This window comes from Tursiops truncatus, chromosome 7 (assembly GCF_011762595.2).
Source record: "Tursiops truncatus isolate mTurTru1 chromosome 7, mTurTru1.mat.Y, whole genome shotgun sequence".
Taxonomy (NCBI): Eukaryota; Metazoa; Chordata; class Mammalia; order Artiodactyla; family Delphinidae; genus Tursiops; species Tursiops truncatus.
In genome coordinates, this window is record NC_047040.1 from 13,251,896 (window position 1) to 13,828,611 (window position 576,716).

The 576,716-nt window shown below is 39.2% G+C and overlaps 3 protein-coding genes across 9 annotated transcripts; all 3 read left to right on the top strand.

Moving 5' to 3' along the window:
- The first annotated feature begins 9,463 nt into the window (after positions 1-9,463).
- DOCK10 (dedicator of cytokinesis 10) lies at positions 9,464-290,252 on the top strand. 5 transcript variants are annotated; one of them, XM_033859650.2, is made up of 56 exons: positions 9,464-9,626; positions 135,397-135,516; positions 150,246-150,335; positions 168,059-168,141; positions 178,945-179,017; positions 179,292-179,414; positions 179,660-179,794; positions 188,704-188,887; positions 190,140-190,225; positions 190,500-190,583; positions 190,703-190,858; positions 198,480-198,701; positions 199,113-199,235; positions 200,482-200,564; positions 205,669-205,791; positions 208,417-208,496; positions 210,300-210,487; positions 210,990-211,055; positions 212,785-212,877; positions 216,785-216,908; positions 217,105-217,226; positions 217,599-217,685; positions 220,345-220,437; positions 220,881-220,999; positions 225,418-225,487; positions 228,813-228,926; positions 233,035-233,106; positions 238,181-238,327; positions 243,107-243,190; positions 245,391-245,487; positions 247,706-247,750; positions 249,535-249,710; positions 249,837-249,953; positions 251,405-251,516; positions 252,232-252,353; positions 252,442-252,556; positions 252,647-252,713; positions 252,935-252,982; positions 253,539-253,652; positions 255,750-255,874; positions 257,149-257,261; positions 258,875-259,012; positions 259,697-259,879; positions 260,297-260,407; positions 261,792-262,007; positions 265,899-265,956; positions 266,264-266,362; positions 269,374-269,480; positions 271,237-271,359; positions 271,496-271,609; positions 278,902-279,048; positions 280,900-281,110; positions 282,339-282,529; positions 284,842-284,942; positions 285,119-285,257; positions 289,520-290,252. In XM_033859650.2, exons 1-56 carry the CDS (start codon positions 9,504-9,506, stop codon positions 289,664-289,666), a joined length of 6,603 nt encoding a protein of 2,200 aa, XP_033715541.1. In that variant the 5' UTR covers positions 9,464-9,503; the 3' UTR covers positions 289,667-290,252. The 5 variants fall into 5 exon arrangements, with proteins under 5 accessions (XP_033715541.1, XP_019779191.1, XP_019779190.1 ...); XM_019923632.3 differs by having other exon boundaries at positions 253,551-253,652; XM_019923631.3 differs by lacking the exon at positions 9,464-9,626 and adding an exon at positions 80,015-80,191 and having other exon boundaries at positions 253,551-253,652.
- Positions 290,253-328,521: 38,269 nt separating this feature from the next.
- On the top strand, positions 328,522-342,696 carry CCDC195 (coiled-coil domain containing 195). The gene is made up of 3 exons (XM_073806973.1): positions 328,522-328,783; positions 333,589-333,835; positions 342,573-342,696. The coding sequence occupies exons 1-3, from the start codon at positions 328,522-328,524 to the stop codon at positions 342,694-342,696; spliced, it is 633 nt and encodes a 210-aa protein (XP_073663074.1).
- Positions 342,697-441,277: 98,581 nt separating this feature from the next.
- On the top strand, positions 441,278-538,499 carry CUL3 (cullin 3). Of its 3 annotated transcripts, XM_019923535.3 has the most exons (16): positions 441,278-441,778; positions 461,602-461,799; positions 483,949-484,062; positions 499,585-499,745; positions 500,751-500,865; positions 502,979-503,207; positions 507,458-507,603; positions 508,344-508,520; positions 509,724-509,894; positions 510,514-510,621; positions 514,963-515,087; positions 515,682-515,778; positions 517,480-517,614; positions 525,201-525,387; positions 535,119-535,264; positions 538,027-538,499. In XM_019923535.3, the coding sequence occupies exons 1-16, from the start codon at positions 441,713-441,715 to the stop codon at positions 538,156-538,158; spliced, it is 2,307 nt and encodes a 768-aa protein (XP_019779094.1). In that variant the 5' UTR covers positions 441,278-441,712; the 3' UTR covers positions 538,159-538,499. The 3 variants fall into 3 exon arrangements, with proteins under 3 accessions (XP_019779094.1, XP_019779095.1, XP_019779096.1); XM_019923536.3 differs by lacking the exon at positions 461,602-461,799 and having other exon boundaries at positions 441,279-441,778; XM_019923537.3 differs by lacking the exons at positions 441,278-441,778; positions 461,602-461,799 and adding an exon at positions 462,951-463,046.
- The last annotated feature ends 38,217 nt before the right edge of the window (positions 538,500-576,716 follow it).

The window sequence follows — 576,716 nt, forward strand, 5'->3', positions numbered from 1 at the left end:
TTTGGAGGGTTTTTCAAGAACTCAACACGGCTTTCGTAAAGTTCCTGGCAAAGTGCCTGGCACATAGTAGGTACTCAGTGATTGATAATGGTTATTATTAATGGAGGAGAGGACAAGTGAACAAAAAACTACAATATACAGAAAGTATTATTTGACCATGTAGGAATGACATCTAACAGATTGGGAGAGAGAAAAGACATCTTAAAGAAGGTGATTTTGAAATTTGAGATGGGCCAGGAAAAAAAATGGCACAAAAGGGAATTCAATATATTGAGGTCTCTCTCTGGCCCCTTCCATAATTCTCTAGGTAGGACCATGACTCTGGCAGCTCTGTGCTTATTTCCAGAACACTTCATAAGAATGGTATTTAGTTTAATGTCATTAGCCTCTGATTTTCTCCCTTTCATGTTTCCAGCTTCATGGTATAGTATTGGAACAAACATTGGACTAGAAATATATCTGGGTAGCAATCCTACCTTTGCCACCAGGTAGTTTTATCAGCAGCTGATCTGAGATACAGCACTTAGCTTCTGAGTTTTCACCTCCCCTTCTGTAAACAAAACCTACAACTAAGAAAGCAAAAGCAAACAAACATGACTTAGATAATTTCTGTGACCACTTCCAACTTTGACAATCTCAGAAATACCTTGATCCACTTAACCCCAAGCATAGCCCAGTGGTTTTTAACAGTTGACTCACCATCCATATATCAGGCACTCTACCCCTATCCAAAATAGGAATCCAACAAGAGAATACGTATCCAGCGACGAGATGAAAGCTTACTTAGTAGATTTACATATTAACCACTAGGTTTGGCCTTCATAGATATACTTCATCACACTGATCAACATTGGTTGGATAAATGTTGGCGCCAATGGGAAAAAAAAAAGGGTAGTAAAAACCTGGCATCTTTATGAAATACGTTATTGATCTCCAAGAGTCATATTCAGACGCTTTCAAGTAGCTCCCACCCAAGCATCTCTTTAACAGAAGGTAGGGTACTTGGCAGGTGTTAGGGAACAAGCTCTCCAAGAGTCATATTCAGACGCTTTCAAGTAGCTCCCACCCAAGCATCTCTTTAACAGAAGGTAGGGTACTTGGCAGGTGTTAGGGAACAAGCTCTTGTTAATGTGAGCTTGGAGCTTTACGCACATGATGCTAATAGTACCCTTTTAAAATATACAAAAAGTACTTTGACTTCATTAGGATTTTTTTAGACTAGTTGCATAATAATTCTCCTATTGCTTTAAAAACTTTATAAAAATAACTATTTTCTTCTTTTTGTCCCTCTAGCAAATAAACAAGCAAGGAGAAAGGGGAGAAGATTCACGATTAGCTCAGAACAGAAATACATTTTCAAGTCTATACATGAGAAAATGCTAGAAGATAAAGCTATGAAAAATCCTAATGTAGTCATATTAATAAATTCTAATGATCACATGGGGAAGAACAAAAGCCCACTGACTTTCGTTTGAATAGGCATCTTCAGTACTCGTCAAACTGCCAATTTTGTTTCAGGCTTTGGAAACGCGTGCACAGTTTGCATTGTTTTTCTCCCTCTGCCTTCTCCTTTTTCAAAAACTGAGCTCTGGGCAATGGTGTTATATTTCTATTTCACTTCTTTTTAACACATCAAGGGCAAGGGTAAAGCCGAGCATACGCACAGGAAATGGGTTAGTGCAAATGCAACTACACACCAAAACCACATGCCTGGGAAAAGACAGTGACAATGTTGCATAGACTTTTTTAAAAGAAAAATTTCCTGGAAATAAAAGAGTTTCTTTACATCAATTATATGCACCAAAAGCATATTTCCTCCAACTGTCTTCAACCCACCTAATCAGGGTATAGAATTAATGCTTTGAAAAACTTTATAAGCATAGATTAAATATTAGTATGTTTCTTTCTGAGGCTGCCTATTAGGAAATAAAACACATCCTTTATCTCTTTTAAATAATCACTTGGTATTTGTTAGGTGTATATTTGGTGTAACACTCTCTTTACTAGATGAAGAAAATGGTAAATGATGCCATGACTTCTGATTACTGTTAGCAACATCCAGTAGTGAAAACAACAAACTATATATATATACATAAATATTTGACTTATATCCAGAATATATAAATTAGACTTTAAAATGAATGAGATAGGCTGACAACCTAATTTAAAATGGCAAAAAATTCGAATAGATTTTCTTTCCTTTTCTAATTCAGAGTTTCTCTCTTAAGAATTTGCCTATTTCAGGTATTTATCTTGTCAGTTGAGATCTTTGTATATTAGAAATATTTGCCTTTCTTGTTTATTTTTATTATAAACATTAACCCAATTATGTTTGCCTATGGCTTTTTTATTTTTTCTTTTGCCATAATGAAAATTTAAGATTTTATGTATTTAAATATTACTATGTTGTCCTCCTATAATATCTGGGGTTCCTGTCTTGATTAAGAGAGTTTCACCCTATTAATGAAAAAACAAACAATAAAACATAGTCAAATTAATAAAACTCAAGACCAGTTCCTTGAAGAGACTAATATAATAGCTAATTCCCCTCGAGAACATAATTAAGGAAAAAAAGAAGAAAGTAAGAAATTCAAGATTAAGAATGAGAAAAAACTGGATAAAGAAGAACAAATTAAACGTCAGTAAATAGAAGTGACACAACTGAGTTCGTCTCTTCAACAAGTCAATGTTATTATCAAAAAGGAGGAGGAGAATGGTTTTAAATTAAAGACTTAAGAGACAAGACAACCAAATATCTTCTATGATTAAATTCGGGATTCGGCAAATCAGCTATAAAGTGTTTGGGGAACAACTGGAGAAATTTGAATATGAACTGGATGATAAAAGTTATTGAGAGATTGATATTGCAGTTATGCGGGAGAATGTTTTTACTCTTCGGAGAGAAATGCTGAATTGCTTAAAGACGTAGGGTTATGACTTCTCTAATTTAAAATGGTTAACGATAGCTGGGGGTTAGTTGGGTGCTCACTGTATTCTTTTGAAACTCTTTAGACGTGTTTAAAATCTTTATAATAAAATTAAAAAGAATACAGGATGGGGGAATATATATAAGTTAACGCTACGTGCAATTCTAAAGCAAAATGTTTTTGAAACCTGGAAAAATGGGTGCTATTCATTGTAAAACATAAATTATTAAGAATTAAAAGAAGATGTGTAAATCTTGCCTAGACCAATTACTATAGAAAAGATTTGAAAGTGATTATAGATCGTCCCTTAAAAAAAAATGCACCAGGACCAGATGGCTCCACAGCTGGATTCTATTCAATCTTTGGAGACCAAATGATCCCAATGTTTTAAAAATGATTGTAGGCCATGGAAGGGGACAGCAATTGCTCCAATCCACTTCAGGAAGCTAAAGAAATCTTCCTGGCAAAATGAAATAAAGTCACTTCCACAAAAGAAAAGATGACCAATCTCACTCATGTATAGAGCTGCAAAATTCTCAAAGAAATAATAGAAGACAGATTCAATTTTATGTTGCTCTCTTTAAAAAGTAAAAGAAATAATTATGTTATAATTTGTTATATAAGGTGTATTTCTGTGAGAATTGTGAATGCCTGGAGTAATCAACATATTGAAGAATAAGAGAAGGGCATTGAAATGCCTAGAAGAATAAAATAAATACAGGGTTTAACTATGCATGTAAGAAATTGAAAAGTTCCCATTCTATGTTTACTAATCATTTCCTTCTTCCTCATATCAAGCCAAAATCTGCCTCTCAGTAATTTTTACAGATGGAGAAATAAAGGTCCTGGGACATTAATTCCCTAAGGCCAGACTACAAATTAAATCCAAAGCAGGATAGAAAACCCAGAGACTGGTTTCCCGTCCAAACTGTTCTTTCCTTTCAAGTATGTGCCTCTCTTTGAGATATGCCCCAAGGATTCTGGTGGACTTATTGTGCTCTGCATGTGGCGTGTGGGCAAAATATACAGCCCAGCAGAGAGTTTCACATTCAAATCACATTATGTTAAGTGAAATTTTCTTCCAAAGAGTGATCTGTCTTCTAAACACGGTAACAAATCCATATCAAATTTAATTCCTTTGCCCATAAGCAACATGGAGGCACTCAGCTTTGTCAAATGGCTCTGGCTCTGGCAAAGACTAATGCATGCCCATAAATATCACACCTCTCAAATCATATTTTCCTTGCTGCTTTTTAATATTCCCTGGGCAAGGTGAAGAAAAATGGACCTTATGAAATAGGATTCGGCCAAAAAGCCACTGGAAATAAATTCAATTGTTTAATTTTTATCTTAATATTAGAGAACAAAGAAATGTTTATGGCAAATATTTTTCTTATATTTTGGTTTGAGATTCTGATACTTTATTTACTTATTGCTGAATAGGACAAATTTTATACTTTCAATAGCCAAATACAATTATTTTAATTTACCCACCCCAATCACAGTCACTACAGTGCCATGGCAAGTCACCTACTTCTGTGGACCTCTTTTCCTATTATAAAAAGAGGATAAATGTACTTTTCCCTAGATAGGGAACTAGGAAGGAAGTCTTGATAATATCACAGAATAATTTTAGCTTAGACATTTGTACCCTAAGCCTTTTTTTATTAATTAGCAAAATGCTCCTCCTTCTAATTTCAATGTTATTAAATTATCTCTCAGTTTTGTCTTATGGACAGTGGGGGCAATATTTCATGCTTCATCTGCCTTTTAGGATGAATTATTTTAGAATCAAATGACATAGTGACTATATTTTGTAGACTGTGTAACATTAGGCAAACTTTAAATGGTTTGAGACCTTGAAACCTTGAGACAGGCTGATGGCCAGGCTGACACCTAGGGTGCAGTAGACTTGGTATCACTTAGGAAAGGTGGCTTAATGCCATGGAATTAGTACAAGGGGTATTGTCCTAGTTTCTACAATCTCTGAGTACCAAAACCTGGACTCACAGCCAGGTCTTCAGACTCCTGGACTAACAACTAATGGAATTTTCACACTATTGTATCTGTTGTATCTCTAGATACAGTAAAGATAGTACAGTTTTCACTTTTATACTTATTACTGCTAAAGTTCCTGAGAGCTTTCCTTACTCATAAGACTAGTGTTATCAGCCCTGGGCAAAGTCACGGAGAAGGATGATAGGAGAGGACTATTGACAATTTTATTTTTCTAGTTGTACAGAGTTTCAAACTGTACCAGGGCAGGTAATCAGTGCTTACTGCATCTTAAGAAAGCCATTGATGCTTCTGAATAAGGAGGGAGAGTGCCTGAGCTTTAAAGAAGGAAAGGAAGGCAGGCAGGAAGGAAAGAAGGAAGGAAGGAAGGAAGGAAGGAAGAGGGAAGGAGAGAGGGAGAGGGGGAGGGAGGGAGGAAGCACCAGAAAATCCCATATTATTGAGACGAATGTTTTCAATCTTAGAGCTCTAAGAATATAAAATATAAAACGTTAATATGGGTCCTATCTGAGAGACTCCATTTCCAGAATATTACCCTCCACCCCTCACTAGTGTTTTACATCAGTTTCTCTATTTGAAATTAAGTTATCTGAAGGCAGAGACCATTTGCTTTGCTCCCTGCCCCCATGGCTTACGTTGAGATCCTGTCCAGAGTTGAGAGTCCATAAATGTCTACTATTGAAAGTGGGGTCATTTCTTTCCTATTAAATGGCTTGGTCCATGCCACCTCAAATAAAGAGGAGAATTAGAACTTGATAAAACTTGATTGCAGGCTATGTGTTCTAAATATTAGGAAATATGGAACAGTAAAAGATTGAATTTAAGGTCATTGAACAAAATTTGTCACTTCATAACTTTTTTTAACTTTAAAAATTTTTATGGAATCTGTAGTTAATACCTTTTGTCATTTCATTGTAATTTCTTTTGTGAAATATTATTTTACTTATTAGTTTGTGAATAGGTTATTACACATGTGATACAAAATCCAATAAGCACACAGGGTGTATATATTAACATGTATATTAATATATATCGACACTCCTGTCCGCCAGCTGTCAAGTTCCCCTTCCCAAAAGCAATAACTGAAATCTGTTTCTTGTGCAACCTCCCACACGATTAATTTTAGAACATTTTCACCATACCCCAAAGAGACTGTGTACCCATTAGCTGTCACTCCCCACCTTCCCCCAACCGCCTCCAGCCCTAGTCAACCACTAATCTATTTTCTGTTTCTAGATTTGCCAATCCTGGGCATTTCGTTACAAAGGGTATCATAAGTGTGTGATCTTTTGTGGCTACCTTCTTTCACTTCGCATAATGTTTTCATGGTTCATCCACATTGTAGCACATACCAACACTTCATTTCTTTATTGCCAAGAAATACTCCATTGTGTGGATATACCGCATTTTGTTTATCCATTCAATTGGTGGATATCTAAGTTTTTTCCACTTCTTAGCTATTATGAATAAGGCTGCTGTGAACATTCTTGTATAATACAACTTTTTATGTGAATATATGTCCTCATTTCTCTAGGAGTGGAATGGCTGGGTCACACGGTAACTCCATGTTTACCATTTTATCGAACAGCCAAATGGCTTCCAAAGCCGCTTGCCATTTTATATCCCTGCTACCAAAGCACAAGGGTTCCAATTTCTCCACATCTCCCACATCTCCCCAACACTTGCTATTTTCCATATTTGCATTATGACCCTCCTCGTGGGGTGGTATCTCATTATGGTATCTCACTGTGGCTTTGATTTGCATTTCTCTGATGACTAATGATATTGAGCATTGTCTATTTACATATCTTCTTCGGAGAAATGTATGATCAAATCCTTTGCCCATTCTTCCATTGGGCTATTTGTCTTTTCATTGTTGTGTTACATTGCTTTCTTTGTTTTTGTTTTTTTTAACTTTTGTTTTTAGAGCAGTGTTAAATTCACAGCAAAATAAAGAAAAAAATACAGAGATCTCCCCCTACCTCCCCACCTGTAAAACCTCTGCCGTTATCAACATCCCCCCACCAGTGGTACATTTGTTACAACTAATGAACCTACACCGACACAGCATAATCACCCAAGTGCCTAGTTTACATTAATTAGGATCTCCACGGCACTTTCATAGGTTTGCCTTTACAAAGCATCTTAGCCATGTCTCTCTAGGGAACTGAGAGATGGGTGACCAGCAAAGAGTCAGAGAATCCCAAATTAGCAGACCTGAAGTTGTGCCTCTGCAGCAAAGAATGTGTGTGTCTATGCAGACACTCAGTACTCGATCCTTGAAATCCAGAAGGCAGTTTAACTAAAAGCTACATGACTGTCAAGGGCCGTTATTGAAATGTCCTGAGTGTAAAGGTCACTTACATTTACCCTCCTTCTCAGCGTGAGCCATGGAGTGAACATCATACAGGGTAAGGGTAGGACAAATAGGCATCTGTTCATCAAATCCTCTCACACTAGTGCTCTGGGTAACCCCCTGAAGCTGGAGAAAGCGAAGTTTGCGGTAATAAAAGATGGGCGAGTGATTTTCTGTTACTTGATACTCTTAAAGAATGGGTTGCGTGGGATCTCGGTGTTTTGAAGCAGCTCAGTGCCTTGCTTGCCATACCAAGGACACATTCTGAGGAATTTTCAGGTACGCCAGCCTTCCCTTCCAGCACACCTTTCTGTCTGTCTCTACCTCAGGCACTCAGCTCTCAGACTGCACCAGCCCATCGAACCCTTGGGAAAGTCATCCGCAAATCAATATCAGCGAGCAACTCCTGGGTTCTGAAACCATGGAGAAAGACTAGATACCTCTTCTTGGGAAGCTCAAGTTCTTTCAAAAGTGCTTAATGAACTATCTCTCTCAAGAAAGTATGCATTTGAAAGCATCACCACAAGGCACACCTGTTAGAGGAGGGTGTGGCTGGAGGGAGATACTCCCATAGAGATCTTGTGTGTCACCACAAGGCAACCACCTACTTTGCTTACCCTTAAAGGTGACCTTGGTCACATATTGGGTACCAGTGTGAAAGCATATGACGCAAGACACAGTAGTTTGCTCTGAAGGGTATAGTAGAGCCGACCAGTGTTTCATATGGCACGTCCCAAACCTTCCAGAGCCTCTGTCCGTCACGATTTCTAAATAGAATGCGCTGAAATGATGCCACACCAGTACCTCTGGCTAACTGAATCCCAGACATCAGAGAGCTGCCTCAAGTGCATCTATCAGCCACTTAAGAGTTCTTTATACCCAAATGCAACCTTGTGTTAAAACTATATATTGGCTTGGGAAAAACGTCAGGGTCACAGATTTATAAAAAGCTGTTAAGAAAAACCTAGACTACTTGGAGTGGCTGCCCTGAATCTCTTCAGACTGGTATCCTAGGGGCGGGGGCTGCTCTTCCCGACTCCCAGCCCCACATGGAGTTGGAGAACCACCCTGGGGTGTGACTCAGGATGAGAATTCTCAGAAGACTTTAATCAGAGAGCTAGGGACAATGTGCAGGCCAGATGCATGTGTGGCAAGAGTGGGAGAAGAAAAACAACACAAATATAAGTCCACCCGCATACCTGACCCACACCACCTGGCAAGGCCACCGTCAGTTCTAGCCAGTTCACCCTATGTGCTACTCCCCAGCTTCTTACCTCACATTAATTACCCTGATTTATTGGTTTCTAGCTTGTATTATCTGAAACTCCCTTGTTCACATACTTGTATTCTTTCATTAACTTGGTTATCTGCTGCCTCCTACCCCAAGCTCAAAAACCTCGTCAGCCCCTCACAGCCTTAAGGTGGGGCTGGTAGGTTCCCCCTCTTAGCCCAGTTTCCAGAACAACGTGCACTGGCACATAGTAGGCGTTTCATGAATACTGGTTGAGGCATCTATGAACTTGCACGCTTATTCCAAGGCCCTGAGTGAGGACTTCGGGCAAAGGAGACTTTGAAAGCCTGGCTCGGGAGATGCTGCGGAGATCCCAGCCACCAGACCGTTTATAAGCCTCTGACCTGATTCCAAGGCTGGAAGGGCGAACTGAGCTCTGCCCGCGCCCTCTCGCCAACCCCGGAAAGTCGGGGCGAAACCAGCGAACGCGGCCAGAGCTCCAGCGCCGCAAGGAGCCTCCAAATGGGCACGAGGGCGGTGGGCAGGCCCCGCCCGGAGCCCCGCGGCCGCCGCCGCCCCGCGCCCCTCCCCCGCCACACGCCGGTCCTGGGGGCTGCGGGCACAGTCGCGGGTGGCCGGCTGAGGCCGGGGGTTGGCACGGGCAGGAGCCGCCCCACGCGCGTCCCGCGCTCCCCACTCCAGAGGCGCAACAGCCGGGTCGGGGCCGCCTGCCGAGTTGGCCGCGCGCGCCCGCAGGAGCGCAGAGTTTGGAAAGTCGTCGCGAAGCTTCGGCGGAGCGCAGGGGGTGGGGGGTGTCAGAGAGAAAAACCCGCCTCTTGCGAGTAGAGCGAGGAAGGCGGGGGGGGGGGGGGGCGGGGGGAGGCTCCGAGTTCCGCTTCCTGAACGGCGGTGGGTAGAGGAGGTCGGCGCCGGCGAGGGCAGCGGGACGCGCGCTCCGGGCCCGCGACGGGCGATGGCCAGCGAGCGGACCCGCAGGTTCACCCGGAGCCTGCTGCGACCCGGGCAGGCGGCCGAACTCCGGCACAGCGCCGCGTCCGCCGCCGCGGTGGCTGTCAGCAGCCGGCAGCAGCAGCGGGTGAGTGCAGCGCGTCCTCCGCGCCTCCCCGTGCGCCCCGGGCTGCTGGGGGCCCGAGCCCGGCCTCCCGGAGCCCTCGGCGCCCGGTTCCCTGCCGCCCCCCGGCTCCCCCGCCCCCGCACGGCCTCCCCCGCCGCCTCGCCCGGGGCCGCCAGCGCCACCTCTGCGAGGCAGCGGCACCGACGCGTGAGGACCGGGGGCACGTTTGGGGACCGGGGACGCTCAGAGGATCAGCCGCGCGGGCAGCAGAAGCGCAGCGTGGGAGAGGATATGCCTGGGTTTGGGGGTGTGAGGAGGTGACGGGAACGCATCGCGAGCCCCGTGGGCGTTAGGTTGTGGGGTGCCAGAGACCCGAGGGGTGGATAGTCTACGGAGCGGAACCCCTCGGTCCTCGGGTCTCCGCGCCCCCTTCACCCCTGGCGACTAGGGCGCAGGAGGAGAGGGTGTGATCCGAGGTCCTCGCCCGGGCTAAAGCTGGGAACCTCATCTGAACGCTCTCGCGGAAATAAATGCCCTTCTCACCCCCCTCCCTCCATGGGGTAAAAACCCACAAACCGCTTTATAGGAGTCCAGAAAGGGCTGAGGGAACTAGACTGGAGGAGACGTGGGTCGTTAAGTATCCAGTGGTTCCTGGTATTTTTCTAAGATGTTCGCAGGGTTCTCCCGCCAACTTTACTGGTTACTTCCTTATTGAAACGCCTTCTAAGAGAGCCGGGTGATTTCCGCGGGAAATCCCTGGGGCAGCAGCCAGGCGTTCTCATCTGATGCCCAAATCATATCCATACCTCCCCAGATGTTCGTAAGTTCCAGTAGGTGTCACACTCCGGGTTGGAAGTGTCAGGAGGAAGAAAAATGAACTCTTGTGGGAAAGGGAAGCGAGTGGGAACAGACTTAAAGCAAGACTTGGGTTCAGCAGCGACACTCTTGGCCTGCCTTTGCTGGACCGGAATCCCACGTTGTGGGTTTCATTTTACTTTTTGCCAGGAAACATCATTAGGAATTAAACGGCTTCTTTTAAGAGTGTCAAAGAAAGTGTTACTCTTGCAAGTCACCCATCAGGAGGGAGCCAAGAGCTGCCCAGAGCCAGTTCCCACAGCCAGGACTTTTCTCTAAAGCCAGAGGTTGGAAAGTTGAACAGAACGGAAGCTAATTGCCTGGCAGAGGAAAGAGGCATCAGATGCCCAAGAGGGTGAGGGTGATTGGAGTGTGAAATGAGTCAGGAGTCAGTGGCCAGGGTGCCTTCTCTTTCACTTACCACTGGCTGCAGTCTGCAGGCACCCAGAGGGGATTTAACTGTTAGCAGACCCTGTGCCAGGGGCTGCCCTGGTCCTGATATCAGCATGCACATTTTCAAGGCAGGAAGGATAATCGGTCAAAAAGAACATTTGAAAGAAAGGTTCAGCTAGAGTAAAAATAGAGATAGTAAAATCCTCAGGCATGCATAGAACGTAATTTTCACTTTGGAATGATTATTCAGGATGGTGGCTTTGTCATTGTCTGCCATTTGCTTTAAGAGAACTTTATTTTGCAGTTGATTCATTTTACCAAATCTCAGTAATGATCTGGTAGACAAGTGCACAGAAATAAGTAGCATTCAATTGGAATAAACAGCCCTAAATGTTGTTTTTGATTTTTGTTTTATTTTTAACGGGGTTCTCCTAGAGTTTTTGGAGCACTCGACTTTTCTCTAAAGAATATGTATCCTGGATACCTTTGTACGCGGACATACACATTACTTTCTCCAAATTGATGTCAGATTTGAAATCCTAGGGTATCTTGTCAAAATGAATAAGCCCAGTGTCTTAAAAAGAGTTGGGGGAAGGAATGATTCGCTGGGAAAGGTGTCCCTGCCCCCCTCCCCTCACTTCAGCACCGTGGCCAACACCCTGGAGCCAGCTCTTGCCAAGACATATCAAAGGATCTTACCCATCTAGTCAGGCAGCTTGGGCAGCGATTCTGGCAGCACGGACTTATGTGCCTGGCATCCATCCCATCAGTTAACTCTTAAAGGGAAGCTGGAAAGTGAGGCATTCTCTGAGTTGGCACCCAAACGCAGTGGGATTCTGTGGGGCAGAGCATCCCTTTTGAACCTAAAACCTTGTAATGGGACTGTGCAGTGAAGATGAAGCTTAGCTTACATTGATCCACTGCCTTAAGACTCTTTGTGTTTGTTGCTTCAAGTCCTCAAATCCTGGTTGTCAAGGGAGAAAATGAATAGTCTGGGGGAAGAAGATAATGGGTAGCCCACTTCAATACAGCAAGTGGAATAGTGTGTATTGGAGCAAGCTGTCATCTACTGAAAAAATATTTGAGACACACTAGAAAGTCTTGCTGAGAAAACCTGTCTCACTGCTGGATTCATACAGTACCCTTTCTGAAATCTCTCTTTTGGGGACCGAAAATATAAATACAAAAAATATATAAATATATATACATACATATATATCATACAAACATACACATAATAGGACAGGAAATCTTCAAAATGTGTTTGGATTATGGAGATCAGAGAACGAAGGGATGCTGAGTGAGGGCATTTACCGGGGGGCCTACTTCCAGGGCAGTTGCTGAGGAAAGTAGAGGTGGATTCCACAGCAATCTTGATTTTAGTTTTAACCCAAGGCACTGTAGTAGCTCATATGCAGGCAGACTCCTAGTGAGGACCCGCCTTAGTCTACATTCCTCTTAAGAATAATAATGAAAAATTATCTGCACTCCCAACTTCATTGGAGCATTCTACACAATAGCCAAGATATCCCATTACAATGGATATATAATATTCCATTGGGGGTGTGTGTGTGTGTATACACACACACATATCATTTAACCTTAAAAAAGAGGGAAATAGAAGGAAATCCTGCCATTTGTGTACATTATATTAAGTGAAATAAGTCAGACACAGAAAGACGAATACTACATGAACTCACGTATGTGTAGAATCTAAAACGGTAAAACTCACAGATGCAGAGAGTAGAACAGTGGTTGCTGGAGTGGGGAGGGGAGCAGAAGGGGAAATGAGGAGATGGTCATCAAAGGGTACAGATTGGTCACCTCTGCACGATGAATGAGTCCTGGAGCTCCAATGTACAACGTGGTGACAATAGTTGAAAATACTGTATTGTACACTTGAAATTTGCTAAGACGATAGATCTTTAAATCTTCCCAACACACACACACACACACACACACACACACACACACACACACACACACACAATGGTAACTAGGTAGAAGTGATGGATAAGTCATTTAACTTGATCATGGTGATCTTCCCACGATACATCAAAACATCAAAGTGTACTCCTTAAGTATATACAGTTTTTATATGTCAAAGGTCTCTCAATGAAGTTGTTGGAAAAAAAAAAAGAAAAAAAGAGTGAGAACAATAAAGAAAAATTATGAGCAAAAGCCATAGATTTTGAAAACAGAAATATATCCTCCTTAGTTATCCTAAAACTTTTTCATCGAAAACAAATGAATCACAACTCATGCCAAAGCCAATCTCAGGATCAAGCACAGCTTAAGTATTTCCTGACCGCCCCCCTTTCATAGTAGTCCCACAAAGCAAACTTGTGTATCGCAGAATCGCAGTTCAAAAATGATTAGGAACATTTCTCTCATGTCAGGGCTTGAGTGTTTTATTTTTTTTTGGTTGAATATACTACTGTATTGGCCACAAAGTTGTAATGCCACTAATTAGAGATTCTTTTTTGCTAAGAAGCTCTTCTTTTAAAAATGTGTGAAGTGCATTTGTACTTTCACATGAATTAGTTCATCTAAATAGCTTTCTACAGTTGATTAAGCTATAAACATAGGATTGGTGCTTTTTTCCGCATATATATTATATTTGTTTGAGAGATACGGACTTTTATTTCTGGAACATGATTGGGTGGGTCACAGGAATGGAAGACTGAGTAACAGAGAGGCTAAGAACTAACTAGGATCAGATGATGGGAAGGAAACACAGAGGCAGGTGGAGGTTTGCCAAACACCAACTAATCATTTGGTCAATTTTTGCCTAATGCCTTTTATGTGTTTCCTAGATGAGAACATACCACTTTATTTACATGTATTCTTTAGGACATTTACTCTGCTGTTACACAAAAATAGCTCTGCAACTTGTGTTTGGATTGTATCCAAATTTATTAATTTCTTTTAAAAAGGAAACATCCTGCTAAAAGCAACTGTACTTAATCAGTGTGTTTTCTCCCTCCCCACCCAGAAAGGCTAAGAGAGGAGAGTATTGATTCAGTATTCCCCCAAATTCCATATCTTTGCTTTGATTTGGTGTTTCCTAACTACCTCTGCTCCCCAGTGGTACTCCTATTAATATTTTAGGCAGCTTTGAATAAGCAGAACCTTTGACCGACTGAAGATTTCTGGTTGAGAAGCTATGAATATGGAAACATGTTTACAGGGGCAGGAGGAATTCTTGGAAGGAAGACTTTCCTTCCCTCTGAACTTTGTGATATTTAATGGTTGAGAGTAAGAGGGTTTTAAGAAATTGAGTGGGAGATACTAGAATTTCCACAAACTCCTATGCCTGGAGTAGGAGTCAGTGAAATGATGTGGGAAGTGATATTGAAGAAAAATGAAACACTTGTTTTGCTGTCAGTGTCTAGAATGAAAGCAGTAGGCAAAGCAGAGGCCTGTTAGTTTGGCATTCCCAGCACCGTCTTGTTCTGTTCCAGTTTTTTTTGACAGGGTTCTTCATAACAAGGGTGTTTACATTTTAGCAGAAGTCACAGGCTTTAGCATAAATCCCAATCCCACGTTTATGTTTTCAAATGAGGAAAGTCCCTAGCCCGGTGAAGAACTTAGTTTACAAGTTCTAAGATCACAAACTTAGTTTACAAGATCAAGGTTGAATGTTGTTATTGACTGTATCAACTCATGTTTTTGACTTCTCAAGGGCATTGCAGAGGTCACTTTAAAAATATATGGTAACAACGGTGGGCTCTAGAGAACTTTTACGTGGGTCAAAAAGTGAAAGAATGAATAAACATTTTCGTCTGTCTCTTTCTTTACAACCTTTTTCTCTAAGGCCTAGCATAAAGAAAGAGAGCAGTAATAGTTGTTATATAATAAACCATTTGCTGAGAACCTACAAAGTGCCTGACACAGCATTGTTTTATTTAATTCTCAGAGCAATCCTATGAGGAAGTCATTATAGTTACAGATTACAGAGGAGGCCACTGAGACTCATAGGGTTAATACCTTGCTCTGAGTTAAGTAACTGACAGGGGACCTCTTTGCATCCTGAATAGCAACCAGTTTTGTAGCTGCTTCCAATGGCATCTCTAAGTGGGAAGACACAAGGATTTTACTTTGGTTAATGTTGCCTTTTGATGGGTAGCTCTACCTAAGGAAGAACTCTGTCCTTCCTACTGGCATTTCAGAGTACCCGTGAGGGGTCGCTTCAGTTTTCCTCTGAGGTTAGAAGCCACAGGAGAGGCTGTTCCAGTTACCCATGTTAATAATAGATCTTCCCAAGGCAACCGGAGCTCAGTGGTTAAGTCCTTAAAACATGAACTTACTTAGCTAACCCCATGCCATCTATCTGGCAAAGCCATAAGTGAATTGTGAAAGAGGGCGGAGTTCATTCTTCTCAAGTCCACTTCTCTCCCAGGACTGGCTGCTTCTCCATTCTCAATCACTTCACCCACTCCAAGCAAGGGCCTGAAATTTTCCAATGCGTCATGTGTCCTTGACGATGCACACTTCCATGTGACTGGGTTGTGTTGAGATTCTTTTCTCACACACTATCTTATTCAAAGGAGTGATTCCAAGTGTCTTACAAAGATGCAAGTAACATAGCAGCAACGAAAAATATAGTGAGGAGGTAAAAAGCAATATTAGCAACAACAAAAAGCAGTGTTAGGAAAGGTAGATGTAGTCAGGAGTAGGTCAGTGGAGTACGATCGTATACAAAACGCCTAACCATTAAGTCCTGTAGTCTGGCTAAGGGTGCATCCTAGAGAACCAAGTCAAAGAGGAAAACATGATCAGCCGTGAGGTTAAGAGAGCCATAAGATAAAAGAAGATCATTTGCTCTAGACTTGGTCAGCTTTAAACTTGTACTGAGACTCCAAAGACAAGATAGTCTTTCTTCTGTAATTTTTCGCAAAGGGCAGCATGATGCAGTGATAGACCCTTATTCCTTAGAATGTGGTCCATGGGCCAGCATTGGCATCACCTGGTCACTAGAAATGCAGAATCCCTGGCTCTATACCTGACCTCCTGGATCAGAATGTGAATATTAATAAGATCCTCTGATGATTTGTAAGCACGTTGAAACGTGAGAAACACATACACACTGACACACAAAGCTACAATTTTAGCCGTAGTTTTGCACTGTATTGTCAGGTAAAGGCAATTGTGTGAGGGTCTAGTACACCATGGTTTATTCTGCAACTCTTTGAAAGAGTCTCTTGAGACAAAGATAAAGTTTAGACCGCCTAAGGATAAAAATGAGATTTGTTCATTGCTAAGTGACTTTAGGGAAGTCCGTTGCTTATTTGCTTTGTGTTTTCTCCTCCATCTAGCACCTTAATTGTAGAGTGAACTTAAGTTAAGCTTCTAGGTTAAGGAAAAAATTCTGTAACGTACATGACATAGTTGCAATGTGAATCTGCAGAAGTTCTCACCCTGGTTATAACCCTAAAGATGGGTTCCAGGATGAGGCCAGTGTCACCCCACTTCCCAGAGAATTTGAAAGCAGAATCACTCCAACTCAGGTAGGACATGCAATGATGATTACTTATTGCTTTAGAAGATTTATGTTCCCATCATATTGAAACCCTTAGTTATTTGAAAATAATTGGTTATATCAGAATATCTGATTGCTAGAATCAGAAAATGATGAACCTTTTTTCTTTCAGTCATTGACTCTCAGAAAAAAATGGTTTTTCTTGTTCTCATTTGAATGTCCTAAGGATGGGATTCCATGGAGTTAAAGACCTTGGTTTTTCCACATGTTGTAATTAATGTGGTCCAGGACCCCTTTGATTGGCTGTCCTTTACCACCATCTGGGGACACTCTTTCCTCTCGACGGCTGTCCAAGTTGAAGTTCCCTCATGCAGTTTGAACCATTTGGCCAGTTTGGGAGTTGGTGTAGTAAATATCAGATCCCGTGAGACTGGAGACCAGAATTCCAGCCCTGGCTCTGTGACTCTTTGCTGAGTCACTTCCCTTTCTGGAGTCTCAGTTTCTTGATCTGTGAAATTAGGACATTAGATGATTGGATCCTTACATTTGCCCTCTCTCTGCCTTGGAGTCCTCACGGCTTCTCCTCCTTGCCCCTCAGGTTCTCAGATGTCATCTGCTGAGGAAGGTCATCTTGGATTCCCAACTGCAAGCGGTTTGCCCAGCCTCCCTCTGCTACAGACATCTCTGACCCATTACTGTTCTTCACTTTCCTCATAGCTCTTACCACTATCTAAAGAGATCTTTCTACTTATTTAATTTCTTATTTCTCTTTTCCAGGCTTTCTGCCTTCAAATATAAATGCCATTGAGAGAAGGGAACTTGTCAGTTTCACTACTTTTATGCTGTATTGACTATATGAAAATAAGGGGCGGGGGTCTCCCTTCCCACTGCAAATGAGTGCTTAAGGAACGTCGGGAGAGTGGGCTGGGTGTATATCAGTGAGAGACTGTAGTGGAGTTATGACTTCAAAATGTCAGGGTTGTCAGTATCTGCTTATGCTGTTCCTTGAGCCATCTTCTTCACGGTCTAGTTGGTAAGTGGCAGAAATGCAATTAAATAGAAAGATATTGAGCACATCCTGTGTGCCCGGTACTTGACTCGTACAGTCTCTTTTAATCCTCATGACAACCGTATGGGGAAGGATTTCTATTCCTATTTTATAGACGAGGAAGGAGATGCTTGGAGATCAGGAACTTGCCCCAGATGAAATGGCTGGTAATTGTTGCATCCAGGAGTCACATGCAGGCAGTCTGACTCTGGAGTCTGTGTTGCCCACGATTAGTCTGTTCTGAAGACAGGTCCACCAGGCAGACAGGCAGATCTCATTAAACATGCAGTTAGCATCCGTGTGAGAGAGCAAAGAGAGAAAAGGAAATCTCAGAGTACCAGCCGTAGGAAGAGGTTTTTAAAAAGAGTTTCTCAACAAGAGAAGAGCTGCGGTTACTTTTGCTCTGCTGAACAATTTTTCATTTATGACATCTCAGCAGAGTGGGATACTGGGAGTGACACCAACTTTGGACACTCTGTCAGTGTGATTCTTTCCCAAGGACAGGACTGGCATGGAGTGTGTTAAACTGTGCAAACAATGGCTCCTTCATCTCTTGAAAGGGGCATCATTTGGTTCTTCTCCTTCTGTAGGAATACATTTCTGGCACGATATGCATGGCGTAGTTGCAGTTGCAGCATTGCATCTGTTACATTGTCTTTTGTAGTCTTGATTTGAATGTTCGTGTTTACAAAGGAGAGGGTTTTTTTCCCACTGAAGTGAGGTTTGTTTGCCTCTTATCATTCACAGCAGTGTCAGTGGGCTGGAAAGAAATGCTTGTGTTCGCTGGACTTGACATGTTGACGTACATTAAATGATGTAGAAATAATAAAATTTAATGAATGTGACCGAGTTACTGGCTATAGAGCAAAACACTTGCCTTTGAAAACGTTAATATTTGTAACTGGATTGCAGTGGAAGTGTCTGCCTCTGAGAATAGCAGAGTTAATGGACCCGAATCATCAAAAGTTCCTTTAATTGTGCTGCTAAATGTGAAAGTAGTCAGTTTTCCTAATTCAGTTTCAGCACAACCCCCTCCCCTGACACGTAGAACTGGGGAAGCGAGGCAGCTCTCTACGTTAAACACCAAAATGGCAGAGTTTAACGATAGGGTGTGGAGGAGGGTCTATTGAAAAGGACGGCACCATTTATGATGACCACAGTGAGCTTTTCTTTATACAATTATTTTGGTAATTACCAATCTAAATGACTAATTAAGGCTGTCAAAATGACCAGTGACTTTGGGGCTTTCAAAACACACATTCTATAAACAGAACACAGGCCTGAGCATCTGACTTGGCAAACAAGCGAACAAAAAAACTTAACAAAATTCACTATTCAATTAAATATGATAATTAAGTTATTTTCAAACACGGATTGTTTATTTGATTAGCTCTTAAAAGTCCCTTTGTCACGCTCTTCAGAAGGAGAGAATGGGAATTAACTACAGCTGAGTAACCTTCACAAAAATGAAAGTGACGTCAGAGCTCAGTAACTTCTGTTTTTTGTTTGTTTGTTTGTTTGTTTTTTGCGGTATGCGGGCCTCTCCCGTTGTGGAGCACAGGCTCCGGACGCGCAGGCTCAGCAGCTATGGCTCACGCACGGGCCCAGCCGCGGGGCATGTGGGATCTTCCCGGACCGGGGCACGAACCCATGTCCCCTGCATCGGCAGGCGGACTGTCAACCACTGCGCCACCAGGGAAGCCCTCAGTAACTTTTTTGGAGAAGAAAATTCAAATCTGGAGAACTCATATTGAAAGTCATTTACTTTCATGTTTTTTACATTATTTATTTTAAAATCAGACATTTATTCAAAAGAGGATTTTATTTTCCAACGAAAAGTGTTCCAGTTTACTTTAAAGCCTGTATATCTACAATAGCTATAAAAGTTCCCTGTGTAACTGCCAGTAATAAAATTTATTGGCATACCAATATGCACATATAAGATTCTTTCAGGACCTTTCTGAGTGCTAACAGGGAAGGTTCATTTATTAACTTCCATTTTTCAAAGTCAAAAGCCATTATGTGGTTGCTACTCAATCAATTTGAAAAATGTATCTTTTTATCATTAGGAAGCAATGGTTTCCAGGCTCTGTAACCTTGGCTATGTCTTTAAGCTTCTTCGGGTTTTAGTTTCCTTGTCTTTAAAACAATAAGGTTGGACAGTAAAACCTTTAAATGTGCCTTAGTTCTAAAAATCTAGGGAGTTATTATTCTTAAGAGGTTTTCATAGATGGTTCAATTTTTTTCATTTTAATAACACCATTATTGATTAAATAGCTGGTTTTAGCAATAGGTAGAATGGTTCCAAATGATCTACAACCAAATTTGTATTTCAGAGATGAAAATGGTAGCACAAAGTGGTTATTTGAGGATGTAATGAAGGGAATAGCATTTATACACCCAAAGAACAGGGCTAGAGGCATCAGAATTGGCAGAAGGACAGCCAGCAGTGACTGCTGGTGGGCAAGACAGGTCCCTCCGACGTGGTGGAGGCTCAGAGGCAAGCTTGTAACCTCATTTCCCACTTTCTATTCCTGCAGAGAACTGTAGGCTCCATCTGCTTTTAAGACCACGAGCTCTCCGGTTCCCATGCCCAGTCTTTGTAATTGCAGCTCTCTGGCTTAATGTCTGTGCCAGGCTCCTCTTAGCGCCCACATGACTAGGGTATAGACCAGGGTGGGGGGAGTTTGAACCATCCTCCACGCTCCACACCTCTTCCCTGCCATCGAAAAGCAGTAAGAAACTCTTTCTTTTTCAAGTTCTGTCTCTGTCACCTCCTTCTCACACCTGAGAAAGGTAGTATGATCTTTCCTTGTGATCTGTCTGGTGTGATTTCCGAGCTGTTGAAAAGACAGCAAAATCTTCCTTCCCAGATCATTCTCCTAGCAGCCTGTTCCCTAACAAGGTCCAGCATATTTCATTCAGCAGTTAGAAGTCAACCTTAAAGATACAAGATGAACATTGACTTGAATTCACACCAAAGTATAAATCCATTCCCCAGCAGGTGTACCTTGGAAATCGCCTTTATAATAAATGGGCGTAAGAATGGGAGGCTTGTACCAGAAATAACGTTTCATCTTTTACTGGTAACTAGTCCGATCTCTGGCATGTAAATGCGTGACACGTGTCCCTGTTGTCTCCCCTGGAAATGTAGAATGAAGTGTGGTTTTGCCCTCACATTTCCAAAACCCTGAGAAACCTTCTGGATAAGCACTGTGGTTATTGTTTCCATATTTCCAGGACAGCAAGGTGGCATACAGCAGTATTTACTAAATGCTTGTTAAATGTAAGAAAGAAGGTCACCCTTGGAGACGACAGAAGTACATGTTAGGCGTGTGAAAGGGAATCTAAGTGCCTGGTTTGCAGTAAAGAAATTCTCAGGTATGTTTCAGAAGAAATACTTTGGTGAACATCTGACTTGGCAAACAAGCGAACAAAAAAACTTCACAAAATTTACTATTCAATGAAATATGATAATTAAGTACAAGCATGTGGAATGTGCTCAGTTGTCACAAACTGAAGTATCCTGAATGGAATTGAATTCAAGATTCCCAACAAAAGCTATTTAAAGATAAAAAAAAAATTAAAATGTTAATCGGCATGAACGGATGCTCTTGGATAAATAAGACTCAGCCCAGCAGGTGTTAGTGTTGTTCTAACACCAGCTCCTCCCCTTGTGGGCGCCTCAGTGGCACACACAGGCTTCACTGTTCGGCCAGGGGTGTCATTGTCATTCCCTCAGACGCTGTTAGCAGTCACAAGGCTGGGACAGAATAAAACTCTGGGCGGGCTGCAGAAAATGATGGATTCAAATGCAGGAAGTGTGGGCGACAGAGTTTGGACAGCAGTCGGTCCCCAGTCCCATGATGGAGAGAGGTTTATGTTTTCAAGAAAACACTTCATAAATCACCAGAGCTGTATGAGGTTATCAGTGAATGTGAGAGTGCTATTTGAGTTCTTAAAAACTCTGCTGCTTTTCTTTAGGTCAAGGAGCTTTCCTGACACTGTTTCAGAGGGTTGTAATAACTGTGCTCTATGTTCTCTTTTTACTTCCAATTTTCATCTAATAGTCTCTTTTTACAGCTGTACTTTGAACACCTTTATTAAATTGATAACTCAACATATAGGTAATAATGGAAAAATAAAAGCAGTGATCACCCATAATCTTACCACCCACTGGTAACAGCTTTTGGTGTGCTTATTTTAAACATTTGTCTGTTCACAAAAATATCCTTTGACACACGTTTAAGCTAATAGTGAATATTTAAATTTTTCATGTGTGTTCAGTGATTCAAGCTCAATTTTGTCCTGAGAATTCTTTCTTCTGGTGCTTACGGATACCAACTCCGCGTGAAATGTATGTTGGGAATGAGAAAAGAGAAATTGTGCTGCATTTCTTGGTGTCCTACCATCATAAACATTTAGACCTAGAGGAAAAAGTCTAAAATAGATCAGGAAGTTGAGTCACAGGGAGGTTGAAGTGGATATGGTCAGGGTGACAGAGCAAGGTTGATGAGCTCAGACCCAGTGCCTTTTCTCCCTCAGCCCAGGGCACCGTGAGCAGCCCGAAGTATAATTTAATGTCATAAAAGGAAAGTCTAGAATTTTACTCAGATTTCTATGGGGCTTTCCAGTAAGAGTGAATAAGCCTTAAAGCCAATAGAACACCGCTTTCAAAGGAGTTTAAACAGTAAACACACACTTAACCCGTGCGTGCACACGTGGCTTACTTCCTGAACACGTGAGGGGGGTGTTACCTGTTGCTGCTGAGACTCTGTGACCTGTGTTTAGCAGCAGGTTGAAGTTGTGGGTCTCTGATTTGTGAGCGCACGGAAGGGTGCGGTTGTGCCCTTGGGCTTCCTGTAAGCTGACACTGATGCCTTTTGCTGCCACCTTGAGTGATCTGAATGGTGACACGTGATCTCTCAGGGCCCAAAGAAATGATCAGAACTTGACCGAGTCTGGGCTTCTGTGACTTTGTGGAGACACCAGCCCTGTCACTAGATTTCTATTGCTGCCATAACAAAATTACTACAAATGTGTGGCTTAAATAACACAGATATATTATCTTCCCATAAGGTAGGTAGGAAGTCCACAGCAGTCTCCCCAGGCTAAAATCAAGGTGTCAAGAGGGCTGAGTACTTTTCCGCAGGCTGGAGGGGAAAATGTGTTTCCTGCTCATGCGGGTTCTTGGCAGAACTTCTTGTGACGGTAGGGTCAAGGTACCTGTTTTCTTGCTGGATGAAAACTGAAGGCCATTTCCAACTTCTAGACACCAACAGCTTCCTTGGCCATGGCCCCTTCTTCCATCTTCAAAGCCAGCAATGGTGGATCGAGTCCCGGATGTATCACATCTCTCTGACTCATTCTTCTGTTTTCCTCTTTTGCTGTTAAGGACTCATGTGATTATGTTGAGCCCTCTGGGTAATGCAGGATACTCTCCCCATTTCAGTATCCTTAACCTTAATCACATTTGCAAAGTCCCCCTTTCCAGGAAAGTTAGCATACTCCCAGGTTCTGGGGATCAGAGGGTGGACATCTTTGGGGATCTTATCACACATGCATTTAGAAGGATTATTAAAAGGACAAATTCTTCCCCAAGTACCCCTGAATTCCCTCTGTTGGAGGTCGGGTTAGGGCCTAGTCTCTGACCAGGCCTCATTATTTTATGTGAGAGTAACTCTGATCCATGGTAGATCTCAACCCTACCAGACCCTGAACTTCCTTCTCCATGTTGTCTTTAGTTTCATGTACTGAGGACCCTGGTGGGCAGGACCAAATATTCTGTGCAGACAAGCTGTCTACAACTTTGTATACATGGACTCAGTAACCATTACTCAGAAACAGAGGCTGAAACTACCTTTTATCATTTTACCTAATGGCTAAAAGAACCCTTTAACACAAGCAGTCTTATTCGAAATGGCATCTTTGATTCATTAATAAACAGAGACTCGGTACATTTTGGGGCACAGAAGACTGGATCAAGAATTACTCAATATATTTTCAGATCATGGAATACCTCTAGGGGAAGTGGACCACTTCATGTTGGAATTCACCAGGGATCTAGCCTTAGATCTTCTTTTCTCTGTCTCTCCCCAAAAAACCTCCCTCCTTGGTTCATCCTCCCACAGATTCAGCAACGCACTTATGCACTGATGTTTCCAACTCTGTCTCTACTTCGTGCTCTGTATCTGAGCCCTGCCTATTGATGCCTGTAGTTTGGAGTCCCCTAGTGACTTCAAACTCAACAGAATCCATATCTAATACAATTTTTCTTGCATCATAAATCTGTTATTCTTGTTACCTGAGTTTTACATCTCAGTTGATCCTTTAATCTCAAACTGAAACCATGCTGAATTCTTTCCATTCCCTGCCGCCCTGCAGGGGATCACGCTCCGAGCGTTGACAGCTCTACATCCTAAGTATTTCAAGCATCGCCCTGACCACAGTGATCTAGGTAAATCGCTCGCGATTTCTTCCCCAATGCAATTGCCTTTTGCAATGTCCTTGAGGTTTTTCTCCAGAACTACTTCCTGTCTCTGTTCTCCCCACCCAGTCATCCACCTTCCACACTTCATCTGCCTTATCTTGTGAGCACAGACTTCTGATCATGATATGTTTCTTCCCGAGTGCCGTTCATGCGCTTGATGACTGCCCCGGTGGATTGAATCTCACCTGGTTCCAAACTTGCCTTTCCAGCCTCACTTTCCATTAGGTTCTTTCCTCACTGTGCACTATAGCCACTTAAGGTGCTGGGCGTTTCCTACGGATGCTGTGCGCTTTTATGCCACCGGCTGCTCTTTTTTCTCTTCTTGTTCAGCTCCTACTTGCCTTTCAAGACCCAGCCCTTCACCTGTTACCCTCCCTAAATCTATAGGCAAACAATCTCTTCCTCTCCTGAGTTTCCATAGCACTTCTTGATATGTGATTTACTTTTCATTGTAATCGTTTACTTATTGTCTCACCTCATCAGACAGTTAGTTTTATCATAATGTAATAAATGACTGGAGAGATGTCTGTGCATATTTACAGTTCTTTTAAATGTTCTAACCACTCCATGTTCTTTTGAAAGGGAAATGTACTGCAAATATTGTCGTACAGGAGAAGCAGTAAGGCATTATCTTTCTCCTCCTTACTTAGATGCTTAAATATTACCTAGCTTTGCAAATAATAGCCCAGCATTCAGTCCAATGCTTCTGACAAAAAAATGAAACCGGTTCAGAGATTTTTTAAAAGGACCCATTTTAATTATTGCCTTTCAAGAATGGATGTGGCTGTGAGGAAAAATTGCATTTTAGGTCTGCGATTTCTTTATTTTTCAAAGCGCACCCCCTGTCATTTCTCATTGAACATTTCTAACATTTCTAAATATTTTTTTCTAGTTGCAGTTAGTTACAATAAATTGGACATTAAATGTTTATGAATTATCCAGTTTGCTGGGGGAAATACAGACACATTTAATTGCCCCAGTGCTAACACTGAAAATCTTTGATGTGGTAGTTCCAGACCCCAGCCTCCCTTTGCTCCCTTGTCAAAGGCCCAGGGGCCACCTCTGAGCACCTGGTGTGCAACATGCACCTGTGAGGCACGGCCCTGACTGGGTGTTTCCCAGCCCAGAAGGCTCTTTTCTCCCTCACCTGCCTTCTCACATACCAGTTCCTCCAGGGACCCTTCCCTCATCTCCAGCCAAACCCTGGAAGCTTGAGTTGCACTGGGTACTGCCTTCTGTGGCAAATATGGGTTTCCTGGTTATAAACTATGAATGCTTCATATATAAAAAGAATATCTAGAGCCTATGTTTATTCCTGAAAGACTAGAGATGAAAGTGCTGTTTATGAAACGCTATGAGCAGCACCTTCACAGGCCTCTGTCCGCCTCTCTGCATCCCAAGCTCCTCCTTCCTGCGAAGTAGCCACTAAACAAAATGTCCTCAGTATTCATTCCCCTGCTTCGTTTTTTCCTTTTCCTTTTTTATTTTGAGGAGCATTCAGATTTATTTTTTTAACATCTTTATTGGAGCATAATTGCTTTACAGTGGTGTGTTAGTTGCTGCTGTATAACAAAGTGAATCAGCTATACCTACACATATATCCCCATATCCCCTCCCTCTTGCGTCTCCCTCCCACCCTCCCTATCTCACCCCTCTAGTTGGTCACAAAGCACTGAGCTGATCTCCCTGTGCTATGCAGCTGCTTCCCACGAGCTATCTGTTTTACATTTGGTAGTATATATATGTCCATGCCTCTCTCTCACTTTGTCACAGCTTACCCTTCCCCCTCCCCATGTCCTCAAGTCCATTCTCTACGTCTGTGTCTTTATTCCTGTCCTGCTCCTAGGTTCATGAGAACCATTTTTTTTTTTTTAGATTCCATATATATGTGTTAGCATACGGTATTTGTTTTTCTCTTTCTGACTTACTTCACTCTGTATGACAGACTCTAGGTCCATCCACCTCACTACAAATAACTCAATTCTGTTTCTTTTTATGGCTGAGTAATATTCCATTATATATATGTGCCACATCTTCCTTATCCATTCATCTGTAGATGGACACTCAGGTTGCTTCTATGTCTTGTCTATTGTAAATAGAGTTGCAGTGAACATTGAGGTACATGAGTCTTTTTGAATTATGGTTTTCTCAGGGTATATGCCCAGTAGTGGGACTGCTGGGTCATATGGTAGTTCTATTTTTAGTTTTTTAAGGAACCTCCATACTGTTCTCCACAGTGGCTGTATCAATTTACATTCCCACAGCAGTGCAAGAGGGTTCCCTTTTCTCCACACCCTCTCCAGCATTTATTGTTTGTAGAGTTTTTGGTGATGGCCATTCTGACTGGTGTGAAGTGATACCTCATTGTAGTTTTGATTTGCATTTCTCTAATGATTAGTGATGTTGAGCATTCTTTCATGTGTTTGTTGGCAGTCTGTGTATCTTCTTTGGAGAAATGTCTATTTATGTCTTATGCACATTTTTGGATTGGGTTGTTTTTTTGATATTGAGCTGCATGAGCTGCCTGTATATTTTGGAGATTAATCCTTTGTCAGTTGCTTCATTTGCAAATATTTTCTCCCATTCTGAGGGTTGTCTTTTTGTCCTGTTTATGGTTTCCTTTGCTGTGCAAAAGCTTTTAAGTTTCATTAGGTCCCATTTGTTTATTTTTGGTTTTATTTTCAGTTCTCTAGGAGGTGGGTCAAAAAGTGTCTTGCTGTGATTTATGTCATAAAGTGTTCTGCCTATGTTTTCCTCTAAGAGTTTTATAGTGTCTGGCCTTACATTTAGGCCTTTAATCCGTTTTGAGTTTATCTTTGTGTATGGTGTTAGGGAGTGTTCTAATTTCATTCTTTTACATGTAGCTGTCCAGTGTTCCCAGCATCACTTATTGAAGAGGCTGTCTTTTCTCCATTGTATATTGTTGCCTCCTTTATCAAAAATAAGGTGACCATATGTGCGTGCTTTTATCTCTGGGCTTTCTATCCTGTTCCATTGATCTAATTTGTTTCTGGTTTTATGTTTATCTTAGTTTAGTATTTAGAGTTTATCATCATTGGTAGATTTGTTTATTGATTTGGTTGCTCTCTTCCGTTTTATATGTATAGATATATATATTTTTTTCCTTTTTCTCTTTTTGTGAGCGTGTATGCTTCTTTGTGCGATTTTGTATGTATAGCTTTGCTTTTACCATTTGTCCTAGGGTTCTGTCTGTCCGTTTTTTTTGTTTTTTAGTATAGTTTTTAGCACTTGTTATCATTGACAGATTTATTAAGAAGTAAAAACTAGTGGAAAAATCTCATGTACCCTTCTCACTGAGATTCCCCAAATCTTAACATTTTACCACACTTAATATTAATCATTCTCTCTCTCTCTCTCTCTTTCTCCCTCCAGGCTCTTTTTGCCTCTCTGTTTCTCTCTGTGTCTCTTTAACACACACACACATACACACACACGCACACACACACACAATATTGTTTTCCTGAAATGTTTGAGAATAAATGGCATACATGATACCCTTTTACCTCAAAATACTGCTTCAGGAATATTTCTTAAAGCAGTTCTCTTACATACCTATACTAGAATGATCAAAACCAAGAAATTAACATTGATACAATAATAGTATCTAGCCCATACATCTTCTTAAGATTTTGCCAATTGACCCACTGTTTTTTTTTTCTGGTCCCAGATCCAAGGGTGACATTGCATTTAGCTGTCACATCTGTTTAGTTTTCTTTCATTGGAACAGTTTCTCAGTCTTTCTATGTCTTTCTTGACCTTGACACTTTGAACAACACAGGTCCATTGCTTCGTAGAATGGCCGTCAGTCTGGTTTTATACAGATGCATTCTCACGATTAGATTCAAGCCAAACTGTTTGGGGCAGGTATGTAGCAGAAGCCATGGGGTATCCCCAGTGCAGCCTGTGGGGCGGGGGTGGGGGTACATGATGTCAATTTGTCCCATTGCTGGTCACTTAGTTGCAATGGTGTCTGCCATGTTTATCCTTTAAAGCTACTAGGTTCCTGCCTTAGTCAACTTGAGCAGCTATAACAAAACACCATGGACCAGGGGGTTTAAACAACAAACATTTATTTCTCACAGTTCTGGAGGCTGGGAAGTCCAAGATTAAGACACAGGCAGATCTAGGGTCTGCTGAGGGTTCTCCTCCTCATGTGCAGAACGCCATTGTCTCAGTGCATCCTCACGTGGTGGAGAGCTGAGACGGAAGCAAGCTCTCTGGTGTCTCTTAAAATGACATTAATCCCATCACTAGGACTTCACCTCCATGACCTAATTACCTCCCAAAGGCCCCGTCCCCAAATATCATCACGTTGGGAGACTAGGGTTTCAACAAAAAATTTGGGCCGGTGGGTGGGGGAACACAAGCATTCAGCCCGTAGCAGTTCCATCTGTAATAAACCAGTAACTTGTAGGGAGACCTCTGAGACCCTCCTCTGTTTCTCCTTATACTTTAGCCACTGTTTTAACATCTGGAGATGATACTTTCCTAAAGTAGTTATTGCTATGAATGGACATTTAGGTTACCTCCATTTTTTGTTTTGTTGTTTGCTATTTTAAATCTCCTGGTGCACAAATGCAGGGACTTCTCCAGGGCACACCTTCTTTAACTTTAGCAACGCTGCCAGATCGTCTCCAAAAAGACCATATTGCTTTCTATTCTCACACACACTTCTTAAACTTACTATCAAGGCTTTTTGATTTTTGTTGGTTTACTGGGTAAGATGGCATCCTATTGCTGATTTTATTTGCACTTCCCTGTTCACAAAGTAGAGCATCTTTTTATATGTTTACTCACTATTCTTGTTTCTTTTTCAAGCTGACAATTTAGCATATATTTGGAAGATTTGAGTTTATATCAATAAGTATTCCAGAGATTAAAGGTAGGATGATTATTAGAAGTCTTTTTGTAGAGGAAATTTTTTGAATTTAAGTTGCATTTTGAAGTTTTGTTAGCATTTTTTTTTTTTCCCTCAAAACTCTGTTGGTAATTAGGATCAGTCCTCTTCCACCATCAAGTTCATGGACTTCATTATTCACTACATTAGTGTCCTGTATAAAATTCTCATAATGAAATTCACAACAATAAATGCAAGCAGGTGTTTCCATTTAAGAAAATTCCATTTATTTGAACTTTTGCTCAAATCTAGGGACAGAAGGACTATTTGGCCCACAGACTTTCCTGGCCCCAAGCATCTCTTTTGCAAATGTTTTGTTTAAATCAGACTGAACTGAACAATATAAAAATGTTTGAGTTTGAAGTTGTAGTAAATGCCCAGCCTGAAGTCTCAATTTTTTTCTGGCACAGCTTCTGGTAGGAGTATATAGTTTTATATTAGAAGATTCTGTTAGACCTTCAGTTTAGGTTAACAGTTAGATTCTACACTTGTATGAAAATGTGCGGTTTTGCAAGTGAGTTTGATATAAAAGAATGGCTCGTTTTTACTGTCCCAGGGCTGCTGCTGATCAGGCTTGTGACGTGGAGCTGGGTGTGGGGACCCTATGGTACGGGTTCTGGCAAAATGAAGTCTTCAAGGAATAAGCGAAAGGGCACCTGCAGAAATGGAGCTGGCAGCTCAGTCTGACCCAACCAGAGTCATGGACTGAGTGGTTAAGTAACTTACTCAAGATTAAACAATTTTAAGTGGTAGAGAGAGCGCTCAAGCTCCAGAACTCACAATCTTAGCTACGCTCTTGTAAAATACTGTGTGTGTGTGTGTGTGTGTGTGTGTGTGTGTGTGTGTGTGTATGGACATTACAACATTATGCATTTTGGAGCATAATGTCAAAAATGCATAATTAGGAAAATGCCATTTTTAACGTTATTGAGTGTAGAATCCAACCTGATTTGTGTCTTTTTGTTACTTAATAATTGGAAAAGCAGTTTCTACAAAAGTTCATTAAAAATAACTTATTGAAATGAAAATATTTACAACTTTGTAGACCGTCGTAAATTATTTAATGTCTGGGTCCCATCTTCGTGTTCTGTGGTGAACTTCCAACTGATCGAGTTCCCAAAGTTAGCTCATGATTTCTCTGCTGCTTTGCCAATGTGCTCACCATCTTTTATCTTGGTCTTTGCTGTGACTCATCTGTTCTGCTCTATAGACTATATTGACCACAGATGAATATAAAACCATAACAGTTTTGTTATGCTGACATGTCGATTTATCTCTAGGAGTGGCCTTGAGATTCCTGAAGAGCACAGGCACTCAAATTTGTATGGCTTGGAGAAGAGCTGGGAGAGAAATAAAACAAACAAACAAAACAACAACAAACCTTTATGACTCTTCTACCCTCTATCCCAACTGAATTAGGAAATCAAATTGCAGATTCAAAACAGCTAAAGTCTACCAATATATATGATCATATACAGGAAGTAGCAATCTGTTGCAAGTATTTGATGTGCGAACCTCAGCACAGAATAGAATGGAGCTCCACCCCAGAGGGTGCAAGGTCTTCAGGGATAAATCCTCGCCAGAGCTTCTCTTTTTCCCACATTTCTCTCGCCTTCTTAACAACATGTTTTAAACAAATAACATTCATTCAAATAAACAGTAAGGGCAGTTTTGAATGGGGAAGTAGTCGTAAATGGGCATCCTGGGGTGGGTAGGTAGGGCCGTAGATTGGGATGAGGAGGCATTAGTATTTGCATAGCTTAAGTGGAAATGAAAGATTGATGAACTGATGATTTACTCACTGTTTAACCAACTGCCTAGTACTCTTGTCAAGTTCTCTGATGGACACAGGATGTACTGCTGAACACAATGTTTAGGATCTCTGCCATTTATTGGTCCCTGCCACATTAGTTGTTCAGCACAAGACACAGCTCTCCAACTCCCCTCACATTCAGCAGACTCCCTTGACTTTTGCTCAACTCTCCCCCAAAGTGAGTTCCTGAAACAAATTGCTGCTTGTTTTATCTTCACAGACGTGTTTAAAGCCAGTGAATATAAACAGTACATTTCTGTGTCACATATGCATTCCATCACATTTATGGAGTTGTCTTCATACAAGTGCAAGAGGGGTGTGTATGTGTCTGAAACACAAGATTCTTGGGAATCTAAACCAATTTTATTTTCTTGAATAGGAGGAAATGCTCTAGTGTATCTTAGAAATTAGACTGCTGAGGATGGAGATTGTCCTAAGTGATAGCAAATGTTGTTTCATTCATCTCATGTTGAGATGCTCGCAACACATTTTTAGAAAATGACATCATTTTATGATTGCCATCAAGTTGACAAATTGTCCCTTAGAATCTTAAAATAGCTACCTCTACTCAGAGGAGAGAAACCCTGCAAAATCCTTCATAGCCATCAGTGTCACTTTTGTTCATCCACATAATGTAATAAAGTATGATTTTTGGAGAACAATCATCATAAAGTATAGGGGAAGTTGCTTCTGAAATATTATATGTTGCTGTGTTAAATTGTTCGGCAGAAAAAAAATCCTTTGTTTCGTGATTAGCTCATGATTTCTCTGCTGCTTTGCCAATGTGTTCACCATCTTTTATCTTGGTCTTTGCTGTGACTCATCTGTTCTGCTCTATAGCATATATTGACCACAGATGAATATAAATGTATGTCTTATTCTCAACAAAATGCCGAGGACATATAGTTCAAAGTGTTACTCCTCCTTTTTAAAAAATATGACATACTTTAATAGCGATTTCAAGACCGTTCACTTACGAATCATTACAAACGTGAGGGTTATAAAATAGGAGAGCAAAATAACATTAGATTGTTGGCAGTTTCAAATTCTGAAAAGACATAGAGGTAAGTGCTCTGTCTGTGTAGACAAATAGCTACATATACGTTGAGTCTGTATCTCTGACTGAGCTAGATTCACAAGGAATGAGGCACGAGAACTACATGTGGGTGGCAGATATGCCTGTAATTGACACCCGTGTCTTCAGGCTTCAGCTTGTTGGTTTAGCCTTGTCGGTTGGTCACATCGCTTGACTGAAAGCATGGGAACTTACCTAAATTATACTGATTATGACTGCTGATTCTCCTCTTAATGGTTGTGAAATCAGTAGACCATCTTTGCAGAATGAGAACCCAACATTAAATACTTTCAATCTTTTTATTCACCCTCACATTCCAGCCTGATACCCAAGCCAGAGCTCAGGGCTGTGTTTGCTAAGGCGCTGCCAGCGATGAGAGGATAAACCATCCACTTCAGGATGGAAGACCTGGAGGCAGAGAAATGTGGAGCAGGCCACTGTGTTTGACAGCAAATAGTAGGCATTGAACAGCTGGAGACAAATGGAAGCCAGGAGGGAGTAGATGCCAGGAGTAGCAAAAATGGGTTTAAAGAAGAAAACCAGGCAGGAGCATGGGACACTGAAATGGGGTTGGCTTGGAGATTTGTATCTCAGCCAGGAAAACAAAATTAAACCATGCTCTCTTGAGCTTTGAAGTTGCCAGCCACCAAATTCACAGTTGTCTTCTTTTTTGTTAACCATGAGACTCTGCTTCAGATCTTGGAAACCTAGAGCCTGTATTAGTTGGGAAATGTGGTATTTCTCCATATCCATTCAGGAAACTACCACATCATGTGGTCAGGGTGACAGCCTTTACTCATTCAAAATCCCACACATCATAGCAGGGGTCCTGAGCATATGGAGGGCTGCACGGGCAGAGAACCTGATGAACAAACTGTAAGATGATTGGTCTCCACTGTGGCCTAACCCATAGGGCTGTTTTCTCTCTTACATAATTACCAAGTGTTCTTAACAATTCAAAAGGAAAGGTTTAGGGCTTCCCTGGTGGCACGGTGGTTGAGAATCTGCCTACCGATACAGGAGACGCAGGTTCGTGCCCTGGTCCGGGAGGATCCCACATGCCGCGGAGCGGCTGGGTCCGTGAGCCATGGCCGCTGAGCCTGCACGTCTGGAGCCTGTGCTCCGCAACGGGAGAGGCCACAACAGTGAGAGGCCCACGTACTGCAAAAAAAAAACAAAACAAACAAAAAAAAAAAAAAAAGGAAAGGTTTAGAAAATGGACAGGCACTCAAAAATAGATTGTTGCTAATTGGTAACAGAGCTTTTTTTTTTTAACGTCTTTATTGGAGTATAATTGCTTTACGATGGTATGTTAGTTTCTGCTGATAACAAAGTGAATCAGCTATATGTAAACGTATATCCCCATATCCCCTCCCTCTTGCATCTCCCTCCCACCCTCCCTATCCCACCCCTCTAGGTGGTCACAAAGCACTGAGCTGATCTCCCTGTGCTATGCGGCTACTTCCCACTAGCTATCTATTTTACATTTGGTAGTGTATATATGTCCATGCCACTCTCTCACTTTGTCCCAGCTTACCCTTCCCCCTCCCTGTGTCCTCTAGTCTATTCTCAAGTCTACGTCTTTATTCCTATCCTGCCCCTAGGTTCTTCAGAACCATTTTTTTTTTTTTTTAGATTCCATATATATGTGTTAGCATACGGTATTGGTTTTTCTCTTTCTGACTTACTTCACTCTGTATGACAGACTGGGCATATACCCTGAGAAAATCATAATTCAAAAAGAGTCATGTATCACAATGTTCATTGCAGCTCTATTTACAATAGCCAGGACATGGAAGCAACCTTAGTGTCCATTTACAGGTGAATGGATAAAGAAGATGTGGCACATATATACAATGGAATATTACTCAGCCATAAAAAGAAACAAAATTGTGTTATTTGTAGTGAGGTGGATGGACCTAGAGTCTGTCATGCAGGGTAACAGAGCTTTACATACATTTACCTGATAACTTGGAAAGGCCTAGAATTCCCCCCTCCAATTTTGGCTGCAATTTGGTGCCCTTCCATGAAACTAACTGAATGCTCTGTCCTAAGGAGAGAATGATGGTTAAGATGGGATGCATACTGCTCATTTCACAGCCCCCTGATTCAGTCCTGCAAGGAATGGCAACTCACCATCCCTTCCACTCCAATCCCTGGGTCAGCACTTCTCCCTTTCAGCTGTTCAGAAACAGAGATGAACCATTTAGTCCCCATGATTGCGATGATACGCAGAAGAGAATAGAGGAGACTAAATATTTTGTTTAAAATATTGGTTATAAAAAAGGCTTCCTCATGCACTGTATTTTTCTTTGAAAATGTATGAATTCAGCACTTGGCAAGCAAGTTGTCACCTCAGTAAAGTATTCCTTAAAGCTTTCTTTCTGTAGAAAATCCAGTCAAACTTGAGATGTGGCACAGCTCTAACCTAGGGGCCACCTCACTATGACCGTGAATGCATGTTATTCCAGCAGAGTAGCTGACATGGAAAGGCAGGCAATGGGGGCTGGCAACCAGACAGTGACCTCTGTTCTCTGTTGGCAGGGATAAGGAAGAAGAGATGCAATTATAAATAGAATTAGAGACCAAACCAGGATTCCTTGGATAACTCAGTCAACACAAGGTTTTGTTTGATTCAATTTTCTAGATGATTTCATCAATGATTAACCTAACTTTGTTAGTAGAGATCTAAAAAGAGAGCCAGCTTAAACATATTCAGCCCAGCCAGCATTTCCTTTTTGCTTTTTTTGAGTGGTAGGCATATCTCCAAATATTGGCTTCTTTGGCTAGACAGTGCTGTTCACGTTTTTTTTTTTTTTTTGACAAAGCAGAAAAAAAGTCACTAAGAGATTCTGTTTAGAAATCTAAAAGAAAATGGACAAGCTGGAGAACTATTCATGCTGAATAATTACCTTAGAAGTTTTACCGAAATGGCATACCAGGCCGGACTGCCGAATCAATCAATCAGTCTTTGACTGTCCCTCTCTCTGTTGCCCTGTTTCTCTCACTACAATGTCATTTTATTTCTGTTTCTTTCTGTATAACTTGTGACTCTTTTGCATGAACAGTGAGATTTGTTTCTTTGGCTAAGCTGTCTTCAAAAATAAAAGTTGGATGGTTAATTCCATCCCAAATGGTCATTTTGACGGACTCATAATGTACAGCCTTTGCAAATGCATATCAAAGGCCCAAAGCTGGACTGAATGATCCAACCACTCTTGCCATTTCCTAAAAGTGAAATTATTGGATACCAGATTTAGTTAAGAAATCCTTTCAAAAGTTTTTCTGGGTTTAATTTTAGTCTTCTTTGGGCTTTAGCTTGGGAAGTTAAAAATATAAGTAAGAGGATTTGCTATTCAGGAAAGAATGTACATTTAAATAATATCACCACCTAGATTTTTAATAACATATTTGCCTTCTTGCTCATATCAATCAACATGAAACTTTCTCTTTTTTAGTCAAAAGCTTCTATACAGATACAAATTATGACATATTATTAAAAGTGACCCATGTTTTGAGTATTAAATCTAAGAAGTTGTCTACATATTGTAAGTCCAAATAAAAACACAGAGTCTTGACATGTAGACCAACTATTCTGTTTTTCATTTTTACTTGCATATTTTATATAATAAAGGCCATAGTAAGACATTTAGAAAGCAACTTATATGCTAGTGACAAACCTGTTAACAAGACCCATTAACGCTATCTGACTCTAATGAAGCATCCACGATAGACTTGAGTACAAACACAAATAGTACATAATGTTTTATGGCTTTACAGTTTGCAAATAATTTTAAGATGGGATTATCTTAAAATAATCCCATCTCATTTAAGTCTCAGCAAAAACTCTAGGATGGGGAAACTGAAGCTTAAAGAGTCTGAGCGAAATTTCTGGCCCAAATGTTCTTATTCTGGTTGATTCGTTTTCTTTTTAGTTAGTGATATTTTATTTAGTTGACATTTCAAGGCCCCTACTCCACCTTTCCTATCCCTATCAGGTGTAAAGATTTTTAAAAGTCTTTCAAATAAAAATAGAAATGAAACAGAAACACAAAGCAGTAAGGGGAGACTGGAAACAAGAAACAGGTGGCAGAACTGGAAATAGAACAGGGGTATTGGCTCTGAGAAATGGGTGCTCATTCAAGGTAGGCATCTGAAATCAGACTCAAAACTGGAAACCAGGAATTGGAATGGAGCTTCAGTGTCCTTGAATAAGCATGGAAAAAGACATGCTTATGGGACCATCCCTGTCCCATTCCTAAGAGCCATATTCCTTAAATACAACTTCTCAGCCTTGGCCAGTCTACCAGCTGGCCTGGATCTTGGGTCTCTCCAGTCACCATGTGATGGAGTTACCAGGCCTGGGTGGAAAGACACCCCCTACAGAGTAGGAGATGACTCCCTACTCTGTCTCGAGTCTGCATGCTAAAATGCCAGAACATGTGAGGAAAATGAATGCTAACCAAAGTGTCCCCTTAAATCAACAATCAAAAGATGAATTTAGTCCTGATTACAAGGAAATAATAGTGTAATCTGGAAAATACTTCTTTAAAACTATAGTAAAACCCTGCCATCATCGAAAAGTGGTGATCTAATAAAAGTTCCATCACACAAAGTGCACAAGTTGCATTACTGTAAAAATAATGAAATATACTTTGGCTGTCTTCCAGCTTCTGTGGGAAAAAATAAAAGGAAAACGTTTTTATTTATATATTTTTACTTATTGAATATATTAGTAAGTTTAAAAAAAAACAGTTCACTATTACAAATTTTGTATCACACACTAAGTTGAGAAAATCCCAAATGATCATAAAGTGGTCACTTCCAAACTATGCCCTCCCCCACTGACCCAGACTCTCTGTTTCCAAGAGTCAGTAAGACTTTTATTCAACCTTCAGATGAGAACAGGCAGGTGATAAGAGATCAGTCACCAATTACATTATAACCACACAAAAGTATTTTGTGTCCCCTTACAATGGAGTTTACTTTAGAATATCCAAGAGGTAAAGACGAATAAGTGGCTGTAAAAAGAATAACAAAACAAGAACATATAGATTTTTAAAATCATGGAAATGAAAATGATAGCCCCTGAAATTAAGGAATAAACTTCAGACTAGACCCAGTTCAAGAGACAACTAATGTATTAAAAGATAGTACTGAATTCACACAAAATAAAATTCAGAGAAATTAGATCAAAGATATGAAAGAGAAAAATAATAAATTCAGTTACATTAAAATTCAGAGGAGAAATAAAATGTCGAGCTCCTAAACCAGCAGAGGAGAAAAAGAATTTAAAGCATATCTTTCCAACCTAACACATAATAAGAAAAAAGACACAAACAAAAGGCATGATTAGTAGACATCTCAAAATAAACTTTTAGACATTAACTACATCAATAACTAATCACAATAAATGTAAGCTGAGTAATCTCATCAATTACAAAGCAGAGTATACTTCGTATTTATACCAATACTTTGGTATACTATAATATTCTATAATAATAGCATAGCAACTTTTATTTTTAAAAATCTTTTCTATTTTTTATAAGGAAATTTCCCTACACTTAATTGCAATTTTTCAATAACTGAGCTTTTTCTCAACACAGAAACACCCAAAGTATCATTTCAAAAATATTCACTGTCTCCAAAAGATCTGTGAGAAAATAGGCTACCATGATATCTAGTTACCCTAGGAAGTAGGTAATATCATTTGAAAATTCCCAGAGGCAAAATGTGGGCTTAAAATCCACATTTTGATTTGAGAATTTTTATTCCAAATGCTATAAGTGTTTGTTTCCAATGAGTTTTTAAGTTGTATTTCTTTTTTAAAAATAACCTTCATATTCTGACTGCCAGAAATTTTTTAATGATATTGGCTACTTCTTACAGTTATAAAATGTCATAGTAGCCAAAAACGCTTTTCTCATATATTTTTTGGAGACATTGAGAAATTTCTGAAATGACATTTTGGATGTTCTTGTGTTGAGATCAGCTTAGTGGCTAAAACATTCTAATTGAGTGAAAGAAAATTTTGGATTTTATCTAAAAATGCTATAATATATTAAGATAAGGAGATGATGCTCTAACACAGTTTAATTCTACAGTTTAATACAATATAAATTATATTCAAGGAGAACATAATGCTAAGTACTATATATATCTAAAATTCTGAAATTCTTTGTGGCAGATATCTTCAAAATCCCACCATTATTACAACCAAACATCCTCACTAAAAGAAAAACTTTTTATGTTGGGAACCGTGAGGTCCTAGAAGAAAAAGGGGACATTCATTTCCATGGAGAACTCAAGCTGTTGTTTAATTTCTGTGCACTTTGATGAAACTCTTGTCAGGGAGCCCTGTCATGCCTAGTGGTCCCCTACTCTGGCCGAGCTCAGCCAAACTCCCCTGAAGGGGTCGATATGGTTCTCTTACTGGGCATCCGTCTATCCCTGGTCTTGGAGACCATGTCTTATCTTGGGCTTGCACAATCAGCAGATGAGTTTGGGAAGCTTCAACCAGCAGGGATGAGTCTGATTGTTTTTTTATTTAAATTCACAATGTCCTCATAAGAAGAACTAGACAAGTATGTTTCCTAAAGATTTTTAAATTATGACTGTTGCCTAAGGGGAAGTTTGCTAAAATACACAGAAAAAGGAAGGAAGAAAAATATGTAAGTTTCTTAAATGCTTGGAAAGCTCAATATTTCTTGAGCTACTTAACTACTTTTCCTCACCTGTTATTACCACCTCCTTTCTCTCCCTCCCTCTCCCTGCCCTGTCCCGCGCGCAACGAAGAGTAGCCCCCCGCACACACACACACCTACAGCCTGTGCTGACTTTTCTGTCTTAATTTTATGATGTCAGTGTTTCTAGGGAGTCAGTGTTTGAACAGAAGAGAACCAAAGGAAATTGTAAATTCCTCTTTCGAAAACAGGCATTGAACACATGTAGGATGCTATCCCTGATGGCTGTTATAAAGTAAGGTCAGTGGCAGAGAGATTAGGTTGCTCCAAACCAAGCAGAGTGAAGTGTTGAAGTGCTTATTATCTAGATGATTTGAGAATCTAGCTTGATTGACACACACGTCCTAACTCTCCACTTCACTTTGGCCACAGCAATCTGACCTACATAATTTCCTTCATGTCAGAATCATGAACTTTCTTTTCATGATTTTACCGGTTTACAGAAACACAGATTAGTGAATGGGGTTTAATTATATTTCTCCTAGAACCATTTCTGAGACATAATACTTCAGAATAAGCCTCACCATACCTTTCACAGCAGCACGTTTAAATCTTTGAGCACCATTAAATGTACTTTTGAGTGATCAGGGACCTTTATATTCAGGGTTTGTTCGTTTTTTTAACTAATTGTATTTATTTATTTATTTTGGCTGCGTTGGGTCTTCGTTGCTCTGCACACACTTTCTCTCATTGTGGCGAGCGGGGGCTACTCTTCGTTGCCGTGAGTGGGTTTCTCATTGCAGTGGCTTCTCTTGTTGCAGAGCACTGGCTCTAGGGGCGTGGGCTTCAGTAGTTACGGCTCGCGGGCTCTAGAGCACAGGCTCAGTAGTTGTGGCTCACGGGCTTTGTTGCTCTGAGGCATGTGGGATCTTCCCAGACGGGGGATGGAACCCGTGTCCCCTGCATTGACAGGTGGATTCTTAACCACTGAGCCACCAGGGAAGTCCATTCAGGGGGTTTTGATGATGCTTGTTATCCAATATGTAAATGATTATTTTCTTGTTTTCCTCTAGAGTACAAGAAACTCGATGTATTTGCACTGAAAGAGAATGTGGTTTGATTTTAACAAAGAAATTATGTACTTTCCTCGATGTTAATTAACTCGAGTATTAATCGAGACTGAATTATTATTTAACTGTGCTGTAGCTAGCCAGGAAAATAAATTTCTAAATGTTTTGATATGCAACAAAGGCTTATGAATATTAGAGCCTGTGTGACTTGGGACAACTAACAGAATCTTTCTGGGGTTCAGTTTTCTTTTCTGTAAAAATAGGGACAATAATCACACCTGCCTTACAGAGTTTTTGTGAAGATTGAATTTTTTAAAAAGCAAATAATTAAAAATTTTTTTCTAATATTTAACATTGAAATATAGTTGATTAACAACATCATGTTAGTTTCAGGTGTACAACAGAGCGACTTAACATTTTTATAGATTATACTCCATTCAAAATCACCTCAAAATAATGGCTATATTTCCCTGTGCTGTACAATACACTCCTGCAGCCTATCCACTTCATACATAGTAGTTTGTACCCTTCAATACCATTCCCTGTCCTGCTTCCTCCCCATCCCCACTGGTAACCACTAGTCTGTTCTTTTTTTTTTTTTAATCATTTTAAAATGTATGTTCTATTTTATTTTTTATTAGTTACCTGTTTTATACACATCAGTGTATACATGTCAATCCCAATCTCCCAATTCATTCCACCCCCACCACCCCCAGCCTTCTCCCCTTGGTGTCCGTACGTTTGTTCTCTACATCTGTATCTCTATTTCTGCCTTACAAACCAGTTCATTAGTACCATTTTTCTAGGCTCCACATATATGTGTTAATATACGATATTTGTTTTTCTCTTTCTGACTTACTTTGTTTGACAGTCTCTAGGTCCATCTATGTCTCTACAAATGACCTGATTTCGTTCCTTTTTATGGCTGAGTAATAGTCCATTGTATATATGTACCACATCTTCTTTATCCAGTCATCTGTCGATGGGCATTTAGGTTGCTTCCATGACTTGGTTATTGTAAATAGTGCTTCAGTGAACATTGGGGTACATGTGTCTTTTTGAATTATGGTTTTCTCAGGGTATTATGCCCAGTAGTGGGATTGCTGGGTCATATGGTAATTCTATTTTTCATTTTTTAAGGAACCTCCATACTGTTCTCCAGAGTGGCTGTATCAATTTCCATTCCCAGCAACAGTGCAAGAGGGTTCCCTTTTCTCCACACCCTCTCCAGCATTTGTTGTTTGTAGATTTTCTGATGATGCGCATTCTAACCAGTGTGAGGTGATACCTCATTGTAGTTTTGATTTGCATTTCTCTAATAATTAGTGATGTTGAGCACTTTTCATGTGCCTCTTGACCATCTGTATGTCTTCTTTGGAGAAATGTCTATTTAGGTCTTCTGCCCATTTTTTGATTAGGTTGTTTGTTTTTTTAATATTGACCTGCATGAGCTGTTTATATATTTTGGAGATTAATCCTTTGTCCATTGATTCATTTGCAAATATTTTCTCCCATTCTGAAGGTTGTCTTTTCATCATGTTTATAGTTTCCTTTGCTGTGCAAAAGCTTTTAAGTTTCATCAGGTCCCATTTGTTTATTTTTGTTTTTATTTCCATTACTCTAGGAGGTGGGTCATAAAAGATCTTGCTGTGATTTATGTCAAAGAGTGTTCTTCCCATGTTTTCCTCTAAGAGTTTTATAGTGTCTGGCCTTACATTTAGGTCTTTAATCCATTTGGGGTTTATTTTTGTGCATGATGTTAGGGAGTGCTCTAATTTCATTCTTTTACACGTAGCTGTCCAGTATTCCCAGCACCACTTATTGAAGAGACTGTGTTTTTTCCACTGTATATCCTTACCTCCTTTGTCATAGATTAGTTGACCATAGGTATATGGGTTTATCTCTAGGCTTTCTATCCTATTCCCTTGATCTATATTTCGGTTTTTGTGCCATTACCGTACTGTCTTGATTACTGTAGCTTTATAGTATAGTCTGAAGTCAGGGAGTCTGGTTCCACCAGCTCCTTTTTTTCCCCTAAAGATTGCTTTGGCTTTTCGGAGTCTTTTGTGTCTCCATACAAATTTTAAGATATTTTGTTCTAGTTCTGTAAAAAATGCCATTGGTAATTTGATAAAGATTGCATTGAATCTGTAGATTGCTTTGGGTAGTATAGTCATTTTCGCAATATTGATTCTTCCAATGCAAGAACATGGTATAACTCTTCATCTGTTTGTGTGACCTTTGATTTCTTTCATCAGTGTCTTTTAGTTTTCTGAGTACAGGTCTTTTACCTCCTTAGGTAGGTTTATTCCTGGATATTTTATTATTTCTGTTGCAATGGTGAATGGGAATGTTTCCTTAATTTCTCTTTCTGATCTTTTGTTGTTAGTGTATAGGAATGCAAGAGATATCTGTGCATTAATTTTATATCCTGCCACTTTACCAAATTCATTGATTAGCCCTGGTAGTTTTCTGGTGGCATCTTTAGGATTATCTACATATAGTATCATGTCATCTGCAAACAGTGACAGTTTTACTCTTTCTTTTCCAATTTGTATTCCTTTTATTTCTTTGTATTCTCTGATTGCCATGGCTAGAACTTCCAAAACTATGTTGAATAATAGTGGCAAGAGTGAACATCCTTGTCTTGTTTCTGATCTTAGGGGAAATGCTTTCAGTTTTTCACCATTGAGAATGATCTTTGCTGTGGGTTTGTCTTATATGGCCCTTATTATGTCAAGGTAGGTTCCCTCTATGCCCAGTTTCTGGAGAATTTTTATCATAAATGGGTATTGAGTTTGTCAGAAGCTTTTTCTCCATCTATTGAGATGATCATATGGATTTTATTCTTCAATTTGTTAATATGGTGTAACACATTGATTGATTTGCATATATTGAAGAATTCTTGCATCCTTTGGTTAAATCCCACTTGATCATGGTGTATGATCTTTTAATGTGTTGTTGGATTCTGTTTGCTAGTATTTTGTTGAGGACTTTTGCATCTATATTCATCAGTGATATTGGTCTGTAATTTTCTTTTTTTGTGATATCTTTTTCTGGTTTTGATATCAGGGTGATGGTGGCTTCGTAGAATAAATTTGGGAGTGTTCCTTCCTCTGCAATTTTTTGGAAGAGTTTGATAAGGTTGGGTGTTTGCTATTCTCTAAATGTTTGATAGAATTCACCTGTGAAGCCATCCAGTCCTGGACGTTTGTTTGTTGGAAGATTTTAATCACAGTTTCAATTCCATTACTTGTGATTGGTCTGTTCATATTTTCTATTTCTTCCTGGTGCAGTCTTGGAAGGTTATACCTTTCCAAGAATTTGTTCATTTCTCCCAGGTTGCCCATTTTATTGGCAGAGTTGCTTGTAGTATTTTCTTATGATGCTTTGTATTTCTGCAGTGTCCATTGTAACTTCTCCTTTTTCATTTCTAATTTTATTGATTTGAGTCCTCTCCCTCTTTTTCTTGATGAGTCTGACTAAAGGTTTATCAACTTTATCTTCTCAAAGAACCAGCTTTTAGGTTTTGGTTTGTTTGTTTGGCGGTACACAGGCCTCTCACTGTTGTGGCCTCTCCCGTTGTGGAGCACAGGCTCCAGATGCACAGGTTCAGTGGCCATGGTTCACAGGCCTAGCCGTGCCGTGGCATGTGGGATCTTCCCGGACCAGGGCACAAACCCGTGTCCCCTGCATTGGCAGGCGGACTCTCAACCACTGCGCCACCAGGGAAGCCCCCAGCTTTTAGTTTCATTGATCTTTGCTATTGTTTTCTTTGTTTCTATTTCATTTATTTCTGCTCTGATCTGCATGATTTCTTTCTTTCTACTAACTTTGGGTTTTGTTTGTTCTTCTTTCTCTAGTTCCTTTAGGTGTAAGGTTAGATTGTTTATTTGAGATTTTTCTTGTTTCTTGAGGTAGGATTGTATTGCTATAAATTTCCCTCTTAGAACTGCTTTTGCTGTATCCCATAGGTTTTGGATCATCGTGTTTTCATTGTCATTTGTCTCTAGGTATTTTTGATTCCCTCTTTGATTTATGCAGTGATCTCTTGGTTATTTAGTAACGTATTGTTTAGCCTCTATGTATTTGTGTTTTTTATATTTTTCCCCCTGTAATTTATTTCTAATCTCGTAACATTGTGGTCGGAAAAGATGCTTGATATGATTTCAATTTTCTTAAAATTACTGAGGCTTGACTTGTGACCCAGGTTTACTGAGGCTTGATTTGTGACTCCAGGAGGTGATCTATCCTGGAGAATATTCTGTGTGCACTTGAGAAGAAAATGTAATCTGCTGTTTTCAGATGGAATGTCCTGTAAATATCAATTAAATCTATCTGATATATTGTGTCATTTAAAGCTTGTGTTTCCTTATTAATTTTCTGTCTGGATGATCTCTCCATTGGTGTAAATGAGGTGTTAAATTCCCAAGATATTATTGTGTTACTGTCGATTTCCTCTTTTATAGCTGTTAGCATCTGCCTTATGTATTGAGGTGCTCCTATGTTGGGTGCATATATATTTATAATTGTTATATATTCTTCTTGGATTGATCCCTTGATCATTATGTAGTGTTCTTTCTTGTCTCTTGCAACATTCTTTATTTTAAAGTCTATTTTAACTGGTATGAGTATTGCTACTCCATCTTTCTTTTGATTTCCATTTTCATGGAATATCTTTTTTCATCTCTTCATTTTCAGTCTGTATGTGTCCCTAGGTCTGAAGTGGGTGTCTTGTAGACAGCATATATATGGTTCTTGTTTTTGTATCCATTCAGAATGCCTGTGTCTTTTGGTTAGAGCATTTAATCCATTCACGTTTAAGGTAATTATCAATATGTGTGTTCCTATTATCATTTTCTTAATTGTTTTGGGTTTGTTTTTGTCGGTCCTTTTCTTGTCTTGTGTTTCCCACTTAGAGAAGTTCCTTTAGCATTTGTTGTAGAGCTGGTTTGGTGGTGCTGAATTCTCTTAGCTTTTGCCTGTCTGTAAAGCTTTTGATTTCTCCGTCAAATCTGAATGAGATCATCCTTGCTGGCTAGAGTAATCTTGGTTATAGCTTCTTCCCTTTCATCACTTTGAATGTATCATGCCACTCCTTTCTGGCTTGTAGAGTTTCTGCTGAGCAATCAGCTTTTAACCTTATGGGAGTTCCCTTGTATGTTATTTGCCGTTTTTCCTTTGTTGCTTTTAATAATTTTTCTTTGTCTTTAATTCTTGTAAATTTGATTACTATGTGTCTCGGCATGTTTCTCCTTGGGTTTATCCTGCCTGGGGCTCTCTGCTCTTCCTGGACTTGCGTGGTTATTTCCTTTCCCATGTTAGGGAATTTTTCACCTATAATCTCTTCAAATATTTTCTCGGGTCCTTTCTCTCTGTCTTCTCCTTCTGGGACCCCTATAATGTGAATGTTGGTGCATTTAATGTTGTCCCAGAGGTCTCTTAGGCTGTCTTCATTTCTTTTCATTCATTTTTCTTTATTCTGTTCCGCAACAGTGATTTCCACCATTCTGTCTTCCAGGTCACTTATCTGTTCTTCTGCCTCAGTTATTCTGCCATTGATTCCTTCTAGTGTATTTTTCATTTCAGTTATTCTATTGTGCATCTCTGTTTATTTGTTCTTTAATTCTTCTAGGTCTTTGTTAAACATTTCTTGCATCTTCTCGATCTTTGACTCCATTCTTTTCCCAAGGTCCTGGATCATCTTCACTATCATTATTCAGAATTCTTTTTCTGAAAGGTTGCCTGTCTCCACTTCATTTAGTTGTTTTTCTTGGGTTTTATCTTATTCCTTCATCTAGTACATAGTCGTCTCCCTTTTCATTTTGTCTGTCTTTCTGTGAATGTGGTTATCATTCCACAGGCTGCAGGATTGTAGTTTTTTTTGCTTCTGCTGTCTGCCCTCTGGTGGATGAGGCTATCTAAGAGGCTTGTGCAGGCTTCCTGATAGGAGGGACTCTAATCTGTTCTTTTTATTTGTAATTCTCTTTCTGTTTTGCTATTTTCACTCATTTGTTTTATTTTTTAGATTCTACATATAAGTGATAACATGCAGTATTTGTCTTTCACTAAGCATAATACCCTCTAGGTCCATCCATGTTGTTTCAGATGGCAGAATTACATTCTTCTTATGGCTGAGTAATATTCCATTGTGATATCTATACCACATCTTCTTAGTCCAGTCTTCTGTTGATGGGCACTTGTGTTGCTTCCATGTCTTGGCTATCATAAATAGTGCTACTATGAACATTGGAGTGCACATATCTTTTCCAATTGGTGTTTTTGGTTTTTGTCACAAATATATACCCAGGTGTGGAATTGCTGGGTCATATGGTAGTTCTATTTTTAGTTTTTTGAGAACCCTCCATGTTCTTTTCCACAGTGGCTGGCTGCACCAATGTGCATTCCCACCAACAGTGTACTAGGGTTCCCTTATCTCCACATCCTTGCCAACATTTATTATTTGTTGTTTTTTGATGGTAGCCATTCTGACAGGTGTGAAGTGATAACTCATTGTGGTTTTGATTTGCATTTCTCTGATGTTTAATGATGTTGAACATCTTTTAATGTGCCTGTTAGCCACCTGTGTGTCTTTTTCGGAAAAATGTCTATTCAGGTCTTCTGCCCATTTTTAAATAGGGTTATTTGGGTTTTCTTTTTTTTTTTATATTGAGTTGTATGAACTGTTTATATATTTTAATTATTAACCCCTTATCAGCAATATCCTTTGCAAATATTTTTTCCCATTAAGTAGTTTTTTTTCATTTTGTTGATGGTTTCCTTTGCTGTGCAAAAGTTTTAAATTTTAATTAGGCCCCATTTGTTTATTTTTAATTTTGTTTCTTTTGCATTAGGAGACAGATTCAAAAAATATTGCTATGATTTATGTCAAAGAGTGTTATAACAGTGTTTCCTTCTAGGAATTTTATGGCTTCTGGTCTTACATTTAGGTCTTTAATCCATTTTGAGTTTATGTCTGTATATGGTATGAGAAAATGTTCTAATTTCATTCTTTTACATGGCTGTCCAGTTTTCTTAGCACCCCTTATTGTTTTTTCTCCATTGTTTATTCTTGCCTTTGTCATAGGTTAATTGCTTATAAGTGCATGGGTTTATTTCTGGGCTCTGTATTCTGTTCCATTGATCTATGTGTCTGGTTTTGTATCAGGACCATGTTGTTTTGATTACAAAGCAGTATTATACTGCTTTGTAGCAAGTCTGCAATCAGAAGCACGATACTTTCAGCTTTGTTCTTTTTTCTCAAGATTGCTTTGACTATTCAGGGTATTTTGTGGTTCCATATAAATTCTAGGATTATTTGTTCTAGTTCTGTGAAAAAATGTCATGGGTATTTTGATAGGGATTTCATTAACTGTGTAGATTGCTTTGGGTAGTATGGACATTTTAACAATATTAATTCTTCCAATCCATGAACATGGGATATCTTTCCATTTATTTGTATCTTCAATTTCCTTCTTCATTGTCTTAAAATTTTCAGAGTGTAGGTCTTTCACCTCCTTTGTTAAATTTTTTCCTAAGTATTTTATTCTTTTTATGCAATTATAAATTATAAATGGACAGTTTTCTTTAATTCTCCTTCTGATAGTTCATTATTAGTGTATAGCCAAACAACAGATTTCTGTATATCAGTCTTGTATCCTGCAAATTTACTGAATTCATTTATTAGTTCTGATAGCTTTTTGGTGGAGACTTTAGGGTTTTCTGTGTGTAGTATAATTTCATCTGCAAATAGTAACAGTTTTACATTTTCCCTCCCAATTTGGATGCCTTTTATTTCTTGTTCTTGTCTGATTGCTATGGTAGGACTTCCAATACTATATTAAATGGAAGTGGCAAGAGTGGGCACTTTTGTCTTGTTCCTGATTTTAGAGGAAAAGAAAAAGCAAGTTATTTTTAACATATTTTTTATACAGTCAGTGTTCATAATTATTAACCATTATTACTATTATTATTGTTATTATTTATGACATCAAATGAGATATGTGGTTTGTAAGCTGTAAGTGCCTTGTCAACTCTAACAAGGTGTATATACTAGTTTTATTTTTAATATCTCTTTTTGATTATATGATGGAAAAGCTAAGTTATATGGGCACTGTAATTTTTTGAAAGCTGAGTATAAAACTTAGAAAACAGATGTTGCTACACAAGTAGATTAAAGGATTTGGGAATTATCTTCCTTTTTTTTACTTTGAAAATAAAGTGAAAGCAGATGGAATTGAGTATGAAATTATTAATGAAATAAAATGAACTTAGGAAGTATATCTTGGATGATTTATATAGTCTCCCTAATTGTCATGCATGCCTCCAAATACTTTCCAGAGCTCCTTATTTAACACAGAGATGATTCAGGATACTTCCAGCCTTTGCTTTGTGTGAAAGGATCCTATGTCATTACTGTCCGTTATGGTCTGGTCCAGAGTAGAGTCTAACCCAGGTGGAGAGCCTTCAGCCTTTAGTATAACCTGTGACCAGTTAAGTCAGTGTCTGGGTCTCAAGTTTCCCTTTGTGCAATGGAGGGGAACTTTTTCCCCTGCCTGCTGTGGATTTCAAATTTTGAATGAGTGGGGCCTCATTCTGAGATATCTGGAGACATGGCATATATAATATTGAATTGTTACTGATAGTAATAATACCATGTAAAGCCATTTTCAAGTTCTCTCTCCTTAATGAATTCGGGTGGCACTTTGTTTTTCTTCTCCCAGGGAGTACACATGAGCTAGTTTCCATTCAGATCATACCTGCATCGAGCGTGCTCCTCCACCGGGCTGTTCTCAGTGGGGCTCATCTCAAAGAGCAGCTCAGGCCCCGTTGACTCTAGATACTTCCACTCACGCTGTAGCTGAGAGCAGCTAGACCTTTCTTTCAGAGCCTAACATTTTGGGTGCCTGTTTATAATGCCAGTGGCAATTTGCATATTGATGTGGCCTCTGTGCCAGTAGCCAGATGTTCCTCCAAGCCCCAGAGTCTTCCTTTTACTCATCTCCACCCAGCTCTGGACTTGGCTGAATTTCTTTCCTAAAACACAGAGACTCTTCTGTTTTGTTTACTCTTTAAGGATCAGGATTGAATAAATGCATTTCATTTTAAAAACGAAATCATAAAAATTTTATTATATTAGGAAAGTCATACCTATACTGAAGTCATAACTAAAGACCTCTGTTTGCCTTCTTGTTGGTTGGTGACACTGATCACAGTATTTCTAATAAGAGCTAAGTTAGTTTGTTTTTCACTTGTTTTTTAAGCTAACTTGATTATCCAACCTCTTTCCTCTAATGAAAGTGAATCCCTTTAAGAATCTAGAACTTCTAGTGTGAATTCCTCCAGCAGGTTTGTTTGTATGGCCGATATGATGCTTTTATTTAATTTTCTTCCCAGAAGCAAAGAAAGAAAATGTCTCCTGTGACTTCTCCACTTTCCATATAAAGCCCTAAGTCCTTTCTGGCAACTACTGTGACATCGTCTTTTTTGGGTTTTGTAGTAATCTTCATTGGCGTGAAATCGTCTTTGAACCTGATCATTTGGCAAGACTTGCTTGCTGTGAAAAGAACTTGGACTCTCCACGTATGCTATTATAGATATCATAGCAATATTTTCCATCACTATTTAACGTTATCAGAAAAGACATGTCCTGCTGTCAGGCAGAGTGAGTCACAGTCAGGCTCACTTCTGAGACTTAAAATATTTCCCTGTGTTTTCCTTCAAAATATTTGACGTGTCAGCTGAGAGGATATCAGACCTTTATTCACCATTGGTTTGATTGAGACCAGTGCAATGATGGGTCCATATGTGCTTGCTGTGCTGTATCCCTTATTAGCTGGTCTGCTTCATACAGGCTAAATACTTCTTTGGAAGAAAAGTTTTTTTGGATTTAGTTCTGTTTCTAATCCTGGATCAGTTGATGTCTCTCCTACAGAAAAACATCTGTTTTCTGTATTCTTTTTTCAAGGTTGAATCAATATTTCTCACTGACACCCTTTCATCCTTAAACAGTGTTGACCCTCCCAGATTGTATGAACTATCCGGCTTGAACCAAAGGGTGAAGTGCCCGAACTGATCTTGGAACCAATAAGAACCTGAAGCTCTTTCCTGGCCCCACCTGGGCTTTCTATAGTGGTAGTTCTCAGTGTGTGCCCTTCATCCCTCTTCTCTCAGTAACATCAGCATCACTTGGGAACTTGTTAGAAATGCAAGTTAGCAGGCCCAACCCATACCTCCTACTTCAGAAAGTCTGGGGCCAGGCCCAACAATGTGTGTGTCAGCAAGCCCTCCGGGCAGTCTTGATGAGCAGTACAGTTGAAAGCAGTAAAGTTGATTATCCCCTTTCTTCTTTCTCTGACTCTTTCTTTTGCTTTCTTGATCCTCCTTCCCTTTCTCAAATTCCACTCTTCAAGAGAAACAGCTGTCAGTTGTGTGTACCAGTGATTGAGACCTTTGTCTGTTTGTTTTGTGTGCCTTCCTTCTTGTTGGACCCTAGAAGACTCTGTCCCCTATCCTGGGAGATGGATTGAATTAACCTCCCCTGTTCTTCACACTTCCCTCTATCTAGGTGCTTTGGGGGTGCCTTCCCACATTGCCTCTGGGCTTAGTGTCATGATTCGCTTTGGCCAATGAGACAGTAATGAACAACACACATACAGAAGCTTAACAAGCTTTCGAGTGCCTCTGCTTCCTCTTTTATTCCTCTGCCTTCACGATGAGAAAATGCCTGGGTTAGCTGCTGGAGGATGATACCTAGTAGAGAACAGGGGAGTCTGCCAAGACCCCAGAGATTCTCAGAGCTGCCTGGCTGACCTGTGGCTGACAGCAGACCCATGGGTGCATTCCCAGCCAATACCAAAAGAACTGCCCAGTCAACCGATAGGCGCCTTAGCAATAAAAAATGGTTGCTTTTTTTTTCCTAAGCCACTGAGTTTTGGGGTAGTTTGTTACTCAGCAACAGCTAACTAATACACTGTTAGAGGAATGTAATGCTTCAGCCAAGGGGAGAGGGCAACACAAAGACCCTTCTCAGTCTATCAGAAATCGTGTCCATAGCAGCTTGCAGGAATTGACCGCATCATCAAGTATGGGCAAAACCCTAGCAAACTCTTGAGTCAAAATGAAAATTCGTAGCAGGCCTTTTTAAGTGGCTAGTTTGAACTCATTACTGTTACAGAGTTTTCCTTTTTAGGCAAATTCTGAACAGAGTTTTTCAGCCTTTTTTTAATCCCTAGGGCCTGCCTTTGTCCTTTTTCCCTTCACACCCTTCCATCTATATTTCTTCTCTGCAAACATGCTGCTAACTTCACCAGAGGCCACCCAGTGAAATGAGATTTGCAGGGATACACTGGAGCAGAGTAAATCATCTTTCACAAGAAGGATGATTGCAAAAGTCATCTCCCATTTGGGTGAAGCAAATACGTGTATTTTGTGGCTGTTTTACACTCTTGTTTTTGAAATCTCAAAGAGGGAAATTCCCCAAGTATTTTTATTAACTTAGAAATCCAGCTGAGAGTATTTTATTGTTCCGACAGCCTCCCTGCCTGGGGTTCACTCCTAGAGAACTTAATATCATCTGTTTTCAATATTTTGAGTCAATGATTGGTGTTTTATTTTGGTGGATAGAGTATTACATCTTAGCTAAAAATCGAATACTTATTTTAGTTGAAAAATTCTTATGGGGACATGAAATTTTAACTAGACTCTTTAAACTCAGTCATCCGTGACCCCTTACTTAGGAGCCAACCTGGTTTTTCAAGTAGTTCTCCCTAGAGGGCGCCATATGCTCACTTCACAACTTGGTCTGGAAAGGTTGGCTGCCGGCCTGTAATATCATATGTGAAGTTGAAGTCGTTTAGGTTAAAACATTGGAATCTTTTAGTAAATCTACCAGCAGTGGAGACTTCATTTTAACATGATAAATGCATAATTTACTGATGCATTTTGTTTAGGCATCATGGCAAATGAGACACAGTCTATGGAAGGAGGCGATAGTGTTTATTTGGCGTGTTTGTGGTTGTCAGTGAATTCTAGTCCACCTCTGTGGAATATTATGGACAGCTGGTGGAGCACTGGATAGAATACTGAGGATGGACTGAGGGGACCTGCGCTCTCATAATCTCTATGTCGCTTACAGAAGGTACTTACCCCATTTGTACTTCAGATTCCTCATTTGTAAGATTAGAGAGCTGGTCTTGTTTTTCTTCACAATCCCACTAGCTTTGTGATATGAACTTTGGTACATAACAATAGTTCTGTCCAGTTTGGTAGAGGAAGTGATACGATAACTGCTAATTCTAAGGAAATTTAGGTAGTTACCCGGTGAAATTTTGGTCAGCCTACAGAAAATATCTAAAATTTTGAGAAAAAATTATAGCTTGATTATTGAAAACCATAAATGCTCATAAATATGTTTTTATGTCTCTTCTTAAAGCATGAATATTTTCATAAAGTCAGCATAAGGTATTGGTTTAATAACTGGCTTGGAAGAACAAGTGTCAGCTAGCCAAGATCTATCACCATGTGTAACAAAGGGTCCTCACTCAAGAAATAGTTGTTGAATAAATGGCAAGATGGCTAATTTCATTTCTGGTACAGCTTTTATTTCTAGAATATTCTTTATTATATTGAGTCAGAATTGATCTCTATAAACTTCCAGCAGTGGCTTTAAATCTACTCCTTTGGGTTGTATTGACCGTACTGCATTTGCTATACATGGAGAGTTACTTTTATTTTTTTCCCACCCCACTACTAAAATAGTTGGGTGGTAATAGAGTTTCTGAAAGCATGGGATGCATACCACTGGCCATACCCATAAATTAGGCATAATTCTTTTTATACGGCCATTTTTAAGTTTTAGGTAATAATTCTCTTACCTGGTATAGTTACATCTTTTCAAAGCTAAACATCATCTTCAGAACTTCCTTATACATGTTTTTTTCAATGTCTTCATCACTCTCTTCTAATGAGTCCCGATTTGTTTGTATCCTTCCTACATGTCACCAAGAACTGAGCAGTTTTCAATGTTTCATCAATGCTAAGAAAACCAGGATTACCTTCACCTTGATTCTAAATGCTGTTTTTCTGCTGATACAACTTAACGTTACATTCTTCACCACATGTTGGTTCATACTAATACCCAAGTCTTTTTCATGATTGTGTTGTTAAATCACATCTCTATATCATTGTGATTTTTTAAAGATTTAAGTGAAGATCTTTTACTCTTCTTTGAAGTACATCTTCTTTTTTTTTTTTTTTTTTTTTTGCGGTACGCGGGCCTCTCACTGTTGTGGCCTCTCCCGTTGCAGAGCACAGGCTCCGGACGCGCAGGCTCAGCAGCCATGGCTCACGGGCCCAGCCGCTCCGCGGCATGTGGGACCTTCCCAGACCGGGTCACGAACCCGTGTCCCCTGCATCGGCAGGCGGACTCTCAACCACTGCGCCACCAGGGAAGCCCAAAGTACATCTTCTTAGACTTAGCCTGCATGTGGGAACATTTTGGATTCTGGGTATGTCCATCTACTAATTACTTCTGCTTCTACTTCATGTCATCTACAACAATACTGGCCCCATGACCTAGTCACATGTTTCATTTGTGCATGTGTGTAATGTAACAGAGCTAAGAGAGCAGTGATGCTCACTGCTAGAAACCACGCTCCAGGATATCAACAAAAACATCTTTGAGGTCTTGTCAGATGCCTTTATAAGATTCTTTCCATCATTCTATCTCAGGCCCAAGTAAAAAGAAACAAAATTATTGTGACCTGATTTGATGTAAGTGATCTATCTATATTGACTCTTCATGATCACCTTTTCCCTTCCCAAGAGTCAACAAACCATCCTGTTAATATCCACTTTAGAAATTTGCTGGAAATAAACATAAAACAAGATGTTGGACAGCAGAATGCACCTCACGTTCCTTTTATGAATTTTGTGATGCATTTGTGCATCTCAAGTCTTCTGGCCTCTCCATACATCCACAGAGCCCCTGATGGACGTTGAGTGAGTTCTTTCAATACACCACAAAGTAATTTCATGGGCTTAAAGTTTGAGTCTTCAGAGCTATTGTTGAGGGCTTCATTTTCTCCTTATCAAGGTTCATTTGCCATTTTTAAGCACGGATCACTGATGTTGAGAAGATAGAGGCAATATGAAAGATGAACTTTGATATCCATCAGTATTTTTCTTCAGCTCTAAGCAGCAGGTCTATCCCTTCCTTGTTGCTTCTCTTTCCAAATGTAAATTAAAACTATCAATAGTTGGGAAATATCTTCAAATAACTCATTTTGGAAGGTGTGTGATGAGCATAACAGGAGGAATAGAAAGGCATGCAGAAGAGGGAAATAACTTTGGTCACAGGGCCTCAGGAAATCTACTTTTTTGAGCTGGTCATGGAAAAAATAAGTGGGATTTTGACTGAAAGGATTCAGAGGGAGTCTAAGTGGGAAAAATGATAGGAGCAAAACCATAAATGGGACAGTGCTTAAATATTTAAGAAGTAGCTAAGAAACTGTTAATTTACCTAGTAGATAAGAGCTAGATTAACAAGGGCCTTGTGGATTGCAACTCAGTTGAATCATCTAATGGAGTTAAGGAAGATTTTAAAGGTTTCAACTAAAGCAGTGATATGAGTGAATTAGTAAACTTAACCTGAAAGACTGAAAAATTGCAGTTAGAAAAACTACTAGGGAATTTTATAGGAACCCGTGCCACTCCAACTAAGATTGCAGTAAATGGAAAGGATAGAAACAGCCCATAAAGCAGAGACAGGGAGAAAAATGAAGATGGATTTCATATTAATCAAATATTTAAAGTATACATATATTGTACTTGTTCTGTTTTGAAAAATTACTTTACTTGTCCCCCCTACCCCGAAATGTTAGTGCTCTATGCCAACGTGTGAAATGCATACCCATGATCATTCTCAAGATTATTTTAGGTGCTTTCCCACACAGCTTTAAATAACTTTGAATCATACTGTGAAAAAGGTATTTTCTCTTTCTTTTTTGACATCTTTATTGAAGTTGCTTTACAATGAAGTGTTAGTTTCTGCTGTATAACAAAGTGAATCAGCTATACACAAACATATATTCCCATATCTCCTGCCTCTTGCGTCTCAGTCCCGCACTCCCTATCCCACCCCTCTAGGTGGTCACAAAGCACCAAGCTGATCTCCCTGTGCTGTGTGGCTGCTTCCTACTAGCTATTTAACATTTGGTAGTGTGTATGTGTCCATGCCACTCTCTCACTTCGTCCCAGCTTCCCCTTCCCCTTCCCAGTGTCCTCAACTCCATTCTCTATGTCTGTGTCTTTATTCCTCTCCTGCCCCTAGGTTCTTTAGAACCTTTTTTTTTATTATCATTCCATATATTTATGTGTTAGCATACGGTATTTGTTTTTCTCGTTCTGACTTACTTCACTCTGTATGACAGAACCTAGGTCCATCCACCTCACTACAAATAACTCAATTTCATTTCTTTTATGGCTGAGTAATATTCCACTGTATATATGTGCCGCATCTTCTTTATCCATTCATCTGTAGGTGGACACTTAGGTTGCTTCCATGTCCTGGTTATTGTAAATAGAGCTGCAATGAACATTGTGGCACATGACACTTTTTGCATTAGTTTTCTCAGGGTATATGCCCAGTAGTGGGATTGCTGGGTCATGTGATAGTTCTATTTTTAGTTTTTTAAGGAACCTCCGTACTGTTCTCCATAGTGGCTGTATCAATTTATATTCCCACCAACTGCGCAAGAGGGTTCCCATTTCTCCACACCCTCTCCAGCATTTATTGTTTGTAGATTTTTTGATGGTGGCCATTCTGACAGGTGTGAGGTGATACCTCATTGTAGTTTGATTTGCATTTCTCTAATGATAAGTGATGTTGAGCATCCTTTCATGTGTTTGTTGGCAATCTGTATATCTTCTTTTGGAAAAATGTCTATTTAGGTTTTCTGCCCATTTTTGGATTGGGTTGTTTGTTTTCTTGATATTGAGCTGCATGAGCTGCTTGTAAATTTTGGAGATTAATCATTTGTCAGTTGCTTCATTTGCAAATATTTTCTCCCATTCTGAGCGTTTTCTTTTTGTCTTGTTTATGTTTTCCTTTGCTGTGCAAAAACTTTCAAGTTTCATTAGGTCCCATTTGGTTTTTTTTTTTGTTTTTATTTCCATTTCTCTAGGAGATGGTTCAAAAAGGATCTTTCTGTGATGCATGCCATAGAGTGTTCTGCCTATGTTTTCCTCGAAGAGTTTGATAGTTTCTGGCCTTACATTTAGGTCTTTAATCCATTTTGAGTTTATTTTTGTGTATGGTGTTAGGGAGTGTTCTAATTTCATTCTTTTACATGTAGCTGTCTAGTGTTCCCAGCACCACTTATTGAAGAGGTTGTCTTTTCTCCATTGTATATTGTTGCCTCCTTTATCAAAAATAAGGTGACCATATGTGCATGGGTTTGTCTCTGGGCTTTCTAGCCTGTTCCCTTGATCTATATTTCTCTTTTTGTGCCAGTACCATACTGTCTTGATTACTGTGGCTTTGTAGTATAGTCTGAAGTCAGGGAGCCTGATTCCTCCAGCTCCATTTTTCTTTCTTAAGATTGCTTTGGCTCTTCGGAGTCTTTTGTGTGTCCATACAAATTGTGAAGTTTTTGTCCTAGTTCTGTGAAAAATGCCATTGGTAGTTTGATAGGGATTGCATTGAATCTGTAGATTGCTTTGGGTAGTATAGTCATTTTCACAATGTTGAGTCTTCCGATCCAAGAACATGGTATATCTCTCCATCTGTTTGTACCATCTTTAATTTCTTTCATCAGTGTCTTATAGTTTTCTGCATACAGGTCTTTTGTCTCCTTAGATAGGTTTATTCCTAAGTATTTTATTCTTTTTGTTGCAGTGGTAAATAGGAGTGTTTCCTTAATTTCTCTTTCAGATTTTGCATCATTAGTGTATAGGAATGTAAGAGATTTCTGTGCATTAATTTTATATCCTGCTATTTTGCCAAATTCGTTGATTAGCTCTAGTAGTTTTCTGGTAGCATCTTTGGGATTGTCTATGTATAGTATCATGTCATCTGAAAACAGTGACAGTTTTACTTCTTTTCTGATTTGGATTCTGTTTATTTCTTTTTCTTCTCTGATTGCTGTGGCTAAAACTTCCAAAACTATGTTGAATAATGGTAGTGAGAGTGGGCAACCTTGTCTTGCTCCTGATCTTAGTGGAAATGGCTTCAGTTTTTCACCATTGAGGAGGATGTTGGCTGTGGGTTTGTCATATATGGCCTTTATTCTGTTGAGGTAAGTTCCCTCTATGCCTACTTTCTGAAGAGTTTTTATCATAAATGGGTATTGAATTTTGTCGAAAGTTTTTTCTGCATCCATTGACATGATCATATGGTTTTTCTCCTTCGATTTGTTAATATGGTGTATCACATTGATTGTTTTGCGTATATTGAAGAATCTTTGCATTCCTGGGATAAACCCCACTTGATCATGGTTCAAGTTACTTTTCATGTGCTGTTGGTTTCTGTTTGCTAGTATTTTGTTGAGGATTTTTGCATCTATGTTCATCAGTGATATTGATCTGTAGTTTTATTGTGACATCCTTGTCTGATTTTGGAATCAGTGTGATGGTGGTCACGTAGAATGAGTTTAGGGTTGTTCCTTCCTCTGCTATATTTTGGAAGAGTTTGAGAAGGATAGGTGTTAGCTCTTCTCTAAATGTTTGATAGAATTCGCCTGTGAAGCCATCTGGTCCTGGGCTTTTGTTTGTTCGACGATTTTTAATCACAGTCTCAATTTCAGTGCTTGTGATTGGTCTGTTTATATTATGTATTTCTTCCTCCTTCAGTCTCAGGAGGTGCTGCATTTCTAAGAATTTGTCTATTTCTTCCAGGTTGTCCATTTTATTGGCATATAGTTGCTTGCAGTAATCTCTCATGATTCTTTATTTTTCTGCAGTTGTTACTTCTCTTTTTTCATTTCTAATTCTATTGATTTCAGTCTCCTCCTTTCTTTTCTTGATGAGTCTGGTTAGTGGTTTATCAATTTTGTTTATCCCCTCAAAGCACCAGCCTTTAATTTTATTGATCTTAGCTATTGTTTCCTTCATTTCTTTTCATTTATTTCTGATCTGATCTTTATGATTTCTTTCCTTCTGCTAACTTTGGGGTTGTTTTGTTCTTCTTTCTCTAATTGTTTCAGGTGTAAGGTTAGATTGTTTATTTGAGATGTTTCTTGTTTCTTGAGGTAGGATTGTATTGTTATAAACTTCCCTCTTAGAACTGCTTTTACTGCATCCCATAGATTTTGGGTCATCATGTTTTTATTGTCATTTGTTTCAAGCATTTTTTTATTTCCTCTTTGATTTCTTCAGTGCTCTCTTGGCTATTTAGTAGTGTATTGTTTAGCTTCCATGTATTTGTATTTTTCACAGATTTTTTCCTGTAATTGATATCTAGTCTCATAGCATTGTGGTCAGAAATGATACTTAATACTATTTCAATTTTCTTAAGTTTACCAAGCCTTGATTTGTGACTCAGGATATGATCTATCCTGAAGAATGTTCCATGAGCGCTTGAGAAGAAAGTGTATTCTGTTGTTTTTGGATGGAATGTCCTATAAATATCAATTAATCCCATCTTGTTTAATGTATCATTTAAAGCTTTTGTTTACTTATTTATTTTCATTTTGGATGATCTGTCCATTGGTGAAAGTGAGGTGTTAAAGTCCCCTACTATGATTGTGTTACTGTCGATTTCCCCTTTTATGGCTGTTAGCATTTGCCTTATGTATTGAGGTGCTTCTATATTGGGTGCATAAATATTTACAATTGTTATGTCTTCTTCTTGGATTGATCCCTTGATCATTGTGTAGTGTCCTTCTTTGTGTTTTATAATAGTCTTTATTTTAAAGTCTATTTTGTCTGATATGAGAATTGCTACTCCAGCTTTCTTTTGATTTCCATTTGCATGGAATATCTTTTTCCATCCCCTCACTTTCAGTCTGTATGTGTCCCTTGGTCTGAAGTGGGTCTCTTGTAGACAGCATATATGCGGGTCTTGTTTTTGTATCCATTCACCCAGTCTGTGTCTTTTGGTTGGAGCATTTAATTCATTTACATTTAAGGTAGCTATTGATATGTGTGTTCTTATTACCATTTTCTTAATTGTTTGGGGTTTGTTATTGCTGGTGTTTTCCTTCTCTTGTGTTTCCTGCCCAGAGAAGTTCCTTTAGCATTTGTTGTAAAGCTGGTTTGGTGGTACTTAATTCTCTTAGCTTTTGCTTGTCTGTTAAACTTTTAATTTCTCCGTTGAATCTGAATGAGATCCTTGCTGGGTAGAATAATCTTGGTTGTAGGTTCTACTCTTTCATCACTTTAAATATGTCCTGCCAGTCCCTTCTGGCTTGCAGAGTTTCTGCTGAAAGATCAGCTGTTAACCTCATGGGAATTCTCTTGTATGTTATTTGTTCCTTTTCCCTTACTGCTTTCAATATTTTTTCTTTGTATGTAATTTTTGATAGTTTGATTAATATGTTTCTTGGCATGTTTCTCCTTGGATTTATCCAAGGAGTATGGCACTCTCTGTGCTTTCTGGACTTGATTAACTATTTCCTTTCCCACATTAGGGAATTTTTCAACTATAATCTCTTCAAATATTTTCTTAGTCCCTGTTTTTTTCTCTTCTTCTTCTCGGACCCCTATAATTCAAATGTTGGTGCCTTTAATGTTGTCCCAGAGGTCTCTGAGACTGTCCTCAATTCTTCTCATTCTTTTTTCTTTATTCTGCTCTTCCGTAGTTATTTCCACTATTTTATCTTCCAGGTCACTTATCCCTTCTTCTGCCTCAGTTATTCTGCTACTGATTCCTTCTAGAGAATTTTAAATTTCACTTACTGTGTTGTTCATCATTGTTTGTATGCTCTTTCGTTTTTTTAGTTCCTTGTTAAATGTGTCTTGTATTTTCTCCATTCTATTTCCAATATTTTGGGTCATCTTTACTATCATTACTCTGAATTCTTCTTCAGGTAGACTGCCTATTTCCTCTTCATTTGTTTGGTCTGGTGGGCTTTTACCTTGATCCTTCATCTGCTGTGTACTTTTCCGTCTTCTCATTTTGCTTAACTTACTGTGTTGGGGTCTCCTTTTCACAGGCTGTAGGTTTGTAGTTCCCGTTGTTTTTGGTGTCTGCCCCCAGTGGCTAAAGTTGCTTCAGTGGGTTGTGTAGGCTTCCTGGTCTGGGGGACTGGTACCTGTGTTCTGGTGGATGAGGCTGGATCTTGTCTTTCTGGTGGGCAGGACTGCATACGGTGGTGTGTTTCGGGGTGTCTGTGAACTTATGAATTTAGGCGTCCTCTCTACTAATGGGCAGGGTTGTGTTCCTGTCTTGCTAGTTGTTTGGCATAGGGTGTCCAGCACTGTAACTTGCTGGTCGTTGAGTGGAGCTGGGTCTTTGCATTGTGATGGAGATCTCTGAGAAAGCTGTTGCCATTTGATATTACATGGAGCTGGGAGGTCTCTTGTGGACCAATGTCCTGAACTCTGCTCTCCCACCTCAGAGGCCCAGGCACTGAGGCCCAGCACTGAGACCCTGTCAGCCACATGGCTCAGAAGAAAAGGGAGAGAAAAAAAGAAAGATAGAAAAATAAAATAAAGTTATTAAAATAAAAAGTGAAAAATATATTATTAAAAAAATAAAAAAGTAAAAAAAAAGAAAGAAAGAAGAGAGCCACCAAACCAAAATACAAATCCACCAATGAAAACAAGCACTAAAAATTATACTAAAAAAAATAAACAAAAAAAAATGGACAGACAGAACCCTAGGACAAATGGTAAAAGCAAAGCTATACAAAGCAAAGCTATACAAAGCTATACAAAGAAGCATACACATACACACTCACAAAAGGAGAAAAAGGAAAAAAATATGTATATTAAAAAAAAAAGGAAGAGAACAACCAAAGCTCTCTAGTTTTTTTGTGGTGCTGTCCTCCTCTGGTGTAAGGTCATAATTCTATCTCTTGAAAAAAGTTTTTTCTAAAGCGAACATGAGATCCCGTTTCTCAATTCACTTCTGAATTGATTCTAATACATCTAATGACCTCTTTTCTAAAATTAGTTTCATGAAGGGCCTGATTGATTTCAGGCTCTTTATGGATTGAATTTAATGTTCATCCTCCATTGTATTACTGCCCAGCATGCTTAAAGGTGATTATATATATGATGAGAGAAATAAAGCAAGGCCAGGATTGCTACTTTGGGGGCCAAGTGTAGAGCGGCTTTATCCCTGAATCGGGAAGCAGGGCCACACGTGGACTGAATTGCTGATGAACAGACCCTAATGGCTCTTTTAATGCAAGCAATTGATTCTGAAGGCGGGAAGCTGCTGGAAAGGCTGCCCTGAAACTCTGCATCAGCACTCTCGTCATTCTTGGTTTCTTCTTAGGAAAACAAATGCTCCCTAGACTGTTAAACCAGGCCTGTGGCTTTATGCTTAAAGCCCAGATTTTTGAGTCGGAAAGATAAGTTCAAACATGGCTCTACCATATATTAATGCTAGCCATGTGGCCCTGGGAAGTTATTTGACCTCTCTGAGCTTCGGGTTTCTCAACTTTAAAATAGGGATGCATTAGTGTCCCAGGGCTACCATAACCAATTACCACAAATGGGCAGCGTACAACACCAGAAATTTCTCACAGGTCAGAAGTAGTCAGCAAATCTAGTAGTCAGCAGGTCTGTCCTCCCTCTGAATGTTCTCAGGGCAGATCTTTCCTTGCTTCTTTCTTTTTTTTTTTTCCTGCGGTACGCGGGCCTCTCACTGGTGTGGCCTCTCCCGTTGCGGAGCACAGGCTCCAGACGCGCAGGCTCAGCGGCCATGGCTCACGGGCCCAGCCGCTCCACGGCATGTAGGATCTTCCCGGACCGGGGCACGAACCGCGGCAGGCGGACTCTCAACCACTGCGCCACCAGGGAAGCCCGAGGACGTATCTTTTTGAACGCCACATTAAACCCACTACAAGAGCTAATCATATGCTTACATCACAGATTAAATAAGAAAATGCTAAGTGAATAAGACATGTTCAAGAAATGTTAGTCATCATCAGTTTTAGGATTATCAAATAGCTTCTTGGTTTTGTCATTCTAATATTTACTTTCCATAGACTTACCAAACTTAACAGTGGGCTCTGTTATGATTAGGTCTGAGGAGCAGATATAAGTCTCTAGTTGCCTTTGAGCATTTCACAGGAAAAAACGTGGCTTTTCTCCCCAAAGTGGCTTGGAAGTCATTGACCTTATATTATCAGGATAAATGCATCTCATAGAACTTTCAAGACAATATTTCTTGTAGTTTTAGCAGAGAAGGAAAGTCATTAGGGATCAAGGATGCTAATGAAATACCATTGACTCCACTCCATAAAATTTGGAACAGGACTGCTTTTAGATAAAACCTTTTATTTGAAACTAAAATCAACGGAGAGTGTGTCTGTGCTTTGGATATGTGTTTTTTGAACAAAAGGTTCATTTGATTAAACGTGAAGTCAACGCAATCAGTAAAACATGACTTCAGGATTGGGTGTCTCCACTCTGACCCTAACTGAGAGCATTGCACTGCCAGAGATAGTTCTGCGGCTAAGATCCATCTTCTGGTGGAATATGGTGGAACAAAGGCCCACCTCCCACCCTCAGAAAGCTCAAACTGTCCTTGAGGATATTTACTCCAAATTCCAACTCCAAACTGTAACTGTAACCTCCTGAAATTCCTTTCCATTCTTAATTAGAGATGGCATTTGACACCTTCTAAAACGTTCCCTGCTCATTCGTCGGTCCTCACCTGTCCACCCCAGGGCAGTCTGCACTGACATTGTTCTTACCGACTCTTCAGTGGGTTCTGAGCACCTAACAACACTCAAAGCCCTTCCTGGGAGCTGTGGGTAATGAGAGGCTATCTACTGATTCCTTTCCTGCTGCATATGTGGATGCATCTTTCTGTCTGCCTGAGCCGATGACCAACTCCTTGAGGCGTGGCCCAGCTGTTGTCACACTGTGATAAGCAGTCTCTGAAACACTTTCTGTATCTCAGTCTACTCGCCAGTTAAAGAGAGCTGAACGGTTGACCAGATCTCAGCCACTAAGGCCGAAGAAATAAATGGAAGTAATTCTCTTCACGTCGGTCAATAAAGGGCCCTAAGAAGAAGCAGATTTATTTCTGCGTAAACTCATTGAGAAAGCTTTGCGTGTGGTTGTTATCGTTATTATCACAATTCCTGGTCAGAGCTCACCTTTATTCATTGTACGACTTAGGGATGAAACTTGAAGAAATGATGCTGAGGATGACACTTTTGTCATTCCTATAGAGCAATATGGCAAAGAGGATGAACGTTTGCACTTGAGGCCTCTTCTCACAGTGGACACCAGGGGGCAGTGCTTATAGTGAGAGATTTCAGCCTCAGGCAGAGAAGTGCATCCGTCTGCATAAGTGGGATGCCTTCAAGAGGGGCACAGCAGTTCACGACTGAAACCCTTTTCCGCACTTCACTTCCCAAATGTTTTTTAACCATTCTTTATAATGCCGCTCAAATCTTTTAGCCTCTAAACAAACCATATCTAACTGTCCTGGCCGAATTAACTGCCCCTCTCTGACCTTTCATAGTATTGGGTTGGCCAAAAAGTTCATTCGGGGTTTTCATCGGTTACAGGAAACCCCGAATGAACTTTTTGGCCAACCCAGTACTTTGAATAAAACTCGATTTTAGGCAATTTGTTGTATACCGTTGCACACCTCTGGTAAGCCCTGCCCATGGCTTAGCAACATCCCCAGCACCTGCTCTTGCCTTCTCTATATCTATTGCTAAATACATATACTCTGAAAGATTGCCGAAACTACTACTATTATTACTTCTACTATTATTAGCTAACCAGTAACTTTAAAGTTAATCATTTAAAAATGCTGTTAAGACTCACAGACTTAGAGAACGAACTTATGGTTACCAGACGGGAAGGGTGGGTGGAAGGGATAGTTAGGGAGTGGATTGACATGTACACACTGCCGTATTTAAAATGGATGGCAACCAGGGTCCTGTTGTGTAGCACAGGGGACTCTGCTCAATATTATGTAACAACCTAAATGGGAAAAGAATTTGAAAAAGAATAGATACATGTATATGTATAATTGAACCACTTTGCCTTACACGTGAAACTAACACATTGTTAATCAATTATACTCCAATATAAAATAAAAAGTTAAAAAAAATTTTTTAAATAAAAATGCTGATAAGATGCCACTTCTCATAATAATCTTTGCCTCCCCACTGTTGGCAGGAAACGGCACTAAACCAGTTCAGTAGGTTAACTCCTTCAATGCCAAATTAACACATCACTTTCTAGTAATTGCTTTTCTTTCTAGGAACAGCTAGAGCACTGTTCCGAAGCCCCTTTCTCTAAAGGAAATGCAGAGAGGCCATGGCTGGCACATGGACTCACATTCCAGTCCCTTGATCCTGCCCTACTTTTGGCAAAGACACCCTCCAGATGTTGTGACTGTGTTGAAATTCTGTTGGCCTCCTAGCAGAATTGGCGGTATTACTTTCCATGAGCTGTGGACAGGAAGTGCTCAAAACAAAACAGTTTAAAAGTGGGCTTGCTCACTCTACATCTATTTATTTTTTAAAGTGGGGAGGGGGAAAGAGGGGTTGCTAATCAATGGGTATGAAGTTCAGTTCTGTAAGATGAGTAGGTTCTCAAGATTTGCTGTACTACGTTGTGCCCATAGGTAACAATACTGTACTGTACACTTAAACATTAATTAGAAGGGTAGATCTCATGTTGAGCGTTCTTACCAAAATAAAGAAAAAAGAAGAGAGAGGAGGAATAAAAGGAGGAATAAAGTGGGTTGTTTCTTGCCCTGTTAAAGCATTTACCTTTTGGTCTTCCATACATGGAAAGCACAATTCCATTAATGACTGTAATAAACAGAATATATATTTCCCAACACTAAGAGTTCCTCAGAAGTCATGATTCTTTCCTCGTGTTTTTAGAAACCAGACCCACGAACCATTGGAAACTGCAGGAATGAGACTGAAGCATGACCTGTGAAGCTAGTAATTGTGTGTGTGTGTATGTGTGTGTGTAGCTTGAGTGACCCCAGGACTTTTTTATAAATAATAGGACATAATTTGTGTAGCTTCAGAAGACTCACCATGCATCAGCTCCTTGGGGCCAGCAGTATTTTTGCATATAAATTGTATGATATGAAAAGCCACATTTTCTTACCCTTTGATAGACCGTAGTTTTCTAATTTAAGGTCACTTGCCAATTTAACAGTGACTGCATCAGCACCTTGTGACGCCAAGCAGGGTGCGTTCTGAAGAGCCGTCAGAGGGAACTTGTTACATCGCACATAATAAAGCTTTCAATCCATCACTGAGTTTTTCCAAGTACTTGGCATGCAATAAAATAAATTCTAATATTTACTCTGTGTATTGTCAGATAGTAACTATCAGGTTGGAGACCTGGGAAAAGTTGCTTCTTTGGGCTTAATTTTTCTCCTCTGAAATTACGGACATTACACCAGGCAGTGCTCATTTTAGGCTAGAGAATCCTAAACACCATCATGGTATTTACGGGTAAGCTTTTCCTAAGAGGAAATCATATTTTATTTGAGACTGACATCAGAATGTGAGCCCCGAGGGGCAAGAGCTCTCATGTCCGTGTTCACTGCTCTATCGCCTGAGCCTGGGACAGTGCCTGGCACAGACTCACCTTTAGTAAATATTCATTAAATGGAGAAAACGTCTTCCTTTCCTTTCTTCCCTCCCTCCCTCCCTTCCTTTCTTCTTTCCATGCTTATTAGGAAGGAAAGGAGGGAGGGAGGAAGGAACGTTGACATATTAACACCTCATTAAGCTGAACCTGCTCCCTGGGATAGCCACGTGGAAGCAACCTTGAAGGTTTGCATGTGAAATTTCATGCTGTGAGTGATATTTCAAGAACAGTTTTGTAAGAGAAAAAGTACATTGAAGGATGTCAGCAATCTTTTTTCCATCTAGAAATCACATGGCTGGGCTGACTGGTGACCCTTTGGTGAAGAGAGTTCGATGAAGTGGGTGCCGGGGGGGTTAAGAAAGAATGGGAAAAGAGGAAGGAAAGAAATAGGGTCTTTAGATGATGCTTTCCAGTCGTTTGCCTGTGAGGGAAGGCGAGAGAGTGCGGTAGCCATAGAATTTTCAGGGTTGAGAGAGGTTTTTTTTAGTTTGTTTATATAATCTGTGGGAGAAGCATTTAGGCTGCCGAGGGGAAGGAGCCAGTAGAGGGGGAGGGGAATGATGGACGGAGCAAGATGCTGGAGAGTGCGCAGAGATAGGCCTTGCTTCTGACGCTAGGGAGAATGTAGGCAGGATGTGAGTAAACATTTTAAAAGAACAACAATAATACAAATAACACCACGGTGCTGAGCCAAGTAAAACCAGATGCTTCCGAATGATTTTAGTAACTCCGTTTGCCACTTGTTCATTCATTTTCATTCATCTGCTCGTGCTGACTCACAGACAAGCAGTAAGAGAAGCAAAATATTAAGAAAATACATAGAAAACTTATAACTCATGTAACATGTAACTCTAATTGGAAATTGGAAATAGATTGCCATTTATTTTTAGATTGCCATTTTTTTTTTTTTTTTTGCGGTACGCGGGCTTCTCACTGTTATGGCCTTTGCCGTTGCGGAGCACAGGCTCCGGACACACAGGCTCAGCGGCCATGGCTCACGGGCCCAGCCGCTCCATGGCATGTGGGATCTTCCCGGACCGGGGCACGAACCCGTGTCCCCTGCATCGGCAGGCGGTGTCCCAACCACTGCGCCACCAGGGAAGCCCTAGATTGCCATTTTTAAATCATCAATGTCTGGCTCTTGGAATACCATGAGATTGCAAGTAATAAGAACTAGAGCTGGCGTTGGGTGGCGCTAGGAATTGAGACGTGCAGCTGTGTTCACAAGTCCCTGGGAGATCTGAGGGTACAGACCTTCACAGATTTTGGAACCTATACTGGGGGAAACACAGACAAGAGATAGCTGGAGAGACGCATGTTTGTTCCACAGAATGTTGTCCATATCCCCAAGCCTACACACCCACATCCCTCTCTTCTGGAGCCCCCTTGGGCTCACCACTCTCTTTTGGACCCCGATCTTGCCTCTGGGAATCTGTCTCCAGATCTAAAATCCTCTCATGGCTTTGGATCACATGGCATGTCTGGTAGTGACTCTCTTTCTGGATTCTGCTCTGGTCCTCCTTGGCTTGCTGGGAGTTCTGGACTTCAATTCTCGGGCTCACTGTTCTTGAGATGAGCCACCTGCGTCATCAGGCCTGGGTTTCGCATGTATTCCCAGCACAGGCTGCTGTCTGATTACTGTCCTCCTGGCCTCTGTCAGCAGCGCCTGTGAGCTGGACTTGTTGCCCGTTGCATGTGGATGACTGTGAAGAAGGAGGTAGCAAAGGTTACCCCAAAGTCTGAGGAACAATGACGCAGCCATTAAAACCAAGAGGACCACTACTACATATAAAATAAATAATCAACTAGGGCCTACTGTATAGTGTGGGGAACTTTACCCAACATTCTATAATAACCTATATGGAAAAACAATCTGAAATAGAATAGGTATATGTATATGTATAACTGATTCGCTTTGCTGTACACCTGAAACCAACACACTATGAATCAACTATACTCCAATACAAAGTAAAAAATAAAATTTTAAAAAAAAAAAAACAGGACAGTTGCAAGGCAGAGGTGACTCAGAAACAAAGCCCAGAGGCAATGTTGAACTTGGCAAGGCACGGAATATCTAGATGGAAATGTGGAAATAGGCCTTTGGGGGGTTAGAGTAGATTTTGAAGGTAGAAGTGAGGATTTAGGGATCCCAGGTATAGAGGAAATCTGGTTCCTGGGAGGCCACATGAACGCTAAGTTGGAACTCTTTTCTTTCCTTCTCCTGCCCCTAAGCTCAGTCAGCATGACTAATGAAGCCTCAGACCTTGTTCCTACCCCTCCTCCAGCCTCATGTCTGGAGCCCACATCCCCTGCCAGCCTGAAATGTGCTCTCCTTGCAAGCCAACCACCTCCATGAAGAACCAACATCGAAAGCTGCTCAGCACTTATTGTCATGTTGTTCAAACTGGACCCCTCGACCCTTAAGTCCTGCTCATGTTACTAACATTTATTGACACTGTTATACCAAACACTCGCCTAAATGATTTCACATGGATTACCTTATCTGATTTTTTTTTACCTTATTTGATTTTCATAGCAATCATCCATGTTAGAAATTATCACCAAGGTGACCGTGCATCCAAGTTTGTCTGTGCATAGCCCCTATTTATGCCCAATGTCTTGGCATCATTATTAATAGCACCCTCTAAAAGGGTCCTGGTTTGGACGGTCAATTATATGGCCACTGTAACTGTTACCACACTTACTTTCCTCAGTTTACAGATGAGACACCGAGACGTGAAGTCCCTTATCCATCGTCACATTGATGATCCGTGGCTGAGCCAGGACTCGGACTCTGGCGTCAGACCCCTCATGCCAGCCTGTAAACCGCTGTGTTCTGATTCGTGTTTACCGGTCCCCTTAAGTTTTGAGGGATGCCTCGTCTTTAGGATTTATTTGCTGCTGATTTAGTTCTGATATTCTGTGTTGCACGGGGCAGCTTATCCCCTTTCGCCCCCATCCCCACCCCTGGTGAGCACCAGGTCCCACTGCATCTGACCCCCAGCTATAGCGTGAGCTTTTATCATGTGGGGCTGGAAAGGAGAGGAGAGAGATGGGGTGCTTGCTGGAGTGGGTAGAAGACTTAAGAGAAATTTAGTTTAAGGGCTGGAAGATGTGAGCCGTTTGGTACAAAAGACTTGAGCAAGAATTTTATTGAAGGAGAAATGGTTGAGCCAAGTAATGGCCCAGCCTTTTATTTTGGACAACTTACCCATTGACTCAAATTATCCCACAATCAATTCCAGTGAAACAAATAGTATCAATGACAAAACTGGCTAAAAGGCCTAAGAGCAACTACGCCACGTACAAGTGCACCTCATCTAAACAGACTTGGTTTTTGTCAAAATTGAATTTTGAAAATCAGTAGTGTCCTTTTCACGCTAAAGCGAGTTGATGGCCACAGGTGTGAGCAATGCATACTTAAAAACCTGCCCTCATATACAATACCTTTTCCTGAAAAAAAAAAAAAACACAAAAAAAGTTTAAAATGCAGCCATGGTCACTTTCCACATCCTGAAAATGATGAATTTACTAAGATTCACACAGTTAGCCATGTTTTCATCACCAGTGTACCAACGTCCACTTCCTGTCATAACTAAAAGTAGTATTCCAAGGGCCCTCCTGATCACACACCGTCTCATCCAGAGTTTGTCACAGGTGGGTAGGTCCGCCTTTGCACGGAAATAGGTAGAAATCTGAAACCACGGCTGTACATCAATACCAGGTGATGGGACCTTGCAGCACCGTTCCAAAACAGCCGTTACCATATCACGTATGTACTTTTACATGCATTATCTCTGTTAATTCTCACAGCAGTCCTCTGAGGTGGGTCTGAAAGTGAAGAAGAGTCACGTGAGTTGCTGAAGATTTTCAAGCGAGGAAGACACAGACCTGACTTTCAAAACCAGGCTGGAGTTCTGCGGAGTCCTCCATGCCCAGCACATATACTAGACAGTACTGCCTCTGATGACAAGGTTAAACTTGCTTCTTTTTTTTTTTTCTGTGGTATGCGGGCCTCTCGCTGTTGTGGCCTCTCCCATTGCGGAGCACAGGCTCCGGACGCGCAGGCTCAGCGGCCATGGCTCACGGGCCCAGCTGCTCCGCGGCACGTGGAATCTTCCCGGACCGGGTCACGAACCCGTGTCCCCTGCATCGGCAGGCGGACTCTCAACCACTGCGCCACCAGGGAAGCCCTAAACTTGCTTCTTAAGCTTATAGCCCCATTACCTCCTACAAAGGTGGTCATAATATAAATTGTTAGGCTATTCCTTTCCAAATAAATTTGATATATTAAATGAATTACAAAGTGATCTGAAACGCTACGTCCTTATTCATAGATGTGTAGTGATAGACTGCTTTAAAAGCCAAAATACGTTCATCGGAAATTCCTTCTCTTCATCCCTTGGTTGGGTGCACATTAAATCTTTATTAAGATTTGCACTGAGATATCTGGCATTGCCTTTGAGGAATGTAATAGAATCCTATCCTGATCACACATATACTTCTAAAGACCTAAGGGCACAGGCAGTTGACTTTGGGAAATCCTTGTATGGCCAGGTTTCAGGGTTTTTCAGAGTAGAAGCATGGCAGCGTGGAGGCTGGGATCTCAGCCTCACGGAATCCAGCAGCCCTGAGGAAAATGGCCATTGGCACTGCGGCTTTGTTCGCTGGCAGCTCGGCCACCTGCCGGGCTGCTTCCGGCTCCAGTAAGGACTGTGTAGTCCAGGCTGATGTTAAGCTGGCCACAGGCTGGGCAGGGCTTTTGTAGCCCCCTCCTCAGTGCAGGGCAGGGCTCCCGTGTCCTCCTTGGGTAGGGGTCATAGTGGGCGAAGGGGAGGGAGGGAGAGTCTTTCCCGTAGTCAGAATTCAGTTCCCTGAAATGTGTCTTCCTCCTGTTCCTTTCTGCTCCTGAATAGAAAACAGGATGACAATACTTTGCCTAAAGGGTAAACATTAACATCCTGTATTCTGTCTCACATTCTTCTCTTCTAAAATGCTGGGAGCCTAGAGATTTCTCCTACTAGGGGAGGTTTTCTGTTTCTCCATGACTCCTAATGTCGCCCAGCAGTGAGAGGCACACTGCCTCACTGGGTGTGTAGCTGGCAACTCGGAAAGTCCCCGAGTTGAGTTCATAAATAGCAAAGGCTCTCTATTTATTGGGTCCTTACTCCGTCCCGGGCACGGTGTTGAGCGTGTTAAGTACTTCGTTTGGATTATCTCAGTTACTCCTTCTCATCGTATAAGGTAGGGGTACACTGTCATCACCCCCATTTCACTGCAGTGGAAACGAAGATCAAAAGGTTGTTTGCTCAGGGCTTCCCTGGTGGCGCGGTGGTTGAGAGTCCGCCTGCCGATGCAGGGGACGCGGGTTCGTGCCCCGGTCCGGGAAGATCCCACATGCCGCGGAGCGGCTGGGCCCGTGAGCCATGGCCGCTGAGCCTGCGCGTCCGGAGCCTGTGCTCCGCAACGGGAAAGGCCACGACAGTGAGAGGTCTGCGTACCGCAAAAAAAAAAAAAAGTTGTTTGCTCAGGGTCACAAATACAGGTAGTGACAAGCTCAGATCTGTGGGACACCAAAAGGATCAACCTCTGGAGAAAAGCCAACCGAGTCTTAACCGTTCATTACCCAACCATCATCCTGCTTCCACTCCGTAGGGCGTTGCCGTGTACCTGTTAGAGCTCATTGTGGTGAAGTTTCTGGCTATTGGGCTGGATCAGGGAAGGGAGCAGGTAGGATAAAGTCCTTTTGGCTTCTCACTTGGCCAACGACTTGATCACCAAAAAAAGGAAATGGGTTTCGTTGGACACCCCCATCCACTACATCAGTTCCAATGTTTTCCTCCTCCCCCTCACTCTTTAGAGTGCTTTTACCTCTTTTTCAACATTGTTTGTGATTCACTGTAGCCTTTAAAAAAAATATTGGCAGGGGGAATGTGAGAGATACCAGCAACAACTCTTTCTATCTCCCCCTCTTTTGTTTGTATGTTTATATGTGACTGACCCCAAAGCCCAGACATGTGTTATTGGTCTTTGTGAATCTGCAGTTGGAGAAAGCTTTTAGACCCTAGACCTAGAAGGAACCTGAGCTTATCTATTCTAACTCTCTAACTTTATGGACAAGCAAACTTAGATCCAGAGAGAGAGAAGTAACAAGGACTGTCTGAAGTCTTAATTAGTGTCGGAGCCCAAACCCCATCCACTGCTGTGGCCATCACATCCCACTGGAATGCAGGGTACCCAAGTCACCCTGCAGAACTGCAGTAGCTTCATTTGTCAGTAGCAGCAACCGGAGATAATAGGAACGCAAACTTGAAGAATCCACATCCTGTAGTTTAGGGTTTAAAGAGAAGCTGAACATTATCTTATCAAGTTAATCTTTTGAATATAGCTCCGCCCCTCCTTCTCCTGCTGGGTTTAAACCTTGCTTTGTCCTCATTTCCTTTCAACAGCCTGAGCTGGGTGCTTTGCACCAATTCTAAAATTATATGTTGGGCTGCTCCCCTGAGTCCTGGCAAAGAATGCAGAGTTGAGATTTGCTCAGGTTGACATGATCCTTTTCAGCTCTTGAATCGGTTTGGAAAGCACATTTGTAAATGACTTAAAAGACTGCCATTTTCATGTTTGGAAAGCAATTCGTGATTTATTGTAAATGAGGTTTAACTTGGAATGTTTAGGACGTGGGTGGCTAATTCCGGCCACAATTCAAAGGGGTAAGAAATGAACACAGAAAATAAAATAGAGCAAGTACTGAAAGTACAGTTAATAGTTCATTGATCCAGCCTCAGCTGAGAACATTTTTTACATAGCTAACTTGGGAAGATCACAAAATTGACCCCATTTAATCATAAACTTTTAAAAACTAAAAGCAGTCTCTGGCAGAAGTTTATCTCGAATGTTTCACAGGTTTCTCTTCCTTCTGAAGCTGTCGCCCCTGGACATAATTTGACTTTTCCTGATGCACCAGTGTCATTATCGTGAGCTCTCATTATTGCCCTGGACTAGAACACTGTACAATTTACGACCTTTATGATGTTTATGGTCCCAGATGCTAGGGATACTGATTTCCTTTACTTTTGTCAGTCTGTTTTGTCAGCCCTTCCTTTTGTGGGTGCTTGTACCTTTAAGTTAGTTGGACTCAGGCAACTAGGTGGTGTAAAGGAGCCAAGAACGCTTCCTGCCTCACCTCACTCTTGACCTTGCCAGTTCATTCTAGTGCCAAGGCTCTCTCTTTTGTTTGTGTGTTTACATGTGACCGTATTAGCGTTGAACCTTGACTTACAGGACTGTTACTTACCCTCTTTGGCACTTTCTTGGAATAATAATGATAATAAACATAATAGTTTTATTAATAATGCAGGTAAAAGAGTGATAAAATCTACCATCTATGCCAGTGTTTCCTACATAGCATGTCTTTTGTTATAATAACTCTGCAAAAGAGGTCATCTTAGTTCTGTTGTAAAATTGAGGAAAATAAGGTTCAGAGGATTCAAACTTCGAATCACTTCCCAGGTACCAAGCTAGAACCATGAACCCTCATCTCTGCTCCAGATACACAGTCCGCAACCCCATCTAGTGGCATGGGTCTCGGTAGCCCGCTGGCTTAATTGCTGGGACCACCGCAACCCTCTGAAGAAGCTAGAGGCTGTCAGCACTCCATCCCTCAGCAGGGACATCCTTCCAGTTCTAAGTGGCTCGGCCCTGTTCCCACTGGACCAAGGCAAGTCAGAATTATAGTGCTTCTGGTCAAAGGCTGTTGCAAGCTTCGTTCAGCAGCCTCTTTGGAATCCTGTCTAAGGTGGCTGTAAATGGGTAAATGTACAAAGACCCCTCCTCTAAACCACTCCTGTAACCTTCCCAGATTAATGAATCGGGTGCTGTCTCTTTCTGGCCCTGCAGAGGTTGTTTCTCTTGCTTCCCGGGGCTTGGCTGTGATCAGAATAGTTGAGGTTGCAAAATGAGTGCCCTCTGGGTAAGTGAGGTATTATTATATTATTTCAAATGTGTTTATTCATGGAAAAGCACTGGGAAGGGGTTATGGAACTTGTCTCATGTTACCATGGGAGCTAACTTCAAAGCACGGAGGAGGCATGCCCAATACCCTCGTTCCTCCATCACACAGGGAACATCGTGTGTTACTCAACAAGGAAGAGTCCAGAGATTTTTTAAAAACACCACTTGTGAAAGGGACAGGGAAAAAGCAAGCAATGTTTGAAATCCTTAGATCTTCTCTCTTCTAGTAATAACTAACTCGCATGTATTGAATACTTACTTACCATGAGTCTGGCACTGTGCCAGGCACTGACATGGCGATTAGATCCTCCTGAGTACTCATTCATTTAACAGATGAGGAAACTGAGGTTTAAAATGTTTGCTTTAAGTCCCAAAGGTAGCAAGTGTCTCAACAGGGATTTAAATTTGGCAGTCTGCTTCCTGAGCCTTTGTCTTACTGCAACACTATACCATCTTCTACTAAGAATAAGAAAGATTTATTCTGACCTGACAAGCATTCAGTCAAACGTAGAAGCCTGAGAAATGTAAGGTATGATATTAATGGAACATTGACGTTATCCACACATTCTGCAGGAAGCTGCTGATGAGGAAGCCACCCAGAGAGGGATGCAGGATAATTTTCTGATGCATCTAAATGTACCAACCGAAGAGTACTCTCCTTTTAAGCCGGGCTGGTGCCAGAAGGAGGGAAATGAAGACAAAGAAGAGCTTGGCAGCAGCACCTGGATTTCTTAAATGAACGAACAGTGTGCCTGTTTCCAAAGTGATTAATTAATTGTACAACTCAATAAATGTCAGCGCGTGCGAAAGATGCCTGTAAAGAGGAGGCCACTATAATTAAGTGAAAATGAAGAGAGAGAAGCTGAAAGAAGAGAACTTTACAAATCACAGATGGGGAAAAAGAGGTCATGGTTACTATCAAAATAGACAAGTCCCAAGCTCTTGAGTAGAAGTAGCACCAGGAGAGGCAAAGATGCAAGTTGGTAAAGAGCCACTGGGCCTCAGGGAGCATCATTTCGCTGGGTTGTATTTTCCACTTTCTAGCTAAGAAAGCACTGATCGACTCCCTCCTATCCATTTAATTGAGTTTATATACCTGAGGGGACTTACCCATCTGGAAACAGACAAGTTAAAAGATTCATTCTAATCCCTGCCCTGGGAAAGTGGTCAGCTCCGTGACCTGGTTTTACTCAGCTTGGGGTTAAAGCCCCAGTTGCTTTTTTTTTTTTTTTTTTTTTTTGCGGTATGTGGGCCTTTCACTGTTGTGGCCTCTCCCGTCGTGGAGCACAGGCTCCGGACGCGCAGACTCAGTGGCCATGGCTCACGGGCCCAGCCGCTCCGCGGCATGTGGGATCTTCCCGGACCAGGGCACGAACTCGTGTCCCCCGCATCGGCAGGCGGACTCTCAACCACTGTGCCACCAGGGAAGCCCGCCCAAGTTGCTTTTAATCTATGAGGCTTCTCCTCCTTTGGGGTCACTTTCACTTGGGAACAATTGCTGAGCCTCTGGAAAACTTACAAAGCAGCCCAGCAGGATTCAGACTTTGAGGGTGATAATGATGAGGAAGAAGAGGGGGAGTTTGTTTTCGTTACATATTGATTGATTCACTCCACGAAGCACTGAGTTCCCATGGAAAGGCTGTGCTCCAACTTAAAGAAGTGGATGGAAGTTTCTACCTTGATCTCCAGTTTCTTTCCATCACACAACTCTGTATAGAATAGTGCTGGTGGTGAAGGAGGGGGCAACAAAGACTGGGGGCAGTTCCACTCCACCAATTTCCTAGTCCCCACCAAATTCTCATGCTGGCCCAGAAAAGCAGGTGGCTGCTTCCCTGTGAACAGCAAGGTGTTCAGGCTGTCAGCTTCCAATGGATTCCAGGGGGAGTGGCAGTAGACTTCTTCCTGGAGCTATGTCCAGGCTCAAAGGGTGTCCTAGGGTGATGGCTTCATTCTTGTTGGACCCAGAGTAGCCTCTTGGGGCATTTTGGTGTTAACCAGCATCTTTGTATGTAAGGACAGATGTCGCATCAGGGAGTTACAAAGCAAGCCAATCACAATTCCGTATTCGAACTGTGTGCTTTCAGAGCCAGTTTCGACAGGTGAGTCATTTCTGCCAATGAATGCTTCACACATAAACAGAGCACGCCTTTTTAAAAATTATCTTATCAAATTCATTACATTTTCAAATGTTTTAAAATGCAATTTAAATGATCACCCCAAACAGCTTGCTGACACTACTAGCTGCCTTCTGAAACTGTAATCCAAGGAAACATCACAAATTTTCCTCTGAAGGACAAACCAGCTCTCACGGGGGATGTTCCGGGGTTGCGTCCCTACACTTTGCCATGTGCCAAATGTTTCTCTGGTATAAATCCACCTTTGGAAGATACAAGGTTTACTTGGCATATATTTGGCTTTCAGAATTGGTTTTCAAAGGCTCAGACTCAGTTCAGATTCTGGCTCTGCCACTTAAATAGCTGTGAGTCTAGGAGCAAGTCACTTAATTTCTCTGTGCCTCAGTTTCCTCACCTGTAAAATGGGGGTGGTCAGAGCACGACCTCATAATGGAGATGTAAATGAATCAGTATGTGTAAATATTAAGTAGAACTGTGCCTGGTGCATAAGAAGTGCTGTGGAAGGGCTTGCTTTATTATAAGTTTCATTATTATTATTGTTATTATTCACTGAGCATCTACTGCGTGGTTACACAGGGCCTATAGTGAACGAAGCACAATCCCAGCTCTTACAGAGAGGGGACGACAGCTCTTAAAAATGAAATCCATCGGAATGTAATTTCAGCTTATGTGTTAGGAAAGAAGCCCACAGGGTGCAGTGATGGGACTGCGCTTCCTGATTACCTCGGGCTGTGAGACGAGGTCTGTCAGGGGAGGCTTCTCGGCGGCAGTGTCATGTTTAAGCCGAACCTGGAGGCTTTGGGGAGGAGACCGAGCTTTCACCCTCCCCATCAGCACAGGTAGTCTCACACTTGCTCAGTGAATGATGATTACGGGCCAGGCTCTCTATTGGTCTTTTTATTTATTTATTTGGTTGCACCGGGTCTTAATTGCAGCGGGCAGGCTCCTTAGTTGCAGCTCGCCGGCTCCTTAGTTGCGGCATAGCGAACTCTTAGTTGCAGCATGCATGTGGGATCTAGTTCCCTGAGCAGGGATCGAACCCAGGCCCCCTGCATTGGGAGCGTGGAGTCTTAACCACCGTGCCATGGGGAAGTCCCTCTGTACCAGTCTTTTCAGGTACTCTCCTCCCGCCGACATCCTGACAGGTGTAAAGGATTATCTCCATGTTACAGCGGATACTCTCAAGGCTCAGAGAGGTTAAACGACTTGCTCGAGAGTACACAGCTTATGGGTGGCAGAGCCTTGACTGAGCAGGAGTGTGTCTGACTCTGCAGCTCACTGGGAGCCTTTCTACTGCCTTCTGCTGCCGCCTCTTCCTCCAGGCTGCCACCGGGATCAGTTAGACTTGGACCTTGTGGCTCAGTACATACACTGTCAGTTCCTCTATGAATAAATCCAAATATAAGGAGGGTTCTACTTAGTTTGGGTAGCCTGAGTGCTCTGCCCTCCAGCTCTGGGAACAGGGAGAAAAGCCCTAGAGGCCCCCTTCTTCACTAGGTTCAGACTGATACCTGACTCTCAGCTCTCAAGCTGACAGGTGTGCCCATTGCCATCTTTTCTTCAGAGTGTGTGTGAGCCAGGCGGGCAGGCTGTAGACATGCCCACTTCCACCGGCCAAGGGGACCTGACACCTGGGCTACTTATTCTGGAATCTTTTGCCCTTCTGCAGAGAGCTACTGTGCTCTAAAGTTCTGTCTGCTGGGGTGAGGGGTAGGGTCCACTAGCTACTCTCTCACACCCAGTGCCTACTTTCCTCGAGCTTGGAGGGCCCCCTCCAGGGCTCTGTTGAAAACTGTGGCTCCTCTTTGCACGGCCTTCTCCTGCCCTGGAAGCTGTTATTCATCCTTCATTTTTGGTTATTGATCCATGTGACCATGTTCACTTTTCATCTTTCAGAGAAACTCTGAAAACTCTCATCTGCTCGAAGATCCATCCCGCCCCCAACTTTCTCACTGTCATTAATATGTTCCCTTTTATGCCGCTCTGTTGTCACTTCACTTGGACTTTGGGAAGAAGGGAAGGAAACATACATACTTCATTTCTCAATTACAGTATTTGCATCTGAGGGCATGTTTGTTTTCTAAGATAACGTCCTGCTGTCAGCAATAGTGTTCGGTGCACATTTAATGCTTGAAGGCCAAGTTAATGATTCATTTGGTTAATACTTCAAAGAAAATGGCAGACACCTGTGGGGAGTTGATTCTTCCTTTTTTACTATTTCCTGTGTGTCAACATCTATGCCAAATGTGAGGGAAAAAAGGTCCCTTATGTCTGTGGGTTGATTTCTATCTCTTCCCCCACCCTACCGCACCTCCAGCTTAATTTACTATTTCAAACTTAGAGCTCAGAATCTGATCCCTTTCTTGCAATTTTGCTGCACGTTTGAAAATTTTCATAAAACGCTGGACTGTATGTCCAGCTATTATTCTCTGATTTTCATCCTTCTGGTCTCTTGTCCATTGGGTAACTGTAGTGTGTAATGAATTCACAAGAAACTAATTCTTGGAGGTTCCCTTTCCTTGATGCTGGAAGTTGAGAGAGAGAGAGAGAGAGAGAGAGAGAGAATTCTGAGACTCTGTCCATAATAGCAGTGCATCAATAACGGATGAATTCCTCAGAGGCAAAACAGGGATCGATGAATAGAGCAGGACTCTAATAGCTAGAAAGCACATCGCTTTTTCCCCCCAAGACTTTGTCATCTGCCAAAACATCTGACTCCAAAAGCCACCCTAGAGGTTAGCCAGACTTAGCGAGAGGTGGCTAGAAAGGAATTTGGTATCAAACTGCCTCTTCCCTGCCAAGCCCATGGTGTGCAACTGAGGGATCCACCTTCCCTTTCCTGTTCCCCACAGGAGTTGCTGGAGTGTTTAAGCACCTCCAGTCCGTGTCTTGCTGCATTCGAGCTGTTCGGTCATGAGCAGATGACCAGAACCCGAGAGAATGGTTGGAGAGTGATAGGTCATGGGGTATGGGAGTGGGTGGACAGGGTGAGCACCGACATCCAGGGAGCCCCGAGGAGCAATCCTATTTGAAAAGACACATTCATAATCATGGAAACCCACTCGATGCTTTGTCTCTGGTGGACACCATTTATATAGATATTCAATACACAAGCCAGACAGGCTAAATTGTGACCTCTCTTCTGTAAATGCCCTAGTTGTTTGGAGTAAAAAAAATGGTTTAGATTAGCACCCGGGCACTCTGACAAAGGTCCGGAGGGAGTTCAGGGACTTGCCAGCATCATTAGCATTTTTTTCTTCTTTTTCCAGCCGCACTAAAATATGTTTGCTGAAAACATAGGGAGATGAAAAACTACTGGTAGCCAGTACCTCTTAAAAGAAAAAAAAATGTTTTACTTCTCTGGCAAACATACCAATTAAAACGAGGCTGTGTTGTGACAGATTACGGAGCAATTAATGCCTAATTGAGCCTTCTGCTAGATGCCTCTGCGAAAGCCACTTCACTGGGGTCACACCTTAGAGCAAAACAAACCTCCAAACTTCCTGCAACACCCTCTGCTCTGCGGAGCCCAGAAACCAAAGAAAACATTTTTGAATCTCCAAGAGTTACACCAAAAGGATTAGCTAAACGGAAAGATCTCGACATTGAAAAATCCTACCGGGGATTTCATAGTTTCTTCATTTGTAAGCAAAATCTATTTTCCACGAGATATTTTTGGTGCAAGCATCCCTTGCTGTCCTATTCTCTTAGAGTATACCATTAGATCTTGAGGCCATTCCAGGCAGGTCACGTGACTTCTAAGCATCTCTCCGGTTCCCTCCTAAGTCACTAGTCTCACAGGAGTCAGGGAGTCCTAGACTCTTAACTACCAAAGACCTCAAAGTCCTTCCTGAAGCCTTGAATTCTTACTGATAGGATGTGAAAATGCTGTACAGCTGCTTTTCCGAAGAGGTCAGCTTGGTGGAGCTCCCTGCCTGACCTCAGTAATAGAGATATTTTCAGCCCTGCGAGCCGCCTGTGTAAATATAAAAATGTATTAGGCTGCAGAACTGCATGTGTGGGAACAGAACAAGCATGCTATTGAGAGGAAATCACAGGGGGAACACTGGTGTCACTCACATGGGTTTGGTTAATGCGTGCATACTTTTGATAAATCATTTTGATTCAGCGGACTGCATGTTTCAGATGAGCCCATTTCATTTCTGGAACTTCTGAGCTCTGATAAGTAAAACCCCAGTCACTTAGTAAGGTGTCTAATAAAGTTTACTTCTGGAAGTTTTCACATTTGAAAACAATCATGTCACTCTTTGTATGACACTCATTTACCTTAAAAAAAAATGTTAGTGTGAAGTCAATTTTTCAGTTGTTTAATGTGAAAAAGAGTGATTTGTTTAAGTGTCTGAGAGGGAAAGATATATTTATTCAGACCTCTGAAACCAGAATCGAAGAGAATCGCTGTAATGAACAGGAAACATGCTCTTGAAATGAACTGAGCAATGCTGTCTGAGCGAAATGCTCTAATATCCCTGAGTGTGTTCAGTTTCGGTGGATCAAATCTTTCCCATCTCTGCATCCAAGCTATTTGGCAGTGATCAGATGATCAGAGCTCAAGGAAGTGATTGGAGAGTGAGCTCGCTGCAGCTGCAATGTAGGCTGTTTTCAGGGACAAGGAGCCACTGTTTTCAAACATAGCATCAACATAGAAGTTATTTTGTGGGCTCCAGGATGCAGCGATGGGCTGCGCTGCCAGCATTGTTCTGCTTCAGGCTTTTCGTTCTGTGGTCCAGAGGAGCTGTCCACACATTTGTAGACGACGCCAGGAGGAACCATCCCATGAAATTTTGCCTCTGGAAAGTGACGATGAAATGAGTAGACCCAGAACCCTCATCATAATGGTATGGTATCTGTGGCAGAGCAGCCTCCGTTGATGAAACGGTTATTATAGAAATGAGGTTGCCATTCGAGGTTTGGGTTTTCAGATAAAGAAATGTGTGACCTAGAGTTTACTACTGTGCTTTCCTGTTCGGGGAAAATCTTTCAAAATTGTTTCCTGTATTATTCAGAGAACTGGTTTTCTTTCTCTTAGATCTGTCATGAAAGTGTGCAGTTTATTGGTCTCTGAGAAACTGTCTTCTGCCTAACATTTTGTATGCTGTTATTAACTTTTGTGCAGAAACAGAAAATTTTGAAGTCTTGTTTAATTAAGCGGATTTTATTTTATAACTCAAATTTGAAAGTAGAGCCCCAGATAGATATTTTTATATCACATGTAACCCATCGAGTTGTGTAAATGTTGGTACTTAGATCTCTAACTTCAAAGTATTTGAGGCCTTTATTTCCAATGCTGCTGTGGAAATGCCTTTCCAAAACGCTTAACTTACACATAAAATCAGAATGAAGTTTTTGAGAATTTTGTGGAATGCATGGTGTTTTAATTAGAAAGCTGTTTCTTGCCACTTGTCAAATTACATTTTTGTCTGTGCTTTAATTATAATAGTGTTACTCCTTCTTTGTGTGTCTGTTTGATCAGCAAGAATAAAGTACAGGTTAGTCTCTCCTTACTTTAGGTTCAGGGAGAGATTTGCCTAGTCACTGAAATTCAACGTTGGGATGGAAGTAGTGTGCTAAAGTTTCCAAAACTGGGGAGGCGTTGAAGTCTGCGTGGTTTCAGCACAATCGACTTTTTTCTCTTAGATTTCAATGTTCAGATATCAAGGATGCAGTAAATAATGAATGATAAATACCTGTTACACTAAAAGTTTTTAAATGAAAGTCATTTAGCCTGCCTTTGACGGACAGAATACTAAGCTATAACATTCTATGCCAATTTCTCCAACAAATCAATACCTGGTTTTCAAAAGGGCAAGACTGTTCTTCAACTGTTGGGCTATGATGATCTCTAAGAGGAAACACTTAGTGGGAATATTTTCATACTCATTTTCCCATAAGTTTTCACAAATTAAATTTAAAAGGATTTGACACATTTGTGCTCCAAGTTTAACTCTTAATAGCAGTAACACATTCTATAGCTATGTGTATTACTCATGCCAGCTCAGTCATTAAAGCAGTCAGTTTTCCTAATTTTACTAATTAGACTATAAAATTTTGCAGCTAGAAATTTGCCCCTAAAACTGTTTTTCAAAGTAATTGAGAAATAAAAAATAATACATTCACTTAATAACAATGCCCTGTTTTTTTCAAAGATCCTTTTAATTCATAGGATACCTTTACTGACATTAAATGAGGTGATGATGGATTTATTGATGAGGAAAACAGGTTCAGAAAGATCGAATACCTTGTTTATATCACACAGCTGCCCAACGCCAGAGCCTCAGGTCACACTTAGATCAATTATTACAAAAGCCAATATACTTTTTCACTCTGTTCATGTCTCTAAGGAAATAATGATAAAACTGAGAAGCGTGAATTTTTATGAGAAGTCTGATGGAAATGTTGGACCACTCAGAGTAAAATACGCTCATAGAAAGTTATTGTGCAACTTGAACGTTTCCTCTGTGCCGCTTGAAACTTCACACACTCCACAACTATTTGTTGCCGATGCACTATTGGCCAACCACTGTTCTAGGTACTTGGAATCCACCAATGAACAAACCCATCCGAGATCCCCGTCCTAAGTGGCAAAATTTTACTGTGCTTGTATATTTTGAAGATCTCATTATGGAATTACTATATTAGGGTTGTGACGCTTAGTGTCCTAGTTTAAGTCAATGAAACGATTTCCTATTTTCCAAGATGGTGGTTTGAAACCTTGAATGTGTTTCAAAATCACCTAGGAGTTCTTTATGTTTTTAAATTTTTATTGGAGTATAGTTGATTTACAATGTTGTATTAGTTTCAGGTGTACAGCAAAGTGAATCTGTTATACATATACCTATTTGCACTCTTTTTAAGATTATTTTCCCATATAGGACATTACAGAGTATTGAGTAGAGTTCCCTGTGCTCTACAGTAGGTCCTTATTAGTTATCTATTTTATATATAGTAGTGTCAGTCCCAATCTTCCAGTTTATCCCTCCCCCCCCTTACCCACTGGTAACCATAAGTTTGTTTTCTACAGATTCTCTAACTCTATTTCTGTTTTGTAGAGAAGTTCATTTGTACCCTTTTTTTCGATTCCACATATAAGCAATATCACATGACATTTGTCTTTGTCTGACTTACTTCGCTCCGTATGACAATCTCTAGGTCCATCCAGGAGTTCTTATTTATACTAATCCTTGGGCTCCTGGCCCCAATGACTCTACATGAGAATGTCTGGAGTGGAGCTGAGGAATCTGCACTGTTAGCAAACACCCCCTGAGTGTTTCTGAGAATCTCAGATTCTGAGATTCCGATGGAGAGCGTGGTGGATGACGCTCTGAGAAACGGCGCTCTGGAAACTGATCATCTAAACCCCCTACCTTGCATCCTCCTTTAACCTGATATGCTAATCGCCTTCTCACTCTGGCTACAAGCTTCTGAGCAAACTGATTTTCTATTCTCTTACTTTCCCATCAACCACTAGTCACCAAATTTTGTATATTGATCGTGTGTGGGTGTGTGTGTAAGAACACAGGCTCTAGAGCCAGAGACTCTAGGTTGCAATCCTGAATTCATCCCTTATCGGCCGTGTGACCTTCTGCATACTTTTTAACTACTCTGTGCTCTTTTCCTCTGTAAGGTGGAGATAATAGTTCCCTCAACCCAGAGCTGTTGTGAGGGTTTAATGAGGTAAGAATGTTCAGTGCTTGGAATCATGTCTAGATATGTTATTAAGATTATCAATAAGAAGGATCGAGGTCATCCTAACTGAAAAAGTGACATTTGAGGGAAAGACCTGACGGAGGTGAAGAGTGAGTCGGAAATGGCTCAGGCAGAAGGACCAGCCAGGGTGAAAGTCCCTGATACGGGAAGAAGCTTGGGGTGTTTGAGGACCAGTGAGGAGGCCAATGTGGCTGAGTGAGCCAAGGAGAAGGCAGTAGAAGGACGTCGTGGAGGGAACAGGGGACAGGTCATGTGAGGCTTGGCGGGCCATCATGAAGACGTGGGCTTTTTCTGAGAGTGAGAAGGGACGCCGTTGGAGGGAGCAGGCACAGAAGTTAGGAGCGTGGGCTGTGGAGCCAGAATGTCAAGGTTTGAGTCCTGTGTCTGCCCTTCACTAGCTGTGTGGTCTTGACTTGTCCTAAGTGCGCCTGCATTTCTTCACTGATGAAACGCAGAGAGTCACAGGACCTACCGTGTAGGGCTATTGTGAGAATTCAGTTACTACTTGTAAAGAGCTTTGAACAGTGCCTAGTGGGTAGTAAGTGCCGTGTTAACTATAGGTTTGTTAATTTGGATGGCCTTGAGCAGGGCAGTAACAGGATCTATGGCTGCCAGGGGTCCAGGGTGGAAACAGGGAGACCATTAGTCAGGAAGCTATTGCAATGATACCAGCTAAAGACGTGGATGGTAGTTGCTGAGGTTGTAAGAAGTGGGTCGATTCGGATACATTTTAAAAGTAGGACCAGTAGAGGTTGCTTACAAATTGAACACAAAGAGTGAGAGAAAGGGAGGAATGAGGGATGAATGTATGGTATTTTGGTTTGGTTTTGTTTGTTTGTTTGTTTTTTGGCCTGCACAACCAGAGGACTGAGTTGCCATTCAGAAGGGGAAGGCTGCAGGGGAAGATTTGGCAAGCTAATCTAAGTTCACTGTAAGACATGTTAAGTTTGAAATGCCTGTGAGGTCTATACATGGAGGTTGCAAATAGGAAATTGGATATATAGCTCAGAGTCCCAAAGAAGAGTCTACAGAGAAGATATAATGCTTGGCACTGTATAAATACCAATTAATGATTGATGAATGAATACATGATCTCTCCTCTAATTTCCTGTAATACTTATAGTGTGTCAATCCATTTGTAGTTAATCATATCTTTAGCTATTTCATTGAACTTGTTTATTTACCTTATTATTCATATTTTTTTTTATCCCACTGGTAGGTGGAAAACCCCATGTAGGCAGGAACTAAGTTGGCTTTATACCCCAGTGGTGCCCAGCACCATTGCTTTTATAGACTAGAAGTTCAGTATCATCAATGATTTGAAATCTTTAAGCAACTGACACCAACTTGAAAAGTTCAACTGTTAAAGCTGCCTTCCTAACTCTTCATTGAAATGTCCAGGAATAAGTTAAGAATGAAGACAGCTACTACAATAAATACAAGGGTTTGAATGTTCTGCAAAAGGCTTTTGTACTCAAGTCATCATTATATCAAAGAATCTCATTGCTGAGTCCAGGTCCTGAGTCTTCATGTAGAGATCAGCTTTGGGCTGGCACTGATTATAGTTTAGCTGCATAGTCCAAAGTGGAGACACTTGGTACACATCAAAATAAATCATTGTAGGCCCTTTGCCTTTGCAAGGGACACATGAAATCCCACCATCTGAGACTATTTCAATGTCTATTAAAATGCAGCCAAATTTAACTGGGAGAAAATGAGGAAATTCCTTCAAAGCTCTAGTTTGTCTCTTCAAAAATTTTTGCTCTGATGGGAGAATTAACAGAAACCTTTTCATGAATTAGTTTTTCTTACATCCTTTATAGCATATTTTGTTGAAGGCCTCAGACACTAATTTAATTTATGGAGATCTGCTGTTTTCTGAGGAATGTGTATAATTTCTGATGTAATTTACTAATCACCAACCCTGGAAGTTGGCTTCTATTTTAAGGCCTATTTCCTCTTCCCCTCCCTGCCCCCCCACCCCAAGAGCATTTATCCATTTATATGATGCAGGGTAGAGATAAAATAGAAGGAGGACAAGAAGCAAGTGCTAGGCAGGCTGCTGGTCTCTCTCACTATATGCCCAACTCCCAAGCACAATTTTAGGATCTTAAAAGTGAAATGTTTTTAAAATCCATGAGCATTTGGGGGTGTCTCTGAAACAGTAGAAACCGTGATATTTACGTTTGTGAATGCCAGGGGTCTAGTGCAGATAGCATGCGAAACGTGGCTTTGTCTTTTAATTTTGGTTGAAGACAGAGGAAAATAAAAATAGCCTAACTTGCGGTGAGTCGGGGAGGTGAACTCTCTTCTGTGAGTCAAGGATGTGCACTTATAGGATAAACATTTCAAAGCCAGGGAACTTCAGGTACGCCTGAAGATCTGCATTACAAGTCATCCTTTGGTGGTTGCCAGGTGCAGGGCTCTGATGAACTATGGTATGTGGGTCCAGTTCCGCCCACAGTCTGTTTTTGTATGCCCTGTGAACTCAGAATGGTTTCCACAACTTTTAAGTTTTGTAAAACAAAACAAAAAAGGAAGAAGAAGACCACTATGCAACAGAGACCATATATGGCCCCAAAACCTAAAATATTTACCATCTGGCCTTTTACAGGAAAAGTTTGCCAACCCCACTCTGGTGAATGATGTGGGCTCAACCAAAATGGAAACTTCTCTTTTTTTTTTTTTAACTTATTTGATTTCTGCAGTGTACTTGGTCTCTGCCTAACTAGGTGTAAAGGAACTTGGGTTTTTCCTGGGCACCTTTTGTTCACCTGAGGGTCTGAGAATGGTTGTGATTCAATGATGAATCTTAGATTTGGAGTCAGAAGGCCCAGTGTCTGAGTCTCAAGCCATCACTTAAACGCCCATATCACCCAGACATGCTAATTCATTTGTCTGGGTTTGTGAAATGGGGACTACTCTCTATTCTGTCTGTTAGAAGCATCAGAATGTTTATTTTTATGGAATCACTTTGTAAATTAGTGAGCATTATACAAGGACAAAATCTTGCAGGTAGGGAGCTAACTTTACAGTACCAGAGATGCACTGTAGGTCACTGTCCCAGTGAGAGTTCATTATCCATTGGGTGACTCATCAGTGATGTGGGGAGGTAGTTTCCACTAGAGTTTTACTGTATTTGCTCCATGTCTACCCCAAAAGGGTGGTATAGTGAGTGTGGCCAGAAGAGAGGGCCCATGAGTGAACTGTCAAGCTTCTACTTGATTAGCTTTTTTTTTTTTTTTGGTACGTGGGCATCTCATTGTTGTGGCCTCTCCCATTGCGGAGCACAGGCTCCGGATGCGCAGGCTCAGTGGCCATGGCTCACAGGCCTAGCGCTCCGCGGCATGTGGGATCTTCCCGGACCGGGGCACGTACCCATGTCCCCTGCATCGGCAGGCGGACTCTCAACCACTGCGCCACCAGGGAAGCACTTGATTAGCTTTTTGATCTTCAGTAAATCTCCACATCTGTGTCCCCTCATGTAGAATAGGCATAATAGTCCTTCCTTCCTGGTCAAGTTCTTTGAGAACCTAAGATAAGGAAGGAAGCTAAATGAAGGACATCAATTATTTATGAAACTAATGGTGCCATCTCTTTGGAACACACATTTGTTTACTTATGTCCTATGAATAAAATCAGGACCAGAGAGAAATATACTATGGGAGCTACTTCAAAGGAAATAAAATAATCTCTCTTCTTACTCTACAATAAATATTCCAATTTAATAAAACTTTATCATCACCAAAGGGATTTTAACATGCTTTGCCCAGTTTCTGCTTTATGCATGTGGAGGAAACAACTTCCAAACATTCTCAATCCTGAGTAAATGTTCTTATTTCATTTTAGTGAGTTTGAATTTTGGATATACTAATGTAAGATTCCCCAGAGAAAGGAAGCTTGTGAAATGGAGACTGATTTGAAATGGTTTGCCGTAGATAGATGGGTGTAACGTGGAACTTAAAAGCACAGGGAGTGTTTGGCAGTTATTTTTCCTTGGGCACTGAATTTGCACTGAATCTCAAAGCCACAGAAAATGGATAAATGAATTGAACGGCTTCTCCATGGGTATAAGAATTAATTGAATGTGACTGAGGCTTCGTAGTTAGCAACACAAATCTTTGAGGCAAAGCCATACTAGATTCAAATTACATCTGGTATCATCTTGTCCAAATAATCTGGCAACTTTCTAGTTCTCCAAATAACACATATTTAGAAATGATAAGGAACAAAGACAAAATATTCAAAATCTAAAATGTTTAAAATATAAAACCACCACAGTGATAAAGAAAAGCAGAAAATCAGGTATATGGGAGTAGAAACTTATACCAAAAACAATTAGCAAATTCAACTATAGATAGATATAAATAGATATTTATATTATTGGTAAAAATATATATTATAAGAACATGTAGAAGATTATGCTTTTAGTAGGTATAACTGTTTGAGGGGAGACCATAAGGTGAAGATTAAGAAACAGTTTATTACAAGTAGAAACACACAGTTATATGGCTAGAAAAAGTCAAGACTCAACAAATAAGTGGTAACAAAAAGTCCCTTAACTTTTTTAAATAATCAAATATAGAAAAACCCTGGTTATGCTTGTTTTGTTTTTGTTTGTGTCTTTGCCTTCTAGAAGAGTAGATTTAAAACTTATCCTCAAGTTCCAGGTTTCAATACAGTGAAATCTTGTGCAAACTGAGTAATACAGTTGAGGATAAAAAGGCATCTTTTGGCAAACCAAATACAAATAGAGTATTTTTGTCATGCTTCAACAAATTTCTTCTGGATAGTTCTTTTGTTCTCTCATATTTTCTTCTCATGGAGCTGATTTACTCAGGAGCTAAAGTCTAGGAGTTTTGAAATTCATTTCCCATAATCTGCTTTGTTCTGCTGGAACACATTTTATTCTCTAAGACCATGTCCAACAAATTGAACATGTGTCAAACGAATTTGGATTGTTAATTAGCTAAACATCAGAAATTCAGTAGACAACAGAGGGACAACTACCCCTTACCTTTGACAGGCACAGATGGCAAAGGCCAGCCACTGACCTGCTTTCATGGAGCTTACAGTTTGATGGCAGAGACAGAAAGGACTCAAACAAATGTAAAATTGTAACCGTGATAAGTGTTTCAAATGAGAGTTACATTCTACCTTAAGACTATACCCTTTGAGCATCCAACCTCATACACACAAGCAAGGAAGGCTCCCTCTAAGGAAGTGACAAGGGAGCTGAAACCTGGAGAGTGAGTAGAGGGAGGAGTGCCATGTGCCAGTCCGAAGTTTTATTTTGTTGCCATGGGTTAAGAACCCTTGGTTCATGGACCTATTCCATCTTCAAAGTCAGCAGTATAGTGTTGTCAAACATCTCTCTGACTCTGACCCCTGACCCTCCTACCTCCCTGTTTCACTTACAGGGGACCCTTGTGGATGACACTGGTCCCACGTGGAAAATCCAGGATACTCTCCCCTTTTCTAGGTTCGCTGATTGGCCACCTTAGTTCCATCGGCAGCTTACTTCCCCCTTGCCATGTAAATAACATATTCACAGGTTCTGGGGCTTAGGATATGGACAACTTTGGAGGGCTGTTATCTGTCTACTGAGATATTTCATGGAGTTATTTTAAAGTTCAATTAGTGAATACAAATAAAGGATCTATTATGTACCTGGAACTTAGAAAGACCTCAGTAAGTTTTAGCTATTATGATTGCTTCAGAAACTAAGAGAGGTTCACAAATTTAATATACTTTAAAGAGTTATTTTAGGAAAAAGAATTGAACTGCTAAAAGGAAACTTAATTTGTGCTTCATAGAATGTGGAGAAATGGAAATTCAAGATTAGCGTATTTACACGAGCACTGTAATACTTACTGAATAGATTCTTCAAAGAACACCTACGTTTATTAGAGATTCTCTTCTATGTTGTCCATCAGTTGCCACTTTTCTAAAATTTAACTTTTAGTTTCTTTTTGTTTTCCCTTGATCATTTATAAAAGAATACTTCATCTTTCCAGGTGTCCAAATTATGCCAAAGTTAGAAATAAGGAACAAAGAAAAAACATACAAAATCTTAAAAAGAAATGTTTAGAATTTAAAACTTCCACAATAATAAAATAGAAAATCAGGTGAGAGAGAGAAGAAAAAGGATAATACATTTTAAGTTCAGTAAGGACAGTTGAAGTTATTAACTTAGTGATGAAGAATAGACTGCATCTTATCATTTTAAAGCTATTTCAGTGTTTCCTGATGTGAGCAGATTTTTTTTTATTACAGGTCTATAACCATTAAGAAACCTAAGAATGCAAAACTATGGAATCTAGGTTCTTCAACAAATTGGTACTCAGTAAAATGTTTGATGAATGAATGAATGAATGTAAGCCATATCTTACAGGTCATGAAAGTTATAAAAGTAGGAATCTGTGAGGTGAAAACAAAATATGGGTTCATTTGGTAAATTATCAGCATCCCTGCCATCCATTGGTCCCTGTGCTGTCAGTGGCCTTCTTGGCTCTCGTGCACTTTATGAGAACAGACTGAATATCCCACAGAATACTCCAAATTCTGTTTCGTGGGTCAGAGGAAGTAAGGATGGAAATCGCGTCCACAGAAGAACAGCTCTCGATTGAGCACGTCCAGCTATTTGTCAAGCACTTTGCTAAGAACTTTGCAGTTATCTTTTCTTATTGCCACAACAACTACTGGAGGAAATTATTTTTATTCCCATATCATTAAGGAAGAAATTAAAGCATATAGAGCAGCTCTGCCCAACTGAAATACAGCAAGCCACATAATTTTAAATTTTCTAGGAGCCATATTTTAAGAAGTAAAAAAAAAAAAGATGAAATTAATAATATATTTTATTTAACCCAGTATATCCAAACTCTTATTTTTTTGCGGTATGCTGGCCTCTCACTGCTATGGCCTCTCCCACTGTGGAGCACAGGCTCAGGACGCGCAGGCTCAGCGGCCATGGCTCACGGACCCAGCCGCTCCGCAGCATGTGGGATCTTCCCGGACCAGGGCACGAACCCGCGTTCCCTGCATCGACAGGCGGACTGTCAACCACTGCGCCACCAGGGAAGCTCCAAACTCTTATCATTTTGGCATATAATCAATATACAATTTTTAATGAGGTAGTTTACCTTCTTGTTTTTATCCCAAGTTTTCAAAATCCAGTATGTATTTATACTTATCACACATTCCAATTGGAATATTAAATATTTATCACAAATACTTGTGCAGTATTTAGATTTCATAAAATTTACATTTGAAAGTGTAAATTCACATAGCCAAGTTGTTTCAAAACTAGTTAAAGTTTTCCACTAACTGGCTACAGTACCAGTTTTTAAAGTTAAACCAAAATTAATTAAGATGAACTCAAATTAAAAATTCAGTTCCTCATTCACACTAGCCACATTTCAATAGCCACATATGGCTAGTGGCTGCTGCAGTGGACAGTGCGGGTATACCTAGTGGTTACCGAACTTGGCCAGGGTCACGCATCTGGTAGGGACCTGGCATTTGAACCCGGAGCGGTTGCTTGTAGCCACGGTGCCACACTGCCTCTCCCTTGCCACACCAGGGAGTGGTGAGAAGCATGAGGCTCGGCCCGCCTTCACCAGCGCGTTCTCTATTGCTTTCCCATGGGCATTTGTTTCTCTGAATTAAATAAAACTAAATAACAAAAAATAGGGCATTTAATTTCTTTAAAGTGTATAGGGAGGGCTTCCCTGGTGGCACAGTGGTTGAGAATCTGCCTGCCAATGCAGGGACCACGGGTTCAAGCCCTGGTCTGGGAAGATCCCACATGTCGCCGAGCAACTAGGTCCGTGAGCCACAACTACTGAGCCTGTGCGCCTGGAGCCTGTGCTCCGCCGCAAGAGATGCCGCGATAGTGAGAGACCCGCACACTGCAATGAAGAGTGGTCCCCACTTGCCACAACTAGAGAAAACCCTCACACAGAAATGAAGACCCAACAGCCAAAAATAAATTAAAAAAAAAAAAAAGTATATAGGGAGGGGGCAGGGGAGACCAGAGTATCTATTAATAGGAAGATTTGGGGTGAAGTAAAAATTTGTCATTTTTCACCTGTCTCTAGAAAATTTTTCTAAGGTGCACAAATATTGTTATCAGATTGGCAAATGAGCCAAAATAAATTTAAAAATTAATTAATTAGTTAATTAATTAAAAATGGAAAAGCTACCGAGCTTAGAGATGAAGTCAGGGGCAACCCCAGTGTGGCCCTTATCAAACCCGTAACTGCCACCTTCCCTGTGACCCAGAAACACCACTTCCCCCTTCCATGACACCCTCCTCCCTCACTCCACCCTCCTCCCTTCTCTGGCTCTTATGCAGCCACACCCACCCCACTGATTCACCCCCTTTCTCTCCACTCCTGCCACCTGAGTGGGCCCACTTTCCCCACTGCTCCCTCCTGCCTTCTGTCTCTGTTAACTCAGGGACTCAGGTCTCTGCCATGGCATTTTTCTGCTGTGTCCAGCGTGGCAAGCTGCTTGGTACTTTTCTTAAAAATTCAGAGTTTTCCATGTAGATTATATAAAATAATAACATGTTATGAATTGGGGATCATAGAATTCAGCTGCCTCATTTGAAAAGTGAAACCCAGAGCCAGAAAGACAAATTGACATATCTGTAGCTCTCATAAGAGTTGGTGGCAGAACAATGACCTTTGCCCAGGTCTCAAAATGATGAGACCCTCACTCTTTTAAACTACATACTCTTCCTTTCTCAATCCAGAGATAATGGGCCAGAGTAGGTGCACAGTTTTAGTTCAACCACATAAATGCTAACTGCAAAATAGTAATAACATCAGTAGCATAGTAAATTATATCCAGTCTCTGATTATTTAAAAGAATAAATTGATATAGGGATGGAAAATAATTTTGTCATTCAATAGATAAGGGACTCTTACACCAAACTATTCTCTTGACTTTTCTTGAAGGATTAAACACAAAGAAAATGAGTTCCGGTTACTGTGTAGAATAAACCAGTAAGATGAGCAGATGCTGCAGAGATACAGCATCTTTTCGTCTTACGGTGTTCGGTCTCAGGGATCCCACAGCAGGGAGAGCAAAGAAAAAATAAAAGGCAAATCACTTTCTTGTAATCTCTTCAGATTGAATAGTTTACAGAGTTCCACTTGGAGAAGTGTGTCTCTCCTACCTTGCCGAACTCTGAATCCCAAAATGCTGTGCTGTACCAGAAAGAATTATATAATGACAAAACATGGGAATTGATGTCAGACTTGTGCCCTTTGAAAAGTATCAGACTATGGGAGAATTCTTTGCATTCTTTAAATCTCAGTATCCCGATTTGTGGCGCAGTAATGATTCTTCATAGTGCTGTTGACTATCTGAATGAAAATTGAGGAAAAGCACTTAGCACAGTGCTTCTGTTCCCTGTTCCTGAAGAGAATGTGCCTCTTTTTCATCTGTGAAATGAGGAAAATATCTCCTGCCCACCTGCGTCATAATTGAAGTAATGACTTCTGTAAGTTAAACATACAATACACTGTTTACGATTTTGTGTTAATTCCAAAGGAGACATTTTGGTATGCCTGACTGTTCATTTTTCCACCAGATAAGGCAACTAGAATGTTAAGAGACTTAGCAAGTAAACAAGAGTTATTCAAAAAGGGGACTCAGTGAAAAAGCCAGTGAACCAAATGACATTCCCCAAATGAAAGCCATTGGAAGAAATAAGTGGACCAAAAGCTAGAGATCAGGATCAAGGACAAAGAGATGTAGGCAGGGAAGAGGCTCACTGAGCACGGAGCGAAATGAAGTGTGAAATGCCTTTTCCTCTCTCAAATCAAAGTGGCCCTGAGGATGTTAAAGGGTCCTTTTGTAAGGTTTGCTTAAAACCAGTCTGCTCGGGCTTCCCTGGTGGCGCAGTGGTTGAGAATCCGCCTGCCGATGCAGGGGACACGGGTTCGTGCCCCGGTCCGGGAAGATCCCACATGCCGCGGAGCGGCTGGGCCCGTGAGCCATGGCCGCTGAGCCTGCGCGTCTGGAGCCTGTGCTCCGCAATGAGAGAGGCCGCAGCAGTGAGAGGCCCGCATACTGCAAAAAAACACAAACTAAAAAAACCAGTCTGCTTTTGTACCACTCTAAAATAATGGAACATTTCAGTGTCATTCCTCCATCCTAGTTTTGTTCTCTTAAAGATATCTGTTCTTTCATAAAGCTGCCATATTTCATCCCATTTTTGCCCATGCTATTGAAAAAGAACACTGATGGGTTTTCAGTTAAAGATTGTGTGTATCCATGCCGTTCCTTTAGCTCTGAAGGTTGAGTGGAGCATGGCGGATCTGTAACTGACGGAACTGGCATAGAATCACATCTTCAGGGTCTGATGTGATAGCCATTAGAGGCTTTCGTTTTGACTGACAGGCAAACGAACCAATGAACATTTCTAGAAATGTGGTCTCCATGAACAGCCATGTAGTCTTCATTTGCAAAGATATGGGGAATAAAGAGTTTGATCGCAAATACATCTTTTTTTGCACAGCTAAAGCAAAAAGAAATTATGAACCATCCCTGCGTTTACCACAAAGCAGTAAGCACCATGGGAATCACTTAAGTTTTCCTTCGGAAGCTTTTTAGATCTGTTATCAGAGAAAGTGTATTTCACTCCAGATGTGGTTAAGGTCATTAAGGATCTTCAAGACTTTAGATTACTTACGTAAAGCTGGAGATTGAAAAGAGAAACAGAAAACAGCTGTGGGGTTCTAGTATCACTAAGTAAATTTTAAAGCATTGGAAGAAGCCTGTTGCCTCAGTTTGGGAGGACTGCTACTTCGACAAACAGATGCACGTTGTGAAAACTCCCTTGGCAAAAGCAGAGAGCCCAGTCTCAAGCTGAGACCACAGAGGAGTAAAGAAATCGTGGCTGAACAGCTTTGCCTGACGTTTTGCAGCGGACACTGTGCTTCTCTGAAGGTGTTACTGCCTGGACTTGGCAAACCCTACTTTCATTTTACCCTCCCAGCCTTCTGCCCCTATTTGGTTGAAGTTTGCACGGGTAGATCTGTGTGCTTGTGTGTGTCTGTGGCTCTGTTTGTTTTGCAGTCAAAGAGACTTTCTAACCTTGTGTTGTCTTTAAGCATTCAGCCTCATTATATCCATAGATGCACAGTTAATTTACGGGTCTGCATCCATGTAGCTATACAGACTGATACGGATTCAACTGTGGTAGTACATCCACTAGCCTGATACACAGAGTTTTAAATGGAGCCTGGTGTGTGTGGAAAATGTAATCTACTACCTTATTTAGCCACTTAGGACTGAATCAGTTATTTCAGAACCTTGTGAGGATAAAGCCAATGAGGACAAAATTTTTGAGATACAATTCATAAATCTTAGCCGATATTCTCATTTCATCTCTTACCTTTTAGCAATAAATGTCGATTTATCACTGTTTTACAAAGAATGCTAAATATGCAATGTCGAATAGATTCAAAGAAGTAATGTGCTGAGGGCCACATAGGCAGTGGAAAATTGAGACCAGGGGCCGATCAGCTGTAGGATGAGGTAGTTGAGACCTGACTCACACCATCTACGGCGCAGAGAAGGGCTTACTGAGCCCCAGAACCTGCCCCACCCTAGATTATTTTGTGCTTAGACTCATATTCCTTGTGGTTTAACGAATCCAAAGTTTAAACTATTCTTAGTTCTTAGAGGATATTTTCTGACTCTCCTCTTTAAACACCACATGGGAATTATTTCAGTCAGTAAAACTAGACGTATCATTTTCCGTTAGCTTTGTCCTTGCCGTTTCTGTTGCTCGCAGGCTCGATTTCCCACTCAATGCTCCCTTTATGTGCCAGATCACGGTCATAATTTAACATTGTTTTACTTTCCTGGTAGTAATCTGTCTCCACACGCCAAGGTACAGATTTAGATGAATCCATTCAAATTCAGCTAGTGAATTCCTCTTTAGATGTTTCCCCAAAATAGATAATGATCGTGATGAGAAAACTACAGTTGCAAAAGAGTAAAAACCAAGACAGAATAACGCCTATCAGTGTTTCTCTTTTATATTTTTTTAAATTGTAAAAGAAGTATATACCACGTGAACAATGTAAATAACGAATGGCGGTATAAAATGAAACAGTGAAAATACTTGAGAGATTTTATTCAAACTTCTTACACACATTCCCACATTCCTCTCACATCCCTACAAATAATCATTATTAACACCTACATATATGTAGTTTTCTTTTTTTACAAAATTAATATGACTTTTAGTAGATGGCTCACCAAGGGATCTATTTAATCACAAAGGTAAACATGATCATAACCCAGGATGTGGGGACACAGAGCCAGTTTTTGGTTTAATTTCTTACTGTAATTTGGTAAGGGGGCCTATGATAGTCACTGATATAACCTACTTTCTGTCATAGTCACCAAATAAAATGATAACTTTAGATACTTGATTATAAAATAATACTTTAGGGATATATATCCTACCCATTGCCAAGGCACTGGGCAAACCCTGAAATTTTTACTTATTATGTAGATCATGAAAGCCATTCTTCATACTGGATAAGACGAAAAGATAGATGAAACTTTATCTGTTCGATCCTGGCGTATTCTGTGCCCAATGAATGGGGTTGTTTCATGAGCTCTTACTTTTTTTAGCACCTACACTATTTTAGACCTAAGGGGTTCCCAAAGGTGTGTGTAATTCCCTCCTCTGTAATTTCAGTGGTTAAATGTGAGTCTCTATTGTTTTACCTGAATATCGGCTTAAGATGAAATATTTAACTCTATAACCATGAGTTAGCTGGCATTGAAGAGTTTAATCCATGTTTGTTCACAGCCTGAATAAAATATAATTGGCCATAAACCCAGCAAGTATTAAGGTCCCTTTCCAAAGAAGCTTGCTCTATAGCCCATTATACTCTTTATGACACTTAGAATTCTTCTGCATCTAGAATTTTTCTGCATCTTTAGAATGAGGGTCCTTCTGCTTTGTCTCAGGAATGCTGTTTGACAACCACATGTGATCAGTTTCACAATTCACCTATCAGAGGCGGTGGTAGTCTTAGTGACTTCCAGAAGGAGGAAATAAATACTTAAGACTTCTAGAAAATAGGAATAAATCAAACATTTCCTTTTTGTTGCCCTGGGAATTACATCCGGGAACTTACAGTTGCAGAAAAGTAGAAATTTAGTCTTATATAAATCTTAACAGACTGTGTGATAGTTTTGTGTATTCAAAATAGCCACTGGATGGACCTAGAGATTGTCATACTGAGTGACAAAGAAAGACAAATATCATATGACATTGCTTATGTGTGGAATCTAAGAAAATGGTACAAATTAACCTATTTACAAAACAGAAAGAGTCACAGATGTAGAAAACAAACTTATGGTTACCAAGGCGGAAAAGGGGGGGGGATAAATTCGGAGATTAGGATTGACATATACACACTACTATATATAAAATAGATAACTAATAAGGACCTGCTGTATAGCACAGGGAACTCTACTCTGTACTCTGTAAGGACCTATATGGGAATAGAATCTAAAAGAGAGTGGATATATGTATATGTATAACTGATTCACTTTGCTGTGCAGCAGAAACTAACACAACATTGTAAATCAACTATACGCCAATAAAAATTAATTAAAAAAATAAATCAGGAGAATCATCTCTGAAAAAAAAATAGCGTGTGTTACATCATTCTAGTGCAAAGAGGCCATGATTTTCAGAGTAGCCTGTGTTATATCCTAATGCAAAGAAGCTATGCTTTTTATCAAATAGTGTTCTCTTTCTAAAATGAGCATAAGGTATAGAGCTAGAGCCATGACTGGGGCACCATCCATCTATTTTTTCCTAGCAGCTCACCTGATTTTTCGGTACTAAGAATAGGCAGGCCCTTCAGAAATGTCTTTCGAAAGAATTTGGAGGGAAAGAGAGGGCTGAGAGTGGACGGTATATAGGCTGAGCACTTTGTTTGCCAAATATCTGAAGGAGTCAGGGAGTCTGTTGTGTCCACTTGCCTTTATTACAGGATAATGTTAATCAGTTAGCTCAATTCTGCTATAGATAGTAAGTATTACATTCCCTGGAAGCCACAGTGGAGTGATTAATAATACATTCTAATTTCCAAAAGTAGCATTTCACTCAGCCTTTAAACATGGCTCTTTGAAAAGTATTTTTTTGTATACAAGAAACATGGGTGGAGTGAAATTTATTTCTCTGAAAATAGTCCTGTGAAAAAGAAAATATTATAAACTTTTCTCTGAGGCCTTCTGGCCCTCCCTGTGTAAATGAGTACAATTCAAGTTGCTTCTTTAAGCATTTTCAAATAAATTCTTAGGAAACAGTGCTGTAGGCTTCAGAGTTAAATGTGCTATATGGGAGTTTAAGGGAAGCCACATAAATTCTTAATAATTATAGAGCACCTGCTATATTAGAGTTCTGAGACTAAGCTCTCTCACGGGTAAAAAGGTAATTAAGCCACTGGCTCTGTATCTAAGACACTGCAGCAAGAGGGCATCTGGCCTGTACTCAGTGAGTACACGCTAAAGAGAAGTAAGGTAATTACCATGAGCGAAACACAAAGTTCAATGCGGTTTCATTAGAGGGATAAGGAAGGCAAGAATCTACCCTAGAAGAGCTGGACTGTGGACTATTACAGCATCATACGGGAGGTGAGGGCAGAAAAGTAAATTTGAGGCCAGCCTTGAGTGTGAACATCGACCTTGCCGTAGAGGGGCCCCTCACAGTGCCTGTTGTGGAGCATGCAGTCAGCAAACATTTACGTAATATTTTCTACACGCCAGGCTCTGCCCCCACTCCTACACAACGTGAAATTTAGACACTTTCAGGATTCTGACCCGATCTCCTTAACCTCTGCACACACGGTGAAGTGAAAGCACTTGGCATTAAATATGCGCTTAAAAAATTGAAAGATTATGTTTTGGAGAAAATGCACGTCATCAGATACCAGACATAATTGTTTCTTAAAATTGTTTCTTGAAATCAACCAATAATTATTAATATTTTTTCTAGCAGCTAAAAAGCTGATTAATGAGAGTTCTTCTCTTCTATGAAATGAGTATCTCTTACCTGATGTAGTGATACTGGCGTAACCCACCAAAAAGAAGCATTTTTGCTCTGACGTCCACACTAGAAGCGACTTGGCAGTGTACGTGGGCAGGATGGCCCTCTGTCTCTACCTTTAGCATTCTGCGGTCTTCTTTCTCCTAGTCTTGTGTCCATGAACTATGAGTTCTTACAAAAGCACTAATCCCTTCTAAGGGAGAAGAAAAGAAGAACAAAATAATGAAAGGAAGGGAGTTCTGCATTTTGGAGGGCATGTTGCTGAAGGGAAAATGTAAACTTCCATTTGTTGATATTCAAGACCATCAATTGCATTTTCTTAGAAATATTTAAAGGCCAATATTTAAACCCATGGAATAATCATGAAAAATCATGGTTTTATTCCTGGTCTCTTGGTTCCTATGCCCGTTTAAGCCCTCAAAAAGGAATTATTGGTGAGCCAAATGGTATCTATTTCAAAGAGCTTTGGTTGAAATATTAAGCTGTATTAAAGAATCATTTGCATTTAGAAAGTGAATGATACATTAAATTTTGAATGGGTATCAAATGGCTTTTATTTTTACAGCAGCTTACCATTTAAAGAGTTTTTGTGATTCATGTTAAATTCTGTGGCATATTTTTTATTACATCCATCTAAACGCAGAAAGTCTTCTAAATTTCACCAAGGAAAATTCCCACAAGAGACTTATTAATGTGTTCTAACCCACTGCATCCTGCATTGTCGTCCTCCCCTCAAATACAAATTTTTAAATAGTTTGAAAATAATATGGAGAAAATGGCTCTTTGAATTTCAGACCAAATTGTAAAAGCATGATGATTTCAGACTGAATAGTCTTTATGTCCCTGACACTCATCTAGTTGAATCTCACACCAAGCACACACACATCCCAAGTGCCTCCTTGCCTCCTTGAACTTTTCCATCCTACTTCTCTTTGCTCTGCAGTGGATGTGAATATTATATTATCCTTCTGCAATTATTTGCATATTAAACCTTGCTTTGCAGGCATTAAGAAACAAGTAGGCTTTGTAATAAGGAGCTCCAGATATCCTCCAGGGCCAAATGGTCCTTCCCTGAATTAACCCACATAGGAGTAACTGTACTCCCTACATGTAAGGCCAACCTTATTAAATTTTATAGTAGGAGGATTAAATTTAAGCCTGGGAAGTTGCTAATTGTCTATTGTTAATGATATATCAAAACAAGTTGGGGGAAATGAGCTTGAACCTGCACTAGAGAACTTCAGAACTTCATTTTAATTTTGACTTTCTCCCTTCTCAGTCCCTCATATCATCATTGCTATTGTGGGTTGTTTTTTTTTTGTTTGTTTTTTGTTTTTTTGTGGTATGCGGGCCTCTCACTGTTGTGGCCTCTCCCATTGTGGAGCACAGGCTCCGGACGCGCAGGTTCAGCGGCCATGGCTCACCGTCCCAGCTGCTCCGCGGCATGTGGGATCCTCCCGGACCGGGGCACGAACCCGTGTCCCCTGCATCGGCAGGCAGACTCTCAACCACTGCGCCACCAGGGAAGCCCCTGCTATTGTTTTTGAAATAAAAATTTCCCATTCTATATTGCACTAACTCCAGATTTTCAGTTACTTGTCATTCATGGCTTAAGAAAAGCTGGGAGCAATGCCAGATTCCTATTAGCATTCTTTATTTTCTTCATGATTCATTAAATTTTTTCATGCATTTTTTTTTTTTCTTGCAGAGGGCAGAATTTGGTTTACAGTCCAATTGACTATTGGAACAGTGAGGCTAAGCTAGATGCATTTGTCATTTAATACAAAAGAAGTCAGCAAAAAACGTCTTGGCATCATATTATACTCCCAGGACAGTTTAAAGTTGTGTTGTTTAGTTTTGAGAACAGAGAGGCCAGAAGGGTAGTCCACTGGCAGACTGGATAGGGGCAGTGAGGAGTGATTCACACCTGATCTCAGCCATCCCAGCAGGGAAGCCATGACTGTGAAAATGGTGGAATAGCCAAGAAAATGGCATTGGTGCTTTGGAGGGAGGATTTCTGGGATAAATCCGTTACTAAGTAATGGATTATGACATTTCTCCTCCTCTGGCAGGAGAAATGTCAATATGACTTATGTAGTTGCTAGAAACTATGAGGTATGTCAGAATCAGCCCTTGATGATCTTTCAAAGTGCAAGAAAAATGCAACCATAGCATATCTGGAAAGAGTACCCTGAAACCATCAAATTATTCGAAAGACTCTCGTGGTCTCTCATCATGACTTACATGATTACTAACAGGGGGACCCTATATGAAGAAAGGAGACTAGTATTCTCTTAGTTTCCCAAGGATAATTGTAGAGAATAAATAAGAACATTTGCTAAGGCTTCATAGCTATACTCTCATACCATAATAGAGCTTTAGATCTAGCTAGTGTTTTCAAGATTATGTACAATCTCATGTCTTTATTTCATTGAATGAGGAAAATGATCAATACAAGTACTGAGTTCCTTATCCAGATATGTGATATAGTCCTTAAAATGTACGGTGGAAATAATTTTAAATTTATAAATACCTTAGTAGTATCACGATAACCATTAATATTAAATCTCTTATCTCTCCTTCATCGTTAATGTGAAATTACTGCTTGAAAATTTTTTGCTTCCTCTTTAAAACAAATATTTCATCACTTCTTCGAAGTTTTTGCTTAGCATTATGTTCCCATCTTTTATATGAAGAGGTGTTGAACCATGCCATTAGTTGCCACACCAATTTCTCCCACGAGCTGACTCTGCCTCAAAATGGTTTTTATTTTGAAAAATTAAAAATGTAATGCTTTCTGTGGCTTAATCAACACCAGAAAGAGTCTCTTGTTCCATACATGCAAGGAGAGGGCATTCTGGCAGGAATGTTAGAACCAAAACACAGTTTTATTACTTCATTCAAGATATTGGTGCTTTATTCACACACGGGGAATTCTCAGGAGTAAATTAGCCATCTAATATTGACCTGGATTAACTACAAATATATTGGCAGTAGAAATCTTTGGGCTTGTTGTTTAATGTAGATGGATCAAGCAAGTCTTCCTGCAGATTCCCAGTTATAATAGTCTTACTAAAAGTCATGATTTTTTTTTAATTTATTTTTTACTGAAGTATAGTTGAATTACAGTGTTGTATTAATTACTGCGGTACAGCAAAGAGACTCAGTTATACATATATATACATTCTTTCTCATATTCATTTCCATTATGGTTTATCACAGGATATTGAATATAGTTCCGTGTGCTATCCAGTAGGACCTTGTTGTTTATCCATTCTGTATATACCAGTTTGCATCTGCTATTTCCAAACTCCCAATCCAACCCTCTCCTACCCCTCTCCCCCTTGGCAACCACCAGTTCTCTATGTTCTCTATGTTCTCTATGTCCCTGATTCTATTTCTGCTTCATAGATAGGTTCATTTGTGTCATATTTTAGATTCTACCTATAAGTGATATCATATGGTATTTGTCTTTCTCTTTCTGACTTACTTCACTTAGTATGATAATCTCTAGTTGCATCCGTGTTGCTGCAAATGACATTATTTCATTCTAAAAGTCATGATCTTAAATGTGACTTTAAGTCAAAGGTTCCAAACTCAAATGCCTACAGGCCTTGCAGGGAACAAGTGAATCAGGCTAGACAAGGAGACAAAAGGGAGTGGCGGGGAGCAGAGCAAACTGAAGAAACTACGGCCCATCCACGGGGTACGGCCACTGTTCCACTTGGGCAACTTTTTCAGTGTCAGAAGGGAGGATTAGTTATAGTACAGGGAACTCTACTCAATATTCTGTGATAACCTATATGAGAAAAGAAGCTGAAAAAGAATGAATATATGTATATGTATAACTGAATCACTTTGCTGTACCCCTGAAACTAACACAACATTGTAAATCAACTATACTCCAATAAAATTTAAAAAAAAAAAGAGCACACACACACACACACACACATAAGAAGTGAGGATTAGTATGATTAGAACTGGAATTTTCCAAGAGAAGCAAATAACCAGGGCTTTTTATGTAAAATCTTCCCATTTTTAAATGCTGGCAACTAATTCAAATATTTTAAAACAATGCTGGCAGGAAAACACAATTGTGGGACCAGGTTGAGCCATAGGCTGCCTGATTGTCATTCTCTTATAAATTTGCATCAGTTTTACTTTAATTCAAGGTTCCAACTTCAAGGAGCCAATGAGAAATACACTGCCTGTAATATGTTACAGTATGTTTGGCTGGTCTGAGTGGAAAATGATTTTGATATTAATGTCCTTGTAGGGCTAGAGATTATATTTTGAATTCGAGAAATTGTGCACTCCAACTCCTAATTCAGAAAGATTTCCACAGATATAATTGAATAATAACAAGTCAGACTGTCCTTTCTTGACGGTAAAACAATAAGCGGGGAATGTGGTAATACGTATCTGACACTTAATGTAATTTTCAGCAACATAATGCAGGTGGAAGATGTGGATACTAATGCATCAGATGCAACAAATCCTTTTAAAAATCTGTTTACAAACCAGACTAGGGATATTGCCAACTCTTGAAGGGGAAAGGTGGAAGGCAGGGATGGAGGGAGGATTCAGACATCCATGTTTTCACCTTAACTGGGTCATGAATTATTTTCCATGCTGACTACAGTGCTTATTCAGTGCTTAGTACACAACCATGAAAATCTGTCCCTGCCTTATCCTGTTAAGCTGAGATTTCACAGAGGTTCAATAAACCCAAAGCCACACAGCTAAGTAGATGTTACCTTTGGTCCAATTTAAGCAAATTGTTTTAAGTATTTATTTGAGTTGTGTGTGCACAAGTGGCTTGTTTATACTGCCCAGAACAGTCACTCCTGGGAGAAGTGGACGTCTGGGCTGCTGCTTACCCTGGGGAAGGAACAGGACCAAAATTGGAAAAGGTAGAGAAGTCTTACCCCGAAGCCACCAGCCACCCTGTCACCCAGCCACCATGCTGTCATCTTTCTGTTTTAACACCAAGCAACCCAGCACGTGCCCTAATTCAGACTTCCCTGCTTTGTCATGTAAACCCCTGCAATTTCTCTCAACGCTGGAAAAGAAGCCGCTGTCATCTTCTTTTTCTCAAGTATTTTAAATTCTGTCTCACCAGGTGGCTCACTACGAATGCTGGTTGCAGAGACCATTTCTCAGACTATATGACACAGAATAATAAGTGCTCTGTAGGAAAATGCTTTTGTGCGAAAATCAGTGTGGGAAATATTGCCTAGTACACACTCCTTGAGAGATTCACATTGCATATTGGAAATTTAAAGCTCTGAGAGTTCTTCCGTGAAAAGGCCAGTTTAGCTTTGTTCAATCCGTTGTTTCTCAAGTTTACTTGACATTGAATATCTCTTATCTGGAACACTGGCCCACACATCTTGAAGTTCTAGAGCACAGTTTGGGAAGCACGAATATGGACAAGGGGGATGCCACTTACGGCTTCTGACCTGGGGAATGACGTGGTCAAACCTGGCTTTAAACAGGAGAATGGCTGCAGTGAGAGGGAAGATTAAGAGAACATATATAATCATTAGGTTTAGTGATGGGCTGGTTATGCAGATGTGGGATAAGCAACGTTGAAAAGGAGAATCAGTGGGAAAAGAATCTGGAAAGAATCTGGATAGATGTATATGTGTAACTGAATCAGTTAGCTGTACACCTGAAACTAACACAACATTGTAAATCAACTACACTCCAATAGAAAATAAAAATTAAATTAAAAAAAAAAAGAGAATCAGGTCCCCAATTTTATCACCTACATGGATGATGGTGTTATTAGCGTGTTATTAGCGTTATTAGATAAGGTCACGTGAAATAGTATTTGGAAGGAAAGGTAATGAGCTTTTTGTTGGTTTTAGCACCTAAGAGAATATTTGGAGAAAGAATATTGAGATTTTTCTTTGTTTGATTTTTAGGGCTTTCTAATACAAACGTCTCATTACAGCATGTGCCAAACTATCTCCTCTAAGCTCTGTGAAAGCAAAGAAGTTACTTTACTTTTCTGATTTCCCTAAATACTTAGCACGATATCTGCACCCATTTACGGAGGAAATAAACAAATGGCTGCAAACATTATATGGTTACAAAAAAGAATAGCTTGAGCTAAATCAAGGGGAATAAAGAGTGAAGGTGGAGCGAGCCCATCAGACTGAGGCAGAACTCACTAGAAAGCCTCGTAAACACAGGAAGTAGGAGGAGGGCCCCTGGAGCTGTAACGTGCAGGGTTTGGGGCAGGTTTTGGTACATACCACAGCTTTGTGTCATTCTTCTCAAGGCTCAAGTTCAGAGAAAAGAGTCTTTTTAATCCAGGTGTGGTCAGAGCACTTGTTGGGTGAGCTCTGGAAGATGAGGGGGTAGAGGAGATGTCTCATAGGAAAGTCAGAGACTGTCAGTACAACGAGTGGGTATGAGAACAGTGCCAGAATTCTTTTAAATGGTCTGTTTATGAGCCACGTCAAGGACAATGCCATCTAGTGAGAAGGCACAGCTATTGACTGCTGAAATGAAATCTAGCTGGAACAGGGAGCGAGGCCCAGGTAGCGTTTGGGGGTACACCATCTGGACTTGGCGTGCAGAAAGAGGTGCTCTGACTGAAGATTGCTTTCCTTTCCAATTGGCCGTTGAGGTTAAAATAAAACAGACAAAAAGCTTATTTTCTCAGGCCGGTCATCAGACTATCTGAAAATGGAGAATACAAGTTTTATTTAAAAACATAAAAATTTTAGAGATGAAAAAGGCTTTAGGTCAAAGACGTCCAGAGAGGTTACTGCTTTGCCCAGGGTTGCTTAGACCATCAGTGAAGGACTGATTCTTGAATACAGGAGTCCTGACTGTCATCCGATGCTCTCCTCACTGTGAGCACAGATGCACTCTGCCTAGAAGAACAAAATGACTTCTCAACGGCAGTCTCCACTCAGCTGTTATGGGCACAGAGAGATAAGAAGGGAACACAAACTCAAAACTGTTTTCTGAAACCGTCACCCTGAATGCCAACCAAAGCAAGAGGGAGGCCAATTTTAAATGCTGCCAAAGATCTTTTGATACAGTCTAGGTAACGTATCTCCTTCCCAATCTGTGACATCCTTGCAAATGAGAGCAAAGTCAGATTAAATGTCTCCTTGTCAGTGTACTTTAATACCTTGCTGTGGCCTCAGAAAGTTGCGGGAAAGGAGAAGCAGAAGAAAGAGAAAAAGAAAGTGCTATGCCCTTTTCTCTGTTCACAACATCAAATTGGTAATTACAGTGTTGGTATTTGCCGCATGCCAGTAAGGGACCCAGCACGGTTCAAACATAAAGACAACACTGTTCATTGCTCTGGGAATTTACAGTCTCGCTTAGACAGAAAAGTAACCATGAAAAGATTGAAAAAAATCATATGATATTGGTTAAATCTTGGCTTTCTTTAACTTCCTTGGCATTTGGGTCTTTTGTGTGGGATGAAGGGACATGACAGAAATAGGATAATTGGAAGCTTTTGTAGTTGTGCACAGTGGGGATTTCAAAATGAAATCACCAGTATTGCAAGACACAGCACAAAGAGGTCAGTTGTGGAAGGATGGAGTGCGCATGGGAGGAGGGGCTTTTTAACCTGATTATCCACATCCAAGCCAAAGGGGTCTCCTAGCCACTCCCTCCATTTTTGGAAGGTCCTTTCCCTTTTACTGCTGCTTTCAAAGCAGCTAGCACCCCTCTTGTGCTCCCACCCCACCTCTCCAAGCTCAGTGCGTGAACAGCTGGGACATCTGCGCCCCCCGCCCAATACACACAGCCCAGCTTAAGACCCCTCCTCGCCACAACCACACTTAGAGCTAACATCTTTTGAGCATTTTCTTATTTTCCAGGCACTGTGCTAAACGCTTTGCAAAATATTCTTTTATTAAGCCTCACAGCTCTCAGTGAAACAGGTACTATGGTTACCTTCATTTTACAGGTGAAAAGCTCAGGTTCAGAGAGAGGTTGAGTAACTTGTCTGGAGACCCTCAGCAAGTAAGCGGGAAGGCCAGGAATCAAACGCAGGCCGACTGACTCCAGCACAGCGATCTTACCCACCATGGCAAACACCACACTCTCAGCTTTATCCTTCACACCGTTAAAATGTCTGTCTTCATCTCCACGTCCTTGGGGCTTTGCCTAGGTGGCCAGCTTGCCTCTTATGATGTATCATGCTAAGTTACTGAAGATTCTAATGGCTTCAGCTCTTTTCCAGAAAAGTGATAGCTGCACTTGATTAGGGACACCCCAGAATAGAAACCCAGACTCATAGACTAATTCCAATAGGGGGATTTTTAGGCATATAGAGGATAAGAGAGGGGACTGACTTGAAAGTCAGTAGCCCCGGGGTTCCTCCAAACAAGGAGGAACAAAAGACCCAAATGCCAAGTGATTCTCAACTTGGCTTTCAGTAGGAGCTAACTCTGATCTGAAGAGAAACTTCCATCATCTGCCCCGAGATCTCTGGGCCTGAAAGCCATCATCAAAGCAATACTGAGGCAGAATAATTTGCATTAGGATTTGGACCAGAGATTTTCAAGCAGGAGTGATTTTTCCCTCCTTCCCCCCCCCCCCCCCCGCCAGAGGACATGTGATGATGTCTGAAGACATTGTTGGCTGCCACAGCAGGGGACCGGGGTGGGGGGTTACTGGCATCGAGTGGGTAGAGGCCAGCCAGGGATGTTGCTAAACATCCTGCAATGCAGAGGACGACCCCCTACAAGAAGAACGATCTGGCCCAAAATGTCACTAATGCCAAGTTTAAGAAAATCTGTTTAGACAATAATTGAGAGGCCAGTATGACCAGGGTTACAAAAGTCCAAGCAGAGAAAGAGCCAATGAAGAAGAAACAAAGTGAAATCGAAGGACAGATGGCGCATGTCCAAGGCCCAGTTTTCAACAACTAGTTACACTCCAGGGTTTTCTCCTCAGTCTCCTAAATGTTTAGGGCAATGTAGCTGGTCAGCTAATTCTGCCTCTTTTTGAGTATACCTAAGAGAAAAGGAAATATTTGATTTTACAAATAAGACTTGAGTCTAGTAAAAAAAAATGAAAAACAGCCCTGGGAGTGATGCCCCATTGGATACTATTATATGATTCTTCTGACTTAAGAAAACAATTAGGTGAACCAGCTTCTGAGTCATAGTTTCTCAAAATGTGGTCCGTGTAGCATCTTCAAATGAACCACGTGGATGTTTGTTAGCAAAGCCAGATCCCTGGACCTCCTGTCAGACCTACTGAGGTCCTGGGTAAGCTCAGGAATCCACAATTTTAACAACCTTCCCGTGTGATTTTTGCATATACTGGAGGATGCCTGCTTTGGGGGGGTCTTATAAAGGTGACGTTCGAAGTCCTGCTGATCTCGGGTGGCCTTGGCCTGCAGCGGATTGAAGGAGGATTTCGGTTCCCGGCCAGAGATTGATGTCAGGCCGCGGCAGTGAGAGCGCTGAATCCTAGCCACTAGACCAGTGGCCGGTGACAAGGCCCTGGCCCTTCGGCTTTGTAGAAATGAATTCCCACAACGAGAAAGTAGTGAAAAAAGTAAATGTTTATTAGGAGGAAAAAAGAGTGCGTGTGAATAGGCACACACGGGTGGACTCAGAGAGAGAGAGAGTCACGCCCTTGGGGTAGTTTGAATCACTTATATGGAGCATTTCTTCCAGGCTTCCGTTGGCCAGTCATCTTGCTTTGCCTGGTTCTGCGTCTGTATTTTGTACATCTCAGGGTCCTCACATGTGTGTGGGCACATCTCTTAGCCAAGATGGATTCTAGTGAAGAGACCTATACCTAGGTTGACATCACCTTCTATGGGGTGCCTCCCCTCCCTTTCTGACCTTCAAGCACCTTTCTGTGCCTGTGTAGTCGGGAAGGTCTCCTTGACTTCGAGAATGATGAATATGTGGTCTTTTATCTGTTATCTGGGTAGGGCTCAGCTCCTCTCATTATTCTCCTGCTATTATCTTCCTCTTGGAGTATCTCTCAGCAAGGGACAAGCTCCTCGGCCTGGGGCCCGTCTGTCTCCTGTCTCACTACCATTGTCCAGGTCCAGACTCAAGTCTCCATGCCTGTATGAACTCCCCCTTGACCTTAACCTCATGCTCTCTTCACTTGACACTTCGTTTCTGCGTTCTTATACTTCTGTCGTTGTTTTGTGTGTACGGTGATCTCCTGCCTGGACTGAGGGTGGGCACCCTGACTTAATCCCCTCTATCACTGATATCTGGCACTGGACCAGGACTAGGGAATGTCCTCAGAGCCTCTCAGCATTTGTACCCATTCTCATAAACCAGATTCGATAGATACTAGCGCCCTCTTCAGAACCATCCAATCTTCATTTTCCTGTTGTTTTTCCTGTGTCCACCTGGAGAGGTGCAGAACAAAAAGCAAGAAGTCAATTTGTCCTTGAACTGGGGACCTTGATGAGCTACCGCACATCCAAAGGTCAAGAATGTACTCCAGTGTGCACAGCTAAATAGAGAAAATCCAACAGTTAATCCTCTGTAAGACACAAAGAAGCTCTTGATTGAAAAGCCAAGACCCATCCATTACTCTCCAATTCCTACAGTGCAGGGCATTAAACACTTAAATCAAAGTATTGCATTAGCTTTTTTAAGGCCTCCTTACAGAGGCCTTAAAAAAGATAAATGCATTATGACACTATTAAACGAACGGTTTGTGGGGCATCCAGGTTGCAGAAATTGCAGCTAGACTATCAGTCAGCGCCACTAGCAAACAGTCCTTGGTCTGAACGGTTGGTCGCTTGCATGTTCAGGGGTTGGCGCGTATGTGGCAATCTATTTCCTCGTCAGAATTGCTTAGGTAAGAATGCCTTATCGCCCTCCCTTTGTAAAGACACATCCATCTGCAGTTCAAACCAAACCAAACAGAAACAAAAAGACTACCACGAGACTAAAACATATGTAATACTGACGTTATATAAATTAACCAATTTTTCCATCGGAGCTTCACAGATTGGAAAGACCTTGGTGCGTCCATAAACACGTGATTTTCAAGGTAATTATTAAACATTGGGTGACATTCATATTGAAAGCAAGGTAATTAGCAATTGGAAAGACGAGAGGAGGGCAATTTGGGGTGCTTGTTTTATTTTAAAAGAAGTAACTCAGGTCTGTAGTTCACTTTGCCAGCAGCGGGAGGCTCGCATGGGATCCAGCCAGCCAGCAGAGAGATGCATGTGTCTCCAGGGGGAAGTTACTGTCGGGCAGCAGTCCTTAGCAGATCAATGATAATAGCATTGATTTGGACCCTCAACTCCCATTTGTGTCCTTTCACTTGATCATTTGTGAGAGAAATCGTCTGCCTCGACCCAGAATGCCTTTCAGTCTTCGTTAAAAGACAGAGAAAAATAGTCCAGGGAAAATAAGTTGTTTGGTGGTTGATTATGTTTTTAATGGAAAGAGAGCACTATATTCTAGGTGTAGAATTAGCTGCGTGACTTTTTAAACAACATTTTAAATAACATTAACAATTCAGGCTGTATTATTCGTGTGAGACATAAGCTTAAAAAATCGTATGTTAGCTTTTGTATGTTTCTTGTTGTTATTATTGTCATGTTGTTATGCTCTGGCTCTGAGCCTGGTGGCATGGGGGAGTGAGTTAAAATGTGGTCTCCAGAAGCATGAATTCTTGCTTCTTAGGGATTTCCCATTTTGCAGCAGACCAAGCTAAAGCTACCTCTTGAGGGTGGTTGGAGGCCTTTGCCATAAAGCAGAAAAAACTTCAACATGGGTGATGAGTGCCTATATACCCATCAGGAAACTGAGAAAAAAGGGTAAAATTAAAATCAGTTTTCCTCATTTCCTAAATATTGTATCAGGATGCTTACTGGTAAGATATATGAGTATATACAGGCTATAATATTTTTCCTAGTGGAAGGCTGTGACCAATGATAAAGTCCAGGATTAAAAAGAAAAAACTAAAACCCCTTCACTGATTGCTATTAGATTCTAAGATGGGCTCACTAAACTGTAAGCAATGAGTTCTTTAACCCCCTTGTCCCCATGAAATCCTGATTAAGTGGGAATTCTTACCTCCTGAGACCTACTTAAGTTCAATGATATAAACAAATATTATTACAACTTAATACATGTTTGAAGGGCCATGAAAGGAATACCCTAAATTATTTTAATGCAGTAAAGATCGTTTATGCTACGCACGTGTACACACACACAACAAACGTCACACACTCAGCACACACCATGCACGCACACACACACAACTGCAGTCTGTTTCTATTTCTGGCATGTCTACATTCTCCCTCAGTGCAATTCATGTTGCAGGGCTCTCTTTATTTTCCGTGAAATTTCTAAATATTTAATACTAAAACTAATGTGATTTGCATTAGAGTTTAGCAGACACACAAAAAAACTGCTGAATTCCGCAGACACTGCCCACTGAAAGCTCTGCACTTAGAAATATGAGGTTTTGTCATGTTCAATGAAACTCCCCTGAGCTATCTAAGCCTGTCTCATAGGTAACTCAGAGCCATTCAGCCCTGACCTTTGTAGGCAGAAGCAGTGAGCCTCAGTGCTACGAGCTACAGAAGCACTTCTGCTTGGGGCCAGGCTCAGGCGAGACCACAGTGAGGGAGGAAGTAGCTACTGGTGCTTTACTTCCTTTAAACAAAGTAGACAGTGGTGAGCAGAACCTAGAGAAGCGTTATGGACCAGCCTTGTTTCATCCTATGAGAGAAAGGCTGTAAAGCACACAAACCCTCAGGCAAAGGGAAAATCTATTGGAAATGGCAGAGAAAAATGAAATGAAATGCGTTATCTAAACGTTCTCTAACAAGGAAGTATAAACGCTGAAAAGCTCCACAGGTAAAATACATTGGAATAAAGTTAAGATGGGTTGAGAAGCAAGTAAAGAAAGTCGGTGGAAATGAACAGAAAGTACTTTACCAGCTGCTCAAATTAGGTTTTGTGGATTCAAGTATGATGTCGTGTGTGGCTGGGTAAGTCTTAACCACCAGGGTTTCAGTTACTCTGCATCTCTAACGGTACTTTCTCGGTAATGTTTATTAAGTAGGTTCAGTTGCGTTTTCAACGAAACAAAAATCTCTGTCCTCTGGTTTCTTAGATTCCACGAGGACGTCATTTGCTGTTTGTACAGGCTATTCAAATACAGTGCAAACATAAACATTTTAGAGATGACCTCAGAGCGTGTTGCCTTTAGCTTATAGCCTTTGTTTTCTGTTTATGTATTTGATTACTTCACCAATACCCATCATCTAAATTTGTCTCTTTGGTTCTGCCCTCCCTCCCCACAACTACGATTTTCTTTCTCACCTTATTTCACTGCCAGCTTTTTCCAGGAAGTGACCTGTAAGCCAGATGTCTGTTTCCTCTCACTCATTTCTTGCCTCCACTGAAACCTGCATCCCACCTCACTGTTCAACAGAAATTCAAAGGCCAGGTACTGTCCTGCCTACACCTTCTTCTCAGTGCATTCTTAATGTTAACATTGTCTTCAAAAGATAGGTGTAAAAAGCAAGCTGTGGTCCAGAATAAGACTGTGCGAGAGACAGTTTTCTGAAGATACCTCTCCCCCTCAACAGGACTGTCTGGTGCTTCAATGAAACACTCATCTTAGTACTGCTATGAAGGCACTTTGTGGATGTAAATTAAGGTTACTTATCAGCTGGCCTTAAAATATAGAAATTATCCTAGATCGTCTGGGTGGAACCAATCGAAACACATGAGGCCTTAAGAGCCAACACTTTTCTCCAGCTACAGTAGAAAGATGCAGAGAAGAGATATTTAGGAGAAAAGGAAAAGTCAGAGAGATTTCAGAAGGGTTCAACCCATTGTTGCTGGCTTAGAAAGGGGCCATGGGCCAGAGAATGCAGGCGGCCTCTAGAAGCTGACAATGACCCCTGGCTGACAGACAGCAGGAAACTGGGACCTCAGTCCTGCAACTGCAAGGAATTGAATTCTGCCAACAACCTGAATGAGCCTGGAACCAGTGTCCCCTCTGGAGCCTCCAGAAAGGGACACCACCCTGCTGACACTTGGATTTCAGCCTTGGGAGGCTCTAAGTGGAGAATCAGCTGAGCTGTATCATACCCGGATTTCTGACCCACAAAAACTATGAGACAACAAGTGGGTGTTGATTTAAGGCAATAAATGTGTGGTCATCTGTTACAGCAGCAATAGAAAACTAATACAGACTACTAGAACTTTTCCTCAAATTTCTGATATCTTAGCATTCAAATTCCTATTTCTTCTAAAACATGGTGAAGACTTACCATCTTAATTAAATTCCAAATACCCGGACTCTTATCTACTGAAAATTGCAAACTTAGTTTCTCTTTCTGGACACCATGGAGCCAGACTCTGAAGACACATATAAGAATTCGTGCGTCTGTGTATTTTGTTATGTACATGCATATGCATATATAGGTGTGTCTATACGTGAATACGTACCTAGCTAGACCTGGTAAATACCAATCATAGTCAATAAGTAATACTTTACATATATGCATATATAGGAATCTTAGCAATTATATATACACGTGTGTATTTTTTTTCTCAATGCTGAGTAATAACATATATTATTTCATGACAGTCTTGTAAGCTGTACACTAATTGCTCCATTGTAAATATAAGAAATGGGAAGACAGAGGTCACGTAACTTGCTGGAGGTTATCTAGTAGGTGGCGGAAGAGGATTCAAATATAGATCTGTCTGGATCCAAGACTGCAAGGTCTTTAGTTTTCATCTTGCTTATCTCTCATGCTGGATCTTTTTGGACATCCTTGGGTCCTACCTCCATCTCTGCCCAGATGCCGTGTGTCACCCTCCTTAAACTCCCTTCCTCAGTGCATCTGGACACCACACTGCCCTGCTAGTTTCCCCCCAGTATCCCTATGCCTTCTCAGTTTCCTAAGTTGCCTTCTATTTATCATATATAAAAGAATTTCAGGATTATGTTCTCAATTTTATGCTACTCTGTTCTCCAAAAATTCAGTTTACTTTTAGATTTTCAATTTTAACTCTTTCGATGACTTTCACCTGGATATCTCCAGTCCTGACTCTTTCCTGAGTTCCAGGCACACGTTTAACAGTGGTGCTGAAAATGCCCATTTTTCTATCTTCTTGACATGTCTAAATCAGCATTAGTGGAAAAGAAGTCCTCTCTTCTTGCCACCCTTTTCCCCTCAGACATATTATCCATCTCCTTGATGGCCAGACTCAGAAACCTACTGGCATCTTTGGACCTCTCTTCTGATTAGGGGCATGAGCTCTGGAGCTGGACTGCCTGGGTTTAAATCCCAGCTGTGCTACTTACTTGTTTTGGAACCTTGGACCAATTGCTTAACTTCCCAAGACCCAAGTATCTTCCTCTGTAAAACTAAGTGGTGATAACAGTAATAGTAATACCTACCTCACAGGGTTGTTGCATGGTTTAAATGAGGCACTATAAATATTTAGATCAGCACCCAGCACCTAGTACTTGCTTGATAAATTTCAGCTATCATTCATTTTCCATTTAATTGCCAGATCTTCATCTGTGAAGTCTGTGGTTATGATTCTGATGCCAAGTTTTCTGCCCTCCACTACTCTATGTTAATATCCGGGTTAATGCAGACTACTACTCGGGATCATACTCCCCAAAATCTAGCCTACGTGTAATTATCAGATGACTCTTCCAAAGGCACTACTTTAATCATAATTCAAAAATCCATGGGACAAAGTGAGAGAGTGGCATGGACATATATACACTACCAAACGTAAAGTAGATAGCTAGTGGGAAGCAGCCGCATAGCACAGGGAGATCAGCTTGGTGCTTTGTGACCACCTAGAGGGGTGGGATAGGGAGGGCGGGAGGGAGGGAGATGCAAGAGGGAAGAGGTATGGGGACATATGTATATGTATAACTGATTCACTTTGTTATAAAGCAGAAACTAACACACCATTGTAAAGCAATTATACTCCAATAAAGATGTTTAAAAAACAAAAAAAAAATCCTTTAGTGACTTTGCATGGCTTTTGGGATACGATGGAACCTTTCAGCATCTTAGCATTTAAAGCCTTCCATGAACTGGTCCTGGCTTCTGTTTTCAATTGTTTCTGCCTCTATTCTCCTACTCAGCCCTTGGCTATAGACAAGCTGGACTTCCTACTTTTTTTTTTTTTAATCTTTATTAGAGTATAATTGCTTTACAATGGTGTGTTAGTTTCTGCTTTATGACAAAGTGAATCAGGTATACATATACATATGTTCCCATATCTCTTCCGTCTTGCGTCTCCCTCCCTCCCACCCTCCCTATCCCACCCCTCCAGGCGGTCACAAAGCACCGAGCTGATCTCCCTGTGCTATGTGGCTGCTTCCCACTAGCTACCTACCTTACATTTGGTAGTGTATATATGTCCATGCCTCTCTCTCACTTTGTCACAGCTTACCCTTCCCCCTCCCCATATCCTCAAGTCCCTTCTCTAGTAGGTCTGTGTCTTTATTCCTGTCTTACCCCTAGGTTCTTCATGACATTTTTTTTTCTTAAATATTCTTTCTTGGCCTGCTTCTTAGTTTCTGTGATAACGAACAGTTATGGTAACTATACCAGGCAATGAGTTGAAATTTTAAAGTGTCATCTCATTTATACTCACAAAAACTCTGTGAGGTATCTACTACGCTCTCCCTATTTTACAGATGAGAAAACTGAGGCCTGGAGAGGGTAAGTATTGCCTGAGGATATAGGATATAGTTAGGAAGCATGGACCCAGGAGCTGCCTCTAAGCAGATTCCAGATCCCATGGTTTTAACCATTGTATCTTATGCCTTCTCTATGCTACATTCCTCTTTTCTAGAGTATCCTTTACCCTTCTCCCATCTATTTGACTCAAACCTATTCAAAGTCTCCCTTAGGTCCTGTCTTTATTATAAAGCTTTCCCAGTCTCCTTTACACTTTAGTGAACTCCTCTGTCAGGTACAAGCTTCTCAAGACTAGGAAGAGTATTACATATTTCTCATGAAGCACAGCAATGCCTTGAGTATAGTAATTAATTCTGATCATTGATTGGTACCAGATTTCTTTACTAATGAACTTGACAGTGATTCCTTGTGATTGAGCCAGCTAATCTCTGATTTCTCTTTATTGCCCATTCTTGCCCAGTGCCCTAGTTAGGTTCTTTGGTTGTCAACAAGTGTCCGAACTTAAGCAGAAGTTGCTCCAGTATGCTGGAGAAACAGACTTGGTCTGAAATCAAGGAGCTCAGTAGAAGCTCAACTGTGCCATCCCATGGAGCACTGAACTCCATGCTACTAGATTTTCTCCTCCTTTGCAGTCACCACAGGTTATGTCTTTCTGACATTCCCATATACTGCCCGGCAATGCCTCCTTTTGCCAATGTTAAAGGTAGCTGCAATCAACAGCTTAGCAAGGAGAGAAATGAGTCATTCTCACATTGCAGAAGTCGGGAAGTGGGAGGGACTCCAGGATAAAGAACTGTGGTGCCTAAAGAGGAATAGAGGAGAGACGAGATGCAACTGTTAGATAGAAAGAGAGGAAGTCACTTACGAGTTGCTCAAGATTATTAAATGCTTCGTTATAAGACAACGTTCCTATCTTCTAAAGCTGTGAGCTAGGGATTTAGGGTAACATGAATAAGCGGGTCCCCAGATGGACCTCAGAGATTGGTGACCCCCTACCATGCACACACATTTTCTGAGTCCTTACATGTTCCTGCTGAGTGAGTCCAGTTTTGTTAGATTCTCAAACAGGTCCATGATCTGAAAGGGTTGTGGAATACGACTTTCAGCTATTAAAATAGAATCATACATACTCGGGAAATCAGGTGACCCAAAAAGGCAGACTCTCATCATATAAGGAAGAAAGTTAAATCTGAAAATTATGCATGTGCTATAATGTACCTGCTCATCCAACAGAGGCCAAAGAGTTACTCAGAGTGTGAACGTTGATAAGGGCGAAAGACAGACAGTGGAATGTCTATACATCCCATGACCATGGATCCAGAGGCCTTCTGCTCTGTGGAATCTTCGGATGCCTACTTAAACCAATTGCAGAATAACAATATAGTTTACCTCCTCAGTTGTTATTTTTGTAGCATCTTGCTATTTTTCTCAGTTTTTGAAAGAAGCTTCCTTGGTCTCCATACTTTGGCAAGGAATGAGCGGTATCTCTTTTTGCCTGTCTTGTACAAATCTCTGCATGAGAAGGTAGAGGTGCACAAGAGGCTAGAGTCTGGGGGATACGTATGTGCATCAATTAAATCTGGTCTTCATTGGGGAAATACTATTGGGAAATGGCCTATGTCAGGATAAGGCAACCATGATAAAGGTGAAGGCTTATTACAGATTAAATAATAATCAATAATGAGGCTTATTAAATAAGCAAATGGCATCTATTAGTGCCTTGTCTTTGGAACTAGCTGGCTAAGTGGGAGCTTCCCTGAGGATAGCCGCCTTCATTACAGAATCATAACTATGCTTGCAGAAGTGGCTTCTCAGGGTGAGATACGAACTTCTTACCCCATCTTGTCTAGGACCCCCTCCCCCCACACACAAAAAGGCAAGGGAGGAGCATTCAAAGTCATCAGAGGAGGCTTTCTGAGGAAGAGACATTTCAAGTAAAGACTGAAGGAAGCTGAGGAAAAGCCACATGGATACGTGGGACCATTCAGTCCTAGGTGGCAAGTTGGCATATCCGTGGAAGACATCGGGGCCTGCACCATTAACCGTGTTGAGCTCTAGAAAGAGAAGGCAAGGCTCTGGAGCAAAAGCCCCCCACAAAACCCCCGACTCACTGTGTTTACCCATTGTTCCCTTCCTCTGGTCGCTCTCCCCATTCCCATCTGTACCCTGAGTCCTGCTTCCAGCTAAGACACGAATGCAATAGCAGCCTTGTTATTTTTCTTTCTTAAAGTTCCAAACTCCCAGAATACTGAGAGCCTTTTGCAGAAATTGCTCTCCTGGTTAAGCTTCGTGCTTGCGTCCACACTGCACGTCACACTGCCCTCTGTGCGAAGATGCCCCAACAAGTGTCTGTGGAACTGACTCCCTGACAGTTACTCCCTTCAAAATGCCCCTTGCTCAGGACTCATCTCCTGGGAGAGCTGGTAGGAGCTTGTGTCTCGGTGGTTGTGAAGATCAGTCCTCAATGGAAATATTCCTTCAACCATCTTTTAAACCCCAGAGTGCTTCCTAGACAAGCAATGGTTCCTTTAGCACCTACCTCACACCGATGGACACCTCCGTTGTGGGGGTCCACCCTGCAGATGAAGAAACAAACTCTTGAAGAAACTGAATGAACGTCTCCCACAACAATCGTTTTTTAGAACCCAGCTTTCTAATGTTTAATCTAATCAATTATTTCCTAGTCCTGTGGCCTCCAAATATTTCCTGTCTCATGCACTTTGTAGAAAAAAGTTGGCTGCACTCCCATCTTCTGTGTGTATTTATAAATTATATAGTCCTTGCCAGTAGCTAATATTTCAAAACACAATATACATAGGGGACAAGGTTCCTTGTTAAGCACAATATTTATGTCCTTCATTTATTCTTTTATTAAACAATTATATATATATATATACTGAGAATCTTCTGGAAGCCAGGCATGGTTTTGATCACTGAAGACACAGTGAATGAAGCAAAAAAATTCCCACACTCTTGTGGCATAGACTCTAGTGGAGGATGACAGTCCATGAGTAAAATAAGGAAAAGGCACAGTAGTGTCACATGCTAGTAAGTGCCGTGGGGGAAAATAAAACAGGAAGTAGCACTGGGGTGGGTTTGAGGGGAGAGGTGCACTTTTAAATTGCCCCAGAGAGAGGGAGTAAAGATCTAAAGATTAGGGAATTAACTATTTGACTATATGTAACCATTTGATGTAGAGAATGAAGGCGTCCATGTCAATGTGTTATGTTAAATATTAGTAAAGCACAGTTTCTCTATCTAGATGACTAATATAAATAGAATTCTAATATTTTCCCCTTGTGCCTAAGTGATCCTCTGGGGCACCTCCCTGGAAAGACTGTTATTGTAATCTACGCATACATGACCAGCTGATTATTACAGTTCACCTTTGGGATCTAGCCACAGTGATAAAGTTTGGATGGCTGTTACACTGACAGACATGGCAGCCTACCGTAAACTAGCTCTTTGATTCAGTCTTGACTTGGTTCCAACGGTGAGTTTACATCCTATGGTTTATTTAGCTGTGAGCAATTCTCTTAAACATCCAAAGTCATTTTGTGTTTTTCATCCTGCTTTAAAGCAGGTGATTAGGGAGAATAAATGCACAAAAGCGCTTCTGAACAGCTGGTAGTTACTCACTCACAGGAAGCAGTAACTTGTCGGTTTTCTTTTCCTTTCTATTCAGTTATGTTAATGTAGCATGAGCATTTCCCTTTTTACCGGAGAAGAAAAATTTGTTCGGCCTGGTGACGCTTCAGAAGCAAGAGGCTTAAAGAAATTGATATTTTTAAATATCTTGCCACTCAAATAACAATACAATGAGCTTCCGAGGAAAGGTTTTTAAACGGGATCCCAGTGAATTTTGGAAGAAGAGACGAACAATGAGGAGAAAAAATCAAGAAGAAATCCACAGATTTAGTTCTGTAGGTATCTGAATGTTGTTTGCTTTCCATCTTTTCTTAATACTTTAAAAAAAAAAAAAAAAGATTAGCTCTGGAGTGGTATGCTAACCTAGGCTATGGGCAAAGTCTTGGAACAGAATGTTCAACCCAGTTCATAAATATCCTTTTTTACTTCCATCATTATTTTTTAATTACTTCCATCATTAGTTTAAAACATATTGGAAGAGGTTGGAAGTAGCTAAAACATTACTGACTTATTTGGAATATTGGAATTACTTCCATCATTATTTTAAAACATGTTGATACAGGATTTAAATGGTTAAAATGCTACTAGAATATTCTCTGTTTTAAAGAAAAGCCTACCATTGCCTCAATTAAGACCCAATTGATGACTTGTATACAGTTGTGTGTTTTTTTTTTTTTTTAATTTATTTTATTTATTTATTTTTGGCTGTGTTGGATCTTCATTGTGGTGCACGGGCTTCTCATTGCAGTGGCTTCTCTTGTTGCGGAACACGGGCTCTAGGCGCCTGGACTTCAGTAGTTGTGGCACATGGGCTTAGTTGCTCCGCGGCATGTGGGATCTTCGTGGACTAGGGCTCGAACCTGTGCCCCCTGCATTGGCAGGCAGATTCTTAACCCCTGGGCCACCAGGGAAGTCCCTACAGTTGTGTTTTAAAAAAAGTATTACTGCTCTATTTTTATCATGTACCACTCATGATTTGTTTTAAAGTTCTTAGAAAGAGCAACCCAAAATAGGACGGGAAATGTAAATAAGTATTTAATTCAATGAGCCAAGGAAGAGAGGAAAAATTGGTAAGTTTTAAAGGTAGAAAGATTTGGTTTTGTCTATTGTTAAAAAATGTTTCTGCTTTAGCATTCTTAAAATGAGAAATCTGGAAACGTGTACTTATTACAGAATTCCAGATTTCTATCTGTAAGAACTATGGGTAGCTGAGTATCAGGGTGGATGGCTAGAGCTTCAGTGACTCACATGTAATGTGGCCCACTTTATATGATAAATGGCTACAACAACATGATTGGGTAGCTCTTTTTACAGGAATGTTTATTTTACCAGGTGGTTCAAGTTTTGCTTGCTTTTCTTCAAGGCAGGGGTTCTTCAGCTCAGCATACTGTCATTTTGGGTTGCAGAGTTCTTTGTTGTTTGGGGCTGTCCTGTGCATTGTACAATATTTAGTGACATCCTGGGCCTTAACCACTAGATGCTGGTGGAAAGCTCTGCCCCATTTTGACAAGCAAAAATGTCTCCAAACATTGCCAAATGTCACCTTGGGCAGGGAGGGTGATATTCCAGGTGGAGAGCTACTGCTCTAGAGGTACATAATCTTTTTGTTTATATAAACACCTTTAATCTAGAAACAGAACAGCTTTAAAAAATATATACATTTGATAATATAGTGATGGTTTATGAATAGTCATTGAATAAATATGAATAATCAAATTAATGAAGAGTCACTCAGTCTTTGATAGGCCAGAATCAGGCACGGAATACTCCGTCTCAAGTAACAGTGGTTGTCTTTATACCTACAGTCTATCTGGTGGTAATTTAATGGGAGTAGAATTTACTGGAGGTCTGGTTCATGGGATTGATGCCTTGCTATTTCTACCACAGGATCTTAGTAGTACGTGTCTCCCACTGGGAAACATGGGTAATCGACCCCCTTGACCTTGGGATGTGCCCGGGTCTTTCCACTCAGTGTTTCATAATGGGAATATGCAGAGCTCAGAACCTAACCTCTTGGTCCCCACTGGCCCCACAGGGTGCTCAGTTGTGACTTCTCTACCAACCCCATAAAAGCCTCATAGGTTGTTTACCATCAGCCTGTTAGAGGATTAGTGTTTGAAAACTTGTTTGGTTTGAGATATGTTAACCTTCAGACCAGTCCCCAAAATGTTAATTTCCTAGCTGCCTTTCTCTCAGTGGAATTTAGAAGTTCCAAGGGTTATGTCACCATAGGTTTACTTCTTTTTGTGTCCACTAAAAGAGGTAACACACAGGAGAAGAACGAGTCTATCTTACAGAGCCCACACACAGGATTTGGCATTAGGACAGTCCCTGGTGCGTCTCCGTATAATGAAGCTAATCACTCCATGAATTATCTTAATTGCATTTGAAGGTATTGCTACTGAGAACTATGGGGAAAGCAGCCAGTAAGGATGGAGTGTTTTCCCACAGCATTCAGTAGCTGTGCATTCACGTTTAATTAAGATCATTCATACAGCGATTCGCTTTCTTCTGTAGAAGGCACTGGGACTCCCTGCTGCCGTTGCCTGCCTTTGGTCCTCCTAAGATAGGCATATCTTCTTTCACAGGTTGTCTCTTCTGTTGAGTAGGGGATTGCTCAATCCATCCTTAGGTATTATCCCGGGCTTTCATTTTAGAAAAAAAAAAAGAGACTCCAAGAAAGTGAAACATGTAATTAGAGGGCTAGGGGGTAATTCTGACTGTCTCGCGCACGATCCATGTGACCTTGGGCAGGTTGCTTAAATCGCTCTGAGCCTCAGCTGCCCCTTCCGTAAAATGTTCCTAACAATACCTGCCCTGTCTTAAGATTGTTTACTGGAATTCATTTCGATCATGTGGGTTCTGAACATGATTTGAACGTTGTAAAAAGTTACGAGTTGCAAGTGTTATGGAGTATTAATAAAACCAAGTAAAATGTCTCCATTTCCAAGGGCAGAGGAAGTGGGGTATACTTGTGGAGTGAGATTGTCTTTTCAGTGACTGCAGCATTGAAGCCACTGGGCTATAGGTGACTCCTTCCTCCCGGGACCCTTTTTCAATGACAGAGCCACTCAGTAGACAAAATTCTGAATTGCATCAAGCTGAGTGCTCTCGGGGGTCCCAGATCACTCTGTGTGTCAGTGAGGTTTGCCTTAGAAATGCCATTTCCCACCCTGGCTCCCACCAAAGCCCAGCTTAGCTGAAGCCCATTCAGAACCAGATTGGACTTTCCACAGCGCATTCATCTAAGCTTTTTAAAAGCTAAACCAACATCTCTAGAACTGCTTCTGAGATGCCTGGATAGGTGATAAGGAAGAAGCAATGCAAGTGTCAAAATGCCCAACAAATGAAGATAAGGCTTACAGTTAGGTCACAAAATAAAACAACGATTTCTTTTGAATTTTTGGATATACTTATATATTGTGGTGAAAGAAGAAATAATGATCGCTGGAAATAATGATCACAGATTGTGTTTTTATAATGATTGTGTGGATTTTGAATTCAACAAACCATTTCTTGCTCTAAGACAAATTTAGAAATGGTTTAGTATCAGAGTAGTCTAGAATACTTAAGCGGAAGTCTGTGAGTGACTTCCTAAGTGGTATACAACCCAAACTTTATACTCTCATGACCCAGACTGACAATTCTGTTTATTTGGTTTTCTTCAAATGCTGTTTATTTAACTCTGTTGGAATTTTTTATTGTTTTGGAAGCTTCCCTTATTGATCCAGTTTTCAAGTGTCTTGTCTAAGAAATCCCTTTCCATGTTTTAATCCACTTATCACAGACAACATACGAGACAGTGCAACTGCATTATAAGAAAAGTTTGAGGAACTTACTTGCTAGATCATCAAGTAGAACTACTTCCCTTAATTTTTGAAGTGTGTATGGTGTTCTGTAGTTGAAGGTTTTCTCTTTAACTGTCCTTCTATTTTTATTTTTCTTTTTTTATCCAATCGTTCAGTATGATCTCTGGCGCATAGGGCGGAGGTTAATAAAAAGACAGTTTCCTCCCTAAGTTGCATATCCTCATTTAGAAAGATTAAATATACTATTGAATTGAGTTATGATATCAGTCATCTGTACTATCAGAAAAAAATGCAAAATTTATTTAAGTAAATGTGAGTTGTTATTTTTAAGTTGTTACTGGCTTGTGGATAATTAATCTGCAGGATTTCAAAGTGTTTAGAAGACTTTGTCTACAAATGAAAATCACTCCTCCTCCTTAGTCATAGACTGTTAGCACTTTAATAGAAAATAGAAAATTGTAGAAAACTATAGATGGAGGATGTAATCTGAAATATTTATATCTCCTACATATGTCATTTTATTAAATGTCTTGTGCTGTTGTCTTTCAAGTCTGTTTTTTTATCTTTACTCTTCCATGTTAACGTGGACAGCTTCTCCCTGGTCATCTGTGCTTCCTTACTTACGGATACTGTTTTATACAAACATTCACAGTTACCTATTTAGGTTACTTTACAATGAACCAGTTAGCTGAAAGGAAGCACAGGATGGGGTGCCAGGAACCAGGATGATGGTTCCAGGAAACGATGAAATGAGATGGAATCAGGGTTGGAATACAACGTAAAGCAGGGATGAACGCTATAAATGGACAAGGTGGAAGGAAGCAAAGAAACAGGAGTAAACAGGGGATCTGAATTCAGTCCAGACCACAGAAATGGAGAAGTGTAAGTTGAAACTGGATCTGAGGAGTCTGCCTGTGGCTTAAGCAATAGGGAACAGCTAGCTCAGATGCTGCATAGCTGCAGAGAAGACACTTTCAAAATGGACTTCGGATTAGTACCTGCAATTGAACCAAGAATGACCTTACTTTCCTCGAGACTGAGTGCTAGGAGAGGAAGCAGAGTTAAATCCAGAGAGAGACAAGGTGGAGGAGAACTGCCAAGTCAAACTGGGCAGACCTTAGCTCCATGACAATGTTCTTTACAACTATCTGAGCAGGAGGTGGACCATTTGTCAGAGGGGTGTGGGGAGGGGGCACAGTGGACAGGAAATAACACCATGATCCCCCCATCTTTTATTTCCCAGATGACAGCAGTACAAAACTTTCTTAATGCAGACAGTCCCTCAATTGGTGGCAGGTTCCACTGTGGTTTCTGACACAAACGTTATCTAGCATTCTCAGTTGGAAAACTTCAGTTTTCCACCTGTCTTCTTCTTACGTGTCTCCTTTACTCCTCATACAAAACACTTCATTTCTGACGCCTCTGGTCACCAAATGTGTGGAGGTTTTTCCCCACACCAAGAAATTCTGTGTGGTACCAGCTGGGTGTCCTAAATTTAAATCGGTTCTAACACCGCCTACCTGGAGGTCATGTCAGATCTCACAGGTTAAGCTCAGTCCTACGAGGCTACCCCTGATCCCATGTCAGATGCCAACCACAAGTCTAGGTTATCACCTGTGCTTCTGACCAACGGGCTATAGATTGGAGGTTCCAGCCACCCGCTCTGACTTCAGACGCCAGGTGCAAGTCCAAGTTGTTATCTGTACTTCTGATCCACTGGCTATAAATCACAGGTTCCCATGATCCCCTCTCTGGTTTGACTTAATTTGCTAGAGCAGCTCACAGAACTCAGAGAAACATTTTACTTACTAGATCACTGATTTACTATAAAAGGATATAACTCAGGAAGAGCCAGATGGAAGAGATGCATAGGGCAAGGTATGGGGAAAGGCACCAGTCTCCCCCAGTCTCCAGGTGTTCACCAACCCAGAAGCTCTCCAAACACCATCCTTTTGGGTTTTTATAAAGGCTTCATTACACAGGCATCGTTGATTAAGTCATTGGCTCTTAAACACTGATTCAACCTCAAACCCCACTTGATCTCCCCAGAGGTCAGGGAGGTGGGATGGAAAGGGCCAGCTCTCTAATCACGTGGTTGGTTCTCATGGAAACCACCCCCACCCTGTCCAAAAGTCATTCATTAACATAACAAAAAACACCTTCATCATGCTCTTAGGAAATTCCAAGTGTTTTAGGAGCTCAGTGCCATAAAGGAGGATGAAGACCAACTTTATATTTCTTATTATAAATCATAAAATCACACATCCCTTATATGATTCCTTAACATACCTTTTCATCTCCTTTTCTTCATCTTCCGTACCATTTTATAAATGTTTCTTAGTCCTCTGTCCCTACGACTTCCTCCCCTGAGGTGCCCGGTGACCTCCCACCAGCCCCCAGCTTTCTAATTTCCCTCATTGTGGAAACTGACCAAGGGAGCAGGAATAGTACCCAAGCTACAGCTCTATTGTAGAATCTTCCCAATAGGAAAAAAAAAAAAAGCGTTTCTGATTCTTATTCCTGCAAAGCTATGACCTTTGCTGGTAGAGTGTAGTGGAGGGGACCAAAGGCTTTATCCTGAGCTGGATTGAAATATCAGTTGTTCTATCAAGTTGCTGAGCAGGTCCTCAGATTCCAAGTTTCTGCATTTGTAAAATAAAGCCATGATGACCTCTTCTAGGCTTGATATGAGTATTCAATGAGAGAAAGTGTTAAATACTTATTATAGGCCTTGCCATTTGATCATGATAATAGTAGTAGGAAAATAAAAGCTATCATTAGCATATATGCGGTAAATGATAAAAAATGATAGTGTCTAAAGTTACTATTAGTATTAAATTGTTTGGTGTGACTATGTTATTTCTACAAGTAAAAACACATGAATTGGTTTTAATACAACAAATATAGCAAATGTTTTCTCTTAAGCTGAAAATGACAGAATGAAGGAAGGTGATACAGGGCCAGCAATGGCTTAGAGACACCTGGTCGGTCATCTCTAACACAACTTCCAATGCAACCTGGCACCTCCTATAGAGACAAAATTATAGTCTGTGACAACATCAGCACTGAAAGCAAATGTGGACATAAACTTATTTTTTGGCCCCAGTTGCTCTGGTGACATCAGAGAGGGATGATTAAAATGGATTAGGCTTAGTGGAAAATTAGAGATGAAGGCTTCACTGAGTTTATCACCTTGGAAAACCAAGAAGGTATTTGTCCCCCATTCTCAGGATGCATGATACCTGATGTATTTTTTATAGAGTAGGATGATGTTGGCATTCATTAGTAACACATGAGTTTACTAAACCTACATCCTGTACTTCAAGGAGTCATTGGCTACAGGAGAGGTTCTCCTTTAAGATGATTCAAATCCAAACAAAGGTAAGTTGAGGAAATAATAGTCCCTTATTGTAGGTGCTGCTTCTTGTATTATATCATTTTAGATTCTTTTAGATGCAAGCAGAAGAAAGCTTCCCTGGTAAACAAACATATCCAGAGAAGGGAACAGAGGAAGAATGGAGAGACAGGCTGGGCGAAGAACAAGAATGGACTTAGAGCAGCTCGGGGCAGTGGGAAACAGGGATGGTCTTGGTGTTTGGAACTAATGGACGGTCATGTGGGATTTTGGCATCTCTCCTTCAAGATTCAGAGTCCTGGCGGGAAGTGTTGAATGGGCTGGGGTCACATGCCCTTGATCACGGAAAAACAGGACTTTTTAAATTATCAGACCCACCGACACTGCTCTTTACAGGGAAGGAGAAAGAAGTACCCCCTCAGAAGGAAATTAACATGCTAGTACTAAAAGAAAGCAGGATGGATGTTACTTAGGTCAAAAAACAACAAATGTCCACTATTCATGTTCAGTTCCAAGTAGCCAAAGGTTAAGAAAGGAAATAAAAGAATGAGCTGACCAATCATTATGGGAAGATTTATTGAACATATATAATTCATGTTGTTGACAGGACTATTTGCATTCATGTATTTGTGACATGTATGTGTTTACGTACACACACACATACATACCTCTCACATTTGACTCATTTGTGTGCCTGTTAAAGTACTAAAATAGTATCAGAGTTTAAGCTGGTGGCAGCTTTCATCACAGACTTTATATAAATTAATCTAAAAATCCTGGCAGCTGGCTCAAAGGCGTTAATTTCCCTGGTGTCAGGCGGACTTGTAATTGGGTTGTGATGTATTTTTAATGATATTTATTATCTTTCAAGTGTTTCTAGAAAACTAAATGAGACAGGTAATTTAATTTGATTTAGATCTTCTTTCCTACTTCTTTACAAGTACCAGTGTTAGGCAAAGAAGCAGGCACTTTTCTGTTTTCATTTTCGGAGCAAAAATGAGTGAATTTTGACATGATCCTAAGAGATATATGTTGTTAAATTGCCTTAAAAGAGAAAATAAGACTGAAAAGATTTAAATTCAGCTTGAAACTATACCTTATTTCATCCTATAAATCTCTTCGGGTCCTTAATTTTCCGAATGAAATTAAGGGTTAATAAAATAGAATCTCCTGATTTTTCTAACTATAATGTTTGTGTTGAATATGATGACTAATCATCCTTTGTATTTGCAAACAACTTTGTAATTTACCAAGTTTAACCTGCTTTATATCACTGAAATGGACTAGGACATTTACAGAGTTACTTTTGGCTGATTTCTTCTGAGATCTATGTCCGTTTTTGTTACCAAGGGAACTGTTTCCAAATTCAGCTTAATCTGAGTTTGCCCAGCTGCACAGCTCTTAACTTTGACTTAACTGGTGTTTATCCATTCTCATGAAACTGTGGGGTTGAAGACAGAGAGAAGGTTAAAGGGTCAGCATAAGATGGCTTATTCCTTACTTAATCATTTCCTTTTTGGTAAGAAAAGTTCATCTTGCTTTCTGAAGCTCAAACAGTTGAGAAGTTGTCCAGTGGAACTCCCTTTGATGAAAGGCTGAATTAAATCTGTCACAGGACCACAGGCTGACAGCTGTGGCCGTGGGTCCAGCTGTGTGGGGTCTTCGCAAATTTCTTGTTTGTTTTAAACACAGGTAGTGTGGAAGTTGGTTCCTTTCCAGTTGCACTAAGGCCAAAGGGCCCTGGATGAACTTAAGATCTAAAGAATCCATGTGTCATTTAGATCTCTTATTTTCTTTAAGAAATGTAATCAGTCATCTTGATAACATTGAAATTAATTAACAGCTGTGTTGTTTCTAATTTGTTTGGAGATGTCAAGGTTGGTATTTTTTTTTTAGGGTCTGTCTAAAGACCGTGTGGATCCTCACTGTTCCCTATTTGTCTGTAGGTCAAGATGTGAAGAGAATGTTTAAGTAATTGGCATGTCATGCCCTACTAGAGCCTTCTGTACTGGTCCTGAAGTACATACCTATTTTTATTTGTTTTTCTGGGTCATTAGCCTGGATGGATAATATTGTCAGCTGATGAAGGCATTCAGATATAAACTTAATTCTGTTATAAATACTAAAATTAGAATAAAGATTCAGGTATCTGAAAGCGACAGGGTGGTTGAGGAAAATAGAGGAAGTCTAGACTAGCATCACAGTAGACACTGCATGTCACAGAAAAAATACGAAACATCTCAAAGGTAGGGGAAAAAACTCTTTGCATAATACTCTTTCTTGAAAAGATCAGATTTTTTTGAAAAGCAGAACCAAGCAAGTGGTTCAGATCAGACTAACTAGAGTAACCCTAACGGTGAGTAACCAGTGCTTGGCTTCCTAATTACACTTAACATTTACAGCACAGACATGTGGCCCCAAACACAAGGGGTTTGCTATAGAGATTGTTCTCCATTTCTCATCCCATCGAACCCTTTTCCTGATTTTAGTCCTTAGCGATCCTATTAACTCCCTATTGCTCACAAACTTGACTTGCATGTGTGTAGGTTAGAGCTACAGAAAGAAATTCTAAATATCTTTTGATAAAACTTTGTTGTCTAGGTATTTATCTTGGCAAAGCTAATGAGTTTAATACTAAACTAATCCTAAATTTAATCCTTTTCTTTTGATTTGAAAATATAAATACAAGAAAATATTTTCTAGGTTGGTCTCTCAAGGAAAATAAAAGGCAGAATTTCAAAGTCACTTTCATTTGCTGATATACGTAATTAGATTGCCTTCCTTCTTCCTGCCGGTCATAGAGCGGCCTGACTTGATTCAGGAGATACACAGAGGAGATGCTGCCCTTTCCTAAATTTCAGTGCTTTTCCTTATGCTTTTACCTCTTTTGCTTCCAGTAGAACCACTGATTATCAAGGTTTATTTGTTTGTTTGTTTGCTTTTTAAGGAAATTTAGATAACAAACATAAAAGCATGTAGGACAGTTTCTGGGACATGAAGAATTTAGTATCACCAGTTTGATTAGTTGGTTGGTTTGACTTGGTGTTGGGATATATTTGGGGTTAAACATATGTGGTAATTTTCAATCGTTTTCGAATAAAGAAAAATCTATATTTGCCTCGCTTTTGGTGGTTCACTTAACACCCTCACATACTTCATCTCTTTGATCCTTATGACAACACTGCTGTAAGCAGGAAGTTGCCCTTTGATTCCTTTGAGTCAGTCTCTCTAAGTCTCAGTTTAAATGACTGTCCAAGTTACTTAGCTGGGAGGTGAAAGACCCTGGACTTCGAACTAGAGATTCTGACTTTTAATCCTTTGCAAGAGTGGCCAGTGCACAGAGCTGCTTAAGTAACTTACCAAATGTTTCTGGTTCCCTACAGAGCTCAAAATACTTTTGTTAATAAATTGCTAATTGTTCTTCCCTTTCTTGCTGACATTAGCTTCTAGAATCACATACATAATCTGTAGTTATTTTCCCTGGTCTCTTTTCACCAGTGTTTTATTTCTCTTTTTTTAATTACTTCAAGTTGTTAGTGGTTGAACTTTCATGTGCTTTTCTACTTTCCCTCTTTGGTGTGTTTTCAAAGGGTAAACAATTTTAAAACCAAGCAACTCCCCAGTGTTTTCAGAGACATGAGAGTTTTGAAAGGCCAAGTTCATTTTTCTCTATGATGAAAGAAATATATGTTCATTACAGAAGATTTGGAAAATGCAAAAATTCAAAATGACAAAATCCTAAACATCATAGTCCCATCTAAATATAATTGATAATATGTGGATACAGATTTCTAATTCTTTTCTTTAATTTTTAAAAATTTTGTGCAGTTATTCAGTGTGCAGTATTTATTCCCACTTTTACTTAACAATACACAAGCAATTTTGCTTGTCATTGCAAACTTTAAAACCTCAGGTTTAATGAGCATGTACTGTTTCTTAGAATGGATGTGCCATAATTTCCTAATCATTCTTTACCTTTAATAATTTATTGTTTCCCATATTTAGCTCTGCTGGTCCTTCAGGCTTTATTACCCCTCAGAGATCTAGCTATTCTGGACTCAATTCTAATGTCATAATATGTGTGAATCTAGAATGATTGTCAGGATGCATTTGACTTCCTTTCCTTCCTCCTTTCATTGTCTTCTTTCCCTTTGCAGCAATACTTGCCATCTTGATCATGGACCCCAACCTCCTCACGTTTCCCCACGAAAGCCAATCACATGCAAAATGTTGTGAGCTAACTAGCTTTACTGAATATTTGAAGAGTTACAAGGAGAATTACAGCATGTACCACACAATTTTTCACTGATTCTTTTCCAACTCCTATCCTATTTTCAGTATCCTTCCCAAAGCCCATTAGAGCACTAAGCCTTTCTCCACTACATACGATTCTTGGAAAATATGAATCGCTTTTTGTGAACAACCACTCTGGTGTCTTCACCTTTTAGATATAGCCTCCACCAGCCTGCCTGCCTTTCTTAGCCCTCTTGCATTAAAGTGAATGTATTTTCTCCATCTTGTTACAAAGGTAATATTGCAATGATATCCTTGTATACTTCTTGGATTACATGTGTGATTATTTCTTTAAAATAGAGTCCCAGAAAAGGAATTCCTGGATGAAAGGATATAAACTTATTTACTCAACAGATATTTATTGAGCACCTATTATTTGCTCTCTGTACACATTAAATTTACAATACAGGTGCCTTAAATCCATGACTAGTGAAAATTTAAAACTCACAGCCTTTATCTACTTAACACTTATGTAATGAGTACTATGGGTATAGTTTTGTTCTAAGAGCATAACAGATATTACCTCATTCAGTCCTATGATCTAACTCCTACTAAAATGTCCATTTTACAGATTGGGAAACTAAGGCACAGAGATTCTAACATGCTCAAAGTTCCATAGCCCGTAAGTGGCAATGCCAGGACTAGGAGCCCAGGAATTCTGGTTCTAGAGTGCATGTTACACTCTCTGTTGCATCTCAACATAGAAAACCTATAATCACACTTCCCTAAAACGAGGCTGCGTGGTCTAGGTTATTTCTTAGATTCTGGAGAGATGTCTAGGTTGATCATGTAGTCATTTGACTTTTTTCAGTGTTACATACTTCAAATGCTTAGATCTTCAGTGTCATTTCTACATCCATTTGCTTTTGAATTATAATTATGAAAATAATTCAGACCTTTGTGGTAGCACACCATGTTCTTGAAATTAGAGTCTTCAGCTAAAGCATGGACAGTCTGCTTGTTTCGTACCAGTAAACAGCTCCTGGCAGCTCAGGTTGTTACCAAGATGGCAGGTTCACCAATTCCAAGGCTTAGATTTGCGTTGGCGTTCCATGAGAAGTTGTGGAATAAGGAGAGGGGAAGAAAGCATTTGTTTTTGTGACAGGAGCCCATTCTTCTGCTGTGAAGTCGAATTGGAAGAGAGCTGTGGATCTGGGGGAGTAGATCAAACAAATGTCTTAATACTATATCAAAAGAATAGCCCTATTCCCACATCAGTGCAGCACCAGCCCTGCCACATAATGACGGGCACTGGTGGTTGCCTTTTCCCATGCCTGGAGTGATTTTAGAACAGCTAATGAAATTCATGACTCATTTGAGAGAAAAAGAGTAAGAGTAAAATGCACTATAAAAGTCCAATCCAATTCAGGGTAATCTTGGCACATACCTTATCCCAGTTGGTGCATTTCCAAAGGAAAGAGGCACATTAAATTCAGGAGGGACAACCCAACTGTTGTAAAGCTGTAAATCAATGCTTCTCAGTTCCCAGTTTCACTCAAAATCTCTGTAAGGAGCAGTAGTGAGAAATTAACTGATCCCATCATCTTTGTATACATCTGTCTCTTTGACCAAAACATGGAACTGACAGCTCTCTTGCTCCAGAGAAGACTACTGGTTGCATAGCCTGGATTCTCACCATCACAGATGCATAAAGCATCCTTGGCGAGCATTGCCAAATTCTAAGCTCTAGGTACTGTGGAAGATATCACTATTATTTTTATTTATGAACCTCATATTCCCCAAATTATGAAACATTGAATATCTTGAACGTTGCACACTATTTAACAAATTCCCTGGAAAGATAGAATTTTACTTATCCCCCAGAGGTCAAAACTTAAAAAATGATATGAAGCAGATCTGCTAGGCTTTGCAGCCCCAAATCAGGATAACCTCAGTGCAACATTTTAAACAGGAAGGGCTTAGTAAACCTCCTTCGTTAATTGGCTGGCATGTCATAGCCTGAAGTGAATAACTAAAAATATACCTTCCAACAGGTGCTTACAGGGTATGCCATTTATTGTGTGTATCAAGGAGAGTTTAGGATTTAGATTTCCTGTGGTTTTATTAATAACCAGTGACTTGTGAACTCTGATTTTCCTATTGTACTAATTTAGGTGGGATTCATTTTAGGTGGAGTTTAGGCCCTAGTAAAAATAAATAAACAAGTAAGTAAGTAAATAAATAAATAGAAAGATCTTTGAAGGTCTTGACCTGTGGTTGTTTATTAACGCTCAAGTTTTCGACTAATGGGAGATAAAATTAAAATGACAGTGAGGGGTTTCCCTGGTGGCGCAGTGGTTGGGAATCCGCCTACCAATGCAGAGGACGCGGATTCGTGCCCTGGTCCAGGAAGATCCCACATGCCGCGGAGCAGCTAGGCCCTGTGAGCCATGGCCGCTGAGCCTGCGCGTCCGCGTCCGGAGCCTGTGCTGCTCCGCAACGGGAGAGGCCACAACAGTGAGAGGCCCGCGTACCGCAAAAAAAAAAAAAAAAAAACTATAGTGAGAACAAGACTGTAGAAGGCCTTCTAAAACATCCTTATGTCATTTGCCTTTTTTTTTTTGAGGCTTTCTCCATTTTATTTCTTTGGGAAAAGCAAACGAAGTCTTTCCATCGCATGTGGTAGAGATATAATTTCATATATAATTTATTTTGTGTTTGGAAATCCCAAAGCTGAGTCTGTTCATATTTTTTTCTATTTTTTTTTTTTTTCCTACTAATGCCTCCTCTTTCCCCTGCCCCTCTGGCCCAGGCCCAGATTCTGGGGCAGGTGCTGTGAAGGGTGAGTGGGAATGGGCATGATTGCCAGGATAGCCCTCCACCCAGCTCAGAGATCTGGTGAGGGGCACCGGAGGGGGCTGTGCAGAAGGACAGAGGCCACAGGGGCACTCCTGTTTTTGTGGCGGATGCACACCTCATTAAACAGTCACCAGTCATAGGAGGAGGCTGGTCAGGGGTCGGGGGATTGCTGACAGTAGTTAAACCTATAAATCCCAGCGCACACTAAGCCACACTCCCACACTCCTGTGCGTGTTGGTGTGAAGAAGGGAGAGAAAAGGGAAAGTGTTAGTAATCACATCCTGAGCTGTTGGTAGAAGGACATCAGACACTTGAGCTGAAGAAACAGTGAGGAAATGGGGCTTACCAACCAACTCGATGGCGGAGATAAGAGCTTCCTGACCGTTTTACAATGCATTCTGTTTTATTTGCTACGTCCCATACACAAACACAATATTAAGGGGGGGAAAAGAGATTCCAGAATAAGCCAGGTGTTTCCGACTTGAAGGCTTATTGGGGCAGCTGGTAATATATTATAAATGTGACATCGTGATACAAATGAACTTATTTACAAAACAGAAACAGGCTCACAGACTTAGAGAATGAACTTACGGGTACCAGGAGAGCAAGGGTGGGGGGAAGGGATAGTTAGGGAGTTTGGGATTGACATGTACACACTGCTATATTTAAAATGGATAACCAGCAAGGACCTACTGTATAGCACAGGGAACTCTGTTCAGTATTATGTAACAACCTAAATGGGAAAAGAGTTTGAAAAAGAATAGATACATTTATATGTATAACTGGATCACTTTGCTGTACACCTGAAACTACCACAACATTGTTAATCAACTATACTCCGATATAAAATAAAAAGTTAAAAAAAAGGTTTTTTACATGTGACATTGCAGGGTAAGAGGTGATAGGCTACTGAGGTCTGTTGCTGACCTGGAGTGAAATACCACTACTCAAAGACATTCAAAGACAACTAAAATCATTAAGATAAGTGAGCCAAAACAAACGTCTGCAGCCTGCATTTGCCTCTTGAGCTATCAATCTGTGCTTCTTGGAATTAATTTTTGCCTGGGAAAATAGGGAATTGGAACCTAAAAGAAGTCTAAAATAGAATAATTATATCAAAAGGCAGGGAAAGGATGCAAGAAGTGCTTTTTTTTCAATTACCCATCATGCCATAGTGTCTCTGTATCTTCTACTTGAAAATATTGAATGTCTCACAGCTTTCACTAAATGGATTATGTTGGGCAACTAAATTTCTTCTTTCCTCCAAGCGTGAAGTCCTGTGTTTTTATTTGCTAAATCAGCAATCCTCATTGAAGGGCCCTTCCAGAGAGGATATTCACCTTTCATCATCCTCAGTTTACTCAAGCATTTGTAAAATGGGTTTGTTTTTGTTCTGTTTCGGTGCAGAAAGTACATGGAAATCCATGTTGTTGGCCCACCGTGTTACATTTTGTTTTGTTTTTTATAGTTGGGAAAAAACATTGACTGCTGCTTTGAGGAGCTCATTAGCAATTATTAAAATGTTGGTAACAGTTTCTGGAGCTTTACCAGCAGAGATCTTCCAAAGAAGGCTTTAGAAGTTGAAGCTAAATCTGTGGGCTTTGCAGAGCGGGGAGGGGTGGGGTTGGTGGGAAAGTGTCTGCTGATGTCATTGACGTGAAAAATAAAATATTTTTTTTTTCATTTATGAGATCACTTTAGCATGCAGATTTCACGTTGACCACTCCAGCTTCCAGGAGCCCAAAAATAATCCAAACAATGATCCTTTTTTATTTAGGCTGCATGAATGCTTCATCCAAGGGCTAAGGGAACTTAGACTGTGTACTTAGTCTTCAGTAATATTTTATTATTTATTTTGGGCTCCATCTTTCTCACTTTGTGAGCTCTATACAGTTTGGCGTAAACATATCAACTGTAGAATGAAACAACCACCTTTCTCCCACTGGCATCTTAAATATCTCTCGGGCAGCTTCTTTGAGGGAGGTGTCTTTCCCCTTGGCTTTAGGAGTTTAATGTGGTGAGATTATCTAGCTATTTTTTCAGACTCTTCTCCGTTTTCAGCACACTGTTTCCATATTAACTGTGTTGTTCAATCCTACTAAAGAATTACCCAACTTCTCTCTATATTGGCAAAGAGGCTCAGAGCCAAGCAATTAATCCTGACACAGGATCCAAGTTTCAGTGACGACGAAGACAGTCTGTGTTACTTTGATTGCCAGCAGGGAGCCAACGGCTTAAAATAGACCCAAGTAGACCTCACAAGGAAGTATCTAATTCACGAAAATTGATGATAATCATCATAATACTATAGCAAGTAAGGAGAAGGCCTTTCTCCACATTAACAAAGATCAGGTTTACATAAACATCTACTCTGTGGATGTGACAAGGCTGAACGCCATGTGCACTGGAGGCTTGGCGCTTAAATTACTGAGTGAGATGTCAGGTATTTCAAGATCTTCTCATATTATTTCAGATCTGGAAATAATAGTTATGTGGCTTTGCCCCAAATGCCTGGAGTCTCCATGACTCTCTTAGAAGGGTTGCACGATATCAGAGCTTTGGTGATTCTAAGAAATGAAATCCAACCAGATGTTGAGAAAAAGCAAGATTCTCCATTTCAGTGGTTAATACAATATTTTCTTTGTCTACAGCAAGAAAAGCCCAGGCTTCTCCAGCCTTTGGATTATGAAACTGTCATTGAAGAACTTGAAAAGACCTATCAGAATGATCCCCTTCGAGATCTCCTGTTCTTCCCCAGTGACGACTTTTCAGTAAGTGTTGTCTTTTCCAGCCATCTAAGTTCAGGAGGGCCCCACAAGGTGATAGTAGATCCTCCCAAATTGTGTCGCTGTCTTTCCTTATAGATTTGGGGAGCTCAGCCCTCTTCCTGTGGTCACCCTACATCACCGTCATCACAGATGGAATGCATATCCAGTATAGAAAGTGCCCAAGGTCTTCTAAAGTTGGAAGATTGGAGGCTCAGTGATAACTGTGGCCACCCGGGATGGAAGGGGCATGGGGAGCTGCCTGGCTCCAGGTGGTACTATTGTCCCTGCCAGTATCTTGGTTTCTAACCACTTACCTAGCCTCACAGAACACTTCCTCCCTTAGGCCATTTGTAACTGAAGCTTCCAAGCAACTGGAACCAACCAAAGGCAGAGGCGGAGGCACAAAAGATGTAGGTCTTAAAAATCACCCTTAATCGTGGTTGTCCCTTGCTTAGCCTTGTGGGCAAGGAAAGGTAGGCAGGCGCATCTTCACGGAAGGATTTGTGATCTGAGATGTGTCCCATTTAGGGTGATGCTCACTGGCACACAGAACACTCCAGAGGGTGGTGCAGGGAATGAATAAAAAGGAAATTCATTTTGGAGACAAGCACAGTAAAGTTATGGTGATGAGCATGCCTGTGTCCCAAGCGTTCCATCTGTGGTCATCTGAAGCATGTTTAATTTGTTAGTGAATATCTATATAAACAGAGATCTCAATGGGCAGATGGTAACCTTTCCTTTTTTTGTAAGAGAAAGGTAGTCTCAGACATCACAAAAATGAACATCTTTTGTGTGTGTGTGTGGTTGGATATAATTTCTTTCTTTTTTTTAACATCTTTATTGGAGTATAGTTGCTTTACAATGTTGTATTAGTTTCTGCTGTATAACAAAGTGCATCAGCTATACGTATACACATATCCCCATATTCCCTCCCTCTTGCGTCTCCCACCCACCCTCCCTATCCCACCCCTCTTGGTCACAAAGCACCAAGCTGATCTCCCTGTGCTATGCAGCTACTTCCCACTAGCTATCTATTTTACATCCGGTAGTGTATATATGTCCATGCCACTCTCTCACTTCGTCCCAGCTTACCCTTCCCCCTCCCCGTGTCCTCAAGTCCATTCTCTGCGTCTGCGTCTTTATTGCTGTCCTGCCCCTCGGTTCTTCTTAAAGCAGATGAAAAAGCAGCTCTGAGGTAACCTGTGGCACAGCCACTGTCAGTGGAAACCTCTGACGAGTTGCTGGGGCCCCAGGGCTTCCACTTCCTCAAACAGCCTCAAACTTCCATTCCTTCTCTTATCTTGGGGGCAGATCTGGCTTCTGGTTTCTAAAGGTTCATTTTTTTCACCTTTCTCCTTGAATTAATAAAAAAGAGGTGTGTGGAAGTCAACAATTTTCTGTTCCAAGTACCGAGAATGATGGAAAGAAAGGAGACAGATTTGTAGACAGGAAAAAGAAACTCTTCCCATCTGTTCTTCAGACTTTAAATGTCTCTCGCTTGAGTGTTTGACGCACTTTAAAACAGGCTTATCTTGGACAGAAATCTTGTTTCCGTGGTGGGACGGGGCCACGGGGCCTGAACTGCAAGCACAAAGTTGAACCACGTTTTATTTTTTAATTCTGCATCCTCATTTTCTTTCAGACCGAGGGTAAACCTTGAAACAGTCTCTTTCTGTCAAACAGCACACACACAAACAGCTTGACACTTGGAGCCCCTTTTCTTCTAGCTCTGTTACTCAGAAATACGGTCAAAAGCTACTCCAAGTTCCCCCAGCTCAAGAAGAGAATGGAGGCATGTAGATGCAATGTAACATTTGTACTGAATTTGAATTCATTTTTTGGCATCTTTCCACACTCATTTAACTTAAGACTGGTCTGATTGCTCTGTGTCCTTTGCTATCCTTAATTGTGTAAACAGAGCATACAATAAGTGCTTTGTTATTTTCCCAATGTAAACATTCCAATAAATACACTGAATTCTTTTATCTTGGCCTTGCTTAAGACCCACCTGTGGCCACCCCCATTGCCTTCAAAACAAAGGGCAAACACTGTAGTATTTCCCTACGGCTTCTCCATGGTCTGGTCCTAGCCCATTTCTCAAGGCCATGGTCTTCCACCCCAACCCAACCCCCCACCCTGTCATACACAGTCACCCTCATCCCCAACTGGGGTAACATGCTAGCACAATTCTGAACGTAACATTCTATCACCCCATACACGATGTCCTTCCTTTATTCATTCAACAAATATAGAAGGTATAATACCGAATGTTAGGTATTAAAATATCTCAGAATGGGGAGACAGCAGCCATTAGACAGAAATATCCTTGTTTTAATGAAGCTTACCTTCTGGTGGGAGGAATCAGGCAAAAAACAAATAAGTAAATAAATTAATTAGCAAGATAATTCAGATAAAGACCAGTTCTATGAAGAATGAACGGGGCCGAGTAATAGAAGTAACGAGGGGAAGAACTGAGCCGGACTGGATGATCAAGGGCACCTCTGACAAGCTGACATTTGAGCTGAGCTCTGAATTCCCAAAGAAGACCAACCTTGCTAAAGCCTGGGGAAGGAAGGAGGGTTTGGGGCCGCAGGAAGCTGCTCTGAAGGCCCAGGAGAGGTCTGGGTGGACAGCCAGAGTGGTCAGAGTTGAGGTCAGGCAAGGACAAGATAAGACATTTACATCTTATTCGAAAGGCAAGTGGCGAGTCACTGGAGTGTTTCAAGAAGGGGGACGAGTGACCTGGTGCATATTTTTAAAAGCTCATCTGGCCTCTGCAGGGAGAGCACATAACAGGGTGTGGAAGAAGCTGGGAACCGGCTGGCAGCGTGGCTCCCAGTTGGCAGGTGGTCAAGAGACGTTTGATGCCACCCTATCATCAGAAAATATTGTGTTAGACAAACAGCTAAATTTTCATTTCCATGAAATGATATTTTCACAAACTAAAGGAGAGTATTGAATATTATTACCGTGTAAAGTTGCCAGTTTTTGAACAACATTCAGATGGATTGGTTTCCTGCTTTCCTACTCTACAGAGGAAGGGTTGACAAACAATGGCTCATGGATGGCCTGTTACCTAATTTCGTATGTCCCGTGAACTAAGAATGGTTTTTACGTTTTTAAAACACTACCCTGTTCTATTTTCTTCATAGAATTGATTAAATAGTTGAAGGGAAAAAAAGAATATTTTATAACCCATGAAAATTATATGAAATTCAGATTTTGGTATCCATAAATAAAGTTTTATTTGAACCCAATGACACCCATTCATTCACCTGTTGTCCATGGCTGCTTTCATGATACAGCTGCAGAGTTACAACAGAGGTGCAGTAATTGCAGCAGAGAGAGAGGGCCCTAAAAGATTTACTATCTGACCCTTTACAGAAGAAATTTGGGGATCCCTGCTATACAGTACAACCATGCTCGTTTTGGGGGGGCTTCCTCTCCCTCCATGTGGAGTAAAGCCCTTCTTTAAATGCCTTCTGCCACAGTCTGCTCCATCCACAGCCTGCATCACATTTCAGGGGTGTTGCTCGCCAACAGCAAGGCTTCTGTTCACCTGGCTAGGGTATCGTTTCCCAGGCCCATCCTTGAGCAAGGAGTAAGGATGCTCTGGGATATGAGCAGTCACCCAATGAGAGGTAGTAATTGCGTGGCCACTCCAATCCCAAAGCATCTCAGGATGGAAGGAGGGGAGCGGCCCCAAACTCCCCACCCTCCCTCCAATGTCCTTCCCAGTTGTGCCCTGCGGATGGGAGAATCTAGCTCACTTCTGTGTTTCCGTGTTACCAGGCGCCCACGCTTGCAGTAGACATGGTTCATTATTCGGTTTTCTTAATCAGTATTTATTCAGCACCCACAAGGCGCTGAATATAGAGTAGCACTTTCTAGACAAGAGAGACTGACAAGAAAAACAAAAGCCCTGTGTTTAAGGAGTGTGTGCCCTAATAAGGATGAACACTAAACTTGATTAAGAATGCTTATGGTTAAGCAATAACAAGAAACAAAGTCTTCATCTGGTCCTCTATACCCCGTAAAGGAGATTATTTTTTACCGAGACAGTATTCCATTCACACTGCTGGCCCAAGCCATCATCATCCTTTTTTGCCTGGATCCCCAGAAGTGGTCTTTAACTGATCTCCCTGCATCCTTCTTTGCCTTGATTGATTTATTCAACGGAAGCTTTTGGAAATACAAGTCAGATAATGCCACGCCTCTAGTTAAAACTTTCCAGTGGTTTTGCGTCGCCTTTAGAGTCAAATCCAGCTTCCCACCTGGCCCCTGATCATCTCTGAGCCGTTTTCTCCTAGCCCCATTTCCCTTGGTCACTACACAGATACCTAGCGTTCTTTGTGTTCCCTGCTTTTCCCCAGCCCACCCCCTCCATGGGGCCTTTACTCCCCTCGCACAGCTGGTTCGTTTTTTCCATTCATGGTTCAGTTCAGATGCTACCTCTTCAAAGAACCATCTCTGACTTCCAACCTGCATTACCCCGCCTCCACCCTGTGTTACTCTATCACATCCCCCTGTTTGCTTCTCTTTATGATACTTACCACTACCAAGGAGGATCTTGGTTTGCTTTTTCGCTCTCTCACCATCAGTGAGTAACCCCAAGCAGGACAAGGGTGTCCCTGCCTTGATCATGGTAAGACCCCCCAGCAACTAGAACGGCGCTCGGCACCGAGCAGGTGGAAAATGAATATCTATTTCACGAGTTGTCTTTCAGACACATGTATGTTATTATTTTAGACTATAACTTTGAGTACCTTTAGGAACCAAAAAGGCTATTCTGAAATGAAATTTGAGAATAAAGAGAATGAAGTCATTGGTTTTTCTTGAGATCATTAATATGATACTTTCCTCTTTGACACAACTTAACACATCACCTTAAAACAACAGCGCTAAGTTCGGGATCCCCTTCCCCAGAGGCTCATTCCATCCGATACAGTGACTGGTACTCAGCTGCTATCAACAAAGGCTGATTTCCTCCCTGTAGCACCCTGTACTTATTCACTTGTTTTCTGTTACTAGGCAAGGGAGAAATCAATTCATATCTGCATTTTAAGTACCCAACACAACGTCTGGCTCATGGGCATTCAATAAAGATTGTTGAACATTGAATGGAAATCGTCTTCTTCCAGATTAAGAAACCAAAGTAGAAGCATTTTCCTCTTTCTTGGCCCACGAGGTAGAAACTCTTCCTCTGGTGCGTGGGTTCTGGGGAAAAGCAGTGTGATCTTCTGTACTGCTTGCATCGTAATGATTACTTGGAATAAGCCGTCCAGATGCATTTATTAACTCATTCATTTCAAAAACATGCACTCCTTCAGTAATTGTATTTGCTGCTCTTGTTTTTCTCATTTTTCTTTTTGAAGCTGGTAGTAATAGAAACTTAAGACCAAAAAATAAAGAACTTACTCACCAGATTGTGGCTTCACGAAATAGGCAAGGAGAGTAAGAAAGGAAAACAAGAGCTAAAGAACAGTTTGCACAGGGAGATCAGCTTGGTGCTTTGCGATGACCTGGAGGGGTAGGATAGGGAGGGTGGAAGGGAGGCTCACGAGGGAGGGGATATGGGGACATGTGGATGTATAGGGCTGATTCGCTTTGCTGTGCAACAGAAACTAACACAGTATAGTGAAGCAATTATACTCCAGTAAAGATCTATTTTAAAAAACAACAGTTTCGGGGCTTCCCTCGTGGCGCAGTGGTTGAGAGTCCGCCTGCCAATGCAGGGGACACGGGTTCGTGCCCCAGTCCGGGAGGATCCCACATACCACGGAGCGGCTGGGCCCGTGAGCCATGGCCGCTGAGCCTGCACGTCTGGAGCCTGTGCTCCGCAACAGGAGAGGCCACAACAGTGAGGGGCCCGCGTACCGCAAAAAAAAAAAAAAAAAAAACAACAGTTTCAAGGACACAGTGAATCATATTGGGGAGTGTCTCAGTCGAAGGAGAAACTGATACAAAATAGCAGAACAAAACTTGAGAAAGGCAGAAATGAGAGAATGATACAGAAAGATACAGAAAGCCTAAAGTGGCATCATTTCTGGGAGATGTAAAAACCTTAAAGAAGAAAGTTCAGAGGTCCAAAAGCAATACTGACACTGTGGAAAGGCCACCTGATCACCTGTATTTCCATACTGCCCACCCCTGTCTAACTGCTCTATTTCCACTCAGTTTCCTGGCCCACCTTCTGTGAGCTACTTGCTGTAGACAGCAAGGACACCAACATGAACAAGAAACAGTACTTCCGCTTGAAAGGTTAGACTTTCAGTGCTGGTCAGTGGCATCTTCAAAGTCAAAGGTCTACATTGCACATCTGAAGTAGCCTGTCGAAAGAGATAACATAATCTTCTCAAATCCTTTCTTCATACCAGTAGTTCAGAAGTAGAGTCTCAGGGCTCTCCAGTACATCCTGCAATTTTCATGGCTTATTAACAAGACTTCGTGAACTGGGCTTTCTTAACATTTATTCTTTCATAGCCTGTTTTTAGCTATAAAAAGCAACTGGTATGTGGGGACTTCCAGGCTCAACCACATGGGTCATTTTGTGAGAGGAAGCAGAAAGACCTTAATATCTTTTAAATGGAAAAGCAGAAAGGCCGTGATCATTTATTTTTTTCTTCTTGCATCTCTTACTGAGACACATTTTATAAGAATGTCAACCTCTTTTAAATCCTTGGCTTCTTAGCCTGAAAAGCAGACTTTAAATGGCTCTTGGTGTTCATGCAAGAACGCTGTGATTGCAGTTTAAAAGTTAAGTAAGGGTCTTTCTCAAACTAGGTTATTCTTAGTTATAATATCCCTCTCGTTTACAAGCTAATGAAGCTGAGATTTGGAAAGGCTCATGTTCAAGGATGTAGAGTAACTGTGATGACAGAAATCAAACATAAGTACCTTGACTTTTGCTATTGGAGTTTCTGTCTAAACAGCGTGCTCTGAGCCAGCTGCTTCTTAGAAAAATAAGGTGCATGACTTGGGGAAAATATTAACTCCCTGCATCCCACAGTGAGTGGTACCATTACAATATTGCAGAGAAGGGATTCTAGAGAACTTACTTCAGTTCAGTAAGGATATGTGGAGAATGCTCTGGACTTGATTGTGCTAGGAATATATGTCCACATGAAGACTTCTATGTGACTATTCATAGCCTCATTATTCATAATCCAAAGTGGAAACAACCCAAATGTCCATTAACTGAAGAGTGGATAAACAAAATATGGTATATTCATGCAGTGGAATATTATTCAGCCATAAAAAGGAATGAAGTACTGACAACATGGGTGAACCTTGAAAACGTTATGCTAAGTGAAAGAGGCCAGTCCCAAAAGTGTACCCATGGTATGACTCCATTTACATGAAATGTTCACAGTAGGCAAATGCATAGAGACAGAAAACTGATTAAAGCTGCCTAGGGCTGGGGAGGAGGGAGAAAGGAAAGTAACTTCTAGTGGATATGGGGTTTCTTTTGGGGGTGATGAAGATGTTCTAAAATTAAATAGTGATGGTGATTGCATAATCCTGTGCATAGACTTAAAACCACTGAACTCGCTTTAAAAGGGTGAATTTTATGGCATGTCAATTATATTTCAATAACAGGGCTATATTTTAAAAAAAAGGATTGTTCTAAGCATTAAGGTAGGGATCATGTAGGTGCTCAGAGACAGGATACCAAAAAAATCCTAAAGACACGTCTGCATTCAAGTACTTCATTCTTTTTTTTTTTTTTTTAACATCTTTATTGGAGTATAATTGCTTTACAATGGTATGTTAGTTTCAGCTTCACAACAAAATGAATCAGTTATATATATACATATATTCCCATATCTCTTCCCGCTTGCGTCTCCCTCCCTCCCACCCTCCCTATCCCACCCCTCCAGGCGGTCACAAAGCACCGAGCTGATCTCCCTGTGCTATGCGGCTGCTTCCCACTAGCTATCTACCTTACGTTTGGTAGTGTATATATGTCCATGCCTCTTTATCGCTTTGTCACCGTTTACACTTCCCCCTCCCCATAGCCTCAAGTCCATTCTCTAGTAAGTCTGTGTCTTTATTCCTGTTTCACCCCTAGGTTTTTCATGACATTTTTTTTTTTTTAAATTCCATATATATGTGTTAGCATACGGTATTTGTCTCTCTCTTTCTGACTTACTTCACTCTGTATGACAGACTCTAGGTCTATCCACCTCATTACAAATAGCTCAATTTCGTCTCTTTTTATGGCTGAGTAATATTCCATTGTATATATGTGCCACATCTTCTTTATCCATTCATCCGATGATGGACACCTAGGTTGTTTCCATCTCTGGGCTATTGTAAATAGAGCTGCAATGAACATTTTGGTACATGACTCTTTTTGAATTATGGTTTTCTCAGGGTATATGCCCAGTAGTGGGATTGCTGGGTCATATGGTAGTTCTATTTGTAGCTTTTTAAGGAACCTCCATACTGTTCTCCACAGTGGCTGTATCAATTTACATTCCCACCAACAGTGTAAGAGGGTTCCCTTTTCTCCACACCCTCTCCAGCATTTATTGTTTCTAGATTTTTTGATGATGGCCATTCTGACTGGTGTGAGATGATATCTCATTGTAGTTTTGATTTGCATTTCTCTCATGATTAGTGATGTTGAGCATTCTTTCATGTGTTTGTTGGCACTCTGTATATCTTCTTTGGAGAAATGTCTATTTAGGTCTTCTGCCCATTTTTGGATTGGGTTGTTTGTTTTTTTGTTATTAAGCTGCATGAGCTGCTTATAAATTTTGGAGATCAATCCTTTGTCAGTTGCTTCATTTGCAAATATTTTCTCCCATTCTGAGGGTTGTCTTAAGTACTTCATTCTTTAAAAGGGATAACAAAGTATACCAGAGACACAATAGAAAACACGGCCAAGGGCTTCCCTGGTGGCGCAGTGGTGGAGAGTCCGCCTGCCGATGCAGGGGACACGGGTTCGTGCCCCGGTCCGGGAAGATCCCACATGCCGCGGAGCGGCTGGGCCCGGGAGCCATGGCCGCTGAGCCTGCGCGTCCGGAGCCTGTGCTCCGCAACGGGAGAGGCCCCAACAGTGAGAGGCCCGCGTACCGCAAAAAAAAAAAAAAAAAAACAGAAAAAAACAAAAAAACATGGCAAAACATTTCATGTATAGTTACATTTTATCATGAAAGCAGATTTAATGTGGCGTGCTTACATACAAGAGTACACACACGTAACACGACTGGCTGAATTAATCACTTGCAGAGCTTTGGGTTCTACAATATTCTACAGTTAAGCTGCAGACTTCATGGGTAATACAGACAGTAAACGATATAATGCTGAGAAGAGAAGATGTATGTTGGATGAATTAGAGAAGACTTTCAAAAGAAGGTGGCATCTTTGTCAAACCTGAGATTAGGAAAGAACAAGGAAAGAAAAGGGTTTTCTGAGAGTAGGAGCACGGCAAGGTATGTGCAGGCCTGAGCCCAGCGCGGAAGAAAGAATGCCCGCAGCCACGGGAAAAGGTGCCCTGGCGGCTTGGCTGCGGTGGGTTGGCTCACGTCTTAGGCCTGTTGCTGCTCATGAGGGCATATCTGCAGGCCTCACATGGAGCAGGCTTCTTCGCCGTACCTCCCTGGAGAGTGAGCTCAGACCACAGCCTCTGAGTCCTTGCCAAGGGGAGACCTTGGTGCAATAAGTATATTCCTGTTGTTGGAACCGTGTGTTCTATGAATACTCACATTTTTCCATATGTAAAACGTTTCATCCTTACCACCATGGAGGAGGTGAGACACATTTTGGAGCCTGGAAAATGAAGCACAGCAAAAAGAAGGGAAGTGACTTGCTCCGTGGTTTGCCTGTCCAAGACTAAAATGTCTTGAAACAGGTCTCCAAGGTTCCCTAATTATATACTTAAACACTATGATGGATGAATCACCATGCTTGACTTGGCTGGATCATGACTAGGGTCCAGTTATGGGCAACTGCTCACTATTCGTGCAAAACAAGAAGGACGTTTCCCTTAAAGCACAATGAAAGTATTCATGTGAATTCTCATGTATGTCAAAAAATAAAATCGCAATACTCTTCTGAATGGGATAAAAAATGTTTTTCAAGCAACCAATGTAGTATAAGTGTCTGCTCTACCAGGATAGAAACCAGTATCAGTGTCTTAATTTGAGAAATTTAGGTGAAGATTACTTTTAAACACACGCTTACGTTGGAATTGACCACAAAGTGTTAGTTAATAGCCCTTATTGTGAGGTTTGTTGGCTTCTCGAGCTCAGAATGATGGGTTACTCTAAACACCATCATTTTTGTCCTCTTTTTTGAGCAGCTGGGATCTACAATACCGTCAGAGGGAGCTTTGCTCAGCTCCAACATAGGAAAAGCAACTTCTTTTTTAGACTTTGACGGTGGCCTTTGGCCAATTGAGACATGGCCCCTATGTGCTTGGAATGAAGTCTTCTGTAGTCATTTTAGCCAGCAGCATGGTAGCTGTGACAAAGCCCCAAAGACTACCCACTGCAGAGTAGAAAGAATCAGAGAGTGTCAGGGCTGCCGTGGGTGATGTCTGAATGTCATGGACCTGAAACTACAAACACAGGTCTGCATGCCTCATTTCATAAATAAAAGGACAGTTTTTATTTCCAGATGCCTAATCTCTGGACAATAGGCCCTTATGAGACTCTCCCACCCGATGAGCAGCTCGGCTGCGTTCCAGTGCAGTCTCAGATCCGTCTCATGCTATTGAGCTCTACTGATCGTCGACCAGAGGGTTTATTAAAGAGAACAGGAAGTCTGATGTGGCCAAGGCAATTTGTAGTGGTCGGAAAGCATCTAATTCTCAGAAAAGAAATTATTTGTAACCATGTTAATTCCCTTACTTAACAAATGTGACTCTGTATACTTTTTTCCTATTTGATCGATTTATTTTTGCTTCAGCAGAGATACATGAAAGAAATGTAAAATGATCAAGATGGGGTTAGGGGGTTAAGAGGTACAGACTGTTGTGTATAAAATAAATAAGCTACAAGGATGTATATAGTACAACACAGGGAATATAGCCAGTATTTTGTAGTAACTGTGAATGGAATAGAACCTTTAGAAATTGTGAATCGCTATGCTATACACCTGTAACTTACGTAATATTATACATCAACTATACTCCAATTAAAAAATGAAAACAAAAGGAATCAAAAATGAGTAGAAGCAATACAGTTCTTAAAGTTGAAATTGTATGGAGCCCTTCTGCTTTTTCATGCAAGTTCTCCAGCATTATGACAAACTATAACTGAGGTTAATAGCATGTTATTATACATGTATTCCTTTTCTTGTATTTGTGTACTCTGTGCAAGGTATTAGATGTGCATGTTGTAAAATATTGTTTCAGATTTATCACATGGTTACATGAGGGTGATTCAGCCCCAGCTGCCTTATTTAGCAAAGAATCAACATCATCTCATAACTAGGGGTCATCAGGGATCACACATAACCATTGTACCTATGATTCATTTTTATTACCCCAAATTGAAGGAACTTCCAATCTCATATATTGAATATGAGCATTAGCCTGTGTATTTGGGACCCTAATCTTTACTCTGTGGCATCACAAATCAGGTAGTCATGTAATTATTATTACTGGAAACCTGAGCCCACCTTCCAGAAAACAAAACAAAACAAAACAAAAACCTTCTTAAACCAGCTCAGTATTCACTCTATTGAACTATACCACAGAGTACTTGATCTTAGTGGGACGATAGGTTTATGGTATAACTAAACAGGAAACTAAACTTTGGGCCCCTTTACTCTCCATCAGACTTAGAGTATTTTAGAGCAGCTATTATTTTTTTAAAGGCAAGAAATCAATAAACTGTGGTAGATAATGAAAAAGAGGAATCTTTTGCTTTTTTATATAAAAATTTTATTATAAAATAATGACTGAAATATAGAAAATTTTTTCAATTGGAGGAAAAAAATCCTTAATCTTGCCAGTAGATCACAATATGTAATGTTCCCTGGAAACGCATCAAGTTACACTGTGTATCTGCAAATTATCTGTCCAAACAGGAAATAAGTTATCCCCAGACAACTGAAATCCAGCAATAAACCCCAAAGCTCAGTTTAGGCATGGATTTTCGTCTTCTACTCCAACCTTTCAATAGAGTTTATTTACTGTTTATCTTCTAACAGAGTGAATAACATAAAAGATGCAATTAGCAAAAGGAAATTCAAAAGGAATCAAAAATGTAAAATCTAGATAATAATAAATCCTAAACTGGCTCCAGCACGCTTCACGTGGGAGGTAATGGTTCCCTGTGCGTGTATCTATACTTGGCTTAAATCGACAGCCATGTCCTGCGAGCACTTCCAGACTCTCTTCACACAAACCGCAGTCAAATCCTGGGGCAGATGCACTGACCGAGGGGCTCTGTATCTGTGTTTCAAGATGAGCATTTATTTTTGCCATATAATGTATCTTGATTACAGTTTTCTTATTATTTTTTTGTCCTCTGATCATTATTTTTGTCCTCTGATCCTGTTAGAATCACATGACATTCTTCCTGTTTCAGTGTCCAAATCCCATCCTCCCAATATGCACGTACATGCGTGCACGCCCACAAACACAGATATACCCACACACCACACCCACTCACACATGCACATATACATGCTCACACATGACAGACACACGCTCACACATGACAGACACACTCGCCATGCACACAAACACACGCTATCAAGTACAGCATACCTTCCTGCATAATCACACTCACACACCAGGGCACACACCACACACACACATTCACACAGACATACTTACACGCTACATGCAACCACACAAGCTCACACAGACGCACACCACCCACACACCACATGCATACACAGAATGCACATTTACATACTCACACACATTCAACACACTCAACAAGTAAGTACTGAGCACCCAACCAGGCACTGAGGTTATAGTGATGAACAAAACAGGCCAAATTTCTTTCCCACGAGGAGCTTATATCAAGAGTGAAGAGAAAAGGGGATTTGAAGAAAATATGAGGCTAGGATTGGAAGAAAAAGAACGATGCTGCCCTTGGTGGCAGAGCCTGCGGCTGCAGCTGTGACCTCAGAAGACTAAATTCCCTGGACCCCTCTCCTTCCCAAAAGTAAGGATGGGTTTTAAGACTCTCATCTGTTTTAATAATTGGTCTAGAAAAAAATGCCCTTCATCTAGAACAGTTCAAATAAACCTTATTTTGTGCTTTAGAAATGCTGATGAATTTGCATGTGGGTTTGGGGATGTACAAAATAAAAGATCCCAACTGTTGGTACCATGTATGTTAACAGACTCATCATCCCAGCATCCTTGTAATCCCCAAGGAGTACAGACTAAAGGAAGCTGGTAGCTGTTAATGGAAAGTTACCAATTTATGGCATCCCATAAGATATATACAGGGGAAACAATCTATGAATTCTGTTTTAAATGTCTTATATTTAGAGATTCTTTATATTTTTAGTTAATGTATATTCATTTAATAAAAAGCTGTTTGTTTAGCATTGAAGTTGAAAATGTTTTATTTATTTCAGTGAAAATAAAGACACTAAAAACATGACTTATTTTCTTCAAGGTCCAGATTTACTGAGTACCCTTTCTTCTCTCCCACCATAATAGTGGCTACACACACACACACACACACACACACACACACACACAGGGCTTCTGAAAGGGGCTAAATTTACCCTGTGGATATTCAAGAGATTATTTACAGTAGGATTAAAATAATGTAGATTTTGTAGGTTTTCTTTTTCATTTCAAATGTATTTTATCAATAGCATTAAGAACAAAAAAGATACCAATATAAATAAACTAGTCAAAATATACAGATGCCCAAATTTTTGTGTTCTGCAGGGAAGGAAACAGCTTAAAATTATGAGCTTCACAGATAAAACAGTAATTGCAATACAGTATTGCAATCCTCCCTTATACACTGGGGATACATTCCAAGATCCCCAGTGGATGCCTGAAACTTCAGATAGTACCAAACTCTATCTCTACATACTGTTTTTTCTTATACGCACATACCTATGATAAAGTTTAATTTATAAATTAGGCAGAGTAAAAGATTAACAATGACAACTAATAATAAAATAGAACAATTATAACAATATACTGTAATAAAAGTGATGTGAATGTGGTCTCTTTCTCTATCACAATATCTTATGATACTGTACTCACCTTTCTTCCTGTGATGATGGGAGATGATAAATGCCTAGGTGATGAGGTGAAGTGAGTTGAACGATGTAGTGACATAGTATTAGGCTACTATTTATTATCTTTCTGACAATACATCAGAAGAAGGGTCATCCTGGATCATGGAGCCCTGAAGATGTCGATGAGATGGGATGTTGGGGACAGAGTGTGACGGCTTGAGATATCATCATGCTATTCAGAACAGCACACAATTTCAAACTTATGAATTGTTTATTTCTGGAAGTTTCCACTTAATATTTTTCGACCCTGGTTAACCATGTGTAACTGAAACCATGGAGCAGGGGGGACTCACTGTAATGCCAGTGGTGGTAATCCAAAGAGGTTTGAATCTTCCCTCCTAGAGATTAAATTGGTAAGAACTATGGAAGTTTCTCTGTCTTCTCTTATCCTTAAATGCTAAGATCTCATACACTTCTTTATTGTGCCTTTGGTATAGTGGTCTGCCCAGTGCTTTAAGACGGAAGGCTTAATTTTCTTTCCTTGTTCCTCTCAGACTGCCACAGTTCCTTGGGACATACGAACATTGTACTCAACCGTACCCGAAGATGCAGAGCACAAAGCAGAAAGTTTACTGGTGAGAGAGGTAAATGCAGTGCTTCCAACCCTTTATTTTATAAAGCTTCGCTTCACCCCATTTAGTTCTTTTTTTTTTTTAACATCTTTTTTGGAGTATAATTGCTTTACAATGTTGTGTTAGTTTCTGCTGTATAACAAAGTGAATCAGCTATATGTATACATATATCCCCATATCTCTTCCCTCTTGCGTCTCCCTCCCACCCTCCCTATCCCACCCCTCTAGGTGGACACAAAGCACCCAGCTGATCTCCCTGTGCTATGCGGCTGCTTCCCACTAGCTATTTATTTTATATTTGATAGTGTATATATGTCAATGCTACTCTCTCACTTCCTCCCAGCCTACCATTCCCCCTCCCCGTGTCCTCAAGTCCATTCTCTACGTCTGCATCTTTATTCCCGTCCTGCCTCTAGGTTCTTCAGAACCTTTTTTTTTTTAGGTTCTGTATATATGCGTTAGCATACGGTATTTGTTTTTCTCTTTCTGACTTACTTCCACTCTGTATGACAGAATATAGGCCCATCCACCTCACTACAGATAACTCAATTTCATTTCTTTTTATGGCTGAGTAATATTCTATTGCATATATGTGCCACCTCTTCTTTATCCATTCATCTGTCGATGGACACTTAGGTTGCTTCCATGTCCTGGCTATTGTAAATAGAGCTGCAATGAACCTTGTGGTACATGACTCTTTTTGAATTATGGTTTTCTCAGGGTATATGCCCAGTAGTGGGATTGCTGGGTCATATGGTAGTTCTAGGTTTTTAAGGAACCTCCATACTGTTCTCCATAGTGGCTGTAGCAATTCACATTCCCACCAACAGTGCAAGAGGGTTTCCTTTTATCCACACCTTCTCCAGCATTTATTGTTCGTAGATTTTTTGATGATGACCATTCTGACCGGTGTGAGGTGATACCCCACTGTAGTTTTGATTTACATTTCTCTAATGATTAGTGATGTTGAGCATCCTTTCATGTGTTTGTTGGCAATCTGTATATCTTCTTTGGAGAAATGTCTGTTTAGATCTTCTGCCCATTTTTGGATTGGAGTGTTTGGTTTTTTGATATTGAGCTGCATGAGCTGCTTGTATATTTTGGAGATTAGTCCTTATTTGAGTATTCTTAACAAAAAGATTTAATTTTATTTTCCTTGTTTAGATTGAGTTGTAGGAAAGGCCATAGTATGTGAGAATTTTGGATAACAGACTTTCTATTTTAAGAGAGATATTTCTTTCAAGTATTAACTATAGAAATAGTTAATGGGAAAACCACGTGGACAGCTTAAAGGGACTGATAAAAGTCTGTTGGTGTAGCATCTACTTGCATTTAGTTGGTGTAGAAGAGGCCTATAAAACTGCTACTTCTTCTAACCAGACTGCAGGTGGCTTTGGGGCAGGGATTGGGCCCACACTTAACAGCTACTTAGTAGATGTCTATTGAATGAATAAACGAAGTCAGTCCTTCCTTTACAGAATATGCAATGATATCATTTAGCCCAGCACAGGTCAGACTGAAAGTAGTGGGATCTAAATGCCATCTTTAATCCTGAGAAAGTAGCGTATCCCAATTAGGATTTAAATGAAGCTGCATAAAATAGCAAAACCCTTTCTCAGCTCTTAAACATATTTGTGCGAGTAGAAGCTAGCTTTATTAGTGTACATACTGATCCTAATCTGATTAATCATACATATTTTATTTTGGACTATTCAATCCAGATCATCTTTACCATAGATTTGCCTTTTTTTTCCCCAATTCTATCATTTCATATTTATTTTCTCAAAGTTCACATTGACTTACACCATCTCCTAAGAAGGTTAAAAAAAAAAGTGCAAATTCAGATAACATCAGGATATCTGAGTATACTGTTTCCACATTTACTGATAAAAATGCTTTGTCAGTGCCATAATATTTTGTTTACAGTCGCCTTAGAGGAAGTCTTAATATCTAGTAGGGCATCACTGTTTAAAAAAAGAAAGAAAGAAAAAAGAGTTGGTAAATCATTGTCTACACAAGCAAATCAGAATCATTGAGACCAGGTCTGCAAAGTCCTGCAGGAAATATGTGTTGACTTAGGTAAGATTTGAAATGTTTATGATATTGAATGCCTAACAGGGAATATTTAACTAGGTCTTTTTATGTGTTTTTTACTAAAATGTTTCACTTTCTTCATAAAGATCTTTAACTTTGTTGTTGTTTATTTCTATGTATTTTATAGTTTTGTTGCAAACGTGAGTAGAGTTTTTAAAACCCATTTCCTTTCCTTACTGTTCATTGCTGATATTTTTTAAAAGGTATTGATTTTGAAATATGGATAACTAGCTTACTAAACTCTCTGGTCCTAATAGTTTGGTTTTTTTTAAATTTTTAGATGTGTAGTCACATCATCTGCAAAAATATTTTAAATTTCTTTTTTTCTAATAAGTATATTGTTTCTTTGATTTTTATCTTATTTTATTATCTAATAACTCTAAAACAATATTGAATGATAATGCTAACATCAGGCATATTGTCTTATTCTTGATTTGGTGTTTTCTGACAGTTTCAAATACAAAAGAACTGTCTAAGAAGGGTCTTTCTTGGTCTTTATCATGTTTAAGAAGGGCCTTTCTTGGTCTCCACAGTGCTTATAAAGACTGGCTACCCTATGCTGTGAAATTCATATTCAGCCTATTGACATAATAGCTTTTTTCTTGAATTTATCACTGTAATAAAATTAATAGGTTGCTGTCCTATGAATGCATACTTGTGTTTCTGGTATAAACTTTCTTGTTCAAGTTGTACTATTACCTTAATATTTTACTACATCAGAATTGCTAATTTTTTCAAATTTTTGCATTTATATTCATGAGTGAAATTTTGGCTCTAGTTTTCTTTTTTCCTTTGGTATTAGAGAAAAGTTAGCTTTAAAAAATAGAGACTCCATCTTTTCCTGTCTTCTGAAATTAAAAAAAATAAGCCAGTGAAATGAAACAGAGTATCAAGAAACAGTTCCAAGTGCATATGGTTACTTAGTAAATGGTAAATATGGCACTCCAGATTCTCTGGGGAAGGGTAGACAATTCAACAAATACCACTTGGCTATCCATTTTGGACAAAAATAAAGTTAGAGTTGTATGTCACAGTACATGTAAAAATTAATTCCAGATGAATTTTTAAAATCTTAATTTTAGAAACGCAAGTTATAAAAACGTAGGAAAACATTCTTTTAGTGGAAAGTTATGGAAAAATGAACACATTTAACAAAAGTCTTAAATTTTTATGATGAATGGAACATAAATCAAGCCAAAAAAAAATAGTTAGTGAACTCATTTGCAACTCATGTTCTTTCGCCACACCGCCCCACACACATTCCTAATACTCAAAATTCTACAAGTTAATAAGAAAAGGTAAATAACCCAAGAAAACATGAGCAAAAAGATAGAAGCAGGAAGTTCAAAAAGAGCAAGACTAAGTTGGCCAAGAGGTGTACAAAGTTGCCCAGCTACGGGGCTTCCCTGGTGGCGCAGCGGTTAAGAATTCGCCTGCCAATGCAAGGGTCAGGGGTCGAGCGCTGGTCCGGGAAGATCCCACATGCCTTGGAGCAACTAAGCCCATGCGCCGCAACTACTAAGCCTGCGCTCTAGAGCCCGCGAGCCACAACTACTGAGCCCACGTGCCACAACTACTGAAGCCCACACGCCTAGAACCCGTGCTCTACAACAAGAGAAGCCACCGCAATTAGAAGCCCGCGCACTGCAAAGCAGAGTAACCCTCGCTCTCTGCAACTAGAGGAAGTCCACACGCAGCAACGAAGACCCAATGCAGCCAAAAATAAATTAATTAGCTTAAAAAAACTCAAAAAATATTGCCCAGCTACACTTGTAATCATAAGAATACAAATTAAAACAAAAATGATGTATAATATCTGAATGAAGAAAAATTTAAGTTGAATATCATTTAGTGATAGTAAGACTATAGGGAAATAAACACTATAACACAGTGTTTGTAATTCTCACATGTCTATAGCCTTTTGAGATATTCAAATGTATCTTTTTTTTAACATCTTTATTAGAATATAATTGCTTTATAATGGTGTGTTAGTTTCTGCTTTATAACAAAGTGAATCAGTTATACATATACATTATGTTCCCATATCTCTTCCCTCTTGCGTCTCCCTCCCTCCCACCCTCCCTATCCCACCCCTTGAGATATTCAAATGTATCTTTTGTAAGTCATACATATAAGTATGCAACATGAATATTAGAAAAACAAACACTAGAGCATAAAAATACAATTACAAGCATGAGTATTGCAGCACCAGACAATTTGTAATATCAGTTGATAAGGGTGGGGTTGAATATATTTTGGCACATCTATATTTTATAATAATAACTAATGGAAAAAAATTACATACATTTAAGTGTATTAATTGGAATGCCCATGATATGCTGTTAAGAGAAGAAAGTAAGCTGCAGAATACACAGTATATCATTGGAGAGTTAAAAAAAAATGTGAATATGTAAATATGTTATGTAAGCCTAGAAAAAGTATTAAAAAATGCCCATTAAACTCATAACATTGGTTACCTCACAAGTTTGGGATTATAGGAAGGAGGTAGAAATTGATTTTCAGTGTATATATTCTGTATTGTTGTGATGTTACAAACAAATTTATGTAACTAAAAAGTATTTTGAAAAAAAATTACTTAGAATATATCTAAAAATGCTGCCAGAATTGGAAGCAACTCGAGTCTATTTCCTAAAATTTTCTCTAAAAGTTAAAATCCAACTTAATTCTTCAAGTTATTAGATAGTCACCTTAGAGACTTCATCAGATTCTTTTATTATTATTATTATTTTTTTAGTTTGATCATGAAAATATCATATGGAGAGATCAAAATCCCATATGTGTTTTGCTTTATGATTCTATCTGCTGGGCTTCTCTGTCCATGATAGAAGCCAATTAGGTTCCTCTGACATAATCCATTCTTAATCATTTGTAATATAGTATAATTTGAATAGACTTATAAACATTTCCATGATCTTAGGGACTTTCCTTTCTTGGTCCTTGCATCTCTTTTTGGGTATATAGAGTATTTGTGTGTTCCAGATTTTCTGCAGTCTCTCTCCTTTAGGCTGTGGAAAATTGCTCTCACTCGAACCAGGGGTTGTTAGTTCTCCCCTGTGGGTCTCTAGTACCTGAGGCTTTCGAGGCCTTGGATTGGGTTGCCAGCCAACTTCAGCTTTTTTGCTCATTTTATTGCCTGGTAAGCCTTCGGGGTAGGGCCAATCAGCTCAAAGACGAAATCCCAGGACCTAATCAGAAACCACACCCCAATCTCTGGATCCAACAAAGGTGTCAAGTTTAGCTCCTTTCCCTGGCGAAAGGATGGCCTGAAAACTAGGTCAGTACAACACTGGAGACTTCTAAGGATATTCTAGGGTTCTTAGAGGCCTTTAGTTTTGTTTGTACTTTCATGAGCTTCTGCACCACGACTTTAAATGGCCACATCGATCCCTTTATTTCTGTAGTTCTCTAAGAATGTCCACTTCAGCTGAGAACAGGTTGGCCACAAAATATGCCTTTGTCTTGCTATTTCTCCTGGGGAGGAATTTTCACCTTCACCTTTGTTCCTATATTAATTTCCTTCCAACTACTTGCAGCTGGGATTATTCCTCCTTTGCTCACTTCCACCCTCCGCTTCTCGATTCTCTTAAGAACTTCTCTAAGGAGAAGTCAGGTGAAATGCCTTTTACCTCAGATGCCGGGTAACTGCCAAAGTTTTAGATTCCAAATCTCAGGGCAGAGCCTCTGACTTGGAAACATGAATGAATCTTCTTACCATGTTTTTCCCAACTGTGTGGATCTAAAGTAGAAAAAAAGAAAAAAGAAAGTGGAGAAAGCCTGGGAAGAAATTTTTCTGGATCACTAGCCGTGAAAACCCTGTGGAAATTCCCATAGTTGTACTTGTTTTTAAGGATGGAGATAAAGTGAAACTTGTGCCTTAGGATAGAAAGAAGACAAACATTACATGATGATAATGGAACATGAATAGTTGAGCCTGGAGACAGTAGATAGAAAGAAAAGGGTCACCAGAGAGCTGGGTTAAGACTGAGAAATGACCCCAGAGAATTATGCTGGCAAAAAGTCTTGACCTCAATAGCTAATAGCCGCTGATCTTTATTGACCACTTAACTCTGTGCCAGATACGCTTCTCAGCCCTTTGCTTACAGTAGTTACAAACATACGTTTCGTCATTATCATCATCATCACCTTTTAATGATGATGAAACTTTCATAGAAAAATGAAGGAACGTGTCCAGCCTCATACAGCTGGGAATAGACAGGTCCGGCGTTGCAACCCCTGCCGTCTGGCCCATGGCCTCTGAACCATGATGCCGACTGCCCATGTGGGCTTTGCTATAGCTGCCCTCTGGAAGGAACACTTGTCTCAGTCTTCTTCCTAACCACCCCACTGTAGCTTTGTAACCCTGATGCATGCAGTTAGTGGACCACACTTTGAGAAACATTGGCTGGAGTTTTGAAACCAGAGTAAGCCAGCACTGAAGTGAATTCATTGATATTTGTAGGGTTTCGTAGAAACACATGTTTCCCTTACAGTGGCTGCTGCATTGCACTAAGCAATCTTTTTAGTCCACCCTGTGCTAAATTGCCCTGCGGCTCCGCACAGGGCGGCAAGGACAAATACCCTAGTTGCTAGGCAACAAACTGGCATGAATCTCATTTAAACACATGGAGTTCAATACTAATTTTGAATTGTCCCCCTACACTCTACTTTGACAGCTCTGAGCCTCTTCGGAAAGGCAGTAGGCATTCTTTCCTTTTTAAAATAAGAGTATAGGTGTATTTAATATCCACTAAAGCACCTCACACTTAGTTAAACTAACACAAGTCAGAGTTCAGCAACATTCTCTCTATATATTTTGAACATCCTGTGTTATAAGTATTACTACCTCATTTTACAGCCTACGAAGCAGGTCCTGAACAATTAAATATTTGCTCAAATACATACAGAACCAGAATTAAGCCCCTGATCCCTCTAACCTCATGCTCCCTCTAATCCCATGCTCCATGCTCTTACCAACTTTGCTACCTCTGACCCTTTGAAAAATGCCTTTAAACCATGCACTTAATAGCCTGACCTAATGGGGATATTTCCACTGTCCACAAGGGACTATGTCCTTCATTTTGACAAGCATTTAACCTTTTTTGCCTCAATTTCTCCATCTTTAAGTGAGGATATTAATAGTGCTGATGCTGTGTTTCTAAAAATAAATATAGCAATGGTATGAAAACACTTGGAAAATAACAACTGGGGAGCCATGTCTTTATCTGATCCTCATAAATGACTTAAAATCAACATCTATAACCATAAAAAGTATGAAACACTTCTGTGATAAAACAAGCACCACTTCCTCCCACTGGGACTCAGGGGAGCGATTAAAGGATCTATGAATAGGGTGCAGACTTCTTAAGCAAAACTTCTGTAGCAAAGTTTTCATTTTAATATACACAAAACACTAATTAACACTAAGCTCTCGGTTTGGTCTCTCTTAACAAAGAAGATGAGAGAGCAGAGAACTGAGAATAATACAGTGGCCCAACAGAGAGCAAGGGTCCAGGGACCACCTCACCTGAATGGCTGAGAGAGATACTGAGTACTAAGGTAGCAAGTTACTCTGCCAGCAAAGCCCCCTGTAATTTCTAGGAACCAACCTGCAGCAGGAGTAGAATAATGAAGAAGTGAGGAGTCAGTCCGAATTCAAGAATCCACGTCTCACTTCGGTCAAAGGCACAAGACACTTGAGGACTTAAGAGTTGTGGAAACGTTAAAAGAATGGAAGCAAAATATCTATATATACTTCTGTACCTGATTATGTCTGTATACACACACATGCACAGAATGATGAGGTACTGTCCTCATCCCGAAAGTACTAAGTTACTGAGGCAAGGACAAGTTCGGATTTTAAGCAGCGTTTCCAGACCAGAAACAGTTGAATTCTCCAGGAAAAATATAAAATAGATAACTAATAAGGACCTATTGTATAGCACAGGGAACTCTACGCAATACTCTGTAATGGCTTATATGGGAAAAGAATCTAAAAAAGAATGGATATATGTATATGTACAACGGATTCACTTTGCTGTACACCTGAAAGTAATACATCATTGTACATCAACTAGACCCCAATACAAATTTTAAAACAATAATGAAAACAGGGCCCAAGACTGAATAGGGAAAACAAACCAGATTCAAAGAAGACAGGATAAATGTTGTTGAAATCTCTAGGCTTCCATAGAAAGTGCACACTAAAAACCAGGAGAAAAAATGGTTGAGATCAGAGCAGGACCCCAATTTCATCCTGCAGAAAGCTGCAGGATGTTCACAGGTCTCACACACACACACAGATTCTTTACACACACACACACACACACACAGATTCTTTAGCTAACATCTATTGAGGCTACCTTAGAAGGGAATATGGAATGAATTATTTCCCAAGTTTATTTTACCATGGAGAAATTCTGTTTCCCCCCAAGTATCTTGAGAAATATATTTCAGAAATGCCGATGCATTGTAAACCTGATGGAAGGAAATCATCAGGAACTAGGGGCACAATACAGCTCAAGTCAAACAGAATCAGCTCTTGGGTGAACTTTGACATGCATTTCATTAAGGCAGATGGTGAAGAAGAGAAAGGGAATATTAAAGCCTCTGAAAGAGCAAATTAATTGTTTCTTTCTTTTTATGGGCACATCCATTCTTAATTCTTATCATTAGTGTCAAAAATGTCTACCTTTCTCCAGGGTAAACCTCTTACAACATTAAGACACAATCCCAGATACACCCAGTGATGGCAGTTCTATAGATTTATCTTCATGCAGCAAATTGTAAGTATTAACAAGGTGAATTTCAAAGTTGGAAGTAAATAATAATAATCATAAAGCTCAGAGTAACACCTTTTTCAGCCCTTAAATTTCTCCTCTCAATCCCCTATCCAGTTACCAGATTATGTTTTCTCGTGTCCTAGAGGTAAGTGCAAATTCAGTGACTTAAACAAGCTGCCCCTTTAGATATACACAGAAACTGCTACTCCCAGTCTAGCTGGGTGGAGTTGATTATCTTTACTAATAGTTGAATTCTTTATGTAGAAAGTTCCTCACTTGCTGACTTATATTGTTACTGTGGATTACATACAAAGTATATGAAATAAAGGGCCTTGTCCACTGCATGAAAGATTGGACTGGGTTTATTGTTCACCAACATTTATCACTTACTAAGCTACTGATACCACCTGGATGTAACATAGTCAAGGAGCTCAGCACCAGACGGGAAATGACAGACCTGTGATCAGATTTTTGCAGAACAACTAACAAGAACCCTTGGAGTGTTACTGTAAAATAGAGCAACAAGGTCAGGTTCACATGTTAGAAAAAAACAACTAAAGGCAGACCAGAGAATGGATTGGTTGGCTCGTGGGGAGGAGTAACATTGAAGGGAAGTTGGACAGATAGGAGACTATTTATTTTAATAGCCCAGCTGGGTTAAAGATCTGTGCTAACGTATGGCAGCATGGTTGTGGTGACAGTAAAGAGCTGTTAAAGAGACAGAATTGACAGGAGTTGGTGACGGAAAAGAAAGTAAAGGAGAGGACTATATTGGCAATGACTCCCACGTTTCTGTCTTGGGCTATTAGCCAGATAGTTGTGCCGGTAATTTAAATAAGGTCCCCAGAAGAAAGTACAGATTGCTCAAGCAGGGATGGATGAAGCAAGTGAGGTAATCTCTCCGGCCGACATGCAGAGAGAGATATCCAAGAAGAAGATACATATATAGGTCTCAACGTAGAAGGAAAGAGTAGGCGCTGGCTCTGGATTTGAAAGTTGAAGCTTTGAGCCTGGAAGAGCTTGTCCAGGAATGCCACGAGGGAGGTCCCTGAGTGATGCTCCCACATAAGGGGCTGGCAAAGAGGGCCCAACACAGGAGGTGAAGATTGGAGTGGACCCGGAGGTAGAAAGAAATCAAGGAGAGATTGATTTCTCAGAAACAAAAACCTGTCAATAGCGAGAGTGAGCCAATGGCGTAAAATGCCAAAATGTGTCAAGATTGGGTAATTCACTGGATTGGGTAATTCAGAGCCATTGGTGGTTCTTTAACAGAGCAGTTTCAGAGGCTTTGATCACAACCCGATTACAGTGGGTTGAACACTGAAGAGATGCAAGATGTATTATCTTATCAAAGAAAGTGCTAGTATATTGTTGTCCCTTTTCCCTAGAAAGTGCTTTAAGGGTAAACCCAGTAAAACTGTTGGAACTCTTCAGGGAGAATAAGCTATGCATTCTGAATTTAAAAATAGCTCAGGAGACTGTTAAATACTGTACCGAAATATTGCTTAATTGATTAAGAAGCAAAATTTTGTAACTATGAAAAACAATATATGACCAAGTGAGTGTAATATTGAAAATGAATTTCTTCTTCCTCATCTACCATTTGGACCCAGACAAGTGGCATTCAATTAATTCGAGAGAAAATTATAAATAGTCAAGGTAGAAGCTGCATCATGTCGAGAAGTAAAAGCGATTTTAAGCAACGTGGATCTTAGGCATTTCAAAGAAAATGATGACGAGAGGAAGGCTGGCCATGATTTCAAATGTATTTCATGCTGCCCCGTTTTGTTAACTGAATGAAACGTATCTAAAAAGAATGAAATGTATCTTTTCTGAAGAAAACACAGGGAATTTCACTTGTTCTATGGTTGAAATAATTTTATACGCTTTATGTTTAATTTTGGACTGCCTGTTGTGTACATTGACAAAGAAACCATTCTTTTAACCAAAATGCCTTTGGACTTTATACAAATTGTTTGAATCTCATATGCAGAATAAGGTGCAGTTCATCACCCAGAAATAAGAATGAGTCTTTCAGTAAATGATTCTGAGGTGGGCTTTTTTTTTTTTGCATGTATAAATAAATTAAGTAAAAATGAATGCCGTTTTCTGATTCTGAACCATTGGGCAGCAAGTGAGTGATTCTAATGCATTTGTTAACTTTAGATCAGAGCACAGTAAACATAGTTTTCTTCAATCTAGAAGTAACCCCTCTGCTGTGACATCAGGGGTACATGCACAATTTCAGTTACTGGAAGATATTAGGGAAAATACAACTATAAAAATTTCTCCAAATTAAAAAAAAAAATCTTAACCCTTTCTTAATAAAATTAGTGCAAATAAAAGATTTTTGTTTTTGTTTTGAAGAAGGAGGCTCTTAATTCACTAGTGAAGGTCTTGCTGGAAGTTAAGGGACTTTTCATTTTGTGTGTACTTTTTAAAAGTAAATTTATAAGTAAAGCCATATTTATTTTGCAACTTCAAGAATTTAATGGAAAAATGATATCAAAATCTGTTGTCCTATATATAGTTTAGTCTTAGATGTAAAGATTTTTTTCTATCATAGTCAGAACAAAATGGATCACCCTATTTTTTTTAACACTAAATGTATGACAGTAAAGATAATAAACGTACAAATGTTGATTAAGGTAAATTCAAATGCATTTACTCTTTAGTAGCATTAGGATAAAATGTATATGGAAAACACTGTTGAAAACAATGAAAACAAAATATTTTTGTGTTTCACATTAACCACCTTGAATAAATTTATTTTCTAGTCTGTCACATCTCTAGAATAATAGTCTTGTTTCCAAACATGTAAAAAGGTTCCCATTCTAAATTGGCTTCCTCTAATCTTCTCCACAATAAAAATCATCCTACAATGTTTGGTGGTAAGTGAATAAAGACAGAAATATAAGTCGGGGACCCTGGAGTATAAAAATTTTTAAAAAAACCATCATAAGTTTGAACCTAAAATTTCAGTTTCATTGAATTACAGCCCAGATTTTATGACTTACATGAAAAGAACAAGTAGATCATAATATTATCAAGGTTTTTTTTAGTACCATCCATTATTTATGTCCTGACAAAATACTTGTGACATCTAGCTGGGCAATTAGAGTGTAGGTCCCCAGATTGGGCACAGGTGTGACTTATGAAAGTCTAATTTTAAAGTTTGTTCAGTTGCCTTAGTGCAATGCATTTTTTAAAGACAAACCAAATACCTTGATTCACTTTCAATTTAAAATCAACAAAGGTAGCAATTTAGGCTACTCTATAATTCAGACACAGTAGTTTAAAAATGATTTACAGTTATGGTTGGCATTTGATGTGACTTTCTGTTTTACATGGTATATGCCTATTTATACACATAGTAACACTATCTAATATCAAGTAATATTTTTAAAAAACAGACTCAAAAATCTATTAAGTAAGATTGTACCATGATTTCTGAAACTGAATCAGATCTAGAGTTACATCACGTATTTTGTCCAAACTCATTTTCATTTCTCTCCCAAGAGTGTAGTATAAGTTTTAAAAGATCAGTAACTGTTCAGCTTATTTTCATAGTACAGAAATTAATGATTGCATTTTAAAGGAATATATAATGTGGTCAAGTTAAATTAAAAAATGTTTTCAGTGCCTTTTCCTTTCTTCTAAAATAGCGGTGTATTTATTGGGTGACCAATGTCCTGATTTGCAGGAAGTTTCATATTCTACCTGTTGGCCTGGCTAATAGCATCTCCTTTCACTTTGAAGTGCCTCAATGTGGACAATAAATTATTCAGCCACTCTTTCAATACATAATTTATCTGAATTCACTTAACTTCGTGATGCTGCATTTTTTTTAACATTTATAAAATAGCCGTAATTACTTCTAAACTTTGTAAAGAATGGCATTAATATGAAAATCACCACCATCGTTTTACAAATACAGAATTAATCCCATTGGTGACTAAGGGCCAAAAAGAACACCTTTTGTGGTTGCATAAATATTTCTGGCAAGAAAGTAGTCAGGTAATTAAATAACCTCTATAGCCAGAAAGAAAAATAATTTTGCATCTAAAATGCAATCTATTACCTGCTTGTTACTCTGTAGCCAGAATCTAATAATCAGCCTTTTTAAGAGATGGACAAATTACATTGCCAAACCTAAATTGCTATTTGAGGTACGTGACATGATTTGAATTGATTCTGGTGATCCTCTAAAGAGGACGGGAAAAGGGGAAAAATGATATGTTTTGTTTAGAGTATTTTAGGGTATGCTTTATAGTTGCCCTATCTTTTCAAAAGTATTTAGATTTTTAGAACTTTTAAGGTGTCCTGTTCAGTTATTTCTAAAGGAAAAGAAAGAATATAGAAGATTAATTCCTTCAACACATATATATTGAGTTTCCACTATCAGTAAAACCCCATGCTGTAGCTGATATGCTCCCTGCTCTTTTAAAAGGATGTGCCTACTTACAGGGAAGCTGGAGGGTCACCTCAGTTACTAGAGTTCCCTGTGTGAAGCTGGGACCCTAATGCTTTCAGTTCATAGGCAGACAGCATGACAAGGACAGAGTCACACTGTCACCCCAGTGGAATGATGCCTTTCAAGGCCCCCTCTAGAGATTCTGATTCAGTGAACCCCCCCGTGGGACCCAGGAACCTGCATTTTAATTAGCAAGCTCCATGGACACAATACAGTTTGGGCAACACTATCCTAATGACTTAAAAGCCTTTGACTATGTTGAGTTGGCTCAATTTTTTGTGTGTCTAAACATATAACAGGCAGAGATGGCAAGATAAAGGCTGAACAAGCAAACATAATAAACAAATAAAATGTGAACCGGGGCATTGCTGTTTGGAAAAATTAACCAACTCAGCAAATGTTTGCTGGATATTCAGTCTTCATCTTTGAAGCAGACTGTGGCAGTGTCCCTTTCTCAAGGGGATAAGAAGTGGGTAATTTAAAATCAGTGCTGTGAGATAGGTACTTTTTAGGGGGGAAATGGAGCCATTGCCTTACTAAAACAAGCAGAGTTGTAGCCTGTGACTTTGAATTTGCAACAGGTCATTTCAGCTTAGTTTTTGGACAAAGAGGAATTGTAGTCATAATTATAATAGATCTTAATGATCTTCTTAGAGCGAGTGTGTGGGCTGGAACAAAGAATGGCGAATAATTTTCTATGTGTAACATTTCCAAAATGCCTAACTATGTAGGAGAAATGTTTATGTGTTTGTAAAATGCACTGACTTTCTCAGAATCGGAGAAATCACAGGTTTACAAGGATTCTTAAGGGTCATCTAGTCCAACCCTAATCCTCATCTACCTACCACCAGATACAAGAAACCTAACAAATAAATTCAGAAGGAATTTGATTAAAACAGAACACTGTGATCATCAGAGCTAAGATAGCTCTCCAAAACTATACTTGAATAAATCAAGAAAAACAAGTTGTTATTATCAACTATCATGAATGTGATTTATAGATTGAGTCAAACTTGCTGAGAAAACCGATTTTTTAAAAACAAGTATTTGTTAATTACCCTCTGTTAGGTGCTTTATAGGAATCGATGCTAATGAAGGTGGTATTATTTAGACAGATAAAGAAATAGATATTAAATCGCTTAATTGAGACCTCACAGTTAATACCAAAATTCAAAACCAGGTTTGCCTGACTCCAAGACAGAAGCAGAAACACCATAGAAAACCTCTGGAATGGTGGTCCAGATGTGATTTTTTTTTTTAAAGGCTTCAAAGTCTGCAAATATCAAACAACTCATAAATTAGTTGAATAGACTTTTTGAGTCAGACAAATCCAGTTTGAAATCCTACTTCTATCACATGTGGGATCTTGGGCAAAAATCTGAGCCTCTCCTTGCCTCTGTGATCTATAAAATGGGAATATACAATCTCATGGAGTGCTTATTAAGATTATATGTAAAGCACCTACTAGAACAGTATCTGACAGGCATTTGCCACTGCCAAAACAAAAAAGAGGTAGTTCTTTACTAGGCTGCACTATCATAAGAAATAACCACCTTCATTTTTGGTCAGTGGAATTCAGGATTAACATATCTCAGGTTTGGTGAAGCTGTGGCATCTCGTGAACAGCGTGTGTAATATGCGTGAATGTTTATTGCGGTTACACATAGCTACTATCCCTAGCAAGACAGGGCAATAAGACAATGCACATCTGTCCCATCGAAACCTCCAGATTAGGAAGTGTAGCCATAGATATTATGAGAGAGAAATTTCGAATCCAGTCTAATATACTGAGTGTTCAGTTGCTAAATCAGAGATCCTAATAAATAAAATGATTTGCCCAAAATCATGTTGGAATTCAGTACTAGTCCCAGACCAAGAATAAAGCCCTGTAGCTCCTGGTTCAGTGCAGTACCCTCTGTTCGCATTTTTTTTGTAAAGAATATACGTTGGTTTGGCAGTTTTTTGTCAAGAATCTTTAAAATACTTTGAGTACTCTATCCTAAGAAAATGATCCAAAATGGGTCAAACTTGGGGGAAAATGGGAGGACCAAATTCATGAAGAAACACTCTGAAGCATCTTTTTCTACAATGGCACAAAATTTGCAGTAGCCATAGTAACTGCTCACTCTGTCCTCTTCTATAAGTCTTTGCTCAAATGTCACCTTCTTTGTAAGACTTACCCTAACCATTCTATTTAAATTGTCCCTCCTTCCCCAACTCCATCCATCCCCCTTCTTCTGCTTTATTTTTCACATGACACTTGGCATTTCCTGATACATGACACAATTTGCTTATTTTTGTGTTTGTTGACCAGCTCTTCACAGGGGCACACTTTTCAAGAGGGCATGAATTTGTGTCCCTTGTTCACTGATGTATTTGCATCACCTGGAAAAACGCCGGGCACACAGTATGGGTTCAATAATGTTTATTGACCAAATTAATGAATGGATGGTTTCCAAAACTAAGAGACCTGGTTGGTAAATTAGGGTATGAGACTTTATTCTACTTATTTAAAGTGGTCATAAAATTTAGAAAGCAAAAGTTAAAAAATCTTTAGAATATGGCTTTAGGTGAATAAAAACAATATTCCAATTCAAATATATACTTAGAGGAGAACTAGGTAAAACTACGCACGAGAAAAAAAAAAAAGATTGAAAGGGAATGCAAAAAAGGGGTGGGTTTTATGCTTTTTGTTTTCCATTGTGTATCGATTGAGAACTACAGAAAAGTGTAGAGAAAGGAAAGTAAGTGAGAGAGGGTGGGAAAGAGCCGTGATCATGAACGTTTTGCCCTCTTGGGGGCAAAACGTGGACCTTTGTGATCCTTGCCTGAATTCCTGGCATCTTTATCGAAAATGAAGATGGAACTTTTTAGCCAGGGAGCATATCAAGGTCCAGTTTTCCTTTTATTTCCAGAGATGTGTGGTTTGCACAGTTGGCTCAGGCATTGGCAAGTTAAGAAATTTAATTTGAGCTAAACATTAAGTTTTGTTCACATTCCTCCTCTCCATCCAAAGTCGGTACACATCCCCTGAATCCTCTTTGACTGTTATCCACATCCATTTGTCTTGTTGCTGTTCTGTTTTTAATCTCTTCTTTTCTCCTGTCCCCCTGCCGCCATCCCGCCACTCCTGTCTTTGTCCTAGTCTCATGCATTGTTTGCCCTCAGTCCCCATTTGCATCGGGGTGTTTCCCTGAACAGATAAAGCTATGGTGCTGAGGAAGTTCAAGGCTAGAGAAATCCAGTGCGGCTAAGGACCCCTAACCCTTCTCCCTGCCTTTCCTGTGCCTCTTGAGCCAGGTGCCCGCACCCTATGTTCTCCACCCACCTTTCTACACCCCGCTGTGAGCCACTCCTTCCCACTTTCTGTTTCTGCAAAGACAGTGCCCGTGCTTTCTTTGCTCTAACCCTTCCACACCTTGAGTAATGACTCTCCTGAAGAGCTCTCATTTGCTGTCCCCTTCTTGGTTACAAAGACAATCAGAGGTCTTATCTCTCACATTGCAGTAAGTTTATTACTCCTCATTTTTTCCCACTAATGCTAGAGGACAGAGTCTCCTTATCATCCTGGTGTTGCTGTTTAATCCCCAGATTTACGTAATTTTAGAATCTAAAGGAATCTTAAAAGCCAGCTAGTGAAATCCCTATTACCACTCTGTGGTCAGTACTGTGACAGGCACAGGGTCGGTGTTTGGGAAATATTTGCCGTGAGTAACTACTGTAAACTCAGCCATCATGAACCGCTCTAAGATAATTCTTTTGTGCTATTAACATTGTTTTTTAAAAGTTTTTTGGTCATCTTTTATTCACATATATTTATAAAGTTGATGAATAATCAGGGAGAAGGTTAGGCCCAGAAGGCAATGAGGTAAAACTAGAAAACTCATTTCAAGCTGACAGCAGGGTTGATATAAAGAGGAAAAGGATAGGTTACTGATGCAGGAATAAGAAGAAATGGGCTAAAATTATGATGAAAGGATAGCATATAAATAATAACATATTTCACTGCTAAGAACTGTTACATAAAGGAAGGCTTTCCAAGGAAAGCTGAAAAATGATGATACTTGAGGTTAGTGACATATCCGGTTATGATTCAGAGGATGATTAAATTAGGCTTTCCTTAATGGAGAAAAATAGAATAAATATGTTAAACAGTTCCTCCTCTAGGAGTCTGGGAAAGGTTAGATTTTCCTTTCACTGGAAAATGAAATGATTATAATGCTCAAGCCCCTTCTCTACCTTAAAATTGCTAACATAGCTACCTTAACATTAACCCGGAGATTACGAGCACTGAATGCACTGTGCTTCTTTATCAGGACAGCTGCTCTTTGAATGATCATTTTTAATTGCCATTGTTTTCCTTTCAGGCTTGTAAATTTTACAGTTCCCAGTGGTATGTGGTAAACTACAAATACGAACAGTATTCTGGAGACATTCGACAGTTACCTCGGTAAGAACCTGTTATGATTACTTCTTGGGTTTTTCCATATATAAGCTATGTTCCCTAAGTTCTGCCACTGTTCATGAATACATCTACGTTAATCTAGTATCAAGGTATGTTTTACAAAATTTTAAAGTAAAAGTCACGATGGAACATTTTGTTCAACAATGTATTGCTTGTAACCTCACAGAATTGGGGTGAGAGATACGTATACTCATTTAGGTTTTGAACAAAGTTTGAAAGTACCATGTCATTCTTTTGTGAGCTGTCTTTTCAATAGCAGATACAAGAGAATTTAAAAAGTAAAATTTGGACCAGAAATTTTTTCTGACAATGTTCTGTATATAGCATTCAGATTTGCCATTGGTTTCATGTATTTTCACTCTGGGATATCAAAGGGCACGAAAGTAAACAACCTCCACAGGAATGATAAATGTCTAAGAACAGCAAAAAGGAAAAACAAACACCTACTATTTTCCGGATTATGGGGAAATAAAGTCTTTAGGAAAAGGTGATATTGTTCTGCAACTGCCCAGATGTCACCTCTATAAAGAATTTGCTCACCTGACCAACTACCTGACCTAGGGTAGTCATTTATTCTGTGTCTGTGTCTCCACTAAAGTTAACCCCCCCCCCCAAAGGGCAGGGACTCTTCCTCGCAGAATCCCCTGCAGGCCTAGGAGAATGCCTGGCACATAGTAGGTGTGCAATAATTACTTATTGGATAAGTAAACTGAGAGAGGAACAAATTTTAAAATATAATAATCCTGGGTGGGCTTGGAGCTGCTTAAATTCAAAGAACTGCAAAGAACTGGAATCTCCCAACACACTGGTTCATCAAACTAAAATGATGTCCATCATCCAGAAAAAACACTTAAGACAGTCAAAAGTTAATTTTTTTATTAACACTCCCTCAAGTGAAACTTTGAGGTCATACACATTGCAGCTAACTTTTTAATGGACACATGGTTTAGATTTGGACACCACTTTCTAAGATTTTCCGTGCCCCGAGAAACATCTTTTCCAGACTGGGATACTTGGAAGTGCTGTTCTCAACTCCTGGAGGCAGAATTTGAAGTGGAGGGGGTGTTACGGAGTAGCTCTGGGAAGGTGACATTTGGGCTCAGATCTGAAGGAACCGTAGCTACCAGCACTGCAATCTCCAGAAAACGGTTCCCAGGGGAAACAGCAGGGGCAAAGGCCATGAGGTGGGAACCAGAGTGGTCATTCTGAGACCGGACCTAAGGGTTGGTGAAACCATGGAACTAGGCAGGGGACCTCGTGGGTCCTGAAAAGGAGCTGGATTTTATTCTCATTGCAACAGAAGACTAGAAATTTGTAACCTGGAGTGTGACATGATCTGGTTTACCTCTTTAAGAAATTACCTCCTCTTCTCTATGGAGAATGGGATTGTAGCAGTGAGAATTAAAAAACAGAAAAAAAAAAAAGAGAAGCAGGCCATTTCTTTTGGAGTAGTGTTACTGTGAAGAGCAAAGCAATGTTCCTCTAAAACAGCAAGTCTTTATTCAAAACAGTGGCTGTTAACTTTCACCAAATATCTGAACATTCCTTTAGATTCTGGTCACTCCTAAAAGATAACTTCCTTAAACTTCATGTTGGGAAGGTCTCATCACACCCTAGGCCTTCAAGAATAATTATTACATTCAGTATGTCTGGGCCTTAGTCGTACACCTTTTGTAGCTGCAATTGAAAAGCAAAGCATTTTTTAACATCGAGACTTCTTCTTTCTGAAAATAGTACTGAGAAGTGGTTACAACTTGTAAGCCATGTCCAAGCACTTGGAAGACTGCATATAAAGGGAGAGAGTGTAGAAAGAGGTGTTCAGCTGCCATTTGGCATAAATGCCTTCCTGCTGTCCTTAGGTCTATTGAAATCTTTAATGGCTTTTTCCCCAAACACTGTTCATCTTTTCTTGTATTCATGATGCCATAAAGAAAAATAAATTAATTTAAAAATTCACATGCACTATATTCTTCCTCTGTGAAAACAATAAAGAAGGCACCTCCAGTCAGAACAGGGTCTGGATATCATTGTTGAATTGGAATTCTTGTAAAGCACGAGAAGGAATCTCATGAGAAGAAATGCAAAAGTAACCAAAATATTGCTGAAAATTTCCCTGACTTTAACTAAAGGATGTGGAAGTTGCTACCAAGAAAGGGAAGCATAAGACTGCCGCTAAGTGAGAAACTGTAGTGAACTCTATATGGTATGTTCAAAATGAAAATCAGAAGTTCTAGAATAATCCTCATGTATCCCCTGAACGAATGAAGACTGTAACATTGAATAGTAAAACTATTTTTTAAATGATTTTACAAAGCTAAGCACTTCCCACTAAAGACTACACATATTTAGGTCAGTAGTGGGAACATAATTTACTTGGGCCTTCTGAGACTATTAGAAGTAAATCATTTTCATGCCTCCTGGATTAGAAGAATTCTCCTATGTCTGCTACCAATTTAAGCTGATCATTTCTTTTTATGGATTGCTGAGGCTTTAAAATAAAAACTTGGAATTATGGGGAAGTAAAAAATGATATGTGTTCATCTCCCTCATTTTTAGTCTTTAAGTTTAAAATTGTGCTATTATCCACTCTTAAGAACCTCATTGTTTTAGTGTCTGTTCATAGGAAGATATTGGAGAGAGACTTTATTTCAGGCTAGAATGTAAAATGTAAAGACTTCACACAATAGAAATAAAAATTGGCACTGCAATTGGTGTTCCTAGGAAACAAGAATGTCATAAAAAAAAAGTATGATGCCAAAGCAGCCAAGAATATACAATGGGGAAAGGATAGTCTCTTCAATAAACATTGGGAAAGCTGACAGCAACAAGTAAAAGAATGAAACTAGACTATCTTACACCATACATGAAATTAACTAAAAATGGATTTACTACTTGAGTATAAGACCAGAAGCCATAAAACTCCTGGGTAAAAACATAGGCAATAAGCTCCTTGACATTGGTTTTGGCAATGATGTTTTTGGATCTGACTCCAAAAGCAAAGGCAAGAAAAGCAAAAATAAACAAATGAGACTACATCAAATTAAAAAGCTTCTGCACAACAAAGGAAATCATCAAAAAAATGAAAAGCAACCTACTGAATGGGAGAAATATTTGCAAATCATATACCTGATAAGGGGTTAATATATAAAATATACAAAGAACTCATACAACTCAGTGGCAAAAAAAAAAAAAACCAACAACGATCTTATTAAAAAATAGGAAGAGGATCTGAATAGACATTTTCCCAGAGAAGACATACAGATGGCCAACCGGTACATGAAAAGATGCTCAACGTCACTAATCACCAGGGAAATGCAAATCAAAACCACAATGAATTATCTCCTCACACCTGTTAGAATGGCTATTATCAAAACAACCAGAGATAACAAGTGTTGGTAAGGATGTGGAGAAAATGGAACCCTTGTGCACTCTTGGTAGGAACGTAAACTGGTGTAGCCACTACGAAAAACAGTATGGAGATTCCTCAAAAAATTAAAAATGGAGCTACCATATGATTCAGCAATTCCACTTCTGGGTATTTATTTGAAGAAAACAAAAACACTAATTCGAAAAGATATACACACCCCCATGTTCATTACAGCATTATTTACACTAGCCAAGATACAGAAACAACTTAAGTGTCCACTGATGGATGAAAATGTGGCATATATACACAATGGAATACTATTCGGTGATAAAAAAGAATGAAATCTTGCCACTTTTGATGACATGCGTGGACCTGAAGGGCACTGTGCTGAGTGAAATAAGTCAGAGAAAGACAAAAGCCATATGATCTCACTCATATGTGGAATTTAAAAACAAAACCAGAAAAAAAAAATAGCAAGCTCACAGATACAGAGAACAGACTGATTAGTTGTCAGAGGTGAGGTGAAGGGGATCAAAAAGGTACAAACGTCCAGTTATAAAATAAATAAGTCAATGGTAATGGAACGTACAGCTTGGTGACTAGAGTTAACAATACTGTATCGAATATTTGCTTGGTGACTAGAGTTAACAATACTGTATCGAATATTTGAAAGTTGCCAAGAGAGTAGATCTTAAAAGTCCTCATCACACACAAAAAAATTCTTCGTAGCTATGCATGGTAACGATGTCAACTAGACTTATTGTGGTGATTATTTCACAGTATATACAAATACAGAATCATTATTTTGTACACCTAAAACTAGCATAATGTCATCTGTCAATTATACCTCAATTTAAAAAATGTGAAACAAGCAAAAAAATATGATGCCACAGTTTTCATTAATCTGCAGGCTAAAATACAGAGATAAATGACATACTTAAAAAAGTTTTACCACAGCTGGGTGGATATAAAGAAAATTTCATAGAGTATATTTTGTGATGGATAGAAGATCAATTAAAATGGAACCTATAGGGCTTCCCTGGTGGTGCAGTGATTGAGAGTCCGCCTGCCGATGCAGGGGCGCGGGTTCGTGCCCCGGTCCGGGAAGACCCCACGTGCCGCAGAGTGGCTGGGCCAGTGAGCCATGGCCGCTGAGCCTGCGCGTCCGGAGTCTGTGCTCCGCAACGGGAGAGGCCGCAGCGGTGAGAGGCCCGCGTACCGCAAAGAAAAAAAAAAAGAAAAAAAAATGGAACCTGTATAGTTGGGCTGACTTGGAACCAATTTTTTTTTAAATAAAAGAAGACTTCTTGAGTGTCGACAGTGAGCCAGAATGTGCTGGGTGCCAGATGTACATTATCTCATTTAACATGCATGACCCCACGGAGTAGGAACTGTTTTCCCTGTTGTATAAAGGAATGCAGAGCATCGAGAGGGTTAGTAACTTGCCCCCAACCTCACTCCAGTCAGGCATCTCCACACTCCTTATATGAGGTATAGGAGGTAATTTGGGTATAGAAATGAGAAATAAGACTGACCAGAAATGACAACTAACGTTGGGTCCAATCACCGGAAGGTGAGGCCCCTGCTGAGCCCTCTGTCTCTGGAGCCCAAAGGCCCTTAGAGACCCACAGCGGTCTTGGGGGAAGAATTTTACCTTCAACAGCCAGAGGTGCTTATCTTTTAGTGACATCCAGAAGAGAGAAAGGTCATGCTTAATGGCCCTGCAGATACGAGACTGAGTAGTGATGATGGTTACTTAAGGACAAGGAGGCCGTGCCCTGTGGGTCAGTGGGAAGAGGGATGGGAAAGAAGAGCTCTCAGTAGCACCCATGTCTAAACCCTCCGCCAAGTGTGCTGCAGGGCATTTTCTTACAAGGCTGGCCTCCCCTCCTGTCTCTCTCCCTCTCTCACTGTGCTCCAGCCCCACCAGCGGTCCACTCTTGGATGCTGCAAGCCTGATCCTTCCTCAAAACCTTTGCTCGCCATTCCCTGTGCCAGAATGATCTTCCCCCAGATCATCACATGGCTGGCTTCTTCTCATTTTCAACCAAAATGGCCATGTGTGACCACCCCTTCTAAACCTGGCTTCTGCCACCCCTACCTGGATCACTCTTTTCTCCTCTTTAATTTTCTTCCCAACCATTTTCATCCAGGGAAATTACCTTGTTTATTTATGCTTAATTACCGACTCTCTCCTCCCTTAGAAGGCGAGCTTACTCAGCTTGGGGATTTATCTTCCGATACGTGGTTGTCATTATTGCAGGTCTTCTATGTGACAGGTACTATCTGGAAACTGGATCATTTAGTGACAAGGAGGAATAGCCTCCAAGAATTAACACAGCTCTCAACTCACAGTGAATTTGATCAAGCAAACAGATTTAAGGAAAGCCAGCAATGAAAAAGCATGCACATTCACCCATCCCACACCCCTAGATATGACCTATATTGACACTCCCTGGTCTGCACATTTTTTTTAATGAACAATAAGGTCTGCATGAATATGACTAAGGATTAATGTAGTTGATTGAGTTTTGCTAGTGACCTCATTGGTTTTATCTGTCATATCTTATGATTTATTTTTGAGTCATAATACTTAAGTGAACTGGAAAGGAAAACTTAAAGTTTGGTTTTATGCAAGAGTTTGGAGACCTCACAAATTGTAATATCGTAACATTTGGGAAATTAAAAAAAAATTTTTTAGTATTTGTATGAAGCCGCCTTCTCTCTTTTCAAAATCATCTGTCCTTCAAACATACCAGGGGAAAGTTCTTGAGAAATTCATACTCACTATTTTCTTTGAGAATAGATATATATATTTTTGCACAATTTCTTAAAATTTTGCTTAGTATTAAAAAAAATTCAGGAAACGTCATTTTTCTTCAACACCTTTAAAAAAATCCCCCCTGTATTTTACTATGCAAATTTTCAAACATACAAAAGATGTTGGAAAACTTATACAATGAACACCCATATTCTCACCATCTAGAATGTATCTTTTACATTTTGCTGGATGTATTTAATGACATTATGCATCCATCCACCCATCCCTCTTGCCATCCACCAGTCCATCTTCTAGTTTGATCATTTCAAATTGAGTTTAAAGTACCAACACACTGTCTGCTGCCTTTCTGAACACTTTAGAATGCATACCATTAACTAGAAACATATATGTTTACAGTTTACTTTTTTTTTCTTTTGAGGGAAACTTTAGGAGGTGAGACACAAGTTGTAAGTGAACCACTGGATGACTTTGACTATGAATACACCTGTGCACCTGAAACCCCTACTGACATAAGGGACGTTATCATCACCTTCAGAGATTTCATAGCTACCCCTTCCTTGTCAGTCCTCACCCCTACTTCCCTCTCTCCCCAGAGACAACCACTGTTCTGATTTTCTTCACCACAGATTGCTATTACATATTCTAGAACTTTATATTCTAGAACTTTAGTTTTTGGAATCATGCTATAGGTATTCCTGTGTTTCTGACTTCTTTGACTCAGCATGATGTTCTGAGTGATATCCATGTTGTTGCACGTGTCAGTAGCTCCTTTCCCCTTCTGAGTAACATTCCTTTTGTGTGTGGATCTACTATAGTTTGTTGAGCCGTTCTCCTGTCAATACAGCATTTTCAGCTGAGTTGTGCATAAGTCACTTTAAAATCATGGACTTTTGTGAAACTTTGGCTATCATTTATAGGCTATCTCAGTTGTTGTTTTCAATTCTCTGATGGGAGATTTGTGGAAAAACCCTCACAAGTATTTAACCTTATACACTGAGATTCATGAAAACCCTGTTTTGTTTCCTTAATTGTTTGTTATTTCATTGCTAGTTTGAAAGGCTGTTCCTTCTCTCCTTTCTTTACACTTTTATAACTGTCTTTGCAAAAATGAGAGTTGGACTGTGGATCATAGCCTCTATTGCAAGCCACAATTATCAAGAACAAATGCCTATAAAATTATTCTTTGGTAAGAAAGAAAAGAAAGGATAAACCATGCTGGCAAAAGAGGACAGAGTAAAGAATTCAGAAACGAATAGAACTGCCTCAAGGTCAAAGGGAGATGGGCAGGAAAGGACTAGCATATAATTTAGGGCCACCCCGGAGCCAAACATTGACCTTCCAGTTCAAGTTTGTCTTTGCTGCCTCATCCTCAGTTTTCCCTACTCATCCCTTTATCTTTCACTTGGGATGTTTCCTTAATAGTGCCTTTACTGCCCTGCCATCATTTTAAGAATCCTGGAACACTCATGTCTCCTCCTCTGCAGACAAATTACTTTGAATAATTGCTCTGAAATAAGCCCTTTGAACCTGCCTCGGAATCTCAGGCAGTGTGTCACCTCTGGAAGGAGCAAGGGTTGAGGAAAGGGTTGTGTTTACGTGCTTTATTTTGCCCATCAAATGAAAAGGCAAAAGGAACTGCTTCTGGTTCAAGGAGTGTCAAGATGTTGTTAAGGAGAAGAGGAGTATTTTTGGTGGGATGGGGAGAATTTCCCAGTGGTCCCAAAATAACAGTGTGGTCTGTTACCTGTTCTGCCTTCATATAAGGTTGACCCTAACCAAAAGAGGCAGAACAAGTTAACATCAGTGGCAGTTGGCCCAAACTTGAGTATCTCTAAGGTTCTGCAAGAAGGAGAAAGAACTACAGGTACACCAGGATCCTTTGCAAGAGAAAAATGACTGCAGTCATACTTAACATGCTTATTAAAGATGGTTTGGACTAATCTGTCCTTGATACAGGAAGTATCGTTTCAGAGATAAGGCTTCTGACCCCATCTCTTTCACTATGTGTTTATGTGAGTAACTGTTATGGACTTCGTTTTCTTCTCAGCAAAATAACAGATTAGACTAGATGTGGATTCCCAGTATTTGTGTCCAAAAGTCTGATTATACACATATACATTTGAATAAAAAGCAATATGCTACTTAGTACATATTTAGACTTCAGTACAAAATCTCTGTTATCTTGGTATATATTTTTGAGCTTGCAATAAATCATGGATGAGGAAGGTTGTATTATATATTAATATGTTTTTGAAATTTGGACTAACACATACCCATGCAAGTAAATTCATACACATTAATTAACAAGTATTTATTGATCACTTACCCTTACCATGTTTCTGAACCTGTTGTGATGATAACCTCGAAATACACATTTCCTACCACTCTTCTTTCAAGCCTCTGGCTTTGAAATAAAACTGTTACCATCTGCAACTACTTATCTATGGGTCTTGGGATGTCCTATCAAGACTGTGGAACCAAAACAAAATAGAGAAATAAATTGGAATTAGGACTGAAGTGAGACTCTAGATATCATTTATAACACTCAATATCAAGTACTGTGTACCCCAGAATAGCTTTATTTTTATTAGTTATGAATTTTAGTAGCAAGGGACTTTCATTAATTTGAATTTATAGGATAAATTCATAATAATAAGATACTTTTTAAAAACCTATTTAACATGTTGGAGGTGCCTCTTAGGATTTTGATCACCAAAAATGTGTCCTACTGCTAAAAAGAACATTGCCAAGATGCCTTCCAAAAACAAAAGTTTAAGTTATACCTTTTCATATTATCTCACTTCTGTGATATCCTTGTTCATCTTGCCTCTCAATAATTCAGTCAGCAAACGCATATTGATCGTGTCTACAACAGGAAAGAAAAAAGCCGAGTGAGATGTAGATGGGACTTTATTAGAGTCACTGGCTTTAAGAAATGTATAATCTGCTGGAGGGCTAAGACAGGCATCCAAATAACAGAACCAGGCAAGCATCATAAGAGACGTACGCTCAACATCTACAGGAAGACAGTCCTAATTCTGTAGATCCAGGACACCTTCATGGAAATGACTTTGGGAGCACAAACTCTTACCAATATCGTTCAGCCTTAAAAAGGAACGAAATCCTGATACACTCCCCAACATGAATGAACCTTGAAGACATTATGCTAAGTGAAATAAGCCAGCCACAAAAAAGACAAATATTGCATGACTCCACTCATATGAAGTATCAAGAATAGTTCATTTCATAGAGATAGAAAGTAGAATGATAACCCGGGACTGGGGAAAGGGAAAAATGGGGAATTATTGTTTAATGGGTACAGAGTCAGTTTGGGAATAAAAGTGGTCTGGAGATGGACAGTGGGGATGGTTGTACCGTGTGAATCTACTTAATGCTACTGAACTGTGCACTTAAAAAGAGTTAAAATAGTAATTCTTCTGTTATGTATATTTTACCACAATAGAAAAAACATTGATCAGGTACGGAGGATGTGGTTCTGATCTCAGGCTTTTCTACAGTTTGATAGTGAGGACGGTGTTTTTTGTGCTCTTTCTCTGCTGTGAACTGGGAATGGGCATTTCTGTGTCTTTCAGAAGGAGGGTACAGAATATTTTGAATCCGTTTGAGTCCACTGAATCCCTGTGTGAATGCACGGCTTGGTGATTTTATGAGTACATATATAATATATATATATGTGTGTGTGTACATATACGTATACACATGTATGTATAGACATATATGAATACATATAAAGAGTCCTTGGTCACTCCCCTTGCTATCTGGAACACCATCAACATAGGAAGCCATTTGTAATGGGAATACTGAATGTGCCCCTGGGCTTTTTTCTCAATAGTCAACTTCTGAGATTGCTTCTACATAATATAAATCATTTTAAAGAAAACACATCTCCCGTGCCACTCTCCGTGTAGGATTTTCTAGTTAGGTATAAAGGAATGCCTGAATTTTGGATGATACTGTCTGGTTTCCATTCAACCATGTGTTATGAGGTAGAATCAAGCCAAGGGAAGTTTATTTCTGTCTTATTTTACCATTTATAGGGCCAAGTGTACACTCTTACTCCTCTGGGCTCGTCAGTGACGCTCTAAGAGGCTTTACTGTGCTACCATGGAAATCCCCAAAGCTAGCACAATTGCTGCTAAGTCACGTTGGTGCAGGCTTCTGGGAGAGGCCAAGGTTAGGGGAGCAGCGCAGCCTGGTGGCCAGAGCCCTGGTGGTTCTTCAAATGACTGTCCTGTAGCCTTGTATATGTCACATAAAAGCAAAAGGGGAAAAAAAAAAGGTAATGAAAATATCAGTACTTTATATTCCACTTCAAAATATGGAGGAAGGAAAATATAAATCACCAAGCCCTTAAAATTGTCCCACTTACCTTTGTGTAATTAAAAAGGACATGTGTAAATCTGTATAAATAGTAACTGTGGTTTAAAATGGAGATTTAATTTCTGGAGATAAGAAATAATGGTGTAAGGGGAAAGTTAATACTTCCAAAGGAAATGGGCCCCTCACGAGATTATATTATTTTATAAAAACGTGTAAGGAAGCCACCACAATAGCTGTTACCCAGCTGAAAGCAATGTCTCAAATGACACATCAGAATCTTTTTTTTTTTTAATATCAGAGCAGAATACAAACCAGAGAAACTTCCTTCACATTCCTTTGAGGTTGACCATGAAGATGCTGATAAGGATGAAGTAAGTAAATGGTTGAAAGTGAAATGTTTAAAACATGAGGATAATTAGCTCCTGTCTTTCACTAGCGTGTTTCAAATTCAGACCAGTTTCTCCTAAAGCTGCAGTAGCTGTTGGTGTGAAGGCTTTTAGATAAAGTGAATCACGTGTTTTGAAATTGAACATGATTTCTTAAGATGAGTCAAATAGAGAAAAAGGAGTCTCGTTTTTAAGCACAGTGTCTAAGATCTGGGATTCACAGAAGATGGCTGTGATGCTAATGATGTCTTCTGTACAGGATACCACTTCTCACTCATCCTCCAAGGGCGGAGGGGGAATGGGAGGAACTGGAGTTTTCAAGTCTGGCTGGCTCTACAAGGGGAATTTTAACAGCACCGTGAATAATACAGTTACCGTTCGGGTAAGGAGACATCAAGACTCATCTTTGTTTCTGCCACCTTTCTTCACTCCCTCCTCCACTTCGGTCACAGAACAGAGGAGAGCCATTTGCATTGAGTTTTATTCATGTCATATTTTATTTATGAGAAAGGAGGATGTTCTTCTCTAGAACAGTGCCCTAGAAACGTAGCACTCTTGAAGGAATTAGAAGTAGTCTAATTGCTGTGAATTTGAACTACCTCCTTACATTTTTTTCCCTTTATTTAGTCATTCAAAAAGCGCTTCTTCCAGCTGACTCAGTTGCCAGATAATTCCTACATCATGAATTTTTACAAAGATGAAAAAATATCCAAAGAACCCAAAGGTTGCATCTTTTTGGATTCCTGTACAGGTGTGGTACAGGTGAGTAGAGATCTCTTTTCCCCCGAGTTTTTTTAATCGAAAAGTGTGTTCATCCAATCATTATTCATTCATTCCAAAAATATGTATGGAGTATCTGATATGAGCCGAGAACTGTTTCAAACTCTAAGGATTCAGTGGAGAGCAAGGCAGCCTAGATACCTGCTTTCACAAAACTCATTTCAATAAAGTAAGGAAAACAGAAAATACGTAAAGAAAGAAATAAACAGAATGGAATGATTGGTAAAATCTGGAATAAAGAAAATAAACAGGGTTACAGAAGGTAGAGAGACGATGGTGAGGTGGCAAAGGAATTTTTATGCTGCAGAAGTGAGAAAAACATTTATGAAGAGAAAATATTTGATCTAGAGATTAAAGAATAAGCAGGGGCAGCAAATGCAAAGGTCCTGAGGCAAGAGCAAGTCTGCTATACTCAAGGCAAAGAGGAAAATTACCACCTGCATGGCTGCAGTGTGGAGATCCACCAAGCTAAAGAATTCAGTAAGATTATATGTAAATCACATCGTTCAAAGAAGGCTCTTCATGAATGTTATCTTTATTATTAGGTAATAAGTAATAAGATAGTAAATTTACAGTGTGTAAATACATCATCCTTCTTCAAAGAGCAGGTTTCTTCAAAGGCAAGGATTACATTGATTCTCAAGAGTTAATCTCAGAAACAGACACAGTGCCTGTAACAGACAATACTGTTCTGCAAAGCCTTGGTCCTCAAAGTATTGCCCTTAGTATTAAATTTGACATGGACCACGGTGGCAAAGGGAAGCAAAATAATTCCATAGGCCTCACTTGGACATCTTATTTTCAAAAATTTTATCCTACTTTGATGAAATAGCTATCCTTATTCTCGCTCATGTAAAAATTGAAGCAATAAGTGTTTTAGCAGTCTTCCCTCAAATTTCACATTAAGACTCTGGTCCATTTAGGTTGAGGGTCATAGGCCACCAGGAACAATTCTTTATCTTATCACCAAACTACAGGCATTCACATAACTTGCTACATGGCTGAGATTACATTTCGGATTAATACCAGGGGCACTCAGGTGTGTGAATGCAAAATAGAGTTCTCTTTAGTCACTCAAGCCTAGTCTATTTCTGGATGGTTTATCCATTAAAATCTGGAATTTCTCCAGAAAGTAATAATGCTGCACTTTAAAAGGAAAGAATTAATGAAGTGTTGCTGAGCCCTCCACTAGAAATGAAAGATAACTGCTTTTTAACACAGATGCCAGCTTTCCTTATGGAAAGGGCAATAAGGATCTTACTGGAGGGTGGAGATAGTTTTCTATTGTTGGTCACAAAGGAGACTCTTTGGCTTTAGAAATATGAAATAATACTTTAACAATAGGTTAAAGATCAATAACTACATTTTACAGACATTGAGCTGAAAAACTCATTTTCTTTTCTATTTGTACTTCCAAACTTGCTCTAGCAAATGAGTCATCATCTTCTAAGAAGTATCATTGTAGTCCTTGTCAGGTATCAAGTTTGCAGAGATATGAATTATTGTGTAATTTCTTCTTCCAAGAACCATGTAACTCTGTTGAACACACAGTTAGTTAGTGCTCTAATCTGACCTTCCACTACAGGTACCTTTTCTCCATCACATCTTAGACTGTGTTTCAGTCTCTGCTTAAGCAGTACCTTGAAAAGAGAATGTCTTCTAAGGAAAACGTAAGCTTGGGGTTTTTACTGGTCGGTGTTCGAATCCTAGTTTCACCATTTACTATCTGAGAGCCTTGAGTAAGTTACTCAAGCTCTTTGATTTTTGGTGTCTCATCTGTGAAACCCAAATAAATGTGCTAACATGTGATAAGGATCTGGGAGATAGTGTGTCCTCAGCCATCCTTTCCTAGTCTTTCCATTAATTACAAAGGTCACAACTTTGAGAGATAAACACCCCATCGTGGGAAAGCCCTTCTAGAAAATATTGATTCACCTTCCTGAAATATCTACCTAAACTTGCTAATTTATCCATTTCTTTCTTCATTCATTCATTCATCCAGCAAACTTATTTAGTGCTTATGACATGCAGGAACTGTGCTTAAGCATTAGGAATTCCCTGCTGAAATCATGACCAGAGAAGGACATAGGCTCATAACTCACTATTACACAGTGTCTCAAGAGCTATAATGGAGGTATAAATGGCACTTTCTATGGAATGTTCTAGGAACATGGAACAGTGATAAACTCTTCTGGGTTGGCTGGAAGGATGCATAGAAAAAATGGGCATATAGGTAGGAATCTCCAAGGTAGATTTTACACCTTCAAGCACAACTGAATAATCCTACTTCACTTTCCAATAGATATTAGCCATTCAAGTACCCGGGAACATGTATTTTATCTCTTAAAGGGTTTGGCTCTGTATCCCTGTATTTGTATTCCTCTTTATCAAGAGCTTGTTACCCTTTATAGAGGGAGGGGCCTTTAGCTTCTTGAGATCACTTTGGGAAGGTAGACATCTGGGTCCCTTGTCACCTTATGTCTGCCAGTTCTTATGTATTTGCTTACAGCTCTTTCTAACTTGTAAGTTTTGCATCTGGAAAAAAAGATACTGAATCAGAGAGTGCAAGTTTAGTCATTGCTCCAGCAAGTTCTCAGGCACAAAATGTGCCTGGAGACGAAACACGTACACACAGAAGCACAAAGCAAATGAATAATAGGATGAATCAGACCTATTTTGTCAAGAATCGTTGTCAGTTGCCCTTGAATAAAACAGAGAAGAGAAACAAAGAGTTTGCTTCAGGAAGTGCTACCTACCACCCAGCATTCTCAGGGCATTCATGCACATAAGAGTCTTGAGTGAACAAGCCTTTTACTTTGCTTCATTCAGACCCATTCTATATCACTGTGCTTTCCTAAGAATAATCCTTGGAATTCTTAGAAATATATTTCAAGGGCGACTTTAAATAGAGAGAAACTCCTACCCAGAGACTTCAGGTGACATTTATGATTGGAAATTTCCTGGATCTTGGTAAAATAGAGACCTAACAGTAGTTTTCCACTTTTTTGTAATGTCATCAAACAGTACTAGATCTGTTTCACACCCCTCATTCCCAGTCTGAAGCAGAATTTCCAATTTTTGCTACTTCAGTTTTGATTTGAGACTAAGGCCTATTTGGACCTAAGCTATCGTATCTTGTTCTGTGAGAGTCTTCTCATTCATTCATTCATTCATTGGTCCATCCATCCATCCATTCCAGATCCTGCCACTGCGAAGGGAGTGAATAGCCCAGGAATCGCAGCTACCTAGGGTCCCTACCTCAACAGTGACAATGACTGATGTCACTTGATAGATAAAGGCTTAAATGAGGGTGGTGTGGTGCTGAATGCTGTTGATTTCCTCCTAGGTGCTGATCTTCCACCTTGTGGATGTGGGTTCTAAGACAACGGCCTTAGGGGCTTAACCAGAGTCTAGAAAGTCAGATGCCTTCTGCAGCTCAGGCCACTACAGGAAGGAAGTAGGGTCAGCTGTGAGGTAACAGGAGCAGCTCAGACTGTGTGTGCCCATATAAAGGCAGTCAAACTGGGAGGGAAAACAATGTGTACCTCCCAAGGACAATAAATTTAGAAACCCCCCTATAAACCCCCCATTAGCAAACCTTGGCTGTAAAGAATCTGACTTCCCATGATAACAATAAAAACCAGAATGACACTTGTAATCTTCTTCATCTAATACATTATTTGACAACAGTTGATGGAACATGCATTATTATTGTCCCAATTTATTAAAATAAAACTCAGCGAGATAAAGCGGCTTGCCCAAGTCACAGAGCTAATAAATGGAAAAATTACATTTGAGGCAGAAGAATGTCCAAAGTTACAGAAAGATGCCCAAGGAAATGCTTTGGTGATCATACATCCAGTGGACATGCTTGCATAGATACATACATTCATCCTACATAAGCCGCATAGGCAGAAGAAACACTACAAAGATAGGTGCTGGTGTGTCATTTAAGCAGTGAGTTTTGGATGTAAGATTTATTTCAGCAAATATATATGGAAACTTTTGCTTTATGCAAAGCACTGTGGGAAAGCCAAACATGAATTAGATGTGGTTTGTGTCTTCAAAGAACTTCTGGCCTGTGGGAGAACAGAACAGATATAGCACATGCCTGAGTAATTAAACACGAGTGACACAGCTCAAACAATAGGTTCTGATAACATATGAAAGAAAGATATTACATTTATCACTGCATGATGCTACCTTATATTACACATATGTAATATATATATTGCTTATTTTTTCCTGACATTACATAACACTAGAATGTAAGTTCAATGAGGGCAAGCAGTTCTCTTGAACATTTTTAATGCTCTGTACTTGGCACATAGAAGGTAGCCAATATATCTTGGTCGAATGAATGAACAAATAAGCATACAGAGAATGGAAAGGACTGCATGGATGGTAGCCATCAATACCAGTAACCTGGATTTGATGTTGTGTGTTTCCTCTTAAAACTCTTCTCTTGTTAAGGCAAAATTCTGTAAAAGATGCTAGCCACATAATAGGTACAGTGGTATATTTTGCTCGAATAACTTCCTTCAATATTCAGTCCTCCATTGGCTTTGGTGATTTTATTGGAGTGTCTATTTCAAAACTTTTCCAGATGAATATTGTGGAAAGAGACCAGTTTGCCACAACTCATTAAGCACACCATGTGGCATTAGGACATATTTCCAGTTTCCTTTTATTTATGAAGTCACGTAGATAGACTGTGGTGACCTTGAATGAACAAAGTAGTTTCATCGGTCGCAAAGGATACTGATTTCAGGGAAATAAAGGAAAATTTGAGGAGTAATAAGAAAACGATTACTTCTTGATTATCATTTTAATGACTTAAAATTGCATTTCAAGATTATAAAAATGACCCATTGGTTTTCTGCTTTGGGTTTTTCTTTTTTGCTGTTTTATACGCCATTATCTTGGAGATTACGGAGAGTGAGATGGAAAACCACTTAGGCATCGTAATCTTCCCCAACATAAGCTTCTCTGCACTGCAAGTAGTTCTGTTTCACTCCAAGGAGAAAAATAATTTGGCTTTTGAGAAGTTGTGAATAGAATATTTATTTCATTTATAAATATCCCTTTTTGAGAAACAAGGGCTTGTTATACTTTGCTCAAATTTTTTTAAAAATTTAATATATAATATTGTTGAAGTTGGCAATCACATTTAATTCATTTAAAGTACAGAAGGCAATTTAGGAAATCAAGTTTTGTTCTTATTTTGTCATGTTTGTTATTAGTTCCTTGACAGCTGCATTTGAAAGCAGGTTGCAGCTCAATCCACTTTTAATTTGGACCCAGTATAAGTACTGTACATAGCTTTGCATCTGCCTGTCCCCATTGTTTACAGCATCAAATTAGTCAAGCAGATTCTTTCTTTTATTTTCAAGACAGCCCTGAGACTTGTTTGCATTCTGCTATCCTCAGATGCTTTAGATCTGCTCTGAACTCTGGACATTTCTAGTTCTTTCCTGAGTGTCTATTTCTGTTCCTGTTGCTTTTTGAAGGATACAATACTATCATAGCAACGTGTCTCTTTTATACCTGCTCTCGGCCGTCTGTCTCTGCCCTCAGACCCTCTGTGTCAGTGCAGGTCACAGGCGGTTTTATGGACCTCCTTCTTCAGCACCCCAGGAAATGTGTGGGAGGATGTGTGGAGGGAGTCTGCCCCACTCCTCCTGCGGCAAGCATAGCTTTTAAGAATTTGCATTCTTAAAGAAGCTACCTGGAGGTTTGCTTTGCACAGGACCACCCCGCCTCTGTTTACACTGCAGCCAAAATGATCTCAAAATGCAACTGTGGTCTTTTACTAGTCAAGTCATCCTTTCTGTATTCTCACAGAACACAGAGGGTGCTGCAAGAATAGTAGTATTCTCAACACACCATTGTAAAGCAACTATACTCCAATAAAGATGTTAAAAAAAAAAAAAAGAATAGCAGTATTCTCATGTTGCAGTAACAATCCTGTTCTCAAAAAGAATTTTTATACCTTGATTTCATACGTCTTCTTCAATACATTCATACAAAAGTTAAGTACATTTATCTTCCAATTTCACATTTGGGTGATTAATTGGTTAACACCCATCGACCCTGTTCCAACACCTTGTCTGTTTTTGCCCAGCACAAAATGTAAACACGAGAGAACCTCTTTAAGAATGAATACTGTCACTGCACTGAGGATAACTAGTGAGCTTCTGCCCTTATCAGGCTCACGGGCTATTGAAAATGGCAGCCTGCAGGTGAGTCATTACAGGGCAAAGAAATAATAAAAATTGACAATAATACGAAAGTATGGACACGAGCAAAGAGCTTGTCCTTGGCAGTCTACAAAGTGCCATGTGAGCTGTGAGATTCCACAGTGAGGATCACGGTTAGCTTTTTAGCTAATTCTTCTTTCTCCTTCAATTCCCAATTTTTACTTTTTCTTGAGTCTTGTATGATGCCCTGCTGTCTACTTACAGAAACCAGAACATCCCAGGCCATGGTTACCCATTTGGTGTGTGATTGTGCCAGGCAGGTGGCAAAGAAGGAGAAGGGCATCTGATGAGCATCTTCTTTGTGGCTGGTCATCTCAGGGGATGTTAAAGGATGAAGGGATTACTTCCTGTCTCCACCACTTGCTGCCCGTGTATCCCAAGCATATTTTCATTTGTCTTCCCAAGCCTCAATGTTACCATCTGTTAAATGGAATGATACAGTTTCTTTCACAGAGTTATTATGAGATTTAAATAAAATGGTGACCGAAATGGTCAGCACAGTGCCAGGTATATAGATGACAAGTGTTTAGTAAGTGTCATGTTTGTAGTAGTAGCCGTACTGTTGTGGAAGCTGAAAGGAGAACGCTATTTGGGGACGTTTTTAAGAGCCTCCCAAAGAAAGAGAACACTACCAGGAGTATATTAAAAATTATTCTTTCTTGGGCTTCCCTGGTGGCGCAGTGGTTCAGAGTCCGCCTGCCGATGCAGGGGACACGGGTTCGTGCCCCGGTCCGGGAAGATCCCACATGCCGCGGAGCGGCTGGGCCCGTGAGCCGTGGCCGCTGAGCCTGCGCGTCCGGAGCCTGTGCTCCGCCACGGGAGAGGCCACAACAGTGAGAGGCCCGCGTACCGCAAAAACAAACAAACAAACAAACAAATTATTCTTTCTTGCCACCAAGAAATAGCAATCCTGTTCTCAGAAAGAATTTATACCTTGATGTTTAGGCGCAACCCCGCACTATAGTGCCGCTCTCATCTTAGGGTTCTATTATTGTTTGTATTTTACTTATCTTAATTGTGTAGGCCTTGCTTTATTACAGTTGTGAGTTCTCTAAAGGCGTTAGAACAGTGTGGGTAAGAGTTGAATACTTGTATCGGAGGTACCTAGGAGTGAATTAAATGTGGAACATCTTCAGTTCTTACAGCCACCGCGGGTTATATAACTCTAGTCTATATCATCAGGGGAAGTTTCTACTTTGCATTTGTATTTCTCCTCTCATGGCAGAATATATAAAACTGCTGTAATAATCTGCTTTTGTATTCCCTCTACTTTAAATGTGCTTCTTTGATCTTTAAACAGCTCACTTCTTTTTACAGATTTCACCTTCTGTGAAAGTTCAATCTAGAGTAGCTACTCATCGCATCAGACCATTTTAATTCTCTGCACAACAGAGAATCTTTGTTTTTCATTTGTTTGTTCATTTCTTCAATCATTCATTCATTCCCAACGAGAAGAACCTCTTCTGTCCCATTTATAAGATATGACTGTTTTGAACACACTGTTGTTGAATCCTTCTGTGTGAGAGCACTGGTACAGGACAGAGTGGTGACCCAGCTCTCATGGAGGCAGATGTAAGGGAGGAGTATACTGTTCAAACAAACAAATGAAAGTGAATAAGCATGTAATCCCAAACTGTTGTGAGTGCCCCGGAGGACAAGAACCTTGTCCTAACTGGGGAACTGGGGAAGGTTCACTGAGCAAGGATAAATTCACTTGAGATCTGAAGAGTGAATACAAGTCATGTAAGTACTTGAAGGGCAAACATCGTGCTGTGTGCGAGAACCCATGCATGGTGATTTGGGATGGGAGGGTTGTTTCAGGCCTTTGTGGCAGCAACAAAGCCTATGATGGGAGCACATCCAGGGAACTAGAACAAAGCCTCGTGGGTTGGTCACAAAATGCAAAGTAGAGATGTCAAGTTCGAGAAAAGTCTGGAGGTTGGTGGAGAAGCCAGAGACAGAAAAAGGAATTGGGGGTCCCTGACATGGATGTCATTTAAAGCCACTGGCCCAGAGGAGAAAGGAAGGAGTCTAAGGCAGAGCTGAGGTCAGCATGACAAGTCAGCAAGATAAGGAAGAGCCAGTAGAGGTGACTGAAGAGTGGTGGCCATTCAGGAGGAAAGGAAACTAGCATAGAGTGTAGTCATGGAGAAACCCAGAGAGAGATGGGTTTCAAGAAGCCACTGTGTTAATTCTGATGAGAGGTCAAGGAAGATATGAAGAAAGAGATGTCCTTGGGTAGTACAGCAGCATAGAGTTTGTTGGTGATCTTGGCAAGTGCTGCCTCTGGGATACGATGGGGTCAAAAACCCAAATGGAGTGAGTTGTAGACAGAACACAAGGTGAGGAAGCGAAGGTAGCAACTCAAAGCAACTATTTGAAGAAGCTTAGAATATACTTCTCCACCTGCCTGAAGATGAAATTTTTGAGCCAACATGCTCATCCAATCAAGAAAAATGTACAAAAAGGCTTGAAAGAAACCAAACGAAATGATTCTTATCCAGCTAAATTTTTGTCTTGTTTTGGAAGATCTCCTTGAAGTCATCTACTCATGAGGAAAGACCCCGTTAAAAGCGTCTCCCACTCTCTAAGACTTGGTATCTGGTGTTTTTCTTTCTTTTCATGCCACAGAATAACAGACTAAGAAAATATGCCTTCGAATTGAAAATGAATGACCTGACCTATTTTGTGCTGGCGGCTGAAACGGAGTCAGATATGGAGGAGTGGATCCACAGCCTCAGCCGCATCCTGCAGATCAGTCCTGAGGGCCCCCCTCAGGGCAGAAGGAGCGCCGAGCTCACGGAGCTGGGGCTGGGTGAGCGCTTGCACACCCGCCTCCCTTCCCTCGCGAAGTGCGCATTTGGTTCATTTCAGCTGCTACTAACCCTGGTAGCCGTCAGGTGTAGCTCTTCCAACCCTGAGCTATTCACTCCAGGAAATCACCCATAAACCTTTACTTTTACTCAATAGTGAGAGTCACCACACAGAGGTATGATTTTGAGTTGCCAGGCAATGCTTTGAGGCTGACATCCAGCCAATGATGTTAGGAACCATCGGTCAGCGGTATTAAAAATATACCCATGTCTGATGGAGTGTTAGAGGGGAGACTCTGTGTTTTATAGCCTTTCATCAAATTTAATTAATGAACATAATACTCTGTAATGGCAAATATGCATTCTTTCCTTTTAGTTGAAAGGCATCTTTCACGTGTGCTTTTAACCCCACTGAGATCAGCCTAGTTGTGGAAGTTCCATGAATTTTGCATGGTATTAGAGATTTTTATAAGACAGATTTTTTTTTCTGCCCATCCTAATTCTTTCGTCTAATTCTAATCCAGGCTAGGCAAAGAGAAGAGAACAAGAGAGAGGAAAGAGAGGATGAAAAGTAGGGGAGAAAACAGGTCTGTGGCCACATCGAAGACAAGTTCACCTTCAGAGTCAGTGATCCTAAAGGAAAATTACTTTAAGACATTTTTCATAACACATGATATGTTATTTTAAGTCTTTAAGTTCTGATAGTCTGTGTATCATATGAGAGAGTCATGAGATAATAAGGAAGAAAATTATGGTTGACTTTAATACAACTGCTATATATCATAGTAAGTGTTTTACATTCATGATTTGCTTACTAATGATCAACTAGAATATTAATGTTTACAGAGTCTTAGAGAGTTTAACTGAAGCTAGAATGTGGGTTTTACATTGATGGCCGAAGAGTCAGAATTATCCAAAATATATTCATATATAAGAAAACTTTAGTATGCATTACTGAACTGCGACAAGACAACCTCAAGTATAAATGTAGTATTGTAAGGGTCCATAGTTCTTATGGGCACAGGATGGTGTCATGGAGAGTGTCCCAAAATGAGCACCAGGACATCTGATTTCCAGGCCCAGTTCATCTAACAATACGGAATACTAGAGCCAGGACACAGTGAAGCCACCTCCTCACCAATATCCGTCCCCCATCGCTCTGGAGTCTAACCCAGTTGTTATATGTCACAGGCTAGAGAAAGGAATGATTCATGAGAACTGTTTAATAACCCAGTCTTGGTGTATCTTTTCAAGATTCCCTGGATAATTCTATAACGTGTGAATGCACACCGGAGGAAACAGATTCTTCAGAGAACAACCTACACCCAGACTTCACAAAAGTAATAAAGCTGACATTTTTCTATGAAAATAAATTCGAATTACTTATTGTTTATTGCTTTCATGGAAAAGATATAAATGCTTTCTTCTAAGATTTAGACTAAGAAACACAACAGTCAGAAAACAAAAGCATGTTTCTATAAGATTGTGGAGTGTTCATGGATGATATTAAAGCAGTGCTGATACTAAGGGGCTATTTCTTGGCCGTGTGGATGGAGCTGGGCCGTAAGTTTCCGGCTATTCAGATACTAAGAACTAACACAGTTTTCTCTGTAGTACCTCACAGAAACTGAAGAGATTGTCAAAGCAACTCGAAACGCGGAGAGGCTAAATCTGTTCTTGCTGGATCCAGATATAGATGTAAGTCGGGATTCTCTCTAAGCAGACATGAACTTGATTCGTACAGTCGTGGTTTATAATTTAGAATCTCTTTTCTTATGATGGGTGTTTGTTGAGTAAAACTTCCCAAACTTTTTTAGAGCTTGAAACTTCAGAAGAAGGATCTTTTAGAACCTGAGTTTGTGATCAAACCATTTGAAGAAAAAGCTGCCAAGAGAATCATGATCATTTGTAAAGCTCTCAACTTAAGTCTCCAGGGATGTGTTACAGAGAATGAAAACGATCCGGCAACAAATGTAAGTTTCTCTTCTGTTACATCCTATAGATCGGCCAACATCACACCAGCCTCGTTAAAATCTTTTATTCAATTCTTGATTTTTCCAGGCACTGAGTTCACACCCTCAATTGTACCAAGCGTATGATTGACAGCATTTTTCCACATGAAAAAATGCACAAGTTATGAAGTGGAATTGTCAGGACACTGCTATAGAATTTCCCTTTTAACTTAAAGAAGCATCGAAGGGATTATGCTCTAGGGTTCTTTCCATTAAGTCAGCACAGTGGTTCAGAGTTTCCAAAGATATTGTTTGTATCTTCTTGGAACTTGAGATGGCTTTTAAATTGATATTTTTATTTTAATATTTATGTGTTAATTTTCATGTATATTAGAGAATATTTATAATGAGCAAATCAACCCTGTGTTTTCACAGCTACTGCTGCTTATGACAAGGCTAAATAGTGAATCAAGTAAAATAATACTATATAAATATTAAATAAATAATACACGTAAATGGTAGGGAAAAAAAGGTGCTTCACTGATATTTGGGAAACATCACTGTGCTCATTAAATCCATACAAGATTCCTCTTCTTACCAAGTGGGCTCTCTTGAGAGTTCACTCTTAGTATTCTAGGGGACAATTCTATACTAATTGTAAATGTATGTGTGGGAAGGGGACATTTTGTGAGCATAAATATTATTAAAGGTTGAACTATAAAAAAGGGAATAAAAAGCACTCGTAATCCTAACATCAAAAATCATTGCTAATATATTGGTGTGTTCCCTTTCATTCTTTGTTAATGCGTTCTGTCCTCATTTCTCATAAAGCATCCCTCAATTGTCATCTTTCACCTTAAAGAAGAAAACTTATTTCCAGATCCATGATACAAGCCACATTTGCTTTCAAAAGGTAGAAACAGCATTAAGTTTTCTCTGCAGATTGCACACACAATCCTGTACATGCCTTTATTTATGATGTAGTAAAACGAGCCTCGTTAGTTTGACAGTGAGTTGCTGGCAAAATGGGTGAACTCTTTCGAAAGACTGTAACCTACTGCCCTTGGGTCTTCAGGCACCTCACTGGTTGTCTGAGCCCCCTTCTTCCTGGTGTAATAGCAGGACAACGGTACATGCTATGGACCTCAGGAGAATGAGGAGAATCAAGTAACAAATGCCTGACTTTCCCACTTACAAGTTGTTCCATGCTGGGCAAGTGGCTTAACTTCAGTCTCCTCTTCTGAAAATGGGGAAAATAATAAGACTATTTCAAATAGCCGTTGTGAAGATTAAATATGGTGCCCGGTGCAGAGCAAGCATTCATTAAATATTAACTCTTATTCTAATATCTGGGAAATTGCTTTGAAATTTGTAAATACAATGCATGCAAGGTATTGATGTTTTCAATGTTACCTGTGAGATTCTTGTTGACAAGTAAGCTAAAATTGAGATTAGTTGCCAGTAAGAATCTTCCTCCAAAATGAAGCTTCCTCATGTTTTATAACTGTAACTGTGCACTAGGTTATGTGAGACTGAAAGCAGTTGAAGTTGAGTTAACTCATTCTCCAGCAAATATTTATTCAGTGCACCTACTAGACCCAGACTTGTTCTAAGTACTGGATAAACAGCAGGGAACGAAATCAACAAGGTCCCTAGCCTCTTGAAGACTAGATTCTTTTGGAAAAGGACTGAAGTAAATAAGGAAACGAATAAATTAACAAGATAATTGCACATTGTGCAAAGTTCTTTAAAATAAATCAATATAAAGAGATGTGATACAGAGGAACTGGGAAGAAGGCTGCTGTAGGTGGGGGGCCATGGGAGACCTCTCTGAGCGGGTGACATTTGAACAGAGACCAAAGGTTGAGAAGGATAAAACGTCAGGTCAGGGCAAAAGATTCCAGGCAGAAGAAGGAACAAGCGTGAATGCTCTGAGACAGTTAAGTCTTGGCAAGTTCTGGGAACTGAAAGGAGATAGTGAGGGGAAGGGCAGACCAAGATGCGGTGGGAGAAACAGTACAGGGTAAGATTAGGTAGGGTCTTATAAGCTGTAGCAAAGAGTTTGGATTTATCCTAGGTGTGAGTGGAGGCTATTCAAGAGTTGAAAGCACATTAAAATGGTGTGATCTAATTTGTGTTTTTAAAACATCTCATTAGAAGAATGGATTGTAGGAAACAAGAGTTGAACAGGGAAAGCAGTTAGAAGCCTATTACTATAGTTCACATCACGGCTTGCGCTAGGGCTGGCGAGGAGGAGGGAGAGGAATGGATGGATTTGACTGCTGTTTTGTAAATTGAACTGACAGTTTTTTCAGATACGTTGCATATACAGGATAAGGGGAAGGGAAATCTGAATGCTGAGTCCCTAGTCTTTGCTTTAAACACTTAGACGCATGGTAGTGCCATTACTAAGAGGACAAGACTAGAGGAAGAGCAGATTTGGGGGATACAGGCCGAGAAGTACATTACGGATATGTGAAGCTTAATCAGCCTATTAGATATCCGAATAGAGATGGCCAGTGGGCAGATTCAAATACAAGTTTGGAACTCAAAGGCATGGCATGAGCAGAGATACAAATTTGGAAGTCTGGTACAGACAGTGACCTAGAGGGAATCATGTAGGAATTTCTGTGTGTGTAGGAAACATTTAATGGATGAACAGAGAAGTGACCAGAGAAGAATCAGAAGGAATGTTCATGGATGTAGAGATAAACCAGGAAAGAGTGGGTCATGACGCCAAGAGAGAAAGGGTCAGCTATGTGGAATGGTGCTGAGAAGCTGAATAACAAGAAGCCAGAGAGCAGCGTGGTAGATGTGGCCACGTGGAGGATGACTATAGCAGAAAAAACTTCCTTGGAGTGAAAATGTTAGGAGGAGCAATCAGAACATACTTTCATTTGGGAGTAAAAAAAAAAAACAACTAGAAACTTAGTTCTTGAAACTATATTTGGAAATATCAGGAAAATTTAACCTAAATTATAATGTCACTTAATCTAAATTTTACTAAATAAAAATAAATGCTTTTTTTGACCGGGTACATCTTTAAGTGTGATTAAAAGCTCAAATTTAGAAACGGAAACTCAAAGATAATGGGCTTTTCTTTCCAGTGCCAGGGGCATATGGCTCCTTCCACATGGCTTCGTATCTTTATACTAAAGCCCATATTCAGAAGCTAAATGTGTGTATTTGGGCCAATCTCGCCAGGCAAGAGAGCACGTGCAGCTCAAAGAGCAGCTTCTGTGAGCCCTTTCTTATGTGTCAGGCCATAGGAATAAGCCAATTCCAAGTGCTCTGTATGTCTGTATTATTTTTAATTTATTTTACAGTTGATACACATGTTTAAAAACTAGGAAAAGAATTTTAAGAATAATTTCATAGTGCTTATAAACAATAATGTAAAAAAACCGAGAAAACAGCCTCTCCTGAACTCAAGTGCAATTTTGTATGTAATGGCATTGTTTTAAAAAATCTTTGTGTGATTATTCAGTGATACTCATTAATGTCGCTATTTTTAAATTCATTGTTTGTAACTCAGTGAGCATGCTTTTAACTTAATTGAAATATTTCTCCAAGTTGCTGAAGAGCCAGCAATTCAGTAGCATTTAATGAATGAGCTTCTAAAAAGACACCCTAAAAGGACTTTTTCACGATGGGGAAACAATACTTGACAGCATGTAATTTTTTTAGTCAGTCAGTTGAAAACCAAATTCAAGTTGATGGTTTTAGAGTATAAAATATTTCTTTGAAAATAAAAATTGATTCCAAAAATCTGAACTAATAAAACTGCTTCACAGCTGAGCTACATTTAAAATGCCATGTTCTTGAATTTTTTTAAAGAGGAGTACAGAATTCTAAACATCAGAAACCTATGACTTAATTTGTTAGGCTTTGAAGGTTCTAAACAACACTTTATTGAAAAGCTGGTGATTCAAAAAGTAAAATGTGAATGGCCATCATCAAAAAGTCTACAAACAATAAATGCTGGAGAGGGTGTGGAGAAAAGGGAACGATTTTTCACTGTTGGTGGGAATGCAAACTGATACAGCCACTATGGAGAACAGTATGGAGGTTCCTTAAAAAACTAAAAATAGAACTACCATATGACCCAGCAATCCCACTACTGGGCATATACCCTGAGAAAACCATAATTCAAAAAGACACGTGTACTCCAATGTTCATTGCAGCACTATTTACAATAGTCAGGACATGGAAACAACCTAAATGTCCAATGAGATGAATGGATAAAGAACATGTGGTACATATATACAATGGAATATTACTCAGCAATAAAAAGGAACGAAACTGGGTCATTTGTAGAGATGTAGTTGGACCTAGAGTCTGTCATACAGAGTGAAGTAATTCAGAAAGAGAAAAACAAATATCGTACATTAACGCCTACATGTGGAATCTAGAAAAATGGTACAAATGAAACTATTTGCAAGGCAGGATAGAGACACAGACGTAGAGAACGGACATGTGGACATGGTGGGGGGGAAAGGGGGTGGGATGAATTGGGAGATTGGGATTGGCATATACACACTACCATGTGTAAAATAGATAGCTAGTGGGAACCTGCTGTATAGCACAGGGAGATCAGCTCGGTGCTCTGTGATGACCTAGATGGGTGGGGGAGGGAAGTCCAAGAGGGAGGGGATATATGTATACATATAGCTGATTCACGTCATTGTACAGCAGAAACTAACACAACATTGTAAAGCAATTTTACTCCAATTAAAAAACGGTAAGATGTGACATTTAAGTTGAAAAGGTGGATTGGAGGAAATAAGTGAAGCACCATATAAGCTTTAATTCCTGACGGATTATCGAAGTAGGTGATTTATTTCCCTTCACGAAGCAGAAATGAACATCAAAAGGCAGCAATTCACAAAAACTTAATAAGGATTTTTTTCCTTTGACCTTCAATGTGTTTGGGGTTCCTACCTGAGTTATTTTCACATAATTTTGTATTTTTCAACTCTTAGCAGACTACCACTGCCACAAACCAAGAGTTTTTCTAAACTAAATTAAATTGGTAAAATATGAAACTTTTCCATTTTGTCTTATTTTTAAAAACGAATGCGTTGAATTTTATTTTATGTGTAATTGTAACAGTAAGGGAGCTGGCAGGTATTGCTAATATTAAGGAATTAAACTAATACCCCTGTTATAAACTAGCCATAATCCTGCATTTCAAGGAACACAAGATACTTATTAAACATTCAGCAAAATCCACAGCATGAGTGAGTCTGTACAGTGATGAACTTGGTCACAACCTGCTTATCCACAGAATCCTGGTGGGTGAGAGGCATCAATTCAAAATTAAGTAACATAAACAAAAGTTAAAAACTTTTTATAAGTATATTCATTTTAAGAAGCCTGTAGTTAATTACATATGTATGTATTTACATATATATGTATGTATATAATTATTCATGTGTGTATTTATATACCTATGTCTGTGTATATAATTACATATACATATATTGGGTTGGCCAAAAAGTTCGTCCGTTTTTTCCATGTTACAGAAAAACCTGATTCTCTGTACCAAAGAATTCATCTTTGTATCCTCATCCTATATATTAGTGAATGGCATTGTCATTCACTTCGTTTCCTATAGCTCCAAACCTGGGGATTTTCTTTTATTCATGCCCTTGTGAACCCTCTCTCCAACTAACCAACACACGCACACAAGCAATGGATTTCCAAGCCTTTTGGTTGTACCTTCCTAACGTTTCTCAAATGTATCTTCTGCAAACACATCCTAACTTTTTGTTTCCACTCTGATCTCACTCTAAACCTGTGTTTTTTCATGTCTTTGTGACTTTGCCATGTCACTCCACCTACTAGAAGCCCTTTATAACTTCCCCTTTACCAAATTTCTACTTCTTTAAAACTCAAGCAAGAAACTTTCCCTTCCCTTTCCATCTTCCTTTACCTTCGCATTTGCCCTTTACTTCCCATCTTCCTCTTCCTTCCTAGCAGGGTAGTAAGAGGTTAAGGGGGCAATCACACAGAGGCTTGGAAGTTGAGTGAGCATAAGAATTCCAGATGACGCGGGGGAGGGAGCCACGTGGAGGCGCAGAGGTGCCACGCCCTTGGATTTGTCAGGACCTGGGGCACTGTGCAGGCTGGTGCAGAGGAGATAGCTAGATAGCTACTATGGTTGGGAGACTGGTTACTCTGAACAATAAGTAAACTAATTGAACAAATAAGTAAATAAATGATAATGAGTCAGGTTTTTCACGATTGGATGAAATACTCGCAAATATGAAAAAGGGAAAGGCTAGAAAGAACCTTTGAGGGTTTGGATTGGAAATGGAGGTATGACATGAACCCATGAGTTTTTAATAAATATTCATGTACTGACAGAGATAGAGACATCACTGTAGCTGTGAATACTGTGTATATGTATATATATGTGTGTGTCCCAGAAACAATGAGCATAGATAGCAAGCACCCAGATCTTGGTTTCTAAGTGTCACCCTCACTAACAGGAGCCAGGGCTCTTTGGAGGAATGGCTGGGACATGGAAAGTAGAAGATGAGCCTGGAACATCTTGTTGGGTAAAGAAAGAGGTGCTCCAGAAATGATGCTCATCTGCCGTAAAGACACAGGAGCTACACTGAAGGGTGTACCTCTAGCCAAGTCTGAGACAAGTCGAGTATCACTGTAAATAACGACAGTAAGAGATGGACATTTATTGAATAAAGTAGCAATCCATGAGTCTATACATACATATATATATATGTACATATGTGTGTATGTGTATATAAATATATATATGAATAAAAAATGAGGGATAAAGGAAAGCTCATTGTTACAGTAAAATACCGACTAATGTAGAAAGAATGATGGAACTAGAAGATCACCATTGGTAGCCATCATAGTGGTAGTTGGTTCCAGTGGGAGTTATGAATGGTGGATTGGGTTTGATGAGTAGCAGGACATTGGTGTAATCTCAGAAAATATTTCCAAAAAGGCTAATCACTTACCAAAGGGAAAATGGTGACGTTATAATGGAGAAAACTGGAAGATGCCAACAAGACCGGAATATTTAGGTTAACATTACCTAAAGTCGTGGGAAAGTTGACTTTTTGTGCCCTTGATATAATGAACTATGAAAATCAAATGTCACACTGGGGTATTACTGCCCCAGTAATACCTGAGTCAGATCATGAGGCATCATCAGGGATACTGACATTGCAGATATTTCTGAGAGAGTAAAGGAAATAACTAGACGGTTTTGTAAGGTTGAATCATACATGTATTACAACGTATGAAAAAGAATATTTGGCAGGAAAAGTAGAATGAGGAAACCAATGAAATACAGTTCTGGGATCTGAGGAACCTGATAGTGGAAGGGATTCTGGGAACTTGCCTACAAATATTGTATTTTATATGTTATATATAAAATATATAATACATGCAATATAATATATGGTATTATATCTATATACGTATCTATATACATATATATACATATATCTATATACATATAATAATAGCATATTATATATAGAAATATTCTACTATATATAAATAGTATTTTATCTACTGCCTTATTAAATAATATACTTAAGGAGGCTATCCCCTGTGTGATGATTTTATGTCAAAACCATCAATTCTTTCTTTTTCTCCAAAGATTGAGCCTTTTTTTGTGAGTGTGGCACTTTATGACCTCAGAAACAGCAGGAAGATTTCTGCTGATTTCCACGTGGATCTAAACCACACTGCTGTCAGGCAGATGCTCTCAGGGGCTTCCGTGGCTTTGGAAAATGGAAACATAGACACTGTCACTCCAAGACAATCAGAAGAACCTCATGTCAAGGGATTTCCAGAGGAATGGCTAAAATTTCCAAAGCAGGTTGCACTTTTTTTTACCTATCATGGGAGGGAAAATGCTTGTTCCAGTTTTCTTACCAATAGATTACATAAGATGAGCAGTTTTCCAAATAAAAATCCCCCTTAAAGCTGTACTCTAAAAAAGTAGAATTTTGGGGGCTTCCCTGGTGGCGCAGTGGTTGAGAGTCCGCCTGCCGATGCAGGGGACACGGGTTCGTGACCCGGTCCGGGAAGATCCCACATGCCGCAGAGCGGCTGGGCCCGTGAGCCATGGCCGCTGTGCCTGCGCGTCCGGAGCCTGTGCTCCGCAACCGGAGAGGCCACAACAGTGAGAGGCCCGCGTACCGCAAAAAAAAAAAAAAAAAAGTAGAAGTTTGTAAATGTCTTCAGTGTGGTTTCCTAGATGCTTATTAGCTGTTTTCTTTGTACATAGGCTATATTTTCTGTAAGCAATCCACATTCTGAAATTGTTTTGGTGGCCAAAATCGAAAAAGTACTGATGGGAAACATTGCAAGTGGTGCTGAACCTTATATTAAAAATCCAGACTCCAACAAGGTAATGCATGATCTTTTTATAAGTAATTTCAATTACTTTCAAGAAATAAAATCACACTGCCTTGATGAATTATCAAGTTTGATAAATGTAAGTCTTGAAGTATTCCCTTGTTAGTGAAATGAGTATCAAACAGGAAATTTTTAAAGTATATATTCTCAGCTTATGTTTTTTGATCCTGCAATTTCTGCTGAGACTCTATTGGTAGAAATAAATTTAAATGTGGATAAAACTTTAACCCCCAAAGACTAAAGTGTTAACAATAATGAAAAGTTAGGATTAATCTGACTGAAAACAAGGGAATACAGTTTACTAAGACATCAGCAATGCTTATGCTGAACTAAGTGAAAAAGTAAAATAGTTGTTTACCAAATTTTAATAACACCTAAATGAAGAAAGAAAGAGGAAAGAAAATACCATAAGTTCTTTAAATGGTGGGACTGCAGGACATTTTTTCTGCTTTCTTTTTTCAATTACCATATTTTCTATAATAATTGAATGTTATTTTTTAATAGAAAATAAATACAAAAAGTTTATATTATCCACACGAAGAAGTATATTGGGAAAATAATGCATAATAATTGAATTTGAGGATGTGTGACAGTTTAGGGCAGTGTTTAACATATTTATGAGAATCCTTTAATTCAGGGTTTAGCAAACTATGGAGTGCAGGCCAAGTCCAGCCTGTCACCTATTTTTGTAAATAAAGTTTTATTGAAACACGTTACACTCATTCATTTAAGATTGTCTTTCCTGCTATAGCAACAGAGTTGAGAAGCTGAGACAGAGACCACATGGCCCACAAAGCCCTATATATTGGATTGGCCAAAAAGTTTGTTCGAAAGAACTTTTAGGCCAATCCAATATTTACCGTGTGACTTTACAGAACAAGTTTGCTGACCTCTATCATAACAAATAAAAAGAAATACAGGACAGCCTGTGAATGTAAATTTCATAACTCTTTCCATTCAATATTTTAAGGTCTTTTAAGTCAGAAAAAAAGTTGGTATTCCAAGGTAAGGGTGTTTTCTACATTTGAAATTTCTAAACTAAAAAGAAAGAAAGTGTTATACAATAGTTTGAACACAGAGGATATCATTTGTCTCTTTACAAGGTAGAATCTGTGAGCCAGTAAAGCAGAAGTTTACTAAGTTTCAGTATAACACGGAAAAGTATTTATTAATATTTTACATGGACTGTTTGTACAGTGATGTTCTAAACAACATTTATATTTATTTTTTTTCCTTAGTATGCACAAAAGATACTAAAATCCAACAGGCAGTTCTGCAGCAAGTTGGGGAAATACCGCATGCCATTTGCTTGGGCGGTGAGGTAGGTTGACAATTGCAATCAACAGAATAGAAGTGCATTTATTGTCTGCATTGAAAGCTTCATTTTTGAACGCATCTGTGTTACCTGTTATTTTTAACATACCAACACCTAGAAGAATGCTAGTGTGTTCATCTTCAAAAATACCTTGAGCTCCCCAGAAACATGTGTTTTACAAGATAATTTAGCAAGCCAGCTCATAATAGACTGGGACCATGACATGTGTACAGTGTATGCATGACCAGGTATACAGTGGGTACTTGGTAGGATCAAAGCCAAGTCATAACTTCTTTACTATGTATATTTGGTCTAACAAATTCTTGATGTTTTATCAGTCCCAAGGGTTTGGTGCACATAAAATTCAGATGGAAGCACTGTGATTTCTTATGCAGCTGCATGTTTTCATCCATGCAGAAAACACGGGTCTATATATGGATGTTCAAATGAAACCATCAAATTGATCACTTGAACTCTCTTTGATTTTGGTACTGATTAGCATAGCCACATTTCTCAGTACCAGTTGACTCTCTGATAGAAATGCTGAGTTAATGTGGACACTGATGGTGGAACCATCCACCTGGACATATAACCTCTGCATAAAGGACAAAAAATGCCTTTCAGATCTGTTTAAACATCAATTACTACTGTCCTTGTCAGTCTCTTTGTGTCTTTATCAGTACATGAATTTCTTAAAGGAGGAAGTGCCTGCCATAGATATATGGGAAAAGGTCAGCAATGGACAATCTGAATGAACTAAAAAAGATAAATTAGTGCTACAAAACAAGCAGTCTATCAGGTATCCATTTGAATGTTGATTATACCCCAATGCAAATAACTTTAAAATCCAGAAGGACAGAAGAACTAGTTAGCTATGTCATTTTCAGGTCTCACAGTATCCAGTTGTGGTGCATAACCAGAGTAAACTCATCCCTATTTTTCATAATTTTGATGTAGTTATTGAAAGTTGGAGACAGGTACAGGGAGGAGGAATGTGGAATTAGGGGCAGTGGTAAACCAAGGTAGACTCATGCCGTCTCTAGGGATTCATTTGCCCCAAGGCAGCCCTCTCAGTTGAGGAGGAAGAGACCAGGCCCAGGAATCTGAAAACGTGGTCCAGATCAGATACCACTTATAGATTGTAGCTTTGGTCAAGTTTCCTTTCAGAGTCTCAGGGTCTCCATTTGCAGAATGAAACTAACAAGACCGCCTTGTGAACAATAGTGCAATCACAAGTGCAAAGGCATCTGTCATAGAGTAGATCATAAATATCATTTTATCCCCCTTTAATATCTCTCCCTACAGGGACAGCTAATGCTAGGATATTCTTCATGAATAAAAGATATTAGTTAGAAATACTGAACCCTTATGATGAACTTAATTCATTTTATTCCTTGTAAGCTTCAAGAAAAAGGATAACTAATTGTAATTCACAGGTCAGACTTTTCATGTTGATAAGTATTCTCAGTTCCCACAAGATAATCAGTTGGGGCAAGTAGAGGGTAGAGGCAGGATGTCCTTTGGCAAAGTGAAATATTCCAATATAGCAAAATCATAATAGTGAACACATTTTCTCTTTAAGGATTGAGGATTATTCTGAGTATTGTTATAAGCAGACATTTTAGAGCCAGAGCTGGGTTCCCTATCTCAACTCTATCTACCAGTGAATATAGCAAGAACTTATAGTCTCAATTTTTTTTGAATGTAGGAAGAGGAATTCTAATACCTAATTTACTATTTCAGGGATTAACAAGTACATAGATTTATTCAATAAAAGGTAGCCATTATTAGAAGCCATTAGTCTAATATGATTATTAAAAGTCCCTGTGGAGATCATATCCACCCAAACAAGCCTCCTTTTCAGGTAAATTTGGGGCAGTGAAGAATAATGTGGGAGAAAGAAGTAAAAGAATTACCCATTATTGAAAGAACCTGAGCAGTTAGGAAAAGCAGTAACAACCCTACTTTGAAGTTGTCTTGGTCAAACGTGCTAGAGGAAAGATAGATGAAGTTTCTAGGGAGGCTGATAATATTACCAACTATTGAAGTAATTATGTCTAGGGCAGGAAAGCCAACAAAACCACAGGTTCATGCTACGTGAATGCCTGATCACTGGTTTGGTTGTAGACCAGGGAACAGTATACACCACCAATTTGTGCCCATAAATGTATGATTTACATTTACATAAACATCTCTAGTAACTGAGAAAAATGATTAGCAGCACAGTTCTCAAGATAGACCCCTTGGAATATCTAACCACAAAAACAAGTACAAGATCCAACCAAAGAAGATTTTAATTTTCCCTCCACAGTGCGGAAACTGCTCCAAGTAAATGTTGACCAAATTAGAGAAGGGCTCTTGCTACTCATGTCGTTTTGACATAAGCCAGCCTGCTGACATAGTCCACTACCCTACTGACACCGCTGGTTCTCTGGCTCCTTTTCCCTTCTATTATATTTTCTCGATTGTAGCTTATTTCTTGACATAGCTTTGAGTGGACTCTAAAACCCTTTGGCCCTTAAAATCAACTGCCACTCAAAAGCATAGAACTGACAATTAGCTTTACAATCATATTTTTACCCGATCCAGTCATCCCACCAGCTGCAAAACACACACTCATCACTGTGAACATTTTATCTAGAACGTGCACTAATTTTGTACATGTTCTTATTTTGGGCACCAGCTGTAGCACCATTTTATAGCAAAAAAGCTTATATTTGGGATAGGTAAACAGAATGCACTCAGATGGCTACAGAGGGCATTGTACACTCATTGATTCAGAAGAAAGTCAACCTTTACAAATGTGCCATGTTGTTAAATCAAACTCTTTCCTCGTGTATCACCCCCAGGATTATGTGTGCCTAAATCCAGGACAGGACGCTTTTTGATTCCTTTTTCTCTGTCCCATGAAACATTCCAAATGGAACCGAGTAAAAAACTGGATTTTCTTTAAAATTAAACAAGACTAAAATAAAAATTTCATTCTTATATCTATACATTTATAGAAGGCACACAGCACAACAACAACACCCAACAAATGGTTGTCCAACCTCTGTTCAAATCCTTCCAGTGACAAAAACTCAAGTGCGTCCCACAGTGGTTCTTTCTTCTTTTATAGCTCCAATGATTAGATAATTCTTCATCTATATACACACACACACACACACACACACACACACACACACACACAGTTTTTTAAACTGCTTGACACTTTTATGTTTTGTCTTCCAAAGCCACAAAAAATGGGCCCAATTCTTTCTATATATCACAGCTATTCATGTTGCTTATTTTTGTTAATATTTTTTTAAAGTCTTTATTGAATTTGTTACAATATTGCTTCTGTTTTATGTTTCGTTATTTTGGCCGTGAGGCATGTGGGATCTTAGCTCCCCAACCAGGGATCAAACCCGCACCCCCTGCATCAGAAGGCAAAGTCTTAACCACTGGACCGCCAAGGAAGTCCCTCATGCTGCTTATGAATGAAGCTCTCAGGGATACCTAAGCTTCTTTTCCTTTAGGCTAAACACCACATTTTTTTTTTTTCAATCACACTCTAAACGTCATGGCTCTGAGACCTTCACTGCACATGGATCATTGCTCAACTCTGGCAGTTGGAACAGGGCATGGTGTCCCAGCCATCCTGAAACCATCTGTGTAAATGAATCAGTTCTCTGCTTTCCTGCCAGTTACCATATTTATGGAGTGGGGACAGAGTGTGAGTGCCGTGACCAGCGCCTCTCTGTGCTGCTGTGTTCTTCACAGCGTGTCCAACGTTAAGTGAGCTGTTTCCAGGACAGGGCTGGCTGCGGATAAGAGCAAAAGCGAGTGATACAACTCAAGTCTACTGATATATTTGAAGTGACTGGTTAAATTTTTTAAAAATACTACTCAGTTTAACTTTCTTCCATGTTGGGAACAATGTCACACACTCAAACACAATCCCTGAATAATATTTAAATAAAAATAATCTTCAAGTTAAATATTTTCATTCTTCCTCCCTCAGTGTTATTTGATAGGGGACCTTTTTTCCCTCAGTTACTACTTCACAGAAAAAAAACTGAGGAGAAAGGTTGAAGGAGTCTAAAAATATCATTCTGATAAATTCCTGGCCCATTTTCTAAATTATTTGACACTAAAGCTCTATGATCAGGTAACCATTTAAATGGCCTTTGCAGCCTGTGTATTGAAATCTTTGGCTAATGTGAAGAGTAGTAAAAGAGTCTCGTTAAGGTCCTTAAGTTAGAAGAAATAAAGATTCAGCATTTCTCTAACACTGAAGAAAAATCAGCTACGCATAGGTCTAATTTTCCTTTGATAGACACAGAGTATGATGAATTATGGGGAAGAAAAACGACATAAGGCATGTTAGGTATACTTGCTTTTCAGGAAGTGTGTTGCCCGGCATTACTATATTATTTGGATGAAAACAATTTATGCATTTTAACTAAATCTGTATAGTCCCATTGAAATGGATCAAGGAAGGAAATAAATGGTTCAGGTTCACAGTGTTCTCTTTATTTAATACAAAACGCTCATTCAGGTGTTCTCCATTTTATCTTTGTCTCTGCCCTAAAATTTAGGGCATGGGCACATTTATCTCCATGAAAATGTTTCAAGAGTCTGGCTCTCTACACCCACATACACAACCTCATACCCTTTCCATTATTCATAAATTCTAACGGCACCACCCAAACTGACATGACCCAGGCTTGCCCAGGAAATAATGAAAAAGTGGTAACATGTGTTCCCATTCCTCTCCACCCCCCCTAATACTCTGTGGCTTTGACATGTTACCAAATCATAAATAAATGTAGTTGTAATATGGGCTGCTGTCACTTTAGATACCAGGTTGAAAATAAGAAATTGAAGATAATAAATGCAGTGTATAAATGAAATTTTTTTCTAAGAGGTTTTCCTGTCTTTTTATTTTATAAGTTCCTGGATTTTCTTCCATTATAAATGGGAAGTTGAATCATTTTAGTCAACTTAAAAATACATCTTCGTAAGTAATATCCAAGTACCAAGAGGGGAGCATTGGTGGTTCAGTGGTAGAATTCTCCCCTCCCTCCCATGCCAAATACCAAACTGAATAAATATTGTTTTCTTTCAGATCAGTATTTAAGGACAACCAGGGAAATGTGGACAGAGACTCAAGATTTTCACCATTGTATAGACAAGAAAGCAACAAGATTTCAACTGAGGACCTACTTAAACTAGTGTCAGATTATAGAAGGTAAGATGTTTTGGATACTCTTGAAATTAACACGAATCAGCTACATTGCTGCTGTTGATTTGTTACCTCTGCATAAGCAGTACTCCATAGCCAGATTCCCAATTATCCATACTCCCCCAGAAAGCAGATGCTTTGCAGATGACCTCTCATATGCCCAAATGACACCATAAGAGTAAATTTGCCAGAATGATGTGGAAGGAGGGTGAGGCATTAAACTATGTCAGTTACCTATGGCTGTGTAACAAATCACCCCAAAACTTAGTGGCTTAAGACAACAGCATCACTTATTTTTCTCTTGAGTCCATAATTTGAGCATGGCTAAGTGAAGACAGTTTGTCTCTTCTGTATATGGCATCGGCTGGAAGAGGTCCAATGGAGCCAGAGGGTCCATTTTTGAGATAGCGCATTTGATGACTGGCAAGTTGGTGCTGGCTGTTGGCTGGAAGCTCAACTGGAGCTGTGGGTTGGAGACCTTGGCTCTTCTCTCCATGAGATGCTATGGCTTGGGTTCTAAGAGTAAGTGTCCCAAGGGACAGACAGAAAATGTTCACTGCCAGTTTCTTAAGATGGGAAGCTGTCACAGTGCCCTTTCTGCCATAACATACTGTCAAACTGTCACAGATCCTAGATTCAAATGAAGGGTATATAGACGCCTCTAAGTAGGAGGAGTGTTAGGGGATTTTAGAATATGTATGAAACACCACAGAGCAATTAATTGCTGTGAATACAATAATTCATAATAGTTCTGTCATTCAAATGCTTTTGGAAAAGACAATGGAAGTTAGAGCTAAAAGAAGAAAAACATAAAAGTCACAACATTTTTAAAATGAATCACCGTATATTCAGCATCTGATGATGGTAAGATCTTTCATGACAAGTGGCTTATCTTAAACTGTTGGTCCCCTGACACAGTCAGGATTCTTGTTGCCTTTGCCCCTTTCCCAAATATTAACTCTCTGCCTCTCGCATCTAAGAGTCAACAATTCCTTATCAATTAATTTTGTTTATCCAAAACAAAAATTATTTATTACTATGAAACAAGCATGATTAATATTTTCTGTATCTTCAGTAGAGGATATATTTCTATTTAACTAGAAGGGAAGTTTGTCCAATGTTCTTTTTTGTTCTGGAAAAAAATAAACCTTAGGAAACAAAATAAAAGTGGAATTGAACCAATATTATTTTTTTGTGATCTACAGGACCACCCCTTACATGGGGAGACCTTCCTTCCCCTTATCAAACATCACGGTCAAAACCCCTATATCGACTAAGTGGAAATTAAGAATGCTTTTCCTCTTTACTTTTTTCCAAGTTTACTAAAGCCTGAAAAGTTGTAACACTGAGCAGAAGGAAACGGGCAAAACAGGAGAAGACCATACTGTCACAAAACCCATGTTATTGGTGTTTAGCAAAGATAGTTATCACTATGGCACTTAGAGGGCGTCTAGAATACCCAACACCATACTGGTGAGACATCAAATTATTTCATGGATGCCTCACACGTAATGACATTTATTCTCAGTAGTGTGCTGATAAATGTCTACCACTGACCCTCTAGGAGGAAAAAAACTGATTGGTATTGATGGCAAATTTCCATGGTGTAAATTCTCCTACCATTGCTGATTTCAAGCTACCAGTGGGGTTTTGCCAAACATGGAGCTGGAAAGAAATGTGCACACCATCATATAACTTTTCCACCACACAGACAGATGTAAATAACCTCAAGAGCACGGATCCTCTCCCCTGTAGTAAAACAATTACTAAGTCATGAATTTTCAGTACTTTTTACCTTGGTATGTAATGTAATTTGTTTAATATAATTTCATTTTTAATAATGACTGTGTTTTACAGATGGCAGGCAAAATAACTGAAAATATAACAATTAGCTCTCACAGGCTGGGAAGAGCTGCCTCTCGAGGTAGATTTCCTGAGAGGGGTGACACTCGAAACTGTTCTTAGCAACTTTCACCTTACTATAAAAGAAGATAGGGGAGACGGTTTTAGTAAAGAGGGAGGAAAAGAAAGTCAAGGACTCGTGAATTAGAGTGACTGTGGGCACAGGGATAGGTGGTGAAGAAGGGGATCAGGGAAAGGGCCCTTGTCCTCCTGGATTGTTGGTGAAGAGGGAAAAAGCAAACTGTCCACTTACCAGTTGTGGCAAAGACCATCCCTGCTCTCAAAACTTCTTAAAATTCCTCACGAAAGTGAATTATTTAAATCGGTTCAAAGACTAGTACTTTCTGCTAACAAAAACTAAATATTTACCATTTACCAAAACTAACGATTTACATTGCACTCGTTTGGCCATATAAATGTTATCTGAAGTGGTGCAAATAAATTTAAAACATTCTTCAGAATATCTGTAACTGGACCCCTCCCTGATTTTTTATTTGCGAAGTCACATAAATTTTAGTTTTCAAAATAAAACCAGCTAAATGAAATTATTCACAAGATTGTTTAGGGTCCCACTGTTTATCCTTATCAAAGCTCAGAATTACCATTGTGTGTTTTTTTTCCTTGACAACTAGAATAATTCACTGTGTGTGTGTGTGTGTGTGTGTGTGTGTGTGTGTGTGTGTGTGTGTGTGTGTGTGTGTGTGTTTCTGTGCTGGTATACTTTCACAGAGCTGACAGAATAAGCAAAACGCAGACCATTCCTGGAAGCCTGGATATCGCTGTTGACAACATTCCTTTGGAGCATCCAAGTATGATGATGTCATGGTTTGCTTGTAGAGTTTTGAATGTTTAGTGGCTTTTTGGTTAGTTGGTTGGTTGGTTGGATAGTTGGTTCGTTACAAAGGTTTGTTTGGGGATTTTTTTCTCAAGGTTTAGGATAACTGTAATTCATTATCCTATAGAAATGTGGGATGTCTTATTTCTCCATTAAGACAGACTGTAAGTATTGTAGGACAGGAACTATATTCAGGGTGACCTAATATTCATCTGGTATACACCATGCACTGAGCAGGGTGTTAAATTGTATCATTTAATCCTCAAAACCCTGAAGGGTTGCAAATGAGGAAGTCCGGTTCAGATAGATTGATAAACCAGTAACCCATAATGAACAATGCCACGCTGAGCTGTCAAAGGGCTACTCTGAACATGGTACGTTGCCACCCAAGTGGCCATGCAGTAATTATAGCTGGAAAGTTTTTAGACTCTGTTATTACACAGACAGCATATATCTTTTCCAGAATATGGTCAAAAGTTCTATTTATGTGAAAATTTAAATTTCAGAAGCAGTTTTATTAACTTATAAATAAGATTTTTCAGAATTTATTTATTAAGTGGTGAGATTAGTTTATTTGGTTTTATTTTCCTTCTAATTACACCTTTTAGTGACTTTCTCAGTGATGCAAAGAATGAATAAAGGCATTCTAAAAAGAACTACAAACAGGGAGAGGATTATTACCACAGGATATTTGAATTACCATTAGCACTATTAAGTTTTCCATTCTTATGACTTTTCCACAAATCACTTTAGTATGAAATAAAATGAGCATTCTAACTTAAATCATGGCTCCAAATCACTTTTGTATTGATTGGTGTGAAAAAGCAGATGACAAAGTAAGCCATTTCCTCTACCTGATTTGTGGGAAGTTGCTTTTATTACCTAGGGAAAAGAAAAATAACAAAAGAGAAAGCTAAAATATTCTCTTTGAATATACTATGATATTCTCTGATATCATGGGATATCAGAGAAATTTGAACATATAATAAAAATATTCTAATTGATTTTTGAAGAAAAAAAAAAAGCCTGTAATCTGATTCCCAAGCATATAGCTAACGATATAGCTAAACATGGAGCTAACCATGTTGCTTGTTTGAACACAGGAAGATTCCAGATCGGGTAAAGGAAGGTAGAAGGCCTTGCTGTCTTTCAGGGCCACAACTTCAGCCTCCAAACTGCTTAGTGACAAGTTTTGATTTATAAATTCCTACTGGTCTTTTCCCCCCTTAGGCTGTTTTTACAAGGTTAGATTTTAAAAGATTGTGAAAACTGAAGAGAAAAATAAAATTGTAACTATTAATGCAGAGGGGGATTAGGGCCTATGTTGTAAAATCATTCCATAGGGAAAATTACTATTAAACCAAGTGGTACTATCAGTAATAAACCCACTGGAAGGAGTTTTGTTCCATCATAGAGCAATGTTTATAGTGTGATGGCTAAAGTCAGTGGGCTAGTCTTTATCTTAGAATATCTGGTTAGTATGCTCAGAGGATCTCTAGCTAAAATTTACTTTCTATATGAAGCTTAATACAAAAAGAAAATAGTTATAAATCCAAAAGATTTACCAGTCTTTTGAGATATCAGTTTTGATGTTAAATATATCACTGAGTATCTATCGTGCTTACCTCCTACAAAGTTTTCAGGCCAGCATAATTTAACATAAATTAGTATACAAGCATGGAGTTTCTATTTTGAGTAGATTCATCTTAAAATAGGTTAAGTACTGTTCACTTACAATCATATCAAGTGACAAACTTTTCTTTTCTGATTTTTAAAGACTGTGTAACGTCGTCCTTTATCCCTGTCAAGCCTTTCAATGTGACGGCTCAACCAGAACCCACAGTGGAAGTGGAAGAATTTGTTTACGACTCAGCAAAGTATTGCCGTCCTTACAGAGTATACAAAAATCAAATTTACATTTACCCCAAGCACCTCAAGTATGATAGCCAGAAATGTTTCAACAAGGTATGATATGTTTCTGAGATATCATCCTCTCTCTCCACCCTATTTAGACCATATTAAGATGGCTTCTTGAAAGTTCAAATACAAATTACTATAGACTAACACTTTAGAATAGAAAACCATTTGAAGAAAATGTTTAATGAGAGACAGTGATGAGTTTCACCTTAAAAGTGTTTGAGGATGCACATTTTATAACATATGAGTAAAACTTTCTGAAATCAGCCCTAAATAATTTTGTTCCAAACTTTATTTTTAGTTTATTAAGAGACTCTGAAAATAGCCTACCTGCACTCTTTCAATATGAGTCTTTTCTTCCCTTTTAAATAATCTCTCCAAATCTTTCTGCTATTTCGGAGCGCTATGAGTAATGCCACAAGAGAATTTTGGCTATTCTGCATTTTTCAGATTTAATTAGAAGCTACTTATTTTAGGCACTTGGATTGTTTTTTGATGTTATTATCTAACAGGAAATTACAATGTCCATTTTCCCTGTCTGTAATTTCAGGCACGAAATATAACCGTGTGCATTGAATTCAAAAATTCCGATGAAGAAGATGCCAAGCCCGTGAAGGTGAGTCCAGCCCATGAGGGAATACAGCACATAGGGGCAGGCAGGTGCCCTGGTTCTCCCCACGACCAAGGGGCTTTTTAGTTTAGTGTGCTGGAAAGAGGAGCAATTCAGTCCATTTGATTTAGATTTCCTAACATGTATCTGATTGAACAGCTACCATTAACTAGATCTATTAGAAATGCCAGTCTCATGGCTCTGCTTAGCTTTTCATGATTTGGAAAAAAGGAAGCCGTTCTGGTGTGAAATCAAGGCAACGATTCCCCTCTGGAAGACTTTGCCGTTTTCAAAGATTAGCCCGCATCTCATGAATTCAGCATGCTTGATTTCAAATGCAGCATCCCAGCTGGGCTTCATGTGGCCTCTGCGGAAGGGCTGCAGCCTACTGGCCTGATGGCTAATGCAGGGGGCCCATGGGGCGCTCACATTTTTGGAAGGTGCGTGTGGCCACCTGCCCGAGGACCTCGGAAATGGCTCTGGGAAGCTGGTCCCTGCTGTTGATCACGCGACTTAATAAGATCAATAAGACTATGAGTTTTATAGGAACTGGGCTGTTTGATCCTATAAAACTGCAACTGGATGGCATTTTTCAGAGTTTGTATTTGATATATACTGTTTTTATTTTAGGGACTTGAAACAGCATAAAGAAACTTATAAAAATAGAGAGGAAAATTATTTTCAGTGGGCCTGTGGCCAGATCTTCCCAGTTTTGGTGAATCAGAGGAAGGAGATATAGTAAAGGACAAAACTAATTTCTAACTAATCCCCACAATTATCTGAGGTCACCTCTTAAAGCGCTCTGTCAGGTACCGATTGTGTTCTCTGTGCTCAGAAGGGTTGTAGCATTATTCAGAAGAACAGTAATCAACTTGAGTGAATGAATCATGCACAATAGAGAGAAAGAGTTCTTTAAAATTGTCCTGAGGCACTCTCAGCATCCCCAGCTTCCAAGTTCCACAATAGCATTAGCAGCAGGAGAGAAAAAATAAAATGAAATGGAATTGTCAAGCAAACAAAGGCAATGGCCAGGCGGCGAACACACCAGGCCTGCTAGAGAATATGGGGAAAAATCTAAAAAAGAGGAGTACTCGCAGGTACATGTGACCCCTGTTTCATTGCATTCTAAAGCATTACTCAAGAGATACAGCTGACTGCAGTAAAGGGACTCTGAGCCTTGGGCTAAAGGGGCTTTTATGACAAGGAAGGTCCATATCCCATCCCCAGGCCTGATTAGGGGCTGGGACAGAAGAATAACACAATACAATGGAGCCTGGGACCAGCCCTACCCTTCCAGCTCTCATTCTTGGTTGGGGACTGGCATGTCAGGAGCTGGGGTCAAACCAAGCCTTGTATCACTAAGGACTGATCGCCTTAAACTCTAGACCAGAGCTGGGTACCGTGGGCCGCGAGAATCAGAATTGAACAAAGTATCTCTTATCTTCTGGTAATCAAAAGTTAGGTAGTAGTTAATTGATTCAGGTATTCAGTATTGATATAATATCTACATGGTGAATTAAAGCCTTCATATTTTCTTCAACAGTGCCCTGTTGTGTAATAAATACAGGACAGCAGATCAAAGAAGTTCAAGGTTAATTAGATGTCAGCTCAGCCTGGCAAGTTACCACAAAATGCACCTTTGTCCCAGAATGGGTAACTGAAGAGTTGTGGCCTTTTTGTGCTCAGGGTTAATTTCAGACACTCATAATTATTCAACTCATAACTTTTTAAACAGTGTATTTACGGAAAACCTGGAGGGCCCCTCTTCACCTCAGCCGCCTACACTGCAGTTCTGCACCATTCCCAGAACCCAGATTTCTCAGACGAGGTAAGCCAAGCCTCCACTGCCCCCAGCAGCTCCTTAAAAGATGGGTGAGTGGGTAAGATAATACGTGATGACAAACACTCTCTCTAAACTAGCCCTCAGACTAAGGACATACCTTAGCAGGTGTTTACATAACCCAGTTTTAAAAACCACGTTAATTGACAGTTGCTCCAGGACTATGCTGCAAACTCATGTATTTCAGCACAAGATTTTAAAAATGTGATGTTTTTATTATATCATTTCTTTCAAATGAGACTAATTTTTTTCTTTTCTTTTTCATTGGTTAGGGTAACAAACATCGTGTTAGGTAGTTTTTACCAATCAGTAGCAGCATTTCATATCCTAAGGGAAAAAACAAAAAGGGCTAGAATATGAGCCAACTGTTGCTTATAACCCTCATGAACTTGAAGGAGCTTGGACTGCCTCACCTCAAGACCTGCCCTGCCAACTCTCAAGACTCTCTTCTTATGTGCCAGGAACCACGCTATACTCTAAATAGACACTATCTCACTTGATCCACATGGCTTTCTCCAGAGAAACAGAGCCAATAGGAAGATGATAGATAGAGAGATACATAGGTAGATAGATAGATAGACAGATAGATAGGTACAATTTAATATAAGGTATCAGATCACATCATTATGGAGGCTGAAAAGTCCCACAGTCTACCATCTGCACCCAGGAAAGCCATTGGTGTAGTTCAAAGGCCTGAGAACCAGAGTGTCTATTGTAGAGTCCAGTCGAGGTCTGAAAGTCTGAGAACCAATAGTGCCAAGAACTGGAGAAGGTCAGTGTTCCAGGTCAAGCAGTCAGGCAGAGAGGAAATTCAACCTTACTCCGCCTTCTTGTTCTATTCTGGACCTCAGTGGACGAGATGTGCCCACCCACATGTGGACCCACATCTGCTTTGCTCAGTCCACCAATTCAAATGCTGGTCTCCTCCAGAAACGCCCTCACAGACACACTGAGAAATCATGTTTAGCCAGCTCTCTGGGCATCCCGTGGCCCAGTCAAGTTGACACATAAAATTAACCTTCACACCTTCCTAATTTATGGATAAGGAAGCCGGCGATCAGAGAAGCAGCTTTGACAAGGGCACATAACTATGAAGTGACAGTCAAAATTTAAGCCAGCCCATGTGACTGCAGAGCCTGAAGCGTCACTGCTCTGCTATAACCCATATATAAAAAAAAACTTACTGGATTAGTAGTAAAGGACTATACATATGTCAGCTTGTATTATAAACAGCTTTAGACAAACAAGTTTCAGTGATTAAATTTAATTTCTAACCGTGAAGCTAAGGTCTGAACTAATGCAACCTGCCAATGTGATTTCTGGGATTTAAAACATCACATCTTTTGTATTAGGTTCCTATTGCTACTTGAACAAATTGTCACAGTTTCGTGGCTTAAATAACACGCATTGATTACCTTACGGTTCGGGGGGTCAGAACTCTGAAATGGGTCCCACAGGGCTGAAATCAGGTGTCAGCAGGCCTCCATTCCTTCTGGAGGTTCTGGGACGAATCCTTACCTTGCCTTTTCCAGTTTCTGGAGACTGCCCTTACTCCTTGGCTTGTGACCCCTTCCAGCAATGAGCAATTACTCTGACCTCTGTTTCTCTCCTCACATTTCTTACGACCCTGACTCTCCTGCCTTCCTCTGATAAGGACCTTTGCAATTACATTGGGCCCACTGGGCTAATCCAATTTAATCTCCCCATCTCAAGACCCTTAATTTAATCACAGCTGCAAAGTCCCTTTTACTGTGTAAGGAGACATATTCATATATTCTGAGGATTAGGACTTGGGGGGCATCCTGGAGGGCCATTATTCTGCCTATCACACCTTGTTACACGTCAACCATTTATAAACTTCTTAAAAGAACACCAATGAAACCACAGACCTGACTAACCTTATCTCCTTCCTCCACATCCATTTAATGCTCTTAAATTTTTTCCCTATAAATTCAGGACAGAGGTAAAAAAAAATAAATAAGGGAAAGGGCTGTTACTACATTACAGAATATTTACTACATTGGTTGACGTCTTGACAAAGCCCATCTGAAAGGTGCATCCTCTGTCAACATATAAGATTTAACGAAGAAAAAGAAAATGTTCTTACGTTTAAGTCTGGCTTTTAATCTCTCTCACGCTCGTGTGCTTCCCGGAATACTTGTAAAAGCCATGAGCTTTTCCACAAGAGAACATGTATATAATGACCTGCCTGGTGAACTCTGCAGTACAGATTCAAAACCATTTTCTTCTTCTTTATTGCAAAAGATGATTGCATTAATTATAAACATGAATATAAATTCTTCTAAGGCACTGCTAAAATATAATGTATTTGCAGTATTTGTTACCAAGGAGTGTTAGCATTAATACGTAGTTTACTGGAATTCTTGAACACTTGTTTCAGGCCCATGTGTTCCAACTAAAAAAAGAAAATTTCATTCTACTGCATTGTTAGTTATTGTATGTTTTGAACTGTATATTGGCTTTTGTTACCAGGTTAGCATTGCTGGTATGTCATGAATATATGTAAGCTGCAAACCATTCTAATTCAGGAGTTCTCAAACCTTACCAGGCACAGAATCACCTGGAAGGCTTGTTAAAACACAGATGACTGGAACCCACCCCAGATTTTTGGATTCCATATGTCTGGGAGGGGGCCTGAGAAATTGCATTTCTAAACAACTTTCTCAGAGATGATGATACCGCTGTTCCAGGGATGACACTGAAAATCTGTGTAATAAATTCTCTCCTGAGCAATGTGACAGTAAAGTAACTATATATATAGATGCACAGAGAGTCTAATAAAAACTAGTAGATAATTTGCTTGTCTGTTTATCACCTTATTGCTTGATTTGATTGTTCAAGAAATTACCTAGTTGCTAATATTGAACTGAATGTCACTTAACCTGCATGGGATCCTGGGATTCCAGTGTGACATGTGTTCTTGTCCTGGAAGATCCTATTAATTACTGACTAGTCCATCCTCCTAGTGACTCAAAGCCCCCTAACATCTTTCGCCTTGGTTGCTACCTCTGTATCATCCTACTTTGCAAGGCCGTGGAGGGAATTAAATGACAACCTATGTGACAGAGGTTTGGAAACTGCAAAGCACTATCACATGTAGAAGGTTCCAAAACCTTTCTTTCCAGGAACATGGAGGACGCTCCTCATTAAGTATATTCTTCACCTATATCAATTTTATGTTTTTTTTCACAAGTGTCATTTACAGAGGAGAACGTGACCTCTTTCCAAAATGGCTCATTACTTAGTTACCACAGTGTGATTTTTTACACAATACATACCACATATCTTTTTGTGGTTTTTATAACAGATAGATTCCGTGCTCCAGTTACATCATTTGCAGCTACCATGTTCCTCAACAATGTGACTGTGGATCATCTGGGGATCTTGCTAAATGCAGATTCTGATTCTGTCTGTCTGGGGTAGTGTCTGAGAGTCTGCATCTCTAATCAGCTCCCAAGTGATGCTTATGCAACTGGTCCATGCACACACTCTGGGAGGCAACGACCTACTCTTCACTCAACTCATGTCCCTTGATGATAGGTCCTTCATCTGTGCCTTATTTACATGCTACTGTCATGTCTGTGTGTGTGTGTGTGTGTGTAATTCATGGTGGTATAAATTATCTAATGAGAAACACTAGGTATTCTAAGTGATCACCACAATAAAGAAGTAAAAATAACATCTTAACACATTACTGCTAGCGGGATGGATATTTATTGAGAGGTAAATCGTACTTCTAGTGCTGACTATTAAATTGTGGACCTAGATTTCAGTGAAAGACTTTTAAAGAGGCTAACATGCCTATGCTGTGTCTTGTCCTGACACTGGGAGAATGATTCCAGTCTTCGCCCAGCTGTTCTCTCTTTCATTGCAGGTGAAAATCGAGCTACCAACACAACTTCATGAGAAGCACCATATTTTTTTTTCTTTTTATCATGTCACTTGCGACATAAATGCAAAAGCTAACACCAAAAAGAAGGAGGCTCTGGAAACACCAGGTATTGACAGAAAGCAATCTGAGATAGCTGTGCATGTTATCTCTGGAACCTAAATTGGAGAGTATTTGAAAAGCTCTGATTTATTGAGTTTTTTAAAGTGACGTTTTATATTCATAAATGATAAATAGCTTTATTTTTACTCCTCGCCATGAAGATTTGTACTGAAAAGTTTTCCCTTTGTTGTTCCTTTGCACAGTTGGATATGCGTGGCTTCCTCTCATGAGAGATGATCAGATAGCTTCTCAAGAGTACAACATCCCAGTAGCAACAAGCCTGCCTCCGAATTATTTAAGCTTTCAAGATTCTGCAAGTGGAAAGGTATTGAATGATGTATAACTTAAGAGAAAAAATACATGGGCTAAAAGGCATGAGGTTATCTTCTTTCTGCTGTTTGAATTAACCCAACCTTGGTGTATGCATCCATTGTAATAAGGAATCAGGTGTACCTATGATACGTCAAATATCTTGTTTAGTTTGTGGCCAGTAGAAATGATCTGTTCAAAATGATCCCCTGGTATCACATTGGTTTTATTGACCAATATTACCAAATGTATTTGCATCTCTTATTTTCCATCTCTATAGGACCGCGAGGTTAATGGGTCAGGATGACAAATTAACGTAAACTAAATAACCTGTTTATTTCCTCTCTCTCAAATTGCCACAGTGACAGTAACAAACTCTTTTTTGCAGCATGGTGGGAGTGACATTAAATGGGTCGATGGTGGCAAACCACTTTTCAAAGTATCGACATTTGTTGTATCAACAGTGAATACTCAGGTGAGTGTGTTGTCCTGAAATATCAAAATCTTCTCTAACACATAAAATCGTAAAGTGTCTCCCAGATTTACAGGAGGAGACTCACCATTCCACAAGGTGTCAGAGAGCAGGTGATCAAAAAGGAAGAATGTTTGTGGCAAAACTGTATCCCTCTTCCAGAAGAGATCGAACGCCCTAACCCATAAAAGCTCAGGCACTACCAAACTGCAACCCAAAATTCCAGTAGCGTATTTATCAAAAGGGCACTTTCCTTGGAAGATGGTTTGCTTCCCATGACAACCCCCGAGTGTTAAAAATATGAAACGTTTAAAATAAAGGCTTTGGACCTTTACCTTAAAACTCAGTCTAATTCCCAATCCCTACCCAAGGCTCCTCTCATGGAAAGGCCACGAGGTTGGCAGAACTGTATTTGAGAGTCACCTCGGCCAATTTCTGGCCCAGTGACCCTGGACAAGTCACCTCACCCCTGCAGTCCTGTGTCCTCAGCAGGAAAATGATAACAATAGAAAATCTCAACCTAAGGTGGTTGTGAGGCTCAAAATGAGAAACTGCACGTGAAACTATCTCATGAACTGCAAAACGCTGTACAAATGTAGTTATTATCACTGTCAAATTACCACAAACTCACCCCTTCCATTGCAAGGCAGCTTTACCACACTGTGAGGACTTTTGTGGTACTAATTATAAACAAACTATTGCAAGTACATAGGCTACGTATTGCTTCTTTCTTAAATTCAATGTGCACCTGGGTTTGGGGTGTGGTTTTTTGTTTGTTTTTTTGCTTCATGCTGCTTTAACCGTAGCACATACTTGGTTACTAAGAAAAATGAAATAATCCGGGGACCACCATATATTGGATCAAAAGGTCTTTCCGTAACCACTGGCGCCTCAAGCCAAATTTGGTCCTCTTCCCAAGTCCTATGCCCATGACTCCTCAAACCCATCTTTTCTCTGACGCCATCAGCCCCGGTCAAGTCCCACAAAATGGTCCTTCTCCACCAAATCCTGCTCTTATAGCTCTAGAATGCCCCGAGTTTCTCCTTCCCGCACCTCCAGCTGCTTTTCTCCAAACTGCCCAGGTCTCTCTGTGACTCACCACTACTCTCCTTTCTGCACATCAGCTTCCACCGCCCACGCACTCGTCACCCTGGGGGACACCTTCTTCCTTCCTCCATAGCGGTATTTACCTCAATTTTCAAACACGCCAGGCCCTATCCTGCACTGTGCCCTCTGTCTGCTTCATACCTCCAAGATCCAGGGATTTTGTGACACTCAGCCTTTCGTCAGCCAGGAGGGCGATCTCTCCCTCTCTGCCTACCCTCCCCTGATTGGTCTGGGCAGCTCCTACCCAACCTTCAGGGCTTGGCTCTAATGTCGCGTCCTCAAAGAAGCCTCCCCTGTCCCCTAACCCCTCAGATATGCCGTGTCATCTTGTCATACACCCATACAGCACCCTGCTTTCCTTTGAAGCACTTGTCTAATTATGAGCAAATAGGTATGTGTGAAAATCATGGCATGGTACCTGATTTCCCGGGCATAATGCAAGGACCACAGAGTGGCTTTTCCTTGCCCCTGACTGTGTCCTCCGTGCCTGACAAGAACCTGGCACATAGACAGCTTTCAATAAATAACTGTCGAATAAATGAAGTGAAACTGAAAATATACACACACGCACGCACACGCACACAAATACCCCGACTTGAGGGGAACCCCAACCACAGATGCCCTCTAGAACTGACAAAGGCCAGAGAAACCCCCAGAGAGTGCACCTACACTAAAAGTCTGTATTCCACTTCCTGACTTCATAACTTTGACCCTCAACACAGAACTTAGGCATTTCCAAGGGGACACCCTTTTCAGGAAAGAGCATTAAAGGGCTGATTAGTTTGCTTAGGCTGCCATAACAAAATACCAGACTGGGTGGCTTAAACAACAGAAATGTATTTTCTCACAGGTCTAGAGGCTGGAAGTCTGAGATCAAGGTGTCAGCAGAGTTGGCTTCTTCCAAGGCCTCTCTCCTTGGCTTTCCTCTGTGTGTGCACATCCAAGTTTACTCTTCCATGAGGACGTCAGTCATATTGGACTAGGGCCACCCTAACTAATTACCTCTTTAAAGACCTTATCTTCAAATATCATTACATCTGGAGGTACTGGGAATTAGGACTTCAACATATGGGTCTGGGGAGTCAAGTTTTATCTCATGATGTCAGGTGGACTTCATAATTTTTTTATTAACTCTGACATTTTAAGTCCGAAAATATCCGTATGCATTTTAAACTGTACCCATTCTCGTGTGTGTTAAAGAATAGGTAAGAAAAATTGGTAGAAGTCTGTGGAAGGAAGATGACAGAAGACACCTTAAAAAGAAAGAAAGGAAAGAACAGAGACAAGGGAAGTAATTCTCTAGCCATTATCATGTGGCCCGGAAAGAAAACAAATCTCTGAGAGTGAAATAGGCGAGAGAGGGGACTTCGTAGTTCAGGTCAAGCCCTCTGTGTGCTGGAATGCCTGTGAAAATGAGAGGTCTGTCACTATGCCTCCTGGACAAAGCACCTCACATCAAGGCATCTTGTCCTACAGAAGGGCTCACCTCCCATCACCATGATTGTTCCACAGCTTACATGTCATCAAAAATCAAGACTTTCTTTTGCTGTTTCAGGATCCACATGTGAACGCATTTTTCCGACAGTGCCAAAAAAGGGAGAAAGATATGTCTCAGTCACCTACCTCGAGATTCGTCCGTTCTTGTAAGGTAACATGACATGCAAATAGCTGCAATGGTCTCCAGGGTGGAAATGGGCAAAACAGACCTTTACGTTTTGCATTGAGCAGCAAACTAAGGGGTAATTATTATCGAAGATTTTTAAACACCTTATCAATTCAGAGACTAAATGATTTTATTTCACAATTCCTAAAAGGTGTCTGTGTGTTCATTAAAAAATAAGCAAAGATCAGTTTCTCCAAAATAAAAATGATTGAAAATCAGAATCAATTGACTCTAAATTAGTTAATTAGATGTAGAGTCCTTGTAACATTACCCCCATGCCTTTATGTCATGCTAAATGCCATGAAAAGTAAAGTCAAACAAAAGTGAGCTACAGTAGTCATATTCAAGTTCTGAAGAACGTCAGTAAAAGAATGTGCTTTAAATTTAATCAATGGCCTTTTTTTTTTTTTGTCCGGCCAATTTAACAGAACTTACTGAATGTGGAAAAGATTCATGCAATCATGAGTTTTCTGCCGGTAATCTTGAATCAGCTCTTCAGGGTTCTGGTGCAGAATGAAGAAGATGAAATAAGCACAACTGTGACCAGGTATCCATAGCACAGCCTTAGGGGAAGAGGTTTTATAAGCTGTGGTTACACACAACTTTGATTATAACCGAATGGCCACCTGATTGTGTATGCTTGCATTTCGTTCGAATACGTATCTCAAAGTTAAGTATGTCTCACTCTTGAGTTCTTAACCTTCTAATCATCTATTACTATCATTCAAGTAAAGTTTTAGACCTCTTTTTTAACTTTGTGTTTTTAATTAAACTTTTTATTTTGAGATAGAGGCACATGCAGTTGTAAGAAATAATGCAGAGAGAGTCCATGTTCTCTTTAGATGTTCCCAATGGTGGCATTGTGCAAAACTGTAGGACAATATCACTCCAAGAATATTAACATTGATAGAATCAGGAGACAGAATATTCCCATCCCCACAAGGATCCCTCATGTTGCCCTTTTATTGACACACTTACTTCTTTGGCATCTCAAACCCCACTCCTTGCCCCGGACAACTACTAATCTGTTCTCCATCTCTAAAATTTTGTTACTTTAAGAATTTTATATATATTATATTGAAATTTTATATATAATAGGAATATATAAAATTTTATAGTATGTTAAAATATACTCTATGCTCCACATATTCATATAATAAATTGATGAGTTTATTATATATTCTATTTTCAATTCATATATAAATTATATATTTTATATATATATATATGGATATGGAATTATATAGTATCATGGTATATAACCTTTGGGGATTGGCTTTTTTCACTCAGCATAATTCTCTGGAGATTCATCCAGGTTGTTGCATCAATCAATCAATAGTTCTCTCCTTTTTATTTCTGACTAGTATTCCACATCAAAAAATGTTTAAAAATTCACCTGTTGAAGGCTAGCTGGGTTGTTTCCAGTTTTGGGTACATTTGGGGTGAATATGTTTTCATTTCTTTGAAATGAGCGATTGTTGGGTCATATGGTCATTGTATGTGTTGGTTTTAAGAACATGCCGAATCTCTTGCATTCCTATACACTGATGATGAAAAATCTGAAAGAGAAATGAAGGAAACACTCCCATTTACCATTGCAACAAAAAGAATAAAATAGCTAGGAATAAACCTACCTAAGGAGATAAAAGACCTGTATCCAGAAAACTATAAGACACTGATGAAAGAAATTAAAGATGATACAAACAGATGGAGAGATATACCATGTTCTTGGATTGGAAGAATCAACATTGTGAAAATGACTATATTACCCAAAGCAATCTACAGACTCAGTGCAATCCCTATCAAACTACCACTGGAATTTTTCACAGAACTAGAACAAAACATTTCACAATTTGTATGGAAACACAAAAGACCCCGAATAGCCAAAGCAATCTTGAGAAAGAAAAACGGAGCTGGAGGAATCAGGCTCCCGGACTTCAGACTATACTACAAAGCTACAGTAATCAAGACAGTATGGTACTGGCACAAAAACAGAAATATAGATGAATGGAACAGGATAGAAAGCCCAGAGACAAATGCATGCACATAAGGTCACCTTATCTTTGATAAAGGAGGCAAGAATATACAGTGGAGAAAAGACAGCCTCTTCAATAAGTGGTGCTGGGAAAACTGGACAGCTACATGTAAATGAATGAAATTAGAACACTCCCTAACAGCACACACAAAAATAAACTCAAAATGGATTAAAGACCTAAATGTAAGGCCAGACACTATCAAACTCTCAGAGGAAAACATAGGCAAAACACTCTATGACATAAATCACAGCAAGATCCTTTTTGACCCACCTCTTAGAGAAATGGAAATAAAAAGGAAAATAAAGAAATGAGACCTAATGAAACTTCAAAGCTTTTGCACAGCAAAGGAAACCATAAACAAGACGAGAAGACAACCCTCAGAATGAGAGAAAATATTTGCAAATGAAGCAACTGACAAAGGATTAACCTCCAAAATTTATAAACAGCTCATGCAACTCAGTATCAAAAAAACAAACAAACCAATCCAAAAATGAGCAGAAGACCTAAATAGATTGCCAACAAACACATGAAAGAATGCTCAACATCACTAATCATTAGAGAAATGCAAGTCAAAACTACAATGAGGTATTACCTCACACCAGTCAGAATGGCCATCATCAAAAAATCTACAAACAATAAATGCTGGAGAGGGTGTGGAGAAAAGGGAACCCTCTTGCACTGTTGGTGGGAATGTAAATTGATACAGCCACTGTGGAGAACAGTATGGAGGTTCCTTAAAAAACTAAAAATAGAATTACCATATGACCCAGCAATCCCACTACTGGGCATATACCCAGAGAAAACCATAATTCAAAAAGAGTCATGTACCAAAATGTTCATTGCAGCTCTATTTACAATAACCAGGACATGGAAGCAACCTAAGTGTCCATCGACAGATGAATGGATAAAGAAGATGTGGCGCTCATATACAATGGAATATTACTCATCCATTAAAAGAAACGAAATTGATTTATTTGTAGGGAGGTGGGTGGACCTAGAGTCTGTCATACAGAGTGAAGTAAGTCAGAAAGAGAAAAACAAATACCGTATGCTAACACATATATATGGAACCTAAAAAAAGAAAAATGGTTATGAAGAACCTAAGGGCAGGATAGGAATAATGATGCAGATGTAGAGAATGGACTTGAGGACACGGGGTGGGGAAGGGTAAGCTAGGATGAAGTGAGAGAGTGGCATGGACATATATACACTACCAAATGTAAAATAAGTAGCTAGTGGGAATCAGCTGCATAGCAGAGGGAGATCAGCTCAGTGCTTTGTGACCACCTAGAAGGGTGGGATAGGGAGGGTGGGAGGGAGATGCAAGAGGGAGGAGATATGGGGATATATGTATATGTATAGCTGATTCACTTTGTTATAAAGCAGAAACTAACACACCATTGTAAAGCAATTATACTCCAATAAAGATGTTAAATTTTTTTAAAATTTTAATTAAAAATAACATGCTGAATTGCTTTCCAGAATAGCTGTACCATTCCTCTCCCACTAGATCTTATTTTTTTATGCTCAATTTTTCTTCAACTGTTCTCACTTTAAATTTGCCTCTACTATATTCTTTCAACATTACTAATCTGTCTTGTGACTTTGGCAGTTACAATTTCCTCTTTCTAGAGATAGAATTCTTGATTAATTATTGAATCAAATATTTCTAAAGTTCACTTTTTTTTAAATATTAGTTACAGCATTCTGGAAAAAACCTACTCTTCACATTGAAATGTTTCCAGTACCTTCATAACTCACAGGCATATTATTAGCCTCTTTCAGAATAAGAGTCTTTAGCGTCAGTTTTTTGTTTGTTTGTTTGTTTGTTTGGCTGCGTTGGGTCTTCATTGCTGCACGCAGACTTTCTCTAGTTGCAGCGAGTGGGCTCTACTCTTCGTGGCAGTGCACAGGCTTCTCATTGCGGTGGCTTCTCTTTTTGCGGAGCATGGGCTCTAGGCGCACCGGCTTCAGTAGTTGTGGCACGTGGGCTCAGTAGTTGTGGTTCGCGGGCTCTAGAAAGCAGGCTCAGTAGTCGTACTGCACAGGCTTAGCTGCTCAATGGCATGCAGGATCTTCCCGGACCAGGGCTCAAACCCGTGTCCCCTGCACTGGCAGGCAGATTCTTAACCACTGCGCCACCAGGGAAGTCCCCTTTAGCGTCATTTTTAAAGTAAAGCTCTGAAGCTCTAGAAAATTAAAGTATCTCTAACAGTTCTACAACCAGGCAGTTCTGGAGCCAGATTAGAAGGCCCCAACTGTGCCTTCAAGTTATGCCTTTTTCAACATGAGTATATGCATCTGTGTTGGCAAAACTCCTAAGTATTTCAGCAGATAGATCTGTTGAAATTCTGGGCTGTTCCTAAGCCCTACAGCCGTGGAGTAACTGGAAGTATTAATGTGAAGAAATCAACCCATACCACAAGTGCTACTGGAAACCCTAACCCAGCTAAGAGGGAAAACCCAAAAACCTGCATCTTAAACGAATTAGTTTTTCCAAAAGCATGTATATAACACCTCTAGGTTGGAAGACTAGCCCTTTTAAAGTGGAACATGATAGTTGGAGGTTAAAGAAGTTTTAATAAGGTACTAAAAATGATCCCTTTTCCAAGAAGACAATGTCAGCAAACACATAGACCATAATAGCACATACAACTTGGGCAAAAATGTCTCCAGTATGGTATTGCAGCCATAATACATTACTTATAGCGTAGTGTTTAGAGATTTCAGGGTTGGAAATGGCTAACAGGTATTGTAGATGTTAAACACCCAGTATTGGGGGATAAGGGGGGCGGGAAGAGTCTGAAATTGGTTCGTTCATTCATTCAACAACGATTAAGCACCCAGTTTACCAAGCACTCCAGTGACAAGCCAAGTGGTATTTTCCTGCCTTCTCCAGAAAGTCCACTCAACAGCATTGCTTTTCCAGGGTTCTGACTGACATCGTGACCAAGTGCCATGAGGAGCAGCTGGACCACTGCGTCCAGTCCTATATTAAGGTACAAAATTGCCACCTGGGCATTGGTCATATCCCCTTGTGCTGTGTGGCTTTTCTCACTTCCTGTCTGCAACAAGTGGGAAGTTTCCCCCTTTAGCTAGATGGTGCCTACCACAGTCGTAGCAGACATTCCCCTTAGCTACTTAGAATTCCTTCTTTTTGCATTGATGGGCTCAATATATTGTTTCAATGTATAAATGTATAAATAATGTGTACATGTGCAAATGAATATACATATGGGGAGAGAGAGCAAAGAAAGAGAGGAGAAAACTAAAGTATTGTCCTTTGAAGTCAACATTACAAGTAAATGAAATTCCTCTATAAATTTAAGGAAGATGTTTCCTGTTGGTTTGTTGAATGTGCTATGTTTCTTCTGTAATGTTTTCTTAGCTCTTTTTATTGTTTTCTCAGGCATTATTTCATTTTCCCAGTTACTGTATATTTGTACCTGCTTCTGGTATGTTAAGTCCTTTATCCTCTAGCATGAACCACTAGCCCATCCCATCAGTGTGCACTGCATCCTTCAGTGGCCTTCGTCAGATGTTCACTCGGATATGTTTATATTCTCATTTTCAGTTGGCCTGTGACTTAATGCCAGTGAACTTGTGATGATGTTTGTACATTATAGTTCCAACCTAAAAGTCATCTTCTTGAGTGAAGAGAAAAAATCCACCCAGAGATAAATGAAAGTACCTTATATTCCTTTATGATGCATAGAGGACCTAAATTTCAATATTTATGCACAGGTTGTATCTTTAAGAGACAGAGACCTTTTTATTAAAAGATATATTCCATTAATATATAGATAGACATTTATCCATATATTTTAGGTGTCTAGAAAGGTGACTAGAGAAGAATTTGGCGTCTTCTTTGACAGAAATGCTCCTGTAAAAGGAAGTAACTAGAAATTTTACTCAGGAGTGAACCCTTCTGAGATACCATCAGTGAGGAATTTTTCTCATTACAGTTTTATATTTACATGTTTTCTACCTGTCAGAAATGTTAGATGTCTTCCCAAATATCTAAGTATGAGTGTGTGCCATTCCTTAAAATAGCCCATACGCCAAAAAGAGCTTCTTCACAATAATTTCCCTATGGTATAATTTTACCCAATAAGATCTACAATTCAACTGCAGAAGGCCAGTTCCACCTACAAATGCCTTTTTAGTTTGCTCTCTAAGACAGAGTCATAGCTTACTTTTATAAGGTATTGAAGACTTTACTGTTCAACAGAAATCATCTATAGAATTTTCATTCTCTCGACACTTAACCCAGTTTTCCATTTCAATTGCCAAAGGGGCTGAGAAGAAAAAATATTCCCCAATCCTTATTACACAAAGTCATCTCCTTTTCAACACACATATTATTTACCTTGTTCCAATGGAATCACTGAAAATTGCATTGAGAACCCACTGATGTTGCAGTTATTTTTGTGACAGCCGAGGCTAGTTCCTGGGGAGAGCCTTAAATCAGCTCTCAGATGTTATCTGTGATGCTCCTGGAGCATTGTCCTGGAAATGCACCCTGGAAAGGTCTTTATTTTTAAGGAGGATGTTTGAAATATCCTGATGAGACCTTTTGATTTTGTAATGTAAGAAGCTGTGTATTTAGTTTGCTTTGAAGTGGTTCAAATCTAGAAATACACCTATGTGGAATTTCAAGCTGATAAAAATTCCTAAAGATATTTTATAACATAATTTCATATATCTAAAACAAATACAGCCTAATAAGTATAACCAACCGGAATTTTACTCTGGAAAGAGCATTAAAGTAGCAAATGGAAAACTACATTCTAGTTAAGGTTAAATAGCTAACGGAGCAATCAGCCTCTCTGAGCCTCACTTTCCTCCTCTGTGAAGTGAGATGGGGGAGACCCCATGAACATCTAGGTCTATGATTCTGTGATTTGTCTCTTGCTGCAGTACATGGCTGACAGCCTGACCTTGACCAAGGAGTATGACTTTTTTTACCCGTGGTGGAAAAAATTATTTTTTAGCATATACATTAAGCCCCACACCTAAGAGTATAATGAAAACTGGTACCAATACGTGCTTTGATGTCCTTGAAAGATGGGATAGCTGATATAATTCAAACCTATTCAGAAGTAATCTAAACACCATTTCAAGTTCAGTGGTGTTAAATGCTGCTAACTCACTCCATCTACGATATCCAAAATGCACACATACACCATGTCTTTTTCAAAAATGTATACCTAAGGTCAATCTAATTAAATGGTTTACAGCAATTCGTAGGGCTGATATGGTCTAGCCAAAATTTTTAAAATTTCAGAGCTAGTCAAAATGCCCTTGGGGCTTAATTACTGCACAAGGGATTAGACAGTTGATGACATTACCCTCATATGAGTCATAATCCATGAGGGGGAAAATCATACTACTCTTGATGTTAGCTAGTTTCATGCATTTCTTAGCCTCGTTTTTCTCCTTTGGGATGAGCGTGGAGAAGTTAGGCCCCATCAGAATGATTTAGATATCAATGGCCTGTGAAGTTCAAAGAAATAATTACAGACCCAAATGCAAAGTGCCTCTGCTTTGTTTCTTGCCTGCATTCATCCTTGACTGTAGTGAAGTCCAAATTTTGAATATTATGAAGAAATGACCTTCCTTGAGGCAAACCCAACTCATAAGTAAAATATTATAATTCAGTAATAAGCATTTTGTATTTTAAATATACATGCATGAATTGATACTTAAAATATATGAAGAAATATGGAAAACTAAACCATGACATGCACTCAGTGGTGAATGCCAGCACCAATCTTTTAAGAAAAGAAAGCGAGAAGCATTAGTTATCTTACTGATGGCCAATTATTAGGAACCTGTTGGTTGCCATGTCTCAGCATGAGATGGTAGTGGACCCTGGGCTTGTGGGCAGCTCACCTCCTGGCCTCTGGAAGGCGCCTGCTTCCCCACTTGGCTATTTGAGTGGGTGCTCTACCCTTTCAGGATGAAGAAATGCTACCATGCCACCCACCTGTTGCCAGTGGAAGGAAGGAGAAGGGGAAATGTATCCTAAGTAGGTGGGTCAAAGCCCTCCTTGTTTCCTTGAACCCTCTAAATTGCTCTCTGATCTTCTTTGTGATTTCGACAAAGAGCGTTTCAAGGAGAACTTAGGTGAGCAAGGCTCTACCTGTGCAAAGCCCTCAATAGGAGCAGGTGTGTATTACACTTCTCATTGGGCCTTCATTTATTTCATGACAAAATCTGGCATGAGCAGATAAGTTTGAGACATGAGTTATTCTTGGAACGTCATTTTTGATGCTTTGTTCTTAAGTATTTCACTTTTTTCACTTTTTGGATTTTCTTCAGTTTGTGTTCAAGACCACGGCATGCAAGGAGAGAACTATACATGAGGAACTGGTTAAAAATGTGACTGGTCTTTTGCAATCAAATGACTCCACAACAGTCAAGCATGTCCTGAAGGTAAAGAATTTAAAGTCGGTCCTTTCATTGGGATGGCTTACACTCAACCCTGAAGGTGATAGGATTCATTGATTTTTATAGATCGTTTCTCTAACAGTTTCTGGTATAAACTTCATGTTGAAACGGTAACATATGAACCTGTTAAGAAAAAGAGATCCGTGTCAAGAGAACAGATCATTTTAACAAGTAGAATGGACTCAAGTTAAGTCCTTTGGCCTAAAGGCAGAACGAATGACTATTAAGAATGACCCAAAACATTCAAAAACGCTAAGTGTACCCCAACTAAAGTTTATTGGGTTTTCAGGCACAGGAAGAGGAAAACTACCAACAAAAGGATTAATGATGTAGTAATGAATATACTGACAGCAGAGAAGAGGCAGAGAAACAGCCACTCTTTGACCCCCAAAAGTTGAAACACATGCATTTGTAGTAATATAAGAAGAGATGGTGAGAAGCTGGTAAAGATGTAACTTACAGACTTGTGAATTTAGTCCCCTGCTAAATTAATTATCTATCATGACTTGACAGATAGATGATTGATTAGTAAGTAGCTAGAAGGGGAGGCTGAAGGCCGGATCAATAAGCGTCAACAGGGGTTGACTAAAATCACATTTTCCTAGGCCAAGCAGTTTGTTTGTGTAAATTTAAATCAGCCATATGAGTATGTTCATTCAGTTTATCCAACAAGTATGTTCCAAGTGCCTTCCTCGTGACAAGCGCCATCCTCACCATCCTAGGCATTTGGCGTGCATTTAGAGAATAGAATAAAGATCTCTGCCCTTGGGAAGCTTACATTCTACTGCGGGATAAAAACAATAAATGACACACATGATAGCAAAGTTAATTAAATTGTGCGTTTGGAGGTGAGAAGTAGCATAGGAGAAGAAAATGTCGAGCAGGTAAATGGAATGCGGAGTCCTGAGTATGCAGGGTGAGGTTTGCAGTTTTAAATAGAATGGTCAAGGTAGAGCTCATGGAGAAGGTAATACCTCAGCTAAAAATGTGAAGAAAGTGAGGGAGCTGGAGATGTTGAGGGTAGAACATTAAAGGTAGAGGGGAAAACATACCGTATTTATCTTTGTCTGACTTATTTCACTAAGCATAATACCCTCCGAGTTCATCCATGATGTCACAAATAGCAAAATTTCATTCACTTATATGTGGAATCTAAAAAGTAAAACAAACAAGTGGATATAACAAAACAGAAACAGACTCACTGATACAGAGAACGAACTAGTGGTTCTGAGATGAGAGAGGAGTGGGGGGAGGGGACAAATAAGTGAAGGGGATTAACAGGTACAAACTGTTAGGTATAAAATAAGTTACAAGGATGTAACGTAGAGTGCAGGGTATATCGCCAATATTTTTATAATAACCTTATATGGAGTACAATCTATAAAAATATTGCATCATTATGTTGTGCACCTGAAACTAATATAATATTGTAAGTCAGCTATATTTCAAAAGAAAAGGTAGAGGGGGAGACCTGTATAACGTTGTAAGGCAGCAGCACAACGCCTGAAAGGATACGCCTGAAAGATGGCAGGGAGGCCAATGTGGCTGAAGCCACGTGAGCAAAGAAAAGCGGAGGCAAGTTGAAGTCAGAGAGGCAGCGGGAGGTTTGGCAGGTAATGTAAGGCCTGTGGGCCATTGCAAGGGTTTTGGCTTCCACTCAGAGAGAAACTGGGAGCCGTCAGAGGACTTTGAGTGGAGGAGTAACTTGAGCTGATCTTGGTTCAAAAGGATCGCTCTGATGGCTGCGTAGAGAATAGACTGTAGTGGGGTGAGAGTGGAGACGGGGCTGCTGAAGAAAGCTGCCTGCCTAGCGTCCGTGTTGCTGCGAATGGCATTATTTCATTCCTTTTAATGGCTGCGTAATATCCCATTGTATACATGTACCACATCTTTATCCATTCGTCTGTCAATGGGCATGTAGGTTGCTTCCATGTCTTGGCTATTGTAGACAGTGCTGCAATGAACATTGGGGTGCATGTATCCTTTTGAACCACGTTCTTCTCCGGATATATGCCAAGGAGTGGGATTGCTGGATCATATGGTAGTTATATTTTTAGTTTTTTAAGGAACCTCCATACTGTTCTCCATAGTGACTGTACCAATTTACAGTCCCACCAACAGTGTAGGAGGGTTCCCTTCTCTCCACACCCTCTCCAGCAGGGTCCTCTGGGGAGAGTCAGTGTTCAGTTAAAAGACAAGGCAAAGGGAATGTTTGGAGGAGAAGTTGCATCTTCAGGAGATTTTATTGGTGATGGACCATGTGTTCCAGACCAAAGGTATGGTGGGTGGGTTTCAGGAGATGAGAAGCAGTGAGATACACAAGGGGGTGTGCAGCACCTACGGAGACCAGAGGGCAGGAGAGGAGTGAGGCCTCTTCTGTCATCAGATGTGAACAGAGGCAAGAGTCTCAATGGGATTGGTCCTGGTGGATTCAAGGTAAATAGTGGAGGTGGGGCTGCGTGCTGAGGAGTGAGAGTGACAGGTGTCAGTTAAATCAAGAGACAAATGTTAGAACATTTGGCATGGTGGTTAAAAATATTATTTAGGACAAGGTGGGGTGCCTTGTGTTAATTAAATATTCCCAACAGCATGAATTTCACTTCCAATATCAAGTTTACTAAGGAATGACCCCCTTTTTAAGCCAGAGCTGCCCCTTTAGAGCTTAAACGTCCTTTCTTCCTCATCTCAGTCAATCTTCCAGCGTTAGAACCCAGTACTCAAAAGTTCTTAACAGCGTGCTTGGTATCAGCCTAAAATTGGATATAGTTCAGATGCCCACCCACAGTAGAGCAGATAGGTAAATTGGGATTATATATGTGATGCAATGACAATAGAGGACCCCCAGCTACCTAGCTCCACATAAATAAACCTCAGAAAAGCATTTGTTGAATTGAAAAGGCCATCACAAGAGAATACATATAGGATGATTCCGTTTATTTAAAGTTCAGGGGCAGGCAAAACTGAATATCACTTCGATATATGATATTGGCAGCAAAATTATGAAGGAAAGCAAGGGAATGATGAACACAAAACTCAAAATTATTATATGTGGTGGAGAGGCTGGGAAGGGAAGAGGCTCAGGGAAGTGTATTCTTTGTAAGTGTACACAATATGTGATGTATATTTTTTGTATCTGGGTTAAGCAAGACCCTTAGACCCAAGAAAGAGGGGCCTCTGCTCTTGAATATGCTTTGATCTTCTCCAAATGTACCCCTTCTCATAAGAAAAAGTATGAGAATAGCCAAGAGCAATGCTCCTGGGAGCCCCTACCGCCTCTTCAGCACCTATAAGAATCCCCAGGAGCCCCTGCCTAAAGGGTTTATAGGTTTATTCCTGGGCCTGCTTAGATCTCTTTCCTAAGTCCATTGTTCAGAGGGAAAATCTGGAGTGTAACCCAAGACCCAAGAGGGGAGCAGTGTTTGGTGGGAGAGAGGGACCAGCTTGTGGGCAGCACCTGGATTTGCAGGCTGGACAGTCACCCACGTGCCCCAGGCCCCTCAGCATAGGGCAGAGCCTCAGGTGAGAAGAGGGGGTGAGCCCCACGTCCTGGTACAGCATTCCAAGTTGTCATGAAGTTATATTTGTCAAGATACGAGGATCCAACCTATTTTATTTAAGACTCTGCTAACGTGACTTTGAACTTTTAGATATTTTCACACGTGGCTTCCATTTTCTCTTGCCTCTGTCCCTGGCAATGTTAGGGGTGGGTCTGCTACACCATATTTTAAGATAAAAAAGTTTTACTTAGTTTTGTTTAACTAAGTAAAACAGATAGAACACCCAATGAATGAATAAGTATTTCATAAGACTACTGTCTACTCAGCCATGTCTAGCAAACCAGTATCTTGTTTTAGTTTAAACAGTCTTTGAGGTGACTGAGGAACAGAAGTATCTGGTATTTACCTTTACCATTAGAACTTTGCTAAGGATGATCCTAACATAATGGAGAATATACTATTGCTCTGATGCATTGAATTTCAAAGAATACATTTTAAGATAAACGTTTTATAAAATTGCATGTTGTGAAGAATGGAATTATCATTATTTTGCTATAAGATGATAAATTTCTGGTTGTCTTTTCTTTTCCTAACAGCATTCCTGGTTCTTCTTTGCAATTATCCTAAAATCCATGGCACAGCACTTGATTGACACAAATAAAATTCAGGTACGATCATAGGTAATACAACAGCATCCAATAAATGGGAGACATGATTGTGTGTATCAGTACAGGTCCTTCAGAAGCAGATGCCAGGACAAAATTAGAAGTACAAAAATGACTACAAAGGATAAAGGGACAGGCAAAAGGACTAGGAAGGTCTGACACCTGTGAAAGGAGATGGCAAAGGAAGGAGGATCAGCTAGAAAGAGGCTTGCAGTGAGAAAGTTGTAGGTGGGCCAATGGGCTGTCTGAGAGCAAAGAATGTTCATGAGAAAAGTCCTGCATCGGGAAGATGGTCTGGCTCCGTTACCTCTGCAAGCTCAGTAATTACTCAGAGCAGCCGGAGAGTATGTGGCTTGGCATGAGCTCTTGAGTGGGTCCCAAAGGCTTCGTAGTTATTTCATTCATCCCAGTAGACTTTTTCTCAAGGGAGTATCTGAGCTATGCACATCCTCGCTGCCACCCATGGTCCACAGTCCACAGCTTACACTACCTTTCACATATGATTATGAATCTTCTCCTCCACAGTTCCCATGGGCCTCTCCTTCCGGAAAGGAAACTTACAAGAGGGAGGCTAGTGGGATTAACTGTAGCCCCTGTTACTATAGTTGGTCTCGGAACCCTGTGCAGTTCTCATCACCTCCCTCCTCTACCATCCATTCTAGATTGCCCTCACCCTCAGCCAGCAGCTCGGAAGGTCTTGGTGACTTACTGTGTTGTGACCCAAACCCTCATTCCAGAGTGGTCCAGGGTGGTCTCACCCTCCCAAGCCTCCAGTGTGTGGGTACTCTAGATGCTAATTATGTCAATACAAATTATACATTTGGACCAGGGAAATGGCTGTTTGGTGGATTTTTGAAGCCAGTGGACTCTCTGCTAACAGAACTTGAGGCAGGGCAACTTTATGAATCCTGTGAGTTTCTGCTCTACCTGGGTGGACTTGGTGGTGTTTTGGTCTCCAGATAGCAGTATCAACTCAGATCTCGTGGCCAATAGTTCTTGGAATATATGAATATTCCCCTCCGCCTAGTATCGTCACCTGAGGAAAGCCTTTGGAGAAGGACTGGTAGAATCATTACAGTATGTACTTATCAAAGGTCTGTAGGGGGCTTTCTTTAGGGACCCTGCCTCCTCTTCAGTCAGCATGTACCAGATCTGAAAATTGACTGAGATCCAAGAACAGAGAGAGGATTCCCGTCTACTTACTGGAACAAACATCCTCATCTCCCGATTGTCCAGTCTTGCCTTCTTGGTGGACTTAAGCATCGCCATTGCTGGCTGCTGATTGTCTCGTCCCTAGGGCTTCCAGCGTGTCATCAATCAGCTCTGTAGCTCCCTGAGAGTCCAGCCCCCTCGGCTGCTCTCCAGATCTGCCATTTGTTTTGGGAATCGCAACCCCCTGGCCCCTGGAGATTAGGTGCGATCACATGGCCTCTGTTATATTGATGCCCCTCATCCTCATGACTGTGAGTGAGCCAACACTGGGACTGCCTGTCTCACCTACAGATGGGAGACGCCACTGAACGGTCTTAGGGATGTCGGTCCCCAGTACCTTCCTGATGGCCTTGGCGGATAGTGGGTCTTCCGGGCTCATAGTTCCATTCCTACGTGTCCACCTTCATCTGCTTCTTTATTCCTTCCTCATTCATCTGCCAGGGCAACCTAGGCATTTCCATTCTGCTTAAAATGAGCCATCTCCAGGATTCTAAGAGCCAACTAACAGTGAGTGGTCCATCCCCTGAGGTCTTATTTAAGCCCATGTCCTGACAAAGTGCCCTCACGTCAGTGAAATTGAATTTATCCATTCTTATGTTCTGGCCATCTTGGTCAAACACACTCAACATCCAATCTCAGTGGTACTCCCACTGTGGCTCCTGCTGGTACCTGCTAACTAATTCTTGCAACTCCTTGGGGTACACGCCCTTCCTTACCTTATTAGGCCCAGCAGGTTCACAGCTGAGTTAAGCTGGCATTTAATCCCAGTTCATGGCCTGAGCTCCAGGAGAGGAGGAAGGACAGCTCCTGAAGGGTTTGCCTGGCCTCTTGCAGGGAGAGACCTTTGCAGTGTATTCCCACACAGGAGAAGTGCTGACTCTTAATAGAGAGGGATGGGGCACTGAGGATTCAGGGGAGTCTGCCAAGCCACCATCCTCGGGCCATCCATCCACGTGCCCCATTCGTGCCTCCAGGCCTCAGGCCTTTCCAAACATGGCTTTGACGTAAGCATAACAGACCTGCCTTGGCTGCACATCTCATCATCTCTGGTATCCCATAACTCTCAGTTCTTAAGTCCTATGTTTGCTTTTCAGCTGTGTCTGCGCTTCTACTTCCAGAGATAAGAGCCTCCTGTCTGGGAGGAAGAGAAAATCTAACATGAAGCTAAGACTGATTCCTATCTCTCTGTTCTTAAGCTGTATCAGGAAACCTCACCACTGTAATCCTTGCTCTGCCACTAACATGTTCGATGATTTTAAAAAAAGACACTAAACATCTCAGAGTCTGTTCTCCCATATGTAAAAAGAACAAATTGGACTAAAATCCTTTAGTTCCCACCAGTATGTATCTGCTAAAATAGATAGGTCACAAAACACCCTTATGAACAGCCTAAGAATAAAGGAACTCATCGTAAACGAGAGTTTATCTTCACTGATTCAAGTTCCCTTTTCATTACCCTCTTCCATAGCAATCACCATACCCAGTTTTCTTCCAGAGGTGCACGGCCTTCCAATTTTCTAACCGTCTCTATTTATCACAGTAGGAGAACACCAGATACCATCATTTGACTTGAAAGCATTCACAATAAACATCTCCCAAGCTATTTGCATTTTCTTTTCTTATTTTTTAATTGTGAAGTGAATAGCTTTCCTTGCTATTAAAAAAAGCTTCCATCATCAAGGAGATGCGAGAAAGTCAGATCCCCTAGTCTGGTCCTCTGAAAGGCAGATAACACCTCCCTGTGACCCCTGCTTTCTTGTCCAAGGCGAATTCCTATTTACTAGGAAGTGCTGAATAGCTTCTCAACACTGAGCTCTAGTAGCCAAAGTTTTCTTGTACTGGCTACACCTTTTGTTTCCCATCAGCCCCTTGTTCTTAATGAAATTCCCAAATGCCTGAAATTCAGCCCCTGCATTCCGCACCTGATCCTTGGGACCTCCACCATATCATAGCCCAGGTTCTCCAACGCGTTCCAGCTCTGCAGCTTGGGATCCAACCATGTGGTCACCTTACCCCGCTTCCTCCCCTGTCCTGAGAGAGAAAATCCACCGTCCCCAGCTCAGGAATTCTCCCGCCTCAAGCCCTTGGGATAGACTTCCAGAGAACGATTAAAAATATTGCTCGTGTGTTTACCGAGCAGCATGTCTTTGGGTTAAGAGTGGGAGTAGGCTACAAGGGGAGTTTGAAAGGAAGGCAGAAAAGACAGAGGAACAGAGGGGTTATCAAAGTCCAAGGTATTACTGTATGTCCTTGTGAAGAAAATGTTGACATTGATATGTTTAATGTATCTTGGAGGACTAACACAATGAAAAAAGGAAAACTACAAATGTGCTTTGATTATCTAAAAAGTGATTGTTGCTTTCATAGGTGAATTGTTCACCCTTATTTCCCCAGGGTACACAGAGCAGGATGAAAAATGATGTCTGCAATTAAATTCATTAGGTTTATTTGTTGTTAACTTCATTTGATTTCAACAATAAGCTTTGAATATATACAGGGGGTAACCATAAAATCCTCAAAATGCCTATACAGTCATGTCCTGGTACAATGGCTTAAAAAAAAGCCAGTCCAAGTCAGCTCCAGCGTCCAACAATTAATCACTGTGTGTTCTATGCAGTTCCTGTAATTTTAGCCTCCGTGGTTTTTATTCTTGCCTCATGGAAGGCTGGGTGCTCAGAATTTTAGAGAATATGGCACTAACTCTCAATTGTCTGTTTCTGTCTATAGTGAAAATGCGAGTCTAATTTTAAAGCCAACTTGTAAAGATGAATGAATCTTACCTATCTCGTGCAAAGAAGCTGTGTAAATTCACCAAGTAGAGACTGAAATGGGAAAACTCAGCTGCCTGAAACTTTCCCTTTATGTGCGGGAGTTCAAATTGGGGGGTGGGGGGTGTTGGATTCCTGGACTGAGGGCAGTCTTTAGGGGCCTACAGAGTTTTATTCAATGTATGTTATGTAATCTCACAGCCAAATCACTTTTTATCTTGCGGCAAAACATCTTGACTGTGAAGTCCCACAGGCACCTGCGGTGGCATATGCTGGGACCATTGAGTTAAGACTAGCTTGTGTAAACCTTCATCTATAAGATAAATAAGGTTTGAGCATCTAATGGAAAACATGGTGATAACACTGTATTGTGTAATTGAAATCTGCCGAGAGTAGAACTTAAATGTTCTCTCCCCAAAAATATGTATGTGAGCTGATGGATGGCTTAATTAACTAGATGAGGGGTGGAGGGTGGAATTCTTTCACAATGTGTATGTGTATGAAAGCACCACAGTGTATGCTTTAAATATAATTTTATATATCAACTATAACTGAATAAAGTTGAAATAAATGTTTTAAAAAGACTAGCTGGGACTCACTACTTATTAGAGAACATTACAAACCGATATCTGTACCCATTCAGTTATTCATTCACTGATTTCTTATAGTTGTTTATTGGAGGATTCCTAGTTTTAAAAAATCAAAATAATTGATTTTTAAATTAGAGAACTGTGAGTCAAAGAAAATCTAGAATAATATTCATTAAACCATTGATAGCAGTTATTTCCGAAGAGGGAAAGGAGGGGAATTAAGAGGTTATAAAAAAATGTTACATTTCTACATTGTCTGAATAGTCTGCAATTCATATATGTTATAATTTATAATGAAAAAGTGAAAAACTTATTGGGCAAAATAGAAGGAAACATTAAATGAAAATGATGAAAATCATGACCTTGAAATTAAAAGGGCTTCTATTTTATTATTGCTTTCAAGTTTTCAGAAAGACTTTTTGTTTGTAGTAAGTCTTACAGTTTATGTTTTCCAGGCTTAGTATTTCACAGGTCACATTATAAAGAAATGATCCATTCTTTCCTTAGCTTTCTCGGCCTCAAAGATTTCCTGAATCTTACCAAAATGAATTGGACAATCTTGTCATGAGCCTAGCCGACCACATGATTTGGAAAAACAAAGATGCACTTGAAGAAACAAGAAGGGCAAACCACAGCGTTGCCAGATTTCTTAAGGTACAATTATACAAGATCACAGTTCTATTCAAGCCTCCGTGATAGTGGGTGTGAGATACTCTAAATGTCAATTTAAGTCACAGTTTCATTTATGATGAAAAGTCAAGACTACCAGGATTAGATGAATACTTTCATCTATACATCTTTCTTGCTTGAAATACTTTTTGATACTTTTTCCAATTTGGAGTCATACAGAATAAGAACCAAGGTTAAAGAAAAGTATCTACTTGAGTGTTGCCAAGTGTAGTACTTCTAAATATCTTTAAAGAGAAAAATGAGATTTTTAAAGAAGCTGCACTGTGACAATATTATTCTCTTGGGCTTTTCTGCCCTTGAAGTGATGTTTTGGATTGGATCCAGCTCTAACAGTGATGCCAAATAGCCACTTTGGGAAAATTTTGGGGAATTTCGCATTTTTGTTATATTACCTCTAGGCTCTTTTAACATGATGAAAATATCGTGCATTAATCGCATAAAAGGAAAATTATCAGTTAAAGTATTGAGCAACATAAAGTGAATATATATATACATATATATATATATACATACATATATTTAGCATCATTTCTTTGAATTACAGGCATTTCTATTGAATTGAGAAGAAAAATGTGCTTAGTCCAAGAAAAGCTAATGTAGAATGATGGTGTATCATTTAACAGATAATACATTCAACCAGAAAGATAATGTTTTTCTTCTATTCCTTCTTTTGCCCAACTGTTGACCACTGACGAAGCCACTTCACTTGTTTCTTTGTGGTAGACACCAGAACATACTGGATAGGTGTGGGAATGTATAAATAAATACTACTAACAAAGTTAAGAGGCTATGGAGGTAGATGGAAAATTAGCTTAAGTTGTCTTTGGTGAGTTTTAATTCAGTCTAATTTCTTTTTTAATGTGTTAAATGCAGTTTCAAATTGCATACTATATTTGTTCTCATCTTGTATTTCTTTTTCTTCACTGTTTTGCCTCTTATTTTTGCTTTTTTTCTTGCTTCAGGAAGAGAAAGGGATGGTCAGAGTTGAGGAGGAAAAGAGTAAAGGAGAAAAAAATTACTCTAGTTTTCTACCATGTTTTTAAGACCTATGAGAATAAAGTTTATTACTATGCTAGTAGTTTATTTGAAGTGCTTGATGGAAAAGAAAATTTGGGAAAAAAATGGCATACTGTCTGATTTGTAAGCAAATTACATTCAAGAAATATCTGCAATATTCTTCCCAAAATTCCAAAAAAAAAGGTTGCATAAGCAAGTCTCTTAAAAAGGGAAAAGACCTATTATTATCCACTCTTTTTGGCTTAAATGCTCTGTACTTATTAGAATAAATATATGTTTTCCTTGGAGCTCATTTATGCAAAAGTTGCTTCTGGTGGTACATAAACTAATGTCTAACATGAATGTCCAAGATGAAAAAAGCCACAAAGTATAAATCTAATGGTGAGACCAGTGGTTGTGAAATCTGTGGGTAAAAAGCATGGATTGACAACAGATAAAACAAATATAGTCTATAAGATACATGGATCCATGAAGTGCAAACTGAAAGCAATACTTATATGTGAAGTTTATAAATGAAAACATTAGTTTAATATATTGTACATTATAAAAGTCCATCATACAAGCATTGTACAATGCTCGTCTGACTAATCTCTACTTTATTTCAATTAGCATTTGGAAATCATTTGCAAATTATCTAATATAAAAAACAGACTTTGGTAGCAAACTACGTTTAAAGAAACATCTGTGATAGTTCTAATTATGAAAAAAAAGATGGATAAGCAAGTCAATGAAAAGGGAAAGTCTTCATATCTATTTTCCTTAAATGTTCTGTGTTTGTGGAATAAATAAATGTTTTCTAGAAACTTCATCTATGCAAAAGTTGCTGTGGGTGGTACAGAAGCTAATACCTAGCACAGGGGCAAAGGAAAGGAAATGATGGGCCCAGAGGTTTTGTAAAATATACAGGGAAAGTCACTCAGGTGGTGTGTTTTGCAATTTGGGATTTCATAACTCATCACTGAACCATCTATAGAGTAAAACTGTGACTTTCACAGTTGATGAGACAAAATAAACATTTTTTCATTACAACAGCCATATATACAAAAATATATTTTTGCATGTAATTTAGAATATTTGGCTTTTAGTTTACTAAGCCAAACTGAGAAAAAGTCTGATAGGGTATAAGTTATCCTTTATATCAAGAATCTGCAAAATTGTTTTCTATAAATGGTCAAATCTTAAATATTTTTAGTTCTGCAGAACATACAGTCTCTGTGACAACTACCCAACTCTGCAACTGTAATACAGAAACAACCATAGACCATTCGCCATAGACAATATATAAACAAATGGCTGTAGCTGTGTCAGTAAAACTTTCTTTTGAAAAACAGACAGTGGGCCAGTTTTGGCTCATGGGCCATAGATTACCAGAGCCTGTTATAAATTATTTTCTACTCATGTAGAAGGTTAATATAAATTATTTTAAAATAAAAGCAGGGGCTTCCCTGGTGGCGCAGTGGTTGAGTCCGCCTGCCGATGCAGGGGACGCAGGTTCGTGCCCCGGTCCGGGAGGATCCCACGTGCCGCGGAATGGCTGGGCCCGTGAGCCATGGCCGCTGAGCCTGCGCGTCCGGAGCCTGTGCTCCGCAAAGGAAGAGGCCACAGCAGTGAGAGGCCCACGTACCGCTAAATAAATAAATAAATAAATAGATAGATAGATAGATAGATAGATAGATAAAAGCAGAGAGGTCCCTTCGCCTGGGGTTAAGAAGATGCTGGGATGGACCAGACACGGGACTGGTGACAGGAGAGACACATTTGATGAAGCTTGATCTGCAGGAGGGCTCTCTGCAGGAAGAAGGCTGATTCTGCTGACTTTGTATCTTAGGAATGACCCCTCCTTTTCCCTCACTGTCCCTTAGAAAGAGAATGACAAGTTTACCACATACAAAGTCTTCTTAAATCTCAAGAAAGTCTTAAGTGAGTTTCCCTAGATCCCCAGGGTAGGCAGCCTTCTTCTCACCACTACCCTTGTTCAATGACAGGACTCACCAACCCCTTCTCTGTCTAATCAAAGGGCCCTGTGTCCTCACCAAAGGGCTTCTTTTCTCTTGTTGTTTCTTGAGAAGTTTCTAGAACCCACAGTTATACTGGGTGGTCTTCCTCTCTCTGCAAGGTGAGACACAAGCTTCTTCCCAGCAGGAAAGAGACAGCAGAGGTCTTCTGGGGAGGGAGCTCCATATTGGGGATAGTCCAAGGGTCACCAGTCGGGACTTCCTTCTGCAGATGGAAAGCCTGGGAGGATTTGACACACTAGCTGGGAGCCTGCATAGTGTAGAAGACACGAAAGCCCTCTTTTCCTCCCATCCTCCCCTTATAGTGTTCTGCACTTATGATTATGCTCTACTGTCTACCTTTCCTCACTGTTCTTTTGGGAGGTGGGAGGACATGGGAGCCATTTACTTTTTTCTAAGGGGAGAGTTATTGAAAGAACTTAAATCCATATTGAAAATGAAAATATAAATGAAGCAGTATGTTAACACAGTAATGAATAGGTAATGGAAAAAAAAACTCAGAAGAAAACAAAGAAAAATGGAAAAGGAAACAAAACAAACATATAAATGACCAAGCAACTGGAAAAATGTTATTAGAGAAAAAAGCTCATGTTTACACACGGGCGTATTTCAGTGGGAGACTTTGCACTTGGTAGACTACCTGTAACAAGATTTTATGTTCAGTCCTTTCTGAGAAAAGAGATTTGTTTGTAAAATTGAGGAGAGATTAAGAGATGCAAAACCAGTACAATGGACCATACAGGGCTCTTTGGACGAGAAAGAAGGCTTCTATGCTGAGTGATGTAGCAGAGAAATTTTCCCATGTAGTACACATGCTCACACACATGTGGCTGGGCAGAATGCAACCCCCACACACGCAGTGATGACCCCATATGCCAATCTGCTATAGTGCCTCCCCAAGATACTGCATCAGTAACTATGGTCCATGCCCACTTCACACTTTTCCAGTGCAGTAATTGGCCACTGTAGCTTGGTTACTGGGACATGGCCATGGGTCTTTGGGAGAGAGAGCAGGTGCTGTACCAAGTTGGCACGCTTGCCTGACTCCTCCAAACCTACCTACTGTTTAAGGCTCTCGTTTCTCCAGTTAAGAGGGATTGACAACATAATAAAGAGGCAGTGGGCAGCTCACTGATAGAAATCCCAGGATCTCTTGCCTTCACTCTTCAAGTTCAAGCTGCCTTGGCTGAAAAGAAAAGCTATTCTGCTGAAGGAGGCCAGTGAGATTTTATTATTTTTTTTATTTATTAATTTTTCGGCCAGTGAGATTTTAAAAGGTTTTCCTGACGTGTCTCTGCCCTGTTCCTACCCAATGTTGCACAGCAAGTTTCTTCACCTGAGGAATTATGGAATCGAATTACTAAAAGAAAATAATAATAAAATGTAACTAAGTGGTTTTTAAAAATAGACAAGTAAAAGCTAAAACTTTCTATATTAAAAGGAAAGGGCTCATTGCAAAGCTCCAAGAGATGTTTTATAAAATTGATAAATATGGGTTTGTAACTTTCTGGTGTGTGTACTGTATCTAGTATTTTAATTAGTTGCCGTATGTGGATGAATGCTTAAACATATTGCAGAGATTTTTAAGACATTTATTATACAGCACATTTAGTTAAATGCTATTTTACTTCAATATATTTAATCATCTTTTCTAACATCTTTAATGATCCTTAAAGTAAAAACGTCTGAATTTAGAATTTTACTTTTTTAGCGCTGCTTTACGTTTATGGACCGGGGTTTTGTGTTTAAGACGGTTAACAGTTATGTCAGCATGTTCTCCTCTGGTGATCCCAAGGTAAGAACCACGTACAGGAGTGCTTGCTTTCTAAACTGCTGCATTATAAATAAATAAACCGGTCTCTGTGTATATCTGTCTAAAACAATAACCTATGCATTATCCATATCAAAAAATAATTTCTATACCAATGGGAGGCAGCCTTTTAAAACGGTTCACATGCTCAGTAAGTCTACCCATTCCTTCCTTCACGGGGGACAAAAAAGGAGTGTGGAATGAGAGTGCTTACATTTCACTTTTATTTCCTGTGGGCAGTGAAAGGAGTGATTCTTTCCACCTGCAATTCTTCTGCCTCCGGTTTACTCGGAACTGTCTTGGTTTTAGCACTGAAAGTCCCACTTCCCTGGAAACCTTCAGTCTTGGGCAAAATGGGACAGTGGATCACCCTACCCAAATAGGGGCTATGTTTTGGGAGATAGGGAACGGTACTGTCTAGAGAGCAGCGGTTCTCAAAGTGTGGTTCCTAGACCAGTGATCTCGGAACAGAGCTACCACGGGTGGAGCCCAGAAATCTGGATTGCAACAAGACTTTCAGGTGATGCCTGTGCATTCTCGAGTTTGAGAACCACTGAGCTATGAGTATGAGTATGACTGGAAGTGGACCAGACCGTGAAAGTTTATCAGTTAAGGTTCTTTGTCTCGCAGCAACAGAAGCTTACTCCAATTTGAGCAAAAGGGAATTTGGGGGAAGGATATTGGGGTAAACAGCATTGATGAAAGAGCTGGAGAACTAAGCTTGGAAAAGAGCAGTGACCAAGGCACTTCCAGGCACAAGAGTAATCACAGAGGATGAACCAGTGGCCAGGGTCTGCTGCTGTCTAAATACGCAAATGGGACCCTTTTCTCCTTCTTAATACTCGGCTTAAGATTTACATTCCAGAGAGGAAGCATGTGACCAACCTGCTTTGGGTCACATGCCTGCCTCTTAGGAGGGAAGACAGGGCACCTGAATTAATAGTTCCCCATTAACCTTTACCCATTGGGAGGAAGATAAGTCCCCGACGGGAAATTATCTAGGTATTGGGAAAGAGTAACGAATACAGAAAAGCCAAAAATAAATAATGATCTCCTTGGAGCCTTTCATGCTATGCTTAGGAGCCTAAACATTATTTTTCGGCAGGGGACATTTACTTTAGGCTAGGAGAGTTACATGGTTATATGTCATTTGATTTTGAGAATCCAGTTCTCTCTGTAAATATTTTTTGGAAGGATATCCTTCATTAGGGCTCCAGGTATGCATGACATTTTCAGAATATCATTTTAGGTATAATTCCAGTGAACTTAAACTATATATTTTATCAAAAACCAAACAGAACATACTCAGTGAAGAATGACTACCATGTAATTTAATTATGCTCCGTTTCACTTGGATGTGCAAAGGATTAAGTCAGATACTACCCTTGTTTGAGACGGCAGTATTTTAAATTATTGACTGAAGCGGCCACAAAATATGATTCTAAAATATCTGAGCAAATGGAATATATTTTATTTTGTTATCTGATATTAGTGAATACAGTGAACACAATCTGAGTCTTAAAAATTGATTACTTAGTTTGCATGACAATGAAAATAGAATGGTTATGAACATGCTAATTGTTCCTATTTATGTGATTGTGTTAAGTTGTCTTAGACCATGTCTGCACTTCGTTTATCTCTGTCCTACTCAAAACATTATTGAAATGACAGACCTGTTTACTAGGGCAGGGAAGAGGTGGAATTAGATAATGTACTCCAAAAACAAATGGCAGATGGAGAGAGATTCACTCTAACTTTAGATTATCTGCACCACTGTCTTCCTTAGCACTGGATCTTAGGAGTTGATTGGAGTGATATGTTCTTTGAGCTGAGTGTAGTTGAAGACCTCTGTACGTGTGGTGAGGACCTATTTTTCCCAGAATAAACATGTTACATACATGCCAAAAGAAGCAAAACATAGGTCTGAGTAAGATTGTATCTCATAGAAACTCAATGTAGGTTGCAGCTGGGATCATTTCCTGAACAGGCCTTGTCCAATCTCCAAAAACAGGGGGCCTGACTACATTTACCACTTCAGAGGGGACAAAATCCTTTAAATTTAACAATGACCCAGTGGTCACACAAAAGTAACCCCACCTCCTTTTTAGATGTAAGATTCAAGTGCAGATTTTCCATTAACTTTCTTAGTGTGTGAATAATGGTCATTTCTTTGCTTCTTTTTCAGACCTTATGCCAGTATAAATTTGATTTCCTCCAAGAAGTATGTCAGCATGAACACTTTATTCCTTTGTGTCTCCCCATAAGATCAGCAAACATTCCAGGTAATAATTCCCAGAATTTTTGTCTGTTCCTACAATGGGAACAAATATATTTTTTTGTTTGTTTTGCCTTTGTTTATTTGTTGTTGTTTTCCTGTTTCTTCAATGTTGGTTTTGTCTGAAGTTTTCACATGGGATTAGATCCAGGTAATCAGGTTAAAATGCAGAAGTTGGTGGCATGTGGTAAAGAATACAGCTCTGTATTTCTCAGTTTTTGTCTATGTTTCCTTTTTCATTAACGAGAAGGCCAAGAAAACCATAAAATTAATGCTTGTAAATCAAAGAATTTTAACCTAGACCCATACTGTCTTTCACCATACTGGCTCCAAAAGACAACTTTCCTTTGATTTTGAGAGACATAAAATTACAGGGAGGAAAAGTTATACTTTGTGAGTATAAATTCATTTAAGATTATCAAGGTGTGTACATTAAAATGCAATTCCTCAAAATGAGTTTTATACAAAGAAAACTGTTACCTTGAAAGGGAGAAAAGAAGGCAGGCAAATGGGTAAATACTCAATACCTCTGGGTCAGAAAGAGGCAGAGATGGGCGCACAGGTAAAAATGGGGCCTCACATATTGTTTACTATACTTACTGTAGTATAAATGGTCTATAGAAAATATTTTCATTTCTTACTTTTGTTAAAATATGTATATACACACACATATCAGCATGATCATGGTAGAGAATAAGCATCGCCCATCTAGACATCAGAAACTAATCAAGCTACATAGAAAATACTTAAATGATTTAGGACCTTAAACTACTTTACTTCTACTTTGTAAGGTGTACATATATCAAATCAGGTGGCGCACTAGAAACTAATATAATGTTGTATGTCAGTTATACCTCAATAAAATAAATAAATTGATTAATTAAATACTTCTAAGCATGAGTAAATTACAAGGCACAGTTTTGATATTCATGGAAAGCAGAAACTAAGATGGTAAAGAGCCTCTTCACGTGTATTATAGCTCACACTAATATTTTGGAAGGAAAGAGAAAGTAACGTACATTATCAAGCCTATAAAAGTTTTGTCTAGTAGGTCTGTCTTTATTCCTGTCTTACCCCCTAGGTTCTTCATGACATTTTTTTTTCTTAAATTCCATATATATGAGTTAGCATACGGTATTTGTCTTTCTCTTTCTGACTTACTTCACTCTGTATGACAGACTCTAGGTCTATCCACCTCATTACAAATAGCTCAATTTCGTTTCTTTTTATGGCTGAGTAATATTCCATTGTATATATGTGCCACATCTTCTTTATCCATTCATCCGATGATGGGCACTTAGGTTGTTTCCATCTCCGGGCTATTGTAAATAGAGCTGCAATGAACAAGGGTGAGCTGTGACAAAGCGAGAGAGAGGCATGGACGTGTATACACTACCAAACATAAGGTAGATAGCTAGTGGGAAGCAGCCGCATAGCACAGGGAGATCAGCTCGGTGCTTTGTGACCACCTGGAGGGGTGGGATAGGGAGGGTGGGAGGGAGGGAGACGCAAGAGGGAAGAGATATGGGAACATATGTATATGTATAACTGATTCACTTTGTTATAAAGCAGAAACTAACACACCATTGTAAAGCAATTATAACCCAATAAAGATGTAAAAAAAAAAAGTTTTGTCCTGTCAATCTTAAATATAAGCTGTATACATTATTCCATTCTTTTTCCAATTTATGAAATACATTTATCTAAATGCCTTCATAGAATAAAGGGTGGAAAAGTTATTTTGGACTGTAACATTCTTCGCTTTTGGTTTTATGTTTATGAACTAGTGCCAAGAGATTACTGCGTTAGGCAGGCTGGTTACGACACTCAAGAGGATCAAACCTGTTTCTGTCATTTGGATTCTGGTTGTTTACTGCTTATCAGTAGCTCAGAAAAAGGCCTGACAGTCTCTGTGTAGATACGATATTATCAACAGTGAACATAAAAATATGTTTCGTAGCAAGCAGATTTCTGATAGAACAAAAAGGTGTCCAAGAAGAAGGCTAAGAATTAAAATAATTCTGTTCACGGCATTCATTTTTAAGGGAAGAAGTAAACAACCTAAGGTACTTGTCTTGAAAAACAAAGCGTTATTGAAGGGACTCACTCATATTTTAGGACAGTGTACTTTAATTTTTCAGTATAAATTACACATAGTTAATGAATACAGTGTGTCTCTGAGTATGTATATATCTGAATTTTTTGTTTATTTATATTAACTCCAGATCCTTTGACACCTTCAGAATCAATACAAGAGTTACATGCATCAGGTAAATAATGATATTTTATATTACACTATCTCAGCATCAATAACCACATCATAATTTGATAATATTGATGAGTATAGATAGTTCAGATTTCCAACTGGAAATTCCAGATGCTAATAAGTAGCCATATGTTTAATACCATCTAATCAAAATAGTCAAAAAGTTGATTGAGCTTTTCTCTTGTCACAGATAATTAAATGCTTCCCCAACTTGAATTCTTTCATACTTTATTCTCCAGAGTTGGAATTTTCTTAATTTCCCAAAGCATCTGAAATTTCTTAGAGGGCATCATAAATAAAATTCCCAATCGTATGTAATAACACGCTTGCTCAATGAAACTATATAATATTTCTATCAATAAACCATACCCCTGTTCAAACCATTCTCTCAGGATTTGAGATTATTAGAATCACATAAGTTTATTTTTACCCCAGACCAGTTTATAACTTCAAATAGTCCTGGCAATTTTTTTTCTAGCCATAGATTGGGAATCGGAAAGCTTGGTTCTCTTCCTGGCCCCTCATTATTACTCAGTATTTCATGGAAAGATTTATTTAACCTAAGCCCTTTGATCTTAGTTCCCTGAACTTCCACATTCCCCGTACTTCTGCCCCCAGCAGTATTTTTTAAAAATCAGTGTTTACTTTGCTCCTGGTCAGTTATGACCTGGAGTATTCTAATAGTTCATTCTTCCTAACGGGTAGCTATGAGGAGTAACGGAGATAACGCTTGCAAAGCGCTTAGCCGAGTGTTGGCACACAATACCTGTTCTATAGGTTGGACGCTAGTCCTGCTATTAACAGTTACGTTTGGGAAGCACATTGGCCCGTTCTCGATAAACGCACTATTACTTGAGATTTTAGCACTCTTTTCTCTATAATTCAGACTCAAAAGGGTGCAGCCCCCTTTGGTTTTCCTCTCTCTCTGCTCTTTTACGTCCTGCAGCTCACGTGTCCTGGTGACTTTACTGCTACTACTTGGGTCCTGCTACCCCAGGTCCAGAGGCCTTCTCACCATCCCCACTTCCCTGTTCCTCCAGCCTCCTGCATGGTAGCCCTCACCCCACATCTCCCTACAGTCTAATTCCCATTTATAGCCTATCATATTAATGGCTCAATAAAGCACAGGTCCGATTGGGCCACTGATCTCAAAGCTGTCAGTCACTTAACATTTCCTGTAGAATTACGTGCAAATGGTTCAGGGACCTAGACACCAGCTTAGGAATTTGTACTTGATTTTGCCCATCATCCAGTCCCAGTATATCTCTTCAGTCGTAATTCTCGCCACTCCTCTTTTGGCTGCTGTGCTTACTGGTCTCCTCCGTACCTGTGCTCCCCACATAACTGTGCTTTCAGAAGTCTGTGCCACTGAAACCCTCTCCCTTCTCCCAACTTCCTCTCCTCTACCCACTGCCTCCAACTGCCCCCCCCCCCCCGCCCCCCAGACTCTTTGCATCTTCAACCTTGAGCAACCTCAAAGGTCCATCTCAACATATTCCCTCCGGTCACATCTCCTGATTCCTCCAGGCAGAATATAAGCTTTTCTCCTTTCAACTCCGGTACTATTGTAGACATGCCACTTTTATGGAATTTGACATTTGACACTGAGTACTATTTGGATTAGTATAAACAGAATACTTGCTGAATGCCCCTCTTCACATTTTTCATCTCTGTATTACTGAATCCCTCCTAGTAGTGAGAGGGGTTGATAGTTGTTTGCTAAATCTCTCGATTATCAAGTGATCAGTTGATTTTCAATAACATGATCTCTTTACCTTCCTCACAAAGATATGCCTGAATATTCAGTCACAAATGAGTTTTGCCGCAAACACTTCTTAATCGGAATTCTGCTCCGAGAAGTTGGCTTTGCTCTGCAAGAAGACCAAGATATCAGGCACTTGGCTTTAGCTGTCCTAAAAAATCTAATGGCTAAGCATTCATTTGATGATCGATACAGAGAACCAGTAAGTGGTCTTCCTCTCTCCCTTCCCTAAACACCATTTAATGGTTCACTGCATTAAATGCATATCAAACCTACAAGTCTATTGATTTTTAGGTAAATCATTTCTTTTGACTACTTTTTCACCTAGGAGAAGCAGGCCCAGATAGCAAGTTTATACATGCCCCTCTATGGCATGCTTCTGGACAATATGCCAAGGATTTACCTGAAGGACCTGTATCCTTTTACCATCAATACATCGAATCAGGTAAGTCTGCAGAATATTCCAAGTGTCTATCGTAATAAAGAATTTGCCTTCTTTATATTTTTGCCATAGATAACTATTTTCCCCCAACTGTGACCAAACTAAGAATTAAACAGCACTTCTTGCTAGGTGCTTTGAGACGTTTACATAGTGTCATTTGTTCCAGATTGGTCACTGACGCCTTCCACTTGTCCATCTTTTCAGCATTTTGTTTTCATTGTCCTCTGTTCTCTGCATCACCTTCCAATTCTCTCCAGTTTGTACCACGTTCCTCTGTTGCATTCATGGCCCCATCCTCAGTGTACACCTTTCCCCACCAGCTTTCTGCATCAGGTTTAGGCCCATCTGGTGTCAGTAGAGCCACGTGCCTTATTTGTAGTCACAGCCCAGGAGTGGCCTGTTTTGTCACCCCTCCTCCACTGAGCCAGCCTAGTGACTTCACAACAACCCTCTTGAGATCCTTTGACTGTGTTCAACTCCCAGATGAGTTGACGCACTGCTGAATCCAGTACTAGGCAAGATGTTACCATCTAGAAGTTAGGAGCTATGTCTTTGGAATTTTTTTTTTAGACCTTGTTCAAATCCCAATAGTATCAGTTACTATCTATGTGACCTTAGATAAGTTATCTAACTTCTTTAAGCCTCTGTTTCCTCATTTATAAAATGGAAGAGAATACCTGTATCACAAGGTTCTTAGGAGGATTAAGTTGTGGAATAGAGAACATTCATCATAGATACTGGCCTATAATAAGTACCTGAAATCTAGTTTTAAATAATAGTAATATACATAAAATAATCCATGATATATAATCTACAATATAATCAATGAATTTATGATATCGCTTATAGGTAGAATCTAAAAAATACAACAAACTAGTGAATATGACAAAAAAAAGAAGCAGATTCACATATATAGAACAAACTAGTGATTACCAGTGGGGAGAGGGAAGGGGGGTGAGAGGAAATAGGGGTAGGGGATTAAGAGGTACAAACTATTATGTATAAAATAAACTATAAGAATATATTATACAACATAGGGAATATAGCCAATATTTTATAATAACTGTAAATAGAGTATAACCTTTACAAATTGTGAATCCCTATATTGTACACCTGTAACTTATATAATATTGTACATCAACTATACCTCAATTAAAATTTTTTTAAATCAGTGAATTTATCAATAACCATTCCAGCCATTTAGTCTATATCTAAAAGATAGTTTCTACTACATTGTTAAAAATTTTTTAAATCACGTAAGAAATTAAACTGTGACTAAGAGTATGGTTTAACTATATTAATTTTCATTGCCTAGTTTGGCAGAAGGTTTTGCTGAAATATAAAAGATCAAATCGCGTATCATCTAATGGAAAGTGTAACGAAGAAGGCATATGTGGGTTTGCAATGCTGAAATATGATGATTCCCACTAATTTCTTTTGTGCTTTGAATACAGGGGTCTAGAGATGACCTCAGCACCAATGGAGGATTCCACACCCAGTCAGCTATGAAATATGCAAACTCTGTGGACACATCATTTTCTAAAGATGTTTTGAATTCCATAGCAGGTACTTCAAACCTTCCAGACAGTTGTGTTTAACTCTCATCCGTGTTTACGTTGTATATCACTGTGCTTTTTACCCACTCCATAATTCATTACACCTAATCTATGTGACAAAGTATACTGCATTTATATAGCTGAAGAGTCTTGTTACATATTTCTTTGCATGCCGTCCAGCAACTTCCTCTTCTACTTAGTGTTCATTTTTACTTGGATCGAGGAGCAGTCTTCTCCGATGTTATCAAATTGTTTCATTCTGGAGACAATCTTGAAGTTTTCATTGCATACGGCCTTTTAAAGTATAATAGCCCTTCAACTTCAAAGATTATTCTTAAGAACTATTTTGGAAATGTCATCTTAATTTCTTATAAACTGTCAAAAATTGAAAGCTTCTTCCCCCAAAGCATCATTAGGAACCTTTATTATTCATTTTAAAACAGAAATGTTCTTTCAAAAGCTTTTTAAGAAATCAAAGGAAAAAAGATTTATTTCCAGTTAAAAAGGTCTACATTTTCCTAAATCCTTAAGGCTGGCATGGCTGTTATAATAATAGTTTAAAAGTTGCATATCTTTCATGGCAATGCCAGACTCTATTACGTCAGCTTTTCACAATACTGCTACCCCCTGAATGACCAGCGTCTTTTTGGTTCATCATTTTAGCTTTCTGTGTTGTGTGCCCACGCATCTCATTACCGTCTGTGTGCTGTGGCTTGTGTTTACAGCATTTTCATCAATAGCTATTTCTACAGTAAACCATGCTGATTCCAGAGCTTCGTTAGCAAGTCTTGACTCCAACCCAAGTACCAATGAGAAGAGCAGTGAGAAGACTGAAAACTGTGAAAAGGTACGGCTTCCCTCCCAAACTTACTCAGCATATTACCAGTCAGCAACCTCCTATTCTTACTCAATCCTAATTGGTTCTTCATTCCTAGATCCCAAGACCCTTGTCTTTGATAGGCTCAACTCTTCGGTTTGACAAGTTAGATCAAGCAGAAACCAGGAGTCTTCTTATGTGCTTTCTTCACATTATGAAAACAATTTCAGAGGGTAAAGAGAGTTCTTTAAATTTAAATTTTAAAAAGAAGAAAAAAACTTTGAATTTCAAAGAGTCTCATGCTACTCGGGGTTTCCTTTCAGAGACTCTGATTGCCTACTGGCAAAGAGCGCCCAGTCCAGAGGTGTCCGACTTCTTCAGCATCTTGGAGTAAGTTTTAGAGTTGATTACATAACGCTTTTTTCTGGAACCTTCAAAATACTTTAGTATATCATTTTTCATTCTAGGTACCATATGGTGAATGATCTATCAGTAATAATGCATAAACTATTTAAAGAAGACAATATTTTTCTTTTAATATACTTGGATGAACACTTTGTATAAATAAAAAGGCGTGAATAATTAGAATGTGACATTTTTTTCCTTTCTAGTGTTTGTCTTCAAAATTTCAGATACCTAGGAAAACGTAACATAATAAGGTAATAATTTTAAATTCCAAAAGGTTAGTCTGATATTTTGAAAAAAATTATGACATATTATTAATGGATCAGGTTAGACTTAGAGATTTATGTTAGAAATCTTAAAATGCAAATAAGGATTTTAAGGTTGACCTCACATTAGACATAGAAGTTTGATGAATACCCTATAGCCGTAGTAGATCCAGGAACAGTTAAAGCTGTCCAGGGAAAAAGCACAAAACACATTTCTGAAAGGAAACCACATTTCATGTAACTTCTCAACTAATTTATCCATCTTTATATGAAAATAACTTGAAAGATACCTATTTAAGAAAATACTTCCAATAAACTAAAAAAAGTAATTAATCTAGAAAACTGTGCTGTCATCCTTTTCTCATGAGAGACAGCAGTGCCCCTGGCATCTTCCCTAAACCCGCAATTTCCCATTTCCAGAAGAAAATGTGATTTTATTTTTCACAGCATGTGGAATATTTCATTGTTCAGTAATCGCTTTGTCAGTTGCCTTTTTTTAATTCATATATCAATTACAAACACTGAGTTCATATTAAAACTTCAGTTTTCCTTGCAGAAAAATTGCTGCTGCGTTTAAATTCGTGCAGTCCACCCAAAACAATGGAACTCTCAAAGGATCTAATCCATCCTGCCAGACTTCTGGCCTCTTGCCGCAATGGTACTGTCACATTTGCTTGATATTTAAAATTATATTGTGAGTGTACGTGTGTGTGTGTGTGTGTGTGTGTATACATACATATATATATATATATATATATATATATATATATATATATATATATATATATATATATATAGGCTGTGGATACACCCATATGCACACACACATGTGCATGTGTGTGTGTGTCTGTGTATATATATATCTCAAACCAAAAACAGATCTCAAGTAACTCTGTGTGTTTCTCTGAAGAAACTTTGACGGTACAGCCCTGTCTGCCCCACCAGCTTGTGAAAACCTAGAAGCAAGATTTGCCTTATTTATGTGCACCTAGCGTACAATGCCTTGTATAGGGTCAATGAGTGTCTTAATTTAATTGAACCTGAAAAGACATAATTCCAATAAATGCCTATTGTAATGTTTGCTAATCTAGTGACAAAGTAAAATGTGAGGTCATATCTCCCCTTTCCTCTTAGTAGTAAGTGTAATAATTTATCAGTATTCTTAGAGCTTAATGTGTTGTTTAAAGGGTCAAGGGCAATAGGAAGCATAGCTGGCCCCGTAAGCTCATTTTAGGTTTTTTAGTCATTAGAATAGTATATACAGCCTAGGGTCACCCTTCATTAACCTACCCTACAGGAAACATTTGCCCTAAAATCCTGCCTTAAAGCTCCTCTGGGTCTAGTAAATCAGAATTCTTTGCTAAAATTTTCTCCAGTTTGATTTATTCTCCCCAGGAGTATCATAATAATGTATAATATGAAAATGGCTATATTTTAGAAAGAGCTTTAGAAAGAAATATGAATGTAGTACATAGCTAATAAACCATAAAATAAATTTTGCCTGTTTATCCATGGGGACCCCTTGAAATGGCCCCTTATGAGAAAATAAATGGCAGTTGAGTAGAGGACTGTAAACAATTACTTTAATGACAGTCGTAGCCCACCTGAGGTCACTGCAGTTTTGGAGACGTCTGGTGGGTTAGACTTTAGGCCCCTCCCTAAACCATCTGGACAGGTCCTGGTCGTTCCCAGGACTCCCCTCCCAGAAGCCATGGCTTTTCCTCCAGGAGTTACAGACTGAAGGAGACTCAAAACCTGGAAATAATCCAGTCCCAAAGGTCCAAGCCATACAGCCCCAAACCATACAGCCCCAAACCCATTATTCCTTGTAGCTACAGAAATGACCCAGACTCTCCTGGCTACTGAAAGCCAAGGTTAGATCTCTAGGGTTCCAATCCATCCAGAGCATTTGATTTAGCCAGAATCGAATAAGCCTTGAGAAGTAAGACAAAGACAAAAAGTTGTTTCTTTTTCAGGCTTGACTCTTCAGTATCTCCTATTGCCTGCTTTCCTCAAAGAAATTTTCTATGACCTTGGCCATCAGATAGCTTAAATGAAAGCTTAAATGAAATGATAGCTTAAATGAAAGTCGGGAACAGGAAATATTCCTACTTCCTCATTCCCCCAGTTAGAAGTGCCAAGGGGTATTGAATGAGAGCCCTGGCCATTGTCCCTGCTCTGGGAAAGCAGCAGCCCAGAAGCGACCTCAGCTCTCTCCCCCACAAGGATCATATGTCAGCCCTGCTGTGGGCCTGACACAAATGCAAAGACAAATCCTGTAAGAATTTCCAAATGCAAAGAAGTAGGAGACAAAGGGTTGTTTTAGACTAGATTTTACTTTTTTACATTTTACCTCCTAAAAATAATTGATACAACTGAGCTATATAATATTGTACTTTTTTAATGTCTACCACTATGCCTTTCTGATCAACCAATGACCACCTGAACATGCATGGAATCCCATGATTTCATTAAATAATAATGAATATGTTTGTGCAGAATTTAATTCAGCATCTATTATTTGTCTGTTATCCTTTAGTATCTGTTATCATTCTGAACCCTTTTTTGGCTTAAATAAAATTTGTCCAAACGTACTTTTAAAAGTTCCTCTCAGCATGTCACCTATAATTAATATTTTTAATAAAAAGTGTCTATTCAAAAATTTTTTAACATTTGACTCAATCAAGAGAATTTGAATGAAAATTTGGTTATCATATCCCTATGACTTTAAGCATTTCTGTCATTTCATTTTCAGGATGCACACCACTTCCAGTCATGAAGGACAGAAGCAGCACAGATCACAAACTTTACCGATAATTCGAGGCAAAAATGCACTTTCTAACCCTAAACTCCTACAGATGTTAGACAATACCATGACCAGTAAGTATACCAGAAATAATAGCAACAAGATGGTTATCATTTTTCTCTAGATGTGTGCAGGACATAAAATGCATTATGTTTCAGAAATGTAAGGAATGTTGCTGTGCCCCTGAGACCACTGCTTTTCAGGCTTGCTGTAGCCTGAGGAACATTTCTGGGAGGAGAGAATCAGCTGGAAGCATCTAAAAAAAAGTAGTGTCCTTATGAGGAGAAAGGGGAAAAGTAAAACTCTCAATATAGTATGCTCACTGTAGCCCCTCTGGAACCAGGTGACTTGGCATTGTGAGGGGTTAGGGTGGCCTCTCTCAACCAGATTATTGTCCACTCTTTGGGAAGAGGAGAAAGTTGTCCATGTCCTAGAAGCAGCAAGTGTGCCATCTCGAATCCAGTGTTGCACACATTCCAGGTGTGAATGAGGAGAAGATGGGATCCAGTGTTTTTGTATCATGTAAGTGTTCCTGATTATGGACACGTGACCACAGTTAGCTGTTTGAAGGTATTTGCCTTAACCTAGAAACACATTTAATCCCTTTCTGACGAGGCCATTAACGCAGATCATCCACTGAGACTCTACGTTTGGTCTATTAATCTGGGACCATAAAACTTGACCCAGACTGATTATGGAGGAAATATGACTCTACCAATGGCTGAATCAATGGAGAAGTAGTGAGAAATAATGGAGAACAGACTACTCTGGTCCTTTGGAAACTCTATAGCTGACAAATTAAAAGGGCACCCACACAGTCTTAATCAGTTCGAGCTGCTACAACACAATACCACAGACTATGTAGCTTAAACAACAAACATTTATTTCTCATAGTTTTAGAGGATGAGAGATCCAAGATCAAGATGCCAGCAGATTTGATGTCTGGTAAGAACCACGTTTGCAGATGGCCAACTTCTTGCTGTGTCCTCACGTGACAGAGAGAGAGATGATCTCTCTGGTGTCTCTTTTTATAAGGGCACTAATCCCATTCATGAGGGCTCCATTCTCATAACCTAATTACCTCTCAAAGACTCTGCCATATTGTGGCTAAGGGCTTTGACATATGAATTTGTGGGGACACAAACATTCAGTCTATAGCACCCACTAAAAACTGTCTCTCTTTTTGCTTCAGCTGCTAAAGAGATTGAACAAATGAAAGCACTTTGATTTAATAAAATTACTCATCAAAACACCAGTAAACATTGACTATGTTGTAATAGAAAAAAGTTCTTTATAGGGTACAAAGATTTGTTTCCAACATTTATGCATTTTCTACTTTATTTTGTAGGCAACTCCAATGAAATAGACATCGTGCACCACGTGGACACAGAGGCCAATATTGCTACAGAGGTTTGCCTGACTATTCTAGACCTGCTAGCCCTCTTCACTCAGGTCCACCAGGTGAGTGTGACTGTAACTTCTTCTGTAATATGATAAAATGAAAGGTGGAAAAGTCATGTGAAGTCAAGAATATGTTTTTAAGGTTTTTATGACATTTAATGAAATGTATTAACCTTACATAAATCAACCTAAGTGTGAGTGGAAAACATGTTAAAGAAGAGATTCAGAATTTGTCAGAAGTTGGCGAATGCTCAATTGATATACACACAGACATATTTCCTTATTGTCCAATAATAGACAATCTCTCTTCCTTGTTTCTCTTGCTTTACTGTCAGGCAAGTTGGGCTGAGAGAGAATGTGACTCTACTTTTTCAGTATCAAAGGGAGAGACAAAGCACAGCTAGATACAACAGATAAACAGATACAACAGCTAGAGAAAACAGAGTGATAATGTGGAGCATCTTTTTGTGTGCTTACTTACCATCTCTATATCTTTGGTGAAGTGATTCCACTACCTACCATTAGAATGGCTGCAGTTTAAAAAGACTGACCATACCAAGTTTTGGCAAGTATATGGGGAAACTGGAACTCTCATTCACTGATAGTGGGAATACAAAATGATACAAACACCTTGAAAAAACGTATGCTGGAATGAAGGTTCAACATAATCTATCATGTGACCAGCCATTCCAATACTAGGAATTTACCCAGGAAAAATAAAAGCATTTGTTCACACAAAGCTTTGTACATCAATATTCACAGCTTTGTTTTTTAATAATTAAACACTAGAAACAACCCAAAAGTACATCAACAGGTGAATGGATTTTTTAAAATAGTGGTATTGAAACATATCCATACAATAGAATATAAACTATAAAATTTTATAAAATATGAACTATAGAAATTATATCAATTACACCTCAATGAAGTTATTAAAAACATTAGCTCAACCTAATGAGCTTTCAAATGTTAAGGGTTAAATTAGAAAAAGTTGGGTCGGTTGAATAGTCTGCACCAAACAGAATGATTATAGCAAGGAAGTCTTATTTTCAAGTAAAATGTCAGCATGGCAGTCGAAAAAACAAAATCCACATTTTAATTCTTTATTGCTCGATGGAAATGTCAATCAAATCTCATACATCTTACAGGCTGTATCAGTGCCTTTGAGGACCTGCCTGTCTGTGACCACATCTGCTACCTCTCTCCCGACCCTGCCCCACTAACCATGCTTAGGCTACTCTGCTCTTTTTCCTCTTTTTTTCTTTTTTCTCTTTTTTCTCTGCTTGAACTAATAAGCTCCATTCCATCTCAAGTCCCTGGTACCAACTGTTTTTCCTTCCTTGGACAATCCTCCCAGATCTGCCGATGGCTGACTTTTTCAGCTCACATGTCAATTCATCCATTAGGGAGGTCTTAACCACCCTATATAAAGTAATCTTATCTCCCAAAGCAATTACTTTCCATCATAGATTATTCTACTCTATTTTCTTATTTAGTAACTTTTTTCAATCACTGCTATATGTAAGTTTCATTGGGAACATAGAGCTTATTCAGCACTTTATTTCCACACCCAGAATTGTGCCTATCGCATAGTAGGACCAGAGTAGATATTTTTTGAAAGAATACAGGTGTCCTTTCACTCATCCTAAATAACTGCTGTGTTGAATTTCCAGAGACAACTCCAACAATCTGAATGTCAAAATTCAATGATGAAAAGGGTCTTTGATACCTACATGCTCTTTTTTCAAGTCAACCAATCAGCCACAGCACTGAAGCACGTATTTGCCTCTTTGAGGCTATTTGTATGCAAGGTAAGGGTCCTCCAGGTTCCAAGAAAAGCTCAGTGAAGTGTTTATTGCTGACAATAAACACATATCAATCCTTACATCTCTCAGTATCGAGGGAAGAAAGTTTGTTTTCTTCTATTTGATTTATTTGGTATTATTAGACGATTTATTTGGTTTTATTAAACTATTTGATTCACGGTCTCAAAATAAGTTCACAACCTTGGCAGCCTATCTGCTGGATATCAAAAGGGAGCAAAATTAGCACCCGGCCATCAATTCTTGGGGTTCTCAGTGTTTGTGGCAGAGAGTTAGGTAAAATATACACCATCAACTGTGATGTCCGTTCCTGCCAAGTCAAAGGTTCTGCACTAGATACAGGAGAGTCCACCTTTGAGGACCCTGGGGGTTTTACAGTGTTGGGTGAATAGAAACTTTTTCAGAGCTCTCATTCCATTGCTTTGGGTAGTCATCCGTTACTGATGCAAGGGATACTTACAACGTGGAGAATGATTATTTCTAGGAAAAAAAAAATACTAACATAGACTTCAGTAAATAAGATTATATCCTCTTCCACCTGCAAATGGGAGAAAAAGTCTAGGTTAAGAAAAAAAGAAAGAAAGATTTTATTCTAAGGGATTTTAAAATTTGAGAATGAACAGAGCAAAATGAAGGCATCTGCTCACTTCATCAGCACTTCTGTTTCCGCAGTTTCCTTCAGCGTTCTTCCAAGGGCCTGCCGACCTGTGTGGCTCATTCTGCTATGAAGTCCTAAAATGCTGCAACCACAGGTCACGGTCAACTCAGACGGAAGCGTCAGCACTTCTATACTTTTTTATGAGGAAGAATTTTGAATTTAACAAGCAAAAGTCAATTGTCCGGTCCCACTTACAAGTACGTGCTGCCAATTTCCATTAATGTTGTTGTTCAAACCACTCATTTGTTTCAGCATTGATAAAAGCCTACTGTTTCCAGGGCAACCACTTCCCAACTCTTCCACCAGATTCCTCCTTAAAGATGCCCATCACACTGAGTTCCGATTCATAGAAAGAGTGCAACTGGGCAGAAATCAGCAAAACCCATAACTCCACCTGTACTTTTCCTTTCTTCTGCCAGGGAATAGAATCATAGAATACACAACTCAGGGACCATGACTGTTTCTAGGATGCCAAATCCCACCAGATTCTGAGCACATTCATTGGGCCTACAGGGAGAAATTAATGATACATTCATCCAACTCAATGGATTTCTTTACAACTAGTATTTCGGAGTTACTTGCTTTTGAGGTTCCGTTTTCCTTTTCTTTTTCAGCTTATCAAGGCCGTAAGCCAGTTAATAGCTGATGCTGGGATTGGAGGCTCTCGGTTTCAACATTCCCTTGCAATTACCAATAATTTTGCTAATGGAGACAAGCAAATGAAAGTAAGAAATGCTTTGTGGACTTTTTTAAAGAATTGGGAATAAACTAAACTGGATTCTTTTCGCAAGATACCAAAATCATAAAAAATACAAATTCTGTATTTTGTGTATTTACCCTTTGAGTACTTATATTGAGTCCGCTTGCATGAATGGATAATCAGTTCTTACACTTTCAGCATATACTCAGTTAAGTGGAATTTCCAAGATATGGGGTTGAATGATACTTAACAAGAAAACTGACCACAAGTATCAGATACCAAGAAATACAGTGTTTCTCTCATAATCTCATTCTTGGTCAAATTCATTTTATCTCTTTTAAAACTTTCTGGAGGGGCTTCCCTGGTGGCACAGTGGTTGGGAATCCGCCTGCCAATGCAGGGGACATGGGTTTGAGCCCTGGTCTAGGAAGATCCCACATGCCGCGGAGCCGCTAAGCCCGTGCGCCACAACTACTGAGCATCCACTCTAGAGCCCACAGGCCACAACTACTGAAGCCCATGCACCTAGAGCCCATGCTCTGCAACAAGAAAAGCCACCGCAATGAGAAGCCCGTGCACCGCAACGAAGAGCAGCCCCCACTCACTGCAACCAGAGAAAGCCCGCACACAGCAACGAAGACCCAGCACAGCCAAAAATAAATAAATAAAATAAATAAATTAAAAAAAAAAAAAACCTTTCTGGAGACTTGTCCTTCAGTTATAATACTGAAAAGTTCAGGGATAGAGCCTGGTGTCAGGCATGGCTGAACCCAGGGATTAAAATAATGTTTTCAGATCCCCTTCCCCTACTGCCTCTAGTTTTACCTCTCTCTTTGTCTCTCAGTTCAGTTTTCTTCTTCCTTTACTTCATTTACAGGTAGGCTCTCCCCATGAGCTAACTCTCAGAAATTCTGAGGACAATGGTAGTATTCTATGGATGGGAAAAGCACCTTGCTCTATAGTGCCAATTAAAGTCCCAGGACTGAGTCTCATTGATCCAACCTTGTTTCATATGCCCATCCCTAAGCCAATCACTGTGACCTGGAGTATAAAAGAATATGATTGATTGGCCAGGCCCATATCATGGGTCACCCCTGGTGCCTGGGAATGAAGCAGACCCGTTCAAATCATGTGAACTAGAGCCAGAGAGGATGCTAGAGGATGTCGGGATGCTATTACTAGAAGAATGTAGGCTAGGAGACAAAATGGAGTCCACTACAATTCATCTTCAAATGTGTACAGCCACAATCACAATACATAGAATTTGTCCATAAAGAATATACATATTTGTGAACAGTATTTAGAATGCACTAGACTGTGACGCCAAGCCATAGCTAAAAGCATAACTTGAAGTGAGTTAATTTGTGAGTTCTAAACAGATAATGACCCAGGCTCTCTGTTTTCCAAAGAACAGCAATTTCCCAGCAGAGGTGAAAGATCTGACTAAACGTATAAGGACTGTTTTAATGGCCACGGCTCAGATGAAGGAGCATGAGAAGGATCCCGAGATGCTGGTGGATCTCCAGTACAGCCTGGCAAACTCCTACGCAAGCACTCCCGAGCTACGGAGGACCTGGCTGGAAAGCATGGCCAAAATTCATGCGAGAAACGGAGACTTATCCGAGGTGATGAGCAAAGACTCAGTCATTCTTCATTAGGTGTCCTCTTGATCAGGATGATTGGGTTATCATTTACAGCAGGAGGATAAAAAGTTATCATATTTCCCCACTAAAGTTGATATGACCTAATTATATGTTATGTGCATTACATTTGCATGTAGGATTCGAGGATGCCTAACTCCATGTAAATAATATCAAATAAAAGCCAGTGTCTTGGGGGCCAGCTGTAGCTGTAGGATGTGTAATGGAGACCAAATGCTAAAAGCCTGAGGCTACGGAGCATGGTTATAAGGGTGTCTGGAAATTGAGTTATATAAGTTGGTGTTCAGTGTGTTAAAACTTCTTCCCTGGAATTGGAGTTGAATGGGGAAACTCACCATTGAGGTGAGTCAACTCAGGTTGGGGTAATCTGTCCTCCTGTGCAGCTAGCCTGAACTAGCGTTGGAAAGGTTAACACCCCTAAGAGCCATATGAGAAGCGGCCACTGTGTGATGGTTATAACTCAATAGGTAACTTCTTATCTTTTTTAACATCTTTATGGGACTATAACTACTTTATAATAGTGTGTTAGTTTCTGCTTTATAACAAAGTGAATCAGTTATACATATACATATATCCCCATATCTCTTCCGTCTTGCGTCTCCCTCCCTCCCACCGTCCCTATCCCACCTCTCTAGGTGGTCACAAAGCACAGAGCTGATCTCCCTGTGCTATGTGGCTGCTTCCTACTATCTGTTCTACATTTGGTAGTATATATATGTCCATGCCACTCTCTCACTTTGTCCCATCTTATCCTTCCCCCTCCCCATATCCTCAAGTCCATTCTCTAGTAGGTCTGCCTCTTTATTCCCATCTTGACCCTAGGTTCTTCATGACCAATTTTTTTGTTTGTTTTTTAGATTCCATATATATGTGTTAGTATACGGTTTTTGTTTTTCTCTTTCTGACTTATTTCACGCTGTATGACAGACTCTAGGTCCCTCCACCTCACTACAAATAACTCAATTTCATTTCTTTTTATGGCTGAGTAATAGTCCATTGTATATATGTGCCATATCTTCTTTATCCATTCATCTGTTGATGGACACTTAGGTTGCTTCCATGTCCTGGCTATTGTAAATAGAGCTACAGTGAACATTGTGGTACACGACTCTTTCTGAATTACAGTTTTCTGAGGGTATATGCCCAGTAGTGGGATTGCTGGGTCGTATGGTAGTTCTATTTGTAGTTTTTTAAGGAACCTCCCTACTGTTCTCCATAGTGGCTGTATCAATTTACATTCCCACCAACAGTGCAAGAGGGTTCCCTTTCCTCCACACCCTCTCCAACATTTACTGTTTGTAGATTTTTTGATGGTGGCCATTCTGACCGATGTGAGATGATATTTCATTGTAATTTTGATTTGCATTTCTCTAATGATTAATGATGCTGAGCATTCTTTCATGTGTTTGTTAGCAATCTGTATATCTTCTTTGGAGAAATGTCTATTTAGGTCTTCTGCCCATTTTGGATTGGGTTGTTTGTTTTTTGGATATTGAGCTGCATGAGATGCTTGTAAATTTTGGAGATTAATCCTCTGTCAGTTGCTTCATTTGCAAATATTTTCTCCCATTCTGAGGCTTGTCTTTTCATCTTGTTTATGGTTTCCTTTGCTGTGCAGAAGTTTTTAAGTTTCCTTAGGTCCCACTTGTTTATTTTTGTTTTTATTTCCATTTCTCTAGTAAGTGGGTCTAAAAGGATCTTGCTGTGATTTATGTCATAGAGTGTTCTGCCTATGTTTTCCTCTAAGAGTTTGATAGTGTCTGGCCTTACATTTAGGTCTTTAATCCATTTTGAGTTTATTTTTGTGTATGGTGTTAGGGAGTGTTCTAATTTCATTCTTTTACATGAAGCTGTCCAGTTTTCCCAGCACCACTTATTGAAGAGGCTGTCTTTTCTCCATTGTATATTGTTGCCTCCTTTATCAAAGATAAGGCAACCATATGTGTGTGGGCTTATCTCTGGGCTTTGTATCCTGTTCCATTGATCTATATTTCTGTTTTTGTGCCAGTACCATATTGTCTTGATGACTATAGCTTTGTAGTATAGTCTGAAGTCCGGGAGCCTGATTCCTCCAGCTCCGTTTTTCTTTCTCAAGATTGCTTTGGCTATTCAGGGTCTTTTGTGTTTCCACACAAATTGTGAAATTTTTTGTTCTAGTTCTGTGAAAAATGCCAGTGGTAGTTTGATAGGAATTGCATTGAGTCTGTAGATTGCTTTGGGTTGTATACTCATTTTCACAATGTTGATTCTTCCAATCCAAGGACATGGTATATCTCTCCATCTATTTGTATCACCTTTAATTTCTTTTATCAGTGTCTTATAATTTTCTGCATACAGGTCTTTTGTCTCCTTAGGTAGGTTTATTCCTAGATATTTTATTCTTTTGGTTGCAGTGGTTAATGGGAGTGTTTTCTTAATTTCACTTTCAGATTTTTCATCATTAGTGTATAGGAATGCAAGAGATTTCTGTGCATTAATTTTGTATCCTGATACTTTACCAAATTCATTGATTAGCTTTAGTAGTTTTCTGGTAGCATCTTTAGGATTCTCTATGTATAATATCATGTCATCTGCAAACAGTGAAAGCTTTACTTCTTCTTTTCCGATTTGGATTCCTTTTATTTCCTTTTCTTCTCTGATTGCTGTGGCTAAAACTTCCAAAACTATGTTGAATAATAGTAGTAGGAGTGGGCAACCTTGTCTTGTTTCTGATCTTAGTGGAAATGCTTTCAGTTTTTCCCCATTGAGGACAATGTTGGCTGTGGGTTTGTCATATATGGCCTTTATTATGTTGAGGTAAGTTCCCTCTATGCCTACTTTCTGGAGGGTTTTTTTTATCATAAATGGGTGTTGAATTTTGTCAAAAGCTTTCTCTGCATCTATTGAGATGATCATATTGTTTTTCTCCATCAATTTGTTAATATGGTGTATCACAATAGGTAACTTTTTAATGTCTGTTTAAACACTGGGAGGATTTATGTGCAGCAATTCACAGCACCCAAGTGGCTTCCGGACACCAAGTGGGGAAGTTCTGCTTTACTGTATTCCCAGGATTGTGCCCTCTTTGGGAAGAGATGAATTTGCATAGGAAAACTGAAGTCCTTCTAAATACATGTGAAGGACTCTGGGATGGAAGTAGATCTGACCAGAGGCCTCACTTGGTAGCAGTTTGGTGAGGACAAAAATGAGCAGCTCCAGTTCCCTTGGACTGCCCTGAAAATGGAGGAGTTTCTCCATAAAACTTCAAAAGGCAAAGTTGAAGTCATTTGAACTCTTCAACAGGTCAGGGTCTACTCTGTGTTCAGCAGTGTTCGAGGGCTTTGCAGGAGATTTTACAGAACAAAAAAATGTCGCTCAAATAATCTGGTTGAGGAAAGCACACGTGATACATTAGGTCACACTATTTTATCAAGTGCCACCTTGTGCGGCTACCATTTTAAAGGCAATAGAAATTCTAAGGGGGACATTACTGGAAGTAGAAAAATGTAAGAAGACGGCTTATTTTTACTTCCAGTTTATATTCAGGTGTTATTTAGAGAGAGAGGGGAGACATAGATATTAAGGAAAGAAGATAATTCTATGGGATTCAGGCCAGCTCATTCACCCACCTGAAAACTACATCAAGAAAAACAAACCAAAAAAATTCCCAAATAGACAGTTTATTCTTGATGGTGAACTTTTTGGAAATCTAATTGATTCTTATTTCCGGTTCTACCATGAAAAGGATTTCTGTACATATTCTGACTTGGAATACTGACTCACCTTGGATTAGTCCTAATAAGATAGATAGTAAAATCTACAGTATTAGATAAATGGTAAAATCTTCCTCTCAAACTGTTTTCTTTTTTATTACAGGCTGCTATGTGTTACATTCATATAGCTGCCCTCATCGCGGAATACCTAAAAAGAAGGGGTAAGACAACATTGTGAGGGGAGAAAGTGCAGAAATCAACATGTTGAAACCTAACTTAAAATTTATTTATTAATTTTAAGTTTTATTAATCTTGATGTTTTATTAAGCAATGTTAATTTTCACACATATTTCTAATTATGCTGTACTTTTAACTCTCTCTTCCATGCCATTATCATGTTTATTTTATGTACAACCAGGCTAACTGGTCCGCTTCTTAGTTCCAAATGAGAAAGCTTCATTGGTTAACATAAGCTTGAATTAACATAAACATGTGACAATGTCCTAACCTCATCTTGCACTGCCATAGGTTACTGGAAAATGGAAAAGATTTGCACACCATCCTTGCTCCCGGAGGATATCCACCCCCGTGATAGCAACCTATTACTAACAACTCCCAGTGGAGGAAGTGAGTGATCTAACTGGGCTCCTTTATTCCCAGGGAATGGTACCGAGAAAACCAAGTCACTGCTTCAGTTTTGTTCCAGCGAAACTCTTAAACGTATTCCTAGAAGCAAAAACTGTCTCATATCTACATAACTTACTCCGTAAAAACCCAAAGTTTCTACCATTCAGAAATTCCATCCATCCAAACTTTTATGAAGTTTAGAGACCTAAAGAGTGCTCAGCAAACAGAACCACATCTTATCCAATATTATGGCCATGTTTTACTACCAATTTGCATAGTAGTCTGTCTTCGGGATTTTATTCTGAAATGGATGAATTGTTTAAAATTGCAAGAGAAATCTGTTCAGCTGTTGAAATATAATACAACTGTTTATTCAAAATAAGGGGTGCAGAAAGAGACATATAAATATAGTGTATATACAGGACTACACTTACAGTCAACAGGCTCCATTTCCTTTTTGTAAAGCACACACTGATTCTCACAATTTATAACATATAATAATTTACAGTATGGTTTTCCTTCAATTAAAAATATTCCATCTTTAACATTTGATAGAGATTTTCTAACAATAACTAAAGAATTACTCTTTGTTTAAAAAAATTTGTCAATATAACCTTGCAAAATTTGTTCAAACCCAGAGTTTATGAACCACGGTCTATTTCACATCACTATCTTAACTTTCAAAATGCAGTGGAAAACTCACTGTATGAACAACGGAAACAGATCTTTAGATGTTAAGATTAAAGTACCTAAACAAAAGGGAAAAGGACTTCATTTACAATATTTTGGAAACATAATTGGTCCCTTATTCTTTTAAATATGTATTTATTTCCTAAAGAGTTTCAGTGGATTTTGCAAATAAGATATTTGAACCAAATGACCAGACTGGATTCTGAGACAGTGAGCTCACTTGTTAGAGGGCCCTGGAGGAGGGACCAGACCTGGCTTTATGACTCATGTCCACCATAAAAGTCAGGGATCTTCTGGCTCAGTTTCACGCTTCCTACTTAGCCTTATTTTTATAGGCAAGTCATGAAAACCATCATTGTTGTATTTAACATGCCCTTCCTCCCCATCTAATTTTTTTCATAATCAGATCCCATACAGTTTTATAAAAACTATTTTATATTCTAACTGAAACAAAATTGGAGAAACCAGATAAAGCTAGGTGTCAGTTTGAGAAGTTGTGGAAACTTATAGCCCAAAATGTCGTGTGAATCTTTAATATTCAAAAAAATCTAAATACGTTTAGACCAGTGGTGATATTGGAATAACATACCCATTGAGAAACATATATACAGTTGAGCCTTGGACAACGAGGCGGTTAGGGGCGGTGACCCTGCCAGTTGAAAAACCCACATGTAACTTTACAGTCGGCCCTCCGTATCCACATCCACGGCTTCGACCAAACACAGACTGTGCAGGGCTGCACGCATACTTATTGAAAAAAATCTGCGTGTGAGTGGACTCCTGTAGTTCAAACCATGTTGCTTAAGGGTCAACTGTATTTGTTTTGTAAACTTTGAATGAAGGAAGGTGATTATTTATGATGCATTAGCAGATATTTGTATTCACTGGCACATATCTGAAGCTCATTGGCATATATTTGAAGTCCTCAATGTACTTGTAGGTTATGATGTTTCTAAGTCAAAGAAGTAAACTGTTCCTTCACTACAATGCACACATGATAAGAATGCAGTCGAACCTCCGTATCCGGGGGTTCCAGATCTGCAGATTCAACCAGCCGCTCCATCAGTGAGAACCCATAGATGTGGAGGACCAATTGTACTGTGCCATTTTATATAAAGAACTTGAGCATTTGTAGAATTTGATATCTGATATCTGTGGAGGTCCTGGAATCAATCCCTTGCGGATACTGAGGGATGACTGTATAGGTGAATTGAGGTGACTCCAGAAAACATGGCTTCCTCAGTTGTACTAACATTCATCATCATCCCACAGAAGTATGTCATGACTTTTCCTGCTCCAGTCAATGCTCATGTAGTTAATGTGTTTAATTACCAAAGAAAAATATTAATAAGAAGTAGGAAAGTAGAATTTTTAATGCAAGGATTCAATTGCAATCTTTATCATCGTCATTTCTAGCATGTTTGGGAGTAATAAGTTAGTAACATAGCCAATGATCTGATTATTAAAAATGGAAATATCTATAAAAGTATTAACTGTAACTTAAAAAGCACTTGCTCCAGGGCAGCCACTGCACCAAGCTCTGTACTGGCCATATCTCCATTAGTTGCCAATAAGGAGTCTGAGTTAGGTGCTGTTATCACCTCATGTTTACAGGTGAGAAAACCTAAAGAAGTTAAGCAACCTGCCGCAGACTCCCTTGTTAGCTTGTGATGGGGCTGAAGTTCAAGGGCTGGTCTATCACTCCAGACTGTGCTCTTAACCTCTGATACTCCCCAACGTTCTGATCTGATCCCTTGTTTAGCACATTACCCATTATCAACTGTTTTCATATGCATCCGCAGAGCCAGATCTTTTTTAAGCTTGGTGGCCAAGAGGCTAAGAAAATTTAAGAAGTTTTCTAGATAATGCAAAAGAGTGAAAGTTAGTAAGTATTGAGTATTGTCTTTACAATGCACTGATGATACCAGGTGTTTTCTCAAATACTAATACTCCGAATCCTTTCAACATCCTTTGAGATAGATATCAATGTCTGTGGTTTAACAAATGAGGGATACAGACTCCAAGAGGTTAATTAAACCAGAACATTGGAGCTATATCAATCTGCAAACCTGTGCTCTGTCCATAATCCCGTGCCAGCTCGTTATAGAAAACAGGTCACCTGAAAATGATAAAAAAAAAAAATTATAAAAAGGGGAAGATTGGTTGCCTAGAAGAGAGTATTTATCAACAGTCATAATCTAACCGTCTCGTTGAGTGTGTGAGCTTTATAACCACCACATGTCACATCATGAAGAAAGGCACTGTCTAATCCAAGCAGGATTTGTCTCAAATAATGATACATTTTGCTTTGTTCTCTCAAGGCATGTTCTCTATGGGCTGGCCAGCTTTCCTGAGCATTACACCAAATATTAAAGAAGAAGGGGCAATGAAAGAAGATTCAGGAATGCAAGACACACCATACAATGAGGTTAGACCAAAATGATTGAGTGTACAGTAATTGAGTGAAAAGATGCATTGAATTGTAACATTAAGCTAAATAGGGGGGAGAAACTCTTATTCAGAAATCAAATAAAGTTATTCTATAACATGACTTAGGCAAAATAAAACGCAGGCTAAAAATTAAACTAAGATTAATAGATATCAGATTCCATTGATAAAGCATAATTTTCAATGAAAATTTAAACTAAATTTTACTTCTCTAAGATAGAGCCAAACATATACGATCAGCTCTTCTACAAAATATAAAGTCTGTAGTCCTTTGGTAAATGTGGTAAGGGACGCTGAAAATTCGTTGAGCTGGTCACAACTTTATTTAATGCATTAGAAAATGTATTAACAAATAGACTTGAGCAGAAAATCACACTAGTTTCTGCAGAAAACCTTCTGGTATGCAAACCACGGTTATTTTTCAAAAGAAGCTCTCTACCTGGAATGACTTAGCAATAACTCAGGTAAAGAAAATAGAGCTCCCCTCCTCAAGTAAATAAAAAATTAGTATTCATAATATTACATAGACTTAAAAGAGGATACAGAAAAAAATCTGGGGTAGATTTTAATGAAATTTTACATATGGCTGTACACTAATTTAATGTACATTGAAAATAAATAGTAAATGCAATTATGTATTTATATGAACTATTTCAAATAATGTTTAAAATCTTTTCTTAAAAGACACTGAAAACATTCCAGCAATATTATCCACTTGCTTTAGAGAGTATATAATTTGATTCCGTTGAACATTTATTAAACTACTAGTATATGGGAGGCATTGATACAAAAATAAGTAAAGCAAATGTATTTGGAGAGACAAAGATAATAAGGCATAATCCCAGCTCTTAAAGAGTTTAGAATCTTGTGAAAGACAAACTTCCTTCAGGGTGGGGAGTAACCAGTCTAAGACCCAGTAACTATAAATCTAGGCGTCATATATAGCTGCAATTAAAAGGGGAACAATTTTTTACATGAAAGTGATTGGAATGCAGATGAATGGGGCATAAATAAAAACTCTGCAGACTTTTGCACTGTCTTGACATTTGATGGGACTTGAAGGTGTCAAATAAGAAAATAAGGTTCTTATAGGAGCAGCAGCAACTTCAAAGGCAAAAGTGTGGGAATTGTATTCTAAGAATGGTGTGGTACAGTCTGGTGTAGCCAAAGTGTAAAGTCAATGCCAAGGTGCTGAAAGAGAGTGGCACTGAAAAGGAGGTTGGTGCCTGATTCTCGAGCTCCTTCAATGTCATGCTAGAGAGTTTGGACAGCAGTTCATAGCCACTGGAGTGCCTCCAAAGGTTTAGGGCAGTGGCAAGCTCATGGTCAGGTTTATGTTTTAGAAACAAAGATTACTGGGGAGTAACACATAGGACCAATAGGACCAACTGGCGAGGGAAAACATTAGCTTGAAGGCTACTCCAGGGATCTGGGAATGAAGAAACGGGGGTTTGATCTAAGCCAGTGACTGTAGGAATGGAAAAAAAAAAAACAGACAGATCTGAATACTTGTTATAGATTTAAATTAGCAAGTTTGAGGCACTAATAAGGAAAGAGAAGACTGCAAGAAGACACCACCATCCCTCCCAGGATGGATGTAACTGCCAATTGCAAAGATAGGGAATGCAGAAATCCCACTATGAAAAAAATGGACCCTTCAACAGTTTTGAAAGCAAGTTTCAGGGATGAGCCACCATCTTCACTGTGTAGTCTCATTTCCGTTTGCGGAATTGCAGAATATCCTGGTGGAGCAGCTGTACCTGTGTGTGGAGTTCCTGTGGAAGTCTGAGAGATATGAGCTCATCGCTGATGTCAACAAACCCATCATTGCGGTCTTTGAGAAGCAGAGAGACTTCAAAGTAGGTGTTCTAAACCCAGGAGTTAGTTCAAATATCCTTCATTACATTGGAGAATTACTTACAACTTCCAAAAGTAGAAACTCCCTAGTTTTGATGTCAGCATCCTCTTCACGAAACCCTTCGCTTCTGGTTTCAGAAATTATCAGATCTCTACTACGACATTCATCGGTCGTATCTGAAAGTTGCAGAGGTGGTGAATTCAGAGAAGCGGCTCTTCGGTCGCTACTATCGTGTGGCATTTTATGGGCAGGTAAGTTTCCTACAAGCAGCATGGCCTCTAAGTTCTGTTAAGTGGTTGACTGATGTTCTTCATTCTCTACAAGACATCTAACTACATGTGCCAACAGATTGAGGGGGTGGAGGTGGAGGTGGGGATGTGTCTAGGTATATTTGAGTGTTTCTCTGAGTGTGAGGGTCTATATGTTTGGCCAAAGGAACATGCTAAATTAAGAAAAAAATGAGCGGAGACCTCCACGGGTCTTAATACAGATTGAGGTAAAACAGTGATTTCGAACTTCTTGGAGAAAGAGGGTACTTCCTCAACACCCTCCTCCTCCAGTTCCCCCCAAAATGTCTAATTAGAGGTTTGCATCATATTTGAAAATGAGATTTAAATGAATATATTTTGGGCAATGAAATCCATAATATTCCAGGAAATAAAGAATTCCTAGGGGCTCTACCATATCAAAGCCATGAACTTTTGACTTTAAAATCATGCATTTTCTTTTCTCCTGCTTTCAAACCATCACTGCTTCTAAGCAGAGCATAATCTGGTTGTTTTGTTTCTTATATTGCAGGTCAATATAATGTCAAAGTGATCTTTCTCAGCTTACTGCATAAACAATGAACAAGACTGAAAATATTAGCAAGCCATAGCATTGTCTTAAAAGCAAAGCGCACTTAGATATTAATTCGGAATGTCTCTGAGTAGTGCTTTAGGTGGGATAAACCCAGACACCATCCAGGCAGGCTTATAACACTAGTATATTTCAGCAGCCATATTTCAGACTGTTATTTTCACGGAGAATCAGTCCATTCTTCTATTTTCACAGTGGTAATGACCCTCAGCCCTCTCGTTTCCTTTTTTTTCTCCCCTCACGTAAGGCACGGTTTCACATGACTTCTTGTTCTCCTCAGAATCTTTTAAGGCTGCAAACAAACGTGTCAAATCCAGCATGGTCATTCTAGATCACTTCCCACTTAAGTCTTTTGGAAAATATATATTGAAGTCTTTTGGAAAATACATATTGTCCTCTAATCACCAAAGGCAGCTTAAAAACTAATGTCTGAATTAATAAAGACAGCTGCTCTCTCCCTGGAAAGGAAAATGTCACTGGGCAGCCACTTACCATAAACAAATGAATCCAACCCAGATTTCCCCCACTGCACAGGAGCATCAGGACTGTGGAGACAGTCTACGAAAAGAAGCTAAATTTACTCATTTGGGGGTTCCCTGGAAAAGAATCTGACCTATCTGAAGTGATAGTGTATATGGGGGAGATAGAAATGTGAGAATCTGCAGGAGAGGAGGAGAGAGAAAAGGAAATGCTATCTTGCAAATCAGCGATAAACAGAAAATAAATGACTCTTGACCTCAGGGAAACATTAGCAAGAATAATGGCAGAACTCCTCATCAGGAAGGGAATGTGGGAGCTGAGGGATTGTAAGGGAAAGGCAAGGGCTTCCTGGGAATGGCCACAGGCTAACTGAGCAGCATGGATGTAGCTCACAGGACGTACGTTCAGCAAACCTAGATTTGAGTTTACAACGCTTCAGGCGATCTTTCTAATGAAAAAGTGATGAATTGCCATTAAGAGTCTGGTCATGAAAAGCAGATTGCCTACCTGATGGTTTCTCCAACCAACATCTAAGATACTGGTTGCTAAACAGGTGGAAACGAAACGATCATGCTCTTTTCCAGTGAGATTTTAATGCAGATGTTTACTCTTTTCTTCTTTTGGTCTTGATTGTTCCAGGCTGTGGTAAGTTCTCTCTCTCTCCACTTGCATGCTCTAATAAGCCTCACACTTCCCTCCCTATGTTTTTACTGAACCTTAACTTTTTTGTGCAAATGAACGTTTGAGATAGGTGAGATAATCCTGTTTCCATTCATTTTGGAGTCATCCTGCATTTCTGGGACTAAATTGTGTTTATTCCATTTATCTGAATTACAAAAATGTATCCTTTATTTTTCATATATAATATCTTTCTGCACAAAGGTCGATGTAGTCTGAAAACCTACACACACACACACACACACACACACACACACACACTCACACACACACACACAGATAAATATGGGCACACATATTTGAAATATATGGATAGCAGGCTCAGTATTGGAATTTGCCTGCTCAGTTCAGGCCACCAGAGTTGCAGCTGATTAAGAAGAGCATGGTGGGCAAAATCTCAAAAGTTATAATGGTGGCCATTGGTGGGCACCTTCCCAGGGTCCTGAAAGGACCCTGCCCTTTTCCAAATGAGTATCGTGGAGAAACAGGGCTCTCTCTGTTTGGTGGTGAGCTCTGAGCATTCTCGAAAATGATGGTGTTAGTTCCCAACATAAATGATGAACAGTGAATTAAACCTTTACCCTGTGAATCACGTTAAGTCTCCTGAGATGCAAAAAGAAGCCGTGTAAGAATTTTAGAGGATGAGCTGAGGGGCAATAACATGCCAAGACCTAGAGCTCTGTGACACAGAATTTTCTCTGTGTTATTCTGAACCATATGAAATTGCCCATAACCAACCTTCTTTTTTACTTACAAAGATGGCAACTTCATGTGGTTCCATGTAATTATTGCTGAGTAAGCTGGAAAAGCAAATTCCTTCAATATCCACACATTGTCCACAGTCAGCTCTGCTTCTCTGACCAATACATACTTTTTTGTAATTCTTTAAAATCCCTTTCCCCCATCCATACTATATCAGTATTTTCTACCTTCATTTGTAAATTTGGGGTCACGTGTCCTTAACTCACCTACTAAAAGAATACTTGGAAACCCCTCTATTAAATAGAATGGGGGAGGTGGTGGGCAATGGGGAAGGATGGGGGAGAGCTACTTTCAAATGTCCTAACTTTGTTCTTTTTGCAGATTCCTCAATAAAGTGTGCTGACTGTGCACTTGACTTTTTGTTTTTAATGCTGCCAGTATTCTCAATTGTCTTTTATTTAAAAGTCCAACCTGACCTTAAAAGGCAAAGTGCCTTGTTAAATCTGCAGACCTGAGGACATGCCTAAGCATGGTACTCTGTAAACTCAAACCCCAGCTGCCTTTGAACAAAGAGAACTAATGGAGGTCATTCTGATAAACAGTCATTTAGAGCCTGTCATCATTGTTCAAATGATATTCAACTACCTGTCCCAAGACACCAAACGGAGAGGGTGAACTGCTGTATTCAATGGGAGCAGACGGCGCACATCACTTTATATTTGATGATAAAGAGATAGCAAATAGATTTGCACATCCTCCCAAATGTGTGCAGAATGAAGGTTTCTGAGAAAATCTTGACTATTTCATTAGCATAACCTCCATGGTCAGAAATGATTTTTTTTTATGATGGTACCTTATGTCCTTGTAAAATTCACCTATTAATCCAAATTGATGTCTCACAATCATATTCCGAAGATTGTGGGAATATAACATGCAGTCGGCTCTTTGCCTCCACAAAGGCCTTTGTGTAAATATTTTAGTGTCCCCCGTGGGCTAGTACTTTCACTTTATAGTACTGACTAGAGTAGTTAATATTATGTCTGCAATGAGCCAGACCCTGGAAAACAAGTTGAAAACTGTGCTTTTGTGGCGAGAACTTTAATAAAAACGCAAGTCTTGCATAGCATGGATTTTCTAATGCAACAGCTGGCATCACTGACTATGGAAATTTTACACAGAGCAGCCTATATAAAACACCCCTTCAAGTGTCCCTGAAGTATTCATTTCCAGAGTAATGAACCGCCAGTAGTGATCAAACATCAACTGTAATCAATGAAATCCTTAGGCTCTGGTATTTAGCATGAAAGCAAGCAAGTGAATGCTCATTGAATAACTTAAAACATCAGATGGCCCTGGAATGAATTGAGTGAAAAGCCTGGGGGAATTTTATTCTGTTCATCAAAGGATGTAAATTCCATGATTCTCAATCATGCTTACATGGGTATAGATGCACCTCAGAATCTTGATAGAAAAGGGATTGGGGGTGGAGGAAAGGTGCCTGTGTACTGTGTACAGCCATCATCTCCATGTTGGGGTGTGATACACCCTTCTGGCTCCCCTCCTAGATGAAAGTCACTGAGATATATATATATATATATATATATATATACACACTAATAATTGGGTTCATGTTTGTATGAAACCATTTCTCTCTGCATCTGTGAAGTTTTTCTTTTCCTAACATTTAGCTTATTGTGATTTTCTGACCCATCTTTTATACACTAGATTCCTCTTTGCATGCATTCCTTTGTGAACCTTGAATCAGTGGAATATAATAGCAGGGGCACTTATATTTGACATCCCAATAATGATCCAGAGCTATTTCAAGATTCTGAAGTACCTGCAAAAACATCTAAGAAGGAGTCAATAATTTTCGTTTTCGGTTTATTGAAGTACATTTTTATCATCATCTGTTGCCTAAAAGTTTCATAATCCATGCATGTTACCTACTGACTCAAAGTCCTTGTTTAACTAGGATACGGGCTGTTTCGTAACCATGGCAGATCAGGGCGTTTGTTGCCTGGTAAAATGACATTTTAAAAAATAGAACTATGGAAAATGCGGAAGTCATATTTCCTGTTGCCTTGAAATGCAGTCTTCTCATCACTTTGGGGCAAAAGCAAAAGAGAGACTGCCCCTAGGTTTTCATCACCTTGTGTCCCTATTTATAACTCAATTATTTCACGGACAGAGCATTAAACTTCCTTAAGATAGTGTCCTGTGCCTCACTGGGCTTTGCTTTGACTTCCCTGGGTAAGAGATAAGCTCGCATCCCGGCCATTTTCAGAGACTCCATTTCTCTGGCTCCAAAAGCTCTTACACAGTCCCTGTAAGGGATTAAGTGCTATATTCTGCTACACCCGCTCCTTTCTATTCATTTTATAAAATAGTCTCAATAGGTTTATAGCTCCATGTGCTGTAAATAAATTGATTAATTCTAATCACGATTCTTTCTGATCAATCACTTACCAAAATATCAAAATAATCATCAATAGTCCTTTTACAATAAGGAAAAGTGTAGTGCCCAAGTAAGAGAACCCAAAGGTAGGTATTTTTAAGCACTCAAAACTCAGTTTAGCTGTTTCCCTGCATATTAGCCAGAACTCAGATTGCTTTGCTGACAGTTTTTTCCTTTATCATTGTCATCACTACCATTCTCCTCATTATAGCTAACACTCACCAATGGCCTTTTGTGTCCCGGACACTGTCCTTAGGGTCTCCTAAGTCTAAGTCTGTACTATTTCCCATCCTCCAGACCAAGGAGTAAGGATGAAAGGAGTCACAGGTCATGATCAAGGCCACAAGGGTCATAGTAACGACAATAAAATACTGCTCTCACCACTCCTTTTCTGCTAACTCTGGATTCAGAAATTTGTTAGGGGAAAATTTTCACAGTGAAAGTATCTTTGTGCTAGTTTTCACACCATGATGAGAAAATCTTTTCCTGGAACTTGGAGACATTTTTCTCGTTGAAATGGAAGTTGTAAATGTTTCTTCAGCTATTGCCCTGTGGGGATTCTGGTTGATGGCCTCAGAAGTCTTAGTTCTCTTTTGTGTCAGTCTGTCAATTTGAGCCACTAACCTCTGACCTTGAATCAGACAAAACTCCATAAAGACAGCAACAGAAAAAACCTAGCAGGCTGGAAGTCATGTGGGGATAGGGCCAGACCTCACTACCCCTACGAAGTCTAGAAGAATGATAAGGAGAGACTTTTCATGCCTTTAGCATCATACATCACTGTTTTAGCAGTCTGGAGTCAAGGTACTCATAATCAACTGTGTTGGTCTTGAACATTTCTCAAAGAAATTTGTTCCACAAAAACATCTGTATTAAAAGCAATGGAATCTTTTCCAGTTATATTTGGTACAAATATATCCTTTTAAGATGTAGCCCTCTGAGAGCTATCTTATTCATCTGTTTATTCATTCAACTAATGTACAGTGATGTCTCTCTAGAGACCAGGCACTATGTTAAATACTGGACATGCAGTGCTGAACAAGATACTTTCCTGCCTTAAAAAAGCCCAAAGTCAATTAGGGAAACACAAGGAAACAAGCAATTACCTGCTGAACAAGAACTGTGCTGGTGAATGTGCCTTATTCCTTGCCTTCAGTTATAGCCCAATTATGATACAAAGTATACTGTTCATGATGGGCAGACTTACATGGATGAAAGTGCTTTACAAGTATGAAGAACCATACAGATGTGAGCTGTTATCATTATTCTTAGATTGCCTCACATTAGCCATGAAAAAAAAAACAGCATTGGAACATTTTACCCATGTTTTTTAACACATAATGAGTAGTTTTTAAATAGCCAAAAATAATTTTTAAAAATGTATAGGTAAGATATTTTTATGACCTTCAGTATCTTTACTCAGCCCTCAGAAGTCATTTCCTTAAGGTAAACTCTGCAGTCAGAAGATACCAGAGACACTTGGGTTCTTAAACTGCAAACTTACTCCAATATTCTGAGGTCACATTTATTCCAAAGGAAAAATGCCTCTGTGTCTCTTCAGTGAGAAGGAATTATAAAGATTGCCTCAATTATCCGCAATGGAATCTTCCCTTCCCCCTGTTTCAAACCAGGTAAATAAATTAACAGAGGTTAAAACCTACTTGCTCCTATGACATAAAAATGATAACATGGTTACTTTACTACTTTCACTCATAAGGTCTAGCTTTTCAAGAACGTAAGGGATCTATTAGTAAAGTAAATTGAAGGACAAAATTGCACATAGCCAAGTTGCATCAGACCCCTGATGAAATATTAAAAATAACAGTACTTGCGAGCATAGCACATGTAATTTCTGTTATGGCTTTTCATCTAAGATGATGTGGGAGGCATATCAACCCATTTAGATACCTTTATCTGCCCTATAGCATTAATACTTCCTATCCTGGTTTCCAAGACTTTCTTAAAAATGATACTGCTCTTTGAAAAATACCGTTGAAAAATACCAAAAAGTACTCCAGACTTTGTGTTCTACACCAGGCTACCACATGAGGGCATTCTTCCCCTAAAATATATGCAAGCAGGTATTACCAATGATTTCTTCTAATAGAGAAAAATACGTGTAATTTGCTTCGTGAGGCTCTTTGGCCTGACTAGGCAGTATTTACACTAATGACTGATTCTAACATGATACTTTGTTTCCTTCACTCGATTTTTCTCTGAATTTGAATTTTATAGGGTGCTAATCTATGGCTTGGATGACAACCAAAATACTGGCTATAATATTTAAGTAAATGTTTTTTGTTTTGCTCCTTATTTGCAGTTGGAGTTCTCTAATAAACTTGGCGGTTCGCTGTATGTCTTTCATAGGGTTTTTTTGAAGAAGAAGAAGGTAAAGAGTATATTTATAAAGAGCCTAAGCTGACAGGTCTCTCCGAGATTTCCCAAAGACTGCTCAAGCTCTACGCAGATAAATTCGGAGCGGACAATGTGAAGATAATCCAGGACTCCAATAAGGTAGGGGAACATCAAGATTCATGCAACTGCAAAGAACTGACTACATTTTTTTTTCTCTCTTAACTACATTCATTAATGTTTTAAATTTCTGCCTGACTATGCAAAGTAAACTACCTAAACTATTTTGAGCGTTTCGGTTGTTTATTGGTCGATGGATTGGTGACTGGGGAGGGGAGTGTCAAAAACCTTGTACATGTTTATTTGAGTAACTTTTAGGTAACCTTAGAAACAACTTACTAAACCCTAAATCACTCCCATAGGTTGTTCGCATTTGAGTAGCAACCAAAGGGTTAAAGTAATTGGGCCCAATGGTGGACTGGGAGGAAAGAGCAAAAAAGTATTTATTTAGTCATGAAGGTCTTCCTGGAGCTTTCCTCCAAGTCACACAGGGAAAGCTTGGGGCTGGGGCCTCCCTGAACAGCTCATTCTTGGTTGGGCGATGCTTCACAGAGAGCGTGATGTTTGAGCTGGGGATTGTAGTGTGAGAAGGTGTTCTCTGGAAGCGTTCTAAAAGCCAGCACATGCAGTGACAGGAGGAATTCAAGGGAGAGGTGTGTTTAGAGAACGGCAGGTCTTTGAAACATAGATTGTATAGAAGAGTGTGGCAGAGGTGGAACTAGAAAAGCTGGTTTGCACCCAACTGTATTGACCTCTATTAGGCCCAGAAAAGGTCTTTTTTTTCCTTTCCCTCTTTTGCAATGCTAGTATTTGGAGGGGTCTGGGCATGAGATTAGATTTGCTGGATCTGGACAGAAATTGTTAAAATGTGTTCATCATTCTTAGCTTGAAAGGTACAAACCTCTTCCCCATAAAGAGGGACAGAGCTAGAACCGCGGTCATGGTCGCCCTTCTACATGGAAAGTAGAAACAATTCCTAGCAGTGAGAGAAGTGCCAATTTTGGTGTCAGGACAACTGTTGTCTTCATCCCGCCACATGCTGCCACTTATCAGCTGGCGATGCATCTTGGAGAAGCTGGGTGGTCACTCGGAGTCTCCATGTTTTAATCTGTGAAATGGTTACAGTTACACCCATCTTACAGTGCCATTATCTGCGGCATTACAAATAAATTCATGAGCTTCCTCCAATCTCTGGAATTGGATAAACAGTGGGTGGGTGAACGGATGGAGAAAGTTGGAAGAAGCCTGAAAATTCTTCAAGGAATCATTAGCAAAGAGGCCGAGGCTCATCTCTCCCTCCTTGAAGGAAAGCAAGAGCCATTGCCTGGCTTTGTGGGGGAGACCCCAAGCCTGTCTTCCTTGCTATTTGTCAAGCCTATTCACCAAAGCTGAGTTAGTTTTAAAAATTACATAGAATGACTTATTGCAGATTAGAGAAGGAATTCGAGAAATCGAAAATAAAAATATTTGCAGTCGTGCGATAGGTCATCAGTTAATCTGCTAAACAGACCAGGAACCTCCTTTCACAGGACAAGCCCACAGCTGATGGTCCCAGTCTAGGTACACGACTGAATCGTAGAGGAACAGAGAGATATATTTCTACTTTCAACAAGCTTGATTCAACACAAAGGTGAAGATATTCAGTACAGAAGAGAAAGAAAATAAAAGGTTAAATAGTACGTCATAGCCAAGTACTTATGTTTCAAAGAGCCCCAGCTACTTGGCAAGCTGGTCCCTGCTGCCTCTGCCACCATCTGGCTGCTTGACCACAGTCCAGCCAGCTACGCTTTTGGGCTTTCCGTTCACCCAGCTCTCACATGATGTGATGGGCCTTTCTTCTCTGAGAGGGGCAGCTCAGGATGCCAAGCTGGGGGGATACAGGGTTCCCCACCTTTCTTTCAGAAGCACTTCACGGCTCACTGCTCTTTCTCTGCCCATAATGTGTTGAAACAGGTAAACCCCAAGGATTTGGACCCCAAATACGCCTACATCCAGGTGACCTATGTCACGCCGTTCTTTGAGGAAAAGGAAATAGAGGACCGGAAGACAGACTTTGAAATGCACCACAACATCAACCGCTTTGTCTTTGAGACGCCCTTCACGCCGTCAGGCAAGAAGCACGGTGGCGTGGAGGAACAGTGCAAGCGGAGGACGGTCCTGACAAGTAGGTGCTGGCACCCGAGCACGTGCTCCCACGCAGGGCCCTCGCTTAGGCTGGATTCGCGGAAATCAAGACACTTCGATCTTGCAGACAAGTACCCAAAGTGTGCTGACTTGGAAATGTTTGCCAGGAACATTTCTTTATTTTCTTTCAAGACAGAGACCCTTGACAAGTCAACCAAAACAGAAACTATCACAGGGTCACTTTACCCACCTCTTCCCTTTAGACCGTAGAGTGGTGAAGGTCCTGGTGTCTTGGGAAAGGCACTCTGAGCTTTCCTCTCCTCTCTCCCTGAAACTACCCCCCAGTTACTGCAGAGTTAGCCACTCTCGGAATTGTGTGCTTTGGGGCAAGATTCCCAACCACTGTGGAATTCAGGTTCCTCATCTGTGAAATGAATGCAGAGGGTTTTCCTCCAGCATCCCTTCCAGTACTATCTGGATCTATCATATGAGCTGGTCTTCCCTTCATTCCACAAACATTCGATAAGTGCCTGTAGGTGTCGGGCATTGTTCTGACAATTCAAATAAATAAAACACAATTCTTGCCTTCAAGGCGCTCACCATCTGGTAGGAGAAAGAACCAAGTAAAGCAAGAATTTCAGGAGAGCCCAGCGTGAGAAATGAAATGGGAACCCAGCAGAGGGGGACTTAGGGCAGGCTGAGGGGAAAAATGAGCGCGGGCATCTGAATGAAGGAGACCCAAGCTACCTTCAAAGGTGAGCAGTCCTAGATTCTATAGTAAATACGTGGGTAGCAGCCACACCCAAACTATGGGGAAACATTCCCCTTCAGTAAACTTTTCCAGAACTTTCATAATTCAGAAAAAAAAAACTAGAACAAAGCTATTATAGTATATGCTATTCAGTATCTAGTGGAGCATTCTTGATTGATTGTGATTTAGTGTAGTTTTTATCTGAATTACAAGTTGTGGTGGAAGCTATCATCTTTTCAGTGTTTAGAGACTCTATAGTATGGTCTAGTCCAGCCTCGGCAATGAGGACATGTTGGCTAGTGAAGCGTGGGAGAACGTGCCAGGGGAAAGTAGCTGGGCTCCTAAGAGGTATATGAGAGCGTGGAACATAGGAAAAAAAATAACTCACATACACAGAAAACATGCAGGATGGAATGGTCTGTGTGCAAAGAAAAGACACAGGATCGTCCTTTCAAGAGAACCCTTGACTCTTCACTAACCCTCGACCTTGAAATGCTCTTGTATTGCTTTTGTGCAGCGAGTCACTTGTTCCCCTACGTGAAGAAGAGGATCCAGGTCATCAGCCAGTCGAGCACAGAACTGAATCCCATTGAAGTGGCGATTGACGAGATGTCCAAGAAAGTTTCCGAGCTTAATCAGCTTTGCACGATGGAAGAAGTGGACATGATCAGACTGCAGCTCAAACTCCAAGGGAGCGTCAGCGTGAAGGTAAGCATCGCCCGGAGCTGAGATACTCATGGCCAGTGGAACCTGGTACAAAATGCCCCTTGGGGCTTCCCTGGTGGTGCAGTGGTTGGGAGTCCGCCTGCCGATGCAGGGGACACGGGTTCGTGCCCCGGTCCGGGAGGATCCCACATGCCGCGGAGCGGCTGGGCCCGTGAGCCGTGGCCGCTGACCCTGTGCGTCCGGAGCCTGTGCTCCGCGGCGGGAGAGGCCGCGGCAGTGAGAGACCCGCGTACCGCAAAAAAAAAAAAAAAAAAAATGCCCCTTGAAATTTTTTGACAAAGGGTATAAGAGACATTTTTCTGTTTGTGGTACCATTCAACACCTTCATCTGAGTCTTTAAAATTTTGTTTCCTTGTGAATGCCCATTGATGGTGCCAAAAACTAGAGATAAGCCTTTCTTAGGTTTAGCTGAAATAAAATTTCTTCTTCCTCAACCGTCCTTTCCCATCTGCTCTGCATAAACTGTGTTCTATATTCTAAATTCTAACAAATAATTAGTAAATGAGTAAGCATGGCTCTCTTGTAAGTCTCTGTCATGAAAAGCCTTATAAAACTGTTCAAAAACAAAACTTTTTAAAATGTTTATTCATAAAATGTGCATCAGTATTTATCTGACTGTCAGGGTCTTGAGAGGAAGCAGAGGGCCTGTTCACAGTGGGTGACTGAAGAAAACGTAACAAATGACTCTTTGAAAAATGTACAAGAAGGGGCTTCCCTGGTGGCGCAATGGTTGAGAGTCTGCCTGCCGATGCAGGGAACACGGGTTTGTGCCCTGGTCCGGGAGGATCCCACATGCCGCAGAGCGGCTGGGCCCGTGAGCCATGGCCACTGAGCCTGCCCGTCTGGAGCCTGTGCTCCGCAACGGGAGAGGCCCACGTACCGCAAAAAAAAAAAAAGAAGTACAAGCTGTATTTAGGAAAACCAAAGAGGGCAGGCACCGGGGCGTAAGACTGAGGGGCTGTCACCCTTCCCAGACCTGAAGACTCAGGGGAGAGAAGAGTTAGTGGAAGCAGAGAGAGAGCAGGGAGAGCCAGCTGATGACAGACAGATAGACATGTTCTGTGCTGGAGGATTGCAAGGAAGAATCCCTGGACCTAAATAAGCCCTGACAGGACTGAGACTAGGGTGAGGCGAGTGAGGCATTTTCCTTGGGCATAAAATTAAGGGAGCATCAAAACACTCAGTAACCAAGATAAAATTATATTTTAATGCAATATTTTTAAAAATCAAAAATAACTTCAAAAATCCATATTGAACAAAGTATTAAAATTTTAAATAAAGGCAAGTCAGTAACAGTGCCACACAGAGCTATGCGGGAGCCTGAGGCAAAAAGAAAACTCAGTACTGTTGATCCTGATACTAATCTGGCTCTCCTCTTCCCCACCCACCTCTTGTCTGTATCCCATGGCTGACTCAAAATAATAATAATACATGTTTAAAAGCCAGAAAGTAAAAGAACCATTGCTATACTCCAAACGGGACAGCTTCCCTCAGCACATAGCTGAGCAGAGGAAGGTGGAGTTGCATCTGGAGAGACAGAGGAAAGCACTCTGTACTCACTCTACCACACTGGCAATACCTGGTAGACAAAGCCATCTGAAGATGCCTCAGATACAGCACTGGCTTCCTTCTTCTTTCACCTTGTTCCTTCCAAGCCCCACAGTCACATGCAAAGACTGTTAAGCCCTGAAGAACATAGACGCCTTCACTAATGAGAGCCTACGCATGCCTGTGAGCGTGAAGAGGACTTGGCACTGTGCCTTCATTCAGCAAATCTAAAAAGTCCCTTTTGGACCCCAATCTCAGCCAGACTTTCGAGGGAGATGCAATAAAGCAGTGATTCCCAGGGTGCTGCCTAGATCGCGACCACTGTGGAATGTCTCTTATTAATAGCTATGTGTCTGCTTGAACGTTTGTAGGGAAAAAACTAGCACGGCAAACATTTGATTTCACGGATGTTACATTTATTTAAGTAAATCAAGGTGAGTCTAGTTTTCAAGGTTATTAAGAAAATAACAGTGCTAACAGAATGAGGATGTGGCCAAATGTGACATGGTGCACACAGGACTGAAGTTGAGGAAGGATGACAATGAAGTGTGGAATTCAGATGCCTCCTTTTAGTAGCTCATTGACCAGTTGAGAGACAGCAGATGAGACCGATAGCAAATGAGTAGACTACAAGGCAATGTGAGAGAACTGAGGGGCCACACGATGGGTGCTACTCCTTCCAGCCTTGGAGAAGGCTCCATGGAGGAGGCGGGACCGTCCTCATCCAATTCTCTCCTCCCCGATAGGTTAACGCCGGGCCGATGGCCTATGCACGGGCTTTTCTCGAAGAAACCAATGCAAAGAAATACCCTGACAACCAAGTAAAGCTTCTGAAGGCAATCTTCAGGTAAGCTTTTCTTTGTTGGGCTGTTCTTCCTTGAATCCCTTGAGACAGGGAGTCATGAATGAACGCCCCAGGAAGCCACCTGACCGACCCTCTTCTCGGTGGCCGAGTGTATCAGCAGCCTGACTTTGAGTTGCCACTTTCTCTGACTGTTAATTTGCTTATTGCTGTCACTAAAGGCAGTTTGCAGATGTGTGTGGGCAGGCCCTGGATGTGAATGAGCGCCTCATCAAGGAGGACCAGCTGGAGTACCAGGAGGAACTGAGATCCCATTATAAGGACATGCTCAGCGAACTCTCAGCAATCATGAGTGAGCAGGTGAGGCTTCCCCTGGGGCAGCCCGAGCGGTCCATTCATAGAAAGTGCCCATTTTATCCCCAATGCCAGAAGGACCGGAAAGAGTCTCTTTGTTTTCCTGCTGCTGAAATCCCTGTACTTTCCTGAACACCATGTTGCTGAGCTGTTCTCTCCCCCATGCACAACATCCCCTGTCTCAAAGGAGAGGGATCAGGTTGGAGAAAAATCTGTAGGAAAAGAAGATGAGATGAGAACCCAGTTGCTGTCCACAGTTTTCAGAGATGTTTATCCAAACAATGTGTGTTGGTTTTCTAGAACAGTTGATGCCTGTTACACACCAAGAACATTGGTGGCATTCCAGCTAGAGTTTGCTGCCACTCCCAACACCCCTGATTCAGGACCTCACAATCCCCAGGCTGGGATGTGGAGTTCCACAGTTCTGCCACTAGGGGTCTCTGCATTCATACTCAGGAAGAACACCAGGACTAGGGTCCTGGGCTTTTAATGGTCAAGGCTACCTCTGGAAAATATGCAGAAGTGGGATAAAAGCCAACCCCCCACCCCACAAGCAAGTTATCCATGATTCCTGACATGTATTCAGTATGTTCTGTAAGACTGTGCACAAAATGTGGACATTCAATAATCACAATACTTTTGGGGATACTGAGAATCGAGCGACCGAAAGCCAAGTTCTGCTTTTTTTGGCCCGCTTCCCAGCGTCCGTCAACCCTCACACTCTACCTGGACATCTCATCACCCATGGTCCCCTCAAGGAGTTAGATGTGTTCTTTCCAGAACAATTGAGGGGGAGAACTTGAGTTAACCTCCCAATACTGCTTCACGCACAGTAGCCATTCACTAAATATTAGTTCCCTTTCCTTTCCTTAAATGGCCTAGCACTATAACAAAACATGAAATGTGTCATAAGCATCTTTTATTCAATTGCATTTCCCATATGTTTATTTTTCTTCTTTTCCATCTCCTTCTACCCGCATTTTAAATTCTCCATAGCAGTTAGAGAAAGAAATGGTTAATTGACTTACGTTGCAAAGAAAACAATCTCCCTGGATAGGATTGCTAGTGGAAGTATTGGTTTGGAATTTTTCAGGGGTAATGGGAATTAAATACTCAGGAACAACGCCTTAACAGCATGGGAAATCATAAATCGGAGAATGAAACAAAAAGAATAAACAGTGGATCTGAAAGGGGGAGTAGGTGGCAAAGAAATGCTTGTTTCCAACTGTAAATTGCATCTGACCTTGAAACTTTGGGCAAAAATGCTTTTCTCTTTTTTTCCTGGCAGCTCTGTCGTGGTCCATGTTTATACAGCTTCTGTTCCTCTGTGTCTAGTATTTCCCTCAGTACTGTAAGCAAAAGCGGTATGTTTTTCTTTCCTTATGTCTACTCTGTCCTTTGTGGCCTTCTGGTCTACCTCTTCATTTTTCCCAGACACCTCCATAGTGACTAGTGTTCTCTAGATGTTTACTTAATTAGAACAACTTTATTTCTATTTCAAGGTAGGTCAGTATGAAAATTAAAAAGCCTACTAAAATGAAAAAGCTAAAGTTAACAACTTAGCTTTTAAAAGGAAAACGTATATTCTGTCAACTTCTGAAATACTTTTGAGCTCATTTGTATCCAAAACAAAGATTCATTATACCTCCAAGTGCTAAAACAACATTACAAAGACAAGGACCAGGTGATTAAGAGGAGAGAAAAATAATTTCTTTTCCAGAAAACCTTCGCTAAGAGAAGCAAAATGTGACTCTGTGCTTTGTAGAAACTGATGCAAAGAAAAGAAACTTATGCATTACACGGGTCCTGTTATTTAGTAAAAGAAATATATCTGTTGGCAGGAAAGACAAACTTTCTCCTGGTCCCGAGCTTCTATGGGGATTTGTCACATAGGTTTTTATGTATGGCACAATGACTACAACATTCACGATCCTAAAAAAAAAAGTTTTCCGTGCTTCCCCGGTGGCGCAGTGGTTGGGAGTCCGCCTGCCGATGCAGGGGACACGGGTTCGTGCCCCAGTCCGGGAAGATCCCACATGCCGCGGAGCGGCTGGGCCCGTGAGCCATGGCCACTAAGCCTGCACGTCCGGAGCCTGTGCTCCGCAACGGGAGAGGCCACGACAGTGAGAGGCCCGCGTACCACAAAAAAAAAAAAAAAAAAAGTTTTCCTTAAAAACGATTTACTCTATTATGTGGCCATTCCACATTTCCACCTTAGATTAAAATGAGGACAAAATATTAACTTCTAACTCTGTAGAGGATATTCTAAATTAACTACTTAATTGACGATTATCAATCATAAATTTAAATTAACCGTAGCAAAACTCTAAGTCATCTACAGCAAAATAAGCTATTTTCATGACAACCATTGATAAGTGTTTTGAGTTGGTTGTAATGTCAGAAATAGCTAGCAAAGGATAGGGGTCCTTAAAGTCCAAAGTATTTTTTAAAAACTGGGTATTTATCTCAGTTCAGATTTATAACAAAAAAAATTTGTTTGCTTCTTTTCTCAATTTTTTAATAAAGCATTTGACCATAATGCTTGGGTTTGAACTCTAGCAGAGGGAAGGGTAGTCAAATTTTAGCATAACCCTGTAATGCATGAATGAACCATCATCTTTAATGTATGAATACCTTTACATACCTAGATACTCATCCACATATTCTGGAAACAGGTACATATATAATAACAGTAGAAGAGAGAAATTCTACCATAAAACTTTTAAAACACAGAAACAGAGTTAGAATGGATAGACAAACATAGAAATAGAAAAACAGAAACAGAATTGATTATGCAGTTCACTCCAAGAGTGTCCAGAAAAGTCTTAGCTAAAAGGCCTAGACTGAAGCCACTACTTAGTGAAAGAACCTTCAGTCTAAGGAGAGAGATGAAGCCGGATTAAGTGGATGCTAGTGTGTAAAATGGAGATGTGGCGATGGAACAGCCTCAGCTGCTAAAGTGACAGGCAGGCAGTGATTACCTGTACAGGCAGTCAGAATGCCACACTATTTTATAAACAGCCAAAATCCATAAAAGCCTCCTTTGATGGAGGCCAAAGTAATACATGTAACTATTGGATGAAGCGTAAGATGCTGATTCGGAGTCTGTTTCAACATTTAGAAGGATGACAGCATAGTGAAGTCAACGCTGGTAATGGATATCAAATATAAAATACAGGGAAAGGAACACATCTACTCTGTTAAAGTGCCAAGCAGGCGAGATCCAAAGGCATGTTGCTTTTAGAATTTCTTTTGATACATTGTTGGCCAATTTATTTAAGCAGAACTTGAGACATTGATCAAAAGGAGAACTTATTGGTAGTATAGGATACATGGATGCCAGGTGCTTGGGTGGGGACAGAGCGACCATTCCATCCCATAAGAGTAGTAGAGCTAAAGCATGGTAATGCAGGAAGTTAGTGGGAAAATTGTCATAACCAAGAATTTTAAATATTAATTAAGTCTCTTCTGCACAGAGATTTTAGAGGTGCCTGGGGTTTCTGTGATTGTTACTGTGTTCACATATCATTATTTGAACAGATCTGACAGGAAAGTATGATTTAGGCGTATTAACATTATTTTCAAAAGTAAAATCAGGTCAAGGTATATTTTTTCCTTGTATTATAGTTCCATTAATGCAAACATTTAAATGAGGCTTCAGCTGTTTCCCTTTGGGGGCAGATTTTGCCCATACAGTTTACAAACTTTGCAAATAAAATAAAATTCCAGAATTACTCAAACACATTCATAAGGTTCATTCAGACATTTACAAATATATATCTGGAGCTTCCCTGGTGGCGCAGTGGTTGAGAGTCCGCCTGCCGATGCAGGGGACGCGGGTTCATGCCCCGGTCCGGGATGATCCCATGTGCCGCGGAGCGGCTGGGCCCGTGAGCCATGGCCACTGAGCCTGCGCGTCCGGAGCCTGTGCTCCGCAACGGGAGAGGCCACAACAGTGAGAGGCCCGTGTACCGCAAAAAAAAAAAAAAAAAATATATATATATATATATATATATATATATATATATATATATGAGAGTTGAAGAGTATCAGAGAGCTACTTTAAATCTGGTCAACATGGCTGAGACATGGGCTGGGAAAAAATTCTTCAGATCTGCTTTGATAAGTGCATTTTTCAACATTTGCAGATTTCCTGTAGGGAATTATAAAAAATCACTGTTCTGGGTTTAATTTTGTGTTTGGAGATATTAACACAGACTTCTCTGTCATCATTTTGTTTTGTCACATATGTTTTGTCCTGTCCCAAGATTACGTACCAGGACGGCCCATCAAAGCGAGGAGTGGAGCAAACTTGCACTCGAGTAATTAACAAGGCGGCTCCCTCTCTGTCTCACCCAGTGCAGAAGTTTGAGGGAGAGTGTGCAACGTCAGACACGCCTCCAAGAGAACTCTGAATTTGCAGCTAATCTCGGGGAAGAGAAAGATACGTTTAATTTATTTGAAGTTTTTATGGTGTTCATATTTTTTGTTTTTACCTCGCTAGCTTGAGAATTTTGCAGCCTCCAGATTTGCACATTTCTTACATCCTTTTTCTTTGAGCAGCGTCGATCAAGCCAAGCTGAATATTTGCTATGAAATTCCAATGAATGTGTAGCTCAAAAGCCGACTGTAAGTTTGCTATCGGCTACATTATGTTCCATACCCAGTCCTCGTACACATATTTTAAAGGTCAAAGTGAATGTTTTTTAACATTTGAGCATATTTCAGATGTAAATAGAAGATTGTAAAATATATGGTTTTTACCAAATTTAAAAAACTTTTTAGTTAATACTTATGACAGTGCTAAAACTATATGAATAACATTTCAGATACCATTATATTAAAATATTTGTGTATGTGTACAAAAATGTTGATAAATACTAATCTTTAAAGTTTGTGGAGTTTCTTTATTTGTAATATATGTGCTCTTAAAAACAATGAGATGTGAAATTATGGAAGCCTTTTGTTGTTAATAGAAATAAAAAATACAGTTACTTTGCATTTGGTTTCCTCTTGAAGAGTGGGCAAGTTGCTACTAAAAGTGGATCATGGGACTGGGCCTCTGCTGAATGCAATCCTCCTCACAACGTTTTCTGTTTGTTTCATTTTGGGGGTTTTTGTTTTTGTTTTATTCTTTTTCAAATTCTTTTCCCAATTAGGTTATTAGAGAATATTAAACAGAGTTCCCTGTGGTATACAGTAGGTCTTTGTTGGTTATCCATTTTAAATATAGCAGTGTGTACATGTCAAGCCCAAACTCCCTAACTATCCCTCCTCCCCAACCTTCTCCCCACAGGTAACCATAGTTCGTTGTCTAAGCCTATTTCTGTTTTATAAATAAGTTCATTTGTATCATGTTTTTTAGATTCCACTATAAGCACTATCATATGATATTTCTCTTTCTCTGACTTACTTCACTCAGTATGATAATATCTAGGTCCATCCATGTTGCTGCAAATGGCATTATTTCATTCTTTTTAACGGCTGAGTAATATTCCATTGTATATATGTACCACATCTTCTTTATCCATTCTTTTGTCAATGGACATTTAGGTTGCTTCCATGTCTTGGCTGTTGTAAACAGTGCTGCAGAACATTGGGGTGCATGTATCCTTTCAGACCATACTACTCACCACCTATGATGCCTTAGCAAGAAATCAGGAAAAGGACTTGAACCTCATCTGGACAGTTCCTCCTAAGGGCAACTAGACAGGCCAGGGATTTCAAATCCCAGGAGATAACTTGACTGATTTGGAGAAGATTTAATGAATCAGAATTTGAGGGTTGTGATAATTACTGGACTTTTCACAAACATTCCATCTGTATATTTTATAAATTTGTGGTGGTATTGCACTTTCCTGCCTCTTCTGAAGTTAGACTTGACCATATTTTAGCCATTGAAATGTGAGCCCAAGTGACATGTGTCACTTTCAGGCAGATACTTAAAAGCCAGTAAGTGGTTCTGCCCCAGCCCTTCGCCTGATGCAGACATCGTTGAAGGACAGGAGATGGAGACTCCATCAGCCTGAGTCCCCAAGTGGCCACAGGAGCAGACACACACTCACACCACTCCCCCAACGTTGTTGGACATGGAGTCTTGAGTGAGAAAAACATTTTGTTGTATTGAGCCCTGATATTCAAGGCTTGTTTGTTACTGCAGCGTCCTGAGCTTATCCTGGCCGATCTGTGTTTTCATCAGAGCTGTGACTGATATTCCTCCATGTGTGGGAACCACTGACACATCCCACTCCCTCCCCCGCCAACACCAGCAGCAGTTCAGCTGAGCTGTCTCCATATGCAGAAGGCAAGCTCCAGAATATCATTTTATATTGACCCTCACCAGACATTCTAAAGGCCCAGACTCCAGTTAGGAGACTTTAGCTGAGCTCATCTTTCTGCCCTGTAAGCTCATCGGTCAGTATTAGCACATGAGGGCCAGAAGGGAAGATAGGGCTTGGAAGACACATGGAAATATTATATACACAGAAGTGATAAAAGGACATTTTAGATGAGAACTCCGACCCCTTGAGACTCATATAACTGGGCTTTTTTCAAATAAAGTCCACTGTTTCATTAGAAAGAGGAAGAAAGGAAGGGAGGGAGGGAGGGAAAAGAGAAGGAAGGAAGGAAGGAAGGAAGGAAAGAAAGAAAGAAAGAAAGAAAGAAAGAAAGAAAGAAAGAAAGAAAGAAAGAAAGAAAGAAAGAAAAAGAGAAAGAAAGAAAAAGAAAGGGGAAAGAAAGAAAGGAAAGAAAGAAAAGAAAGAAAAAAAAAGAAAAAGGGAGGGAGGAAGGAAGGGAGGAAGCAAAAGAAAGAAAGGAAGAAAGGGTGAAAAGGAGGGAGGGAGGGAGGAAGGAAGGAAGGAGAAAGGAAAAAAACATGGTGTGAGCTGCCCTCTGGCTCAAAGCATCCCTCCCAGCTTCGTTCCGGCTCCCTCTTAGGGTTTCTGACTGCCTGGTCAGCATCTTGGCTTCTCCCCCTCTCGTTTCCCCTTTTGGATTTTTAAGCTGCCCTCGAGAGGATTACTCTCCCAGGAACCCAGGAAGACTCTGCCTCTGCTATTGTCTCCCACCCAGTTCCTACCTTTAGGCTCATTTCCTCATCTCAACCCACCCATCCCCCCTGCCCTAGGGACACCGTGAGCATTAGGTCGCCTGTCCAAATCTGAAAATAAAACCTCTAAGGAAGTAATCGAAAATAACCGATCTTTTTACTCATGTTAAATGCCAAATATTCCATTTTTTGCCTCACAAACAGCCATATGTTAGATGGCTTCACTGTGTTTTGCCCCTGAAATGGTTCATAGTACAAGAAGTTTAAGGTCAGCTGCTCTAGAGAGAATCAGCTAAGACCACTGTGCTTTAACAACACTGAACTCACCCTGCAAATCCCAGCGCCTTCTATTCCTTCCTTCTTTAGACCAGATGCATCAACTTGGCCGCTCAGAGACTGAATCCAACAGATGCATTTTATCTGTCACACAGAGTGTCTTTAATTTTTTTCAGGTACACACCAACACTTAAATATTCAGAGACTTACATAAAATTCCAGCTTTCTAGTATCTGTGAAAAAATGAAGCTCTCTGGTAATGCTGGATTCACATGCCCACCAGAAAACAATCAGTTAAAACTGAGACCCCAATGATCGCTTTACAGGTGCTCTCCTCTTTGCCACAGTCTGCAGCAGGCCCTGACTGACTTACGCCAGGTCAGCCACTTTTATTTACGTTTCCTGCCTAGATCCCACAGGCATGTGCAGACCGCAGTTCAAACTTTTTATGTCTATCAAAGTGTAGTGATTACTAGATGTGGACAGCAGATCATCTGCTTCAGCATCAGGCATGTCCCATGCTAAAATGCATATTTCTGAGCTCTATCAAGCCTTCTGAAATAGAAACCCCAAGAAGTGGTACCCAGCACCACATAATTCTTAGACATACAAGGGTACAAACGTTCTACCGCATCCTGTGCCAATTAACCACCCCTAAATATTTACTTTGCAGAGGACAATGCCTTATAAACCAGTAACCTGGTTTTGAATTACCAAGACTGAATTCTTCTTTTATGTTCTTTTGCATCTTTATATTACCTTTTTCTCAAAACAATCTACATTTTACTTTAATTAGTAACTCATCAAAATAAGCTCTATAAAAAAAAATGGTAGCAAATTTCCCAGTTCTTCAAATAGAAAGACTGAAACTAAGAAGACAAGGGACATTATTTTCCTGTGGCTTACCCTGGAAGGTATCCAACACAGAATAAGTAGATCTAGTACTTGGGATTTTAGTCTTGGCTGTGTCCACCCACCCATTCATCATCCCACTCAGTAGCTACCTCTCCATTCTCATTTCAAAGTGCACAACGCCCAGACTGCAAAACAAATTAATGTATCCCTTCATTTTTGGCAACAACTACCTTATAAACAAGTGCCCAATATCCAAACCTCCCATAATATGTCCCTATTCTGTGTTCTCATCCGTTTAGAAAACAATACAAATGGACCAATAAACTTGTTTCCTTCTGAAGAGATGGAGAGTATGTATGGGAAGTGTCAGATTTCATAACCTGAACATTGCTCTGCAGAAGGATTCTACCGTATTTGCAGACTGATGGCTTTTCATCTTACAGTATTAGTCAAACTCCAGAAAGAAAGAAAAAATATTTATATATATACATATATGTAAAATTTCAGTACTCTCATAAGCAGTTAGGAAATGAAACCAATTTGAAAGCAAACGTGACAAAATGACTCTAAATTTTAAATTTGCTCATATTACAAGGGCCCCCATATCCTCCCCCCATGTTTGTATCAGTGAAAAATCATATATATATGCAAATATGTATCATATTATATGCCGATAATGTGATATTTTGTTCCGAAAATGATCAAGTGCAGGCACGGGTAGCATTCAAGGTTCTCTGCCGGAAGCCCCTTCCCCTCCTCCCAGGTTCACATCCTGCCTGCCTGCCTACGCACACCCTTCACTGGGGCCACATTGTTCGGCTCACTTAAAAAAAACAAAAAAAGGGCTTCCCTGGTGGCGCAGTGGTTGAGAGTCTGCCTGCCGATTCAGGGGACACGGGTTCGTGCCCCGGTCCTGGAAGATCCCACATGCCGCAGCGGATGGGCCCGTGAGCCATGGCCGCTGAGCCTACGCGTCCGGAGCCTGTGCTCCACAACGGGAGAGGCCACAACAGTGAGAGGCCTGCGTACCGCAAAAAAAACAAAAAACAAAGAAAAACCTTGTGCCTCCACCTGAAAGGTTGCTTTTCTCCAACCGTATAAACCCAACCATATACGCCAGGACTCAGCTGAATTCACACCCGTGTGACCACTGTGATAGGACACCCAGAGCCCCCCTTCAGGACTGAGACCCCCATTCCCCCAGCTGCTCACTCTCCTGGCAGCTAATGGCTCTCAACTGAGTTCCTCTTGTCCGATGTGAGCCCAGACGAACCTCACATTCAATGACTGGTTGATGGTGGGAGGTACAAAGGCCTGGCCTCACTGCCAGTTCAAGACGACTCCGAAGGGCTATCAGGGCTCCCCAGCTCTGACTGAGAGCACCTTGTACCTACATCACAGTTCAGCTCCTTCTGCCTTTGAAGAGGATTCCAAAGAGGCGTGGATTCGCAGTACATTTCCTGCATGTAAATCTCCACATCAGAGTCTATTTCTCGGGGAAATAGATCAAGTCCATAGATTTTCCAGAAGCTTTGCTTTCGACCCCAGCTCATCTGGATTTCTCATTCTCTGCCCTTCATGGGCACAGACGCCTGCGTCACCCGTTTTTCTCTCCTTCATTATGTTGTCAGTTACCATTTCACGTGTCTGCCTTTTCTTTCCAACCACGCCATGGCTGGCTTGAAGGCAGATTGTGTCTTAATCTTCTTTGCGATGTTGGCAGTTCAAACTCTTGACCTGCACTTGGGAGTTCTGGAGTAATTTCTCCAAGTTCTGTTGGAATGGAGACGTTCCAGAGAAAATGCGAGGGCAGGGAATGGAGAGCAAAGGGAGAAAGAGTAGCTTGTGGGAAGATGGATTTGGAGCCAGAAGTCATTGTAGGAATGAGTGTCCTTGAATCTCTCTTATAAGGGACTTTTCTTTTTTTTAATATCAGTGTTGTCTGCTTTGGGTTTCTTTTCAGTTCTCAGCCTCAGCAGGGTTTGCCACTGAAGTACTTGGTTCTGGATATGTACATCTGTAGGAGCAAACTCGGGCAGAGTTATTCACAACACGATCTTTTCATTTGGAAGCTTCCCCACTCCTCTCTGCTCCTAGCTCCTTTGTATTCTCGTGCCCTCCCCACCACTCAGTGACCTCATGTCACCTGGCTGCAGTCCCTGCTCGAGCCCTCCACCCAGTCCTGTCTTCCTCAAGCAGAATCTACCCCCCCTTCTCCATCTGTGTTTGTCTTGCTTCCAAGTGGATTCTAATTCAAATACCGACTCCAATCAAAATGAAGCTGTTGGGAATTCCCTGGCGGTCCAGTGGTTAGGACTCTGCACTTTCACTGCCAAGGGTGTGGGTTTGATCCCTGGCAAGGGAACTAAGATCCCACAAGCCACCAGCCAAAAAAAAATTTTTTTAAAAAGAGAAAGGAAGCTGTTGCCTGGGACACTGGGTTGAGAAGGATTACGTGAGACCACCTCTGCTCCTGCGGTACGGGCAACTGGCAATGTGCTGGGCACTGGAGTTAGGGTTAGGAGTGGCTGCCCAGTTCCTGTGCATTTCCCATCCTTGCGTGAAACCTGCTGAAAGGTTAACATGAAGTTGCCTCAAACTTTTGATCCAATGACTGACTACAGGAAAGAGTGCTACTGTTTCCTGGGAAAATTAGTATCTTCAAAGGACAATCTTTTTTTTTTTTTAATTTTCAGCACATTTTTATTTTTATTTTTTTTCTACATCTTTATTGGAGTATAACTGCTTTACAATGTTGTGTTAGTTTCTGCTTTATAACAAAGTGAATCAGTTATACATATACATATGTTCCCATATCTCTTCCCTCTTGCATCTCCCTCCCTCCCACCCTCCCTATCCCACCCCTCCAGGTGGTCACAAAGCACCGAGCTGATCTCCCTGTGCTATGCGGCTGCTTCCCACTAGCTATCTACCTTACGTTTGGTAGTGTATATATGTCCATGCCTCTCTCTCGCTTTGTCAAAGGACAATCTTTAACTCAAAAGAATGATTTTTTTAATTGAAGTATAGTTGATTTACAATGTTGTGCTAATCTCTGCTGTACAGCAAAGTGACTCAGTTATACACATATAGACATTCTTTTTTTTATCTTCTTTTCCATTATGGTTTATCACAGGATATTGAATATAGTTCCCTGTGCTATACAGTAGGACCTTGTTGGTTATCCATTCTAAATGTAATAGTTTGCATCTACCAACCCCAAACTCCCAGTCCATCCCTCTCTCTCCATCCCCTCCCTTGCAAGTCACAAGTCTGTTCTCTATGTCTATGAGTGTGTTTCTGTTTTGTAGATAGTTTCATTTGTGCCATATTTTAGATTGCACATGTAAGTGATATCATACGGTATTTGTCTTTCTCTTTCTGACTTATTTCACTTAGTAGGATAATCTCTAGTTTCATCCATGCTGCTGCAAATGGCATTATTTCATTCTTTTTATGGCTGAGTAGTATTCCATTGTAGGTATGTACCACATCTAAAGGAATGAATTTTTAATTGTTGGAATTTTAGGTCTTCAGATAGTCTGCCACTGAAGTCCTTCCACAACCCACATCCTTGTCCGCCATCTCACTAAATAAACCATCATCTCTATCTAGCCTGAAGTCATCTCTGAACACATTCGGTTAAATCATATCTAAGTGAAGTAGTAAATGAGTTACAAAGAACCATACCTGGTTATGGTCTGAAGGCTCAAACAGGTATGTCCTTGGGCCAATCACTTTAACTCTCTAAGGGAGGGTCATGAGTGCTACCGAACAAGTGGTTCTGAACATTAAATGCAAAAAACAGATGTATGGGTACTTTGTAGAGTGGTGTACGTAGATGGCATATGTTCATTGAAAATTTTCGATTAGCAGTCCTAGCAGATCACTCTATTTTCCCACATCATTCCAAAGCAATCAGCATCTGATTCTCCTGATTCTAAGACAACATGCAAGGTCTGATGGCTACTGAGAGAGCCACATGTGTGTAGTGTCAATAGGAGAAGTTTGAAAATATGAGAAAGTTTATATGGGATCTTGAATTTTCTAAGAGGGTGAAAATAAGTTTAAGAAGTGCTAACAGTTGGCATCTAAGAGCCCCCTTGGCATGTCCTCTGCAGCTCCACCTTGGTTATGTCCCAAGATTTAACAAGAAGATCCATGGTCTACTTAGAGAACAGAGCCCCATCCTGACCAGAAGTTCATTTGCCTGAGATGGAACAGGATAAGTGTCAATTTCCTTATGGGCACATGAGAGGAAGTGCTATGAAGAGAGGACAGATAAGCAGATAAATGTGTCTGGGTTCAGAACACGGGTGATTAAAGTGCTCCAGGTGAATAATGGAGATGAGGAGACATCAGCAAAATAAAGAAATTCCCATAAAAGCTCTAAACTCCTTTGCCTTCCCCTTGCCCCTTGATGTTCCTGTAGGGAACACGTGTGGTTGGGCATGGGAGGTAAGAGAAGAATAATTTGATGGAGAGATCATAAACCACAAGTCTCAAGAGAGACGCTACAGCAAGCACATAAAGTTGATCTGAGAGAGAGAGAAATCAAAACATGCCCAAACGGGTTTCATGAAGGTCATTTGGAGAAGGTGATGGTGATTGAGCCTGAGTAACTGAGCAAAAGTTTACAAAGAATAGCTTTAAATAACACTAATGTCAAGGATTCTCCAGAGGCATCTGCTTGCAATTTTCTTACATCATTACTATTAATACCCAACTAAAAAGCCATTGTCTCTTGGATATATTCCTAATTTATAAAGAATATTTACTTTTGAAGCTCATGACTTTCCTTGTATTTCATCAAAAGCCACACAACTGTAACTACTAAATCCAGGACAGGTTGACGTTTTAAAGTTACAAATAAGACAGTGGCAGCTGCAGGATATTTTATTGAACAGAATGGCCCATGAGTGAGAAAGTCCATTTCATAATACTTGCATGAAAATTAGTGAGTTCCTTTGGATTTCTATGGGACTTATCTTCTGCAATGTTATTTTTTCCTTTGGATGAGCAATTATCTTTTTAAGAAATAAAGAATAAAAGTAAAGTTCTAGAAATCAAGTTAAATCAATTTAATGACAGCAACAAAAAAGAATTTTTGCTTTTTAACAAAAGTGAAGTAAAATGGAAATCTAGCTTGAAAAGACTCTGGAGTGTTCTACAGAAATATTTCCAGCCAGTGACCCAAGCCAGGGCAGAGGCCTTTCACCACCTCAGCTCAAAAACACCACTTTGGATTCCGAAAGTCAAATTGACCCATCTCAGTCTATCAAGTGGTTTCCAGTTTTCAGCTTCTCCCTTCTGAACAGCTGAGCAAAAGACATTGCTGCCTGAGGTTTATTGAATTGGTTATTTTTAAGCTAAAGGATTTGGGAAATACGTTGCCCCTTACTTTGCCTTTAACATTTAGAAGGGCTGAAAATAAGAGTCCTTCCCAGAAAGAAACTGTTTCCATTACGATTTTAAGCCCAAGATGCTCATGATGATTCAACACAATCTATACTCTTTTCTGGAGAGACCTTGGTTCTGATACTATGGATTTTTATAGTCACTACTGGGAAAAGTTGAGAATGAACAATAACAGCCTTTTATAAGCTGATATTCACTGTCTTCTATAGTGTAACTTGAGTGTGTAACTGTGCTGAGTCAGAGACTCTCTCCAAAGAAGCAGAGTATTTTTCCATCTTGCTTTCCTATCTACTGCTGGTCCTGCGCAGAGTGAGTCAGAGCCCCAAGAGGGGATGGGTAGGTGCCACACCCCAGCAATGGGGATTTCCTAACATCATACATTTGGCAAGAATGAAATGGGAAGTTTTTAAAATGCATGAAATGGAAATGAATCTAGCCCAGCAGAGTAAGCCAACACTTCCCTGACTCTCAGACAGATCACCAGCCCTGGGGAGTCTGAGGTTTCCCATTTGCTCCCATACCATGAGGCATCTGTTTGTTTCTGGGAGATATCATGGCAACACTGTTTTACCCGTCTCAAAATAGCTTCCATTTGGCTTTAGTCATATGCACTTCATTAAAAGTTGGATTTTTTATCAAGTTGTTGCTAACAGGATGCCTTAAATTTGAATAATAGGTTTTAATATTCTGGTCACTATCGATTTTTACACTCTCATCAAATATGCAGCTTTTCTACTCCTTTCAATAGAATCTGAGAATGTCTCTGGCAAAAATGCAGGACCCCTGGAGGACTGTGTAGCTGCAATTCAGTTCTCTCTTCTGGAAGCCATAGAAATAGCTCATGACTGGAATTACAGATAATTGCCCCATTCTTTCACCTCAGAAATGGCCTTGAGTGCAGTGCTCATCTTGGGTAAAAAGTATGCTTTATCTTCTAATCAATTTCATCTCTCTATTGGAATTAGCAACTTCTTGGGTTGTCTATTTAACATATCAGGTGATATGCCCTTTGAAGTCTAAATGTTAGCATAGTCTCTTTTTAAGAATTAGAAAATAATGTTTTCCTTGCCAGAATTTCCCACTTATATTTTCTGTACTGTGATATTTTGACATTTGAATATGTAATTAAAATCAGATCAGAAAGACCTCCTATAGCAGTCCATTGCCAAGGGTCAGCAGCAAACACCGCCTCCTGGACTCATAGAGCTAAGATGTTGCATGATTCAAGAGTAATCAAAAGAGAAATCCTTAGAGGGAGACAGAAAACAAATAGTTGAATCCAAGGATGTAACTCCTTGAAGGCAAAGATTGCATCTTGTGTGCCTTTGTATTCCAGAGGCTCGGCAAAGCGCCCAGCATAGAGAAGGGTCTCAGTCAACACCAGCTAGATACAGGGGTGACTGAATAAGCAAATGAATCAAAAAAGCTCTCAAGGTTAGACTTCCTTGAGCAATCTCACACTGACTAATGACTCTTTAGTTTCCCTACTCATACCATATTAAATCAGAATGGCATAGTGGTTTTTAGCATGGACTCCAGAGCAGTATAGAACCCCAGCTCCACTGCTAATTGCCTAAGTGGTGTTAAGTATCCTCACCAAATCTGTTTCATCATCTGTAAAATGGCAATAATAAATACACTGATTTCGCAAGGTTATTAAGAGGATTAAATGAAAGAACAGAAAATACTTAGCACACAGCCTGGCAACAATAAGCACTCAATATCTGTGAATTATAATTATTAATATCACACGAAAAAAGCAACCCAAGTGGGAAGTTAGGGGTTATGACTTTAAATTATTTTAAAATAATATTTATTAAAAGAATGATTGAAATAAGTGAATAATTAATGAATGCATAAATTAGAAAATGAGTAATTCATGTTGTCTCCATACATAGTCACTAATGAACACGTGATACCAGCTGGAAGTCCCAGGTGGTTTCCCTTTATGTTAGATGGCTGAGGACAGGGTAACATCTTCTGTTTTCAGAGACTGCTGGCATAGCGCACGCCGTATTGTAGGTACTCAGAAAGTGTTGTCAAAGTGCACAAATACGGGGCTTCCGTGGTGGCGCAGTGGTTGAGAGTCCGCCTGCCGACGCAGGGGACACGGGTTCGTGCCCCAGTCCGGGAAGATCCCACATGCCGCAGCGGCTGGGCCCGTGAGCCATGGCCGCTGAGCCTGCGCATCCGGTGCCTGTGCTCCGCAACGGGAGAGGCCACAACAGTGAGAGCCCGCGTACGGCAAAAAAAAAAAAAAAAGTGCACAAATACTACTTATTATCTGCTTGTATCCTTAAGGAAAGACGCCACCTATTGGTTCGGCTTTGGATAAACCCTCTGAAATTGCCCATAAAAGACAAAAGTGAAATTAGCATAATCACTGACAAAGGATATGAATACAGAAAAGGCATGCTTTCTAAAGTCCAGCTGGATGAAATAGTTATTTGCTGAAAAGCGGGGGTTTTTTTTCAATTAGTGATATCAAAAATAATTTAGCATCAAATTTTCCTTCTCTGTTAGAGGATCAACTTGGTCATCCTTAGTGACAGAAAAACATTAGGAAGATGTGAGGTTTGATAGTATTTAAAATGCCTAGAAGCTATGTAAAAACCAGACATGTATAACACTGACCTGCTGTGTGTTTCAGAACCTGAGATTGGAGACCCATTGAACTGATTAACGTTCACAGGAATAATTTACTGTAATTACATCAAAAAACTGGCTCTAACTATGGCAACAAATGGAACTGATAGCTTTTCAGAGCAATGCTGTGAAATAAATAAAGTATACACATATTATTGTGAAAAATGTAAAACAAAGTTCAAGTGGAAATCATGAAGACATGGGGAAGTGAGAACAGGGAAAACCTAAAGTAAACTATTCATTTTCTGGTTTATTCTGAAAGTTAACATGTGTGCACACAAACACACAGGGAATACTATAATAATTTTGACAAGAGGGCAAGAACTGATGCAAATCTCAAGTGGAAAATATAAGAAAGAAATGAATAGAAAAATGAACTTCGCAAAGCAGCTCACATTCTACAAATTGGAGTCAATAGATTGATGGCATATAGTTCTGCACATGCAGTCTACTCAGAATAATGGCAGAAATTCCATCCAGGAGGGTTTCTACTCTACCCTGGCGTAACTCAGCGAGCTACGTGGAACCTACTGTTACATAAGCTGATGTTTAAGCTGTTTCTCCTTGTGGTGCATCAGGAGATTTTGAAGTCTGTGGGGAAAGAAGAATAGAGAGAGAAAGAAAAAAGGAGAAAGAGAGAAGCGTAGGGCTAAGGATAGAAGTGGGGTTTGAATTAATTGAATGTCCACCATCAGTACCAGGCTAAGCAACTTTACCTACATGGTCCCGTTACTCTTCTCAGCACCACTGTGAATAGGTATCCTTATCATCATTTCATAGATGAAGAAATGCAAGTCCAGGGAAATGAAGAAATTGGTTCAATGTCATGACGGAATGTAATAAAAAGCAGAACTAGACTGTGGTCAGATCTGTCTGCCTGTCCACTGCTGTGCTTCCACCTTACCACTTGTTTGAATTTGCTTGAGCCTAAACCAAAATCCTACCCACACTGGCCATACCGAGCCATTGCCCCCATGTCACCAGATGTCCTTTCTGAGAATGCTCCCAATCACCTGGAGGACGACAGTCCTTGATACCTTGTGAGGTTAGAGAGATGCTGTTGCCTACCCTCTCTCACTCTAGGGAATTCACATAATGATGTTTTTCAACCTAAATGCTGCAGGATTTTACAATAAGGAATATCTTCTGAGGAAACTCAAATGTTAGCATTGCCTTTATTACATATCCTTGCTAGGCGAGGAATTTTATTCTGAAGGGCAGATTTATCACCAGCAGGCTGCATAGGGAATGTGGCGTCAGGTATACCAGAAATGGATATTTTTAAAGATGTCTCATTCAAGCTGAGTCTAATAAAACCTGCTGAAAAACACTTTGACTTGTTTTATTTGAAAAGAAAAGTTCTTTCGCTCTCAATTGTGCACCTTTCTATAAACTGAACTATTCACATTTACTTCTCTTCCAAAAGCTGTGTCCATTAAACCCTGAGAAAATGTATTTTTCACCATCTTCCCTTTGCCTGGAGTTCTAGTGACCATTCTGATTTCTATCCCTAACCCATTACTACTTGCACTTCATTTTCCAATTCTCTTTCGAGATACGTTTGTATTCAATTTCTATAGTCATTTCGGTTGGCCTCCTGTCGGTTTTTGGTTTTATGTTGACTTCCATCAGAGATGCCTCACTGTTTACTTCTGAAATTCACATTTGCGGCAGAGATGGCCAGCTGCTCACTAAGTTCTACCCATCTTTCTCTATAACACAACCATGATTTTATGCAGGAGATAAAAGTACTGAGCCAAAAAGACTATACTTCTCAGCCAACCTTGTGTCTATATGATTGAGGTCTAGCCAGTGAAGTACAAGTAGAATTTGTTAGGGGACACATCTTGAAAGCACCTTAAAAGGGTAGCATGTAGCTGGCCTGGACCCTTTTTGCTCTTCCTCACTTCCTCCCTCGTGCCTGGTATGTGAGCCTGAGTTCTGGCAGCAATCTTGGACCCTGGGGAAAGATTGGTAGCCACACATTAAGAATGGAGAGAAGAAATATAGAAAGATACTGGGTCCAAGATGATGGTGGAGTGCCGTGCCAGTCTTAGAATACCTATTTCTGGAGAGAAAACTTAAAAATTCATCTCATTAGCCCAGCATTGTTCTTAGTAGCATCATCATGTTATTTCTAACAAATGTACTCCCCAGAAGATATAAAGTCCTCTTTTTTTTTTGCGGTACGTGGGCCTCTCACTGTTGTGGCCTCTCCCGTTGCGGAGCACAGGCTCCGGATGCGCAGGCTCAGCGGCCACAGCTCAGCGGCCCAGCCGCTCCGTGGCCTGTGAGATCCTCCCGACCGGGGCACGAACCCGTGTCCCCTGCATCGGCAGGCGGACTCTCAACCACTGCGCCACCAGGGAAGCCCTCGTGAGAGCTTTTGATGTTGATATTGATTATGTGATTTGCTTTGGCCAATAGAATATTAATAGATGTAACTGACCTGAGTTAGATGTGTAATAAGCTTGCACAATGGGACCTGGTCACTTGCAGTTCGACTTTTATTCTTAGAGGACCAGGCTTTGAGTTGAGGCTTTGAGCCATTGGACCAGGGAGGATAAAAGACACGTGGAGAAGAGCTTGGCTAAACCTGAAGTTTGGAGCCAAATCCAGCCAAACCCAGACTCAAACAGTCAAATACCAGCCAGTGATCACATGCGTAAAAGAGAAATAAGTACTTATTGCTGGATGCAAGTAAGATTTGGGGTGAAAACACACAGCTTTTGTGAAGCATCAGCTAACTGATGCATGTGGCGTTTCAACAAAATTCTCAGACTTTAATCTCATGAACTCAGAGCAGTGGTTCTCAAAGTGTGATCATCAGCATCTCTTAGGAGAACACCAGCATCAACCTGGAGACTTGTTAAAAATGCTCAGGTCTCAAACCAGACCGACAGAATCATAATCTCTGAGGGAAAGGACCAACAATTTTTGTTTTAACAAGCCCTCCAAGTGATTCAGATCTACCATAATGTTTGAAAACCACTGACCTGGAGCATATGTTCACCCTTAAACCATCCCAGTGCATAAATCATCAGGCCTGGAGCTGTGGGGTGGGTCAGCAGCACCAGAATTATTTAATCCCGCAGGACAAGACCTGAGGATGCACATTTCTAACAAGTTTCTGGATGCTGATGCCGCTGGTCTGAGGCGCACACTTTGAGAATCACTAGACTAAGACTGCAACAGGAGTGGCTAATTGGGAAATCAACATTCTGTTAACAAAAGAAAGAAACAAAAGAAGAAGGCTACTGGCTGGAGAGCAAATGTCAATCACAGCTGCATCCTTATTAAAAGGAAAAAGTTCTCATGGAAGAGATCAGACAACCACCGATATTCTGCAGCAATTCTGCAGGGACAGGCAAATCTGGAGCCAAAAGAGAAATCTCATCTGTCTTTTAGTTCATGAAATTGATTGAGACATGAACTGATTTTTTTCTTCTCTTCTATTTTGCTGAAATTCAACACAGATCGGAGGAATCAAATAAAAGACAGCGGTTTTTGCTACACAGAGCCATGTATCATCCCAAATGTGATCTGAGTTGTCACACAAATCTTTCTTAGTACAATTCACTGAAGATTAATATAGTGCTTAAGGAGATAATGTCTATATGTCAAACAACTGAGTCATTTTGATCCATTCTCATGAAACCAAGACAACAGCCTATAATTTTGAGCAATACAAAATAGGATCACAGACCCTGGTTATTGCTGCTATTTTTAATCTGTTCCTGATATGTGAAAATTAAAGAATTTTGGAACTCAAAGAACCTTAGAGATCATCCAGCCCACATATTGCAAGCCCAGACAACAGGCCACATTCCACCCAGAAATGTGTTTATTTGTCCTGCACAAAAGCATTTTTCTTTTAATTAAAATTATCACCATATTTAAAATTTTTCAACTTTTCTTGGCAAGTCTGAAGATCCAGCAACACATAATATGGACAACAGTCTAGTTTCCTCATGGCACAGTACATCAGAGCTGAGGGCTGGTGTCCTACTTTTGAAGAAGCACCTACTCTACTCCCCAGTCTGACAAAGACATTCCACTCTGTTGTTTTACAACCAGCCGGCCTCACTCATTTACAGGGCCTGCCTGTGTCCTGTAGGCATGTAGATTTGCCATCTCTAGTCTAGACAAACTCCTTTGTTTTAGTAACTAGAACACTGAAGTTCATGGTGATGACCAACTTTCATTCACATTCTCTCTTTAGCAGCAGACAGGTTTGCACTGTCAGTTTTTCACTATTTCAGAAAGTAGTTTCTCTTACAGACACTTATTCACCATGGAAAATGGGGTTGCAAAAGCTCACCATTCAAATTCTGCCCAGTTAATACTGAGGCAGGTGGCTCATTTCAGTATATGGCTAATTTCAGAAGCCTAAAGAGTAAAAAAATCCATGATCAATGCAAGAAATGATCAACCACAATACTTTTAATGTGAAATAAATCTTATTCAGATTTTGTGGACTTTGTGCCCTCAATATTTTCAACTCCTTTGGTGAGAAAGTGGGAAAGCAATTTTTAGGGCTTCCCTGGTGGCGCAGTGGTTGAGAGTCCGCCTGCCGATGCAGGGGACACGGGTTCGTGCCCCGGTCCGGGAGGTTCCCACATGCCGTGGAGCGGCTGGTCCCGTGAGCCATGGCTGCTGAGCCTGCGCGTCCGGAGCCTGTGCTCTGCAACAGGAGAGGCCACAACAGTGAGGGGCTGTGAACCGCAAAAAAAAAAAAAAAAAGCAATTTTTAAACACATTTATCTGGATGACTACTATTTAAAAAAAAAAAAAGACAGAAAATAACAAGTGTTAGCAAAGATGTGAAAAAAAAATCCCTTTATGCTGTTGGTGGGAAGGTAAAATGGTGCTGCCACCATAGAAAACAGTATGAAGGTCCCTCAAAAAATTAAAAGTAGGATTTACCATATGATCCACACACTCCGCTTCTGGGGATGTATCCGAAAGAACTGAAAGTGGGATTGCAGACAGATATTTGCACACCCGTGTTCATAGCAACACTATTCAAAATACCCAAGACGTGGAAGCAACCCAAGTGTTCATCCACGGATGAAAAGATTTTTTTTAATGTTGTCTATACGTACAATAGAATATTATTCCGTCTTTAAAAGGAAGGAACTTCTTTAAGTCTGTGAGTCTTTCTCTGTTTTGTGAATAAGTTCATTTGTATCGTTTTTTTTTTGGTATAACTAAATCACTTTGCTGTACACCTGAAACTAACACAACATTGTTAATCAACTGTACGGCAATGCAAAATAAAAAGTCAAAAAAGAAGGAAATTCTGACACATGCTACAACATGGCTGAACATCGAGGTTACTTTGCTAAGTAAAATAAGCCAGTCAGAAAAAGACAAATATCACATGATTCCACCTCCATGAGGTATTTAGAGTAGTCAAAATCATAGGAACCAAAAGGAGAATGGTGGGTGCCAGGGACTGGGGGAGGGGGGAGTGGGGAGTGCTTGCTTAACGGGTCCAGAGTTTCAGTTTTGCAAGATGAAAAGTTCTGGAGCTTGGCTGGCCAACAATGTGAATATACTTAACACGACTGAAGTAAACAGTTAAAAAATGTTTAGGATGGTAAATTTCATGTTATGGGTTTTTTACTACAATAAAAATAATTTTTTTGAAAAAGAAATTTCTTAGTCAAGTCTGCTAGGTTTGGGGGGATCCGGTGTAATTATTTCAAACGCCAGAGTGATGATATTCAAAGATGAACTAGAAAGACGATGTGTGTCCTATCCTGCAGAGGCTCTTGTGAAGGAGAACTTCCATTCACATCAGCATGGTTAAGCAAGTTCAAAGACAAAGTCAGGTTCCCAAAAGATCCTCTCAATCGATGAGTAAAAAAATGCTCTCTAGAGCTAGAACTGATAAATTTTTAGATGACAATTTTATCTCATTCTGAAAACTACAACAAAAAATTTTGCATTAAATATGTTTCAGATTTACTCTAAAAATGAGTTAAAAAGTGAGGAATTTGGTTGTTATATCTAATAAAATTCAAATAGCGTATAAAATATATTTTATGATATTTGACTCATCTTTATCCTGGGAATTAATAATCTGCTTTGGGTTTTTAATACTCCTCTCAGTATAGATTATGTACTCCTATTTGCTAATCCTAGAGGTCATTATTCCTGGAACTAACAGCAAGGACTGTATTAGCTGCTCATATTGTAATAGTTCTGTCTCCCTAGGGCAATCAATCACTGAAGAAAGGCAAGACCAGTGTCAGCGTCCCAAAAGGCAGTCCCAATGCAAACCACCCTCTGATAATTTTGTAATTGTTGGTCTATTTTTATCTGCTGAATCGGGTACCTTTAAACTGCCGGTGTGCGTATCATTTTGTCTCACCAGCTTTCCACACTGTCTCAATGTATCTAAAGGCTGCCAAGGAAAGAGCCACTGTGCCAAATGCTCCGGATGCATCTCAATAGACTGAGTTTGGTTCACTGGAGATACTTCAAATGGAAACTGGAATCTATCCAGGAAACAGATTAGTCTAGTGCTCTAGGGCTTGACCACCTTTAAAAGACAAACTTCAGCTTCGTCTGAAAATTATGAAGTCACAGCTGTTATATGTGTCTTGAAACTTATCCACTCCAACTAACATTCTCATATACTGACACATTATCATGGTACTCTTGTAAATTCTGTGACTGTTAGAGCAATGACACTGGGGAGAGGGGAAAAAAAAAACCCAATGAGACTAGTCTTTGCTCTCAAGAAGTTTATATCTTAGTCAAGGAGATAAATGCTATGTCCACGGTTCCAGAAAAATGCTTGACAGTATATCGTTGTGTCAAAAATTTGTGATGTCTGCTACATTAAAAGAATTCAGTGACAGAAAAGACCAAGGTGATATGGAGTATTGAGAAGGGTTTCATGAACCTGATAGGGTTCCAACAGGACCTTGAAAGAAAGATGGTATGCGAAATAGAAAGCAGACCGCTTGTATGTTCTCACTTCAATTCTGCAATACATATTTCCTATATTTGCTTTATCACACATCTACCCATTACTCATTCCTATAACCATCCATCATTCCATCGCATTTTAAAAATACATGTTTAGGGTAAGTTGCTCACATCAGTATATCTCACCCCTAAAAACTTTAGCATGAATAGCATTAGAGTTCAATAGTTATTCATAATTTGGGAGGGGTAAAATGTACATAAAGTTAAATGCACAAATCTTAAGCGCACTCTTGGATGTGTTTTGGCAAATGCTTGCTCCTGAGTAATATAACCCTTCTTTCAAGATATACAACATTACCAACACTCCAGAAAGTTCCCTCAGTGCCCTTTTCCTATCAATACCCACCCCCCTCTAACTCCCTTGAGGCAGCCACTGTTCCAATTTTCTATCCACAAATTACTTTTGCTTACTGTAGAACACCAGGTAAATGGAATTATAAGCTATCTTTTGGGTAAGGCTTCTTGACAGCATAATGTTTTTGAGAGTCATTTAAGTTTTTGCATGAATGAGTATTTCATTCCTTTTTAGTGCTGGGTAGTATTCCACTATGTAAATGGACCATAATTTGTTTATCCATTTTTTGTTGGTAATCACCTGGGCTATTTACATTTTGGGGCTATTATGATTAAAGCTGCTTTAAATCTTTCTGTACAGATCTTTTCATTTCCCTTATGTAAGCACCTAGGAGTAGAATTGCTGGGTCAAAAATAAGAAGGTAAAAATAACTTTACAGTAGACTAAGAATAAAACTGGATGATGGGTTTTAAATTAAATTTTACTCTATAAAACTCTATAGATAACCATTAAAATTATATTTGTTTCTGAGAGAATGCTGGGAGAGGTATATCATAGAAATATTCAGTCCCATAATTTGTATTTCTTTGTTTCAAAAAGCTTCTAGAAAAAAACCTTTGCAAAGGATTGTTACAAAAATTGCATCCTATCAGGGAGTAGTGGGGAAAAAAAAGCATGAAATTCAGTCATTGGGGATCATTACTTTTTATATTAGTCCATATTTTATGCAATCCTTCTCAAAGTTTTAAAATTCAGCAAAATGAAGAAACGTGCAACTTAACTAATTTTTCATTCTGTCTTTCTATTTAAAAAAAAGTGAGAACATGCAATGATCATTATTATGTTCTGTGTAAATAGTAATTCTTTCATGCTAGTAATTGCAGGTAAGAATTTTCCTAATAACACCAGGATAACCTAGAAGAATTAGATACATTTGTCATGTTTCCTAGTGATTTTTCTAAAAAAATTTTTTAACTTAGATTTTTTTTTTTCAAATTATAGTATAATGTATCTAATTTTATAGTGACTCAGATTCTGGGAAGAGTTAGATACCCCATCTTAGTAGTATTGGACTTCTCGAGTTTGCTTTATGATGAGAAAAACTGACGCATTTACTAAAAATGCTGATTCCCAGGTGTTTCCCCTGGAGATTCTGCTTCAGTAAGGAGAAGATGAGGCCAGCAGAGAGCCCTCCAGGGACTGTAGACAGCACATCTGAACTTCACTAGTCTATTCCGCCCTCCCTCGGCTCCTACACTCTTGGAATGAGCAGGCCATTGTACCCCTGTGGGTTTCGCTCCCTTATTTGTTAAAAAGAAAAAAAAAGAGCATTAGTACCTAGAAATGTACTCAGATCTTGCCACTCCTGCCACAACCCTCCAATCAATGCGTGTACCCTTAGAATAGAACTGGAGGCCTTGCCATCACACTGTCTGCAAGGCCAAGGTGATGGGGCCCCTGACTCACCCTGTGTCTTCCCCTTCTGGCATTTCCCCCAGGTTCACTCTGCTGTAGCCACACTAGCCTTCTGGTCCTCACACGTGGCAGACTCACTGCTAACTCAAGGCTCTGCACTTACTGTTCCATTTGCCTGGAAAGGTCTTCCCCTAGGCAGTCACATGTCCTGCTCCCTTGCTTCATTCAGTTCCCTCTTTACATATTACTTCCCCAAAGGGGACTTCTCCGAACTCCATGGCTGAAATCCAAAGCAGCATTTCTACTCTTACTTCTGATCATTCCCTACTTCCTGTCCTGCTTTTTGTTTCCCCTAGTATTTATCACTACCTGGAATTACACAATAAATCAGTTATTTATTGCTAGGTTATTTATTTATATGTGAATTTGTTTATATGTTATGCTCCATGAAGGTCAGTATTGTTAGTGCATTCAGGCTGCTCTAACAAAAACACGATAGGCCTTCCCTGGTGGAGCAGTGGTTAAGAATCCGCCTGCCAGTGCAGGGGACACAGGTTCGAGCCCTGGTCTGGGAAGATCCCACATGCCGTGGAGCAACTGAGGCCTTGTGCCACAACTACTGAACCTGTGGTCTAGAGCCCACGAGCCACAACTACTGAGCCTGTGTGCTGCAGCTACTGAAGCCCACGCACGCCTAGAGCCTGTGCTCCGCAACAAGAGAAGCCACCGCAATGAGAAGTCTGTGCACCGCAACGACGAGTAGCCACTGCTCGCTGCAACTAGAGAAAGCAGCGCACAGCAACGAAGAACCAAAGCAGCCAAAAATAAATAAAATAAATAAATTTATTTTTTTAAAAAAACACAATAAACTGAAGCCTTATAAACAACAAACATTTCTTTCTCCCAGTTCTGGAGGCTGGGAAGTGAGAGACCATGGCGCCAGCAGATTTGGTGTCTGGTGAGAACTGTGTCCTTACATTGTGGAAGGTACTCTGGGGTCTTTTTACAAGGGCACTAACTCTAATCATGAGGGCTTCACCCTAATGAGCTAATCACCTTCCAATGGCCTCACCTCCTAATATTATCATCTTGGGGTTAAAGATTTCAACATATAAAATTTGGGGGCACATAAACATTAAGACCATAGCAGCCAGGAATATTCATCTCTTTTGTTTAATCTACCTTGAGAACCTCAAACAATATCTGGCTCATAGTAAGCCCTAAATAAAATTTTTGTAAACTAATGTCAGCACTCATGGTCTTGATGAGATCAATGTATGTCATATAAAATCACTCTGTAAACAAAAAACACCCTGTTCAGGTATTTTTTTACCATTAAACTGCTATAAAAATATATATAACTTCATCTACAGATATTAACTATTTTTTCACAAAGAATATATTTGATGTCAATAGTAGTATTAATTTGTCCTTCAACATTCAGTACCTTTATTAAATAAGTGAAATACTGCACAACTATTGCATGCAATAAACTCCTTTTAAAAGTCAGTAGTTTAAATGATCAGTTAATAAATTCTGGAAAAATCTGCAAATAATTAAAACTTTCTTGTGATTGCTTTCATAATTTCAGTATTATATAAAAGCAATCCATCTTCCAATCTGAAGAAGAATTTAGAATTTTAGGCTTCTCTATGTAGAATTCTCTGTACAGTTGCTCCTGCTTTTATGCATTTTAATAATTCTGTTTATTAATGACATTAACCTGAATGTCAAATTCTTCCCAACTTCTTTACTGACACTTTAACACAAATAATACTTAGTAGCAAAATAAAGCTGCATTAAATTTTGTTTCTTTTCACTGAGCCTGTTCAATGTCCATATTTCCATTGCTCTCTTGAGGGATCATATGGACACAGTGCTCACTGAGAATAAACAGCCCAAACTGAACCTTATTAGCCATATACACAGAATTCTAATGTATATGGCCAGGAATTAATAGAGACCTTTCCCTTTTTGTTGACTATTTACACTCATTAGTGCAATACTTCTTGTTCCATAAACACATACAACTGGAAATTCCCTGGGGGTCCAGTGGTTAGCACTCTGCTCTTCCACTGCAGGAGGCATGGGTTCGATCCCTGGTTGGGGAACTAAGATCCCACATGCTGTGCAGTGTGGCCAAAAAAAATAAATAAATAACACATACAACTGGACACTATCAATTATATAAACGTCAGAGTCAATAAGAGTAATAATCACTTCCCTCATTTGAAAATTCACCATGTGCCCTGCACTATTCTGAGCACTCAGTTACACCTCACAACCCCCCTCTGGTAGGAATTATTCTTGTGTCCATTTTATGGAAGAAGAAACTGAGCCACGAAAGTAAACATCACACACTTTGTATGAGAGATAGAAACCCCAGCACTCAACTCTGAATAAACATGTTTGTCTACAACTTATTCTGCCTCAGGATGGTTTTAATGACCTAGTTTTCCATTGGAGCAAAGACAAACAGCGTGTAATCGAAGAAAAGATACTGCATGGTTGATGTGGTAGAAAAAGAGTTACTTCAAATACAGTTTTTATATTTAGGGGAAAAGGCAAATTATGAAGTTAGAGGTAACCTAGAAACCAAACACTGTACGTTTATAAATTAATTTTAAGTAAATGTTTTCATGCAGTTGTTGCTCTCCTGTCTGAATGGCAAGATTTTTTTAATTTAGTTAAAATTTAACTGAGTCTGTTGGCTTTTATGTACATTTTTTTATTGAGATAGAATTTGCATGCCATAAAATTCACCATACATGCTACAGTATGAATGAATCTTGAAAACACTCTGCTAAGTGACACAAAAGGCCACGTTTTACGATTCCATTTATATGAGATGTTGAGAATATGAAAAAAACAGAAACAAAAAGTAGATTAATGATTGCCAAGGGCAGGGAGGGAGGCGGGCATGGGGAGTGGGTAAATGGTTTCTTTTTAGAGTGATGAAAATGTTCTGGAATTAGATAGCAAGGATGGTTGCACAACCTTGTGAATGACAAAGTTTCAAACAAATCTGAGATAGGATCAAAGGGTCATTGGTCATTCTTTCTTGAGAGGCACTATCCTTAATTTCTTAATCTTTTCATGGAAAACCTATAAACATATAGGAAAAGGAATGATAGAAAAACATGAAAGTGCCTTTCCAATAACGAAGCATAGCAGAGCTATTCTCGATGGTTAGAAAATAATACACTAAAAAAAGAACCCAAAAAAACAAACAAAGAAAAGATAGGGAGGGTGGGAGGGAGACGCAAGAGGGAGGAGATATGGGGATACATGTATATGTATAGCCGATTCACTTTGTTATAAAGCAGAAAGTAACACACCATTGTGAAGCAGTTATACTCCAGTAAAGATGTTTTAAAAAAAAACCCTCTATGAACTAGTTGTATTTACAATTATAGCTAAATGTGTTTCAGTACTTACTCTCTGCATTTATTTTTAAAAAGAACCTGAAGAAAAAATAAATAATAACCCAGCAAGATTCCTATTTCTGTGTCTCTTCATCACCAGCCAATATCTCCAAACCATTGCCTTTTAAATTAATTTCACCTGAGTTACATAAAAGAAGCAAGACTAAAAACCCAGGCTAATACTTTCCTGACCAAAAAAAACTAAAAAAGGAAGAATAGAGGACCCGAAATGTCAACTACAAAACTAATTTGATTGACTATTTAGTTCAAAATAAATAGGAAAAAATGGTAATGGTAACATAAACACAGAGACTTTGAGGGAAAAAAAAAAATTTACTGGGATCCTTTAATTCTTCCGATACTTTTGAAAGCCCAGCTTCCAATACATAGCTATTCTCTACATAGCAAAACACTGAAAAAAATCACAGATGAGGACCACATCTCTGAACAACAGTAACCCGTTTTCCTGCTTCAATCACAAAAGCCTAGGGCTGGACACAACCTCAAAGCTGCTTCAGCAGATGAATGGCTATCTAGAAAAAGAGATGGCCATTTACTTCATCTATAAGCATCTCCAGAGACCAAGAATTTGCATTGAACAAAAACAAGAGTAAACCGTTAAATATCTGATGGAAAATAATTTTTAGCAAAATCACACATACAACCAATAACTCTATATTTTGATTGCTTATTGACGTTGACCTATACATGTCTACATTCATTGAACCAAATCTAATATAAATCTCTTATAAAAATTAGACCAGAAGTGAATCAAAATTGAACCACATTTTCATTGAGCTTTAATCCTGGCAAACTCAGAAAGAGCACTGGGCCCCTTTACACCATTGTAGGTAACAGCCCCATAGTCAAATGACTCTTCTGCCCTGTGAACCCAATTCCTTGGGCTGGCATGTGAAGTGTTGCTGTGAATAGGAGGTCTGCGTCAGTCTACATTAATGGCAGTGGAGTTGGGGAATGGAAGGGCTCATGGGAACTCTATTTCAAGACCTTCAACCCAGCCAGACTGCATAAAACCACACGCCAATGACTTCACAGAGATTTCATCCACAGTCAAATTGGCCCAACATTTGCATTATTCGTGCCTGTGGAAGAACCAACCACAGGGCCCACTTTTTAGGACACGAGCCAAGTTTTGCAGAACTAAATGAGCAGGCATTCATAGTTCTATTCCTATTGGCAGACTACCTTCCATTTATTTTTAAAATGCATTCAGAGAAAATTACTATTCATTCATTCTTCTACCAAACACGCCCTAATAGTATAAGGAACAAAGAATACTCTTTGTTCTAATACAGTGACACTAGTCAAAATAACACAGTTTATTTTGAACAGTCTCCAGTATAAACTAATAAGAGATCAATATGTAATAGTCCATTTATTCCCCTCTATAGAGTAAGACCTTCCCATCACCACACAAATCACAAATTTCAGTGAGACATTTCATCCTCAGATAAATCCAAAGATGTCTTTCCACTTAAAATAATCAGACACAGTAAATAATATTCTTGAAAATAAAAGTCTTTTTTCTACCATGAGCAAAGTAGTCTCCCAGAAAGCAGGACCCTTCCAGGCAGGTCACAACAAGATCATTGCTGTCAACTTTGGGATCGAAAACTACTCAAATGTCTCTGGTAGGAGAAATTCCTTATTTGACATTACATATTAATGGATTACAAAAATATATTTTTATAAATCATCCTCTCTTTCACATTTAATACCAGTTACTTAATAACTGCTCTAATCCATTCTTCACCCAAAGCCAATAGATCTTTTTAAAATTTAAAGATTTAAAATAAAAGCCAAAATATAAGGGTTGCAGGGGGTGGGGGAGGATTATTATGGAATTATAATCATGTGTGTGAAACTTTCAAAAATTGTAAAGCACTATAGAATTTAAAGAATCTTCCGTTTAATTTTAAAAAATTAAAAATAATAAAATCACATTCTTCTGGTGGCAAAAAAAAACCCAGCAAGCCAAACTCCTCCATGTGGTATGTAAGGCATTTTAATATTTGGCTGAGTTTTCTGCAGGGCTCCTGTGTTCTCATTCTTTATGCTCTAAGAAGCTTCCCCTGACCATCTTCCTTCAAGAAAATTCTCCTGGGTGACTTCTTTCTAATACTAATCATAATACAACTTACAATTTATGTTTTGATTATTTCATGTATTTATTTGGTTGTCTCACTTTTTAAGGCATAAAACCTGCCTGTCTCCTGTGTCCAGTATAGCACATTAGATAGGCAGATGCTTAATAAAAACTTGCTGAGGACGTCCCTGGTGGTGCAGTGGTTGAGAATCCGCCCACCAATGCAGGGGACACGGGCGGGTTCGAGCCCTGGTCCAGTAAGATCCCACATGCCACGGAGCAACTAAGCCCGTGTGCCACAATTACTGAGTCTTCGCTCTAGAACTCGCGAGCCACAACTACTGAAGCCCACATGCCTAGAGCCCGTGCTTCGCAGCAAGAGAAGCCACTGCAATGAGAAGCCCACGCACCTCAAAGAAGAGTAGCCACCGCTCGCCGCAACTAGAGAAAGCCTGCGCTCAGCAACAAAGACCCAACGCAGCCAAAAATAAATAAATAATTTAAGAAAGAATTTGCTGAATATATAAATGAATGCAAAATGAACACATGAATGAACTGATTCAGGCTCTCAAAAAGAAACACACAGAGGGTTTCAGCTTGTAGTAAAGAAAACTTTGCAAGCTATTGCACCACGAAGTTAAGAATTTCAAATAGATTGTTCAGTTTTTGCTAAACTACTCAGTATCCCATCAGCCTGAATTTAAACGCACTAAATGATGAGGGATAAATGATGTCCCTCTGTCAGCAGTAGCAGAAGCACAGTTAATATTTATTTGCTGACACTGTGATATACCTTGACTGAATCCCTCCATTTGGGCAGCCAACGAGGAAAAAAAAAAGAGAAAGAGATTGAAACAATGAGCGTGGAGGGTTTGGAGAACACGCTGTTTCAGAGGCCAGGCTTGGAAGAAGCATATCTACTTCTTCCCATATTCCATTGGCCAGAACTCAGTCACGTGGTCCCACCTAGCTACAGGGGAAGCTAGGAAATGTAATTTATCTGTGAGCTGAGGAGAAGAAATCAAATAGATGTGGTCAATGCATTTTGCATTTAAGATATAAATTTTCCTCTGAGGATTGTTATAGTCAATCCCACAGACTTGCCATTCATTTGTAATAATTTTAATTTCATTTTCATTTCCTTTTTAAGACGATGGCTTTTTAATTCTATATGGTCAATTTATGGAGGGTAGGATTAGAAATCTTTCCTTTTGTTACTATTAACTAATCTGCAGAGACTATGACCCATACATTTCTGCTATATTATTTTTAATTTTCAAAGGTTTTTCATTGTTCTAAATGTTCTCTTTTTATATACATTCTCTTTTTGTGTCATGAATACTATTCTTCACATACTCTTCCAGGAATATTAATTATAGTTATTTGCCTAAATTTTCTTCTTCTCCCTGTGTTGCCTCTGTTTCCTATGAGCACTTTTATTCTATTTGCTTGTTCTGGCCTTTGTCTTTCAAGGTAGATAATTTTCTTGATTGTTAACTATTTACTATCCATTCATATTCAAAGTGAGGTACTATACAAGCTGGCATTAAACTCAGTGTGTGTGTGTGTGTGTGTGTGTGTGTGTGTGTGTGTGTGTGTGTGAAAGAGACAGAGACTAAAAGAGAGAGAAATTGTCTTTCCATTTAGAGGAACCATCAACTGACAATATCTATAGATCTTTCTGGTTGGGCTGGTCAGTGCCCCAGAAACCAGAGAAAATTTACCTAAGGTTATAAACCTGTTTTGCAAAAAAAAAGAAAGTTCTGGTGTCATCACCATTCAGTGAGTAGATGCTCACTTAATCCTCTGTTTTCAGGGTGGCATTCATACTCTCAACTTGGTGCGCCCAGTTCAGAGCCCCTTTGGTTCATCCTTTCCAGATAATAACTCTCCAGTTTTATATTAGCACTTGAGTTAATCAACTGGGTCTGTGAAGTGAGGAGGGCCTCTAGGAATCTGTTTCAATCAATTCTCCTTGTTTTAACCTTCCCACATCTGCACATTTATAGATAACCGATACAGCCTCCATCCTTCATTAAAGAAAGTGCTAATAAGCAAAAGATTGGCATCACAAAGGCTAGGGAAGCAATTACCTCCAGGAACTGGTAGCAGAAGTAAACTGTCCAGGTGACACTACCTTCCAGTGCTTCTAATGGCAGAAGCTGGTCCTAGAGAAAAACTTTGTAATACTGTGCAGCACGAGTCAATGGAATGGGACCCTCTTGGGGGAAGAAGAATCATCTTTTCCAAAGTAAGGGGCCCTGATGCAGATGCTGTACTCTGTTTAATGCTATTAGAATTAATGAGGCCAAAGCAGAGGCATCATGCTACGCAAGACTGTAAGTGAAGCTGGACATTTTTTAAGTCCCATTTCATCAATAATTCATAGTAAACAAAGTTCAGCAAAGCCACAGATTTCTCTTCATCTAAAAAATAGGAGAAACGTTAAAAAACCACATGTATTTCTGGCAAATTGGCTTCATAAGGCAGCAGAGTGGCTAAACAGGTCACACTTTTTTGCTATTTCTAGAACGGTTTTCCTCTTAAGAATAGAACTTATGGGTAATGGCCTCCTGGAAAGACATAGCATTCCGCTGACTCTGTAATCTTCACGGAGCTGAACGTAAGGGTGGATGATCCTGAGATCTTCATCACATGATCATAAGGAAGATTATCGATGCTCACAGATTATTTTCAGGTTTTTTCCAGCCCAACCCGCCTGGGAGATCAAATGAGACGGTCTCCATCAGTCACAGTGGCTCTTTGTGACAGGAACTTTTAGAGAGGAGAGTTTAAAAACACAAGCATGCAAACACACACATACAGCCTAAGTTGAGAAAGGACGGGGGGAGGAGAGGAAGAAAGTTGTACAGGTCAGGAGAAAAGAACTCCCTGCTGTAGAGGCCAGCATGACCAGCACTGAGGGCTGTTGCTAAGAGAGATCATTTTGCATTTTTCAAACAGTCTTTCCATATGGTTGTATTGATTTGCCTGTGAGTACGTACACACACACACACACACACACACACACACACACGTACACACATACCATATTGCCTAACATAAATAAACTACTCTAGAACAGCATTGCTCAAAGAACCTTCCAGGATGATGGATAAGCTATATCTGCACTGTCCACCGTCCAATACAGCAGCCACTAGCCTCATGCACCTACTAATCTCATCTCAAGATTCCTAATTTAATTATATGAGCAAGAACCCTTTTTCCAAATAACAACACATTTACAGGGTCCAGGAATTGAGATACAGAGGTACCTTTGGGGGCCACCATTCAATTCACTCCAAGTACCTCATTGGCCTGGTGGCCACAGAAGGATGCGCACAGACCTTCCCTGTGAGAACCTGTTGTGGGAGGCACGGACGTCCTGCTGCCCAGCTGAGCCTCCACCCCCTTAGAGGTGCTGCAGCAAACCTGCCCAAGCCCCACTTCCCTGGGTGGCCCCAGTCAGTGCTGAGCCCGGCAGGGTAATTTGTGCTGGATTCTTCTGCTCAACACAGAATTTCTCTAAGGAGAAACTTTTGCCTGGGGACTTCCATTGGCCTGGCCAAAATTTTCTCAAAATTGTGCTGCAGTCTAACGCGCTTCCTAGCCCACACTTCCTTTCCTCTCTCCTTGAATTTCCCTGCAGATTTCTGCCCCGCTCTCCCCTTTATTCTTCACAAGAATTTCCCCTAATAAATCTGTCTTACATCTTATCCTGCCTTGGCATTTACTTCTTGAAAAGACAGGACCGTCACAGCCAAGTACTGGGAATGCAATGATGAACGAGACAAGCCCGGCCCCTGCCTTCATGGAGCTTAAAATAGAAGGGGAGGGGCAGATAGAAGAAATAATTTTTATCACCATTTTGATAAGCGTTCCAAAGGAAACGTACGGCGTTTTGTGAGGGAATGTGCTGTGGTCTCCTAAGCTGGACAGGAGGATGGGAAGAGGCATCTCTAGGGAATGGTACTTAACCTGGCACCAGGAAGATAGGTAGGAATTTGCAGATGAAGATGCGGATGGAGTTTTCAGGCCAAAAGCAACAAGATGTGTAAAGACCCTGAGATGAGAAGGACCTTCATACATCTGAGAACAGTCTGCATGGGGAGAACATGGTGAGTGAGGAAAAAGTGACATGAAGATGAAGGTGAAGTGGTAATCAGGGACCAGGCCATTTTATCCAGGCTTCACAACAGGCTTGTGAACAGATCATAGCTTCACGATGAATAATGAGCAGGGTAAATAGTGATAAATTCATATCCTAATGAAATACATAAAAATAAAAGATTATAAAGACCATCTAATAATTATCAGAGGAAATAGCAAAAATTATTTGTAGAGAAATGAGAATTAAATTTACAGCATACTTATTAGCAATAGAGGCCAAAAGACAACCAAACGAAGTATTCAAAATGCTAACTTTTTGCTGAACAAATGAATTTCTCTTTATTCAGAGAGTCCATACAAATGCCTCATAGGGGCAATTTTACTGGAGACATAAAAGTTGAATCAACACAGAGAACAAATACTGGCCACACTTCTTCATAGCTGATGGGTGTTATTCAAGCCATGATGTTTACACTGTCTGGTTCCATTGACAACAACCTACATAGAGAGAAAATGGAAGCAAATAGGAGAAAGAAAATATCCAGGGTGTTGAAATCATTACACCTGCATCTCTGCTGTAGTGTTCAGAACTGTTCCATGATCTTGTAGTTGATAGATGGTGTTTTGAAAAAAAAATTCAGTGACATACAATTATGGCTGGGAATTTTCAAGAAGACTTACACATATTATAGAATTTTGTACCCAGCTAAACCCTCATTCACAAGTGAGGATAAAATAAAAGCATATCTATTGATATTTATACGAACATAGTTTATATATTCATAGACCTGCATTAAAAGAATTGGTTTAAAAAATTCAAGTAAGAAGGAAGATTAACACCCCCCCATAAAAAGACAGGGTAATTACAGAAAAAGTTAAAGCATATTGTTAAATTTAATAATCTTATGATTGCAAAAAACAAAGAATGTTTTTCAAAACCAAATTCAAAATAACTATAACAAATAAGAAATGTTTAAGTGAAAGTTAAAGACTTTCAGTATTTGTAGTGGTCAAGAGGGGGAGAAAAATATTGCATAACTTTTCACGTTATTAAAAAATATGTTGAAAAATTAATGCTAAATGTTAGAAGAATAGAAATACAGTCAAAAGCTTGATTCCAAACTAGCAAAAAGAGCAACAAACACATTTTGAGTATTTCCTATATGCTGCCACTGTTTGAAGTGCTTGAAGCTATCTTCACAACCACCCCATGAGAGAACAGCTGACAGCTGAATTTCCAACAGATCTCAGTCTAGGACACAGAGAAGTTAGGTAACTGACCCAAGGTCACATTGCTAGGAAGCGGTAGAGCCAGAACTCAAACCCAGAGCTTTCAGAGGCTGTGCTCTTCAGCATCTGTGTTACCTTAAGGCAAGTTTATTAAACAATCTGATGACAGTGGTAGAGGGGAAAATAGCAGCTAAGGAAAAAGAATTGCAAGTAGAGAATAAAAATAGAAACAAATCCAAATATATAAACAATAACAATAAATGTGAATGGATCTTAAAAGTTTATTATTTGGAAATATAAGCCAAAGTCCACCCAGTAGCCTACAGAGCCCTCATGATCTAGCTCCCCGCTACCTTCCTGACTCTGTGTTACATCTATTTCGCATACCATCCAAATCTTGCCCTCAAACATAACAAGAATACAGTTCCATCAGTGCCTTTGTTCTTTCCATTCACATGACTGAAACTCTTCCCAAAGGTTTTCTCCCTCCTTTTCCTCGGGTCACCTTTACAGTGACTTCTTTCCTACCTGCTCTGTTTTTAAATGAATTTAAACTGAACTCTTACTGCCCTCACCTGGCATTCTGTGCCCCTTTATTTTTCTCCAAAGCCCTTATCTCTTCTCACATGCTTTACATTTTGCTTACGTATTGTGTTTCTTTGCTGTCTTCCCAACTAGAATATACATTCCATAAAGGTAAGGATTTCTATCTCTTTTGTTCACTAGCTATTATCCAGTGCTTTGAACGGGGCTTGGCACATGGTAAGAAGTAAATAACTATTCATTGAATAAATGAATGAGGTGAGAACAATAGGAATTACAAAATATTTAGAGCTAAATGATAGTGAAACAATGATGTAATGAAATAAGTGGAAGACTTTCATGGACATAAGTACAAAGCATTCTTGAAGTACTTAGAAGTAGATCAGAATAAATGTCATAATAAAGATTCAATATAGTAAAGATGCTAACTGTTCCTAATTGATCCATAAATTCCAAAAGGGATTTTAATGAAACTAAAAATACTGGGGCTCAGCAGAGAGGAACTGTCTGCAGATATACAGGTACCCAGGGCAAGGCTAGACTCAAACCCCGCAGGTAGGTTCATTCTCCTGCAGTCATATGTCTCTCCATCCTCCCTCTCTCCTCCCCTATGAAGCCCTCTCCCTACTTGTCTAATGCTAGATAGCAGATAGAATATTCAACCAGCAATCTTTAATTTTAAAACCTGATGTTACTCAACTAACATGTATTGAAAACTTACTAACTTCAAAGCCCTTGAGTATTTATCATTATAAATTCATTCAATCTCACAATGACCCACGGAGATAACTGTCCTTATGTTCCCTTTACAGATAAAGATATAGGCTCAGAAAACAGGAATAACTTGCTCTTGCAGCTGAAAGTACATAAAGCTAGATCCTTACAGGATATCCTGCTGGAGGCTTAAACTTGGCCCTCAGTAAATGTTGACTAGAGCAAGTTGATCTTGGAAAGCTATATTACTTTTCTGGTCCTTATTTTCTCATGGGAAGAAGGACTCTGTCTCCTGGAAGCCACACACATTGGAAACCAAGAAAATGTATCCATTCCCTCGAACATGTTTTGTTGGGTCTGTACAATATATTTGAAAGGTTGAATTAGCTGCCCATCTTTAAAAGTGTAAAGATCTCTCATGATATCTGGATTCCAACTTCTTTCGGAAATTCTAAAGAACTAGAAACAGTAGAGGTGCATTTCTTCATGGCAATCGATGGCTGGAGCTGACTAGTTGTTCACCTCATATCATTCATTTATTTTACCTGCCTTTATTTTATGAGTAAGATTTAATAATGAGATAGTGGCAGAGTAGGAGTTAGGTCCTTAGGACCCAGGATCTCTGCCCTGTCCACTATATCAGTTCAAATTTCTTGCACATATGCCAGTTTCAGGGAAACCTTGAAATTCTTATTCTCATTGGAAACCTACCACAGGACAGTGGCAGTCTATCAGACAGCAGATGTTCTTTCTCATAATTGTCTCCATGAAAGTCTCTTCGTGCACACAAAGCTGGCCAAGCCAAGCTCATCTCACATCTGGCTGAACAGGGAAGTGGCTCATCACTTCCCAGGGCATTGAGTTGACCCAGGGCATTCTTAAACATCCCTCTCATAAGCTTATCAGCATTTCTCGGATGCTGTGCCCGTCAAAAACTTCTCATCTCCTCCTTCCTTTCCACATGACTGCTCTGCCACTGTGTGGTACTCAGATGTCAAAAAGACGACGAGAAGGCGGACTGTCAAATCCACTCCTGAGTCTGGGCCCATGGCAACACCAGATGCTTCCGGTCACCTGGGAAATCACTGTGACAATAGCTACATATCAAGTTCAAGGTCAAAGTGAATTCTCAGCAAATGCTGCAAAAGTAGCATTTCTGAGCAGCTGCTTAAATAATTTATAACAGCAGAGTGTATGCCTGCTTGAAAAGTGAGACAAGATTTCACGTAAGTGACATTTTTCTATTATGTCTTAGAGGGTAAGGCATTTGGGTACCTCCACACATGGTCGAGTGATGATAATGCAGTCAGAATCCCTGAGTTCTAATCTGACCTTGCCCATCCTCTGTCACTGAATTAAACTGAAGTTTCTGACAGATAAAGAAGCCACATGTCAACCCTACACACCATATTCTAGCAAGGCACGATTCTATGTCCAGAAAAAGGACATGATGTGTCATCATCTATTTGAGATGGATGGAAGAAAGACACTTGGTACCAACTCTCCATTCTCTGGAAAGCAGATGTGCTAATGCAGTTCGAGCTCCTTTTTTAAACCTTTGCCCACAAATGTGGGAAAAGCCAAAGATTGACTCCATTCCCATAGTGTCAACTCACGCTGGAGGCTGGAGGCATGAGGTTTACTAGCTGGTGTAGAAGATGAGGGAATTAGCTGTGTGGATATCTAAGGGGAAGCACTTTCAGTCACAGGGACAGCTGGGACCAGGGTCATAAGGCAAGAATGTGCCTGGAGTGTTTATGGAACCAAAAAGGCCAGTGTGCCTGGGGTTAGGGCAGAGTGGTGGAGCAAGGGAGTGGTAGCAGATGAAATCAGAGCGGAGCCAAAGACAGGATCACATCAGACCTCATGGGTGACCCGTGTGGGGACTTGCCTTCTACTCCCATTGAACTAGAGGATCACTGAGGCTGCTCTACAGATGACTGACTGATGCCCAAGCGTGTCTCAGTATGTTTGTTTGGAACCACCTGGGCATGCAAATGTACCTTTTCAACTGTCAGTTTGATGAAATCTAAATACAGATCAAGTATTTCCAATGAAAAATTAGTGTCTGAATTGTGACAGGCTCTCAGTGTAAAATGCACACTGAATTTTAAAGACAGCGTGAGAAAAACTATGTAAAATATCTCATTAGCAATTTTTATATTTATTTGCATGCTGAAATGATCATATCCTGGGGCTACTGTGCTAAAGAAAACATGAAAATTAATTTGTTTTCTTTACTTTTTTAATGTGGCTACTAGAAAATTTGTAATGATGTATGCGGCTTCCATTTTACTTCTATTGTTTTTTTAATTTCTGCTACTGTTCTAGAACAATTGCCGTAAAACTTTAGTATGCATAAGAATAATCTAGGGAGCTTCTTACAATGTGATTTACCAAATCTACCACAAGAGAGTCCCAACGGGTCTAGGGTTGGGCCTATAGACCTGCATTTTAAGCAAGCACTCCCAGGTGACGCTGAGGGGTCTGAGGGTCCCTGCTCTAGAAAAAGGGCTCACAGTCCTGATTTTGGTAGTTCAAGAAAAAGGCCTAAGGTGCCATCAGGGAGTCACAGTGGCAGTGGCCATAGCTCTTCTACATGCCAACAACGCCCTGCTATGCCATCCTTCAGCCTGGATCCCCAAGCAAGTTTCTTACCTGTCAGCTTCTGCCGTGGTCTTCAGACACTTTTTTCCTCTTGCCATTTGGACTTCCCAGAGCATGCTGTTGGAATTTTCCTTCAACCCCACTCACCACTTCTCCGCCCTTCTTATAGGACCCAATACCCCGTCTACCCCATTATACAAGTCAGTTCCTAAAGCAGAACTCTCTGAGCCCAGCCTGTCCCATTACACAAGACATCCATCCACACCCTTAGAAATGAATCATGAGTAATTATAAAACCATCAATCCTAGCATTTGTATAAAAATTTACTAATTCTGAACACCTTTCACTCATATATCAAATTTTAAAACTGCTATGACAATTATTAAAGACTAAAGCTAATTTGGTAAGAAAAAAATTCCAGTTCTCACTAGCCATTTGACTTAATTGCCATTTGACTTAATCAAACATCAACAAAGTCCCAAGAAAATGTAATGTCAGATCATTTAAATAAATTTCTTTCACATTATTTATTTTTATTACCTATTTTTTTCATTATGGAAATCTTTCATGTAACTATAGGATTTTTTTAAATTCTTATAGCATATAAGGGTAAATAAAAATCATCCAAAATCTTACCACAAAGAGATAGGAATTGTTTTCCTTTCAGGGCATTTCTTTCTAATGCTTTTTACATGGTTTTGATTTTACTCTATAATATATACTACTTTTTCACTCAACATTTTCAGTTTCAGAATACTATTATGTTTTAAGGCTCTATCATATTTTATTTATTTATTCTCCTCTTTTGGACACTTAGGTTATTTCCAATGTTTTGCTATTAAAGTAATGCACAATGAGCATCCTTTTATAAAAATCTTTAAATAGAATTATTTTCTTAGGTAGAGTCTAGAAGGTAGAATTTAAAGGTCTACAGTGAAGAATTTTTTAAATATCCTTGATACTTATTGTAAAACTGCTTATCAAAAAGACATGTCATTTATTAGTAGTATTTGCATTAATTTTATTCATTTTTCCAAATCTTTGCTAGCTTGTTAGCCCCTTCCAAAAAAACCATTTCATTGTTTTAATTTGCAAAAATACTAGTGATATTGAGATTCTTTCACATTTTTTGGCCATTTCTATTTCTTCTAGGAATTATCTGTAACTTTGTCCTACCTGCAAATTCACCAGTATTTGCTGTTTTCATCTGTATAGCTTCATACTCTATTGAATAACTTAATAAGGCAAAGACCCAACAAATACGCTTCATTTTCACATAATTCAAGCCTATTGTCTCCAGGTGATCTTTAGAATGATTTCATCAATTTCTTTTTTAAAAAAAGAATTTGTGCTTTCACTAAACCTATACATTAGAAATTCAATTATGATTTCCTTAAAATATACAGTCCTCTCACCAAGAGCATATTCTCCATTTTCTTAAGTTTTCTATCTCAGTAAAATACTAGATTTTCTTCTGCAAACTTTTAAAGACAATTCCTGAGTGATTTTATAGGTGGGGAGCCTATTGTTAGTGGAATACTTTTCAATTATTTTATTCTATATAGTTATTAATAGTACTTTGGAAAACTACTGATTTTTAAATATTTATTTTGTAACATAGGAGTAGATTACAAAATAAAATTTTTTATTCACTTCCTTGGACTTTATAGATATCAATCAAATTGTCTATAAATAATAACTATTTTGTCAGTTTCAACAGTTATACAATTCCTGCTTTGTTGCAGTGAATACAATTTCAAGAATGGTCTTTACTGCCCAATTTTATGGAATATTTTCTACAGAAGACTTTACAGAAGCTATGCCAGTATACTCCAGGCTAGTCAGATGCCTTCAGGAGAATGCATTTAGACCTGGACATCCTAGTTCAAGAGGCCTTTCTACAAATGGAAACATATTCAAAGAGAGTGACCAAGGTCCATGAACCCACATTAGCTGACAAACAGTTGAAAAAATTGGGATGTTCCTTCTGGTGAATAGAGACTCATTGGAACATGATGGAATAAGAATTTTCATTAAAACAAGGATTAGGCTTGTCACATCACCTCTCTAAAGAGAAGAACTGGAAACAAGCTACATGGAGGCCAATTTTTGGCCAAGTAAATAATTTTAATTAAAAAGTAAGTAGTATACCTTGGTAGGAAGGGGACTTTCCTACAGGGGAAATACTTAAATATAGGGTCAATAATCCATTACAGAGATGTTGTGGAACAGATTTGAATATCTGGTAGGTGGTTGGACTGGATGACCTTTAAGACTCATCTTACTCCATATTCCATATTTCCACAGCCACTTCTATAGCCTCTAGCCAGTTTGGCACACAAAAGTTTACTGAAACTCATTTAAATACAAATAGAAGTAGTATATCAAAACAGCCACATTGTTTTTTTAGACTGACTTTTTAGTAAACACTTCATAAAATTTAAATACATATAATAATTCAGTATGCATAAAAAAGGAGTAATACTTCCTCCAATCACTCTCACCTACGGCCTTGGATCAATCAACCTGCCTATCCTGTTTATTAGGATAAGCAAAAAAACCACATCAACACACATAAAAACATAAGGAAACAAATGCGTAGGGAAAACTATCACCATGAAAAATTATCTGATCATTTTTACTCTATTGCAAAAAGACATTCATGTTTAAACATTAATTGAATTTCCAAGTGGTTATAGAGAATATGTTATCTAAGATTCGTACTTTTCATTCCCAACAAAGAAACCTCTTCAGGAAATAGGTAATGAAAGCTGTTAACTATTGCGTGTTCTTCTCATTCAAGATTAATGTTTAACCTGTATCTTCTTACATTCCCAAAATAGCTCTGGGCAGTATTTGCCCAAGCAAACACTCTGAAACCAAATAACGGCAAAAATGCTTATAAGATAGAAACCTACTGAGAAGTAATTATCTGGTCCTTGAAGTTATCTTAAGGGATTTAGGTATAATTATCAACATCTCATTTAAATAATCTCACTGCAATTCATATGACTTCCTCTGCTAGTTACCCTTAATCAAGAGGTGTCAAAATCAATAATTTACCCAAAAAGTACAGAACTATGATATATTTTACAGAGACGACAAGAAATAATTCTTATGTGCCAGTTTTGATGTGCTCGTGCCAGTTGGTGATTCTATGAGACGTCTGATCCCAGAAATAGCAACAGAGAAAAAACTTGAGTGGCTGGTAGGATGGTGAGTTCATGACAGAAGCAAGAAACTCTGTTCCTCACTGGAAATTTCTGGAGTGTCCTCTGCAGACACAAAGCAATATTCTAGAACTGTGGATTGATATGAAATGAAAGATACAAAGAAAAGCTCTGTTCTGAAAAACAAAACCCAGAATGAATAAGTCATGGAGATCCTTTACCTCCCTAGACAGCCTAACTCCCCAGATGCTGAAAGATGGCATAGAGAAGAGTGACACCTATTGTTCAGGAAGGTTTATGGGCGGGATCAACTTGCTCCACTGAGTAGATTGTGCATTTGGTTCATGAGCAAATGTTGATCTGTCTCCCTAAAGGAACAAACCAGAGCGACCTGAAAAGAGGCAATGGAAGCAAATGTCCAGCTCGTGAGAGTTATCCAGGAAATGCGGGCAGAGATCAATAAGCTGGAGAAAGAGAATCAAGCCCTCCGGATGAAACTGACTTCAAGTAGTCAGAGAACCCCAGGCTCAGGGGGAAAATCAGGAGATGAGAAGGAGGAGGAAGTCACAGACCTCAGTAAACTTGCAGAAGTGCCTGGACAATCTCCAGCAGCCCTTCATGGTGGTGTTTCCACTGGTACGGCCCCAGCTGTGAGGGAACACCAAGGTACCGTATGTCCATAGCTCTTTTGGGCTGTGTCCACCTTTGCAAATATCTCCTAAATAGTAGGTTTATTGTGCCTCTCACATAACTGCGTAATTTGGTATTACAGTGGTGAGTTCCATCCTTTTTCTCCTGGTAGATTAGCTTTGAATCCCTAGGGAAAAAATTTCTTTAGCATCTTCAAGCAACATATTTTAACAACATTGAAACTATCTCCAGATAGTCCTGGAAAGATAAGGATGACAGATTTGTGGAAATCAGTCATATTAAAAGTAATGCTTTTCTTCCTTTCTTGACTTCAAGCATTTAAATGCTACATAATGGAACACCAAATGGGTACGTGTCAAATGGCGTGCTCACTTATTAACCTAGAACAGTATTGCATAATAGTTAAGTATATGGATATTAGAATCAGACAAATACGGTTGCCAGTGATCTGACACCAGTTAGCCAGTTGATTTAGAGCTAGCTCTGAGAAATCTTTAACCCTCATTTTGTTCATTTGGAAGTGTTATAGTACCTATCTTACATGGTTGTGAGGATTGACTTTAATGATAAACTAAGTGCTTAGTATAGCACCTGGCAAACACACAACAAATGGTAGGTATTATTTCTTATCCGTATTTTACAAAATTTTTACTGTCCTTTATGAACATATGTTGCACATAATTCAACTTACTATACAGGTTGAAGACTTCAAGAATAAAAGGCAATGATATATTCCAAAAGAATCAAATCTCTCACCCTTTATGGGAGAGAATTTTGACTGTGAGGATTATACATTAAGTCAGAAATCATGAGAGTGAAAAAATACATTCTTCATTTAAATGAGTGCTTGCCTACATACAGTATTTTCAAATAAAATTGATATACATAATTAAATACTCAAAGCGCTTAATATCCTCTGTCAAAAGATTCAGGCAATGCCATTTAGAGGCGCTGAACAGCTTGGCAATTGGACATGTTCTGTTGCCAGCTGGTTTTGTTCTGTTAAAGAGGTCTCTTTCTAGTATGGGTCCCTGTATTTCAAAGCTGGGTACAGATTCCAATCACAGTCTTTTCCCTTGTTGTCAAGAACAACTCTGCAACTGAGCTATTCTGTCTGTTGGTTATTTAGTAAAACTGAAAGAGTAACCTATAAGGAAGTTAGACCTTCTCCTGGTGAAAAAAAAAAAACAGATATGGACATGTGTAGTATATCCTTCCCCAGCCTTCCTCCACCTCTGAATTCTTGACATTTGGACTGAATAACTCTGTATTATAGCAGTTTGTCTCGGACACTGAAGGATGTTCAGCAGTTTTTCCTGGCTTCTAAACACTAGTAGTACCTGCCTCTCCCCCTTCAGTTATGACCATCAAAAATGTCTTCAGACATTCCAAATGTCACCCGGAAGACAACATTTCTCCCAATTGAAAACAACTGCCTTACTCCAAAGGTAAACAACTCCTTCAAATCTATTTTTCATGATGCTTATCCTAATGCAAAAGTAATTTGGGCCTCAGTATACCTAGTGCTATTCTAAAACAAGCATTAAACTGGTTAAAGAACAAAGAGTATTACCCTTTAAACCCTGAATTCAGGGACTGAATGCCATCAAATTTAAAGGAGGTTTGAATATTATTAAGAGCTAAATACACAACTGATAATATACATTTTCAGCCACTGAATGGTGACCTCCAATAAGAATATAAGCATTAAGCTGGAAAAGGACTAGTGAAAACCATTTGGTGACATTTGGGGAACTCTTGCCAGTTGCACCAACAAAACAAAGAAGGAAATATGATTTAAATTTGTGCTTAGAAGCCCGGTTGAGTTAAGTTAAGTGATATTTATGTGTGTCTTACATGTGATGTTCTATTATGAAAGTGATATAAGTAGAAGGAACATTGGCCTGAGCATGAAGAAACCTGGGTTGTAGTACCAGTTTTGTAATAGTTGGTCAGTGCTGGGTAGCTCACATAAAATTCCTGATCTTAGCATTATCAAGTAAAAATGAATGGGTTAGATGCCTTCCAAGGCCTATTCCAGCTATAAAATTCTATGACTCTATGAATGTGACATGTTTTATGATCACTCTCCTCATTTGTAAAATGGAGAAAGTGACAGCATCTATCTCATAGGGCTGCTGAGACGATTAAATGAGGTAGCACAAGTAAGACTCAGCATGAGTTACTCGGTAGCAGTTGTCGTCATATCATTGGATAGGTCGGAAAAATACTATTTGACTTACGTTTAAGTTTTTATTAGCAGTCAGTAAGATATTGCTGATATCAATCAAAATTCCTACCTGCAGCTGAATGCTAGAAATGTGCCGCTAGGGCGGAGATTCAGAGCTCATCCCCTTTTCTTACTGTTGAGGCTACAAGACCCAGAGAGATCAAGCAGCTTGTCTGATCCTCTTGAAAACAAAATCATATAAACCCATTCTTTGCGAAGGAACGATATGAAATCCGAAGTGTGTCTCACTTTAAGAAGGAACAATTAAGGTGGGCCTGGAAGTGATCACTTGAGACTAAATTCTCCTGGAAATATATGTAAGAGTGTGCCAGCCTTTGGTAGGTATGAAGTCCAACCCGTCCATTACAGGGATGTTGCCCTCACCCCTCCTGCCCTTTGCAATCTCACCTAGGCTCTTTTAGGGAAGAGATAATCTGCTACAAAGAAGACGCAAGAAGCAATTCTTTACAGGGAAACTCCAGCATTCCCTTCAATCTGCTCATACCCTTTGCTGGCAAATAAAGTGCATTTGAAAGCAATCTTCGAATTGGTGCTAATGACCCTGTGATGCTCTGTGGAATATTCTTTCCCTTTTATTGATAAGAAACTAAAGGATACAGATTATTTGTGATCCAGGGACATAAACCAAAAGCCTATATGCTGATCTGTCAAGCTGGAGTAAAGGTCCCAAACAATAAACTTTGCTATTATAAATATAATTTCCTCTGTTGTACTTTCCTACCATTTGGTGTAGAGATATTGTTTTATAATCCACTTAAACAGAAACTTTTATGTTTGTCAATAGTCATAAACCTGTTTTTAGATAATTATAAAAGTGATATATCATGGCCAAAGGAAGGGTTCAAAGATAATTTATGAATAGTATTTGCAGTTAATTACTTCAGATAGATTTGAACTTAAACTCCCCCACAAACTCTTGCTTAAAATATGACCTCCTGGGCTTCCCTGGTGGCGCAGTGGTTGAGAGTCCGCCTGCCGATGCAGGGGACATGGGTTCATGCCCCGGTCCGGGAGGATCCCACATGCCGCGGAGCAGCTAGGCCCGTGAGCCATGGCCGCTGAGCCTGCACGTCTGGAGCCTGCGCTCCGCAGCAGGAGAGGCCACAACAGTGAGAGGCCCACGTACCGCAAAAAAAAAAAAAAAAAAAAAATGACCTTCTGCTCTTCCAAACTATGAAAAGCCAGGGCAGCCTCCACTTTTTGTAATGGCTATATAATTTGCTGTCTGTGTTCTGCAGACACAGGCCACAAACTTAAAAAAGAGAAAATTGTGCTTCCAGCCCTCTGAAAACCTAAACACGATGCTGCACTTTCTTATACTTTCATGCTCGTTAATGACAAAGCTATGATGAGAAAGAATAAAGATTCAACAAACATTCACTAAGTGCTCCAGAAAATGGAAACTAACCCTTGAGGTCAGTGTCATTAACCCCAGGGGTAATAGCTAGATGTCTAAGTAGAGGTTGAATGACAGCCCCCAGGTCAGTTAGCACAGTGTTAGAAGTGAGACGCAGACAAATCAAGACTCCCTAAAAGAAAGCTCTTTTATTCAAGGTGCTTTTATTACAAGGAAAGGAGATAGGATTTACCTCAAGGAAAGAGTTTATTAGCAGACCCTTATGGACAGAAGTTGGGTTGGAAGCCCTCAGAAACTAAAGCCATAAATCTCTCAATCTCTTTCAGGAGAACTCCTGTTTCCCACAGAAGGCATCTTTACTACTACTTCTTTTTTTTTTTTTTTTTTAAATTTTTTGGCCGTGCCTTGTGGCATGCAGGACCTTAATTCCCCGACCAGGGATGGAACCCATGCCCCCTGCCCCCCATAGAGTCTTAACCACTGGACCACCAGGGAAGTCCCAAGGCATCTTTACTTCTTTCCATGTGTCTGCCTTGCTTTCATCTCTCATTCGACAGGCATCCTCATAACAACTGTCCTAACTAAAGCCAACACACATATTTCAGGACAGTTGGGAGCAGCCAGTTCAATTATTTGTGGCTATTCAAGTGATGAGGGGCTGTGGATAAGCACCTTCTTCTAGAATGAGGAGAACTTCCAGAACTGCATGTCTAGAAATTCATGTTCTTTGCATTTTAAAATCGTGGTTTTTTATCTCTATATGTCCGGCTCTCTGTTCATATCCTATGTGAGAGGAAGGTCTTCCCTGACCACACTATTTAAATAGCCTCCAGACCCCCTTCCTCATCTGCCTCCATCCCCTAGCCCTCATCAGCTTGATTTGTCTTCCTAGAACCTACCACTATCTGAATTTTATCATATATTGTTTGCTTATCATCTGTCAGCCACACGAGAATTTTATACAGGCAAGAATTCTGTGTTGTTCACTCCCACACCCCATCTCTTAAAAAAACACCTAGCTCATGGCTGGCACTCAATAATTTGTGAAATAAATCAATGAATGAATGTCTTTTATGCAAAAAAATAATAATCTAAAAACAACAGCTTTGGTTAGTTAGTTTCAATGAAGTATTTACTACCAACACAATCTTGCATTTGTGGATGTCATTAAAAGTAGAATTTTTAAACTTGAATTTTGTGTCTCCTGTATAGGCAATGTCATGATTGTTAGACGCTATTCCATTTCCTCACCAACTCATTTGTTAGCTGCAAATGATCCTTGGAAAGCTGGGAAAAAACATCCAAACTGTGGAATTCTAGAAGCTCAAAGAACAGTCAAATCACTGGCATGTTCTTCAATTAAGAAGCAAGACAACGAAGAAAAGATGTTTGCCCCAGATTCTTTTACCAGCAATGGTTCCAGCCAAAGCGCCTTTCCCAAGCATGGTTTTGGTTGCAGGTAATGTACAATCTGCCTCAAGATAGTTTATAGTTGAATGCTGTGATGGCTACTGAGACATTCTCCTGGATAAGCCAGGTCTTATCTAGTGGAAGTAATAAAACCAAGTAGGCTATTATGCCAAGATAACTTCCATCGTACTTATGTCTGTTTTGAGAACCAAAACAAAGAAATTTATGTGAGATCAAATGGTACCCTCTAATAGATGCCTCTAATAAGTGGAGAACCATCAGTCTTCACTTACTAATCAAGCATTAATTATCATACTCTGAGCTGGTCGCTGGGGATCCAAGATCCTGCAAAAGCTAAATGTTATGTTCAAAGCTTTCGCTTAGTGACAAAGACGCACAAGTAAACTGAACACTGCAATAAAGAGCGTCTCAGGGAGAAGGCACAGTTACATTAGGAGCTGAATAGAGAATTCCTCTCTGAGAAGGAACTATTCTTGTGGAGGAAGGTGCCTTCATGGGCTTATGTGAGTATAAGACAGGACTCTTTAGGCATAAGCCAAACAGGCCAAGAGACAAAGAGGAAACTGACCTGTTCTGCAAAACACATGAATTGGTATTTAAGGAGTTATGAGCAGGCTGCAAATGGGAGGGACTGAGGAAATATTTGAAAAGTAGTCTGGGAATCTTTAAGAGGAAAGTTGGCCAGTGGCCCTTGTAGTGGGTAAAGCCAAGGGCTGTTTCAGAACAAGATTGTCACTGTCAAGCACTACTGTGTTAGAGCATCACTTCCCCTACTCCACAATCTGCATTTCTACCTCCCAATTCCCAGTTACGCCCTATCAAAAGTATATACACATCTTGTTTATGTTTTCCTTTGCTGTGGAAAAGCTTTTAAGTTATGCACCCAACATAGGAGCACATCAATACATAAGGCAAATGCTAACAGACATAAAGGGAAAATTGACAGTAACACAATCATAGTAGGGGATGTTAACGCCCCGCTTTCACCAATGGACAGATCATCAAAAATGAAAATAAACAAGGAAATACAACCTTTAAATGATACATTAAACAAGATGGACTTAATTGATATTTATAGGACATTCCATCCAAAAACAACAGAACAGTTTCTTTTAAAGTGCTCATGGAACATTCTACAGAATAGATCATATCTTGGGTCAAAAATCAAGCCTTGGTAAATTTAACAAAACTGAAATCATATCACGTATCTTTACTGACCACAATGCTATGAGACTAGGTATCAATTACAGGAAAAAATCTGTAAAAATTACAAACACATGGAGGCTAAACAATACACTGCTTAATAACCAAGAGATCACTGAAGAAATCAAAGAGGAAATAAAAAATACCTAGAAACAAATGACAATGAAAATACGACAACCCAAAACCTATGGGATGCAGCAAAAGCAGTTCTAAGATGGAAGTTTATAGCAATACAATCCTACCTCAAGAAACAAGAAACATCTCAAATAAACAACCTAACCTTACACCTACAGCAATTAGAGAAAGAAGAACAAAAAAACCACAAAGTTAGAAGAAGGAAAGAAATCATAAAGATGAGAGAAGAAATAAATGAAAAACAAATGAATGAAACAATAGCAAAGATCAATAAAACAAAAAGCTGATTCTTTGAGAAGATAAACAAAATTGTAAACCATTAGCCAGACTCATCAAGAAAAAAAGGGAGAAGACTCAAATCAATAGAATTAGAAATGAAAAAGGAGAAGTAACAACTGACACTGCAGAAATACAAAGGATCATGAGAGATTACTACAAGCACCTCTATGCCAATAAAATGGACAACCTGGAAGAAATGGACAAATTCTTAGAAAGACACAACCTTCCAGGAAGAAATAGAAAATATAAACAGACCAATCACAAGCAATGAAATTGAAACTGTGATTAAAAATCTTCCAACAGGGGGCTTCCCTGGTGGTGCAGTGGTTGAGAGTCCGCCTGCCGATGCAGGGGACACGGGTTCGTGCCCCGATCCAGGAAGATCCCACATGCCGCGGAGCAGCTGGGTCCGTGAGCCATGGCCGCTGAGCCTGCGCGTCCCAAGCCTGTGCTTTGCAACGGAAGAGGCCGCAGCAGTGAGAGGCCCGCATACCGCAAAAAAAAAAAAAAAAAATCTTCCAACAAACAAAAGCCCAGGACCAGATGGCTTCAAAGGCGAATTCTATCAAATATTTAGAGAAGAGCTAACACCTATCCTTCTCAAACTCTTCCAAAATATAGCAGAGGGAGGAACACTCCCAAACTCATTCTACGAGGCCACCATCACCTTGATACCAAAACCAGACAAGGATGTCACGAAGAAAGAAAACTACAGGCCAATATCACTGATGAACATAGATGCAAAAATCCTCAACAAAATACTAGCAGACAGAATCCAACAGCACATTAAAAGGATCATACACCAGGATCAAGTGTGGTTTATTTCAGGAATGCAAGGATTCTTCAATATATGCAAATCAATCAATGTGATAAACATATTAACAAATTGAAGGAGAAAAACCATACGATCATCTCAATAGATGCAGAAAAAGCTTTCAAAAAAATTCAACACCCATTTATGATAAAAACCCTCCAGAAAGTAGGCATAGAGGGAACTTACCTCAACATAATAGAGACCATATATGACAAACCACAGTCAACATCATTCTCAATGGTGAAAAACTGAAAGCATTTCCACTAAGATCAGGAATAAGACAAGGTTGCCCACTCTCACCACTCTTATTCAACATAGTTTGGAAAGTTTTAGCCACAACCATCAGAGAAGAAAAAGAAATAAAAGGAATCCAAATTGGAAAAGAAGAAGTAAAGCTGTCACTGTTTGCAGATGACAGGATACTATACATAGAGAATCCTAAAGATGCTACCAGAAAACTACCAGAGCTAATCAATGAATTTGGTAAAGTAGTAGGATACAAAATTAATGCACAGAAATCTCTTGCATTCCTATACACTAATGGTGAAAAATCTGAAAGAGAAATTAAGGAAACACCCCCATTTACCATTGCAACAAAAAGAATAAAATACCTAGGAATAAAGCTACTTAAGGAGACAAAAGACCTGTACTAGAAAACTTTAAGACACTGATGAAAGAAATTAAAGATGATACAAACAGATGGAGAGATATACCATGTTCTTGGATTGGAAGAATCAACATTGTGAAAATGACTATAGTACACAAAACAATCTACAGATTCAATGCAATTCCTATCAAACTACCAATGGCATTTTTCACAGAACTAGAACAAAAAGTTTCACAATTTATATGGAAACACAAAAGACCCCAAATAGTCAACGCAATCTTGAGAAAGAAAAACGGAGCTAGAGGAATCAGGCTCCTGGACTTCAGACTATACTACAAAGCTACAGTAATCAAGACAGTATGGTACTGGCACAAAAACAGAAATATAGATCAATGGAACAGGATAGAAAGCCCAGAGATAAACCCACGCACATATGGTCACCTTATTTTTGATAAAGGAGGCAAGAATACACAATGGAGAAAAGACAGCCTCTTCAATAAGTGGTACTGGGAAAACTGGACAGCTACATGTCAAAGAATGAAATTAGAACACTCCCTAACACCATACACAAAAATAAATTCAAAATAGATTAAAGACCTAAATGTAAGGTCAGAAACTATAAAACTTTAGAGGAAAACATAGGCAGAACACTCCATGATATAAATCACAGCAATATCCTTTTAGACCCACCTCCTAGAGAAATGGAAATAAAAACAAAAATAAACAAATGGGACCTAAGGAAACTTAAAAGCTTCTGCACAGCAAAGGAAACCATAAACAAGACGAAAAGACAACCCTTAGAATAAGAGAAAATATTTACAAATGAAGCAACTGACAAAGGATTAATCTCCAAAATTTACAAGTGGTTCTTGCAGCTCAATATCAAAAAAACAAACAACCTAATCCAAAAATGCGCAGAAGATCTAAATAGACATTTCTCCAAAGAAGATATACAGATTGCCAACAAACACATGAAAGGATGCTCAACATCACTAATCATTAGAGAAATGGAAATCAAAACTACAATGAGGTATCACTTCACACCAATCAGAATGGCCACCACCAAAAAATCTATGAACAATAAATGCTGGAGAGGGTGTGGAGAAAAGGGAACTCTCTTGCACTGTTGGTGGGAATATAAATTGATACAGCTGCTATGGAGAACAGTATGGAGGTTCCTTATAAAACTAAAACTAAAACTATCATACGACCCAGCAATCTCATTACTGGGCATATACCCTGAGAAAACCATAATTCAAAAAGAGTCATGTACCACAGTGTTCATTGCAGCTTTATTTACAATAGCCAGGGCATGGAAGCAAGCTAAGTGTCCATCGACAGATGAATGGATAAAGAAGATGTGGCACATATATACAATGGAATATTACTCAGCCATAAAAAGAAATGAAATTGAGTTAATTGTAGTGAGGTGGAGGGACCTAGAGACTGTCATACAGAGTAATGTAAGTCAGAAAGAGAAAAACAAATACCATATGCTAACACATATATATGGAATCTAAAAAAAAAAAAAAGGTCTGAAGAACATAGGGGCAAGAATGGAGTAAAGACTCAGATGTAGCAAATAGACTTGAGCACACGGAGAAGGGCAAGGATAAGCTGGGACGAAGTGAAACAGTGGAATGGACATATATACACTACCAAATGTAAAATAGATAGCTAGAGTTGCTTTGCTGTGCACCTGAAACTATCACAACATTGTTAATTGGCTATACTCCAATATAAAGTTTTTTTTTAAAAAAAGAAATATAGCTAGTGGGAAGCAGCTGCATAGCACAGGGAGATCAGTTCGGTGCTTTGTGTCCACCTAGAGTTGTGGGATAAGGAGGGTGGGAGGGAGACACAAGAGGGAGGAGATATGGGGATATATGTATATGTATAGCTGATTCACTTTGTTATATAGTGGAAACTAACACACCATTGTAAAGCAATTATACACCCATAAAGATGTTAAAAAAAAAAAGTGTATACACATTTGTCTCCTCTGAGGAGAAGGAGGAAAATCAAGAAATAGGGACCTGGTTTCACGATTAACTTATCTGGGGAAGAGAAAATGGAACAAATATATTTGTTGAGAGAATGAGTTATCTAATTCATCAGTGGCAGGAAATCAAATCAAAGGGTAACCATAATTAATAGGCCTGCAAGAATTCTCATAAATATTGGAGAGAACACTGGACTTCCCACTGGATGTGGGATACAAAGGTTGAGCCAGTTTTATTTGAATTTTACAAGGCAGCATGAAAACTGTGTTTCATTTGTAGAAAGTTCTATTATAAGAGCAGAGAGAGGAACCTGGGTCAGGAAGGACAGGCAAAGAAAAATGGAAAGGTCATCCCAGTAGAGCAAAAAAAGACAAGAAGAGAGAAGAAATCATGACTACAGAGAAAACTAAAAGTAGGGAAATCAGTGAGGATGGAGAAGTTAGCAGGATCCATCATAAAAGTCCTTCTATGGAATGCTAGGAATATGTGCTTTACCATTAATTATTGGAAAGCTACTAAAATATGTCTTTATGAAAATTTTCAAAATACATAAACATTCAGAACCTAATATTACAAATATCAATATATTCATCTGCAAGAGTTTTATCATATTTTATCCAGATATTTTTATATATAAAAGAAAAAATGTTACTAATAAAGACAAAAGCCCTATATCTCTCTTCCCCTGGACTCCTGAGGGGCAAGTGTTAACCATGAGGTTTTTTTCTATCCTTTCAGTGTTTTTTATGCTTTCATTACCCACATCCATTCATTCAGCAAATACATCTTAAGGGTGTACTACTACTTGCTGGATTCTAGGCACTGAAGATACAGCAGGAAAAAAATTGTCAAAAATCTCTGCCAATGTGGAGCTTTTTCCTTTGTAACATAATGATCAATAAACATGAAAATACAGGAAGTATATATTATGTTAGATGGTGAGAAAAGTAAACCAATCAAAGGAAAAATGAAGGGTTTGAAGAGCAAGCATTGTTGAAATTTTTTATATCGTAGCCAGAAGATACCTCACTATTTGAATAAAGAAGGGAGAGAGAGAGTTCTGGGGATACGAGCAGGGGATTGGAGTGGGTAGGCGGGGGCACTCTCCAGGCATTGAGAACAGCAAATGCCAGAGGCCTGGGTGGGCCCACGACTGGTGTTTGAAGAAGGGCAAGGTGGCTGGCACTGAGTGCAGTGAAGGGAAGAAGCGAGACAGAGAGAGAAGGCAGAGAGCTAAGGGTGGTCTTTCACTCCTTTCCAATGATTCTGGATTTTTTCTAAGTGAATTGGGATGCATAATATACTCTTTTCATTTATATATATATATATATATATATATATATATATATATATATATATATATGGAGAGACAGAGAGAGAGAGAGAGCTCAGTTTTGAAAAGACTATAGAAAAACAATATAGAAAGCAAGGGGACCATGTTTAAGGTTAAAAAAATAATTTAGACAAGAAATGATTATTTCTTGGCCAACGGCAATAACTGGATGTGGTTTCTAAACATTTGAAGGTGGAGCCAACAAGATCTGTTGACAGAGCAGATGTGGGATATGGAAACAAGAAGTGTATATCCAACCACTGTGTTCCAATGGCCATGTGTTTTCAAAGAGGGAGGAGGGAAGAAAGGCAGAGATGTACCCTTTGTCTAAATAAAATTATGTATATATAATATACAGTTACATAAAAGCACTAAATGTTCATTATTTTTTAAATTGCTAATTATAAAATATTAATGTGATGTAAAAAGTATAAAAAGGAAAATCTTCCCTAATCCCATTACCTGAAAAACCACCATTGAGATTTTAATGGATATCTTTCCAGGTCTGTGTTTACATAGTTCATAATTGTAGAGTGCCTGTATTATAATGCTTTAGTTTTTGCACTTAAACCATTACAGGCTTACAGACCTACAATGCTAAACTGGGAAATATAGCGGTATTAATTTTCCCATTTCAATTTATATTATTTTCTATGGTAGTTTGGGGACCTAGCCAATGTTTATAATGTATTATTTTTCTGAAGCAAAATGTTTTCCAACTTCCAAGCTGCCAATGAATAAATTATTAGAACACAATCCATTTCTAATTTGGAATCTACTTTAATTTGAAAGATTGAGCCAATTGTAGAATTGTGTTAAAGCAAGAAAGTCAGTAATGGCTTAAAATCAACAGCTGGGTTGGCATAAAACCCAGTAGATACAGAGAACTGCTGAAAAGGAATTAAGCTTTTTTTTTGTAGTACTTTTTTATTTTGTCTTTTACTTTCTCAGGGATTAACTAGTAAAGTAACAACTCATTACATTATTCCTCTAATTTTGGAGTAAATTCATTTCCTTTCTAATAGCTTTCAAAGACTCTTACAAAGATTTATCAAGAACCAATGTGTTTGAATTAGCTTTCAAATCAGTGAGACATTGTACCTAATTTGCTCATGAACTTTTCTATTATTGTACCAAGAAAGTATTTTATGGAATAATGCCAATGTCAATATTTCTAAGAACCAATGATCTCCAGAAACTAGGGACTGGATTTTAATTTTTTCCCTAATTTTGACATAGAAACCCAATCTTTTCCTCCTGCATTCAAGAAAAAAAAAAAAAAAAAAAAAAACCTCAGGCTGTTGAAAAGATTAGGGAAAAGGGTCCATATGGACAACTAAACTTAGAAATGATATTTTACTGATAGGATAAAACAGACACATTAAAATAAATACATTGTCTTCTTTTCCTAAGCAAAGTGGTTAAGAAGACAGCCTCTGGAATCAGATGGCTAAAGTCCCAACTCCATCGTTTGCAAACAGCATGGTCTTGGAAAAGTTATTAGTCTGAGCTGTGCTGTAGTCTATTCTTTTGTAAAAAGAGAATCATAATAGCAGTTACCTCATAGTTTTTGTGAAGAATAAATGGGATAGTCAAGTGAATGCTTGCTAAGTGGCAGAGCAGTTATTATTTTATTGATCCCATATAGAACTACTGGCCTTCCTCCCAAGGGAGGGAGCAGATGTGTTCCCCTAGATACAGGCCACTGAATGCCATTCAGTGAAATTATGGTCTTATCTAATTAAAGAGAGAGAGAGATCAAAACTAGAGAAAAGGCAATAATTTTAAACACTGTTCTTTAGACTTATTCCTGGGAGAACTTTATCCTGGTTTATGTCAAAATTATATATAACACTGTTCAAGAGGAAAGGAGAAGTGGGCAAAATGAAAAGATTTAATCCCTCAGGTAACACTGGGTCATTGCTGTCACTTCTCTCTCCCCTTATTGCTCAGGTGTGATGGATATTCCATTAATGCAAACTCCAAATTGATTGGGATTATAAACTAATTCCCTCAAATTTCTTCTTCATTTCAACTGAAGAGTTTTGATGTGCAGGACCGTTTGCCTGAGAGAACATGATATTCTCCAACTTTAAACGCCAAGCTAATAATCCTCAGACGTACAGACCCTGCCTCAAAATTTTTAAATTTTAGTTTTATCAGCGCTATTCACTGGGTTTAATCAAAAGGCCAATTCCAATCTTTTTTCATGCATTATTATTGAACAACTAAACAAAAAAAATTATTATATATTTAAGGTGAACCTTTAACACTTTAAGCAATATTTGGTGACTTGCAAAAATAGTAAATGTTTTGTAGAAATAGTAAGTGTTTTTGCATAAAGGCCCACTAAAACGTTTTATTTCTCTTTCCCTATTCTGCGTTCTTTAGGGACAAGATAAAGACAGTCAGTTTCCTGTTACCCATGAACATGTCTTCATATTCCAAAAACTCAAGTTCTTTGAAATGCTCATCAAATCAGACCACAAACCAGCTAAGTACCATTACAGAGTAGGATATGTAAGGTGGTGAAATTTAAGAAACAGTTGATTTCCAACATGTGGGAACACCAAGGCCTGGCGGGGTCAATGTCTTCCCCTGCAAAGACCTCTGGCAAGATGCTCAGTGAGATATACAAATATTTGGCGTTGGGTCAATAGAGTTGTCAGTGGACTTGGCCAAGAAATGGAAGCCATTACTTTATGTTGTTGTTGATGGGTGCACAGTGTCTGTGGAAGTCTCTCTATGCAGCATGTGAGCAATTAAACGTAATTAAATTAAGTTGCATGCTAAGTGTTTTGTATCTGTGCTATGCTATCAGGAAATGCTGCTGTTCCCATTATGTGTCATTCTCCAGTTGAAACTATAACAAATCTAGGAAAAAAAGTTCTATTTCTGATTATAACATAGAAGCCACAGTGATTATCCTTATAGTTAATTTGTGTGTTGGTATTTCACTGACACAAGCTCACTTGGTCTTTTAATATCCCGTGTTACTGGCATGTAGACACAAACACAGCAAACTCCCACAGTGTATATTGTGGGCTCAGAGTAACTGTGGGCTGGCTAATGGCAAAGACACTCATCCTGGTTGGAAGGAGAGAGGAAAAGGTTCAAATGATTATTACTTAGGGGTTGAAAACCTCAGAACTCCCTCAAATCCTGAACTTCTAGTCAAGAGACCATCTCCTCCTCCAAGTTTACAGCAATCATGTTCTAATACCAGTATGCCTTTTAAACAAATATCTTAATGTTAAAATCTCCAGAGTGTTAAAATGCAGATCTGGGGGCTCCAGACAGGAACAAGACAAGAAATTCACATTTTAAACAAGCCTTCCCAGGTGACGTCTTAAACAGCTATGATTACTATCCGCTATTGTAAATACTAAGAATCATAGGGTGCCCCAGATCTGATGCCAAGTTGAAGAAGCAGGGAAGCAAGGAAAGGGTATGAATGGTCCAGTCTATTTCTAAGAGAGGTCTTTAATAATCACAAGACAGACTCCTGGAAGGGAAATGGATGAATCAACGAATACCCTGAGGTAAAAGTCACATAATGGGTCAGATGCTTCCTTTATTTATGATATTCATTTAAGATTAACAATATTCTCAGCATTCTAACAGGTGTACAATAGGGCAAGGTTACAGCCAGAGGGGAAAGATACGAAAGAGGGGAACTCAAATGTCCAGCAGGGACAGACAAGTGATAGAAAGGAGGGGGGGGGGCACACCCCATCCACATAGGGCTGCAACTACTCATGCCTGTGAGACTGTGTGGGGAAGGGGACACTCCATTGTCACATGGTCTATCGTCCAATGGATGTTAAAATCTGGATTTTTATGCAAAATCTCCTGATTCATAAATACTGGTATTATGTTCAATTTTTAAAACATTGTGAAAACCAAATACGACTTGTCTAAAGACCAGATTTAAGATACCAGGTAAAAACTTATATGTGAGATTTCTAGCTTTTGTGTTTTCTAGCTTTTGATTTTCTCTTGGTTAAGTTGATGAGTCATCAGCTAAAAGATGAACAGCAAGACACTTCCCTAGCATTCAGAGCTGTGTACTTTACCTGGAAAGAAGAGGAAAAAGAGAAAGAGGAAGAAGGAAGAGAAACCTCCCCATGATGAATTCTTAATGGCCACCGTCACTGCCAATAGTGGCAGAAATTCATAACTCTGTGGGTGATGAAAGCCAAAAGTTAACAAATACATCAATCTATTATCAAAGTACACCAACATCTGCCAGAGCTATTTGCTTTCATAAATTGGTCTCCTGCAAATGTCCTTTAACAAATAAAGATATTGAAACAAAGGAAAACATAAACAATGTGTTCAAAATCAAATGGTTGGCCCTGGCAACTTTTCCAGCACCCCAATTCTGTCTGCTCTGATTTCCTTGAGCTATTTCTACTCCCTCAGCTGTGAATCTAGAATAAACTTAACCAGAAAATTGCTGTGTAGAGGGACAATGGGAAACATTATGGAGTTCATTTTATTCCTTAGTCCAAATTCTAGTTTACCCTCTAGAAAACAGATCTTAGGAACCTCGAAGTATCCAGGAAGGCACGATCATTGAGCCTGATGTTTTTACCACCAAAATAAAAAGGAAAGTACAGTAGTACCTTCTGATTATGGAAAACATCACCCATAGAACTTAAAAAATATGATAAAGCAGTATAAGAGAGAACTATGTGGTTATTGTAAACCACATATAATGTTCAATTATCGTCCTATTTTAAGAGACAGTTCTGCCGCCTGCAGTAGTACTTAATTTTTAAATATCAATGCACAGAAATGTTCATTTATTCAAGCTGTGTTTGAAAAAGCATGTAGTTGAAAAATACTCTTTCTCATACAGGAGTGAATAAAAGACCTGTTGTAGCTTTAATTCTTCTTTGATTCCTGCTTTTATCATTAGCGCTGTAAGACAGTCAAAATATCTCACGACTACAGTAATCTACTCACAATTAGTTTTCTGAAACGTGAGAAAAGGAAGACTGAATTTATCCGGTCTCATACATACTTAGTACTTTGACATTATTAAAACTACTTTGAAAGTCGATCTTGAAACACAATTCTCCATGAACTCAGAGAGAGATTAAACTTGTTCCTGTCCAGGTCTTGCTAAAAGATAATTCTCTGTGGCATTCAGGCTTACCTTCAGGAAATACCTCCTCATTTTACCTTTTCCTTTAATTAGAATTTCTCCTCCTGCAGGTCAACTCAAAATTCTTACGCTTGAGACGTCTGAATGTGAGGACCAATTTAAAGTCTACTCTCAATAATGATAACAAATTCATTCTGCCATCTGCTCAATACCATTTTATGAAGACCGTATACATTTTCGTTAAGAGTGTTCCAAAAGATACAGTACCCCTCTTCTTTAGGGAACACAGTTATCAGTCTTAATTTTACTCATTCATGAAAATTGTCCCTAATTCCTTCCATTAATTTCCAAATACTCACCCTTCCTCCTTTCTTTCCTCCTTAGTCTTGAGGATTTTTAATTCACACAGTTATCTCAGACCAGAAACTCATTTCTGATGGAAAGATAAGGGGAATAAGCAAGACTATCTAAGTAGGAAAAAATTCACTCTATGAAACACCTAGAAAGTTCTTGGTCTTTAAAATAACATTTTGTCCAACAAACCCCATTGTTTAATATAAGAAAAGCTTTCAGCATTGAAGAGCAGGTAGCTGAATGGATAGCTCAGAAGCAAATAACTCTTTGGCCCAATTGCTACACCATTTAGTGCACTAGAAAAAGTAACTTGCTAAATGGCCTCTGGTCACGTGTAACAGTTAAATGGGCATCCAAGAAGTGAGCCAATGACTCCCTTCCTAACTGTATTATTTCATCTAATATGCGGCTGATTTTATATTGCCCGTCAAAGATGTGGCCTTTTTCATCCTGGCCACTGGCTTTGGTTCTAGTTCTATCCAGACTGACTGTGGAAAACTTACATCACATCATCACACACAGACGCTTCCTCTCTTAAAACAGAAACTCCCTTTGGCCTCAGATCTTTTCTAAACCAACTCATTCAAGTGTTCCTCCCAAATATTTACTTTTTTCTCTCTCCAAGTGCTCTACATTTGTAGAGCTGCACTGAAGCTCATTCCTGGTCCCAGAAATCTAGCATTTAAACGATCTCCTCAAGAAGCCATTCCAAGAAAAGCCAGCTCTCAGAAAACTGAAACTCCAAAGTCGGAAAGTGCTTCGGCCCTCCCGGCCTTCTCTCCCCAGTCCCTGAAACTAAGCGTATAGTGGCAGTTCTCAATCCTGACTGCAGCATCAAATAAACCAGAGAGCATTAAAAATCCCATTTCGCAGGCTCCACCCTAGACCAGTTATGTCAGCAGCCCTGGGGGTAGACCTTGCCATCAGTATTCCTTAGAGCTCCCCCCACGATTCCAATGCGCAAGCAATGCTGAGAATCACTGTTGTAAAGTCGAGGGGCTGCAAAGACCAGGCCTGAATGTCACAGATCCCGAAGAAGGACGTGCCTTGACAGCACGGATAAGGACAGCCCTGGGCTCTCACTCCCTCACACCCATGTGATCTTAAGCAACATCACTGAGTCTCTTAAAGCCTCAGTTCCCTCATCTGTAAAATGGAGATACGCTGACATTCTCTGGCACGTGGAGATTTAATGAGCCAGAATATGTTAAGCACCTACCCCAATACCCAGCACCCAGTAAGCACTGAAGAAATAACAGTAATAGTGGTAGTAGTGGCAGTAGAGGTGTGTACAGGACAGTCTTTGCCTTCAAGGAACAGGTAAGCCGAGGTTTGCCCCCTCCCAGCCCTGCCCAGGGAGTTAGTGGCAGGCCACGCCGAGAAACCTTGTCTCCTGATTCGTGGTCCAGTAGCCTTTCCACGGCACCACACTTCTGCCCTGAGTTTGGTGGCTGCAGAGGATTTATGCAGTAAATAAGACTGGACATGGCCCCAAAGCTCTTTCCCATAAGAAATATTATGTTTTAAATCTACTTCTTGAAAATACACTTCAAGAGTTCACTTCTTGTTTGAAAACTAGAGCAACTTCAGAAGGTTTCGATGAACTCGGAGCCATTTCTCATCAGCTGCCTTCCTACCACAAAGGACCTCATCCCCACAGGGACCGTCAATTCCAGAGCCTCTGAGCTCCCGTGGAAACCTTCGTGAAGTGGTAACCACCCTTGTGAAGACTTCCAAGCCAGTCTCTACACAGACTACATTATGCTGATGAACCCTGATATCATTCTCCTGTTCAGCCTCCAAACAAACTGGCTCAATGAAATCTATTTGGGGAGCAAAAATGACTTCAAGAGGTTATTGTTACAAGCAACCAAGTCCATTTCCGTCATTTTAGAAGGAAGTCTGCATTCAGAGCTTTCAAAAGAAGATTACAAGCCTTTAAGGTAATGGGCAATTCCACAGTTACTCACTCATAAGTATTTGGCCTGAATTAAATTTTGATTGGAATCCTATGATGCTATATGCAAAATGCTTTATTAACTGTGTATTCAGTAAATGCACATCTTCTCAACAAACTCTCCAGTTAAGGCAGACTGCGCTGAATGCCAATTCTCATCCAATTCTCATGGCAAGAACATCCAGAAAGTCAAATGTCACTTACCTATTCAGCATCACATCTTGGCCTCCACGCAACTCTTCGCAATGTTTCCTTTAGCGGTCTTGACTTGAAAGTGAGTACAAAAAGCGGTGCATATACAGGTCAAAAAGTATTCTGCTATTATGAGAAAGTGTCCTTTATACCTGAAAAATAAACACAAATATCATTCTCCTTTCCTGACTGAATAGTGAGGTGTGAGATGTGATGCTTGGAACCAAAGCAGCAATCTTGTCACTGTAAAAGAAAGACTGGCCTGAAAACAAAAGCAAAAAGCCCACTGAGGGTGTCCAAGAGAAAATTTATAAATAATTTAGGACCATGAGTATGTCACTAAGCTGTTGAATTCACCAGTTCTTGAAACCACCTTACCTCCTACCATCACTCTGACATTCTCTGGGAAATCGTTGTTTCCTATTGATGCCATAGCAAATTACCATAAACTTAAAACTACACGTATTCATTATCCTACAGTTCTGGAGGTCATATGGCCAAAAATCAAGAGCCAGCAGAACTATGTTGTTTCTGGAGGCTCTAGGAGAGAATCCATTTCCTCGCCTTTTCCAGCTTCTGCTGCATTCCTTAGCTCACGGTCCTTAACTCTCTTGATGGCGAGTGGAGCAGCATCTGCAAATCTTTCCCTCCTCTCTTTCTCTCCTCCCATCATTACACTGCCTTCTCTGACTTGGACTTTCCTGCCTCCCTCCTTCCAAGACCCTTGTGACTTCATAGCACCTCTTCAGATAATCCGGTCTAATCTTCCCATCTCAAATCTTTAACTTAATCACACCTACAAAGTCCCTTTTGCCACGTAATGTAACATATTCACAGGTTCGAGGATTAGGACATGGATATCTGGGGGAAGAGGGACATTATTCAGCCAACCACAGACCTCAAAGCAGGGAATATTTCTTCTGACTATATTATGACAGAGAGCAAGAAGGTTGACATTGCCTTGGGACTAAACCATAGCGATGTGTTCTTGTCTCTTCCATGTGGATGAAAACTGTTTCTGATCTTTTCCAGCTGGGCTTTAAAACAATGTGTTTGCCAATGCTGAGGTCTTATTAACCTTGTTACCAAAGCAGACTTGGATCTGCTCACCCAACATGCATCAAAGTCAATCTACTGACACTGGGTTGTGATGAAGGAAAGTACAGAGTTTATTGCAAGGCCAAGCAAGAAGAATGAGCAGCTCATGCTCAAAAGGCCCAAATTCCCCAATGGCTTTCAAGGAAGAGTTTTTATACATTTACTTTTTTAAAAAAAATTTTATTGGGGTACAGTTGATTTACAATGTTGTGTTAGTTTCAGGTGTACAGCAAAGTGAATCAGTTATACATATGCATACATACACCCTTTTTTAGATTCTTTTCCCATATAGGTCATTACAGAGTACTGAGTAGAGTTCCCTGTCCTTGTTGTTTATCTATTTTACATGTCAATCCCAGTCTCCCAATTTATCCCTCTCCCCATTTTTCCCCCGTTAATCATGTTTGTTTTCTACATCTGTGACTCTATTTCTGTTTTGTAAATAAGTTCATTTGTACCATTTATTTTTAGATTCCACATATAAGCGATATCATATGATGTTTGTCTTTCTCTGTCTGACTTACTTCACTCAGTATGACAATCTCTAGGTCCATCCATGTTGCTGCAAAATGCATTATTTTGTTCTTTTCTATGGCTAAGTAATATTTCATTGTATATACGTACCACATCTTCTAAGGCAAAGTGAGGCAGATGGTTGCAGGGTGTGTGATCAGCTCGTGTGCATCCTGATTGGCTGGGGGTGAGGTAACCAGGTGGTATGTCAGGAATCTCAGTTATAAATGTTCTGGCTCCAACTTGTCTGGATTCTACACCCTGGTGGTCATCATGCAGTTAATTTTTTCCACCTGGTGGGGTTTTAGCATCTGCAGAACAACTCAAGGATATGGCTCGGGATATTATCTATAGCCCTTGAGGAGGAACTAAAGGTCCTTGACTTTGTTTTATGGCTAAACTATTACTATTTTGTCTTACTTGACTGTTTTCTTTTGTTTCTGCATTTTCTCACTTCTCTGATTAAATTTGCTTTGGAACTTCACAACCCTGTCTAATACCCATCCCAATTGGGACATTGCTCATTTCCAGGTTTTCCTCTCAAAGATAAGGGCTTTCTGGTCATTTTTCTATTCCTAGTATCTTAACTCAGGGCATTTGCTCAGTTATGCACTAAATAAATGAGTGAATTAATAATTGAGATGGTGGCAGGGAAGCAGAGAAATCACTTGGTTTGGAACAGGAAACCATACCAGAACCCTGAGAAGGTAGCATGCTATAGTGAATATAGACTTGGGAATGGACAGATCTAGCTCTTCACATAATCTCAGATTTGAGGAAAGTCTTTTCTCTGAGGATCAGTCTTCTCATCTGTCAAATAAACACTGAGGGAGGGGGGAGAATGTTTTGACAAATAAAATCGATATATAAAGAACCTAGAGCACAACACAGATTATAGCCAAATTCCCACAAATGTTAGTCAATGTTATTCTTTAGGCAATTTGTGTGTTTTTAAGCCCAAGACCATTGTCAGAAATGTGTGAGCGTTTTATTTGGAACATACACACACAAAGAAAGAAAATCCAGATCTCTTCTCTACATAATATTTATTTATATTCTGGGTTAAAGGTGGGAGGAGTTAGGGCTCATAAAGGTCTTCTAAGGCCAGTGTGCCTGGTCTCCTTGTAAGTGCTGTTAAGATTATCCCAAAAGGAAACTGTCAGCTCCTCTATGGGCTTGGATCTTCTGGCTTCGAGAAAATGTCAAAAGGGGAACAGCCTCAAGATGTGTTTTCTCCTTTCAAATATTCAAACAGTTTCTGTATACAGTGTTATCACTTTTTTCATTAACATAGCTGCTTTAATCATAAAAACTCATGATTTTCAGATTCAATTTAAAAAGCAAGATTTTTAACCACAAGTACCCCGCTCCATGAAAATGATTAGAAGGAAAAGCTAGTCTATCAGAACAGGGTGTTAGGCTCTACCCCAGGGGTAGATTTGGAGATTATTGGGTAGCTATCAGGGCAAGGAAGGCAGCCTCCTTCCCCTCTAGCCATCCCGCATCAAAAGGCCCTACCACTAGAAGGGGTCCGGAAAATTCTATGCCAATACTAGAAAAACTCCCCATACTCCTTAACCCACTAATTACAGGTCTGGGAATTTATCACAAGGAAGCAATCAGAGCTTTACAAAAAATATTCAAAGATACTCATTGCGATGTTATTTTACAAGAGCAAAAAATAGCTTCCATTTCCAAAAATTGGGTATTGCTTTAGTAAATTGGGGTCATGATGGATTTTAAAGTTTTGGGAGAATATTTTATGATGTGGGAATATACACATGATATATTAAACTTAAATGGTACAAAAATAAAGCATATAATATCATCTTGTTACAAAAAGCACAACAAATGCCTGTGAGTACATACGCACAGAAGGTAAAACATGTCCAAACCCCAAAGTGCTCATCTCTGAGGGGTAGAACTATGAGTAAATTATTTTCTTCTTCACCCTTTTATTTTCCCAATTTTTTATCGTGAACTTTTATGATCGGAGGAATTGCTATTGATTACACAGAAAAATAACTCAGAGTTTATGTCATGCTGCCAGGGTGAGCTGGTAACTTCACCTTCATGCATGAATAATGACAGAGTTCAAACATTCCAGAACCTCACATTTCTGGCATGGTTGCTTCTCTCCAGACTGTGGCATCATACTTCTCTCAGTATAAAAACAATCGTATATAATTTTATCATATATACATATACACACGTACAATAAAAATTAAAATATTGGCTATTTATAAACATCTGAATAACTGAGATATTGAAAATTACTTCACACTGTACAATCTAAAGTTTTGCTCAGATCAAATGTCTGTCTTCTGAAGATAAGGAACAACCTTTTCTTTTTTTAAGTTGAAGTATAGTTGATTCACAATGCTGTGTTAGTTTCAGGAATAGAAACAACTTTTTAGATGCTCACACCAGTCTGCTTCACTCTGAACAGGTGAAAAAAGAATTCATTTCCATGTTCATGAAATCGGTAAACTGGGCTTCCCCCAAATGTTACTTTAGCTAAGCTGTATCAAATAATGCCTCAAAAATTCAGAGCATTCCTTCACACTGAGACAAAGTGACCTGGCAATCTTCTAGTCAAAAGATTTCTCTGTAGTATGATGCTATCAATCATTTAAAACCAGGACTTGCAAAGATACAGTGTTAAATTATCTGAGAAACACTTTATCACCCAAGTCTACATGATGCTGATAATACAGAATTTATTCTTACTATATTGATTTTTTAACATGAGTTTCATATATTGCTGTTATGATCATCTCTCAGCTTGATTCATATTATTAAATAGAAAGCAGCTAAGTAAATGGAATTCCAGACCTTGGCAATCTCTTCACCTAACTGGGCCTCAAATTTCTCATCTGTAAAAGAGGGAGTTGTATTGACAGATTTGAGGGTCTTGACACCACTGACATTCTATAACCTATGGCCATTGCCACAAGCTTATTTTAAGTAGGAAAACAGATATGAGCAAATATGAAGCCATATGCCCAGAACCTAAAAGAGATCAGAATGAGCTTGTATGAAATTTGGCTACAAACTTAAAGAAATCCCTTCAGTAGGTCAATGAGAACTCTAGGTTTCCTCTTTATTTACTTATTTTTTTTTTATTTTTGGCTGTGCTGGGTCTTCGTTTCTGTGCGAGGGCTTTCTCTAGTTGCAGCAAGCAAGGGCCCCTCTTCATCGCGGTGCGCGGGCCTCTCACTACCGCGTCCTCTCTTGTTGCGGAGCACAGGCTCCAGACCCGCAGGCTCAGTAGTTGTGGCTCACGGGCATAGCTGCTCCACGGCATGTGGGGTCTTCCCAGACCAGGGCTCGAACCCGTGTCCCCTGCATTGGCAGGCAGATTCTCAACCACTGCGCCACCAGGGAAGCCCTAGGTTTCCTCTTGTTTCAAAGTTTTTTTGGTATGTTTCATCATTGGGAATTTCTAGGGTATATCCGTGGAATTGAGGGTCTACGTGCTATACACAGTGGATTCTCATTATTCACTATGAAGTCACCATGAATACTGAATTAGCAAATACTAAACAATTGCCCCCAGGGGAAATACAGGGTTAGCTTCCTGCGAGCCTATGATCACGAAATTTTCAGCAAACAATTCATACATAAGCTTGTTTTATGTGTATTTCTGTTTGACACCTTATGTAATATATATTGGGATTCAATAACAAACTCACAGCCAACAACACTACGACTCAGAGCCAATGGAAGCTTATCTAACACTGGGCTTAAGACACTCGATGACAGTTTCCTTGCACTGAGTAGCACTAGATAGCACTTCAGCACTACTTGCTTGGGGACCATTTTAAACATCAAAATCACCCAAAAAAAGCACAAAAATGTGAAAGTCATGGCCCTAAGAGACTGTAGAAAGGACACTTGTTTACAGCCCAAGAGCAGAAGGCAGGGCATCAGCTGGTTCGATGTCAGCTGGTAGCTTGCATCTCCACGGACTCAAATTGTTTTGTTGCTCTGCACATATCCGCAAATGCGCATGAAGGCGCAGTGAGTATTGATCTGGGGTCATAGATAAACTGTAGCGAGAGGTGAACTCACAAACACAGAATCTGTGAATAATGAGGATCGACTGTATTTGCCATCTCGTCACCAATTAAAACAAAAGATGAGGATGATGGAAGTCTCGGGGAAGAGCATTTGTGAACTTTAAGATTTTTGAAAGTCAATGCATAATGATCATCAGGTACACGTCTCCTCGGTGTCTCCAGAAGCTGGCGCTTATAATTTGTTAGGACCCCTGCATCTCCTAACTTGGGCGTCACCAGACCGTTTTATTCTATGTCGTGTAACAGCGTGGCAGTCTCCCACCCCCAATGTTTTCCATTTTTTTTCTCCTCTTCCTTTGGTCTTTTTAACATCTGCAGTCCAATCTTTTTCCAAATAGTGATCAACACATTATTAGTGCTACATTAGGCTTCATAACATCAACTTTGAATTCTGACAAGCACCCTGAACAGAGTTAAGTATTTGAAATGGCAGGTGAAAGTCTAAAGCACAGAGTTCCAGCCACAGTCTCACTCAGCTCTTTGTTCTTCTCCAAGCAACCTGGTAACAAGCCCTGTGCAGTACAGTGCCACAAAACACACCCTTTTCATCAATAACCACAGCAAAAGGCAGCCCACTACAGAATGTTTTCATGTCCCTCCTGAGAGAGGTTATGCAGCTGGTTCAGATCTTTGCCAAATTATTCTGCAATAGGCCAACCGCTTGGAAGAACTTCTGGCAGTTTTTATTAGAGTTCAATATACACCTATCTTAGGCCCGGCAGTTCTGCTCCAAATATATCTCCAAGAGACATAAGTACATATACCCATTAAAAGCCTTGCACAAGAATGTTCAGAGAGCATTATTATTAATAGATAAAAACTTGAAACAAAGAAAAAGAGTAAAGAATAAATTGTGACATATCCATACGATGGAATACTACGTAACAAAAGAAACAAATGGTATTAATAGTGGAACCTCACAGATACTACGTTAAAAGAAAGAAGCCAGACATAAAAGAGCATACAGTGGTTCCATTAATAAGAAGCTCAGAAACAGGCAAATCTAACCTATGAAGTTGGAAGTCAAGAATAGTGGCTACCTCTGATGGCTGATTTTGACTGGGAAAGGGCCTGAGGGAACTTTGTAGCATGGTAAAAATGTTCTAGATCTTGTTCTAGGTAGTCGTTACACAGATTTATACATATGTAAAAATTCATTTAGCTGTGGTACTAGTTTCCTATTGCTGCCATAACAAATGATCACAAATGCAGTGGCTTAACACAACACAACTTTATCCTCTTACAGTTTTATAGGCCGGTAGCCCAACAAAGGTCTCACTAGGCCAAAATCAAAGTATTGGCAGGGTTGTGTTCCTTTCCTAAGGCTTTGCGGCTAACCATGTTTTTTGCCTATTCCTGCTTCTAGGTGCCACACCTATCCCTAGGTTCGTGGTCCCCTCCCTCCCTCCATCTTCAAGGCCAGCAATGGAGGTGGGTGGAATCTTTTTTGCATCTCATCACTCTGACCTCCAGTTCTGCCCCCCTCTCCCACTTTTAAGAATTCTTGTGATTTCACTGTGCTCACATGGATAATCCAGAGTAATCTTTCCATCTCAAGGACCTGAATTTAAGGACCTCTGCAAGGCCCCTTTTGTCATGTATGGTAACATACTCAGTTTTCAGGGATGAGAATGTGGACATCTCTGGAAGTCCATTATTCTGCCTACCACAGTACTTCAGATGTGTGCATATAGTTGTGTAGAAATTATACCTCAATTTAAAAACAGTTTTTCCAAGAATAAAAAAAAAAAAACGTTGGGCAGAAATCTTGATAAAAACCTGAGAATGGGGGGCTTCCCTGGTGGTGCAGTGGTTCAGAATCCACCTGTCAAAGCAGGAGACACGGGTTCGAGCCCTGGTCCGGGAAGATCCCACATGCCGTGGAGCAACTAGGACCGTGTGCCACAACTACTGAGCCTGTGCTCTAGAGCCTACGTGCCACAACTACTGAAGCCCGCGCACCTAGAGCCCGTGCTCCCAACAAGAGAAGCCACCGCAATGAGAAGCCTGTGCACCACAACGAAGAGTAGCCCCCGTTCGCTGCAACCAGAGAAAATCCCACGTGCAGCAATGAAGACCCAATGCAGCCAAAAATAAAATAAAATTAATTAATTAAAAAAAAAACTGAGAATGTCAGGCTTATGAAGCACTTCATCAAGATTTACAACAGAAGCCAACAGAATCCAAACTACTAGAAGTTGATTCATAGCTCACTAGGTAGTCTAACATAAATAATCAGTCCAATGTAGGAATAAATCAAATACCAAGCTTAGGTTTAGACTTAGCTGAAGGACATATGCAAACTCTACATAAGGTATAATGCAGTATGCAAAAACGTTAGGCAGCCTAAGAACAGATTCATCTGTGTCTATCTCATGCCCCTTATGCTACGTCACCCAAGAGACAATTAACTGGTATTTGATGATATGGATCATTCAATTGGCAGTTAACGTTCACTTTTAACTGGGTAAACAAGCCAAGAGATAAATCATGATCCCAATTTTAAAGGTTTTAATTTTGAACTTCCTCCTTAACTATGCAGCTGATTGAAAAGCTTGTGAAACAAATTTTTTTAAAGGCACAAATATTAGATGGAAGTAAAATAATGAAAACAGATGTAAAAGAGTGGCATCATCCTTACTTTAAAGGTATTTTAGTGACTGCTTTGTTCACATTCAAATATATTCATGAGAGATACTTGCTACTTAAATTAAAAGTATTTGCCTAATATGAAAATAAATACTCCACCGTATCGTCTCAGTTACATTTGCACTATTCTGGCAATATGTATTGTCATATTCACTTGAGGAAAAAGAACTCAGTGGATTAAGCTAAGAAAATAACAAAAAATGAAAAGCCATACCTTTGCCCGTATGCTAGCCTAATCCTGCTTTCCTGTGCACCTGCTGCCCTGCTAGAGATCTGGGTCATCTTGATTTAAGCATGTCCCCTAACAGTGTATCTTACGCCAGATATTTTCCACTAGGAAGCAGCATTGCTTCCCCACTGGTTATAAACAATCCTGATCCTGAACATGGGATTTTCCAGGTAAGGAGACTATCCATGTATACCATTTGCCAGGTGTCTGATCAGGGGAAATCCTCTTGGTCTCAGAAGTTCGAGGAGAAAGGGACTTTTATGGGCATGAAATTTAGCCCCCAAGGTAAAAATTCAGGCACCAACATTGGTAGGCAATTACTCGGATAGGAAAAGTCACTCTTCCAGAGTCACACTGCCACTAAGTGAGATAGAGTTTGACCCAGGCGGTCTGACTCCTGTGGGATTAATTGCTGTTTGTATCATTTGTCACATGATTCTGTGGTCTCCCAAGCCTCAGAAATCACGGTCATCATGGTCATGTGTGTAGCCACCTTAAAATGAGTCTGCGTCCACTCTCCACACATTAGGCTGGAGGTGGGGAGAAACACAGTGTTCCCTGGGCTTGATGATATCCTGGTATGCCATAGAGGGTCCAGTCACAGACTGACTCCAGCTTGAAGGGTCCCAAAGAGTTGCATACATCCCCAGAATTTCCAGGACACACTTAGGTAAGTGTGGTAGCTCCAGAAGTATCCCAGATCCACTGGGATAATTCAGGAAATAGAAAAAAAATCTCACTAAAAACACGCCTAATTTCCCCAGTGTGAGACCACCCAGGATATTAAGCACATGGGTAGAACCAACACCTCTTGAACTAGACAGACTTTGAGTCGAGAAGGTTCACATCCTGCAGCTTCTCTCATTTTCCAAGCTTAGGGACCATGGGCAGAGAGTTAAACATCCAAGAATACTCAAGCCTGCCCACAGAAACATGGCTTCCAAAAGCCCAAAGATATGGGATAACTTATATCACCAGCGATTGCCTTTACGGGAGCCTGCCATTCAGGGACACGTTGTTATCATTCAGCCCTTCGTTTATTCAGGGAATCTTAATTTAGCACCCACTATGTTCCAGTGCTGGGATTACTGCTGTGAACTAGACAGACCAGCTCCTGATGAGCTGGAGTTTATATTACAGTTGGGGAAGTACACAAAGAGATTTATCAACAAAGCAATCAGTTAAATAAATAAATAAATAGGAAAAGTGGGTGGAGCTCAAAAGGTTAAAAAAATTTCTATATGTATAACTGAATCACTCTGCTGTACACCTGAAACTAACACAGCATTGTAAATCAACTATACTCCCATATAAAATTAAAAATTTAATTTAATTTTAAAAATTAAAAAATAAAATTTTAATTAAATATTTAATTAATTATTGTAGTAATAAGTGTTGAGATGAAAATCCTTTGAGTGCTAAATAGAAACTAATTAGATACAGCTCTTAGGAACTGAGGCTGAAGGATGAGATGAAGCCAGCTTTCAAAGAAATGGGAGAAGAGCATCCAAGGAGAGGAAAGAATAATTTATGTTCCTGGTGCATCCCACCCCCAAACCCACAGAAAACATGTTCCACTATGAGTGCCCCTTGGTCTTTCATGAAGGGAGAATAAAGAGTTTGCAAAATGACCCTTGAATATGATTCTAGCTCCCCTTTTTAAGACCTCAGACCACAGCCTTCTCTTACACACCTTGACCTCATGAAGAGAACAGTCCAATACAGTGTGAAGACCTGAACGTCCACAAAACCCAGGCTCTGGCCCTAGCTTGCCCCTTCCAGGGTGTGGGCCAGTTAACTGTGCCTCCATCCCCGTAACTAGTCTGGGCTTCTATAAACTGCAGGCATTGGATATAAAGTCCCTTTCATCACTCATGCAACTTGTGATTAACTGACAGTTGCATGCTTGTACTAGGCCTTAATCTTTTTTTACTGCATCACATAAACCATACTATATGATATAGTTTCTAGTCCAGATTATTGGCCTTTAAGAGCTTACCCTTGTGGTTTTTCAAAATGGATAAAATGGGGGACCACTTCAAATGGTCTCTCGCCCTAAACATCCCAACTCAACAAATGATTTTTCCATAAATGTCCTACCTTGCATTTGCCCATTATGATTTGCCCTTAACAGTGAGTTGACCTCCCATTTTCCCACATTATTAATTCCATTTTGCATTTTCTTCCCCAATTTTATTCACACATGCATGAGATGTCTCCTTTGAATTTCCTTTTTACATAATTTTCCTTTCTCTCCAGACAGACTGCACCACCCGTCACTGGTAGACTCCAGGGGAGTTTATCCCAAACCAGGCCCTACAGTACACTGCACGGACAGAGGGCTTTCTCCTTGGCATTTAGAGGCAATTTCCACTAAGGTGTTCCAATTCCCAGTGGATGACCATAGTGTTCCAAAATGGCATATTTTTGTCCTTAAAAAGGCAAATCTTATAATTCCATTTATATTAACTCAAACACAGGCATAATTTAGCTATAGTGTTAGAAGTCAGGAGAGTGATTCCTTTGGGGAGGAGGGTAGTGATTGGGAAGGAGCATGAGATGGGCTTCTGGGGGCCAATACTATGCCCCTGCTTGACCGAAGTGGTGTTCACGGGCATGTCCACTTTGATAACTCACCCGGCTACACACTTATGACTTTTATACTTTCTTGTATATATGTTATAAAGTTCACTAATAAAAAAGCCAAAACTTCTCCCCATACTTTACGTAGTATCAAAACCTACATTGGTAATTTATCAGTTATGGGGAGCAGACTTGGAGCTAGACTCCCTGGATTTTAATTTGTGTTCCCCTATTTTATTGCTACATTCTTTCCTTGTCTGTAAAATGGTAATGATAGTAGTACCTACCTCAGAGGACTGTTCTGACCTTTGGAAGAGTTATCATCTATAGAGCCCTTAAACAATGACAGCGCCATTAAGGGCAGCATTTAAATACCATTTCTCATGTCTACAAAAGATGGCTGGAGGCCTTACTAGACTCTAAGAGTGAAACCTTAGGCGTAGGGTCTAAGCCTGAGATGTCCTGGAGGGCCCAGACCCCGCCTACCTGGTCCCATGATCCCCAAGCCAGGTCAATGTCACCTCAGTAAATGTCACCGTAACTCATCCAGTTGTTAAAGCCCAAAACCTAAGGGTTGTTTTGGATGCATTTCTTTCCCACTTTTACCCATTCAGCTATTGGCCAAATGCTGTCAGTCGTACGTCAGCTTCCCTTACCCGGACTCCTTCCCGCCTGGTCTGCCTGCTCCATAGTTGCCTCCCCCTATTCCTCTGTATGCAGCCACAAAAAATAACCTTCTAAAATATAAAGCAAATGATTTTCTTCCCCTTCTAAACGCCCTTGCATGGCTTCCCATTATACTTTGGGGATGGGGAGATTCCCCACATCCCTTGCTGTTGCCTACAAAGTCCCATGTGGGATATAACCTCTGCCTGCTCTCAACTTCATGGAGTACCCTATTTTACAGATAAGCAAACCCAGGCACAAAGAGGTTAAGAAACTCACCACCAGGGTTAAACGGCTAGTGAGCGACAGAGGCAGGATATGAGCTCTGACTCTAAAGCCAGCACACTTGATCACCACGCTAACAATCCCACGTTTTTTCCTGCCCCATGGTCTTCACTCAGGCTTTTCCCTCTGCTGAGAACTCTTCTCCTCCACTCTTTGTGTATCGGATTTAATCCTACTCTTCAGATCTTAGTTTAAGCATCATTCTGTCAGACAAGTTTGCCCTGACCATGCTATGTAAAGTAGGCACCTCCCTGCATTATTCTCAGCCTTTTCTTTGTTTACTTTGTAACATTTATGTTAATGCATACTAATTTGGTCCATTCACTTGTTTTCCTCTGCCTTTGCCCTCAGTACAAAAAGCCCCTTGAGGGCAGGCACTGTGTCCATCTTATTTTCCACCGTTTCTCTGGTTTCTGGGACAGAGAAACACTAGATGGATGAAGGGTATACGATTTCCACATTTAACGAGAGGGAGGATTATCCCAGTACTTAGCCCACTGCTTTTTTAATATTTTTTCAGGTATTAAATATAGAAAAAGTTCTATTACATTGTGAGTGAAATTTTTTCTTCCTTATTTTACATCAATCTTACCTTTTCAAACATGCCTTCATTCAAAACACTCAACAAAACAAAGTTCCATGTACTCATGAAACTTACATTCTAATAAAGGTCAGACAATGGACATCAGACAAAATAAAGGAGTAAAGTATAGAGCACATTCAATGGTGATAGGTTCTATGGAAAAAGAAGAAACAGAGTATGTGCAGTAGACCGCTACACTGGTGGCCCCCAAGGATCTTTACCCACTGGTGTTCATGTGCTTGTGTAGTAAGTCGTTTCCACATCACCTCAAGCCTTAGCCATATGACTTGCTTTGGTCAATGGGAAATTAGCAAGGATGATGCAAGGAGAGATTCAATAAATGCTTGCATATTGGGGGTTGACCTCTTAGAATGCTTTTTTCTTGGAAGCCAGCCACTATGGTGCAAAGAACCTTGGGCTAGACTACTGAATCAGAGATGCCACATGGGTGGGGGTCCTGGAGAAGAAGAGGCCATCTTGGATGTTGAAGCCCCAGCCAAGATCCCAGTTGAATTTAGCTGCAGTCAGACCACAGAGGTGGACCAGAATCCCAAACTCTGGTGGCAGAAATCCTACTGCCCAAGCAAGCTAGCTAACCTCTGAGGGTTCCTGCTTTCTCATCCACAAAAATTGGCTTCTGAGAGAGGTGATCTCTAGCCTCTCTCTTAATTCCAACTTTCTAAAATTTCAGATGTTTAAAAATTAAGTGAAACATAAAGAATATATTGGTTTCATCATGGGAAAGTGGAGTGATGAGATGAAATAACCCAAATTACCTCCAATGAGCTACTGTGATGTCGATGGTATTTCTGTTTTTCTTTCGAAAGACAAGATGAGCTTTAGGGCCTCAACAAATAAAACATGTTCCTTTTGTCCTGTTCTTTCTTCTTTTTTGCCTGCTTGTAATTTCCACAGAAATTTTAGTGTTGAAAACGTAAACACAAGATCAGTGCTCTAATGCCTGGTGAGAGAGAAAAATGTGAGTAGAAAAGTGAAATTTTCCACATTTAAAACAAATTTTTACAGGCAGGTTTGAAAAATGCATTGATGTCTACACTGGGTCAGTGTCTCTCCCCTGGGCTGTATAGCATACATTTTCTTAATAGCATGAGTCTTCTTTACCATTTGGTCATTTGAAATGAAATCATTCAGGGACAAAGGTATTTGAAAATTTTACAGTCAGTCTTTCCTCCATTAGCTTCCAGGAAAGGGGCTAGATCTCACCAGCATCAGCATAGAGTGACAAGGGAAAAACTCAACAGAACTGGATGAGGGAGAAATAGTTGTCTATAGAGAGAACAATTCACCATAAATCAGTTCAACCAGGGCCATTGCAATTCTTGTCCAGATTCCTGTTGAAACTGAAATCCAAAGAGAATCTAATGGTAAGACATACAGTGGCAGTGGGACTTGAGAAGAGCCTCCAGGATAAACCATTCAGGGAAGACTGGGGCAATGCTCCTGGGAAAAGTGGGTAAGAAATGAAAAGAAAATCAGCACTCTGTGAAAGGTGAAGAAATGTCAGTTACCCAAGGTATCTAACAGAGAAGAAAAAGCAAATATTTTTGCCTGCTCCTAGATATGTTTGGGTAGAAAGGTGATAGGAGCAGCAAAGATTATGTCTCAGTCACCTACTGCTGCATAACAAACCATCCCAAAAGTGTGTGGCTTAAAGTAGTAATAATGTATTATTTTTCACAGTGCATCTCACAGTATTTTCATACTGAAGGTTCTTCTGATGTTTTGCCTCTTTCATGATCTGTACTCAGCTGAAAGGCTGGCTGGGTTAGAAGGTTCAAGATGACTCATTCAGATGTCTGGCAGTTAGCGTGGCTGTCTGCTAGGGTGTGTTACTTCTCCGCCCTGTGGTCCCTCATCCTCCAACCAGATAGAACTGCTTCCCTATCTGGTGGTCTCAGGGCCATATTCTGAGAGAACAAGGAGGCAGCTGCAAGATCCCTTGAGATTTAGGACTCAGAACTCTCACAGTGTCACTTCTGCCATGTTCTATTGGTCAAAGCAAGTCACAAAGCCAGCCCAGGATGAAGGGGAGGGGAAATCCACTTCACCTCTTGATAAGAGAAGCTGCAGAGTCTTGAGGCAAGATTTTTCAGTTTACCACAGAATTTATCATTTCAGCCCTCTCCTTTGTCACAATCAGAAATTATCTTTACACTCTACTAGGTTGCTGAATGAGATCTACCTGATGGAATTCTCAATGATTCCAAGTTTGAGTAGAGGCAGCCTGCAATGGTTGGATGATCAGTGAAAAATAATGAGCTCATGGTAGGGTTGGGGCTGAAATTCATAATGAACATCACAGGAACTTGTAATGATTTTGGGGAAACTAAGTATAAATCTTAGAAAATTGCTTCGTCTAAAATAGGAACACTCGTCACTGATGAACAAAAATCCTTTCAAGAACTTTCTGATAAAATTAGCTATTACCATTAATGCTTTTTATAATTATCTCTTTTTACATTATTGGCTGTGATGAGTCTCTCTTACTTTAATAAGCGAATTCTTCATTACTTAAGAGAAAAAACACAGACTCTAAATAATAATACTATGTTTATTTTTGTGAGTAAGCCTAAATCCCTCCCTTTAGAAAATGGATACACACAGCTGTCTGCTGTGAAGTTCCCTTCAAAAGCATAATGCTGTTTTGTGGGGTTTTGCCAGGTTATATTTGTTTTGCCTTCGAGCAAGATAAGCTCTACATATGCTCACAAAATTCAGTACACCCAGCTGTTTGTAAGGTGCCCTCTTGGAACAATCCTGTGCGATGCCTCTAATCCCAAATCAGAACAGACAATATAACATCTCTGATTATTGATTTATTAAATATAGTAAAAACAGGACATACTAATAATTCCCAATAAGTTACTTGATTCAAACCTCTTGAGAAACCAACTAGATGACTTTGTTGAATGAATCCAACCTTATAGATCATGGGATTAACCCTAAATATACAAAGAAGCAGGGAGATTTGAGAAAAGTATCTCTAATCTAGGGCTTTTATCTAAGAGGAGTCTTATTTTAAAACAGTATTTCTCAAAGTTTAGTCTGCATAGAATAACCTGGGAACCTTGTTAAAACACAGATTCCCAGGCACCACCCTAGAGATTCTAATTCAGTAGGTCTTGGTGGAGCCTGAAGATTTGCATTTCTAACAATTTTTCAGATGATGCTGATGCTTCTGGTCCATGGACCACACCTTGAATAAGACTGTCCTAATCTACATCAGGTGTGAAAAGAGTCACAAAAGACAGTACAGTTATTTTTCACCTTTGTTCAAAGATGCTACTCAAGCACTGTGCAACATATCCCACCAATACAATACAATACAATCACCTGAGAATTCTTTTTACTTGCTATGAAGAACTTCACTAGTTATTGCTAAAAGTAGATTCTTTTGAGATTTGCATTTTGTTATTTTTGTTGTTGTTGTTACAAGTAAACTTTTCACACAGTTCTAGAATGGCCTTTGGTGTTAAAAAAGACCCAAATTACCTAAAGAATAATGAAAATGTATCAGATTGCCATTGAGGTAGATTGTTTAAAGGTCAGAAATTCCTCCCATCTTACATTGCACCCTTTGCAGTGTGACTTTGCTGATTCTCCCATCCAAAATTGCATTCTATTTTTCAGCCTCCTGAACTTGAACTGGCCTCGTGACTTGCTTTAACCAATAGAATGTGCTGAAAGACATTGCACAAGCCCCTAAAACTCAAAAAGCCTTGCAGTTTCTGCATTTGCCTTTTTGGAAAACTGTGTTGAAATTGCCAAATGAGAAAGCTAGCCTAGCGGAGAATTAGAGCCCATGGAGGAGAACTGAGGTACCCCAGTCAACAGCCAGCAGCTGCCAGCTGTGTAAAACAGGCCATCCTGGACTTTGAGCCCCATAGACCTCCAGCTGAATGCTCTTGCATGAACGAGCCCACATCAGACCAGTGGAGGACCTGCCAGTCAACCCTTAGAAACGTGAGAAATAACAAATCATTGCTTTAAGTCACTAAATTTTGGGATATTTTGTTAAGCTGTAAGTGACTGGTACAGCTATCCTGCATATTTCAGTGAATTTGGGTAAAAAAAGATCCTGAGACTCTATAACTAGAACAATAATGTAACTGCACCTGACAATTGGCAATGCCTGCAGTGATAAGGCAGACTCCCACAGATACAGAGAACAGACTAGTGGTTACCAGTGGGAAGCAGGGAGGAGCAACATGGGGGGCGGAGGAGGTACAAACTACTGGGTGTAAGGTAGGCTCATAGACACATTATACAACACGGGGAATGCAGCCAACATTTTGTAATAACTGTAAATGGCAAGTAACCTTTAAAAATTGTATAAAAATTTAAAAAAAACTTTTAAAGGCAGAGTCCACATCAAGGAGTAGTGATGCAATGCATTGGTCACACTCATTCTTCTCTGCCCAAAGAGAAGGTGCACTTATCTCCAAAAAAAAAAAAAAGTCATCATTAATTATTCTGTGTCTGAGGGAGTAAAAAACCAAAACGTAGTAAAGAAAAAGACCCTCTGCTTTTCCAGTTTCACCTTAAGCTTAGAAGGTATGAGCAAAGCTTGCTTAGAAGCACAGTACCTGATCGTGCGCAACGGAGAAGGGGAATTCCCCACCGCACCGTGAGGCAGAACACTGGTTGTGGTAGAAAAGCAGCAAATCTTTCCAGAGTATAACCACTCATAACATAGCATTTACTTTTTCAAGGGAAATGGGTAGGATTTGCCTTGAAGTAATATCTTTCTCCCTAGTCCCTCAATCAAAAGCCCTGAATACCTTATAATACTACCTTGCCTTTCTACAACCCTTTATAATTTTTTAACTTTCATTTTCAAGGGATTTACTTTGAACCTGGTAAGTAAGACAGGAAACATCATATAGTCCTTATTAAAAAAAAAAAAAAGTTGAATCTTAAGTCCAGATTAAAATTTTTCCAACATCTATTTGATAAACAAATGAATATCCTTTAGTTATTTAGTACTTGAATTACTCCAAGTCCAATAGATCATAGTGAGGAGGTTGAGGGCCTCTGATTTCAGAAGGAAAATAAGTATTAAGTCATTTATAGCTCAGTTTCTTGTCCCATTTCCCCAGTTTCATACTCAGTGGGTCTCAGGTAAGACCCTGAATCTGCATTTTTAGCAAGTATCCCAAGCGATTCTTATGCAAGTGGTCCTCGGGTCAGTTTTTGGAAAACACTGCAGGAGTTTGAAAACACAGTGTTGGAGTGACCTGAATCCAGCTCCAGCCCTCCCCCATCACTGGCTGTTTGACGTTGGACAAGTTTTTCTCTCTGATAACTTATCTCAGAATCTTCAACTATAAAATGGGGACCATAATAGTACTGTATTAGTTTGCTAGGACTGCTATAACAACATACCACAAACTAGATGGCTTAACAACAGAAATTTATTGTCTCACAGTTCAGGCTACAAATTTGAAATCCAGGTGTCGGCAGGGTTGGTTCCTTCTGCGGGTTGTGAGGGAGAATCAGTTCCAGGCCCCTCTCCTAGTTTCTGCTGGTTTGCTGATAAGCTTGGGCCTTCCTCGGCTTACAGATCTCTGCCTTCATCTGCAAACGGCGTTCTCCCTATGTGCATGTCTGTGCCCAAATTCCCCCTTGCATAAGGATACCAGTCATATTAGATTAAGGGCCTTCCCTAATCCAATGTGACCTCATATTAACTAATTACATCTGCAAAGACCCTATTTCCAAATGAGGTCACATTCTGAGGTCCTACAGGTTAGGACTTCAACATTTGAATTTTTCAGTGACATGATTCAACCCATAAAGTATCCACCTCTCAAAGTTGCACTGAGATAAATGTGCACAGCATTTATAAGCCTCAATAAATGAGAGCTGTGAACTATTATTATACTCCATTGTCTTCCACAACACTGAGAGTGTGTGTATCCTTTCTACCTTTACTACAGATCGACATATAAATATAATGTAAACAAGAGCATTGGTCCTTTCAACATGCTTTTTATATACTAGAAGAATAAATGATCTTGTATGTTTTCTAGATTCTAGAAAATATAAAAACGTATAACAATTATGCAAACCCTATTAATGCACTCAGGATCTGAAAGCTTCCGGGAAATGGGGAAACTGCCTTGGTGCTTTCTTCTGCTTTAAAGAAAAACTTATTTTTTTAATGCTGCTTTTAATTATATTACTTAGGCCCCAGGATACTGAGTCTTTTCTAATCTTTTTCCTTTTGTATAAGGGTTTTCCAGTCGTTTAGAGGTTTTATTTTCTTATTTATACCTCGACTAATAGAATTGTTAAATCCCTTGGAAATTAAAGTAATCTAAAGAGTTTATTGTTTAACCTGATAATTAAATCCCCCATGTTCTCTGGTAAAGTGGTGCTCCTTACAAAGAGAAGACCCACCATTAAAGTGTAAGTAGACATGGGTAAGAGCAGTTCTCAGAGTAACTGTGTCTACTCTCATTTATCTCCCAGGAAATTATCCACTTCGTAGATAATCTGCTGAAAAGTTAAACTCTTATCAAAGAGAGTAGGTGAGAGTTAAGGTACTGGCTCTGCCATTAACCCTTTAGTGACTTTTTGTAAAGTCTGAAAGTTCTCAAAATATGTCATTTCTTGGCTGGGATGGCAGGGACAGGTAACTGTGTAATACAACCAAGTTTCTATGAAGTTATAAAAATTCCCAGCTAAGGTGATCAGCATATGGTCAAAGTCCAACCTTTTGCAAGCCTCAAAGAAATATTCACCAAACTACTTCAAAAGTATATTGGGAGCTTCCCTGGTGGCACAGTGGTTGAGAGTCTGCCTGCCGATGCAGGGTACACGGGTTCGTGCCCCGGTCCGGGAAGATCCCACATGCCACGGAGCAGCTGGGCCTGTGAGCCATGGCCGCTGAGCCTGCGCGTCCGGAGCCTGTGCTCCGCAACGGGAGAGGCCACAACAGTGAGAGGCCCGCGTACCGCTAAAAAAAAAAAAAAAAAAAAAAAGTATATTGGAGTCAATATCTAGTAAGATAAAGAAAATTGGGTATGATTTGCTCTTTATAATGTCTCCTTACATAGTCCCTCAGTCATAGACCTGATAATAACTTATAATCTTACCTCACCTTTGTAAGATCATTTATAGTATTTAAAGTGCGTTCAAGGGATTGAATTTGATCCTGTGATGTAAGGTAAGGCACATTTCATTGACGTCTTTTTTAAAAAACAGACTCTAAAGCCCGTCATATCCTGCAGTCTTGTAGGAGACATCTATTTGTTTTAGCCAGGCCAACAACCAGCACCCCCTGTAAGTCAGCCCCTGGCCTTCTTTCAGGGAACTATTCTTTTCCCAGCTCCTCTGCCATGTGATTGGATGAGCTGACCTCATTCCCTACCAACCTCCAGGCTCTAGAAATGAGCATGTGATTCAAATTAACCAACTGGAGCATTCCATTTTCCAGGCCACAATTACTGACTCAGGAATGGACCAGTGACATAAGTTTCAAAGAGAATTGGCTCTGGTCCCTTTGTTAGAACAGTTGGGAAAGATGAGCTGTTTTTTCAGAAGGTGCTAAGCTTGCATGATGCCATCCTTGTCACCGTAAGGGAGAACCTTCCTAAGAATTAAGCCAACATGAAGAGAAACAGAACCAGGAATTGAGAAAGACTTTATTGATGATGTTTGGTACCTGGATTTCACTGTGCCTGAAACACTACTGCTTGAGTTTTCAGATACGTGGGCAGATATATGTAAGTATTCTTTTTTTAAGCAATATTTCTGTTTTTTGTTACTAAAATAGTCCAAAGTCTCCACTATATTGATTAACAATGAGATGTAACATTCCTGGGGACATCCATGGATAGGAAGCAGAGCCACTGAATTGTGATTTCCTTTAGAAATGATCTCCACTCTTGTGGGCACATGACGATTTAATGTAGGTGAAAGTGCAAAACAAATATGCTCAAAGAAATCGTGTGACCTTGTCAATCAGTTCATGTCTTTCCCTTTGTTCCTTCACAGCCTCAGCCTGGTTTCCAGAAGCTCACGTTGAGATGAGGATTCATGTGCAAGGGGTTGATTTAGGATGTGGGAAACCTGGCAAGAGAAAGAAGGAAACCCAGCCAGGAGCAATCCAGCAGAGTCCAGAGAGGGTGGCATCAGCCTGATCCTGCTGGAGAGCTCTAAAGTGGTCCCCATTTGAGGCAAGCAATTGGGGCTTTCCTACTCCTGCACTTGTCATTTGCTGGTACAGCCCCCAAGGAGTATAAATTCTACGCATAGGTAAAGGCATCCAATAGCCCAAGGGCAGAGCTCTGAAAGAGTCATGGACTGTTGAGAAAAAAGCACAATGACAGAGGAGCAGATTCAAGACTGGTAAAAAGGATACAGAAATGTCTGGGCAGAGCCCCAGTATAATCTACCACATTCACCCCACTTTTCCACTGCCAGTGACCTCAGGCAGGTTTTTTTAATAAATTCATTCTTGAAAGAATATAGAGAAAGAATATTACCCAGGCTTTCAATCACTGTTCTTACTTTTCTGCAATCGGTTTAATATCTAATCTTCATCACTACTAAAAAGACTATATTCCAAACTTACTAAAATTACAACTCTTGGTCAGGCTTCAAAAATTCAGTAGAACTATTACAGCATAAAGGCAGATTCTTCCATTCCTAGCTCCTCTGGCTATTTAAGTCAGGAAATTTGAAAAGTTTGAAGTCCTTCAGATTCCTTGTCTTCGGTTCACAAATGCTCTGGTGGCCTTAGAAGAGTCACACCTAATCTATGAACAAAGAATCCTTTTACCCTCTGTTCTCCCTCAGCCTTCAATCCTTTTGTAGATTTGAAAAAGCACCTATTTTAGATCACAGTACATTGTGCAGTCATCATGTTTCAAAAAAAATGAGCATATTTTAAATCTATAGTCCATGCCTGATAATACAGGTAGAATGCATAAAATATATATGTATATCTATACAAACTCATTTTCTAGGAACGTCAGATAAAAACTAAAGTCATGTAATCACCATGTTACATCTGTCTGTATCTATGCCCATAATGTGTATTTATCAGTGCTTTAAAAAATCCACATTCAATGAGTTTTTATTTACTCTGTTATTTTTCTCTTTCTTCTCAGCTCTCTCAAAGCATAAAATGTTAAAGATTGGCTGTATCCTGATTTACCAAAAATTGTTCTAATATCAACATATATTCCAGCCACTGAATGCCTAAGAGATTTTCCACCTTCTTTAAATATGTTACAGAATCTATGAATCATTTTACTACCAAGTTATAAAACTCTGAAAATATGAGGGAGCTGATGAAAATGCTAAGATTCATCAGAGCATCTCTGACCATACAAGTGACCGTTTTCCTCTCTTTTGCCCAAGAACACATTCTTTGCACTTTAGTTGAGTCAGGTTTCGATCATTATGCTCTACTGCAGAAAGAGCTGGGTACAACCACGGGGGTTGGAATAAGGAGAGAGAAAAGAGAAATTCATAGGTCTTCTTTTGAAAAGCTTTTCTCTTGGTAAATCTTGCTTGAATGAAAGGGGGCAAGTAGACATTGTTGATCTCTGATTTCTGAAAGTGGAGAAAGAAAGACATTTGCAGGGGTGGGGAGTAGCTATCAAATTAGTCTCATTTATCATTTATTATTCTTTTGCTGAGTGGTTAAGCATTGGTACTCATGGAATACTGAAGTTGAGGTCTGAGGAGCCTCACGTTGCCAACAGGAATAAACTCTTTATTCAAGAACAACTCATAATCAGCTGGCCATCTGTTGCAAAACTTACAGAGGATTTTTGAGGGGATTCCCTTCCAGAAAAAAGAAAATCATGTTATTCCCCAAATACTAACACCATTTTTCTCTTCCTTACTTTCCCTCTTGTGTACACGCTCACAGTTCTTTAAGTCGGTCTCATGATATTATTAAAAACCAAATCTGCTGTCACAACACTTCAGCTTCAGATTAATCAGTGGGCATCCCTCCTTTACTGAGACCAAAAAAGAAAAAGTTTTAATTAAAAAAGTTGGTACTCCAGGAAACATTCATGCCAGTTCTCCTTACTTCCATGCAAAAGTCACAGTTTCCCAGACTTCTTGGTTCCTTTAATCCTCACTAATTGCTCCTTCTTAGCCCCCTACCCCAGCCCAGTACCATGGAGCAAACACCAACAGGCTCTTTTTTTTTTTTTTTTTTTTTTTTTGCAGTACGCGGGCCTCTCACCGTTGTGGCCTTTCCCGTTGCGGAGCTCCGGACGCGCAGCTCAGCGGCCATGGCTCACGCGCCCAGCTGCTCCGCGGCATGTGGGATCTTCCCGGACCGGGGCACGAACCCACGTCCCCTGCATCGGCAGGCGGACTCTCAACCACTGCGCCACCAGGGAAGCCCCACCAACAGGCTCTTAAGCACTCAAGAGAAATTTTAAATATTTTGATCATTTCTCTGTTTTTTCCAAAAATAAATAAAATAAAAGTATATATACTTATACAGCCATATATACATATGTCTCCCTGCTTGCTGGCCAGAGACAGATGTCACTGGATTTACATATGCTTTATTGGTGCGACCCACACGGTGACTGGCAGTTCGCGATTGCAGGGTAGGATCTGGGGAGCTGTTCTCAGCACGGTGCTGAATTGATTAACCCATCACGGAGGGGTCGGCGTTCATCCCTCAGCTTCGAGGGACATTACAACCTGCTCCTCACCCCAGAACTGTCAGATGGCTCTATGAGCATCCTCTAAAACCACATCCGCGAGGAAGAATTTGCCAACCAAACTGGGACAGAATGAAAACCTCAGGAAAAAACACATTTAGTTGACTACTGGGTTTAAGGCCAGAAGCAGGGAGCTCAAGCTCTATCAGACTTCAGGGTCAGACCCTAGTCTGTCCTATGAGATAAATGTCTTTGTGACACACATTGTCTGAATGGATGCAGATGCTGCTCTCCATCGTAATAGAGTAGTACTTTAGTCACAAGAACATACCTAATTGCTGTTATTGAGCTCAGAACCTTAACGGTGCTTCCAAGAGTAAAGCATATACGATAAAATTAAAGATATTTTAAAATTTGGAGGATGCACATTTATGACCGCCTGCATTTTTACCTTAAATCATTGTTTGGTTGGCCAATGAATATCATATATGCTACCTAGGTTAGTTGAGTTAGTCTTAGAGAAAAAATAATGTCCAGTATGTTACATGAAAGGTATCACGTGTGTGTGTGTGTGTGTGTGTGTGTGTTTATTTGCTTCTTGGGCTCAATTTATCACATGTCCCAGTCCTTTTATAAGTACTAAATACTAAATCTATAACTATTATCTGTTCTTTTCTAAAAGCAACCACATCAGAACTCAATCCATTATACTTCTTGTAATTTCAAATGCTTAACAAATGCTAAGTGATTTCATCACCAAAAGTTAGTGAATACAAATTTCAGGTTAATAATCATTCCAATATTCTTTAAGATCAATAGAGACAATTGCAGGTTCTTCTTCAGTAATACTTTCCTTTATTTCCATGGTCTTATAAGGAATGTAATGGGGAAAACTATTTGTCAATATGCTATTTAAGTTGGAATAATATTTAGTCCCCTAAAACTAAGTCAGTCAGATCCTTGATACAAAAAGTACTTCTTTGTGTGTCTTGTTAAATATAAGTCAGTGTCCAATATTTCTGTGCTTAGCTTAGACCTTCTTTTCCTCCTGGTTATCTACCTCTGCATCCTGAGTTTTAAGTGCTGTGTCTTTCAAGTCATTTTCACATCCTGCCTTTAGGCTCTCAGAGTTGTATTTTACTGACCCTATAACTCTTGTTTACTGATTTTATGTCTGACTCCTAGAATTTATGGTCTTGAAAGAGCTGCCACTTAAGATCCAATCAGCTTTCGGCTCACTTTCAATGAGGAACCAAAAAACCATTCAGAAATATAACACTGTAAAAGAAAGGTAATTTTTTTCCTTTCCTTGAATGTAATTTTCTAAACATGCTGATGGCAAATCTCATAGAACTAAGTGACACTGACTACAAAGCCCCATTATTTTTCTATTACCAATTTATTAAGGGTTCACATACATTAAAAGATTAAATGACTTTGACATTTGATTACCAGCTTGCTATTAGACATAAATTATATTGTTCTGAAAATGACTCCCCAGTGCTGAAAAGTTATTAATATTGAAACAAATGCACTGAATCTTCAGTGATCAAAGTGGACCGATACAAATATCTTCAGTGATTGCCATTTTCATAGTGAAGTAAATTTTAAATAAAAGTACTCCGCTTAAATTTAGATGCCAGCTTTAACTCTGTTCAAGCTTTCATAAATATGTTTCATTAATTACCACCGTGATTGTACTTTCAAAAGGATTTCTCCTACACTCCATACAGGTCCCACCACTGGGACCACACCTTTCTCACCTGTAAGTCCATGCACTTCCTCAACTGACTTCAGCACATTCATAAACAGACAATGTAGGAGGATCACAAGTTAAATGTCATGGACCCGGCATTTTAATACATTCTGTCCAGTCTCAACAAATTAACCAAATTATGAATAAAAAGTTAAAGCAATCACTCTTGTGGCAGTGATGGCAGCAAGTAAATAGAAATGGGCCATCAGTTTCTTACTAACTGTTGTGTCTTTTATTTACTGTTTTGAACGTCCTGCTTTTGAAAGTGATTTGTCATTAAAATTTGCTGCTTTATTTAATTAGTGTAATGGGGAAGCCTCAGAAGGGATGTAACCTGAATTGCCCAATTACTTGAATTATACTAATTACCCCACGTGGTAAAGTTCCTTCCCCTAGGCAAAACTGAAAGTTACCTCCTCTCAAATAGGAGTTTCTCCCCACTCCCAATCCTGGTGAAAGGGAATCTCATCTGCAGGAAACCAGTCCATTTTGCAGTTATTCTCTCTCCAGGTTGACCTCTAGAGGGCGATCCTTCCTAATTTTAAAAGCATCTGATTCCACTGGGAAAGAGCTGAGATGCTAACCAAATCCGGAACTGGAAAGTAATCTCTTGTAAAGACTATGATGGGAATACTGAGTGAAGTAAATCAGACAGAGAAAGACATATACCATACGATATCACTTATATGTGGGATCTAAAAAAATGGTCCAAATGAACCTATTTATAAAACAGAAATAGAGTCACAGATGTAGAAAAAAACATAGTTACCAAGGGGGAAAGGGGGGAGAGGTGGGATAAATTGGGAGATTGGGATTGACATATACACACTACTATGTATAAAATAGATAACTAATAAGGACCTACTGTATAGCACAGAGAACTCTACTCAATACTCTGTAATGACCTATATGGGAGTAGAATCTTAAAAAGAGTAGATATATTTATATGTATAACCAATTCACTTTGCTGTACAGCAGAAACTAACACAACACTGTAAATCAACTATACTCCAATAGAAATTAATTTAAAAAACAAGACTGTGATGGAAGAAAACTCACTGCGTTCACGTTCCCTGTGACACACCAACCACCTGAGTCTCCATTTTTCACATGAGGCCTTCTTTCTTCATTCCCTCATCCATGAAATGCTGAACCACTGGAACTATCTTGGTGTAAAGAAAAAAATATGTAATCCCCTACAAACCCCTTTCAGCTATATAAATCTTTATTGTGTAGTTTTGTCTCTTTGCACTTAAATAGTAAAAAACTGTTTTCTGTAGGTCAGAATATTGACACATTAGGTATCCCATCTCTTGTTTCCTCTTCCTGGGCTTTATTTCTTTTGCCTGGTACTGTTTTTAGGAACAGAAGCATGACACCTGGTAAGTGATAAAGATAGCCTTAGATTGTGGATTCATACACTACATAATACTTGTCTTTAAAGTCAACTTTCCAAAAAGTCAAATAATTATCCAAGGGTCATCTTATTCCTCAGTGGCAGAGCCAGAATTTATTCTCACAGTTTTAAAATGTTTATCTGAGATTTGCTTGCTAATCCACCTGCATTCTGTCATTCCACCACTAGGCTCCCTGCAAAAACAAGAACCAAGATTTTTATTGAGCACTTTCTAAGTGCCAGGCACTGCATTAAGCACTTTACCTGAGTTTTATCATTTAATCCTTAGAACAACTCAATGATGTGATATTACCCACTTTACAAATGAGGAACTCAAAGCTCAGAGACAATAAGTAACTTTCCCAACATCACTCAGTTAGTAGGTTTCACTAGAATTCAAAACACTGCTGTCTACCACAGGGTCTATTTTCTCATCTCCTGCTACCTTTTCAACCTGGGAAGACTATCTCCGAATCTGTAAACTTTTTTTATAAATCCTTTTTTTTTTGGCTACGTTTGGTCTTCGTTCCTGTGCAGGCTTTCTTTAGTTATGGTGACAGGAGGCTACTCTTCCTTGCACTGCGGTGGCTTCTCTTGTTGCCGAGCACGGGCCCTAGGTGCACGGGCTTCAGTAGTTGCAGCACATGGGCTCAGTAGTTGTGGCGCATGGGCTTAGTTGCTCCATGGCATGTGGGATCTTCCCGGACTAGGGATCGAACCTGTGTCCCCTGCATTGGCAGACGGATTCTTAACCACTGCGCCACCAGGGAAGCCCCCCGAATCCATAAACTTTTAAGCGCTCCTTTCTTTCAAGGACAGTAAAGAGAACTAAGTCTCGGAAAAACAAGGAATCCATTTCCTCAATATTCCCCCTGGAAAAACTGACTCATATGGCTTAGAAAAATTCTAAATCCTGATTTCGTATGATACTGGGTAGTGTCTGCGTTTAATCTAGCCAGACAGATTGGATTGAAATTTCAACTCTTCACTTTCTAGCTGAATTACTTTTAACAAATGATTTAACCTCCCTGGGCCTTAGTTTCCTCATTTGGAAACTGGATAATAATATATACTGCACAAGTGAGGCTTAAAAAACATAGCTCTACGTGACAGGCTCACAACTATATCTAGTCAATAGTAAGTGCCAATTCTAATTATTTTTGTTTGAGGTCAAAGGAGAGAAAGATTTAACAGTGGGAACTATGAAAGAGGCTCGCCAACCTGAAAGAAAGAAATAAAAGGATAGGTACATCATTCAAGCCTAACAATAGATTTTTTAAAAGTCGCCCCAACAGTAGACTTTTTTAAAGTCCCATGTAAATAGGCCAGTTTGGTTTTGGTTTTGGTTTTGGTTTGGTTCGTTTGGGTGACATGGCTTCCTTGGGTGCATAAGGAGGTTTTTCTAGACAAGGAAAAATGTCTACCAAGTTTAACAGGTTATGTGCCTATGTCACACTAAATGCCAAACCCCACCCCTGTCCCTTTGCAGCAAAACTGAAATGCCTTATTTCTTTAAGAATGCTTCAGATGCCAAAGCCGTCTGTGCACAAAAAGTAAGAAATTGACTACACAAATCTCACTTCCCTTCTATTAAATGTTTCACAAAATTCAGTATTCCATCTCAATTTCCCAACCCTGACAGCCACTTTATGTTGCCCTCTGTCAACAACTCAGTCTGAACTTCAGGGGAGAGCCTGTCCTTTGGAAATAATGACCTGCATCTTCAATTCAGGGGTACCTCTTAGTAAATATTTTACTGCACGTGGGTGATGAATCCACAGCACATCTATTGCATGAAATCCTCAGCCTCTATTTGCTTGTCTTTGAATTTCCTTTATATTGAAAGCATCTGTCAGCAAAGCAAGATGTCAAAGGTGATAAACTCTACCACCTACTGGGAGCACTTGGTGGCGAAGAACCAATTGGTGGGTCCACTTGGAAGAATCAAGGACCCTAGGTTTTGCTCTTTGGGTTCTACCTGCTTGTATGATTATTGCTCTAGATATCAGCACATTCCTCTTTTGGGAGGGGGCTTCTATGCGCAACTCTAACCTCCTTTACAGTGAAAACAGTTTCTTATGATAGGAGGAGGTAGGTTGCTTTATATATAATTGGTTTGATTAATCCATCTATGACTCCATGAAGAGACCAATTTGCTATAATCACACATCTACACACCTTTAACCCAGTGCATGGCAGCCTTTAATTTATGCCCCTAATTTTATTTCTAAAGTTACTTCTCACATTAATACTCAAATGAATTTTTTTCAACTTATTACAGGTTTCTCAGCCTTCTCACTATTGACATGTTGGTCCCAATAGCTCTTTGTTGTGGGGAACTGTCCTGAGCACTGCAGGATGTTTTTATTTTTTTTAACATCTTTATTGGAGTATAATTGCTTTACAATGGTGTGTTAGTTTCTGCTTTGTAACAAAGTGAATCAGTTATACATATACATATATCCGCATATCCCCTCCCTCTTGTATCTCCCTCCCTCCCACCCTCCCTATCCCACCCCTCTAGGTGGTCACAAAGCACCGAGCTGATCTCCCTGTGCTATGCGGCTGCTTCCCACTAGCTATCTATTTTACATTTGGTAGTGTATATATGTCCATGCCACTCTCTCAGTTTGTCCCAGCTTACCCTTCCCCCTCCCTGTATCCTCAAGTCCATTCTCTAGTAGGTCTGTATCTTTATTCCTGTCTTGCCCCTAAGTTCTTCATGACCCTTTTTTTTCCCTTAGATTCCATATATATGTGTTAGCATACAGTATTTGTTTTTCTCTTTCTGACTTACTTCACGCTGTATGACAAACCCTAGGTCCATCCAGCTCACTACAAATAACTCAATTTCGTTTCTTTTTATGGCTGAGTAATATTCCATTGTATATATGTCCCACATCTTCATTATCCATTCATCTGTCGATGGACACTTAGGTTGCTTCCATGTCCTGGCTATTGTAAATAGAGCTACAAATGAACATTTTGGTACATGACTCTTTTTGAATTATGTTTTTCTCAGGGTATATGCCCAGTAGTGGGATTGCTGGGTCATATGGCAGTTCTATTTTTAGTTTTTTAAGGAACCTCCATACTGTTCTCCACAGTGGCTGTATCAATTTACATTCCCACCAACACTGCAACAGGGTTCCCTTTTCTCCACACCCTCTCCAGCATTTATTGTTTGTAGATTTTTTGATGATGGCCATTCTGACCGGTATGAGATGGTATCTCATTGTAGTTTTGATTTGCATTTCTCTAATGATTAATGATGTTGAGCATTCCTTCATGTGTTTGTTGGCAATCTGTATATCTTCTTCGGAGAAATGTCTATTTAGGTCTTCTGCCCATTTTTGGATTGGGTTGTTTGTTTTTTTTGATATTGAGCTGCATGTGCTGTCTATAAATTTTGGAGATTAATCCTTTGTCAGTTGCTTCATTTGCAAATATTTTCTCCCACTCTGAGGGATGTCTTTTCATCTTGTTTATGGTTTCTTTTGCTGTGCAAAAGCTTTTAGGTTTCATTAGGTTCCATTTGTTTATTTTTGTTTTTATTTCCATTTCTCTAGGAGGTGGGTCAAAAAGGATCTTGCTGTGATTTATGTCATTGAGTGTTCTGCCTATGTTTTCCTCTAAGAGTTTGATAGTGTCTGGCCTTACATTTAGGTCTTTAATCCATTTTGAGCTTATTTTTGTGTATGGTGTTAGAGAGTGTTCTAATTTAATACTTTTACACGTAGCTGTCCAGTTTTCCCAGCACCACTTATTGAAGAGGCTGTCTTTTCTCCACTGTATATTCTTGCCTCCTTTATCAAAGATAAGGTAACCATATGTGTGTGGGCTTATCTCTGGGCTTTCTATCCTGTTCCATTGATCTATATTTCTGTTTTTGTGCCAGTACTGTACTGTCTTGATTACTGTAGCTTTGTAGTATAGTCTGAAGTCCAGGAGCCTGATTCCTCCAGCTCCGTTTTTCTTTCTCAAGATTGCTTTGGCTATTCGGGGTCTTTTGTGTTTCCATACAAATTGTGAAATTTTTTGTTCTAGTTCTGTGAAAAATGCCAGTGGTAGTTTGATAGGGATTGCATTGAATCTGTAGATTGCTTTGGGTAGTAGAGTCATTGTCACAATGTTGATTCTTCCAATCCAAGAACATGGTATATCTCTCCATCTATTTGTATCATCTTTAATTTCTTTCATCAGTGTCATAACTTTCTGCATACAGGTCTTTTGTCTCCTTAGGTAGGTTTATTCCTAGATATTTTAGTCTTTTTCTTGCAATGGTAAATTGGAGTGTTTCCTTAATTTCTCTTTCAGATTTTTCATCATTAGTGTATAGGAACACAAGAGATTTCTGTGCATTAATTTTGTATCCTGCTACTTTACCAAATTCATTGATTAGCTCTCGTAGTTTTCTGGTAGCATCTTTAGGATTCTCTATGTATAGGATCATGTCATCTGCAAACAGTGACAGCTTTACTTCTTCTTTTCCAAGTGGGATTCTTTTTATTTCTTTTTATTCTCTGATGGCTGTGGCTAAAACTTCCCAAACTATGTTGAATAATAGTAGTGAGAGTGGGCAGCCTTGTCTTGTTCCTGATCTTAGTGGAAATGGTTTCAGTTTTTCACCATTGAGGACGATGTTGGCTGTGGGTTTGTCATATATGGCCTTTATTATGTTGAGGAAAGTTCCCTCTATGCCTACCTTCCGGAGGGTTTTTATCATAACTGGGTGTTGAATTTTTTTGAAAGCTTTCTCTGCATCTATTGAGATGATCATAAGGTTTTTCTCCTTCAATTTGTTGATATGGTGTATCACAATGATTGATTTGCATATATTGAAGAATCCTACTGCAGGATGTTTTGAAGTATTCCTGGCCTTTACTTGCTAGATGCCAGCAGCAAACCTCTCTTTCAGTTCTGACAATGAAAAATGCCTCCAGACATTTCTAAGCATCCCCTGGGGGGCAAAATTGCCCCCGTTAAGAACCATTGATCAACTAGTATTATCCTATAACTTTTAAATAGCATTAGGTGTTTGAGTTTCATTTTGAATATTAATAGTAATTATTAAGGCTTTATTTTTACCTCAGTTTTGAACTTTTCTCTGCCAGTGGATACAAGAACATTATATAAATATCATAAAGCCTTCAGATGGCATTGTTGAGTTATGAAAACCATAACCAAATAGCTATGTGACATTCCAGGCTATTGAAAGTGAAAGTAAACTCCAGCATGGTCTAGGCACCTGCTCTACAGTTCAGTTTTGTGTACTGGCTTATATGATCCGATCCCAGCAATCCTCTTGTGTGTGCTCCCTCCAAAATACCTGCATCAGGTAGGACCCACAGGATCCTCAAGACAAAGGCAAGCAGTTGCCTAACTATGAATGATGCCATAGCTGTGCACAGCAGGTGCAATCCGGGTCCCAGGAAGCAGTGAACTGAACAATACTGCCTCTGTGTCATCTGACTGCCAAGGAGGTAAAATCCACCTGTATGTTCAAAGCATAGACATCTGTGGCATTGGGGCCAGCCCTACATCAGGATCTGAGGTATGCCCAGGTCACCTGAGTCACATGTTTCATCTTCCAGCATGCTCCCTCATCACAAGTCCAACCTGTCTCCTAACCCAGAGGAGCTTCTGGGGCAGCCCCCACCTGAGCTTCCTGTACTAAAACATCCTCTCATTTAAAAGTACTTTCCTGGATCCCACTTGCAGCTGACCTCCCAAACTTATCTGCAGTTATATAGATCCAAGGTACTAAACTGATGGCCCATGAGCCAGGTCAACCGCATGGAACATGTATCTCTTTAGTCAGCAAGGTGTTTTCCTTTTCTTTTTCTCTTTTTTCTTTTCAATTCTTTGCTAACTCCCAACATTTATATTTTATATTTTATATATTTATATTTTATATTTTATCTCAAAATATTTTATCTCAAAATTCCAGATTTATATTTTATCTCAAAATATAAATTTTGAAATATAAAATTTATATTTTATCTCAAAATTCCAGATTTATATTTTATCTCAAAATTCCAGATTTCCAGCTTCTCTTAAAGGACTTGCATATGATACCACTGGCACTGAAACAGTCAGCTGTAGCTGAGTCATACAACCTGCTTAGACAGGTCAGATCATGTGCTCCCTGGTCCACCCCTGAGCCTGCTCCCCTTATTTATTTGTTACCTGCCTCACCCCCAACAGCATCTGAGTATGTCATCCTCTCATTTGAATCCCAGAGATTCACATGCTGAAATTGTAATTATTTCTGGAAAACAGAATCAGCAAGACAAATGGAAGATGTAATAAAATTTAAAACAATAACTTCAATGCTATTCATGCACTTTTCCTAGACATCATTTTTTCCTAACAGACAAGCATCATGTGCCTCTTATCAAGCACTATTTTTAGGTGCTGTAGTCAAATGCCAGGCACAGTTTGAAGCACTTCACAAGAAATAGTTCATCTAATTATCATAACAGCCATTGAAGGAGATACCATTATCGTCCTCTTAGGGGAGATACGGAAACTGAGGCACGGATTGGTTAAGAAATGTGTTGCAGGCAGAAGACCTAAAATAGACATTTCTCCAAAGAAGACATATGTATGGCCAAGAGGCACATGAAAAGATGTTCAACGTCACTAAGTATTAGAGAAATGCAGATCAAAGCCACAATGAGATGTCACCTCACACCAGTCAAAATGGCCATCATCAAAAAAGTCCACAAACAGTAAATGCTGGAGAGGGTGTGGAGAGAAGGGAACCCTCCTACACTGTTGGTGGGAATGTAAATTGGTGCAGCCATTATGGAGAACAGTATGGAGATTCCTTAAAAAACTAAAAGCAGAACTACCATATGACCCAGCAATCCCACTACTGGACATATACCCTGAGAAAACCATAATTCAAAAAGAGTCATGTATCACAATGTTCATTGCAGCACTATTTACAATAGCCAGGACATGGAAGCAACCTAAGTGTCCATCGACAGATGAATGGATAAAGAAGATGTGGGACATATATACAATGGGATATTACTCAGTCATTAAAAAGAATGAAATAATGCCATTTGCAGCAACATGGATGAACCTAGATATTGTCATACTGAATGAAGTAAGTCAGACAGAGAAAGAGAAATATTGTATGGTATCACTTATAAGTGGAATCTAAAAAGAAATAATACAAATGAACTTACAAAACAGAAACAGACTCACAAAATTAGAAAACTAACTTACAGTTACCAGAGGGGAAGGGTTGGGGGGGAGGAATAGTTAGGGAGTTTGGTATTGACATGTACACACTGCTATATTTAAAATAGATAACCAGGGACTTCCCTGGTGGCACAGTGGTTAAGAGTCCGCCTGCTAATGCAGGGGACGTGGGTTCGAACCCTGTTCTGGGAAGATCCCACATGCCACGGAGCAACTGAGCTCGCGGGCCACAACTACTGAAGCCTGCGCACCTAGACCCCGTTCTCCGCAACAAGAGAAGCCACCGCAATGAGAAGCCCATGCACTGCAATGAAGAGTAGCCCCCGTTCGCCGCACCTAGAGAAAGCCCACGCACAGCAACGAAGATCCAACACAGCTAAAAATAAATAAATTTATAAAAAATAAAATAAAATAGAAAACCAACAAGGACCTACTATATTGCATAGGGAATTCAGCTCAATATTATGTAACGAAATAATTGGGAAAAAAATTTGAAAAAGAATAGATACATGTATACATATAACTGGATCACTTTGCTGTACACCTGAAACTATTACAACGTTGTTAATCAACTATTCTCCAATATAAAATTAAAAGTTTAAAAAAAAAATAAGTGTTCCAACAGGATCCACATGGGAACGACCTGGATGGTCTGACTCTAGACTCCAAGCCAAGTTTGCCTTGACAATTTACTGCCTCTCAAATTGTCAATTCTCACAATAACTCAGAAGCAATGGTTATTACTATCCAGTCTTTACAGAGGAGGGAACTGGAGTTCAGAGAAGTTAAAGAACTCTCCTGAAAATCATTGTCAAAACACTTCAGAGAAGAGACTGTCTACTGTCTACACCAGCTTCCAGAGTCAGCCCCATGCAGCATTGCTGGGGTTTCAGTATTGTGAAGCACCCAGGCTGCAGGCCTTTCCCCCTCAGACCCTAACCAAAGGAGGTGTGAGTAGGGGTCTGCTCTGCTCCAGCCCCCAAGCCCTGCGTGGGATCAGCACAGGCACAGGAAGCTGGTCCAGATTTGCCAAGCCGGGAGCCCACACCACCTAATAAAGGGCAGGACTCATCCACCAGGGTCCACACCAAGTCTGTTGAACTTGCCGTGCCCTGCAGAGCGGTTCCTGTTCCACTGAGGTGAAAAGGAAGCTGCAGAAGTGGGAGCGAAGAGTAGGGGTGGAAACTGGGACAGCTGGAGGAAAATTGAAGTAAAAGTTACAAAGTAACCCACCACCGCTGTACAGAAAGAATGAAACTTAAAGGATTCAGGAAGTATCAACATGTCTTCATTACCCCAGTCTCAGTTCTCGTTGAATATCGCACATACAGACTTAATTGAGCTCATCTCATACAACACAAGAAATTGTTCCCTTTTAAAAGACACGGTGGAGCAGTGGAGACAGTCCTAGATTTCCCAGCAAACAAGTATTCAACCAAAGCCTAGGAATCATCCTTGATCCCTCCCTTTCTTTCACTTCCCATGTTCTATCCATGTAGGTCCAATCAGCTCTTCTCCAAAACTTATCCCAAACCCATCTTCTCTCCATCTCCACTGTTAAAACCCTTGGCCAAACCCCAGTCACCTCTCACCTGGGTTACTGCCTAGGCTTCCTCACTCTTTCCTTTTCATGCTCCCTTGTCATTTTCACCCCTCCATCTTCCAAACAGAAGAGTTACTCCCCATAAAACATAAATCAGATCACATCATTCCAACGTGCAAAACCCTCCGTCATGTTTAGAATAAAGTCAAACTTCCTGCATCCTAGAAAACCCAGTCTCTCCAACTTCACCTCCTACATCCTCTCATTTGCTCACCATGGGGAATCCTGACCTTTGCACCTCAAACACATCAAGTTCATTTCACTTGGGTATACTTTGCCCACAGCTCACTTTGCCTCCATTTTTCCGTTGTCATTGCCTCATTTCCTTCAAGTTTCTCTTCTGATGTCTCACCCTTAGAGATTGCTTTCTTGACCACCATTTCTAAAATAGCCTTCATTCATTGTCTCCCCACCCATCCCAGCTGTCTCTGTCTCCTCATGGTACCTAGCTTTGCTGTTGATGTTGTTGTTGTTTAGTACTTAGCACTGTCCAAAATTATCTAATATATGTATTTGTTTCCCTGTTCCTTTTCAGTCTCTTTTCACTAAAATATAATCTCTGAGCCCATAGACCTGGTTTGTCTTATTTGGGGCTGTGTCTTCAGAACAAAGAACCATGCCTGGCACACGGGAGTCGCTCAATAAATATTTGTTGAATGAAAAAACAAAGTTATAAACTCACCTTCATATTTCTAGCTTTGGAGAAATAAAAAGAGAGTAAGAAGACAAAGAGAAATTAGAAAAAGGAAAGGGAACATAGTCACATTTTCAAATGCCTACAAGGGGCCGAGCACAGTGCCTCAAATGTACTGAGTCCCCAACAAATGGTAGCTGTGTTTGTTGATCTGATATTGATTTCCACACTCAATTGAACTTCAGGCTTTCATGGATCCTATGAGGCAGACGTTAGTGTCCCCATTTTACAGAAAAGGAAGCTGAGGCTGAGAGGTGGTAAGTAACACGGGCGAGTCAAAACAGCTGGAAAGTGCCAGAGATCATTTCCCTCCCACCACTCTATGACTTTGACCGCTGTCTCTGAGGCTTACTGCTATGACCTTACGTCCTTACACTTTCTCCTTTAAAAAATGGGCTGAAAAGAACTTGCCTCCTAAATCCTAAGTCCTGAATATGGCCAAGGCAAGAAGATAATACTCAAAAATTGTTTCAACGTCTTGGAAGAAGTGCAGCACCCTTTGACGGCAAAGGGCCTCCTGATTATCTGTAATGCCAGAACAAACTGGGTCCACATTGCTAAAGTGAGGGCAACAATCGAAAGTCTGATGTATCCATTCCTGCTCCTATCCACCCAGCTTAGCCTCTGTGTCTGTGGTCTCTAGTAAGGATATACTAGGATCCGAGTTTTCCCCATCAATTATGATGTCTTACCTTGCAAAAGGAATGTAATGTGGTCAGACAGAATGATTATAAACCTATTCATAAACTGACTTTTCCCCTTTGAAGAACCTTTATCAATATCAGTTTCCTAAGGATTTTATGCTCAATTTTTTAAAAATAAAAATAGTATGCTGGGAATGGAAAATGGTACAGCCACCCTGGAAAACAGTTGCACACTTTCTTTAAAAAATGAAATATATACTTCATGTATGACTCAGCAATTGCATTTATCCCAGAGAAGTGAAAATATATGTGCACACAAACCGGTACACAATTGTTCGTAGCAACTGTAACAGAAATAGTCAGCAGACTGTGGTACGTTCATGCCAGGGAATAGTGCTTAGTAATATAAAGGAATGAACTGCTGATACACACAACTTGGATGGATCTCAAGGGTATTACGTTGAACGCAGAAAGCCAATCTCAAAAGGTCACAGACTATAAGATTCCACTTATATAACTACCTCAAAAATGACAAAATTATAGAAATGGAAAACAAATCAGGGTTGCAAGGGTTTCATTTATGGTAGGGGAGGGTCAAGTAGCAAGAGGAAAATCTCTGGGGTTTTGGAATAGTTCTGTATCTGGATTGGGGTGGCGGTTACACAAATCTACATGTCTTCAAATCGCATGGAACTATGCACACACACTGTACCAATGTCTGTTCCCTAGAGGGTATTTCTCACTTGATGCCATAGTGCTTTGTGCACATACAGAAAACACGTCTCTCCAAAATCAGACATTCTAATAGAAACAATTGAGATAAACAATGTTTTTAGGATAGTCCCAAGAAATTCTTTTGAGTTCCAAGTCGATCCAAATCACAGTTTTGTATAGATAGATGTAAAGATAACCAAGTTTTGATCCTTCTATTAGTTGGAAACCTCAGAAGCTTCCCTGGTGAAATCTGAAACTGGACCCTGGAAAAAGAGAGCAAGGAGAGACAAAAGAAAGAGGCCCAGTACTTCAGGCTGGTAGGTGGCAGTGAAGTAAGCAAGGAACTTGTACACAAGGCTTGTCTTGGGTGGCTGCAAGATGAGTAGATCTCCTCACCTGCCCACCAGGATCTTGAGTTTATATAGATACCTTACCTGGGCTCAGTCACGTATTCAGTCCAGATGGTCCCAGCACCTTATTCTCTCAAGGCTGTGACCTTGAAAATGGCTCCTCCTGCAGGAACAGTGGGCAAAATGTACATTCCAAGGACAAGGGAGGAGGTGAAGAACTTCTACTTGCCCGGGTCCAACTTGCAGTTCAAGCAGTGGTCACATCCTCTCAACTTCTTCCAATACCTTCAATACTGGTTTCAACCATTCTGGAAGTAATGATTGAAAATACACTTGTTCTAGGATGGTGTTTTCCTCTGTATTTTCCCTTCTTAAACGAAGTAAGTTCAGCCTCAATGTCTGTTTGCTTCTGTGGTTTCTTCTGCCATGGCAAGGGGCCCAGCAGGTAATATAAACGTATGAGTCACATAAGACATAGTGAGACTTACAGTGAACAAAAGAGCATGCCTCACCTCAAGTCATTCAAATCCAAATATTATAAAAAGAAAGAAAAACCACACCCATTGCGCCAGCCCAACAAATTTGCAACCCCTGGTTAGACCATCAGGGCCCAGAGCAACAGTTACGGCTGCCCTCAGTAAACAATCCTCCAGGTGTACAGTCACTGCAGTGGAGGCCAGCCTTGTTTGTTTCCTTCTGAATCAGGATGAGGAGGCAGCCATAATGAGGAAGTGCTGAATTTGTTGCCACGAAAATACTGAGGGTGCCTCCCAAAGACATCCACCTGTTGAAATTATTTACTTTATAAAGAGATTAGTCAAGCTATCACTGATGCAATGAATTAGGCTACAACTCTAAAAACCAGCAGTAGTAGGTTGGGCACATTAGGGTGCAAAAGGCTGCTACAAAGCATTCATGAATATTCTGTTCCCTCCCACTCACGGTAATCCAAAGCCAGTTATTTGTAACATTTATATTGTTCTGGATAAATGGTGTGGAAAGTAGGAAAAAAACTTGAATTGACAGGGAGTAGTTCCTAAAAACTGGTGCCAATTGCTTTCTGTCAAGTTTCTGCAGAGCACTGTCGTTCTAAGTCCCAATAATCCCAAAATCTGTTAGACATACCTGCAAATACCCATCCCACGAGCCCATTCCCCCACCTTCAAGCAAAATCATTCTAAATCTGCAAATGCAGGCTGGAAATCTGGAAGCTGCCACTGTGTGAAATTCAGAAGCTCATTTGATGCAGGATCCAAATTGTTCATGAAAAAAATAAATGTAGACTTCAGTTTTAGTCAGAAACTGGCTGAGGTACAATGCAGGGCCCAAGCATTTAAAGCCTAGTTATTCAGAAGCCGGTTAGGGCCTAAACCCATTCAGTTTTAGGCAGAAACTTGCTGAGGTAGAATCCAGGGCCTAACCATTTTAAAACCTAGTTATTCAGAAGAGGGGGGCTTCCGGGAAGATGGCGGAAGAGTAAGACGCGGAGATCACCTTCCGCCGCACAGATACACCAGAAATACATCTACACGTGGAACAACTCCTACAGAACACCTACTGAACGCTGGCAGAAGACCTCAGACCTCCCAAAAGGCAAGAAACTCCCCACGTACCTGGGTAGGGCAAAAGAAAAAAGAATAAACAGAGACAAAAGGATAGGGACGGTACCTGCACCAGTGGGAGGGAGCCGTGAAGGAGGAAAGGTGTCCACACACTAGGAGCTCCTTCGCGAGCAGAGACTGTGGGTGGCGGAGGGGGGAAGCTTCGGAGCCGCAGAGGAGAGCACAGCAACAGAGGTGCGGAGGGAAAAGCGGAGAGATTCCCGCACAGAGGATCGGTGCCGACCGGCACTCACCAACCCGAGGCTCGTCTGCTCACCCGCCGGGGCGGGCGGGGCTGGGAGCTGAGGCTCAGGCTTCGGTCGGAGCGCCGGGAGAGGACTGGGGTTGGCGGCGTGAACACAGCCTGCAGGGGTTAGTGCGCCACGGCTAGCCGGGAGGGAGTCCAGGGAAAAGTCTGGACCTGCCGAAGAGGCAAGAGACTTTTTCTTCCCTCTTTGTTTCCTGGTGCGCGAGGGGAGGGGATTAAGAGCGCTGCTTAAAGGAGCTCCAGAGACGGGCGCGAGCCGCGGCTAAAAGCGCGGAGCCCAGAGACGGGCATGAGACGCTAAGCCTGCTCCTGCCGCCACCAAGAAGCCTGTGTGCGAGCACAGGTTACTATCCACACCCCGCTTCCGGGGAGCCTGTGCAGTCCGCCACTGCCAGGGTCCCGAGATCCAGGGACAACTCCCTCGGGAGAACGCACGGCGCGCCTCAGGCTGGTGCATCGTCACGCCGGCCTCTGCCGCCGCAGGCCCGCCCCGCACTCCGCGCCCCTCCCTCCCCCCCCCCCCCCCCCCCGCCCCGGCCTGAGTGAGCCGGAGCCCCCGAATCAGCTGCTCCTTTAACCCCGTCCTGTCTGAGCGAACAACACACGCCCTCTGGCGACCTACACGCAGAGGCGGGGCCAAATCCAAAGCTGAAACCCGGGAGCTGTGAGAACAAAGAAGAGAAAGGGAAATCTCTCCCTGCAGCCTCAGAAGCAGCAGATTAAAGCTCCACAATCGACTTGATGTACCTGCATCTGTGGAATACATGAATAGACAACGAATCATCCCAAATTGAGGAGGACTTTGAGAGCAAGATTTATGATTTTTTCCCCTTTTCGTCTTTTTGTGAGTGTGTATTGTATGCTTCTGTGTGAGATTATGTCTGTATAGCTTTGCTTCCACCATTTGTCTTAGGGTTCTATCCGTCTGTTTTTTTTTTCTTAATAATTATTTTTTTATTTTAAAAACTTTATTACATTTTATCTTACTTTATTTTATTTTACTTTATCTTCTTTCTTTTTTTCCTTACTTCCCTCCTTCCTTGCTCCCTCCCTCCCTCCTTTCTTTCATTCATTCTTTCTTTCTACTTCTACTAATTCTTTCTTTCTACTTTTTCTCCCTTTTATTCTGAGCTGTGTGGGTGAAAGGCTCTTGGTGCTGCAGTCAGGAGTCACTGCTGTGCCTCTGAGGTGGGAGAGCCAACTTCAGGACACTGGTCCACAAGGGACCTCCCAGCTCCACATAATATCAAATGGCGAAAATCTCCCAGAGATCTCCATCTCAACAACAGCACCCAGCTTCATTTAACGACCAGTAGGCTACAGTGCTGGACATTCTATGCCAAACAACTAGCAAGACAGGAACACAACCCCACCCATTAGCAGAGAGGCTGCCTAAAATCATAATAAGTCCACAGACACCCCAAAACACACCACCAGATGTGGACCTGCCCACCAGAAAGACAAGATCCAGCTTCATCCACCAGAACACAGGCACTAGTCCCCTCCACCAGGAAGCCTACACAACCCACTGAACCAACCTTAGCCACTGGAGACAGACACCAAAAACAACGGGAACTACGAACCTGCAGCCTGCAAAAAGGAGACCCCAAACACAGTAAGATAAGCAAAATGAGAAGACAAAAAAACACACAGCAGATGAAGGAGCAAGATAAAAACCCACCAGACCTAACAAATGAAGAGGAAATAGGCAGTCTACCTGAAAAAGAATTCAGAATAATGACAGTAAAGATGATCCAAAATCTTGGAAATAGAATGGAGAAAATGTAAGAAATATTTAACAAGGACCTAGAAGAACTAAAGATGAAACAAACAATGATGAACAACACAATAAATGAAATTAAAAATACTCTAGATGGGATCAATAGCAGAATAACTGAGGCAGAAGAACGGATAAGTGACCTGGAAGATAAAATAGTGGAAATAACTACTGCAGAGCAGAATAAAGAAAAAAGAATGAAAAGAACTGAGGACAGTCTCAGAGACCTCTGGGACAACATTAAACGCACCAACATTCGAATTATAGGGGTTCCAGAAGAAGAAGAGAAAAAGAAAGGGACTGAGAAAATATTTGAAGAGATTATAGTTGAAAACTTCCCTAATATGGGAAAGGAAATAGTTAATCAAGTCCAGGAAGCACAGAGAGTCCCATACAGGATAAATCCAAGGAGAAATACACCAAGACACATATTAATCAAACTGTCAAAAATTAAATACAAAGAAAACATATTAAAAGCAGCAAGGGAAAAACAACAAATAACACACAAGGGAATCCCCATAAGGTTAACAGCTGATCTTTCAGCAGAAACTCTGCAAGCCAGAAGGGATTGGCAGGACATATTTAAAGTGATGAAGAAGAAAAACCTGCAACCAAGATTACTCTACCCAGCAAGGATCTCATTCGGATTTGATGGAGAAATTAAAACTTTTACAGACAAGCAAAAGCTGAGAGAGTTCAGCACCACCAAACCAGCTTTACAACAACTGCTAAAGGAACTTCTCTAGGCAAGAAACACGAGAAGGAAAAGACCTACAATAACGAACACAAAACAATTAAGAAAATGGGAATAGGAACATACATATCGATAATTACCTTAAATGTAAATGGACTAAATGCTCCCACCAAAAGACACAGATTGGCTGAATGGATACAAAAACAAGACCCACATATTTGCTGTCTACAAGAGACCCACTTCAGACCTAGAGACACATACAGACTGAAAGTAGGGGGATGAAAAAGGTATTTCATGCAAATGGAAACCAAAAGAAAGCTGGAGTAGCAATTCTCATATCAGACAAAATAGACTTTAAAATAAAGACTGTTACAAGAGACAAAGAAGGACACTACATAATGATCAAAGGATCGATCCAAGAAGAAGATATAACAATTGTAAATATTTATGCAGCCAACATAGGAGCACCTCAATACAAAAGGCAAATACTAACAGCCATAAAAGGGGAAATCAACAGTAACACATTCATAGTAGGGGACTTAAACACCCCACTTTCACCCATGGACAGATCATCCAAAATGAAAATAAATAAGGAAACACAAGCTTTAAATGATACATTAAACAAGATGGACTTAATTGATATTTATAGGACATTCCATCCAAAAACAACAGAATACACATTTTTCTCAAGTGCTCATGGAATATTCTCCAGGATACGTCATATCTAGGGTCACAAATCAAGCCTTGGTAAATTTAAGAAAATTGAAATTGTTTCAAGTATTTTTTCCGACCACAACGCTATGAGACTAGATATCAATTACAGGAAAAGATCTGTAAAAAATACAAACACATGAAAGCTAACCAATACACTACTTAATAACGAAGTGATCACTGAAGAAATCAAAGAGGAAATGAAAAAATACCTAGGAACAATTGACAATGGAGACACGACGACCCAAAACCTATGGGATGCAGCAAAAGCAGTTCTAAGAGGGAAGTTTATAGCAATACAATCCTACCTTAAGAAACAGGAGACATCTCAAATAAACAACCTAACCTTGCACCTAAAGCAATTAGAGAAAGGAGAACAAAAAAACCCCAAAGTTAGCAGAAGGAAAGAAATCATAAAAATCAGATCAGAAATAAATGAAAAAGAAATGAAGGAAATGATAGCAAGGATCAATAAAACTAAAAGCTGGTTCTTTGAGAAGATAAAAAAATTAATAAATCATTAGCCAGACTCATCAAGAAAAAAGGGAGAAGACTCAAATCAATAGAATTAGAAATGAAAAAGGAGAAGTAACAATGGACACTGCAGAAATACAAAAGATCATGAGAGATTACTACAAGCAACTCTATGCCAATAAAATGGACAATCTGGAAGAAATGGACAAATTCTTAGAAAGGCACAACCTGCCAACACTGAATCAGGAAGAAATAGAAAATATGAACAGACCAATCACAAGCACTGAAATTGAAACTGTGATTAAAAGTCTTCCAACAAACAAAAGCCCAGGACCACATGGCTTCACAGGTAAATTCTATCAAACATTTAGAGAAGAGCTAACACCTATCCTTCTCAAACTCTTCCAAAATATAGCAGAGGGAGGAACACTCCCAAACTCATTCTATGAGGCCACCAGCACCTTGATACCAAAACCAGACAAGGATGTCACAAAGAAAGAAAACTACAGGGCAATATCACTGATGAACATAGATGCAAAAATCTTCAACAAAATACTAGCAAACAGAATCCAACAGCACATTAAAGTGATCATACACCATGATCAAGTGGGGTTTATTCCAGGAATGCAAGGATTCTTCAATATATGCAAAACAATCAATGTGATAAACATATTAACAAATTGAAGGAGAAAAGACATATGATTATCTCAATAGATGCAGAGGAAGCTTTTGACAAAATTCAACACCCATTTATGATAAAAACCCTCCAGAAAGTAGGCATAGAGGGAACCTACCTCAACATAATAAAGGCCATATGTGACAAACCCACAGCCAACATCGTCCTCAGTGGTGAAAAACTGAAAACATTTCCACTAAGATCAGGAACAAGACAAGGTTGCCCACACTCACCTCTCTTATTCAACATAGTTTTGGAAGTTTTAGCCACAGCAATCAGAGAAGAAAGGGAAATAAAAGGAAGCCAAATCGGAAAAGAAGAAATAAAGCTGTCACTGTTTGCAGATGACATGATACTATACATAGAGAATCCTAAAGATGCTACCAGAAAACTACTAGAGCTAATCAATGAATTTGGTAAAGTAGCAGGATACAAAATTAATGCACAGAAATCTCTTGTGTTCCTATACACTAATGATGAAAAATCTGAAAGTGAAATCAAGAAAACACTCCCATTTACCATTGCAGCAAAAAGAATAAAATATCTAGGAATAAACCTACCTAAGGAGACAAAAGACCTGTATGCAGAAAATTATAAGACACTGATGAAAGAAATTAAAGATGATACAAAGAGATGGAGAGATATACCATGTTCCTGGATTGGAAGAATCAACATTGTGACAATGACTCTACTACCCAAAGCAATCTACAGATTCAATGCAATCTCTATCAAACTACCACTGGTATTTTTCACAGAACTAGAACAAAAAATTTCACAATTTGTATGGAAACACAAAAGACCCCGAATAGCCAAAGCAATCTTGGGAATGAAAGACGGAGCTGGAGGATTCAGGCTCCCTGACTTCAGACTATACTACAAAGCTACAGTCATCAAGACAGTATGGTACTGGCACAAAAACAGAAAGATAGGTCAATGGAACAGGATAGAAAGCCCAGAAATAAACCCACACACATATGGTCACCTTATCTTTGATAAAGGAGGCAGGAATGTACAGTGGAGAAAGGACAGCCTCTTTAATAAGTGGTGCTGGGAAAACTGAACAGCTACATGTAAAAGTATGAGATTAGATCACTCCCTAACACCATACACTAAAATAAGCTCAAAATGGATTAAAGACCTAAATGTAAGGCCAGAAACTATCAAACTCTTAGAGGAAAACATAGGCAGAACACTCTATGACATAAATCTCAGCAAGGTCCTTTCTGACCCACCTCCCAGAGAAATGGAAATAAAAACAAAAATAAACAAATGGGACCTAATGAAACTTCAAAGATTTTGCACAGCAAAGGAAACCATAAACAAGACCAAAAGACAAGCCTCTGAATGGGAGAGAATATTTGTAAATGAAGGAACTGACCAAGGATTAATCTCCAAAATTTATAGGCAGCACATGCAGCTCAATAACAAAAAAACAAATAACCCAATCCAAAAATGGGCAGCAGACCTAAGTAGACATTTCTCCAAAGAAGATATAGAGACTGCCAATAAACACATGAAAGAATGCTCAACTTCATTAATCATTAGAGAAATGCAAATCAAAACTACACTGAGATATCATCTCATACCAGTCAGAATGGCCATCATCAAAAAATCTAGAAACAGTAAATGCTGGAGAGGATGTGGAGAAAAGGGAATCCTCTTGCACTATTGGTGGGAATGTAAATTGATACAGCCACTGTGGAGAACAGTATGGAGGTTCCTTTAAAAACTACAAATAGAACTACCATATGACCCAGCAATCCCACTACTGGGCATATACCCTGAGAAAACCATAATTCAAAAAGAGTCATGTACCAATATGTTCATTGCAGCTCTATTTACAATAGCCAGGACATGGAAGCAACCTAAGTGTCCATCGACAGATGAATGGATAAAGAAGATGTGGCACATATATACAATGGAATATTACTCAGCCATAAAAAGAAATGAAATTGAGCTATTTGTAATGAGGTGGATAGACCTAGAGTCTGTCATACAGAGTGAAGTAAGTCAGAAAGAGAAAGACAAATACCGTATGCTAACACATATATATGAAATTTAAGAAAAAAAATGTCACGAAGAACCTAGGGGTAAGACAGGAATAAAGACACAGACCTACTAGAGAATGGACTTGAGGATATGGGGAGGGGGAAGGGTAAGCTGTGACAAAGCGAGAGAGTGGCATGGACATATATACACTACCAAACGTAAGGTAGATAGCTAGTGGGAAGCAGCCACATAGCACAGGGAGATCCGCTCGGTGCTTTGTGGCTTTGTGACCACCTGGAGGGGTGGGATAGGGAGGGTGGGAGGGAGGGAGATGTAAGAGGGAAGAGATATGGGAACATAAGTATATGTATAACTGATTCACTTTGTTATAAAGCAGAAACTAACACAACATTGTAAAGCAATTATACTCCAATAAAGATGTAAAAAAATAAAAATAAAATATATGTAGCACTGATGCCTGTTTACTGCTAAATGTTATTCAAATGGTTGACATCTGGTCTGTTATCAAATCCTATGTAATTTGAGTCCTGATTATGTTATTGTATCTTCCTCTGTCCCCTTTGGATAGGATGCTCTTGCAAATGCCTTCATTTTTAATTTCAGGAAATCAGGGATTATTTGGACTTTTTTAACTACCGGACAAATATAGATCAGATTTGCCACCTTTCTGGGTACTCCTTTATTAATTTATTTATTCAGTGGTGTTTATTGAACAGTTTCGATGTACTAGCCACCATGATAATTGCCAGAAATAAACGAATGAGTAAAATATGGTACTTATCCTCAGCAAAATCTTGCAGAAAGAAATAGAGTAGGTGGACGTTGACAATTATCTATCTAGCATGCTTTCCCCTCTTAGACCTTCCAAATAGTACCCTAGCTGAAGGGTAAATCCATTTCTCTCATCAGTGATTAAGCAGGTGAAAACTCTTGCCAATGAGTTGTGGGAAGACGTGTGCTGGGGGCTTCCCCCATGCTCTTCAGAAGGAAATTTTGGAAGCTTTTTTTTGTCTTCCTCTGATGTTATTGTTCATCGGTTATGTGTCTGGAACTGCTGCACCCAATTCAGTAACAGCCTGAGGATGGAGCTGATCCATGGAGAGGTGCAGAGCTTAGACAGTCACTCAGGGAAATGGAAGCCCATAGATAGATTAAGATAATTTAAAATGTGTCCTATGTCTGGGCTTCCACTTATGGGAACCAATGAATTTCTTTGTCATTTAAGCCAATTTGAGTTGGGTTTCCTTATACTTGCAAACAAAATTGTTTGATATGTTTTTACCAAGATCACTTCCCATGAGGAGATTCACAGGTTACACCATTTTTTTCTCAACAATGATAGCGACATGTAATGTTATGAACTATCGTGGAATGTGCTTCTTCTAACTGTGCTTCTGCTTCTCAGTTAAGACACTTGAGGTTACTGGACACTTTCTCCTCTCTCTTTGCCCTTGTATTTACAGTGTTCCTTCACTTATTCCCAGCTAATTTAACCTAAACTACAACATGAGAAATGCAAAGTAGGCAGAGAAAAGTTTCTCAAACTACAATTGCTTTTGTAGGTATGTTTTTTGTTATAAAAATAATTTTCAGTGAAAATATATTTAAAATTAGAGCTCAGTTGCATTCACCTGACATGTCTTAAGGATCATTTGGCTGAAATAAGGCCAGAGATGCAGACAGAGTAGACAGTCTCTCAAAAGTTGTTCCAGCCCTGGGAGCCTGTGAATCATGGCTCTATGTGTAGCAAAAATAGCAGAAGGGTTAGCTGAACTCTACTCATTGCTATCCTCAGTAGAAAAGGGCTGAAAGTGAAAAAAAATGGACATTTAGGGTGGTTCCATTGAGGGATGGGAATCCATCACCTATATGGCTAAATCTAACTCTGAGTATGTGCTAGACTTGAACTAGCTGTGGCTTTGGCTTTTTACCCATCAGTATTTATATCTCAACTATAAAGGATGTCATTCTGTGCATAGACCTCATAAATTCAAAATTTGGGGGATGGGGGTGTAACAGGGAGAATATTCTGGAACTAACTTTAGAAAGATTATGTTTGATTCCTGGCCCACACAGGGATTTATTGGGGATAATAGTATAGGATTCCATCCTACCCACCATCTCTAACCTTGCTTTGCCTTGCAGCCAAATAAGTTCCTATACTGAAGAAAAAAATAGAAGCCCTGGGCTTCTCAATACCACACCTACCAACCATTTGGAATAGTGACTGCAATTGATCTATTATTTAATGACCAAATTCTATCATGTAACATTAGGAGAGTTGAACTAGTGTATAAAAGGGAGCAACAAAATGTCAACATTTTTAAAACTTTAAAAATTTTTTCTGAAGTGTTTAATTAAAATGCATTAAGGATAAAATCCTGTAATGTTTAAGATTTTCAGTTGAGATGAAAATACTTCAATATCAACTTTAATGCAGGTAAAAATATTAAGATTTTACTCATTTTTTGTAGTCTATGTTGCTAAATAAAGCAAATGATGACAATTCTAATTAGAATATTATTTGTTTCTTTTTCTCTATTTATTTCTAAATCCAAGAAGAGATTGCCATTTTCAAAGTACCATGGCTGTTTCCTCTAGCTACTGCTAGATGGTTTACTGAGTATTTCAAAGTGTGCTTTTGAGGCTCCCATAGGGTTTACAGGTGAAACATTCAGAAAAATATTCAACATTTCTCATGATAATCATGCCACTTTGTATTTCTATGATAATTTTTGTTTGTTTTTAATACTTGTTAGCATGCCTTATCACATTTCATTTTTCACTTGTCTGTGAGGTACGTTTCATTATCCCAATTAAAATATATGAAAAGTGAATACACAAAGAGCACAAAAACTCAGAAATAGTAAATTAAAAAGTGGAATTTGAACTCAAGTTTTCTGACTGCCAGTTTAGTGCCTTTAAAAATAATGTTCCTGTAAAAACACTGCCCATCCTGAGGAACATCAATGACAAAGGGCCCTCTACGAGGGATTCCCCTGACAAATATCAAAGTGACATTCTATTATAGATTAACTTAGGTTATGATTATTTTAGACTATGATGAAACTATTATTTCAATTTTAACACAATAATCACAAATAGTTTAAGGGCAACACCCACATGACTTCTCCCTGCCCTGCATTCCTTAGCCTAGTGTAATAGGGTTGGAAGTAACTCAGCAGTCAATAGAGGGCAGTAGCTTGGAGCAAGTTCCATCATCCCCAGAGGTTCTTCAACATCAAGAGGTCACAGGGAAGCATCTTTCTCTGACTTCCTCACCTCTAACAGGGTCAAAAGAGAGCTCAGATATTCTACTTTGCCCAGCCCCTAACATTCAAAGCCTAACCACCCCTGCCTTGAATGCCCCAGGATAAATCTCATTATGCCCCATATATACACGTCAATCACCCTAATAAGGCCAATTCGCAGGTCGTCTGGAATCTTCCTCACTCTAACTCCCACAAAGATCCGCATGGCCCCTGTTGAGTCCTAGCTTCAACCCCCCAGATCTCGTGGAACCCTTCCCACACGGCCCTCTTCAAATCCCAGTCCATCCTTTGTAATACCTATAACCACAAACTGTCTCTAAATGTTCCCTTCTTTTTCTTGCTCCAACTATAACCTGTCTCTCCCCTGAGGAAACCATTTCCCCCGCAGCCTCTCAGCTGATCGACCTCTTTTCTCCCACAGTCCTTGTACTACCTGGAGGTCGAATAGGCATCTCAAGGCTAAGATGCACAGAACAACTCCTGATCTTCCTCCACAAAAGTCCACTACAGACTTCCCTATCGGACTGATGGCATCTCCACCCTTCCAGTTATTCTGGTCAAAAGCCTTGGAGACACCCTTGATTCCCTTTTCTGCCACACTCCACATTCAATGTGTAGGAAAATCTGTTGGCTCTACTTTCAAAATACTACGCCCAGAATCCAAATTCTTCTCCCTACCCTGGTGATGCATTACCGTCCCTCACCTAGATTACTAAAATAGCATCTTTGAAAGTCTCCCTGCTTCCACCTGAGACTATTCCACATTCCTAGAGTCTATTCTCAAGCCAGCAGACAGAGCAATCCCTTAAATACATGTCAGATCATGCCACCACTCGGCTGGAAACCTACCAAAGGTTCCCTGTTTAAACTGGAGTAGTACAAACCAAAGTCCTTACAGTGGCCTACCAGGCCTTACAGGATCTGGCCCCTTGGACCATCAGATCTCTTCTACTTTCCCTAAATTACTCTGTTCTGCACATTCTTCACTCCCCAATGCTCCCGGGAGGAACTAACACGTACTGTCTCTCTTAGGACTCTGTTTCCTCTGCTTGAAACACTCTTTCTCCAGTTATGCCCCAGCCCCACCCCAGCATTCCTGATCCCCATACCCTGCCCTGTGCTTTCTTCTAGCTCTCATGCCTTCCAACATCTATGTAATTTTCTTACGTATCACATTTCTATCCGCTCCTCTCCCCCTGGCCCCATGAGAATGCAATGGCAAGAGCTAGAACCTTTGCTTGTTTTGTTCACTGAGGTGTCCCAGGTGCCTACTTAGAGCATAGGACTGACTCCTGATCATCTCCCACAAACCTGCTTCACAAAGGACACACACACACCCATCTCAGTTAATGGCAACTCCATCTTTCCAGGTCAAAAATATTGAGGGCATCCTTGATTCTTTTATCTCTTACACCAACATCTGATCAGTCAGGAAGACTTTTGTGCTCCACGTTCAAAATAATTGCTTGATAATTTCATGTTGAAACAAGGACTGATTTATCCTTGTGAAATTGGCTAATAATATGATCCAATCCCAATAGAATACCATGACCTAATCCAAATATATCTAATCCTTTTACATATCCCACACATTGACATTCTACTAATTACATGCATATGTATGGGTGGTCCTTCTAAATATTATTTTTTAATCTAATTTTGTCTGGCTTGACATCTACCTTGAATAGACCTCATTAACTGCCTAAGTGCAGGAACCCTGTGCAAGATACTTTATAAATCTTCTAGGTCCAGTTTAGTCCTTCTAGCTATGAAATCCCAGTAAGCATTACTTGATGGTAAGGCAAATAGTAATTTCACAATCTGCAAAGTAATACATGGAGTTTTCGAGATCCTATTAAAAAGTCAATCCAATTCAACAAATCTTCAGTGCATGACTATACTAGGAATTCTACTGGATGCTGAAAAGATCAAAATACATAACTCTCGAGATACACATCACCTGATAGAGAACACAGTCATTTAAACAAATAAGTTCAAATCAATGTGATAAATGAAATATGAGCATTGGTACAAGGTGAGAGGAATTAACCCTGGAAAACCAGGGAAAGGCAAAGGCATGTCAGAATTTATCAGAAATACAGTGTGGGAAAAAACATTCCAAGCAAGGAAAAATTGAACAGAACTTTTTTATTTGTTGTAAAGCTTCTGTTTTTTATTATTAGGGATGCTGCTTTTGGCCATAACAGGCCAGATGTGGAAGGTGGATTCAATTAATGGAAGAGAACACATGCATTAGGTAAGGAGTTTGAATTAAACTGTTTCCTTGTAAAGTCCCTTGTAAAACCTTTATATATAATGACTCAAATGATCAAAAAAGGACTATATTAATTTATTCAAGTTTTGACTCATAGAATGCTTTTGGCAAGGTTTGCATGAATAATAGTATTTTACGTGTCTGATGCCAAAACTGAAACATTGACTGTGTTAAGATTTAAATCTAGTTATAAACATGTCTCCAAGATAAGATGCATGATAATTAGGAGAAAAGAATAATCTGGAGCTGTTTCTTTCTGAGAACCAGCAGAACTGTAAACAGCTACAATCTGTCTTTGCATTTTCCTTGAAAGTAAAATCGAGAAACAGCAAAGAACAAAATTGCCTGTACCTATACAACAGTCTGAGTATAATTCTGCTTTAATTCCATTTTAAGAAATGTTGACCACTCGCTGTGGTCAACATTTTCTTCTGGAATCTGTAAATTAAGTCATTGCTTTTCCAATAAGTATGGGTAAATATATTCACAGCTTCACAAAACTAAAAATAAGCAATAAATTTCATCTTTCTTTGAAAATAGTGTGCTTCTTGTGACATTCCTTAAGCTATTCTTAAAAATAGAACTGGATTTGAGGGCTAACATCAGCACATACTAGGCAGTTATCTCTGACAGCCTCTGCTTCCCTACCTGGAAAATGGAAATAGCAAAACTTACCATATCTCACATAGTGTTTGTAAGGCCCAAATCAGATCTGAAAGTATATCATAAATGCTAAAACATCATATACAAACAAAAACGTATATGAATGTTCATAGCAGCATTATACATAATAGTCAAAAAGTGGAAATAACTCAAATGTCCAACATTGATGAGTGGATAAACAAAATGTAGCACAGCCATACAATGGAATATTATTCTGCTATAAAAAGGAGTGAAGTACAGATTTTCCTTGACTTACGATGGGGTTATGTCCCGATAAACCCATCGTGAATTGAAAATATGCATTTAATACACTTAACCTACCGAACATTATAGCTTAGCCTAGCCCGCTTTAAACATGCTCGGAGCACTTACATTAGCCTACAGTTGGGCAAAATCACTTAACACAAAGCCTATTTTATAAATAAAATGTTGAATACCTCATGTAATTTATTGAACACTACACTGAAAGTGAAAAACAGAACGGCTGTAAGTGTGTCAGTTGTTTACCCTCACGATTGTGTGGCTGACTGGGGGCTGTGGTCACCGCCACAACCCAGCAAAAGAAGAGTATGTCACACCACGTATCACTAACCCAGGAAAAGATCAAAATTCAAAAATCAAAATATGGTTTCTACTGAAAGTGTATCACTTTTGCACCACCATAAAGTTGAAAAAAGCATCAGTGGAACCATCATAAGTCAGGGACCACCTGTACAGATACATGTTACAACATGGATGGACATGGAAAATATTATACTAAGTGACAGAAGCCAGATACAAAGCGCCATATTTATATGATTCCATTTATATGAAATTTCTAAAGTAGGCAAATCCACAAAGACAGAATGTAGATTAGTGTTTGTGGGGTTGGGGAGAAAGAGGACTAGGGAGTCACTGCAAATGGGGACGGGTGGTCGGGGGGAAGGAGAATGTTTTGACATTAGGTGGTGGTGATGGCTGCCCAACTCTATGAATAGACTAGAAACCACTGAATTGTACACTTTAAAAGGGTGAATTTACGGAAAATGCATTATATCTCAATTTTATAAATTACATAGTGCACATATAATATATAAATATTTAATTATTAATGTCATTATTTAGGAGTCTATTTCCATTAAGGGTCCTTCCCTGAGAATATGCTATAGTTCCTTTTGTCCCCCCCTCAAAATCTCTCTCTAAAGTACTTAGAGCTGCCTTCCCAGGCTCCTGGAAAATAACAGAGAAAGTAATTGATATTTAAAAGAAAGCAGGACTGGGGGAAAGGGTTGGAGTTCATAAGCATGACCACATATGTGAAATACCCCCAGAGCCTAGATGTGTTGTGACATCACTTTTTACTCAAAGTTGCACTTAGTGCTTATTTTGAGCCAATAATTTCACTTGGGTAAAAATGGGTATGTCTGTGTGTGTAAGGAAAAAATGTGAGATACAACACAATTTGACCAGGGCTCTTGTCTTTCAGCCACTAAAATTTACCAAATTCTTACAATTTACCATATGTTTGAAGATTTTTTCTTAATTTCTAGAAATTCTGAGTGACCAGTTTTTTAAAAAATCTGTCAGTAGAAGATGTATGATCAAAAATATAATATTAAAAAGATCATTATCCAAATGTGGCATAATACTAATTTCCTATTCATAAACTATTTTCAAAGCAAAAGGAGTATAATTTTATTTAATTGGTCATTTTTCTTATGAACAACTAGGGAATTTACATTCCACCAAAAAATGTATTCAGTAAAATCACAACATGAATTTCATAGAGAATTAATTTGTTGTTATACTAATTACTTTTTACCACCCATAGGGATAGCATGGAGCAATAAATGCAAAAAGAATCTTTAAAAGTAATTTCTTTAAGACTCTAAGTAGGGATGCAGAAGTGAAAACAAGCTAAAAAGCAACGTACAAAAAAGGCTGTCAGTTTCATTGTTTTTAGTGTGTAAACATGAAGAGAAGAGGAAGTGCAGAGCTGTAATGGTAGCTGTCTCTGAGTAGGTGGATGCTGGGTGGTTTTAACATCTTTGTGCTCATCTGGCTTTTCTGTAATAAAGATGTCATAAAAGAGGATGTGGCCAAAATGGCAGAGTAGAAAGACCCTGACCTCACCTCCTCCCAAAGACACACCAACGTTACCACTAGTTACAGAGCAACTATGTTTGAGAAAACCCCAAAGACTAGCAGAAAAGGATTTCCACAACTAAAGACGGAAAGAAGGAATCACAACAAGATAGGTAGGAGAAGCAGACATGATATAGTCAGGACCCACACCCCCGGGCCAATGACTCACGTACAGGAGGAATATCACAATTGTAGGAGTCCTCCCCAAGGCACGAGGGGTCCAAGCTCCACATGGGGCTCCGCAGCCCGGAGGTCCTGTACTGGGACGATGAGTCCCCAGACGTCTGGCTTTGAAAAACAGCAGGGCTTGTGGATGGGAGAGCTGAGGGCTACAGGAATCAGGGACTCGACTCTTAAATGAGCACACAAAACCTCACAACTGAAGCACAGAGGCAGTCCTTTGAGAGGAGCCTGAGTCAGACCCACTTGCTGAGCTTGGAGAGCCTCCTGGAGAGACAGAAGGCAACTGGGATCTCCCTGGAGAAGGAGGCCCTTGAGGCAGCCGTTTGGGGAGCTTGTTCTAACACAACTATACCAGCACTGGCAAACCCCATTTTGGAGCACTCTCTGCAGCTTATTAGCACTGGGGACCCAGCCCTGGCCTCCAGACCCCCGGGTCACACAGATGGACACCCAGAGGCCTGGACCCACCCACCAGCTGGCTAGCAGCAGGCCCAAGCCCCCAAGGCCTCACAGCCAACTGCCCAGGAGGCCTATCCCACCTTGCAGAAGAGGCACGGCCTGACAACCGCCTAGGCCCGGGGGGTCCAACCCCGCCCACCAGCCGCCCACAGTAGTCAGCCCTAGCACAACAGAAGAGGGCATCCAGCCTACATAGGGGGCACCCCTAGAGCATAGAGCTCGGGTAACCAGAAGGGAGTGTGCTGCTGGACCCCATAGGATGGCTCCTACATAAGGCCAGTTCTCCAAGATAGGGAAATGGAACCAACCTACCTAACACACAGATATAAACACAGACAACTGGGCAAAATGAGATGACAGAATACGTGCCTAATGAAGGAACAAGACAAAAACCTCAGAAAAAGAACTAAACCAAGAGGACATGAGAAATCTACCTGATATGGGATAGATTGGGAGATTGGGATTGACGTATACACACTGCTATATATAAAATAGATATAAGAACCTGCTGCATAGCACAGGGAATGCTACTCAATACTCTGCAATGGCCTATAGAGGAAAAGAATCTAAAAAAAAAAAGAGTGGAGGGCTTCCCTGGTGGCACAGTGGTTAAGAATCCACCTGCCAATGCAGGGGACACGGGTTCGAGCTCTGGTCCGGGAAGATCCCACATGCCATGGAGAAACGAAGCCCATGAGCCACAATTACTGAGCCTGTGCTCTAGAGCCCGCGAGCCACAACTATTGAGCCCGTGTGTTACAACTGCTGAAGCCTGCGCGCCTAGAGCCCGTGCTCCACAACAAGAGAAGCCACTGCAGGGAGAGGCCTGCGCACCGCAACGAAGAGTAGCCCCCGCTCGCTCCAACTAGAGGAAGCCCATGTGCAACAACGAAGACCCAATGCAGCCAAATAAATAAATAAAACTTTTTTTAAAAAGAGTGGCTATATGGATATGTATAACTGATTCACTTTGCTGTACACCTGAAACTAACACAACATTGTGAATCAACTATACTCCAATAAAAAATTTAAAAAATAAAGAATTCAACTTTGCCTAGCCATAGACAATTGTTCGTTAAGATGATATAGAAATAAAATAACTTTCATTAAAAAAGAAAGAAAGAAAGAAAGAAAGAAATCTACCTGATAAAGACTAGTGTAGCAGGGCCAAAAAAAGTGGTTTAGACACACACTCTAACACTTTCACTAGAAACAGTACTGAGAAATCTGTTTGTGCAGGCCCTTTTTTTTTTTTCTTATTTGTTTTACATATTCTTAAATGAAGCTGAATTTTGTCATATAACATAGCAGCTAGAGTTTACTCTTTCCTTCCATCTGGTATATATGGGCATAGTATGAACTGTGCATAAAGATTTGCCGATAAGTAAACCAATTTGCTAGACCATGGGAAGAGGCTGATTTATAACACATATCCTTCCAGCCGTGACATATAAGTGCAACCACAACAAACGATACATGCCTTTTTGCAGGTGAGTTGAAGATAAAAATACCAGGCAAGCAGCCTTTGGGATAGATGTGCCAGGACTGGGAATTGTCTTTGCTCAATTCAGTTGCAATTGACAAAGGAAGGTTTTTAATAAAATCTCTGAATGTAGAGACACTCTTGATATTGGACTAGAGGAACATATGGATATTATCAAAAGGAGTTTATTTTATCACTCATGAGGGAAGCCAAAGACGTATGAAAATATCTGGGAAATGTGCAATTTTTGGAGACGGAGATTAAGAGCTGAACTTACACTTTCAGAAAAGGAACAATTTGGTAATAGAGTCTAATGAAAACATGCAGACAGTGAGTACATATGCAAATAAATGGACAGTGGGGATTTTAACATAGCAGTACTTTCCTCTATGCATGGCTTTCTTTGACACTTACAGCTCCATGACAGAACAGTAATGATCCTGTTTTACAAATAAGAAACATACGGCTTGGAGGATTTGGTTATTTTAGAATCCTAGACTCCGAATCAGGGCGATACACCACCTTTCATCCATCTCTCATTAATGTTCTGCTTTGGCTGGCTGTTTATTTCACTGCATTCATTATTTTCTCTGTAGTTCCAAGGCAGCACTAACTCTGTACTTCCCAGTGAAAGTGCATTATTATGTAACCCATGGGATAGACTGTTTTTCTTTCTCTGGGAGGCATTCACTATCTGCAGGATGATTCTTCTGGACCTGAGAAGCCCATGATGAGGGTTCTGTGTGATGAGGGAGTAACTAGAGACAGGAAAGAGAGCCATGCCCCTCCCCATCATGGACTCTGCTTCACGTGCCTTTGGCTGAAGCGACCTTGAGGCTGACTCCTCGAGGAGTTAAGCCAAAGCTTGCAAACAAAACCAAAGACCCCAGAAACATTTGGTGCAGAAGGCCAATTTTTTTTTTTTTTTTTTTTTTTTTTTGAAAATTTGAATCTAAAAGCCTTTAGGTGTGGGCTTCCCTGGTGGCGCAGTGGTTGAGAGTCCGCCTGCCGATGCAGGGGATGCGGGTTCGTGCCCCGGTCCGGGAAGATCCCACATGCCGCGGAGCGGCTGGGCCCGTGAGCCATGGCCGCTGAGCCTACGCGTCCAGAGCCTGTGCTCCGCAACGGGAGAGGCCACAGCAGTGAGAGGCTCGCGTACCGCAAAAAAAAAAAAAAAAGCCTTTAGGTGAGACACCAGCTCACCATAGCCCCAGCTATCTTGCACTTGGCTGCCTCTGACCTCTGTGATACCTCTGTGGCCCCTGAAGGACCCTGAAGCAGGTCTTTCCCTCCATTGCTGATGTTTATTCCAAATCTGCAATGAATAGGGACGGTGGGAGGAGAGGTGGGATCAAATACTGTAGCCCTTGTCTAGAGGTCCAGTTCTTTTAAACCTCACTATGACTAAGAGCTCATGTCTCACTTTCCCCGGTGAGGGCGTTCACGCCATGCGGAAGCATCTAAAGCTTTCAGAGGGTGCCCCACCTGGGTCTCCCCTGTTCCCCATCTTCAATCTCTCCCTTCAACCCTGTCTTCCCCTCTAACATCCCATTTCCCTGTCTTTGCAGGGTACTTTTCACCCCTCCCTAAAGAAATAACCAGGTAAATCCCATATTGTCAGGCACTGAGTGTCAATGACAATAATGATAGTTAACATGGATAGAGTTTATACTATGTGTATAATGCTAAGAAAATTATTAACCATATTTTACCTATGAAGACGTTGAGGCTCCAGGCACAGAATGACATTCTCAATGCCACAGGCTATGGGATTCCAATCTAAATTGCCTGTACTGAGCCCTCCACCACAATACCTCTTCTGCTTCCTCACCCAGCCATCCAGTACCTTCTGCTCTAAAGAGGAGAGAGCTGGGCTTTGACTCATGCTATGAAAGTCTGCCCCAGAAAAGGGAAGGCAAGGGAGGGGGTGAGCAGAAGAGAGGGTAAGTGGGAGTCTTTCTTCCAGTCCGCAATCCCACACCTACCCTCTCCGACACTCCTCTGCAGAGAAGCAAAACCAGACGTATCCACCAAGACAAAGACTCATTTCCTTCTGAAACTTGGTCTGGGGGGGATCTAGAATAGAAATTCATATTCTCTCCATTAACATAACTTTGACTTTATTTATGCAAATTAATATCCTTATCTTTTTAGATCTAGAAAGCAATCGCCCTCACTTTTCCTCCGATCACATCATGAAGCGTCCATGTGAAAAAGACAGTGAATAATACAAGGACCACATCACCTTTCCCAAGAGAGGAGGTGGGGGAAGGGAAGAAAGAAGTAGGGAGGAGTCTCAGTGTTCCTTTAACAGTTTAATATATGATGAATTTTGATTAAACATTGATGCCTTTTTAACATGATGTCTTTAAAACTCTACACAAAAGGGGAAAAGAGACACTGAGAAAATGCAGCCTGATATTGGGTCCTAGGTATCCAGAAACACCTACACATCTCAAACCTGGCTCTGTCCCTGTGCATCACAAGAGGCTGGCTTCTTTCAGGGAGGCTGGGCTGTGTGGGCCACCCCAGAGAGGCCTGCTAAGTGACCCAAGCCTCCTGTCACCTGGAAGTCCATCCACGTGAAGGTAATCACAGAGGCTTTTTATAAAAGTTAAATAAATGAATAAGAAAATAAATAAGGCATACATGCATTCCTACATTGGTAATGTATTCAGGGTAGAAATCCTTTCAAAGCTAATTGCTAAGCAAATTAACAGACTAACTGAATTGCCTAAAAATTGTTATTTAGTATGGGTAGCATAATACAGTGTGTTAAACACAACCTATTGTCGATCCTAGAGGAACTTGTATTTAAGAAGGGGAAGAAATTATGCCTTAGAGCATTCATTTTTTCATGCTCTTTACCATCTGTTTGGGTGAAAGACCATATAAAGGCCGGTAATCACCATTATCACTAATTATCTGTCACTCGAAATCTTTTTCAGTTTACCATTAGCGTTAAATGTGAAGCAAGAAGCTGACTGATTAAATCCTAGAGTAGATTTTTATTCCCTATAGAGACATGTAGTTTACAAAATACTTTTGATATTCTAATGTGGACTCTAACTTCAAAAATATAGGATCCAAGCCAACTTCACTTTTGTGCATGGAACTGCCTGTTTGGTCCTCAGACTCGGAGTTGTATAATCTGGGCTCAGTTAGGTTCTGACCCAGTTAGGATCTAGCTGGTTAGCCAGTTACAAGGGAGAGTCTGATAATGGTTGGAGGACACCAGGTAAGTGCTAGAGGAGAATGCCCCAGGCATGGATGCCAAAGGCCTCAAAATTCAGTGTTTCTAGGCCCTGAAAGAGAAAGGTTATGTATGTTTACTAGATGGTAAATAAAACCCACATCCACTTACCCTGCTCCATTTATACAAACAGTTAACACAAAGTGGGACCCATAGATGAAGCTTGAAAAATGTTAGTTGTTGTTTGTAGTTGCAGTAGAATGACTGTTGGTTTCTTGGCTGATTTTTTAATTAAGTTGTTTCTAGTGATCCACTAACTTTATTTTACAAGAGGTGAGGTATGAAATAGTCTATCTTTCTCAAGGGCTTACAAAGCAGACTTGGATTCCAGTTGCCACATGTCTAATTGTCATTTCACAGCTTGATTTCCCTCTCGACACACTGTAAAACTAAATTAACCTGCTACTTGACTCTCAGCTGAGTGAATCATGTTGGGTGCATAGCTGACCCAAACTGGACCAATCAGATTCTTCTCCTGGGAATCTAGCATTAACACAGAGTCAGTTCAACATAAAAAGCTATGCAAAACTCATCTATTCTTGAGTCAAGCCCATGTCAACCCAAAGTCATACGCAAGACAAAGTTATGGAGGAGAAAAGTTATGGAGAGACCAAGCGTAAGCAAAGAAAGTTGGTTGGCCAAACAGAAGGGATCATGCTTGCAAAATTATGTACAGGAGAAGAATTATGCAGCTGCTGAAAGTAAAAGCAACTATGGTCCTTGGCAGCTCCCCAGGGTGCAGCTCCATTCCCAGCTGTATCTCATTCATGTGAGACCTCCTTTTCCTAAAAATAAACCTTCCTCTGAATGGGAATTAATCTGAGTGCGCTTCCATCCCTCACAACCATTGAGTTTTGCCTTTAAAAAGTACCTCTGCTTAGATGACCACTCTTCTATGGTACTTTTTTGAACTGTCCCAACTGAAACGATTCTTGCCCTGCTACGCTACCTTGTCATGAGCGGCCTGCTTCTCTATTGTCACTGCCTTCTAGTCACTTCACACACACCCCTCAAGGCTTCACTCCCATCCTAAGCCCTAGGATAGATCATGTTTAATTATCTGGGGAAACTGGAGAAGCCCTTGTTCAATCTCCCAGCACTACTCTGAGGGGAGTTAGTGCAGTCAGAGTTCAGCTGGTTTCTATGACCAAACTCCTATCTCTGTCCTTGGTTTGATAATTTGGTATGTGAGATCTTCCTAAATTGATCCTACCTTGCCCTGACCAGTTGTTTTCTGAAAGTCCAGTTCTAAGGCAGGGGCTCTGCCAGACCTCCCTAACCTTAGTAACTTCTTGGTCCTGGCAGTGGTTCTCAAGAAGGGGGAGTGACTTTGGCATATGGCAATATCTGTTATCACAACCTGAGAGGGAAGGGGAGCTGCTTCCATCTAGAGGGTAGATACCAGAGACGCTGATAAACATCCTGCAATGCACCGCACAGCCCTCCACAGCAAAGGATCACCCAGCCTAAGATGTGAATAATGCTGACGTTGAGAAGCTCTACTTAGGAGTACTGGGCAAATGACCTTGAGCACAACTGTGTGCTTCACAATTTCCCTTCATAAAAATACAGGTATATTTGTTGTAGGATTATCACAGTACCTAACACAGTGCCTGTGAAGCCTTTAGTATTTTCTCATGATTATGTTTGTGCAATACAAAAGAACCTTGTTAAATAATTATGCCGTTATCTAACCATTCCTTCTTTATTCTGTCTGTACTTTGTGTTTGGAAAAATCCTTCTTAGTGATGAATTCTGTGTTTACTCGGAAAACCTCTCAGGCTTCTAAAGCCTTGATCATATTTGTCTCGATATTTTTTAATAAGATTTTTTAATGAAACTTTTCTATAGTGGTAAAATACACAAAAGATAAAATTATTTAACCATTTTGTAACTGTACAGTTTTGCAGTATTAACTGCATTCATATTTTTGTGCCACCATCACCACCACGATACATCTTCAGAACTCTTTTCATTTAGCAAAATTGAAACTCTGCACCCATTAAACAGTAAGTCCTCATTTCCTCCTCCCACCAACCCCTGGCAATCACTATTCTACTTTTTGTCTCTTTATATTAGACTACTATAGGCACTTGTATAAGTGGGGTCATACAGCATTTGTCTTCTGGTGACTGGTTTATTGCACTTAGCATAATACTCTCAAGGTTCAACCATGTTGTAGCATGTGTTAGAAATACATTCCTTTTCAAGGCTGAAAAATGTTCTATTTATGTATACCTACTTTTCTTATCCAATTCATCCATCAGTGGACACTTGGGTTGCTTCCACATTTTAGCTTATTGTGAATAATGCTGCTATGAATATGGTTGTACAAATATATCTTCAACACCCTTCTTTCAGCTATTTTGGGTACATACCCAGCAGCAGAATTGCCGGATCATTGGTAATTCTATTTTCATTTATTTATTTATTTATTTTAAAATCTTTATTGGAGTATAATTGCTTTACAATGGTGTGTTAGTTTCTGCTTTATAACAAAGTGAACAAGCTATACATATACATACATCCCCATATCTCCTCCTTCTTGCGTCTTCCTCCCACCCTCCTTATCCCACCCCTCTAGGTGGATACAAAGCACCAAGCTGATCTACCTGTACTAGCAGCTGCTTCCCACTAGCTACCTATTTTACATTTGGTAGTGTATATATGACCATGCCACTATCTCACTTCGTCCCAGATTACCCTTCCCCTTCCCCATGTCCTCAAGTCCATTCTCTACGTCTGTGTCTTTATATCTGTCCCACCTCTAGGTTCTTCAGAACCTTCTTTTTTTTTTTAGATTTCATATATATGTGTTAGTATATGGTATTTGTTTTTCTCTTTCTGACTTACTTCACTCCGTATGACAGTCTCTAAGTCCATACACCCACTACAAATAACTCAATTTAGGGTTTTTTTGCGTTTTTTATTGCGGTACGTGGGCCTCTCACTGTTGTGGCCTCTCCCGTTGCAGAGCACAGGCTCCGCAGGCTCAGCGGCCATGGCTCACGGGCCCAGCCGCTCCGCGGCATGTGGGATCTTCCTGGACTGGGGCACGAACCCACGTCTCCTGAATCGGCAGGCGGACTCTCAACCACTGAGCCACCAGGGAAGCCCTCAATTTAGTTTTTTTTTTATGGCTGAGTAATATTCCATTGTATATATGTGCCACATCTTCTTTATCCATTCATCTGCTGATGGACACTTAGGTTGCTTCCATGTCCTAGCTATTGTAAATAGAGCTACAAATGAACATTTTGGTACATGACTCTTTTTGAATTATGGTTTTCTCAGGGTATATGCCCAGTAGTGGGATTGCTGGGTCCTATGGTAGTTCTATTTTTAGATTTTTGAGGAACCTCCATACTGCTCTCTATAGTGGCTGTATCAATTTACATTCCCACCAATAGTGCAAGAGGGTTCCCTTTTCTCCACACCCTCTCCAGCATTTATTGTTTGTAGATTTTTTGATGATGGCCATTCTGACCGGTGTGAGGTGATACCTCATTGTAGTTTTGATTTGCATTTCTCTAACGATTAGTGATGTTGAGCATCCTTTCATGTGTTTGTTGGCAATCTGTATATCTCCTTTGGAGAAATGTTTATTTATGTCTTCTGCCCATTTTTGGATTGGTTTGTTTGTTTTTTTGATATTAAGCTGCATGAGCTGCTTGTATATTTTGGAGATTAATCCTTTGTCAGTTGCTTCATTTGCAAATATTTTCTCCTATTCTGAGGGTTGTCTTTTCCTCTTGATTATGGTTTCCTTTGCTGTGCAGAAGTTTTTAAGTTTCATTAGGTCCCATTTGTTTATTTTTGTTTTTATTTCCATTTCTCTAGGAGGTGGGTCAGAAAGGATCTTACTATGATTTATGTCATGGAGTGTTCTGCCTATGATTTCCTCTAATAGTTTGATAGTGTCTGGCCCTACATTTAGGTCTTTAATCAATTTTGAGTTTATTTTTGTATATGTTGTTAAGGAGTGTTCTAATTTCATTCTTTTACATGTAGCTGTCCAGTTTTCCCAGCACCACTTATTGAAGAGGCTGTCTTTTCTCCATTGTATGTTCTTGCCTCCTTTGTCGTAAATTAGGTGGCCATAGGTGCATGGGTTTATCTCTGGGCATTCTGTCCTGTGCCATTGATCTATATTTCTGTTTCTGTGCCAATACCATACTGTCTTGATTACTGTAGCTTAGTAGTAGAGTCTGATGTCCGGGAGCCTGATTCTTCCAGCTTCGTTTTTCATTCTCAAGACTGCTTTGGCCATTCGAGGTCTTTTGTGTTTCCATACAAATTGTGAAATTTTTTTGTTCTAGTTCTGTGAAAAATGCCATTGGTCCTTTGAGAGTGATTGCATTGAATCTGTAGATTGCTTTGGGTAGTATAGTCATTTTCACAATATTGATTCTTCTAATCCTAGAACATGGCATATCTCTCCATCCATTGGTATCATCTATAATTTCCTTCATCAGTGTCTTAAAGTTTTCTGAGTACAGGTCTTTTGTCTCCTTAGGTAAGTTTATTCCTAGGTATTTTACTTTTTGTTGCAATGGTAAACGGGAGGGTTTCCTTAATTTCTCTTTCAGATTTTTCATCATTAGTGTATAGGAACGCAAGAGATTTCTGTGCATTAATTTTGTATCCTGCTACTTTACCAAATTCATTCATTAGTTCTAGTAGTTTTCTGGTAGCATCTTTAGGATTCTCTGTGTATAGTGTCATGTCATCTTCAAACAGTGACAGTTTTACTTCTTCTTTTCCGATTTGGATTCCTTTTATTTCTTTTTCTTCTCTGATTGCTGTGGCTAAAACTTCCAAAACTATGTTGAATAATAGTGGTGAGAGTGGACAACCTTGTCTTTTTCGTGATCTTAGTGGAAATGGTTTCAGTTTTTCACCATTGAGAATGACGTTGACTGTGGGTTTGTCAAAAATGGCCTTTATTATGCTTTGAGGTAAGTTCCCTCCATGCCTACTTTCTGGAGGTTTTTCATCATAAATCGGTGTTGAATTTTTTTGAAAGCTTTTCCTGCATCTATTAAGGTGATCATATGGTTTTTCTCCTTCAATTTGTTAATATGCTTTATCACATTGATTGATTTGCATATTTTGAAGAATTCTTGCATCCCTGGATAAGACCCACTTAATCATGATGTATGACCCTTTTAATGTGCTGTTGGATTCTGTTTGCTAGTATTTTGTTGAGGATTTTTGCATCTATGTTCATCAGTGATATTGGCCTGTAGATTTCTTTCTTTGTGGCATCTTTGTCTGGTTTTGGTATCAGGGTGATGGTGGCCTCGTAGATTGAGTTTGGGGGTGTTCCTTCCTCCACAATTTTTTGGAAGAGTATGAGAAAGATAGATGTTAGCTCTTCTCTAAATGTTTGATAGAATTCACCTGTGAAGCCAGGTGAAGTCACCTGTGAAGCCAGAATTTCACCTGTGAAATTCCTGGGCTTTTGTTTGTGGAAAATTTTTAATCACAGTTTCAATTTCAGTGCTTGTGATTGGTCTGTTTATATTTTCTATTTCTTCCTAGTTCAGTCTCGGAAGGTTGTGCTTTTCTAAGAATTTGTCCATTTCTTCCAAGTTGTCCATTTTATTGGCATATGGTTGCTAGTAGTAATCTCTCCTAATCCTTTGTACTCATGCAGCATCAGTTGTTACTTCTCCTTTTCCATTTCAAATTCTATTGATTTGAGTGTTCTCCCTTTTTTTCTTGATGAGTCTGGCTAATGGTTTTTCAATTTTGTTTATCTTCTCAAGGAACCAGCTTTTAGTTTTATTGATCTTTGCTATCATTTCCTTCATTTCTTTTTCATTTATTTCAGACCTGATCTTTATGATTTCTTTCCTTCTGCTAACTTTGGGGGTTTTTTGTTCTTCTTTCTCTAATTGCTTTAAGTGTAAATTTATGTTCTTTATTTGAGATGTTTCTTGTTTCTTGAGGTACGACTGTATTGCTATAAACTTCCCTCTTAGAACTGTTTTGCTGTATCCCATGGGTTTTGGGTCGTCGTGTTTTCATTGTCATTTGTTTCTAGGTATTTTCTGATTTCCTCTTTGATTTCTGCAGTGACCTCTTTGTTATTTAGTAGTGTATTGTTAGCCTACATGTGTTTGTATTTTTTACCAATTTTTTTTCCTGTAATTGATATCTAATAGCATAATGTTGTGGTGGAAAAAGTACTTGATATGATTTCAATTTTCTTAAATTTACCAAGACTTGATTTTTTACCCAAGATATGGTCTATCCTGGAGAATGTTCCATGAGCACTTGAGAAGAAAGTGTAAGCTACTGTTTTTGGATGGAATGTCCTATAAATATAAGTTAAGTCCATCTTGTTTAATGTATCATTTAAAGCTTGTGTTTCCTTGTTTATTTTCATTTTGGATCATCTGTCCATTGGTGAAAGTGAGGTGTTAAAGTCCCCTACTATTATTGTGTTACTGTCGATTTCCCCTTTTATGGCTGTTAATATTTGCCTTATATATTGAGGTGCTCCTATGTTGGGTGCATAAATATTTACAATTGTTGTATCTTGTTCTTGGATTGATCCCTTGATCATTATGTAGTGTCCTTCTTTGTCTCTTGTAACAGTCTTCATTTTAAATCTATTTTGTCTGATATGAGAATTGCTACTCCACCTTTCTTTTGATTTCCATTTTCATGGAATATCTTTTTCTACCCCCTCACTTTCAGTCTGTTTGTGTCCCTACGTCTAAGTGGGTCTTGTGTAGACAACATATATACAGGTCCTGTTTTTGTATGCATTCAGCCAGTCTATGTCTTTTGGTTGGAGCATTTAATCCATTTACATTTAAGGTAGTCATTGATATATATGTTCCTATTACCATTTTCTTAATTGTTTTGGGTTTGTTATTGGAAGTCTTTTCCTTCCCTTGTGTTTCCTGCCTAGAGAAATTCCTTTAGCATTTGTTGTAGAGCTGGTTTGGTAGTGCTGAATTCTCTTAGGTTTTGCTGTCTGTAAAGGTTTTAATTTCTCCATGGACTCTGAATGAGATCCTTGCTGGGTTGAGTAACCTTGGTTGTAGTTTTTTCCCTTTCATCACTTTATATATGTCCTGCTGCTCCCTTCTGGCTTTCAGAGTTCTGCTGAAAGATCAGCTGTTAACCTTATGGGGATTCCCTTGTATGTGAATTGTTGCTTTTCCCTTGCTGCTTTTAATGTTTTTTCTTTGTATTTAATTTTTGATAGTTTGATTAATATGTGTCTTGCTTTGTTTCTCCTTGGATTTATCCTGTATGCAACTCTCTGCACTTCCTGGACTTGATTGACTATTTCCTTTCCCATATTAGGGAAGTTTTCAACTATAATCTCTTCAAATATTTTTTCAGTCCCTTTTTTTTCTCTTCCTCTTCTGGGACACCTGTAATTCAAATGTTGGTGCGTTTAATGTTGTCCCAGAGGTCTCTGTGATTGTCCTGAATTCTTTTCATTCTTTTTCCTTTATTCTGCTCTGCGGTAGTTATTTCCACTATTTTATCTTCCAGGTCACTTACCCTTTCTTCTGACTCAGTGATTCTGCTATTAGTTCCTTCTAGAGAATTTTTAATTTCACTTATTGTGTTGTTCACCATTGTTTGTTTGCTCTTTAGCTCTTGGTCCTTGTTAAATGTTTCTTTTATTTTGTCCATTCTATTTCCAAGGTTTTGGATCATCTTTACTATCATTATTCTGAATTCTTTTTCAGGTAGACTGCCTATTTGCTCTTCATTTGTTAGGTCTGGTGGGTTTTTATCTTGCTCTTTCATCTGCTGTGTGTTTTTCTGCCTTTTCATTTTGCTTAACTTACTGTGTTTGGGCTATCCTTTTGCAGGCTCCAGGTTTGTAGTTCCCATTGTTTTTGGTGTCTGTCCCCAGTGGCTAAGGTTGGTTCAGTGGGTTGTGTAGGCTTCCTGGTGGAGGGGACTAGTGCCTGTGTTCTGGTGGATGAGGCTAGATCTTGTCTTTCTGGTGGGCAGGTCCACATCTTGTGGTGTGTTTTCGGGTGTCTGTAAACTTAGTATGATTTTAGGCAGCCTCTCTGCTAATGAGTGGAGTTGTGTTCCTGTCTTGCTCGTTGTTTGCCATAGGGTGTCCAGCACTGTAGCTTGCTGGTCATTGAGTGGAGCTGGGTCTTAGCATTGAGTTGGAGATCTCTGGGAGAGCTTTTGCCACTTGATATTACATGGGGCCAGGAGGTCTCTAGTGGACCAATATTCTGAACTTGGCTCTACCTCCTCAGAGGCTCAGCCCTGACACCTGGCCAGAGCACCAAGACCCTGTCAGCCACTCGGCTGAGTAGAAAAGGGAGAAAAGAAAAAGAAAGAAAAAATGAAATAAATAAAAAGTATTAAAATAGAAAAAATTATTAAAAATTAAAAAATAATATAAAAAAAGAGAGAAAGAAAGAAGAGAGCAACCAAACCAAAAAACAAATCCACCAATGATAACAAGAGCTAAAAACTAAACTATAAAAAACCCCAAAAACAAAAATGGACAGTCAGAACCCTAGGACAAATGGCAAAAGCAAAGATACACAGACAAAATCACACAAAGAAACATACACAAAAAAAGGAAGAGAGCAACCAAATCAATAAACAAATCTACCAATGATAATAAGCTCTAAATACTAAACTAAGATAAACATAAAACCAGAAACAAATTAGATACAGAAAGCAACCCCATGTCTACAGTTGCTCCCAAAGTCTACCACCTCAATTTTGGGATGATTCGTTGTCTATTCCTGTATTCCACAGTTGCAGGGTACATCAACTTGACTGTGGAGATTTAATCCGCTGCTCCTGAGGCTTCTGGGGGAGATTTCCCTTTCTCTTTTTTGTTTGCACAGCTCCTGGGGTTCAGCTTTGGATTTGGACCCTCCTCTGCGTGTAGGTCACCTGAGGGTGTCTGTTCCCTGCCCAGAGAGGACAGGGTTAAAGGAGCAGCTGATTAGGGGGCTCTGGCTCACTCAGGCCAGGGGGAGGGAGAGGTACAGAATGCAGGGTGAGCCTGTGGAGGCAGAGGCCAGCATGACGTTGCACCAGCCTGAGGTGCACAATGTGTTCCCCCCAGGGAAATTGTCCCTGGATCACGTAACCCTGGCAGTGGCGGGCTGCACAGGCTCCCAGGAGGGGAGTTGTGGATAGCGACCTGTGCTTGCACACAGGCTTCTTGGTGGTTGCAGTAGCAACCTTAGCATTTCATGCCCGTCTCTGGTGTCTCCACTGATAGCCACGGCTCGTGCCCATCTCTGGAGCTGGTTTAAGCGGTGCTCTGAATCCCCTCTCCTCGCGCACCCCAAAACAATGGTCTCTTGCCTCTTAGGTAGGTCCATTCTCTTTCCCGGACTCCCTCTTGGCTAGCTGTGGCACACTAGCCCCCTTCAGGCTGTGTTCATGCAGCCAACCCCAGTCCTATCGCTGGGGTCTGAACTCCGAAGCCAGAACCTCAGGTCCCAGCGCCCACCCACCCCAGCGGGTGAGCAGACAAGCCGCTTGGGCTGGTTAGTGCTGGTCAGCTCCAATCCTCTTTGCAGGAATCTCTCCACTTTGCCCTCTGCACCCCTGTTGCTGCGCTCTCCTCCGTGGCTCCGAAGCTTCCCCCTGGCCCACCCCCCATCTCCTCCTGTGAAGGGGCTTCCTGGTGTGTGGAAACATTTCCTCCTTCACAGCTCCCTCCCACCGATACAGGTCCCATCCCTATTCTTTTGTCTTTGTTTTTCCTTTTTTCTTCTGCCCTACCCAGGTACAGGGGAGTTTCTTGCCTTTTGGGAAGTCTGAGGTCTTCTACTAGCGTTCAGTAGGTGTTCTGTAGGAGGAGTTCCACATGTAGATGTAGTTTTGATGTATTTGTGGGGAGGAAGGTGATCTCCATGTCTTATTCCTCTGCCATCTTGAAGGTGCCCCCTGGTAATTCTACTTTTAATTTTATAAGGTACTGCCATACTGTTTCCCACAGTGGTATACCATACTACATTCCCACCAACAGTGCACAAGTATTCCAATTTCTCCATATTCTCACCAACACTTGTTATTTTCTTTTCTTTTTTTTCATACTAGCCATCTTAATGGGTATGAGGTGGTGTCTCATGTAGCTTTAATTTGAATTTACATAACTATTAGTGATATTGAGCATCTCTTTGTGAACTTATTGGTTATTTGTATATCTTCCTTGGGAAAATGTCTATTTAAGTCCCTTTGTCTACATTTTTTTTAAGAGTTTTTTTGATGTGGACCATTTTTAAAGTCTTTATTGAATTTGTTACAATACTGCTTCAGTTTTATGTTGTGGTTTTTTGGATGCAAATCATGTGGAATCTTAACTCCCAGAACAGGGATTGAACCTGAACCCCCTGCTTTGCGAAGTGAAGTCTTAACCACTGGACCACCAGGGAAGTCCCCTTTTGTCTATTTTTGAATTGTTTAGTATTTTTCTTTTTGTGTTTTAGGAATTCTCTATATAATCTGTATATTAATCACTTATCATACATATAATTTACAAATATTTTCTCCCTTTCTGTGGATTGCCTTTTAATCTGTTAATAGCATCTTTTGATGCACAAAAGTTTTATTTTCATAAAGTCCAATTTGTCTATTTTCCTCTTTTATTGCCTGCACCTTTAGTGTCATACTCAAGAAATCATTGCTGGACTTCCCTGGTGGTACAGTGGTTAAGAATCTGCCTGCCAATGCAGGGGACATGGGTTCGAGCCCTGGTCCGGGAAGATCCCACATGCCACGGAGCAACTAAGCCTGTGTGCCACAACTACTGAAGCCTACGCATCTAGAGCCTGTGCTCTGCAAAAAGAGAAGCCACTGCAGTGAGAAGCCTGCGCACTGCAACCAAGAGTAGCCCCCGTTTGCTGTAACTAGAGAAAGCCTGCATGCAGCAATGGAGACCCAATGCAGCCAAAAATAAAATTAATTAATTAATTAAAAAAAAATCATTGTCAAATCTAATGTCATGAAAATTTGTCCCATGTTTTCTTCTAAGAATTTTGTAGCTTGTTCATATTTTCCTCTTGATTTATTATTTTTTTATTTTGTACATATTTTATTATAAGTGTAGATGAGCATTTCTTTTTTTTTAATAGATCTTTATTGGAGTATAATTGCTTCACAATACTGTGTTAGTTTCTGTTGTACACCAAAGTGAATCACCCATATGCATACATATGTCCCCATATCCCCTCCCTCTTTAGCCTCCCTCCCATCCTCCATATCCCACCCCTCTAGGTCATCGCAAAGCACTGAGCTGATCTCCCTGTTCTATGCTGCTGCTTCCCACTAGCTTCTCACATATATACACATTTGGTAGTGTATATATGTTGATGCTACTCTCACTTCTCCCCAGTTTCCCCCTCCCACCCTGTATCCTCAAGTCCATTCTCTATGTCTACATCTTTATTCCTGCCCTGCAACTAGGTTCATCGGTACCATTTTTTTTTTTTTTTAGATTCCATATATATGCATTAGCATACGGTATATTTTTTCCCTTTCTGACTTACTTCACTCTGTATGACAGACTCTAGGTCCATCCACCTTACTACAGATAACTCAATTTGGTTTTTTTTATGGCTGAGTAATATTCCATTGTATATATGAGCCACATCTTCTTTATCCATTCATCTGTCGGTGGACATTTAGGTTGGTTCCATGTCTTGGCTATTGTATATAGTGCTACAATGAACATTGTAGTACATGTCTGTTTTTGAATTATGGTTTTCTCAGGGTATATGTCCAGTAATGGGATTGCTGAGTCATATGGTAGTTCTATTTTTAGTTTTTTAAGGAAACTCCATACTGTTTTCCATAGTGGTTGTATCAACTTACATTCCCACCAACAGTGCAGGAGGGTTCCCTTTTCAACACACCCTTTCCAGTATTTATTGTTTCTAGATTTTTTGATAATGGCCATTCTGACCAGTGTGAGATGATACCTCATTGTAGTTTTGATTTGCATTTTCAGCTTTATTTTTCCAGATAAAATCTGCAGTCTAAATATGCCCTGAGTAAAATATACACGGATGTATTACTCATCTACAGAACCCAAAGGTAATTAGCTATTGTGCCTGCACTTGTGTGCATGTGTGTACTCAAGTACTTGCGCATGTGTGTTAGGGTGTCGCTTGCTGCAAGAAATAGCAAAAGCATTTAACACTAGTACAGGAAAATATGGGCATATTAGATAGGGTAGGCTAATGGCTAAACAAATAAGCCAAAAATTTATAACTGTTCAAACAAGAAGTTTATTTTTTGTTTATGTAACATCCAAAGCAAATATTTTTGATTGATGGCAGTCTTTCCTCAAAGTCATCATTCAAAGACCCGTGCTCCTTCCTTCTTCCTTCTTGTGCCATCTTTGACAGGCTGCATGTCCATTTGCATCAAGCTGGTGAAAGCAGACAGAGAGTGAAGAAACCACATCTGCTTCTTAACCACCTTAGTTTAGAAGTGACATACCTAACTTCTGTTCCCAAGCTTTTGGCAATACCTAGTTACTTGGCCCTTCCTAGAGGCAAGGTAACTAGGAGATGAAGTCCCTGAGAGCATAGCTACTTTCCAGTGATTGCTCTATCTTTGCGATCCAATATGGTGACCAGCAGCCACATGTGGCTATTGGGCACTGGGGATGTGGTTCATCCAAATTGAGATATGCTGTAAGCATAAAAAGCACACCAGACTTTGATGACTTAGCATGAAAATAAGGATGTAGATATCTGATTGGTAATTTTTAGAGTGATTACAGGTTGAAATGGCAAGATTGTGGATAACTGCGTTAAATAAAATATATTATTAAAATTAATTTCACCTGTTTCTTTTTACTTTTTTACCAAGGCTACTAGAACATTTTCAAGTACGTATGTGACTTGCATACTTGTGTACTATTTCTATTGGATAGCCCTGCAATGGAAACTACCCTTCTCTGTTCCACAGATTATCTCATAGGATTGAGATAGGGAGTATATCTGGGCCACTCACAGAATCAGAAGAAGAGGAATTGGAAAGCTCTCTGGAATCAAGGTGTGTGCTCTCTCTCTTTCTTTCTTTTTCTCTCACTGGAGCCACATGGTCACTGGTCTCTCTGTCTATACCTACTGACTTAACTCTTCTCTCTCTGTCTTTCTCTTTCTCCCTCTGTCTCTTTCATTCATGTTGCAATCAGCTGGGGTCAGGAGGCTGAGGTCAAATGGCTTGCCACCCATTCACTGGAAGCAATGGAAACAGGTTCTCAGGGAAAGGGCACAAGTAGGTCAGACAAATTGACTGACGTGTTTGCTCAGTATGCAAATATGTAAAGGCTACATGGACTTGGCAGCTGTCAACATTCCCCAGTTTTTACACTTCAAAGACTATATTTACTCTGAGGCCTTTTGTAAGAACTCTGTGTTGAATAGATGATTAAATTTAATCTGAGAGTATACTATTTAACTCATGTCATCACTAATGAAAACATGTAACTAATCTTTATTTCTTGGGTTTGTACCAGTGCCCAGAAATAGTCAACCTCATTGACAGGGCTTGAATTTCCAGCAGTGTACATTGGGCTCAATATATATTCATAGAATATCAATTTAGCCCATAGGACCAGGCTCATTAAACCATATGCAGAAATTATGTGAGAGTACAAAGTTAATATATGGGTGATATACCCCCAAATATAACTCTCCTGTTGGGCCGGAACCTTTACATTTTAATGCCATTCTCTGGAGTTTAAGAAATGTCACCAGCCCCTGTTAGAATATGTATATATGACCTAGAGAGATTACCAGATGTGTTTAGATTCTCAGGAAGAATTTACATGTCAGACACCATTCTAAATCCACTAACAATTTATCAGAAATGGATTTTTCAGATTATTATCTTCCACCTAGAAAAAAAAGGGGCCCATAAGGAATGGAATTAACTTTTGTTAAAACGGGATTTGGTTAGCTTCAAAATATGTCCAGGGGTCCTACAGAAGCTGGATGGCCAGTATCTGCACTAAGATCTTAGCCATCAGGGAGGGAAAAGGAGGTAGGGGATGGTGATGAAAGAGGGGACACGAATGTCACCAAACACACATTTTACCTTCTTTATTTTCCTGATGAAACTAGAGCTTTGACAATGGTAGTCCTTTTGCAGGTGCAATTTCACAGCCCTGCTTTGAGGCTATGACCTTCAAAGTTGGTAGGAATCTCCTAAGCCTCTGAGGTTCTTTTGGACTTGTCTTAGTTAGTGGATGACCTTCCAGAAATGAGCTGAGATTTCCTGTGGCATTTTTAGGATGCTGAGTGGGGCTGGCTGTAAGCTGAGCTGTTGGGGATACATGCTTTGCCTTTTTCTCTCCTGCAAAGCTTATTCAGAGTCCAATGCGGGTGTAGGTCTGCCAGGAGATGGCCTCTACTCCACCAGTGTACTGAGCTGAATCTACCATCTCCCACTGACATAATGACCTACCTCCCAGGAAACCTAGCATATTCCTAAGGGGGATTCTCTTACCCTTTCACTAAGAGGAGATGGGGTACAGTTGCCAGCTGTACTCCTCTCTCAGCTTGGAATCTAGACAAATTCTAGAGGGGTAATTTGCCAGGAAGTGGGAAGTAGTAATGCAAAGAGCTTAGGTATCTTTCACAACTTATGGATGGCTTTGAGGGCTACCCATAAATCTTGATGGAATCACTGGCCTTGTAATTTATATAATGGATAATAGTTCTTAGCTCGTGTTCTTTCTAGTACATGTTCCTGAAATTAAACACACATCTTAAGAATGTTCATAACATTTGACTACTAGAGTTAGATTATTAGTTCTATGAAGGCAGGGACCACTTCTGTCTTTATTGTCTTGTTTTTCCTAGTGTCCTTAGAGCTAAACACTGATTTAATGAAGGAATGAATGAATGAACAATGAATTTACTTATACTCTTATGTTATTTGTTGATTGTGCATCTTTGTTATAGTTGTTCTTTTAGGGAAGAAAAAGATGTTTTAGTTTATTCTGTGTCTTGGAGAGAGCTTTATCAGGGAACCACTTACTAAAAATCATTTGCTAATAAACAACTGGACAAGAACATTTAGAAATTTTATCCGTAGAGAACAAGTAATCCTTTTCTTTAAAGCATGGACTTCTTTTTTCCACTTCCTATGTGAAAATGAAAAATAATAGAGGCCACAGAGAGATAATAAATAGTATCTGCCCCAAACTCTATCACGTGGAAAAAAACGCCCACTTTCACATACTCTATTTCATTTTATTCTTAGAGCAATCTTCTCAGAAATAGAACTGACAGTATAATCTGTTTTATTAATAAAAGAGTAATTAAGATCCAGATAGTTGTAGTGTGTAGCTCCAAAAAAACTAGAAGAGTTGGGGTCAATGATTATAACACGTGGCTTATTTTAACTTTGAAATCTGGACACAGAATTCTGTATATTGACTCTTAGGTTAAAATCGTTATTTTATGTCTGACTCTTACACATCCCTCAGATCTCAATTCAAATGTCTCTTCCTCAAGGAAGTCCTCTCTGTATTCCCCAGGCTGGGTCTGGTCTTCCTAGAAATGCTCTTATAGTGCCTGGTAACTTCTGTACATGGTACTTATCATACTTGTCTGTTACTGGCTGTTTTGGTGGCTTTATCTGATTACTATATTTTCTCCTTAACCAGGAAGCATGCTGTTTTACCATGGTATTCCTGGAGCTTAGCACACAGTAAGCATTCAGTAAATACCATAGCATTAATAAGTAAAGGAACAAGGACCTACTGTATATCACAGGGAACTATACTCAATATTTTGTAATAACCTATAAGGGAAAAGAATATGAAAAAGAACATTTATATTCTGTGTTATACACCTGACACTAACATGACGTTATAAATCAACTATACTTCAATTTAAGGAAAAAAAGAAAGAAAAAAATAATAAGTAAAGGAACAAATAAATGTTGACTTTTTAAAATGGAGTTTAAAGTCCTAGGAGGAATTCAAAGAGAAAGTAAGAATTGAAATTCATTTTCAGAGGACTTGAATTGATGTTTACATTTCAGAAGAATTCAGAATAATTTTTAAAATTTAAATAAATGTAATAGCAAAGAGATATTTCAATCAGTTATTACTAAGATACATTATTTTTATAATTATGTATATGCACTAAGACTATTTAAAACATTCAAAATAACTTCTAAACATCCATAAATCTATAATACAATTTGAACTTATTTTTTAACCTGACCTATTTTATGCTTTCTTTATAGGAGCATAGGTTAAATCACTAATTTTGTTAATTTTTCCTCCTTAATGGTCTGTTTTTAAGATAAAAACATTTGATTCATGTTATCTATAACAATATATTTTATTAAAATGATGCTTAGTGAGGAAGAAAATGGCTAGAAAATGTCAAAAAACAAAAATAATGTCATAGTGTGTATGAATTAAATTTATAGGAAACTTTATCCTACTTAGAAAAGTTTTATAGGGCAGTAAGACATCAAAAAGTTTAAAAAAAGGAAAGTTTACTAATGGAAGAAAAGAAAGTTTACAGGTTTTTCTAACTTTTCCCTATCTATAACGGAAATAAGCACCATTCAATAGAATTCAAATGTAAGACATTTAAATGTGGAGAAAAACAGTAGCTAAAAATAAAACATGTCATTAAAACTGTCAATTTTTTTTTTTTTTGCGGTACGCGGGCCTCTACACCGTTGTGGCCTCTCCCGTTGCGGAGCACAGGCTTCGGACGCGCAGGCTCAGCGGCCATGGCTCACGGGCCCAGCCGCTCCGCGGCATGTGGGATCTCCCCGGACCGGGGCACGAACCCATGTCCCCTGCATCGGCAGGCGGACTCTCAACCACTGTGCCACCAGGGAAGCCCAAAACTGTCAAAATTTTAGTGTGAAAAATTATGGTTAATTTTCTTTCAGTGTAAACACTAATAAGATATTTATAGAAAGATTATAATTTTAACTTTTTTCATATTCACATATATGTTGCATTAAGATATCCTCAGATTTAGACAAAGAAAATAATACGAAATTAGCAACTGCAAAAATGAAAAAAGGATTTTGGGGAAAACTCTTGAGACAATTTCCTTAATATAGAGATTTAATATAAAAACATATGTCTTAATATAAAGATGTATAAATACACATATAAAGGTGAGTGAGTTCTTTAAGTAAGAGATTAAAAGTCAAAGCAGAGCAAGCCAAGAGGACTGCCTGGGAAGAATAAAAGGGAATGGAGGTCAGGGATTTTATTAGAGTAGGAAACAGGCAAATCTATAGACCTTTGAAGAGCTGGTTTTCATAAATATGTCTCTTCCTTGGTAAACTGTAATTTCCTACTCATGTGTTTAGCTTAATAGCAGAATTTTACCTTAATCAAAAGTTAAGTGGGCTTACCAAAATTCTTGAGTGTTTTGTTTTGGTGAATTCCATAGTTACTATGATGCTGATTCACAGGAGTCTAACATAAATGATACATAATGCTAGAAAATTGAGTTTAAAATACAATTCTCTTTTATATTCTCATTCCCATAATAGAAGAAGAGAAAACTGAGTTTAAAGCTGCTGTGTTACTGACACTTCAAATAAGATTTAATTAGTTTCTCTGACAAAGCAGTAAATCTAAATTAAAGAGTTCAGGAGAGCTTAGCCCCATAAATTTTCTAAGGAAATTTAAATAGGAATAATAAATTTTAAACACATCTTTCTTGGTGCTTCCCATGAAGCAGCCAGTGTTGGCCCTTGACAAATGACAAATATAAAAATACCTTGAATCTATAAAAGTCCATCACAGGCATTTACTAAAATAAGACTTCTTGATGTTCAGGAATTAGGAGCCGACCTCCAGAATACCAGAGAATGATATAGATGAAATATTAATCAATCAATAAAAGTCATCTTTCTCTATAACAACAGCCAACATTTACTAAGTGCTTATGAAATGTTATGGCCTACTTTAAGTATTTTACATGGTTTGAATCTTTACTCCTCTCAACCCTATGTGGTTGAAACTATTATTATTTCCATTTTATAGAGGAGGAAACTAGGTCTTAAACAAGATGAGTGACTTCCTAGGAATATACTGATAGAGGATGTCTGTAGCAAAGGCTGCGGGTGTGCCAACTATATTCCCTTGGCCTTATCAATGTAGTGCACACCCAGGCCTTACTTCTTTCTAACTGCCAGGGCCTGCTGCAGGCCACTTTTGTGTATATTTTGCTGTATGCAAGACAGACCAGAAAAGCCAGAGCTAGAATCTGCCCCAACCTCCTCCCAGGAGCCCTCAATCAATGACAGATGGACTTTGGTATAAAATATCTCAGATCCCTCACCCCTCAGGTAGGGTAGCTCAGAGGCACGTATTCTATATTGCCTACTAAGAGTTCCCAAGTGGGATTAAACTTTTGTTACTCACAGTTATAACTTACTTAAAAATTCGTCATTAATTGGCTGCCTTCCCTTGCCTTTCTTATTTCCTTAGTCATTACCAGTGATTTCTGAGATTACCTCCCAAAATAAACTGTTTTCTCTCATATCCTTATCTTAGAGTTTGTTTCTCGAGAAACCCAAACCAGAAAGAGACCTAGACATGATTAGAACCCAGACAGTCTGGCCACAGAGTCTAAGTGTTTAATTCCTACAATGTGCTGCCCATTCTCCCAAAAAGAGGACATATATTTTGTAAAAATGGTCTCAAGAGATGATAGGAAGAATTTTTGTCTCTATTTTCCATCCCACCTTCTTGTCAAGAACGGTGAAGGGTCTGAGATTTTACTCTTCTTGCTAACGAAGGAATTAGCTTGCTTTGAAGGCTGGTAGAAGACATGAGACTCCTGAGTCAGAGACAAGAGACTCTATTACACACAGCAGTGGCAGTAGCTGAAGAACCTGCATTTGTACCAGCTGCCCAAGGCCCATTTCTAGGATGACACAGACAAGCCCAGATGAATAACTACACATGCAGTGGATTGTGTTATGGGAAAGAAACCCTGAGGTTAGGGAACCCAAAACTTTTATACAGGACAATAAACATGCCTGCTCTTTGCTCCAGAGAGAGACACTATCTCTGTCTTTCAAAGGTGTCAGCTATACCAAAAATTTTGAAAAGATAGTCCATAATAAAGGCAATCAGTGCCTCACATGAAAGGTGTGCAGCTATGCAAGACACCCATGGAGAATTGTCTTCTATGTTCGGAAATCAAGAAATATGTTCATAGTTTCATCACACTGTGGTAACATAATTATGCCTTACAGAAAATGGCAAGAACGAACAAATTGGCAAAATTTAAACATTGTTTATTGTGTTGTTCTTAGTTTTTATTGTTTTGTTTTCAAAGCATAAACACATTTTCCTTTGATGCCCACAGTAATCCTGTCAGGCAAGTATTTTATGGCTGATGGAAAAATGACTCAGAAGATAAGGAGCTTCACTATCCTCATCTAGTGAGTGGTGGACCCAAAAGTTAAATCCAGGACTTCTTAGCCCAAAGCCGCCAAACATTTGACCAATTGCGCTAGAGAAGATGGACAACTGCTCAGAACTTATAACCTAAAAGCTTTAGTGAGTCTCTTCATTTCTTCGATGCTGCCACACTCCCAGATCAGAATTTTGGGAGCAGAACTGAAGACATAAGCTGGAGGGTGCAAATGGGGAAAAGGGCACAAATATGCCCTCTTTGTTTTTTTGATGTTCAACTTCTACGTTCACTTTTGTTTTAGGTGGTTTGCACTGTGCAAATCAGTCACTGCTTAAAAAAAAAAAATCCCAGAAAGTCGTGGGTTTGGAACTGAACTGTGAAAAAAACTCCACAATAAGCAGAATTATAGCATTTTCACTCAAATGGATGCAATACATATTTATTTCAGAATTTCGTGTGTTTTTCCCACCAGGGAAATATGCACAATTTCAGTGCATTCAAAAACTCAAGCTAGGGCTTCCCTGGTGGCGCAGTGGTTGGGAGTCCGCCTGCCAATGCAGGGGACACGGGTTCGTGCCCTGGTCCGAGAAGATCCCACATGCCGCGGAGCGGCTGGGCCCGTGAGCCATGGCTGCTGAGCCTGCACGTCCGGAGCCTGTGCTTCGCAACGGGAGAGGCCACAACAGTGAGAGGCCCGCGTTCCACAAAAAAAAAAACTCAAGCTAATGTTACACTTTTGGACATACTGTTTATAGCAGCAGGGTGCCATTGTTTATGACATACGATACCTGAAAAAAGTATATAGATCAAATTCTGCTCTATCACATTATGGTTGAAGTACATTATGGAAATGTTACTTAAGGGAAGCCTATAGTGAATCCATTTTGTAGAAAACAACTGTAGTCAGAGAGATATCATGACTAGTGGCAAAAGTCTTGACCAAAGAGTAAGAATTCTGGGATTCTAGTGCTACTGCTTCTTTGTGTCATTTGTACCAAAGGAGGGGATACTCGATAATCTCTAAATGCCTCTAATTTAAATTTCCCTTTTCTGGAGTGTAGTGACTGATGTGGTTTGACTCTCAGCTGTGCCGCTTACTGGATACACACTTTCCTGCAATTTATGTAACCTTTTCATAACTTTTCCTAACTTGTGAAGTTAGGATAATAATCTGTACTTCAAACAATACTTGTATTACATTAAATTAGATAACACTTATTAAGCAGTTTGTACAAAGACCGGCACATACTAAGTGCTCAATAGCTTGCAGTCCATATCATTAATTCTACATTTTCATGTATCAAGTTCACTTACTGTGAGACTTCCTATAATACATGCACATTCTGGACTCTTCTTTTCAATTAAATATGACTATAAGTAATTTAATCCACACATTCATGCTTTTTTTCTAACATTTTATTGAAAAATTTCAAACCTGGTATAAAGTTGAAAGAACTATGCAATGAATACCCATCTACCTACCACCTAGATCCTACAATTAACATTTCCCTAGATTTGTGTTATCACATGTCTGTCTACTCACTCCGATATCTATCCAGCAAGCCTTCTTTCTTGATGCATTTCAAATTTAATGGAAAATGTCAGCACACCTTTCCTAAACATATCAGCCTGCTTATTGTTAAATAGAATCCAGAATTTGTTTGGAGGCCTTTTTTTTCCCATCTGAGGTAAAACTTTACATACAAGAAAACCATGCATTTATTTTTATATTCTGGGGCGATTTAAATATTTCAAATTGACTCTTTTGTAGGGACTTAACTATTCAAAATTAAATCACCAATTATGTTTGCTATAACCTGTAACATAATGCATTGAAATGCCTTTAAAATCCTGGTGTCAAAGAGCAATCTTACCTTATAGGTCAGCTAAACCATATCAAGTTTCTCTTTGGTGGTTGTTTTATTTGGGCACATTCAATTTGACCTTGGTGTCATATATCCACATCCACTTGGATATCCATTTGTAAACTATATAAAAAGATGTTCCACGGCAGAAAAAAAATTTGTAACTATGTGTGGTGATGGGTATGAACTAGACTTATTGTGGTGATCATTTCACAATATATCCATATATTGAATCATCATGTCAGACACCAGAAACAAATCGAATGTTATATGTCAATTATATCTCAATTTTTAAAAAAGAGGAAAAGTAAATAAATCTATAAGTATGTAATAAGATTTCAAAAAAGAAAAAGAAAATGAATACTGCAAGTCAATAAAATTAGAATGACATTCTAATTCACATTCTGGTTTTCCAGCTTTTGTTTGATTCTACCATGTTGAAGCACTTCAACTCAATAGTTCCCACATGTAACACTAAGGGGAAGATGCTTGAAGAGATCCCCTACCTTAGGAAGGGCTTTGGCAATCTTAGTCTTATAGGGGATACTCCAAGAAAAAGGATTTCAACAAAATTATCCCCTAAACTATACCTGCTCAGCTTGTTTTATAATTCACAGCTACTCCCTTCCCACTTCTCATAATATATCTGACGTACAAAGTAAACCCTGGACAGAAAAATAAATTCCACTGAAATTACTGAAAAAAAAGCAACAATTAGTCATAGCTGGGACCCTCAGATATATCTGCATGTTCTGGTGAACTAAAGAAATTCATTTAGCTCCAAAACCTCTGTGGAAACTTTAGTTCCTTTCTCTAATGTGTGAGAAGAACAAACTCAGCAAAAATCATTTTTTCCTAGCTAATTTATGTCTTAAAGTATATAGAGATGGTCTTCATGAGTAAAGATCACAGTAACGTGGATAGAATATTATCACATTTTCAGGCCATCACTCAAAATGGCAACAAAATACAGTCATCCCTCAGTATCCAAAGGGGATTGGCTCCAGGACCCCCATGGATACCAAACTCCATAGATGCTCAAGTCCCTTATGTAAAATGGTGAAGTATTTGCATATAAGCTATGCACATCTTCCTGCATACTTCAAATCATCTCTAGATTATTTATGATACCTAATACAATGTAAAAATATTTGCAGTGTGTGGCAAATTCAAGTTTTGCTTTTTGGAAATTTGTCTTTAAATTAATTTATTTATTTTTGCTGTGTTGGGTCTTGGTTTCTGTGCGAGGGCTTTCTCTAGTTGTGGCAAGCAGGGGCCACTCTTCATCGTGGTGCGCGGGCCTCTTACTATCGCGGCCTCTCTTGTTGCGGAGCACAGGCTCCAGATGCGCAGGCTCAGTAGTTGTGGCTCACGGGCCCAGCTGCTCCGCGGCATGTGGGATTCTGCCAGGCCAGGGCTCAAACCCGTGTCCCCTGCATCAGCAGGCAGATTCTCAACCACTGCGCCACCAGGGAAGCCCTGGAATTTTTTTAACCAAAAATTTTCAACCCTCGGTTGAATCCCCAGATGCAGAACCCATGGATACACAGGACCAACTGTAGTTTGTCAGGGTCTTAGGCATAGACTATCCATCTGTTGGTCATTCAGCAACATCCACTTAGTGCCCTTTAAGTGCAGAGCACTCAGGAGTATACCAAAAAAGTTATTATTATTATTTTTTTTTTTTTTTTGCGGTACGCGGGCCTCTCACTGCTGTGGCCTCTCCCGTTGCGGAGCACAGGCTCCGGACGCGCAGGCTCAGCGGCCATGGCTCACGGGCCCAGCTGCTCCGCGGCATGTGGGAACTTCCCGGACCGGGCCCGAACCTGCGTCCCCTGCATCGGCAGGCGGACTCTCAACCACTGCGCCACCAGGGAAGCCCAAAAATTAATTTTGATCTCCAACTTTTGGGGCACTTTGTCCTATTATCCTGTGTGGAATAGAGTATTTGAAATAGATATTCAGCAGAAATATGACATATTTGTGAAACAGCCAGGCTCTAGAATTGGATAGACCTGAAATTAGATAAAAGCATTTAAATCCCTCTCTCATGATTTATTAATGTAGTGACCTTAGGCAAATAAACTCTCTCAGATATGACAAGTTACTTAATCTCTTTGATATACAATTTTCTGATCTATAAAATAAGAAAAGAGCAGATTTTTATTAAGTGCTTATTATTTGCAAGGTGCTGGAGTAAGAGCACTGAAGGTTCCTTAACTCCTTTAATCTCATAACAATCTCAGGAGGTAGGTACTGTTATTATCTCCTTCCTATATGGGAGCACCCAGGTCGTTCAGCTCATGAGTGCAGTGCCTGAGCTGGAACCCAGAGCTGTTCATCATGATGCTAGTGATACTGAACTGCACAGGGTTGCTTTCAAGAGAAGTGAGCAAAGTTGAGGCGTGAAAGACATGTAGCAGATGTTCAATCAATGCTAACCTCCTCTCCTTAGCAATAGTGTACCTAAGAACACCCAGAACCTACACTTCAGATATTTTCTTTTTTTATTTATTTATGCATTTACTTATTTATTTATTTATATTTTTTTAAAAAAGAAACTTGTTATCTGTTGAGCTTTTATTTATTATTTATTTTATATATTTATTTTGGCTGCTCTGGGTCTTAGTTGCGGCACGTGGGACCTTCATGGCAGCATGTGGGATCTTTAGTTGCAGCATGTGGACTCCTTAGTTGCATCATATGGACTCTTAGTTGTGGCATGCATGTGGGATCTAGTTCCCTGACCAGGGATGGAACCTGGGCCCCCTGCATTGGGACTGAGGAGTCTTACCCACTGGACCACCAGGGAAGTCCCTTTATTTTTTATTGAAGTATAATTGACATACAATATTATATGTTACAGTTGTACAATACAGTGATTCATAATTTTTAAAGGTTAGATATTTTCTTATTTTTAGGAAGTTAGTGAATGTAAAACAAACAAAACAACAATAAATTAAGAATCGATCTGATGTAAATTAAAAAAATACTAACTTCTATTCCCAAAGGAAAATTTCTTTGTTATACCAGTTCTTTACATCTTTGGGAGACACCTTTGCTACCAAACAGTAGAGACAGGATCAAAAGCCGAAGGGGGGCTTCCCTGGTGGCGCAGTGGTTGGGAGTCCGCCTGCCAATGCGGGGGACACGGGTTGGTGCCCCGGTCCCGGAAGATCCCACGTGTCGCGGAGCGGCTGGGCACGTGAGCCATGGCCGCTGAGCCTGCGCGTCCGGAGCCTGTGCTCCGCAACGGGAGAGGCAAAAGCCGAAGGGTTCCAGAACGATTAATAAATGTTTTGGCATCAATCAAGTATAAGTATTTCTGAACTAAACATCCCAATACAAAATTTTCACATACCTACTCACTCCCTTAGAAAGGTTTAAAATGAACCCAAGGTCATACTTCATTCTTGGGAGATGTCTTGATTAATTTCCATTGTAATGTGGAAAGGAGCCAATCTCTCACCAACAAACAGGAAGTGGAGTGAAGAACACACTTCCCCTCAGGAGGCAAGGCAGGAAAAGGGGAGCTCCCAGAGGGCCACAGGGCCGCTCTCCTGAGACTCTTACTTCCCAGTTTCTTCCTCATACATTGGCTCAAGTAGGGCACATGTTTGAATCTCATTATCACATTATTTTCCTATGTGTTTTACACAGATATGTTTGTCTATTGGAAATCTAAGCAAACGGATAAAGAAGTTGCTTCTCCCTTTTTAAAGATCCTGCCCATCTTGGGAATTCGCTTGTTTGCAGGTACACTTAGATTCTATGATGTAACAATTAATGCTAAGCTGTTGGTGGCTTAATGTAGCCTTCTTCACATAAGCACTTACTTTTGAAAAATCTTTAGACGTGCTTTATCCAATAGTGGAACTGATGGCTTTGAGCTCAGAGTGGGGTGCTATGGGGTTTGGAGAGACAGCACAGAACCTTCCACCCTGTATCCCATAGGTAACTATCTTGTCCACCTAAGCAGATGGCTAGTTAGGTCTCTCTGTGTTTTTGTGCATTTGGTTTGCTTTGTTTTGTTTTTAAAGGGGGAGCATTTTGGAGGGTAAAGAGGCCTCTTCATCACCTGTCAGGTTGCTCTTTGTGGGCACCCACCTTTTGTCCTCATTTGCCTGTGGAGGTCCTGGTCTATAGAGCCCACAAAAGCAGGGAGCAGAGAATAAGATTTCTCCAGCACCTTTGAGACAGAAGCCTATGACCCCTGAGAGAAGTGTGCAGCTGTCTGTGCATGCCCACAGTATCTTTTTGAAACAAGCTGCACCTTTCTGTGGGTCCCTGGCTGTGATGCACTTCTCTTTGATCTCCTTACCTGTGTTTGAGAGCTATCCATTCATTGTAGTTTGGGGCCTGAGATCATGCCCCTTCATTAGCCAAAAAACCTATTTTTCACACACATACACACACACACACACACACACACACACACACACACACACACACTTCCCTTTCCCTCAAACTTAATCTCCACGTAAAATCTCTTCAGAGATAAATATATGTGCTCTGTACTAAATGTTGACTCCCCAAAATCTGTTCTACCCCAATGATAGCATAAACTATGGTCACTCCCCTTACTACTGAGTGGGTTAAAATAGACACATAACCTAGTCTTGGCCAATAAGCCACAACAGTCTCCTGCTTCTGGGAACAGCTTCCTAGCTGATTACACAAAGCTGTAAGAAAGAGGCAGTCTCTCTCCTTCCTTTAGTCTGGACTTTGTTTGTCTGCAAGTGATACCTATAGTGTCTGGAGCCACCTTGCCATCAGCCCAAGGCCAGGGCCAGGAAGACTGTCACAAAGCTGGGCTGGAGCCTTGATGTACCATGTCTGGAGACCACACTAACTTTGGACTTCTTATGTAAGATAATAGATTTGATTGTTGCGTGTGCCAATTTGAGTTCAGTTTTCTGTTACTTGCAACAAAACTTAATTTAGCTAATTCATAAAAATACTATTTTTATGGACAACCTTAATTGTTCTATTGCTTTGATATAACCATTTGATAACTGCTAATATTCTTTGAGTTCAGACCATATGCCAGGTATTTATGTAAAGGAGAGTCTGCTGGCTTGTTTTTAAAAGTGATATCGCTTATAATCAATTCATTTGTAATCCTTCTCCATCCCTACCCATGGTCACTTGTTACCACACTGGTTAGTATAACATTAGATGGTAGATATGTAAATTCACCAGAAACTGATGGTGAATGAGTTGATCAAACTAGAGCCACGTGGACCATTTCTTTTACTCCTAAAAGTCTGGACACAATTATGGAAAGACCTGCCTCCTTAATCAATAGATAAAAAACATACTTTAGATGATATAGCATCATGCTTTCAATCAAAATCTTAAGGATGAAAAGAAAATCTTAAGGATGAATTTAATTTGCCATGTACTTAACACTGACATGAGACTCCTAATTTTTCAGTTGTTGTAATGATGTAAGGTCCAGCCTTGCTGCCCTCTTGTGCATGACAAAGGTGACATGGCAGTGGGGAGAGGAAAGCAGAAGTGCAAATGATAATGAATTGCACCACATGTAATTTACATATCCAAAGTTTATACTTTGTATGTTTTGGAAAGAAAGAACACAGCCTAAAACAGATCATGAGAAGGGACAGTCGGGTTACGTTGCTTTGCATGCTTATTTTCTAAAGTCCATTGTGGAACCTTAAAGCAAGCATAATAGATTTAAAGTTTTAATCCTAGAATTGTGGTACAACCAAATCTTAAACTACAGAGAGGATATCCTGACGATTTAAAGGCTGTTGAAGATTTTGATGTGGCTTGAAAATCAAAGCAGAGTTCCCACCACTGTTTATTCTTTTTCAGTCTTTTTTAGGAGGCTTGATGCTCCTGAGTCTCACTGGAAGGATAGATAACTTGGGAGCATCCTCCACAGATAACAGATGGCTAGGATGTAAGCCTAGAGAAGCGAATGTTGCAGGGAAAATGAATGCTGACTGGAAAGTGATGTGATCGAGAGGATGATGGACGTATAGGTATCAGATACAGATGACAGGGAGGCCACTGTGTAAGGGGTGATGGGACTGGGCGTTGGGGAAGAGATTAACCACACAGGATGTTGTGGTGGCTGCAGGAATGGAAGTCAAAAAACAGTATTGGAAATTAACCATAAAACAATTGTTCATGTTCTTGGAGTTCAAACTGCATGCCAGGTGTTGGGCTAAATGCTTTATCTCTACTGTTTCATCTAATCCTCACACTAGCCTTGTGAAGTCGGCATTATTATTAACCTAATTTCACTGACGAGAGTAAATGGCACACTTTTTGATACACTGCAGAACTCAGATGAGAATCCAGGTAGTCTGATTCCAGAGTTGGCATGCTTAACTAGATGCTCTATTGTTTCAGAGTTTAAAATATTAGTGCATGGGCGACGCACAGCCACTGCTGGTCTATATGATAGTTTCAATGCAAATTAGAAAAGACCAAAGGGCCCTGCCCACCACCCAGTGAAGTCCAGCCCCCTAGCTGCACAGTTTAGAGGGCAGTTGGCATCTCTGATCAAGGAAACACACGCTCCATCCTTCAGGTAATTACAGCCCTTGCAAGGGTACCTGCCTTGGATATCAGCCTCTATTGACCTTCTCAGCAAGGCACCTCCTTACAGTGCACAGGCTTTACAACTATATGAGGGGGCTTTAAAAAATGAATGTATATGTATATTTTAGTTTTATCAGTCAAGTCTCATTCGCAAGCACTCTACACAGATATTCCCTGTTCCCTCTCCAGATCTATTCTCTACCCTTCTCCATTCTGCTTTGTGTTCTGAAAGGCTGACCCTTATGGGCTCCACCAATGGGCTTCCTTGCCTTCTCGCTTCCAGGTAGCTTCATCCAATGGGAGGCACCAGCCAGAAGTCCAAGGGAAGGAGAAGAGTGAGGCTGGGGTATTTTGTCCCCTGGCTGCCTCCGTATTGAGCCAGGAGCTTGGGTCCTCTCCTAAGGTCTCAGCTTGTCAGGCAGCACTGTTCCACAGCTACAGAGAGAGTTCTCTCTCCAGGTTCTGGTGGCACTTCACCTCATAGCCCTTCCAGCCTAGAAGTGGTATAAGGCTCCCTGCTGTTGCTAGTCTTCATCATCCCTTGGTCACTCCCTAACTCTACCCACACTTCTGTAAATAGTCCCTGAATTAAAGTCCCCCCAATTTCCCTGTTTGAGTGAGCCAACTGTTTCCTGCCAGGACCCTCTCTGATACACAGCGGAAACAAACTTTGACCATCTTAAGCAAAAATGGAATTTAGGGAAGGCATTTTAGGAAGCACATGAAGGAAGATGGGAGGACCAGGGTTGGAGAACAAGCAGGAACCCAGGGACCTCTGGAAAGCTGAAGAGCAGGAATGACAGCTAAAGTCATTCAGTGGGAGGAGCTTAGGCCACCCACTGCCACTGCCCCCATGCCAACCAACTGTCCCTGTGTCCTTCAGCCACCTACTCAAGAGTGTCGAGGAGAAGGTCCGCTTGCCTGAGTCTACATCATACATCCCCAGGCTGAGCTGGGGAGTGGAGATGGGGGAATCAGGCCCCTCTGGCTATTGTGATAGGAATGGACACCACTACCCACCAAGACCACACCCAATGGGTGAATCCTTTAAAACAAGAAATCAGGATGCTAATAGGAAGCACCACCCCCAAAACAAGGACAAACATAGCTGTAAAAATTAATAAAATAATGTGAGACTGCCTTAACAATCCAATCCAAGCATCTGAAGTAACTTTTCCCAAAAGACGAAAGTTTGTGCAAAGACAGGCACTTCTCAACAAGGATTCCAGTAGCAGAGAAGTATCTAAAGGTCTTATAAATGAAAAGTCTTTATAGGGTTTCAAACTGGGTTAGGTATAAAGATGCTGGTTTCATCTTAACAAGATGCCATGTTTGTCCCTTTCTTAGAACCACCCATTCAATGGGTCTTCTGCCCAATAACCAGCCACTCAAGAACTAGAATATTCAGATACCAATAACTTATTGCCAGGAATTAATTGATTATATCAACCTGGGGCTAGAAACTGGCCCCAACAATTTTTTTTTAATCTGTTAGTCTCTTAAAGGTTATTCTTCAACTCTACCACCACTCCTTTGCTTTATTCAGATTTTGTTTTTTACTAGTTGAAGATGTAGGAATAAAGAATACAGGTTTACTGTGAACTAAAGACAAACAGCTTATTGCAGAAGTTTAAAGATAATACTATTTTATTATATTTGTTGACTGTTGTATTTATAATTCACACAATTACTAAATCTAGCATTAAATTTAGACTACTTTTATAGCTCTCTGGAACCATGCTTTATCTCATCTCCAAAATTAACTTACTTCACAAAGACAGAGCTGATGAGTTATAAATTTCAACATATGCTTTACTTGTCACGAATGAAAGCAATACATATTCATAATTGTCCCCCAGAGGTTTCTTGATATAGTTACTGTTATCAGTAAGAGGAAATTATTTTTCTTCAAAATAAAATTACATGAATGCAACGCCTATAATTTTTTTTCTTTGCAGTACGCGGGCCTCTCACTGTTGTGGCCTCTCCCACTGCGGAGCACAGGCTCCGGATGCGCAGGCTCAGCGGCCATGGCTCATGGGCCCAGCCGCTCCGCGGCATGTGGGATTTTCCCAGACCGGGGCACAAACCCACGTCCCCCGCATTGGCAGGCGGACTCTCAACCACTGCGCCACCAGGGAAGCCCAACGCCTATAATTTTTAATTGAGAATATGTATTCTGGTAAGTTAGGTTTGTTGGTTGTATATACAGATATTTTTATTTCCAAAATATTAATTTATTGGATAAATGTGGAGTAAATAGAACACTGTCCAGGCCAACTAGAAGGTTTCCAGAGCTGCCAGTGAGATGCTTTTGTTTAGCATGACAATGTGATAAAAATTGAGATGGGTTTTTATGATACAATAGGCATTTAAGATTTTCTTTAATTCAAGATGTAACTTGTCACATATGCTCATAGGTCTTATAAACTTCTTGTCTTGATGACATACACATAAAAAGATAGTAAGAACAAAGTAGAAAAGATCTACAGTTTTTATATATGTAATTGTCTGTGGTTATGTTCTCAATCAAATACTCCTATAATATGTCATCTTATAAAACAAATATGAATGCTACTGCTCTAAATATGTACAAATTTAATGGCCTGCAATACTTGCTAGTTGCCTGGTGGAGACAAGGAAGAAAGTAGATCTAGCCCTTCTTTTCAAGGAAGTGATAATATCTATAAATCTTCCTCTTCCAATTTCAAAAACATGCATCTTTCCCTAACAGTCTTTGTTGTTCAAAGCCATTGACCAGATTTTTCTAAATGAATTGGGAGGCTGTCAGCAGTTTTAATAACCAATATCTGCACAATCAGATCACCAGGTACGATATAGTAATTAATGTGGCTTGGTATCCTGGATACCTAGAAATTCATGGCCAAGAAGAAGCTATTGCCTTTCACTGGCTTCTCACAGTCTGTACTGCCCATTTCTAAACTGGGTTGTAGAAAAGAGGCTGGTCCACTCAGCCTCCTGACTTCTCTGACTGCACGTGCTCCATGCGAATAAATGGAAATGGGGCCACTGTTCTCCTGTGTCAGGACACGGTCAGCGTAAGTAGGAATACCAACTGGCAGGCATGTAACATCTAGTGAGTTCCTAGTCCAGAGCTGCTTTCTCTGCTAGATCAGGTGGCAGGTGGCAGGTGGCAGAAAAAGAAATATCCTGAAAGTTCATTTGCTATTTGCAAGTCAGGGAATACTACTGGACTAGGAGAATGGTCTACTGCTGCTTTAGAGAGTATTTCATAGACATTTTGAGGATGCTGATTTCCTAGAAAGGAAAAGCTCTGATTTCTGTACTGCAGTATATAAAAAGTTATTGCCAAATTCAACCTGGGTCTGTGGTTTCCAAATTTTTTTGGGGGGGGAGGGCGGTGGGAAGAACTACATATTCTGTGATTGCACGTCTCATCTGTCTTATTCACCTTAGTGCCTGACATATAGCAACCATTAAATAAATGTTTCTTAAACAAATGAATAATTAAATGAAAAAGTAAATGAGCAGTAGATTTTTTTTTTATGGCAGTGGTAGACAAATTCATTTTGAAGAGTTTTTCTGGGTCTTTGTGGTTAAAAGCCTAAAGGAAGACCGTTGAAAGTGATTCTTTTAAATGCAGCTAAATTTTGCTTAAGCAAAACCAAAATATGAAAATCTGGGTTCACAAAACAAATTAATTAAAAGGTGATTATATGCTTCACAATTACATGGGAATATGACTTAATGCAGGGTATTCCTAAATGCTGGCCCATGGTGTTTTCTCAGGTTCTCGCTGAAAGGAGAAAAATCAGCTCAGTGTATTGTTCTAAAGAACTGTCCTCTATTCACAAATTGACCTTCCTCCATTTCTGTGGTTAAAATATTTAACAACAACAAAAAGATAATGAAACTAGTCTCTACTTCCAGTTAATTATTCCTTTTTAATATTCTTAAACTTGCCAAAATAAAATTGTCAACCCTAAATTGGTTCCCCAGCTTTTTGAAAAATACTTTATTGGTTTGTGAAATCCAAATAAGATTCATTTTATAAAAGCATATAGCATTTTTAAAGAAACCTACATATTGAATAAAGGACGATAGTGTAACCTGGGCCTTAATTACCCATGATAATAACAGCCAACAAGTTTTGAGTCGGTGCTGAGTACTGCTCTCAGGCCTTTTAAAAATGGTGTTAATCATCTAAATTTCATAGTAGCCCAAGGAGAAAATATTATTTTTATCCCTATCTTACAGATGAGGAACTCTAGACACAAATAGTCCAGTCCTTGCCCCAAAAGATAGAAAATACAGCCAGTAAAATGGTAGAGATGGCCCCATATATTCTTAAATTACAAAGAAACTGAGCCATGTGACACTACAACCAATAAAAAAATTGGTTGTTAATATAGTCTAATGATTATAGAAATGGCATTTCAGTCAGCATACAGATTATAAACTATCCAAGACTCATAGTATTTTATATTTAAATCAGAATCCTCCCAATCTTACCTTAGCAACAAAATTCTTGACCTATTTTTAGCTTCAGTATTTACACAGATACTGCTTCAAGCAACATCCTTGTTTCTTAAGCTCTATTCTATTAGCAAATACCAGAAAACAAAACAAGAAAATATGATGTTTCTAATGGGGCATTTCAACCAAGTAGGGGGTGAAAGCACAACACTGGTAAATCTAGCTATCAGGATTAAGCTAATTTAGGGAAAATTCAACCTTATAGCGAACAAATCAACAGGTATATTTCAGTCCACTTATTTAAAAAAAAAGTATAAAAAACCCAGTTTCCAAATGCTACAAAAGTATTACACTCCAGATTTTTTTTAAAAGGCTTTAAAAAATAAATTTAAAAAGTATTACTACCCTAGCTTCCAAATGTAGGGTCTTATTTAAAATGAGATCACAAACTTTAGTCGGAACTCACATATTCCTCTGCAGAGTCAGAAATCCAAATATAACATCAATTGGGCAAAGAGGTAAATTAGTAAGTATAATCCATAATAAATGAAAAGCAAAACTAGACTTTTTGATCACAATGCCAAAATTTTTTTTTCCCAAGTTATCCGCAAACTGGAATCAAAGACAAAAATTTTGGCTTTCAAAGTCTATCATACTCTTGTAATGGTAAAAATGATTTGGCAGGTTAAGGATAGGTTTCTAATCATCCTATCTTCTACTTAACACCATTTACCAAAATACTGCACTGCGTTAAGGGAGTTATCTCAATGGCAACGAAAAAGAGATCTTAACACTAATAAGTTCTGGGTCCCTCAGAAAATATCAGTGAATCTAGAGCTTATGCTGTTTAAGGAAATTTTGTGGATTTCCACCCCTCAATCCTGACAGCTGGGGTGTGCACATCCGATCTGAATACTTTGTTAGGCATACAGGAACCGAATTTCTGACACTGCAGGTAACTCCTGCACAAACTCTTCTTTCAACTTTCTGGCATCTGGTCCAGTACCCATCCCTAGTCCACATGCCCTAGAAAAACACAGGAACCAGTTCTAGGACGTGGTTATCCACCTAGCACCCCACGCTCCACCCCGAGACTACTCGCCTCCCGCCCTAGCTCAGCCCACCCCGGCCAGCCCAGCCCGGCGGAGCCGGACCCAGCCTACTACAGTCCTACTGCTCTGGCTCTCCGAACTTCCCCCGCCCACTCCGTCCACGTGAACGGGGACCGCGCCGCGGTCCACCAATCAGCAGCCACCTCGCCCAGGATCCGGTCTCCAACGATCCCCTTTCAAAAAGTCAGCTTACACCTCCCGCCTCAGTCCCGCCCCTTTCCTACCTCCCCGCCCCTCTGGTCCCTCCCACCTCCCCAACTACCGGTTCCCCTCCTCTCCTCCCGTTGCCCCCTCCCGCTCCCAGGCTTCGCCCCGCCCAACCCAGGACAGAGCACTCGCCCTCTTCTCGCGAGATCTGAGCGTCCCCCGCAGCGGCCGTCCGCTTCCCCTTCTCGTCCTCCCACCCCCCTCCTCCCAATCTCTCCACTCTCCGGCTCTCTTCCCTCCCTCCTCCCCCCTCCACCCTCTGGGCCGGATCTCGTCTCGCTGAGGCGGAGGAGGAGAAGGAGGAGGAGGAGGACGTTCGGCCTGCGCAGTGAGATGTTTGTCCGTCGCCGCCGCCGCCGCCATCGCGGAGGAGCGCGATAAAGGGAGCCGAGCCGGGCGTGAGGGGCACCCCGTGGAGCCGCCGCGCCAGCGCAGCCCCCCAGCCAAGCCCGAGACGCCGGAACCCGAGCCGCCGCCGCCACCGCCGCGGCCGCCCAGGGGCCGGCCAGCTCCCCAGCCCAGCCCGTGGGCCGCGCCGCCGCCCCCAGCGTCGCCCCTCGCCTGCCCGCCCGCCTTAAATGTGACACCGGCGCCTCGGAGTGCGACCCGAAGCCGCCGCCGGGGAGGGGACGAGCACCATGTCGAATCTGAGCAAAGGCACGGGCAGCCGGAAGGACACCAAGATGCGGATCCGGGCCTTTCCGGTGAGTCTCTTCTCGGAGCCTGGGACCCCGGGTTGGGGGCCCGGCCAAGAGCCGCACGCGAGGCCCGGGCTGAACTCCCCCAACAGGCCGCAGGCCCGGCCTCCCCTCCCCCACGCCGCCGGCCGCGGGGCGCTAGCCTTCCCGGCAACTGGGCGGCGCGGGGCCCCGGCGCGGCCGCCCTCCCGGGCCGTTCCCCGCGCCCGTCGCCCGAGTCTGGCGCCGCTCCCCCGCCCCGGAGCTGCGCCTCCGGTCGCCCTGCGGGCTGCGGCTGGGGCCCCTTCGCCGGTCCCAGATTCTCCCCACGCTCCTGGGGTGTAGGCCCAACCCCTAGTACTCCGCTCCCGCTCGGTTCCCGGGACTCCCAGCCCTGCAGGTATGGGGACTGTCCAAGTCCTTCTTGTTTGGGGTGTGTGTGTAACTTTTCACGTGGGGTTTCGCTGCGGTTGAAAAAATCACCCAGCCTAAAAGATGGCCAGCCCAACGATGAGGGGGACTGTCCTCTCCCGCTCTTCCCCTGTTCAGGAAGGGCTATGCCATCCACCTGCCCCCCACGCAGTGACAATGGTTCCACGTAATGCTCCATAGTAACATACCAACAACGTTCTGTGTGTTCACAGCATTTTTTATCCACAAGCTTCCAAAGCACTTGACAAACTCTCTTGTGCAGGAATTGCCTTGCCAATCAAAGGGAAATAAGAGAAAACAAATTGGACGGTTGGTTCTCCATTTCTTAGCCATGGAATCCCAAAAGAATGAGTAGTCACCACCCTGAGTTGCTTTACTCTTAGGGACAGCAAACGTAGTCTGTTTAGAAACTTATTCTTTTTTAGCATTACGTTGAGTCATACCCTTGCAGTGTTTAGTATATGGGGTATAACTTTGGATGTCATATCTGATTCAGATAGCCAGTGGCAAGCAATTAAAGTGTACTATTGGAACAGAGGAGCTGGACATACTTGCTCATGTCGCTACAGTAACAGGTATATGTCAAGATAGACAAACTAGCAATGGAAAAGAAGATTTTAAAACAGTAAAACTAGAGAAAGAACTTGGGTTTCCTTTCTTAGAATCACAAACACAGTATATCATGCAAGGAGGGAAAAGAGGGTTTGTATTCACTTCATGAAGCATGCTTTTTCTAAAGTGTAGTTTGCACTTTAGAGGGAAGACTTATTAATATAATTGTCCTAGTTGAGTAAGAAAGCGACCCAGAGAACTTGAGGACCTCTCTGAATTCTTAAAATTTAGAAGAAGGAAATACACCTTATGCAGAACTCTGAAGTTGTAATAACAAATATTAATATCAATGTGAAGAGTCTTCAGGGTTTATGTAAATAAATGTAGGATATACTCAGGAGAATTAAATGTTTTGATGCTCATTAAAGGGATTTTATATCTTTGAAGTTTTTTTTCTAAGTAATCATGAGAAAGTACAAAGAAAGTGAGAAATGTTGACAGAAGAGAACTGATGAACTTCATGTGCACGTTTTTCCTTATAATGAAGCAATGAACTGGGTTTATGATTTTGTGAGTAATGTTAGTTCTCCTGCTAAACCAGTTCTGAATATTTTTAGCAGAATCTAGAATTACTCAGAATTTTAAATAGTTTAGTACAAGAATTTTTTAAGAAAAAATTAGCTATTCTTAAAGTCTGAGTTCTTCTAATTCAGATTATTACTAAAATGTGGAGTAGTTCACATCTGACATCAGCTTACTTATGTGGATATTCTGATTAACCAGTTGTACCTTTATGTGTAGTCAACTCTTTGATCTCTTGGTTTTGCCTGTTCCTACCTGTTCTTCCATTCCTTCATTCATTCAACAAATATTACTGACGACTGTGTGCCAGGCACTGTCCTAGGGTCTTGGGATATATCGGTATAGCTTGAAAGATGAGTATCCCTCCCTTCTGGATCTTGTATTGTTGGGAGGAAGTGGTGGGAGAGAATTTCATTATTCCTTTAGCTGAAGAGTATAATAGTATGTGACAAGTTACCACATACTACTGAAACTGATTTTTTTTTTAAGCAGCATTATGGTCATGAGCTAGTTTAGACCCTTTCTGTCTAAAACTTGTTGCCCTCAAAGTTTTTCTAAAATCCTTAAATGAAGTTTGTAAATGGCTAGTGTTTGATATTCAGTACTTAATATCTGCTAATTTTTAAAAGCATTAAGATTTTTTTTTTATTTCATAAGTATTAACATCACTCATAAGTAGTTCCTACTGAAAAGAACCATTATATTTTTTAATATATAACTTTTAAAGTCATAGTTCTTTGAACCTTCATTCAGGATGGATACATACCTCAGTGGTGTGGTATTTCACTGATTAATTTGGTAACTGAGTGCTTCTAGACCTTCAGAATTTTTTTTTTATTCCAGGTTAGCAGTCTTTTACAGAACTATAGTCTCCATGGATTGCTAGTCAGAAGTAGTAAATGCATATTATTCCATAAAGAAAATATTATGTTCATATGTACTCGTGTGTGCATACTTAAAACTGTTGTATTTCACATTACCATTTGAGATAGACAGTTACTCTAAGGGAAATTGCAGTGTAATCGAAAGCCTCAAGTGCTCTTTTCAGAGTGTGTTTTATAAAATTGATGTGTAAAAAGTACAAAAATATGTTTCAGGATTGTTTTGTTTTCATTGCAAAACAGTAAGTGAAGGTACAGGATATTTTGTAAATGTGTAAACCTACTCCAGCTATAGTCCCATCAGTAAAATCAGTTTCTGAGAAATTGGTTCTTTTTAAGGTGGGAAACAATGAAGAGCTTTCTGCACTTATAGATTGGTGATGGAGGAAATATTTATTCCAGTTTGTAAACTTTCCTGCAGTGAACAAAATACATATCATTTCACATCTTTTGGGGTTTTTTGGTACCCAAAGTAACAGCAAGGGCCACAAAACTTTTTTAAGGAAGAAGTCTGTAGTTGGGAAACTTCTGGAAACGATATGGATTTGGACCAAAGAATGCTGCCCCCAGAAGTTCCTGGTCCTCTTTCCTTGCTGTTGCCATGTGTCTCACTCCTGAGCTTTTATTCCACTATGTAGGATTAGTTGCTGTCAGGTGAACCTTTTGTCCTTATCTTTGAAAAGCCATTACTCACCATCTGTACTGTCCACTGTCCACGTGGGCTTGAAAAGCTTGATTGGTTTGGAGGGGATATGGTTGAATGGAAATACTGGTCTCTCCTCTGATTTGCCTTCTTGTCTGAGCCTTCAGAGTTTAGGAGACGTGTTATGAAAGTGATTGTCTTTAGAGTGTGATCTGGAAATGGTTTCAGTTTTTGGTTTATAGAAGCATGCTAAATCATGATAATGAATCTCTGGTTGTAGTGTCCACTCCATAGTTCAAGATGGGCTTCACAGAGCACCACCTGTGTGGCGTGAACAGTTACTGATGTAGAAGTTATTGTTAGATGGAACCCGCAAAATGACTGAGATTAGAAAGAGATGAATTTTAAGATCATTTGTGATGTACTTAAATACTTAAGAGGACAAGAATTTAATGACAAATGGGGACAGTTAATGTTTTTTTTTTTTCCTGGCTATAGTGATATTTGCTAGATATGGAGGAACAGCTTTGATCTTCAAAATAGGTTTCTCTTAGGGAAAGTAGTTGTTGCCTAGAACTAGCTGGACTGTACATAGAGAAAGGCTGAATAATAGTTTTGGAAATCACACAGGGCGGGGAATTAACTATAAGTTTGTTTTGCATTCTCTAGTGTTTTGTTACAGAGATGTTATGGAGTAAGATATAACATTCATTAAAGTGTTTCTTTCACTTAGACTGATTTTGTTCTATTTAATGGTTTTAGGACAGTCAGCTGTGTTGTAGCTGTTAGTACCTCTCAGGCTTTAGAAGTTTAAAAATAAAAAGATAAAGTAGTTATCTATAAAAGTGTATATTTTGCGTTATCTCCCTAGAAAGTTCACAGGAGCCAAGAAAATTATTACTGCCAAATTATTAATACTAAAGTTACTGAATTTGAAACAATTACAGTAGTATAGAATATAATGTGAGAATTTGGCCTTTTAAATAATACACTAGTCACAAAGTTCTTTCAAACAAAATAGAGAAAGTGTCATTTGTTTGTACATCATTCATTCATTAAATGTAGCTAAGTAATAATAGCATTTCTCTATTTCAACAAGAATATATAATTAAGACTAGAAAAAGTAGTATGTCTTCCCTTTGTGTTATAAATTGGGAGACCTTAGAGATAATTTTTTGCTGTTATCTTTATTCAAGAGTATCTGGGTGTTAACAGTTTTGTTAGATTTTTATAAAAGTTATTGGACAATTTGTAGTTTTAAATAGTGGAACTTTGAAAATAGTTCTTGTTTGTCCATTGTAAAGTCAGCAAAAAAGTAAAAGTGCTACTAGTAAGAAATCACTGAGATAAAACGTGAAGTACATTTAGTGTCTTTCTATTGTGAAAACTATTCAGTAGTAGTCTGTCAAAGCTATGAATTCATTTTAGTAGCTTTTCTAATTAGAAAAGTGATGCATATTCATGATAGAAAATTTAATAAATATCTAAACTTATAAGTAAGGAAATAAATATCACCTGTAACCCTGCCACTTGGAAATAAGCCATATTAACATTTTGATGTGTTTCCTTTTAATCTTTCATAAATGTATAAGCACACAGTAAAACTGAGGTACGACCTTTTCATATGCTGCCTTTTAAAAAATATATAGTATCTCACTGTACATTTATTTCCATGTTAAATATATAGAAAACATGATTTTGGATGACTGGGTAATACTCTCCAGTACCTTGGCTTATACATTTCCCTACTGACAGGTATTTTGATTGATTCCAGTGAATTCGTATTTTCTCTGTTATAAAGAATGCAACTGAGACTATTTAGGCACATAAATATTTGAGCCCATCCATGATTATGGAATTACTGGGCTCGACATAATTGATACATATTACCAAATGGACCTCCAGAAGGGTAGGAGTAATAATAGTACCACTCACCGAATGCTTATCATATGCCATACAATTGTTCTCTGTACTTTGCATGTGTAAACTAATTTCATTTGCACAATAGAATACTACTATTATCATCTTTTTTTACCTAAGAGGCCTTGAGAGCTTAAGTAGTTTGCTTAAGATCACTTTGCTTGTAAGTGGAAGAACTAGGGTTCTTTCTAACCTAGGTAGTCTGGCTCTAAAGTGAATGCTTTAAGAATTAATTACATCTCTCAAGCTTGTATCAGTAATGTCTACCATGTAGCAGTGTCTTAGCTAACATATCTTTAATTTTGTAGGTGAAAAAAATAGTACTTCAATGCTTTATTTTGCATTTCTTTGCCTACTTGTAAGAGTAAAACTATGGATAGTCTAGGGAATTTTCATTTAGTTTTACATTAGAGTATTCAACATATGTTTTAGAAGTATGACTAAAAAGTAAAGAGACTGAGAGCATAATAGTTAAGAGGGTGGGCTCTGGACTGTCAGAGTTTGAATGTCAGCTCCACCTCTTTCTAGTTGTGTTATCTTTAACAAGTTACTTAACACTTCTAGCCTCAGTTTTCTCCTCTGTAAAATTAGAATATTTATAAGACCTATTTTACAGGGCTGTTGTGAGATTAAAAAAAAAAGGTATTAGAACAGGACCTAGCACACAATTAACTATTGTTATACCAACATTTAGCCATGATTATGCCACAGTTTATATATTAAAATTGAATGTTATTTTTGCAAGTAATTTTATTTACTGTACAGTTATTTTAGTGATGCCGCCATTTTTTGGTGCTTACATTTTTAGAACTTACATTTTGAAAAGCTTACAGAATCAATCTGTGAACCACATTAAGAACTCAGTGTCAGGATATAGGTTTGGTACCACTGGGGTGCTTCGAAAGAATGCCACTGGCTCTTGGGTGAGGGGTAGATTCAAAAGAGAAGAGATCCAATAGTGATTATCACATAATCATCGGAATAAGTATGTAATCTTTCTGGGGTAACTTTATTGAAGGAGTAAACACTCATTTGGTGTGTACATTCTAATATGTACATTAAGTGTTTATCTAAAAATACATTTTGTTTTTATTTCCTTCCTTTTTTTCTTCCACCCTCTTTTTTGTTTCACTCATGAACTAGGCTGCGGTCCCTGCCCAAAGCTTATACCAGACACCCTTTTGAACCTGGAAGTACTTAGCATAGTGTTAGACACAGTGTGGGTGGTTAGTGAATGATCGATTAAATGAGAAACTAGTCCTTTAAGACAAACCATAGAAATTCATTACTTAGGTAAATCGATGCAGGTAGTACTCCAAAATGTTTGAACTCTTTTCAGCTGTAAGTGAAGTCTTAATTTGTAGGTCATTAATGATCATGTGGCACTTCCCTTAAAGGTTAGTCAGTCTAATCTCTTGAAACTGTAATGACTTGAAAGTAAAGGTAGTATGTACTGGCAGTAACCTTGGATTGGCGTGTCAGAAGACTTAATCTCTGGCCTAGTCTTTTCTGTTTACTAGCTGTACTCTACATTTTTTCCTTCCACCATGACACCTTCCTCCCAGCCTGTTAACTATACATGGTGATCCCCTACTTCCATTGCAGGTTGACTACCCTGTATCATCAGCCTGTTCTGTGAATTCTTTTCATCTGAAATTTACCTTTGCCCTGAGGATACAGGCTTATATTCTTGAATTGAGGTGTCTTTTTTCCTTATAATCCTTGAATCACTGGGCCCAGATGCCATTCATTGCCACATCTGTGATCCTCTTGTGTCTTGGGCCCTCGTGAACTATTTTTTTGAGTGCTTCTTGTGACCATCTCCTAACTTCGTACATATGCTCCCTCAGTCACTGAAGACTTCAATACCTTATTCACAGACATTCTCTGTAGCTTAAATTGTAACTTTATCCAGTGCATGTGGGCAGTCATTCTTCTATTCATTCTAAAGTATGTTTATTGTGTGTTCCTACTAGAGGTCTGGCACTAAATATACAGTGATGATCAAACAGATCTGGCCTCTTCTGTATTACAGTGATCTTCACTTTGTCTTGGAGCTCGTCATCCCGCTACTTTAGAAATCTTAAACTTCAATATTACATTGTATCCTAGCTCCTTCATTTATTAGATGTAGGACTTGAGCAAGTCACTTAACTTCTGCCTGTTTTGTTCTCTCTTTTGTAAAAGGGAGAAAACAATATAGTACCTACCTCATAAGATGGTTGTAAGGATAGAGTTAATACATATAAAGCTCTTAGTGTCTGGCACTTAGTAAGCATTATGAATAAATACAGACTGTTATTATTTCATTATTCTATCCTACTTGCTGCTTATTTCTTTCTCACATTAAATGTGCTCTTGGATTTCAAGAAGACCCCTTGCATTCTCCCAGGCTGTGGCGCCTGTTGCTAGTTGCCCCTTCTTTCCTGCCTCCCAGAGTGAGGCCAGAAATATCAGCAAAAAGCATCTTGAACCATTCTATTCATCTGCCTTCACTGCTCATATTTTTTAGACTATTGTGCACTCCTGGAGAAAATTCCAAGACTGTGGTCTCTAAGCTAGTTGGACTCTCAGTGCCTCTGGGCGATATTTTTGTGTCCCTGGTAAACTCCCTCTCCCCTTTCCTGCATGAGCTATTTCAGACTTTAATCACTGTCCTTAAGCTCTTTATTGAGAGTTCTCTTATCTCTCTTTTTCAGGAAACTTAACTACTAAAGTTATCTTGTGTAAGCTTCTCTTTCAGTTATATTCATTAACCTGTATCTTTACTCATTCTCAGCTCCTTCCCTTGGGTCTCAGAGAAGGAAGGTGTTCCTTTTTCTGTCTTCCCTACCATGGTAACTACCATACCATCTCCCTTCATAGCCAAAATTCTTCAAATAGTCAGTATCTCCTTTATTAGAACATGATTTTCTTTAGAGGAGGCAGCAGGTCTTTTTGTATTGATCTTTGTCAGTGCTGCACAGTAGTAGCCAACAATGTTGAATGAATAAACTGACAAGACTCTGGTTTGTTTTCTCATCTTTAAGATGGGAACTATGGCAATCTTTCTCACAGGTTAATTGTGAGGGTTAAAAGAAATAATGTCAGAAAGTGCTTGCTAATAAACAGTGGCATCATTGAGACAGTTAAAATGATTTTCTAATCATAAAGTTAGTATTTTCAAGTAAAAGTAATATGTTTCATGTAGGACATTTATTTTCAAACTCTTATAGGGTCTCCAGGACCTAGGAGGAGTGGAGTAGGTATCTTCAGAAGTTTCCCTCTCTAGGCATTTAGAGCAGTTTGTACATTGCTCTATGTGTAGAAGATTTCTTTTTAAAAAGTTCTCTAACTATTGCTTTAAAATCACTGTCATTAATCAAGCTTTTTCAAAGTTGAGGAGAGTCCTACTTTCCCAAGTTGGTAACATTAACCAACTGAGAAATTGAGAACTGATCCTGTAGTTGTTGTAACCACTAATCCAGAGCTTTTGCTGCTAGAAGAGCTTTTGCTCTTTATTTTTTTAAGTCAATTTTAAAGTTGAAAATTAAGTAAAATTTCTTAATTTGACTTCATTTATCTAGTGATCATTGAGAAAGGAATGGACCTGAATTTGCTCTTTAAATGAGAAAGGTTACTGCTAAGCAAATGAATAAAGACTTCAAAGGGATATCTTTTACCTACTTTAAGAAAATACAAGATTCCTTAGAGACGGTTTTCTATAAAAGCAAGCCGTCATTGCTAAGAGGAATGCTTTAACGTACTGATTGCAAGTCATCCTTATCTAAAGCAGCTCTTAACTGAGCAACACTTAGCCTCTTCTATTTACCCTGTCCTCTTGAAAGTAATCATGAAAAATTCTTTTTCTCCTTCCCTTTTCAATTTATTTAATAGTATGAGAAGTTGCTTTATAAGATGAGTAACTACAACTTGTTCAGTGTCTACCTTGTGTTAGGCTCTTTGAACTATAATTATCTCAAATTCTCAGAACAATCTTTAGATGTTACTTCTGTTTTAAATCTATCCTGGGGCTCAGAGAGACATAGTAAAATATGTGTATTACATATATACCTATGGAAGGGCAGAGCTGGAATTCAGATCCCAGGTGTATCTGTCTCAAAAATTCATGTTCTTTTCATTACACCACACTGCCTTAATTATATTCCATTAAGAATTTGCTAGATTCTGAAATATTTACTTTCATAATAGGAATATATTGGAAAGTTAATTCTAAGCTTGCCGTTTAAATGATTACCCAGGGACAGATCTAGGGCCCCTGAAGCTTATACACTGCAGTACTCTCTTTATAAAAAGGATTCAAAATTAGTTTCCAGATCTTGGAAGGAGCTTTTGCAAGCTTTAAACCTCACTAGATTCAAAGTATATGCACCTCTCATAAGAGAATACATGTTATAAAAACTTTGAATACATGTTATAAAAACTTTGAATCGATGGATGCCTATGTTGTTCAGTAAAATTTTAATATATAAATTGCTTAAGGGGGTCATAGTGTGTATTGAATAAAGCAGTCAAAATCATAACCAATAGGAAGGATATATTAGTTGACGTATTTCTTAGTTAACACTTTCCTTTTTAAGTTAAAGACTGATAGTACACATTTTTAAACTTTTTTCAATTAGAAATTTATCTTGTAAATATATGTTTAGGGCTTCCCTGGTGGCGCAGTGGTTGAGAGTCCGCCTGCCGATGCAGGGGACACGGGTTCATGCTCCGGTCCGGGAAGATCCCACATGCCGCGGAGCCTGCACGTCCAGAGCCAATGGGAGAGGCCACAACAGTGAGAGGCCCGCATAGCGCCAAAAAAATATATGTATATGTTTAGAAAAAAGTGATTTTATGTCTTTCAGAATGTATTAAGAAGTAGTAGGTTAAACAATGAAATGAATTTTGAAGTACGAAGATCAGGTAGTTTAGAATAAGCAAATGAGACATGAAAGAAGTGTATTATTTTGATGAACGTTACCATTAGCCAAAAAAACAAGTAATTTATTTGGTCCTATTTGTTTTCATAGTTTAATTTTTAAGAGCCAGAAAGGACTTTAGAGAGAATATGTTCTAATCTTATTTAATACATGGGGAAGTGGAGAACTGGAGAGGGTGATTTTACCCAAAGGATACTTACAGCTTGAATTTATGGAAGAACCATGACTAAAAGCCTTATTTCTGGTTAAAAGCTCTTTTCTCTAGACCAAACTGAAATAAGCATATAGCCTTAATAATTCAGTGTTAATATTAGCCTGTTAATTATAAATTGATTTTGTAATATCAGACACTCAGGTGATTTGAGTTGACATGGTGTAATGGAAGGGTCCTTAGCTCAGGACACATGGATTCCTTCATTGCTCTAACTAGCTGAGTGATCGTGGATAAGCTACTTAGCTTCAGTTTCTTCATTTGTAAAATGAAGAGATTTTAATTTGGGGTTTTCTTAGGCTTATTTCCACTCTTAAAATTTCAGTCTAGAAAGCGAATGCTGGTGTGTTCTCCTTTGCTCTAAAACATTTTGTGATGTTGCAAATGTCACCTATCTTTTCAGCCTTAGAATAAGAATGGTATATTTCAGTGGTGATGATTAAATGCTAATATGAAGCAGTGGAAAAGTTAGCTATGTTCTTACATACTTCTTTTTGTGTAAGTTGGTAGTTTTAGAGAAATTTTGAGATTTGATATCAGATTTTTGTAATAATTTTATGTTATAGGCCTTTTGTTGTCATATCACATTTAGTTTATGGTTAGGTTCATTCAAAGACAGAGCTAACTGTGGCAGTTTGTATTGTTTTACATGTTTTTTTTCTCTTTGGAGTGTGTGTAGCTGATTCTGGTATAAACTACTTTGTTATTGTCTAACAGTTTTATACATCTTTACACTTTATCATAGTTTTAGAAAAACTGGGTTTATCCATTTCAAAAAAAAAACATAGCGATGTAAGCTAAAGAGAACAAAGTATTGTCATTTTTTATTAAAATTCATAGTTTTAGATTGTAGGATAGAAATATGGAACTCAAACATGCACTTAGATATGAAGTATTTTTTGTCTGTAGCATTACTACTACTACTTTGAGATTCCATCCAGAAATATATGATTCTTGCTTTTCTATTATTTTTGTTTTCCAGATGAATGTTTAAGAGCTAGTTTATACACGAGCCCTTACTATTATTGAGATTTAATAGTATATTGAGAAATACAGCAAATGTTTTTATAATTTTAAAGTGTTGATCTTACAGATGTAATAACTAATCTTCTTAATAGGGAGAGTCTCTATGTTTGAAGAGTTCTAGTCAAGATGAATATTGTATTCTCTGGATAAAACGTGTTTCAGGGTGTCAATAACATCTCTTTATAGCAGCGAAAATAGCACCAATAGGAGAGTGACAAACTTCTTGACTCAGGGAGAATACTTATGATTGCATATTATTTTTTGTGGTCATCATCAGACTATGAAATGTTACATATACATTTTTTCACATATGCAAAGATCATTCACAGAGATATCGTTGAAAGAATATTGTTAGTACTCTTAAGTCACTTGTGACTTAACTGAACTTTAACAGGCTAATGTGAAAGCTTGAACTTAGTCTTTGAAAGAAATGTTCCAAATTTTTAAATTGATTTTTAAACAGCCTACTCATGTTGAGAACTGAAATGCAGATTATAATAATTGAACTGTCTGTTGATGATTTAAGTGTCTCATTGTAAATGTTACTGTTCTGTAATTTAGTGATATTAGAGGCCAGTTGAGTGTAGCTCAGCCTTAATTTGTGATTTCATAGCATTTTCCCGGACTTCTGTGCTTTTCTAATTGATAATTGTCATTATCAGTCGTTACTTTCGGCAGCACAATTCCAGCACAGAAGGCTGTATGTTTCTTCCTTGTAGTAAAGAAAAAGAAATTTATTGAGCAAGTGATGTGTGTCGGATGCTTTCACAAACTTTCTTAATTGCCATACAATACACCATTTTCTCCCATTTCTCTTGTTACAAGCAGATGAGGAAAGTGAAGTTTGGAAGGTTAAATAACTTGCCCAAAATCTGAATGTGTCCCACTGGGCTGTTTCCTCAAAGCTTGGATCTTTGGCTATCTTTTGATGGTTGAGGATGTTTAAAAATTAACTGATGAATAAATGGGATTATTGGAGATGTCATAAGTCATTGTGTAGCCATTGGTCGTCAAGTAGGTTCATCATCATTACTAACTCTAACGGGACTGCATTCAAATCAACTAAGAATCATAACATGTATTAAAAAGGATACAATAAAATAAGGGAACAGAGACTTGATATTAGTCTAAGGTGCTTATAATCTGGGAGGGAACTTCCTTACAAAATTTATGGCTTAGTTGTATTTATCTAGAATATTGCCATTCCTCAGATATTTGTACCAAAGCAGCTGTTTTGAGGCTGAAGCTCAAAATTAAGATCAAGCATTTTTCCTTGTTTATTTTTTTTCTAGCTGTGTCATTCTGAATTGCCTGGAATTTCAAATTCTCACCCTTTTCCCCCACCCACCCTGTTCTAAATTTCTTGTAGAAAATTATTCACAGGGGACTAAAGACTTTTTGTCCTTTGTATGTAGTGGATGTGAAGAGTACAGTTCTCTTCCTTTTAGTTTTAATTGGCTAATGCTGTAGTTCTCCAGCTCTCAGTAATTACAGAACCTTCAAGATGTGTAAGTGTATAATAGACTGACATCCTTTTAAATGCAGCATTTTGAAGGTTTATGTTTTTATATCTTTTAAGTAATGTAGATGAAAAACCAGAGATGTTTGTGAAAGAAAATAAAGATTGTTAGTGTTATTTTTGTTATTGATACTTACTAGTGAGGGGATTATAATCCTGGATTGGGGACAGGGAAGTGGGCAGAAGTCACTTTTAAAAAATAAAGTCTTGTTTGGTTTCTAAGAGGTCTCACTAAACCATGGACATTTAAGAATACTCAATTATATCTTTCCTTTGAAAAAGAGCTTTTGTTTCTTTTCTTGCTAAATGAATTTACTTTGCTGAACACTTTGTAACTTGAGCTTGTTGGGGAAAGATGCAGTATATATCTAAAATAAGCAGACATTAAATGTTTGTGTATATACGTATGTGTGCATTTTATCATTTTATTGTTTTGCTGAAGCATTGTTACCAGATCCCTTCCTGAGTGTATTTGTAGTTATTGCAACCTGAGTAAGTCAGTTTCATCAATGGGATTAAAATCCTGCTCAAATACTTTGGAATATTACTTTAAAGTGTTAGGGCTTTTAAATGACTCTGAGTGAAGTCTAGAGTGATGTTTTTAATGGTTAACATTGATGACTTAGAGTTTATCATCTAGTCCTTTTAACTTTCATTGACAGTTAATGTTGTATTCTCTATCAAGGATAGGTGAGAAATTCACCCATCAATTAATCAGTAATGTAATTATTTTGCCATTGCTCATTTGATGCCAGGACCAAAGCGGGTATGTAGCAATATGTACTTGAAGCCTGTTTCCTTGGGTGTATTGTTTTTGGACTTATTTGATTTGGGGAAAGACTGTAACTTGTAGATCTCCTCCTGAATAGCCTTTTTTTAATCCACTATTTTCCTCCTAGTTAACATTTATTAATAAAGTTAATGATTAAGCAGCCTTTTGAAGCATTTAGTTAGGTGAATGTGAAAATACTACTTGATATATGAAATTTGAGAGTCTTTTGCTTGTACATTATTGTACTTTATTTCTGTTTGGAAAATATATTATTTTAAAATTACATTAATCGTTACATAAACACGTTAAATTATTTTTCAGTATCATTGTGCTTAGTAATTCAAATGTTCATGTTTTCAAAATTACATTGGTATAACATAGGTAAAACAACATTCCCCAGACATTTGTTTATGGCCTTCTAAGTAACATTGAAGAAAAATGCACAATCCCTCAACTATCTCATAGTCTAATGGAGGAAAAAGATTCACAAACAGATAATTATGCAGCAGTATGGTAGGGTAGTGATAGATATAACCCGAGTATTATGAAAGAGCTGAGAAAGAGTTGTTAACTTTGCTTGAGGCGGTCAGGGAAGGATTTTTGGAGGATGTGACACCTGAGCTGTGTTCAGAAGCTATGTAAAGAATCAAAGAGGCAGAAGAGGGGTGTATAAAGAAGACATGAGAGGGTGGTGTGTGGAGGGGAGGTGTGACAGTGGACAGGAATAACCACTGGTTTAATGTTGCCAGGAAGTGAATGTAAGATAGGTAGTAGTTAGTGAAAGATGAAGTTAGAGAAGTAGGCATAGACTGACTAGATCATGAAGTGTTATGTTCCCTTTTAAAGCACACCCCCCCCCCCCAGTTGCTAATGAGAGGTGGGTTTTGAACAGGGGTGTGATGCTGATGTGGTTATTTTAATGATTTTGAGGAAGATGGATTCCAAGAGGTTATTAGAGTTCATGGTGGCTGGAAGGCTGTTGCAGTAATCTAGATGAAAGTTTTAGGGCAACAGTATTCAGGATGAAAGATTGGGAGCATATTTGAGAAATCTCTTGGGCCTGATGTTGGTAGCACTTGATGATTGGATGAGAAAGGGATGAGAGAGAGGAAAGAAGAAAAGTTAAGGCTTACGCTTCTAGCTTGTATAACTAGGTGGTTTGTGTTGCCGCTACTGAAGTAGAGAATACAGAAAGAAGATTTGGGTGTGTTTGGAGAGTGAGTTTACCAGAAATTTTGGACATGATAAGTTTGATATGTGTCTGGAAAATTTGGTTGGGCATATCCAGCAGGTGGTTGAATACAGTAGTTAAGGCTTTGGGGGAACTTCTGGGCTGGCAATATAGATTTGGGAGCAATTAACATGTAAGCCAGTAATTTATCTTCTTTGAGATGAGGACCAAACTTCTTGGGAAATCTGATAAGAGCTAGTGACCCACCATCCAGAAAAGAAGTGCACACACATTATATTTGCAAAATTTTATATGCAGTTTTAGGAGGCTCCAGAATCCCTTGCCAATCTAGAGCCTTGTAAATTTTAGAACCCTAGAAGTATATATATATAGTAGTTGTAACTATGATAATGAATGGAAGTGCAGCCAGTGTAGAGTGAAAAGAAGAACCAAGGACAGAGCTCTGGGGATTAAAATGATTTAAATGACACTGGAAGAATAGGAGATATGAAGTAGGGGAATATTGTTTCTGAAAGAAGGCTACATTTTACTGACTTTCATTTAGCATAGTTGTCCTCTTAAGGTACTTTTGTTTTAGCTGTTTATTTGCTAAGCCTAAAAACTATTTTTTTTCCTGACATTTGATGCCCATAGATGAGAGTTCAAGAGATTCTGTCAGTTATTCAGCATGTGAGGGATTATACCGTAGCCCTCGGTATCCATGGGGGATTGGTTATAGGACCTCTTCAGATACCAAAATCTGAGGATGCTCAAGTCCCTTACATAAAATGGCATAGTACAGTCAACCCTGTATCTGCGAGTTCCGTGGATATGGAAGGCTGACTGTACTGTGCCCTAGGCTGGGCTGAATTCTACTGACATTTGCATTTAATCCTCTTGATAGTCTTTTTGAGATAGGTATTGTTATTAAACCTACTTTTTTACAAGTGAGGAAATAAAGGTTTAGAAGAATTAAGTAATTTGCCCAAGGTTGCGTGGCTTATGAATTTAGCAGAGCCATGACGCAAATCCAGGCCTGTCAGACAGCAAAATCTATACTCTCTACTAATACACTGTACTGTGTTTACCAAGATAATCAGTGATTATACTGTAATATTACTTTACCCTATTAGCACAGTGGGATGGGAGGTGAGTTCAGTGGTTTGTACTGGATTTGAGAATATGAATTCCGATTCCAGCTCTGTGATTTTGGGTAAGTCATTTAATCTCTCTCGGTCTATTTTGTTCTCCTTTGTTTGAACATTTTTATACCTGAGCAATCACCAGAAGAAACATTTTTGCTCTCTGTCTTCATTTCTATCTATGAAGCACAAATACTGAGGAAAATACTACATACCATCTTGGATTTCAAAATAATGCTTGATTTATATATGTGAGAAATGATTCTTTTATTACAATGTAAGAGTATTTGTACAATATTTGAAGCCTCTTAGTTTATATCTTTAAAATACTTTAGCTTCTAATAGAAAATTTAGTAATTCATGCTGAGTAGAGACGTTTTTGTATGTTTTCTAGCTTTCATGGGATCTTATGTTACAGAGCCTGAAAAGATCATTTGAAGTTTTTGCTCAACTATTAGCAGTATAGTTATCTCTGGAGTTTTTAGTCCGCATTAACTTTACTCTTTTTTGAAATTGGTTTGAACGTTCTGCTTTATATGTTCGTTGTTTAACCGCAGGGATGGTGTCTTAGCCTGCTTTATTGTAACCTCTACATATGCTGTCAGCAAACTAAAACCACGTTGCACATACATGGAGTATTTGAGGCCATCATTATCACGTTGTCTTGTGGGCTTTATTTGTGAAAAGTTGCAAATAGCAACATCTATTTATATTTTATATGGATGGCATCCTCTGTATGAGAATATCTGATAAAAATAGGTAGTAGTTTAGATGTAAGGGTAAATTCTCTTAAGGCCATTTCAGAGAAGTCTCTGATAGACCTGGATTTGAATAATATTTGAGTAACAGGAAAGAATTTGTTTTCTAAAGAGTTCCTTTTTAAGCTCTCCAGAAAAGATCAGAATAATAAGACTCAGTTTGAGTCATCTGCTTAAGAATCCTCTTGATTGGGAGTTGAGCTTGTTTGACTGAATGAACTGTTTTGCCTACCTACTTCTTCCTCTTTCACATTCATACTCATTGTACAGGACTTGGAGAGGATTCTTTTTTTTTAACCACTTTATTGAGGTAAGCGGTACATATTTAATGTATGCAACTTGATGAGTTTGGAGGTAAGTATTCATTTGTGAAGCCATCACAATCTATGCAATAAACATATCCATCACCTCCAAAACTTTCTAGCTTGAGAGGATTTTTTTAGCTCGGTATCTTTTATCCATTTCAGGTCAGAAGTGTACATGAATCTGATAAGTAGTTGATGCAGTGTTTCCCTGGTTGTGAACGTGGAACTTGTAGGTTTTCTGAGCATGAAGAGGGCCGCTTAGTCAGAGATTAGTAGAAAATCAATCAGCAGGTGTAAGTGCTTGTTATATGCCAGCTATTATTTTAGTGGCTGAGGTTATTCAGCAGTGACGAAAATCCCTGCCTTCATGGAGCTGACATTTGACTGGGAGGAGAGAGGCCAGGAAAAGAAGTAATGTGAGGTTGGAATTTGAGGGTCACTAGTAGGAGGAGGCTGCTGTTGTAAATAGAGTAGCTAGTTAAAGCTTTATTTTAAGGCGACAGTTGAGCAGAGTTTTGAGGTTGATCAGTGAATGAGCCACTTAGGTATCTTGGGGAAGAGCATTCCAGACAGAGAGAGTAGCAAATACCAACTTGAAGTGAACTTGTTTGCCATATTCCAAGGAGTAACAAGGAGGCTGGTGGGGCTGGAGCAGAGAGAGCAAGGAGGAAGAATAGATGAAGTCAGAGAGATTATCAGGTCGAATAAGGCTTTGTAGAATAGCGTAAGGACTCTGACTTTAACTACAAGAGAAATGAGAAGTCACCGAGGGTTGTGAGCTGCCGAGTGACATGATTTGGTTTGTTTTCAGAAGGTCACTCTGATTGCTCTATGATAATTGGGCAAAGAGCAGAAACAAAGACCAGTTAGGAGGCTGTTGTAATAATCTGAGAGATAATGGTGGTTTAGGAGCAGTGGAAGAAATGAGGAATTAGGTTCTGGGTACATTTTGAAGGTAGAGACAACAGAATTGCCTTTTGTTTTACAAGTGAGGTGAGAGACTAAAGAGGACTTGATTACAGACTTTTTGGCCTTAGCAACTGGAAGGATGGAGTGGATATCTGCTCAGTTGGAGAAGACTGCAGGGGAAGCCAACTTAGGGGAAAAGATTAGGCTTTTTGTTCTAGACTTGATTGAGATGCCTAGTAGATTTTCAAGTAGAAATATTGAGTAGGTAGCTGAACATAAGACTCTGGTGGTGAGGGCTCCAAACAGGTTATATAAATTTTGAGGTTAACTTAAAGCCATGAGACCAGATGAGTTAACTTCACCTAAAAGCCGAGCGTGGATAGGTAAGAGGTTCAGACAAGAGGTTGGAGGTTGTAGTGATGAGTAAGAAGCAGTAAGCACGCTGACAAATAGGAGCAAGTGGAATAGGAAGAGAAATGAGATTGTAGTGCTTGGAAGGCAGGTGAGGAATCTGTGTCAAGTGGTAGGAGTGATCAGCTCTTTGAATTACTGCCAGAAAGGTCGAGTACGATGAGAAGTGAGACTTTGACTGTTAGATTTAGCAGCGAGGAAGTCACTGGTGACCTTCTCAAGAGTAGTTTCTGTGAAATGGTAGAGATGAAAGACTTATTGGAGTGGGTTCAAGATACAACGGGAAAAATGTGACTTGGAGACAGTGAATATAGAAGTCTTCTCCGTAGCCCTGTGATTTTGTTGTAAATGAAAAAGAGAAAAATTAGGTGGTGCTGGAGTAATATGTGGGGTTGTGAGGATTTGTTTGTTTGTTTGTTTTCAAGATGGGAAACTGAGGGTATTAAATGCAGGTGGAAATTACCTAGCAGGAAGGAAAATTTTGATGATGCTGGGAAGGGAGATTGCTAAAGGGAGGTCCTTGAGTAGGTGAGTTGGGATGGAACTAGAGCAATACTTGTTAAACTTCGTTTTGTATAGGTATCACCTGGGGTTCTTGTTAAAATGCAGATACGGTTCTGTAGGTCTGGGATGGGGCCTGAAATTCTGCATTTCTAACAAGTCCCTAGATGATGTCTGTGCTATAATTTGAGTATAAGAACTTGGCACTTTGAGCACAAGAACTAGCAGGTTATATTGGTATACAATCAGGTAGGTTAGTGGATATGGCCAGAGTTTGTGCAGTGTCTCTTCAGGTTACTTCTGTTTTTTCAGTGGAACAGGAAGCAATTCATTATCCTGGAGTGGATGGAGGAGATGGTGTAAAATCATCCAGGAAAGTAGAGTCCGTCTAGAAAAGTAGGATTGTGGGGTTGTACTAAGGGCCGACTTGTGGTTAGTGGTTATGAATTTAAATTCAGATGGATTGAATATGGTTGTATGTATGTTATTCTGTAGTTGCTTTCAGCTGTGTGGGTGCATGTGAGGCGTAGGTGGGCAGTTGGTGTTTAGAATGGCAAGTATTTTGGAGGGGGGGAAGGGGGCAAGTTATTTATGGGTGTATACGAGGTGCTTAGAAATGACGGACCATGGAATCTAAAGTGGGAAAGGAGGAAAATGAGAGAATGCTAGGTTTAACAAAGAAAATGTGTGGTTTTATTGTTTTTTTTTGTTTTTTAATTACAGATCTCCTCATCTTTAATTTGCTAAGGAGCTCTGCAGATCTTCAGGAGAGGAAAATAGTGTTCATGTCCCCAATTTTTTTTCATCAAGGAACCTTTCTGTCTCTCTGAGCTCATATTCTACTAAATAAATTTAGGGAAAATATGTCTTACACTTTTTGGCTAAAGCAAGTATTAACATCAGGGATTATGATTTTATTTAAAGTGGAGGGTTGTGCTGCAGATAAGAAAGAAGGGAGGTGTTAAAAGGATTTGTTAAAAATTTCTTCTATCAGCTCTAAAAACTTATTTTAAAATGTATCCCTTTATTTCTGTTAAAATAGATTGTTAACATCCTTGTAAGTCATGCAGATTTATAATCATAGCCATATAATAAAATATTTACTATATGGACAAATACAGAAAGATTTTCAACCATTGGTTTTTTTTTTTTTTTTTTTTTTGTCTCTTTCTCTCTTTTGGATATTACAGATGACCATGGATGAAAAATATGTAAACAGCATTTGGGACCTTCTGAAAAATGCAATTCAAGAAATCCAGCGTAAGAATAACAGTGGTCTTAGTTTTGAGGAGCTCTATAGAAATGCATATACAATGGTTTTGCATAAACATGGAGAAAAGCTCTACACTGGACTAAGAGAAGTTGTTACCGAACATCTCATAAATAAGGTATCCAACTTTAAAGGACTGTTGCTAACTATATTGAATCTAGAAGTATTATTTTTAAAGGTTCCAGGAAGCCTATAGAAATAATAATTAGTAGCTATATTATAAAACCTCACTTAAAACTTACAATCAGCTAAACCAGAATTTTTGATAATTGAGAGAAGGTGAAGTTTGTGATCTTTGATAGATATAATCTCGGAAGCAGACTTTTAATTTACATATGCTTGTTTATTAATATGTTAATTACAGATCATTATTTCTTTCTTTAAAATGCTGAATCAGCCCATTTTAGCTTTCTCTTCTTTCTCTATATATTTGAAAATAATAAGACTACATTGTTTAAAAAATATTGTCTAAGTCTTTTCACCAAATGAAATTAACTTTATATAAATTTTTTAAGATAAATTAGTGTTGGACTGTTAACATTATAAAATGGTTCTTTGGTTCCAAAAAGATGTATTTGTTTTTTTAGAGCAAATGTTTTTATAAAGCAGACTCTTCCACTGAAAGTATGTCTTGCTTTAAGATTGTCAGATAAGATGTAAAATACCACAGATAAATAAAAACTTCTCAAAGTTTTTGTGTGGTATTAAGGTATTTGTTTTTTAAACTTTATTTTAAAAAAATGGAAAGTTGCATCAGTAGTACAATGATTTACCAGTTGTCAACATTTTGCCACATTTTAGCCAGTCTTTCTATTGGTACTTGTTATTACTGTTACTGGTATTATTATTATTGCTGGACAGTTAAGAGAATAAGTTTTAGATTCATTTACTCTTAAATACTTTGGAATGTTTCTCCTAAGAACAAGGAAATTCTCTCACTTAACCAAAGAACAATGTTCAAAATCAGGCAGTTTAACATTAATATAAAACTGTTATCTAATATGGTCCACATTCAAATTCACCAGTTGTCCTGTGTGGAGGTGATGTCATTTATAGCAGTTCGTTTTCGGATCCAGGATCTAATCCAGGATCACACACAATTCCTCAGCCTTTCTTTGTCTTTCAGCACATTGACATTTTTGAAGAGTATAGGTCAGTTGTTTTGTAGATTGTCCCTCAGTTTTTGGTTTGTCTGATTGTTTCCTCATGACTAGTTTCAGGTTATGCATTTTTGGCAGGAATAATACATAAGTGATGTTGTGTCCTCAGTGCATCACATCAGGAGGCACATGATGTCAGTTTATCCCATTATTGGTGATGTTAACTTTGATCACTTGGTGTCCGCCAGATTTCTCCACTGTGAAGGTACCTTTTTTCCCTTTGTAATTCATAAGTAATTTGTTCAGATATATTTTGAGACTGTATAAATATCCTGTTCCCCAAGAAACTTTCATGTGATGGTTTTAGCATCCATTGATGATTCTTGCATGAATCATTATTGCTACGATGGTTACAATATAGTCACTTTCTATTTCTACTCTTCCTTCTGTAATTCTTTTCTCTTAAATGGGATTACATGAGCAGGTAGCTAGTATCTCATGAAGCAAGGTGATTATGTTCTTCATGCATTCAACAGTTTTTTGTTAAGTGCCTGCCATGTACAGCTTTCTAAGAAAATCTAGGAGATGCAAAGAGATATGATGCTGTCCCTTCCTAGGTTTGTTTTTGCTTTTATTCTGATGGAGAGATGATACACACATTTAGGTAACAGTGTGAGGCATTATATAATTCAATGGCAAATGAGTTGTATGGGCAATAAATGGCTTAGGAATTCAAATGAGGGAGAGATTACCTTGGGCTGTAAGATTTCATGGGAAAGGATGAAATTGAACTGAGCCATGAAAAATTTGGGATATAAGTGAACAGTGTGGAAGGTGTTCCAGGATGGCAGATGTCACATGATTATACAGAAATAAACTTGGATGATAAGTAGAGTTTGACTGAGGTGTATAATAATTTATGGGGATTAGTGGGGTATAGTGTTGCAAAGTTGGTTTGGGCACAGATTGGAGAACTTCAATGCCAAGCTAAGGAATTTGGACTTTACAGTGGAGGTTTATTGGAGGTTTTTAAGTGGATGATATTGTGACAAAATATTTTAAGAAGATTAAGATGAGAATGATATAAATGTAGAATGGGGGGGATGTGTGCTATAAACAGAAGACCTTGAAAAATCTACGTTAAGGTGATAGGCTAGAAATGAGTGGATGATGTCAGAAATTCTGAAGACCAGGTAGAATTTGGTTACTGGGAGAATTATGGTGCCACCAATAGAATTATTGTGAACTTATAGTGGAAAACTTATTTGGAATGCGTAGAGGAGATGACAGATTCTGTTTTAGGTTATATTGGAAATTTTTATAGTTAGAAAGCACCTTAAAAATCATTTTACATGTGATAAAATTTGAGTGTGAGATTGTAATAAGATGTCCAAGTAAAAATATGATGTGTTTGGAGATATACAGGTTCAGAGCTTGGGCAGGAAATCAAAACTGGAGATCAAGATCTGACACTTGGTAGCATGTACTGAGGAATATGTGTTGGAGTGCAGAAAATGAAAATCCCAGAGCCAAGGGATGTCATCTTCAAAAGCAAACTGTGGTAAATAGGTGTGGGAAATGAAGACTGATTTAAGAAACTTGACATCAAAAGAAGGAAGAAAAGTAGAGTGGGGGAGTTTTGCCTAAAGCGGTTGAAGAGGAGAAGATTGGAGCAACTGAATTTTTGGGTATGGAGAGAGTGTGGCATTGAACAGTGGAGAAGTGAAGGTAGAAGAGGGGCATGTTCTCATTTGCCAGAGGTTCTATAGGGTATGATAATAATATCCCCAGCTAACTCTTATTTAGCATTTACTACGTGCTAGGTCCACTTCTAGTGCTTTTAGATGTATTCACTTATGTAATGGTCACAACCCAATGAGCCAGATACTACTATTATCTCTATTTAAAAGTGAAGAAACAGAGGGCACAGAATTGGTGATTTGTCCAGATGCATGTAGCTAGTAAGTGGCCTAGCTGGAACAGTACTGAAGTAGTGCGGCTTCAGGCCGAGTCCTTAATTTTTCTATAAATCTGCTCCTGAGGCATAATGAATTGATCAAGATGCAGTAAATATATGCTGAAATTGAGGGTGCATGTGGGGTTTTAGGAAAATCGGTTCAGTTTTTGTAAAGCTATAGTCCTTTAAACTTTAGTTCTTGGTTTATTTATAATTAAAATGAAGGAGTTGGCAGTAATATCTTTGAGATGCTTTAGTTCTAAGACTATCATGAATCTAATAATTAAGCAGTGCAAGTTCTGAAAATGAGATGAAGAGACTTGGAGTAGCTCCTGTGGGGAATATACTAAGGGAACTGGCAAGTGAGGAAAGAGATAGCTCAGTAGGAGTTGTCCTGAATGTCTGATCTATCGTGTGTTTTTTTTTTTTTTTTTAAGCAGTGCTTTGCAGCTTGGGCACAGATGCAGAAAAAACATTTGTAGTTATTTGGTTTGGTTGAGAATCGGCTCTTTCAAAAAGTGAAGAGTGGAGGGGAAGCCAGAGTGTGAGGTCAGTGTTGATGTGATTGATATTTGGACTCTGAAACATGGTTAGGTAGAAATCGAAGTCATGTGAACGATAACTCCATGGTAACTGTAAGAGCTTCAGCATATTGTTAAGTCTCTTAAAGTGGTACCATATCTAAGATTAACTATCATTTCAAAATATAGGCATTTCCCTATAATATATTCCAGAGAACATGTATTCAAGTTGATTATGCTAAAGAATTACAAAGTGTATATGCTAAACTTTTATTTCTCTTACAGATGTTAATGATATATCAACAGCATCTGAAAATATTCTTTAATTTTTATTTCTTCCACAAATACTCATTTGATCACCTTAAGCTAGTCAATTTCTGACTAGGGGATGTACCATTGTCAGCATATCTAATGATTGATTTCTTTATTTAAATTGAATTAAGTTTTTGAACCTCTGTTAGTATCTATGCTTTCATTTTTGTGTTTTCCATTGATCTTATTTCACTTTTACTCTTATAAGACACTTTAAAAAGTCATACAAATACGGTACTGTCTGAAGGGGACACTGTTAAAGGAAGTCTGTTAACTGATAGGGCCATCATACAGTAGACCAAAATGTTTGTCCCCTGATGTCGGAAGTCTCCATTTGTTTACTAGATGGGACTTAGGGATGTTTTTGATCTAATGTGCAGAAATATAGTTTGCATGGAAATCAATATTGCCTGTCTCTACATTGCACCTTCTGACTGGAAGGTAAGAGAGTGGTTTAGGGTTCTGTGGTATCAAAGTAACTGTCTCAGTCTCACAGAATATATCCCTTTTTATGGTTCTGAAAGCATTCCTATGTGGTCCACTCCTCATTTTTTCGTTTACTATGCTTTTAGCAGTTAGCTGAACTGCCTAAGTAATAATAATATATTTTTTAAAGCAAAGTTATTTTCGACTGAAGTGAACCTTTTAGTGCTGTGGTATAGACAGCCAGGACCTATCTTTTCACATTGAAGAATTCAGAGGAAATACAATTTTTTCATGGCATCAGAGTTCGTTGGTACTCCGATTTCAAGATGAGAATAGTGAACATTTTGAGGAACATTTTTGGTAAAGCAGAGTGGTATAAACTACAAGAGGGCAGCTGATGGGAGGATAGTTCTTTGCAATGAAAGTAGCTGATAATGGGCTTTGGAAATAAGTTTACAGAATTGAAGCAGGCATAGGAAAGCTAGATGCTGTTTCTCTTTCTTAGTAGTGTATTCTTCCTATCTCTAGAAGAATGTTTCCCCAAGAAACTGAGACCCAAAGGAATTCAGTAAATTCCTCAAGACCGCAAAGCAAAACTTAGGGTGTGATGTGGCCTTTGTGCCTTGTCATTAAAAGAAAATTCTTGTCTTATTTAGTAAATATGAAGACATTTCAGAATTCACAGGGATTATTTTCTTCTAAGTAAAATAGCTTTAAAAGTATGGTTATGTTGGAGAAGAAAAGTTGTGCTACTTTCCAGTTTTAAGGATTTTTAAATTACAGGTCATTTTGTCAGAGCCTCAAAAGTATCCCTATAAGATTTATCATCACAGAATTTAACATTCAAAAGTATTTATTATTTGCTAGGCTGTGGCTCGGGTGTAAGAAATATATTGGTAAATGGGTTGCATCTGATCCCTGCATTCATGGAACAGATAAACAAGTGTTTAGTTATAAAAAGTAATGAAGAAAACAGGGTACAGTGATAGGGAAAAATGATGAGAGCAACTACCTAGGCCAGGGTAGGGTTGTTTGAGAAAGTGGTGGTGTTTAAACTGGGACTTGAAGGATGAGAAGGTGCTCATGAGAAAAGTGGGTTGAAGAGCATTGTAGGCAAAAGGGAATGGTTATGGAACATTTTTTCTATAAAGTGCCAGATAGCCAATATTTCCAGATTTCTGAGCCATATGTTCTCTGTCGCAGCTCCTCAACTCCTCTGTTGTAGCACGAGAGCAGCAATAGACTACACACAATGAACAGGCACAGCTGTATTTCGATACAGCTTTATTTTTAAAAGACAGAAGGACTTCCTTTGCCAATACCTGGACTAGAGAAATTTGGAGGGGCGGGGGCATGTCGTGAACAGGGAATTAAGAGTTGGCGGGGAAGAATGGAACAAGATGAGTTTGGAGAGAAAAGCAGAAGCTGCATCATGCCAGGCCTTGAAGCCATGCTGTAAGGGGGTCATACTTATTGTATGTACTGTAGGTAGCCATTCAAGATTTTAAGCAAGACAGTGATATGATCTGATGTAGATTTTTTAAATATTACTCTGGTCGCTATGTGGTGAATAAGCTACAGGGCCCAAGAGTTGAAGTGGGGGCAATAGGATAGAAGAATCCAATAATTCAGATGAATGATAGTGGCGATTTATACCAGTCTAGTGACACTGGGGATAGAGAAAAGTTTTCAGATTCAGGATTTATTTTGGATGTAGAAAGCTTGTTAACTGTGGTTTGGTTGATTGTATGGAATGAGGAAGAGGGAAGAATCCAAGATGACTTCTAGGATTTTGGCTTTTGAACAACTAGGAGTTTCCATTTTTTGGTATAGATTTGGGGTAGAAAAAGAAACTCCATTTGGCAGGTTAATTTTAAGATGCCAATGAAATGAGATATGTAAATCTAGTTCTCTTGAGAAGTTTGGACTGGAAGTGTAAATTTGGGAATTGTGAGCATATAGATGATACTTAAAGCCCTGGAAGTAGATGAAATCACACAGGAAAAAAAAAAGAAGAGGGCCCCAGGTTGAACCCTGAGGAACTTAAACATTTCAGGTAGATTGAGGATTGCAGTGGAGACAGAAAAATGGCCAGAGTTAGTGGTACTTTAAGACTCAGCTCTAACCTTAAATTATAAAATAATTTAATTTTGACCTTTATTTAGCAGCGTTGTGGTTTTCACAGTGTGTGCGTGCGCGCGCGCGTGCGTGTGTGTGTGTGAAAAGACAATTTTAAATTCAAAAATAGTGCTAATCAGGGACTTCGCTGGCAGTCTGGTGCTTAAGACTTGGTCTTCCAGTGCAGGGTTGTGGGTTCGATCCCTGGTTGGGGAGCTAAGCTCTCACATACCTTGTGGCCAAAACCCAAAAAAACATAAAACAGAAGCAGTATTGTAACAAATTCAATAAAGACTTTAAAAATGGTCCACATTAAAAAAAAAAAAAATCTTCAAAAATAGTGCTGATCAGTTCTATTACTTGAGGGCAGGGTTAGGTTAGGGTGGAGCCATATTTTTTTATGTTTTTTTCCCCCCAGCTTTATTGAGATATAACTGACCAAATTGTCAGATATTTAAAGTGTTTTGTTTGTTATTTTGGAGTCATTTCCTTTTAGAAGATTCCTATTTGGGATTCAAACTTAATAGAAATTCTCTAAGCTCATAGTAAAGTAATGGAGGACTTGTCTTTTTTTTCTACACACCGCTAAGTACTCCATAATAATAAGAAATAATAATATCAATAGAAGTAATAATAGGAGTTTAATGATAAAGAAGTTAGAAGTAGATGCAGTGGAAGAAGTACCGGATAGAAAGTAGGGAAAGGTAGGCTTTAGGCCTGATTCTACCACTAACAATCTTGAACAAACTACTAGATTTTTCTGGACTTCAGTTTATTAATGTATAAAAGGAGATTGGGATTGGTTTTGTTAGCCTCAGTGGGCTTAAAATTATATAATGACTAAGACTTAGGAAAATCATGGTTTTTGCAGTTTACCATTGTCCTTTCATGTGCCATAATATGTGTTTAGAAGTTTTTTCATTTTTAATTGTTTCTTAAAGTCAGGGGAGAAACTTTCTTTGGTTTTAATGTGGCAAGAACTTTATTTTCCCAATTTTGTGATGATTAACAGTTTTCTTAGATTTGACTGGTGCTTAATTTCCCCTTTTCTTTCAAATTATTAGTCTATAGTAATAACTAAATAATGTGGAGTCTCGTAAGTGAGCTTATAAAAGCTAATTCCTGTACTTTGAAAGTTTGTTCTCCTCTTAGAAAAATAGCTGGACAAAAAAGATGTTGACTTCTTAATTCTAGTAGTACTCCTTAACTCTAGTAGTACTAGAGTCAACTCTAGTTGACTTCTTAACTCTAGTAGTACTCTAGTAGTTTATTATTGCTAAAAAGAATATTTATTCCAGTGGTTTTCAAAGTCTTTCTTTTCATCTTGTTCTTCAAATAACAGCTTACTTTAAATGTGAGGAAGGCAGAATAAGAGGAGCTTCATCCTCCTCGCTTTACGTTCATTCAGAAAACTGCCTATTGAGGACCTGTTACGTGCCAGGCACTAGGCTAATAAGCATTTGTGTTATATCAAAGATCCCTGTCTTTCTGGAACTTACATTACGGACTTACATACTTGAATCTGTGCCTTGTAATCCTGATCAGTTCTCAGCACTTTGCTTTCCAGGTAGGAAAAATGAAGCCTTGAAGGGGAATTTCAATTTTTAAGTGACTTTCTTGTTGAGTAATTTTTTGTAAAGTCTCCTTGTAGAATAACATCCTACCATTTGTATTTTGTATGTAGGGTCACATTTGCTGAAAATGATGTTTCTATGTAAACTACTTGTTTACAGTATGTTAATTTTTCTCCCCATTTTTAGAGGGAGAATGGGAAGAACCAGAGTTTTAAGTATTATGTTTATTCATAGTTATATTTAGATGTTTATGTAGTAGTACTAATTGCCTGAGGGAATGAAGTTGGTAATTTTATGGTAAGCGCTGGACTATTTTGTAGGCCAGTTATTTAAACAGATTTAGCTTTAGCTTTTTTAGTGCTTTTCCTTTATTTCTAGGCAAATGTGAATGAATGTAGAGACTTTTAAAATGGCATTTATGTACAACACAACGTAAATACAGTGATTGCAGTTAATTACGAAGGACATTGATAGAAACACTAAGGACTAAGATTTTCATTAGCAAAGACAGATTCACTTTAGAGGCCCACAGATACTGAGTCTCTCCTGTGTTTTATCCACCAAAAAATAATTAAGACACCATGCCTCTCAGCAAGAAACCTCCCAATTTTAGTGAGGGAATCAGATTTGAAGGGGAATTACTTTGCCTGCAGAATTCAGGACAAAGTAGAAAGAGGAGGTCACTTGATGAGCCTTAAAGGATTATGAAAGATTCATCATGTAAACAAAGGCAAAAGATAGTCTCAGTAAGGAAAATGGCATGAGTAAAAAAGGCAGCTAGGTTTGAGCATTGTCTGGTGGACCAGTATAAGTGTAAATGGAACATAAAGGACTTCACATGCATTTGTAGGAAACGAGAATGGTAAAGTTAGTTGGACTAACATTGTAGGGCATTAGGCTTTTATTCTGTGGGTGGTAGGAGCTGTTGGGTTTTAATTTTTAAAAATAGACAGATTGAAATAGAAAAGATGGAGTAAAAGGTTTAGTAGGAGTGCCATTTTCAGTGCTTCTTTGCTACTTATCTTTCATTCTCCTGCCATCTTGTCTTGTCCTTTTTCCTAATTTAAAGTTGTTGGAAGAAACTAAGAACCCATTACATTGAATATTGGATCAGCTTAGGGTGATGACAGGAGTCAGAAAGAAGACGAAGGCTCTCAGCTAGGTATACAAACCCTTAAGAAATATGATTTGGAAGAGTGACTTGAATATAAATAGGATAATCGCAAAAGAGAAAGATTATTAGGGATAAGGTGAGGAAAATGGGCTGTTAGAGAGTCAGAAAGATACCAATCATAGAATATGAGGGGCATAGGAAATTGAGTAGTTTCTACTTTGAAAAGATTGAAAGAGAAATGATGTTGGGGAAGAGCCAAGTTTAGAGTGTTATTTAGCAAGTTCACCCATGTTAAATACCAGCTATTCCCACTTAAATTGTGGAATAGACAGTAAGCACTGTGAGGGCAGGTACTGCTCTCTATTGTAGTTTCTAGTGATGTTCTTTTAATATTTATTAAGCTAAGACCTGTTTCATTCATTTTTTGTGTCTCCTGCTCTTCATATTTGCTCTCCGTAATTGTCTATTGAAATGAATCTCTAAGAATAATACTAACAGTCAAATGGAAACCATCATGGTTTGTATCCATGAACTGCAGAGATCTGTTTTGTCTTCTGTATGTGGGGTAATACTTCTACCTACCCAAGTTAATTACTCCTGAATCTAACCACTTTAAGCAGAGTGTGTTTCACCATGTAAAAGCACAGTGTAGTTTTGGGGCTGTATACCTCTGATTTCTTGAGGCTGGAGTCTGTCTGTCTGCTGGGAACCAGATTGTGTGATCTTGTGGAACTGTGTTTTTTTCCTCCATGGTATTCAGGAGAACAAAAAGACTAGTTGCCATATTGCCGTGCTTTGTATATATTTTACTGTTTATTATTTCAGTGTCCCTGTTGTTCAGAGTTTAACTATGGTATTAATGCTATAATGTACTTGATGCTTTTAATGTATATCTTATTGTCTTAACCATTGGGAATGAAGTACTTTACAAATGATAAGCATATTGTCCTTCTATGGTATACTGCTTTTTTATTTCTGTTTTCCTTTCCAACCATTAGGTAAAAAGCTACCATTTTTCATGATACTACTTTGTCCTTAAATCCCGATTTTCCAAGTTGTGTTACTTTTTTAAGAAGTTCAAAAGAATATTTGAACTAAGAATGTATTTTTTAAAATCCCAAATTTGGATTTTTTTATTTTCTTCAACATGTAGCAAATTTTCTTTGTGAAACTATGAAAATCCATTGTTCTAATTGCCATCATGTGCCCTTGCTTTGGACCTCACAACTTCTTTAGTACTATTCATTGGATTTCACTTTGTATTGAGGCCATATGAATGCTAATATTAGGCTCCTGTTTCCTACCCTCCTGTATTTATAGAGATTGTAAAGTGACTGCATTTTGTATTCTCCATGGTGCCTAGCACCCTGCTTCACTTTTTGGAAGTAATCATTAAATATTTGAATTGTCAGTTCAGGGAAAGATGTTTATGTATCCTTTTGAATTAAGAGCTTCGTTTTGGACACTTTGTGAAATTCTTAAACTTATGTCACTAACTATGTATACATTAGTAAACTTATTTATAGAAGAATCTTCTGACAGCAGTCAAGAAAAACGTTTTCCCTGTAGTGGCTATCTTTAGTTTTGTTAATGATACTGGTATGATTCCTTTGATCAAGGTGGCCACCTTTATTCTAAAAATTAGTGAAAATAATGAAAACAGTACTGTCAGTGTAGAAAATATCAAGAGGGCAGTGAATTTTATTCCATTCAGGAATCTCTTGTCATTAGTGAATTCTTAGAAAGTTTAAAATATCTACAAAAGTTAAGGTTAGCTCTCCTCATCTTTAGTAGGAGTTTGCTTTGAAATACAAAAATCTTAAGGTTGTCATATGTATTACGAGATAGCAACATCTATTCACCAAACTTAATGGAGGTTGGCTCCATTACGAACTTCTCAAAGTATGAAGTAAAAGAATTCCTTCTAGTTGTGGAGAAATTTCTGTTCTTTAGAGGAAGGAAAGCAAGAATCAAGTGGAAATTGAGAGTTTAGAAAATACTGTATAAAATATGTGAATATATAGGTATACGTGTTTTATTTATGTTGCTTGTTTCAGAAAATTTAAGGCACTTATGAATTTTCTGAGTATCTTGTTAAAATGCAGATTATGATTCAGTGGGTCCAGCTCACCAGTGATGATGATGATGATGATATTGACCATGATTCTGCTCTGTGCATACCACACTCTGAGTAGCAAGATTCAAATACGTATATGAATAATTTTAAGAATATGTAATACAAGTAATATTATAATAGAAGCAAATGCTTATATAGCATTTACTGTGCGCTAGGCACTGTTCTAAGTATTTTGTGTATACTGATTTTATCCACACAGCAGCTCCTTGAAGTAGGTGCTATTTCTGTTTTTATAAAAACTGATACATAAAGAAATTAAGTAAGTTGCTCAGGGTCACACATCTACTAAATGTGTGTCTGTGAATTGAATCAGGCAGATGGGCTTTTTAGCATCTGTATTCCTGTGCTGCCACTGTTCACCATGTAATCTTTTAAATCAAGAATTCTCGGCATAACGGGAAGAGCTGTGGAGCTTTTTTCAAAGGATGTGTCAGATTAGGAGACATACCGTCTACACTCCATGGCTTGGCTTCCATTGAGATTTACTTATACAGTAAGCCACTTTTATTGATAGGTTTATGTCACATCACTTTGGTGTGATGAAGTGAAAAATATTTTGAGATCTTCAGGAATTATTCTTTAATGGCATTTCTAGGAAAAACAGGGTTTATATAACTGGTAAAATTTGTAAAGTGACAAGCCCCCAGATCACATACGCAGGGCTCTGAAAAATTCAAATGTTGTGAGAACTTATATGCTATTTCTGATCATGGTAAATGTTGCATATTTATGTAAATACTCTGGTTTCATCAGGTGCGACAAGCAGTATGTTTTAGAATTTAGAGCCAAGAACGATACTTAGCAAGTATCCAGTGGCTGTCTCAGTTACAGGCACACCTTGTTGTGTTTAGCTTTACTGCACTTAGCAGATAACTTCATCTTTTTTTTTTTTCCACAAATTGAAGGTTTGTGGTAACCCCCTGTTGAGCAAGTAGGTCAGGCACCACTTTTTCAACAGCATTTGCTCACTTCACGTGTCTGTCACATTTTGGTAATTCTTGCAGTATTTCAAGCTTTTCATTATTATTATATTTGTCATGGTGATCTGTGATCCGTGATCTTTGATGTTGCTGTTATAGTTTTGGGGTGGGAGGCACAAACTGTGCCCAAATAATATGGCGAACTTACTTAATAAATGTTGTGTGTGTTCTGACTGCTCCACTGACCAGCTGCTCCCCTGTCTCTTTCCCTCTCCTTGGGCCTCTATTCCCTGAGACGTAACAATATTGAAATTAGGCAAATTAATAACCCTAATAATGGCCTCAAGTATTCAAGTGAAAGGAAGAATGGCGCGTCTCACTTTAAATCAAAAGCTAGAAGTGATTAAGCTTTAGTGATGAAGGCATGTTGAAAGTTGAAATAGGCTGAAAGCTAGGCCTCTTGTACCAAACAGCCAAGTTGTAGATGCAAAGGAAAAGTTCTTGAAGGAAATTAAAAGTGCTTCTCCAGTGAACACACGAATGATAAGAAAGTGAAATAGCCTTATTGCTGATACGGAGAATGTTTGAGTGGTCTGGATCGAAGATCACACCAGGAACAATAGTATTCCTCTAAACCAAAGCCTAATCCTGAGCAAGGCTCTAACTCTCTTCAGTTCTGTGAAGGCTGCGAGAGGTGAGGAAGCTGCAGAAGAAAAGTTGAAGGCCAGCAGAGATGGGTTTGGAGGTTTACAGAAGGGAGCTGTCTCCGTAACATACAAGTGCAAGGTGAAGCAGCAAGTGCTGATGTACAGACTATCAAGTAATCCAGAAGATTTTCAGTGTAGACAAAACAGCTTTCTATTTGAAGAACATGTCATCTAGGACTTCCATAGCTAGAGAGGAGAAGTCAGTGCCTATCTTCAAAGTTTCAAAAGATAGGCTGACTCTTGTTAGGGGTTAATGCAGCTGGTGACTTTAAGTTGAAGCCAGCACTCATTTACCATTCTGAAAACCCTAAGCCCCTTAAGAACTATGCTAAACCTACTCTGCCGGTGCTCTATAAATGGAACAACACAGCTTGGATGTCAGCATGTCTGTTTACAACATGGTTTACTGAATATTTTAAACCCACTGTTGAGACCTACTGCTCAGAAAAGAAAGATTCCTTTCAAAGTATTATTCTTTGACAGTGCACCTGGTCACCCAAGAGCTCTGATGGTGATCTATAGACGATTAATGTTGTTTTCATGCCTGCTAACACAACATCCATTCTACAGTCCATGGATCCAAGGAGTAATTTCAACTTTCAAGTCTGTTTATTTAAGAAATACATTTCATAAGGCTATAGCTGTCATGGATAGTGATTTTTCTGATGGATCTGGGCAAAGTCAAATGAAAACCTCCTGCAAAGGATTCACCATTCTAGATGTCATTAAGAGCATTCATGATTTGTGGAAAGAAGTCAAAATATCAATACTAACAGGACTTTGGAAGAAGTTGATTCCAGCCCTCACGGATGACTTTGAGGGGCTCAAAGGGTGGAAGAGGTAACTTCAGATGTGGTGGAAGTTGCAGAAGAACTAAAATTAGAAGTGGAACCTGAAAAGTGGTTTCTTAAGATGGAATGTACTCCTGGTAAAGATGCTGTGAAGGTTGTTAATGTGATAACAAAGGATTTAGAGTATTATGTAAACTTAGTTGATAAAGTAGTAGCAGGGTTTGAAAGGACTGACTCCACTTTTTTTTTTTTTTTTGCGGTACGCGGGCCTCTCACTGTTGTGGCCTCTCCCACTGCGGAGCACAGGCTCCGGATGTGCAGGCTCAGCGGCCATGGCTCACGGGGCCCAGCCGCTCCGCGGCATGTGGGATCTTCCCGGACTGGGGCACGAACCCGTGTCCCCTGCATCGGCAGGCAGACTCTCAACCACTGCGCCACCAGGGAAGCCCCTGACTCCACTTTTGAAAGAAGTTCTACTGTTGGTAAAATGCTGTGAAAAAGCATTGCATGCTACAGAGAAATCATTCTTGAAACAAGGAAGAGTCGATTGATGCAGCAGCTTCATTGTCATCTTATTTCAAGAAATTGCCACGGCCGCCCCCGCCAGCCTTCAGCAAAACCACCACCCTGATCAGTCAGCAGCCGTCAATACCAAGGCGAGATCTTCCACCAGCAAAAGATTACGACTCCCTGGAGGCTCAGGCGATGGTTAGCATTTCTTAGCAACGAAGTATTTTTAAATTAAGATATGCACATTATTTATTTAGACATTTATTTAGTCTGTTGCACACTTAATAGACTACTGTATAATGTAAACATAACTTTTATATGCACTAGGAAACCGAAAAATTCATGTGACTTGCTTTATTGTGATATTCACGTTATTGCAGTGGTTTGGAACCAAACCCACGACATCTTCGAGGTGTGCCTGTATTTTTAAAATAGTGGAAAACCCCACTTTTAAAATCACACAAAACCAATATAAATCATATTTAATCAGGGGAAACAGTGCCCACCCTGGAGTGGTACTGAGACATCTTAGTGGAGCATTGCATGAGTGCCATTGATCTAATCAACCCCAGCCATATTACAGGGAAGAGGAGCTGCAGACTGTATAGGTCAAAGTCAAAGTCAAAAGTTCTGATTAGTAACTGCCCTTGGTAACTGTCTGCAAATACTAATTTTTTTTAACGTCTTTATTGGAGTATAATTGCTTTACAATGGTGTGTTAGTTTCTGCTTTATAACAAAGGGAAATCAGCTATCCATATTCGTATATCCCCATATCTCCTCCCTCTTGTGTCTCCCTCCCACCCTCTCTATCCCACCCCTCTAGGTGGTCACAAAGCACCGAGCTGATCTCCCTGTGCTATGCGGCTGCTTCCCACTAGCTATCTATTTTACATTTGGTAGTGTGTATATGTCCATGCCACTCTCGCACTTCGTCCCAGCTTACCCTTCCCCCTCCCGTGTCCTCAAGTCCATTTGCAAATAGTAATTTGATTGTTTTAGCTCCTGAGTGAACATTACAGTACTACAGATTTCTAAGAGGTTGCACCTCTTAACATTATATCAGTAGTATCTCTGTGATACTTTTAAATGTTCTTTTTTTAGCATTATGCACCATTTTATGTTTTTAATACATGGTATATATATTTCAGTGCAAAATAATGCTAAATACAAATATCTGTATTTACAGAGATTTATCTGTGTTGGAATTAAGTATTGTGCTGAGTTTTAAGACTTTCTAAGAAGGAAGTCCTTTTCAGTAGTCCATACCATCATTAATTATATGGCTCAGTTCTGGTTTCAGTAAACTTTAGAATTAAAATCTTTATAATTAGTTTTAGCTGATAAATTTCTTTGTGTTACCTAGATATTAGGATTGGCTTGCTGGGACTTTGCCCCAGGCATTTAAATTTAGGTGAAAAAATTTTAATTAATGATTAAAAATAAATGTGTGTATGTTAGAGGGTGGGGGGATACTGTGTAGATTATTAATATCCTTCAACTCTCCATCCAGCCAGGAGCTGCTGCCCCAAGGTCAGCCTCCTTGTCAGTCCTTGTAGCTCCCAGTCATGCTCATGCCTGCTGGCCTTCCTGTCATCCCCTTTTCCATCCTTCTCCCCCTCCCTTTGCCAGTAATTTGATTGATTTGAGGATGTATTTCTTGCAACTTGGATGTTAATTTATCAGTGAACAGGTGTTGTTATTGATACAACATTGAAAAATAAAAGTGGGTTTTTTTTTTTTATTTAGTAATCTCCTTTAATCTTTGCTAAGTGTGTAATAAAAAGGACAGGGAAAGCTCTATTCACAGAAATGGAGGATGTGGTATTGTCAATTTGAACTATAGCAGAGGCCTTTGTAACGTTGGTATACTCAAAATAATTAACAATTCTTCATTGTTTGGCATTCAAGTTGCTTTTATGAATAAAGATTGTGGCATCATAGCTTACATTTATAATATGATAATAAAACAGGACCCAATTTTGAGAATCATAATTACTGCAAGTTTTAAAAAGTCAATATACAATAAAATTAGCCTTTTATTTTCATGTACAGTTCTGTGAATTTTAGCCCATTTATAGATTTATGTAACTGCTATCACAGTCAATATAGAACATCCTTCACCCCAGAAAATTTGTTTTCCCTTTATAGTGACATCCTTCTCCTACCCCTAATACCTGGCAATCACTGATCTCTTCTGTCACTATAGTTTTGTTTTCTCAAGAATGTCCTATAAGTGGAATCATACAGTTTGTAGCCTTTGAGACTAACTTCTTTCATTCACATAATTATTTTGCAATTGAGCCAATCTGTTGTATATATCAATAGTTTGTTCCTTGTTATTGCTGAGTGATATTCTTCTATATAAATGTATCAGTTTGCTTATCCATTTACCTGTTTACTTGTTGCAAGACATTTGGGTTGTATACAGTTTCTTCTGATTATGAATAGAGTTGCTATGAACATTTGTGTACAGCTTTTTGTGTGAATATAAGTTTTCATTTCTCTAGGATAAATTCCTAGGAGTGGGATTGCTGGGTCACGTGTAAGTGTTCATAACATACTGCCAAACTGTTTTCTGGTAGGGCTGTACCATTTTGCATTCCCACCAGCAATGTATGAGAGTTCTAGTTGTTCAGAATCTTTGTCAGCACTTGGTATTGTCAGTATATTTTATTTTAGCCATTCTAATGGGCGTGTGTAGTGGTGTCTCATCAGGGTTTTAATTTGCATTTCCTTAATGGCTGATGTTGGTGAACATCTTTTCATGTGTAGAATTTGTTCGAGTCTTTTGCCCATTTTAAAATTCTGTTGTTTGCTTTCTTTACTGAGTTGTGAGAGGTTTTTGTTTGTTTGTTTGTTTTTATTCTGGGTACAAGTCATTTAATATTTTCTCCCAGTCTTTAGTTTGTCTTTTTATTGTTTTAACAGTACCTGCAGAACAAAAACTTTTAATTTTGATGGAGTCCAGTTTATCATTTTTTTCTTTTGTAGCTCATGCTTTTGGTGTTAGGTTGGAAATTGCTTAAATCTCAGATGACATTGTATTTTTCTTACATTTCATTCTGCTATACCCTTTTTCTTGGAATTATTACAGTGCTTTGGAAATGAAATGATATAGCTAGAAACTTTTCTCCTAAAGTAAAGTTTACTGTTGAATGTTAATGGATGGCTTAAAAATATCAGGACTCAGAACCACATCAGTATGATTATTATTATAACTATATAAAAAATATTCATATTGAGGAAATTCTGCAAAGGGAAGGAACAGAAATGGCTAGTGTGGCTCTTTTAAGTCAGTGGTTTCCTAATCCTGGCTATTGTATCAGAATCATTGGGGTAGCTTTAAAAAGAAAAATACCCAGATTCTCTTTCTTTTGATCAGTGATTTTTAGATCAGTAAATTGGTGGGCCCCCCCAATTTTTTTTTAATAGACTTTATTTTTAGAGCAGTTTTTGATTCACAGCAAAATTGAGCAGAAGGTACAGAGATTTCCTATATGCCCCCTGACACATGTACAGCCTCCCCTACTATAAGCATCCCATACCAGAGTGGCACATTTGTTAAAATAATGAACCTACACTGACATACCATTATCACCCAAAGTCCATAGTTTACATTAGAGGGTAATTCTTTCTTTTTTTTTTTTTTTGCGTGGTACACGGGCCTCTCATTGTTGTGGCCTCTCCCATTGTGGAGCACAGGCTCCGGACGTGCAGGCTCAGCGGCCATGGCTCACGGGCCCAGCCGCTCCGCGGCATGTGGGATCTTCCCGGACCGGGGCACGAACCCGTGTCCCCTGCATCGGCAGGCGGACTCTCAACCACTGTGCCACCAGGGAAGCCCTAGAGGGTCATTCTTGGTGGTGTTTATTCTATGCATTTTGACAAATGTGTAATGAAATACTATTATAGTACCATACAGAATATTTTCACTGCCGTAAAAATCCTGTGCTCTGCCTGTTCATTTCTGTTCCACCCTAATCCCTAGCAACCACTGATCTTTTTTACAGTTTCTTTAGTTTTTCCTTTTCAAGAATGTCATATGGTTGGAATCATATGGTACGTAGCCTTTTCAGATTGTCTTCTTTCATTTCGTACTATGTACTTAAGGTTCCTGTGTGTCTTTTCATGGCTTGATAGCTTATTTCTTTTTAGTGCTGAATGATACTCCACTGTCTGGATGTACCACAGTTTATTTATTCAGCTACTGAGGGACATCTTGGTTGCTTCTAAGTTTTGGCAGTTATGAATAAAGCTGCTGTAAACATCAGTGTGGGGGGTTTTATGTGGACATAAATTGTCAACTCCTTTGGTATTTATTCCAGGGTGCATAATTTTCTGTATCATATAGTAAGAGTATGTCTGGTTTTGTAAGAAGCTGCCAAACTCTCTTCCAAAGTGACTGTTACCATTTTGCATTCCTACCAACACTGATTGAGAGTGCCTCTCGCTCTGCATCCTCACCAGATTTGGTGATGTCGTTTTGGGTTTTGGCCATTCTAATAGATGTGTAGTGGTATCCCATTGTTATTTTAATTTGCAGTTCCTTACCGGTCAGATGTTGAACATCTTTTTATATGCTTATTTGCCATCTGGGTATCGTTTTGGTGAGGTGTCCAGGTCTTTTGCCAGTTTTTAAAATTGGGTTGTTTGTTTTCTTATTGTCGAGTTTTATGAATTCTTTGTGTATTTTGGATTACAGTCCTTTTTCAGATGTGTGTGTCTTTTGTTAATATTTTCTCCCATTCTGTGTCTTCTCATTCTCTTGATTGAAATCTATTAGTCTCCATGGGATTCTATTTCTTTGCCAAGTTTGTGATCTACTGTTTTAAATTACCGTGTCTTGCTTTATCCTTTGCAAGGCTAGATGTCTTGCATAGCCATCAGTTTTCAGCTACTCGTTTATCCTCTTTGTCACAGCTGGTCCATCCTGCTCTCAACTTCCATGGTTCTTCATCGTTTCACTCTTCAAATTCCAGTTCTTTATCTGGGTAATCTTCGTGTAGATTTTCTCAAGTAATGATGCTGGTCGTACTTGATCTGCAGGTCCATTTGGTTCTGGTACCACCTCTACATCAGGGTTGCCTTTGCTGGTGCAAAGATTAATCATGTTACAACACACAGTTCCCACTTTCTATTTCAAGTTTTCTGTATTGTTATGTTAATAATTTGTAAAATAAAGGTTAAATCTTTTTTTCACTTTATGTGTATTTTGCTTTATATGCCAACTTAATCTTCTTTTGAAAAGCCTGTTTTGATCTTCATAAAGATTGAATTTTCACCTCATTCCTACCATTTTGTTGTATATGTTTGAACAAATATGCATTCACTTTTCATGTATCAGAGTATGAAGATATTTTTCTGGGGCAGTTTTAGAGGAATAGTTTTTTGCTCATAAAGTGATCTGAATAATTAAGAGATAGTTGCAGCAAGTGTGCCTAAGGGTATTTATCTTTCATCTTTCAGTCCTGTCCGTGTGTGTAATCTTTCAAAAATAAATATAACAAAATTAACAGTTTATAACAGCTTATTTTCTGCTAAGTAAAATTCACTGTTACTGATTTGTCAGCATGATTTTTTGAAGTATAATGCAAATAAAGCAATTTTATCATTTATGACACATTGTGCTAGTTGATCGCATTTTAATTTTGTTGAAAGGCAGGTATCTTACACTTGTTGCTATGTTTTAGTGTATAAATCATTGATTTTAGAAAATATGCCTTATTTTATAACTTTTAAAATTTAATTGGTAAATTTTTCATTTATCCAACAAATATACCAAGCATATTCTTGCATTCCAAAATCAGGGTGACTTTAATACAGTTAACATATAACTTGATTTTATAACAAAGAGGGTATATAGAAGTTCACTTAAGTCCTTACAAATAATTAATTCCTAGATATTATGGTGTTTGGAATATATAATTTAATTTTTGTTATGTAGTACAGTTTCTCTAGTATTGTCATGATTTTGATTTAATTGCTACTCAAAGTTTAGTGGTTCAGTGAGAGAATATGAAGGTTGAAGAATTTTGTAAATAGGTACATTTGCAACTTGCTGTGTTTTTGTTTTTAGCGTTAGCTACCTTTGGAACTTGCGTATGATGAGTGGTAGACTTAATGAGTTGAAATAATTGGTATATTACCACTTTGCATGAAAGTGTTTGTTTAACACAGTACTGTCAACTAACTGACGTGGATGTTTATCACTTTTGATGTAGTCAGCATATTTATGGAGTAATCTCTGGGTGATATATTTGAAGTCAAGGAGCTGAGTCTGTGAACAAAAGATTATGTAATAACATTCTGAATTATGTGGTATAGGCTAGTGGTTTTCATACCGTATGCTTAGTAGAATAGATTTATTGTCCCATCACTAAAATCTCTCACTGACTTCTTTTCCTCTATAAATAAGAAAATATATAGTTTTCACAACTTCAGCTTACTCTCCTGTGGGTTGAGAGTAATGTGTTTTGTGTATTTTTTTTTTTAATCTTTGGCACTTCGAACCACTTTATTCTAGTTCTAATACACAGTGACATTTTATTTACATGTATCTATAATATGGGTTTACAGGTGTCTATATATCTCAACACACATATTAAATAATTTGTTTCTCAGAGAACATGATGACTTCAGATTCTCCCCAACCTGAAAAAGTTGAACCACTACTGCAGATTTTCTATGGTAAAGAATGTTTAGAGATAGAAGATGTCACTTTAAGCTGGAGTTATTGAGAGTTGAGCTAGACCATGGAGGATTGGTTGGATTTGAATAACTGCATAGGTTGGCAGTATAGTCCCAAAGTGTTGTAGGAACTTGGAGGACAGACACACTACTTTTTCATGACAAAGCTAGAACCAGAGTCTAGATTCTATTTCCTAGTCAAATAACCTTTCAGTTGGACTGATAGCATAGCAGGAAGTAGTAGTGGTCAGTAAGCTCATATTGGAGAAGGTGTCAGTATGCTTGTGGACTGTGAAATTCCTGAATTCTTACCAGGATTGCATTAGGAAGGCATTTCAGACTGAAAGGAACTTCATGTGCAAAGGCAGATATCCTGAAAGAGCTTACCTTGTTGGACGTGGATCATGGTATTGGAGGGTGGGGATGAAATAAAGGGTCTTTTATATGCCAGGCACTGTTCTAGATGTGGAAGGTACACATGGAAAAGACAGACTCCCTGCTACCGTGGAGCTTACATTTTAGTAGGAGAAATAATAAACATAAATATGTAATATACTAGTAATTAGTGATGAGTACTTGAGGCAAAATAAAGTGTAGGGTAAAGGAATAGAGATAGACGTTATTGAAATAGGATGTCAGGGAAGACCTTTTTGTGGAGGTGAAACTTGTGCAGAAAAAAAGGCAGAGAGTGAGGTATGTGAACCAGCACAGAGGAGATGGCAGAGCACATTTGCTGTATGCAGCTCCATGGTAGCTGTAGTGCATTAAGTTAATGGTTTATGCTCACTGAGTGTTTACTGAGTGCCAGACACTGTTCTACCTGTATTACTAGTGGTAATTCAGTCCTTAAAACCATCCTATAAAATGGATACTATTTCAGATTTGAGGAAACTGAAGCACAGAGATTAAATACTTTACCCAAGGTTGCACAGCTAGTCAGCGAGCTGGGATTCAAGCCCAGGTAGTTTGACTCCAAAATCAGTGTTTTCGACCATTCTTCAAAGATGGGGGAGGGGAAGCGTAGTAGGAAATTTAATTGGAGCAATAGCCTGGGGCCAGTTCTGTGGGGCCTTTGTGGTTCCTTTATAAAGTATTTAGGATTTTATGCTGACAGTGAGGTTAAGTCATTGGCGGGTTGAGAAATGCCCAAGAGGTTGCTTTATGATTCTGGAGGTCAAGAGAAGGGTCTGGACTATACAAAACACATTTGTTAGTTATCTGTATATAGGTTGTATTATAGCTTAAAATATTTCTACTGGTCTGTAACATGTTTCTTTGTTCTAAAATCGAAGATTCCACTTCATTATTTTGTTGAACAGATATGTGCATGTATACATATGAGTGCGCGCGTGCTTGTGTATAAAGAAACTAATGAAGTTTTCTGTTACTAGGTGCGAGAAGATGTACTAAATTCATTGAATAACAACTTTCTTCAAACACTAAATCAAGCTTGGAACGATCATCAGACAGCTATGGTGATGATTAGAGACATACTAATGTATATGGTAAGTAGAGCTTTGTTGTTTTTCCTTTAAGTTAAGCATTTCAAAACACTGTCTTTTTTCTGTCACATTTATTTGGATGGTACAACTCAGTGTGGAAAGCTTTTTTCTTTTCTTTTTTTTTAAAATACTATTTCCTTCATAAGGGCCAACCTTAGCTTATATGAGTAAAATCTTAGTTGCTCCTATACTTAATGATTAGAATGGAAAACTGAAAGGGAAAGATTTAATATTTTTCTAAATATCTAGCACTTATGCTTCAATATGTGAAATACTGAAAAGTCTGTCTCTTCTTGAGTAAGGGTGATTGAGTGAAAACATGAGAGATGAAATATTCATTCTCTTGCAAGTTTTTAAACCCTAATGTCCTTATATCCTCAGTTACAGGGGATGTCATATTAATACAAATATTTTTGTAATAGCTGCCATCTACCACTCCTAATGATAAATCTCTCCCAGTCTTACAAGGACTGTAAGTCCTTGCAGTGTATATATAAATTCTTCAGATATGTATTGCCTTTTTCACCTAGTATTACTGTTTTATTATCATTCAAGAAAAATATCTTGTTCATTAAAACAATTTGGAAAACATGGACCTGAGGTAGGCTGTTTAATAGCTTTCAAGGAGATTAAACTCTCAGGTTTTTTTAACTTTAGAATGATTATTAAGATTCGTCAAGCTTAATTATTGTGTCTGCAAAATCATCAAGCCCAGTAACGTACTTCATTGTTTATGTTTGAGAATTGGACGTAATGATTTTCTTCTAAGATTTTACTCTCTGCTTTTCGAATTTTTATTTTCAGTTTCTTTAGTTTTGATTATTAGTGTAATGGTGAGAGCGTGTCCTGGTTTCTTTTACTTGGTAGAATAAAGCAGTGTTTGGAAAGAATTTCCAATGAGAGCAAACAGCTGTAAAGTTTTTTGTTCTGCTGAGTGAATTCAATCAGGCCTATTACCCCAGGTTTTATAGGGCTTAGTGGCAAGAGGGTCAAGGAGAAGCTACTTCATTTTTCAGGGTTTTGATAAAACACTTAACAAGTTATTTAGCCTTTCTGAACCTCATTTTCCTCTTCAGGGTATAGATTCATTTTATGTTGACATTTTGAGGTAAATGTGATAGCATGTGAAAACATATATTGTCTGGGATTTAAATGTGAAATAAGTTAACTTACTGCTGTCCTCCTTAAGTTTTGGATTTGGTGAGTCTTTAAATACAAACACTGAGATAGAAAATTACTTGTGATTTCATGGTCCATCACTCTGTTGATAAAAGGAGTATTTTAAAATTATTTATATACTTTTTATACCATGCGATTTTTTAAATTTCTGTTTTATTTCAGCACACACACATACCACTTTTTTTGTTGGTTGGGGGGCAAATGAAATCTCAGACCTTGAATCCTGGCTGTTACGTGACCATATCATTCCTCAGCTTCCTCATTTATAAAATGAAAATAATATTGTGCTAATTGGGTAGAGTGGCCATGAGGCTTAAAGGAGCCTTTCATATGAAGCACCTGTATGGCCTGGACTATAGTAATGTGCTCAGTAAAAATTAACTAGTATTAATATTTTCCATCATCTTTTCATCAAACCCAGCTGGTAGTACCACAACCCTAGATAAACCCAGCAACTTGCCTTTCCTGGGCTTCTGCTGGTAGAAAGCCCACTTGGGAAACCTCACACAGGGTAGCTCAGTGCCACTATTTGTGGCATTTTCACAAACCTCTAGTCAGCCCTCCACACTGCTCAGTAGTCTCACTCTTCTCTATTCAGCTCATTCCGCCACTTTGAAAGAGTTATTTCTCTTCAAACCTCCAGCTATCCTGCTGGTCCCCTTACTCTTAATAAACAGTCTTGCCCTCTGCCTCTCAGAGAGAAGGAGAAAGCATCAGGTGGAAGCTGGGTTCATCTCTTGCCTCTGAATCTACAGGTTTCCCTATATTTTCTCCCCTTTTGTGTTTCTCTTTTTCCCTCCCATTTTAATGGAGGGCAGTGTTTCCTCACCTATCAAATGCCATTTCTTCACTTGTGCTAAGAATCTCATTTCTTTCTGCTTTGTCAAAAAACAGAATTATTTTCAGGTTCTGCCTTTTTACTGGTCTTACTCGTCAGCATTAGACACATTCAGGTCACTGGCATCCTCAAAATAAAATCCCACTACATTTTCAGTTGGACCCCTGCACTGCTTCCCAGGGTCTCTCATTGCCATGCACAGCTAAATGTCTCATAGGAAATGTTGACACTTGCTATCTCTTTTTTCTCATCTTTTATTCATTTTGAATATGTTTTAGTCACGCTTCTATCTCAACTCTTCTATTCATTCTCGCTCTTAACTAGGATCACCGCGCCTGCGCATCTCTGACAGCAAAGCTCACTGCTAATCCTCATGCTCCTTGACTTTTCCAGCAGCATTGGCACAGTTGACTACCTTTTCGTCTTCTAACACGTTGGGTTCTTAATTTCTGTGACCAAACACTCCCTTGGTATGCCTCCTGCCTTTCTGTTTCTTCTCAGTCACTCTTCCTTCTCCTCTGCCCTTTAAAAGAGAGGCATTCTTGGGGCTTAGTCCTAGGCTTCCTTCTCCTGGTACCTGTTATTTGCTTACCTTAGCTCTCTGTTGTGCCTCTGTTCAGGTGATTCCCACATTATGTCTCCAGCCTCATTCTCTGAGCTTCAGACTCGTAAATTCATTTATCTAGTTGGTGGCTCCCTTCATTGTCTGAGAGGTACTTCAAACTTGGCGTTTCCAAATGAGCTCATAATCAGTGTCATTCCATCTGATCGTGACAGAAACCTGGGAATTATTCTTGTTAGTTTCTTCTCCCTCTCTCCCTACATCATGTATTTCTAGAACCTGAAATTTCTCTGTTTTCATATCCAGTACCTAAGACCAAAGCACCTTCATTTCTTAGTAACTAGTCATATAGTATTCACTATGCTCCCCTCTATTCTCTTTTTCATATTGCTCTAGAATTATTACTTTAAAGCACATGATTATGTTACTGCCCTGCTGAAGTCCTTCTCTCTCATCTCGGGATTTTCACACGTCTGCTGTCTGGATATGTTTCCAGAATGTTTATGTGATTTTTATGTGATTTTTTTGCCTACTTATCCTTCAAGTCTTAGCTTAAATTTCTGGTAAGCTTTCCCTGACTCATGCTGTGTACTGCACACTGGCACCAGCTGCTCTCACTGTACTCGGTACTCCTTTTGTAGCATTTATCATTATTAACAACTGTTTAGTGCCTCGTTTCCTCACTAGACTGAACTTTATTGGGGGGGAATGTCTGTGTCACCACTGTGTCTCCAACACCTAGCACAACTCCCTGCACAAACAAGGCACTCACATACATCTTTGAATTAATATACACATTTTTAAATATATCATGCTTTTTTTCAAAATGCTCGTTAAAATATGCAATTATAGATGCAGAAAGAAATTTAGGTGTTGATAAGGTTCTATAAGGTTCATGTTCTATAAGGTAGACTTCTTTCATCCTTCATTCTCTTTATTTTTCCTTTTTATGTGTAGTATTCTGGGCTTAGTTAAATAAGTGCTTTTTAAAATTAAGGTAAAATTTATATACATTGAAACGTGCAAAACTGAAGTATATAAAGTTATTTTTGACACATGTATGCTCCATTGTAACCAGTACTTCAGTCAAGATAAATAAATGCTTTTAATTTTCCAAAGATCAAAAAAAATTTTCTGTTGACATCTGTTATTTTCTGTGAAGATTTTTACCCTCAATCAGACTTATCAGATCACTTTACCTGATAGATAAGACATACACCTGAGGTGTGCAGGTTTCTAGACAGATTTCTCTTTACTATGAATTCTGGCTCTAACTGTTGGAACTTTAGATCTCAGGCTCAGAGGGAGGAGAGAAGATGCTACACTGTCTTCCCACCTCCCTCCTACTCAGCTAGCTGACTTTTTCTCTGACAAGGAGGTGTCTGTATCTAAAATGCCCTGTGTGAGCCTCAGTGTATATAGATAGCATGGGACACACTGACTCTTGAAAGTGGAAATGGAATCAATCACAGGTTATGTGGAGGCAGCCGTTGGTCACAATTTGTCCGCACTCACTTTGTTGTTGGCAGGTTCAGCGTTCCAGAAAGAAAAGTGTACATGTCTCTAGATGGAACATGTGATCTATACCCCTTTCTAACATTTGAGACTTGCATTATGTATTTTGCCCGTGAAGGCGCTGGAGTTTGTAATCTCTGCTTTGTTTCTTATTTTTAATTCATTCTCTTCTTTAAGAAAAGTTAACATGTTAAACTTATAAGATTGGTTTGAGCCTACTTAGTATAAGTTTCCTTTTCAATTTTTTAATTGTTTAAAAGATTAATGATTGGGGAAAGATCTGATTATTTTATGGAGAAAATGTGTTATAGGTTATATAATCGCTTTAATTATCAAAATAATCCACAGGTATATTTATATTCAGTTCATTTCCCTCCCCCGCTTAAACTATAAAATGAATACAATAACAAGGGAGAGTTAAATTTATGGATGGTATTCTGTAGGTTACTTTTGAGCAATTAGAATTAATGTCAAAAGATATAGGAAAGCATTTACTATTGTGATATGTAGGCTAATAGAAGGTTAATAGAGGAATTTTCTGCGTAAAACTCTGGTTATTGTCAAAGATATTTTCATGTTTTTACTTGAATTTATCTATATTCCCAGTCATTTTCACAAATAACAAAGGTATAGTACTATTGCAGGTTATCCTTAAAGACTAGAGGCTATAAATTCAAAGTCCTGGGGTGGAGAGTTGACCCAGGAAAGAAGGGTCACTGCTTCTTTGAGCTATATGGGAAGTCATCAAGGATGGTGGGTGAAGAGGTGAAGTGGAATGTAGCAACAACTTTGTGAAGAGGAAAGAAGCTGAGGAACTCTTCTGATGCTCTTGGTCTCCTTAATAAAGTAGAAGGTGGGACCATCAGTTACGGGTGACAGAAGCATGTCAGGTGTTGAGGAGTGTGGTAGACTGAGTAATGGACCCCCAGATATGCCCATGACTAACCTCTGGAACCTAGGGATTGTTACCTTATATGGCAGAAGGAACTTTGCAGGTGTGATTAGGTTGAGGATCATGAGATGATGTTTTCCTAGGTTATCCTGGTGGGCCCAGTAGAAGTGCAGGGTCTTTATAAGAGGGTTGCAGGAGGGTCAGAGTAAGAGAAGTCAGTATGATGACAGAGACAGATTGGAGTGATAATGCTCTGAAGATGGAAAAGGGGCTATAGCCAGGGAATACAGGTGGCTACTGGAAGCTGAAAAAGACAAGGAAGTGGATTTCCCCCTCAGAGCCTCCAGAAAGAACCAGCCCTGTCGACATCTTGATTATCCTAGTGAAACTGTTTTCAGTCTTCTCAACTGTAGAACTGTTAGAGAATAAGTAAGGTACTAAAGTTGTGGTAATTTCTTCAGCAATGATAGGAAAGTAACACATGGAGGAAGTTTGGAATATCCCCTGTGCTGGGGTCAACTATCTATAAATAACTAAGTGGATCATCTGTAATTGTGAGGAGATAATTTAGGGTAAGCTGGCACAAATTTTGTATAGTGGAGGCAGTCAGCAGCATTTATACTTTTTTCGGAGGTACTTAAGCAGTCTCAGAGAAGAATATTCAAAAACTAAGGAAAACCTACTGATATAATTTGGCTTATTCGGTATGGGGAAGAATTCTAAGATAGTAGCATTGTTAAAATTGTTGATCGTGGATCTGTGCTGTTTAATAAGCAGGCAAGTGAATCACAAGGTCCCAGGAAACAGAAGTATTAGGTGTAAGGGATCAGTAGACCTGGAGCTCCAGTTAGAATGTGGAGCAGTTGAAGTGTAACCGAGGAGAGGCAGGAGGAAAGAGGGTCTGTGATACCAGGGACACCTGATGTCTTCTATGAAGAGTCTCAAGATTTGTCCATATCAATATGTGGGTGAAGGGAATCCTGATAAGATGGGAGATGAAAATTTAGGCATCTGTAAGGAGTGTGTCAGATTGGTCATTATTATGAAAGTTGCAGTTACCAAAGGTGATAGATGTCAAGGAGTAGAGTTGAGAGAAATAATGTAAGCTGTTTGCTGAAGCTACCAAGGATTTGTATGTCCTTGGAGATCAGAAGACAGGATGAGAACATGGAGATCACAGAATTTGTGAGTCTGTTTTTTCTCTCGTAGATTTTGATACTTTTAGTTCCAAAAAAATACGTCTTTACTGTATTCTAGATTGCACATTGAGAAAAGTTTGAAAATAGCTGTATTCTGGAAGAACATAGGTAGGTTGCTTATGAGTCTTCTTGGTACTTTCTCTGTTTTCAAAATAACATCTTAGAAGAAAATAGGATCAAGTGGCTTTGGGACTGTTAAGCTTCACGCTTGTTCAATATATTTACTTACTGCTTTTGCAAGAAAGGTCTGTGCAAGACAGGTTCCCCATATGTGCTCTAGTGTTTGCGTTTGTGACTGACAGTATAATACCTTGGCATCTTTTTATGGTTAGGTCAAAAGCCAGGTACTAGGCCTTTATGTAAAATAAAACTAGGGCAACATCGTAAATACTGTAAAGGTTAAGAGTATTGTGCTTGATAATTAGGATTTCTTCCTTGCCGTCCATTTTAGCTCCTCTTTCAAACAAATTAATAGAGCCATAAACACCTTGATTACTATGCCCTGTGAACTGTTTTTGTGTGTGTGCACTGATTATGTAGCCATCTATGACTGAGTTCAGGGAGGCAAGTATTAATTCAGCCAGAGGTAGGCCCTGTGGTGGTGCAGTCATATCTTGCTGTAGGAAAGGAAATGAAACTTTTGTCCATAAAGGGGCTGCTCCCCATATATATACACGTGTGTGTGTGTGTATGATAATTTTATGTAATATCATATATATATATGATAATTTATTTACACAGAGTTGAGCTAACATTCATTCACCTTTGTGCTTAGGTGGATAAATTCATTCATTCAGCAGGTATACAATGACTGTGTATTATGTATCAGACACTATATTCTAAACAACTGGGTTCCTTTTTCCAGTTTCTTCTATCACTGGGCAGTTTTATGATGTGGACATCCCATTTGGGCAGATAATCTTGGTTTCCCAAGCCTAATTTAAGAACAGTGATTTTATCAATGATCCAGGTGTAAGCTATCAAACATATTAGAAATCTTTAGTATTGTTTCTTTTCTCATTTTTTATTTTGAATTTGATAATAAAATTCTCATTGAAGAAGTGACTTTCTAAGGCTTTAGATACCTAATTGTCATCAGAAGTTATTTAAAACCATCATTATTAGAACACTTAGAAACTCAACACAAATACTAGATACGGTAGCAATTATTCTAACCACTTGATAGGATATTAGCCTTAAACTAATTTGAAAGTCCTCTTCTAATTTTTTTAGAAACACTTTTCTTGATATATAACATAAATTAAACTACACAATTTTTTTTTGCCCATTTTTTTTAAAAATGTGGGTTTTCTGGGGTTTGTTTTTTTAGTAATTTGTGAGAGTTCTTTATATGTTCTGGATAAATGTTCTTTGTCAAATAATATATGTATTGTGAGGTAGTGTCTTCCATTCTGGGCTTGCCTTTTCTCTTAGTGGTGTCTTTGAAGAGAAGTTTTTAATTTCAGTTAATTTCAGTTTTTCAATCTGCAATTGTTGGATAAAGTGCTGTAAGTTAGTCAGATTTACTAATCAAGTTCAGATCTTCCACGTCTTTACTAAACTTTTTGTCTGCTTGTTCTATCAGCTACCAAGAAATATTAAAATCTTCAGATTTGATTTGTTTATTCTTTTAGTTTATATATTTTGAGGTTTTGTTACAAAGTGAATATCAATTTAGGGTTTTATCTTCCTATTAAATCGACTTTTTTATTTTTCTGAAATATCTTTTTTTATCACTAGTAATACTTCTTGCTTAAAGACTACTTTGTCTAGTGTTACTATATGAGCTTTCTTACAATTAATGTTTGCATGGCAAACTTCATCTCATCCGTTTCTTTCCACCTTTTTGTGTCCTTATATTTAAGGTGTGTCACTTGTAAGTACCATATAACAACATGCTTTTTAACCTATCTGATAACCTTTGTTTTTAAATTGAAGCATATAATTCATTTACATTTAATGTGATTACTGATGTATTTGGGTTTATTTTTGCCATCCTGTTTTGTTTTTTTCCTGTTTGTCTTATCTGTTCTTTTGATTTTTTTCAGCTTTCTTTCCTCCTTTTAGGTGAATCAAGTATGCTTTATTATCCTATCCCCTTCCCCCATTAGCTGTTATTTATATATACTTTTATTATTATTATTTTAGGGATTACCATAGAGATTACAACATAGATCCTTGACTTATAGTTTACGTTATATTAGTTTTTTTTTTAAACCACTTCTGGATAGTATCAGAGTCTTAGAATACTTTGACTTCCTGGGGCTTTTCCCCCTTAGTTTTTAGACATTTGATCCTGGGGTGCTTGTTCTGTTTTGGTGTGGGGACAGGCCTGGTAATTTTTCCAACATTGTGTATGAAAAATTGTGGAGGCCCTGGATGATGATGTTTTCCTTCATAGGATCAAAGATCACCATGATCTCGTTGAAGCTGGCTTTTAGGCTTTGTTAAGGTTGATCTATTTTCAGTTTGCCTTTTTTTCCAGGGCATGTTTTTACGCACAGGAAATAACCCCTTCTGGGGTCTCAGTTAAAAGCCTGAGTTGTTTACTGGTTTGCTCTTCACAGTTACTGGTGCCTTGAGATACCAGCTTTTGTCTCTCTCTACTGCAAGTCTGCCAACAGTCTCTGTTCAGCTCTTTAGTCTCCCAGTGCTGCTTTCTGTTTGGTGTTTTGGTGTCTCATCCACGCTTAGGTGATGTGTCAATAAACATCTCAGTGAAAATTGCTTGCAGAATTTCTGGCTCTTCTTTACATTTCTCTCTTCTTCAGACTTTTGCCTCATAAGTCTTAGCTGCTTGATAGCCAGCCCACCTGTGACTTTCTGCTTGGCCTCTTTTTCCAGTCCTCCAAATACAACAAATGACCCAAGGGAACGAGTGAAGGCGAATGTAGGGCTCCTCTCAGTATACTTGTCTTTTCTCCAGAATCCGGGTCCCGCAAGTCCAGGTTGCTTTTGGTGCTCTTTGATGCTTTTAAACAGTATTTGTTCGTTTGTTTTAATTGTTGTAAAACGCACATAACATAAAATTTATTATCTTAATCATTTTAAAGTGTACAGTTAGTTCAGTGGTGTTAAGTACATTCATACTGTTGCACAGCCATCACCTCCATTCATTTCCAGAATTTTCATCTTGCAAAACTAAAACCCGATACCCTTTAAATGATAACTCCCCATTCCCCACCCCCTGGTCACCACCATTGTACTTTCTGTATGTATTAGACCACTCTAGCTACCTCATGTAAGTGGAATCATAGAGTATCTGTCCTTTTGCAACTCAGGTTTCATCCATGTTGTAGCCTGAGTCTGAATTCCCTCCCTTAACAGATTAGTGGTTACCAGAGGGAAAGGGGGATGGGGGCAGCACAAGATGGGTAAAGGGGGTTGGCTGTATAATGACAGAAACTAAACATTTGGTGGTGAGCACATTGTAGTGTATACAGAAGTCATAATATAATGTTGTACACGTGAAATGTATGTAATGTTATAAACCAATGTTGCATCAATTTTAAAAATTGCCTTTCTTTTTCAGGCTGAATAATATTCAGTTGTATGGATATACCACATTTGCTTATCCATTCATCTGTCAGTGGTCACTTGGCTTGTTTCCACCCTTTGGCTGTTTTGAATAATGCTGCTATGAACATGGGTGTATGAATATTTCTTTAAAACCCTTCTTTTGACTCTTTTGAGTATAAACCTAGATGGTAGAATTGCTAGATCATATGGTAATTCTGTTTTTATTTATTTATTTACCCTTTTTATTTAAATTTTTTTATTTTTTAAAAATTTATTTAATTATTTTATTTATTTGGTTGTGCCGGGTCATAGTTGCAGCATGCGGGCTCCTGCCACTTTTCTAGTCTCTTTTTCTAAAAAAAACATAAACGAAAACAGTTATAGATCTTGCCTTGAGGACAAGAAAGTGAAAGAAGAATTATTTAAGTTTAATTAAGCTCCTTGACAGTGTGCTTGATAAACAACTTTCAGAGCTATTCACTTCAATTTAAAAAGTGGTCTTTGCCTAAATAAATAGCTACCATTGGTCATAAGTGGGATCAAGCAGGGAAGTGTAGATAAATGAGTACTAATCCATAACTGCCCTTAGTTCGTTAGTGGTTGTATTAAAAGTACTGAACTGCTGGTATTTGAAGCAAAAATTTTATAACAAGCTCCCTCAAAAAATAATTGAGACAAAGGACTATTGTATTTATATTTGTAGTACTGAGTGTTCAGAGTTGAATGTAACCCAAAGGTTAGTTTTAGAATTTGCTTCCCAAATACCTGTTTAATCTTACAAGAAAACATTGTTCAAATGAGACATTAGATATGAGTGATATTGAAAGAGCTTATAATTTTGTCCTTTCCTTGGGTGCATCATTGATTCCTATGCCGAGTACACATTTATCCTAGTTTGCTTTTTCGTGATACAATGACTGTTGGTTAAAAATATTTCCCGTACCATTTCTTGTGGATAAAGTAGTAAGAGTTATTTTTTGAGGTTCATTATCAAATTTTTGTTGTTTTATTTTTATTTAAATACCACTCCCTGAGTCATGAAGCTTTTTAGCCCACTTACACAGTCACTCCTTGACTTTGCACAGGTTTAGCTTTCATAAAATCTATATTTTCGCATAGTGTGTCTTGACACATCTAAGAATACTTTTGCATGCTGAGTTAGATCTCTCATATATTAGTTAAATATTTAGGTATCTTGGTGGATTAGGTGTCTTGGTGAAGCCATCAGTTAAGGGGAAAAGATTTGCTTGGTCTAGGAATAGCATCTCCCAAGAGGGAACCATAAACAGAGATTTTAAATGTAATTTTATCTCTGTAGTTATGAAACTCACATCCCTTTAGTAAATCTAATGTTTGATCCAGACGTGAGACTTTCAAGTGGATTTTTCAGAACATTTTATACTTAAAATGCCTGTATTTTGGCTTTCAAAAGGCAAATAGAAGCAACCACCAGCTTTCTATCTCTGCTGAGCTCTCTTCAGTAGATAAATGACTAATGTTGGACTCATACAAACTACCTTTTGGTCACATTAAATATTCACATAGAAAGGTATACAAAATAAAAAGTCCTCCAGTGATTTAAATGATTAGAGCTAAATTGATATTGTATTACATAAAATGAACCACTTATTTTTTAACAAAGAGAGATTCCTGTTAGAATCTATTATGAAAGGCTGTTGTGTACCCACAGGCTGAATTCCTTCTGATAGTGCTGATAAACAGTAAACAGAAGATTTAGCATGTTCATTCAGCAGATATTTTAATAATCATGTGCAGATCACAAGTTTATTGTGGATGTGTGCCTGCATTAGTTTAATGTACGCACACGTAAGCACTCAGGTGTATGTATGTATAGCTTTTATTTTACTTGATGGTAATTAATCATATGTACCAAACAATATAAATGACTATTTGGTATTACTCATTTAAGTAGCTGTACTCATGTTTGCAGGTTTTCCCTTCTCTATTTATTAGCTCTCTGGTATCTATAATCATATTTCAGGGTTAACGGCTTTCCTTAATATTATGTCATTTAATTATAATCATTATACACCTTGACAGTCTCACATTAAAAGACAAGGGTTTGGTTTTTATCCTACAACATCTGTACTTCCCTTATCCCCAGTCATCCTCCATGGATGTAAATTTTCTATGCATTGCTCAAATACTCCAACCATGTGTTCCCATCATACCTGGCTTCTTTTACTCTGAAACATTGTTCTCTTCCGTATGCATTATGCCTGAAGAACTCATCAGCTGCACCTGGCTCTCTTTCTGTCTTTTTGCCACAGGGCTTAAGATAGCAGATATTATAGGCCAATACGGTTATAGACGCACCTGCTTTGGTAGTGATAGCATCACTGTGTTTAGGATTGAGAAGAGAGTACCCAGGCCAGGGGAGACTGATAACAGAAAGGGAAGGAGTAATATTGAAATGTGTCTTGATCCCTAGTATATGTTAATTTTTGATCAGAGAGTAAAGCTTCAAAGGAAATCAGAGTTTTAGAGACTGTCTTTACCAGCCGTTTATGTTACCCAGGACCGGAGTGGGTAAATGGCTTACTCAGGGTCACACCACCAGCTAATGGTAGAGCCAGAGATAATAGGAAGAATTCTATAACTGACATGTCCACTTTAGAAAACAAACAATTTGGCAATTTTCATATAGCTCAATAGTACTTCTACTCATAGAAATCCATCCAAGAGAAATGAAAGCATACGTCCAACAAGAAGATTGTACCCAGGTGTTCATAGCAACATTACTCATAGTAGACTGGAAACAGCCCCAAATATCCATCAGCTGATAAATGGATAAGCTAAATGTGGCATATCCAATACAATGGAATACTTCAGCCCAAAAAAAGGAATGAAATACTAATATATGTTATATTAATGAACCTTAGCAACTTTACGCTTGATGAAAAATCAGACACAAAAGATTACATGTTCTATGATTCCACTTATATGAAATGTCCAGGAAAGGAAATGTATAGAAAGAGAAAGCAGAGGTGCTGGAAGTGGAGATTGACTGCGGAAGGGCTGGGGGGATCTTTTTCTTTTTTCCTATTTCTTTTTTTTTTTTGAGTCATGGAAGTATATTCTAGAACTGGATTGTGGCAATGACTACACAATATAGAAATTTACTGTAAATTATTGAACCATGCTCTTAAAATGAGTGAATTTTACGGCATATAACTGCAATAAAGCCAAAAGGGGAAAACGTTAAAAAATTTTCACTTTAACACTCTTAGTTTACTCTGAAGATTACATAGCATGTGTCTTTTGTTCTGTAATTCTTAAAAGTATTTGCCTTTCACCAAAAACAATAAAATCTGACTTGGTTTTTTGACATTTCTCTTAGCCTAAATTAAGAACATTTGGTTTCCTAAGAAAGAGGTTAGTGTCTTAGTAGACATATGTTAAGTTTGCTTATATCATATGTCTGTGATGTTATATATCCCCCACAAGATGTGCTGAATGTCACAGAGGCATATCGTACAGTTGAAACTTAACAGTACCTGCCCGAATTAACAGTACTTTCTGTTCTAGCTGTGAAACAGCCTGATGGATACAAAGTTCTCTCAGTGCTGTTCCACTGCTTTTCAGTGTATCTTCTCTGTTTTGCTCTTGTCAGTTGAGCTTTGCTTACTGAGAGTCAGTTGTATTTGTTTTCAGGCCTGTTTATGCTAGTTGTACTTCTTGTTATTACATCATTTTATATTGTGTAAGTCAATAAAAATGCGAAAAACAATTAAATTTATTATTTGGCAAACTAGATTGAATGTTTTGGAAAGACTTGACAAAGGCAAATCACTAAATATTGGGTAATTTGGTAATTTAGACTGGAGTGGAAATTGTAAAAATCTAGAAGGCCATTTACATTGCTTCACAGTTGTCTCTGGTCAATAGCCATCTTAATGAGACTGAAAGTAGACAGACTAGATATTTATGATGTATGGGTATATGTGAGAAAGACAGCATTGACTTCTAATCACAGGACTCATGTTCAGAGAAAAAGTCTTTATCTCAGTGAATGCTTATATGTTTTAAATTAAAATGTTTAAGGTGCTGGTGTGGTGGGTGGGTGTGTGTGTGTGTGTGTGTGTGTGTGTGTGTGTGTGTGTTTAATATTTTTCCTCTTTTACCACATCAGCTAGCTAGTTACTGGTTTTGATTGCATTGGGTAAGAGTGATTCTGTATTTGGTACAAAATCTGTACCATAGAAATTTATAATCAAAATTGTAAATATCAAATTTATGAATAATTTACTCAATAATTGGAGTGATTATTTTCTCATTGCTTTATAAATTATTAGATTTATACCAGTTTTTATTGAATGTGTTTTGTTTTATGCTGAAAAGTAAGCCAGAATCAGTATGGTAGTGGAGGGTGGGGAGTGTTGGAGCTGAAGGTCATGAGAGTAAAGAGTAACTTCAGTACAAAGAAAACAGTGAGGCCATCAGAAAGGAGGAGGGATGCGGTCAGGGCAAAACTCAGAATTTAAGATCTTGAGGAAAGAAGTATGAAATTCAAGAATTTATTGAAGAAGTCATCAATGAAAATTTTGAACTTAACTGAAGTTGCTGTCAGGATTTGAAAAATGTGATATAAAATGTAGAAAGTGAGCACCAACAATGCTAATAAAAGAGCAGCTTTCCTTGTAGTCATTAGGTATGTACCGTTGTGTGAGATGAATGAAAGTTGGAGGATAGTGTCTGTGAAGAGAGTGCTACTCATGGAGAATTTAGTAAAAATTGGCTAGAAAGGTGATCAAGACCATTGAATACTAATATGGTAGAACTTCTGTTCATGTTTACCTTGTATTCTATTTGATGTTGCTTGTATTAACAGTGTTCCTTTAAAAGTTCAGAGATCACAGTTTGCAGTGAGTCTTACTGTTTTTGGATTACAAATGCCTTTAAGAATCTGGTGAAAGCTACGGACGGACTCTTTCCAAATACTTACGTAAGAACAAACACACAATAATTTTAAAATTTTAGGAAGCTCACAGACCCGCCAAAGCCCGGAGAGATCCTGGTTAAGAACAGAAAGGAATTCTGTTACTAATCCTTTTGTGAATTAAGAACAGTAGTTTTATTTCAGTGTATTTTGGTGTAAATACGGATTTTAAAATATTTCACAAAATAGGACTTTTATGGCCAATAATTCTGGATTATCTGTACTCTATTAAGTGAGACACCAGTAATCATGTTGGTAAGAACTTGAAAGTTAGATGACTACCAGTAAATAATCTGAAACGGCAGTAGCTAGGGGTGTTTTAATTATGTAATACTGAATGCTGCTCTGTTATAAGCATTAGAACCTTTCAACATTTACCAGTAAACAATCAGCTTAAGTCACATGCATCTGTATTTCATTCAGCTCTCAATTTTACTTAAAGAATATGATCTTCAGGTACAGTATTTAAGAAAATAAGAACCATATTTGTGCATGGTATGACTTTGGGAGAAAGGAAGTTCTGCCTGCCTTGCTGTTTACCTTTCTCCTCTACTTTCTGCTGACTTGCCTCTCTCCCTGGGTGGGGTGCTTGCCTTTTTCCTCCCTTTTTCTTAGGGCAAATGGGCAACCGCCTATAGCCATTGTTTCAGTAGCAATTGTAAATTGTAAGGACTTACTATATATAACTTTTATATAACTTAGGAGGTACTAGAAAATTCCATGTTGCTTGAAGTGTTTCTCACCTGCAAAATTGACCACTTTTGGAATTTTATTTCCTTTATTATTGTAACTCAAAAGGATTATTTTTATGTTCGCAAGAGTTGTACTAATGTTTATATTATGATTTTGTTTTAACTGCAGGACCGTGTGTACGTACAACAAAATAATGTGGAGAATGTGTACAATTTGGGATTAATTATTTTTCGAGATCAAGTTGTACGTTACGGGTGTATTAGGGATCACCTACGACAGACGCTGTTGGATATGATTGCCAGAGAGCGGAAAGGAGAAGTTGTAGACCGGTATAATAATCTTTTTACTCTTTGGGTTTTGGTTTTTAGTGGTTACATCTTGAGAATCGATTCACTGTCTTAATTTTATTAAAGTAAATTAAAGTTTGATTGTCCAGCATATTATGAAAATACTCAAAAACCTTATATCACAGTAACAAAGTTAGCTAGATTGTAACTAAAAAGCACACATTTATTTTTAGAAGAAACTATCCTAAGCTTTTGTTGAATATACTTTTAAAAAGCAAATCAGCCATTAGTCTTTTTGATTTTTAATGTATTTTTTATGCTTTTTGTTTGTTTGTTTGTTTGCTATTTGATAATATTTTTTTCTTCTTTAAAAGGGCTTTTGGCTAGCATTTATTTTTAAGGTCTTTGAAGAAAAAAATGTTGAACATAGTCTAAAATGACTAAGAACTCTTGTACCCCTTTTGTTAAGTCATATTCCACCCCCCCAAACATTGTTGCAGTGCCATTTTTGTGACACTGCAGCCAGAGTGGCTTGAAACATGCAAGCCTGCTTTCTTTGCTTCTTTGTATTCAAAGCAGCTGTTAGAGGAAGACTTGTAAAGTTCTTTTTATTTCAGCTTTGGTGCTTGGTCACGATTGCCCAAAAGCCATTTGGTGCAAAAAAATTATATTGCCTAGGAGTAACTGTGCGTTGTACCCATGTCAAGTGCTGTAGACTCCCTCTCTCCTCCCTGCTTCCTGATAGGCTGTTTATTCTTTTTGCACTTTTAAATACACAGGAATATTTAGTCATTTTAAACATATTTTCTTCAAAAATCCTAAGTTACAACAGCATGAGAACAACTTGAGATAAATAGCTGTGCAGTCAAGATAGGCTTTCCAATTAAAATTACTCTAAATCCTTATGTTATAAATTAGTTGCTTATGGGAGATTGGTCACTTTGGTTAAAAAAAACTTGCTCTGAAAGTTTTTCTAGCTACTTCTGCTGCATCTTTTACATGAATCTTTAATGTGTTTTTATTAAGTGGTTTAACTTCTTTTGACAGAGGCGCAATAAGAAATGCTTGCCAGATGTTAATGATTTTAGGTCTCGAAGGACGATCAGTCTATGAAGAAGATTTTGAGGCTCCTTTTTTGGAAATGTCTGCAGAGTTTTTTCAGGTAATCAGTGAGATATAAATAAATACTCTTTTAAGATGTTCTTAAAATTACCGAATATAGTTAGTAATTTAAGCATTTTGACCTTTTCGTACTGAGGCCCTTTGGGGAAGAGGGTGCAAATTACACCCTTCAGCACACCTACCCCACAGTCTCACATTCCAGTGAAGGAACTGTCTGAAAATAAGTCAAAGAGGTTGGACTTACGTGATTTTTTTAAAAGTATATGTATAAAACATATAAACTTAGAAATAACCTTAAATTTTATTATATTTATATGTTACTAATTATTTACCATAGATTCACAGGCAGTACATCACCAATGAAGTTTCACTGTTCAGGCTTTTTGGTAATATAAGTTACTAGTAAAATAAATATAGATATATGCATGATCCCATAAGGTATATATATGTCTTAAGAGCTGTTGATTAGGAAATTAAAAGTCAGTAATTACAGTTGATAAAAATTTGCAGCAGTATGTACAACCCCGAATCAACTACGTTGCTGAAAGTAAAGCTAAACCGGTACTATTTTGTAATGAAATGATAATAACAATTACTGAGTACTACGACAAATGATAAGACAATATTTATAAGGTCATGATAATCAGGCGTTCTTCCTGAAAGCCTCAACTATCTGAGCAATTTATAGTAGGAGCTTTGTAGTGTTGCTAAAGTAGACTTTACTGGTCAACTTTAGTAATAACCTTTTAAAGAACTAAATGAATAGAACGATACAATAACTCTACAGTGCGTCATTCGTAGAAGCCATCGGATGAGTATAGAAGTAGACTTGGTGGGTTTTGGTGTCCTTTGGACTGGCGTAACCCCCAGGCCGCTTTTCAGAAATCAGCCTGTAGCCATCAGGAAGCTTTGTGTGGCCTGTACTGGTGAGCCTGGACCATACTTCATGAACTATTAATTTTATAATGTAGGAAACAGGCTTTATTTTCTGGTAACACAGCAACTACTTCTAGATATTTCTGGCAACGTTTTTGACGTTTGCATTTGTTTTGATTACCTTCATTACAGTATAGAAATACCAGTAGGTGATTAATTGTCAGGATCCCAAAGTGTGCTACAGTGGCATAAGGATATATCTGTGTGTATATATAAAATACAGTTTTGACAGTGAAGTGACGGTCTCACCAAGATTTTTGTTTGGTGTGTTAATGTTTATTCTTAGAAACTTGATTATTTTAAACTGCTTTCTTTTTTTAACATCTTTATTGGAGTATAATTGCTTTACAATGTTGTGTTAGTTTCTGTTGTACAACAAAGTGAATCAGCTATATGTATACATATATCCCCATATCCCCTCCCTCTTGAGCCTCCCTCCCACCCTCCCTATCCCACCCCTCTAGGTGGTCACAGAGCATCGAGCTGAGCTCCCTGTGCTATGCGGCAGCTTCCCACTAGCCATCCATTGTACATTTGGTATAAACTACTTTTTATTAAGAGAATGGGAAATGTTATTACATTTTGTACATAATTTATATTAATACATCTTTTATGTAATTCTTAGGTATATTTGTTAATTTTACTCTGAGATTGAAGTCAGTTGAGCCAACATTTAAAATTTACTGGAATTTCTCTAAGGCTGGTGTTAGAAGACAAGATTAATAGTAACTCAAAAGCTCTATTTCTCAAACTTTATATATATTCCTTTGAGAGCGGGAGTGGGGTGGCAGGAGGACTTTAGTAACTACCAGTATGCCAGCAAAACTGTATGATAAACATGATGAATCTTTTTAGGCATAATTTTACAATAAAACAAATCAAAGAAGAATTTCCCACTCTCACTTGGGGTCAGATGCTTCATTCTATACTTTTGATCTTCACTGGCGTGTGCTTACTTTTTCTTCTATTTGGAATACACTGGCAAAGTCTGAAAAACGCTGCTTAAGGATAATGTATTAATTAAGTCTTATGTAAGTAATGCTTTAAAGGGTATAATTCGGACTATATGAATATATATAATAAGACAGTATATAAAATGTTAATAGTGCTTGGGATATTTAGTTTGGTTTATGAGAAACTGTAGAAACCCAGTTAAAAGCAGAAGCACATTTTGCTTCTGTGTTTTAAAAAAAAAAAATCATGCTTCTTATTTGCAGATGGAAAGCCAGAAATTTTTAGCAGAAAACAGTGCTTCAGTATATATAAAGAAAGTAGAAGCTAGAATTAATGAAGAAATAGAACGAGTGATGCACTGCCTTGACAAATCAACTGAAGAGCCAATTGTAAAGGTGGTTGAGAGGGAACTCATTTCCAAGCACATGAAAACTATAGTAGAAATGGAGAATTCGGGGCTAGTACATATGTTGAAAAACGGAAAGACAGAAGGTAAGTGTTAGCAGTTGAAAAATAATTAAATTCTTACAGTTCTACCAGGTTCTCAGTATTTTTTTTTCCTATTGTAGTTTATGAATGTCAATTTTCAAGAAGTTGTGGTGTTTGTCATTAATTTATCACTGTTGTTACTTTACACGTATTAATGAGGATTTTAGATATTCCTAGTGAATCAAGCGGCTTTTTTTCTTCTTTCATCTTAAGTCTCCTCACTTTTTGTTTTTCTTAACCCAAAAGGTAAGTTTAGGGACTTCCCTGGCAGTCCAGTGGTTAAGACCCCATGCTTCTACTGCAGGGGGCACAGGTTCGATCCCTGGTTGGGGAACTAAGATCCCACAAGCCACACGGTGCACCAAAGGGGAGAAAAAAAAAAAATAGAGGAGAAAATAAAAGAGCTTAAAAAAAAAGAAGAAGATTAATATTATTTATAAGGTCAATGATCCTCACCTATTCCTGTACTTTATATTTCTATACCAGGGTGCTTAGACTCTTCTTTCCCACACACTCTCCTGTAGTTTTTGTGATTCTTTTACAACCTGAAGTTCCAATCTTAAAATTTTTGTAAGCATTTCTTTGGGAGTTAGTTGTGGTAAGGGTACCAAAAATGCAAAAATATGTGTCTTCCATGTTGACATATTTAGATAAATTAATAGATTGGATATCTTGTTATAGAATGAAAGAGGAGAAAGGAGAATTGCTTAAAAGTAAACATTTTGGAGGTAACTGTAACATTTACTCTTCTTGGCCATTTACCTGATTTTCCTAAAATGTTATTTTGTAACAAGTACCCAAGGAGAAATTGTAAAGAATAGTCATGTTGTCCTCTTCAGTTTCTGAAGATTTTCTTTAAAACTATGACTGGATAAGTCACTGATATGGTACTTAAAAATAAAAAAATTTGGTGCTCTTAGATGAAGTCTTAGCAATATTTTAGCCATGTATTTCTTATAAAATAAATGCATATTGCCTGTTGGGTCATGACATAGGTAGGGAATGGGAAAAAATTTTTTTAAGTTAATAATTTAAAAGAGGAGGATGTAAGAGGAGGGAAAACAAAGATGGTAAGCAGAGAGGTTGTTCCATTCTTTCTCTAGTGGAATCTTTGCCTTGTGTTTTCAAATGGTTATATTTCTATATATGTGCTAAGTTCCTAAAAAGTTGTATGTAAATTTATTGTTTTTATTAAACTAGAGAAAGTTACTTTTTAAAAGACCCTTCTGGTAAACCTTTTTTATAAAAGCAAAACAAAAATGATTTTTAAAGATGTTTGTCACGTTTTCTAAAATAAGCTACTCCTGGATGCCTATGGTCTGTCAGGGATTGGCAAGCTTTATTTGTAAAAGGCCAGATAATAAATATTTTAGATGCTTGGACCAGACAGTAAACTACTCATCTCTGCTGTAATAGTGAGAGAGTAGGCATAGGCAATAACACAAACGAATTAAACTTGACTGTGTTCCTATAAAACTTTGATTTTTATTTTTCAAACATTTAAAAATGTGAAAACCATTCTTAGTTTGTGAGGTGTACAAAAACAAGCAGCGGGCTGTAGTTGGTCCATGGACCATAGTTTGATGACCCTGATCATTGGTCCCTGGCAGATAGGACTTTATGAAAAGCATTTTCCTTTACTTAAAATGAGAATCTATCCTTTTTTAAAAAAAAAAAATTATTTATTTATTTTTGTCTGCGTTGGGTCTTTGTTGCTGTGCACAGGCTTTCTCTAGTTGCGGTGAGCGGGGGCTACTCTTCGTTGCGGTGCGTGGGGTTCTCATTACGGTGGCTTCTCTTGTTGCGGAGCACGGGCACTAGGCGCGCGGGCTCAGTAGTTGTGGCACGTGGCCTTAGTTGCTCCATGGCATGTGGGATCTTCCCGAACCAGGGCTCCAGGGTGTCCCCTGCACTGGCAGGCGGATTCTTAACCACTGCGCCACCAGGGAAGCCCTCAATTTTCTAATGTACTGTTTAGTTATTGAGTTAATGCTTTCTTAGTCACCTTGGGTGGGGATTATTGAGGAGGGGAGATGAAATGGGCTTGGAGATTAGAGGCTAGGAAATGTTTGATGGGGAGGTTGTTGAGCATACCTGAATTATAGTAACTGTAACCTGCATGGAGACTTGTGTTAAAGGCATTAAGTATACCTAACACATGGCAAGTGCTTAATAAGTGCATAAATAATGGAGTATCAGAATAGCCACTTACCATAGTTTCTATTTAGTACTTAATGTTCTCCACAAATAAGCAGCTTTCTGTGATTCTAAATTAAATTTTAAAATCATGGCTTCAGTTTTCCTGGCTTTCCACTAGAAACCTAATTGCAGAGTATCTTTAATTATGCTAGGCCCTGCTCGTGAGCAGTATGTCAAGAATATGTCAGAGACACAGCTTCACCATGATGAAGCCAAGTATCTCATAAATCAGAAAGTGAAAAAGTTTTTTCCCACCATGAACGGAGGATGAGTTGGATTGATAATTAAATGCAGATAACATTATGAAATTAAGTTTGAATGGTATCATTTTATTGTTTTATGAAGTGTATACAGAAATAATGATATTTAATTTTTGAATGATGCATATTTTTCATTTTCTCTTTCACATTCTCCACTAAGCCATACATTTATTTATATACAGTGAATTACATATAATGAAATTGTATTAATTTACATACTGTTAAATATACATGTGACTAAGCAAAACTGTAACAACATAGGAACAAAGTAGACAAAGTTGGGAACTATTTTGTCATGAGGTATTTGATATGCCAAGTTTACTGTAGTATATATGTTCATAAATTATTGTTTGTAATATTTGTTTTTAACATGGGAAACTTGGTTGTAATTTATAACAAATGTGAGAAACTGTCAGCTTTGCTGTGTGTAGATTATTTTGGACATATATTATTGATGAAAGCACTTTTTAATGAAATTTGCTTTTGAAAGTCATTGAAACAAATTTTGAAGCCCTTTTTGTAAAACTTGTGTCCAGGTATCTTTAAAATACATACAACTTCAGTTTTAAGATCTAAGTTGCTCTTATAAATGTAGACCAGGGTGGGCAAATTATAGCCTGTCTGCCAAATCTGGCCCACTATCAGTTTGCTTGAAAAAAAAAAAAAGTAATATTTCATTACACATGAAAATTATATAGGTTTTAGATCTCAGTGTCCATAAATCAAGTTTTATTGGAACACAGTCATGCCCATTCATTTATGTATTATCTGCAGCTTCTTTATGGCTACAATGGCAAAATCGAGTAGTTGTAAAAGAGACCATATGGTCCACAAGTTTAAAATATTTACTCTCTGGTGCTTTACAGAAAACAGTTTTCCAGCCACTGATCTAGAAACTGCTGTACTAACTCCATATTTAAAAGTTCTCAATCATAAAGCCTTTTTATATCATTGTAAAGTTTTGACACTATAGCCTCCCAGTAAATTCTTATTTCATAGATACATTAGACCTATGGAAAAGCAGTATTTTAACTCCACATTTTAATCTTGTAAAAAATAGAGTCCAGAGTTTTCCTTCTAAATAAAAACAATGTAGTGAGATAAACCAATTTTTAAAATATACATATTGGCTTAGGTCAACACCTGGGAAATATTAGGGATTGCTCTGAGGAAAATATTAAAGAATAGGAATTTATGCTGTAAATTTCACATGAATTTTACCATGATGTGTAATGAAATAAATCCTAGTATATTTAATTTTATTTGTTGTCATGGTTGTCATTTGAACTTTTGAGACAGATATACTTAAAAATTATCTGTAAGACTTTAATTCGTTTTTAAATTTCTTCTTTATTACATTAACTGCCAGGTATACCACAGTTAAAGTTATCCTTTTGACAGTTGTTTTGCAGTATTAACTAGATTCTAGATTAGAATTATATAGGCTAAATTATGTAGGAACTCAAAACTTCAGTTTTCATTTTTTGTGACTATTATGCTGTTTGGACATCTCTTCCATGTAAACTAAAATTTGCTATGACATTTTATTGATGCTTTTAAAGTATCTCATCTGTAAGACGTATTTTGTAAATTGCAATAATAACCATTAACTAGCTTTTTTTCCCTGTTTTCCTGGGGTTTTTTTTTTTTTTTTAATAGTTTTTCATGTGGTCAGCAAATGATCATAATGGAGAAATAAGCTTCTTTAAGTATCGCAAATTAGCATGAACAGGGATTCAAATTTCTTTTCTTAATTTTTAATGTAGCCAATTTGTGTGTGTGTTCTGATTGCAGACCTTGCTTGCATGTACAAGTTATTTAGTCGTGTGCCAAATGGTTTGAAAACAATGTGTGAGTGTATGAGTTCCTACTTGAGGGAACAAGGTAAAGCCCTTGTTTCTGAGGAAGGAGAAGGAAAGAATCCCGTTGACTATATCCAGGTGAGTAAATACAGAAGATTCTCTTTATCATAAAGTAATTTTGACAAGTGCTAAAAAGGTCACTTTTACAAAGCTATGTAGTATGTATTTCTGACTTAATTTTTCCAGTGGTAAATTAATATGTAATTATCCTAAATATTTTAGAATTTTGGAAAGCATGTATATTTATATCAGGGATACAAACTCACCCACTTCTTTTCATTTATGAGCTTGTCTGATGAAGAAGTCTATTTAAATAGTCTCAAGAATGAAAGTTCTTTCTACTTTTTTGTATGCTTTAGAGTTCATATACTACCTTAGTGTGTTCAAGAAAAAATAACTGTTTTAGTGACTTTTTGGTTCAAGATATTTTGCTTTCAAGCAGTACAACAAATATATTATGCTCTCAAGTTTTTCATATTTTAATATGAATAAGCTTTCTCTATGTATTTTTAAAGCTAATTTTCTCTCAGGCTCACCCATTCAGTCAAGATAGAGGAAGGTGGGGAGAAAACGTGAGGAGAATCTTTGGTTCACCTTTAATAGAACAGTACATAAATGGAAGATAGAATACTTCTCTCACCACTGACATTTTTAACAGGCTTAGAAACAGGCTTGAAAATAGCAATATAGAATCTGTAAGTTTAACACTGAATGCACACATTTATTACCAGCAAAGTTAAACGTGTGTAGTTACACATGTATTGTTTATAGAAAAGTTATTATAATGTATCCTAAGTTTCTTTGTTTTTATTTGGAAGGGCTTATTGGATCTGAAGAGTAGGTTTGATCGCTTCCTCCAGGAATCGTTTAATAACGACCGGCTCTTTAAACAAACTATTGCGGGTGACTTTGAGTATTTTCTCAACCTCAACTCCAGGTCCCCTGAATACCTCTCATTATTTATTGATGATAAGCTGAAAAAGGGAGTCAAAGGGGTAAGTATTAATGCATTTGAAAATATATTAAGTTTTATTTGTAGATATAAAATTAGGAAATAAAATATAAAATTAGGGAATTTTGTAGATATAAAATTAAACAGTCCTCCTTTGCTGTGCTTAAATGTGCACTGTGATATTTGAAAGGATTGTTTCAAGTATCTGAAATGGTCAAAAGTACTTTGACATTTCATTGAATGTGTAACTGGCATCAAAAACAACTACACATCCATAGACTTGAGATTGTGAGGGTTAGATATGCTATAGAGATAATAAGGAACTAGAATACAGCTATCCATGTGGCACATAGAATGTTGCTTGCTGTCACCTGGTTCTGGGGGTTACGTATCAAACAATACTTGAGTGCCAAAAATTTGAAGGCACAGACTAGAATAGGTATCAGAAAATAGTTCGAAAGCATATATGGAAGCTCAGTTTCAAGCCTTTATAATATATCTGGGATCTTGGAAGCTCACTCCAGCACAGAAAATCAAAATAAGCAGATTGTGATCACACGTGAATTGGTCTTCTTGACTTCATCTTGGGATTTGTGAGACAGAAGGGCAAAGCAACAAATAGGTAGCTATAACAAAGAAACAACTAAGAGGAAGATTACTAAGGACACCAGATAGAAAATACACAGCTGAGTAGTCTACCATATTTTTAATATAAGCTTAATACAACCTGCCACAGTATCATCTTGCCCTTATTTAAAAGATTAGGGGCAAGAGTCCTTTTTACTTTTGGAATTATAACATTATTACCGTTCTGGTTGCACAATTTAGATTTTGAATGAGCTTATGTAAAAATATCTGTCTTATGGCCATGTAAGTTTCTGCCTAGATACTATGCAAGGGCATGGTAAAATTCTTTTATGTGATTAAAATTTCATTTCTTCTGTTCTCAGTCATCCTTTAATCCAGCCATGTATCACTTCATGCCTCCCTTTCAGAGGTAGCCCACTAGGGAGTGGAACTCCATTCCAGCCCCTGATTAATGCTGCACTAGATGAGGATTTAAGAGTCGTGCTACTAGATAAAGTAGGAGGCACTTTCTCGCACTAGATCCCTCCTTCTGACATATCTCAACTAGATGTTTATGTTTGTTATCAAACAGTGTTTTTAAACTATTGATGAACTGTGATGCTGTTTTTGTAGAACTAAAATTGTGTAATTGTTAAATTGTCTTTTCAATGGTTTGCAGCTAACAGAACAAGAAGTAGAAACAATATTGGATAAGGCAATGGTCCTTTTTAGGTTTATGCAAGAAAAAGATGTATTTGAACGTTACTATAAACAACACTTGGCAAGGAGACTTCTCACAAATAAAAGTGTTTCTGATGACTCTGAAAAAAATATGATTTCTAAGTTAAAGGTAAGGTGTATTTAAGATGGAATGGAAAAAAAAAAAAAGATGGATTGGAGTGCACGTCACTAATGATTATCACATAATTGAGCACCAGCAACATGTGACTGGGAAATACTTAATTGATTTAAAATACTTATTTCTCTAAATTAATAAAACTAGATTTTTTTGAGCAGGCTGTACTTAGATTTGTTCAAGTTCTGGGACATTCACAGTGTGCTGGAATTTCTCTTGGTGTGGCAGATACATTCATTCATGGAGATCTGGGGGAGGATTAGTACAAGGGAAACAATAAAGGGAATATCACCATATAGTTCTGTTTCACAGAGTGTGGTCCACAGACTACTTGTACCCATATCACCTGATATGAGTGTTTCTTGCTGAAAACATAAGAGTTCTGAGCACTGCCTTCAGTGAGGTTTATGGGAATCTCAGAGAGTCTGGGAATTTGCATTTTAAAATAAAATTCTTGGATTAATCTTAATCACACTGAAGTTGGTATCCACAGACATAGAACAACTATTGGAAAGATTTAGGAAGGATGACAGTAACATGGAAGAGTTTCTTTGTACATTTTCTAATAGTAAAATCCATCATTTATTTGTGTATATTTGTTTTTCTTCCACAGACTGAATGTGGATGTCAGTTCACATCAAAACTGGAAGGAATGTTTAGGGATATGAGCATCTCAAACACAACTATGGATGAGTTCAGGCAACATCTACAGGCCACTGGGGTAAGATTCTTCATTAATTTCTACTTATGTAAATGTGTTTATGTAAAGTCTTCTGTAATGGGCATTTTCATCCAATCAGATAACTGAATTGCTGGTGTTATTTATTTTTTTAAAAACTTTTATGGAGTATAGTTGATTTACAATGTTATATTAGTTTCAGGTGTACAGCAAAGTGAATCAGTTGTACATACCGTATATCCACTCTTTTTTTTTTTAGATTCTTTTTCCATATAGGCCATTACAGAGTATTGAGTAGAGTTCCCTGTGCTATGCAGCAGATTCTTATTAGTTATCTATTTTATATATAGTAGTGTGTATATGTCAATCTCAGTCTCCCAATTGATCCTTCCCCCCACCCCATGTCATTTCTTTAAATGCCATTAGTGACAACATATGTATTGTCTGTGAGTGCTTTAAAAATTATTTCTCCCATATAACCTCTTTTTCTAACTATTAATCTTAAAATATTTTTTCTTATTCTTATAAAACTTAGTTTATCTTCCCCACTTGAAGGAATATACTGAAAATTTAATAAATAGTGATTCTGCTGTTATAACCGTTTTTAGGTTAGGGAAAGAATACCAGGCTTATGCAAGCTTACTGAGTTTTAATGCTCTTCCTTTTACTTTACCCCAGGATGGTGCTATCTTAGAATTGTTACCTGATTTTCCTGTACGTCAGTATTCTTATTCATCTGAAATGTCAGGATAAATGGGCCTGACATCCTCAGGGTCGGTGGAGGGTGAACTGAGTATGAAAACACTGATGCTAGTGTGTTATAAATGTGGTTTTGTATTGTGATTCCCAGAAGGCAGTAAGCTGCAACTTATATGGCCTTGGAGTCCAGTGGGGTGTTGTGAAGATTCAGTGGGGTTTAATGAAGTTCAGAATTTTCCCTTCTCTCTTCTTTTTTTTTTAAACTGTTTTTCAACTGTAACTTTAAGTTTAGAGAACTCCACATTTTTTCTTTAATGTTTTCTCTCTCAACTGACAGTATACTACTTCATAATTAAGACATGTCACAACCATTTAAAAAAAAATTGGAGGTCTTTTCTTTGATATTTAAATATAAGATCATCACTTCTACTGGTCCCATAGGTCTCATCACAAACAAAATATGTGAAAATACCTAATTCTGTAGAAATGGACATTTATATATATTAAGACATTCTGACTCAGAGGGACTTCTGTTTCCTCTTTGTTATAAATAGTTGTGTGATTTGCCTTGGATGTTTACAGTGGAGAAAGGCTGAGAGCAGGAAAGGTAGACTCTGTGATAAATAGAAATTTGAGTGGGCAGGGACTGAATAATGTGATTATCCTAGATGTTTTGCTCTTTTAGATTGTTCAGGGATTTGTGCTTCATTCTGTCTAATGCATTGATAAAATCATATTTTCATATGGTACATTTTTTGTGTTTTTTGTTTTTCTTCCACTAATGTTACACATATTTAAGAGCTACAAGGAGATAACCTGGTTTGAATAAATGCTGTATTGAAACCATGTAAAGGAATGTTCCCGGATGGGTCCAGAACCCTTACTATTTTTTTAGCTGTCTAATTACCTTATCTGTGGTAGTTGAAGGCATTTTGATAAGAAAATTACGGTCTTTATTTACTCTCGACCACTCTCTTGCACTTTTTAAAAAAAGAGGGAATGATCGTTCAATGTGATCATTTCATCAGATTGTTTGCTTTTGTTATTTTCTATTGTTATGAAGTTGTGCGTTTTCTATTCTTTCATTTTGATTATTCAGATATATCCTGCACTTTATGGTGGAATATTTGTTTCATAATTTGTTATCCCAGTAAGTAGAGTACTTATCAAGATGTTCAAAGTTGTGTATCTGCTAATCTGGTTGCAGCTTTCACTTTGTAAGGCCATTATTCGCATGCAGTTATTGGCTATTTTGTAATTGTTTAAACTAAGGATCTTAAGCTTTACGTCTCCTAAGCCTTAATCTTCATTAGAAAGATTTGATGAAAAGTGACAGAGGAATCAAAACAAATCTTGAACTTTCTGAAATCTTGGAACCCTTTTAAAACATCATCAATCCTCAGATAATTCTCTGTAACTTTCTTGAAGGTTCTTGGCCTGTTTAAATATACCAAGAGAATGACTCTTCTGTTTACTTTCAGAAGTCATATTAACAAGTACTTTTCTTAAAATGCTAAATACTTGTATATTTTATTAGATAAGTCATATTTATTATGCTGAGGGAAATTTAAGTGTGCATTTCTTTCCTGTGTTTTACTTTTTTAATGGGGATAGGAACAGGAAAACCACCTTGCTATCGTATTTCTGTTTATTTATATCAGCAAATCATATCACATCCAGACAGACTTTTCTGGTACCTCTGTTTCTGTGTACTTGTCCCTGGCATGTGCTATCTTGGAAAACAAGCTGAATGGTTTAAAAATATTACTAAGAGGGGCTTCCCTGGTGGCACAGTGGTTGAGAGTCTGCCTGCCGATGCAGGGGACACGGGTTCGTGCCCTGGTCCGGGAAGATCCCACATGCCGCGGAGCCGCTGGGCCCGTGAGCCATGGCCGCTGAGCCTGCGCGTCCAGAGCCTATGCTCCGCAACAGGAGAGGCCACAACAGTGAGAGGCCCGCATACCGCAAAATATATATATATATATATTACTAAGAGAGGTAGAAAGAAAAGGTCCAAACCATTAGAGTAATAGTTCCTTGAGGTTCTTTCTTTTTCTTTTTTAATAAATTTATTTTATTTATTTATTTATTTATTTATTTATTTTTGGCTGTATCGGGTCTTCGTTGCTGTGCACGGGCTTTCTCTAGTTGTGGTGAGTGGGGGGCTACTCTTCGTTGCAGTGTGCGGGCTTCTCATTGCGGTGGCTTCTCTTGTTGTGGAGCACAGGCTCTAGAGCGCAGGCTCAGTAGTTGGGGCGCACGGGCTTAGTTGCTCCTTGGCATGTGGGATCTTCCCGGCTCAGGACTCGAACCCATGCCCCCTGCATTGGCAGGCGGATTCTTAACCACTGCGACACCGGGAAAGCCCTCTTTTTCTTTTTTTTAATTTAACAAATAACTCATTGTTTCTGTGCCAAGCGTTTTTCTAGGCACTGGTTATACAGCAGAGAATAGACAAAAATCCCTGCCATGTTGGAGCTTACTTTCCAATCTGGGAGACGGATGATCAACGAGATAAGTAATTACATAGCACCTTAGCTGGTGATAGGAGATATAGAGGAAATCTGTAGCAAGGAAGAGTGGTCGAGGAAGGCCTCCTTTAAAAAACGACATTTTGAGGAAAGACTTGAAGATTAGGGAGCAAGACGTGGAGATATGGGAAAAGAGATGAAAGACTTCATTGTCTTGGGTGGATTGAACCAAGTTGTGACCCCCTTCCCAATTACAAGTGTACAAACAGTTCTCAGCCCCTTCTCCATTCATCATCTAAGAGTCTGCTGTGATCATCTCTCCTATGTGTCATGTAAGATTTCTGGATTCAGTTTCTTTAAAATAGAGTAAATCATTTATTAGATACTTATGAAGAAATCTGAGTGTGGAATACTTCTTGATATTTATAAACTCATTTTTCTCTTTAAAGAATTTCTATCACTAAATCATCCAGGTTACATAAAAATGGAATAATGGTTTAAAACAAGCTGTGAATATTAAAAATAAAGATATTTCCCCCTTTAGAATTTCTGTTGATGTGTTTTATTTTTGTTTTCTTAAAATTGTAATTTATTTAAAAAGAAAAAATATCTAATTGTGATGGTAATGCTAGCATATATTTTGTAGAGGTAGTCAAACATTATGCAAATGCTTATAGAGCACCTGCTGTGTAGAACTGGATCTAGTGTCCTATGCAGAGGACAGAGGATAGAATGTGAGCTGCATGTGAAAGCATGGAGGTTATGGTCAATATAGTTGAAATGTGACTGGGATATTAGAAATGTGTTGTTTCTGTGTTAAGATGGTAAAAATGTTTAAAAGCTGAGATGAAAGGTATTATTCTAGAATTTTCCCTAAAATGATACTGATAATGGCCCCTTGACATTTTATCTGAAAAAAATCTTGAGGACCAAAATCTCTGTACTTTTCAATGACACCAGTAAGACTTTGTTCATATGCTAGGAACTTTGATCAGTATTGTAAATTCAGCATCTGAAGCAATAATTATAAATGTGCCAGGATAGTTAAAATTAGGAAAACATTGGATGAGTGTAACTTTTAAGAAGATGTGTTTTATTTGCTGAATGTTGGATATGGAGATAACTACTTTGATAACTCTAACACAGTGTCTGTATGGAACAGATAACACATCCTAGCTAATTAAGGGGGAACATTTTCTTCTCTTTTCCACAGGTATCTTTAGGTGGTGTTGATCTCACAGTTCGGGTGCTCACAACAGGTTATTGGCCCACTCAGTCAGCCACACCAAAGTGCAACATCCCACCAGCACCAAGACATGCTTTTGAGATATTCAGAAGGTAAATGTAGATCAGACTTTGTATTTCTAAGTACAAATTGTCCAGAATTTAGATAAATTTGAGCATTCAGTAGTGTCCCCAATTGAAGGGGTATATACTCCATTTTTTAAATCTCATGTTATCCTTTATGCATTTAATATGTAAGGATGAATTGCATAAACTTTTCAGAGGAATATCAATCTGCTTTCTTCAGCATTAGTGCATGGTTAGGAGTATATTTTGTATTGTTGATGTCTGACACTAGCTTGGGGTGACTTGCTTATTGGGTTAACTGTGGAGAAAGGAGGTCATATAAACAGCGGTGGCTGAGCAGCAGCCAGGGGCAAATAAATGTACTGGTGGAAAGTACTTAGTGTGCTACCTTTATCACTTAATATCTAGCTAAGTTTCTTAGGTCTGTTTCCCACCCAGCCACCCCCACCCCTTATTTAGGGCTTCTTTTCTGTAAAAAAAAATTGGAACTGAACTTGATTCCTAAGGTTTTGTTTAGCTTTTAAAGTCTCCCTTGCATATATGTTTGTTAAGGGTTGGTAGTTTATAATTTCACATATATAAATTACATGATTCTCAAAAACATGGTTTGATTTGCTGAAGGTTTTACTTAGCCAAACACAGTGGTCGACAGCTCACACTCCAACATCATATGGGTTCTGCAGATCTCAATGCCACCTTTTATGGACCAGTTAAAAAGGTAAATATTAATAGTTTGAAGGTATTTTTATTAAGTAACTTAAAATTAGTCTGCAGAAGTGATTTGTGATTTTTGTTGACTTAGATAAATTATTTATTTCTTTTATTTCCTTACCTGTTTCAAATATTAAAAAGAGGGAAACTTCGGCTTTGATTTATTGATTTCTGTTCCCTTAGTTGCTAACTTCATTTGACAATATGAAGACTATACCAGTAGCCTTCCTTATGGAATAAATAATATAATTACATGTTTTATTTATAAGATTAGATTTGAGATAATATTGCATAAAATAATGGATTTGAGGGCATACAAAGCCATGAGTTCCTTTTCAAAATTCTCAGTCTCCTATAATCCTTATTTCCAATAAATTGAAACCGGGAAAGCTAACACGTAAGATTTGTGAAATGTACAAAATGTTGCTAAAGTGATTATTTAAAAATTAACAATACAGGGGCTTCCCTGGTGGCGCGGTGGTTGGGGGTCCGCCTGCCGATGCGGGGGACGCGGGTTCGTGCCCCGGTCCGGGAGGATCCCACGTGCCGCGGAGCGGCTGGGCCCGTGAGCCGTGGCCGCTGCGCCTGCGCGTCCGGAGCCTGTGCTCTGCAGCGGGAGAGGCCGCAACAGTGAGAGGCCCGCGTAATGCAAAAAAAAAAAAAAAAAAAAAATACATTAGAGAAGTGCCTTTATTTAAAGAAGTAATTGCTTTTTTATATGTAAAATTGTGAGGTTTAGAGTAATAATATACTTCATTGCTTGGTATAAATCAAATCAGGGTCATTTGGCTTAAAATGGCAAAATAATAAAAAGCTTCTAAAAAACATTAAAATACCTAAGTTGTCATCTTGGCAGCAAGTAACAGTTTCATTAAATATTTTAATTAAAATCTTACTTGTCACTGCAATACCAAAGTTTTTTTTTTAATATTGTTGAAGATGCCTATATACATGTTCTAATTTTTATATTTAATGAAGTGGGAAATAGTCCTTAGAGTTCAGTTAGTTGAATAATGTTTGACACTATTATATATTTAACTGTAAGTGGGAAGGTCAAGGATACATACTAAAGAACTCAGCTTTTAATTATTGCTTTCTTGTTTCTGTTTTAAAGGAGAGGGTTTTTCCCTAAATAATCATGTTATCTTTTGAGGTTTTATTAAACTGATCAGTAGGTTTTAAAAACATAATTCATATGTTAATTATTGAGGACTGAATTTCTACTTTGTACTTCTAAATCATAGAGCAGGAATAGGCTTTAAGGATGGCAGAGGTTTTTTCTTCCCATCCTATGCTATTATTTGAACTCTTACCACGATCAGACCACACAGAAAGAAACCTAATACTACTTTAGGGTAGTAGTATAATGGCACTAGCATCTTATAAGTCCATTATTATCCCATTGTGTACTGTTAACATAATTTTAGTTATAAATATAAGGAATTACTCATTACTTGCTCAGATACATTAAAATGTTCATAATGGAAAAAAATGGGACAGTCCTAAATAAAGACTTTGTGTGTATGTATACACACATATTTACACGTACACTTTTAAAATAACATTTCCTTTTTATATAGGAATGAGTTTATATCATTTTGTTAAGGGGAGGTTGGGCATTACAGAACTTATTTTTCAAATATACTGTTAAAGTTACTAGGAGATAATTATATCTTGTTTCTATTTTTATATTTAAAAAATTAAACAGGAAGATGGATCTGAAGTTGGTGTTGGAGGGGCACAAGTAACTGGCTCTAATACGCGGAAGCATATATTGCAAGTCTCCACTTTCCAGATGACCATATTAATGCTCTTCAATAATAGAGAAAAATACACATTTGAGGTATGGGCTGGTTATGTGAATTTTAACCAATTGTTTCTGATTCTCACCCGGCATTTGGGTTGTTCTCAGATCTAGACTGTAGTGAATAGAGCTGTATGTTTAACTTTTTAAAGAAGTTGCCAAACTGCATCCCGAAGTGATTGTTACCATTTTACATTACTGCCAGCAAGTGTAGGAGAGTTCTAGTTGCCCCACATCCTCTCCAAAATTTAGTATTGTCTTTTAAATTTTAGCCATTTTAGCTGGTGTGTAATTGTACGTATACATTGTGGATTTAATTTCTTTCCTTGACTAATAATGACATTGAGCATTTTTTATTTGTTCATATGCCACTTATATGTCTTGTTTGGTGAATTCTTTGTTCATATCTTTATCGGGTTTTTTAAAAGTTCTTTACAAATTCTGGATACAAATCCTTCATCAAATCAAATCTATGTTCTGTGAATATTTTCTCACAGTCTGTCACTTGACTTTTCATTTTCTTAATGTTATATTCTGAAGAGCAGAACTTTTTAATATTGACGAAGTCCAGTGGCCACTTTTTTATGTTTATGGTTCATGCTTTTGATATCCTATCTAAGAAATTATTGGCTATCCCAAGTTTGCAAAGATTTTCTTCTAAGTGATTTATAGTTTTAGCTTTTACATTTAGGCCTGTGATCAATTTCAAGTTAATTTTTTTGGTATGATTAGAGGTAAGGATTAAGAATTATTTCCTCCCCACACATAGGTATTCAGTTGTTCATTTCAGCATCATTTGTCCAAAACACTAGTCTTTTCCCTTTGAATTACTTTGAGCCCTTTATTTAAAAAAAAAAAAAAATTCAGTTGACCATATGTATGTGGGTCTATTTCTGCACACTCTGATCTATTTCATTAATTTCTATGTCTATCCTTATGCTAATTTTACACTATTTTGATAGTGTCAACTTTCTTTTTTTTTCTTAAGAGTATATATATTATAATATACTTTTTATTTCTCCCATTAAGTCATGATTTGATTGAATTAAATTCATTTAGTCTTTTCCCATACCTTTGATGAGTAGGTTGGAGTTGAAATGAAGATCATGTGATTTTTAGTAAGTTTAAAGATAAGGAATGAATATTTTAAAAAGCTGTAGAATTATAGCCATATTTATACTTAACTGAAAATCAATTCTCAGACATAGGTGAATGAATATAGGAAGAAATAAGTTTAAGTTTGAAATGAAGAGCAAGATTAAATTCTAGGCCTATTTTAATACTCATCTCCATATTCCCTTTTTGTGATGATGATAAATAGTTAAGAGATGACTGTTTTTATGTGATGTACCTCAAGGAAATATTTTGAAACGTAAGTGTTTTATTTTTAGGTCAGTGGCTAAGCCAAGAGGTTTTGCTCTTATAAATTTCCAGGCGTGTTTTACCTAGGGAATAACTTTAAGTTTCAAGCACAAGTTAAATGTGATTGAGTTCTAAAGAATATTGATTAAGTAAGTATTGAGTACCTTACCCAAATATTGTAAGCCTTGTCAGACAGGTGGAATTGAATTATCTTTAACAGCTTGGATGTTTTAATCTGCTGTTCTCATGGATAATGTATTTTAAACAAAATAAGCTACTTGATAAATGCTGCAGTTGGTTTTCAGAGTCCTACTTTATAAAGAGCTGGCAAAAATAGTGGGATAAACAAAAACATAAATTGATTTTCTTAAGCCATTATTGGAATTGCTAGTAATTTTAGTGGTTCAAGCTTCCTTTTCTCGTCCCAGTCAGCTTGCGATCAGTGAGGCTAGTGAGCAGTGATTTAGGTAGAAGGTAAAATTAAGTAGAAAATTCCTGTAATATTTTAAATTTTAGCTAAGTCACAAACCAGAAGCCTGAGCATAAGTGGCGTATGTAAAATGCCATTCCTATGGCTCCAAAACCTTCTGGCTGCTTGCATCTCAAACCAGGGAATAGTGAAAAGGCACATGAAGTTTTTTGTCTTTACTCACACTATGTGCTTATAGTCAGTCTGCCGCATAAGTTTTGTTAGACATCTCTTTCACAGAAATTGCCACAAATTAGAGGAGACAGTTAAAAGTATTTAACTATAGGAATTACTAAAGGAAGCTGATCTCTTATCTTTGAATATTCTTTCTTTATAAGTTCAGTAAGATGGTGTATTCATTATTTAATGCTACACAACAGGTCTCAAATTCATGTTTTAAAACAACCACTAACAGTTTATTATCTTTCGTGGTATCTGTGGGTTGGGGATTCAGGAGGGGCTTTCTGGGTGGTTCTGGCTTGGACTCGTTCGTGAGTTTAAGATGTCAGCTGGGGCTTCAGTTGTCTAATGTTTGTCTAGGGCTGGAAAATGCTATCGGTATGCGCCTTCTTCCACGTGGCTGGCAAGTTTGTTTTGGCTGTTGGTAAGAGGTCTTAGTTTCTCTCCACATGGGCTTTACCAAACATGGCTGTTTGATTGTCCTTGCCTCCTGGTGGCTAACTTTCCCTAGAGCAAGCGATCCAAGAGACCCAGGAAGAACCTGCAGTGCCTTTATGACCCAGCCTTGGAAGTCACGTATCGTCACTTCCTTATTTTGTTGGTCACTCAAGTCAGCCCTGGTGCAGTGAGGGGACCACACAAGGTTAAAACATACCAGGATCATTGTGGGCCATCTTGGAAACTGCCTACGAAAGGTGACATTTATTGGAGTGTCACATTTAATCCATAGTAATCAGGCTACTCAGGCTTTTTCCTCTTTTTATATAGTTTTTGGAATGAAGTCCGTATTGTGATTTAGAACAGCTAAAATACGGAAATACATATAGTGGTAATCTGTACCTTAGATTTTTAGTAATAGCATTTAATTTTTGAAAGAGGTATGGATATTAATACATTTTTCTGAATGTTCTTTATTATACTTTTCAAAAATTTCTGAGAATGAGTCTGAAATATAAAAGCTAATTGTAGACAGTAGCAAAATTAATGTCAGACAGAATTTGAATAGAAAACCATTAAACAGCAGTGGTAATTGATATTTCATCGAGAACTTATGTCAGTCAGTAATGTGGCATAACAATATATGAAGGAAAATGGTTGGAAGTACAAGGAGAAATAGACAATTCCACAGTTACAGAAATCCCTCACAAGTGTACTGATTGACTATATGATAAAAAAGAGGGATGTAGAAGATTTGAATAACACAATTAGCAAATTAAAATTGAAAGCTATACAGGGAACTTTAAACTCAGAAAGCAAAATACACAAATTGTTCTTGGGAAATATCTGAGGCTGGCATAACCTTATTACTAAAACTGAACAAGGAAAATACAAAAAAGAAAGGGAAGCTATAGGTTATTCAAAATAAATACACAAATCTTAAGTAAAATATTATTAGCAAGTTATATTCAGCAGTCTGTTGAAATAATAATTCAGTCTGTCCAAACAGGGTTTATTCCTGGAATACAAAGAAGGAATTTGTTAACAGATAGTTTCTGAGATTTTATAATAATAATAAAATTAACTGATCACCTGCTATATTACCAGACATCATTTCAAGGAGAAAATCAATGATTTCCACAAATGTGCAAAAAGCACATGAGAAGAGTCAGTCCCCACTTCTTATTTCCAGATGGGGGACTCTTAGCCACCTAAGAATAGAATGAAATGCCTAATGGCATATGGGTGTATCTAATGAGAGACCTAAGCTTTAAATGAGAGACCTAAGCAAACAGTAATTAGTAGTAAAATGTTAGACACCTTCCCATTAAGGTTAGGAAAAATTTAGGATACCTGCCTTTACTACTGCTATCCAGCCTTGTTCTGGCAGGTCCTAATTAACACACTAGGAAAGAAAAAGGAATGAAATTTATAAATATCAGGAGTTGACAAAGTTTGTCGACAGTATGATTGTCAGCTGTAATAATCAACTGAGAAATGAGAGTTTGGTTGAAAAGTTTTTCTATAAATCATACTTACTGTAAGTCAACTTTTCTCTACATCAGAATTAATCTGAAAATGACATGAGAAAAAGGATGTTTTAATAAGAATCATAATCTTTCTAGGAATCATTCTAACCCAAAAAGTAGAAGACTTAATCGAAAAAGGCAGTAAAAGAAAAGAATATGGAAGGGTAAATGTACCTGAAAGGGAAAGCTATGTGTTATAAAGGACTTTTTTTTTTTTTTTAAGTCACCTATAAATTCAGTGAAATGTCAGTCCAAATCTGCGGAAGATTTCTTTTCTGTGAAACTTGACAGGCTGATCCCAGAGTTCATCTGGGCAAGAAAATGCACAAGAATAGGCAAAGAGGGGCAGGGATTTGGGAGATGGGAAGGCCCAGTAAGAGGGAAAGGAGTATGTCTTAATACCCAGACATGCCTCAAAGTTAAAATTGTTTTTAACATGTGTAGACAAATAGGTCATTTGAACAAAATAGTCCAGAAACAGATGAGTATATAGAGAGGTTTTTGGAATGCGATATATTTACTATTTCTAATAAACTAAATTAAAATAACTGCTACTTCATTTGTGGGAATGGAAGGAGAATAGTATGGCGAACTTAGTTCCATGTGTCATATCAAATGTAAAATCAAATTCCAGGTAGATGTAAGTACAAATCTATAAATGTAATAGAAAAAAACAATATTTTGATAAGCGTGATATAAGTAAGGCCTTTTTTCAAGCCTGTTACATAAACCACAAAGAAAAAGACTGACAGATTTAACCAAGTAAAAAGTAATAAAACATGCAAATGCTGAAATAAGTTAAAAGAGAAGATAAAGAGTCTAGGAGAGGGCCTCCCTGGTGGCGCAGTGGTTGAGAGTCCGCCTGCCAATGCAGGGGACATGGGTTCGTGCCCTGGTCCGGGAAAATGCCACATGCCGCGGAGCAACTAGGCCCATGAGCCATGGCTGCTGAGCCTGCGCGTCCGGAGCCTGTGCTCCACAGCGGGAGAGGCCACAACAGTGAGAGGCCCGCATACCCCCCCCAAAAAAAAAAAAAAAAAAAAGAGTCTAGGAGAAATTATTTACAGCAAGTAAGAGTATTGAAAACTGTAATACATAAAGAGCACCAGTAAATCAATACAAAAACAGTTGAATAGAAAAACGTGGAAGGAATACGAATAGATAAAGCACAGAAGAAGAGCTACAGATATCTTGTAAACATAAAAAGATGGTTTTTTCTCCTATTGGTTATAGAAGTACAAATTAAAATAATGAGATAACATTTTTAGCCCAATAGATAGGCAAAAGAAAAAGCCAGTTCTCTGTTTGAAGGTAGAGAGAATGAATACTTGAAACTGCTGTGAAGTTAAATAGTTAAGAAACTTGAAAGGCAGTTTGTCACTGTCTGTAAAATCTTTATAACTCTGAGGAAACAAGTACATTTCTAGAAATCTGCTTCAGAAACCTAGCTCTTGTACTCAGGCAGAAATGCACGCTCCATCACAAAATTGGATACCATCTCAATCTCCATATTGTGATAGAGCAGTATTATGGAATTCCTGTAGCTTTAGTGTCGTTATGCAAACATGCAGAATCATCAAGAAATTAATGGAAGAATTCATATGGTGTGATCCTGTTTATATTTAACACTGATACTAGTGTACAGGTAAGTATGTTAATGTACATACATGTATATGTGTATTTGTATTCATATGTGTGTGTGTGTGTATATGTGTGTATGTAGATGTATTTTTAAAAATGGTATAGAAGGATGAACATTGAATTGCAGTACAGACATTTCCTGACTTATGGTGGTTTGACTTAAGATTTTTCAACTTTATGATGGCACAAAGCAGTACGCATTCGGTTGAGGCTGTACTTTGAATTTTGATCTTTTCCCAGGCTGGGATCAGCAAGCTGCAGCTCTCAGCTAGGTGATCACAAGAGTAAACAACTGATACACTTATCACCGTTCTGTACCCATACAACCATTCTGATTTTTACTTTCAGTACAATATTCAATAATTACATGAGATATTCAACACCATTATAAAAAATAGGCTTTGTGTTAGATGATTTTGCCCAACTATAGGCTAAGGTACGTGTTCTGAGCATGTTTAAGGTAGGCTAGGCTCAGCTAGGATGTTCAGTAGGTTACGCGCATTAAATGCATTTTCAGCTTATTCAGTACTATGAGTTTATTAGGATATAACGCCGTTGTAATTTGAATAAGATCTGTAGCTACCTCTAGGAATGATCTGTAGTTGTTAAAATACCACCTAAGAAGGTATGTCCGGTTCTTTGACTATGGTTAAACAATAATACATGTAAATAAGTCACTTTTATCATGTACATAATAATTACAGTTAACATTCTAATTATTAGTAGCACCTATTTAATATGGTGGGATTAACATTTATATGTCTAAAGTATGTAGACATGCTGAGATCATTTGAAGCAAGGGAATATGCATCGTCATCACTAAAGGTCACATTTCTTTCAGTTTCACTTACCTGACAGTCCTTTAGAAAAGCCTAAACTGTTCTTCAGAGACTTGTGAAAGGGAGAACAACTCTCTCCAGATCAGTTACATACTCTGAATAACACCATCTTTATACCCACTCTTCCTAAGCTCCTTTTGAGAAAAGAACATCTTTATGCAATGTGAATCAAAATGATGTATCCTAATACGAAGATTTGCTGCACCATACAGTACTGTAGATGTGAAGGGACTAAATCATATACATGTACAATTCTCTTACTGTCCCATTGACATAAAAAGAATATAATGAGGGCTTCCCTGGTGGCGCAGTGGTTGAGTCCGCCTGCCGATGCAGGGGACACGGGTTCGTGCCCCGGTCTGGGAAGATCCCACATGCCGCGGAGCAGCTGGGCCTGTGAGCCATGGCCGCTGGGCCTGCATGTCCGGAGCCTGTGCTCCGCCACGGGAGAGGCCACAACAGTGAGAGGCCCGCGTACCACAAAAAAAAAAAAAAAAAAAAAAGAATATAATTTAAAAGTTACAGATTCACTCTTTCCTGAACTGCTTTTTTTTTCAGTATTACATTTTATTCATACCATAATAATGTAGCAAAAATTATCACCTGCACTTCAAAACATATTTCATGTTGCTTTTCATATTTAGTATTAATTACCAAGTATTTTAAAAATTTTTTTCTTAATTTGATTATACAGGCAGTAAAAATGGTCAACTTGGATTGTAAATTTTGGTAGTATGATGGAAGACCTTAGGTCACTCTTACTTTGATTATTTCTAGGAAAGAAGTTGCTAAGCAAAAGAGTAGTATGGATAAACTTGAGAGGATGATTGTAGAGTATTTATAAAATTAGCAATCATATGTTGATTAACACTTCGTTTTTTACCTAAATATTAAAGCAGGTCCCTTAATAATCTCTGCTGGATGACATTCTTAGACTACGCTTTATATCTCTGAAACAAAAAGTACATGTCTTCTCAGTATTTTGTAATTTGAACTACCTTTTTCTCTAATTTGTTCAAATAAGTGAGATTTTAGAGTCATAATAGTCAGGAAGTTCTTTGTTGTAAATTATTTAATGGAATTACCTCTCTAATTACTGCTTCGTCAATTTTACTTACTAATTAATCTTTCAAAAAATCTAATTATGTTAATCTGATGAAATTTCAGGAAATCCAACAAGAGACAGATATCCCTGAAAGAGAACTTGTTAGAGCCCTGCAGTCCCTCGCCTGTGGTAAACCAACACAGCGGGTTCTCACAAAGGAACCCAAGTCAAAGGAAATAGAAAATGGTCACATATTTACAGTTAATGATCAGTTCACATCCAAACTACACAGAGTCAAGATTCAAACAGGTATCTGGAATTATATTTTTCTCTCTAAAAAAATTATATATATTTCTTCTTTCTAAAAAAATTCTTAATTGTTGGATTTCTATTTTTTAAAAAGTAATGCTTTTCTGGTGCTGCATGACATATAGGCTTAAGAAATAAAGCACTTTTATTGATATGTATTCCTGTCAAAATGCAGTTGAATCCAAGTACAGTAAGCATTTAAAAATCATTCATAATGTGAACAAGTATTTATTTCCATATGGTTTTCTACAAGTGAAATATAATTTTATGAACATATTAGTATTTATAATTGTTTTTAACTGGTTAACTGATAGTCATTGATGTCTATTTTAAAGCATTTACAAATTTCTCAAAATTGGGAGTTACCTATTTAAAATTTAATCTTTAAATGCAACTATTTATATTTGATAAATACTTTCTAAGTTTCAAAATTTTAAAACCCATATTCTCTCTCTAACTTAAAACCAGTGATGACCCTGTTGTGAACAGATTTTGGTACAGCTTTTTTTTAGGTTGATGGTAAACGTCCTACTTATTGTATATTTAGCAATGTAAGGTGTATATTTTCTATGCATTTAAGGAGGAAAAAAGGCACTTTACCTTTGCTGATTTTTAAAACTCTAATGTAGCTTGCTACCTGGTTTCAAAACTAGTATTAGGTAAGCTTCCCAGTGCTAGTTTATCCATTACAGCTAATAGCGTCTGTACCGTAAGATTAACTTTTTAAATGACTACAATTTTCTGATTTGAAAATGGTTTTACATTATATATTAATAAAAGATAGTCTTTTTAAAATTATTTTAATGTTAAATATACAATTGATTGCCAGAATATATTGATTCAAGAACATTTTAATATACTTTAGTTTTTCTTTTTGACCCTAATTGGATATTCTTTTCAAAGCAGAGTGGTCTCTCTTTACAGACTTGACTACTTTGTCCCATCATTGCAAACCTTATCATTGTATCTTATCTTCATCACCAAAATTGATCCATATATTTGGGACACATGTATATTAAAAATAAAACAGAACTGTGCTAAGGAGGGTCATGGAATAAAATTTCTTCTTCTCCCAGTACAAGACATATGACTATAGTTTTGGGCAGAAATGGGTTTTGGATATCAGGACTTACTTGAATTTCAGATTTGGAGGATATATGGTGATACATATCTGAAATACCCAGCCTCACCCTGCTTTATCCTAAATAAATAAGTGTCTTTGTAATGCAAGATTCCATCGTGTCCTGCAAATATTGTCAGATATTATTGTGATTATCAGAAAAATAGTCTTCTTCATAGATTGTTAATTTTTGGTGTTAAGTGTGTGTGTATAGTATTTTAGATCTGATTAAAATAGGAATATAGTTATACATGATGAAGAATTTGACTCGATGACCTTTTAAAGTTCTTTTCAGCTGTAAAATTCTGTAAAGAAAAATGTTTTTCATTTTGAAATGGTGCTTAGATTATCTTGGCTCTTACTGATATTTTGTAGAAGTTAAAATTTTCTCTCTGGTGATAAGTATTGTGACCACATAGTGTTTTTAAAGTTGTCAAAATACATGTTTGCCTTTTTGAGAAAGTACTCAGGCTCGTAATCAAATATTCAGAGAGGCTGATCTTACCTACTTTTGCTGCTTTTTACTGTGGTCAGTAATAGACATTCAAGCAAAAACTGAAAAGCATTTACTCAAATAACACAACCTTTGAAAAGAATTAGATTCGTTGTATTTTACAGTGATTTCTATAGTTGACAGCCTTCCCCACCACCAGCACTCACCTTCTCTGTCCCTTTCCTCCTAATACATCTAGATACTTAGGTACCCACTTACACAGCACATACCCTTGTTATGCTCTTCTTAAATGCAGAGAGTATTGTGCTAGGCTCTGGGAGTGAGCTCCTGCCCTCACATTTTTAAAAACATCATAATTCAGTGTGTATCACCACAATCTTCCCATTTATCTTGGAGTATATTAATTTAGGTGACCAGATTTAGATGAACCAAGTGGATTGTTAAAAAGTTTTTTTCCCTCCACCATTTTATTTTATATATTTTCACATCTGCAGGAAAAGTGAAAAATGCTCTAATAGATAATCGTTAAAACTTTGCCACATTTGCTCAAGCACCCTTATTTCCACCCTTGTGCTCTCCCTCTCTCCCTTCATATATGTATATATTTCCTACAGCATTTTTTAAAATATTTTTTTAAATAGTTCTTTATTTGAGTATAATTGCTTTACAATACTGTGTTACTTTCTGTTGCACAAGAAAGTGAATTAGCCATGTCCCCATATCCCCTCCCTTTTGAGCCACCCTGCCATCCTCTCTATCCCACGCCTCTAGGTCATTGCAAAGCACCAAGCCCATCTCCCTGTTCTATGCAGCTGCTTTCCATCAGCCAACTATTTTACATTCGGTAGTGTATGTATGTCAATGCTACTCTCACTTCGCCCCAGTTTCGCCCTCCCACCCCATGTCCTCAAGTCCATTTTCTATGTCTACCTCTTTTTTTTAGATTCCACATATATGTGTTAATATATATTTGTTTTTCTCTTTCTGATTTACTTCACTCTGTGTGACAGACTCTGGGTCCATCCACCTCACTACAAATAACTCCAGTTTTCTTTTTATGGCTGAGTAATATTCCATTGTATATAAGTGCCACATCTTCTTTATCCATTCATCTGTCATTGGACATATAGATTGGTTCCATGTCCTGGCTATTGTAAATAGTGCTGCAGTGAACATTGTGGTACATGTCTCTTTTTGAATTATGGTTTTCTCAGCGTATATGCCCAGTAGTGGGATTGTTGGGTCATATGGTAATTCTAGTTTTAGTTTTTTAAGGAACCTCCATACTGTTTTCCATAGTGGTTGTATCAGTTTACATTCCCACCAACAGTGCAGGAGAGTTCCCTTTTCACCACACCCTTTCCAGCATTTATTATTTCTAGATTTTTTGATAACGGCCATTCTGACCAACATGAGGTGATACCTCATTGTAGCTTTGATTTGCGTTTCCCTAATAATTAGTGATACTGAGCATCTTTTCATGTGCCTCTTGGCCATCTGTGTGTCTTCGTTTGTGAAATGTCTATTTGGGTCTTCCACCCATTTTTAAACTGGATTGTTTGTTTTTTTTATATTGAGTTCCATGAGCTGTTTGTATATTTTGGAGATTAATCCTTTGTTGTTTCATTTGCAAATATTTTCTCGCATTCTGAGGGTTGTCTTTTTGTCTTGTTTATGGTTTCCTTTGCTGTGCAAAAGCTTTTAGGTTTAATTAAGTCCCATTTGTTTATTTTTGCTTTTATTTCCCTTACTCTAGAAGGTAGGTCAAAAAAGATCTTGCTGTGGTTTATGTCAAAGGGTGTTTTTCCTATGTTTTCCCCTAAGAGTTTTATAGTGTCTGGTCTTACATTTAATTCTTTAACCCATTTGGAGTTTATTTTTGTGTATGGTGTTAGGGAGAGTTCTAATTTCATTCTTTTACATGTAGCTGTCCAGTTTTCCCAGCACCACTTATTGAAGAGGCTGTCTTTTCTCCATTGTATGTTCTTGCCTCCTTTGTCGTAAATTAGTTGACCATATGTGCGTGGGTTAATCTCTGGGCATTCTGTCCCGTACCATTGCTCTGTATTTCTGTTTTTGTGTCACTGCCGTACTGTCTTGATTACTGTAGCTTTGTGGTGTAGTTTGAAGTTGGGGAGCCTGATACCTCCAACTCTGTTTTTCTTTCTCAAGATGCTTTGGCTATTCGGGGTCTTTTATGTTTCCATACGAATTGTAAAATTTTTTGTTCTAATTCTGTGAAGAATGCCATTGGTAGTTTGATAGGGATTGCATTGAATCTGTAGATTGCTTTGGGTAGTATAGTCATTTTCACAGTATTGATTCTTCCAACCCAAGAACATGATATATTTGTCCATCTGTTTATGTCATCTTTGATTTCTTTCATCAGTGTTTTATAGTTTTCTGAGTACAAGTCTTTTGCCTCCTTAGGCAGGTTTATTCCTAGGTATTTTATTCTTTTTGTTGCAGTGGCAAATGGGAGTGTTTCCTTTATTTCTCTTTCTGATTTTTCATTGTTGGTGTAGAGGAATGCCAGAGATTTCTGTGCATTAATTTTGTATCCTGCCACCTTACCAAATTCATTGATTAGTTCTAGTAGTTTTCTGGTGGCATCTTTAGGATTTTCTACATATAATATCATGTCATTGGCAAACAGTGACAGTTTTACTTCTTCTTTTCCAATTTGTATTCCTTTTATTTCTTTTTCTTCTCTGATTGCTATGGCTAGGACTTCCAAAACTATGTTGAATAATAGTGGCGAGAGTGAACATCCTTGTCTTGTTCCTGATCTTAGTGGAAATGCTTTCAGTTTTTCATGATTGAGTATGATGCTTGCTGTGGGTTTGTCATATATGGCCTTGATTATGTTGAGGTAGGTACCCTCTATGCTCATTTTCTGGAGTTTTTATCATAAATGGGTGTTGAATTTTGTCAGAAGCTTTTTCTGCATCTATTGAGATGATCATATGGTTCTTATTCCTTAATTTGCTAATGTGGTGTATCACATTGATAGATTGCATATATTGAAGAATCCTTGCATCCCTGGGATAATTCCCAGGGATAATTCCCAATCATTGATCATGGTGTATGGTCCTTTTAATGTGCTTTTCGATTCTGTTTGCTAGTATTTTCTTGAGGTTTTTCCCGTCTATGTTCATCAGTGATATTGGTCTATAATTTTCTTTTTTTGTGATATCTTTTTCTGGTTTTGGTATCAGGATGATGGTGGCTTTGTAGAATAAATTTGGGAGTGTTTCTCCCTGTGTAGTTTTTTGGAAGAGTTTGAGAAGGATGGGTGTTAGCGCTTCTCTAAATGTTTGATAGAATTCGCCTGTGAAGCCATCTGGTCCTGGACTTCTGTTTGTTGGAAGATTTTTAATTATGGTTTCAATTTCATTACTTGTGATACATCTGTTTATATTTTCTAATTCTTTCTGGTTCAGTCTTGGAAAATTGTACCTTTCCAAGAATTTGACCATTTCTTCGTGGTTGTCCATTTTATTGGCATATAGTTGTTGGTAGTAGTCTCTTATAATTCTTTGTATTTCTGCAGTGTCAGTTGTGATTTCTCCTCTTTCATTTCTAATTTTATTGATTTGTGTCCTCTCCCTTTTTTTTTTGATGAGTTTGGCTAAAGGTTTATCAATTTTGTTTATCTTCTCAATGAACCAGCTTTTACTTTTATTGATCTTTGCTGTTGTTTTCTTTGTTTGTATTTCATTTATTTCTGCTTTGATCTTTATGATTTCTTTCCTTCTACTGATTTTAGGTTTTCTTTGTTCTTCTTTCTCTGGTTGTTTTAAGTGTAGGGTTAGATTGTTCATTTGAGATTTTTCTTGTTTCTTGAGGTGAGATTCTATTGCTATAAACTTCCCTCTTAGAACTGCTTTTGCTGAATCCCATAGGTTTTGGGGTCGTCGTGTTTTCATTGTCATTTGTTTTAGGTATTTTTTGATCTCCTTTTTGATTTCTTCAATCTCTTGGTTGTATAGTAGAGCACTGTTTAGTCTCCATGTATTTGTTTTTTACAGGTTTTTTCCTGTAATTGATTTCTAGTCTCATAGCATTGTGGTCAGAAAAGATGCTTGATACAATTTCAATATTCTTAAGTTTTTCAAGGCTTGATTTGTGACCCAAGATGTGATCTATCCTGGAGAGTGTTCCATGTGCACTTGAGAAGAAAGTGTATTCTGCCACTTTTGGGTAGAATGTTCTATAAATATCAATTAGATCTATCTGGTCTCTTGTGTCATTTAAAGGTTGTGTTTCCTTATTTATTCTCTGTTTGGATGATCTGTCCATTGATGTAAGTGGGGTGTTAAAGTCCCCTACTATTATTGTGTTTCTGTCAGTTTCTCCTTTCATGGTTGTTAGCATTTGCCTTACGTATTGAGGTGCTGCTGTGTTGGTGCCTAAACATTTATAATTGTTGTATCTTCTTCTTGGATTGATCCTGTGATCATTATATAGTGTCCCTCCTTATCTCTTGTAACAGTGTTTATTTTAAAGTCTATTTTATCTGATACGAGTATTGCTACTTCAGCTTTCTTTCCATTTGCATGGAATATCTTTTTTCCATCCCTTCAGTTTCAGCCTGTATGTGTCCGTAGGTCTGAAATGGGTCTCTTCTAGACAGCATATATATGAGACTTGTTTTTGTATCCATTCAGCAAGTCTGTGTCTTTTGGTTGGAGCATTTAATCCATTCACGTTGAAGGTAATAATCAATATGTATGTTCCTATTACCATTTTCTTAATTGTTTGGGTTTGTCTTTGTGGGTCTTTTTCTTCTCTTGTGTTTCCCCCTTAGCAAAGTTTCTTGAGCGTTTGTTGTAAAGCTGGTTTGGTGGTGATGAATTCTCTTAGCTTTTGCTTGTCTGAAAAGCTTTTGACTTCTCCACTGAATCTTTTTTTTTTTTTGGTGGTACGCGGGCCTCTCACTGTTGTGGCTTCTCCCATTGTGGAGCACAGGCTCCGGACGCGCAGGCCCAGCGGCCATCGCCCACAGGCCCAGCCGCTCCACGGCATGTGGGATCCTCCCGGACTGGGACACAAACCCGCGTCCCCTGCATCAGCAGGCGGACTCCCAACCACTGTGCCACCAGGGAAGCCCTCTCCATCGAATCTTAATGACCTCCTTGCTGGGTAGAGTAATCTTGGTTGTAGGTTTTTCTCTTTCATCACTTTAAGTGTATCCTGCCACTCCCTTCTGGCCTGCAGAGTTTCCACTGAAAAATCAGCTGATATCCTTATGGGGATTCTTTTGTATGTCATTTCTTGTTTTTTCCCTTGCTGCTTTTAATAGTTTTTCTTTGAATTTAATTTTTTTTACTTTGATGATTACGTGTCTTGGTGTGTTTTTCCTCCGGTTTATCCTGTATGGGACTCTGTGCTTCCTGGACTTGGGTGACTATTTCCTTTCCCGTGTTAGGGAAGTTTTCAATTATAATCTCTTCAAATATTTTCTCAGACCCTTTCTTTTTCTTTTCTTCTTCTGGGACCCCTCTAATTCGAATATTGGTGAGTTTCGTGTTGTCCCAGAGGTCTCCGAGATTGTCTTCAATTCTTTTCATTCTTTTTTCTTTATTCTGCTCCTCGGCAGTTACTTCCACCATTTTGACTTCCAGCTCACTGATTTGTTCTTCTGCCTCAGTTATTCTGTAATTGTTTCCTTCTAGTGTAATTTTCATTTCAGTTATTATGTTCATCTCTGTTCTTTAGTTCTTCTAGATCTTTGTTAAACATTTCTTGTATGTTCTCAATCTGTACCTTCATTCTATTTCTGAGATTCTGGATCATCTTTACTGTCATTATTCTGAATTCTTTTTCAGGTAGGTTGCCTATTTCCTCTTAATTTATTTGGCCCATTAGGTTTTTACCTTACTCCTTCATCCGTGACATGTTTTTTGCTGTCTCTTTTTTTTTTTTTTTTTAATGAGGGGATTGTGTTCCTACCTTACTGGTTTGTCCTGAGGCTTCCAGCACTGGAGTTTGTAGGCTTATTGGGTAGAGCTGGGTCTTCATGCTGAGCTGAGGACCTCTGTGGTCCTCACTCTGATGAATATTCCCTGGGGTCTGAGGTTCTCTGTCGGTCCAGTGGTGAGATAAAAGGAAAAGGGATAGGGGCCTTGGCTGTGGAGGGGTTGCTTAAGCAAGAGCGAGGTTTGGGTGGTGGGCAGGGCCTATGCTCAGGACCCACAGGGCTGGAAAAGGCCCTGGGGGCTGTGGGGGGTGGAGCTTAGGCTCAAGGAACAGAAGGAGCCCAGGCTTGCCCCCCACACCTGGTCTCAGAGGGCAGGGGACCTCACCTAGGGGCTCAGCAGGCTTCCTGGGCTCAAGTGGTGGGGCAAATGCCCTCCTCTCCTCTCCTGCGCCTCTGGTCTGGGAGGGCGCCTCCTGATCTCCTGGGCTTCCCTCCTGTGCCCCCAAGGACCTACGTGGCCTGGAGGGGACTTTGGGGGGCAAGGGACTGGCCTGGGAACTCAGCAGGCTCCTTTCCCACTCTTCCTGGTGAGTCCCTCCTGCCCGTGTCTTCTGACCTACCCGGCCTCAGGGGTGCCGATCCTGTCTGGCCTCCACTTCTCCTCCCCCCCCCCCCACTCACCCTGTGTCCTACCGGTTCACTTTGCAGTTCCTCCCGTCTCCTTGGGCATGAGAGTCCCCCACCAGCAGCCGGCAGGTGCCCTAGTTGTGGGGAGACGCTAACTCCGCATCTTTCCACACCGCCATCTTGACTCCGCCTCCTTTCCTACATCATTTTAACTTAATTTGCCAGCGTTATAACACTTCCCACTTAAATACTTGAGCATATACCTATCTCAGAATTAAGATTTTACCACATAATTGTAATACTGTATCACACCCCAAAAAATTAATTCCAAACATCTATATATCACCCATATTTACATGTCCACAGTTATCTCAAAAATGCCTTTCATATCTTATTTTTTGGATCCAGGATTCAGTCAAGGGTTCCACATTACATTGATTTTAATGTTTCTTTAGTTCTATTCAATCTAATCCAGTGCCTCTATCTTTTTTTTCCCCTTATGACATTGAATTTTTGAAGAAAAGCATTTTTCTTCTTTAGTTGAGCATTTTATTCTAATTTTACTCTTTTTTATTAAGGTATTGATTAACTTGGGAGAAGATACTGAAGCAGAATTCTTAACCAAGGGATTCTAATTAGAAACAGCTAAATGAATATGCACACCAAAATGATCTTCTAAATTGTACAGTCTGCTATCTCCTGGTTGTGCCCAGGCCTAAGTCAGCAATGTTGCATATGGTTCTTTGTAATTTTACAATTTCTCCCTCCAGAAACTTCACATCTATCTCCTATTGATGACCAAATAAACAAAAAAAATCTTTCTCTGCTGCTTCAATTAGAGCAAAGTTATAAGAGAAAGGGACTTTTATACTTATTTCTTTAGCAGTTGCCTTGAAGACTATAGGGAATAACAGTAAAACTTCTAAAGAGTGGAATATAGTTTGCATTAGTCATATTGAGATTATGACATTTAATAATTACCAAGATACATGTTAAGAAATTGTTGAATAATTGATGAGAGGTACAAAAGAATTGTTACGGAGTTAAGTGACATTCTAGTGGTACTTTAAATTTTTTATTTAGTTAACTAAATCTTGGCAATACCTGTTCTTTCCTCCTCTTAAAGTCCCCACATTTCTTCTGTTTGAGGTACTTTTGGTGAGGTTTAACTTGGAGTCATGGTGGTAAAATACTAGTTAACCTCTGGAAGTTACAAGCAATGAAAACTATTTACTGATAATTTTACTGCTAAATATATCCAGCTAGTGTTTTTCTTCTAGGAAAGGAGTCATTGAATTCTATAAAAATAAAATTGGTTTTATTATCTCTGTAAAATTAAACTCCTAATATTTAAAAAGAATAATATAGAATTGAAGAATTTTTATATCACTGCTTGTTAATTATTTAAATATTTATTAAAGTAAACGTTGAATTAGGCACTTTTTGAGTGTTTAATTAATAAGTATATGTATGGTGTATATTCAGAGGTTGACATTGATTTCTCTCTTGATAATAGTAAATTATATTAAGTTTGCTTACAAACATTTTTCCTTACTTTTGAAATTTACATCATAATCACATGGTAAATGTCTTTATTTCTCTTTTAGTTGCTGCCAAACAAGGTGAATCTGACCCAGAAAGGAAAGAAACAAGGCAGAAAGTAGATGACGACAGAAAACATGAGATAGAAGCTGCTATAGTGCGGATAATGAAATCTAGGAAGAAGATGCAGCACAATGTGTTAGTAGCAGAGGTGAGGACACTTCCAGACTGGATTAATGTAGAAAAGACAAAATTACTTTAACTATTTAAATTTAGGAAAGTACTGTATTCAGCTAATTTAAAATACAGTCTTAAAATTAGAAAACCGTAGTCAAATAACACATTATTAAAAGCATGGTACTTGCTTGATAGTTAAACATAGCAATGCGTCAAAATATGTGCACACTTTAAGAACTAATATGTTTGTAATGAAGATAATAATAGAATATTGTCACATGAAGAATAAAGAAAAAGCTTTTCACCGCTATTTAGTACTTTGATGTAAAACAAACTACCTATACTTCTAAAAATTAATGGCTTATTTATTGAGTAAAAGTTAGGAAACTAAGGAGGGGAAGACCATTGTGAAGCCATTGGAATAGTGAGGAACAAGGTGATTAGGGCTGAATAAAGTATTGGTTGAAGATAGAGAGCTGAATGAAGACACATAGGAAGTGAAATTGACAGCATTTATTGACTGATCGTGGGAAATGAGAGGGAGGAGTGGAGGACGACTCTGAGGCCCTTGCTTGCTTGGCCAGGTAGAGGCTGGTTTCTTTAACTGAAAAGGGAGGGGCAGTGTGCTGCTGTGTTCCACGGGTCAGCTAATACCACTTTTTATAAGTTGACTTCGTATCACATGGCAGAGGAAGAGAATTATAGGTGAGTGGTCAGTCAGTAATTTTAAAAATCATTAAAAAACCAAAACAAGTAAACCTTTAAGACATGTTGGCAATTAGGTGACTGGTTAGTTTTCCCGTTTTCATTGGACTGGTAAGAATAGACATTTGATGGCAGTTCCTTGAGAAGTAAATGGAGGTGAAACCACCAAGTGAGTGGTTTCTCCTTTGAGGTGTTGGCTCGTGGGAAGGGCACAGAGAGCAATACTAGAGGATTAAGTGTTTAGTTGAGGGCTTCTGGGTACTGTTTTTCTAGATGAGAAGACATTGAGTTATATTTATATTCTAAGGATAAGAAGAGATGCTTAAAAACAAAAGGGAAGAAAAATGAGATGAGGGGTTACTTGATGTACTCAAGTCTAGAAAAAGAAAAGTGAGAGGGTTGTATAGAGAACACAGGTAGGTGGTAGATGTGTTAACAGGGATGCTACCAAATACCTTTCCCGAGAACCCAGGGCTGGGTGCAGGGGTGGTTGGAATGAAGCATGGAAACAAGCATGGACAAATGGATAAATGGATAAATGTAAGGTTGTGGGAGTTTGAGGAATTTCAAACTGAAATGGCCTCTTTTCTTATGTAAAACAGGATGTGAGGTTATGGTGCTTGAGAACTTGCTGACCTTGAATGCTGTAAATTTGTGTTATCAGCCTAAACCAGAGATTGGCAACCTTTTTTTAAATGGCCAGTTGCAGCATGAAAGCACCCGTAGATAACAAGTGAGTGTGCTGTGTTCCAGGAGGGATTACAACAGGCAGCGGGCTGTATTTGCCTGTGGACCCCAGGTCTGCACAAAAGGTGTAAAAACGACAACTTTACTCAAAGAACCGAGTAGTGGATTTCGGGTGATGTAGTAAATGTAGAATAGGTGCTTATGGAACAGAACCAAAGGAGTCAGGGAGTTGAAGGTACTGTTGGGGGTGCAGCTCAGGTGATCTTTTATGAAGGAAAGAGGTGAGGTCAGACAAAGAAGTTATTGATAGCTTAGAAGAAAGGGCCAGAGGATTGATTGAGGGTCTCAAGTGGGTTGAGAACAAATTTGTTGATACTGGAGTGATAATATTAGAAGAATGATGGATTTTAGTTGGGGAGTGAAGTGCTGACGTTTCCGATTTTGAAGAGTTAATAATCCATTGCAGCCTTCGAAATGAACTGATCCAACACGAGTAAAAGAGAAGCTGGCTTATGGCTAGATGAGTGATCTGCAAGATCACTAACTGGATTAGTGAGAAAAGCATGGGCTTCAGGGGCAGGAGGATGTAGATTCTCATCTCTTCTGGCTCTATTTACTACTTGTTCATATCATTTTTCCTTTCTGGCTTATTTTCCTCATTTGTAAAACGAGACAACCTACTTTGCAGGGTTAAGAGCATTAAATAAATAAATATAAACAAAACTGACTGATACATAGTGCATAGTCAGATTTCGGCTACTGCTGTAGTTCCTGTTGTATTATTACCGATGTCACAATACCTAGAATCCCGACAGCTGTTGGAGAAAAGAATACCAACAGTAGCACTTAACTATGGACTCGGCATTATTCTAAAGCATCACATCTGTTAACTCATTTAATATACACAACAACTTCATGAGGTTAAGTAACTTTCCCAAGGGCCCAGAGCTAGTAAGTCGTAGAGCTGGGATTTGAATCCAGGCAAGTCTGAGTCCCGAGTTTGTGCCTTTAAACACATTATGCTACCCAAATTCTGTGAATTGGGAGAGTAACCCAGAAGTCATTAGATTATAGCTTCAAAATGGGTTAAACTGTACGGTGGTATAAATTCATACTAGTATATTTCAACTAATTCGTCTATTAATCCACTTTAGCATTCACATTCTGATGTGAGGAGGTATGTTCTAGCCATACATTACATTTTCAAATAGAATCCTTTTTAATTTTCTGTATTTTTAATGTTCATAATCAAATTAGTAAAGTTTGAGCTGAGTCTTAAAATGACGTATCAGTTCTACTCAAAAATAAGAATTTTTGTGTGTTTATATAGAAATGTTTTTTGTTTTTGTTTTTTAATTTTCTGGTAGGAATTAGTGTTGTTTTTTTTTTAACCTTCTCTTTTAGGTAACTCAGCAGTTGAAGGCTCGATTCTTACCAAGTCCAGTTGTTATTAAAAAACGTATCGAAGGACTCATTGAGAGAGAATATTTGGCACGAACACCTGAGGATCGCAAAGTATACACATATGTAGCATAAAATGCATTCAGAAACTTGATTTATTATTGGACTGTACTCTTCGCATGGACTGGGAAGTTCTTTTAAATCATTAAATATTAAGACGACCATCTCTTCTATTAAATTACAGTACATGTTTTAGACCATTCAGATCAAGCCTTTACTCCCTTTGAGAGTTTTCAACATCAGTTGATTGAGCTTCAGGCTTTACAACGTTTATCCCTGTAGAGATCATCTTTACAGTTCCTCGGGAAAATGTGAATGTGCCGCGTTTTGTTTTCAATACTGTATGAAAACAGGAAAAAATAAAACAAAATTTAGAAAATACAGCTCATTAAAATAAAATTGTTGGATTTCATTTCCCCAGGTCTTCAGTGTTCATGTAAATGTGTTTTTGTAGTGTTGCTTAGCACTTTGCGCATTGTATAAGTTGGGTAACAAAAATGGTAAAGGAAATGACACAATTCCCATCTCGCTCTGCTTAAGGCATTTCTTTAGCTCGTCTTGTTTAATTTAAAGGTTTGATAAATATACAGAGACCCAAGCATAAAATTTGAGCATGCTTTATTCTACCACTTGCACTTACTAATCTAATAGCCTAATGACCAGGAACCTTTGTTTTGGGCTCAGTATACACCCTGGTTTGATTTTTCCCTACTGTAATTTGAGATGTCGCAAATTCTTACAATGATTAGGTTTTGTTCTGCATTATCTCTAGAGAAAGAAAATATTTTAGTATGTATAAATTGTACAATAATTTTTTGCTGTTGTACTCACTGCTAATAGTGGATTGTATAGGGCAGTGTTTTTATTTCATTTTATTGTAGACAAAAATAAATGAATTTAGTATACACATACTCACTAATTCAGGTGTGTCAGAGCACAAAGTTGGCAGCTGGTTGTATTTAATTCAGCCCCTCTGAAAAGCACATACAGTCTACACTTTGTTTCTAAATATCTTAGGTTCACCCTCTCTTAAATATATATTTTGGTGAAGCTGGGATGCACTGTTAATTTTCTGTTTCAAAATGCATTCTAAAGATGCAATAAATACGATTACCTTAATATTTTTTAATAAGATCTTTAGTTCTTGCAGCTGCGTTTTGGAAAGTGATTAAGCAATATTTTTCAAACCTGATGATTCTTGGATCATTCTTAGCTGTTGTCCTCCAAAGAGTCATCGTTTCATGTTTTCAAAAGATGTGCTTTGTGCTGAAGATTCATGTCAGTTATCCTGTGCTTCCAACTTTCACCAATATTTTTTACCTGATTGATCTGCCGAGGATTATAGTTTGCTTTATTTTAACTTCAGAGTATTTTTATCTTCAGTTTTATTTAATTTTGTTTTCATAAGACAATGTTTCAGATATGTAATTGGGGCAAACCACTATAGATTTCTGTTGATGGAAAAATGACATGTTACTAATAAGTTCAAGTAACCAACTGACTATAATACTGTTGATACATTTATTAGAATGTATGTCTCAGAAGATGGTATCTGTTTTAAATTTATGGTCAAGTTACAACTGAATTCTAATATGGATTAAAAACTCCACATAAATATTTTTCCCCATGCGTCTTGGGTTATAATTTTCCTTTAACTTGCAAATATGCTCTTCCTACATTTAATTTTGTCTCCATCTGTCCTGTAGAATTATAAGTCTTACGCTCTTAATCTCTATGTTTTCCACTTTTACATGATGCAATTAAGATACAAATGAAAACTATCATGAACATTATTCTCAGGATACTTTCACCATACTTGAGTGATAGTAGGTCAGGTGTAACAAGGAAAGCCGAAGGGTTTCCCTTTCTGATTTTACACAATTGGAATTTCTTTAATGACAGGGTGTTTACCTACAGGAAAATACTGGTTCTTTCACGTTTCATAATTTTTTTATTAACTTGACAATCTGAGTGTTCTGTTTCCCAAAGTGTTGTATATATCATTTAATTGGTATATATATAACACTTTGGGAAATAGAACACTCAGATTGTCAAGTAAATAAATATGAAAGATGTAAAAACTTCCATTTGAAGTCTAAATGAGACATTAAAACAAAAATTTAAGTGCTGGTTTGAACTATTAAAAATCAGTCAAGTTAAATTTATGTCATTGTCTCAAGTGTGGATGTACAAATCACATTTAGAATTCAGAGACATACTTGTTAGTTTTGGAGAACAGGTTTGATATTTATGCTTCTAAATGCTTGTAAATGTATTAAAACATTTCTGAATTGCAGTTGTATGGTGGGCGAAGGCAACCATTTGCATTCAGTTGCATTTCAGTGAATTGCAGTTGAGTCGAGTGGTCGCAGAATGATGCTGCATTGAAAAAGAAAATTGGATCACCTAACATGTTTTATATGTTTTAGCGCATTTAGTGCATTTTATTTTAGCTCGTTAAGCTCGTAGTGATACATTTTGGCCTTGCTTTCTTTTCAGCAAGAGATCATTCATGCCGTTTTTCTTCATTTTTTAATGTCTTAATCTCAAAAGAATAATGCATCCTAACCATTCATTTAATCCTGTTGATGTGAATAGATTTTGGTGATTTGCTTGAAGAATTTTAAGGAGGATGGATGCATAGTTTTCCAACTGCAAAAATGATGTACTCTTTGTTCACTTGTTAAATTGTAATTCTCTGCTATCATTTTTGAATTCAGGACAGTGTTTATTTTGAATTGTTATATAGTTATATTATTTAAAGATTGAAAATTCATTGCAGTTAGGGAACACACAGCCTCACAAAATAAACTGTGGTTGTGATTGCAAGGTTCTTTATGTCAATGAGTTTTAAAAGGGGATGGGAAGGGGTGCATGTCTTGCTAAAGGATGTGTTAGAATCACGTGTGTAGCACTGTAAATATAGACATGTACCACCCCCAAACTCCAAGATGCTAGTACACTTTCTTGACAAAGAACTTGTCATAGTGAAGCACTGTTGATGTTCCATCCCTCAGTGTGTATGTTGGGTAGCAAGAAAGGCTTAGGTGGCAACTAAGTGATCTTACAATTATGCCTCCATCCCTAGGAGACTAGTTGGCATGATCTCAGGCTTCTAAATATTTAGTTCCTAATTTTGGAAAATAACTGCAGTGTGTTAAATCCAGATAATGCTGAGGTTTTTTTTTGTTTGTTTACAGTTTTAAATACTCATTTTGAATAAGTATTAGAGGGTTATATCTTTGCCTGCCTACTGTAACTTAAGACTCAGTTTTTATAGCCTTGTTTTTCACATGGTATCTGATGAATACTATTAGATTGTTTCAGTCTGGGGAGGAAAGCTGTCACCTATCAAAATTGTAGATCGTGTATTCTGTATGGTGCATATAGTCAGTCAATAAGTGTTTTGTACTCTTGATAAGAATGTTAAAACATTTCAGGTTAGCAAAATAACATTTATATTCCCAAAAGCAGAAACATTAGAAATGTTAAACAGTAACAACATACGTACTTATTATCATGTGCCAGACACTATTTCTGAGTGCTTTTTATATGTGTTTCATTTAGTCATCACATGGGCTCTGTGAGATGAGAACTGTTAATTATACCAGCGTTGCCCAAGGTTGCTACTAGGAAATGGCAGAGCCAGGAGCTGGACCTAGGTTTGATCATATGTCTGGCTCCTAGCTTATCTTCCATATTGCAGGTTGGCATCATTTTCTATTTATAAATTTATCATTTAGTTTGTATCTCATTCACATGAAAAAGAACTTATGGCAAGCTAAAGTTAAAGATAATACACAAAGCATCTCAATATGGAACGTGAAGCATCTCAGTATGGAACTTAAGACAATTTTATTGCCTTTATACTACTTGCTGATCACAGTTTTTAGTAGGAAGGGATACAGGGAAGGTAAAGGCCGCTATTCTGGAGTCTTAGTGAATGTCTTACATACTTTAATGGGTAACATGGAGAGATGCTTTATTTAAATTCAAATCTGGGGTTTTAAGAAACATTTTACTTACTGCATGCCTTTTCTATACCACATTATTTAGCCAGAAGTAAGAGAAGACCTAAGAATGACTGAATTTAACAAGTAATGATACAGAGATTGGTCATGAAGCTAACTTAGGGAAACATGAATAGCTAGAATTAACTTGAAAGCCCATTTAATAATTTCAGAAATAGCAAATTTGTAAATGGGTCATTTAAGTGATTTGATCCTTAGTATTAGGGTCTAAGGTGAACCTCCAGTAAGCCATGCCAAGATAACTGTGTGAGGAGCTCAAAGTAATCTTAGGAACATTTTAGTCACAATGAAATTGTCGAAGTTCAGTATTCAGGTAAAGTACAGTTCAAATAATACACGAAACTTTAGGACTTTTTGCAGTGTGGGAAGAATAAATTCTAAGTCTTAAAATTCTTTCTGCAGTTGTGATTCTTGAATAAATGCCTCAACACAATGTCTGGCATGTGGTGGGTGTAGGCACTCAGTAAATCTCAGATGAATGTGCTTAACGATCACGAAGTGATTTGGAAGAAAGTCTTAAAAAAATTGAACTTCATAAATTAAAATTTGTACTGCATTATCAGGAGTATGACAGTATTCATGGAGTAAGGATTATATTTTTTTTTACTTTTGTAAATGGAAATCACTTGATGTTTGGTTTTTAACTAGGTAAAAAGTGGGAAGTGTAGACCAACTGCTGGGTTGTTCCAGATGGTATTAAATGCTGATTTTAAAGCCCTCTTGACTCACAACATCCCATGGAAAAAACTCACTCAGACTAGTGATATGAAAATTCATGATCCCACTTGGAGATAATGGCGTACAGGAATTTGGGCACAGGTCTGTGTGATTCCAAAACCTGTGCTTCTCTAATTAGTGTTAATGTGTCCCCAGTTGTTTTGGCAGATGGTGGGCAAAACTTTATGAACTGAATTTACATCTGAAAGGTGATTTTCTTGGTGAGTATTATGGTGAAAGTTTGTGTTGATTTTTTTTTAGAAAGTGTTCTTTGGAGAATTTGATACTGTGAAACCTGTGTAGAACCTGCACAAGAGAAAAATTGGTAATATTAGCTGTGCATATCTCTGTATGTGGTATATGTGTATTTTGTTTATAGTAAGTTTATAGAACTGATGTCAGATAACAATATAGAATTAATCTTTTATTTCCTACATGATGCTATCCTCTGTATTAAAAAAAATAACCACTAGACTGATTTTTTTTTTTTAATGGAATGCAGTTGTAAGCAGAAAGAGACAAAACTTACCTAAAGGGCATGGAATCAAGTGAGGAGAAGGATGAAATCTGCATTTTGTTCCAGTGTGTAGCTCTAGCAATAGGCAACCAGTGTATGTAACTATGAAATAGACTCTGTCAAAAGCCTGTTGCAACTTCTACATCGGAATGAAGGGGGTGGGGTGGGAGGGGAATGCCCTTAAAGTAAGAAAGTCTATACATATTGGGTTGGCCAAAAAGTTCGTTCAGATTTTTCCGTAAGATGTTACAGTACTATGTTTATAGTATCACTTTAAAAAAAAATTCCCCCTCTTAGGTTTGGCTGCAAAGGTGTTTTGCAGTACTCCTAAGAAAAGCAAAGTTACTATCTTCTGACCGAAATTAGTATTATCCAAATTTGTAGTAAGGCATCTAATCCACCTGACTTGAGCTGATTAGAAAATAATGCAATCCATTCTCAAAGGAGTGACAGGTTGCAGTAGCTTTTAAAAGCTGCTCCAGAAGAGGAGTGACAAGTGCTTTGGTGTTTTAAAACCTAGAAGTACACCGGAATTTCTTAAGGAAGCTTTAAAACCAAACAAAAACATAACGCCTCTTGTAGATTATGATTTAGTAGGTCTGAGGTGATTCTTCTGTGCAGCTAAATCAGGAACCATTGCTTTAGACTACATGTGTTATAATAAAGCATATAAGTTCCCAGTTTTCCTAATTGAAGAGGACATTCATTTGATATGGTATGCAAGTTATGAGATGCTCTTACACATCTTACATGTACTTATTTAAACCTCGGCTGGTTATGGCAACATGTTGGTCAGGTCAAGTGGTTTGATTACCAAGTGGACCAGTTAATTTCAAGCTACTCGTGGTCACAGATCACAGTATTAATCACAACCAATCAGTTGTCATTAGTGGATCCTCCTAAATCCGGGGGTGGGGGGGTGGCTGGATCAGTAATATTGTAATATTGTCCTCACAGTCAAAGGGGAACCTGTGGTCTTAGAATTTTAATTAGGCATTTTCACTGGGAGAAATTAAATTTAGAAACCAAGTGTTCAAAGCCCAGTGACCTCCATCCCATTAGTATGAGTTTAGATAGCAACATAAAAGAGTGATTCTAAGAAAAAAGTCAGTGCCCACTGAACTGATTTGGTTTTTTTCTCCCATAAAGAACCATTGGTTTAGAATCAATTTAATGAGATCTGGGTGACCAAAACATTGGTATGTTTGTGTTGCCAGCCTTGTAAGATCATAAACAAGTGTAAACCATAGTTTTGGCCATTATCAGTGTAATCCAAATGGTGCAAAGTATTTGCAGGGAGAGTTAGTCTCGTTTGAGGATCATCCAAGGCCAGTAATTGCTGCTTCAACCCAAGTATGGATACACAGCATATTAATGTTTACTGATCTTTCTAATGTTTACTTCTCCGTTGGCCTCAACCAGGAATCCAGTGGTAGAACTAGGTGACAAATGACGTTACTGCTCCTGAGAGAGAATTTTCCCTCTGTAGCTTTACTTAGAAAATTTGGAACTAGAATTTATCAAAGGAGCAGCTGCTGGCATGCTTTCACTGTAATAGCTCTTAGCGCGATACCTGTCACTTAGTTTTCAAATGCTAACTTCATTCCACCCCTTAATAACAGCATTCACTTATGAGACAATGGGTAGGGTCCTCCCTGTTCTGTATAGTTAATAGCCCTGCTTATGAACCCAGGCTGCTGTATAACCTCATTACGTCATGCTCTAACCAACTGAGCCCATTACCTAGAAACTTTGATTTATATACTAAGCCAGCTCATACTGTTCTCCCCTTGCCTTTGAACTAGTGTATCTTGAAACAAAAGGCTTAATTATCTATTATGAACTTCCTACAATCCTTCCTTAAAAGCCCCATATTTCCTACTTTGCAATCAATAAGACCAAAAAGTGAGTTGCTAAAAGAGTTATGTCCAATACAATCAAATTATTGAAATCCATTTTTTTTCATTGGAGTATAGTTGGTTTACAATGTATTAGTTTCAGGTGTACAACAAAGTGAATCAGTTATATTTACGCATATATCCACTTTTTTTTTTAGATTCTTTTCCCATATAGGCCATTAGAGTTCCCTGTGCTACACCGTAGTTTCTTATTATGAAAGCCAGTTTTGTATAAATGTTTTTGTACATGTATATATGTATGTATAGTAGACCCTTGAACAATGAGGGATTTGGGGTGCTGATACCCTCTCCTACCGCACCCCACCCCCAGTCGAAAATCAGTGTATAACTTTAGTCGACCCCTTGTATCTGCAGTTCTGCATCAGAAGATTCAACCAACTACGGATCATGTACTGTAGTACATATTTATTGAAGAAAATTCTGTGTTTAAGTGGACCTGTGCAGCTTAAACCTGTGTTGTTCAAAGGTCAGCTGTATATGTGTGTGTGTGTGTGTGTGCATAGATTTGGGTATGTGTGTGTGTGCCCATGGGTTTGGGTATGCACATTTGTGTGTGCATGATAAGTGACATTAGATCTTAAAATTAGGTATCGGGTAGATGGTAATTTCTGTTATAAATTACTAGATATATAATTTATCAAATGGCAAACCACATAGTAATAAAGTGAGTTTAGACCCATTTTACTTTACTACCTTTGCTAAGAAACAGTGTATTATTAAATATCAGTAAAATTCTGTTAGGCAAAAAATGTATGCATACATATAAGCCTGCATAGAAGGAACTCTAGGAAATTTGTTGACTAATAAATATTAAAGTTGTATTCATATGAAGTTAACTTCACATGGTTAAGTGTGTATTATCAAATATTGTGATGTAAATAATTTCCTTCTTTGGTAAGAAATGTACATACTAGAAAAGCAAAAACAAAAAATGTGTACATATATACAGAAGTGCTGCATTGATCTAGCACAGCCAAAGATTTACATGATTTATATTCTTTTTGTAATTTCTGGGGTCAGCTTTCTGCAACTGTGTTACACATGTATGCACCTTTTTTGAGAAGAGGTGAGTGGATATATAATCTGATCTCATGATTCTGGGCATCAACTATAGTAAAGTTTTGTGCCTTTTGTCTGGGGCTTGTCTGTGGCCTCCCTCCAAGTCTGGCGGAGTCTGGCTGCAAGTTGCCGCCTTGTTCAGTATGCTTGCCTCTAACAGCCTCATTGCGTCTCCTGTGCTACAGATGGAAACAAAGTAACTGCAGTGGTGAAACTGCTATTCAGCAGTAAACGAGACTAAGACACAAGGAGGGGAGGAATAAAGGGCCTGGCTTTGTGAGAGTTTGCAGGGCAACTTGGGTTTGGATTCTGAAGTGTAGGGGAAATCTAACCTCCAGAATAACGGCGTGTAATTGCGTAATGTAAAATTGCCTCTACATTGACTTGTAGTTAATTTTAAGTTTGTCAGTCCGGATTTACTAAAAACGAAACAAACTTTCTTGAAAAAGGAGTGAAGAAGTTAAAAGGGGACCGTGGAGGATTGGGTGACAATAGCAAATCCCATTACTGAATTCACTCAAGACAGAGTATGTGCAGACAACTTATAAGATGTGCGTATTTTCAGAAGCTACCAGCATTAGCGATGGGAACTCCCATGATCCACAGGTGGAATTTGGGTGTTGCTGTTAAATGAACATTCCCAATCTGTTACCTAGTTTGTGTATCATACGTAACCTACTACATTTAAAGAATATGAATGTAATGAAATTTAGTTAACTTACGTTGACTAATACAGTTTTGCATAGAATTCATTTGTTTATATTATGTATCTTTAAATAGTTAACCATACTTAATATGTATCTTCACACCTATTTAGGTATATATCTTCTCTGTGCCCTGTAGTTTTATTTAGGCACCGGCGGCTCAGCAGTGAGCAAAATAGACAAAAAACCTTGCCCTCAGGAAGAGTACACTGAGGAGAATTGCCAAATATAATGAATTATATAACATGAAAAATGTGATAAGAACTGTGAGAAAAAAATAAAAGCAGCTCAAGGGCACGAGGAGTGGCATGGTGGAAGGTGGTTAGGCCCTAATTCTGAACAGGACGATGAGCGTAAGTCTGTCTTATTCAGAAGGTCACATTTGAGCGAGTAGGATTTGGAAGAAGTGAAGGAGCAAGCAAGCCTTGCCAGTATCACGAAAGCATGTCCCAGGCAGAGAAATAAGACAGTTGAAAGACCTGATTAAAGTGTTAAAGCAACAGAGATGGAGCTGACGTTGCTAGTGCAGAGTCGGGGAGGGAGAGAGAGAAGTGGGAGGTAAGAGGGGCCAGATGGCGGAGGACTCTGCAGGCCCTGGAGAAGACTGGCTTTTACTCTAAGTGGAATGGAGAGCCATTGTGCGGGCTAAACAGAGGAATGACACCCTCTAACTCATCCTTTGGAAAGACCACTCTAGCGGCTATGTTCTATGGCTACTGCAATACCCCGAGGTGGGAGATGATGAGAGCTTGGACCAGGGTGGTGGAAGTGGATGCAGAAAAGTGATGAGATTCCGCATATATTTTACAAGCAGGATGTGATTGATAGGATGTGGGCAGTGAAAGAGATGACACCAAGGCATTTGGTCTGAGAAACTGAAAAGACAGATTTGCCATTACCTAATAGGGGGAGAAGGTGAATAGGGTAGTTCTCTTTTTTCATTTTTTTAGATTTTTGACATTTATTATTTTTATTAATAACCTTTATTTTTTAGAGCAGTTTTAGGTTCACAACAAAACTGATCATTTTATTTTCAGGGAGGGGTGAGTTGAGTTCAGTTTAGAGCCTGTTAAGTTTCAGTGTCTAGCAGACAACCAAGTGTGTACATCGAGTAAGCGATTAGACTACATCTGCAGTTTACGGCAGGGCTGTGGGGTGGAAATAATAAATTTCACAGTTGTCAGTAGGTAGATGGTATTTAAAGCCATGAGACTGGAAGAACATACCAAGGACATGTGTCAGTTATCCACGTGATGCCTCAGCTCCAAATGCGCCCTTCATCTGTGCAAATGGACCTGCGCCCTTTAAACAGTTCTCCTTTGCCCGCTGATACGTTGTTAAACTCTATCAGTAGAAGGTATTGATGGGACGTTGCAGGGGAAAGAGTTGTCTGTCCTGGGCCTGGTGGCTCACCCACCAGGATCTAGGGGAGGGCCCTTTTCTTCGGTCCGCTGCTCAGCTTGCAGTGTTTTGCCAGTGCTAGGCGCCCACAGGGTGTAGCTCTCTCCAGCATTTAGCCGCCACCCTCAGGGCTTTCTTAAGCCCTGACTCAGGCTTAGCAGCTTGGCTGGGGACCCCAGACAGTGTGGACCTGCACTTCAGCGAAGATCGCTGCGCCCTCACCCTCTCCTCAGGCCCCACCCCCAAGCATGCCAAGAGGCCTTAATAAACCAGCCATTTGACTTTCATCCCACGCAGCATTCTAGCCATCTGGGCCAAGCCATGCACAGAAGTTCACAGCGGCTCTCTAGCCCCTGGTTCCAGCAGTGCCTGCAGTGGGGCGCCAACCCCCTCTGCACGCCCAATTCCCTCTGTACAACCAGCACCCTCTGTACAGCCAACCCCTCTGTACAGGCAGCACCCTGTGTACAACCAACCCCCTCTGTACAACAAACCCCTCTGTACAGCCAGCCCCCTCTGTACAGCCTGCCCCCTCTGTACAGGCAGCCCCCTCTGTACAACCAACCCCTCTGTACAGCCAGCCTCCTCTGTACAACCAACCCCTCTGTACAGCCTGCCCCCTCTGTACAGGCAGCCCCCTCTGTACAACCAGCCCCCTCTGCACAACCAGCCCCCTCTGTACAACCAGCCCCCTCTGCACAACCAGCCCCCTCTGTACAGCCAGCCCCCTCTGCACAACTAGCCCCTCTGTACAACCAACCCCTCTGCACAACCTGGGGTTTGTTCCTCATGGCCTTTCCAGCATGGACACTGTCAATTCCAAAAGTCCTTGTACCTGCAGCCGCACAACTCCTTCCACACAACTACCATCAACCTTGGCTTGCCTGCATCCCAGAGGATTGTTCCTGCTTGCTGGGTGACGACGGGTCAGGAGATTCTCCTCCTCCCAGTGGACGGCACCTGCGCCTTCTTCGATTGTCCTTCTAGCACTCTTCGTCAACCCTAAGGTGCCCATTAGGGTTCTCTTGCAGTCTTCACAACTTTCTCTAAATAGCTTAATAATTCCTTATTTTAAACTTCCCCTGTTTAAATTACTGTGTGGTATCTGTCACCTGATTGGACCTGGACTGATACCAGAGTTGAAAATTAATGTGACTTGCTTATTGCAGTAGTCTAGAACCAAACCTGAAATATCTCCAAGGTGTGCCTGTAATCTCCTTAAGAGATCATGGTAGCATTTGAACAAGGATGATGAAAGTAAAGATTGAAAATGAGATGGATTGGGGATTTGTTTTTGAGGTAGAACGAACAATCCTGCTGATTGAATGTGGAAGCTAAAGCTGGACCCAAATAGGACTTCAGGGTTTAGGCAGAGAGGTGGGTAGAGGAGCTCTTTACTGGGATGGGAAAGATGGGGAGGAAGGCAAAGCCCAGAATGAAAAAAACAACTCTTGTTTGACTCATCATGCATATTCCAGATAAACTGAACCATAATGTTTTACATACACAATCTTTTTATGCTTACAGTTGAATTCAGGACTTACTTACGTGACAATAAGATGAAGTTCACTTTTACCATGATGTAATGTTTCTAATGAGAAACAAGCATTTGACAATTGTATAAAATATAAAGATGCTTTTCTTAGATCTAGTTTATCATTGTATGTAAACTTGCTTAATTCCTCCTCCTAGAAGATAATTAAAATTATGTTGAAGCAAAATTAAAATATCAGTGAGGAGGCACTTTGAATGGTAATTCCACTCATTACAAAAATAATCAGTAAGGGGAGAAAATAAAATAACTATACTGTCTTAATTCTCAGCAAGTCACTTCCCTTTTCACACCTTCATTTCCCTATTTCCCCAAATGCCTTATTCCTCCAAAGATTCTGATAAACTTTACCATTCACACGTTCATTTTCTAGCATACTATGACGTGTGCTAAATAGCCTTCTCCCAGCTCCCCTCTCCACAAAAAATGTTCACCTCTTTACCTGTTTTATTCAGGCTGTGGTCACACATACACGTGAAGCAAAGTGGGACTGAGAATATTAGTTCCAAGTCTGCTGGTGTCTGGAAGTAGCAGCCACCTGAAGAAAGGGCCCCTGACGGACTGAGTGTGTGGGGTTCACCCAGACTGGCTCTGACTTGAGTCCTTTGGTTCCTTTTCTGAGTCAGATGCATCCCTTCTTCCTATGAGTTTCCAGTTTTGCTCCTATTACACATCTGATTTAACTCTCCCAACACAGTTAACTTCCAAATCTGAACTCTGACTTGCTACTACTCTCCTTTCTTCTACCTGTTTGCTTGAGGTTATGGACATTTCCCTGCTCTCCAGTGAAGCTGATGCTTCTCAAGGGAGAGCGCTCCTTTACAGAGTGTGCCAACACGCTGGATATGACCAGCCTCTCCAGACAGAAACAAAATGGGGATTTGACCCCAGTGTAAAGGGCACAATTGCCAAATATAGTCTCCTGGCCTCCAGTGCATGGGATCTGTCTCATTTAACTCATCCACTAATGAGCATTTTCCTTTGAAAATTCTGATTTACACACTGTCAGGAACATTTGCATTTTTCTTAATTTTAATCTAAGTCCGACCATTAAAAATCCACTCCTTTTGGTTAGATGTGTGTTGCTTCCCAAGACTCCTGGATAACGGCCAGTCCTCCCCAAGTAGACTTGCAGTTTTCCTGGAGCCCCCGGATTGACTGGACATATTTTCATACACATACACACACACAAGTCCTTTTGTTGTTATTGTTGTTTGTTTTCTTTTTTTTTTCGTACATGTCAATCCCGAACTCCCAATCTATCCCTCCCCACCACCCTTCCCCCCTGGTAACCATAAGTTCGTACTCTAAGTCTGTGAGTCTGTTTCTGTTTGGTGAATAAGTTCATTTGTATCCTTTTTTTTTTTTTTTTTTTTTTTTTGCGGTACACGGGCCTCTCACTGTTGTGGCCTCACCCGTTGCGGAGCACAGGCTCTGGACGCGCAGGCTCAGCGGCCATGGCTCACGGGCACAGCTGCTCCACGGCATGTGGGATCTTCCCGGACTGGGGCACGAACCCGTGTCCCCTGCATCGGCAGGCGGACTCTCAACCACTGCGCCACCAGGGAAGCCCTCATTTTTTTAGGTTCCACATATAAGCAATATCATATGATATTTGTCTTGGACTTACTTCACTTAGTATAATAGTATTTAGGTCCATCCATGTTGCTGCAAATGGCATTATTTCATTCTTTTTAATGGCTGAGTAATATTTCATTGTATATATATATATACCACATCTTTATACATTCATCTGGTGATGGACATTTAGGTTGTTTCATGTCTTGGCTATTGTAAACAGTGCTGCATCGAACATTGGGGTGCATGTATACTTTTGAACCAAGTTTTTCTCTGGATATATACCCAGGAGTGGGATTGCTGGGTCGTATGGTAGTTCTATTTTTAGGGAACCTCCATACTGTTCTCCATAGTGGCTGTATCAATTTACATTCCCACCAATAGTGCAAGAGCGTTCCCTTTTCTCCATACCCTCTCCAGCACTTATTGTTTGTAGATTTTTCGATATGGCCATTCTGACTAGTGTGAGGTGATATTTTATTGTAGTTTTGATTTACATTTCTGTTGTTTGTTTTCTTAATTTCAAATCAATTTGTTCCAGAATGAAAACTACTACTAAGTGTATTCTCTTTCCCTGAATGTATGTTTCCTATTGCTGTTGTAATAAATTACCACAAACATAATGGCCTAAATTTATTATCTTACAGTTCTGGAAGTCAGACGTCCAAAATCAGTCTCATGGGTCTAAAGTCAAAGTAACAGCAGGGTTGTTCCATTGGAGGCTCTAGGGGAGGATCCATTTCTTCACCTTCTCTAGCTCCCTGAGGCTGCTACATTCCTGGGCTCCTGGCCTCTTCTTTCATCATCAAAGCTAGCAGTGTAGGGCTTCCCTGGTGGCGCAGTAGTTGAGAGTCCGCCTGCCAATGCAGGGGACACGGGTTCGTGCCCCGGTCCGGGAAGAGCCCACATGCCGCGGAGCGTCCAGAGCCTGTGCTCCGCAACGGGAGAGGCCACAGCAGTGAGAGGCCCATGTACCGCAAAAAAAAAAAAAAAAAAAAAAAAAAAAAACTAGCAGCATAGCATCTTCTCTCCTTCTCCCTCACTGCTTCTGTTGCCACATCACCTTCTCTCCGACCCTGACCCTCCTGCTTCCCTCTTACGAGGACACTGTAATCACATCAGGCCCATCCTGATGACCCAGGATAATCTTCCCTCTCAAGAGTTTTAACTTAATCACATCTGCAGGGTCCCTTTTGCCCTATAAGGTAACATATTCACGGGTCTCAGGGATTCGGGTGTGGACATCTGGGGAGAAAGGGAGCATCATTCAGCCTGACAGACCAAGTAAACTAATTATTTTCTCTTTTTCTTCAAAATAAAAATTATAATTAGTTAAATGAGCCATAGGTCAAGATTTATTTTCTTTATGGATAGAAGCCCAAGGAGTTTAATAACCTCTACACAGTCATGGGATGAGAATCGACTGGCACAAAATCAAGGCACATCAATCTGAGATCAGCCAGTGGATCACCTTCAATTTTTTGTCACATTGACCAGTTTCTTTTCTTCTGTTACTGCATAACATAGAACAGTATTCCTAAATTATTAACAGGCCATCCTTTGATCTGGCTGTACAATTTGTGTGAAGAAGGCTGTGTGGAAGTGTTTTGCCGGTAGAAAACTCATGTGAAGTTGAGGGCCAATAGTATAATTTGACATCTTAAGTCTTTTCACGCTGGTGGCAGCGTATTTGACAATTTATCATCCTTGGGTTTGAAATACCAAAAGTAATTGGAAGAGTGGGTACAGAATGAGGTTGATTTAGCTAGTAGCTATCAAGAATCCACTACAGGGACTTCCCTGGGGGTCCAGTGGTTAAGACTCCGCGCTTCCACCACAGAGGGTGTGGCTTCGATCCCTGGTCAGGGAACTAGAGATCCTGCATGCCCTGCTTCGCGACCAAAAAAATAAAATAAAATAAGATGGTTAATGAAAAACAACCCACTACATGCAAGGCACTTAACCGACCACCTTAAAGAACATGGCTTCCAAATGGAGAGGCAAGACCATCACGTGAACACTCAGCAATGTGGCACGCAGGTGCTATTGAGGAAAGAACCACCCCGTCCAGAAAGACTTCACATTGCCCGTCATGCCCTCGATATTTCATTGGAACCTGCTTTCACTTGGGAAATTATGAGGAGTAGGAAGTGGATGGGGAGGTATAGTTTGTTTGTTTTTTTTAATTAATAGACTAATTTTCAGAGCAGTTTTAGGTTTACAGAATATTTAGCAGAAAGTACGGAGAGTTCTCACATACCCCATCTCTCTCCTGCTTACAGTTCCCCTAAATTTTTTTTTTTTTTTTTGTGGTACGCGGGCCTCTCACTGCTGTGGCCTCTCCTGCCACGGAGCACAGGCTCCGGACGCGCAGGCCCAGCGGCCATGGCTCACGGACCCAGCCGCTCCGCGGCACGTGGGATCCTCCCAGACTGGGGCACGAACCCGCGTCCCCTGCATCGGCAGGCGGACTCCCAACCACTGTGCCACCAGGGAAGCCCTCCCCTACATTTTGAGTTACTGTGGTACATATGAACCAATGGGGACCCACTGTTATTAACTAAATGTCCTTCACTCTTTGTGCCATACAGTTCTATGGGTTTTGACAAATGCCTAATGTCATGTATCCACCATTACAGTATCATACAGAATAGTTTCATTCTGTATTCATTCATTCATTCATAAATCCCTTGTTTTCCACTTTTTCATTCCTTCCTGCCTCCTCTCAGACCTCTGACAGACACTGATCATTTTAGTCTCTATATGGGTCTGCCTTTTCCAAAGTGTCACATAGTTGGAATCATATAGCCTGTAGTCTTTTCAGACTGGCTTTATTCACTTGGTAATAAGTATTTAAGGTTCCTCCTTGTCTTTTTGTAGCTTGATAACTCATTTCTTTCATCACAGAATAATATTCCATTGTAGGGATGTAGTACGGTTTATCTATTAAAGGACATCTTGGTTGTTTCCAACTTTTTCCGATTATGGATAAAGCTGCTATAAATATGCATGTGCAGATTTGCGTGGACATAGTTTTCAGCTCCTCTGGGTAAATACCAAGGGTTCTGGATCATAGGTGATGACCATGTTTAGCTTTGTAAGAATCTGTCAAACTGTCTTCTGAAGTGTACCATTTTGCATTCCCACCAAAAATGAATGGGAGTTCTTGTTGTTCCACATCCTCACTGGTATTTGCTCTTGTCAGTCTTTGGATTTTAGCAATTCTAACAGGTGTGTAGTGGTACCTCATTGTTATTAAATTTGCACTTGCCTAATGACATATGATGTTGAGCATCTTTTCACATGCTTATCTGCCACCTCTGTATTTTCTTTATCGAGGAGTCTGTTCAGATATTGCCCATTTAAAAAATGGGTTGTTTTCTTATTGTTGAGTTTTAAGAGTTATTTATATATTTTAGCTATAAGTTCTTTATCAGATATGTGCTTTGCAACTCCTTTCTCCTAGTCTGTGGCTTGTTTTTTCATTATTTTAGTCATGTGTTTTGCAGAGCTGAAGTTGTTTGTTTTTGTCTTTTAATTTTGTCTTTTTTTAATTGAAGTATATTTGATATACAATATTATATACATTACAGGTGTACGGTATAGGGATTCACAATTTTTAAAGGTTTTATTCCATTTATAGTTATTATATTATAAAATATTGGCTATATTCCCTGTCTTGTAAAAATATATCCTTGTAGGCTTATTTTATACATAATATTGGGTTGGCCAAAAAGTTTGTTCAGTTAGTGAACACATTGTTCAATAAAATTTTTGGTGAAAATTAAAAATGTGTCTTTTATTTTTACTTAAAACTGAATGAACTTTTTGGCCAAACCAATAGCTCGTACCTCTTAATCCCCTGCCCCTATATTACCCCTCCCCCCTCCCTTTCTTTACTGTTAACCACTAATTTGTTCTCTATATCTGTGAGTCTTTTTCTTTTTTGTTATATTTATTAGTTTGTTGTATTTTTTAGATTCTACATATAAGTGATATCATACAGTAGTTGTCTTTCTGTGTCAGACTTATTTCACTTAGCATAATGCCCTCCAAGTCCATCCATGTTGTTGCAAATGGAAAAATTTCCTTCTTTTTTATGGCCAAGTAATATTCCATAGTGTGTGTGTGTGTGTGTGTGTGTGTGTACATATATATATATATATATATATACACATACATATACCACATCTTCTTTGTCCATTCATCAGCAGAGCAGAAATGTAAAATCTTAATGCAGTCCAACTCATCAGTTCTTGTTTGAATTTTTCATTTAAAAATTCATCGCTGAACCCAAGGTTATGTAGATTTTCTCCTATGGTGTCCTCTAAAAGTATTATAGTTTTGTGTTTTATATTTAGGTATGTGACCCATTTGAGCTAATTTTTATGAAAGGTGCAAAGTCCGTGTTTAGATTCACTTTTTTTTTACACATGGATGTCCGGCTCCAGCACTATTTGTTTAAAAGACTATCATTTTTCCATTGAATTGCCTTTGCTCCTTTGTCAAAAATCAGTTGAGTATATTTGTGTGAGTCTATTTATGAGCTCTCTTTCTGTTCTATTGACCTATTTGTCTATTCTTTCACCAATATCATGCTGACTAAATTATTGTAGTTTTTTAGTAAGTCTTGAAGTTCAGGTAGTGTCAGGCCTCTAACTAAAATGTATAGTTTTTAATATAGCCCTCACATGCTTCCATGAAATATGTTTTTTTTAGATGAAGTTCTTTCCTGGAAATTTAAATTTTTTTTCTATATTTGTGAATACCATCCTGTTGCATTTCATTACAGCTCCAAATTGTAGGGGATTTCCTTTCCAAACTCATTCACATGCAGAACAATTTGATTGGTATTGATGGGCTTTGAGTAGGAAATGATTACTACCTAGTAAGGGAAACAAGGATCTCCTCTTCCCAAACTATGACTGTTTGCATAAAATGGATTATTATACTGAAGGTAGATGCTCAAATCCCTCCTACCACAACTGTTAATTGTCAGGTACTTGTGGACAAAAGTGCAGCCTAAGAACATGCTCTCTGTCTTTGATCTTCATCCCCCTCCTAGTTCCTCACACAGGTGTCTCACCTAATATGGAAAAAAAAAGCTCTCTCATCACTGACAGCTGGAGATGGGTACCATCTGCAATTCTGGTGCCATAGGTGTCAACTGAAACAATACAAATGAGACTGGAGAATTTGCCAGTGGTTATTTTGCAGCGAGAAACTCACATATCAAGTGAATTCTTTCTGGCCATTGTGGGAAAAGAATAACCTCTGCTGGCTTCCTAAACTCAGGAGGATCACCTTTAGCTTTTAAGAGAGAAAATTACCCCAACATCTTCCCTGCACCTAAGCTGGGGTGTCCTGCAGTGAAACTGACATGGATACTAACAGAGCCCACGTCTCCATCCATACAATGGGCTCCACTATCACAGGTGAAAATGGAGACAGACAGCAACGTGGATCCTGAGCAACATCAGCCACTTGAACATATGATGCCAAGTCGAGTAGTTGATAAATGCTCCCAGTAAGATAGAATTAATGCAGAAAACAGAAGAGAATTTAACAATATTTAAACATGTATTTTCACATTGATTTCGGGGCTATTGCAACAATAAATAAATCTTGCCATAAAATAGGACTAACAACAAAAATAAGAAATAATTCTTTCAAATGAAAAAACATAACTGTCAAAAATTTTTAAATTATTAAAAACATTGTTAAAAAGAACATTCCCCAAAATGAAAATAATGATTTATAAGGGTAAATGACTCATTCAGAGTACAGAGCAAAAAGACCAAGAAAAAGATTTTATAAAAGGAAAGATGAGGGCTTCCCTGGTGGCGCAGTGGTTGAGAGTCCGCCTGCCGATGCAGGGGATGCGGGCTCGTGCCCCGGTCTGGGAAGATCCCACATGCCGCGGAGCGGCTGGGTCCGTGAGCCATGGCCGCTGAGCCTGAGCGTCCGCAACGGGAGAGGCCACAACAGTGAGAGGCTCGCGTACCGCCAAAACAAAACAAAACAAAACAAAACAAAAAAAAAAACGGAAAGGTGAGACATGAAAATAGAGCAAAGAGACCGCATATTCATGAAATAGGAATGCTAGGAAACAATCAAGCAGATAGAGTATAAGCCAAAAAATAAAAACAAAAGCAAAACAGAACAAACACCCAAAGGAAATTTCCCCAAGTTTAAGAATCATATGAATTCCAATTCAAAATGCCTCACAAATGTTTGGCAGGATTATTGAAAAAATTGAAACAAATTGAAAAATACATTTGATTTCTAAGGATAAAATAAGCATTTTCTAATATAAATACAAAATATAGTTTGACTGCAAAAGAAAGAGATTGCTGACATCAGAATTCTCATTTGCAATACCAAATGCCCAACACAACTTGGAGCAACGATGGCAAATTTCTGAGGAAATAACATTTTATGAGAGTTCTGTATACCAGACAAACCATGGGTCATTTCTGAAGGCAAAAGAAAGATATTTTTCAGACCAGCCACGTAACTTTCTAGAAAGAATTACTTTGAAATTCTCCAGCCAAGTGTAAACGTGAATCTGAGTTCGAATTTGAAAACACAGGGAAGTGAAAACAAAATATCCAACAAACAGTGATAAGCAATGAAACTCAGGCTCCACACCAGACCTAGTGAATCAGAGTTTTCGGTTTAGCAAGATTCCCAGGTGAGAAGCTGTGCTCTTTTTTTGTTTGTTTTTATTTTATTTTAGTTTTCGCTGCGTTGGGTCTTTGTTGCTGCGCGGGCTCTCTCTAGTTGTGGCGAGCGGGGGCTATCTTTGTTGCGTTGCACGGGCCTCTCATTGCGGTGTCTTCTCTTGTTGTGGAGCACAGGTTCTAGGCGCGTGGGCTTCAGTAGTTGTGGCACGTGGTCTCAGTAGTTGTGGCTCACGGGCTCTAGAGTGCAGGCTCAGTAGTTGTGGCGCACGGGCTTAATTGCTCCATGGCATGTGGGATCTTCCCGGACCAGGGCTCGAGCCCGTGTCTTCTGCATTGGCAGGAGGATTCTTAACCACTGCACCACCAGGGAAGTCCAGAAGCTGTGCTCTTAAAATAATTCTGAACACCCTTACAACCACCAGCTGCTGAGCAGTGAGAAAATTTTTAAATTTTAGTCCAGCTTAGTTTGATTCCAATTTGTTTAAAACAATAATTTAAACAATCTCTAGGTTTAACGCAGTTTATTGGAGGGGGAGGGGCTGATGGTAGTCTTGCGATTTCTCACTGCCCCCCCTTGCTTCTTTCTAACATGGTATCTGGAACATGGTGGGAGGGTCACCTGGGTCTCGTGTTATTTGAGGGTAAATGGAACCCCCTGATCTCAAGTTGGTCCTTGGTTGTGCACTTGGGTCTGCTGCGAGATGAATGGTCCCCTCCTCCTCTGGGCTTCCTGCTGGTGTCTGCCTCTGGAGGTGATGAATTCACAGTGTGTTCTTTCTAGGATCCATCAGGACCCAGCTGCCCCTCCCTCTTGCCTCATCAACCTCCCTTCGATGTTCACGGAGGCTGGGACCCTCACACACATCTGCTATCGCAGCTTTAGCTTAAGCAATCCTTTGTCCTTACCTGCTGGCTTTCAGCTCAGCAACCCTTACCTCCAAGGATGTGAACTGGAATTGGGGCCACAGATTTAGATCCTCCCGTCGTGTAACTACACTGCCTTCCCTTGTTAGACCAGGGCTGCCCTGTACCTCAGGCTCCTTCCTCAGTCCCAGGTGGAAATAGAAGAAGCCTCCTCATCATCTTAGCACAAGTTTCCCTCAACAAGCCAAGGTTCCAGGAGAAACCAGGACATACACGGGACTCCCTCTTCCTACGACACAGTCTCCTCTGGCCTCTTTGTCTTGCTTTCCAGACACCTCCCCAGGACCAGCAGGGACTAACTCCCTTTTACTCCATTTAATATCCTCTACCTTATGATTCCAAATTCTTGGCTAATCCCTATTGGCAGACAAAATTATTTTCTATGAACTTTGGGAGAAATACTGCTCTGTGATTCACGCCTAGCACCGGATCTATTAAATAGAAGCAAAGGAGTTTTCAACTGACTTTCAGGCACATTTGCCTGTTGTCTTCCTGCAAAATACCATGTAAATATCAGAAACTGAAAACTCTTTGTTCATCCTTACATTTCTTCTCTACAAATGAATCTTAATAATTTTCATTTTCTAACATCTCTTGGCAGCAGGTGAACACCTTGGCCTTATATATGTAGAAAAAGCACTTTTATGCATATAAATATTTTTTAAAACGTTATCTCCATTATGCTACATAAACTTTAAGGTTAAGTGTACACAGTTTTCATAAGGTAGTTATAAAGTTTACAGGTGGTAAAAATAATTTTTAAAATAGAATGGCATAATATACAAAATAAGCAAAAATTTTAGTAAAATGTTTAGAGTTTTACTTTTTCTGATGGCCAGTGAAGTAAGATTAGACATTAATAAACAAAAAGATAACAAAATCAATCCCATTTGGAAACTTCAGACTGCTTTTCTAAATAACTCCTGTCAGGAAATCAAAATTGAAATTATAAGCTCTTTAGAACTGAATGACATTGGGAATACTGTATATCAATAACTACGGAATTTGGCCACAATCATACACTGAAGAAAATTCAGGATTCAGTGCTTTTATTATTAAATGAGACTGAACATTCAATTCAAGCACGTAATAAAAATAACCACACAACAAATCTAAGGAAAGGAAAAGGATATAATAAATATAAAGCTAGAAGTTAATTGATAGGCAAGCAAAAGTAGAAATAATGGATAAAACTAAGAGTTTGGAGAGTTCTCAAGTTCATTTGAAAGAACAAATAGAGACCACTAATTAAAGATGCCAGATTGAACACATGTATTTAACCTCCACTCCCTCCTGAAATCCTATAAAAATGAGAATAAAGGTGTCTTTCTTTGTCTGATTTTTGCATAGATTCTCAAGGTCAGAGAAGGCAGGAGAAAGCAATAACCAATGTTAGGCTCTGCAAAGCAGATGGATAATGGCAGCTGACTTAGCAGTTCCTAGAAAGCTGAATCCTAAATCTGGCAGTAGAAAAAAAATCAAGAAGCAATCTGACTTGCACTACAGACTTCTCAAAGTCTCAGGAATTGGATGTATCCGGAACCTATGAAAGTGGATGAAGAGGTGAAGCCAAAAACTGGAGAGAATGGGTTTCTTATCTGTTTAAGTTAGAATTTCAGTATGGTCTCCACCATCTCCACGGTCTTTTTACTGGCTCTCTCCCGCCCCCAAAATTGGACTGGGGTTGTTTGTTTTCCCAGAGAGAGCAAAACAGAAGGTACCAGAACAAGTTGAGGATGAGGATGTTTTGCGGAAAACAGGGGGTGTAAATGAAAGTCGACACACTGAAGATAAGACTTGCAAACTTCCTCCCCAACAGAGCCCCCAGAATGCTGGCAGCCAGGATGCCATATACTCCAGGCCATATACTCATATACTCCAGGCAGGATGGACTGGCTTCTTCCAGGCAGAAAAACGTGCAGACTAAAGGGAGAGACACCAAGATATTGCTGTCAGGGGCGACTTAAAGAAATAGCTCAGGGCTTCCCTGGTGGCGCAGTGGTTGAGAGTCCGCCTGCCCATGCAGGGGACGCAGGTTCGTGTCCCAGTCCGGGAGGATCGCACATGCCGTGGAGCAGCTGGGCCCATGAGCCATGGCTGCTGAGCCTGCGCGTCCTGTGCTCCGCAGTGGGAGAGGCCACAACAGTGAGAGGCCCGCATACAGCATAAAAAAAAAAAAAAAAAAAAAAAGAAATAGCCCAGTCAGAGCTTCTCAAGGTGAAACCCAAACTCGGCAAGACTGACACTTGCATTCAGAGCTTCCAATCTGCTTTTTGTTTATATATTCTAACAGCCAAAGAGAAAAGCATATAATATGAGAAACCAAGACAAACAGGGAAAAGTTACTTGGAAATCACAGAGAGACTCTCCAGGGAGAAGGAAATTTCAGAAGAACTATCAAATCTTCAGAGGACTAAGAGAAGATACAGTATAAACAGAGTATGAACAGAATGCTCTAAGAATAAAAGTATTGAGAGAGTAAAGAAGGACTCTTAGAAATGAAAAATATCACAGAAGTGAAAGACTTGAGAGAAGGATTAGAAGATACAGTTGAGGAAATCTACTGGAAAGTAGGAAGAAAATAGCAGAGAAAAGATGATTGGAGGACTGGTCCAGGAGGTGGGGTATCCAAAATGAAAGGAGCTCCAGAATGGGAGAGCAGAAACAAACAAACAAAAATGGAGGGGAATACCATCAGAGAAAAAAATCAGAGAAATTTTCCTAAGACTGGATGATACACCTCTCCTGGAATGGGCTTACCAATTGCTCAGAATAGATCCAATCCAAAGTATATCATCATATAGTTTGAACAGACTTATCACTAGAATCTATAATAATAAAAAAAAACCTCCCTACAAACAAAAGTCCAGGACCAGATGGCTTCATAGGCGAATTCTACCAAACATACAAGGAAGATTTAAACCAGTCCTGTTCACTCTTCCAGAAGATTGAAGAGGAGAGAATATTCCCAAAGACATTCTATGAAGTCACATCACCTTCATACCAAAACCAAAGACACCACCAAAAAGAAAATTATAGGCCAATATCTTTGATGAATATAGATGCAAAAATTCTCAACAAAATATTAGCAAACCAAACTCAACAACACGTAAAAAAGATCATACACCACAACCAAGTGGGATTCATTGCAGAGTCACAAGGATGGTTCAACATAACAAATCAATCAATGTGATACACCACCACAACAAAAGAAAAGACAAAAACCACATGATCATCTCAATATATACAGAAAAAGCAATAGATAAAATTCAAAGTATATCATCATGAAATGAAATTGCAGAATACTAGGAACAAAGAAAAGAGCCCACAAGCCTCCAGAGAAAGAGAGAAAGGTTTCACACAAACATCAGAATGAATTCTATTTCTTTCTTTTTTTTTTTTTTTTTTTTTTTTTTTGCGGTACGCGGGCCTCTCACTGTTGTGGCCTCTCCCGTTGCGGAGCACAGGCTCTGGACGCGCAGGCTCAGCGGCCATGGCTCACGGGCCCAGCTGCTCCGCGGCACGTGGGATCTTCCCGGACCGGGGCACGAACCCGTGTCCCCTGCATCGGCAGGTGGACTCTCAACCACTGCGCCACCAGAGAAGCCCTGAATTCTATTTCTTGACAGCAACATTGGAAGTTAGAAGACAATAAGAAGTGTATTCCAAATTCACAGAAGAAAAATTTCCAATGAACGTGGAAAAGCTATACAATATCAGCAATAAAAAAAGGAAAATTAAAACATCAATGTCTATTTTCCATGTTTATAAAGGAAAAAGTAAAAAATATTGATATTGTTCAGTGTTGGTAAAAATATAGGAAAACAGGGACTTCTCTGGTGGTCCAGTGGTTAGGACTCTGCGTTTCCACTGCAGGGGGCATGGGTTCGATCCCTGGTTCGGGGAACTAAGATCCCACATGCCATGTGGAGGAGCCAAAAAAAAAAAAAAAAAGAAGGAAAACAGATCAGTGTGCAGTTGTTTGGAATAACTAAAATACATCAGGGTCCACACTTACCTGCAGGAAGTACCGAAGGTCATTCTGGTGTCAAGCTATCTTATTCTGGGTCTGATATGGGACATAGGAGTTAGAAAATCAAAGCATTTAATTCATTCATTATTTATCCAACAAACCTGATGTGTTTTATACTTTTATTGTATTAGGAGTGGCCTGATATAAAAAAAATAAACAAAAACTTTAGCAAGGATTATGCACAAGTTTGTGAGGATGAATAAGAGTCAGTCTCACCCTCAAGAAAGTCATGAAGTTCCTGAGATTTTTGGCTTCACTTAATCTGTAAAATGAAGTCATTGGACTCGGATGACTCAGTTTCTAAAGTGCCTTCCAGCCTATAATGTTATATTCTTCAATAGCTAAAGTATGTTTTGTAGGTGCTATACACCAATGAAACTTTTGCATCACTGTGGTGTGAAGAAACCATGTTTATACTAGTCTGACTCATAGTCAGTCGGGCTCTAGGTGGTACAGTAGAGTCCAAGTGATTCACATTTTAGTTGCTCCGTGAAAAGGTAAGTTTATGTAAAAATTCTGACATCCGTGGTTTGAGGGGAAAAAGACAGTTTTTCCCCCCCCAGGAATCCCCTAAAGTCTGTATGATGCTGACCTCCTCAAAATAATGGAGCATATCCAGTTAAAATTCCAGAATCAAGGCAATTTCAGTACTTGATCACCTATCCTAAGTCCAATGGAAACATGCCGAGGAAAATGAATAGCGAACTTCTTTTTATACGTTCAGAAGTGTTCCTTGCTGGCACATTTCAAAGAGGGATTCTAACATGAAACTAAAATATGCCTGAGAATTAAGTAAATGTGTGTAATGGAGGAAGAAAACCTCCTAGGTATTTTAACGAAGGATGAAGCTGTATTGTAACTAAAAGCTTATTGAAGAGAATTTTAGGTCACATCTAAAATAAACAAAATTAAAATCCAAACATTCTATTAACTATCCAAAAATAGGAAAGACAGAAGGTTGTGAAAGGTACATTTTACATGTTCATAACGTTAGTTATGGAATAAGCGCATCATTTCATAAATATAGAAACAGGAAAGGGGTTGCTTTATTCGGGGAAAAAATTACTCCTTCTGGTAGTGGTTTTCTATGTGTCATCTATTAGCTGCCTCTCTCAGAATTACTTGTGATGTTTGCTATAAAAAGCCCTGCTGTCTGCACTTCTCCCGATATCACTGAATCAGAATCTCTGAAGGGTGGACCTGGGAATTTTCATATTTCACAATATCCACAAGGTTTTCTGTCTCACACTAACATTTGAAAATATGGTCTTAGAAAGCCATTAAAGTTTGTATGTAAATGTCGTGAGCAGCTGGCATTTGTATATATTAGAGTTTGTATGTACATGTCACTTTTTAAATGTATTTTACATTTAATAATTTCTCTTCGGCCATTATTTCAAGCCATCAAAAATAATGTGTATAGATATGTGTGTGCATGTGTATGTATTTATGTGTGTGTATATGTGTGTATATATAAGTATACACACACACACAATAAATATTCACCAAGTTTCTTACGCTGCCATAAAGTTTTGTTAGGAGCTTGAGTGGTTACGAGTGAGCCTGTCTAGTAGAGAACAAAGCATATCAAGGGAAGAGAGTGTGAGAGAAGGGTTGGAAGCAAGAACCTCCTCTTGGCTGCTATAGTAGACTGAATAGCAGATTTGCCTCGGGGATGCCACACTCTGTTTCTTCACATTCATGTGAAATATGGGGAAGGCTGGGGCAAGAAGATGCAGCCCTTCACTTGAGCGAAGCAGGCAGATTTTCTTGAATTCCAGAAATATGGTAGTTAAAACAGAGGGAATGATGGTGGGACTGGTAGACTGAAAACCCGTGATTTAACATGGTAGATAATAAGAAGCCACTGACGTTTCTGAGTGAAACATCAGACAGATCCTGGAAGAAAACTGTATAAGTAAGTTTAGATTAATTAGGGAAAAAAAGATTAAGTGCCCCTTAACAATTACCATTAAAATTAATCAAAATATCCTTTGTAGAAATGCTATTTGGACTTTTCCAAAGCGTTTTGGTTCTAGGCTATCACAGCTCTCGCCACTCTTACATGATTCACTCTTACTCTCTCCAATTATGCTCTCCATTAAAAAATATAGCATATCAGGACAAGTTGCTGATTTTAAACTCTTAAACTTTAAGTTAACTGTATAAAAAAGTAGAGGAAAAATTTAAATTTGTGTAATATTTTATGTTTTAAAGTAATGAATTTCTCTGTACAATATCTCAAATAATATATAACGCAAATGGCTTTCTACTTAAAACACAGAAATTGTACATGAATTCACTTGAAGATTAATATTTTCCACCATTGAGTCTTGTCAACAGATATTTAATTTTAATTAAAAATAGCTCCTTATAGCATTGTTGAGTTTTTGCTACATCTTTGGAAAGTAAGAGTGAATTATGGAAAGAGCAAGTTATTAATTTACAAACCATGTTTCAGTGTGACCTCAGGCCAGACAGAGGTGTAATCTATCTGTTAAGCCTTATGTATGGAAGGTCTGGCCAAACTGATTGGCCCAATCAAGCTCCCACTCTGGGTTTCACATGTGTGTGTGTGTGTGTGTGTGTGTGTGTGTGTATTTTGCCAACACTTGAGTTCATAGGTCTTTAGTGGAACCTGCATTTTCCAGCTTCACCACACTTGGCACCATGATCTATTGTCAGATACAGGGTTACCTGACACATTTACGTGACCTGTCTGGCCTCTGAAAGCATTTGAATTGGTAACTCCTGATAAGATCTATTCCAACTCTTAAAAATTGTAATAAATAAACACTTGCTGAATCCACCAGGGGTCAGCACACCAAGCATTATCACTCCAACGTCAATGTGAGTTGAACCAAGAAAAAAATTATAAAGATTAGAAAAGCCAAATACTTTTTGAAACTTGCATATGCCCAAAATTATTCTTTTCCCTTTTCAGGCAAGTTGCCTCACTTGCTTGCTTTGTACTGCTTTGATCCTGCCCTCTGAGGATCAGGAACCCAACAGCCATCAGCTATGATTTCTAGTCAAGATGACTCTGTAAGTTAGCCTTTCAACTCGTCCCCCTTGCTCCAAACCCATAGGAATGACAGATAGGTCACAAAAGGAGAAAACCATTAAGATGGACTCTGGATCAAAAACAAAACAGGTTATTTCATGGACCAAAAATGGATCAGAAATGCAATACCACACAAAGACCTTCATTAAAATAATTATCAAAGTATATACTTTATTGGAAGAAAAATGAGCCTAGAGGAAAAGTATGGAATACAAAAAACAGGGGAAGCACAGAAATTGATAAAATATAGGCAAATGTTTATAAACTATTAACTGTAAAAAAAATCTCAATTTTTCTTCGTTTTGTTTCAAGAAGTACAAAACTAAAACTCTAGATAACAATAAATTGAAGAGGTGATGCCAATGGGCAGATAATGTGTGCTAAAGGCTATTGTTGTTCAGGACAAAAACAAAATTACTGAGCATTTTGGATTATTTAGAAAACTGTGTGGTCTAATATGTATGTTAGAAAACTAAAGGCACATAGTCAAAATATAAAAACACTATCAGTAGCTTCCTAACCATAAAGGGGGAAATATAGAAAACTTTACTAGTTCAAGAAAATTCAGGAAAGGGGGAAGAAAAGAAAAAGATGAGTGAAGGTGAACAGAAAATCAAAACTAAGAAAGTAGAAATAATTTTTTAATCAATCAAAAAATGGAAAATAGAATAAGCTCAATATAAAAAAGATTATATGATTAAATTAAATTTTAAAAACTAGGTATAGTCTTCTTATAAAAGACACAAATAAAATAAAACCACCCATATAAGCTTTTCAGCTAAAGGGATGGGAAAACTTGTCCCATACAAATGATAAAAATAATAACCCTAAGCATAGCAATATCAATTTCAGACAAAATACAATTTATGGCAAAAACATGGATAAAGAAGGAAAGAACTTAGTAATAAGAGGACTATATAGTCCTCATGAACTCCTATGTACCTAAAAAAAAATATCTTAAAATCTAGAAGGCAAAATTAACCTACATAAAGAAAATAGACAAACCTATAATTATATTGGGGGATTTTAACACATCTCTATAAGATACTGATTGGTCACATAATAAAAAAAAGTTTGATGGTATGGAAATAAAAATAACAAGTTTGATGTAATAGATTATTTTCAAAAAATCTTCAAAAATTGACAACATAATAGGTAATAAGGTCTAAACAAACTAAAAAATATATAGAAAACAGACCACATTCATTCTCTGGCTATACTGTAATTATATGAGAACTCAAGAATAAAATAATAGCAAAATTAATAAGTAAACAATAAACAAAAGTACTAATAAAATAATAAATAATGTACATACACTTTTGGAAATTCTTCAATGCATTCCTGAATAATTTCTGAATTAATTTAAAAAGAGATCACAATGGAAATTGCAGCATATTTAAGACCAGAGTGATAATACATTTGTTACATATCAAAATTAGTTGAATGCAGCAAAAAGAATTAGAAACACATTTTGTAGACTTAACTTTATGTTTTAAAGAAATTTTGAAAACAAATGAGTAATACAGCACTTAACTCAATTAGTTAGCAGAAAAATAAAGTAAATATAAAGAGAGTAAAAGGAAGAAATTTTAAATAATAGGAGCAGAAAGAAACAGTGAGTATCAACAAAATCAGAAGCTAGTTTTTTTGGCTAAACTAAGAAAATGGAAAACAATAAAAGAGAGTAAATGCATACATATACACACACACAATCAATATTAGGAATAAAAAAAAGAACACAGCTATAGATTTAATGGAAAATTTCAAAACTACACATGAACATTAAAATCTTTGATGAACTAAAAAAAAAACTTTGATAAAAGATTTACTTTTCTAAAAAAAAAAAATATGAATGTCAAAAACTGACCCAAGAAGACAAAGAACTTCTGAATAAACCAATAGCCATGGCAGAAATTAAATTAGTAATCAAAAGGTTCTTCTGACATTCTCCTCCACCCACTCAAAAAACCACCAGGCCAGCTGATTATACTGGGGGTGGGATGGGAGGGTGGTCTTACTAAATTTTCAAGGAGCATTTATTCTATTTTAAACCATTTCAGAGGAAACACAGAGAAGGAAATTATCTAGCTAATTTTATGAGACTAATATAACCTTGGTACCAAGACACGACAAGAACAGTACAAGAAAAGAAAGGCATAGGCAAAGTACAAGTATGATTTAGTTGCAAAAATCCTAATTAAAATACCAGCAGATTGAATTCAGAATTAGATATATGTAAGAGGCCAAAGTGGAAACTTAAAAATGCCTTTTTTGACCCGGCCTCAGAGGTCACACCCCACTGTGTTCTCCTGGTCACGCTCACCGGCCCTGATTCAGTGCCTGAGTCGCTTACATCGGGCGCATTACGACAGGAGCAAGGAACACTGAGGGCCACCTTGGGACTGGCTACTACAACCAAGTGCCGTTTTGGAAATTGAAGAATTACATAGCATATTAGTTTGTCTAAGAAGTGTTACTGTAGGGCTTCCCTGGTGGCGCAGTGGTTGAGAGTCCGCCTGCCCATGCAGAGTACATAAGTTCGTGCCCCGGTCCGGGAAGATCCCACAGGCCGCGGAGCGGCTGGGCCCGTGAGCCATGGCCGCTGAGCCTGCGCGTCCGGAACCTGTGCTCCGTCCGCAATGGGAGAGGCCACAACACTGAGAGGCTTGCGTACAGCAAAAGAAAAAAAAAAAGAACTGTTTGATTTTTTTTATTATTTATAAGTGTTTTTTTTGCGATTTTTTATAAGTCCAGTATTTGTTTAATCCATATCTGACATGGGATCCTTTTATTCACCAAACACCTATTGATTCCCACGCAGTGCACTTTAAGAAATCTGCTTTCAGCTTTTTAGTTGAAGGGAGAATTAGAGGACCCAGTGTTCATAGCACCTTAGAAATCTGACAACCTTTTGTAAAATATCTTCCTTTCGAATGTTTTGAGCGTTTGGCATGTAATGGAACATCTGATTCGTTTTTGGAGGCTCAGCAGTGAAAGCCCGATCTTAAGCTTCCCTTTCTGTTCAGGTGTAGGTGGGCTCATCTCTTTAAAGTCAAGGTTGCATAGATTCTCTAGCTCCCAGGTGTAAGCACTGGTCTGAAGGGGGCGCTGGGGGAAGCCTTCCCCGGGGCTTCTGGAAATGGGTGGAAGGTAGAGTCTGGAAGCCTTCCCCGGGGCTTCTGGAAATGGGTGGAAGGTCGAGTCAGAAACTCCTAAATCCCTTTCAGCTCCTAAGATTCCATGATTCTGACTTCAGTTAATGCCTTTGGGTTCTCCCTTCCCACTCCTGGCCTCTTGCTTGCTCGTCAACAAAAGGTATCAGCACTTTGAAACACACACTGGGTGGTCCTTCCTTTACCGCATGATGTCACTCTAAGAAAATTAATAACCCCCAGTGAGCTTGGCCGCGGGTTTTATATGTGGAAGATTCCCAAGACTTATCCCCATGAAACATGTTGTTCTAGAGGAGAGGAGGGTCACAGCCAAAGTGGCATGAGAAAGGAAAGGGGTGCTACACAGAAAATAATCATTGTGAAAGGAAAAAGGAGGGTCAAATGAAAATAGTACGTTCCGCCTAGAGGGAGTAGGGGTTTCATCCTTCGGACTCTCGCCTCCGGGAAGCCTTCTGGGATAGCACCGCCTCCCCGCGGCCCCATCAGGGCCCGGATGGATCAGGACCCCGGCGGCCTCGGCTCGGCGTGGCCAGGCTCTCGGTCTCGCTCCGAGCTAGGGCGCAGGCCCGGGGGCTTCGTGCCCGCGGCCGGGCGGGGGTCCCGGCAGCCGCAAGCGGCGACCACGAACGGGCGCAGGGACCTGGGCGCTGTGGTTCTAGTCCGGCGACGACCGGGCGGAACGGCTTGAGGGGGACCGAGGAGACCGCAGAGCGACGGCGGCGGCGGCTGCCCCCCGGATCCGGCGGAGGGGAGGTTCTCGCCGCCCTCTGGTCCCGGGGGTTTGTCGGCGGCTCCCACGTGGCCGGGGCGGACAGACAGGGCGGGGTGCTGGAGTGGCGTGGCCCGAGCCTGGGCGGGCGGGAGGCCGAAGTCCTTGTCCCGCCTACGGTGAGACTCGCCCGGGCACCGATGGGACGCGCGTCCCCGGACTCGGGCCGCGGGAGAGACGGGCAGGAGATGGGCTGGGCGGGTCCTGGCCTGGCTTCACCTCCGACTGCGGCCTGCGAGATGCCCGGGGCGTCGGCTTCTTTTTCCTTCCTCTCGCTCGCTGACTGTGGGTCAGGGGTCTCTGACTTTGTCTGCTTGCGCAGTTATTTCTGATTCCTGAATCATGACTTGGTGCCCTTTCTTTGGCTTCGCATTTTGAATTCTCCTGACATCCATCTCCCCTGAGCTCCAACCCCAACCTCATCTTTAACAGTACACAGAGGTCACAGTAGTGCCTTAAGCAAAGACCCGCCCAGCCTCCGCCCGGACCCCCTCTCTAAGTCCATCATGTAAAGATTCAGAAGCAGGGTTAGAGACCAGGTCCTCTAAGTGGGTTCTCAAAGTGGGCCCCGTGATCACCCGGCCCCATCCATCCCCTTTGGACGGGAGTTTGTGGAAATCCACCCTTTGGCCCATTCCTATTTTTTCCCCTTGTGGTTATGATTGTTTTCTCCTGGATACTGAAAAGCTGTTTCCTTATTTCTTCCCTTTGTACTAAAAGGTGAGTGGTGATAGCAGCGCTATTGATAAAGGAAAAGAGGTGCGAGGGTGGGTGGCTGGGAGGGAGACCACAGAGATGAGAATGAAAGGCCAGCGGTGCAGGTGCACCACCTGGGCTGGAAGAGAACGTGCAGCTACAAGTAACTGCAGTACCCTGGGTGATGTTTCTCCTCTGCCGTTTCTAACTTGGGGTGATCATGTTTTGCTCCATATGGGCTACCTTGTTATGGGTTACTTACGTAATGACAAGCCAATGAATAGAAAAAGTCGATGGTGACTTTGCCATCTGCTTGCCAATTTAATACCTCAGAGGATAAAAGCTCAAGTTAGAGGCGACCTGCCCCCAGGTAGCCTCAATAACTGTGTGGAGGGATAGGAAGTAAACTGTAGGAATAGCCCACCTGTTTGAATCTTGACACTAATCAACAAGATTCAAATGCGTGGGTTAAGTAGCCACAGACGGTCCGTAGACCAGACCATGGGCCAGCAAACAAAATGCACAAGAGTCTTTATGTCACAGCTTTAAGCTGAAGAGGGCTGTGGGCAAAAGAAAAAGAAACACGAGGAGAAAAAACCGAAAGCACAAGAGTTAAACTGAGAAGTGAAGAAAGGCGATTATGGGTAAAACTAATTCAAGAATTATCACTTTAATGAATTGGATAGTTGCTCGCCAGCCAAAGATGGGAAAAGTTTGTGGTTTTAATAATGAATCCTACAAAGTATTTTCTAGACCGAGGGTATTTTAATCCCACCCCTCTCTTCTTTGCAATAGGACCTAACAGGGGAACGTGGCAGGGTCAAAATGTATCAATTTGAATCCTAACTCAGGCCCTTCCAGGCTGCGTTACCCGATGGGGTGGGCGTGTGTGTGTGTGTGTGTGTGTGTGTGTGTGTGGTGGGAGGAGTTACCTCTCAGAGCCTCTGCTGTTTCATTAGCCAAATAGGATTGTGTGGGCATTAGATGATAAACAGTGAACAGTGCCTCTGTACACCTGGTAGCTGCTATCAACAAATATAATAGCCATTACTAAAAATCACCGTTCATAATAATAAACTATTTTGGTAGAAATCATGCCATGGCTTTAATAGGCACTCATTACGTATTTTTAAAGAATAAACGAATGCCCCTAATTTATAAGTAATACTGTTCTATGTCTTGTGTTTAGTCACAGACTTCCTGTTTTACCCTGAAGGCAATATTACACAAACTAAAATACTGGCATTTACTTAGTTTTGATTTGCTCTTTCTAAGAATAATAGAAAAATTTACAGGCTGTGGCATAAAGAAGCTGGTACACCTCTGTAATCAAATGTATGATCAGTTAAACAGAATAAAAGAATGAGAAAGGGGAGGACAGGACCGCGTGGAGGTAACAGCTTGTCACCTAATTCCATGTGGACTTCAGGGCTTTCCCAATTTGTCATTCTCAAGGTCAATTTCTAGCTTTCCCAGGATTCAAAGGCACTTTGGAATGTTAGTAGAAGATATTCTTCTTGCCCCTGGAATCCTTACATCCCAGGGGCTTTTGGGGAGAGGGGAGAATAATTAAATAGTCAGTAAATTAATACTGCTCTCATTCTGCTCTCAGGGGTCATACAATGAGATTTACATCACAAAGGTGGAATTTACATTATAAAGAAGCACCTTAGGTGTTTTATAACTAAATCCTTTTAGGCAAAGGCTGGTAAAGACTTGTCTTGACTAACTAAATGTTCTTTATAAAGCATCCCAATTCCAAATAAAACTAAGTGAACAGTGATATGATGAATGCTTTTTGGAGTAGATCTCAAAGGATTTGGAAGGTGGGAGGGCATGGCAGTGGTGGGGGCCAAGCTGGGTGGGATGTACGAACAAAAGCCTGTAAGACGAGGTGTGACCGTGGAGAAGGGTGTCCTTTGGTTATGTAACAGGAAGAGCCAAATCTGACTACAGGTTGGATCTGTTTCTTTTACTTTAGCGTTTGCTTCCTGTCGCTTTTGTTCACTAAAAGGATACTGGCCTGCCTTGGGGAACCCTGCCCCTCCGCCTGAATGTTAAACCAAAGTGCCTTTGTTCAGGGAAACATCCGGACCCTGTCCACCTGTGGATGGCTGCAAGAAAGAAATTAACACACCCGCTCCCCGAGGCTGGCCATTCCAGGGGATATTTGCAAAACTTATGGCCTTTTTACTTCACTTCCTCATCTTCTCCGCCTCTCTGTGCTATAAAAGAAACTGGCATCCAAACCCTGATAAGACGGTTATTTTGAGCCTTTAGTCTGCCATCTTCTCGGTCTGCAGGCTTTCTGAATAAAATCGTCTTCCCTGCCTCAACACCTCGTCTCTGATTCATTGGCCTGTCGTGCGGCGAGCGGAGCGAGCTTAGACTCGGTAACAGTTACGAGTCACTGTATCTGGTGCCTGAGTGCTGGCGCGTGGAGGTGGGAGATGGGAGAATTGCGCTGAGGACATAGGAATTCACTCACAAATGCAAAGGGGATGGGGGGGAAAGGCATGGCTGCTGTGAATAAACCTTACAGCGGGAATATTAGCGTGATCAGGAGCACACGGGAAAAAGAATGACAGAGTTCACAAGGAAGTCGGTGTGTCTTTGAATTTCCAGGGTGGGGAGGCGACTGGGGGTAGCCACCGCCTTCGGGACACCTAAGAGCATTTGGAAGCTCTCTGCAGGGCAAACACGATTTTACTTAGACTACATCTTTATTCAGAGTGGCTTGCTCTAGATTAAAGAGAGAGGAGTAACTAACGCACTGCCCCTCCCAAGCACCGCTTTATTATTTAGATTGTTTCGATTTAAAAAGAAAAAAAGGTAATTGCCCCCAAATGAGTTTTTATTATAAAGATATTAAGGCAATTAGGGCCCTAGTTATCTCCCACAGAAACCCCAGCAGCCCTCCCAGAGACCAGAAAAGAATCACGGTCGGTGGCAGAGCAGGAAAAGACCCAGGACCCAGGCTCCCGCAGGAATCCTGCGTTACCTCTGGGGGGACTTGGGGTCTTTGTGTTCCTTTCCCACTGCTGCTGCTCGTCCAGGCGATCTGTCTTTCTTCCCAGGTCTCTCTGACATCAACTGTCTGTCTCCGTCTTGCCCAGTCACACCTCCCTGGAAAGCATACCCACAGCTGCTCCAGTTTCGTCTCCATGAGGCCAGGAGAGGCTTGTTTGTCCCTCAGAGGTTGCAGGGAAGGGAATCACCCCGCAAGACTGCCTTTTAGAACCTTCTGGGGCTGCTCCTCAGCGTGGGGTATGTGGGAGGCACCCCCGGAGAAGGGGCCTTGGCCTCCCCAGGAAATACCCTGCTCTCCACTCTGAGCGTGTGCTCAGATCCGCAGCATGAGGGCTGGGGAATGGGCCCGGGTTCCCTCAGTCTCAGAACCCACTGGATATGTGGGGAGGAAAAGGGCCTCAGAGGGTTTGAGAAAAAAATCTCATCGTAAAGAACAATAACCCTTTACACCATTGCTGGTGGGGCATTCAGCCGGTCTGGGAAAATGACAACACAACAACAGTCCGCTCTCAGGGAGAGTTCCTACCTGCAGGAGGAATTTTCCCTGCTCAAGGCATCACACATATTCCCTCCATCCCCTCCATGTGATGAGGGAAGTGCTCCTGATATAACAGGTCACACTTTACCAATGAATCACCTTCTATAGAACAAACCACCCCAAGACTTAGTGGACTTACTCACTGTTTTATTTGTTCAGGTCTGGGGTGGGGGGCAGAGATGCAGGTAGGGATCAGCAGGTCAGCACTTCTCTGCTCTATGATGTTGGGGGCCTCAGCGGGGCTGGCTGATATGGCCGAGACTGGCTGGGAATCTTTTTTTTTTTTTTTTTTTTGCGTTACGCGGGCCTCTCACTGTTGTGGCCTCTCCCGTTGCGGAGCACAGGCTCCGGACGCGCAGGCTCAGCGGCCATGGCTCACGGGCCCAGCCGCCCCGCGGCATGTGGGGTCCTCCTGGGGCACGAACCCGTGTCCCCTGCATCGGCAGGCGGACTCTCAACCACTGCGCCACCAGGGAAGCCCTGGGAATCTTTTTATAATGATACCACCACTAAGCTGGGGCTGGAAAATCCAAAATAGCCCCAGTCACATGACTGGGGCCCTGGTGGCAGCTGTTGGCTGGGGGGGCTTGGGGTTCCCTCTGAGTGGTCGCCCTCTGTCTTTCTCCATGGTCCCTCATCCTTCAGTAGTCTAGCCTAACCTTCCTCGCAGAGTGGTTGGCTTCCAAAAGGGCAAACATGGAAGCTGCAAAGCCTCCTAAGGGAGAAGCCTGAAAGTCACATAGCATCACTTCTGCTGCACTCTCTTGGGCAAAGCAAGTCACAGAGATGGCTCGGGTTCCAGGAGAGAGGAGACGGGGCCGCTTGTGCACATGGGGATGGGAGGAGCATCTACCGCAGGATGTGAGCTCTCTGAAAATGGCAGAACCAGCTTTAAGATTGAGGCTGACCTTCAAGTTTATGCTTGAAACTGCCTCAGATGTCCCAGTAACAGGCCAGTCAGCACTGGACTTTTGTTTTGACTAGAAATGTTTTCTGTTGAGGTGAGATCTGCTCCCCGTTCCAGGGCAGTGATCTGAGCTTAGGCTGTTTAAACCTTCCTACTGTTACAAAATGCACTATTCTTCTTTTTCAAGGATTAGCTGATGATGATTCAGACAGAGGACCTCAGCGGTAAAGGACATATCCACCTTTCTGCTATAAAATCGTTCGACCCTGGGGTGGTCACGGGACTACAGAGATCCACAGTGAAAGCCCTTAGAATACCCTCTCTCCATGAGTCCGTCTCCCATAAAATGCTGTGAGCATCACAGCACCTAATAATTATTTTTCTTCTTATCTCTCACCCTTTCATTCCAACTATTTACCCTTTTTCCACCTGGATTCGATTCATGAACTACTATCCAAGAAAGACATTTTATAGAATTACACCTTTATCATTTTTGAAAAATACAAACAGAGAGTTTACTGAGAAACTCTCTGGAAAAGCTTGAGCCATCAGCATGCTTCGTGAAGGGCTCCTGGAGCTTGTATTTTTCTGGATAACTGAATACTGAGCGCTCACCATTTCAGCTTCTGTTGGAAAATCGTAGAAAATGTACTAATTGAATTGACTGCCTTTGCAAATATAGTACGTGAAACACACCTGAATTTTGGTTCCCGAATGAACACCTCTATGCTCAGTGTCAGGCTGATGAACATTCTTTTTTGGAGGGAGCTGTAGCAGGACCAAGCACCCGATCTAAATATGGAGTCCCCAGAAAGTGACTTTGTTGACAAAGTTCGATAGCTTTAGTATAACTTTCCTCTTTCAGATAAAATTAAATGCAACCCCTCTTTTCAAAGAATGCTACCTAGTTGGAGATTTTACTATCAACGGAAACAAATACCTTCAAAAAAATGAAGGGAAACTATTTTTTCATTGAATCATGGAGAATTTTACTTTTGTTTCATCTGACTCTTCAAGAGGAAATCAGTAATTAGTATGGGGTTGGTTTACATCAGCACGGAACCCCACTTCTTCCTAAAAGGAAGGCCTGAACAATAGGGGATATGAACTTTTATTGGGTTATTATTACAATACATAGATATGTCTGTCCAGACACATTCTTTTTTAAACTTCCATTTCTGTTAAACTTTTTATCTCTCACACATTTCCCCGTCAGACTGGGGGTGCCCTCTGAAAGATACGATTTGCGTTTAAAAAAGTAGTTCTAGGGCTGGGTGATATTTGTATTTGATTGGATAAAGTTGAACTTTGATTAAGGGTTACTTGATTTTTATT

Excerpts from the sequence above, each read along its gene's own strand:
- CCDC195 (XM_073806973.1), top strand. The coding sequence starts at position 328,522 with ATGGAAGCAAATGTCCAGCTCGTGAGAGTTATCCAGGAAATGCGGGCA. Across the intron at positions 328,784-333,588 it reads AGCTGTGAGGGAACACCAAG|GCAATGTCATGATTGTTAGA; the intron begins GTACCGTATGTC and ends TCTCCTGTATAG. Across the intron at positions 333,836-342,572 it reads AAGCATGGTTTTGGTTGCAG|GGACAAGATAAAGACAGTCA; the intron begins GTAATGTACAAT and ends TGCGTTCTTTAG.
- DOCK10 (XM_019923631.3), top strand. The coding sequence starts at position 80,030 with ATGGGCTGCGCTGCCAGCATTGTTCTGCTTCAGGCTTTTCGTTCTGTG. Across the intron at positions 188,888-190,139 it reads GCTCACGGAGCTGGGGCTGG|ATTCCCTGGATAATTCTATA; the intron begins GTGAGCGCTTGC and ends TATCTTTTCAAG. Across the intron at positions 252,557-252,646 it reads TATGAAAACAATTTCAGAGG|AGACTCTGATTGCCTACTGG; the intron begins GTAAAGAGAGTT and ends GTTTCCTTTCAG.
- CUL3 (XM_019923535.3), top strand. The coding sequence starts at position 441,713 with ATGTCGAATCTGAGCAAAGGCACGGGCAGCCGGAAGGACACCAAGATG. Across the intron at positions 509,895-510,513 it reads ATATGATTTCTAAGTTAAAG|ACTGAATGTGGATGTCAGTT; the intron begins GTAAGGTGTATT and ends TTTCTTCCACAG. Across the intron at positions 525,388-535,118 it reads CAGAGTCAAGATTCAAACAG|TTGCTGCCAAACAAGGTGAA; the intron begins GTATCTGGAATT and ends TTTCTCTTTTAG.